The sequence below is a fragment of the Vulpes lagopus genome, chromosome 11, assembly GCF_018345385.1.
Source record: "Vulpes lagopus strain Blue_001 chromosome 11, ASM1834538v1, whole genome shotgun sequence".
Lineage (NCBI taxonomy): Eukaryota > Metazoa > Chordata > Mammalia > Carnivora > Canidae > Vulpes > Vulpes lagopus.
Genome location: NC_054834.1, coordinates 89,584,268 through 90,021,918, shown reverse-complemented (window position 1 = coordinate 90,021,918; position 437,651 = coordinate 89,584,268). Strand labels below are relative to the sequence as shown.

The 437,651-nt window shown below is 36.4% G+C and overlaps 2 protein-coding genes, 1 long non-coding RNA gene and 1 pseudogene across 8 annotated transcripts; 2 read left to right on the top strand and 2 right to left on the bottom strand.

Annotated features, from left to right (window-relative positions):
• Nucleotides 1–53,788: 53,788 nt before the first annotated feature.
• Nucleotides 53,789–263,395, bottom strand: LOC121471826 (sodium channel protein type 2 subunit alpha). Of its 2 annotated transcripts, none has more exons than XM_041722667.1 (27): nt 262,815–263,395; nt 137,177–137,494; nt 136,195–136,313; nt 125,413–125,502; nt 124,171–124,299; nt 123,690–123,781; nt 122,346–122,618; nt 119,725–119,788; nt 118,247–118,388; nt 117,899–118,105; nt 115,830–116,117; nt 110,163–110,510; nt 106,992–107,124; nt 102,454–102,692; nt 97,592–97,765; nt 94,381–94,737; nt 88,984–89,463; nt 79,046–79,166; nt 74,160–74,314; nt 72,437–72,610; nt 68,513–68,635; nt 66,051–66,332; nt 64,725–64,778; nt 61,962–62,099; nt 61,478–61,582; nt 57,291–57,561; nt 53,789–55,783 (listed from the first exon to the last, which is right to left on the bottom strand). In XM_041722667.1, exons 2-27 carry the CDS (start codon nt 137,441–137,443, stop codon nt 54,588–54,590), a joined length of 6,021 nt encoding a protein of 2,006 aa, XP_041578601.1. In that variant the 5' UTR covers nt 137,444–137,494; nt 262,815–263,395; the 3' UTR covers nt 53,789–54,587. The 2 variants fall into 2 exon arrangements, with proteins under 2 accessions (XP_041578601.1, XP_041578602.1); XM_041722668.1 differs by lacking the exons at nt 123,690–123,781; nt 262,815–263,395 and adding exons at nt 123,504–123,595; nt 139,113–139,202.
• On the top strand, nt 256,968–363,403 carry LOC121471827 (sodium channel protein type 3 subunit alpha). Of its 5 annotated transcripts, none has more exons than XM_041722673.1 (28): nt 256,968–257,176; nt 274,356–274,546; nt 284,695–285,005; nt 290,256–290,374; nt 293,339–293,428; nt 297,833–297,961; nt 298,664–298,755; nt 300,423–300,695; nt 300,903–300,966; nt 305,987–306,128; nt 307,234–307,440; nt 314,019–314,309; nt 319,899–320,099; nt 321,320–321,452; nt 322,615–322,853; nt 329,879–330,052; nt 331,150–331,506; nt 332,963–333,433; nt 344,450–344,570; nt 345,978–346,132; nt 346,899–347,072; nt 351,866–351,988; nt 354,261–354,533; nt 355,426–355,479; nt 356,304–356,441; nt 357,569–357,673; nt 359,273–359,543; nt 360,060–363,403. In XM_041722673.1, exons 3-28 carry the CDS (start codon nt 284,745–284,747, stop codon nt 361,253–361,255), a joined length of 5,853 nt encoding a protein of 1,950 aa, XP_041578607.1. In that variant the 5' UTR covers nt 256,968–257,176; nt 274,356–274,546; nt 284,695–284,744; the 3' UTR covers nt 361,256–363,403. The 5 variants fall into 5 exon arrangements, with proteins under 5 accessions (XP_041578607.1, XP_041578606.1, XP_041578603.1 ...); XM_041722672.1 differs by having other exon boundaries at nt 319,899–320,195; XM_041722669.1 differs by having other exon boundaries at nt 319,899–320,246.
• LOC121471828 lies at nt 295,772–377,575 on the bottom strand. The gene is made up of 3 exons (XR_005982711.1): nt 377,503–377,575; nt 331,242–331,403; nt 295,772–296,002 (listed from the first exon to the last, which is right to left on the bottom strand). It is a non-coding gene; the product is annotated as an uncharacterized LOC121471828 (long non-coding RNA).
• Nucleotides 377,576–429,568: 51,993 nt separating this feature from the next.
• LOC121501359 lies at nt 429,569–429,832 on the top strand (annotated as a pseudogene).
• The last annotated feature ends 7,819 nt before the right edge of the window (nt 429,833–437,651 follow it).

The following is a 437,651-nucleotide window of genomic DNA, read 5'->3' as shown; positions in this document are numbered from 1 at the left end:
CATAAGAAATAAATGAGGATAAGCTGTAGAGAACTTTACAGGTCAGCATGAATGGATCATAAAGTAGTAGGTGGGTTTAATTAGGAGTAGATATAAAGTTATAACTTAAGGACAGGTAACTTAAACTTCAAAATATGATGGTGTTTGAACATCATTGGTAATTTAGGATTATCACTTTGGTGCCTAAGACGTTATTTCTCATTGTCTACACTTGAAACACCATAGCAGTTACCAGTTACCACATTTCAAGAAAGACCTAGAACAACTAGAAGATATCTGGAGAAAGGCAAATCAAGCGATCGTTGGAAAAGGGGTTTCAAATGAGTTTGGCCATGAGATTTGGATAACTCGAAACTGGTACAAAAATGGAAAAAAAGACATAATCCAAGTCTTTAAATTATTGATGAGTGTGGATAATGTAAACAGAAATTTCTTTACCAAATTATAGGCAGTGTGAGCACTTGGAAGGGAGATCATTTCATGCTCAATAGAAACAAGCAATCGTTTCCACTTCCTATCCTCCCAAATACTCCACATCGGAATTACCTAACTTGGATGGGAAATGCAGTGATTTAGACTGGACTGCTTCCAAAATAATTTAAGGTTTACCTTTAAGATTTCTTTAAAACGTGGAAGATTTCTATTTAATAGTTAAATACACAGCACATAGCACAGGGGGTGGCAAATAATAAGGGTTTGATAAGTGTGGAAAGATGAAAATCCGCAGTGAGGGTGGAGTTGGGAGAAAATGTGGAGGAAAAAAAAGGAAACAAAAAGGAGTGAAAGAGAGAGAGAGAGAGAAAGAGGGAGAGAACACGTGCAAGCACAAATCAGAACCGTATGGATAAATTGATCTTGTCTTAACTTTGGCTACCCTTTAGAATTATATGGAAAAAGAATTTCAAACTCTCTGAGCAAAGCCAACTTCTGGGACAAGGAGGTGAGATATAGATCCTAGAAATAAACAAGAAGTAACAGCCTTGTGAACCAGACTGAAACTGCTACTCTTCTTGGGTATTCATCTAGCTAATGATTCTCTGTCCAGAATATTCTGAGATGAATAAAAGTAGAGGAAAGCAAAATAGTGCCAAACTCCTTAATAGGAAACAATTTGGCAGGTGATAGTGAGAGAGAGCCCAACTAACACGGAAACATGCAAAGCATCTCTAAGATGCCTGCTGATTTTTGGTTAGGTATCAGAGCCAAGAAGTTGAAAGGAAGCTTGCATTTACGGCTGGTGAAGACTACAGAGAAAGCCTTTACTAAAGTGTGAGTTGGCTTTCCCCCAAACATTACATTACCCTTGAATGGAAAATTGATCGGATGACATATGGTGATAACATCTGCCACCCATGGATAAAGCCGTAGTGCCATGTGGGTGGTAATGGAAGCTGTAATAGTGAGGGTGGAGAATTTAATGACAGTATGTAACACTGAGGAAAGTAACAGCAATCTGAAAGAAAGGAACAATTTGTGTAAATCTTTACGATGGGTACTTCAGGACCATACATCGTGTTCTGTAGTCATCTCCGAGGGAATGATAGAAATGAAAGATGCTTTGTCATTTTATTACCTCCAAGTTGATCTCAGCCATAACCCCCAGGGAGGCATTTCTCCCTCAGTGTTGTGCATAGGCACTCTTACCTTATCAGTAAATAGATATTTATTACAAATCTGGGATGATCACAGCAAGAAATCGTAGCAATTCAGGGCCGTTTATATTAAAGATAAAAATGAGGGCGAACGCATTACTTCCTGGAATTTCTAAAAAAAACCCCTATTATTTAAATATGAATTTTCAGTAAGTGAAAGAAGGCAAGTAGCAAAATAATACTGTTTGATAAATGAAACCTCGAAGTCCATTTGTTTTGTCCTACTCATACAGGAAGAATATAAATGGTATCCTCAGCTGCACACAGCAAACAGAAGAGTTTTATGTGCAAGACAGCAAGAAGAACAAGGGAAATCTTGCCATGGCTGTACAGTAATGTGAGGTTTGGCCAAAGTTTCCTGTGGAATTCAAAATTTTGAAATGGCAGCAGGCATCCTGAGAGACATGGGCAGTAAAAATCTTTCAGGTGAATTTTCTTTTTCTCACAATGTCCTTCAAAACTGAAAATCCCAATACAATTTTTAAAAGGGTTCTTGATTAGTTCAAAGGTAGTTCTCAGTTTCTGTAAATTTCAAAGAATAACTCTGGGTTTTCTTGTCTCCTAAAGTAAAGAAAACAGCCGCTGATCCACTCTGACACTCAGTAGACCCTACACTAATTTCTTAAAACAATCTATAGAGGGCAATAGACCAGGGCCAGTTTTTTCATCCAGTTTAAACTTTTTGATCCAGTTTAAACCAATCCAGCCTAAATCACTGCATTTCCTTGCCACCCTTATACACACACAATTCTGAAGTCTTTTCATCCACCCAGGTTTCTCCCTATCTCCATTTTCAAGAACAAAGATGACATTGAGATTTTAAATTCTGATCTCCTCAAAGCAGATGCTGTGAAGTGATTATTATTATTATTTTTGATAAATATCACTTTGCAGTCCTGAAGTCCTTTAAAGCAAGGGATTAGGAATAAACTCTTAAGCTTACAAAAGGATAAAAATGAATAGGGTATGTTTTGTGATCTTTTTCTCATCTAAGCATTTGAAGTGAATAGCAATTGATTGATGAGAAGCGTATAAAATAAAATGTCTTAGCAACCTACCTTCGACTTGTGGGTTTCAGGAGAATGTTTTCTAGGCTGATGCACATATACGTTCTTCAAGAGGACACTTAAGAAGTTAATATGTTTGAAGGTCTATTATATAAAGGATGTACTAGAGAGATAGGGAAAATAGGAATAAAGATGAACTGCTGTCTAGTTGTGAACATAAAAACACGCCTTAAAATCATGGCTGATCTACATGCCAAGTATTATTTTATGATTCAAGGGCTGCAGAGACACGAAGTGTATATTTTTGATAACCTACATCATAAACATTTGGGACCTGAACTAGAAAACAAATCCCTGTTCCTCATCTCAGATTTGCAGAATCAAAATCATGGAGTCTTTGGCCCAAGAAATCTATCTTTTCACAAGGCAATGTATCTTACATTCGTTAGCATCTGATTAAAGATAATTCCAAACAGATACAAAAATAAGAATAGATGAGATAACCCCAAAGTATCCATCACCCAGCTTCAATGATAATCAACTCATGACTGGTACCGTGTCAGTCACGTTCCTGTCCACTGCTGTAGGCAACACCTACTGTAGCAAGCTAGAGGTTGACGAGTGTGTTGAGGGGTTGGGTTGGGCTGTATTTGGGAACAAGGAGTGCAAAGAGGGGCCTGTCCCGCCAGAATCCAAGCAGTAAATTCGTTGGCTTGAGGATTGGAAAGGATTCTTGGTGGATGTTCATTGAACAGGAGATAAGTCTTGGTCTTTTGTGAATCAGGTATTTGTGGGAAATCAGTCTCTCAGTTCTTAAATTTGTTTCCTCTGAGGGTGCATGCATGAGATTCTCCATTTCACATCCTCCCATTCCATTCAGCAGTGTAGAGGAGGAAAAATAATTTTTCATCTACCCTCTGAGTTCTTGGCTGAGACCACTGTAACAACAGGCAGATAAGCAAAAGAAAAACAAGCAGAAGTTTATTGACATGTATACACGGGAGATACCCAGGTTAAAACGAGAAACACTCAAGGTGGCCTAAAGACCATCTTCAGCTGAAGATGAAAGAGGTGCGGAAAGGCCTGTCCCAGAGAGATCCCCAGGAAAAGCACAGTAAACAAGGGCACGGTTTCTTAGGCAGATTTAAGTTGATGCTTTCTCCCAAGACGAGAGTTTCTCATGGTTTAGTCATCCTTTCTTCCTGGTGCAAAAAGAGAGATACCCTTACAAATGGAGATTTCCTTTTTAAATTTCCTTACAAAAAGGTGGCTTCTAATGTTTTCAGAGCTTCTTCTGTGTCTTCTGGTTCTCAAAATAACCAGCCCAAGATTATCCTTATGCCAAAGCATCGTATGCTGGGGTGGCTTCTTCTCTTCCCTTCGTTTTCTACATTTGGAACTTCTACAAGAAGTTTCACAGTCTAGAATCTGAGTTAGTAGACATCTCATTAAACTCGTTTCTTAGTCCTGAGAAAAGATCAGTTCAGTTAATCAGTTTTGTGTCATTTCAGGAATTGGTGATGCATGGTGGGCTCCCAAAGTCAGGCTTGTGTGGTGGGAGCAATCAGATATTTCATAGGAGGCATTTACATGGAAGCAAAAAAAAAAAGTTAATGATTGGAGTCAACTATAAACCTAATTTGAGTCTGGAGGGCAGTTCGTCGAGATCTCTGCATGTCAAGCTTGAAGTATCTTGTATAGTTTCAAAGTCGCTGGTGATATCATCAGGTATTCGGGTGAACTTTCTGAGTGGCCCACACAGCAACAGACAGGAAGCTTGTCCATACATGCACTGTTGTGGTGATTTCTCTTATGTTTATATTGAGTCGTCCAACTTCAGTTGGCAGGGCTTTGGGAAAGGGTGACTTTTGTTCGTAGTTATTCTGGGTTAGAAGAGTAGGAGGCAATTGGAAATGTTAGTTCAGAGAGTCATAGCCAGATATTTGAAGAAACTAGAAAAGTTCATGATCCAGTCCAGTTTAGAGATGGGGTAAGAAAACCTTTGCACAGGCAATGCACAGGACTGGAATCTGATATCCTCAAGGGTGTGTGATAGTTTCCATTGAAACATAATTTCTCTATCTACACTCACCCCCTTTTCTATCAAAGATAATCACAGTAAGACGAATTTGTTTGCAAAATAAGTCCTGTCTCATTGAACTTGGCCTGATTGCTTACACAAGTGCAGCAAGAACAGTGATGACCATAATACGACCTTCTGAAGTCTGCTTTGCTGCTCCTCTTATAAGAAATCCCACATTGGACTTTTAAAAATCTCTCACAGCTAGGGACCCAAGCCAAAGGCTTGCCATTAAGACTTTACCTCTAATACCTATAGATTTGGGTGAATTTCTCTCTTTCCAATTTTCCTGAGTATCCTGAACCTGTCAGGAAGTGACCTTCCTCCCTCACATCAGAGGGGAGGGTGCCAGAAACCCCGACAGCAAGAAACTAAGAGGTTTTTTTGAAGAGGGTTTTATTGTCTCCATCTTGGTTCTTTAACACTAGTCATACATGATTCTATGCACATCACTCTCAAATAGGATTTTAGGTAAAATCTTGGTAACATAAGTAAATTTTCCAATCATGTCTTGTTACAACGGAAATAGATTTGGGATGCCTGGGTAGCTCAGCAGTTGAGCATCTGCCTTTGGTTCAGGGCATGATCCTGGAGTCCCGGGATGGAGTCCCACATGGGTCTCCCTGCAGGGAGCCTGCTTCTCCCTCTGCCTGTGTCTCTGCCTCTCTCCCTCTCTCTCTCTGTGTGTGTCTTTCATGAATAAAGAAATAAAATCTCAAAAAAAAAAAAAAAAACAAGGGAAATATATTCTTGTTGAACTTTTGCATGTAACTATATTGTCATGAAAACAAGATAACTCAATTAGCTTCCAGTTTTGGACTCATGCAAAGTGTTGGTGTTTGTTTTGCCACAGCCTCACCAACATAGTATTTTGTAAAGCTTTTGAATTTGTGTCAGTCAGATTGGTGATGAGTGAAATGTAGGACTTTTGAATAGAGAACTTACAATACATGATTAGATATAGTATATCCTGGGTTTTTTCAGATGTGAGCTGGATTTTAAGTAGAAAGGGACGGAGGATGCTTTTGTTTCTGCAGTAGAGTTTGGGAGATATGTTCAAAGGCAGAAATTAGAAGCTAATTGTAAGAAGTGACAAGAGATAGGCTTAGCAAATGCTAAAGATCAAAATCCATTTCCTTTCAAGTTAACTTTTTTTTTTCTTTTTTCCTTAAAAGAGTGTCGTTCTCTTCAGAAAGAAGAAATAGAAGGGAGTAGATCTTGGGTTTGCAGATGGAAGAGAATTTTTTTTTAAGCTGTAGAAATAAGGGAGCAGAAATAAAGGGATTCAAGGTAGTTTCTGAACAACTGAAGGTGTGACAGCTCCTGTCTGGACTTAGCCACATACCTGGCATTGCAACTGGGTATAAATAAGTGAAGTTCCAGGTCATTATTAATCTCATGGAACTCCATCTAATATGGATATCAGACTAATCTCTTGATCCTTTTTGCTTTTGATGTGCTCATCTGGCTCAAATCAAGGCAAGAAAAACCTTATCCTGCTTCTAACATTTAGGATATGTTAGAAACCTATCCTTTCTTTAAAAAAAAAAAAAAAAAGATTTTATTTATTTATTCATGAGAGACACAGAAAGAGAGAGGCAGAGACACAGGCAGAGGGAGAAGCAGGCTCCACGCAGGGAGCCCAACGTGAGACTCAATCCAGGATCTCCAGGATCATGCCCTGAGCCAAAGGCAGACGCTCAACTACTGAGCTACCCAGGCGCCCCTAGGCCTTTCTTTAATGTTACCCAGATGGTCATGTGGAGCGTGGGCATTTTAGGAGATCCTAAACCATCCTAGATCCCTTCCTTTTACCATTCGCTTCACGTCCACTAGGAGGGACTGGATACAACAAATGTGCCTAGAGTTGTATAAGACACAACGCTTCTCCTTTTTTCTTTCTTACTGTTTCTATCTGTGCGCCCTCTTCCAACCAAAACAGGATCTTGGATTGGAAATTCTGAGAGTTCCTCTGGAAAACCTGATTACAAAATCTTTTTTCTCCAGCCTGCCAAGGCACACATTTCATGAGCTTTCTAGATAATTGGGCCTGAGAAATAACTTTTTGGCAAAGAGCAAATTGGTCTCAGGCCAATACTGGGATTCTAGGAAAGATTGCTTAAAAAGGAAATTCCAAGATAATTATGATGTGGGAGTGGTCAGTGACCAAATAGGCATGTTTCCCTTTTAAATGCCATTACTAGCAGAGAAAAATATGTATTTTTCCACAGATGAAAACACTATTATGTCATGGTTTACTCCTGTTTTAAGGCTTGAGGCTCAAATTATGGAGGGAGGAAGAAAACCCCATTCCATTTTCATGAGATGTTGCCCAGTGTACTCCATCCTGTACTTTAAATTCTGATGTGTGAAACAAACATTCATAGCCAGATAGCTCCCTGGTTACCACGCAGGTGCAGCTGCTGAACATAGCACTGTTGCAGCTAGTTTTGACACCAGCCATTTGTGCTTGAAGAAATGTCTAATTTTTTGCTTCCCTCAGATGGTTTCACACTCCCGTAGCAAGCGGGGGCTTTTATTATAACATTCATTTTGGGTCAGACTACACCCATTTTTGGGAACCCACCAACACAAATGTTAATGATATGCAGATCTGGCCTTTCTTAAGATGGCATTACATCAGCCAAATTCCATTTCCTGGGGAGGTTGCTAAGACAATTCATAAATCTTGCCAAATTTCATTAATGTGCTGAGTAGACCCGATGTTATCATATGGGTGTTTATCAGGAGCCAAATCTCTGTACATACATATTGATCATCTCCTTTTTGTGTTTTTCCTGACTACTGATTTCCATAAAAAATAGGAAGCTTAAGGAGTCTCAACAATGTGCATTCCCTTTGAACAATATCTATCACAATATTTTTATGTGATTTCTCACACGAAAGTCGAATAACTTAACCATTCTCAAGAGACAGTCTCATGGTTGAACGCGGCCTCTGGCTTCTCTGTTGGTCACAGGTCTTCTGTTGTTATAGGTCATAAAAATCTATCTCAGTGAAAAGCAGATTTGTTTCCAAAAGCCAACAAACTAGACACTTCCACCTGGATGTCTCACAATCCTGCCTTATCACCTGCCATGGCTTTGTTCGCTTTCTGAAATTCTAAGTCCATCATAATTGTGCAATTATGTAATATTCTCTCATTTCCATGCAGTCATATATTTCATTTCTTCTCTTCTCTTCCATTAAAGAAAACTGGCAAATTCCACTTAGCCACAGAGCCTCAGACCAGACACGGCCTGGTGTGGAGCGCTTCCTATTTCTTTAGGAAGTCTTCCGGGAATACCCGTTGGTGTGGGGGGGGGGGGGTCTCTTTGTCCTCTACCTCTGCTGTCCGTTGTCCTGTCTCCACTACAGAAATGGGATTATTATGTGGTAATGGTTTTTTTCATGGCTGACTCATGCAATGTGGGTCCATATGGCTTTCAAATAGTTCTTGAACTTGGCCCACTGCAAACAGACTTTTCCTAAAACATATTCTTTTTAGGCCCAATATTCCAAAGCAGGAAGAAAAAAAAAACCCTAATGATAAAAATACAGTGCCTCCTTATATGAAAATTTTGAGGGTGAAATGTTGCATGCATTTTCTATAGAAATATGGATAGACATCATCATATTTGTTATGGACTGAAAGCTTGCCCCCCCCCCCAAATTTGTATGTTAAAGTTCTAATTTCCAATGTGGTGGTATAGGAAACGGTGCCTTTGGGGGGTGACTGGGTCGTGAGGGTAGAGATCTCAGGAATGGGATTAATTCTCTTATAATTAATAAGGGAATTAGGGAGCTCTCCTGTGCCTTCTATCATGTAAGGACACAGTGAGGAGATGGCCTTCTAGGAACCAGGAAGCAGGTGCTCACCAGACTCTCAATCTCCTTGTGCCTTTATCTGAGATTTCTCAACCTCTGTGAGAGAGAGATTTCTTTTGTTAAAAAAAAAAAAAAAGGGTTTTTTGTTTGTTTGTTTGTTTGTTTAGAAGCCACCTAGTCTGTTATAAGCTGCAAATGGACTAAGACATATTTACACTGTAACATATACTAATCTTGAGGTAATACTTCAACAATTATAAACCAAAAAATATTACACATTCGAGGTGAATGCGGTTAGCCAAAAATTCTATAACCAGCTAAGTAGATAATGAAGATAAGCTAAAAGTAATTAAAAATTTTAAATAATAAGTCCAAATAAAGACTTCAGTAAACTCAAGACATACTTATAACGAAATGTTCTTGCCAAAAATTGAAGAAATTTCAAATATGTCTTTGTTTATGTTTGTGCAGTACGTTTGCAAAATTCCCATGGGTTTTGAGGTAAATAGAACTTTTAGAAGCTTAAAATCACTGAATGGATTCGCATAGCTCTTGGGAAAAGGACAAGCATTCTTAACATTGCCTGGATCGTCCAGCACAGTCTGGCCTTGAACGCTTCACCATTTTCATGCCACTCTCTCCTTCGCCAGAGCTGTCGCAGCCACTTTGGATTTCCCTTCATTCTCCCATACTCCTCTGCTTCACAGCCTTGCCCTCTGTCTGTGGGCGCTTTAGCTCACCTCCATTCTCTTTCCTGTTACATTCACCGACTTAATCCTTGCTTACACTTCAGAAAGCAACTCAAATCTAAATTTTCAGGGACGTTTTATCTTGCCCTGTCAGATTTTGTCATGTTCCCTGTTATATTTTTGTTCTAACATCCTGTATTTGTACTTCCAAGTACATGTTATTATTTGTGTTTATATATTGGGGTGATGATTTAGTTAGTATCTGTTTCGTTAATAGACTATAAGCTCCATGAGGTCAGACAAGTGTTTGATTTGCTCAGCATTCAATCCTCTAGTACAATGGAATTAAAAGCATGGGCCCAGATCTAGAGCCTTGATTCCAGTCCAGGCTCTATCATTGTAAACCTCTCTAAGTTGGCTTGATTTCTTCTTCTGTATAATTTGATCAGTATTAACACTTTTTTTCTAGGATTGTTTTTATACTTAAAGAGACAACATTTGTATTTATAGCACATATATGTGTGTATATATATATATATTTAGCATATAACATACTAAATACTATACTTATATACTATATGTAGCACATATGCATATATATATTTAGCACAGTGCATGTAACAATTATAAACACTAGATTTTTAAAAAATATTTTATTTATTTATTCATGAGAGACACAGAGAGCAAGACAGAGACACAGGCAGAGGGAGAAGCAGGCTCCATGCAGGGAACCCGATGTGGGACTTGATCCCAGGACTCCAAGATCACACCTGAGCCGAAGGCAGATGCTCAACTGCTGAGCCACCCAGGCATCCCCACTAGATGTTTTAAAAATAAATATTTGCTGAAAGAATAAATAATAAAATAGTAATATAGATTTTTCAGTACATATTAATAGTGTACTGATTTTAGTAACTAATAAATACTTAATTTTAGGAAATCTAGGTAACTCAGTGTTGAGTTTATAATTTAACCCTTAGGTATGTATAAACGGGAAAACCCATGGAAGCTTCTATCATCCTTCCGTCAGATGGAGCGAAACGGCTCAGCACATCACTTACCTCTGAAGCCTCTGTGAAGGTAGTGGCTTTATTCATCATTCAATCTCCACTGTTTAGCACTCTGCCAGTTTGTGTAAAAAGATGTTGCAAAATATAACAGAATAAATAACACTACTCCATATCAATTTACAGTTGGGTTCAAGACCAAATATCTAATTTTTTTAAAAGATTTATTTATTTGAGGGGGGAGGAGCCGAGGGAGAGAGAAACCCAAAGCAGACTCTACACTGAGCACAGAACTCTAGAAGGGACTCAGTCTCATAACCCTGAGAACATGACCTGAGCTGAAACCAAGAGTCAGAAGCTTCACTGACTGTGCCACCCAGGAGCCCCTCAAATATCTGGTTTTATTCCTATTGGTTGATCGCAATTTATAGGGACTGGGAAATCTGTTTGATGGGGGAGGTAGGTGACTCAATTATTCAACTGACTACTTCAATGAGCTTAGGATAAATCCTTCCTAAACTTTGAAATGATGGAATAGATTCTAAATGTTTCCATTCTTTCTGACAAAATTAAAAAAAAAAAAAAAGGTAAAAACTAGTAAACCTCATGAATCCTATACAATCAGCAGCAAATTGAATTTAAGGTATATGTTGAATATAATACTGTAGTTTGAATAAAAATTTTCTGCAAATGACAATAAACACACCAAAGAGGGAGAATTTAATAAAAGAATTGAACACTTAATAACACAGGTAGTATCTGGTGCATATTAAGCACTTCATAAATACCCACTGAGTAAAGGAACAGGATGTGTTTATTTTGACTTCTCTTTTAAATGTTTCGGTCTCAATGTTACAGCAGTGGTGAACCTGCTGTAAACAGCTGGAGGAAGTACAACCGTAACCAGTAAAACAGCTGGAGCCTCACAATCTGCACAGTATCCAAGGTAAAAGCAGACATGCTTAGCACAGAAAGCATAGATGAAAGTCGCCACCTACCAACCTCTGGAAACATTCAGACAAGCCCGCCTTGGGAAAAAAGGAAGGAAGGAAGGAGGGAAGGAAGGAAGGAAGGAAGGAAGGAAGGAAGGAAGGAAGGAAGGAAGGAAGGAAGGAAGAAAAAATGGTATTAGAAGAGCAAGGCTTGCAAATAGGCATTAATAAATTCCCACCTCACTGAGTTTTGGGTTTTTCTCTTATTATTGTTATAAGGTGGAGAAATTGTAAGGAACAAAGAACTGGATTTTCTGTATATAAAATCATGTACATGTCCACACGTATACCAAGTACACACATTTGTTTCTATGCTAAGTCAAGATCAGTAGTATTTTCTATTTAGTAACATGCCTGACAAAGAAACTGTTTCTGACAAAGGTAATACAAAGGGTCAATAGAGTATGCCTTGAACACAATATCCTTTTGGGGGAGACTGTTAAAAAAAACATATGTACTGGTGAGAAAGGATAGACTTTTCTTTTTTTTTTTTTTTTTTTTTTTTTGTTTATTTCTTCAGTTTCTAGGTAGTTGCCAACAAAGCTATGAAGCTTGATCAGGCTAGACAATAAAAAGCTTTGTCAAATGAAAGCAACCTCTTTCCTATTGTTATTCAAGCTATTATGGAAAGGATGTGGAGTGGAGGGTGGGCTGTCAAGAATATCGCCTCATTATTTTCTCTCAAAACCGAGTGTATTTCATAAGTACGTGGCAAATATCAACAGAAATGATACATTCATAACCCAACAGGACTTATTTCACGATGGTTTTAATTACTTGTTTGCTAGATAGGAAAGGATTCAAAAGGGAGGGGGAAAAGAAACAGAGGAAGAAAAAAATTGTAAGGATGTATAGGGCTTAGAGTAAACAGATCAAACACACAATGATAAAAGCCGCATGTATACAACAGCAGCAAACATGGTTTACTCATAATTGTGCAGTTCAATAAAACATAGTGAAGAACTACACAGAGTTAAACATGTATTATTTACTCCTACACTCAACTGATGTGAGAACGTATGGATTATATTTCGGAAAAAAAGAAAGATCCATTTAAATCAATAAAAAACAAATTCCTGGTGCTTTTATGAACCAGGAGCTTTAAAAGCAGGGTCTTACTTAATTCCAATGACACTTCAGGGTAGATATCATGACCTCTGATTTACATGTGGGAAAATGAGATCACAGAAATTAAATAAGTTGCCTAAATTAACTCAGTAAGGAATTTGGACATGAGAACATCTGACTCTCCAGAATATATCACTAATACCCTTCAAAAACCTTGAAATCTATAGTCTCTTGCCAGTAAAGAACATACACACAGTATTTTGGATATAGAACCCGTCCACTGGTTTCCCCAGTCCTGCCCATTGTCAGACAAGAAACTTGGGCCATTTTAGGCTTCCTCAGAGTGAATACACACATCAAGCAAGCCATCAGTTTTCTTCCTCAGAATTGAAAACTTGGTGGGGTTAACCTTTAAAAAATGTCGGTTATTTTACCAGTGCAAATGGATTTATTTGGAGATAGCAGAGAACTGCATCCTGGACAACCAAACTACAACACAAACCATAGACAAATCTGCTGAATAAGGGAAAGGAGCACTCTTTTATAGAGGGAAGGGGGAAGTTGGGAGGACCCTTATAAGCAGTTTACTCCACTGGAGTGAACTGGGAGTTCAAAGTATAGTGGCTTCATATTGGCTGAGTTGTGACAGTCCTTCATTGGCTGGGCTGTTGTGGTGGGGGGCGGGTTGGGGTTTTGGGGGTGGGGATGGTAGTAAAGTAGTATCCATGTGCAAGGTCTCTCTCTTCCTGTTGGATTTGCAATTAAGGAGGAGTGGTGGGGCAAGAGAGCTTTCCCTGCTGACCCTCCCAACTTTGTTCTACTGAGGTTCCCCTTTATTAATTTTCAAAGTGGTAACACAGATTTTTATATTGAGTACTTGGATAAAGGTGGCTTACTCTCAGATTTTTTAAAGTCTAAACAATTTCTTCAAAGAAAAATGTTAAAATGTTTTAAGTAAGATTTGATGATGTCATAAATATTAGTATAAAACATGAGAAAATATATTGAGGCTCACGTCTTTTTTTGACATATTAGGATCTTAAGCATATAGTATCAATGTTTAATTATGTAGAACTGATTAATAATAAAATGCTGGGATCCCTGGATGGCTCAGCGGTTTAGTGTCTGCCTTGGGCCCGGGGTGTAATCCTGGAGTCCTGGGATATGTCCCATGTCGAGCTCCCTGCATGGAGCCTGCTTCTCCCTCTGCCTGTATCTCTGCCTCTCTCTCTCTCTCTCTCTCTCTCTCTCTTTCTCTCTCATGAATTAATAAATAAAATTTAAAAAATAAGAAAATGCTATTACGCCATTTAAGTGATATTGTATATTCATAGTAAATATGTTTTTATTGATATGGAAAAATTCATAATATGTACCTTATGAACCAACCTTTTAAAAGATTTTATTTATTTATGAAAGACACAGAAAGAGGCAGAGACACAGGCAGAGGAAGAAGCAGGCTCCATGCAGGGAGCCTGACGTGGGACTCAATTCCGGGTCTCCAGGATCACGCCCTGGGCTGAAGGCAGGTGCTAAACCATTGAGCCACCCAGGGATTCTCTGAACCAACATGTTTTTTTAAGCCAACATTTTATACACATTCTATACACATGTATAGAAAGAACTCTAGAAAAATATTTCAAAATGTTTGTAATTGGGACGCCTGGTAGGCTCAGTGGTTGAGCATCTGCCTTCAGCTCAGGTCACGATCCGGGGTCTTGGGATCAAGTCCCTCATTGGGTCCCCGCTGGCAGCCTGCTTCTCCCTCTGCCCGTGTCTCTGCCACTCTCTCTGTGTCTCTCATGAATAAATAAATAAAATCTTTAAAAAAATGTTTGTGATTTTATTTTTGTAGGTAAGGCCATGTCATATAGGCTTTTTTCTTTTGCTTATTTGCATTTTCAAATGTCTATGTATTAAATATGCACTATATAAAATTACATAGCAGGTCGGCATAGTACATCCGTGTTCAAATATCAAGACTACATGAACATCAAAAAACTCCTTGGTTAAAGCCAAAAGTTACTTTTATGACTTCAAATAATTTTCAACACAAAGATATTGATATACCACCAACTTAGGTTGGGGAGGAACAAGAGTTTGTTGCTGCTAGTGTGTTCTGTTAGAAAAACATTAATCCTGACTTTAGTGTGGGGTGACATCTAGTGAACTGTTTCTGTAGATGATTCCTGGGTTATCTCCTCTATGGCTCCCTCTCCTGCCTCTTTTCTTTTAGTACATAGTCCTTCATATCTGTTCTTTTTCAAAGCATGCATATGTCCCTAATATAGAGAAGAGTCATGTGAGTCATGTGTAGGCATAAATGAGATTTCTTATTTTGTGCACCTTGGCAAGAGAGAGCTGTTCAGTTTGCCATGCAAATAACACATGCTCTTTTCTCTGAAAAACAAAGACTTTGGATTTCAGGCTTTGGATTATGATTCACCTAGCTTTTCATCTGTTAGAGTTAATAAGATGACTCTGCATTTGCTAAGGTGTAGGACAAGCAGAAAGTCAATGTCTACAGTTAGTCAACAGGTCATAGACCAGCTCTTCCTTCACCAATAAGTTTGAGTTTTGGGAAACAGACAATTATCCCTATGAGGTGCCAATAGAGGCAAGCTTAATCCTTGGGTTCAAGGCAGATTAGTTAGTTATCAGTACTGAAGTTCATCACCAAGCCTGGACTAGCAGGACCTGTAACTTAATGCTAAGCTATATATCACTGAGATGGCAACTACTGTCTAAAGTCAGGATTGGTCCTAAAGAATAGAGTTGACAGTGGCCAAGTGGCTTTGGCAATAGGGAAAAATACTGTAGGCAGAGTTTGACACATGAAGTAGACAATCCTCTGTAATAATTTAATATAATATAGTTTATCACTCTCCATATTAATTTAAAAGTTATCAGAATCCCATTTAAAGATTGCCCATGGGTATAAATTATTGATATAAGTTTGGGATCATGGCTCTACTGAGTTTTAAGAGGAATTTTGATATCATAAACACTTTTGGCCAACCATAAGCAGAGATTTAAGCAAGCACTGGATATTTTGTAGTATTGTTCCTGTATTTAAAAAAATCGAGATCCACTAAATTCAAGTTCAGAGAGTAAGGTGGGGGAAGGGAAGTGGCAGGAGAACAAAAGGTTGAGGTCACAAGACAACGCTTGCCAGTCATCCTACAGAAGCAGTTGTTATTGTTATATAACCCATATTTGCCCTAAAACATGAGGTTGGCTAGAGATCCTACCCCCTGAAAATCAGATTTTAGTCAATAAACATCCAAGGAGTAAAATAAACAGCTTGCACACTTACACAAAAATAAAGACAGTAAAGTGGCATACTCAAAAATTCACAGCATTATGGATATTAAATAAAATTACCTTAAGGCAAATTTAAGTTATCAGTATGTACCCATTAAACTAGCAAAAGCACTAAAAATCCATTGGTGACAGGTTAAGGTAGAAAGGTACGCTTATATATTTTAAGTGACATTGTAAATTGGTTCAAATCTTGTGCAGAGCTATTTGTGACAAAAACTGTATAATGGTTTCTTTCCTTTGACCTAGTAATTTCACTTTGGGGAATATATTCCTAGAAAATAATCTAAAAGCAAACAAGTAATTTGTTCCAAGCTTTTCATACAAAGCTGTTATGAAAGGGGAAATTTGAAAATAACTCAAATGTCCAACAATAAATGATTATCCAAGGAAACTAGTGTTTAATACTATGAAATACTAGCTGGCCTGTTAAATTGTATGGACTATGTTTTTTTTTTTCTTTTTTTAAAGATTTTATTTATTTATTCATGAGAAAGAGAGGCAGAGACATAGGAAGAGAGAGAAGAAGCAGGCTCCATGCACAGAGCCCAATGCGAGACTGGATCCCGGGACCCCAGGATCACACCCTGAGTCAAAGCAGATGCTCAACCACCCAGGCGTCCCTGTATGGATTATGTTCATACTGGTCATATTAAATAACTGAGTGAAGTAAAAAAAAATAAAAAATAAAAATAAATAAATAAATAAATAAATAAATAAATAAATAAGAGCCATCTGTGAAACTTGATTAGAATCGTTTAAGTACATAGGCCTATGCATGAAAGGCCATCAGCAGAGACTCTGAAGTGAAGAAAGGGAATGAATTCAGATTTATTGATATATGGAGGACCTCAGTGTCCTGATATCTTTACATAATTTCTTTTAATCTCAGATCAATTTTGTGAGACAGATGCCATTTGTCCAATTTCTACTCAAGACACCCAGTACTTGCCCACAGTCGTGTGGCTGGGCAAGGGACAGAGCTAGAATTTGAACCCTGTCTGGAATTCCAAAATCTATAACTTTCCAATTCATCATATTGGGCATTTTCTAAAGTTCTTTTTAAAAAACACTAGTCTCATTATGTGGTCCTCCAAAACAGATTGATTGGTTTAATAATTTTGAAAATATACTAAACTATGTCTTTCTAATGTTAACTGGTAAGAACTTTTGAAATCTTAAAGTAAATAAACCCATTTACATTCGTTTAAGGCAGCATTTCCCAATCCAGTAAATCCTGTTGGGGGTGTGTTTACACCCATATGTAAGTGTATAAGCGACTGTTAACAAACCATAAACCTCAAGATCTACAGAACATAGTGTGGGAAATACCAATTTAAAGTTTTGTGCTCACTAGGCATATTCTTTTGAAGTTAAGTATTAAAATTTCAAGTCTTAAAATGAAAACTTAAAGAAGCTTAAACTGTTGAAATTTATAAAAGTTGTCTGCATTGTGTAAACCTCTATCTGAAGGAGCTCAGAGAATTAAATGTAAATTAGGGAATTGCTCAGAGCTTTACTGTAAAAATATATATGGATAAAATAAATATATAAAAATATATACGTATATAAAATACATATATAAAACATGGATAAGTATTTTTTCATGTTTTCTTTTCCTTAAAATAAGTGGTAAATCTTTAAATCCTGGCATAGAAAATCACCCTGAGGTTTGTGTTTCCTAGAGGAACAATCTCATGGCAATTTGTCCTAGTTATTCTATACATAAGGATAATAAGAATTGTGATGTTATTGGGTCAAAAATTTAGCTATCAGGGATCCCTGGGTGGCTCAGCGGTTGAGCGCCTGCCTTTGGCTCAGGTCGTTATCCCTGAGTCCCTGGATCAAGTCCCACATCGGGCTCCCTGCATGGAGCCTGCTTCTCCCTCTGCCTATGTCTCTGCCCTCTCTCTCAGTCTCTGTCTTTCATGAATAAATAAATAAATCTTTGAAAAAAATTTAGCGATTAGAAAAGGAGGTAGAAGATGAGGATTTTGAGCCCATGGAAGGACACATCCTGGTAATGACACTGGCTCAGCACTCTGAGAGGTAATCGTGTTGGTGAATTTAAATAAATGAACACCAGGAGCTATAACTCTGTATGGTCAAGACTAGTCAAGAATGAAGGCCTCACCACTAAGTATGATTCAGAGGACTAATGTTTTCCCAAAAACATTTTCACGTCAAGGCCTGTGGCAGTGGCCATACTAGAGGATCTGGCCTCCCTCTCTGAGCTAACCTTTGTGTTCAAGAATTGCTTTGACAATCAGCCAGTTCTTAGACCATCACAAGCATTATAAATACATGGCTGGGGTATGTGGTTAACCCCATAACCTTCACCAACCTCTTATAACTCTGTAACTCCTCATATTGCAAATACAATAGGGGGCCAAGGCAGATTTGTCCCTCTTCTTTAGATACTGATGCTGGATATCCTGGGATACATGACAGGGATTGGTGTGAGGATTTAGAGGAAGATTTGTCTTACTTCTGAACCCATCACCATTTCTACATTGTGCTAGTCCCACACATGCAGATGGACTGTCATAAGACATATGTGAGCCCAGCTTCCAGATCAATTAAATCAGAATCCATGGTTGGACACTGATATTTTTTAAGTTTCCCAGGTGATCTAAGGAATCTAGCCAGAGAATCACTGATAAAGAAAGTCATCTTTTTTACAGATTTGAAGTGTGCCTTGTATTGTATTTTGTGATTTAGGCCTTCCCTAATCTTTATGGTCATATTCCCATCTTCAGATTTCAGCCTTTTCTGGTCTAGTTGATCTTGTATAGTTTGTGGGACAAGGAGCAATGCATGCTGAACCCCATTTGAATATAAAATCTCATCAACGGCTAAAATTTTGTCTAAGGAAATAGAAACCTTTTATGAATGATCTGTTTGATACTACCAAAGATCTATAGGAAGTTTCTTGAGTATTTAGGGAAAGAACACAAAGCAAAAAACAAAATGCAATGTAACAATATAAATTCAGGGAAAGAGATCCTTCTTGCCACTTTAGGAAATAATTTTCTCTTTTTCTAAATTACGAGTAACCCCTAAATCAAAATAATAGTCTAGTAGAAGTAATATAGAATATACAAGTTTCCTTCCAGTGCAAACCTCCAACTGAAATTCAGAGATTGTTATGTTTTACTGAACAAAAGAGTTTGGATTTACTTAAAAAAATGCAATGAATACAAAGTAAACAGTATTACCCTTTCTTCCTCTCAGATGTTGGACCACATCACCTACTCAAACAAACCCTTGTTTCCACTTTGTGATCCACAAGACAAATGCCTTCTTGTTTTCTTGATTAAAGATATAAAATGGTTTCCAGACACTCCATTCTTACAGAGGATATGCTCACAAACTTCCTTCCTGACTTAAGGAAATATCTACTCAAATCACTAACATCTATGTTGAAGAGCACTGGAGTTTTTTGTCTAAGATCCAGGATGGTGTTAGGTAAGTTTTTGCATCATTCTGAGCTTAGGTTTCCTCAACTGTGAAATGAGAATATAGTCTAACCACATGGGAAAACTGGCAGCTCATGGCCTCATTTTGGCCTGAAGATATATTTTATTGACAGGCAGTATTTTTTTTTTGCATGTACCAGGTGCCAACATTTCAAAATTGGAATGCTTGCATACAAATCCATTTTTTAATTTTTTTGAAAAAAAAATTGGTAGAGTTGGCCTACATTCTCACTTAGCAATAATAGCTGACACTGTGTTTTCATTTCTCCCTTTAGATGAGGCTTGTTCATCTATGAACAATGTTGAGACATTCCCCCTAGCAGACCTACTTCACACACTGTGGTACTGCCTGGCTCCAGGAGCAGTCGATATTGTAATCTGTGGCTTTAAGAATCTCTTCAGTCCTGGGGCCCCTGGGAGGCTCAGTGGTTGAGCATCTGCCTTCGGCTCAGGTCGGGGTCTTGGGATCGAGTCTGGCATCCAGCTGCCCAGCAGAGAGCCTGCTTCTCCCTCTGCCTATGTCCCTGCCTTTCTCTCTGGGTCTCTCATGAATAAATAAATAAAATCTAAGAAAAAAAAAGATATCTCTTCAATACCTTCCAGGTCTGAAATCCCATGCTTCTCCTTTTTTCTTAGGCATAAACACATGGAGCAGGACAGGATGAGAGGTAGATAGGGAGGATGGGGTAGGGGACTCTCAACTTCCTTTGTGTATATATAATTCCTCTTCAATAAACAGACCTACTCCCTTCAAAAATTTGATCCACAATCTCAGAGGTGGTAAAAGGTGAGAAATACATACAAACACCACAGTCATATTTACCCAGTGATGTGGAACTGAAAGAATGCCAAGATAGAAAAGTAGCTACTAAATTTCATTTCTGTTATTGTAAAGCTTAGATTCGTTTTTTTGTTTGTTTGTTTCCTTGTTTAGAGTGGGGAAGGTGGAGGGGCTGAGAGAGAAGGAGCAAGAGAATCCCAAGCTAGGCCTGGAGCCCAACAGGAGGCTCTATCCCACAACCCTGAGATCATGACCCGAGCCAAAATCAAGAGCTAGATGCCCAAACAAGAGAGCCACCAAGATGCCCTGAAACTTAGCTTAGTTTTTTTTTTCAGATTATAAAATCATTTATGTTCATTTCAGAACATCTGGAAAATTTAAAAATCTGTATAAAGCAGTTTAAGATTAACATTTATTGAAGTCAAATCTACAGAGGGATAAAATAGTTTATATCAATTGATTATAACAAGCATCTATTGAGCACCTATATGTGTGTTAGGCACTACAAGTGATGCAAAGACAAACCAAAGAAATAATATTGAACTTTAGGAAGCACATAATCTATGAAGAGGAAATAATACAAGTTACACACCACCAGCGTAAGGAAAAAAGACCAAAATGCAATACTCTCAAGGTCTGTAATTTAGAGAAACTTGTTAATAAAAAAAATATAAAGGATTTTATATCATCCAAGACAAGGAATACATTTTCAAATTTTCATTGAGTGAAAATTGAAATTAAATCGAAAATTTAATGCAATTCAAAAAATAAAGAATTGGCTAAAACAAAACAATTGCCTATCAGTGTGATGTATATACATGGTTATACTTAATCAAAATTATTCCAAGATAAAAAAATATTAAACAGGGCAGCCCAGGTGGCTCAGCGGTTTAGCACCACCTTTGGCCTGGGGTGTGATCCTGGACACCCGGGATTAAGTCCCGCATTGGGTCCCTGCATGGAGCCTGCTTCTCCGTCTGCCTGTGTCCACCTCTCTCTCTCTCCCTGTGTCTCTCATGAATAAATAAATAAAATATTTTTTTAAAAAATTAAACTATTGCCAAAAAATTAGAATATTAAGCTTGTCCCCAATCATTGTGGTAATATAAGGACTAGAGTGCAATTTCACAATTACTGGATGAACACTACACTTTGACCCAGACTTCACAGGACCAAGTACTAAAAGTAATTACCATAACTTAAAATACCTCCGTTTGAAAGATTTTCATTCTCCTATAGGTCATAAACCAAGCATAACATGATTTCAGTATGTTATGAATAATTCTTGAGAGAAAAATTACCAGGTCCAGACTGATACTGGTAGAGAAAAAAAAAACTTTCTCTTGATTTAATTTGAAAATGATAATTGGTTCATTTTTCAAAGGACCTTAATTCTGAAAATGTTTTGCCATAGACTTTTTCTGTATATAAAACCTAATGATACCCTAGATAACAAGTTCCCAGATGAAATTACAAACAATTAGATGCTACATATATCGTTTTCAAGCCTACAATGTTCTTAAATTATCATTGTTTTGCAAAATTAATACTTGCTTTCATTTTTTATAGTAAGTGACCAAGGGCAAAATAGGCTCATAATGAATGTAAAACAGAAAATATGAATCACTAAAATGTGTGGCTATTTTTCCTTATAATCATTTCCTCCTACACATAAAATATGGTTTATAATAATAACAAAACATTTCCCCCAGCTTTTCATAGTCTCAAAGACTGGTATGCTTACCACAGGATCTTTATTTGTCTAGAAAATTTAGTGGAAACAGCATACTGTCCACTGGATAAAGCGTGTACAATAAATGTGATCCTTCAAATTTACTGCTGATTTATCAAATGTACAGTTGTCAACTAATCCATTTCTTTGATGGATCAACATTTCCATTACTGAGAGAAAGCATACACCTCTGAGCTGTATACTATTCTCTGCAGACCAAAAAATGTGGTTGTCATAGCAACTGCAAACCGTGGAAAGTCTGTCATGACCCAGTAGCTGTATATGGAAAACATCTGCTGGGAAATCACCGACTGGCACAAGGTCTTCGGGAGGAAGTATTTGTGAGAATTTAACCTTAAAAGATCTTCTCAACCCTGATCTCAGACTCCCCCAATGTAAATACATAAAATGGTGCTTTCCTTGCCAACATCTGCAGCACACAACATAAAGGGGAACCCAGAGAGAAAACATGATGCTTCATTCATTGCCAGTGATACAACTTCTAAGGAATTAAGTTATTTTTTCAATATCAAATAGCTTCTGATAAAGTTCCTCTTCCCACAAAAGAAAAGGACAATAATTTTCTTTACTTGACTCCAGCCAGTGATCTCAAACTAACGTGTATTGGAATTGCATGCAGGGCTTGTTAAAACTTAGACCACTGAGCCCCACACCCTAAGTGATTCAGCGGGATGGGGTGGGGTCTGGGACTTTGTATTTCTGAAGTTCCAAGGTGATGCTGTTGCTTCTGACCCTGGATCTGCATTTTGAGAACCATGGAACCTCAGAGAACTCCAAAAGCTTGCTAGCAAGAGAATTTTGAGAGGAATAAGAAAAATGTCAGCTCTTATTGCAAAGCTTCCTTCAACGATATAAACTGCAGTGGTCTCTATACTTGGTCCTGCATGATAAATCACTTAAAAAATATAAAATTCCAGGTCTCACCCTTCCAGATTTGGTTTTATTTTGCCTTGGATAGAATCCAGCGTCTAGACATTTTTAACAGGCAACCCAAGTTGAATCTGATGTAAGCTTGTGTACTCTACTTTGGTTTACTAATTGGAGGCAAGTTGTCACTTTGTGACATATCACAATCACTTGTAAAGCTTGTTTTAAAACTTTAATTTTTGCCCCAGCTCCTCAGATTCAGCAACTCTGGATGGGATGCAGGAATTGAAATTCTGTTGAATGCCACTAGGACTCGGTAAAGTGACCACAAACATCAGTCTTCAAAATGGTTTATTCAAGACATCTATTGAAAATGGGGAAAAAATATATTAGAACCCGTGTAACTTTTTAAAGATTTTTTTTTTATCTGAAAACTAAAAGAGACATATTTAGCTTTACTCAGAACTCTGGCTCTCACAATGAATCCTAGAGTGTCACGAGTCACCTGCTGCTGGAGGGAAGGTAGGCCTTTAATGGGGGTGGGCGGCACTGATAGCAATACTCCGTCTGGTTCGTGTATTATCACAACACAGATCAGTTCATTGGGACTCATTTAGGTGTACTTATGGATTTTTTCTCCTGGTTCTCACTGACCTAAGCCTTCAGAAAATGAACCCGTGGCTTAAAAAGAATTGCAATTGATTGAAGACATTACAACTAATGCAACCACAAGTAAGCCACCTGAAATGGCACAACTCACACATTTCCTGCTCTTACTGCAAGCTGTTTCCTAATCTAATTAAGAAAAATAATCTAAGATCCAAGAAGTTGATCAATGAAAAGAAAATAACTCTTCTGAAAGAAATGCAGGCTGTGGACAGAGCATATGTGAAATAAACATTTCCATCAGTATATAAGGTCATTGCTAAAAATTTGCACACTTAAAAACATGGAACTGGAATGTTCTACTCTGATTCAAAATCTTTGAAAAGGAGGAGCTCCTGGCTGGCTCAATCGGTAGAACATGTGACTCTTGATCTTAGGGTTATAAATTCAAGCCCCACATTAGGTATAGAGATTACTTTTAAAAAATACTTTTTTTTTTTAAATACTTTTAAAAAAAGAGCTTACTTTAAAAAAAATCTTCAAAAGGATTTCAGTAGGTTTTGAACCATGGTTTAAAGATATAATTAACAAGATAAAAGAAAGCTATAATTAACACTTGATTAGTTTATAAGGAAAACTGATAGAATTGGGGCAAGATTAGAATTTGCTTGAATTTCAACAAAAATCTTTAGTGGACAGCACTGAGTAGGATGATTTGGCAAGCAAAATCGAAAAACAGACATGGTTTTTCCACTTGGATCTGCATCTTTCTTTTTTTGTCAGCTAAGATGGACATCTAAACCCAAATATTTAAGTAAACTGAAGCTAAACCCAGACCTTCAAATTTCTGCTTTATAAAGTGTTAGACCAGAATGTTTTTATAAATACTGAGGTATGTTAAATATTAATTTTATCCCCTGTAAAATAATGTACATTTATTTTTAGCAAAAAAAAAAAACGGTTTTGTTCCTTTTCAAATTAAAATAGCTCTTAAAATAATGTTTACATTATCCTCAGTTCACTTTTTTAAATTCTATTCTTTCCTTATAATGATTTATTTATTTATTTATTTGAGAGAGAGAGAGAGAGAGAGAGAAAGAGAGAGGACGAGAGGAGGGAGGGAGAGAGGGCAAAGGAGACAAGCAGACTCCCCACTGAGCCGGGAACCAGATTTGGGGCTCAATCCCAGGACCCTGAGATCATGACCTGAGCAGAAATCAAGAGCCGGACACTTAATCAGCTGAGCCGGTAACTGACACTTATCATCCCTTTTGTGAGGAAATAGTGTCTAGAGACAGAAAAGGTTATGGCATTATAGTTGAGAGCATGTTAATCAGAATCTTGAAATGGAAAGTCACAGAAATAAATATTTTAGCTAACCTATATTAACCATATCTGGGGAATCAGTGAAAGACTCACAGATTTAAAAAAATATATAATTTGCTTTCTTCTATCATACGCTGTATAGACTTGGAGGAACATACAGTAGAAGTACTTTTTAAATGGCCACAAAAAATATAAAACAATGCCACCCAGGGATCCCTGCATTTTTATACTTGATGGGAAAGAACATCTTTCTAGGTCTTTGATAGTTTTCCTCTCCAGAGGGTGATGCTTAGTGTGTGTGTGTGTGTGTGTGTGTGTGTGTGTGTAGTGGGGGGACTTCTCACCACTGCAAACAGACAACTAGCCCTGGTGGTGAAGAAATGCTTGTTGAGAGTGTATGTCATAATTAGCAGAATGGAACTTCAGCACCTCCTTTGTATGGGCTTATTAGTTTTTCATTGCTATGTAACAAATTACCACAGATTTAGCAGCTTAAAACAATATCCATTTATTATCTCAGGTTTTGCAGGTCCCAAGCTCATTACTCTATTCTCTGTGCGGGGCCTGCAGGGCTGCAATCAAGGAGTCTGCCGGGGCCAGAGTCTTATCTGAGCTCACAAATGGAATCTCCTCTTCCAAGCTTCTGTGGGTTTTGATAGAATTCATTTCCTTGCAGGTGTAGAACTCAGGGTGGCTCATTTTTTATGACCAGCAGGAAGACGGCTCAGACTTCACACACACACACCCTTTTTCCCCCTAGATTTATTTATATGAGAGAGAGAGGGGCGGGGGGGGGGGGAAGCACACCAGTGCAGGAGGGTCAGAGGGAGAAGGAGAGAGACTCTCAAGCAGACACCACGCTAAGCAGAGAGCCCAATGTGGGGCTTGATCTCAGGATCCTGAGATCATAACCTGAGCTGAAACCAAGAGCCCAGTACTTACTGGACTGCAACACCCAGGAACCTCAGACTTCACCTGCTTTTAAAGGCCTCCCCTTGAGGGGCACGCGGGTGGCTCAGCAGTTGAGCATCTGCCTTTGGCTCAGGGCACGATCCCGGGGTCCTGGGATCAAGTCCCACGTCGGGCTCCCTGCATGGAGCCTGCTTCTCCCTCTGCCTGTGTCTCTGCCTCTCTCTCTCTCTGTGTCCCTCATGAATAAATAAATAAAGAGTCTTTAAAAAATAACTAAAGGCCTCCCCTTGATTAGATCAGATCCAGATGTGATAATATTCATTTGTAGTAACTCCGTGTCAACGGATCAGTGCCCTAGTTGCTGGAGGGCTATCCCATCATATTCATCAGTCCTGCACACACTTAATGGGAGGGGATTGTTTTGGGTGTGCAACCAGGAGCCAGTAATACTGGAGAGCATCTTAGAGTTTTGCCTGCCACACACTCTTTGAGTCATACTCAGTATTACTCCTTCATCTCTGCACCGCATTCAAGGGATTGTTTCTTGTTTATAGCCAACAATTCGGTTTAAAGTAACCTTGGTGTGTAAGAGTTTCAGTTAGTTTTCAATTAAAAAAAGTGTATACTTCTTGGCAGAGAAGCTTTAATGAAAATTGAGTCATAGAACTGATATTTTCGAAAGGCCTGAGGAAGACTTACCCGTGGCGGTCTGGTGGAATGGGCTAACGTCTAACATGAACCTCGGAGGGTCAGGGAGGTCCAACGTACACCCTTGGAGTTCTAGCCCCTCTCTCCACCCTCAGCAGCTGGTGACCACTGCTCTGCTGTCATTATAATTTTGCCTTTTCTATAAATAATTTTCTATATTTATTTCTATATTTATTTCTATATTTATTTAATTAATTAATTTATTTTCTATAAATAAAGCCATATAGTAGATAGTGCTTCTGTCTCTGGCCCCCTTTACTTAGCATAATGATGGTGACATCCAGCCACATCGTTGCCTCCCTTAGTGGTCTATTCTTTTATTGCTGAGTAACTATTCATGTCAAGGGGGTGCCACGGTGCGTGTGTCCATTCACCAGTCATGGAAATTTGAGTTGTTTTCCCTCTTGGGCTGTCAAGAGAAAAGCTTCAACAAATGTTCACAGATAATGTTTGAAAATATGGAATGGAATCTGGGTTATATGGTAAGTGTCTATTTAACCTCATAAGAAATTCCTACACTGCTTCCAAAGTGGCGGTACCATCTTGCATACCCAGACGCAACAGTGCATGAGGACGCCTCGTTGTCCTCACCACACTTGGTGTTGTCAGTCTTTCTAATCATTCTAGGTTTAAGTCTACTATCTGTTATTTGTTTTGTTTGTTTGTTTGTTTGTTCAGTGTATTTTCTTTTATTCCTCATTTTCTTCCTTCTTTCAGGTTGAACATTTTTATAATTTTGTTTTATCTCCATTATTGGCTTCATAGTAATATCTTACTATTTTATATTTAAAAGGTGCTAGGCACCTGGGTGGCTCAGGAGGGTTGAGCATCTACCTTTGGATCAGGGCATGATCCCGGACCCACGGGATCAAGTTCCCCATTGGGCTCCCCACAGGGAGCCTGCCTCTCCCTCTGCCTGTGTCTCTGCCTCTCTCTGTGTGTCTCTCATGAATAAAGAAATAAAAATCTTAAAAAAAATAAAATATTTTAGGGATAAATTATACTTCTTTGATGATGTATGTTCTATAAGTAATATTATACCATTTTATATTTAGCACAAAAATGTTTGTTTATATCCATTTCTCTGTGCCATTTTTATAAAATATTTTAGTTCTATCTATGCTTATACCTTTCAGTGTATTATTATTTCATTAAACAATTATCTTTTAGAGAACTTAAAAATGAGAAAATACATTTTTTAAAAGATTTTATTTATTTACCCAAGAGAGACACACAGAGAGGCAGAGACACAGGCAGAGGCTCCATGCAGGGAGCCGGATGGGGGACTCGATCTCCAGCCCCAGGATCACAACTTGAGCCAAAGACAGATGTTCAACCACTGAGCCACCCAGGTGTCCTGAGAAAATACATTTTTATATTTACTCAGATAGTCAACATTTCTGGTGCTCCTCTTTTTTGTGTGAGGCTTTATATTTCTCTCTGACATACTTTTCTTCCTGCTTAACTAATTTCCCTCAACGATTCCTTGTAATGAAGGTTTACTTGGGATGAATTCTCTAAGCATCTGTGTATCTAAGTTTTTATTTCATCCTTATTTTCGAAAAGTTTTGCTGAATACACCATTCTAGAACAAAATATTTTCCCTTCTTATTTTTTTTAAGTATTTAAATATCTTGTTCTATTGTGCTTCCAACCAGTCTGCTATTTTTTTTTTTTTTTTTGTCCTTGGTATTGTCTGCCTTTTTTCTCTGGCTATTTTTCAAGATTATCTTCTTATGACTTGATTTTCAACAATTTGATTAGGTTATGCCTTCTACAGTTTACTTTTGCTCTGCTTGGGGTTATTAAGCTTCTTTGAACTATTAATTTATAAATTCATTAAATTTGGAAATTTTCAGCCATTATCTCCGTAAGTACTTTTTCCGTTCCTCCCACTTTCCTTCCAGGACAAAAATTACACATAACTATGGCCAATCGGTGTTGTCCTACAGGTCACTGCACTGGTTCTCTGTTTACCCTTTTTTTTTTTTTTTTTTTTTAGTCAATCTCTGTTCTCTTCACCTGTGATCAGAGCTCCAGGCAGCCACTCCTTGGCAGCATGTAAACATTATTAGCTTTGACTTGGCTGCTTTTGCCAACCATGTTGACAGAGTGGCAGATAAAACTTCTCTGAGGAAAGAATAATAAGACCTGTTCACAGAGAGAAATAAGATTGAGGGACGGAGAAAGCATGCTCTCTGAACTCTTGTTTTTTTTCACGTCCTGGATCCAGTTCTGTCTGAGGTTTTATGAATTCTTGTCTTTGGAGGAACAGGCTCGATTCTTGCCCACATTTTTGTTCTTGGTTTTTGAGAAATGCCCAACTTCTTTATAATCATCTTTATTTTCCTTAAGCTAGCTAAATTTAGTTTTTAACAACAGTTTTAAGACAATTTTTCCCCATTTGTTTCAGTGTAGAAAACTTTATTCGAAATGAATTTTATGTGAAACCCCAAGATGTAAAGAAACAAAAATAGGAGTGCTCCAGTTTTATAGGTGTTGAAGGGCTCTGTGAAGATCCAAAAACTTGCATCCCTTCCCCTCTACCGTGGCACCTAATTCACTCCACACAACTCTAGGACTTCCCGGAACACAGTTTGACAACCGCTGTCCTACAAGATTATTTTTGCTATTCACATTTTCTGTACATAATTCTTGTTTTCTCATATCTGCGTTTTAGCCCATGCTGTTCCTTGGTTCTGGAATGTTCTTTTCCTTAACTTTTTCTTTATACTTGGCTATTCCTCAGGGTCTATGTGGCTTACATGGCAAATTATTCTGAAAGCTTTCCTTAATTATTCTTATAAGGAGAGAAGTGAGGGCAAGCCGAGATTTGATGCTGCTTAAATATATTGCTCCTTCTTTAATTTCTTTTAAAAAGTTTGAAAAACACTTAATTCTTCAGACAGAAATGAATCAAAATAAGCCAGGATAGATGAAGCCTAATATTTGCCATACTTTCTGAGCAAAAGGAAAAAATCACATGTTTATTTAAGTATTGGGAGGGAAAACTTAACAGAGAACAATGTTAATTTTGTGTATTTACAAAGACCATACAGCTGTTGTTCAAAGATACTGTCTGACTTTTTGCTCAGAAAACTTTGCCTGAAGTCCTTACTCCATCACGTTGATAAGGGAAGAAGGATGGAACTAATATTGAGCAAACACTATATACCAGCCAATTCATTAGATTTAATTTTCCAAACTCTCTGTGATGCTCAGCTTTTCACATTGGCTCAGTTGTTACATTGTGAAGTCAGGATTCAATTGATTTTACTTATTAAATGAGACACCATGAGTAAGAATAATCCAGCACACTAGAGTGTTATGTTAATTTTTCTTGGAATTCAAAGATTTTTTATATTGACTAAATCTGTTATTTTTAAAGAACAAAGGTGCCTCATGCTGGGATTTACTAAAAGAAGGAATGAAACAAAGTCTTGATTTGTAGTAAGAACTGCTTCTTCCTAAAGGATGTTTAATAAATCACACACATCTAATATAAATCATTTCTATCAATACAGCTCTTCAAGTAAGAGTATCTTGTATGTGATGACAACTCTGTGGCTGTTAGGTCACATGTACCTGTTTTTATTGCAGCCACTTCCTCTCAATCAGCTCTCAGAAATGTTAACAGGGGCGACACAGAATCCTGCACAACAATGGTTAGAGAGGTGGTCTCTGCAATCATGTAGAAATGCGCACAAATAAGATAGAATATGCACGGACTTAGCATAATTAAGCATAACTGCCAAATGGTAAGCTCTGTACTCAAATAGTAATAACTAAATTAATATAAATGTCCCATTGTTTAAAAATATATATTTAATTATGACCTTTGTGTTGTGCTGCATATCAGCTTTCCAACATAGATGCAACTTTCAGATACACTTGTCAAATATTAAGGATTAGGAGTACAGAAGTAGTAGTAGTAGTAGTACCAGGTATGGAATTATGCTTTGCACTGGGAGAGAAGTACAACTGGCATCGTCTTTTCCCTGAGAATTTGTCACATAAAACATTCAACTTGAGGAGGAAAAAATATGACAAAAGTGCTGAGATCCAAGACAATTTCACCATTACACTAACACAATATAGTAGTTATTCAAAAGCTCAGTTTTTAAACATAAATTGTTTAGTTTTTATCATGTTAAGTACTTAGGAAAAAGAAATCTAAAAATGGGCTTTAGGAAACCTATAAATAACTTGAGATTGCTTGCAAAATATTTTGGGGGAGAGGTGTAGAGTGTACATTTTGCTGGAGAGAAGGTATATGGCTTTCATCCGATTCTCTACTGGTCTATAATCCCCCAAAATTGTAGAGCTATTAACAGAAAAGTTCAGTTTGATTATTATTTTGTGGTTAATGGGAATTATGCTGGTTTTGTATAATGTGGACATAACAAACTCTGCTGAAATCACAAGTAATGATACGGATTTATATGCAGCTCTCTGTGTAGTATCATATTATTCGGAATTTGGCAGACATCTCACAGTTATCGTCACCAATCTGATTAAAATCAAGTGACACTTGCCCAACTGTCTTCAGGGGCCAGAAAGTTATTAAAAATATGTCAAATAAATGATATAAACGTGGAAGACACTAGAGAGTAGTAGGAATGATGTAAAACCAGAGTGTTTGTGTCCCCAGAGGTATTCACATTCACTGTGTTTCTTTTTAGTATCACGGGACTGAAGAAAACGCTAGTTTATGGCCCCTGAATGGTTAAAGAATCATTATTGATGATAAATGCAAATGCACCATTGATGTCTGCAACATTATTACACTTCATATGGCTTTTCTGATTATGCAGAGGGAATTCATCTCCTATTTGCCAAACTTTTATAGAATAAATAGGTGTATAATGTTTAAATCATACTAATTCTGGTCTGGGTATGTCCACCACTTTAATACTAATTTAGATTGCTTCAGCAAGCCAAAAAACTTTACCCTGTTATGATTTGTGTTTGAAGGCCTCTAATTAAGCTGACAAATGACAGATTAGCAAGAAAAAAAACAGATTTAATTATATATGTACTTGGGAGTTCACAAAGAAAGGTGAGTCAGCGAGATGGTTGAATTTGGGGCTTACATCCCATCTTAACTGGGGATGGGGAAGGGGATACTTGAAGGAACAAATGACTTGTTGGGCAAGGGAGAAAGAGGCACTTATGGAAAAACAAGTGACTTTTTGAAATGGATCTTTAGAAACATAGATGTAAAATACAAGTTTTGTGGCAGTGTCTGCTTGGGTGTGTAGACTTCTGGTCTCCAAGAAAAGATGATTGGAGTTGTCCTTGGGTGGGGCAGGAAGGGGACTTATGACAGTTGGGTTCTCTTGGGAGGCTTTGCTTTTAGGCAGATAAGAGATTTCAGGAATTCAAATATCTTTGGCTCAAAATATTTTTTATGCACAATGGCTTAATCTGGACCCCTTCAATATGAAGCAACATGCTATGAATACATGAAAAAGAAAAAAAAGACTATTTTAATTGTGAAAAGTCAGCATTCTGAGGCTTCTTAGATCATTTGTACTAGACTCTTACTGAAGGTCATATTTTTGCTAAGTGTAGTGAGTCAGAACCACAAAGTCACCAGCTGAAGAAGCATCGAAAAAAACACCTTAAAAAAAAAAACACTTCTGAGTTGCTAAATCACAGACCACATACAACGAGCTGAAATCAGACAATTTTGGTAAATCGATGGTTTATCCTTTTACTCTTTAAAGATCAGAGGCTTTAATGTTTTTCTGAACTCACAGGACTTTATCACCAACAGCAATTTAGTAGTTTCATTTTAATTAATACTATTGCTTAAAAGCTGAATCTGAGCAAAGTAATCTGGATTCTAATAGGTTAAGCAACTTTCTTCAAGAGCATGCACTTAAAAAATAAGATTTGTCCTACTTTTCACTCACAATACAACACACTTCCAGATGTTCCAGAACCAACCACTCACACCTTCTATATGCATCTTCCCACTGGGATTTATATTTTCACATCCTTCCCAGGACCCCTATCCTCTTAACTATCCTTTTTTGTTTTCTTTTTCCAGGGATTGTTTTCCTTTTGAGGAATATCTCTGTTAACCAGTGGCAGAAGTTTAGAGTTTTGAAGCCCTCACAGATCAGAGGAGACATGGGAGCAGCTGCTCGGAAGACCTCCCAAAATGAGAGAGACCGATGGATGTGATTTTTAAGAAGTGCTTTTCAATCTTAATGAACAAGTTTACAAATCTCTTGGAGACTTTGTAAAAATGTCTATTTTGGGGGTGAGACCTGAGTTTTTTGCATTTCTGACAAGCCCTCAGTGATGCTAATGTTGTTGGTCCATGGACCACACTTTGCTTGGTGGCAAGGATTCGGACCGTTCACTCTATGAAAGCACTCTTCCTCAAAGGTTCTGAAAAAAAAACTCAAGAATTAAACTGCTTTTCATAATTTTTTTTCTTGCTACTTTATGATTCTTTGCCAGGAGTGATTGATTCATTCATTCATTTGTAGGCTTCTTGCCAGTGTGGAGCCTAATGTGAGGCTTGAACTCATGACCCTGAGATCAAAACCTGAGCTGAGATCGAGGCGGATGCGTAACTGACTGAGCCACCCAGGCGCCCCAAGGTTGCCAGGATTTACACAGCATTTGTGAAACCTACAGTTACCCTTGGGTGATAATGTTGTACTAGGACCTGTATCCTATACAGACCTGTGTCTGTATGATAATCAGAAGATAAAACAGCTTTGCCTGATTTTGGAAACAGTATAACAATATTGCATTAAAAAAAAAAACCCATGATCCCAAAGACCATTTGTTAAACATCCACTCTGTTCCAAACACTCTACCAGGTCCTGCGGATTCAAAGTTGAAAATTACATCACCCCTACTGGCAAAGATCTGAATTCCATGAGTTGAGTGCTATGGTAGGGTATGCATAAATGACAGGGGAAACAGATGGAAAACCAACCTGCATATGGGGAAGACTAAAAGGCCACTGAGAAGAGTTAAGCCTTGAATGATAGGTAAAGCTGACCTGTCAGGAAAGGGGGAGAGAACATTCTCTGCAGTAAAACTGGCAGGTGCCAAGATGTGGAGGCAGTTGTCTTTGCAGCAGACTTCTGATGGTGGGTGTTTTGCTCTTTACCTGACAAATTCACTACTAACCAAATAAAATTAGCATTGCACTGAGAAATAGTATTATGTTATTTACAGTGACAAATAATTGAAACGAGAAGCAGGTATTTCTTTTAAGAAAATACTTGAAAAAGCAAGTGGATATTAAATTTTCTATAATTACTGTCTGCACTGTCTTTTAAATGAAGCTTTGTAAAAGAAATGAAAAGAAAAGGATGTGTTTTGCATCAGTGCCCAGTTCCCTGATGAGGAAGCTACGAGAACATGCATCAGAAGCAGCCCCTACTGCTTTCAGGCACAAGACTAGTTCCCCTGTGAAATTAGAGACAATCGCTTTTGACTGTGATTTTTAGGATATCTCCACATACAGGGTCAGCCTTTCAAGAAACCAGTTCTATATGGTCTGTCTTCTTGCTTTGTTTCTTCCCATCACCCAAACTAACTGATTTAACTAACTTTTTTTTTTTTTTTTACTGATAGACATTTTTAAGGGTAACGTTGTACGGCACAAGCTTCAACTATAGCTAATGTTAAATTCATTTGTTTGCTATACACATATTCATTTTTCAGTATTTTATGCTGAGCACTGTCCTAGGCTTTGAAAGTAAAATGACAAAGCAGACAGGGGGATCCCTAACCCCAAGAAGCTTACATTCTACTGGAAGCACCACCAAGCAATATGGAACTCGATTTCATAAATGGTTCTCAAAGTGTGGTCCATGGAATTTCGGGGCTCCCCAAGACCCTTGTTGTAGGCCCATGGGGTCATAAAATTTTTCCTAATAACACTAAGATGTTTGCTCCCTCTCCCTGCTTGTGACAATTGCACAGATGGTGCAGAAACAATGACGGGTCGAACTGCAGGTGCCTTCGCACAGGTGTCGGCAGTGGCACCGACTCTCCTGCATTGCTAGTCACTGTACTTGGATGGTACACACTGGCAGCAGAAAAGTGGAAAAAGCCAGTTTCGCTTCAGAATGCATGTAAGGGAGCAGTGAAAATCAATTTTAGTAAACCTCGATCCTCGAGTAAACATCTTTTGACTATTAAAAGTAGGACTTCAGCCAGATGGCAGAGCTTTCTTTCACCCTCCCGTTTAAAAAAAAAAAAAAAGGAAAAGAAAAAGAAAATGCAGTTAGCTACCCATGAAGGAAAATAGCCCTAGACGGGATCAAGATTTAAATTAACCTATGGAAATCCAGTGGAGCAAAATCTAGGAGAGCAACCACTCAGGACTGCTGGGTGATGGTGGGGCGAGGACAGTCCTAGAAGGGTGGACACGAAGAGCAGGAGCATTGGGCTCTAGGGTCAGGGTCAGGACCAGCCCATTGCCTCCCCGGGAAGGAGCTACAGTTGTGTCGCCCTGGGTGGGACCAGGGCCACCAGGCCCCGCACCCCCGATCTCCCCCAGGCCTGGACCCAGAGTTCCAGCCACTGAGCACGTGCCTGCGCTCCAGACCTCGGCTTCCCCGAGGCTCCACACACCCCTGTGGTCCGGGCTCGAGCCCTGCAGCTGCCTCTTCAGCCCGTGCAAGCTGCCCTGAGGCTCTGCACACCCCCGTGGTCCAGGCCGGAGCCCTGCAGCTGCTCCTCGAGCCCGTGCAAGCTGCCCCGAGGCTCCACACACCCCCGTGGTCCTGCAGCTGCTCCTCGTGCCTGTGCAAGCTGCCCCGAGGCTCTGCACACCCCCGTGGTCCAGGCCAGAGCCCTGAATCTGCTCCTCGTGCCCGTGCAAGCTGCCCCGAGGCTCCATACACCCCCGTGCTCCGGGCCTGAGCCCTGAATCTGCTCCTGGTGCCCTTGCAAGCTGCCCCGAGGCTCCGCACACCCCCGTGGTCCGGGCCCGAGCCCTGCAGCTGCCCCTCGAGCCGGTGCAAGCGCCCTTGGCGCAGAGCCCCTGCCGGGGGGACCCGCGCCCGACGCCCGCGCTGCTCGTCCCTGTGCCCCCTCCCTGGGTGCTCCTCGGTTCCCAGCTTGTCCGGCTCCAGCTACCGTGGCCGCGGGGCCCAGCAAGCCGGACCCGGTGCTCCCAGGCCGCTGTCGGCCACAGTGTCCCGTGGGGGAGAGGAGGTCGGGAGGTCCCCAGCAGCCTCCGCCATCAGAGGACCTCACAGCTCTCGCCTCCCTGCAGACCAGACGTCCTGGGCCCTTGAGAACCCCTGAACCTTCCCCGACACGCTCCCCGGGGCCACAGGGAAACCACACTGCTGAGCCTTTCCCGGAGCCGGAGCTGCCACCTCCACGCAGCGGTAACCTCTTGACCCGCAGGTAAACCTCTTGCCAGTCGGTGAAGTCTGGGACAGGTGAGCGCTCCATCAAATGTGCAGGTATCAATGGGAGATTACTAGAAACAGTGCAAGACTCCAACCATTAGTGAGCGGAATTCTTAGATATTGTATCTGTAATCAAAATTTTGCCCCAAAAGAAAAGCCCAGGACCAGAAGGCTTCACTGGTGAATTCTACTAAACATTTAAAGGACCAGTACCAACGCTTCTCAAACTCTCCCAAAAAATTGAAGAGAGGAAACACTTCCAAACTCATTTTAGGAGGCCAGGGTGTTCCCGATACCAGATATGGACACTATCAGAAAACAAAACTACAGACCAGTATCCCTGATGAACACAGATAGAGTCCTCAGGGGCACATGGGCAAGCCAAATTCAACAGCCCATTAAAAGGACCACATACTACTATCAAGGGGGTCTATCCCTGGGATTCAAGGATTCTCAACACGCACGAAGCAATAAAGATGATAAACCACATTAGCACGTGAAGGATAAATATATGATCACACCAATAGTGCAGGAAAAAACGTTTCACACAATTCAACATTCCTTCATGACAGAAACTCTCAACAAATGAAGAAATGTGCGTCAACATAATAAGGGCCGTATTGACAAGCCCCCAGCTAAGATCGTACTCAACAATGATCAACTGAAAGTGTTTCCTCTGAGATCAAGAACGAGACAAGGGCAGCCCGGGTGGCTCAGCGGTTTAGCGCCGCCTTCGGCCCAGGGCCTGATCCTGGAGACCCAGGTTCGAGTCCCGTGTGGGCTCCCTGCATGGAGCCTGCTTCTCCCTCTGCCTGTGTCTCTGCTGCGTTCTCTCTCTCTCCTCTCTGTGTGTGTGTCTCATGAATCAATAAATAAAATCTTAAAAAAAAAAAAAAGAACAAGACAAGTATGTCTACTCCCACCACCCTTATTCAACATAGTGCTGGAAGTCCTAGCCAGAGAATTAGGTGAGAGAAAGAATTAAAAGGCATCCAAATCGGAAAGGAAGAAGTAAAAATGTCCCCATTTCCAGAAGACATGATCTCATATATAGACAACCCTAGCGATGCCACAGACACACACACACACAAAACTGTTGGATCTAATAAAAATGGTCTGTAAGTTAGCAGGATACAAAATCAATATACAAAAATCAGCTTTTTTTTTTTTTTAAGATTTTGTTTATTCATGAGAGGAACCGAGAGAGAGAGAGAGAGAGAGAGAGAGGCAGAGACCCAGGCAGAGGGAGAAGCAGGCTCCACCCAGGGAGCCCGAAGCAGGACTCGATCCAGGGTCTCCAGGATCGCGCCCTGGGCTGAAGGCGGCGCTAAATCGATGAGCCCCCCGGGGTTGCCCCAGTTATATTTTTATATACTAGCAATGAACTACCTACAAGGGAAATTAAGAAAGTAATCCCCTTTATAATAACATCAAAAACAGTAAAATACTTGGGAATGAATTTAGCTAAAGAGGTTGTAGGTCTGTATACTTCAAACTATAAGACATCGGTAGAGAAATTGAAGAAGACACAAAGAAATAGAAAACCATCACGTGTTCTTGGACTGGAATAATTCATAATGTTAAAATATCCTTACGACCCAAAACAATCTCCAGGTTCGATGCGATCTCTACTAAAATTGCAATGGCATTTTCCACAGAAACACTGTTTATGTTAAAATTTGTATGGAGCCACCGAAGTCTCTGAGCCGCCAAAGCAATCTTGAGGAAGACGACCAAAGCTGGGGGCCCTACACGCAGTGATTTCAAACTATATTACAAACCTGTAATAATTGAAACAGTGTGGTGGCATAAACGCAGATGCAGGAAGCCCAGGCCTGGAAGGGAGAGCAACATCTCTTTAGTTCAGTGGTACTCTAACGTGAAGGTGCTCAGAACCACTGGGTGGGCTTGTTAAACTACCGCTTGCTGGGCTCCACTTTCTGCTCTTGGACTTAGTAGATCTAAGGTGGACCAGGATATTTGCATTTCTAACAAGTTCCCAGGAAATACTGATACTACACGTTCCAGGGACCACACTCTGAGTCAGTATTTGACTTCACAGGTCTGACTGCCTATTTAGCTCCATCCCTTGATGCTAGATCTGGTTTTGGTCTCTGCTCGTTTCCAATTTGTTGCCTGACTCAGTATGTTTTTCCTCTAGGATTCCAGATGTCTGGCTCCTCCCTGAAATATTTTTTTGTGTCTTAACTATATGTTACCGCCCGCAATTCCATCATAGGCAGCTGCTTATTCATGAGGCCGTGCTGGGACCAAACCACCAGCCCTTTAGTTGCTGGGATGCTTGCCTTCTTTTTCTTTTTTTAAGATTTTATTTATTTATTCATGAGAGAGACAGAGAGAGAGAGACAGAGACACAGGCAGAGGGAGAAGCAGGCTCCATGCAGGGAGCCCGATGTGGGACTCGATCCCGGGCCTCCAGGATCACTCCCTGGGCCGAAGGCAGGCGCTAAATCACTGAGCCACCCAGGGATCCCCAGATGCTTGCCTTTTTCTCGTGTGAGTGCCCTTTCCACTCCAATCCCGCTCTCGGCTCTCGGTTACATGGTGGGACTTCTGTCCTCGCACCCTGCTTGGCTGTGGCACAGTGCATTGTGTAGGATGGGCACACTGAGTCCACCACAATACCCCCACACCTACTACTTCTGCGGAAGTAATTGACTGTTATAAATGATTTACCCCTTTCCAAAAAACATGGATCATTGTGATTCTGATACACAAATTTAAAAAAAATGTTATCTGGTCTGGCTAACAAGTGATTCTCAATATGGTTAAATGTTAGGTGCCAAGTGAGAGATGTGAACAAGTGAAAAGACCTCTGACCTCGTAAAGCTAACAGTCAGCTGGATAGGTTATAACTTTTTTTAATATAACCACTTCTAGTTTTTAAACATGTTCCTAATTATATATATAGATCTCTTTAATAATTACAAATTTATTAATGTTACAGCATATTGTGCATGTTATAAAATATATGCAAACTAGAAAATCAGGAGGTTATATTACATAATATTTTTATGGACTTCTTGGTAATGTTTAATGTCTTTGGCCAACTTCTTACTGGATGCAATTTCCTTATGAGATACATTTTTCATTGCTCTTACCGGATTGTGTGGCTGAAGGAGAGGTCTAACTACTAATGGTAAGAGTGTCATTTTCTGGTTGTTATGCACATTTCACAGTTCCTTACAGGGATCTTTTTTAAGCTATTTAGGCAAAGAATCCAGAATATTTTTCTCATTTTAGCTTAAAAACTTAAACAGATTGGCCCCAATCTACGGTAAGTAAGTTCTATTTTCTTAATTCCTTTACGTACGCAAGAAGGTTCCTATCTCAAGACAACCAGCCAGAGAGGGCTGGCATGATTCCTTCCAAGGCCGATGCGTACTTAGACCTCCCAGATGCCCTGTCTGGAACTGAAGTAGGAGACAGAGAACCCACAGGCACAGACTGTATGGGAAGAAGCCGAGATGATATCCAGCGTGGCAAAGGCCACAAGGGCCACAGGTGAAGTGGAGACAGGCTACACAAGAGGGAACGAGCTGGTTGGCGGCTGGCAGGAGCAGAGACACGTCTCCGCGTGGCCCTAGGATGCTGTGCTCAGTAATGAACCCAACGCAGTGCAGGTAAATCTACCTGACTGTGCTTCATTCCGCTGGGCCTCAGGCTTCAGCTAGCCGAGTTCCCGTGGGCTTCTTGCTTCCCTTCTTGCCACAAATAATCCTTTTACTAAACCTGCTTTGACCTATCTGGTGGATGGAGCCACTGAGTTAAGGAGCTGAAAGGGGGTTGAGTCAAGCGCATATATGCAGCATATCTCAGTGAGTAAGAGCTTGGGTCACACCGCACAGGCTCAAATACTGGCTCTACTATTCAGCTTTGTGATTTTAGGCAAGTTACACAGTGTCATTGGGTCTCAGGTCCTCCATTGGATGTTATACACACACACACACACACACACACACACTTTGATGAGAGAAGTCAATGAGACAATTTATGTAAGTAACTTGGAAGAATGTCTGATACATAGTGAGGCTTAATTAAGATTAGCAATAATAACTATAATGGTAAATATAACCAAAGTATTATATTATTATGGGTTATAATAATGCTGTTATTGTTATTGCCATAATTCCTGCTAGGTAAGGGCACATTTGGTTATGAAAGAAAAGTCTCAAGGAATATGGTAGAGAGATACCTCATAGGAAAATTTTCTGTGGGAGTTAACAAAGTGACTAGAAATTATCAGGAAGACAAAAGAAGATGATAAACCAGTATTCAAGCTTCTTCCCCTTTCATGGTAAAAGACACTCTATATTTGTCTTCTCTAATATTTTATCTCTCACCAGCTTTGAGCCATTGCCCATCACAAACCAGTCTCTTTTTCGTTTTTACTCTGTTTTTAAGCTACAGATATGTAGGGTCTAAAATTTCCCCTGATCCTCTCAGTGGAATGTATATGCATTAGGGGATCATGTGGGCTCAAAATCCTGAACAGCAGGAGGGCTGACTCACAGAGAGGCATAATGCTACGTGGTCAAGGAGTGGACACCTGATTGGTATTCTGGGAAATGAGACACCAGGAAGGCCCCTAAAGGGGCCATCAAACCTAGTGTTTAGGGAACAGTTTATTTCCCATCATGTTTTGCGTTACCTAATTGGAAGAGCTACCCTCACCTATTCACAGCAAGAAGTCAAGCATCCCCCATCGAATTTGGCCTATTTACCCTTCCAGCTGCTGAGTGAGCATCTTTGGTATATCCAGACGGTTACCCAGTGGTGATAAGCTCTGACTCTGAAGTTTGGGCTCTTGTCCATTGATATGTGTAAATGTACATCCTGCTGCCTTTCGCATGGAGTTTGGCATGAGGGATGATGACCACAGGAGATTTGAGTCAATCCTCTGTGCTGAGCTAAAGCGTGGTCAGAAAAAGAGTTGTAGAGTGAGACGGGGCAAGAACCACAGGGAGTGCTGCTACTAGTGAGGGCAAAGCAGAAACTGAGGCAGACAGACCTATGGAGCCCATGGCAATGTGGCAGGTTGGGGAGGCACGCGCTTCTGTGATATTAGTAATTGCTATTCCAATGACTACTAGATACAGTAATAACTTCAAAATACCAATCTATAAAAGTTTTAGATTTTAATCATTCTCTGTAGGCCTGTTTGAACTTACTTTTTTAAAAAAAAATTTAAAAGATCTTATTTATTCATGACAGACACAGAGAGAGGGAGGCAGAGACACAGGCAGAGGGAGAAGCAGACTCCTCACAGGGAGCCCAATGCGGGACTCGATCCCAGGACTCTGGGATCACATCCTGAGCCGAAGGCAGAGGTTCAACTGCCGAGCCACCCAGGCGCCCCTGAACTTAGCATTTCTTAGCAAAGAAGAGTAAGAATCAGCAATATGTTATCAAATTGTATACTCTCTAAAACAGATGAGTTTCATCATAGGGTATGTTTTAAATATGTGAATTTTATAAAATATTTTAAGCATATTGAAAAGCATAGTAAAAATATCCAAGAAAAAAAGAAGTAAAACCAACTTATATTTTTTAAAAGTTATAGAAATTTTAAAATAATGCTATTCATTAAGAGGTTTTATACATAATATCTTGTAACCCTTTGTTCTTCATGGTTCTCAGAGGTCTATGATTGTGAAAAATCAACATAAGATACAAACTTATACTTTATTAAATCTATACATGTTCATTTAATATTATATGTATCATGAAACAAACTAGAGTCAGACAATTTATAAACTTGGGTTATAAGTAGAAAACCTCTACCAAATGCTCAACAATGTGTTCAATGCTACAGTGTTCAGTGCTTTCTTCGTGTCCTTTATGACATATCTGTCACTTTCTTTATGTTAAACTATTTTTACTGAGAATTATAAAATTATATCCCTCTCTCCTCCCCTTGAAGCTCAGGAGCTGTTGGTGTTGATACAAAAATATTTTCCAGAAACTGCATTTAACGGAGTTTAAACCTGCTGTAGAAGGGTTTGTAATGTGAGGATGGAGAGCAAAAACTATTATATGTTCTTAGAAGTTTAAGTTTAATAATTTTCATGCTTGAAGAGAGAAAAATGTAGAAATAAGGTAATTCATCCAAAGATGTCTCATGTGACCTTCATTGGCCTCTGGCACATTTCAAAAGCCCACTGGTAGTCTTACTTAAGACATCTTATGTTGAAAGTAATATAATCTTCAAAGTAAATAAAAACAAATGAATAGAAAGGTGATGTATTGAAAAGACATTTCATAGAATGCAAAGAGATGATTAAAAAAAAAAAAAACAATCCCCAGAAAGAGAGTCTTCCTACCTCCACCATTAAAGAGTTCAACTTTCAAATGCCAATCTCCATGTCCTCAGTTCAAATTTGTAAAGAGAATGTGATCCAGCTGGATCTTCATCCTTCATCCACTGTCCCCAGAAAGGTAAGGCGGCAAGCTGGACGAATGCCTGGCAAATGCTCAGTCTATGGGGATACGGGGTACGGGGTGAGGGCAGTTCTCATAGGGAAGACGGCTACAAAATCCAAATTGTCTTGAACCCTTCAGAAAGGTCATATACAGATTGTCATTCATCCAATTGCACAGCAATATTTAATAAACATTAAATATTTTTATGTTTTTTTCTGTTATGCTTCTGCTATTTTCCTGGTATTATTGTCTATATGGGGTGTAGGTGGTAACACCCTGGCACTTTCCTTAATTTTGACACGAATGACTGATTAATCTTGAGCAACTGACATCAAAGACTTCCAAAGGTGCCAAGATGCATTAATGTCTTTATGGTTAGTAACCATCCTGAAAGTAGCCCCCCTGGATTCCTAGATATTCCTCTGCTTGTATAAAGACAAAACACGAGTGCTAACCTGTAACAACATTCCATGACAAGTCATTATGTCATGGGATATCTAAATGATGACAGCTTTGTTTGGTGACAAGACTGCCTCAACATCCTGACCCCTTCTTTACTAGATCCAGATTCATATCAATCTCAAGTCTGGCACAAAGCCTAGCCCTGCACTGGGCATGTGACAGGCCTTAAGTACACACTTACTCATTGATTGACTTGATTGCTTTACTCTTTCTAGCAATTAATTTAATCAGGACTTACAAATGGTCCTCAAGTAAGAGATTTTCAGTTTCAGATAATTGTTCCAAATGCCATAAATCACTCCTGGGACTAACAAATTATTCAGGATCATGCAGACAGGATTGCAGGATTGTTACCTCTGCAAACTTCCTCCAAGGTCTTTACTGCTGTCACAGAAACTCTTCAAGCTCAGCATTTTTTACTTAGTGTTCTTTTACTTGTTACTTTTTTCTATTTCTTTATAGCTGAGGTTTAAGGGACCTTTTTTTGTTGTTTTTTTTGCTCCCTGAGGTTCTGATTTTTTAGGCCGAGTTTTGTAGACTAGCCACTACTTTTCATTAATGCCGTAGCCAATATCTGGATGTGAGATCATTTCAGTATCATCTGGAAATAGTCATGTGCAAGGCTAAGTGATATGAGAATGAATCGTTATGCATTTTAAAAAATAGGAAAAAAGGCAATAAATGTCCCCAGGGATTCCTTATGTACTGAGTAAGTTAGAAATCATGACTGGGTAAATCATGAGAGAATAAGGTCTACTTGACTTTTCTTCGAGTTACTGGTAGAGATTTAATTACATTAAAAAATCAGTCTGTGTTATTCTAAAGTTTCCTCTGGACAGGGAAAAACAATTGGCAATGTTAGGTCATTGTCTAATAGGGAAAGATAGTTTATTTGGAGTGCAAATGAATGAATATACTGGGATGAAGAGTGATGGCTGTTTGTAATCGTTGCTTGTGTGATATATGCACCCACACAGAAATCAACCTTGTTTTTCTACAATGATAAGAGGGTTGCAGAAGAAGGTGTTTTCCTCCTGGCTTGTCCTCTGTGAGCAATATAACTTTTGTTAGGATAGTCAGGTTTCATTTAGTTCAGCTATCCCTGCATGTGGCAGACACATCTAGAGTGACCTCCTTTCCCTATGAGCTATGCCACCTGATATAATTCCCTTTATCTGAAGGTGGGCAGAATCTGTGACTTGATTTTAACCATTGAAATATGGCAAAGGTAAAGGAATTTTGCATATGTAATAAAGTTACCCAACTGATTTAATTTTATTTTAAAACTTTTTATTTATTTATTTATTTTTAGAGCAGTTTTAGGTTCACAGCAAAATTGAGAGGGAGGTACAGAGATTTTCCATATACCCCTTACCCCTATGCATGCACCATCTCTCCTATTAACAGTATCCCCCACCAGAGTGGTACATTTATTACACCTGATGACCCTATATTGACACATCATAATCACCCAAGTCCATAATTCACATTACAGTTCACTCTTGGTGTTTAGCGTTCTATGGATTTGGACAAATGTATAATGATATGTATCTGCCATTACAGTGAACTTAGAGACAACAAAGACTCCTGCTGGCCTTGAAAAAGCAAGCCACCATGGGTTCTCTAACAGTAAGGAAATGAAATCTACCAACAACCACATGAGCTTTGAAGAGGACCCCAGGCATTGAATGAGACCCCACTACTGGCCAATACTTTGACTACAGTCTTGTGAGATCCTGAACAGAGGACCCAGATAAACTGACCCAGACCCCTGACCCATGAAAGCTGTAAGATAACAGATATGTATTGTTTGAGTTACCATATTTGTGGTTGTTACTCAGCAATTGAAAAACAATGCACTGGGGATCCCTGGGTGGTGCAGCAGTTTAGCGCCTGCCTTTGGCCCAGGGCGCGATCCTGGAGACCCTGGATCGAATCCCACGTCAGGCTCCCGGTGCATGGGGCCTGCTTCTCCCTCTGCCTGTGTCTCTGCCTCTCTCTCTCTCTCTCTCTCTCTGTGTGTGAATATCATAAATAAATAAAAATTTAAAAAAACATTTAAAAAAGAAAAACAATGCACCAAAACAAAACAAAACAATGAATTATAAGAATATCTAAAGTTGTTCCATGGAGAGGACAAAAAGATAATTCATTTGTTGGGTTTTAGAATGACTGAATTGAAGCATCTTAGGAAAATCTATATATGCTTTATACATTGACAATAGATTAGGTTCTGGTATATTTCCCGATTTTTCTAAGTAAAGATCTATGATTATGCTCATGTTTCTGAAGTTTTAGGTTCTTTTGCCAAGCCCCACATTGAGTTTTGTCCCGATGTGTCTATCCTGGAATGCCTGTTTCTCGTTTCACATAGGACTTAGTAGCAAGACCATTCTGATTTTGCTCAGAATATGGTCTTTATAGTCTTTATCAACTGATTCTTGAGGAAGGCTTTGCTTCCTGTTAGTATACCTTGGAAAATTCTGACTTTACAAATTAACCCAAGAATAGCTGTACAATGCTATGACTATGTGGTACTAATTTGAATGCTTTGGATCAGATTTACTTTGGTGACTATATTTCTTAGGGTAATTTTTCTCTGCTACAGCTGGGATTTGTTGTTAGCAGTAACAGGAGGACAGTCTCTTTGTAGGAGAGTAACTTATGTGTGGGTTGAAGCTGAAAGTAAATATTTCACACATATGAAAGCATGACCCTTCCTGTGTGACTTTATTAAAACCGCTGGCCACAGTAGCTCAGGAAAATTATAATCTAATTCTTTTTTCCTGATACTACTTCAAAAATATAGCTTTATTAATGAACAAATGATGAGTTATTTTATAAATTAGAGAAAGAATTTAAGACATGAGCTGAGTTAGACAACTAGATTTTATTGTGCTCATGAAAATATGGATAAACACTTCAAGACCCTCTCAAGTACTTACAGTAATAATGAAAAGTTATTTGAGACTCTGTACTTGAACATTTTGTTCATTCAGTTTTATGTGAATCTCTGAAATGCTTTCCGTTCACCATTTCTTTGGTTTCATAATTTATTTGTGTTGGTTTGGTTTTTCAACTATTGAGGTCTTCAATGTTCAAGGAAAGTAATCTTTTCTTAATAAAGATGCTTCACAAACCGCTTTTTCCTGAAGAGATACATTCAAATGTAAAACACTGTTTTCCAGAAATGTTTCCAAAAGGTACAGTGGCTTCTTTTTTTTCACATCTAAAATAGATGCAAAATAAGAACAAGATGTATTTGCAAAGGTAACCCCTACTCCGCCAAAGAAAATGCTAGTCATGTTTCTTAGTGGAAGTAGCGCCCCCTAGTGGGTAGCGTTGCAATAATATTAACTAATTTTTTTCATATAAATTTTCATTGAAGTGAAATTCACATAATTATATTAAAGTGTGCAATTCAATGGCATTTAGTGTCCGCACAATGTTGTGCAACCACCAGCTATCTCTAGTTTCAAGACCTTTACATCGTCTCAGAAAACATCTCATAACTAGTAAGTAATCAATCACTCCCTATTCTGCTTTCAGCATCCCCTAGTAATCTCTAACCTGCTTTGTGTCTCTGGATTTGCTTATTCTGGATATGTCAGATGAAGAAATCATGCAATACCTTTTATTCTGGCCTCTTACATTTAGCATGATGTTATTGAGGTCAATCCACGTTGTAGTATGTATCAGTACTTCATTCCTTTTTATTGCTGAATAATATTTCATTGTATGTATACTCTACAGCTTGTTTATCTGTTCATCCAATGATGGGCATTTGAGTTGTTTCCACCCTTTTGCTGTAATGAGTAATTCTAAGAATTTATGTACAAATTTCTGTGTATGCTTATTTTTTCATTTCTCTCCGGTGTATACCTTAAGAGTGGAATTGCTGGGTCATATGTTAGTTCTGTGTTTAACTTTTTGAGAAACTACCAAAAAAAGCCAATCAAGACACATCAGAATATGGCTTCCAAAAATATTGGCTGGTATTATAAGAGAATGGTTTTTAGTATTGGAAAATAATGGCAATAGTTATAAACTCACTCAGTTCCTTCTAATAATGCAATCTTTTATAGGAAGCCTTTTGAGAGCTTAGCATGGGGTGATTATTCCTCTTATCCCCTAAAGATTGGCTTCAATAACATACTATAAGATTTATCAATTAAAAATGTGTGATGTATATACGCAGAAAAAACAGACAAAATAAATCAATAAAGATGTATTTTGAATGACATGATAAATAAATTTGATCTATTAAACATATATAAAACATTATAATAACTTAATAATACATTTTATTTTCAACTACGTATGAAACTTAGGCTTGTGGAGCTGCTGAGCTACAAAATAGTTCCCTCCCCTAAAATTAAAGGGTTAAAATTATGCAGAGTATATTAACTGAACAGAGGGAAAATAAATTAGAAGTAAAACAAAAATATCTAGAAAATTCTTTTTAAAAACCCCTCAAGGGCAGCCCCGGTGGCGCAGCGGTTTAGCGCCGCCTGCAGCGCAGAGCGTGATCCTGGGGCCCCGGGATCGAGTCCGCATCGGGCTCCTGCATGAAGCCTGCTTCTCCCTCTGCCTGTGTCTCTGCCTCTCTCTCTCAATGTGTCTCTCTCTATGAATACATAAATAAAATCTTAAAAAAAAAAAAAACCCTCAAATGTTTGGGAATTAAGCAGTACTTTCCTAAATTTCTAATAAAATAAGAAGAAATAAATAGAAACCTGAAAACATTTTTTTTAACTGAATGGTAACAAAATAAAAAATAACAAAATTTATGGAATGTTATTAAAGCCATGCTTAGAGAGAAATTTATAGCCTAGTCTAAGTGCATTTACTAAAGAAAGGATAAAGGCTGAAACATTTTTATAATAATGTACAAAATAATTGTTAATTAGAACCAACGAAATAGAAGGAAAGAAATGATAAATATAGAAGCAACCAAAATTAATAATGAAATAGGGAAGGACATACTATAGAGAAGATTAAAAAAGCCAAAAGTTGGTTCTTAATATATAATAATTAATATAATATAATATTAATATAATTACTATCAGGGGAAAATGGTCTTAACTATAGACCTTTTAAAAATAATATAAAGCAATAACTTTAAAAAATAATATAAAGTTATAAGTAACTTCATGTGAATAATATATAATATCTATTTTAAAATAATGTAATATAAATATATTATAAAGTTATAAGTAACTTTATGTGAATAAAATAATATAAAGTCATAAGTAACTTTATGTAAATATATAATATAAATAATGATATAAATTTTATGTGAATAAACTTGAAATCTTATTTGAAATGTTAAATCATTAGAAAAAATAGATTTATGGCAAGTGAAATGAGAAGAAACAGCAAGGCTAACAGTCCTCTACTTATTACGGATAAATGATAAAAAATTGAAACAAAAAGCAAATCAGACTCAGAAGTCTTCATAAGTCATCTAAATAATTAAGGACAGCAGTCTTATTTAATCTCTAACAGAACAAAATAAAAGAAAACAGAGACCCTTTCCCAACTTGTTTTAAGAGCATACCATAACCTTATGATCCAAACCTAGCAGGCACATTAAAAGAAAGGAATATTGTGAGCCAAGCTGTTTCACAGATGTAGATGTGAGAACATGAAACAAAATATTGGAGAACTAAATATTGCAATGTAATGAAATTGCTAGTGAAAATGATCTAATTGGATTCAATTCCAGGAGAATAATTAGGGTTGACATTCTAAAAGTAATCAATACTATTTACCATAACACCAAAATAAAGAATCATAATAATATGATTATCTAAATAAGGCACAATAAAAATTCAATAATTTCAGTGTGCATGAATGATTTTGAAAAAACTTAGATTCGGGATTGCCATAATTCTCTTTGAGATGATAATGAGTATCTATTTTAAAAACCTACACCAAACATCATTCTTAATCATAGTAGGATTGGAAAGAGAAGAAATCAATGAATAGAAAACTGAAAAACTGTAGACAAAATCAATAAACCAAAAGTTGGTGTTTTGAATACATTAACAAAATTGAAGAACCCTTAGATAAACTAATCAATAAAAAGATAAATTACAAATTTCCAATATCAGAAGGGAAAACCAGATATGAATAGAGATGCCACAGATATTGAAAGCATAATAATGGAATGACATGAACCATTTATGGTGTAAATTCAGTAATCTGGGTGAACAAATTCTCTAGACAAATGCAACTTACCAAAACAAAAAAAAAAAAAAAAAAAAGGAAAAATCATAATAGCCCTATATCTATTAAAGGAACAAATCTCTTTAATTAAAAACTTCCCCACAAAGAAGAATCAAGTTCCTTACAGTTTTAATCATGAACTCTATAAATATATTGGGGAGAAAATAATTCCACTATTACAGAAATTCTTTCAGGAATAGGCAATTTCTAACTTGTTTTATGAAGCCAGCATTATCCTGATACCAAAAGCTGACAAATTACCCAGGAGGAAAAAAAAACATTAAAAATAGAAAGAAACAGTAAAACACATGAGAGAAAGATTCAGAAATTTCAACACATAACCCTCAGGAATTCTAGATGGAGAAAATAGAAGAATATAGGATGAGGAAATACTTGTTTGCTGAAAGCTGAGAGCTTTCTTGAAATTTTCTTAATTACAGATATTAATAAATATGTCAATCCTCCAATTACATTAGCATACATTCTGAGGCTGATTAATAAAAGCAATTTCATAACTAGTGTCAAAAAAATTGAAAAACACCAGAATAATTATAATCTAAAGTATTCCATTAAAAATACAGCTGCAGACAGCTGGATGGTTCAGTAAATTAACGTCAGACTCAGATTTTGGCTCAGATCATGGTCTCAGGGTCATGATCATCAGGCTCTACACTCAGTGGGGAATCTGCTTGGGATTCTCTCCCTCTGCCCCTCCCCCCACACTGTCTCTCTTTTTCACTCTCTAAAATAAATAAATCTTTTTAAAAACTATGGTTGAAATAAAGCCATCTTCAGAAAGAGAGGAGTAGAGTCAGTTTGCTACCCACAGACTTTCCTAATAGAATTCCTCATATATTTCAAGAAGGAAATAGGGAGCTCTTGGGTGCTGCAGTCCGTTAAGCGACCTACTCTTGGTTTCGGCTCAGTTCTGATCTCAGGGTCATGAGACTAAGCCCCACATTGGCCTCTGCACTCAGGCTGGAGTCTGCTTTCAACTCTCTCTCTCTTCCTGTGCCCCACCCCCTCTTAAATAAATAAATCTTTTTTAAAAAGAAAAGGAAATAGAACACAAAATGAAGAAGTAGACAGAAGAAACATATTTTAGATTAATTAACACGTGAGTGGGTCTAAGCACTGACTATACACATGCACAAGAATACCATTTTTAAATTCTACTCTGTCTGACATCCAATGAATTAAGTAATATTAGACAAAAATCACATAAAAGTGGGCAGTAATATGTGTCAAATCTAGGAACTTCATTGTTTCAGATAAGAGTACAACTGCTGATTTTATTTCACTAATTAAGTATGTATGTTAAAATTTAAAAGCAATCACTTATTGAAAAAAAGAGAAAAGGAAGGGAATAAGGGAGGAAGATGTGTAGCTTCTGAACCAGTACAGATGTGGAAGAGTGGAAAAAACATGACAAAATTAATTTGAAAGAGGACAAAAAAGGGAAGGAAGAAAAGAGAAAAACTTGACAAATAAAAAGCACAGAATAGATAGTAAAAATAAAATCAAATATATCTCTGTATAAAATAAATACCAGTAGATTAGCCTAGGCTATTAACAGAACATTTAGATTGGTCTTTTTGTCTATGTATATTCTTTTTAAAATATATACCAAAAGATAAGAACACAGACATCTTTAAAAATAAAGAGATGGGGAAACAAGGTATCTGTGAAATACCAGCAAAAAAAAAAAAAAAAATATATATATATATATATATATATATATATATATATATATATATCGGTGTAGTCCTCTTACTATTAAATTAGGTAGGGACAGATGTATCTAATTTCACTGCCATTCTACTGCTTAGGAGCAATCAATCATTCCTCATTGCCAACAGAATAAATCTCAGGCTGTTTAGCATGACATACAAGGTTCTTCACCTCTGGCTATAACCTTCTTTTGGACAGCTAATTTCATCTTTGATGTCTCAGAGCCTATCACAAAGTTAATGTGTAGTAGACCCTTTAATATTTATTTAGTTCAGATGACACGAAAAATAAAACCATTATCGATGCAATCATTGTAACATTTACTTGCATGATGTCCTCTTCACCTTTCTCATAGGTATTTTTTCTTAAAAAGAAAAGAGAGGAGAAACATATCTAACATTTTGACAACTAAGCAAAATTTCTTTTATTATGCCTTTTCCTTCCCCAGCCCTTCACTCTTGTTGTAGATATTAACAGCAAGACCTTTTTTCAGAGGATGGTTTATAAAACATTCCATTTTTATACTCCCCTCCCTTCCTCTACTTCCTCCAGTTGTTCTTCCCTCTCTTTCCTTCCCCCTTTGCCTTTTCATCCCCCCTCATAATCTCTCCCCACTGCTCTTTGTAAATTGATCTGTATTATACAGAACTCGGGAGAACATGTGATTATGAGAGGTGCCCCAGAACAGAGAAGTAGAGAATGGAAGCCTCTCCGGTTTAGATTTGTGACTTGATAATGACAACTTGAATGTGTGTTTTATGTGGAACATCTCCCATTGGTCCAGGTTAATGGTTTTGACCCAACAGGACATATAGGATTCAACTGAGTTATTTTATGAATCCATAGTGTGTCCTAAATCACCTACATCTTCATCTCACCCAGTACGTACTAGGAGTAATCAGGGTGCCATGTTGTGTGGGTTTATAACTTGAAAAAGCTCTCAAAAACAACACTGATAGAATTCTCTTTCACCAACTGCAGTCTTAAAACCCGTTATATAAACAAATCAATCTCATTTCCGTTCGCTACAAGATAAACACCTCAAAAGCCATCATATTGGAAGCCTTACTTTATATGCAATGCATTATATAATGAAACTCTGAAACGGGAAAGGGGTATTCTCTCTTCTCTGTAGACTATTTTTTCCCATTGGGTGAAGAGACCCTAATGCAATGACTTTCAACCCTTAGTATGAATCAGCATCAACAGTAAGCCTTTAAAAGGAAATTATATGCTTAAGTCTCATCCCCAGAGATATGAGTTCAATTGGCCTGGTCTTGGTCCATGCACTGGCATTTTTAAAAAAGCTTCTCAGGTAATTCTAAAATGCAATCAGAATTGAGAAACATTTCACAAACTACTCATAATTAAGTAGAAAAACCAGATCTTTCTCATTTGCGAATTTTGTTAATATGGTACAAAGAGTTGAAATATAAGCTCACTTAGAATTTTTGCCAAGGAAATTGTAGGAATGAAGATAGTGATACTCAATGGATTTTTTTTGTAGTGATAGTAAATTATTAGGGGTTTAAGTGCACAGAGCCATTGTCTACAGAACGTAATTAACAAGAGATTAGGTGAACAGAAAAGAAACAAGAAAATTATCTTGAATGAAAAACAAGAGCCCAAGGAAGGAATGGAAAAGTATATAGAAAAGTAGATCAAAGATACATAGGGAAGAAACTGAAGTGAAAAGAAGAACAAAACAGTAGGTAGACGAGAAGGAGAAAGGATGCACAACTTAAAATGTTAGTCAATTTTTTTATTAATTTTTGTAACTTTCCAGTACTCTACCCAATACCATATCTAGATTTTTGGCCAATATTAAAACTAGATATCCAATACACTCTTCTTGATTGATTTCCATTCCATGAAAAAATTTAAAGATGAATTATTATATTTAATGTGTATTCTTTACATTTATATTTGTTCTGATAGATCATTTTTACATGATAGAAATTTACCTTTAAGTGGCAATTCAAAGATAGAAACAAAGACAGAACAATTAAATACAAAACAAAAGCAAAACCTTTATTCTTTTGGCTTGATTGTAATGTGGCTTACCGTTCTTTATGGTAATAGCATTTTCCTGCATGCATTTCACCAACACACTACAAGTCAATAGCTTTAGTATAAAGAATCTACATTTAATGTTGCTTGTGAAAGAAAAACAAAATGTTTTGCTGTAACTGGTAATATAATTTCACTACCTGGCTTTGTGAGAGAAAAAAAAAAAACAAACACAACAACTTGGGTCCCCTATCATAACTGATACAGTTCTAATGCCGTACGGGTCAGTAAGAGTAAGATCTATCTGGGTAAACAAACACTGGAAAAGACTGACGATTTACTGAATCAAAAGACTAGGTGGAAACATCTGATCCAAGCAATGCCAAGAATATCAACTGATCTTTCCTTAAGCCTCTCTCGATGATAAGGCATTACTATTTGAAAGCAAATAAACGCTGGACTCAGTCTGAGATTTGTTTTCACATTGAGATGTGTGCAAAGGTTACAGTACTAATAAAAAAGCAGAAACCTACACTGCATCTTAGTCTTTGTTTCTTATTTTGTGAAGTGCTGTAATTTAAAAGTGCTAGGAACAGAAACTAACAATAGTGACTGTGACATCAACCTGAAGATACTTTTTAATTTCTCATTTTATGTACAAAAGGCTGAAAAATAAAATAAAATGAACTTTTTACAGTATTTATATTTTCTTAGAAAACTCTAACCATATAGTTTCAACAGATTTAAGCAGCTTGCAACATGTTCGTACAGTCGGGCTTTTTACCACAGAGTGTTCAGTTAAGATTGGAAGAATAAAAAGCAAGAAGCTCTTCATTGTTTGCTGCAACCTATTGCTTAATGACACGAAGAATGAGGTCTTGGTCGAACAATTTGCTTCACTTTACCACTGACGTATGGCTTCCCATATTCGACTTCTGAACAGTGGAAGGAATAAGATACAGCAGCATAGGCAAGATAAACATGCAGCAGTGACAGCTTCAAACTATAATGGAACCAATTACATCATATTACCTGTTGAAAGCTTGCAAACTATACTTACTGTGGTACATATTTGATGCAATAAATACTGTGCTTAAGTCATCATTTTTGTTTGCTCAAACATGCACCACTGGATAAAATTACTATTTACAAAGCAGACTTTTATTGTTTAAATTGACATATACTATGTCAACCTTACCAAGAGCAGAAGATGGCTAAACAATACTGCAGGAAAAAAGCAGAATCAACTTTATAAAGTGGTGGGGGGTGCTTTTTGGTCAATTCAGGTTCTTAAAAGGATCGATAGGATATTTTTAGTTTATGCCAAAGGACACTTATCAAAAATGGTATAGTCATGCTGCCAGGACTCGAGTGACTATGTGATGGTGTGTGTGTGTCTCTCTCTGTGTGTATACATATATATGTATATACACGCACATATACATATATACATATATACATGTACATATAATGGATCATGTAAAAATAAAACAAGTCTTCAACGCTTGTGAATTCCATGGAACATTTACAGGCACATTAAAATTTTTCTGGATGAGATACCTTAAAAACATGAATAGCTATTTAAGCACCTCAAAAATCTAAAAACATCCTGAAACAAGAAGTAAACTCTTTCCTTTTGTGATGTGATTTTTTTTCACGTGTGAATGAGAAGTGCAGCATGCCTTCATTTAAAATATATCCAGTTATACAATAGAGAAATGTAGAATTCCCTACCTTTAATCCCTCTCCCCAAACATAAACCCATTTACAAAAATAGTCACATATAATAGTAAACAACCTGTGAATTAAAAAAAAAAAGGTGATAAATTCACAGCATACGTTTTGTAAAAATGTGGCAGGTGTGGCAGTTAAATCATAAACAGTGGTGACAATTACTATCATCAAGTGTCACGTGTTGAATTTACATAAAAATTTAACTTCCCTCCCCCCTTTAAAGTGGTTCCTATAGTCTGAGTAGCCATTACATCTCTGCTCTTCAGCAGTGTCAGCTGGTTGTGAACACAGAAACCTCCTGTCGATGCTGTTTTTCTGGTTTATTGGGTCCCAGTTGGCTGACCAGAGGTCTCTGTCTTGTTATAGGCACTGACCTTAAGTATACATTTGTGAAAGCAGTTTGGCATAGACCTCCTGTGGGAGTCCTGTTGACACCAATCCATCACCATCACAGGCTGTAAACAATTGATCACAAAATGGAATATTCTTTGTTCCTTTTTACTTTTTACTTTCCCTGATATCTTTCCCTTTGTCTTCCTTTTCTGATTTGTCTTTTTCAAATTTTTCTTTTTCTGGTTTGGTCACACTATCATATGAAGGTGGAGAAGTGGTGGAAGGTGTCACATCGGTTTTCTCTGGCGTCGAATTCTCATTCAGTTTGTCAATGAGGATATCTTCTTTGATAGGTGTTCCATCCCCTTCTTTGCCTTTGTCTTTCTTATAGATACATGAAACCTTTTTAACTTTCTGCTTCAAGAGGTACCGTCTATAAGCCCTCTGGATAACGATAGCAGACACCTCCTCTTGTTTGCGTTTCAGAGTGGTTGTGATGGGTTCATAGGAGACTTTGGAGGGGTTCGATGCCATGAATCGCTCCTCCATCTGTATTCTAAGGGCATCCATCTCTCCACTCTCACCCAAAACACGCTTTGTAAAGGCAAATAAAATGTCGAGGCAGTGGATCCGGTCCCCACTGACCATGGGCAGGTCCATGGCAATGAGCTGGACTTTGTTTGGTTTCGCTATGAGAAGAGGAGGATCCAGGGCAGCTGCAAAATCAGAGAGCTTGGAGAACTCTATAAACTGGGTGGCATCAGGATCAAACTTCTCCCAGACTTCATAGAACATCTCAAAGTCATCCTCGCTCAGGGGCTCTGCACTCTCCTCAGTAGCAACACTGAAGTTCTCCAGGATGACAGCGATGTACATGTTCACCACAACCAGAAATGAGATGATGATGTAACTGACAAAAAAGAAAATCCCCACAGATGGGTTCCCACAGTCTCCCTTAACTGAGCTTCCAGGGTGATCTTTTTCAGGATCACAGTCTGGAGGTCCACTATTAAGAATAGGTGCTAGCAATCCGTCCCAGCCAGCCGAGGTGGTAATTTGGAACAAGCAGATCATGCTGTTGCCAAAGGTCTCAAAGTTGAACATGTCATCAATTCCAACTTCCCTCTTGACATAGGCAAAGTTGGACATTCCAAAGATGGCATAGATGAACATGACCAGGAAGAGCAGGAGGCCGATGTTAAACAAGGCAGGGAGGGACATCATCAGAGCAAAGAGCAGTGTGCGGATCCCCTTCGCCCCTTTGATCAGACGCAAGATTCGACCAATCCTGGCGAGCCGGATCACTCGGAACAGGGTGGGGGACACAAAGTATTTTTCTATCAGCTCAGCCAGAAACATGCCTATGGAAAAGCAAGAAACAAAAACAAGAATAGTGTTATATGTAATAGCAGTGAATGAAAATTTACATGGATTAGATGGTAATTAGTTTTACAAAATATGTACATAAGAATTAAGTACACACACACACACACACACACACACAGTCTGCAGTATTCGTTTAGTAAAATGAAACTGGTATGTTTGGTGTTATAACATTAACCTTGCTACACTAACTGAAGATTTTAATGGTCATTTCTCCTAGTTCAAGACAACCATCCATTGAAAGAAAGACTCAACCACTGAAGGCCTAAAGATGTCACAAAGTATATGGCAGCCAAGCAAAGGAGTGGATTTGTAGTTCCAAAATACTAGATCTAGTATTGGCATAAGAACAAATGGACAAGGTTTGTGATTTTGGATTAGAATATAAGAATTCTTATCCTGAGATGGTTGTGATCCATTTTATTTGGAAGGTGGCAAGACTGATGGACAGGAGAGAATCCAGGCTTTGGAGACAGACATACTTGGGACTGAATCCTCTCTCTTTTTTTCACATCCCTAAATGGTGATAGTAACTACATTTGTCGTTGTTTTTGTTAAACTTAGCACTTACTAAGCCTTTTCTTTGTTGTAGGCATGCTGCTAACTGCATCTACGTACATAATCTCATTTAATTCTTGCAGTAATACTTTACAGAAATATTCCCTGGAATGCTAGGGATGGTAGAGGTAACTTGGCATAGGTCACAGAACCGGTAAGTAGTGAAAATAGGAAATGTCTGTGTGACTCCCGAGTCTCACCTCTTAATCAGTTTATGGCCACCTCTTAGCACTGTTGTGAGGCTCAGACAGAAAGGCTTATGGTCTTAGTGTTCTAGTCCAGCAGAGAACGCAGTATAAATAGTGGAATACTATTTTTCCCTCTGTGTATGTTCTCTTTTCTCAAATAGGTAGACCTTTGTCTTAAATCTCTTATATTTATTGCCAGCACCTACATCTAACCACTTAATATGTATTAATGATAACGGGTCTATTTTAGTTCTTTGAACAAAATGTCTACTCTTGGAAAAAGAACATTACAAACCATCTGAATCCAAAGGTAAGATGAAGCTTACATGTGTGTGAATATATGTAAACACACATACAAACTATTCCAACTATCAGTAGCTTACTTATGGACTATTTGATTACTTCTAATAATTTTTATGTGTATGTGTGTGTGAATTATTGATTCAAAGTAGTACTTGTCTACACCACAGGAGTGTGAGTGCAAGAGTATTATGCCAAACTGCAGTTACTGTCTTCTGAAATGAGACAAGATGATAAATGAAAGCTGAAAAGCATGAATTCTTTTTTACACAGCATTTCTTGCACAGCATGCAACAAGAAAAATGACAAACTGAAGAATGGACTATTAGACTTTTATCTGAAAATTTGGGATGAAAGAGAAAGATTAGTAAGAAACACTGGCCAAGTTTTAAAGTTTTACTACTATCTTCCTTAACTGAGAAAAAGCACCTCTTCTTACCTACGATAGAGAGAATGACCACCACAAAATCAAAAATATTCCATCCAATGGTGAAATAGTAATAACGAAGGGAGATTAATTTCAGCACACATTCTCCAGTGAACAGAACAATAAACACCAGATTAATCCAGTACAGAATGTTTGTCATCTCCTGACTCTGGTCATCAGTTTCCACCATCATGGTGACCATGTTGAGGCAAATGAGGATCATGATACTGATATCAAAGACTTGTTTGGTTACAAAATCAAAGACCATTCCTTGGAATTTATTCTGGAACAAAGAATATGTAAAATTTACTTAGAAACATTAAAAAAATAAAATTTGACTTATCTGGTTATAACATAGCAATATGAAAATGTAGCTTTTATAAAAACACATGTTTATTTTAATACTTGGAAGAACATTTTGTATACTGGCATGTGCAACTTTTTAAAAATGAATTTGTATAAACTGTTCACGATATCAGATTTTATAACCTGGCTTTAAGAACCACTTATTGTGTTCCCAGTGCCAATAATATCAGCATATGTATGATGGACAGTCAGCCAATATTTGCCACTATCACAAATCTTTGTTATCCCATGAATTGGAGGTGGGTATCAAAGTAAACTTTGAAGAACTAATAAATACTTCTCCAGCTTTTTCTCTCGTGTTTATTTTTTTCCGGTTTCTGCTTTTATAGTCTTTCCCCAAAGGCAGAGCACCTTAAGTTTCATCTGGGAAGATGTTTTAAAAAAAATGTAGTTCAAGAAAAAGGACATATGTGGAACACCTGATGAAATCCAATTTGGCCCTGTATTTTATTTAAATGCTCTTGTACCAAAGGTTAATTTCCTAGCTTTGATTATTGATCTATGGTGATGCCAGATTTTGAAATAAGGAAGAACTGGGTGAAATTATATGGGGTAACTCTTCTCTAAGAAAATAATAATCTTTAAAAAAAGTTACAGTCCACAATCAGACTTTCAACCTTTGCCCTGTTCAGTTTGGACCTTATTTCCAAGCATTAATAGGCTTAATGCATCATTTATGAAATTAAGTCCTCACCTTACCAGTTCTGCTCATTTGGACCCTGTTTTATATCGTTTTGCTTATACCTGCTTGGTATTTCAGGCTTTCTAGGGCTCAAGGCTTGACTTAACTTCCACTAGACTGTTGTCTACTGTCTTACTATGATCTGTTACCAATACACTTTATAGCCTGCTTTCCCAGATCCTGACATGTTTATCCATCTGGATTCTCTGTACTAATGTTCTGATCTCTGCCTGTTGAGAGACATCCGTTACTTCCTATGGGAAATCCTTGGACATCAAACACCTCTTGTTTATTTTATTTTTCTCTTTTCTCCGAGTAGGTATCTGGCTTGCTGAACTGGACTTCTATTGCTTCAGCTGAGTCTGTCCTCTCAGAGCCCTCTTCAACTTGATAAATGTGTCTAATTCCAGTTCCAAACCCTTCTTTCTTAGTTCTTATTTACTGTGGCTTACCTTTCCAAGTTTGGTTATATTTCTTCTTTTCCCACCCTTCTGATATTTCCCATCCCTCTTAATAAAATTTGCAGATTCTACTATATCATTTTATCTTGTTTCCTCATACTAAAACAGTGTGTTTAGTCACTCCTTCTCTGGTGACTTTGAATTCAATTTTAAGTTTTAAGCACTCTGTGTCCTCAGAAAACTTTATGCTTGTATTTGTCATAAAATTGATGACACCGTATTGCAAATGGTTTACTCTTATTTATTTGATTTTAGTTTTTTTCTCCTAGTCATTTGGAGGCTCTTCAAGGACAGAGAAGTGTCATTTTTTTCCATAGATATAACACCTAGAGTGTAGTAGTTTCAGAATTGCTTAAAATTAGAAGCTTTTTTAAAAAATATTTTATTTATTTATTCATGAGAGACACAGAGAGAGAGAGGCAGAGACATAGGCAGAGGGAGAAGTAGGCTCCCTGCGGGGAGCCTGATGTAGGTAGGACTCCATCCCAGGACCCTGGGACCATGACCCAAGCCGAAGGCAGATGCTCAACCACTGAGCCACCCAAGCGCCCCTAAAATCAGAAGCTTTTATCAATAAAAAGCTCTTTAGATTTTCTGCCCATGTAGTTTTCCAATGGGTCACTTTGATGTGTAACTCCAATCCCCAGTCACTAATTGCTATCCAATTTAAATCCCAGGATGTAGTATATGCTGGAGGAAGCTATAAAACCCTAGCAGCCTTGTTCACCAAAGATATTTATGTTCTCTCTCTTTTTTTTTTTTTTTAAATTTTTATTTATTTATGATAGTCACACAGAGAGAGAGAGAGAGAGAGGCAGAGACACAGGCAGAGGGAGAGAAGCAGGCTCCATGCAGCGGGAGCCCGATGTGGGATTCGATCCCGGGTCTCCAGGATCGCGCCCTGGGCCAAAGGCAGGCACCAAACCGCTGCGCCACCCAGGGATCCCTATTTATGTTCTCTCATTTAATCTTGCCCTTGATGATGAGGAGGAATCCTTTATCCCTCCCTTGCTCCAGGATAGTTCCAAACTTCTCAGCTATATTATATCCTTTTCTCTCTATTCTCTTTTGAGAGCATCAAAATCAGTGTAAAGAAACTCTTCTACTTCCTTTTGCATTTCATATTATCTTGACTTTTCATACATATCCTTTTATATATTACTCCATCTTCATTAGAGGATTCAGTCCCTCTTACTTCTAAATCTAACCTAGACCATTCTATTCTTGAGCCACATCCTATGTGACTTTATTCTATATTCCTTCTCTTCACATTCTTCTCCAGAACTCCAGCTTTGCTTCACACCTGACCTCTCTTAATCTTAAGAAACTTAATTTTGCTACTTCTAAATATTCATTCTTCCCCTATCTCCTTTTGATTGTCAGATTCTGCAAGCTAGCATCTCCAATTTTTTTTCTCCATGCATGTCCCTTCTTCATATCCTGCATGACACTAGTCATCCAGTGTGTGTATGGCAGAAACTCCTAAGTTCTCTTTGTTGGTTCCCATATTCAATTAAGAGACAAACTTTAGGGATCCCTGGGTGGTGCAGCGGTTTGGCGCCTGCCTTTGGCCCAGGGCGCGATCCTGGAGACCCGGGATCGAATCCCACGTCGGGCTCCCAGTGCATGGAGCCTGCTTCTCCCTCTGCCTATGTCTCTGCCTCTCTCTCTCTCTCTGATGACTATCATAAATAAATAAAAAAATTAAAAAAAAAAAAAGAGAGACAAACTTTAACTTCACTCCAGTAACAGCTCAAAAACCCATATACTTTAATTCATCTCCACGCCGCTCTGGTTCAGACTACCTCTCATCTCTGAAACAGCTCCAACACCAGTCTACAAAGCATACACATCGCCCCTATCAATACTGGTTGAGTGATTTTTACAAAACTGAAAATGACCAGGTCCCCTTCAATGGTTTCCCATTGCTCTAAGAATAAAGACAACTTTTGAACATGGTCTACAAAGCTGAGAAAAACCTGACCCATCCTAACGTCTTCATTCTCAACACATCCCAATGAATCCCCACTCTCAGCCTCACTGGCCTTTCTACCTCAGGGCCTTCACATGTGCACTGCCCTTCTCCTAAAGGGTTCTACTCTTCCTGCCAACAATTCCCTGCAGCAACCAAGCAGCTATTGTCAAATATACAACTGAAATAGCCATAAAAATTCATGAAGAGAATGAGGTTATCAGATTTAGAAGCAAAATGCTAGGGATAATAGGAAATATTTTTAAACCAGAAAAAAAAAAAAAAAAAAAACCTGTGACTTGTTTCATTAATGATTCCACTTAGTCAGCTGAGCTGGATAGAAAATGGGGCATATCTGAGATGTACCGATTATTCCAACTGGTTCCCACTGCACTCTGCGAACATTCAATATTTCTATAGTGTATGTATGGATATGTTTTCTTCTCTACATTACTAGAAGCTCCTCAAAGACATCAATCCTATGTAATACTATTGACATATAAGTCTGAAATTTTTTATTTACATATATTTTATATGTTTATATATAATACCTTTAATACATATTTTGTGCATATTATATATATATGACACATATACTTAGGCTAAGATAAAAATTCTGTTTTGTAGATTCATAAAAATACTAGTATCTGGCCATTTGGTCTGTGCAAATGATAAATAACATAGATCTTTCTGGGAATTGAAATCAGGTTATTCTTACAGCAGGTCGAGGTATGGGTTTTTGTGGTTTCTTTGAACCCAGTTTTTTCATTGCATTGTAGTATTTCTTCTGCTCTTCTGTCATAAAAATGTCTTGACCTCCAAAGTAAAAAAATAAAAGCAAAACTTGTTAAAATTATGTTCTTTTCTAACTATAAAATCCACCTCAGTATTTGTGTGGCAATTGGCTTCCATGTGCTATTCTAATATTGTCAATATCTGTATTTACTGAAATAGATGGATATATCCAATCCATAAATTATTCTGTATTAATAAATCATATTTCTATACTAAAATAGCCATACATGCTATCTGAATTAGCAATTGCTTAAAAACGTATAATAGATTAAATAAATCAGAATTCTTAAAATAATTCAGAATTTTATATTCCCTTTTTTTGCTGATTACATTTTGGAAACAAAAAGAACCAGTGTGAGATGCTTAGTTGACATTTTAGAATAAAGATAAAGTTTTAGTATACTTATCTTCTTTTTCTGTTGGTTGAAGTTATCTATGATGACACCAATGAAAAGATTCAGGGTAAAGAATGAACCAAAAATAATAAAGATGACAAAATAAAGGTACATGTACAGATTGTCTTCATACTTGGGTTGTAATTCTACCTATAAAATATTAAAGAATGATAACTATTAGAACTACTACTTGTTTTATAAAGAGGACATGAGATAATTTTCAATTCTCAAAGCATGTCTCAATTGCTGGGAATAAAAAAAAGATCAAGCATTAGACAGTTTATGAGACATCAAATCTAACATGCTCATTTTAGAGTACTGCAAGACAGTTCACTGACTAAGTGAAACAACTCATAGAAAAGTCTAGATAACGAATTAATTTCACCCAATAAATCTCCAGATTATGAATGCACTTTCCCTTATAGGCAGTCTCCCAATCTGGCATGAAAGTGAAGATTTCCCTTTCTTGCCAAAGAGATGTTTGAGTTACACTATTTTGTGTTAAAATCTTTAAGATGTATTCTCTCTGATTCAGTTTTTTCATCTGTAAAACGGAAATAAGAGAACCTTAACCTCATAGGGTCGTTGAAAAGGTTAAATATATTGATATATGAGAAGTGCTTAAAGAAACAATGCCTGACCCATCATAATTGAGAATAAATGTTTGATTTCTATTATACATTATTTTCATAGGCTAGAATTATCATTGTAGGTGAGGATATGGGTACATCTGTAGGATCATGCCTTTCTGAAAACGAATCCACAGATTCATCTTACTCAGGAGGCTTTAGGCACAGTTTCTACAACAATGATGCCCTGTCCTGTCCAGCACACTTTCGGTAAAAAAAAAAAAAAAAAGAGTGATGGTGTGAGCTTTGGCCGTTATGTATAGCTTAGGTCTCACAGGATATTGTTCTAACCAACTCAGTTAACCAGTCACAGGAGATAATGGATACAGGTAATGACCCATTGTGTCATAAAATCAATTTAGAGAGTAATTGCCAACATGATATTTTTTTTCTAATGAAACAGTAAAATGGAAAATATTACAAATATTGTAAAAGTACCTACTCTTTGATGAGATTTTTATTTCATTTATGTGTGTGTATAGTGAACAGTGATATAAAATGATATTTTTAAACATTTAAAATTAAATACAATACATACAGAAAAGTGCATAATATATAAGTGTAAAATGTATTCAACTGAAACATTCAATTATGTGTCCATTTCTACAACTTTTGAGTTGTTTCCAGTATTTTACTAGTTCAAAAAGTTACGTTCATTCTTGTACATTAGATTCTGTTATGCATGTGCACAAGTTTTTATAGGATATATTGTTAAAAATGAAATTGTAGGGTAAAAGGATATCATGAATTTTATTGAATGTGATAATGCCCAACTTTTTAAAAGAAATATTTATCCATATTTTTCTGTCAGCATTGCATAAGAGTTCTTATTGCTTTTTATCCTTGACAATACTTAGTATTGTCATGCTTTTTAATATTGCCAAAGAGGCAAATGTATAGTTAATATCACATTTTGGTTTAAATTTGCACTTCTCTGATAATTATTGAGAGTAAGAGCAAGCATTACTTTTTGTAATTTTTAGTGTCTACTTGTATTTCATCATTTGTAAAGTGCTTGAACACTGGGGAGTCACATAACAGACTACTGTCCACTAAGTTACTAAGGAGGACACTGAAAGAAAGTTGCATATCAGGTTGTTGCTAAGGAAAGTAGGAAGAATTCTAAATGAATTCATCAAGACAGGTAGGAAACTATTACAGAAGAAAGTGGTTATAAGCCCATTGCTTGTGGTGAGTTCAAAAATGGGTACTACCACTTAACACATTGATCCTCTTTGCTTCAGTAGTGAAATGCAGTTAATATCAACTACACAATAACACTATTATTTAAGGTTAAGTGGGATATAATAAGAAAGCCCTTTGCAAAGTGAGTAGTAATATGTAGAAAGTTATTATTATTGCTCAAAAAAGCATATAACTGGGATTCCTGATAGTACTCACAAGAGATACAGTGAAGGGCTTTTAGTTTTCATGCTCTCTCTCTATTTAACAAGGTAACAGCAACAACAACAACAACTCAGGAATTTTTTCTCAGTTACCATCCAGTTATTGGTGCTAGGAAAACAACAATTTAAATTTAATTACTATGCTCTGGCAAATTACCAGAAGCCAATCTCCTTTTTACCAAAATGTGATTTCCTCCCCCATTGTTAAATATTAGTGAAAATTGTACAAAATTTTCAAAAGTGCTGAGGTGTGTAAGGCAGACTGTGAAGGCCCCTTCCTTCTATCACAAAAATCTCACTCCTCAGAGAGAAACACTGTAAAGTTTTTGTTTGCTTTCTGTTTGTTTTTCTGTCATTAGTCAGATTCTTACTATTAAAAAGGGAAGATAAAAAGATGGAAGAAATCTGTGACAGATGAAGAAAGTGCATGTTGAGGGCTCGTAACACACAAATGGCCAAAACTATCAGAGCCAAAAATAAAATGCTTAATTTTGCAAAATCAACAATTTTTTAAGTGGCAGGTGCCATGCTAGATACCAGAAAAGTTGTGTTAGAAGATTTACAGTGAGTAGAGAAAAATACTCAAATCAAATTTTGGAAGAAATAATGCAAGGTAGAGTATTTTATTTTGGTAATATGGATGTTTTCTATAAATTGGCCCATTGTTTTATTTATTAGTAAATTACAACACTGTGGAAATAGTCATTGGATCAAATCAATCTTCCCTCTAAACAACTTACATTTCGTGAATCAACAGCTGCATACATGATGTCCATCCATCCCTTAAATGTGGCCTGTAAAAAAGGCATACCATTTAATTTTTCCCCCACAAATTATAATCTTAGAAAAGACATTAAGTATCAGATGACCAATTCAATCATTCAAAAACACATATATAAAAGTTTGGAGTTAGTATTTAAAGTCTGGGCAAAGTTTTTAGATGCATGGAAAATATTTCAATTTTATATTCTTCTATAAGTCTATAATTAAATTATGATAGATTATAACAATATGCTATGATAAAAACAGTTATCAACAATTTTTGACTGATATACCCATAGGAATATAACATGAAATTTGATAAAATAGCTCCATGTATATAGTACTAGCATCAGCCAAATTGAAAAATATGCTGCATTGTTTGATCTTAATGCTTTCCATTCTACTTATTTTTTTTAAATGGTATTATCACCAATCACTAATCATGATGATTTGTTCTTGAAAAATCTCCATATTGTTGATTATACTATTTTGAGGCAACTATTCCATAAGATGAAGTAGTTGCATAATCTGAGAACAAACATATTCAACTGCAACTTACTCTTAAATATTTGTGGTTTTTATGCAGACACAGCACACCTAAAAACAAGTTTTACACATTTGTTTTCAGTTCCTTAGGGCCACAGGATCTATCCCCCCTATATTCATACAGAATTGGGTATCGTGTAGGTGGATCATCTCAGGGAGTGGTTAGTTGAGAAGTTGAATGGATTTTTATGAATTTTTAACAGACATAATAGACTTGATAGAAGATTTTTATTTCCAGGAGAGCAATCTCCCTATCTGAAGGGGTCAAGCAGTTGGCAGGAATGGCAGGAATCAGAATAAGTTTCTGTGCAACAGATGTAAAGGTGGGGAGTTTGGTTATGGTGGTGGTGAAAGTTGGGTGGATGAAGATTTGATGAGGGTTTGATGCTATCTGGTAGCTGAGGAGTGCAGAAATTGACTCCTCCTCCTACCCACACACTTCTCCAACCCCACCCTAGCGCCAGTGCCTCTATGTTGTTCAGAATAGGGATGGGGTAAGAGAGTGGGAACCTATACAGGAATCTCGGTAACAAAGGACTGGTGCTGGGGTAGCTAATGCATAGTGTGAAGAACCATGAACTTTGTAGACCTGTCCAGTTACCAGCATGATGCAGAAAAGGCAGTCCAGCAAGGATGAGAAAGAGAGAAAGAGTCTAGGCAGGTGGACTTGAGGAAGTATGTACTTGAAAATACTAAGAGAAAAGATTTCAGATTCATGTTAATAATACATCACAGAGAACAATAAAGTGGTTACTTACTACTTGAAGCAGAGAAAGATATCCAAGTCCTACATTATCAAAGTTTACTTTCACATTTTTCCACCTGGCAGTTTGATTGCTCTCTATGAGGGCTTTACATTCGCTGTAGTTGTTGACCACACTTACGTCAAACATTTCTCCAGTGGTGTAGTTAATACAATGGTAAAACTTGCCAGCGAAAAGATTTACTCCCATGATGCTGAATATTAGCCAAAAGATAAGACAAACCAGGAGCACATTCATTATGGATGGAATGGCTCCTAGAAGAGCATTGACAACAACCTGGCATAGAAGTGAGAAGGGAAAATAAGGGAAAAAGAACAACAGTCAAACAATAGAAATATATCTGTCCCTAAAGTTAAATATTGGGCAGAAGCTAGTATCCGGTAGCTCCAATAAAAAATTTTACAATTACAAGTTCAGAATTGTATAAAATATATTTTATATTGCAGAACACTTTCTCAAGAAGTAAGAACATACACAGCACATTTTCATCAAAGAATGGAACTAATTATAAATGCACGTCGTGACATGGCAATAGAAGCAGTGTCAGCATGTGAATATCACAGTTTCTAAGAATTTGCAAACCATTAAAATTTATTATTCAAAACCTGAAGGTAAAAGAGAACAATACTTCAGGGTCAATTTCCAGGGCAAAAGAGAACACTATTAATAATTATTCTGAGAAAGCAAGTATCAGCCAGGACCATCCTAAGCAGTGTGGTCTAGGGTCACGTTATGCATGATAAGTCGGGAGCAAAGAGATCGGAGCATGGAATTTGAACATGTAACAAGGAGAAAATGGTTTGGAAGTCAGGAACTCCATGTTCCAGTTTCCATCACAAATTAGCTGTGCGCCTTTGGGCAAGTTATTTCATTCTTCCAATCCTCCTTTTGGGAATCCCTTTCAGAAGAAAATTTTCATAAAGCATTGCAATTTGAGCCCAAGGTTTTGACTTAATGGATTTGTTACTTGCAGCTTTCTCAATTAACTAGGGCTTTCAGAAAACATTTTTCAGCACTTTTTAAAATTACCCCTCAAGCAAATATTTAGCTAAAAATCTTGTTCTGTGCAAGTGCATCTAACCTACAATCAGAGATAAACTATCAATGAACAGGCATGTAAAATATAAGAAATACATGCATCAATCTTCCTCAAATCCTTTATGGGATAAAAAGTACATACAAACACATATGTACATACACACATAAAAACATACGAGTAACGATATCTTACAACAACAATACCAAAGGGTACTTGGCAAAAGGCACAACTCATTTACAAATTGGCACCTGGAAGATAATATTTTGAAGTATTTTTAAATGAAAGTAACTTTTAAAGAACTTATTACACTGTTACTATGAGAACGTCAACTCTGATAATTCAGAGGTACTTGTAGACTTGACAGTTTATTTTTAAGTTCCCTACAAAGAATGTTCTGCCAATGAGAGGAGATTCTGGTTAACAGAGTTAAAAAAAAAAAAAAACTGGATAGCGAAGAATAAAACATGTGTTTTCTAAGATTGCGAGATGTATGGAAGGAATTCTAGGAATTTAGGTTCCTAGTCCTTATCTATGCAAATTTGATACAGAAAATATGAGAATTATTCTAGTGTGAAAGTTTCATTGCCCTTTTAAAATTAAAACTACTACCGTAAAAACAGCGATTTAAATTGACGAAGTGAAAAGAATTTAACCGCTAATGATCCCTTTCTATGTAGCCATGAGCACACACACCTACACACATCATTGATTTCTGGTTTCTGTTTGCACCATTCAGAGAAGGTCCCCAAGTAACTATTTTCCAATTATCAGAAAAAGCATAATTTTATAAAAGTTTCTTTTAAAATAGCTAAATCCACAGAGACAGGATGTCATCTTTTCCTCTGTGCTGAGGGTGTGTGGTTTTGTGCCCCAGGGGATGACAAACAGCAGCACAAATTCCTCCTGGTTCCTTTGCACCACCTTCTAAGTGAGTATTAGATTTCCACAGCTGACCTACTTTTTAGCCACCTCAGCCTGTGTTTGAAAGTTAAAGGGCCAGATTCCGGTTTAAAAGTCTCAAACACATCATATGGAGCAATGAAGTAATGATGAGGAGTTCTTCAGGGTTTTAAATTACAGTGGGTGGAATTTCCCGCACATTTACAAACGGAATGAACATAACTAATTTTGACTCACATCGGAAGTCTATGCAACATGATAGAGATTTCCCACAGAGTGAAAAATCTACTTAGAAGCAATCTAATTGTTTCTAATTAGAAGCAATCACTTAGGCACTCTATTCTGAGTGTCTCCAACGGTGTGTCACCTTTACGGATGTCTGACAAATATTGATTGATCGGTTATGTCAGTATGAATGTATAAGATATAAATTCTCCATGGATTTCGAATTTCTGAGGTACAGAATGTCAATCTGTTCTGTTCTAATTCCAGTAAATTCTAAGGCATGCAGTCTTACCCTCATTCCTTCAAACCGGGATAGGGCTCTCAATGGCCTCAGAGCTCTGAGTGTCCTGAGGGATTTGATGGCGCCAAGTTCTGAGTAACCCAAGGCGTTTGCAGTCAAGCTAACCAATGAGACCTATACAGAGAAAGCAACACAATTTTCTCATTTACAGACAAAAATGCTTACCCTGTTCAACCTCGCTCTGTGCAATAAACCAGTAGTTCTCAACCTTTAGTGAGTATCAAAATCACCTGGGGGGTTTGTTGAAAACCCAGATTACTGGCAGAGTCTGGTTCAGATTTGGAGCAGGGCCTGAGAATCTGCATTTTGTCAAGTTCCCACGTAAGGCTAAAGGTACTGGTCTGTGAACCAATTTGAGAACCACTACCATAAACTTAGGAGCTATACGTGTTTTCCTTTCAAGATTCTTGACAAGAACAGGTTTGTTTGTTGTTGTTGTTGTTGTTTTTATAAATTAAATGTAAAACAAGAAAAGGAATGCCATTGGAATGCAATCTTCATCTACAGATCTGTAAACCTTTATCATCTCTCATATTATTTAGCAGACCTGAAAGGAAGATGATTAAAACTTAGTGCACAGGTGAACTAAGCAAACCACTGGCAAATCTGAACACAAACACATCTGGAAAGATCTAGGCCTCTGACTAGTGGCTTTGTCTTTCTGTCAACTTTAGTATGAGGGCATCAAACCATGAACTAGGTCAAATTAAAATAACCCCCCACTCCCCCCAAAAAAAGAAAAATTGCAATTTTAGTATGACTAATTAAAAATTGCCAGAACAATGTTTTCAGTCATTTCTACAGAGGACTAATATAGTTAATAGAAGCTCTAAAACCTCAACTGTAAAGGAAAAGAACTGTCATAGGTAGCACAGTAATGTCTGATTTCCTCTGAAAATACATAGAAAACTCTTTAAAACTACATAATATAAGAAAAAGTATTTTGTCCTTGAGGACATTTGAATTTCAAAAGCAATAAATAGAAGTAGATGTGCAACATAGCTTTTATGAGAATGTTGCTAATGGATATTGAAAAATATTTTTAAGAAAAAGAAAGCACAGAAAATTTTTACAACAAAACTTATTCAAACTAATCTTGCACATGTAATGTGAAATAGAAAAAAAAAAACCCTAAATTTGGCAAAAAAAAAAAAAATGAGCTACAAAAATTTATCTTAAGTGGTTTATATATTTTTCCTAAAATCTAAACTTTTAATTTTAGGCCTTGTGAGCTCTCTTTTCAATGACAACTGAAAAATAAAGTTCCTGGATTATCATTTGTTGTGAAGATTTTCTGTATATAAGATATGAGGACCTGGGCCCTTTATATTCCCTGAAGACAGAATCAAAAAGAAATAGGCATACATTAAAGGATGAAGGATACAAGTAGGACGTAAGAAAAAAAATTCTGAACAGGGGCAGTATTTATTGGCTAACTAAAAGAAGTAGCAAAACACCCAATTATATGTGACTTGAGTAGCTAAATGTGAGAAGGAGATACATTTATGCTTTCTCTTTTTCCTGCAGCCATCACCTAATTGGTCTTTGGTCTCTAAAAAAATCCCCTTTCTATTCCATCATTTACAACTGCACCAAATTTCTCTCCCTAAAAGAGTGAGCTTTTCTTGTCACTTTCCATAGATAATGCTTCAGTGGCTTCTTTAACTAGAATAGAGGCTTACCTCTTTTTGGATGGCATCATGGGTTCTTTAAACTCTTCTCTAATTCATCTTTCTTAGCTTGTCATCCAATCAGAAAACACTTTCAGTCGCCCTGTGGCACTGTTCTTACCTTCTAGGATTATTTGTTTCTTGAACAGGCCCTGCTTGGCATGCATTGGTGTATTTATGCTTTGGTGTCCCTCCCCTGATGTGTACTTACTGACATTCTCATCTCTCAAACTCCAGCTCACGCAGTGCTTCCCCACAAAGCCTTGCCTCCTTCCTTACCCAAGTGAGTGGCACTTCTAATACAGATGTCATCTCCTTGTAAACATATCTATCCTCACTAGTCTACTGTAAACTCCCACAAGCCAGGAAAATGACATTCATATTTGTATCTTCCACAACAAAATAGGTGATCAAGAATATGTTTGATATAAAGCAAAGTATTGATGAGTTTAATACTGTCATAATAATTTTCTTAAGTCTAAGAAAGTAAATATCAGGAGAGGCTCAGTAATATGAGCATCAGCTACAGGGCAACCAGATTTCTCCTAAGAATTTCTTTATATTCAGGTCATATTGATTTACTAGCCTTTAATTTTACACAGATACATTATACATCAGATATTTTTATTATAAATTTACCAATGTATTATAACCACATATAGAAAGTAAAGAAAATTATCATCCGTAATCCAATTATACAAATAAAAGAATGGGGGCAGCGTCGGTGGCTCAGTGGTTCAGCACCACCTTCGGCCCAGGGTGTGATCCTGGAGTCCCGGGATCGAGTCACACATTGGGCTCCCTGCATGGAGCCTGCTTCTCCCTCTGCCTGTGCCTCTGTCTCTCTCTCTGTGTCTCTCAAGAGTAAATAAATAAATCTTTAAAAAAATTATAAAAAATAAAATAAAAGAATGGTTATAGTCTTGGTATATTTTTCCATTGTGTAATATCCAATCTCATGCAGTCTTAAGTATTTATTTATTTATTGTCTTCTTTTATTGCCAGAAAACTTTTAATGTAATTCTGCATGTAGCCTTTATATATTATATTTAATAGTATATTTGCTATAGGCAGATTAGGAAAAAATATAACAAAGATATTATTCTCTCTTAAATTCAAAGAACTCCCTTTTCCTCATAATTTGTTTCTTCGGTTTGGTGATCAGAAAGTTCATATTGGATTAAAAGTTGATATTTTTTCATTTGAAACTGTAAAAAGTAACTTTCTCGATGAAAGAGTCCATTTTTTTTATTTTGCTAGCATGATATGCAAACTTTACATATCAAAATATTTCAAGTTAAAAGTATGCAATTTCCAAGGAATTACAATCAACAGAATATCATCTTAAAATGCACTACTTAGCACATTGTGCTTTCTTGCAGATTCCAGCATCTTCCCCCTCCTTTGTTGGCTGTGAACATCATCCTGTCACCTCCCCCATGTGCCTTTCCCCTGTCCCCACTGGCTTACCTAGTCTTTTCTAGACACATCTTTAAGTTTCTTTTTATTCCATGTCAATGGACTACTAATTTAAAAGGTATTTAAGAAGTAAATCTCCAGAACTAAATGAAGTGATTTTTAATTTTTTTGTTAAGATTTTATATTTGTGAATAAAAGGTGAGATCTTTCTCAAAATTGTCCATCAGAAATCAGAGAGAAATCTTGTATTCTATTTTTTAAAGATTTACATTCGGGTAATCTATCTTACTTTCTTTTCACCACCAGTACAGTTTAATAAAACCTTTAAATAACTGGCCCAGGACAATCTATTTCAGTCATAGAACCATCATACAATTAAGAAGTGTGTCTCCTGCTTTTTTGACTTTCAAGTTTCTTTTTAATTAGTAACCCATCTGTGGGACAAACACTTCTCAATAGGCTCTGGTGATGACAAAAATACTAATGTCAAAAATAACTGTAACGAATTTAAATATAGTTATTGTGTCAAAGGTAAGGGTGAAAACAGTAAAACTTCTACATTAATATATTATTCTATATAATTTGGTATTTAAATATTAATTTGAAATGAAATCAGTAAATACAGTAAGGCAGCATTTGGTTGTTTCACCTATTAAAGCATATGAATTTAAATCAGTAAAAACATTTTGGAGTATCTTGGGAAAATGGGAATCGTCATTTATATTTACATGGAGCATTTACTGAGTGCCTACTATGTGCCAGGCACCATTGCTAGAACTATCATCAGATGCCAATGGAAGGAAATACAAAAGTGCAGAACACTCACGTCAACAATCAGGAAATCCAGCCAGCACCAGGCATTGGTGAAATACATTTGAAAACCATATGCGACCCACTTGAGAAGCATTTCCAGAATGAATATGTAAGTGAAAACTTTGTCGGCATATTCTAACATGGTCTTAATGGTTTTTCGCTGCTCAATATATATATCTTCAAAGGCCTGTAAGGGAGAAAATTCCATGGAATTTCATTGTTATAAACTATCTCTCATTGATGTCTTAATAGAGGAAACTCGCTGCAAGCCTCTCCTCAGGTGCCTGTGTCTGGAAGGCTTCGTGTTCCCCATGGTGGCATCGTGTTTGTGGTTACCTGCATGCACACTTCAGTCAACCAACACATTCAAATAATGTTTAAATTAGGGTGTCAGGTTATCCCAAAGAGCTTAAAAATCTTGAGAGACTGTCAGGTGCTTCTCTCTACAGCAGGAGGCAGAAAGTCTTGGGTGAGTATCTGCTTTGTTCATTATGCAAGAATGTTTTCTCTCAGTAATGCAGATATAAGGCAAAGAGACAACACCCCACCCCCACTTCCTTAGTCTGAGAGGAAAGAGGAACAGAGGATTATCACTTTCTCCTCTTTATTTCTCCCACTCAACCTGGGCACGTGTGTGATGCATATCTGGAAGCTCCCTCTGCATCATTTTGCAGAGTTCTTGGGACAGTTTGGGGAATTCATTTTCAGGAGCCTCTGGGTGTTCTGGAATGAAAAGATCATTTCTCTAATTCAGTCCTCTTATAGACAAAAAGTATTAGGATAACTTGGTGGTCTGGATTAAGAACAAAAGAAAAATTTCTTTTTTGGAGAAAAGGATCTGGGCTTGTGATCAGGGCACAAGGGCCTCAAGTTTTTTTAGCTTAATTTATAGCTGAAGCTGAAGCTCCTCAGAAGCCAGGCATTGCACCAGCATGTTGATGCACTTTGGTGAGCTTTCACTGGGTAAAACTGAGAAGCAAGAGCTAAGACAGCAAAGGTATTAGTTACTGGTGGGACTGCAGAGTTCCCTCTCTGTTGGCATTAAAAACAAAGGGCTGCCTTCTTTGTTCAAGTGTATGGCAAGATGCAGGATTCTTAGTCAAATCAGAGACAGGTTTAGAGGCATTCAGATGCAAGGCTAAAATCCAAATGAAATCAAGTCACCAAACCCTGTAATGACTAACTGAAAAACACAAAAGAAATACAGCCATATTTGTATCACCAAATGGGAAAATGGGTCACACTATTTTCATATGTTAATTCATATTTTGACCAAACTGACCCTTCCATTGAATGAAATCGGACATAAGTTTTAATGCTTTCACTTTGCTACTAGTCAGTAATTAAGTCAGTCTACTATTTGCCACTCACTGTGATTGGCATTAGTGAATCAGCATGAACAAGACAAGTGAATTCCCTGCAAAATGAAGCTTATGTTAAGCAGTTTGATATTTAGCTGATAATCTCATGTCTGCATAATGACTCTTATAAGAACTCCTCTGATGACTCAAAGTCAGAAATATCTTTCTTTCAATATTATAAGAAACCACACTTACCTGAGTTTGATTCACCTACTCCATAGCCAACAAAAATTGCTATTTACTGAGGCTCACACTGTGCTAAGAATATCACATGTCTCTTACTTCACAAGCACCATGTTAAAGAAACATTTAATGAGAGGTTAAATTGAGGCAGAAGATAAAGAGTTTCAGTAAAGAAGATCATACATCACCTACCAGTGCCCCACTGCTGAGAAGAATCATGAAGACAATGAAAGTTTCAAACCAGTTGTGCTCCACTATCTTATAGCAAGTTTTTCTCAAGTTCCACCAGAGCTTCCCTTTGCCTTCTTCTATGCTTATCTGACAACACTTGAACTTCCGTACACAGTCTACAATAAGTCAAAGTAAATGAAGAAAAAATAATTACTCTTTGATTATATTGGTATTGGTAGGGGACTCATCTACGTTATCTGATACATTGTAAATAACTTTTTAAAGATGGCTTCCACTTACACAAATAGAAATCATCTGTAAGTTTTTTAAATCGTTCATTCAACAAATATTTTTTATGTATATGTGATTATTGTAATGGATTATATTACATCAGAAAAACATACAGAAAAACAAAAAGAAAAATAAAATCTCCAAAGGTTGATATTTTTATCTTATCCTTGTCCTATGATTCCATTTATATATGGACATTTGAATCTAAATAGTTCACTTAATAGTATAATATATACATTTCCCTTTTACTGTAAGTAAATTGAACTGTGAAAAGTTGCACAATATTTTCTAAATAAGATTACCAGACTTAACCAGAATTTATATAATTATTCCACTATTATTGAATATGTTGCTTTAATTCTGGCTTTTTTCAACAATATCATAAACACCTTTGTGTAATTTGTAGGATTACTAGCCCAAAGGCATATCAACAAATATCTATTGAATATTTGTTGCATTCAAGGAATTGTACTGGACAAATAATAATATTAGAATGAGTAAACTATTAGAGTTTAGACTAATAAACTAATAGAGTAATATTAGTATTATTCTAATAAATAATATTAGAATGAGTAAATGAGTAAAAGATAAATAGTCTTTCTATTAAAAAGTGTGCATTTTAGGGGTGTTTGGCCGGGGGGGGCGGTTCCTGGGTGATTCACTTGGTTAAGCATCTGTCTTTGGTTCAGGTCGTGATCCCAAGGTTCTGGGATCAAGCCCTATGTTGGGCTCCCTGCTCAGCAGGGAGTCTGCTTCTCCCTCTGCCCTTCCCCCTACTGGTACTCTGTCTTTCTCTCTCAAATAAATAAATAAAATATTTTTAAAAAGGGGGGGGGCGCCTGGGTGGCTCAGTCCGTCAAGCATCTGCCTTCACCTTAGGTCATGATCCCAGGGCCCTGGGATGAGCCCCCTGTCAGGTTCCCTGCTCAGCGGGAGTTTGCTTCTCTCTCTCTCTCTCTCTCTCTCTCTGCCTCTTCCTCCTCCCCTTTTGCTCTCTGTAAATAAAATCTTTAAAAAAGGAGTGTGCATTTTAAGTAGGAGAATTTTGCTCACAAATTCTATAGTTATAGAAAGCAAAAAAATCATAAATTAAACAGGGTGCTTGAAGAGTTGATTGGTAGAGATTAATTTCTGATATTGAGCTTTATAGAAGAAATGAATTTAAGGTTAGGCAGTGAGGGATATGTAAGAACAGGTCTGGAGCTGGAAAGGAATGGAGAAATAATGACATCAGTAAAACTTAATGATAGGTCTAGAAGTTGCATGAGGAGAGAATTAGCAGTCAAGATTAGAAAAAAACAGAGCCAATCTGAAAAAAGGACCTGAGTGAGTCAACTGGAAAATTTAGATTTTATATGCTGTCCGATGAGTAAAACACTGAAGGATTTATTTGAGAGTTGTGGAGATTTACCTGATAAGAACACTGATTTAGAATGATTCCTGCCTATACAAGGCACTGGATGGATAGAAAAAAAAGAAGTAGAAAAATAAGAGTCCATGAGACTCAATCAATTGAACACTAAGAAAGTAAAAACAAGGGTAATAGAGGTGACAGTGGTCAGGAATCAGAAGATACTATAGAGCTGATAGGACCTGGCAGCACACAGAATAGGGGGAGACTGGGGGGTGGGAAAGAGATGAGTTATGAGATAGGGTTTTAATCATGAAGAGGGCTCTGTTGAATGAGTGGAAAAATAGAAACCTCATCTTGAAAAGAGTATAGTATTTTACTGTATAAATATTTATCAGGGCAGCCCGGGTGGCTCAGCGGTTTGGCGCCGCCTTCAGCCCAGGGCCTGATCCTGGAGACCGGGGATTGAGTCCCATGTCAGGCTCCCTGCATGGAGCCTGCTTCTCCTTCTGCCTGTGTCTCTGCCTCTCTCTGTGTGTGTCTCTCATGAGTAAATAAATGAAATCTTTTTTTAAAAAAAATTTATCAGATGCTACTTTATAATGCCACTCAGCCAGATCATATCTTTGTTTCATGAAAATTAATGATGTGTTATAAAATGTTATTAGCTTCTCAACTAATAAATAAATAGCATTGTATTTATTGTTTCTTTGAGGGCAAGATATTTTTTCATATTCCCAAGAGATCAAGACTTACATGCCCTGAAAATATTCATTGTATTAAATTAAATGGAATAAATTCGTTTTTTTTTTTTTCTCTACAGAGGATATGAGATGAAAAGAACAGTTTAACAGGAAAAGATCAATTTTAGCAGGAATGATGAATGCCAAATTTGAGGCACTGGTTTATTTCTGAGAAGAAAGGAAGAAAATGAGATAAGGAAGGGGAACAAAATGGGCCTAATCTGTTTTTGTTTTATTCTTAAATAAAAAATCTGAAACAAATACGACAAAAGTATTCAAAGTGTTAAAGTTGGTTGGCAGACATCTATGTATTATTCATTATTATTTTTTACAATGTTAAATTATTCTATATCCTATATAGAATATAGAATATAGTATTTCATACTTAATTTTTTTAAACTTTACAAATGACAAATGTTGATAATACCATAATTATTATTACATAATTACTTATTATTTCCTTATTATTATAGTATATATGTATATATTACCACCCTAAAAATGAGCTGGTAAAAAATTGTCTGGTAAAAAGTAAAAGATAATACCACAAAAATTATTTTTGTGATATACCATTAGAATGTTTCATGAAGTCATTTATTCTTTTTTTTATTTTTATTTCTTTTTCTTATTTTTTTTTTATTTATGATAGTCACACACAGAGAGAGAGAGGCAGAGACATAGGCAGAGGGAGAAGCAGGCTCCATGCACCGGGAGCCCAACGTGGGATTCAATCCCGGGTCTCCAGGATCACACCCTGGGCCAAAGGCAGGCGCTAAACCGCTGTGCCACCCAGAGATCCCCATTTATTCTCCCATAATCAAGTAACTGCATTGGAATGTATGCAGACTTTTTGAAGAAAATAGTAGAGTGACTTCCCTCATTAATTAAGCTGAACAAATAGCTCTCCCTCTGAAATTATTTAAAAATTGACAATTAATATTTAGGTATTTATTTGCATTAAATGTATTAAAGTCCAAAATCAATAGGTATATGCAGCTTCACCTTCTGTAACAACCTTGAAAGAATCCATTGACATCAACTGTGATCTCTAACATCTGTGCAATTTTATATTCTAAAATTTGCTTAAAGTTTAAATTAAAACAGCTTTAGTGTTCTTAATGTAAACATGCATAACCCAAGTGAAACACTTCTAGAATTAGTTGTATTAAAATTGCATTCCTAGTAACAATTTGAGGTGGTCACTTTTTTTATTTTATTTATTTATTTATTTTAAGATTTATTTATTCATTTTAGAGGTGGGGAGGGGCAGAGGGAGACAGAGAATTCCAATCAGACTCCATATTGAGTGTGGAGCCTGAAGCAGGGCTTGATCTCACAACCCTGAGATCACGACCTGAACCAAAATCAAGAGTTGGACACTTAACTGACTGAGCCACCCAGGCGTCCCTGAAGCAGTCACTATTTGTAAAATAAACTTGTACTTAAGCAACTGCTATATGGTATTGATTTGAGTCTAAGACATGATATGCATTATTAAATAGCTGTTAACTAAAAAATGAATTAAATGTGAAGTGATATCCAGAGTTTTAGAGAAATGCTTCTATACCTACAACAGGGATTTATATAAGAAATGAAAAGAATTGCATATCTTGTGCTATTGTACTAAATTTTTCTGCCTCTTCAATCATTAATGGTACATTCCCACACAGTGTGGATTGGCCAAGTGACTTCGCTTTGGTGAACAGGACAGAAGCAACACTGACATAAGAAGAGACTTGGTGGTTAGGTTTCCTCTCTCGCTACTGTGCCTTCACCCCCAAGAAGATGCCTGGCCAGTGTGGAGGACAGGATAAGAGTGGAGTGGAGCTGAGTCAGCCCAACAGTCCATCCCCAACCTCAGGCTCAGAAGAGAGCCTATCCAAGATCAGCAAAACCATCTAACTGGCCATGGACTTGTGAGCAAAAATACATGTTTTTTTGCTATATGCTAAGAAGTTTTGGGTTGTTGGATATACAGCATTATTGTTCAAGAGAACTGATCCATACATCAAATTACACACTTTTAGCTTTCTTTAGAAAATCCTCAATATTATTGCCCCAATGGCATGGTGTCCCATATTATACAACAATATCATGTTCTGGCATTTCATTATCTATTATCTACTATCATTCAGAGCTAGTAAAAATGTTAATCCTGACAGATACAAGTAACCATTACTCACGGACAGTTTTAAATGTACACTTAACCAATTACTCCCCATTGTAAACTGACAACACAGGAAACAACATATTACTTCTTTAACCTTAAATTTCTTTCTTTCTTTCTTTCTTTTTTTAAGGCTAAAGATATGTTTGAGTCAGCATTCTCTGATTAGATATTCTAGAAGGCCACCAAAACCCCCATATAGTTAGCGGCATTTCTTAATTGAACAGGATGCACAAAAATAGGAATGTCTGATTATATAACTTAAATCCTATATTTTACAAGATAATAGATATAGATGATTAGAGGGTGAGGAAAGAGGTAAGAGAGGTCTAGTGAGCTCGATGCATCCACTTACCTTCCGTGAAACAGGCTTCAGGTTCAAGAGATTCCTCGGGTTCTACCTCAGGTTGCTCTCCCTCAGCGGGAGCTCCTATATCAACTGTGCTGCCTTCAGATGAACTAGTTGCATTTAGCTTCTGAAAATCAATTCCACAGAAAAGCTTTTAAAATATTTTCTTTAATCGATAATATAAAAATTCAAAAGGCGTGCCCTCAAGTCTTCTGTACGCATTTCCTTGATCTGTAATTCAAGAATATCTTAAACATAATGCCAGTCCGCTTTAGTAGAGGTGGGGGTCACAAGATTAGATGTAGTGCCACAGCATATATCTTTTTTTCTTTAAAAATATTGTGCTAACAACTTAAATAATTTTTGGTTAAGCCCATGTATGGAGATTCTAAATAAAATCCTGAGGAAAGCTTATGTAAGCTGCCAGAGTCATATGGTCATCTGTAATCTTGCTTTTGTAAATTAGCTTACAAACAGTATGGTTTGTTTTATTCTAAAATTGTGACCCAACCAACGAAAGCTGCACAAGTGTATTTTCATGTCAAATGCAGAAAAGATTGATCCAATGCACATAAACAGCAATGATCTAAATTTATCCACTTTTCATTGACATGAAAACATATACCACTAGTTGTTATTAAATGTATTCTATAGTTTTCTAATTCAAAAAAGAGCAGCACATTGTTAGCTTTATAGCAAGAGCTGGTATTTTGCATTCTCTTTGGCCAATGCACTCCTCTGCTTCATTGTGCATTTGGAAACTACTTGTTACTCTGGCACTCTTACCTGTCCTGTTGATACAGGGAGAAATGAATCTTTGGCAGTCGTTTTGGTTTCCTTTAGGCTATATCAAATACCACCAAAAGAAAAATGTAATAGAAAGAAGTTGTTTTAAATCTTGACGTGCAACAAACTTTAGCCAGGTCAGGGTGTTAAAGGGATCAGCTACTACAGGGTGTTAAAGGGATCAGATCAGTTAAAGGGTAACCAGTCTTTAGCCTGGTCTTATAATGCTGCAGGAATGACACAGGGCCAGGTATGAGTGCCACATGGAATCAGAGTAGTTTGGGCCACAGCATTCTCAGACCTGTTACAATGTTATTACCATTAGTGCATAACATCAGGAAATGGCTGAGCTGATAAGAGCTACGTTATAAAGGGGGATGAGGTAAGCACATGAAAAAATGCACACTGAAGTATGTTGAACTACTACAAGATGGATATTGTAGTCAGTACTAGAGACACTCTACTCATATTTGAGCTAAGAATTATGTGGATCTGCTCCAGGAAGATAGTTCCCTTATTTTATGAAAATCATTTTCTTGAAATAAACTATATACGTATGATAAATATGAGCTTGAAAATGCTTTTGTCTTGTGTAATTTAATGTTATTGGTGATAGAAGCCTAAATATTAGATATGTCTATCTTCTTAGAACTAGTTTCAGGGCTATTTTTAAATTTTACTGAAAAAACAGTTAAATCAAGGATCATACATTATAAAATGCTTGAGGTTTGTTGAATTCTTTTTCTGCTCACCAGGTGTATCACAATACTAGACAGATAATCATGATATTTTTGTCCTTAAAATTTGCATAAATTTTGTTTTAAGATGAAATGTCAAAGTAGGAATATTTATTACCTATGTTTTAATTTTTTACACTTTTAATTTCCTATCCTTTGTCTTTTGGTTAGATCCTTTGATAATATAGCTGTGTTCACATACATGTAATTGATAAAGAAATGACCAAATTATCCTCAGTCCAATTCATCTGAAACACATAAAATGCTACATATTAGGGATCTGAGGATACTGATCTTATCTGCAGGATGTTGAAACATGGTAACCGGAATAATTGAAGCTTAGTCATACCTAATCTAACTGCAAATAGTCCACAATAAGAAGTGAAAACATTCCTTTTAGGAAAAAGGATAGCACTGTAAATACAGATTGGGAGAAGACCTGGGTGTGAACCAAGGAAAAAATGATGCTCCATATTCATAGTACTCCATATGCTCAGGCTGGCATTAGTCAATGACTGTATTACAGCCCATATCAGTGCTGGGCATGTCACAGTTACTCAATAAATATTATTTTAAAGATGAATAAATGAATAGACTTCTCCATAACAAAATGAAGGTTAGCTCTTTACAGTAATTGGAAGGTTATCAGATAACAAATTTCAGTGAATGTTGGTTTGAAATGTTCCAGGAGGATCCCTGTAACGTCAACTATCATACCTTTCGTTTAGTACAGTTCCACACTACTAATATAGAAATAATGTCTTTTTATTGAAGTCAAATATTTGTCTATGTAAAGGTCAGGTTACCAGAAACTATTTTGTCTCCAGAAGTCTTAACACCAGACTCAATTTTCTGAAGCAAAGATACTACTTTTGCCATTTCTGTGTGCCTAGTACCTATCACCAATGTTTGTGTTTAATAGATGTTTGCTGAGTAAATGAATAAATGACCAGTGCATGGACTCTTTTTTTTTTCCTGCCAGTAACTACCTCTGACACCTCCTATTGGATACTTTCACATTCAAGAGAATACAAATAATATTTCCACTTAGGTGCAGAGTAACATAAATCCTTTAAGATTCTGAATTGTGTAAATAACGGCCAGTAACTTTTAGAATTAGGAGTGCTGTCTCAATATCAGGCTCTCTCTCTCTCTCTTTTTTTTCCCCCCAACATCAGGCTCTCAATTATTCAAACCTAAAATGAGTCTACAAAGAAAACTGCACTTTAACTCCGGAGTTAATAAACTCTGAATCACTCTGAATATATGAATATATATATATACTGAATCATTCTGACAAGGTTTCTTTCTTTTAACTCTTTATTTTTTTTTTAATTTTTATTTATTTATGATAGTCACAGAGAGAGAGAGAGAGGCAGAGACACAGGCAGAGGGAGAAGCAGGCTCCATGCACCGGGAGCCCGATGTGGGATTCGATCCCGGGTCTCCAGGATCGCACCCTGGGCCAAAGGCAAGCGCCAAACCACTGCGCCACCCAGAGATCCCTCTTTTAACTCTTTAAAGGTGAATTTGTAGTCCCCTTGTTGAATGGAATCTTTTTAAGGAGAGGCAATCTTCTCCTTCTCCATCTTCCCTCTGATATGGAACAGCAACCAATCCAGCGTCTATTTAGAGAAGGAAATGTGGCTTTAATTATCTTGTCATAAGTTATAGTGAGTCAGTAGCTGGACTCTAGATTTTCTGTACCTAATTTAGCAGAATTTCCTAGAGAATTTTTTGATGATTCATAAGTAAAACCAACCTTTATCAATATAAAATATTTAGTAGACGTGATACGTAGTTAAATTCTGTAGGTTCAAGATAGTGCTTGTGATATTATTGGTTCCCATGTTTTGTGACCATGAACTTAGTATTAGTTAATTTATATTCATATTCTTATATGTATTAATGTAAAGTAGAACTAAATATTCATTGGAATAGTAAATGAACAAAGAGTTAACTTTAAACAATACTGAGATGTAGGTAAGAAGCTGACTTATAAAATCTTTCTTGAAAACATCAATTCAGTGGCTTTCTTAAAATTACATAAGAGGCAAATATTATGATATAAAATATGTAGGCTAAAAGTTACAACGTGTAAAGAATTCATAAAAACCAAAGGAATCAAATTAAAACTTTAAAACTCCAGCTTCAGATATGGTCATAATTACAATAAATTATAACTATGGTACAAATTCATCAAATAGAACTGCCAAATATACATCATTATGTGGAACTAGTAGAACTCATGTACTTGAAGAATTTTCAAGTAACAGTTGCTTGCAAATGCTCCAAACCAGGCATCATCCACTGCAAAATGCCACATGAGTAGGAGACCAAAATATGAATTGGCTAGAAATAGAACCAGTTCTATACTTTCAAGTTTTACACTTGGCAAGTTTTATATTTCCCTTTGGTAAAATTTAGATGTTTAGTTCTCTTTTTATTTTTTTGTGCTTATTTATCAGGAAATAAATGAGCTAAATGATATTGTTAGAATACCCTTGCCTCGTTAAATTTTAACAAAATATGATGTATTCTAATATTAGGATAGTAAATCAAACAGGAATACTCAATTGTTTCTTGGTATGAATAGTATTGGCAATAATTTACTTTCAAGTGGAAATATTTACATGAACATTTGTTTTTATGAAAACCACATATTACACTGCTCTTCCAATGAAAATCTGCTGGATTCCTATAGGAGTTAAGCCAGACAGAATACTATTTTGCTAAATGATCTAATAAATGAATATCAAGGCACATAATATTTCATTTTGTATTTTTAAACATTCTATCTCTTTTACTTTCCATATCATTGATATATTACGATTAAACATCGACATGCCAAACTAATAGTCTTTCAAAAAGCAAAAGAATTTTTTAAAATAATTAATCACAGCCGAAAAAGGGAGAGAAAAACATCATTTGCTATTTTTTCATAGGCACACTTGTTTCTCATTATAAAATTGAGGTATATTTTTAAGGAAATATAATAAGTAAAGATTTTATATAATTTAGAAAAAATGGTATATTCTACTCTGATTCAATAAAAGGAATTGGGATTTTAAAGAATGAAATAGCTTCAAATATAGATTAGATCAAATATTTGTATCTAAAGATTCTGACCCCCAAGAATGGCAATCCTTTGTTTCACATGGATTCTAATTCAAATTTATATTTAAGGAGTTCTGGGTTATTTTCTATGAAAAATCTTATCACTAGAACAATGAAAGTTATAATCTTGCTTGCTTTGGGATAAGCTTAAGGCCAAAGTGACACATTAATTGCAGAAAGGGATTGTTGGTGTTGCCATCTTAACAAGGAAGATGGCAAAATCAAAAGTATCATTAGTATTATGCTATATTAACCAGAAATCATTTTTCTCTTTATAATGGATATATTACACAATTTTCTAAGCTATAAATTGGATTCAAAGTGTCTTGGTGTGGCAAAAGTAACAGTTATACCATATCGGCCCATCCAGCAGCAGATAGTGCCCCAAAGATACACGTGTTCAGCCCACTTAGTTCTTACATGAAGGGTAGTAAGAGCCTTTTTCTCCCTTGATCACTAACCTACTGGAAAAATTTCCCTTGAGGACTAAACATTCTCTGGGATAAAATCATAAGTGCATTCTTATTGAATCCGTCCCACTAAACCTTCTCTCACATCTTTTTCCCTCTTCCTACCCTTTGTATTGCAATTTAGTATACTCTTTTAGGGAGCAGACAATGTTTCCTAAGCAACATATTCAAGGAAATTGAAAACTGTAATAATATGAGAGTTAAGAATAAATGAAGTCAATTTAAACCAGTTTCTGCTTAGTTTGTGTTTCATCACATGTACTCCAGGTAAATCTCCTAAATAAACTGGTAGATAAAATATCTGATTATCACTTTCCTTGTATACCCCTTTATACCAGAACTTGGGAAATGGAATACTCAGAAAATAAGGAAACTAGCCTTCCCTTTGTCAAGGAACCTGGGAAAAACAAGCCGTTATCCTAAGGAGTCAAATCCCACACTTTACTGAAGAATTAATATATTATAGGAAACAAATTCTTTCTAGTCCCTGTGTATATGCATATCTGTGTTTCGTTGTGAACAATTATATATCTAGGGTCCCACTTTATGTCATTCTTGAAAAATATAAAGCATTATCTTTCATGAATCTAGAGTGCCAGAGACTGAATATTTTGTTCCAAAGTATAAAAATATGCTATGAGAATCACACAATCATTGCTCCTTTCCAGAGAGACCAATATGCTTATGTTAGGGTTGTTTTATAGTTTTAATGGCAAGAAGAAAAGGAAACTGCACCTAAGTGACAAGGTATTTAATTAACATTCCTTAAGAAAATAATTAAATTGCATTGACCAATTTGGTTAACATATTTGAGTACAAAACTATGACTTCAACAGTAGGAAATGCAAAAGTCCACCAAATGGATCCCAAAGAGGGTTACACTCATTGCCATGGTCACATGACAAGAGAAGTCCTTTCATTTAAAAACACTAAAGGAGCTCACAATGATTCTCTTCCTACATAGGAGTTTGTAGTGCATGAAATATTTAAATAATATTTTTCAGGAGAAAGTTTCCCAGCAGGTCTGGATGAAACGAGGAAAAACAAAATCACAAAGGACAGAGGAGCAACAGAGTAAAGAAGGTAGATTCCAGATCTATTTTCAGAATGAACATACCATCTAAAAGACCATTCTCTCATTTTTGGGAGGTACAAAAGGCATTTTTTTCCTTGCAGTTAGAGGTCTATTTAGAGGTAAATACCAACAGAATTCCCAAGGGAATCATGTTCTAAGTGTAAAATATTTTGGTCAATTGCTAAATGAAGCAATTCCATTTTCTCTATAATGAAGCAGATAAAAATTGTACCCATGCTGCTAGCAGCCAAAACATAAACATTCCAATTCATTTACATTATTATCACATTAAAATACTCTTTAGGCAGTTTGAACATGAATAAGGAATTGCTTTGGTTTGCAGATTACCCTTCAGAAAAACTTAATATGACACTTAACAAAAAATTACCAACAAAGTACACCACTGGAGCTATATTAAAAAATAAAACAAAACAGGGAAGTGAAAGCTTTTCTGCAAGTTTTTCAAAGAGCACCATTTCTCCTTTAAGCCCTTAGCATGTTCAAAATTCTGTAGCATTAAATGGAAATTAAATAATCCATAAAGGCATGCACTTTTATTTTTCAGTGAATATAATTTCTATTAAAATCTATGTAAGAAGATTAGCAACTAAATCATTTTTTAAAAAAAGTTACCGGTTGCCAGACTTGCCTGACCATGCTTTATATGACTCAGCATAAGAGCAGCTGTGCATATTTTTATTTTACTGCCAATGGATGGGCAAGGAATGTAGCTGAGTAACATGCAGGCCAGTCAAAATTCATTTAGAAACTGATTATATTTATATATGTACAACTTGCTTGGGTAACCTGGGTAAAAGTGGTGGCACGAGCCTCTGGCTGGTTAAAAAACACCAGAGCGGCACTCTTGATGGCTCCAGCTTGATTTTACCCCTGTGAGAAGTAAGAATGGTAAGCAGTGAAGGTCACCGTATTGCACTAGTAAATCTCACTTTGAAAAATAATCATTCAAGCATGGTTTCAACATTATTAAAACTCTAAAAGAGAAATTAATCATTCAAAATTGCAAACTATGAAAGGAATTACATTATATATGTCAAATAACGTTGAGTTAAAGCATACATGATTATAATATGTATACTCTAGAGAATCTACAGAAACACTCAACTTTATCAAAGACAAAGAGGATTTAGTTCAAACACCCAAACAACCTCTGAGTCCACTGGGTTAGTCTGTCCTTTTATAAAGGGATTTTTTTAAAAATTCCAAAGTTTTCCAAAGTGTCTCATTTTTTCCCTTTAATAAAAAAAATTATTTAGGTTGGAATATCAATAACCTTCATAGCATTTCTTACTACTCTAGATGTGATATTTAATGGCACGACCCCATCCCATCAATTTAAAAAATGAACAAAATAACTAGAACAAAATAACAAAACTAACTAGAAGACAGAACACTATACAGATGCTTCAGGTAGGAATATTTGGAATTCTTGGATAATTCTCTCAAATCTCTTTGGTTTTCTATATAGTATATAGAAATATACTAGTATAGTATATATAAAATATCAACAGATTAAAACCTGCACATTTCTCTTAGACTATGTCTCCAATGTTTTATTAGTTTATAAGTATATATTTAGGGAGTCTGACATTAAGACATAATTTAAAATTTCTCTAAATTGTAAATTTTAACAACCGTAACAATCTCTATGGGGGGAAGGAATCAAAAGGACTCTACAGCTAAAGCAATAAGATAATTCTATTTCCAACTGGCAGATCAGTTCTCTGCTTCCAATTCCAAAGTATTGAGTTCACATCTATTATTTTAGAGTATTTAATTCAAATAGAAAACAAATGAAAAAGCTTAATAGTAATTGGAAAAAGAGTTGGATTTTCCTGTCCACTTGACTGGACATTCCTCCTGTGTCAAACACAATGGTTTGAGGTGAGGCAAAAATACATGTAGTTTTGGAGAACTCTCTCTGAGGCTTTAAGATTTCTGAAAATTAGGACTGGATGTCAAATTGACTACACCTCAAAAGATACTGGAACTCAGCCAAAAGTTTAAATTGACTGATGCCTGTAACATTTAATTCTTCATAATTCATTCTTAGTTTATATAAGACATTCTAAAGTTAAACATACATCAAAAGAAAAATTGACTTCCTTTACAGTAAGGGAAACATTTACTATTTGGTATAATGTCAGGATAACAAGAGGGGAATATATAATAACATTTAATGACCCAGTTCTATTTTTTAAATGCTTGCTTCAATTCCTATGCGTAATATGAGCAATTAGGCCCCACCCTTTCCTCGGCATAGCTCATCCAACTATGCTTATCCAAAATTTTATTGACCATATATTAAGATATTATTAAATCTTAAAATAATGGCCTTATTAGCAAACATTTTGAGTTCAACTAGTTACAGCTATTCGTTGCCTCAGGCTATAAAGTTTCATAATTTTCTCCTTGAATCGTTATCACTTATTCTGTGAAACTAATAGCTATGACCTTGTCACTTACATGTTAATTCTAGTACTTCTATTTGAACTTTCTCTTGATTTCATGTTTAACAAATTAGCAATATCTATCTTAAGACAAGAAAGAATTAAATACAGCACACTCAGTAATTTTACGTAATCAATACGGGAATACTGACTGAAATAGCTAGGGTTTCCTTCATAGAAATATATTTTTGTTCCATATTTTATTAACTAATGTCTAGTTTTTGTGACTCTTAGATTACTTAAATTGTATCCTTTAGTGCCTCAAGCTCCCCAGTCATTCATCTTTCTTAGAATGAAAATAGTATTGAAGATCTTTCTCTTCTCTGTCAGTCAATTCAAATGACAAGAAAGGATGAATCTTTGTTTTGGCTGTTATTATTTGTTTATGCAAGCTTTAATCACTGAGCATTCTGTTTTCATTTTTTTTTTTGTATGGCTAAACAATTAAACACTAAGGGTTTTAAATTCTTTCTTCTCTTATACCCAACTCTGTACTTATTAACCTAGAAACAAACCGAAAGCATACTCTGGTACTCATACTTTTCTGGTAAATCAAAAAATACTTTAAACTGTCAAGACTCAAAAAATAAATAAATAAATAAAATAAACTGTCAAGACTCGTACTATAGTTGATCAACTCAGAATTTCACACTCTCTAACGTAACATGGATTTTTGTTTGTGTAGACAAACACACGCACACACTTGGCTCAGTAGGGATAAATATTTTCAGCTTGATTCATCACTACTTTCATTTCCTTAAATTATTTACCTCAGAAACATGAAACTAAATGTAAATATCAAGCCAAGATCCCAATCAGATTTTCCATGAATAAAAATGCCTGTGCAAACTAAATAAGATCCCATTTTATGAAATATTTCATAAAAGCCAAGTGAGACTTGGAACTGCCCTCTCACCACGTATTTTTCTAGTACATATGCAAAAAAACCCCACCACTGCAGGAGAATTACAGGGAAGAAATTGCAAGGAATGAACTGAGGCATTTTTACAAATGTCAAATTATTTTTAAATAATGAGAGAAATTCATATCAATCTGAAGATTAATATTATCAAGAACTCAAAGTGGTGAATATTTGAAAAAATGAGTCAGCTTATAATTTGTCTGGCTACATTTTAATCTGTCATCAATTTATCTATCACCAATTTTGCCACAGAAAGTGTGTCAACAGATACTTCCTATTTTCTTAATGAGATAAAACATAACTTCAACATAGACTCATAGCTTAAAGTATATATTACATCAAAATATCTTATTTTAAAATTCCTACCTCTTTGCTTTCCTCCATATCTGACTCGCTGCTAAATTCTTCAGTATTTAAATTTTCAAAGTCAGATTCCCCGACAGCAATTGGTACAGTCACAGTGAGGCTGGGATTGTTTATGAATGACATGTAATCACTTTCATCCACAACATATTTTTCCACACTGCTGCCTATGCCACTGGTAGTTCCATTTCCATCTTTGAGATAATTGAGATCTTTTCCTATTTCTATAGTGGTATGGTTGGAAATACAGCTGTCTTTTTTGTTATTTAGATCTTCAAGAGGTTTAATTTCATCTAAGGCTTTCTGCTTTCTAACAAAGGCTTTCTGAATAAATTCACGTAGTTTTCTTTTAACATAATCGATTCCTTTCTGCATCCTTCCCACAGCAATCTGGAGATTGTTCATTTCATTATCATCGTCAGTGGCTGCAAGGTTGTCAGAACTGAATGAACTCAAGAGCAAGGCCAGAAAGAGATTCAGAACCTAAACACAATAGGAAAAAAGGTGATCAAAACATTGTGTTGTTTCATTGCTCTTAACTATAAATTTTTCAAAACTGTTCTTATATTTAATTTTTTACTAATAGGTATTTCTTTTAGTTTATGATAAACTATCCTGAAAAAAAGTGAATGAAATAAATACCTCGCCAATATCAAGTAATACTATTAACACTATTTCCTTTTTAGTAATTGCAAAACTACTGAAACTACTATTAGTTGACATTTCTAAGTTAAGTTCAATTCCAAAAGATAAAACTTAGTTATCTAGTAACCATACAATGAATAAAGAAAAAAAAAAGTTTTATTTGGGATGCTAAGGATTTTCTCCATATAACCTGGATTTTCCAGGACACTGATAATTTATTATGATTTTATTCCTAAAACCAAGATAATTCTAATGCATTTAAATATCATTTTATTGTTATGTATTGTACCATTTTTTACACCAGATAACTTACCAAATTAGAAAAAAAATACCTATTGCTAGATCAAAAGTCACAGTTTTTGTTTGAGAAAATCATGGCCACGAGATCTATACAGTGCCTGAAAATACTATAAAAAATGGTTATTATACAATAATAATGATGTTAATATTGAGTTAAAGATTGTGGAATCAAGACATTGCCATGGGCAAACATCTACTAATTAGCCTGTATCTTGAGTCTCCAAAAAATAGGCCCCACAGATATGAGTGAGTGAAAATATTAGTGACTATAAACCCACTGTATATACTAAAAAAAAATGTAATTTACTAATGAATCGGGTACGCAGATGGGCACAAGACCAAGCTGTATAATTTTTTTTCAGAATTTGATGGATGATGTTTATGAGTCTCCAATTATTCAAGCATATAGAATAAGAGAAGGATATAGTAGTAAAGGGAGCCAAAAACAAAATGTAAATAATAAAGAAGAATCCTCAGAAAGACTTAAAGTAGAACTCCAATGAAAAGGATGCTAAAATCTTGCTACATTCCTATCTTTTCAATAAGCTAATAAGGCCTATAGCTCCTTTATTTAACCAATTACAAGTTAGTATAACCAATGGTAATAAGAAATGTAAAAATGTATAAGATTAAGGACTTCACATAATCTGTGAATCTATACTGACATTTCTCAACCACTATACCATGGCTGCTGGGATTCATACTAAGGCCTGCTCCTTTACCAATAAATTCATATTTTATTATGATTTGCCTTTAAATTTATGATTTGGATGAAAAATAGATGAAAGAAAAAATTAAATGCTACATTTTGGGTTTATCCATAATGCAACTGAGTTTTGGTGCCATAATTGTTTTCTAGATTTGATTTCTGAAGGTTTATTAAAGAACTGTCTTTTTTTTTCTATCAGGAAATTTTTCTTGATATGTACCAATCGACCCTCCCAGAGTGAGAGCCAACTTCCATTTCCTCCTCAAAACACTGAGGCAAGTATTCCATTTGTAAGTGTGTCGTATACTGTTAGAGCTGTATGGCTTGCTCCCTTTTCTTGTTAGATTTAAGCATGGGGCAGTTTGCGGCCCCACCTCTGTCCTGCCTGTGGACCGCTCGTGGCAGTGATTACTGACACTTCTTGTGTGGAGCATGATAAGAAGTTTACGTGAGTTCAAAGGAGGTTATGCCAGCTTGCCTTTGGAGGACCTTTCTCTCTTCGGTGAGGATGAAAAAGAAGAATTATAGGAGGCAGCACATCAAGTTCATTCTGCCTTGTTTAAGCAAATGTAATATGAACACATTTCCTTACTGGTGGTAAATGTGATAGACCTTAGCTCCAGAAACATATCTGGGTTATAACAAAAGGGGGAACTGTTCTTTACTTCTTTTTCTTAAATTTTATTTAAGTTAAATTTGCCAACATATAGTATAACACCCAGTGCTCATTCCATCAAATGCCCCCCCTTAGTGGGAACTTTTCAACCTGATAGTCAAAAAAAAAAAGAAAGGAGAGCCTTTATTTTTTTTCCTTAAAGGTGCGGAATTTAAATGTATGCATGTGGGACGCCTGGGTGGCTCAGTGGTTGAGCATCTGTCTTCCACTCAGGGTGTGATCCCAGTTTAGGGATGGAGTCCCACATCAGGATCCTTTTTAAATAAATCATTTAAAAAAATAAAATAAATGTATGCATGTAGATGGAAATGATTATTTTACAGACTATCTCTCTCTCTTTTTTTAAGATTTTATTTATTTATCCATGAGAGACACAGAAAGAGAGGCAGAGACACAGGCAGAGGGAGAAGCAGGCTCCATGCAGGGAGCCCGACGCAGGAACCATCCCGGGACTCCAGGATCACACCCTGGGGCAAAAGCAAGTGCCAAACAGCTGAGCTACCCAGGGTGCCCACAGACTATATCTCTTTGTTCATATATAGTAATCCAAAATTTTTAAAAGATTTTATTTTATTTATTTATTTGAGGGAAAGAAAAAGAGCACTAGCAGGGGGAGGGGCGGAAATGGAAGGAGAAGCAGCCTCCCCACTGAGCAGGGAGCCTGACATGGGGCTCAAGCCAGGACCCTCGGATCATGACCTGAGCCAAAGACAGACACTTAACTGACTGAGTCACCCAGACGCCCCTATGGTAATTCAAATTTATATTAAATGTCATCCATAGATATAGAGGCTTCTGAAATTCCATTTTCAATTTGAATCTTCTGTACAATTACATATTAGATTTGTCTTATTTCTGTAAATTAGTAGATAATATGGGACACGTTGAATTTCTTTCTCTTTAAATACACTCTGCATTTTCCTGCTACATAAATTGTAGCAAAATACCACTTGCTCATTGTTAGTTTCCTAATAAAAAAACATCTGTAGCTCTGAATTGCCTACAAAAAAAGTCCAACTTTGTTATGCACAATTGGCCTTCTCAGAAATTAAAACTCTGCACAGTCTAGCTCTACACTTACTTTCTACCACTCCTACTATGGATTCCCTGCTGCAGTCTGATCTGTTCATTCAGTGTTGCCATAAAGGATTCTGTTCTTTGCCTTTTCTTCTTTTCTTCTAATATATGCCAAATATATATATGAAATTACACCAAATCTATGATACAAGCCTATGACCTTTTGTTTCTGTTCTGTGTAACCCCAGGACTATCTCTCCCTGTTCTATGCAATCCTGTACTTCTCTGGAAGTGAGCAAATTGTATTGGGAATTGCAGTGGTTATAAAATATATCTACAAATTATTTGCTACTCTTCCGTTCAAAAGTTAAAACCTAATTCCTTCTTAAGCATGTTTTTCTTAGTGACTAGCTCTGATGAATACAACATTGCAGAAGGGACAGTATAGGATCTCAAGATCAGAATACAAAGAAAGCCTTCTCCTTGCCTTCTCTCTCATGTCACTTGCTCTGGAGAAACCAGCTGCATGTCCTAGAGATAGTCAACAATTCTATCTATGGAGAGGTCCATGTGGAGAAGGACTGAGGCCTTGTGCCAACAGCCAACAGGTAACTGGGTCTTCCTGTCAAAAGCTACAAGAGGCTGGCTTCTTGGAAGCTGATCGTCCAGCTTCAGTCAAGATAACTGGAGCTCTAGCCAACATCTTGACAACAACCTTATGATAGACCCTGAGCCGGAACTACCCAGTTAAGCTGCTCCTGAATTTATGAGCCACATAAACTAGAGATAATAAATATTTATTGTTTTAAGTCACCATTCATATTTCTAGATTGCACAGTGCTCATGTTTCTCGTTACTACAAGAATTGGTCTGAATTATCTAAGCTAATATTGAGGAGGCCGAAATCTGAAAATGAACAGTAATAAATGATAACCTTTTGCCTTTTTTCTCTTCCTTTGGGGAATTGGAGGTAACTTCTATGTGGAAGGAAAATAAGTCTATAAATTACATACTTTAAAATATGGTTATGTCAGTCCTTGTTCTAGTCCACTGGATTGGAACTCAATCAAGCAACTCAGAATTATTACTTAATGTTTAAAGTATAAGAACCTGATGCCTCTCACTGAGTCTATTGTCTTCTCCTCCCCATCCATTGGGTCCACTGTTGCTTGGTTTGTGACAGTCTACTTTTCTTTCTACCAAGCTAAATCATATATCTTAATTAAAGATAATTCAAGTTCAAACTTCTTGATAAAGCCTGCCTTCATTAACCTTGCCATTCTAAAGCAATGTTTCCACTTTGTGAACTTGACATTCGGCACTCTGTTTTTACATTTTCGACATGCATTAGCTACTTCTTTCTTTATTCCTATTTGAGTAGGTCATTTAGTAGTGTCATATATCTTCTTATCACATTTTTTATGCCTCCAGGACTTAGTAATGTTGTATTGGGAATGGTTCATGATATGATATGACATGAAAATAAGTGATTCTTGAGTCAATGTTACTTGCTGATACTGTGGTTTCTAGGCACCAAATAACTCATGTGCTTTTAATGGTTTGAGATGATCATTATTTTTTTTAACTCCAATTTGCAGGAAATCCAAATCTGAAACATCTTCAAGTGATACTATTGTTGATAACTTAAAAATAAAATGAGTGACTATTCTTAGTGACACATCCATGCTTTAATACAAGAAGTAAAAGATAAAAGCCAGAAATAGCCCTCTGTATGGAATAGTAAGAAATATAGTGATGAAGAACAACTTTGGTTCCAGAGGCATTCTTAAGAGTTTATGTCCTACGCTATACATTATATGTTATATGTCAATTATGTAAAACTGGAAAAATGACAATAAATAATAAACAAATATTTAAAATTGAGTTGATGTAGGTCTCAATAGACTAAACTATACCTGGCTCCTGTAATAATGAATAATTTAGCATTGATTTTAAAAAGCCAAAAACATATAAAACATTTCTCAGTTGAACATACTTTTGTTATGGTTACATTTCTTTTACTGAAAATAAGGAAAATGTTTTTACTACATACCACCAGGTTTCCAATCACCATGACCATCATGAAGACAGTAAGGCACATGGTTTGGCCAGCGACCTCCATACAGTCCCACATGGTTTCTATCCACTCTCCACACAGCACACGGAATACAATCAGGAAGGAGTGGAAGAAGTCATGCATGTGCCACCGTGGGAGCTCACAATCATTGGAGATCTTGCAGACACATTCTTTGTAGCTCTTACCAAAGAGCTGCATGCCAACCACGGCAAAAATGAAGACGATGATGGCCAACACCAAGGTGAGGTTGCCCAGAGCCCCCACTGAGTTGCCGATGATCTTTATCAGCATATTCAGGGTGGGCCAGGATTTTGCCAATTTGAAAACTCGGAGCTGGAAAAAAGAGTATGAAGGTCATTACTGCCCTGACTTCTAAAGAATCTGTACATTTATTTATAAGGAAAAATCTCTAGCACAATTGTCTCAATTTTAGGGTGATGGATTATCTGCATGTCAAACTCTTATATAGCAAATGTACCAGTTAATTTAATACCATGAGTTATTTTTCATTCTAAAATAGTCTACTTTATAAATAAAACAACTACAGTACCAGTTTTTATTGCCATTTTAATTAGATACATCAAAATTTCCAGAATCCTACATAAGCATATGTAAGATTTTTTGTTTTTGTTTTTCTATAGGGAACTGATATATCTAAGATTAATGGTGATTAATTAGCAGAGGCTGATTCACAGAAGTAGAGGCTCATTATTTAAAAGCCCAAAGAGAATATATTTTTAAGTGTACTTGGGATGCACAAGTACAGATAAAATTAACACAAATTATATAAGGTATAAGAAAAAAACCACAATTTCTTTAAATTTAATTTAATTTTTTTAAATTAAAAAAAATTTCTTTAAATTTAAGAAATTTAAATTTCTTTAAATTTAATTTCTTTAAATCTTTAGATTGCTTTATCTTGCTATATCTGTAGTTTGTTGTAATATCAAACTGTATTTTAAAAGTGATTTATTACCCTGTTGTCCTCCCGCCCTTATTTGCATTTTTACTTTCTGTGAACCATGGTCAACTGTGGTCTGAAAGCAGATGATCCTTCGTCCTCCTTCTTAATAATGGCCTAATACTATGTCACAATACCTACGTCATTTTCCTCACTTCATCTCATCACATAGGCATTTTATCATCTCAGAAGGATGAGTACAATACAATAACATATTTTGAAAAAGAGACCACATTCACATAACTTTTATTAAGAGTATATTGTTGTAATTGTTCTATTTTATTATTGCTTGTTACTGTTAATCTCTTTCTGTGCTTAATTTATAAATTAAATTTTATCACAGGTGTGTATGTATATGGAAAAACAGTATATATAGGGTTTGGTACTATCCAGTTTCAGGCATTCACCGGGAGTCTTGAAACATATCCCTGCAGATAAGGGGGTACTACTAGGACTACTGTATTCAAATAGGAAATACTTGGACTTAATATTGTCAATGCTTATGTCTTCAGTGACTTAATCAATCAATTCATTATAGTGTGTAAATGGCTTGTCATCACTGTACTTGATATGTTGGTTGCATTAGCTCATGGAGTCCTCTAAGGTGCCATTTACAGTTCAACTACAGCAGCATTTTATTTTGATGCTTCAGTAAATGTCAAGCCAACAGTAGTGCATTATTTAATGGCATCTGAGAGACCCAAAGGAATGAATATAAGCACCAAAATGTTTAATTTCTTCCCAGAGAATAATTAATGCAAAGGAGCCCACACACTAAGCAAAACACTAATGATAATTTGTTTCCTATTTCCCCAAACTGCATCATATCACCACAAAGATTTACTAAACATTTTTTTTACAGATTTTATTTATTTATTTGTGTGTGAAAGAGAGTAGGAGCAGAGGGGAGAGAGAGAAGTAGGCTCCCCACTGAGCAGGGAGATTAATGTGGGGATAAATCCCAGGACTTGGGAATCATGACCTGAGCTGAAGGCAGATGCTTAACGGACTGAGTCACCCAGCCACCTCTACTAAACACTTTTTATTTAAGTAGTTGCCCATATTATTTGTTATATAATCATTTCTAATTTTTCTCTATTTTTTTTTTTTTTTGCATCTTCCTACCTTCAAATTAGATACATAGCCATCCATGACAACTAGGGAAGGAAACCACAGATCCAAGGATCTCACCTCATTCATCTTTGGTGGTGGTAAGGAAAATTCTAAATAAACTTCATAGCAAAGTATTGAATCTAATCACCATTAATATGTTCCTGATGAACTGTCTTTAGTAACTATACGCAACCTCTGTTTTTGAAAATAATTCACAAAAAGAGCAAACTCAAAGTAACAGCATGATAAGATATATCACACTTTAGATGAAAATGTTTCAAGTGATATTCTGTCTCTTAATTTTAAAAGATGCATGAGCTGATGAATATAAAGATCAAATAAAAGACTTTAAAATTGACAAAACGTAATTTAGACAACTCTTCTCAGAATTTGGGTCTGGTGACCTCTTGGCTGGCTAAAGGGGCAAATGTGTGGGGAGCTCCATCTTTTCCCCTTGTATACTCTACACAGTCTCAAGTCTTGACTTCTATGGGAGCAAAGTGGGCAACTCCATAATTCCTGAGCCTCGGAGAGAAAGGTGAGCGCATCCTAAGTCTCAACCAAGCCTCATGCACAGTTAAACAAACTTCATGTCACTGAAAGATGAATATTGTGTCAATTGTGATTTGGATTTATATATGAATCATTTTTTCTCCCTCCCTATTAGCCCTGCCATTCACTTACTATAGACAGAACTATTGGTTGTTCATCTGAATAAACCTCATCTATCTTTTAAAATTATAATGAAGAATAAATTACCATTTGGTTGTAGAGGAATCTGATTTGTTTTTAAATGTACTCAAAAAATATTGTAACTATAGGAAACCGTATAATTCTTCCTAGGTAAGAGTTAATTATAAATTATAAATTATAAATTATGTAGAGGGGCAGTCCGTATGACTCAGTGGTTTAGCGTCACCTTCCGCCCAGGGGTGATCCTGCAGTCCTGAGATCGAGTCCCACGTCGGGCTCCCTGCATGGATCCTGCTTCTCCCTCTGCTTGTATGTCTGCCTCTCTCTCTCTCTCTGTGTGTGTGTCTCTCATGAATAAATAAAATCTTAAACAAACAAACAAACAAAAAACAACATTATGGGTACTCTCAGTTAATTTACCAGTCGAAATGATCGGAGAACTGACAATCCTTCCACGTTTGCCAAACCAAGTTCCATTAAACTAAGGCTTACGATTAAACCATCAAAAATATTCCAGCCCTCTTGAAAGTAATAATATGGATCCATGGCTATTATCTTGAGGAACATTTCTGCTGTGAAGATCCCAGTGAAGACCTAAATGAGAAACGTTATTACATAAGTGAATACTCTTGAAAACATAGCAATTGTTGAACAATTTAATTTACTCCCAACAAATCACAATTCAATTTCAAATTTTAAGAATTGGTTTAGGTCCAGAAAATCAGTAATCTCAAATGGTTTGTACTCAAACCAATATTTAATTGTTTGCTATATTTAAGGTTTATTAAGTGATAAGGAATATGTGAATTAAGATCATAAAATTAATATTGTAATTTTATTTTCTTATATTAAAGGTTCAGTTAGATCTTTGTGGTCTACTGCTTGGCAGTCTCTAATCTCTCTAGACCTCCAAAACTGACCAAATGATTACATAATAGTTGGTCCCCTCCCATGGCCCTACAGGCAAAGTTGGTGCTAAGAACATTTTATATTAGCTGTAATAAACATAGTCACCACCAGCCCTACAGATGGTAAGAATGCTAAAAATAAAAATCATTTTCCTGGCCAAAAAGAAGCAGTATTCTCCATTCTCCATTTTGTTACTCTGCAACTATTTCAAACTTTCTCTCTCCTTCGTATATCTAACCACTTTTCTTTATCTTTCACTCTCAGTACTTCTGTGTCTCAGAGGGAAAAGAAGTCAGTCAACCTGAACTTTCTCAGTGTTCTACCAACCTAACTACTTCCATCCAAACCCACACTTTGCTTTTTTTTCCTTCTTGTTAAAAATGAAAAAAAAGTGTCCCTGCTTTGCTCTCATTTCTCTACCTGTGTCACGTGTCCTTTGGCCTTCTCAAAAAATTCACTTTCTCAATTAACCTGTAGTTTCAACCTCTACCTGCTACTGACTGCTTCCAATTTTATAGGGAGCAAGGGACATTCAGTCCTCCTCTACCTTAAAACCACCTTGAAACCACCAGCATCATCAAAGAAACTCTCCTTACATTCCACTTCCCATGTTAGCTACCCCCATCTATTGTCTCTTCACAGCCCAACTTCTTTAAGAGATTGGGTATTTGTCTCTACTCACTAGTTCCTTTACGTCAACTCACTTTGCAACCTATCAGTCAACACAAACTGCTTTCATCAATTTCATCAACATAGCCAATATCACCATTGCTAAACTCAATTAAAATTTTTGTAGTTATCTTGCTTACCTCTTTGGGAGTTTTTTCACATTGTTTTTTCTTCCTTGTTCCTGAAAATATTTTGTTTCTGGCTTCAGTGATCCACACCTCCCTGGATACTTCTCAGTTGCTTTCCTTCCTCTAACAGATTATTCGGTACTGGATTTCTTCAGAGGTCTCTCTGTCCTGGAACTTCTTACTCTAATCTTCCTTTTACAATAAGTTTACACTTTGAGATTTATTTTTCCATTCAAGCACATCTCTTGAGCTCCAGAACTACACACCTACCTGCCTATTCAACACTTCCATTGGATGGCTATCTCATAGGAATCTCAAATTCAACAAGTCCAAAACTCACCTAAACACTTTCTCTGCACAACCTTTCTTTTCTTTTTGATACTCACTAATTCAGTAAATGAAATCATTTTCAAACATGGTGGCCATCTCAGAAACCTGAGACTCTTACTGACTTTTCCAAATACCTCTTGAATACTCTAGGTTAAAATTCACTAGGTATTACTAGTTTAATCTCCCTTTATTGTTGAGTAGAAATCCATTGAGTATTATACAGATATTTACATATTATATAACAGTGTTTATTTCCTTTCCAACAAATCTTTGCCACCTGGATCACATGTGCTGATCTTTTAATATATTTTATGCTTACGTATGTTATAAACTCTTGTTTTAAACAATCAGTTGTCTTTTAAAGAAATTAAGATAAGGAAAAAAGACAGTCTTTTCTATTTACCCACATTTATTAATTTTGAATGACTGTCAGTCATTCCTAGCTTCACATATCATGCAATTTTTTATGTGATGTGATGTGTTGTAGAGAATTTTGATTCAGTTATTTTCTTCTGAAGAACAATAATTTTTGTTCTAGCAGGCAATTAGGTTATAGGTTGGCCACCTGGAACTTACGGTGGCTATGTTTTACACTTAATTAGGATAGAGCTTTTTGGTTTGTTCTTTGTTTTAGTTGAATTCTGGTTCTTTGACATACTCTTTACTCCCAAATTGTAGCCCATTTGCAGTTTTAAAGAAAAGCTCAAGATGTTGGTCCAATTTTTCTATCTTGGTTGGCTTCTAATTTTTAACCCTGTTGGGAAGTAACCCTTTCTAATCTATATTTTGGAACTTTTCGTAAAGGATTGGTGTTAATTTTTAACTATTTGATAAAATTCACCAGTGAAACAATATGGGCCTAAGCTCTCCTTTGTGAGAATATTTTTTGATTACCAATCCAATTTTTACTAGTTTTTTTTTTTTTTTTTTGGATTTTCTATTAGTTCTTGACTCAGTGTATTTCAGTAGTTTGTTACTTCTAGGAATTTTTCCATTTCATCTAGCTTATCTAATTTGTTGGTGTACAATTATTGATAGCATTACTTATACTCCTTCTATTTATGTGTGATCTATAGTGATGTCCCTTTTTCATTCCTGATTTTCATAATTTGAGTTGTCTCTATTTTTTTAATGGTAAGTCTAGCTAAAGATTTGTCATTTCTGTTGTTCTTTTTAAAGAATCATCTTTTGGGTTGATTTTTTCTAACGTTTTCCTGTTCTCTATTTCATTTATTTCCACACAATGTTTTGTTATGTCCTTTCTTCTGCTAGCTAGGTGTTTAGCTTCCCCTTCTTTTTCTAGTTTCTTAAGGGAGAAGGTACTTGAGTTTTTTTGAAACTATAGGCATTTAAACATAAATTTAGCTCTAAGCACTTTGTAGCTGCTGCACTTCATAAGTGTCAATTTAGTGAGTTTTCATTTTCATTGATTTCAAAGTATTTTCTAATCTTTCTTGTAATTTTTTCTTTAATCTATTGTTATTTAGGAGTTTTTTAAATTTTCACATATTTGTAAGCTTTCCAAGTTTATTTGTTATTGATTTCTAATTTCATTTCATTTCTGTCCATAAAGTACTTTGTATGATTTCAATCTTTTTAAGTTTATTGAGGCTTGTTTTAATAACCTGACATATAGCTTATCCTTGGAATATTTCATATGCACTTGAGAAGAATGTGCATCCTGTCTGTATATTTTCTACTATTCCATGATTCACTTCAAAGGCAAATCTTGTCTTCCTTAACACATTAGACAGGTCTCACTTTCAATTACCTATTTGTTGTTTTTTTATTTCCAACATCTATTCTCTCTTCTAGAAATGACAGACCTGATTTTTTTTTCTTTATAATTCCATTTATTTACTCTGTCTCCAGTGATAAGAAATGGTTCTGGTTTAGCCAAATAGAGCATTCTAACTTTAAAACCAGAGTAACTGACTGCCTTATAAATGGTCATGCAACTCCGACCAGGCCAATAATCTTCAATTCTTAGACCTTTGTTAAAGTAACTAGTTAGGAAGCATATTCCTTTGGCTCAGGGAACTTACATTGGTAAGATAAAAGTTGGTGGAATGTTGCCATCAATAGAATACCCAGCAAGAGACAAAGGAGAAATATTGGGAAGAAGTAGGGTCAGAAAAATGACTCCCAGTGACAGTGCTTGAGAACCAGAATCTAGACAGGTTAAAACCTGGAGCTATGTCCAAATGGATGTTAACTACTTGAGGTAATGAATTCTCTTTACTTTTGCTTAGCCCATTTGAGTTGCTTCTTAATACCAACCTCCATAAAGTTCTCTTTCGCCCCTTACTAACTTTTTTAGAGATAATGATGAAGAGGTTCCTATATAGGTGAAAATTTGGAATAGGTAATATTATTCTTTGCTACCCTACAGTTCTATGATTTCTGATCATAGTTTATAATAGTCTGCAATAGTTTCAGAGTCTCTAATATAGTGTTCAGACTTTCCATTCTTCTGTCAATTTCTTATGGGCAGTTTCCCCAGTTGTAAAATACAATCATAGTATCTACTTTAGGACTGAATTTATGGCAATCTAGAGAGAGGGAACTCACATAAATTCCATTTCTCAAGTTGGGAGGTACATGAGAACTTAAGCCTCTTACATTGGTACCGATATATTTTTGTTGCCTGAATTTATTCATTTTGTTTCTCTGTATAAGATCACTTTCCTTTCTATCACTCTATCATATAACCAGTGAATGTCAATACAAATTTTTAAGTGAAAATGTATGCAAAAATTCATTATAAATTACTAAATTTACAGGAGAAATTGAAACAGAAATGATAATCTCTATGTGATGTTTCCTCCCCCAAAGAATCCATCTTCAGTGTTTATAAATGATATTTCAAAATTATCAAAACTGGCATATTTGATAAAATTGGCATATTTTATAATTTGACAAATGTAGTCATGTCATTAATAATCTATTCTAAACACCTGAGAAATACATCAGAATCTTGGTACCTTAGACTAATATCCTCTATAATTCATAATAATCTTTCTAATCAAATTTAATTCTAAATCAAATTATACATAAAATCTTTCACTCTTTTGCACTGCTTAACTGCAGCGATATATTTTTGCTATTAAAAAAAGGGATGCTAAACTTTTGCTGTCCAGGTACACATGACCAATTAACTCATATTTAACTTGAAGGTGATATAAAATTCATTAAGGCAGTCAGGAACTCTATCAAGGGGGAAGAGGAATCCTCAGTGTGTCTTACCAGGTTCCCAACTGACAGCACACTGCTGAACTGCTCTGTCATAGGATAGTGCTCCATGGCCATAAACAGTGTATTTAAGACAATGCAGATGGTGATGGCCAGGTCAACAAACGGGTCCATTACAACCAGGTTGACGAGATGTTTCACCTTTAACCATGGTTTACAGCAGTCCCAAATCAAACACATGTTAGCAAATTTATACCAACAGGGTGGGCATTTCTGTCTGGATTCTTCAAGTTCTGGAAGAAAAAGGTTAGAATATGCATGAAAACTGCTTACTTTCTATTAAGTAGCATTTGGTTTAAATTGAAAGTGATATTTTTTTTAGAAATCTAAAGTTGTCAGAAGGCATTATTGGGTTAATCTGATGGTAGAACAGGAAAACACCTATTATGGGTTAGCTTTCATGGGAAACATGGACACAGAAAGGCTAGTAAGTTTCCCAAACCTATTTTGGCTAAATATAGTTTCCAAGATTCTATCTGCAATATTAAACTATCTGAAAATTATCTTCAAGAATATCTGAAGCTAATGGGTAGAACTTGGGTTAAGCTCATCTGTGTTCCAGATAGACCAGATGTAAATAAATCATCAAAGAACCCCTTCCCAGGAGATGTCCTTAAACTTTTATCAGTCATGCTGAATCTGTTCTTTGATTAGATATATGCTTTGAGTCTTTTAACAAGATAGCTGGTCAGTGTCACCAGTTTTAGTCAAAAAGTTTCCAATTAAGGTTTTTTAAATATAGGCTTGTATATTAAACTCAACAAGATTCCTTTCCTCTAAATTTCTTTATTTAGCTAGAGGGCAAAAAAGAAGAGAAAATATGCACCTTAAGAAACCAGGATACTCACTGTTAGCATAAATCTATGTTTCAATTGAGACTTATGTACTACTGGTAAAATATAAGAGGATTTTAGGTGGAGCATATGTAGAATTCATAAATTTTCATGGTAAGAATTTATTTTAATGCATTAAAATGTACATCTATAATACTGAAACTTTGATATAAAATTTCATATCATAATACATTTATTTAAGAAATAAATACAATGATTTCAAGAAGCATTTTAACTAAATAATAGGAGAGAGAAGACAATTGCATAGCTCCTTAAGGTGATACTCAAAATCCTGAAACTTGGCAAATACTAGCAAAAATTTTTTTAAAAATTAGGAAGTGGGAAATTACTATTGTCTTTGGTAAGATGGTCTTTTAATCAACTCTTGAGTGGGAAAAGAATGCAGAATTGTTTTCTGCCTATATCATTGTTTCACACCTGATTACCTGCCCTGCCAAGTATGAGAACATCACTTCTTAGCACTAGAATAAACAGAAAGATTCTTTTCTTATTCATAGTATATTGGACTCTAGTCAGTTACCTTAGTATTACTAATGTAGCAACTGGAATATCCCTCCAAATCTGGTACAGTTCCCTAGAAGCTTAACTTTGTGGGAGAGAAAACAGCATATGGAATGGATAAGCACAAGAATAGCTAATGATTTTGTGTTTTGCTGGTAAACATTCACTATTAACTAATGCTGTGCGTTCACCACTTCCCTGAAAGAAATCCATTAGAGATAGATTCTTCAATTGTCTCTTTATATATTAAAATTCTTTAAGTGCACAGTTTCTTTTTCTTTTTTCTTTTTTTAAATCTCTTTTTCTTATTATGTAATTTTGTAAATAATAAAGAATAGTTGAAGAGTAAATCAGATGAAAAATATAATATCAATCAATAGTTTTACAGCTCCTAAATTATGTCATGTTTATACTGAAGATAAAAAGATATCACAGTAAATAATGAAAGAGAAATGAAATAATAACTCTTGGTCTGTGTACAGTCAGAATGAGTATTTTTAAAAATGTGACCTGTCATTCAGCAGATAAAGAGAAGCAAACAGGAATTTAATAGAAAAAAAAAAAAAGAAAGAAAAAACAAACAAAAGTTCAAAAGGGAAAATTCAGCCAGTGTTGCTCATCTTGACACCAGGAAAAAGTGGAGCAAAGTTGTTTTAGTTCTAAAATAAAATCATTCAATTATTCATGCCAGACAGAGAGAGGAAGAAGAGTCTTACATTTTTAAAACAAAACAAAGCACTCAGGAAAGAACGACAGCCATCTCTCCATTATTCCTGTGTGGATTATCTGCACTGAGATTCACTTACATCGTAGTTTAGACATTTTGCTGGGTCTCCTCAATTCCTCAGGTGTTTGTAACTTACCCTCCCACTATCCTTCCCAAGGATGTGACCAGGAAACATTTCTATATGGTTTTGCATTTAAAACTGGAAAAGCAAACAATTCATTTTTGCTCATCTCCTATAGTTTCATTAAGTAGGAGGTTATTCATTATCCTGGACAATGGAGACTTGACTGTAGTTCAAAAGAAGGAAAACAAAAGATGCCAGCCAGCTGGATCAACAAGCCTGGTTCAAAAAGAAAAAGGGAAGGTAAACTAAACCATGATTAGACTTAGAAGAAAGGATCCTCAAATAAACAAATTATGTCAACCTAAAATCTTTCCACTGTTAGCAGGAACAAAAAAGGGAAGGATTATATTAAAGACACCTCTAATATGCAAGTGCATGTGAATGAAATATTGCTAACAACCAACCCAGATGCCACATTCAAAAATTTTATATATAATAGAACAAAGAAAAGTAAGGTTTACATTTCATACAACCAATAAAAAACAGGATGAAAATGTTGCCATTGTCCCTCACAAAAGTATAAAGTCAAAAAGCTCTTCAGGTATTAAATCAAACACTCAGTCTCCTGCTTACTAAGTCATACATATTTCTAGGACATCCTAGGCAACTCCCTTGAGACACATTTCAATGGAGAGCCAGGTGGGTACACTCATTCTGAACTCCATATCTTAATTAGTGGACAAGTCCAATCTTGTGGTGGATTGATGTTTTACAAGTAATTTCTCATGTTAGCTCAAACTTAATGGTATCATAAGTGCAAAGTAGGACTGTTGATTTAGACTTACCCTGTCTCCTTCTCTACTTCTTGCTTTAGGGAGCAGACATGCTGCTGACATCGGTAGCAGAACCACTGGCAGCTTCCTCTCAGTGGTTTTGCTATGGCAAGGAGCAGAAGACCAGAGAATCTTCAAAAGATTTACCTGGAGGGACAGGGAGGAGCAAGCTACTGGCAGCTGGGGGAGAAGAGGGAGTGCAAGCTAACGCAGGCGAGGTTGGGGAAGAACGTACTGAGTTTAATATTCCATTGAAATCAGGGAAAAGATTTCTGATACTGCATTAGGATATTATGAAAATTGGGTCTTATAATATTGACATGGCTGCAATAAATATTCAGCCATCTCCACTGTGGGTTTTTTCTGGATGTGACTTTTAGGCTTTTGGTACTAGTATTAGTATCAAAGAATCTTTGCATTCAGACGGGAAAAGAAATGTTCCAAGAATCCATCCAATGCTAAGAGAAACTATAACAATAAGAAAGGCATGTGCCCAATGCCTTCTCTTTCATTTGCCATCTTTCTTTTTCCTTTGACACATCTACACACACACTCACACACAACATACACACACACACAACCTGGGAGGGGGCAGAAAGAGGAGGGTTGTAAAAGAGAAAAGGAGAGAAGGGAGAAGGAGGGCAAGGGGGGGAGGATAGAATATATTTTATATGAAAGTATTTTCCAAGTAGTTGAAGTTGATAGTTTACATTTATATTCACTTACAGTGTGGAAAGACACAAATGTGAATTAACAAAAACAAAGTAAAATGATAATAATGATAATATTTACTGACTGCCTTCTATGTTCCAGATTCATAAGATGTTTTATATATGATGTCTCAATTCTTACAACAACCTGATGCCTAGACTTCATTAGCATGAAAAAAACCTGAAGTTTAGAGTCATAAATTAACACATTTAACACGTAGCAGAACCAAGAATTAATCACAGATCAAGCTGTCTCCAAAGTCTTTATTTTGGCATTATAAGATCCAGACTGCTAACCAATATGTTAACTACTCAGATATACAATCTGCAACTAAAGAAAAAGCTGATATATTGTAAAACTCTGGTCAAAGAGAGGCAAGAATAGTTTGACAAAATTTTGAAAAATTTGCTTCAAAGAGGTTAATATCAAACCCTAATCCACATTTCCATTTATATTTCTGGTTAAATCAAAGGACTTCATAACTTATGTCTCAGGTAGTTAATACAATTCAAATGGGTTAGCATCATCATGAAAATAAACATTTACATTACACTCCTTTCATTGTCATGCACACAACAAGCTTCAATAGTTTAGAATTTAATCTGTAAAAGCAGTATTCCAAGTATATCTTGAATTTGCAGTAGCTTCCTGGAGCCTAATATAAAAATCTGAATGAGACAGTAGAATCTATGTTTTGTACGTGGATTTTACCTTTATCTGGTAAAAGACATAGTGCTGATGTGATATAAAGTCAGGAAGAATTTTTTTGGAATTTATGAAAGTATTTTTTCATCATTACCAAAGCACCACCAAGTAGCTATGCTGTAAGACTTTTGACGTACCTTCCATGGTGTTGGTCAAAATACTGGCTAGACTCATTGCTCTTTGCCTTGTGGTAGGATCTTCCAGCAAATCCATGGAAACATGGTAAGAACTGGACCGTCTCTTTCTTAGTTCTGTTTCAGTAGTCGTGCCCTGAAAATAAAATTTCAGATAAAATAACTATCATTCTTAAGGGTAGCCAAAACCCAAATGTTCCTATAACAGGTACTACTTAACTAAATGTCCACCAGATAAGAATAGCTCATTAAGATATTGCTGGAATCAGCATGGAAGTGTTTAAAAGCCCATCAGATTCTCAGCCTTCACTGATGCCTGGGTTTGCAATTAGGATGGACTTCAATTCCTCTATGGTGGAGCTTTTGGCTGGAGGGATCACGTCTACCATTGCATGGATACTCTTTTAGCATTTCAACCAATCCTACCTAGGACCTCAGATTGAAACCCATCATTCCTTGATTTTCTCTCAGGTTGAGTTATTAGATCGTTATAGTCACCTATTCATGGTTTCATGTATGGAAAGAATTTTTAAGCTTTCCCTAATATGCATTAGTAACAGTTCTCCTAAAATGTGAATTCAACTTGTAAAACACTTTTGTTCATTACATATAGGTCACATTTCCTAAAATCCTTAATAATAAAAGCAAATATTAGTACTAATTTAAACTGTCTTACATTTACAAACTGACTCCACAAAACATCGACAAAACAAAACATCCTTGGTGCTGAAACTCTAATTTAAGGCAATAACACCGATTTGGGGAACTTTGATTTTTAACCATGATAAAGTGATTTGTTAGTTTTCTATTCCAAAATAAACTCAGCAAGATTTCAACATGGGCAGAAATTTACTCCTACTTTAGGAGATCAAACAAAGAAATTAATTATCACAGGAAGAAAGGGCAAAACTCAAGCATTTCAAATGCAGATCTGAGTGCTAATAACAAATAAGAAATCATTTTTAGTTCTATGAGGATTCTCCCTATTTCTAAAAAAGCAATATGAGTCCTGTTCATCTACACTGACTTTATTGCGGAATGTGTAATTGACATTATTTTATCAACCTGCATACTTCTAATGCAGACATATTCAAAAGCAAAGTTTCCACTCAGTTGATATGATTGCCATTAATGGTGATAAACATCCATATAAGTGCTATTTTCTGAGATACTCCTTATATGTATGCAAAGAAGTTGTGGATTTGTTTTTGTTTGTTCAACTAACACTCATCAAGATCAGCGATGCTCATATTTCATCACGTGTAAGTTTCATCACGGGAGGAATTTCCCTGACTTTGTTCTCTTCAGTATTTTGGTCTAAGTAAGTCTTGCTTGTACTAGAAATCTCATTTTTTTTACACCATTTTATTGAGGAATGACTGACATGTAAAAAGCTGTATATACTTAATGTACACAATTAGTGAGTATACACTCATGAACTATCACCACTATTAAGGCCACAAACATCTCTATCACCTTCCAAAGTTTCCTCCCATCCCCTTTATTTTTGTTGCTGTTATGATTTGTGATGAGAACACTTAACATAAAATCTACCATCTTAGCAAATTTTAAGTATATAATGCAGTATTGTCAGCTATAGACACTATGCTATACAAATCTCCAGAACCTATTTATCTTGCTTAACAGAAACTTTGTACTCTTTGGCCATCAAACTCGCAGAAGCAGAGAGAAGAATGGTGGTCACTAAGGGTTGGGGAGAGGGAAAATTTTTTAAGAAGTATCTCAGGGAATTCTGATGTAAGTAGTCTGGGGGTGAAGTATACTTTGAGAAACACTGGGTTAAAATGAAAATGTTTGCTTCCTTATCCATTTCTTACTCTCCATTTAAGAAAGTTAAAAAAATTCAATGGAAGGCAATATTGCAGTATGCATAGAATGTAGGTTTAATACCCAGCATACTTGTGGTCAAATCTTAGTTCCACCATGCATGGACCTCAGTTTCTTCCTCTGTAAAATGGGGATAAGATCAGTAACTATGATAAGGGTTGTAGTGAAGACTTAATGAACTAACACATGTAAAGTGTTCTGGGCAGGGTCTGGTACGTAGTCAGCTATGGTTATTATAACAGAGAAGTTGACATCCCCTCACTACAAAGTTATACTTTTTTCACTATTTTATCTGACTCCAGGTACTTGGACATTTCTTTGGGAAAGTGGTGAAGAGAGGCCATGGGAAAAAAGTGATTAATGGTTATTTTTGTAACCTAGGAAAGAGGTAAGAAGCTCCTCTATTAGGTGAGAGAAAGCTGACTCCGTATGATTTTAATGTGGCTGAAAGAGCTTATCCAGCTATAATAAATGGGATTGTATTTAAAAATCATACAAAGAAGATTTCAATATAATTAGGCAGACTATAAAATACAACCAAATGGCACTGCTAGAATGTTTTTATGTTGGCCAATAAAATCTTATTTAATACCAAAGTTTAAAAGAAACTTATGTTTTACAAAGGAAAATGTCAAAATATATACCCCTGTAAGTATCTGCTATTTAGTTGAAACTCTTTCTTATATGCTTGATTTACAGCCTGTTTACAAAAAGAAATCATGACTGTAATATGAAAACTGAAATCTGCTCTAAAAATTGCAATACATGACCCTACCAGGCACTTTGAGTGACTTCTTTACCACATAAACATATGATGGATGGGGTCGTTTGAGTGGGTGCTAAACATGTCACAACACTCTGACCGACAAAGAAAAAGAATGTGGCATCGAAGGATTTAGATGTCTTTAGTAACAGTATGTAACTTCAAGAGGAAGTATCAAATCCTCCTTTTAAAGAAACAGTGGTGATAAGATCCTTAACTTGTGTATTTATATTTCTTGCATTTCATTTGGTTATCTTAATTAAACATTATGTTTGATAAATTGTTGCCATGCTTTTGGACAAGTTTCATACCCTGAGGCCTTTAAGGATATTTTTTTCTTCTTCCCGTATAATGATTCTAATTAGATTCTATGAGAGCCAACCTAAATTTTTAAATAATTTGTAGAAACATCTAAATAGAACAATTTGACAACATAAGCTCCTGGACTGAGCCAACCCCAGCAAAAGATTTAACCAAATTCCTGGATATGGAAATCAAAAAACACCGCCTCCTGTGCCAGCCACAGGTCCCTTCCCAACAGTGACAGTTTTCAATGGCCTCACCTCCGGAAGGAGCTGTCCAGCTGGAGATGTGAGGGCAGAAGGGCCCCCAACCAGCGAGACGACCCCGTTGCAATCCACTGCACTGTGCATCTTTCCATTCACCGGCAGGATGGGGATCACCCTGGAGGCCCGGCTGGCCTGGCTGACATTGCTATGACGCCGCTCTCCATGTCTGTGTGGCACAAACAGAGAGTCTCTCCGGCTGTCATTGTCTTCAAAGGTGCTGTGCTCATCATCAGCAAAGTCATTCTCAGAGCCAATATCCTTTGTTCGGCCTCTGAAACTGAAAAGGCTCGCCCTACTGTTGCGTCTTGGAGAGAAAAGGGAGCCACGGATGCTCAATAAAGACTGAATAATAAGAAAGCAAACAAAACACAGATGAACAGAATTAAGAGCAGTTATCTTCAAAAATATGAGACTTGACTCATTGTTTCAGATTTGTTGACTTATCTAAAGCTAAGTCATGGGACAAGTTGGAACCATGGGTTCTTGGGGCAACTGCTGGTGGTATTCAGGCACCCTCTACAGCTTCCCCTTTTCTGTTCTGCTTTCCCTTTTTCTCCCTTCCTTCATTTTTTTTTTGTAATTGTCTGTCCTTTTCTTACATTTTACACATGCTAGATAGTCACAAGCACCCTTCAAAATTATTTTGTCCCAATGTTGGCACCTAGAACAGAATTTTTTGCTAGACACTATTCTAGAAGCTAATCTCATTTAACGTGCCAATGGAAAGCATCTAAACACACACCTACATTTAGATCCTTTGAAGCCAAAAATATACCCAGTAAGAGCTCACTGGTGACCACACCCTAATGCAAATCTTAACACAGAGGACAATAAAATCAATCTTGCTAGTAGGCCTGTATAATTATAGTACAAGGAGCAGCTTCTCCCCCTTCCCTTTGCATATTTTATAATGTCTTCATGAATAAATTAAATAAATCAAGCTGAGAGAACTGTATGATTCATTCCCTGATTTTCACTTTTTCAGATTTCTTTCAAGAAATCTGAAAAGCACCATATTCACAAAAGTCTGGTTTTCACTAAGTATTTGGTCACAATCATGACACAGATTTCTAAATGGCCACATTGTCACTGCCACCATGCAGTTTTCCTTGATTCTTAAGCACAGCAGCATTGAACACAGTGAATCACTTCCTGTTTATACTGGTTTACTTTTCTATCTTCATTGTAGTAAACACTTTCTTGCTTGTCTGATACCCATTTCTCTTTCATCTTTCAACAGTAACCTGACTATCCTTTACAAATGATCCTCAGTCAAGACTATGACCCAGGCCTAGCCAGTGAGTGCATTCCATACCCTAGGCCATAGAGAATCATTTAAAGATGGGCAGGGGACCCTGCTTGGTCCATTGGCAGCCACCATTGTGTTTTACAATTGTTGAGAAAGAGGTGTATTTTTATTTGGCGTTGCTGAGAATATTGAATATAACTTTGAAGTTGCAGTGGCACTGTGCCACTCCATTGGAGGAACCTGGGCTTGAAATATGGAGAAATACTTGGCCATAATAACATGTTTTGAGCCTTTAAATCCAACCATACCTAAAGCTACTCACAGAGGTTATTTATATGACCTAATCAGTTGTCTCTTTTTTTTTTTTACATAAGTTGGCTGGAGTTGGATTTCTATGATTATTAATAGAAAGAACAGTAATTTTATCATTTAAATGTTATTAGTTTGATCTTTTTCTTGCCAAAGGATTTAAAGCTAACTAAAATTATTTTGTACCTACATATGTTTTATATTTACTGAACAACAAGTATGCTTCCAATTTTCTTTTTGGCTAAAGAATATTTTTCCTCAATAATTTATATAAACATCTATAAAACATTTGTAAGCTTTAAACACTATCTTATGTTATGGGATCTTATTCATTATTTAAAGAAAGAGGGACATTTAAAGAGACTGATCTGCTCTCCTAAGAGAAGTTCCTTCTTTTCCTGTTCCCATTTTTTTTTATCTTATTACCAACTTCACTAGTAAGATTCCTTCTTTTCTTTTATTGTTTTCCATATAAATAATTATTTTTATGTCTCTTTTAGACTACCCAATTTCTTTCATCTCAATGTTCTTCACATGGGACTTTGAATAAGCTTAAAACATAAGAGTTACAAGATTTGTGACTTACTGGCTATCATTAGCTCAAAAAGGCTGGCAATAAATGCTTGGTAATAAGAAATAAGGTAAGAAACTATATGTATGCACTACATATAGTGGATACATATAGTTAACTACAAGTACTCCACTTAATTAGAGCCAGTAGAAGGCTTGGAGGGAAATAAATTATAAAACTGCACACAAGGTTTCTCTAGTTCAAAGGTGAATTATGCCATACAACAGCACAGTTTACATGAGACAGCTGAATGAAAAATGATTGTGCCCCATCTGTTAACATCAACTTCTATTGCTTACATTAATTATATAAATCCATAACAATGAAATCCTGCACCATATATAAAAGATGGTCAATAAGAAAAATCTGCCATAAGAAATGAATCTCTAAAAAGCAAAACTCCTGCTTTATTATAAATAGGGAGTGAACTAATAACTTAAGGAGCTTGACTTATAAAGGTTTCAAAATAAAATATCCAGGGACACTTAGATGACTCAGTTAGTTGAGTGTCCATCCTTGGTTTTGGCTCAAGTCATGATCTCAGGGTCATGGGATAGAGCCCTGCATCAGGCTCCACACTCAGCATGGAGTCTGCTTGAGATTCTCTCTCCCTCTCCCTCCCCCTGACCCCTCCCCCTGCTTGCATGTGCTCTTTCTCTCTATCTAAAGTAAATTTTAAAAATCTTCTTAAAAATAAAATATCCAGATTTTCTTGAGACTTGATTAGACTGTGCTCTTGACTTCCTTCTCTCCCATCTCCCACACTAAGAAGTCAAATTGAAGTCTAAGAAATATTTCATACAGTCTACCTACTCTACTGAGAAAATTATAATTTTGCAATAAAACTTCCATTTTATATATATATATATATATATATATATATATATATATATATATATATTTAAATAGAAATGGTTACCAACACAATTAATTGCCTTTCCATCATGTCTCCACAAAACAATAGTTTTTAATACTTTGTGGTCTTGGACTTTAAAAAAAAAAACCTAATAATGAACTCTTTCATCACTATACCTTAAAAACCTCTACCTTCCTTGATATTTTCCTATAACTTCCAGGGACTTGGAAAGTGGGATTAGTATAAACTTAGGGTTCTCTCCCTCCCCTCTCCCTCCCTTTCTCTTTCTCTCCCTCTTCCTCTTTCTCTCTCCTTCTCCATCTTCTTAGCAATTTATCTATTTACCAGACAAAAGGAGTTTTTCACTTCTTTAAAATACAGATACCACTTAAGAAACTAATATCAATCTGAGCCAGATGTTGCATGCTGTATAAGTCAGTAATCACTTATCAAGCCCCAGTAGCCAGCAAATAAAGTTGCAAAGATGACAGTACTGGGGAAATGTTATATCTGTGAGAAAATTTGCAGAAAGAAGTAGGTCAGGGGATCCCTGGTTGGCGCAGTGGTTTGGCGCTTGCCTTTGGCCCAGGGCGCGATCCTGGAGACCCGGGATCGAATCCCACATCAGGCTCCCGGTGCATGGAGCCTGTTTCTCCCTCTGCCTATGTCTCTGCCTCTCTCTCTGTCTCTCTGTGACTATCATAAATAAATAAAAGTTAAAAAAAAAAAAGAAGTAGGTCAGAACTTAACCTTTTCAGGCTTCACTATTTCCTCTGGAATTAGTTCTATTGGATTTGAACTGAAGCAAATTGAAGAAACTCTTTGTGGCACCTGGTAATCTGCAGTTTCAAATTTAGGCCATTTTACCTTTAGCAACCTACCTTCCTTCCCCCCTCCACCCCTCCTCCCTTCTTCTTTTCCTTCCTTTTCAACATGACCAATGCTGTAAAAAAGGGGTTTGATTTTTAAAGAATTCATGTTTATTAAGATTAATGTCTCCACTAATCAAATCATAATGATTCTGACAAAAACGTGAATAAGTATAAAATGTGGAATTAAAAACAAAATTCTATTTTAAATAGAAAATCAACCCCACTAATCCTTTATTGTATCTCATAATGTTATTTGGACTTCGAATGAATCGAATTTACCTATAAAAATTTGACACATATTAAATATAAGATTTTGTGAGATGGTATATACTACAAAATGTATGAAGAGCAAGTACAATCCTAAATATATGTATCTTTTTAGTGAAATTAAATTGTAAGTTGCTTTATCAGTTTTTAAAAATATTCTTTCTAGTTAGGCTGATAAGGAGGAAAGTTCAGGAGTTTCAGTGTCATTATCAATTTTGAATACCACTTCAGCCCTTAATAACTATATGACAATAGGGCAGCCCGGGTGGCTCAGCAGGTTAGTGCCACCTTCAGCCCAGGGCCTGATTCTGGAGACCTGGGATCGAGTCCCACGTCAGGCTCCCTGCATGGAGCCTGCTTCTCTCTCTCTCTCTCTCTCTCTGTGTGTCTCTCATGAATAAATAAATAAAAATCTTAAAAAATCTGTATGCCATTGGGCAATTAGGTAATTATTCAACCTCAAGGGCCTAATAAATAGCGAAAATAATACTAATGTTAGCATTAATTATGACAGTGTAAAAAAGAATACCAAGGATAAAACAAGCACTTGATAAAGAATACAGCCCTCCCCTTCTCTTCACATCTGTAGACTGGGGACAACAATTATAGTACCTACTCAGGGCTGTAGTGAGGGGCTTAAATTGAGTTTAGATTGAAAGCTGCAATGTATTAGGTAAGTGTTAGCTATTATCACTGCTATCAATGTTGTTCTAATTGTTATGGTTACTAAATAATACTAAGGTTTCACTACTGGTGAAATTGTCTTTTGAGAAACTGTATTTCTGGTAATTCTCTTGGTGATTTCAAAAATTAAGGATTCTAAATTTCAAAGTTTCAACAGCTCGTGTTGGTACAAAAGCCACAGGCACCCAGTGAACATTTACTGCAATATATAATCAGGGTTTTTAGCGCAAATCTCACATTAAACATGAGAGAGATAATCAAGTGCAATTGAACACCACTGTTTATTTAGTGTCATAAATATTCCTCAGCACCCCACCTAAGAATTTTGGGTACACTTCCAGAAAAATTTTGCTTCAGTTCTCCTTGAAACAAGGGTTTGAAGAATGATTCTTCCGATGAAGTTTTGTATGTGAATGGGAACCACTACACAGATGGTCTGAAAGAACACATGGTTCATTTCTAGGAACCTGCCACTCAGAAGACCCATAGTCACTGGGTCCAGGCACAGTAGTGTAGCTAAGAAGGGATGGGGACCATCTGCTGATAATTTCTCCTGTGGAAAATTGTCCCAAGATGTTTGAGTCTTCAGCAAAACCTCAAAACCATAAACTTCCCAAGCTCAGTGGGATATACACTCTAAAAATGCTTTCTTGGGATTTTAGAAAGTTGCAAAACTCACAAAGTCTCGGAGGTGACAAACACAACACTTGATCATTACAATTCTGAAAGTACTGCGCCATCCAAGGAGAAGGTGGTTTTATTTCTACCAAACTCTGGCATATCTTAAAAAAAAAAATGGTCTGTTACGAAAACACAATTTCTGCTAAAATATCATTGGCTAATGATATTTTACCTGATGTGGAGAAGAGAACCTCTTTTCATATGTCAGCCTGCTTCCTTCTAAGGAAAAACGGAAACCTTTTCTTCTTATACTGTCTTCGGATTCGGATTTGCGAACCCCGTCTTCCTTCTCTTCTTCTCCAGACTGCTCTTTCTGCTTCTTTTTCTTCCTTCTGTTTTTCAGCTCTTTTTCACTCTTGGAGCTCAACTTTGATGCTACTGAAGAACTCTCTGAGAAAACTCCTATCCCACCAGCACCACTGAACTCTCTTGATTCTGCAGATGCGGCTGCAGCTGCTGCCTGGAAGCACATATGTGAAATGGTAGTTGCATACAAACCTTAAAAACTTTATCCCCATTTACTGCTTAATCTGTCTTCAGTATCATGAATACAATCTTGAAAGACAATTCTCCATTATGGTCCATATTTTGGAAAACCATGCATTGTCATTAGACCAATTAAAGAATTAAACTTTAAAGACACATGGAAGATGATACGTGTGACTTTGAGGGAAACTTTAAAGATCTGGCCTCTTACTATGCTCTCTAATTATTCAATAATATGAGCAAGACATTCAAATATCATAACAATTTTTTATGACTTAACCACTCTATTAAGAAGAAAACAATTTAAGAACGATTTCCTGTTTTAACCTGATCTATCACACTTCCACTGGACAATAACTTTTAGCACCAGTCTAAATCATTGAACTTAATTCAGCCAACTATTTTAATAAGTGTTTTGTCTGTCTTTCACATAAATGGAGCATTTCACTAAGAAATGTACAAGAAAGGGATCCCTGGGTGGCTCAGCAGTTTAGCTAGTGCCTGCCTTTGGCCCAGGGCATGATCCTGGGGTCCTGGGATCGAGTCCCACATCGGGCTCTCTGCATGGAGCCTACTTCTCCCTCTGCCTGTGTCTCTGACTGTCACTGTCTGTGTCTCTCATGAATAAATAAATAAAATCTTTAAAAAAAAGAAAAAGAAATGTACAAGAAAAACATATTACAGATTTTATATATATATATATCATATATATATATGAATCTCAGATCAATGGCATCTGACTGAATTTCTAAATTATAATAGTACAGCTTTGGGAAAGACATAGTATTCTAGGTTGTTGCTGTTACCTCAGTATATTTTATCTACCTGACCTTTATTAAATATTTAGGATACTTAGTATTAAAGGGGAACTGTAGTCAAGATCCACGGGAAGCCAAAAATAGGCAATTGGAATAGTTAATGCCAATAAGTCAAAGAAATACAATTAGAGCAATCTTTGCCTCATTTTGAAGTCTTATCAAGCCCAAATTAAATTATTTTAACAGAATAGGAGGCAAAGAATGTAGTCATTTACTATATTTACATACCAGGGCTTTTTTCTTATGCAATCCATAAACTTGGGTTTAAACACCCTTCAGGGGCACTTGATGGGATGAGCACTGGGTGTTATTATATATGTTGGCAAATTGAACACCACACCAATAAAAAATAAATTTATTAAAAAAATGCCAAAATAACAAAATAGATTAATAAGCTTTTCTGGGTAAAATAAGTAAATAAAGAGAATTTGTTCATTTTTTCAAAAATAAATAAATAAATAAACACCCTTCAAATAAAAAAAAAAATATTATATATGTCTTTGTTTTTCCAGATTCTAGGAAATAATCTCGGTTTGACTCTGTTTTCTGACCTTTCCCATCTCTACTGACACTAACAAACAAGCAACTATAACAAATTCATCTTCCCCAGGAAATCAAGAAAATACTTCGATTGAGGGCATGTAGGCCTAAGTATTTTGTGAGTCTGAGTAAATGAGGAGTCACAAGGGAGAAAAAAGTGTCATTAAAGCAATCATAGTTCTTGATGTTTTGATGCCATCAGCATTGACAGTAATCAACATAAAATAATAATCTCCTAAAAATCAAACAGGTTTCTAAAACCAAACACATATGACATGTTTCAAATGCTACTTTTATCCACTGCTGATTTTGTGTAGTAAATGCTACTGACCTCATCAGTGTGGTCAGAGGATTGAAATCAACAAACACAAAAGAGTTCTATGTTTGCTAACTATACCTGAGCTTCTTCTTGTTGTTTTTTTAGCTGTTCGAGCATCTGCTGAAATTCAGCTTCTTTCTGTTCAGCTTCCTCAAGAGTTGCCTGATTCTGTTCCTCGTAGGCCATAGCCACCACAGCCAGGATTAAATTTATAAGGTAGAATGAGCCCAAGAAAATGACCAGCACAAAAAATATCATGTATGTTTTCCCAGCAGCACGTAGCGTCTGCAAAAATGTAAGAGATATTTTATTAAATTTTATATAGATATTAAAAGTTCACACTCCCAAGTAATAAAGTATTTTGTAGCAGTTCCCTTGATCTCAGTATTTCATGCTTCCCAGAGGAATCATTTTATCTGTTCTCACCAGTTGGTAAAGGTTTTCCCAGAAGTCTTGAGTCATGAGACGAAATAATGACAAGAAGGCCCAACTAAAGGTATCAAAGCTTGTATAGCCATAGTTGGGGTTTCTACCAGCCTTCACACAGATGTATCCTTCCGGACACTGGCTGTAATTAGATTAAAAGAAAGAGAAAGTCAGTACTGCAAGTCTGCTGGGTGACTTCCCTGTTTTTATAGATGCCATAGTCTATTTTATACGACAGTAGGGAAAACAGATGTCTCTCACCTTACCCAGCACTTAACTCAGCACTATGTGGACTGATTTACATAATAACAGAATGTATTAAGTCTATTTGTGTGTTCCTCTGTGATTCATAATTGTCATTATATTTATCATGTCTCCATATAAAAGCAATCATATCATGATGAATATCTTCTGGGACTTGTAGACATGAACAGAAGAATAGTCTACCCAGAAAAAAAACAATTTTCACTGAAGATATCTAGAGGCAAAGTGTGCGTGTGAGTGTGGCAGTAGGGAAGTGGGATGAAGGAACGATGGATGGGGACACATGGAGATGAGGGAGTGACTCTGCACACTGACAGTTTCCTAGTTATGACCTAAATGATCAAGCCAAACCTGGCCTCAATATTGTGCCTGACATTTCTGGGCTGCATGATCTTGGGTAAGTCTCCCAACTTTGCTAATCTTCAAGTACCTCAGATGTAAGAAAGGGCTAATGATAATGTCCACAATATCATCTTCCACTGAAGAACATTAGACTTATTCTATGGTTCTAAATTCTTACCAAACAGGGAAAGGTAATTGTTTCTCTGAATTTTCCTAGGCTTTAGCTCCAGGTGCAATACTTCTTAATAACAAAGTTCAGATGTCAATCATAATAATCAAAAGCACTTATTGAATGCTGTAATAGCTACATACTCACTAATCCACTTAATCCTCACAGCAACTCTCTTATTATACCCATTTATCACATGAGGAAACTAAGGCCAGGGCAGGGGGTATTATTTGTTAGAGTCTTGAATCTATGCAAACTTTCCAGCCTGCGTTCTTAACCACTTTGCTAAAATATGCTCGACACACACTCACCATGACTCAGATACTGACATTATCTTCAGAGATCTTACATTTGAAGCCATGGAGACCACATTAGCATATATAAAATATCACACTTACAAAAGTACATGCTTATGAATTCCATTAACTTAATCTTCTAATACATATGTACTGCTTTTCTGTTTTCCAATGAACTAATTTGGAAGATTAGCTGTGACCTAGTATGGAAAAATAATTGCCGCATATAAGTGTGTGAAGGAGGTGAGAATCCACACTTATTTCAGCTATTTTGAGAATCAGTGTGAAGTGGAATTTATGGAGGGCTCTGAATGAGGAGCCAGCGAGGGCTGGGTGGGTGGGAGGTGGCAATGGACTTGGGCCGATGGAGCAGTGTGGACTGTAATTCAATACGAAACATCACTTACCCTGCATCTGAGCTGTTGCCACAAAGCAGAGCATCATTTTGCCCTTCCAAAAAATAAAAGTGACCTATTTAAAGAGTAAGGAACAGAAAGAATCATTTAAAAAAAAAGCCCTCAAAACACTTGAGCCATTGTGTTTAGGTAATACACTTCACAAATTTTTTCAACCATAATGAAATGGACAAAATAAAAAGATGTACATGGCTAAGTGAAAATATTTTAATAATAACTGAATACTAAACAAATACCAAAATATAAAATTTTTAATTAAACAAATGTTTGGAAAATCTTTTTTAAAAAAGAATTTTTAAAAGGAAGGAATAACTATTATAGCATTCTCATGTCAGCATTTATTGCAAATGTAAACTCAAATTGCTGGGAATAGTTAAAAAAAAAGAATTGCCAAATTAAGTCTGTTTGGCACAAAAAGTGAGAGAAAGGGAAGCCTTGTTGCTTCAAATTGCTTCCATGCAAGTAAAATTTTACTTTATAAGTACTTTTTTGCCTGGACTCAAAATAGATTCAGACATTTTTTCCTACCAGTTTTAACTTAATTTCCTGTGAAAAGTGGGGTTCAGTTTTTTTTTCTTTCTATGATGCTCTAAATAAGTATTGTGTTTGGGATTTTGGCTTGATTACTATCTTTTAAAGGAACAGGATAAACTTGTTTCTTTGAAGATATATAATTTTCTAAGTATATCTAATTTCTATTCTTAGGAAATACCTTATATATAACTTTAATAAGTTGCAAAGATGGTTTAAAAAAACATACACGTACATAAATGTACAAATTCACATACAAAAACACATAAACACTAAAACACATACATATACTCCACAAAAAATTATTATAATTGTTTTTAGGACTACTTAAAGCCTATATCGAAGGAATACCCTAATGTACTATGCAGGGAAATATGGGCCATAGGTTTGCAAAAAGTTTTAGATCCTTACCTCACAATATATACCAAAACATATTTCTAGATTATTAAAAATTGGAGATTTAAAAACAAGTCTATTAATATAATACATAGAATATGTGTTTTCTGTATAGAAGCATTTTCTAAACTTAGAGAAAAATGAAAACAAATTTGATGACTATGTTGCCTAAAAAATAAAATCACTTAAGCATCACAAACAAGCAGTAAGATGAAAAACAAGCTAAATATATTTGCCCAAAAAAGACAAAATGTTAACATGCTTTATAAATTAAAGAATTCATATGAATTTCTCCAAAATTTACTATCACTTGATGAAGTAATGGGTAAAAAAATCAACAGATAATTCACATTTTATGAAATATAAAACTTGCTAATGATACTAATAAACATAGTTTAACAGTTCTACTGCAATAATACTTAAGGAACAAGAGGAGCACTTTTCTTTCTACCAAAAGATTTTAAAATACAGTAATAGTCAATATTAGGGAGAGTTCAGTAAGATGATCAGTGACGTAGGGAGTATATAGTGGTATGATCTCTCTTTAGAGCAATCTGACACTCTATCTCCATAGCTTTACTCTTGTTATATCCTTTGATACCCACTCCCAACAACCAAACTCTATCAATAGAAATTTATCTGAAGGAAATAATCAGAAATAGAGAAAAGATTAATGTGCAAATATTGTTACTGTGCTGCTATTTTAACATTGATAATTAGGAAACCTCATAAATAATGAAATTTAAGAAAACTATCCGATGAATCTTAATCTCTGTTATAGAAATCTTTATAAGAATACTAACTCTTAAAACAATTTGAAATGGGATGAAACTTCAGATGGTTCTAAAAACTATGAAGGATGCCTTAGAATAAGTATCCCAGTGGAATACTGATAATCAGCAGACCAATGGGAGTTGGTTAGCTAATTGCACATGGAGAAGGAGGGACTTAGACATCCAAATGACAGAGAGGCTGGCTTCAACGATAAGAAATCATACTGATGTATATGGCCTCATAAGTCTATGTCCATTCCTAAATAAAACCAAACTATACCGATAAACGACTCTAATACAATGATTGACATCGAAAAGATAAATTACAATAACAGTTTGAGTTTACACTTTCCCATCATCAATAAGCGAATGGATAATTTGGGACTGCTTAACTTTCTGATAAGTACTCAAATGCCTATTTCCATCTTGGTGAATGATTTCTCTATTTCCAGTGCATTTCATACACACTCAATACATATAGTGAGTCAACCAAATAAGGCCAAGTTATTTTTCTCCAGTGTTCCTAACCATGCATTTCAATGTAATACACCATTCAAACTGCTGATTTATTTACTAATGACTGAGGATTCCTTCCTGACCAATGCTTACCAAGTTTTTATTTGTTTGTTTGTTTTTTTTTTGTTAATACAGCACAAAATGGTATTGCTTTCAATGCTGGTTTAGGAAAAAGATAATGCATTTCCAAATGATAACTTCTATCATACGACTGATAGGTAAGGAAAAAGGAGCAAAATATCATTATCATAAGGATCATTTGATTTCCATATCACATGTATTTTCTTAAATTGGTTAAGTCATTTAGTTCACATTAAAATTGAGACAACTTCCTGCTATATGTATTTGTCTAATTAAAGGACTAAACAACTTAATGGTTAAAAAAGTATATCTTACTTTTATCCTCAATATATTCATCCCAGTTAAACATGCTCACTGTCCTATTGAACATGGTACCGTTCCCATCCAATGAATTATTAAAGAAGGAAGTGATGTTTATTTCAAAGGAAGAATTATCTGGGGGCCATTGCAAGCATTTATTCCGCAGGTTGCCCATAAACAGCTGCAGTCCTATGAGTGCAAACACACTCAGACAGAACACAGTCAGAATCATTACATCAGAGAGCTTCTTCACCGACTGGATCAGGGCCCCCACAATGGTCTTCAGGCCTATGAATAAAATCAGAGGGAGGAATGTCAATATACTATTCAACAGCTACTTTGTTGACAAAAAACATCATGAGCTTGTCCTGGAAAATAAAGATGTCATGCAGAATGCCAACAATATTAGTTTAATGTTTGTGACTAAATAACATTTTCATGAAAAGCCTGTAGCTGGTGAAAATGAATGAAAGCAGAACTTGTATGTTCATTAGAAAACCATGAATGGAAATGAACTGAAAGTGTTCCAAATACCCCTCAGAGCAAAAGAAATGATTTTGTTATTCATGCTTAAACATCAACCTTGTGTAAATATTTTGCTTGTATTTGCAGATGTCTTACTCCCTAACCTCTTATTGATTTTAGAAAAATCTATATGAATAAAGCAGTAAGAAATCTTGAAGTCAATGGATTATGAAGTTAAATACTTGTGAATTCTGCAAGTTTGAATATGGGTTAAAAAAGGAAGACATCTGAAAACTGAGCCCCATGCAGCACTCATGCTATCTCTTGCTCTTTCATTTATCTGCAGATAAGAAAATCACCAGTTTTCAACCTAGATGGTCAAATTTGCATCAGTCTGAACGCCTCACAGTTTAGCTTCTATGCGGAAAGCTTGATGTTGCAGGATGCAAACCATGTAGCCTGTTGCTGCAAATGCCTCATGCAAAGACTCGTTAAACTCAAAGGCTGATTTAGAACAGTTTTAAAGAAAGCAAGAAGTAAAAGCAAAGAATCAAATCCATCCAAAATATGATGTCCTGATTCTTGCTTTTTTTTTTTTTTTTACATATTTTTTTGCAACGTGTGACAAGCAAAAGGCTTATGCACAAAAAGCTGAGATTGTAGCACCAATGCAGTAAAGTCAGCCTCGGTGTTTAACCTAGCTCTCACCTGGAATGACTGAAATTGTTTTCAGTGCTCGGAGAACTCTGAATGTTCTCAGCGCTGAGACATTGCCCAGATCCACAAACTCTGTCACGTATCTGTAATAGGGAGTTCACACACAACACAATAACAAAACACAAGAAACAGTTGGAGATATAAGGGGCCTACCACCTTATACCAGTTTCTTCTTACCTGGAATTACAGAAATAGTTTTCAAAGCTCTCAAGACTCTGAAAGTTCGAAGAGCTGAAACATTGCCTAGGTTTACAAATTCTGTTACATACCTGTAGAATTAAATCAGAGTTATTCAGAATTTCGGGAAATCTAAGTCTATGTTGGTCTTTCATCAAGACCTTTTCAACTTCAATGAGTGTTGCCATCAGATTTCCCAATTAAGAGAAAAATGGAATTGTCTTTAATCATTATCTATGTTACTTGGGTACTTTATTTTACAACTTTACAGTCCTAATTGAATCCAAAGTTATACAATTTACTACTAGATTCTTAATTTCTCCAAAGTGCATTATTTGATTAGATGAAAAATATTCTAAGTTCACATGAAAACTAAGAAAAATGCTTGATCTGTCAAGGGAAGCCAACCAAGAAGAAATATAGTGTAGGCTCCCACCAATTATCTATTATTCCAGGATGGAAAATGTATGAAGATACTTACGCAAAAGTAATGACTGTGAAATCCAACCAATTCCATGGATCCCGGAGAAATGTGAAATCTTCTAAACAAAAGCCCCTTGCAAGTATTTTTATAAGTGATTCAAAAGTATAAATTCCTGTAAAGGTGTACCTGAGAGGAAATAGCCAAGCCCACATTAAAGATCTAGTAGGTAATTGACATGTACATGTGTTAAAGGAAATCTAACAAGCAAAAATTAGAAGCTTCCATATGGGTATGTACTATCTTCCTATGATGTAAGCTTAGATAGAGTTTTAAGGCAAAAGAAACATCATATTCTAAAAGACATTCTCATTGAGTATGAGTAAACAAGTATTGTATTTGCTACATTAACTAATTTGAAATATACATAGCTTATAATATCTATATGATGATATTACCTGAAATATACTGGATTGGTCTGATTTAAGCAAATAGGTATTAACCTCTAAATTAATGAAGCATTGTGTTTAATAAAATATGTATCATTAAGTGCCATGAAATATATACTAATAAAAGATAGAGAGGTGACAGCTGAGACGCTTGGGTGGCTCAGTTGGTTAAAAGTTGCACTCTTGATTTCAGCTCAGGTTATGATCTCAAGGTTGTGGGATCAAGATCCTCATCAGGCTCTGCACCCAGTGGGAAGTTTGCTTGAGGATTCTCTCTCCCTCTGCCCCTCCCCCTGGAGGTGCTCTCTTTCTCTCTCTCTTTCTCTGTCTCCCTCTCTCTAAAATAAATAAATAAAGAAAAAGAAAGAAAGAAAGAAAGAAAGAAAGAAAGAAAGAAAGAAAGAAAGAAAGAAAGAAAGAAAGAAAGAAAGAAAGAAGAAAGAAAGAAAGAAAGAAGAAAGAAAGAAAGAAAGAAAGAAAGAAAGAAAGAAAGAAAGAAAGAAAGAAAGAAAGGTGACAGCCATGAGAAAAAGAACAGACAAACTAGGCATAACTTTTATCATTGGATATTAGTAATCACTGAAGATATTCAAAAGAATATGAGACTCACAAAGAAGATAAAGGGCTACAAACATTGGCAAACAAGTACAGTAGTTTGAGTTAATGAATGAGCCACTGCAAGCTTTGTCCTATGGAAAATTAGTGGTTGAAATGATCTTGAATCATTGTTTAAACTTGTCTGGTGTAGAGGACCTAGTATGATTTGCTAAAGAAAGTGATGGAGTTTCAAGATAGTAAATTTGAAAAATAAGGGATTACAGTATTGAAAAATATTTTTTTATTTTCTACTTACTCCACATTCTTTGTCCAGTCTGGAGGGTTACTCATGGTCATAAATACACAGTTGGTGAGAATAGTGCACATAATGAGCACATTGAATAAAGTAGAAGAGTATTGTCAAGGAAGACAAAATTCAATGGAAAAATCTTACTTTTTGCCCCACCATGCCTTTTACATCATGAAGCTTAGAACTTTTATGCCCCTATTATTTTATTCCTGAGTCCAACTTTTCCGTTTCTGTAATTCAACAACCACATATTTAGGCAATGTCAGGCCCAGCCCTCAACTATTTTGAGGCCATTTTTTAGGGGTTTCTTAGTAATTAAAGAGATGGGGTCATTGATAAATAATTTATCAATTTAAGTTTTTTAAATGACAGATTCAACTTAACTACTAAGCTGCAAGTTCAGTGTGTCTGTAAATCACGACAAAAATTCAACAAAAGAATTTAAGTGATCACTTAAATTCATTATAATTCCATTATAAGGATCATTCTGGTAGGATGTATTTAATATGATCCTTTTTAAGTTGAGTGTATAATACATGGTAATTGCTGATAAAATTTGAAATAGTAAGAAAAGATGGCTGGTATTAGTGATGGCATGTCTTGGTTTTGTAACTGTGGCCAAATTACTTGTAATGTACCTAAAACTCGGTTCAATTCACTATAAAAGTGAGAAAAAAATTACCATTTCACAGAATTGCTATGAGGATCTAATTAGTTAAAATACACAAAAGCTCCTATGCTTAATGTGCCTGGCAAAGGAAAGATGCTCAATAAATTGCTTTCCTAACTTCCTGAATCATAAAGAACATAACTTTTAACAAACATCTGGTTTGTGTCACTGTACCCACTTTGCCTTTGCAGATAGAGCTGATGTCCTTCACTTTCCTTTATACTGAAAAACAATGAAAACTCAGAGAAAATATATTCAGCTGTAAGATAATTAAAATAACTTTCAGAGTTAAGAAAAAGCATAAGAAAGATTCTGTTGCAATTATGTAAAACCACAACCTTTATCAATGTAAACTCAAACGCAATAATACAAATCCCAGAAATTGAATAGATGCTATTTATAATCCTTCTTACTCTTAATTTTTATTATAAATTTTCACATTACTGGCACATAACAAAATAGTAACATGATTTTAAGTGCAGTAAAATAGGACAGTGAGTAGCCAATGCTGCATTAATCTACAATGGAAATTTCTTTGCATCTACAACTGCCTTTAGTCAAAGTAATTCATTTTTCATTTTTACTAACAGTGACAGAAGGTACTTGCTTACTTCTCAGCTTGTTCCAATGCATCCACATAAAAACAGTCCTAAGTGAATGATGTGGATCAGCCACGTGAGGGCACTAGCACCTAGAGAACACTTTAGGGAAAAAAAACACCATTTGGAAGAAGAAACATCTACTTTTTCTTAATTGCTAGAAATAAAAGTAAAAAAAATTCAAGATGATTTGCTATTAGTATATAAAACTAGAAGATCTTCTCCGTCTGCTGGCCTGCTAGGTCCTACGGGAGAAAACAACTCCCTTTGGCAGATTGGCACCATTCTAAAAATACATGGTTCTGAACCCCCACAGTCCTCTACACAGTCCTGTATTTCTCCACTTAGCTCCATCTCCTACCCTCTGCAAACACAATTCCAATTCTCTAATCCTCTCTGATCTCCAACCCTTCCCCCAACCCCACCTTCCCACCTGAAGCTGATGTCCTTATTTCCTACTCACTGAAAGAAAAGATAGCATCAGACTGCCAGGTCTCTATTTCCCATCCCCAAGCTAATAAACTTCTCTGGAAGCTTCAGGACCTATTCTTTATTCCCACCTGTTTCAATGGGGTAATTTTTCAATGCCTCCACTCATACTCTGGACACCTTCTTCCTTTCCAGAATACTTCAGAAATCTCATCACTTTTTTTCTCTTAGGTTCAGTATCTCCCACACTATTGGGAACTTCCTATCAATATAAGCTTGCTTAAGCCTCTTTTATCTTGGGGGAGGGCAGACTTTCTCCCAACATTGAATCTTCTGTAAGTTACTTATAGCCCAAATTTTCCTCAATTTCACAGCCAAACTTCTTGAAAGAGCCATTTATCTTTTCTCGCCCTCATGTACCCAGTACATCTTCAGTCTACTAGCTTTTCTATCTAAAGATGGTAGAGTCTTTATATTTTTTCACTAAAGGAAAGGTCAATTTTGAGTTCTTATTTGACTTGCTCTCTCAGCAGTATTCAGCAAGGAAGATTCTTCCCTTTTTCATTATGTTTTCTTCCCTTCCCTTTATTGAAGTCCTAATTCCCTGGTTTCCTCATGCCTCGTGGGCAACAATTTCTTTGCATCCTTTGAAATGTTGCAATTCCCTTTAAAAAAGGAGATATGATATCTCAGCCATTTCCCCCCTCTCCTGCTATATTCATCCTAGCAGAGTTCATCAACAGAGTCAAGTACCATTTATGTAGCCACCATCTCAACAACTTCTCTCAAGGTTAGACGTCTGCTCAACTCTCCACAATCAAGTGTTCAAAAGGCATCTGTACTATATATCTCATTGATACTTTAATCATTTAGAAGAATTTGAGTTCTAAAACTAAGGTAAAAATCTTTTCATCTCATCCTTCCCCCCGACCCTCCATACTGCTCTTTGAATCCCTGTATCTTATAAAATATTCCATGATCCAGCCAGGAAGCAATCCCAGATTTTTCTCTCTCCCTAAACCTCTGCATCCAATTTAGCACTAAAATCTGTCAATTCTATCGGTCAATTCTTGGTTATCACTGGATTCAGTACACTTTTGCATCCTCCTATCACTAAAAAATCCAGTGCCACCAAGTATAACTTAGATTATTGCAGTTTCCCTCAAACTGGTCTTTCTGAATCCAGGTTTAGTTCTTTTTGATCCATTCTGCATCCTGTGCCAAAATGACCCGTGTAAATGCAATTTGGATGATTTCAATAGCTTTCCACTATTCTGAGGATGATAATCTAACACAGTCTAGACTGTAGAAGGTATGACCCCTGTCTACTCCTCTAGTTTTGTATTTTTTACTTGTTTTTTTTTTGTATTCTTTACTCTTAATTGCATTCTTCTATGTTACTGTAATTGTTTTACAGCATCTAATGAAATATTCACTTTCTCAACTAAGAGTCTTTGCAAATGCCACCTCCTCTCCCTACAAATGCTCTCTACTGCACTATAGCCAACTTACACTTATTTTTTAGTACTCATTTTGAAAAAATATTTCTCATAGAAAGTTATTCACCACAATAAATCACCTGTTTAGGTCTACCAGTTATATATCCCCATAGCATCTTATACTATCCTTCCAATGACTAATTTTAATGCTGATCTTTTCTTCTACTAGACAGCTTTGTGGGCAGACACCATGTCTATAGTATTCCCCCACTAAATCCTTGCCATTTTGCACAGTTGACTACTGAATGAAATAAAATTTGCAACTCATTTACTACTAAATGGAATGACATTTTTCCTTTTTAATGATTTTTGAGGATTGATTGATATGGGATAAAAATACAGCATGAAATTTGTCTTCATGTATATTGAATACACAAGTTTCTGCACTTCGTTTTTTGAAAGAGAACAGAAGGCAAACATAGGTGGAAATTAATAACCTCATGGGATTTATGTCACATAATGATCTGAGTCATGGTTTTATGACCCTTAAAAAAGATTTACTCTTTATATTGGTAGAATTTAATAATATATAATGAAGTTAATATATAAATTTCAATATTATTAAGCAATAGACTGATTATTGTCCTATAAGTTACAATTAATGAAGTATTTATGCTCAAACGGGAATTTTCCATATTGCATTACTATCCTTTTATTTTTTTTTATTTTTTTTTTATTTTTTTTTTTATTTATTTATGATAGTCACAGAGAGAGAGAGAGAGGCAGAGACACAGGCGGAGGGAGAAGCAGGCTCCATGCACCGGGAGCCTGATGTGGGATTCGATCCCGGGTCTCCAGGATCGCGCCCTGGGCCAAAGGCAGGCGCCAAACCGCTGCGCCACCCAGGGATCCCCTACTATCCTTTTAATAATAAAAATATACTTAAGTTAAAGATCCTGACAGACATTCTGGAAAGGAAAGCAAATAAAACTATTTTGTTTTTAAAAGAAAATAAGTGATAACTACAGTTATCTTTTTTTATAAATAGCTTTTTATTTAATAGGTATCTCTAAATAGGTTGTGTATCAGAATTCATCAACTTTTAAAAATCACTGTGGATTAGTTTTATCAGTCACATACTTTTAAAATTCCTGGAATTTGGTTAACGACTTTTTGTAGACTTTTGTATGGTTTTAGATAATCATAATAAATATACAGGTACCAAAAAGATGTAGGTATGGATTATGTGTTGGTGATACCACATGTTGAAAAAGCACAGAAACCCCACATCAAGACAGATTTCAAGAGGCAAGAACTAGTAATAAAATATGTAAATCCTACATTGTTTTCTAAATATATAGGCCAAGACATTAACAAAGTATATATATATATATATATATATATATATATATTTTATATATAAAATATTTTATAATTTTATTTATTTATTTATGAGAGACACAGATTGAGAAGCAGAGACATAGGCAGAGGGAGAAGCAGGTTCTATGCAGGAAGCCTGATGCAGGACTCCATTCTGGGAATTCCGGGATCACGCCCTGAGTCAAAGGCAGATGCTCAACCGCTGAGCAACCCAGGTGTCCCAACAAAGTCTATTTTTTCAAAATAATGTATCCCAGAACAATATTTCCTTAAGAGCTTGGGTATATAAAATAAAATAGAGGAAGATTAACCTTAAATAATTTCAGGAAAAAAGGCTCTTTTAATCTATTAATTTATTTATGACAGGAATTAATAAAAATGTGTTAACCTTTGATTGGTACTGTCATTTGGCAAATATAAAATATTTCCTGCATGTATATGATGAAAAAAACTTCCAGTTTATACCAAATATGGTTTATGTAACCTTTGACATGAAACCCGATATTTAAAATATTTTAAAGCACTGAAGGAGGGCACCTGGGTGGCTCAGTCAGTTAAGCGTCTCCTTCCTCTCAGGTCATGATCCCAGCATCCTGGACTGAGCAGGGAGCCTGCTTCTCCCTCTCCTGGATCATGTTCTCTCTCACTATTTCTGTCTCTCTGTCTCAAATAAGTAAATAAAATCTTTAAAAAACCATAAAGCACTTGAAGGACAGGCCAGATGCATCTTTTACCAACTATTTTAGCAAGTTGCTTAATTCTAGGATGTTCAGTTTTCTTATGTAAATATAGGACTAATGCTTCCCTTAGAGGATACAGTTCTTTTTATTATCATTAATCATTTGTTTATTGAGTATAACATGGAGGGCATTTCTTTATTATTCTTAAAGAAGGGTCAGTCATTGTTTGGGAGTCTGTCCAGGGACTTTGTAATGTTATATAATATCCTAAGGATGTTGCTGAGGTATTCTTTAACTCTAAACTAAAGGGAGAAAGCAATTTAACATTAGAGTTTTGTTTTTGTTAACATAAAAATGGAAAATTCAAAGCAGAGTAGGCTAGACCTGTTTCCACCTATCAGTACATATTTCCAAGCTAGCAGAAATATTAACTAAATGTTATATACATCCTTTTAACTCTTGAGCTGTTTAATTCTATGCCTAACCATCTTCCTAACTGTGTGACATCACGTGATGACTTTTGAGCATTAAGAGCAGGGGAAATGGATATTGTAGGTTGTTCCCTCTCCTCTCCTACAAGCCTACACAGTTCTTTGTAGGGAAAGCCAGAACTTTTTTTATTTCTACATGGACACCATATCATTTTGGAATGACTAAAAAGCCTACTTCTTATTTAATGAATTAGTAAGTTGAAGCCACTGAAAATAACCTTTGGAATGCATACAGACAGCAATAGTGGCAATGCACCTAGGACATTATACCTGAGAGTTTTCTTCTGTTGGGTGGAAAATGCAAGGAGCACTGGGCTGAGGATGAGAAGACTTGGTCTGAAGTATCAGCTCTGCCACTGACATAAAATGTAGCCTTAGAGAGGGAGTAAACAGGCCTGGGACTCAAATTGTCCGAGAAATGAGAAAGTTGTACAATCACATTGTGTTTTGGTCACTGACAGCTCCAAACCCTGGTGTCATATAAACATTTTTAAAGTAGTGAAAGTAGTGATTTATACAGAATTCTTTGTGGAATTCCTGGGCAATGTGAGAGTTTTCCTTTACAAATCTTACAGCAGTTGCTGTTAAAATTGTCTACTACAACAAACTACAGCTATCATAGCAACAATTTATCAAGTACCTACTAGGTGCTAGTCATGATGCCAGGTACTTATCATACATTTCATTATTATTAATGTATAAATTTTAATCCAAATTTTATAGATGGATAAACTGAGATTCAAAACAGTTGTAATACCCTGGCCCGAGGTCATGGAGCAACAGGTAAATCTCAGAGGTGGAGTCTGAATCCAGGTTTTCTGACACCAAAAGCTGTTTTTCATTTTCCTATTCTGTGTGAATGACAGGCAGTCTGCACTAGTTGTGTGATTTGGAGTGTCACAGATCTTTGTTATGACTTTAAATGCCATCTAAATACTGATGTCTCCCAAAGTTTTATCTCCAGCCCAACCCTTTCCTGAACTCCAGACTTGCATTTCTGTCGAAGTACTCAGCCCTCCCACTGAATATCTAACAGCCATCTCAAAAACACATTCAAATCTAATCCTATTGCTCAGAAAATCTTGTCAGCTCTTCTGCAAAACACATCTAAGTTCCATGCCATTTTGCCACCCTCATTGTTTCTACCATAGTCCAAGCAACCAGCATCCCTCCGCTTCATAATGGCAGAAGGTCCCCAATCAATCTTCTTGCTCCTAACCTTTCCCTCCGTGCAGTCTGTTATCCTTGCAGCAGCCAGAGCAGTATTTATAAAATGTGAGTCGGGTCATGATATCCTTCTGCTGGAAATCCTTCAACCATCACTCTGCATCTCATTCAGAGTGACTTTGTTGTCCTCATCACGGTCTACAACTGCAGCCCCTGCCCTCCACTCTCACTGACCTCAGATCCTACTATACCCTGCCTTTCCCACTTCACCCCAGGCACTCTGAACTCCTTGCTGAACATACCAGTTGTACTTCTATCTTTATATTTTGCTTTCACGTTTGCTATTCTCTTTACACTTACCTTTTCCCTAGATTTCCTTGTCTCAACTCTCTCCCATCCTTTAGCTCTCTACTCAGATGGCATCTTTTTAGAGAGGACTTCTCTGATCTAAAATAATACCTTGTGCCTTCTTCTCTTTTTACAAAGTTTTATTTTTCTTAATAGCTCTTATCACTAGCTGACAAATGACTTTATTTTTCTCATCTTTCTAGTCTCTCACACATACATATACATGAATGTAACTATATGAAAGCAGAAACTTTATTTTGTTCAGTGTTGTATCCCAGTGCTTAGAAGAACACCTACCATATGTTAGGTACTTAATAAATCTTTGCAAATGAACAAATGAGTGAGTAACAAATGCAAAATAAGGGGGAATATGCACGTTAAGCTAAAATAACAAAAATGACATGAAACACATTTAAAACTCTGATAAGGAATGTGGATAATTTTTAAATTTTTACTATCTAGAAAATATAGCCATATTTTATTTAACTAGCAAAACAAGATATTAGGCATATCAAAAACATTTTCAGTTTTCAAAACACACCCTGGCACAAATATAGTAAGCATAAGTATAACTTCTCATTCTGCCAAAGTCATGAAACAAAGCTAATTTGATATTCAACAGCTCCTAATGAAGATAACAGCTCTTAAGAAACAAAACAGGATTTTCTTTGGAAATAGAGACGTTAAGCCTAAAATACAAATTTATTTATTGCAAATAGGAATTTTCCGGTTTATAAATTAATGGTAATAAATGCACAATGACCTCTTAACTGTGGCCAAGCCTGCCATCACCATCTCCAAACATTTTTACCTTACAGCAAAAGGCATGTGCTTGAAGTCAGAAAACCAGGATTTGAGCATAGGGCTTGTGTTGGGAAGAATAAAAGACAAAATCACTAGCAGAATCACTTGCAAACCCTACAATATTGAACACATCAAAGTTAACTAGACTTTCCCATTAAGTATGCCACTATCGCCAAAAGTTTGAAGAATTTATCTTAGAGTTTTAGTCCGTGTGCTTTTTCTTTTCTATATCTTTACTCCAAGATGAAATACCTGAAATATAATATTTTAATTCAGGAAATTAGAGATTTTTAAACATCTGCTTTTTCTACATTGGAAGAAATTTTGTGGCTTATCAGCCATTTGTAAGTGTCGTATGGTTCACTTTAGCAAATCTTAATAGGTTAACCTGGCTGCAACTCACATCACTACAGGCCTCCAAACAACTCTGCCCCATGAAGATTTTCTTTCTTCTGGGAAGCAAGTACAAACCCTCAAATTCAAGTTGTATCTCGATTCTCAGAGAGCCCCACATCATAAAGTATGTATGTCCTTAATGCCCAGATCCTCTGATCAAAACTTGTAAAGCTGCCTCTTCCACCGGGAGTCTCTTTTTTTAAAGGGTATTGAGTTAGGACTCCTGGGTTCCCTAACTCCCTAGGATTATTTGGAGGGAGATGATGGCTTTCATGACATTTAAAAAAAATACATGATCTCCACATAGGTTTAAAACAAAAATTCTTTCATATTAGGCTGTCTTAATTCTATCCCATCACTCAGACTCAGGACAAAATAGTTTTTTTCTGATCTATTCAAACCTATTTTATTAATTGTTTTGCATCTAATTTTCTAACCTCTGACTCATAAGTCACTTATTTATTCAATACATACTCTCCCAGTATCTACTCTGAACAGAGAATTGCACATATGTTTGAGTTTTCACATAATTCATATAAAAATAATGTTTACACAAAGGGTATACAGTTATCTAAAAATAGAATAAATAATTCATGGAAAGATTTATTTAGTGCAAAGATTACAAATACTCAAAACATAGTAACAGACCATAATTTATAATTCAGGAGACTCAAATCTAAATCTCAACTTTATTATTCATTCTAATGCTAACTTAAAGACTTTTACACCTCATACAATTGGGTTCTCTTTCTTAAAAAAGAGAAGTAAGGAAATATTATTGTTTTAGATAATTCACAAAAAAATTATTAAATGTTAAAGCATAAAGGAAATAATCCAATTAAAATATGTTGATGTCTATGTAAAGGACATAGGGTAGGAAGGGGAATGAACTAGAATATTAAAGGGAGACTGAATTCTAGAATGCCATGCTTCTAAAAATGTCATTTACCATACTGCCTGGCAAGTCTGGGAACATGATTTACAGCCCCTCCACCCAAAACTGAAGTGAGATCCCTGTACCAAGCTTATCCCACATCTTGAATTCTTCACTTTATTTAATTCAAACATTTTCTTGAACTTTTGGAGGAAGTGGGCTTTTACACCAAAAGTCTTACCATGTCATGGAATCCCTGGCCTGATCATGTCTCAGAATTCCAGACAATGACTCTTTCTAAAGATGAAACAATGTTAAAAGTTGCTCTGAGACTCTGTTTAGATTTGTTTCCCCTTAAAGAACCTTACCTCTGGTTCCTGATGCATATCAATCCTCATCCCAAGATTTAAGCATTCTTCCTGTAAATGCCCCGGCCTAGCATATCCCCAGTCTTCTAAATCTTTGCTTCCTTGGTTTTCCCAGGGCTGGCTGTCAGTCAAACTACTGCCCTTCACCTAAAATAAAACCTCTCATTCACAACTACTCTATTTAACTTTTAGGAGTAAATAAAATTAGCATCTCCCACGAACACGTCATCAACCTCATTTCTAGGAAGTGGCTACTTCAATAAGGAGAATGAAGAATAAAACAAGGATGTATACGGTTTGACAGACAATAAGCCTTTGGAGAGAGACAGTTGTAGCAGAACCTGTGACTTGAATAAAATGCAGGAACAAGCGAGAAAGAAAGAGAGAGAGAAGGAGAAAGGGAGGGAGGAAAGAAGGAAAAGGAAAGGAAAGGAAAGGAAAGGAAAGGAAAGGAAAGAAAGAAAAGAAAAGAAAAGAAAAGAAAAGAAAAGAAAAGAAAAGAAAAGAAAGAAAAAGAAAATAGAAAATCAGTGGGATGCTGTTGGGGAAAAAATTTGGAGAAATATCTGAAAGGCTAGTATGTATACAATCACAACTGTAAGCATTTACTAATTCAAAGCTTTCAAATTCTGAAATAAAAAGCAGAAATTAGTACAACTCAGATCAAAAAGATATAAAATTGTGCAATTCAGATCATGTACATATTTTCCAAATGTTAAAGCAGTAAGGAAAATTAGCTCATGGATTTCACCCATTGCAAAACATTGTAAAATATGAAGACTTGTAAAAGGAGACCCTGGCAACATGATTAACATGAATGAAGAAGTCTTAGATGTAGCAAGCAATTCAGAAGGAAGCAGAAGAGGACAGAAAAAAGATGCAGTAAGTCAGGAAAAGGAGATTTACTAGAAGATGAGGAAAAGAGGTTCACTTACCTATGATCCCATTTGCAATATGCTAACTGTTGAGTAAGAGGAAAGAAAAAAAAAAAGAGCACATAACATTGCCAACCACACATACACATATTATATATATATATATATATATATATATATATATATATATATATATATTTAAATTCCCAGCTAAATAATTCAGTCAAAGAACAAAATCATAATGAATAACTATTTGAAAAAAGGATATGAATGTACCAAAATCTTAATAGCTAATTTTCTAATAGGGTTGAAAGGAGTTAAAATGTACAGGGCAGGGGTGGCACTGAATCGAGAGATTGCTTTCCCTTTATTCAATACTATAAATGTCTGAAAAAGAAAACACAACACATAAAACAGAATTTAGGATCTTAATATTAAAATTAAGAACATTTTAAGAAAAGGTGGAGATCATCATTTAAAATTTTCCCTTATAAAATCCTGTAGAAATACACTAATTACCAACATACAACATGATGATAGGTGCTTTTTCTCCCTGTGTGCTATTAACTTTCCTAAATTTGGTAAGTGACATGAGGATTTAAAGGAGAAAAAAAACTTGTAGTCAATAACATACGAATTCGTAGCACCTTTTATCAAGTTTTGATATCAGTATTTAAAACTATATTTATAATTCACAAAAAGCTTTAAAAATGAGGTTTTGATTACTTCTTCATTTTGATAAAAATTTTTCATGAGAACTTCAGAGTTTTCCAGGTGTACTTTGGGATGAGCTTCTTTGGGGTTACTTAAGTCACCTACTATTATTTTCTTCTGCAGAGAGCTGTGGAAAAGGCAAAGTCTATGGTATAAAGGCATAATCCTGCTGCCAATCAAAGTAACTTATATAGTGCTTGAGATCATAAAAAGGAATTTAAATACAACTTCTGGAAAGAGAATATAACTCTTGTTTTACTTTTTGCTTCATCACACTGTAACGTAAATAGACTGTTGCCCTTACTCAGTTCCTCAACTGCATGATGCCTCTTCAGTTCTTTTTGTCCTGGGAATGTAGGTTCAAATGAATGACTTGTAGGATAATGGGTCCATTACATCCTCAAGCCCACCCAGCATCCTAGTGATGCTTCAGACAAATGGGAGGAGGCACATCATTCTTCACCAGACATCCGTGGGTCTAACCCAGAACCAATTAGGAAGTAGGGGAAGAAAAGACAACTTGACTAAAAACTCACTTTCTTATTGATATAGTACGGGTCCAGGTCCTCCAAGGGCTCTGACACCATCTCTGGAGGAATGTCTCCATAAATAAATGGAAGAGATTTCCCTGCTTCCAAGTCACTGTTTGGCTTTGGGCCATTTTCATCATCCTCATCCTTACGCTCCTGTTTGGGTCTCTTAGCTTTCTCTTCTGCAATGCGTTGTTCAATAGCAGCAAGGGATTCCCTGGTAAAGAAGCGGAAGCTGTCAGGTCCTGGTGGTACCAGCACTGACTGTGCCATCTTTTCATCCTGCTCCTTTAATCACTGTTTAGCTCCTTGCATAAGAAAGTGCTATGGAAACAAGAGAAAGAGAGAGGGAGAGAGGGAGAGAGAGAAAGAGAGAAGCAACAGTCGTTAGGATAAAAGGTTAGCTGTGGTAATTACATGATATTGAGATAAAACATATAAACCAAGCTGTCTGCAATATTTTACTAAGGAAGCTGTATTTAGGGAATTCTCATGCATGCATTCATCTGCTTGCATGGAGATCTGTCTTTCACATTCAGTAGATGCCTATGAGGTAATCTGGTCTCCCACTCCCAAAATGTTTTAAGTGAAAATATCCAATTCAGAGCTCGGAAATGGAGGATACTGGTTTGTGCTTGCTGTTTCACTTGTGTGACTATTTTGGCAGCCATCTTTTTCAGCATCCCTTCTGAAAAAATATCAGAGATCCAAAACAAGAGATGAATAATCACCCAAAATTATAGAACCTGGGCTATGCAAGGATCTTGCATGTACTTCTCCATTTTTTTCCCATTCTTTTTGGCCTACTTTTATACCTTTAATAGCTTATTCAAAATCAACGCACCTGGGGAAAGAGCTCTGGAAATCCTGAAATGCCAGGCTCTGGAAACATAGGTAGATACTGCTTGAAAGCAAAGGAGCAGGAAGGAGTGGGGGATGCCCGATTACATTTGGAACTGCTCGGAAGCTGCACAGGGAGGGATCCAGCTCCTGCCAAACTGGGCAGGAAGTCATCCACGTCAGAGGTCTGGATCTTGGACCCCTCTGGCTTAGCAACCTGCTGCTACCTAGTATAATTGCTTCTTAAATTAACAAATTTGCAGTACTTAGGAAATACTGTAGAAATAGTTCATTTTCTCGAATAGTGCCCATTTCGTAAAAATCTAAATAGCATATTTAGGCTTGAAAAAATACCAAGTTTAAGACAGTTTATCTTTTAAACAAACTCTTATTTTGTTGGTCTTTGTCATAATATAAATGGAGGTTCACTGTATTCTAATCATATCTCACTGGACTAGCATATATAACTTAACAGAGCACACCAATCATTCCAAATGTTATCTCTGAACCAGTGGCAAGAGTTTCTATGATTTTTGAAATCATACAACCAAAACCTTAACTCCTGAATGTCATCTGTATTCAACCACTTATCTATTTTCCCTTCTTTTTAAAATATCAATCCACTGTAAGCCCCATCCTACAGGAATGAGAATTTCCATTTAATTATATGAAGTGCCTTTTTGAAGAGTAAATGCATTAATATCCGGATCATTTCTGTAGCATATGCTAGATCAAACAGGGAAATTTAAAATAACATAAGGTACTCTACCGTTTCTACATTTTTTTAAGTAGACTAGGACCTTTCAGCCACTAGCTAGCAGACTGCCCTCTCAGTACCACACTGCCTCCAACACATCCCTCATTTACCTCATCCATCCCTAGAGACCCTCATGCCTTGACAGACATAGGCACGAAGAAGGTCTATGCATACTCCAGGGAGGAAACTGCCATGCCTGGATGCTTTAATAGAAGAGACATGCTAAAACATGCAGCCAGCAGCTTCAAAATGAAAGTGGTCCTCTGCAGATTCCCCCAAGGATTCTACTGTAAAGGTAGAGAAGCATCACAGAGAATAAGCATAATAAGAATATTAAAACATTACCCCTGCAGGATCTTTTACACCCAGAGTTTGGGATTGATAAGCTGGCACCAAGAAGACTGCAGCTAAAATTCCATCATTCTTTTTTTCATTTTTTCATTTTTTTTTTTTTTTTTTTAAATTCTCCTTCAAAGACCACACCTAACTTCCTGTAAAAGGATTCTGGTAACTGAAGTAAGAACAGGCATTTCCTGTTTGGGGACTACAAAATGGCATTATTATAACTACCACTAGAGGGCGGGGGACTGTGAAGAGAAACCCTCACAGTGTGTGTACACAGAGCCCTGTGCTTCAGGCAGCCCAAGGCTTTCGCTAATGGAACTCTGATTTCTCACAGGCTTTTCTTAGAACAAAATGCTAAGACTCTGCTGATTTCAATCATTAACTTTGCTAACAGATTAAGCTTCTGTTCATGCTCTTTATTTGCTAAACCAGCAATCAATCAATCAATACAGATAATTCAAATTAAGAGTAGAAAAAGGAGAGTAAATACTGAAAGGTAAAAATAAAAATTCATAAAAAAGCAATTATATTAATGAAAGTCTTACATACAGTGGAATTTAACATTAGCCTCAGCCCCAGAGTGTCTGAAATCCAATAAGTGCTTTGCTAATTCAACAAAGAGATGGTCTTTGTGCCACACAAATAAACTTTCTCTAGAAATAAAATTACCCTGATGGGATATCAGTATTTTAACTTAGTGGCTGACAAGGCAACCAGAAGAAAACTGAAAAGCCAGTGAAATCCCGAGTGCCAGTCTTTCGATTAATGACATAGTCATGATCTGAGGACTTAACTATGTGCCAGTCACTGACTGAGCTAACGCGTCTCTATGCATCATATCGTTTCATCCTCGCCACAATCCTATCAAATAAACACTTTCACGATCCTGGTTTGAAAACTGAAGAAGGGAAATACACAAGCGATAGAGTCACCTAAGATCATACACACAGGATTCAAACTGAAAGTCTGACACCAAAAATCTGTGAAATGAAAAATAAAAATCAGGCAGTGGTACCAATTATAACCAGAAAAAATCCTAAGTATTAAATCATTATATCTTGCATATTTTCTAGTTTCATAATTTTCATTAGAAAATGTATTTGTTAGAATTGAGCATAGAGAAGATAGAGCCAAAAATGGTTTTTTAATCACTCTTGCAGGTCTCTTTTTTGTTTTTTGTTTTTAAAGATTTTATTTATTTATCCATGAGAGACACAGGGAGAGAGAGGCAGAGACACAGGCAGAGGGGGAAGCAGGCTCCATGCAGGGAGCCTGATGTGGGACTCAATCCTGGGACTCCAGGATCACACCCTGAGCCAAAGGCAGACACTTAACCCTTGAGCCACCCAGGCGTCCCATAGCACGTCTCTTTTGGTTATAAGAGACAAAAGAATGATTCACACTGGCTTGAGAAAGAAAAAAGAAAGAAAGAGGGATCCCTGGGTGGCGCAGCGGTTTGGCGCCTGCCTTTGGCCCAGGGCGCGATCCTGGAGACCCGGGATCGAATCCCACGTCGGGCTCCCGGTGCATGGAGCCTGCTTCTCCCTCTGCCTGTGTCTCTGCCTCTGCCTCTCTCTCTCTCTCTCTCTGTGTGACTACCATAAATAAAAATTAAAAGAAAGAAAGAGAAAGGGAGGAGGGGAGGGAGGGAGGAAGGGAGAGAGGAAAGGATGGAAGGAAAAGGAAATTCATTAGTTGAAGGTTTATTGTTTAGAGGTAGCTTTGGGTATGGAATGATTCTGGTGCACAGCTGACATTACCAGCACTTAGTTATGCTGCATCCTTTGGCTTTGACTTTCATGGTGATAGCTTTTCTAGATATTCATCCCTTATTATAGTAAGGTGCTATAGCAGCTCCAGCCTCCCAACCTCCCGGACTTAAGTCCCATAGGAATAAAGACCCAGAAAAACTCTCATTGCATCTCACTGGCTCCAGCTGGGTCACACGCCCATCCCTGAAGTAATCACTCAGTCCGAGGTAATGTTGTGCTTTATGCTTTGATTGGCCTACCCCAAAGCAAATGCCTTACCCTAGGAACTGTGATAGGGGTGTAAGATTGTGGTAGTGGTGTAAGAATATTTCTCAATAGTGGAGTTGGAATACTATCACAGGATATGGGGTAGATGGATGCTTATCAACAAAAACAAGTAAGTGTGTACTGTAGTCACATACTGGTCATATCTGCAATGCTTCAATACTTGGTAATATTATAAATGTCAGAAGATATATATATTGTTATTTCTAATGAAAATGGTAAAGCTAGCAAATATGCTATATATATATATACATACAAACAAGATATTTTCTAGCATATATATAGCATATTTGCTAACTTTACCATATTCATTAGGAAAAATATATCTTCTGCGTACACCACCTTAAAGACTTAGAAGCCAGGCAAGAAAGTTAGAAGATTCTTTCCCCAAAATAAGTTGTCCTACTGTAATCATATAGTCCACAAATCTCTGTAATGAGCATTAGCTACCTTTATCAAATGAAAACATGAGTATTCTGGTCTCACTTTACAAATGTGCTTAATAATAGGCTTTTGTGTAACAAGATTCTAATTTAAAAAAATAAATTAAGGGGCAAAACACTTACCAGTGATTTGCCAAGTGTATTTTTGGGGGGAGATGACCATAATAATAACACATACTGCACTATTTTTGTCAGGCACTATCTTAAGAACTATAAAACCCATTTAATTCTTACAACAACCTAATGAAATAGATGCTATGATTATCTCTATTTAAAACATGGGGAAACTGATGTATCAAGAGGATAAATAATTCACAGCATGAATAAGTTCTCACAGTTGAAAGTAGTAGTGTCAGAATTTGAACTCATGCTCTGTGGTCACGGAATCCATGTGCCTAACCATTATGCAATGCTTCTCCAGCCTCTTCCAGGAGCCGCTTGCTATCAGGAACACCAAGGTAATGTGCAGTTTATTTGATATTGTGTTACTTGTAGGGTCACTCATTCCTGTCTCATTGATCCTAGCTAGTGAATGTGTCTTAGGATATTTAAAAGGGGGAACACAGGATGTTCTACCAAAATATCAAAGATATATGATGAGCAACACCTGAAAAGTTTTTCAATTTCAAAAGTACTTCTATGCAATATAGATTTGAAATAAAAATCGTAGTCTCTTTTTTCTGATTCCCCAGGATTAAGTTTTCAGAGAGCTTTCACATTAGTTTTTCTTCCATTTGTTCTTGTTAATACCAAACTGACATTTTATGAGAATTCTAAATGGCATGTTATATGAAGTTTTTGAACTTCACTCAGTTGTATTACTTTGCAAGCAGGTGATTTTATATTACAACTTTTAAGTCCAGACATTATATTTAGAAGACCCATAAGTAATTGGAAAGGCAAACAATATTATTTTAAGTAGTCAAAAAGGAACGGATATTAAGAATTAGATTTCTAAATTCTGATTACATTTGTTTGCCTTCAATGCCTTCTTTTAAAATTTTGTCTCACTTATAAAAGAGGAACATTAATTTTCTAAAATAAAATATAAAAGAAGACATGTTATTATGCATGTTGACACTTACAAGAATAATAGAGTTATATGAAAGATAGAGTAATAATAAAACAAAGACATGTAGTAAAAATAACATATGACTCTAATTTCTTTCCACTAAGAATCACTTTATAACAATAAGTACTCTCAGGTTCAACTTATACTTAAAAAAAATTGGATTACTTAATCTCACAGACAAGAAAATAATTATATAATAATTTATATTATAATTAATGATTGTGGATAAGTGCTCAAAAACTTTAGAGGATTTTTACCCAAGAAAGCTGAGAAAGACTAAAAAATGTCTTTCTGAAAGTTATCTTTTAATCCAATTTTACAACTAAGTTCTGGTCTTCTTCAGTACATTACAATAATGCTGGAAACATAAACTAAGAAAAGATTTGCTGACTGTTATCTGAAGATTTATTTTTGGACTTTCTAGTTTCCTTGATCCATAGATTTCAATCTATTTTTTCAGGAACTTTTTGATGGTCACTTACTGTGTTTTTACATATCGTTCTCTCTTTAACCTCAATCCACTCACTCATTTCTGTAACTAACAATTTCCATAAAAGGGAAAAAGTTCTGAATAACCAGACTTACGTGTTTGCCACTGTAGATTAGGAACAGAACATAATAGAAAGTGAAAGATCTAGGCTCAGTATGTACTATTCAGATAAACCGTCATTTTTCTTTCAATGCCAGGGTTAGTTCCAATATGAAAAAGCTTATTTGCAGTGTTTTATATTCATATATTCATTCACTTTATAAAAGTATAGGCATTCCTTTAAATGACTGTTATATTTTTAAATATTATTTTTTTCCTTAACAGATATGCACACCAATATTATCATGATCATGATAATCCCTGGGAAATAATATTCAGTGTAGAAAATAATCACTTTACATCCAGTTTTCCTGGGAAAAAAATTATATATAACGAGATATGCCTATATTTTTATGCAAGTATTTTTATTCTATTGCAGATAGCCTGGCAACACATTTCTACATCCTTTTTAAATCTTTAGATATGTTAAATGCATGTTAGTAGACATCTATGAACTACCTCAACACTTCCTAAATGATTTGTTAGCTGGAAAGGCACCTCTATGCTGATTACATATTTGTTTATTTTTGATGGCTAGATAATACTAGAATCACAGAATTCAGTTCTGAATTTAATACGTAAGGAAGAAAATTTCCCAAGGTATGGTCCTCCTCATAATAATGAGACATTTCCATTTGTTCCAAATGCCTGAATATTTCCAGCTTCAGTTTTCATCAAGGACTTCTACCTTATAATTTTCCCCCTCAGCCCTCATCCTCTTCAATGAGGGAGAAAAAAAGCAGCCTCTAAACCCCCAGTGGGGTAGTGGATGTGAATGTCCAGGCATCCGCCCCAGGAGACAACAAGCGGGCAGAGCCAGGAGCAGAAGGTCTTTGAAATGAAAAACAATGTTCAAAAAATAGCTACATTCCAAAATGGCCTAGATATAAAATGTGTACATTCATGTGTGTACGTACATGTGTGTGCCTCAGACAGAGAGAGAACTCACTGTGAGAGAATGAGACCATACGAGACTATGGATTTGTATCTTCAGGTCATGTTGACATGATCTAAATTCTGGCACTCTACTTGGTTCTTGATATTGTTATCTCATTTAATCCTTGTGCTGTTTTGTAAAGGAAGTAGTGTTGTTGACACTTTTCTAATGTGGTGGTGATCTGGGCTTACGGAGGCTGTAAGTAGGCATTGCCACACAGAGCCAGCATTTAAACTCACATGTGTCTGATTGCAAATTCTAAATACACTTCATCATCCCATTTTCTGAGAAATGTACCATTGATTCACCAACTGAGAAGGATAACATGAAATATGTCTGATTTTATAAGTCACTGGATCTCTACCTACACCTGAGAATACCATAAGCCCACTGCTATTAAACAAACTGGTGCCCTACAAGGAATAACTTAGTTTCCCCTTATAATCATGTTATTGTGGGGTTAGCTTGACTTCTGCTGGAATAAGACTTAAACTCTCTGAACTTTGGTTTTCTCATCACTATAAATGTAAGCTCAGTAAGTTTTATGAAATAAATTTATTTTAAAAAAAGTAAATACTATGCCCAGGACATAGTAGATGCTAAATAAATGCTTGTCAGAGACACCTTAGTGATGTTCATCAGTAGAACTTTGTATTAAAGTTATCCATGTAAAGCCTATATCTCCTATTATTTCATCTGTCTTATCTTCATCCATCTTTCTTTGTGGTTTTTCCGCAATGCTCAGGCTAGTACATCACCTGAGATAAATTGTACAGTAAATCATTAATGAGTTAACAGCTGTAACCCTATATTATTCAGAAGCTTTTTTTTTTTTTTTTTTTATTCAGAAGCTTTCTTGTTCTTTTCACTCAGTACACTTTCTTTTCTCACCAGTTTATAATTTATGGGTCAAGACACCAGCCTAATTCCAGATTTGGGGTTTGTTTCTCTCTTTCAGTTTTACAGGACAGTGTAAATAACCCTATACATTCATGGCCCCTCCACTGTTAGAGCTTACTTTACCTTTCTTAAAGTCAGACTACTTAACAAAAGTCAGACAATTCTCTCTGTTGCCTCCCCTCTCCACTACACAAGCACACCTTATGTGCATAAACATGCGATACGGGATCCCTGGGTGGCGCAGCGGTTTGGCGCCTGCCTTTGGCCCAGGGCGCGATCCTGGAGACCCGGGATCGAATCCCACATCAGGCTCCCAGCGCATGGAGCCTGCTTCTCCCTCTGCCTGTGTCTCTGCCTCTCTCTCTTTCTCTCTGTATGACTATCATAAATAAATAAAATTTAAAAAAAAAAAAAAAAGAAAGAAACATGCGATACGCTTGTTTCTACCTCTGTAGCTTATTTCAGCAGCCCAGAAAGTTCAACATTCATTTCTTTGCCTTTCCCATATTTCACTTGTTCAGGTGCAATTGCTCTCACAAACTTTAAGAAACATCTCCTTCTGGGCACCTGGGTGGCTCAGTGGGTTCGGTGGCTACCTCCATCTCAGGTCCTAATCTCAAGAGTCCTAGGATGGAGCCCTGCTGCCCCTAGGCTCCTTGCTCAGAGGGGAGCCTGCTTCTCCCTCTCCCTCTCCCCACTGCTCATGCTCTCTCATGCACACTCTCTGTCAAATAAATAAATAAATAAAATATTTTAAAAAAACAAAATCTCTTCTTCTGAATTATTTCCATTTTATGTGGTATAGTAGAGACACAGTGCCATTTTTCTTAATGCATCCCTATACATACATTTTTTTTGTTTCAATTCACTCCCCAAACTACTGCTAAGTCAACTTAATGAAAGTATAACTTTATATTTGTCACCTTCATACAAAAATCTTCAACCATTTTCTATTAACCATTCCTATAAATTCCTATAAATTTCTACAAATTCCGCTCCTTAACTTTTAAAGAATACTCTAAATTTCCTTTCCAGTCTTATTACCTGTCACCTCTTACTAGCACTTTATGGTAAAGAAGAAATAATTTGCTCAAATTTTCCTAAACTTACACCCTGATCTCTGCGTTTTTACTTCCAAGTTATTGCTTATGTTGCTTTCACAACCTGAAATTCACTACAATTCAACCTGACAAGACAATAGCAGTTTTAAATCTCAAATGTTACATTTCCCATGAATATTTCTACATCCTTTGAGCTAGGTATGGCCTTTCACTAAGTGCTCAATAGCACTTGTTTTTCACACACTATTTGTCGTATTTATGTAAATGCCTTGAGGTAAGGCTATAATATACTCCATTTGTGACTCTTAAACTACATAAAGCAATACCCTGCATAAAATAGATACTCATAAAAAGAACTGGATACCAGACAATTTCAAAGAGACACGGTTTTAAACAAACTGTCATGTTGAACAGGGGGCCTAGATGTGCGACAGGCTCTTATGACAGATCAACAATGAATATGAATGCTAAGGAAAAATTTTGTTTGATTTAATATAAATAACAATGTTTGAATTCTTACACTTGCCTTAAACAAAACGACTATTCCTTAATTAGAAATAATTCTCAATTATCTGAGATACTCAAGCACACAGTAGAAAGGATGCGTGTCTGGGCTAATAACTGAAACGTATAATAGCAACAGTAGGTGATCCCTGGGTGACTCAGTAGTTTAGCGCCTGCCTTTGGTCCAGGGCACGATCCTGGAGTCCCGGGATCGAGTCCCACATTAGGCTTCCAGCATGGAGCCTGCTTCTCCCTCCTCCTGTGTCTCTGCCTATCTGTGTCTCTCTCTATCATAAATAAATAAATAAATAAATAAATAAATAAATAAATAAATAAATCTATCTTTTTTAAAAAAATAGCAACAGTATTTCCAGCCTCTCCCAGGGCATCAGATTATCTTTTACCAAGAGAAGAAAAACAAAGACAGAATTAAATTAATTATTAAGGTTTTTTAAAATAAATTCTGGAATAGAGATAACTCCACATCCAGAAGATGTTCACAGAACATGTTATTTCCCTGATGAGTGGCTTGGCTCTGGGCCCCATGAGGGCAGGGAGCTTGTCTGGGCTTGCTGACCACCTCCCAGCCTCCAGTGCTCATTGCATCATTGGGTTTTTCCATACATACATGGTACAGAATTAAAAATGAGAGCTACCTTGTATCTGTATCACTAGATCAAAAGAGGTCAAAGAGAAGACACATTAAAAAGGGATCATACCGATAAAATCTGGCTTGTTTAAAAAAATACAGTTAATTATGGTTTCCTGGACTGCAGGAAAAAACAGACACTGAAGAGCAGTTCTTCTTGCCTTTTTAAAATCAAGAAGGAATCTTTGTTAGTTTCACATTGTATGCAATATATTTTCATAAAATATGTCAAAATATGTGTCCAGAAACATGTTTTCCTTTTTTTTTAATATTGTATTTATTTATTCATGAGAGACAGAGAGAAAGGGAGAGAGAGAGAGAAAAAGAGGCAGAGACACAGGCAGAGGGAGAAGCAGGCTCCATGCAGGGAGCCCGATGTGGGACTCGATCCCAGGATCCCAGGATCACTCCGAGCCGAAGGCAGACGCTTAACCACTGAGCCACCCAGGTGTCTCATTTTTTTTTTTTTTAAGATTTTATTTCATGTTTTCCTTTTTAAGTTTGTTACCTCAGAGGTCTAGGCACTTAAGCCAAGAGTGCTGTTGCTTTCAGTGGTTTTGGATTTCTTTTTTGGGGCATTGTCACTTAACTTTTTAGGGAGCTAATTTACAGTTCTTTTTCTTTTTAACCAATCAGTTTTGGCACTCAGTTTGTAGTTACATCTGATTAATGCAACATCATCAATTTTGAGGGGCTCTTGTTGACTCACTATTATTTGGTGGGCTTCTGAAGAAAAGACAGTAACTCTGAGGCCAGATGAAACTAGTGTGCATACTTACTCTGCTACTTTCTCCCTGTCTTTCATTAGGCAAAGGGCTTGGTTACAGTGAGAATTAAATAAAGTAAGTAAAATACCCAGTACACATAGCAGATGCTACTTATTCAATTTTCCCCATATCCTTAAAGGTCTTACACATAGCACTGTACTGAGCTGAATGAATAAGATCAAATATAAAGCTAGAAGCCTGCTGTTTCAAAATTCGCAAAGCAATTTATCATTTAACAACAAAAAAGACAACTTTTTTAAAGTGCTAAGAGCCAGCATTCTTCCATATGCTTAGAATACAAAGTAACCAAACAGATCTGCCCTCATGAAGCTTATATTTTATATATCCTAATGATACAGATTATGTGCATGTACCTTTAACACGGAATAGAGCAGGTGGTGCTAATTGCTATGGAAAAAGATAATGCAGGACAGGGAAGGAAAAAATATCAGGGTAGGGGGTGGGGAAGAAGAGTGGATTGTAAATTTAAATAGGGTGCTTAAGAAAGTCTTGCTGAGGAAGTGACACATAAGCAAAAGCCCCCCAAGTACCCAAGGTAGGCAGCCAAGGCATGAGTCTTCCTGGAAAATGGAGCTCCAAGCAGAGAAAATGCATGAAAGGAACTACAGAAAGGAATTCATATTTGGTGAGGCCTGTAGAAAGGGAAATAGCATTGAACAAATGAAACGACAACGGAAGACAATAACACATCAACAGGAAGAATAAAGTAGAGCAAGTAGCAGGGACAATGAGCACAACAGCAGATGCTGCCAACCTCACTTAGGCCTGCCATCTGGTTTCCCAGCAGTTTCACCGGTGACACCTGTGACAAATGTCAAGATCCAAGCCCAAGCCAGATCCTGAGAAGCCACAGTAATACCAGAAATAAAGGAAAGCTCACTTCCACCCAATGCCCTGAGCCTGAGCACAGAAGAGAATGGGGGTGTTGAGAGTGGGATGGCCATTCCCGGCTACTCGGAAAAGTCTAAACCTGGATGGCTATTTGCAGGGTGGACCCAGGAACAGCCTTACAGATAAGAAAAGTACAGCAGCCAAATTTAGCATCTAGAAACAGCTCAATGTCAGAGAAGTAGATGAGGCAAAATGTCGCTTATCCTTAATGCCTAGAAATATTTGTTGAAATTTTAAAAGATTAGAAAAGATAATCTCACTGACCATGGCACAGTTTTTAAAGTAGACCAATACAAATATAGCACTGATTAAGACATATAGCTACAAAACAAATATTGTTACAAAACTTTTTGTTTGCTTTCATCTGTGGAAAGCATTTTGGTAATGCATCTGTCTATTCAACATGTTGGCAGTTACCTTCACTGGCAAGTTCCCTTACTTCTAATCACTCCTACATTTTAGCAAGAAAAAATAGAAAATTAGCCATTCTGTTCATCAGCTCACTTAATCTCTTGACCTGTAGGGCTTTTCCTCTCTTTTTTTCCTTCTTGTTTCTTCTCTCTTTAACCTGGTGAAATCCATAATATTGCTGCTGGAGGGAATTCAGATCATTTGAGATAAAATATTTTTTGAACAGCAAAGCATTATGACATTGCTTATTTGTTTTCTTCTTTTTAAAAATATTAATATACCAATTTTTGCCTGCAAGAATGAATGAAAAAAGAGTATTTAAAATGAAAAGAAATTATCTTTCATTCTATATTTGAAAGTTGCTCTATAAAACTTCATGTATGTGAATTATAAAAGTATGCTTAGAACTCATAAGATGGTTAGATTCTGAATTGTCTCTATCCATGTACATAGATGGATAAACCACATATCTCAGATGTTGTGAATGCCACCCCACCACATTACTGCACCACTTTCATCTGTAAGTGGAAACAGGAGAAATTGCAGGCTTGAGAAAGGGAAAAGGCAAAAAGCTCAGGAAAACATACTGTGTCCCCCAAATTAAGTAATCACTTGTCTTCTACATATTCATTTGCAAACTCATACTCACGAATGACATTTCTCATTTATTTTTCTCACTCCCAACCAAACAAAATATACTGAAATCATTAAAAGCAGGGACTGATCTGCAAAAGTAGCTTTGTCACTTGGAAATTATCAAAGGGCAAGACATGACTCACACATTTTTTGAAAAGCTCAATTCATGATTACAAGTTTCAAACTAAATATTCTTTGATTTCTCATAAAAGACACACAGTGAGAGAGAGCAAGAGGGGAAGCAAGAAGAAAGAAGGAGGAGAAGGAGGAGGAAGAGGAATGCTTGGAGTTCTATAAAGAAAATATTCTTCCAAATAAAAGAATTTATAAATTAGAAGTTATGACTGAGATTTAGAATTAAACCCCTACTCTTCTTTATGGCACTGAGCAAATTTTCCCCCTGTGTTGGCACCATAACCAACACTAATTAAAATCATAGGTTTTGTGTTTGGAAGGGGGCCTCCCAGTAGATCATTTAGTCAGACTGGTTATATTCATTAAGGACTGAACTAAAATTAGAGACAGATGGTTTTGTCTCAGATCTCAGAACAAAGATTTCACAACCTTTCTTGGTTATCTATTCAACTTTTTAGTCACTGATTAACTTATTCTTTAGCTATAATCTTTGTCAATATTAACACTATCCAGACTACTTCTCCTACTGTTTCATTGGATGAAAGGAAGCTTCATACATGCCCCTATGTGGGACTCATCAGGGAAAAATTGCCAAAATATTGATTTAGCATTCTGTTTATTGACACTGAAGGGCTATGCGCCTATTAGTTTAACCAATATCCATTGACTTCATTATAATCACAGTAGAATAAAAACAGTGGCTGATGGTAGGCATGATCCTTATGATTTTCAACCTTCAGTCTGTTCCTCTGCCTATTCCCTTTCGTGTTATTTTGATTGTTAATGTTGATTTGATTAATCAGTTTTTGAGACAAAACAATGATTAAAAGGCACAAACACACAGATTTTTAACATGTTATATATTCTATTATCATTCAATATAGAACATTTTCTAAGTTTCTTTAGGATTTCTTCTTTGACCCATGGATTGACTATTTAAAACTGTGTTGCGTCATTTCCAAAATAATTGACTTTTTATCAATACCTATAATTATTGGTTTATAATTTAATTCTACTATACTCAAAAACTCTGAAATAAATTCAGGCTTATTTCATGCCCTTGCATTTGGTCTTTGATGAATGTTTCATGTATACTTGAAAAGAATCTATATTCTGCAGTTGCATGTATTATCCCACAAATGTCAATTAGGTCTTCATGTTTGATAATTGATAGTATTATCCAAAGTCTACTATTTTTTTCTATTTGTTTTATCAACTACTCAGAGAAGATTTTAAAAATCTCTATCATAATTGTGATTTCTCACTTTATTTCTGTCCATTTTTTCTTCTTTTATTTTGGAACTCTATGATTTTTGTAACACACATTTAAGATTGTTGTGTCCTGTTACAAATCAGCCCTTTTATTCCTACGAAATGACTTTTTTAAAGAGTAGGCTCCACGCCCAATGTGGGGTTTGAACTCACAAGCCTGAAATCAAGGGTCGCATGCTTTACTGAGTCAACCAGGTGCCCCAGAAATGACCATTTTTAAAAACCTATGTTAATATCCCTTGCCTTGAAGTCTACCTTATATGCTATTAATATAGTCATGTCAGCTTTTTTTTTTTTGCTTAGTGCTTGCAACTATATCTTTTGCTCTTCTTTTATTTTCAACCTATCTGTATTACTATACTTAAAATATGTCTCTTGAAAACAGCATATCTTTGATTCTTGCTTTTAATCCAATCTGTTGACAATCTCAAGAGTAGTGAAAATATGTTCCCACAAAAGACCTATGCCAGAATGTTCATAGAAGCCTTTTTCATAATTGCTAAAACCCAGAAACAACTCGAATGACCATCAATAGGTGAATGAATAATATATTTATATATAGCCATCCAATGAAGTATTACTCAACAACAAAATGTTATGATCTACTTATGCATGCAACAAAATGCTTGAATCCCAAAACGGGTGCTGGGTGAAAGAAGCTAAAAAAAATGGTGCATATTTTATTGTTTCATTTATGTGAAGTTTTTGAGCAAAACTAAGCTATAGTGATAGAAATCAGGAAAGCGGTTGTCTCTGGGAGCAGGAGAGATTGACTGGGAAAAGGCACTGTGGGGGTAGAGATGTTCTCCATCTTCACTAGGGTGGTGGGTAACAGTGGAAGAATACATTTGTCAAAACTCAAATGAATATGCATTTTATTTTATGCAAATTGTACTTCAACTAAAGAAGATGGCATGAGCCCAAGCTATACTGCCTTTCTTTGACTGCTTATTTCCCAGAATGTCTAGTGACGACAAGTCAGATCTGGGTAAGCTGAGACAAATCAGCAATCTTGGTTCCCACCCTTTGTTCAACTCTTTCAGTTGAAGAGTATTCCTACCAGGTATCTTCAATTCACTGTCTGCAGGTGGCTAGGATGAGAATATAAGCTTCTCTGGTGTGAATTTATACTTTAATAGGAGATGCAAGTTCAGTAATGCCTCTAAGATAATCAGTTCTAAGATAATTGGGAGTTTAGATCTTTGATCTTAATAGCATCAATATTCCCTATCCCCAAAGAATTAAAAACCTAATTAGGTAGTCAAATGTGTAGAAATTTAAATAACTGTACTAAGCCTAGTAACAGCGTAAGAGAATAATGTACAAAAACAATACAAGGCAACTAACAAGGCAGTATATGATTTGCTTGTGATAACAATGACAAACTTGAATAGATATTTTAAAGATTTTACAAAATGTTTTTACATACATTATTTTATTTTTATTATTTTTAAATTGAAGTATAATTGAAAATGCCCTAAGCAGGACCTGGCTCTGACTCACAATAGAAAATAAGGCAGGTCAGGGCAACAGTAAGTGAAGAGATCAGTTGGACTGGATTAGATCATGTTGTAGATCTAATCAGGACTAAGTGATACAGGCCAAAATGGAGAAGATGTCAGAATAGAACCTCAAAGGTCAATGGCAACTTGCTGAAGCTTTTAATAAGAAAAGTGAACTATCAAGAAGAAAAGTGTATATTACAAAGTATCTTAAGTATTATAAAATGTTAATATGAAAATAATACATACATACTTAAGATTACAGGTTTAGTATACTAGTGCAAGTAGATATGCAATAAGTGAGTTATCAGGAAATAAAGGAATTAGGAACACACACTTGTTTAAGAAATATTAAGTATGGTGAAAAGTCAGAGTAAATGGGTGAAAATACTTAAATTAAGGTTAACAGAAAGACCAAATTCACCTAATCACCTCAATCTTTTGAGCAAACACTGTGCCAGATATTGCCCCAAAAAAGTTAGGAAACATTGGAAAGAATAAGACCATTTGAATCATCACTGATTAGAAATGGATTCTGTTGGTTATTTACTGAAAATGGGATATTATAATAATAAAAATATAGACATTGTAAAGATTATTTTTAAAAAATATAAATTTGGGTAATGATTCATACATATATAGGATTTCTATGTGAGGTCAACTTTGCCTTAAACTTAGAAAAATTTTTCTATCGGGATATTCCATAAATGTAACACAATAGAACATCATAATAACTAACATTTTGGTATTGTTAGTCAACAAAAGCTAGTGTTTGTTGAAATCTTACTAAGGCCAAGTACTGTTCTAAATGTTTTACATATACATTGTATTATTTAATTTAATTTCTGGGGTAGCAACAATTATTAACCTTATTTTATACAAGGAGGACCAAAGAGGTATTTTCTTGCCCAAGGAAAGATTAGTAAGTAGAAAGCCGAAATGTGGACTTGGGCAACTTGATGTCTGAGTCCACATTCTTGATATTGACTAAAATCACCTATGTAAATTATAAAATGTTTGTCATGGCTCTACTTCCTGTTCAGTGTTAAGATTTCAAATTTTATATTAGATCTCCTATTACCAGGTCAGATTGTGATTAATGGCATCTCTCTAGGCTTTACATTCAGTAGAACCTCATGTGGAGTATGAAGCCCATGGGTGAGTTGCCTCATGTGCAAGTTAAATAATCTGGATATTATACTAAGGACATGGGGAACACTGGGGAACACTGTTCAGAAAAACAATACAATCAGATATATTTCTTAAATATTACTCTGATAGTCTAGAAGAGGTCTGGAATGTAAAACTCTTTTGGGCCGAAGGTAAGCTGCCCAAAATTAAAAAGCTATTGTAAAAGCCCAGACAAGAGACAATGTACACCAAAATAAGGCAGAGCAATGGGATGAAAAGGAAATGAAAAGTAAAAAACAACCATCTTCCTTTATTTAAATTGTGTTAGTCTGGCTGAACAGGAAAATAGTATTAAGGAAAAAAAAATCTTAATATTTTAAACTGCCAATGAATATAAAAAGTGAATGGAATTTTTGTTCAAAGGAAAGGTGAATTATAGCTTCACTAAAGAGGCCAATAATGCGGGGAGGGGGAAGCCACCAATATTTAAAGATTCAACAAAAGGCAGCTTCATTGGTAAGTAATAGGGTGGAAGAGCATGTTAAAAAGTCCCAGTCATTGGGATCCCTGGGTGGCGCAGTGGTTTGGCGCCTGCCTTTGGCCCAGGGCGCGATCCTGGAGACCCGGGATCGAATCCCACGTCGGGCTCCCGGTGCATGGAGCCTGCTTCTCCCTCCACCTGTGTCTCTGCCTCTCTCTCTCTCTCTCTGTGACTATCATAAATAAATAAATTTAAATAAATAAATAAATAAATAAAAATAAAAAGTCCCAGTCATTGATAGAGACAGGCATGAAATATACAAACACAGTAGATCAAAATGTCCAGACCTTGGTATTTTATGAACTATAGTCTGTATCTTTCCACCATTTCCAGGCAGGACAGACATCTGGATAAAGTACTGGTTGGCTTTAAGGCTTTGTATTGCAACTTTGTTTTCCATTAATTATCTTTTTTTTTTTTTTTTTAAGAGTCCATTCCATTGGAGAGATAACCAAAACACTCAAAAGCTGCTTTTCAATGTATGCATTAAGAAATACCTAGAGAGGGACGCCTTGGTGGCTCAGCCGTTGAGCGCCTGCCTTCGGCCCAGGGCGTGATCCTGGAGACCTGGGATCGAGTCCCACAGCGGGCTCCCTGCACAGAGCCTGCTTCTTTCTCTGCCTGTGTCTCTGCCCCTCTCTCTGTGTCTCTCATGAATAAATAAATAAAATCTTAAAAAAAAAAAAAAAACAGAAAAACAGTAACAGTAACGGTAAATTACCATTTATTACATATCAACATTTAAGTAAGACTGAAAGAAAATACCTTTTCTCTTTTTCAAATGTCAAAACCACATTCAGAATCATATGCAGGGATACATCATGACTAGCGTGGTTGAAATGCTCAGGCAAGGTGTATGGAAAGGTAACAGAACTGGAGCAATACTCTCTGCGAGAGACCATCTACTGCAGAAAAGATCCCTATGGTGCATTTCCCAAATCACCCTCATAAGTGCAGCTTTCACTTGAGGTAATATATTTTATTTCTGTAAATAATATATGGTAAACAAGACAGAGAAAGTTGATGGGGTAAAGCCAAAAATAACCCATTGAATAGCACACCGGTTAGCTGGTCTATAATTTCTCTGTTTTACTAGTAGCCTAGAACCAGTGTGCTGAGTCACCTCTTGTCTTTTAAACAAGGAATTAACTTAATCTCTTCTTGTTGATCTACTCTATATACATTTTAAGTGTGAATGCAGCCTAACAATGGTTCCACTAACATGGACTTGAAGAATTATAGACTGAAGGCACTTCAGAGAAAATGTAGTCTATTACTTTCGTTTTAAGGGTGATAAAATTGAAGCTTATGGAATTTCAGAGTATAGATAGTTAGCATTGGATCTGGGACCAGAGCTCTGTTTTTCTGGCTCTTAGTTCAGTTCTCTTTTCACTGGTAATAATTTTTGTTATCTCTAAAGAAAAGGAAAAGCAAGGAGTTTTTTTTTTTTTAAAGAAAGATAACATAGAAAACAATTTTTGAGAATTATTTGAGAATTGTTTTCTATTAAGTAAATTAAAATATTTATTAGAGTCAGTGAATATTTCTATTATATCTCTTTACTCATAAATAATCTTAGGATTTGAAGGCATTTAGTTTTGGGTAAAAGTCTGTCAAACACAAACATCTAATCACTTTCCTTCCAACTCACCATCCTCTCATTTGCCAGATGCAAGCAAAAAGAGCATTGCACCCTCTGAAATGAGTTGAGGAAGGAAAACATGGGTCCTTGCTGGAAACCACAAAGAAAGTGTCTTTTTCTAGAATGGTCCACAGGAGCTGACTGAAGGAAAAACAAATATATTCAGGATTGTGGGCATAAGGAAGATCAGTTTAATTAAAAAATAAATGAAAAAATGTGTCCATACAGCATTGTGATCACAACTGGCTCCCACTGCAAGGGTTGGAGCAAGAGTAAATTTTGCAGCAGCAGTAGGGCATTGAGAATATCACCAATACTTCTGAGATGTTTGCCAGATGGCAAGGTGTATGCCCAGCTTACAACAGGTGCAGACAGCAATGCCAGACAAAGAACAGGAATACTGCTCCCCATGAAGGCAACTGAATTCAGGAAATAATGCATCATTTCCCAAGATTAGTCCTGGTTGCCAAATCTACACAGTCTCTGCTATCATTAGCTCCTATTTTCCTTAGGCCCCAGGACCTTTGAACTGGCAAAGTTAAAACAACTAGGAATTTAAAGCTTTCTCTTTTGCCTGAAAGATTTTTAGATGTTTATAGAAAACCAATTCTTGATAGAACCATCTCAAATCCCATGCTCATATGGCATAGAATATCATCTGTAAGGATGAGTAAATAGAAAAAAATAAGATATGTAAAAGGAAGTCACTGTTCAAAATAATGGGCATGATCTTAATAATCTTGCAGATAACTCCTTGTGAAACAGAATTGCTACAAAAAGGAGAAGAGGAAATTTTAATATTGAAATATACTCTGATTAAGATTAAGAGGACACTTTATTTATTTATTCACTCATTCATTCATTCATTCATTTTTAGGCAGGAGTTGCTGAGGGAAAGGCAGAGAGAGAATCTCAGGCAGGCTCCATGCCCAGTACATAAGCCCAGCTCCGGGCTCCATCTCATGACCCTGAGATCATGATCTGAGCCAAAACCAAAAGTTGGATGCTTAACTGACTGAACCACCCAGGTGCCCCAAGAGGACATTTTATTTTATTTTATTTTTTTTTTTTAAAGTATTTTTTTTTTAATTTTTTTTATTTATTTATGATAGTCACAGAGAGAGAGAGAGAGAGAGGGGCAGAGACACAGGCAGAGGGAGAAGCAGGCTCCATGCACCGGGAGCCCGACGTGGGATCCGATCCCGGGTCTCCAGGATCGCGCCCTGGGCCAAAGGCAAGCGCCAAACCGCTGCGCCACCCAGGGATCCCCAAGAGGACATTTTAAATATGAATGTAAATCTAACAGTTAGCAAGAGAGTCCAATTGGACTGCATGGGTAAATTCATTGTACAATATAAACAGTAAACAGCAGATTTGAAATTGTAGAAAATTAAATCAGTTAAATAGAGGAAAAACTCAAGCAGTTTCCACAGATTTAAGAGGGAAAATATAAGAATGACTAATATATATACACACACATATATATATATTATATATAGCAAGAGACCAGAAGATGCTAAAATTAAAGATAGCAATTTCAGAAGGAGAAACTAAAGCCAACATAGTTGCAAAAATGTCTAATCTCAAGAAAGAATACAGTCTTTATATCAAGAGTCTGTAAGGCAAAAAGGGCCATTGAATACAAGAAAATTAATGAAAATAACTCCAAATCTAGACATATCCTACTAAGACAGGAAGGTTAAAAGATAAATAAAAATTCAAATCCTTCAAGTTTCAGGTAAGGAAAAATGGTTAGTTTCCAAGGAAGGGAAAAAAAAAAAACAAGCAAAACTGGCTATATATTATCTTCCACCTGAAATTGCCATTCCTATATAATGGCACTTGAGAAACATTCTTATACAGCAAGAGGTTAAGAAATATATTATCAATATATCCTTTATAAAAAGATGTTTTTAAAATATACTTCAGCTACACAGAAGATAATGGAAAAAATGGGGAAATTATAATATAAAACTCTTAGGACATGGAGTTAAACCATAGGGCTAAATTTATTTATTTATTTTATTTATTTTTTATTTTTATTTTTATTTTTAAGATCTTATTTATTTATCCATGAGAGACACACAGAGAGAGAGAGGCAAAGACACAGGCAGAGGGAGAAGCAGGCTCCATGCAGGGAGCCTGATGTGAGACTCAATCCTGGAACTCCAGGATCGCACCATCATACCATGGGCCGAAGGCAGATGCTTAACTGCTGAGCCACCCAGGGATCCCCGCCCCCCCCCTTTCTTAAGATTTTATTTATTTATTTATTTATTTATTTATTTATTTATTTATTCATGAGAGACAGACAGAGATTGAGAAAGAGAGGCAGAGACACAGGCAGAGGGAGAAGCAGGCTCCATGCCGGCAGCCTGACGTGGGACTGGATCCCGGATCTCCAGGATCACAACCTGGGCCAAAGGCAGAGCTAAACCGCTGAGCCACCCGGGCTCCCCATAGGGCTAAATATAAATCACTGTTGCAAGCATGGTAACTGAACAATACACTTATAAAAAATATTTTTTTTAATTATTATGAAATACCAAATAATTTTTTTAACAACTAGGAAATAGTTGGACAGGGAAGGAAAAATTAATATTTTTATCTTACATGGCAAGAGTTAATATAATAGTTTCTTTTATGCTGCTGACAACTTCTTTTAAAATAATGCAGTGAGGGTGCCTGGGTCGCTCAGTTGGTTAAATGTCTGCCTTCGGCTCAGGTCATGATCCCAGAGTCCTGGGATCAGGCCCCAGGTTGGGCTTCCCGCTCAGCGTGGAGCCTGCTTCTCCCTCTCGCTCTCCCTGCTGCTTCACTTGCTTGTGCTCTCTCTCTGTCAAATAAATAAATACAATCTTTTTAAAATTAAATAAATAAAAATAAAATAATGCAATAAAAAAAAAAAACAAGGCTTTCCATGCATTCTAAATAACTAGGGAAAAAGAAAGGGAAAAAAGGAAAAAAATATAGTTTATGTAGTCCATAAGCAAATCAGGAAAAAGAAAAAAGGATAAAACTAGAAACCACAAAACAAGTTGTCAGAAGAAAGACCAAATATACCTAACATTTATGATAACAAATTGTGAATTGGCGTTTTCACATTAAATAACAAAAAGAACCAAATTAGATCACAAAAGTTGAACAGATGCTGTTTATTTAAAAGAAGCATGGAACAAATTGCCAAAATTAAAAATAAAAAATGGGCAAAAATATATCAGGCAAATACAAACAAAAATGTAGAGTTTGCAACGTTATTAGAGACAAAATATATTTCAAGGCAAGTATGACTTAAATGGATAAATAAGGTAACTGTATACTTATACAGGTAAATCTTTCAATAAAGTACTAGTCATAAATTTATAAAACTAATAATAGTAAAATATTATGTAAAACTATTAGAAGTTCAACATAAATGAAGAAAACAAATTCATTTGTCTCAGTTTTTGAAAAATGTATGAAAACAAAGTAAAGGCATAAAAAATTTGAATAAAATTATTATTACTGTAATTTTAATAATTATATGCCAGACTTTGTTCTGTACAAAAATATTTTCTTTTATAATTTATAAAACAAATAAATTGCATAGCAACAAAGCAGCAGGAAAACAAACAAGCAATTAAATTTAAAAAAAAATCCTACCTCGCTAAGTCCTAGAAGGTATAATTTATAGACCTAACCTACATTTTTTTGACCACAATACATTAAACTTATAAAACATATTTTGAAATTTATAAATCTTAACAATTCTCTGTGAAATGGTAAACATATGAAAATGAAATTGTCAAAATGGCATAAGAAGAAACTGACCAGTCAAATTATAAGAAAATAAATTGAAAAAATGTAAAACTACTTTATTTAAATGTTTTAAATTTTAAAACTACTTTAAAATAATAATGTGTTGTTTTATAGATGAGTTATTGATATCTTCTAGAAAAGAAATACTGACATTATCTAGAAATATTTCATTTCTGCATTTTAAAAACTGACTCAGCATATTGTATGGATTTGTCCAATACCTATGTTGTACATCTGAAACTACATCAACTGTATTTCATTTATAATAAAAACTTCAAAAAGACTAATTCAAAGCATAGAAAAATAGAAAGTCACCCAAAGTTTTTTCAGAAAAAATATAAATTTGCTAGTAAAACTTTACCAAAAAGTAATCTACAACCAATGCAATTAATGAATACAAACATAAAAATCTTTCTTTTTTAAGATTTTTATTTATTTATTCATGAGAGATACAGAGAGACACAGAAACATAGGCAGAGGGAGAAGCAGACTCCCAGAGGGAGTGGTACTTGATCCTAGGACCCCGGGATCATGACCTGAGCCAAAGGCAGATGCTCAACTACTGAGCCATCCGGGTGCTTCAACATAAAAACCTTAAATAAAATTCATCAACTACTTATTAAAATAACACACCAAAAAAAAAAAAAAACTCACAATAGGAATTGTAAAATGATGCAATATTAGAAATATATTCATGAAATAGTTTATGCCAATGATCAATAAAGAATATGAACTATATCCAGATGTGAAAAAAGCATTTAATAAGTCTTATATTTATTTGCAAATTATTATGAATGTTCTTTCTAGAGAGAAATGAAAGAAACTTCCTCACATAATAAAGTCTGTCTCAAATAAAATTTACTTTGATAAAATTATATCACTATGGGTATTGATTAAATATATTTTAATAAGGAAACATTATAAACATTTATATTGAGGTTAGGAAAAGCTAGACATTTTTCCAAGAAAATCTGCCAAGGTAATTAGGAGAAAAATTTGATTAGAAATAGCTAGAGGAAGGGATCCCTGGGTGGCGCAGCGGTTTGGCGCCTGCCTTTGGCCCGGGGCGCGATCCTGGAGACCCGGGATCGAATCCCACGTCGGGCTCCCGGTGCATGGAGCCTGCTTCTCCCTCTGCCTATGTCTCTGCTTCTCTCTCTCTCACTGTGTGCCTATCATAAATAAATAAAATTTAAAAAAAAAAAAAAAAAAAGAAATAGCTAGAGGAAACCTGATTAACAGAGTGTTGTAAAACAGGGGAGAGGAAGATGGTGGCATAGTAGAAAGATCTTAGTCTCACTTTGTCTCATGAAAACAACTAGATAAATATCCAATCATCCTAAATACTCCAGAAATCAACCTGAAGACTGACAGAACAAACTCCACAACTACAGCTAGAAAAGAGGTCACATCGAAGAAGGTGGGAAGTGTGGAGACTCAGCTTGGGAGAGAAATGGATGGTGGCCGATGTAGTAGGAGGGAGCCCTGGCTCAGAAGGGCTGAGGACAGACTAACACACAGGGGGGCGCATTGGGAAAATAAATCTCCAGAGCAGTGGACTTGGAAAGTGAGAGGGCCAGAACATTTATTTGAAGAGATAATAGCTGAAAACTTCCCTAATCTGGGAAAGAAAACAGATATCCAGATCCAGGAGGTGCAGAGAACCCCCAACAAAATCAAGAAAAGCAGATCCATACCAAAACATATTATAAGTAGCAAAATATAGTGATACAGAAAAAATTTTAAAGCAGCAAAATAAAAGAAGATAGTTACATACAAGGGCACCTACAGCCATAAAGCTATCAGGATTTTTCAGCAGAAAATTTCTAAGCCAGAAGGAAGTGCCATGATATATTCAAAGTGCTGAATAGGAAAAATCTGCAGCCAAGAATACTCTACCCAGCGAGGCTATCATTCAGAAAAAGAGAGATAAAAAAGTTTCCCAGACAAACAAAAACTAAAGGAGTTCATTACCGCTAAACCAGCCCTGGAAGAGATAGTAAAGGGGACTCCTGGAGTGGAAAAGAAAGATCAAAAGTGAAGGTAGGAAACCTACATATGAAAGTAGGAAACAAATGCAGTAAAAATGAATATTTTTGTAAAGTATCAGTGAAGGAATTCACAAAATATGGTCATATGGTCTCTACTGCAGTTATGCAACTCTGTCCTAGTAGCATGAAAACAGCCATGGACAGACAGTACATAAACAAATAAACATGAGTGCTTCAATAAAACTTTCTAGACACTAAGCTTCAAATTTCCTGTTATTTTTACATATCACAAAATAGTTTTCCTTGTTTCCCAACTATTTTAATCAAGAGAGACTACAAAAGCCCATAGGCTGCTGACCCTTACTATATGTTCTAAGTGGCCTCTCAGTGATGTTATCACAAATCAATCTGCAAGGTATATTATGCAGATCAAAATGGCAGTGCCAAAGTCTATGTTATGTCAGGAAGAATTTCATAAACTTCAGGAAAGAAAGAGTTTTTACTACTATATAGGGGGGAAGAATGTTTTTAATATAAAGGTTAGGAATGACAGTAGGAGACAATGAGGGGTTTAAAAAATTAGTTGTCATCTTCTCTTCTACTGTCCATAGAAGGAATAACAATAAACTCTGATGTCACTTTTGTCATACTCCTGTGTGAGATCAGCAAAAATTTCTCTGTAAATAGTTTTTTCATCTTTTTGTTTTAATTACATGATGCTTTTTTTTAAATTAAAAAAGCCAATTAAAAAAGACAATGAATGTGGATTTTTCAGGGAGATAATTAATAAGTGAAATGCATTTATTGATTTTACAGTAGCAAATCCTTAGAAATTTACTATTTTTATTTTAATTTAATTTATCAGTTTCTGGTCACTGACAAATTATCATAAACAGCAAGTAGATTATCTATTTCAATTAACTTATATGACATATTTGTATTAATAAAAGGCTTTCTTTGTATCTGGAAAAAAATGCTGTCCCTCTAATTTCCATTTTCATAAGAATTATGATACTAAATAACATCCTGAAGCATTCAGATATGAAAAATGCATGTTATAGACCATTTCCAAATCCAGATCTTTGTCTTATTTTAATTACCTATGACTAAATTTTCCTGACATGTTTTCATTTATTCTATTTTCTTCTGTACTTAAGTCTTGTCTATGAGATTTATATAGATACTAAAAATACGAGATTATCTTTAAAAGCATATTAACTGGGACGTTTGGGTGGCTCAGCAGTTGAGCGTCTGCCTTTCGCCAAGGGCGCGATCCCAGGGTCCCGGGATTGAGTCCTGAATCGGGATCCCTGCATGGAGCCTGCTTCTCCCTCTGCCTGTGTCTCTGCCTCTTTCTCTGTGTCTCTCATGAATAAATAAAATCTTTTTTAAAAATCATATTAATTAATTTACTACCACATCTAAGATCAGCTCTGCAGTCAAACTCACTGGACTCCATTCTGGCTTAGACAGTTCTTAGCTATGTGACCATCAAGTTATTCAAACTTTATGTTTTTCAGTATTCTCATATTTTAAATTTGGTTAGAATAGTACCCAACTCACAGGGTCATTGTAAAAATCAAATAATCTGATGCATATCAATTGTTTCACTAGTATTAGAATGATTTTTTTGTGTGTGTGGAAAAAAGATAACAAAAAAGAATTTAATTGAAGAGATGAAATCACACGTGCAAAAATACTGTTCACAATGCCTGTTAGGGTTAAGGGAAACCAACAAGGTGCTAGTAAGGTTATACTACCTCAGGGCTAGCAGCAGTAAGAAGCAAGAGGAAGAAATGATTTTTGTAATCAGGAGGGAGTAGGGGTTGTTTGGTAGGAACCATGGCCTTCACATTCTACCATGGCAATCTGGAAGGGAGCAATGTGAGGAATAAATACACTAACTTCATTCCCTTCCAACTCTCCTGTCACTGGTGCCTATCTTTGGCCATCTCAGCCAGAAGCCACAGGTTAAGGATGCCTCTTGTTATGGATCCAGCAAGGAACATCCCAGGTTTCCGAGTATGGTATAGCAGAGGAGAACAAATTATATGTATCTAGCCCAGCTACAAAGCAACCATCGTTTCTCAAACCATCTTTTTAGTTTAAAAGTACAACTATAACCTTTCATTATATGCTACTATTTGCTACTATTTGGAGTCTATTTGCAACTCCAAACCACAAATTCCCCAAATATATTTCTTGATAATGATAGGAAATGCGAGTTTAATATAATTCAACCTATGCTTCAGTTCACCAGGTAGATATTAAAAAAGTTGAACATTAGTCTTCTCCATTTGACTATAAAGTTGACAACAAACTTCTCAAATTAGCTTTTAAAGAACAAATAACAGATGCTCATTGGTAATATTTGATGCAGTTCCTTCCTTTAAATCATCAACAATTGATTCACATAGAAAAAATACAAGTTATTGGCATTAAGGATTCTAATTTGCTGAATGCCCTAGTTATTTCATACTTAATAACCAAGTATGCTAGTTTCCTATAGCTGCTATAACAAATCAACACAAACTTGGTGGCTTAAGTAACAAATTTATTCCTTTACAGTTTTGGAGGTCAGAAGTCAGAAATGAGCTTTACTGGGCTGACACGGAAGTGTTAGGAGAGGCTCTAAAGTAAAATATATTTCCGTTTTTTCCTAGCTCCTAGAGGTCACTTACATTCTTTGGTCTGTGAATCCTCCCTTGCATTATTCCAATTGCTTCTGCTATCATGTCTTATGCTTGTTCTGTACTTAAATATCCCTCTGCCTTCCTTAAAAGAGTTCTTGTAATTGTATTTAGTGCCCATCCAGATAATCCAGGATAATCTCCCTATCTCAAGATCCCTAACTTAATCACATTTGTAGCCTCTTTTGCCATACAGAGTAACATCTACAGGGCATGGACATCTATGGGGCCATTATACAGCCTACTAAAAAAGGCCATGAAAGTTCTCAGTTTACAAATTGAAATTACCCTCAAAAATCCATATCTTTAAGTTCCCTCCTTCCTCCCCTCCTTCTCTCCTTCCTTCCTTCTCTCTCTCTCTCTCTCTCTCTGTATCTCTCTTTCCACATTTTTTTTAAATTTTTTTTTTAATTTTTATTTATTTATGATAGTCACAGAGAGATAGAGAGAGAGGCAGAGACACAGGCAGAGGGAGAAGCAGGCTCCATGCACCGGGAGCCCGACGTGGGATTCGATCCCGGGTCTCCAGGATCGCGCCCTGGGCCAAAGGCAGGCGCCAAACCGCTGCGCCACCCAGGGATCCCATCTTTCCACATTTTTAATCTGTCCCTTTACTCCCAGGAACCACTAAATGTAAAGTTAATACATATTAATTTACATTATAATTCCAAAAAATGCAGTAAAAGTTCTTTCTATTCAATCTGACATACTTATCAGTGACTAGTCCAAAGGAATTAAAGTCTTCTCTAATCAATTCTCATTTGCTAAACTATCACAGAGAACTTTATGCCATGCAGGTAAAGGAATCACTGGGCTAGAAGATACCTAACATATCAACATATGTAGCACTTTACATTAAATCCCTGAGATGAAAGTGTTATCATGCTTTCTTTGAAGGTTTAAATGTAAAAATATGCCACCCATTGATTTTTTCTTTTATTATTATTGTTGTAGCTTGTAGTGTTTGTCTTTTGACACCATCCTTTGGAATCACTAATGTTCTTACCATCTATATATTGGAACATCTGCATACATGTTCTTTCTTATACCATGTCTATGAGCTGCCCTATACCCAGATATCTGTTAAATAACGTTTTCCTTAGTCTGTTTCTGTTACTTGCTGTAAAGAACATTAACTCATGAAATATCACTGCCCTTCATTTGCTAGAAACATTGTCGCAAAAACTAAAATATTATATACTGAAATATAGTTCAAATCAACTCACATTTTAGAATGTTTTGAATTATAGAATGTATTATATTGACTTATTAAATCATATTTTGTTTCACTCATAACTGTTTCTGGTCTTTAATAAATGAGCAGAAGTTTTTTGAAGAGTTAGTCAAGGTCAGGAATCTGAGAGACCAGCAACCCAGGAGAAAATGATACTTTACGTGGAATCACAGATTAAATATAACACCTGAGTAAGGTGTTATCTTAAATAATTCTGCAAGTAAGGATTTGAAATATCCTATAAAATACACATTCCCTGCCATCATAATATCAGAAGAGTATTATAATCTATATTTCACTAACTTCTATAGAAGCTAGGTCATTTTATTTACTATGTTGCACATTTGAGGATAAATAATGATGACTGGAAGGAATAGACCGTGGGTATTTTTGTGTTTATGTGCACATGTGTATGTGACTAATTGGTTTATTAATTATCTTATTAGTTATAAAAATTAACTAGTCATGGAGTAATAGAATTCATTATGAATGAGATTTGGAGATTGAGATTGTGTGAGAGACAGAGACTCCTTCCCACAATTATATTTATTATTTAAGTTTTCTCTGGAAATTTAATATATGCTTAATCTATACCCTTTTACAAATCACTATGTAGTCTACAAACCACTAAATTTAAAAGCTATTTAAAGTAGTTATAATAAAGAAAATGCAGAAAGCTATTTTAAAAGTCACTTAAAATAGAATATAGTTATGCTGTGAAAGTAAGAAATTTCAAGAAGTATCCCAATTGAAGCTTTAAATGACTAGAGCTTAGCAGACATATTGACCACCTCCTAATAGAAAGCAATATGTGTAGATATTGGGTAGCTCAGTAGAACTATAAGACACAATGTGTGTCTTTATACAGTGCACAATTTCATTTCATTTTTAATCTGAAAATGAGAGATGATCCAGGTATGTGTATATCTGACTAGTCCACATTATGACAAGTAAGAGACAGCTGCAGGATGCAATGGAAGCACAGAAGAAAATGTGACATTGCATATGAAAATATCAGAGACAGCATTACAAAAAAAGTGATATTTGAGTTAAATCTAATTAGGACAAAAGTTCACATATATTTAAAAAAATTTTCACTGAAACCTTGGACTCTATTGAAGACAGAAAAATAATGAAACTATTTTTAGTATATGATCAATTGGAAAGTGATGCATTTTCTAATAACTACCTAGCAGATTTATGTTAGAGGAAACTTTCTATAAATAAAGTAATGAAGACATCTAGGTGTTTAACAAAAACAAATATCTAAGACTTAGATATTAGTCTGAGACTAAGAAGAAGACATGCATGAATACTCTTTAGGACAGGTAAACTAAGTAATTTCAATTATATATCCTAATGATTTAGTGAAGTGATGTCAATATCATAAGATATCCTTCATGTTTCCCTCTCCAACTTCCACAACAAAAATTTGGTATCAATCTTTGAACAAAAGTACCTCCTTGGGAGTTGTGGGATCTAGTACCATATGTTAAGGGACTCAGAGTCTTGCCAACCTGTGCATCAAGTAATAGGCAGAGAGACTTTAGTAGCACTTGTGGTCCCTGCAAGCTTGTGAACTGGTTCTGGTCACTCTGAGCCATACTCCAGGGTCCCTGAAGAACACGACATAGGCAGTCACTCATGGACAAGAAAACCCACGTGTGAAAGTCCAGATTTCCAGAAGAGAATTTCTAGCACTCCAATGGAGAAGGAAGAAAAATTGGAATGTACTGGAGTAGATAAGAGGATCAGACTGAATTTGCCTGCACCACCCTTCCCCCAAGGTGGCACAGTTTAGGGCTGAGAAATTCTCAACTATTTCTCCCATGGGGAAAGGGGAAAACTGGTGAGTGTTTGTTTGACTTCCTCAACTGTGTGGGATACTGCCAAAGAGACTCCTTTCTGTCTTGAAGAATATAGACTACTGAATTTAAAGTTCCATGACTGGGGGAGGGATGAGATTAGGAGTAGCAGACAAAATTGTCAGAGGTCTTTAAGGTATAGCTCCTGATGGTTACATTGTGGACTCTATCAGGAAGTCATTCATGAGTTGCTGGGAAAGCTTCACCTATGTATCTCTGCAACTGGCCTGAATGCCTTATACATATTCCCCTACCCCCTACTCTGCAACTGACTCCCTGTGTGAACTTCCAAGAGCACCAGTAAGAGAGAGCTTCAGTATATGACCAGAGAGTATGTAAAAAAGAATCAAACAGAAATTCTGGAGCTGAAGAATTCAATGAAATAAAACGGAAAATGTAATAAAGGGCATTAACAGCCAACGAGGGCAAACAAAAGAATGAATGTATGAATTAGAAGATAGGAAACTTTAAATTACCCAGTTAGAGGAGAATAAAGAAAAGAGAATGAGAGAATAAAGAAAGCCTACATGATCTAGGAGATACCATAAAAAGAGACAACATGTGAATTATTGGAGTTCCAAAAGACGAGAGGTTCTTAAGGGGACAGAAAGTTTATTTAAAAGAATAATGGCTGAGAATTTCTCAACCTGGGGAGAGATTTGGACATCCAAGTCCACGAGTATAATACGTCACCTCATAATTTCAATCTAAAATGATCTCCAAGAAATATCATAATAAAACTATCAGAATCAGAGACAAGGACAAAATCCTAAAAGCAGAAAGAAAAATATATATATATATTTTTTTCATATATATATATATATATATATATATATATATATATATAACTCATAAAAGAACCTCCATTACTCAACCAGCAGATTTTTTAGCAAAAACCTTTTGGCAAAAAGAGAGTGGAAAGATATATTCAAAGTGCTGAAAGAAAAAAAAATGTCAACCAAGAATATTCAGCAAAATTATACATTAGTAATGAAGGGGAAATAAAGATGTTCCCAGACAAATAAAAGTGAATAGTTCATTACCACCAGGCCTGCCTTACAAGAAATACTGAAAGGAGTTCTTTAATCTGAAAAGAAAGAATGCTTAATAGTAAGCATTCTTTGAAATGATTCTTTGAAATGAAAACATATGAAAATACACAAAACATTGTAAAGGTAAATGTATAGTCAAATTTGGAATACTCTAATAGTGTAATGTGGTGATGTGTTAACTACTTTACTATAATATAAAATTTAAAGGACAAGAGTATTAAAAATAATGATAGCTACTATAATTTGTTAATGAATACTCATTATAAAAAGAAATAGGTTGTGACATTAAAATCATAAAAGGGGGGGCAGCCCAGGTGGCTCAGTGGTTTAGCACCAACTTCACCCCAGGGTGTGATCCTAGAGACCCCAGATCCAGTCCCACGTCAGGTTCCCTGCATGGAGCCTGCTTTTCCCTCTGCCTGTGTCTGTTTCTCTCTCTCTCTCTCTCTCTCTCTGTCTCTGTCTCTCATTAATAAATAAATAAAATCTTTTTTAAAAAATCATAAAAGGGGGGAGGAAAAGGGTAGAGTTTTTGTATGCATTTGAAGTTAAATTGTTATCAGATCAAAATAGACTGTTACAAAGATTATATTTTAGGGAAGCCTCATGGTAACCAAAAAGCAAAAACCTATAGTAGATTCATAAAAGTTAAATGGAAGCACAGCATATCATAGGGAAAATTACCAATTCACAAAGGAAGGCAGCAAGAGAGGAAGAAAGAAACAAGGGAACTACAGAAGAGTCAGGAAACAACTAATGGCATGAGTAGGTCCTACCTACCTATAATTTCTCTAAATGTAATGGATTAAGTTCCCTAATCAAAAAATGTACAGTGGCTGAATGAATTAAAAAACAAAAATCAGGACCCAACAATATGCTGCCTTCAAGAGACTTACTAAGCCTTATGGACTCAAAGTGAAGGGATGGAAAATGTTATGCCATGCAAGTAGAAATCAGAAGCAGAGCTAGCACTGAATTTACATCAGACAAAATAGACTTTAAGCCAAAATCAGTAACAATAATCAAAGAAAGTCATTTTATAATGATAAAGGGGTCAATTCATTGAGAAGATATAGTGATTATAACATATACACACCCAATATCAGAGCACTTGAACATATTAAACAAATTCTAACAGATCCAAAGGGAGAACTAGGCAATATAATAATTGTAGAAGATTTGAATACCAAACTTCAATGACAGAGCACCCAGACAAAAATCAACAAGAAAATATTGCATTTGAACTATACTTTAGACCAAATGGACCTAACAGACATATAAAACATTCTCTCAAACAGCAATAGAATACACATTCTTCTTACGTGTACACAAAACATTCTCTAGGATGGATTATATATTAGGCCACAAAACATATCTTAGCAAATTTAAGATTATTGAAGTCATACCAAATATCTTTTTCACCCATATTGGTATGACACTAGAAATCAATAACAGGATAAAAGCTGGAAAATTTTCAAATATGTGGAAATTAAACAACAGACTTTTGAACTGATGAGTCAAAAAATATCTTGAAACAAATTAAAATGGAAACCAAAACTCAGGGAATACAGCAAAAGTAGTCCTAAGGAGGAAGTTTTTACTGATAAATACTGATATTTTTTAAAATCTTGAATAAACAACCTAACTTCATAGATCAAGAAATTAGATTTTTTATTTTTTTTTTAATTTTTATTTATTTATGATAGTCACACACACACAGAGAGGGGGGGGGGCAGAGACACAGGCAGAGGGAGAAGCAGGCTCCATGCACCGGGAGCCCGACGTGGGATTCGATCCGGGGTCTCCAGGATCGTGCCCTGGGCCAAAGGCAGGCACCAAACCGCTGCGCCACCCAGGGGTCCCAAGAAATTAAATTTTTTAAAAAGTGTACACTAAGTCCAAAGGTAGCAGAAGGAAGGAAATAACAAAGAACAAAGATGAGAGCAGAAATAAATAAAATAGAAACCAAAAAAGGTAATAGAAAAGGTCAATGAAACTAAGAACTACTTTTTAGAAAAGATAAATAAAATTTGTAAGCCTTTTACTAAACTAGGATAAGGAGGGAAGACTCAAAAAAATAAAATAAAAGATGAAAGAAGAGACATCACAAATGATACTACAGAAATACAGAAAATCATAAAAGACTACTATGAAGATGTCAACAAATTAGGTAACCTAGAATAAACTGATAAATTTCCAGAAACATATAACTACTGAGATTCAATCATGAAGAAATAGAAAATATGAACAAGCTAATAACAAGTAAGGAGATTGAATCCATAATGAAAGATTTCCCAACAAAGAGAAGCCCAGGATCAGATGTTTAAAGATGAATTAATGACAATCTTTCTGAAACTTTTCCAAAAAATTGAAGAGGAGATAAAACTCTCAAATTCATTTGGCAAGGCTAGCATTATCCTGACACCAAAGCCAGAAAGACACTTCAAGAAAACCACAGACCAATATTATTGAAGAACATATATGCAAAAATTCTTAACAAAACATTAGCAAGCTGAATTCAACAGTACACACACAGAAAAGATCATATGCTATGATCAAGCAGGATTTATCTCTGGGAAGCAAGAATGGTTCGGGATATGCAAATCAGTAATGTGATATGCCACATTAATAGAATGAAAAGTGAAAAACATATGATCACCTCAATAGATGCAGAAAAAGCATTTGGCACAATACAACACTCTTTTATATTAAAATTCTCCACAAATTGGATCTAGAAGGAACATACTTCAACATAACAAAGGTCATATACAACAAACCCAGAGCCAACATCATAGTCAATGGTAACAGATTAAAAAGTTTTTCTCTCATCAGGAGTGAGACAAGGATGCCCACTCTTACCACTCCTATTCAATATAGCACTGGAAGTCCTAGCCAAAGCAATCAGGCAATATATAGAATTTAAAGGCATCTAAATCAAACAGAGAAAGTAACATTGTCTTTGTTTGCAAATTATATGATCTTATATAGAGAAAATCTTAAAGACAACCAAAAAAATGTTGGAAGTAATCTGCAAATTCAGTAAGGTTGGAGAGTACAAAATCAACATACACAAATCAGCTACAATTCTATATTCAAACAATGAACTATCTGACAAAGAGATGAGGAAAACAATCCCATTTACATTAGCATAGAAAACAATAAAATACATAGGAACAAGCTTAACCAAGGAGGTAAAAGATCTGTACACTAAAAACATAAGGCTTTGATGAAAGAAATTGAAGGAGACATAAACAAATGGAAAGATATTCCATGTTCATGGACTTGATGAATTAATACTTAAAATGTCCATACTACCTTAAGCCATCTACAGATTAAATGCAATTCCTACCAAAACTCCAATGGCATTTTTCACAGAAATAGAGTAAACAATTCTAAAATTTGTATGGAACCACAGAAAACCCCAAATATCCAAAACAATCTTGAGAAGGAATAACAAAGCTCATGGAATCACATCTCTTGATTTCAAATTATACTTTAAAGCTATAGTGATCAAGACAGTATGGCACAGGCATAAAAAGAGATACATAGATCACTGGAACAGAATTGAGAGCCTAGAAATAAGCCTGCATGTATATAGTCAATTAATATTTGACGAGGAAGCCAAGAATACCGAATAGGGGGGAAATAGTCTCTTCAATAAATAGTGTTGAAAAAAACTGGATAATCACACACAGAAGAGTGAAATTAGACCCATATCTACACCATACACAAAAATTAACTTGAAATGGATTAAAGATTTAAACATCAGACCTGAAATGGTAAAACTCCTAGAAGAAAACATAGGGGAGAATCTTCTTAACATTGGTTTTGGCAAGATATTTTTGGCTATGACACCAAAACCACAAACAAGAAAAGCAAAAATTATTAAATAGAACTACATCAACTGAAAAGCTTCTTCTGTGCAGCAAACGAAGAAATCAACAAAATAAAAAGGGAATCTACAGAATGAGAGAAAATATTTGTAAATTATATATTGAATAAGGGGTTAACATTCAAAATATGGAAAGAACTTCTACAACTCCATAACAACATCAGAAAGCAATCTGATCTTAAAATGGGCAAAAACATGAATAGCAACTTTTCCAAAGAAGTCATCCAACTGGACAAGTATATGAAAAAGTGCTCAACCTCACTAATTATCAAAGGAATACAAAGCAAAACAACAATGAGATATGATCCCACATCTGTTAGAATGGCAATCGTTAAAAAGACAAAGCATAACAAACGCAGGTGAAAATATGGAAAAAGATCTTGGATACTAGCCCTTTATCTGATAAGTCATTTGCAAATATCTTCTCCCATGACATATCAGATAAAGGGCTAGTATCCAAGATCTATAAAGAACTTATTAAACTCAACAGCAAAGAAACACACAATCCAATCATGAAATGGGCAAAAGACATGAACAGAAATCTCACAGAGGAAGACATACACATGGCCAACAAGCACATGAGAAAATGCTCTGCATCACTTGCCATCGAGGAAATACAAATCAAAACCACAAAGAGATACCACCTCACACCAGTGAGAATGGCGAAAATTAACAAGACAGGAAACAACAAATGTTGGAGAGGTTGTGGAGAAAGGGGAACCCTCTTGCACTGTTGGTGGGAATGTGAACTGGTGCAGCCACTCTGGAAAACTGTGTGGAGGTTCCTCAAAGAGTTAAAAATTAGAACTACCCTATGACCCAGCAATTCCACTACTGGGGATTTACCCCAAAGATACAGATGCAGTGAAATGCTGGGACACCTGCACCCCAATGTTTATAGTAGCAATGTCCACAATAGCCAAACTGTGGAAGGAGCCTCGGTGTCCATCTAAAGATGAATGGATAAAGAAGCTGTGGTCTATATACAGTGAAATTCCTCTATATACAGTAGAATATATGAGTGGAATATTACTCACCATCAGAAATGACAAATACCCACCATTTGCTTCAACGTGGATGGAATTGGAAGGTATTATGCTGAGTGAAGTAAGTCAGTCGGAGAAGGACAAACATTATATGGTTTCATTCATTTGGGGAATATAAAAAATAATGAAAGGGAATAAAGGGGAAAGGAGAAAAGATGAGTGGGAAATATCAAAGAGGGAGACAGAATATGAGAGACTCCTAACTCTGGGAAACGAACAAGGGGTGGTGGAAAGGGAGGTGGGCAGGGGTTGGGGTGACTGGATGACGGGCACTGAGGGGGGCACTTGACGGGATGAGCACTGGATGTTATGCCATTTGTTGGCAAATTGAACTCCAATAAAAAAATATACAAAATAAAATAAAGATAAAATAAATAAATTTTTTAAAAAAATAAAATACAGAAAAAGGAGGCCCTTGTGTGCTGTTGGTGGGAATGTGCATTAGTACAGATACTATGAAAAAACATTATGGAAGTTCCTCAAATAATTAAAAAAATAGAACTATCATACAATCTAGCAATTCCACTTCTAGGCATTTAATCCAAAAGACATGAAAAAGAATATTGTATAGGTATTTATATTCCCTTGCTTATTGTAGCATTATTCACAATATCCAAGACATGGAAACAACCTATGTGTCCATCAATGGATGAATGGAAAAAGAAGACGTGGTATACACACAAACACACACACACACACACACACACACACACACACACAAGAATATTACTCAGTGAAATTATTCAGAGAAAGAAGGGAATCCTGCAATTTGCAACAATATGGATGGTTCAGGGATTATGATAAGTGAAATAAGTCAAACAAGGACAAACATTATATGACATAACTTACATGTAGAATCTAAAAGAGAAAACTCAAAATGAAGACTAGACTGGTAGTTACTAGAGCCTGGGGGGTAGGGGAAATGTGGAGATTTTGGTCAAAAGATATGAAGTTCCATTTAGAAAATGCATAAGATCTGGGTATCTAATATATAACATTGTGATTTTAGTTAACAATAAAGTATTATATGGTTGGGAATCATTAAGAGAATAGATTTTCAATGTTCATACTACAAAAAAAATAATGATAATTATGTGACATGATTGAGATGTTAGTTAATACTATAATAGCAATCATTCTGCAATGTATATCAGATCAATACATCATACATCTTAAACTTATACAGTATTATAGGTCAATTATATCTCAATAAAGCTGGACAACAATACTGGCAGTTTATAAAAATTTAGTAAATTATATTTAACAGTTATGGAATTAAAAACACAAAATATAAGATCAATTTTCCCAACTTAACAGCAAAAGAAACAGCACATGATTCCATATTATTCACAAAGCTAAAGATTTGCTTCCAACTATAAACAAAAACAAAACATTCCTCCAGAAACTTGCATTGTAAACATATCTAGTCATATCTAAACAAGGAAGTGTATCTATGATATCATCACTACAGAGTAGACAGTAAGATACTGCAATGGTTGAAATAGAATGGAATCTTGGATCAAACACCAGCCTTATCACACTTGTGAAAATGAGACCTATACTTTCTTCAGGTTTGTTATAAGAATTAAAGGAATCTACTTAGAGAAAGCTCAAAACACAGGGCATATGCTGGATCGATATTAAATTTTGTGTATTTTTATTCTACGATTAAACTAGAAACATACAAACTACCAAAACTGAAATAGGAGGAAATAGAAAACTTGAACAGACTGATTATAAGCAAATAAATTGAATGGGTAATCAAAAAACTCCCAACAAACAAAAAGTCCAGAGCCAGATGGCTTCACAGGTGAATTCTACCAAATGTTTAAAGAAGAGTTAATATCTAGTCTTATCAAACTATTCCAAAAAAAAAACAAAGCAAAACAAAACAGAAAAGGAAGGACCACATCCAAACTCATTCTATGAGGCCAGCATTGGACAACACCAAAACCAGGTAAAGCCTCCACTACAAAAGAGAACTATAGGTAAATAAGTACTTAAAAAAAAAAAAAAAAAACCTTCTTATGTGCCAGCATTGGGGTAGATGCTTAAAGGAGAGATATGAAGATCAAGTTCCTGACTTTGAGGGGTTCCCAATCCAGAAAAATGACAAATAAGCAAACAAAGCCCCATGAGAAACATACTAAACTTTATATAAACTAGAAACAGGCCACTAGCCAGTAATAATTATATGTTTACCCTACTGGAAGACCAGATTTTATAATATTAATACACATTTCACTGTTATTGGCAGAAATACTGAGTGAAAAATCAGGCAGACTTTTCTGGGCATTTATAAATGTGAATCAGCTCAATAATAGTGAAAAGAGAAGACATGGTACCTCTTAACATGCTTAAAGGTATATCTTTAAGTTTCTAAGATACATTCATTTATTAAACAAAGATTATCTTAGTCTTTTTATATGTCAGAAGACATTCTAAGCTCTTGTGATACATCAGATAATAATTTCTGCCCATTTGTAGGTAACGTTACTGACAGAGGAGATAGAAATTATATAGTATGCTAGAAGGTGCTGAGAGTTATAAGATGGGAGGGAGAGAAGGAAAGGAAATGAAAGAATGAAGAGTAAATAGGAAACAAAAAAGAAAAGAAAGTACAGCACAGTACAGAGGATCAGAAGAAAAAAAAAAACAGGAAAGGGGGGGTGAGATTTTAAATAGGATAGTCAGAGTGGCATCATTTAGAAGTGATGCCACTTCTAAATGAGCACAGACTTGAAGCAGGTGAGGGAGTTAGTCATGCAAATATCTGAGGCAAAAGCCTTCCAGGAGGACGAACCATCTTTAAAGATGTAGCATTCTTTACTACATTACATTCTTTACTACTAGTATTCTTTACTACACTTACTGTAAAAGTGAAAACGGGAAAGAGAAACTGGAACTGAGGTCGGGGAACTAATGAAATGGAGACCAGATTCAACAAGGAAATTATAAGATAATTCTTTGCTGTGATAAAATTTAACTTTGAGTATTTCACGCAGAGATCTGCTGTTGAGAATAGATTGAGAGAAGTAGAAGAATTAAAGTCCACTTATGAAATTAAGCTAGAAATCCAGGAGACACTTGATGGCTGAGACCAGCGTAGCAGCAATAGGGATGGCAGGATATAATCTGGTTCTGGATATATCCTGAAGATGAAATAAATAAGAATTCCTACAGGGTAGGACATGGGGTATAAGAGAAAGAGAATACTCAAAGATGACCCTAGCAGTTTTTAGCCTGAGGAACAGAAAGACTGTTACTTCTCTAACAAGTAAGATGGGGGAAGGCTAGGGGTGGAGCAGGCTGGCCAGGAAATTAGTTTAAGGAATGTTAAATTTGAGATGTCTACTAAATATCCAAATCAACAAGCTAAATAAGCAGTTGGACACATAATATTTAGCATAGCAGAAAACTTGAGGTAAACATATTTGGAAGTCATCATTATTTGTATGAGATTTAAAGCCTGGAGACGCACTGGGATCGCAAAAAAGTGATAAAAATATAGGGACTAAATCAGGGATACTCCCAAATATCGATGTTTGAGAAGACAGAGTAAAAAGTAAAATGACTGTGAAGAAGTGAACAGTGAGACAAAAGAAGAACCAGGATCATGGGCTGTCCTGGAATCCAAGCGAAAGGAGTCGATCAAAGGAATTCAGTGATGCATTATGTCCAATACTGATGAATGATCGAGTAAGACAAAGACCGAGAATGGACCACTGAATTTTATAGTGTGGTGATCATTGGATTCCTACTAAGAACTGTCTTGGTAAGTGGTTGAAATGAAAACCTGGCTAATGTGGATTTGAGATGGAATGAAGGAGTAGGGAGAAAAGGGGAGAGAGAATACAGTGACCACTTATGGTAAGTATGTTTGCAAAGAGGAGGAAAGAAATCAGAAGTAGTTGATAAAGGAAAAAATTAGTGTAATATAGAAGCAATAATAAAATGCTTGCATGATGATACACTAAAGAGCTAAAATTGCTAAAGTAGGAGAGAGAGAAAACTACTAAAGCAATGCCCCTGTGTAAGTAAGAAGAAATAGAGAAATAAGATCTGGTGCGCAGACACAAAGATTATTTTAGGTAGAAGCAGGGATAGTCGACTTAAGGTAATAGGTGGGAAGTCAGATTATGTGGGTGGAGAACTTGGTATGGAGGTACATATTGTGATAAAAATCTGAAGAGAAAAATCTCTTCTGATTGTTTCAATTTTCTTGGTGATGTAAGAAACAAAGTTGTCAACTGAGAGTGCAGATGAGGTAGGAGGTAATGGTGACTTGAAAAGAGAGGGTGTGGAATCCAAGTCCAGGAAACTGGATTAATGAGATGTCTAGGGAACTGTGGTCTGATTCCTGGGCAGTATCAAAGGCCCACTTGAGGTTTGTGCTTGTGTCAGCTGCATGGATGCAGGCAGGTATGGAGTAGGGGAGAGCACGATATGACTAGGATGGAGATTTTGCCAGATAATTTTTAAAAGGGGGTGGGTAATTAAGTGTGCATGTGTGTGTAAGGAGTGATTATTATGGATGGCCATGGAATTTAATCTATTTAATAAAGTAAAGGGAACAATAATAAAGTAAGTGAGGGACAATGAAAATATGGTAATGTCAATGCACAGGAGTTCTGATAGGGCTACAGGATTGTTTGAGTTGGGGTTCAAGATCAAATGAGCTAGAAAGATACATGGTGCAGAATCCATGAACTAGAGATCATGGTCAGGTCACAGTTACTGACAAAGAAGATGTCTTTGATACAACCATGGGAGTGAACACCTGAGGAAGGGTAAAGAATACAACCATTGGAGGAAAAGATTTTAAGAAACTTAGCTAAGTTGGTAATGTAGGTTTACATATAGTCAGTATGTTGAAAGGCCATCTATATACAAACTGAAATTACCCAGATTTTGGGTAGAGGAAGTCAGGCTGGAGATTGTGAGTTTAAAGCCAACTTCCTATTTTCAAATAACCATATATTTGTGTAAATTCCTAAGAAAATGCATATCCAAATGCACAGATATTCTGAATCAATATTTTATCCTGGTTTTGCTTTTAGGTTTGAATAATTTTGATGATAAAAAAAAGAGAGAGAAAGAATAAAGCCCACACAAAATTAGATCCCTGCAGAAAAATTTCGTTTAGGCTAAATATTTTCCTTAATTTTATTTATTTATTCATGATAGACACAGACAGAGAGAGGCGAGACACAGGCAGAGGGAGAAGCAGGCTCCATGCAGGGAGCCCGACACAGAACTCGATCCTGGGTCTCCAGGATCATGCCCTGGGCTGAAGGCAGGCGCTAAACTACTGAGCCACCCAGGCTGCCTGATTTAAGCTAAAATTATTAAACTATATACAAGCTGCATGGATCTACATTAAAAAAATACTTTGTTGTTTTTTTTTTTTTAATTTTTTTTTTTTTTTTTTTTTTTTTTTTTTTTATTTATGATAGTCACACACACACAGAGAGAGAGGCAGAGATACAGGCAGAGGGAGAAGCAGGCTCCATGCACCGGGAGCCTGATGTGGGATTCGATCCCGGGTCTCCAGGATCGCGCCCTGGGCCAAAGGCAGGCGCCAAACCGCTGCGCCACCCAGGGATCCCTAAAAAAATACTTTGATATAAATTATAACATTTAAACTATAAAAAGAAAAATATTATCTGATGGTAAATAATAGATAACATCTTATTTGTATTTTTAGTGTACAGAAGATATGCATGATTACTACTAAAAATGCAAACTGAATAAAGGAAAATAAAGTAAAAATAAATTAAATATCCTACATACCAATCTCCCCATACAAATTCAGAGTTCCAAAATAACCCTTGTTAAAGACTCTGTATATTCCAAAATGTTTCTAAACATATGTAAATACATATCAATATATGTAACTATAACAGCTTTCCTTTCCTTTTTTCCCCACAAATGAGATAACACCATACATAGTGGCATGAAACCTGCTTTTTTCACTTCACAATGTTTCTTGATCATTTTTTCATATCAACATATAAAGGCCTAAAATTATTTTTAACACCCATATAATATCTGTTATAAAGATGCATCACAATTGCTTAAACCTGTCCCCATTATTGGATATTTGAGTCATTCCCAGATGTTTTCTATTAACAATGTAATGAATGTCATGTGTGAGCATATTTATAAGACCAATTCCTAGAAATGAAATGTTGCATCAAAAGATAAGCATCTTTTAAATGTTGATAGATACCATCAAGTTGTCTTCCCAAAAAAATGCATAACATGAACACTAAGAACTTTCTGTTTACTTTTCTCCAAAATTTTAGAATGGGTTTGCCTTCTGTAAAAGAAAGCAGATTACAAATATTATAATGTTGGTGGTGGAAATTTGGACGATTGACTAATTATTTGAACTACAGTTAAAAGAGTAGAACTGTCGGGGCATCTGAGTGGCTCAGTCAATTAAGCATCTGACTCTTGGGTTGTGAGTTCAAGCTCCATGTTGAAGCTCCACCCCCAGTGTGGAGCCTACTTAAAAAAAAAAAAAAAAAAGAGTAAAACTGTCAAGTAGGATGTTTGATCTACTATACAACCTTCCCCCCCCCCCAAAAAAAAATACATAAAGATGTTCATGGCAACATTGCTTGTAGCAGTGAAAAACTATCCACATTATGGAATTTAAAATAATTTGTGATATATTTCTATAATGGAAAGTTATACATCAGTAGATATTACTGAACCCTATACCCATATATCAAAACTATCAATTCTCAAAAACATCATATTGAGTTTAAAAAGCAAAATATGAAAAGATGCTTTCAGTATAATACACATAAAATTTTTTAAACATGTAAAACAGCACTTCATATTATATATGTGTGCAAGTTGTATGGACTATAGTTTTACACTATGAATGTCAAGACTGTGCATCAAACTCAAAATAGCTGTTACCTGAGAAGGGAGTGATAGGAATGGGATTGAAGTTGTGTATACAGGAGTCATCTGAATCTGAATATGACAAAAGTCAATATGGATTTTTATTTTTTTAAGATTTTTATTTATTTATTCATGATAGAGAGAAAGAGAGAGAGAGAGAGAGAGAGAGAGGCAGAAGGAGAAGCAGGCTCCATGCAGGAAGCCCAACGTGGGACCCGATCCCAGAACTCCAGGATCACACCCCGGGCCAAAGGCAGGCGCCAAACCGCTGAGCCACCCAGGGATCCCCCAATATGAATTTTTAAAAGAAGCAAATACATATGTAAAATCAAGTAAGAAACACTTTTCCCAAATTATGACCAGTCTTATTTTGTTTCCTAGAGTGCTTTAGGAAGACTTGGTCAGCCATGAAACCATGTGAGTAGTTTTAAGTAATTTGTCCATTTGGTTCATGTGCCTCCTTCTATTTCTGGCCCTTCTGCTGCTGCTCTTTAGTTGCTCTCTGTTGTCTATGGGGCTCAACTGTTGATACATTCTTATCTTATACCATTGGCTTCCTTTACTGGATCCCAAGTAACATTTCCTAATTTATACATTTTTAAATTTATACATTTCCTAATTTATACATTTATACATTTTAAAGTAACATTCCTAATTTATACATTTATATATGTTATATATGCACATACAAGTTTTAATTATTTATATGTTTTCATTCTTTCTAAAGATTTTTAAAAAAATAAAGATTTTTTTTTTTTTCTGAAAGACAGAGACAAGTTTCTTTGAAGTCCTGATTCAATAGATTACATTTTCTAATTCTCATTTCAGTGAGAGTACAACTTTTTGATGCTTTACTCAGGGGTTCTCAATTTCAATTCCTATGTTACAAGTCTAGACTTTCTCAGCCTTATACTTGCACAGACTTTAAAACCAAACCCTCTGGAAATTTGGACTTTTTCTAGATATTATGTACCTTCTTCTAATCCACAGATTCATGGCTCAGCTTTCATGTTTATTACTTAGGTTTTTAGTTATCACTCTATTTCTGATTACTGAGGGCTTCTTCTTATTTATTTGGAGTTTACCCATGTATTTTAAGGGCATTTTTAAATCTTGTTTTATCTAGAGTTTCTGGATGTTGGCAAATGAGATCTATGTTCATTCAACCCATCGAGTTGCCAGAATTGAACATTCTCATAGGTTTTATGCAAATTATTACTTTTATTTTAGTAGCTCTCATTTCACCTTGAAATTCCTGGGGATTGAGGCAGCTCTGATTCTGAAGATAAAGGATTTGTGCTGGAAGCCGTCGATACAGATCTTTTCCTGAATGCCTGTGAATAAGCCATTTCAAGTGCAAAAGAGTTTCCTATACTCTGCTTCTTTCAGCTGAGTCTAGGTTGGTAATTACAGCATGTACTTCTAACACAGTTGTTCCTAAAACAGTTGACATTCTAGGAAGGCAGGTTCATAAAATTCATAATTCATGAATTTATGAATTTACAATTCATAAAATTATGTCATTCCTGGTGATATAACTAAGGATTCAATAAAAGTCATTAGAGATTTCAGTTGGTAGATTTAGCAAGGCCAATGACTGAGCAGCTCACCTTCATGCTCTTTTTCTAAATTGGTCATTTTACATTTTAACTCTCTGACACCTGAGCATCTAAATCATAGACCATTAATTTAGGTAGACTGATCAAATATAAAACATGGCATAGTACTTTTTTTTTACTTTCCTCTCTTCCAACTGTTAGAAAAGTGATGATCATATTTGCCTGATATAGTCTTGATATACACATGTTGTTCTGAAGAAATTATTAACAAACAACATCCTAGTTTAGATGACACACTATGGTCACCCTATCTAAATAACCAGTCTCCCTAGTCTTCTGGGACTGGGACACAGGAAATAGCAAGTGTATGTCTGGGTACTTCTCTGGTATTATCCTAGCTGCCTGACAATTTCTGGGCCACAACAGTTCTCAAATCCAGCTGAGACACAAAAGGAGGAAAACATCCCAGCTCATAATGCTGGATTGACAGAGATACTATCCAATTGGCCTCTAGCTGGCTTGCTTCATGCCTTACCTATTTCACCTTTTAACATCATTATTCAGAGAAGGGAGATAGTGTCAGTCTTCTCTTATCATAATCTTGTCATAAACTCTTTTTTTTTATGATATTCCAAACAATTCACTATTCTTTTTACAAAGCCTAATAGGAACTTTCTTGTTTCATTGTCAGTCTCCATACAAATCAACCAACACAAGATGTAACAGGGCATAATTATGCAATCACATAATTGCATACTTATTTGCTAATACCACCAAGACATGCTCATGCTGAAAGCGAATTCTAATCCCAACTGATCCTAGATAACAAGATTTAATCATTACAAACTTTAATAATAATAAGCAATTCAAAGTACTTCTTGAGGATGGCTGCTTCCTAAGATCATTTTACTCCAGTAAAAAAATTATATTTTAGCAAGCACAAACAGAAAGTTAACTAAAATTATATTCTTACCCTCAAAAAATCTTTTAGCACATTCTAATAAATAAGAGATATTTATTCTTATTTATTAATTGATTCTTAAACCAGTTCTCCAGAATTTTCACAAATAACAAAAGCTCCTCGCATGTTAGAAAAGTTTTGTCATCATTGGTGTAGTTAGTAATGATATTTTCTTCCAAATAAAGGTCTTGACTTAGAAGTTTTATGGAATATTACCGGGAAAAATCTGTATCTTTGATTTACAAAGTCCACTTTTACCTCTGCTTCAAACTACCTCCAATTTCTCTAAACCCAAATGTTATAAGGAAGAGATGACCTTACTATATGAATATTTTAGGGAAACAAGTGAATAGCTTTTGAGATTCAGTATAATTTCATTTTATGTTCTTGATGCTGGTCATATTTTCCTACATAGAAATAATATTTTAATGGGCACTACTATATTACTAATGGTATTCATCATTATCATCAAAATGTATATAAAATTTAAGTGCTCCTTAAAAATCAATATAATATGAAACTACATTTTGATAATTAAAGATCTTATTTGCCTTCATTGGCATTATGGCATTTCTTTTTTGAGGCCTAAAGCAAGATCTTTCACCAACATAAGCAAACCATATTTTTCACAAATCTTAATTTTATTATAAACAAAATTAGAAACAATCATATTAAACTTGTATTCTATAAGTAACACACATGTGAAGTACTGTTGGAAAAATCCAAACACATTATTTTAAAATGCAAAATCTAAAAAAAAATAAAATAAAATAAAAATAAATAAAAAAATAAAAACAAACAAAAAACAAAACAAAACAAACAAAAAAACAAAACAAAAAAAAACAAAACAAAAAAAAAATAAATAAAATGCAAAATCTATATTAAATCTCTTGAATTTCTTTTTTCCAAATTGGTTTCCCCTTGATATAAACTTGTTTAGAACTATCATCAGTATTTAAAGAATACTGAATAAGATGCACTGAAAATTTATAAAGCAAAAAGTGATAAAATCAGGGAAAGTAGTGGGGATTTTTTTTTTCTGTAATGGCAACATCTTATAGTGGTTTAGAGTTGAAACTGAAAATATTTGGTGATCTTTGTTAGAAAAATTTTTCAATAGAAATTTTAGAAGACCTTGATGTATACCTTCTAGGATGTTTGCTTAGAGCAGAAATCTGAAAAATATTATTCCAAGACCTGCTTTATATTTTGTGTGACCTATTACAAAATTATAACAGTATAAAATAAATAACTTTCAAAGGAAATAACATGAAATCCAAATATAGAATCTGTGGAAGTCGGGGTGGTCCCGGGTGGCTCAGTGGTTTAGTGCCGCCTTCTGCCCAGGGTGTGATCCTGGAGACCTGAGATGGAGTCCCATGTCCGGCTCCCTGCATGGGGCCTGCTTCTCCCTCAGCCTGTGTCTCTGCCTCTCTCTCTCTCTCTCTCTCTCTCTCTCTCTCTGTCTCTCATGAATAAATAAAGAAAATTTAAAAAAACAACAACAAAGAAAAAAGAATCTGTGGAAGTAGTCTGAGTTGAGAAGTGATAACCTAGGTTTGCTGTTTGGTTAGCATTGCCCATGACAATTCTTGTGGGTGTACAACAGTTTTTAATGGAATTAAACTTGACTTAAGGTTTCTATTTCAAATCAGCAGCTATCCCATCCATACCCCAAAAAGTGTCTACACTGCTAGTGAAGAAAAGATGGAGAAAATAAATAGTAGGTTCTAAAATGGATAAGGATCAAGAGTTCCACAGTTGTAAATAAAACCCCAATTTCTTAATGACAAGATAAAAATGAAGACAAAGTTAAATTCTCTTAATATTTTAATGCCTGGTAATTGAAGCCAGATAAAGATACCATCATTTATTAAGCTTAGAAGCTGAATGAGGTAGTTATGAGGATATCTAGAGATGATCTCCACAAAAGAAGGCTGGAAGGCAAAAGACCCTGGCAGGAGTTGGGGGGAGTTGGGCAATCTTGCCCAAAGTCAGCCCTGAAGGAAGAGAAGTCATCTATGTCTCTGTATTGCCGCCTAAGGACCTGCTTCTGCTCTTCACACTGACCTGCCAGGCTCCCCATACAGTGGGATACAGTCAGGTCTAGAAACAAGAAGGTGATATTTCTGTCCCACCAATTCTAAAGTGAACTACATTAATCTGAACTGAGAAACCAGCTATTTCAAAGGCTCCTATCTGTGTGAAGGAAAGGGATTTTTCATCATACCTGTGCCTTTTGTTGCCTTTCCATGGCATATAAGTGCAAGGGATTACCTAGAGGAGCTCTAGGAAAGATTCTGGAACTGTCCGTAGAAAGGGAGAAAGAACTTATGGTAGGAAGCTTCATAGAGGAGGTTAGTTTGTCTAAAGGAAGAAACTTTGTAATTAAACTGACTTTCTTTTCTTTCTCTTCACACGCATCCTTGTAAAAACACTAATGACACAGAGAGGAAAAGGTCCGAGCTTGAATAATTAATTAAGCTACTAGCAAACCAGCCCATAATAATCAAATTAGAAAAAAGAAGTGAAGTTGGAATCAGAGACCAGAGTGATTTGGTCAAGAGCTGAGGAAAGTGGGCCACTTCTATAAGCTGAAAAAGGCACAGTTAAGTACAGCATGGAGAATATAGTCAGTGATATTATAATAACATTGTATAGTGACAGATGGTGGCTATACTTATCCTGATGAGCACTGAGTAATGCATAGAATTGTTGAATCAATATGTTGTATACCTGGAATGAATATTACATCGCATGTTAAGTATACCTAAAAAAAAAAACAAATTAGATACGTATAATAGATATGCATTGGTCTAATCCTATGAAAGTTTAAAATAGAACCTGTTTTCAAAAAGGTCATTCTGTGAGAAATAGGTAACTGAAGTATGTACACTAAGCCTAATGTGAAAGAGTGTTATTAGTTTCCAATTCAAGGATTAATGAAACTAAAAAAATACTCTATTGGAAAGTGTTTTGCTGCTGAGAATTCATTATTTCTTCCAGAGAGTCCACATACCACAAATAACCTTTTCTGAAGAACCAACTGATTTAAATAGAAGAGATATTTTATCTTACAGACAGGTTTTAATTTCCAAATACAGAGCACCTAAAGTGAGTTACATCAGCTTTCCTTTTTATCGCCTCCTACCCCTTCTTCCTATCTCGAAGAAGAAAAACATTCTTGAATCTTCCCTCTCTCGTCTCCTGTAGGACTTCAATTTATTTTTTGTTTCTTCTTTCTTCGATTTCTGTCTACTGACTTCATTCATACCCTTATTTTATGAAAGGACTGAGGTTTTTCTAATCCTGACCAAAATAAAATTTCACTCAACAGTACCTTCCCCTTCAAGAAAAAAAAAAATCTATCTTTCTCTTCGCTGGTAAATGTCTTAACATTTAAAATTACTCTTTGGCTTTCTCATTTCCCATTTAGTCCTCCGTCTGAGCCCCTTTCTCTGAGAATCTACTAAACTTCTCCTCTTAAAACCCATCCATGATCTAATAATAATGACGAAGTCTATCAGCTCCGACCCCATTCTCTTACTAATCAACCACTTTATGGGTTTACTATTGTTTCTGATCCCTATTTTAGTAGTCAGTTTACTTGCTTTGTTATTCCCCCCATCCTTTGATTGTTATTCCCCCAATCTCTTCCATTACTTTCCCTCAATTAATATTCTTTCTAGGCTCTTTTCACTCTACCTGATCTTAAAGTTATACTGAATTCACCTTTACGTCACTTTTATTCCCCACTGATGTTCATTTATGTATGATCTAACTTCAAGCACACCCATATATTCAGCTTTTCTTTCTAATCTAATAACTGGAAATAAAATTGTCACACTGTTAATAAAATTGTTTTCACCCTCTTACAGAACATCTTTATGTGAGAGTATGTGTTAGTATGTCAAATACATAACATCAAAAGCCAAATTCATCATCTTAACTTTTGCTGCCCTAGAAAAAAAACAAACAAAAAACAAACCACAACACTCTCAGGCTTCACTCAGATTGAATTATTTACCATTTTCTGTAATTTCCCTGTATAATGTCCTACAGTCTCCATTGTCTTGTATTTGTTTACCTCACCATTTTGTGCCTGGAATGAGAAACTCTATTTATTACTATAACCAACTCACCAATAAAGATCTCATTTAACTATCCTATCCTCTTAAAATTGTTTTCCCTGGGTTCTGAGTTCCTCAAGAACAGAAAAAATTGTGACTATTGGCTTATTTTGAATCTCAAGAGGTAACACAGTGCATCTGGTGCTGGTGCTCATATACCTGTTCCATTCACCTTCTCACCCTTCCTCATCCTTATTTTGATGTTCACAATATTTTGAGGTATGGTACTATTTGTACATACACATTTCCATGAGGATAACTCCGTGCCTTTGTTTATGTCTCATGGACAGTTCTTGACAGATGCGTGGTACTCCATAAATATTGTTTGTGTAAGTGACACATTTTATTTAATCCCTATCCTTTCTCAAGATATAGCAGGAGTAGGGCACTCCCTGTGCCCAGTAAGTGAAAAAAAAGAAAGAAAGGCCAGAGCATGGGATGATGTTTTTGTATGGGCCAATAGACTAATCTATGTATACAGTCTACCCTTATTAGGTAAGAGGAATAGAGATATGGGCTAGTATGTGACCATCCATATCATTTATGTGTATAGAATAGAATAATGTACCTCATCAAATAGGAAAGGAGAGTACTTAGAAACAGAGTCTCCACAGTTGTTGTTTTCGTTTTCTTAGATGCTTTGTCAAGGGCCTTGAGAAAATTGAGCACTGCATACAATATGCCATTTAAGTAACAAAACGTGTACCTTGAAAGAAATTCTATTTCATAGAATTAACAGAGACACGTGCACACACACATAGTCAATATCAGCACACCTGGTATATGCCATTTAGATATGTCCAAACTAGAGGTAAATTGTATTACTGGTATGAAAGACATTGAAAACTGTCAATCAGGGTTCCAGCCTTGTCTCTGATTCTAATTTAGCATGTGGCTATGGGAAACTGAATCTCTCAGCCACAGTTTTTTTTTTAAATGATGAAATAAATATATGCTAAAAATCTGTGGTTCTAAAAATTGCCATGTATATAGAACTATGTGGAACCTAAAACTCCTTATAGGCCTCACATGTCAAAAGAATGAATATTTTTTCTTTAGTAGTTCAAACCATTCTATAAAATAATTCCCCAGAACCTTCACAACCTCTGACACAGCACAACTACCTTTACAGAAAAATGATGAGTAAGATAGAAACATACTGATGCACCCCCATACCTGCCATCTCAAACAACACCATTACACACACACACATACACACACACTGCTCTTCCCAAAGAGTCAGAAAATAGATATTTAAAAACAATCTTACAAAAATAATTTTTAAATACTTTAAAATTTTAGTTTAAATTGATATAAGTAACAATTATGACTTTTAAATGCAGGATTTCTAGACTTCTTTCTTCCTATTAAGTTGATAACAATAAAGAGAGGATTTAGGGGGAAATCATGAGAAGCAGCAGAGAAAAGCAAGGCTGTTGCATGCAATTTCCAGCTCCTGAGTCATTCCATTTTTTAGCACAGCTAATGTTACATGACCAAAAATGATTTAAAATGTGAATACCTTATATGATATCAACTAGTTTAAATGGCCACAGTCCTATTATCACAAATCCACCAAAATCAAAGAAAAACCCATTTTCTCAGCACTTAATCTGTTTTCAGTTTACTCCTTATATCCATACTAGAAGAGAGAGAGGGTCTGTACTATCATTCCAAGTCTATTAAACACATTACATAAATCTTTCATGAGAGAAATGATTTTCATGTTTTTTCTAAAATGGGAAAAAAAAAAAACCCATAAATAATCCATACCATCACTGCAGGCAGGAACTGTTCAGAAGGCCTTCGGGCTCAGAACGTTGGTATATCTCTGAGGCATCTATCACAAGGCTCAGCCCTGAGCTTTGGCAAAGCCACTGCCATGTTAATCTGCTTCATTACATCTCTACAATTTGTTCACTGCATTAAGGAGCAGTATTTCCCTTGTGAGAGAAAGACCTATCCTTCACTTTGAAAGCTTTACCTTCAAAAGGTACACAAGTATTGTCACAGATGGGCACTAAAGGCCAGAAAGCCAAATAAATATTAAAATACAGCAAGTCAGAGTTGAATCTCATTTCAGTGCAGGAGGATTTAAAGATCTAGGGCAGCTAGAATTGGAGCTATTCAATCTTTTAGATCTAAATCCAAGCTTAAAAAGCACACACCTTATTTTAATTATCACTAACACAGATAACAATTCAGGGATAGATGAAAGATAGAAGCATATTGCCTTACCTGAAATAAAGGGAATTGTAAATCATAGCACAGAATCCATGTATGTGGTGAATATAATAATCTTCTCTGCAGTTCTTCAGAATATTGACTAAAAGCAGAACGATAAAATTTCACATGTGTTCCATCCTCACTAAAGAAGAAAAAACAAGAAAGGGCGACTGCAGCATCCTCTCTGCTTCTGCTTTAGCTTCCTGTTCTGACGCTCACTCGATGGTACCCACTGTCTGTTAGAAAGCAGCATGCTAAATTGAAAAATAAATAAATAAATAAATGTAAGGCTGCATCTTACATGACAGCTCCATCTCCTGGCCAAAACTGGAACTATTTTCATTCAAGATCCTTTAGCAACGCTGCTCTCAGCAGCAAATCTGATTAAATGGTATAGAGCACATAATTCCACTGTATGTGAAATCAACTAACTTCATGACTTATAAGTTAAACATTTAAGAAGCATTAGAGTATAAATTTTTAAAATTTGTAATCCTACTTTTGGGTTTTTATTTATATTATATTTAAATTAAATGCAAGCTTTCATAGCATTGCAAACTTAATGTTTATCTTCAGATTTACTTAACTTTATTTACTACTTGAAAAAGTAACATATATCTCCTATTAAAAAACTTCAGATATCAAATTTATTTTTATTGCTATCTCTTCATGGAGAAGTTGTTTACATTTTGTTACTAGAGAAATGCTTTGTTATGTTATTATTTTTCTTATTTGAGGGCAATTTTGACAGATTAAAATTAATGCAGGACAGTGAAATTACTAAGAGGCAAATGAAAATCTTTAGCCGACCCAAGTTTTTAAGATAGTTCAAAATACACAAATATAAAATTTCATGTTATATGAAATTTGATAATTGTAGTAAATGTGTAGTTACACCTTCTTAGTGGAATAAGAAAAAATTAAATTATTATAGAATGCATTTGGTAAATAACATCAGTTACACTAAGCATATTATGTGCTCAATATGTATCTGTTTAATTGATTTTTCTGTCAATTGTGAAGATCTGGTTCATTCTTAAATTTCTAAATAAAAAGACAGCCTTCTTTCCACTTTTTCACAATACCATTCAAGTCTCCAGACAGTTATCTGAACTAAAATTCTTCCTGCCAAGGTCTTTTGATATCCCTAAAGCCTTAGTCATTTGAGGCTGTTGCATTAGCGCTGTCCGTGGTGCTGAAAAACAATTCCAGAACTCAGAAGATTCTAGGTCTTAAACTGGTCTGAAAGGTTGTCTTTGTAATATTTGATAAAAATTTTATTTTTAAAAGTTTTATATCATCCATAATAAGTGATAGTATCTAAGATACAAATATCTAGGTAATATTTTTATCCACAGAATATATAGTATGTATGTTGAGGAGAAGCCATAATGCTGATGAATTTATTTAATATAACCATGATTATTAGTCACACATTTTTTATTCTTTATATATAATCTTTCATTTTATTCTTGCAGAGGTCATATTATGTAGACTGTGCCAGCCCTAGTGTCAAATTGAATAGATGGAATAGACGAGGATACCCAAGCCCACTCTTTAGTAACTTGTCCAGAGTTAGCTAATAAGCAAGTCAGAAGAATAAATATGGTTCTCTAAATTTATTCTTATTTCTACAGTATCATTAAAATACATTTGTATTGTTTTTAAAACTGCCCTAGGCCTCAATTCATTATTAACATTTCACAAAAAAAATAGTGATTTAGTAGGTAACATTCTTTAAATATGTATACTCAACTATTTCATCTCATAAGTTTTCTGTGAAAACATAGGATACTGTTATAAATTCTCAGGGCACATGAGTCATGATCATTTTTCTCAGATTCTCCAGCAAAGCACTTCTAATGGCCAAGAAGCTTGAACTCATCATATCAGACCTGAGATGCCGCAAACATGAAATATCACTGATGTTTCACTTTATCTTTAAAACCATAGTAATTTAAAAAAATAAAATAAAATAAAATAATAAAACCATAGTAATTTTATAATAATTTATATAGCATTTAAATATTTTTCTTAAGATATGAATCATTTTACCATTCCTTATGGGTAAATTTTACCCTTTAGAAAGATGTGTCTAACTTATCCTGGTATTTTGGGTATTTCAGGCATGTCACCACATAGTCCTAGGGATACACTATCCCAACTTGAGGACCATGAAATTATATGATGTAGAATCAACTTATCTCAACAAACAGGTAATTATATAAAATATTTTTTGTGTATACCTTTCCAGCATATCATTTCAGTTTTCATGAATCACAAAACATAGAGTTCAATATTAATAGGTTATATTTTTTTAAAAATTACAAGGAGTCACCCTTGACTCTCAGGTCATGACACTCATTGGGTTCCTGCTCAATAGGGAGTCTACTTCTCCCTGCTTATTCTCCCTCTCTCTCTTTCTCTCTCTCTCTCTCTGTCTCTTTCTCTCTCTCTCCCCCTCCTTTTCCCCACCTCTCTCTGTCTCAAATAAATAAAATCTTTTATTAAAAAGTAAAATTTTTTTAAAATATAAAATATATTTTCATTCTTCATCTTTAGCATGCTCTTTCAGTGTTACTGTGGTAAACTGTAAACAATGTCACAATTCTTTCCTTCACTATTCATGTTGTTTTCAATGTGACTACTATTTGGAGATGAAGACTATTTTTCCATCTTTTATCTGGGTTGACCTCATGATTTGGCAAAAGTGGAAATGATACTCTTCCAGTTTCAAGTATAGGCTTCAAAATTTCTTAAACATCTTTTTTTTAAGATTTCATTTATTTATTTATTTATTTGTTTGTTTGTTTGTTTATTTATTTGATCGAGAGGGAGAGAAAAAGAGCAGGGGATGAGCAGAGGGGAAGGAACACACAGACTCTGCACTGAGCACAGAGCCTGACATGGGGCTTGATCCCATGACCCTGAGACCATGACCTGAGCCAAAATCGGGAGTCAGATGCTTAACCATCTGAGCCACCCAGGTGCCACTAGGCCTCAAAATTTCTTGCATGCTTCTGCTTATTTTCTTGGAACCCTCTCTGACTACTATATGAAAAAATCTGGGCTGCCTAAGAGAAGACATGAAAGTACATGGAGTAGAGACAGGTTTCCTTGGTGTAAACTTCCAAGAACAACTAGCCCCAAGCTGACCTGGCAGCTGATGCAGGTGAATGAAAAATTCCAGCTAAGATCAGTTAAGTCTAACCAGGATCAGCAAGACCAAAAAAACCATGAACTAACTAAATGTTCACTTGGGAATGGTTTGTAATGTGCCAGAACCAATTTCTTCATGCTCAATTCAATGATATATTTTTCAATAATATTTTAAAGCATCTGAAAACTTTGCTTACTTCCTCTTTCTTGAAATACCTCATTTGCCTTTGCTTGGCACCATTCTATAGTCTCCTTCTCCATATGGCTGCTTCTTCTCAGTGCTCTTTGCTGGTTTTCCCTTCCATTTCCTACCTTAAACATTGATATGCCCCAGAAAACAGTATTTGACAACTTCCAAATTATTGTTCTAGCCTGGTCCTCTCCTAAACCATAGACTTACGATCAAATGCCATTTAACATATTCACTCTCTATTAATTTAATATGTCTAAAACAAACTTCTGAATCTCTTGTAATATTCATCATGTTAGATAATAGCAATTCCATCTTTTAATGCTGTTGGGCCAAAACTTTAATGTCACCTTTGACTCTTCTCTTACTTTCAGACTCCATATCTAATCAGTTTATGAATACTGTTAACTTCTCTTTTGAAGTGTATCCAGAATCAAACTCACAACTTTACTATCTTATTTTGGCATAAACCAGCATCATTTGTATTTTGTATCTTTGCAGTATCTTATTAACTAGTTTCTTTCCCTATTTCTTTCCTTGCCTTTTCTACTAGCTATTCTTAACACAGAAACTGAAGTCATCCTATTAAACTACATCATATAATGTACTCTTCTTTTCAAACTTTCTAGTGTTTTTACATCTATCTCCCTCAGAATAAAGCCAAAGCCTGTGCAAGTGTTCACAATGTTGTGAGCAGTCTGGGCCTCTTTACCTCTCTGATTTATTCTCTAATTACTCTTGACCTCACTCACTCTACTCCAACCATTCTGGTGTGTTTATTAGCTACTTAAACTAACAATGGCAAGAATGCTCCTTCTTTAGGAAGTTTCCACCTTTTGATCTCTTTGCCCGGAGCTCCTCTATAGGTTTCTCATGGCTCACTTCCTCTGTTATTCTAATCATTACTCAGAATGACCTCTTCAGTAAAGCTAGCCCTGATCCCTACCACTACACCCTACCTTCCTCTGTTTTTATTTTTTTCTTGTATTACTTAGCTGCCATACTATATATTTTGTGTACCTCCACTAAGAGAAATGTAAGTTCCGTGAAGCCAGAGATGTTTGTTTTGTTCATTGCTATAAACCTGGTTCATAAAACCAGGAACATCATAAAACTAGGATGTACCTGGAACATCAAAGCTGCCCAAATAATGAATGAATGTGTTAGACATAGAACATGGATATCATTTTTATTACTACATCATGGAAATGTTATTTATTTATAAGTGTGGATTTCCATGTTTTCACTAACATCTCTGTCAGAGTGTGAAATCAATGTGGTAAATAGCATGCCTTTGATTAAACTATCATCCAAGATTTAAACAGAAGGCTGGACTTACAGTGGGTATTCAATAAATAGGTTGGGTTAATTATATAAATGTTGAAAGTAGACTACTATGTTCTACAATTATTTTCAATGGTGTTTAAAATAATTTTGGTAAAATATCATTGAACAACTCTTATTTCATGTTAGCATTTTTGTCACTTTGAAAGAGACTTTGAACAAATTCTGAGGAAATTATTAAAACTTTACTTTTATTAAAAATGTTTATTCTAATCTAGAATACACATACATATGAGACAGAATATATATATTCATATATATGTATTCTGAAATCAACTTGACATTCTTTTGGCTAGTAACAATAAACCAATAAAACATAATTTCTTAATGATATCTCTCTGCCACTCTTTTAATCATAAAATCTACAGTTTTATTTTGGCAGCTTGATTTTCAAGATTACTTTAACTTTTAGGGATAAAAACCAGTGTAATCATTAATTTTATGTGTCGATTTTAACTGGTTAAGAGAGCCCAGAGTAAACATTACCTATGGGTGTATCCGTGAGAGTATTTCTGGATGAGATGAGCATTTGAATTGGTGGACTCAGTAAAGCAGATTGCCCTCTCCAGTGTGGGTGGGCATCATCCAATCTGTTGAGGGCCTAAATAGAACAAAAGGTAAAAGAAGAAAGAATTCATCCTTTTTTCTTCTGTTATCCTGCTTGAGCTGAAACTTCTCTGCTCTTAGACTGGGATTTACATGATTGACTCCATTAGTACTTAGGCTTTTGGACTCAGACTGAATTACTCCACCAGTTTTCCCGGGTCTCCAGCTGTGTGTGTGTGCATGTGTGTGTGTATTATAATATATAATATATTTTATATTTATATATTTAACCACACATAAAATTTTTGTATATTATTTGTAATTTATATACACATTTTTTTCATGTTTATATAATATCGTGCACGTATTATTATTCTATATTTTATGCATTATATATACTAATGATATGATTACAATTTATTTAATAAATTATTACTATTTATTAAATTATTAATATATTATTAAATTAATAATCATATAATAATATTTTACACATTTATATTATGTTTGATTAAAACTTGATTTTGTCCCATCTTACCACATCTCACTCAACTTTTTTTAACACCTGTACTATTCAAAAAATAGAGAAAGACAGTCTATTTTGTACCTAATATTTGTTTACATTTTTCCTGCATCAATTCTTCCCATATAAAATATCTATATTGAAGAAATACAACCAAGGAAACTGTTGAAAAAAATGATTTAATTTATACAGTTTTAGTCACTTTGAAATATGCCAATCTCTTTTAAATTATTGGTTGCCAACTCCAAGATAGTTTTAAAAAGTTGAACTCCTGTATTTTTCCTGTAGCATTATTATTAGGGCATCACAGACCTTTAAGTTAGAAGAGACAGATTTTTTTACACCATGTTCAAAGACTTCCAATACTGATGGGAAAAAAAAGGTAGCTTATCACACTAGTTTCAATTAGTACAAATTGACATTTACTAGTATGTTATCAAATGATGGATCAAGAAATAAAGGGGAAGTACAAATTAGGTTGTCAAAAGCATATGATTTTCATAAACAAAATACTACAAACAGAATATTTGCCATAATCTTGAAAATGTAGGTGTTACAAATAGTAGTAGGTAATGTTTGTTGAGTACTTTTTATGTGCCAACCTGTATGCTAGGCTCTTTGCATAGATTATCTCATTAAATTCCTACAATGGGTATGTGAACTAGGTTTTTTTTTTTTTTTTTTTTTCCTTGTAAGGATGAAGAAAATAAAGCTAAAAATCCTTCAGCTTACTAGTTGTCTAGTGTATTGGGTCCTGAACTCCAACTTAGACCTCTATTCTCAATGTTCAGGTTCTATTTCAGTTCTATTTCAGACTCAGGAGATAAAAACACTGAAGAAAATATTTTAGTAAGCTTTGGAATTTATGTGCTTTTTGTTCTCAGCTCCAGGTCCTCACCAGTTATGTGAGCCAAAAAGGGCAAGATGGAATAGAAGGCTGATCTCTGGACTGCAGCATTTTGGGGGAATGATGGGTTTGCAACTGATGGAAAGACTAATACAGGAAAACAGAAAGGAAGGCAGGAAGAGAAACAGAAGGAACCAGAGTGATTAAAGTAAATAAACTGTCAAGAGATCAATGGGTGGGAGATGAGGGCAAAGTGATGAAGAAGAGAAGCACAGGACCCCTGAAATTCTGTCAGAGACTCTTTTCTTCCCAGAAGATAGTTCTCTGAAAGACAGTGCAGCTTTCCAGGATCCCCTGAACGAGTTCTCATACATGGTAAAAGTCATATGTGATCCTGTTACTAGCACCAGAGATACATGATGAATGCTGACTGGTGGCCCCTGGTGAGCATAACAAAAGTACAATCAGGTCATCCTGACATCACGAATCAGGAGGGGGGGCCTTTGTCCTGAAGCAAAAATTCAACCAATATGACGAGCTGCTTAGACACACTGATGCTCTCTGAACCCTATGACAAAATATGGTCACTTGGTGTCTGCAAAAATCCTCCTAATTTTATGGATCATAAACTCCAAATCATTTTTTATGGTTCTATGGCAGCCATTTCATAAGGCCCCATTTTCCCAAGCTTATTGTTATTATTATTACCAGTAATGGTAATTCTCAGCTAAAAATTTTAGATTAAAAACTGCATTTGGTAAATTCCTAATTTTACTTTCTTACAAATTCATCTCTGTGAGGTAAATAGTAGAAAGTAAAGAACTACAACCACACTTTTTTTCTTTTTAGAGAAAGTGAGAGAGTGCACATGAGCAGTGGGGAGAGGGGCAGAGGGCAAAGAAGAGAGAGAATCTTAAGCAGGCTTCACACCCAGCACGAAGCCTAATGCAGGATGGAGAGGTAGAGATGGCTGCATGGGCAGTCAGCCCTGCCCACAACCTATATGAAGTATGAAGGCTAAACTAGGTAAGACAGCAAGAGAAGCCTGAAGCACTAGCAATAGCCTCTTCTCTCATTGGGTTTATTGCACCATAGCACGTTATAGGGACCTAAGTCACATGAGAACATTATAGCATGGCAAATGAGAAAAATGAACTCAGAATAAAACCCTAGAATGATGGGGCCTGAAAGATGCTAATCGTTTTGTAAATGGAGTGGAGAAAGGAAGATAAAATCTAGAGAAATATCTAGGCACCTCCAGGTTCACCTTACAGTGAGGATAAGTACTCTCTGGTAAGTTTCTGAAGATAAGAGGTGGCACTGCACATCTTTTCCCCTAACCCATGCTCAAATCAACCTGCCAGTTACTTAGTTACCTCTATCATCACACTTAACTGGGAAGGTGCTTTCTTGAGCCAGGCAAACCACTAACTCGTGGATAAAAGATGTTAGGAATGGAGGGAACATCTAGAAAAGAAATACCACAGAATTAATAATTTTGCCACTACCAAGTAGTGTTCCTCCAGGATTCACTATCATTGGATGATGCAAATAAACCCAGTAGAGAGTTAACTTGTAGGTATCTCTTTGTTCTAAAAATTAACTGGAAACAGAGTCCTCTGGATGGACAAACATAGTTTTAGGCATGTAGCCAGTCACTGAGATGTCAAAGCAGAGAGAACGATTGAAATCAGAGCAGTAGTTTAAATGTTTCCTTTGAATGAGTGATATACCACCAGCAGCATGGTATTATCCAAAATAAATAATGTAAGGACAGTGGTAGGGGAAGCAGAATAGAGGCCCTTGAATAGGCCTGCCAGGTCCTCAAGAGCTGTGTATGTACATCATAACTGCTCTTGTGATCAGCTAGGGTCAGTTAGTGATACATTCTGAGTTCAAGAAGATAATCTCAAAAGAAAGTGCTCCGGCTTCAAAGGAGATTTCATTAGTTAGTTAATCTTACTATTTGAACAGGACCAGTTACCCAGAAAAACATAAATGGTATAGAGTTTTGCCAGGGAACTAATATCCTCCTGGCATGTTGGAGTCATAATTACTTCTAAGCTTGCAGAGAAGTCAACAGGATCACTGGGTGAGGAAGTATTTGATTCTACCCAAAGAATATATATGAAAATCTTTGCCTTCTTGAAATCAGTAAGTGTGACAAATAAGTGTGACAAACAGTGGGGATATTAACAGTGACCCATCGTTAGCAACTACAAAACCCTAGAAATGACAAGATACATTGACCAAACCAGGGTCTCCCAGAGTGAATGTCTCGTTTAGCCTTGTCTATACACTTTGTGGTCATGTACACAAGAGGGTCCTGTTATACTGCCAGAGGAAGCTTGAAATTTCCATTTTGATCTTTACCTTTCCACCAGTTGAGGTCCATAGAGGACCTGGGGGAAAATTTCTATATGTCTGGAGACATTTAACCTATCCCCTTCTTGGATAAAAGGAGAACAGGGACTGAGCAAGGAGAAGCTTCCACATGTGGCTCTGGAATAAGAAGGGGCAAAATTGTCAGATATAGCATAGTAAACTATGTAACATATGTTTACTATAAACATATAAACTATGTAACTAAATGTTTATATGTTACATAAACATATGTAACATATGTTTACTATTAACATAGTAAACTGTGTTAATAACAGAAATTATAAGAAATTACAAATTCACATTATCAAGAACAGCATGAGCAGACAAGGATGTAGGTCAAGAATAAAGATATGAATGTTGGGATACAGAATGAAGCCATACATAAGGATAAAGCTGCCAGAAGATATCAAGTATTTAGCAGTGCCTTTTTATGTTCTCCAGGATTGGTGGGCAGATTTGTTGGAGGTACAGACCAAAAGAGGAACAGACACAGATGAGACGACCAAATGATAAGATAATAGTATTCTAGCAATTGCATAAAATTCTAGCGATTTTATGTTTTCTAAAAAGCTACTGTCCTCGTTTATTTTTTTAAGATATGAATCAATAAAAATGCAGTCACTAGCAACTTCAGTAAATATATACCAGACTCCCTCTCTGGGAAGACAACCCAATTGACAACCACAAAAGTTTGTATAATAACAAAATTGAGGGAAAATACAAACATTTGACATTTGGGCAGATTGAAGAAAGTTCAGTCATAAATGAGGATATATCCCCAGACAAAAATATATGCATACAAAAGACGCTTCCAGAAAATTAGTCTTTTTGCAAGTATAAAGTATCCTTCCATGTGTGTGCTTTCTTCCTTCAAAACCCCTTACACCCATCTATTCTCACCTATTCCTACCACCACCATCCTTCATTCCTCCTTGCCCAGATTAAAATCAAAGCCCCAACCAGTCTCCCAGAAATCTACTCTATCTTATTCAAACCCTACTCTGATACTGAAGACATAATAAGTGTTTAAAAAAGTAATACTAAAAAGCTTAACAGATCAGTCATATCCCTACTTAAAACCTGGTAATAACATATAGTATTTGAACATTTATGAAGAAGATAGGTGGCATGATTCACTGAAATAGCGCAAAGGACTTGTCAATAGATTCACAGGTAACTCAGGTGAAGAGAAGGCACTAGTATCTTGAAGTTCCACCTGCTTTTATCATTATCCTTTGCTCAATAGAAGAAAGAACTTAATAATAGCTATATGACAATGGAAAGAGCTACCCTGCGGAAAGGAATTTCTCTGAGTTCCACCAGAGTTTGAACACCTGTCAGAAGCATTGTCAAATGGATTTTGTACTGAAGATTTTTCACTGATATAGTAATAGCTGGCTCCTATGATTCATTTTGCCTGTTAAATAACAAGATGCTGTGACCAAAGCAAATATCTAAATATCTCTCTTGTTTTACAAATCAGGAAATTGATTTCATATCTCCTCGAATTTATACATCAGAAAAGGTAGGTGGCTTAAGAGAGATATCAGTTGAAGAGAGAGAACTGGAGGCCCTATCACCTTATCCTCCAACCAGTTTTCTTTCCAGTAAAGTAAACAATCCCTCTCATGGAAAAGAAGGATTTACAGTGTCTCATGGAAATTACAGAAAAAGTGGTTTCATTGCTTTTCTTGTTCCATGCAAAAGCATTTTATGTATTTCTGAAAGAGAATGTAATTAGAAAGTGTTGAATTAAGGAAGCCAGTCTCTGACATTTTTCAAACTCAAGGGTAGCAGAAACAATTCTCTGTATTCACCAAACCATTACATTTTCCTCTTCAATACACAACTAAGTTACAAATTCTCAGTTCCCTGGCAGTTTATTGGACTATGTGACTAAAAATCAAGACAATGCAAGCAAGAGTAATAGTCCTATCTTTCAGGATGGCTCTTCAATCTTTCATGTGATCCTTGATAATCTCTTTTATTCCTTATATTCTGGCCAGGTCCAATGGAGGATTCTGAAGAGCCATTAGATAAGATGGAATTGGGTCTTGGGTCATCAATTATAGGAATGCCAACCAGGACATAGAAAATGGTAAGGAAAATCATGGAGCAAAGTCATGCTTCAAAGCATGTAATGCTGACTAACAAATCAGAATTAAAGAACCCTTTGACATGGTCCAGTATTGCCTAAAATGTGTTCCCTGAAAGTTAGTTTTTCAAGATGTTAATGGATAGTCTACACAAAGGGGGAAAGCAGTTTCTAGATCAAAAATAGTTTAAAGAATGTTGAATATAATGAGGCATAAGCTGAGATATTGTAACAAAGTTATATCTTAGCTCAAAAAGGACAGAAAAATATCTCTCTCATAAGAATCTAGAGCATGGAGGCAAGCTCAGACATAGGACCCATTCTGCTGTTCTGCTGTCTCTTAGGGAATTGTCCTCATCCTCATGGTTGAGGTTGGTTGACTTTCATGTTCACAATCTGGCCCATGGGTAGAAGAAAGAGGTTGGAAAACAAGCAATTTCCTTCTAAATAAATAATGCAGAAGTGGTACATTTACTCAGTTACAATTGATTGGTGAAAACACAATTGCACTGGCATGCCTAATTTCAAGGGAAGATATTGTGTGGCCATGTTCCCAGGTTAATCTCAATGACTATGGGAAAAGGAGAGAACACACTTTGGGGGAAAACTACCAGTCTACTACACTGGACTTAAAATATTAAACCAATTCTTTTTTTTTACTGAAGGATTTCTTAAGATATTTAAGTCACTAATGCATGTGTTCTATATTAGAGTGTTTCATAGTACATACCATCAGGGGTTCCCTGGGTGGCTTGGCAGTTTAGCGCCTGCCTTTGGCCCAGGGTGTGATCCTGGAGTCCTGGGATTGAGTCCCACATCGGGATCCCTGTATAGAGCCTGCTTCTCCCTCTGCCTGTGTCTCTGCCTCTTTCTTTTTTTTTCTCTCTCTCTCTCTCTGTGTCTCTCATGAATAAATAAATAAATTCTTTTTTTTTTTTTAAAGAACATACTATCAGAAACATTAGCCTATCAAGTTCCTCTAGTTATAAAAGTGGGAACCCATCTACCTCACCTGCCACTGAAAAGAGAAGAGTGGTCACTGGAGGAGACAACTACTCCAATCCCTCAGCCTCACTTCTAGAGTTCTACTGGAATAAACTAATGATGTAGAACCTAATATAACACTTTCTAACCATAGACTCCAAAAGGGAAACAACAAAAATAAATATAACCGTAGAGAACTTATCTCGCTGCTCCCAAATTTGTGTATGTGCTTGGAAATAAACATAAAAAGCTTTTTTCAATTGAACTTTTTGAAGGAGAAAAACACTTTACCCACACATTAAAATATTATCCACAGATTACAGTCAGTATTTTTAACATTTGTTAGTTAGGAGTCATACAGCCTTGTAAGTTTAGAACAGAGTACCAGCACAGAAGGCTTAAAATATAAGAGTGGGAGTTTTGCTGTTGGGACAAATTTAATGGCAGTTGTGGTTACAGCAACAAAATTCAGGTTTTCTGCCGTGTGCCAATGATTCTAGGTCTCTCTCTCCTGGCTCTCTATATCCCTCAGATTGCTCTTTTGTCTTTTTCCTTCTACTATTGTTTCTATATGATCAGATGCAGTATTTTAATTATAAAAAATATTATATTTAGTTTGTTAATGATAATAGGCTCATAGATGCAAATGATTTTTTTTTAATTGAAGTATAGTTGACACAAAGTGTTACATTCGTTTCAGGTATACAACATACTGATTCCACAAGTCTCTATGTTATGCTGTGCTTACCACAAGCAGTACCTATCATCCATCACCATACAGCGTTATTATAATACCATTGGCTATATTCTTTATGCTGTACCTTTTTAAATTATTAATTTTTAATATAATTTAAAGTGTATCTGAGATTATCCCTATAACACCATGAGTCCCACTCACTGTCATTCAGAGAGACTTTCTTTGGAAGGGAAGAAATTTATATTTTTCAGTTGGCAGGTTGGTGATAGCAGTCTTGGATAGAACTACGAAACTGGATCTCTAGTGTGAAGAGCATGTAATTTGCAGCAGAAAAATATTACATATCTCTATTTCAATTATGAGCAATTGTGCTTTCTAAAAATCTTCCAGTATGCATAGAATTATGATTCCCTGCTAGAAAACCTTCAATGGCTCACTTGTGTCCAGGGCTGAAGTCTCAGTGCCTTAGGATGGCAAGCAAAATCTTTGTGATGTGACTCCTGCCTGCTTTCCCTTTGCAGGTTTATCTTCACTCCTCTAGCATGTGCAGGTAGCTTTCATATTACTGGATATTCCCAATCACAGCATATATTTTCATGTCTCTGTTACCTCCTTCATATTGTTTTCGCCACTGGGAATCTTCTTTCTTTTCCATCAGCTGCTTGGTAATCTACTAAATCTTATAAATCTCAGGATTTGTGCAGACCCCGCCAACTGTCAAAAGCAGATTTATCACTCCCTTCTCCCTTATCTTTGATGCAGTATTATAGCTCCCGCTATCACCCAAATTCACAGGTTGTTACAAGGATCAATCAAGTAAAGTTGTGAAGCTATTTCTGAAACAACTGCTACAAAATCATTTTGAAATTATAAGTAGGCAGTGCTGGATAACAATCCCAAGAGAATCTATGAGCTTCTTTGTTTTTCTTTTTTGGTATTGACGTAAGATGCTGTCACACTGTAATATCATATTTACTTAATTTTTGTCATCACGTCCCCTCCTTCTTTTAGCCTGTCTCTGGGAACACAAAGAGCAGACTGCTAATCAGAAGAGTCCCAGCTGGAATGAAATTGACAGTGTGGGTGCTGAACAGAGTGTTATTAACACTGTGGGCAGAAGCAAAGGATCAGAGAAATGCTTTCTTCCTAGAAATAGCTCCTGGGCTCTCCTCCACCTCATTTGCACCTCTAGGTGTTAGTCACATGGACTTAAAAAGATAGGACAAAAAAATTCAAGCCTGTCCTGTCTCTTTAAATAAAGGCAATCCCAAACGCCTGAGCATATCCAGACCATTGTGCAGATCCAGTTAACGGGATAAATGTTTATCAGCAGATCCTGTGTTAGGTATTAGGACCCAAAGATAAACAAAGCAAAATCTCTTCAACAAGTAGTTTACCTTCTACTAGGTAAGGAGGAAAATGAAACCAAGATTAATACAGAGTGAGGTACATTTCATAATGCAGACAAGTATAACAGATGACAGAGCTAACTAATCTGAGGTTGGTAGCAAGGAGAAAATCAAGAAATGTTTCTCAGGTGAAAAAAAAAAAAGTATATTAATAGTGTACTGATACAACATTCCACCTAAACCTATTTTGTTTTTTGGTCCAGCCCTTCAGAGCCTATGTTCTATGAATTTATCACTTGGTCAAATTCTTCTAAATTTGGGAAAATATTATAATCTACATTTGGAATTACCAGTTCAAGTACTTTCCTCTCTTACCTTCCATTAAGTCTGAATTTTAAATAAATTTGTTTAAACATTACCTGAGGTTATATATAAGCTATTTCTCTGCATATTTCTTTTCTGTTACCAGTGAATTTTTTATAGTCAAATACTATAAGTTTTATGGCATTAAATGTTACAATCGATTATTTTCAAGTTAAATTTCATTTTAAGTTGATTTCAATTTTAAATAACTTCCTATGCCATTTACTTTCATTTCTGCATTCCTAAAATTATTAACACTTTCTAGTCTTTTGAACAGACGGGAGACCCAGTTATAAACAAAGATGATCATATTAAGTCCCACTAATGTATTCAACAAGGCCATCCCAGAAAAATATTACAAGGTTAAAACCAGAACTAAACCAGTGTCAACTGAGTAAAAGGCTATTTTATGAACAATTTTGACTAGATTTTTAAGCTTCTTATACATTTCAAACAATTTTAAAGTACTCTTCTTCAGAACAGAGTCAATAAAAACAATTTATCTCCACTGAAACACCTTAGTAAATGCAATGGAAATAAACATGCTGCTTATAAGAATTTTTAGAAAATTTGTACAGAATCCAAGTGGTTTGTATAGAACCGAAGTGGGAACTGAACCTCCCTGGAAAAATCCTCAGCAAGATATAAGATGACCCTTATATTGTTGCTTCCATTTAGGTAGTTGCCTTGTGCATATAAGCTTAGCTGACGACAAATTTTATGAGTAATTTCAATATAAAAACCCTGCTTTTGTTTAAGTCTGGTCATCAGTGAAACAAACAAAACCTCTTCTCTAGCAATGCACTGGCCCAGCTTCAACTAGTAGGAAGTACAAAAAAAAGCAGTAGTAAGGCACTGCTTTTAAAGACCAAAGCAATGAGGCTAAAAACAGAAAGAGAGCCAACAATCACAGTGTGTCTCCTAGGGTGAAGAGCTAATTTAATGCTGCTCTTTCACAAGTAAATAGTTTTCATTCATGCTTTAATTAATCAGATTAATGTAAGCACTATTTGGATGGAATAAATGTTTGTATTTTCCATTCTTGTGTATTATGATTTGCTTATTGGTATCTCAGCTCCATTTCAGATAGCTTAGAGGAATAATTCTGTTTATTCAAGCATGCTGGCAGAGCTGGTTCCAACAAGAAATATCTCTGCATTCAGAGTATAGCTTAAAGGTATCTGCAGAAAAAAAAATACCATTTCTATTCAATCAGGCAAGAACATTTGTCTCAGAGTGATGAATCAAAAAGGCAATCTCTTATAAGGCCCTGATGGCATGCTCTAAGAGACTATTTTCTTATACCATGATATTCTTTAGGATAGAACACCTCCACCATCTTTCTTTATTGCCTTGTAAGAGTTGGCTTGAGAGCCACCCTTTTCTGAACCTCTCCTAACTAAGACCCAAATTAGCTTTCTTCTCTAAACAATGCATTTTTTTTTGCATTGATTCTGACAGTAATAGGATGAGTATATGGTCAACATGTTGATATGTGCTTAGGCTAAAAAAGAATGCAGGCTTTAGAGCAAGATAATGCTTGAGTGAAATCTCAGTTCAAATATTTACTAGCTCTGTCACCCTGGACACTTTACTTAACCTTTCTAGTATCAGTTAATTGCTCTGTGATACTCCTCTGTAAATATCTTATAAGGTTGTGAGTATTAAGTAAAATAAATGTAGCATACCTAGAACACAACAGATACGACATAAATGTCGTTATAGTTTCTATACAAATGATGTCATAGACTATGATACAGGTTTATTCATGTTAATTATGTATATATGTTCTCACTTAAATTTCAGTTAGGTAACATACATTGTAATATTAGTTCAGGTGTACAATATAGTGATCCAACACTTTGTCCATACAGCACCTCATCACAAGTGCACTCCTTAATCATCATCACTTATTTAATCCATTCTCTTACCCCATGTTAATTATATTCTTGATTAGAGAAAGAAATACATTTTTAGATATAATTCAAAAATCTATTCAACTCCCTAAGTCTTCCAGCAAGACTACCTTAAAATATTCCCAAATGGCCCTTCTAAAATATTAACAGATTCAGGATGCCTGGGTGGCTCAGCAGTTGAGTGTCTGCCTTTGGCCCAGGGCGTGATCCCAGTTGGGGGACTGAGTCCCACATCAAGCTCCCTGTGAGGAGCCCGCTTCTCTCTCTGCCTAAGTCTCTGCCTCTCTCTGTGTCTCTCATGAATAAATAAATAAAATCTAATATAATAAAATAAAATATTAACAGATTCATTTACATGTTCCTTGTTTAAAAGACTAATATTTGAGCCCTAAAACAAAATATAGGAAAATCAAATTTTCCATATCCTTACTTTTCTTTGATCCATACAATTTCACTATCATATCCCAGCCTCTCTCTTTCCCTTCAATAGGAGCACTTTCCTCATACGGGCACTCAATCCTTTCCTCATCATTTACTTGCTTCCTAAAAAAAACAATCAAAAAGATGGTTTCGAAGAACTCAGTCTCACAGTTTGTGATAACTGAAGAACTGCTCTTCAGATGATTTTCTTTTTAAGCATTTAAATCTTTATAGCACAGTCTGTTTCATGAATAAGGAATTTAGACACCACACAAAAAACATGGTGATATTTATAGATGAGATTAAACATCCACATCCACACACACACTATATAGATCTAAATGTATACCTTATTAGTTCTCATTGTGCCTTAGTCCTAATTAAGGCTGAGGCAACAGAAAGGAAAGAAGAATACAAAAGAGAGATATTAAAAATATATACTGTACATTATTTAAAAAAAAAAAAAAGACAAGTGTACCAAGAAAATTCACTGATTTTTTTTTTTCAACAAACGGTGCTGGGTCTCTTGACTACCCACATACAAAAGAATGAAGTTGGGCCACTTCCTTACACTGGGAAGAAAAATTAACTCAAAATATATCATAAGCCTAAATTTAAGAACTAAATTATAAAATTCTTAGTAGAAAACACATAAGTAAATTTTCATTACCTTGGGTTGGGCAATGATTTCTTCACTACCACATAAAAGGAATATGTGAAAAAAGGAAAATAAAAATATTAGGCTTCATCAAAATTAAAAAGCTTTGTTTTTCAAAGAATTCATCAAGAAAATGAAAAGAAGGGATGCCTGGGTGGCTCAGCAGTAGAGCATCTGCCTTTGGCTCAGGGCGTGATCCCAGGGTCCCAGATCCAGTCCCTGCTTCTCCCTCTGCCTGTGTCTCTGCCTCCCCACCACCCTGTCTCTCATGAATAAATAAATAAAATCTTTTAAAAAAAGGAAATGAAAATAAAACCCACAGAATGGAAGAAAATGCTCCAAAATCATATATCTGATAAGGAAATTGTATCCATAATATATATGAAGAACTTTAACTTTTTCTTGATAATTAAAAGACAACTAAACAACAATAAAAAATACCTCCACTTCCACAATGGGCAATGGGCAGAGGACTTTTATAGGTATTTCTCCAATAAAAATATATAAATGGTCAATAAATGCAGGAAAAGATGTTCAACATCATTGATTACTAGGGAAATGCAAATCAAAACCACAATGAAATACCACTCCCACTCACTAGGATAGCTACAATAACAAATTTAAAAAAGAGCAAAAAAGACAAGTGTTGGTGAAGATATGGAGAAATTGAAGCCTTCTATGTGCTGATGGTACTGTCAAATGGTTTTGAAAAACAGTTTAGCAGTTCCTCAAAAAGTTCAACATAGAGGTACCATGTGATCCAGCCATTCCATTCCTAAATAACCAGAGAAAATTTTGTACCATTACAAAATCTTGTACGTGAATGCTAATTGCAGAATTATTCATAATAGCCAAAAAGTGAAAACAACTTAAAAGTCTATGAACTGATGAATGGATAGTTAAAATGTGGTATATCTCCATAATGGACTATTATATGACAATTAAAGTGAATGAAATACTAGTACATGTTACACAACGAATGAATCTTGAAATCATTATGCTAAGGGAAAGAAGCCAGTCACAAAAGACTATTTAATGTGTGATTACATTTATATGAAACACCCAGAACAGGTTAATTGATAAAGACAGAAAGTAAGTTGGCTATTGCATAGGGCTGGAGAGCAGGGGTTCAGGATTAGGGAAAAAGGAAAGTGACTGTTTCTGAATACAGTTTCTCATTGGGGTGATAAAGGTGTTCTAAAATTGATTGTGAAAAAAAATAAATAAATAAAATTGATTGTGATGATAGTTGTACACTTCTTTGAATATACTAAAAAACAATACATTGTACATTTTAAGTGAGAGAATTATATGGTATGCAAATTACTTCTCAATAAAGATGTTTAAAAATAAATCAAATATGTTGGGAAAGGAATATATATGAAGAATATGTTTAAGCAGCCTCTATTTCTGGCTTGGATGACTATAGACCTGACACCAAAAACTACGAAGAAGGAGGAAAGTCATTAAGATAAATGTTTTTACCAAAGATAACAAGGAGTAGAATTATACGGAAAAAGAAGTCAAGAATGCAAAATAAGAGAAATATCAAGTAACATAGGAACAGGACTATGTCCTTACATTTGGTAATTATAAGACAATGGTGACCTCAAGGAAATTGGTTTCTGGGGAGTGGGAGGGCTGAAATCAAATTGTAGTAGTCAAGGATTAAACAAGAACTTGATCAGCTATTTTGTTATCTCTCCTAGACTGAGTCTCCTAGACTGAGACACAGGCTAAACAATGTCTAGATGACAATTTTCTTTCCTTCTCACTCAAACTGAATATCTTTGTTCCTCTTCCTCTGCCACATTGCACCCAGATGTCAAGAAATTAGAGGCCTTTATGTCTATGCCCTTTCCCAATCAATATGCATTCACAATCTTCAACTTAGAGCCAGACTGTAAAATCCGGGCTCCAAGAATTCTAGGGAACATGCCACTCAAGTCTGGCTTTGGGGACATGTAGAAGCCCTGAGCAGAGAGGACTATGGCATAAGATGAACAAATCATTGAAGCTTTGTTTTAATCCAAATCATAGAAAATGAGGTGTTAGAGGGATAGGGAGAGGAGAACACAGAGATTATGAGTTTAATACATGATACACTAGACCTCAAAATATCTCAATATACTTGGAAAATAATTTAAACTTTACAAAAACAAAAGAAAACAGAATGGTTAATAGAGGTAAATATACAGTTTTGGTCTTGGATATAATATAGTATAACTTTAACTTCAGGATGAGATGGATCGGGTTTAATTGTATCTGAAAAAGAAAACTGTAGTGTTCTGGCTACCTAGAACAAATCTTCAAACTAAAACAGTAATAGTGATCCTTCTCTTCAGCTCTCTGTATATCACTTTGGTATGTATACAAAGCAAATTTAATTTAGTGAATAAAATAAAAAAAAAATAAAAATAAAGTAATTTAGTGAATAAAATGGAAAACTCTCAGGGGAATATTTCAGATGAAATGACAAATGCAGAAACACCCTAAGAATTGCAATTTCTACATACAAGTATGTTTTTACTGTTTTTAATCAGAGGTTTAGCAAGACATAGGAAGATATTGCCTAACTGTAATAGAGTTTGGCTAAAAATCTATCTGAATTTGGGCTAGGGAGAGGGACTGTCCACTTATTTGGGAGTTCACCTGCCATAAACATATTCCCTACAAGTCAAACTTTCACAGAATTATTTCCATGAAATGTAATTTTAGTGGCTTTTAGATGTCACCACAGACACCCTATCTTTGCTTCACCATCCTCTTCTGAGACTGAACAACAGGAGAAAACCCTGTAAGGGAGACTTGCTGTACTTGACATTCTGCACATATCCCTTTGTCTGTATTGTTGTGCCCAAGATTGCCAATCCGAGAAACCACCAAGGAGCTGACACCGATGCAAGCGCGCAAGGTTTTATTTACAAGCTCCAGCTTGAGTCCAAGTATACCCGACACAGCGGAGCAGGGACTTGGACCCCTAAGTGGGTTACAGCTGGGTTTTTTATAGGCTGGTCTAGGGGATTTTCAGAAGGGATGGAAGAATTTCTCAAGTTCTGTTTACATTTTGATATGGGGCTTTCAAGGGCATTGAGCTCTGTTCTCAGTCTAAGATGGGACTTTCTACCACGTGTGTGGGCTCTGTTGTCTTCCTTTTTTTTTTTTTTAATTTTTTTTATTTATTCACAAGAGACACACACAGAGAGAGAGGCAGAGACACAGGCAGAGGAAGAAGCAGGCTCCATGCAGGGGGCCTGATGTGGGACTATATCCTGGGACTCCAGGATCATGCCCTGGGCAGGAAAGCAGGCTCTAAACCACTGAGCCGCCCAGGGATCCCTTCTGTTGTCTTTCTATATGGGATTACCTGCCGAGGACATTGAGGACATTCTGCAGTTTTTCCCGTAAAGTTCAGCTCTTCTTCACAGGGACCTAAGATGGCTGTACTTGTGCTAATGCTAAACTTTAGGTGGGATGGCCTTAATTTTTCTCGGCCTCCACAGTATCCCAATTTTTCTGTGGAGATCTTTCTTTTTTTTTCTTTTTTTAAAAGATTTTATTTATTCATGAGAGACAGAGAGAGAGGCAGAGACACAGGCAGAGGGAGAAGCAGGCTCCATGCAGGGAGCCCAATGCAGGACTCGATCCCAGGTCTCCAGGATCAGGCCATGGGCTGAAGGCGGCACAAAACTGCTGAGCCACCCTTGCTGCCCTGTAGAGGTCTTTCTTGCCCAAACTTTTGGTACTGTAGTCCATGTAATACTGGCAGTCTTTGGCTTCTGGTATGGGTATTGTAATTTAGGAATTGTAATCAAGATCCTGCATTCTTCTGGATAACAAACCTGGCTCAAGATTGGAAATGAATTTCAGAGCCAGTGAACTGAAATATCAAAGTTTTGGAACTGTTTGAAGAGAGGGACATTTCCTTTTTAAGTGGACTAGAGTTATAAGAATGTAAACACAGAGCTCCCAAAGGCCATCTTGGCATAAAAGGGGAGACTATAATCTATTAATAAAGACAATAGTAGAGAAAGAAAAGGAGACAGCTGGAATAGAGATGGGGTCCAGGCAATTCCAGTTGACCCCCTTAAGTCATAGCACCTTTTGGACTTTCCAACTCTCTGAGCCATAAAGTTTTTTTTTTTTTTTTTTTTTTTTTTTTGCTTAAGCCAATTATGAGTGTTCTATCACTTGAAGTCAAATAATCCTGACTGACTTTTACCTCACTGCTGCTAAAATGGCTGCTTCTTGGCTAGCAAAAGAAAGCTGGACAGTCTTTTTAACAGCCAGCTAAGGACCCTATGTAAAAATAAAGCATAAATTGAAGCTGGCTTACCAAACATCTTTTATTTCCAAATGATATTGATTATTAATGTGATTGACTTACTGTGTAAAGCACATAAATGGAATAGTACAATATTAAAGAAACCTTTTTATTTGCAAGTGCTTAGGGAAAACATTATCAGATATGTGATAGCTCTCAGAAAGTAGTTCCAGTTCTAGCACTTGAAATTATTGTACTCAATTACAAGTTTATTGGTTTATTAAATGGCAATCTCATTTTATTTGCTTTTACCAGGCACTGGGCTTTGGTTTTGCTAATGCTTAGGACACACCCTGTGAACTAAGATTTAAGGAAAATGTTCTCTATGCTTCTTTCAATCAACTTCCATATTCAAAATAGAACGAAGATTGTCCAATAGACAGAATGTGTTACCTAAATGCAATGCCTTCAACTTGTCAAAGAGACAGGCCAGATAATCTTGCTTTATGATTTATAAAATGATTTATAAAATGAAGTCATTTAATGCTTGCTTTATTAGCAGTTAGCTTGCTATTGTTTAGTAACACATAGGATTGTAGGACTAAAGTTTCTCAAAGTTATTTAATATTTCTCTCTAGTTAAAATTGTGTGTGTGTGTAATTGGAGCTTGTCTACAACTTGAATCATTGGTCTTTCTCCATGTCACCATCCCATCATAATCAGAATAGATTTTTTTTTTTCCTGGCAGATCTTTTCTATCTAGCTCATTAGGGGTGACCAAGAACTTAATTGATTTAACAGACCGTGTGCTTTTAGTTCTGTCAAACTCCGAGGTTTGGAGGTGGTACTTTTGGAGATGAGAACTCTGGTTTATGATTTTGGCTATCTCCTGTTGGTGAGTTTGTCAACTTTTGGCCTAATACTCTTTACCACTCAATTACTAAAAACTATCAACTAGTTAAAGAAGTAAAATATACTTCCTTTTATTTATTTGTTTTTAAAAGTTATTGCTAGAAGTTTGGGAATTTGTAGGACAAATTTCTAACTAATGAAAAATTTCTTATGCTACTAAATCTTTTAAAAAATGAACTACATTATTGGCAGTTATCACTTATGTCATGCTACTTGTCGATAACATAAATAATGCTAGAAGAATTAATTGACAAGAACACTCTGCAAACAGAGGAACACAAGGACAGAATTACTGGAGTGCCTAATCAATTTTGCTACTGAAAAGATTGATGGATTATGAAGATACTGGAAAATAAGTGAAACAGTGAGACTTTATATAGATGCCAACAGCTCACTACAAAGGATTTGGATATGAAGTGAGTGTGGATTAAACAGAGTAGGTGAACCAAAATGCTTAAGTCAGAAATTAAAACTGAAGAAATAAATGCAATGCGATATTCCAAAGAAGGTTCCAGACATCTATATCTGAATGAAATCTTAGGACTCTTACAACCTCAAGGAACAAAATTTGGTCTGTGGAAATTACAGGGGATTTTTGAAGAAAATTATTTTTGAAACTCCTACTGATTAGTTATCGAAACACCCTCCAGCAAGAAAGAAGGAAGTAGCGCTATCTTCACCTCAAGCATAGTTATAGGCATTTTAACAGAACTAATCGAGGAGCTTGATACCAGTCCCCAACACTTAATTAGGCATAATACACAGAAAAATCTAAAATGCTGCTTTGCAAATGCTGCTTTTGCAAAGTGTGAGAAATGGTTTCTGCACTGGAATTGGAGCCTATATGCAGAAACTGTTAGGCAATAAATAAATAAATAAATAAATAAATAAATAAATAAGAGTTTCTACATAGTAGAGACAGTTAATGGGGAATCAGTTTTAAACCTTTCAACTGCCCACCTGGAAAGGCAATGAGATATAGACAAATAATCTGCATGAGGCTCCAAATAAGCAGGAGCTGAGGAAGCAGCATTTTCCAGGGGGGAAAGCATGCTTTGTCCTTGTTAAGGGAAGGGTAGTCAAATATTCTCAGATATTCCCTTTAAAGAATCACTCTTAAAAGAAGGAATCACCTTTAAACATTTGGTAATTCCTGAGATGATGAGACGTGATATCACCTTACACCCTACCAGCCAAGAACTTTCCTTCCACTTTCTATCTCTCCCATCTTTATTACAACAGCGGCATGCTGGAGGAGGAGAGGTAGAATTGTAAGGAGAAAGAGGACTGTATTCCTATTTCCACCAGGGAAGGAGAAAATTTAAGTTTAAATCAAGTTCAAAGTTTTATTTTCTAAGTGGGTCTAGATACATATAGTTAGTGAATTGAGGATATGTTTATTACAAAATGAGACTACACGATTTTAAATTACTTAAGAGTGACCAGAAAAATTATTGAGCATATCTGTTGTGCCCAAGTTTGCGAATCCGAGAAACCACCAAGGAGCCGACACTGATGCAAGCACAGAAGGGTTTATTTGCAAGCTCGAGCTTGGGTCCAAGTATATCCAACACAACGAAGCAGGGACTTGGACCCCGAAGTGGTTACAGCTGGGTTTTTTATGGGCTGGTCTAGGGGATTTTCAGAAGGGGTGGAGGAATTTTTTTTTTTTTTGCATTCCAATACTGGGGGAAAGGGTGGGGCAGTTTCTTAAGATTTGATATGGGATTCTCTGCTGAGGGCAATTCTGAGCTCTGTTGTCTTTCTGATAGGGGACTCCCTGCCGAGGACATTCCGCAGTTTTTTCTGTAAAGTTCAGCTCTTATTCACAGGGGCCTAAGATGGCTGTACTTGTGCTAATGCTGAACTTGAGGTGGAATAGCCTTAATTTTTCTCGGCCTCCACAATATCCAAGATTTGAACCATGAACAGAAGACAAAATCCTTCCATTCTGTATCTTTGATGTTTAAACAAATCGATGTTAATTGTCTTAAATCTGAGAAAAATGCTTACCACTTAAAAATACATGGATCTCTATCTCAATAAAAAAGAAAATGTTTAATTAGAAAGAAACCCATGGGGTTTTAGTAGTTGCTTTGCCCAGAAACCATTCTTACTTCCAGTAAGAGCTCCACAATTTCCTACAGATAACTACCCTTCATCTGCTCTCAGTACACCTATTTAGGTGAGCTCACTTTATCCATTGCTCTAAGGTGGCATGTGATGCAGGTTCAGCAGTTTGGAGCAATCCATCCTCCTGCATCCCTGTAATTAGAGTTGGGCACTTAACTCAATCAGAACTCATCAGGGCCGATCCTGAGATTTTCACCAGTGTACTCAGTAATGAAGTCTATTCATTCACACTATTTGTGAATCTGGTTGGTTGTAAGCAAGGGCCTGCAGGAGTATACCATGTGCAGACAGCCTGTCTAAGAAGGAAGGCAGTGTAGAAGAAAACAAAGATGAAGGGAAAGATTCCAGATGCCATCATTTCAGGACCTGGAGCCAGATGTGTACAAAGTACCCTTAATTCCTATAAATTTTAGTTCATGACCTTGTTATTGCCCCTTTTGTCTTGAGTTCTTTTAAATAGGGGTTATCTCACAATTCACTTAGCTCTAAAATGCACATGGTGGCAATATAGCCTCATGACTTCCTTTGACTTGGTTTACTAGAACTGCCCATGAATAGACTTCACAGAGACCATTCTATGTAGGGTGATTACACTTCAGGACATTTTAAAGTCTGCTCTTCCATTTTTGAAGCCATTTCTACTTAACATAAAAAAAAGAAGGAATAATTTTTCTCTGAAGAGCAGTTTCAGTCAGATGTCTCCCCTCCATCTTCAGATATGTGTCATGTTAAAATTGCCATGCTGTCAGTCTCCCTCCCTTGTCTGCAAGCTCCTTGAGGTCAGGGCCGGGTTTTATTCTTACTTGTGTTCCATCATCAAGCAGAATGAGTGGCATTATCTTAGGCTTTCGATAAATGCTTGTTAAGCTTCAGTATTTTTAAAACATCAAAATTACTGTTGCAAATAATTCCTTAACTTTGAAGGTGAGGCTCCCTATTTCAATGTACCCCTTAGCAATGATATTGCATATTATATTCTTCACATAAAACACACTGAACATGCCTTTGATCTATTATAATAATCACACAGCACAGATGAATGACGGGATTCTTATCTTGATGTTTCCATCCCTACGAGATGGAGATAATCAGTCTAATTTATGTTTATGAACCTACCCACATCAAATGACCCACAGCCTTGCTTTAAGATGCTGCTACTTCTGTTGTGTTCTTAAACCTGCGTAAGTAAGTAAGTAAATAAATAAATAAATAAATAAATAAATAAACAAATAAATAGGCTAGATGGAGTAAATTAGTAGTATCTACCTGAAGGCTGGGAAACTGACACTCTTAAAACAGGATAAATCAACAACTAATATTTATCCAAGTGCTTACAATTGTCCAGCCGAGGCAGAGCACCTGCCTTGGTGTTAACCAGCATTTAACTACTGTGTGAGCGGCTGCCAAGCCCTACTTACTGCCAGGAATTATTTTAGAATCTAAAGTCTGTGTTTGCATTATCAGTCCTTCTATTTGGCTCCCTTCTGAGCCTCTCAGAGCCTGTGCCCGCCCACCCACTCAGCAAGACTGCCTGGCACAGGAGTAAAGCACCGTGCTAAGTCCATTTATGTCCCACAGGACAGCCCACCCTCATCCCACCTGCTTTCCTTGGGGCTGAACAATGGGGTCCAGGTGTGCAGTGACCCATAGCAACAGGGACCAAAGCCAGCACCACCTGTCTTGCTGGTTAACAGAAGGAAAGATTTTTCTAGAAGACTACACATTGCCAATTTGGGTAAAATTAATGTCTCTAGCTTGAGGAACACTTTGCAAGGGAAATAAAGGTACTATTATTTTCCAGATAGAAATTTAAAAAAAAAAACAAAAACAAAAAACTAGTGTTGCTAGAGATAACCTATTGCAAGAATGTTAAATATGCAGTTGTCCTCCAAAAAATTTTAAAAGATACTTAGTGGTAGCTATCAAGGGGAGATGAGAATTGTTTGGATGTATCCATACAATTGAGTAGATCTATGGTAAATTATAGTTTCTCTCCACAGAACCAAACTTTGTATACTTAAAGTTACTTCTTTGTCTTTCTGTTCTTCAGGCTTAAACACTATTAACGCAAATAACAGTTCCCTACAGGATTTGAACAATTGTGTGATTGCTACCCTTTTCATTGCGGTCAATTTTGAGAAGCATTATACATAAACTCTGTATCCTCCATTTCTAAAATTACTTGTCTCCACACTTAGCAATTAAAAATTTCTGATATGAGCACTCCTGCTGTCTGTGGTTTTTAATTTTACCACTTTTTTCCCCAAGTTCCTTAATTAGGTCTCAGATGAGAAATGCTACAACATTACAAAATGCATTACCTATTTTGTTGTCAAAGAAGTAATAATTTCTTCAGAGATATCTGATTGTGATTTATTTTATGGTTTTATCCTACTCATTTCCATAATTGCTTAAAATATAAACTGTTGTGTACAGGGGATCGCATTAGAAAATTTAGAGATTACAAGGATAAGTTAGATATTTATGCCTACATGAAACTTACAATCTACTAGGTGATTTAGATATTTAACAATTATAATACATGATTACACATAATAAATGCAAATAAGAGAGTAAACCAGTTCCTCCAAATCCCTTACTGTAAAAATCAAAGCTACCTGGATCGCTCGGCAGGTTGTCTGACTCTTGATTTTGCCTGAGGTCATGACCTCAGGATAGTGAAATCCAGCCCTGCTTTGGGCTCTGAGCTGGGCATAAAGCAAAGCCTGCTTAGGATTCTCTCCTCCCTCTGCCCTTCCCCTCCCTACTCATTCTTTATCTTTCCCTCTCTCTTTCTCGGAAAAAAAAAATCAAAGTTCAGTAACTGCTGACCTTATCCCAAACTCACCAGCCGTGTAATCTCAGTCAAGTTATTTGATCTCCTGGAGCCTCAATTTCTACATCTTTAAAATTAAAATGAAGGTAATACTTACCACATAGAGTTATGAGGATTAAATGAAAATAATACATGTGAAGCACTTAACACAGTGCCAGTCACTGTGCCCACTAAAAATTAGCCATTTTACACTTATGGTCATATATTTTTATGCCAAAAGTATCAGAGAGGTTAAAGTTCAGATAGACAAATCAATGAAAACCTAAGGAGCCAAACTGATTAAATAGAAGACTAATGACACTGGGTAAGACCTTGGAGACTTCACTTCTGTGTGATGAGGAAGGGAGACAATAAATCCCAAAAATAACAGTTTGAATTCCCTGTCACTGAAGTGGGATGGGGCACCAACATCAAAATAAAGTATGTTCGGAGGATGTAAGGATATGTGGTATTTCTCGCAGGCCCAGGTTGTGGATACTCAACGCAACTTACTACCTTTGGTCAAGGTTGATGCCACAGAAAGCTGAGCATCAAGCTGGGTTGCATCATCTAGTCACTCAGCAGCAACTCAGGAAAGTAGGGTCTCCTAACTTGAATATTGTGGGGTTTGTTTCAAGGAAACCTGGTCTAGCTAGACATCAAGTAAGAGAAAGAAGGAGAGTTGCAAGGGACTCTGAGAAAGCACACAAGGTTTACATGCACCCCAAAACTTGTCACAACAACTGAAGCTGGAAAACTAAGTAGAAAATAAAAGCACAGTGTGAAGGAACAAGAAGGAGGCTAGAGTTTGAGGGAATGAAGACAAATTTAGAGAAGCAACTGAAAATGAGAGATTTCAACAGAGATCCCTTGAACTAATGTGTTGATTGAGAGCAGTCAGTATTTGAGAAACAGGAATTTGGGCCATCTTCTCTAGTAGCAGCCTGGAGAGGGACCCACACTTTAAAGAGGAATGGCTGAATTTTATATCCAGATGTAACCTGGGTTACACCTAGATTTCCAGCTTTGTAAAATATTTTAACAAAATTTTCAGACACAAGACATTGCTTAAATGTTATCATCTTAATAAATCCTTCTATATGATCATCCAATTTAAAATTACAACCCGCTACCCCATGGATTATTCTAATCCCTTTCCCTACATTTTTATTTTTATTTCTTTACTCAGTACTCATTATCTTCTAATATATTATAGAATTAATTTATTATGATTATTGTCTAAATCTTCTCCACTCCTAAAAACAAACTTTATGAAGGCTAAGATCTTTGTTTTGTTCACTGACAAGAACCAAAAGCAGTTCCCAGCAAACAGCAAACACTCAATAATATTTACTCAATAACTAAATTATTGCATACTATACAAATATATGGCCAAAGATTGAACCCCTCACCTCCACCTTCATGCCTCAGTCCCACAAAAAACTCTGGAACTTTGCTATGATGAGTTGAAGTGCCATGGTAATCACTGAAGTTGAAATTATCAGTATTATTTTTCACACACCTGAATATAGATTAAAATTCATATATACAATATAAACTTGGTAATATCATTCAAATCCAAATTCTTTTGTCTATCTCCACTTTCATCAGCTTATGCATACCATTATCCTTCTCAGGTTTACAACAATAACATCCTATGTTTCTCTCTGCCTTTCCTCTTGGCCTCCATTTATTAGATGGAGTGGCTTGCTTCTTTTCTAGCTTTTTCTGCATTAGCATCTCCCAGTCTCACCACACATCCCCCATCTTCATACTTTTTGTAACAACCATTCTTCCTGCCCACAGTACATTGGAAAGTTGCACTGGTCTATTTACCTTTATAAACTTATAGTAATTTTCTGAAATATGAATATATAGTTTGAATTGTGATTAAACTGATTAAAAATAATTTCTTTGATTTCTTTTCTCCACTAATAAAGTGAACATACAAACTATGATGGATTTTTTTTGGCTAAATTCCTCTTTTAAAATTTATAATCTAAATAAAAATATATCTTCCATAAAATAAAGTTTTTCAAAGAGTTATACTCTCCAGACTTATTTTGTAAAGCATGGTTTCCCATTTTATTGTGGAACCATTAAAAATGTTAAACATTAAAATTTAATGTAAGGTCAAGTAAATATTTTCAAAAATAAAAGAGAGCGCATTAAATTAAAATTTTAATTCTTCCTATATTGACTTAATTGTGTAAGATTTGGACATAGTTACTTGCATGCACCAAGTTTTAGAAGACAGAATGCAAGATTGTATAAGTGAATTTTGTAAGTGCTTGCTTATAATTAGTACTAGATGCTAAGAGCTCATGGAAAAAGCAACACTGTATTTTTCCGTTTAGCATAGCTGATCTGATAATTTGACAGTGTGACACTAACAAAGTTTGTAGGGGGAAAAAAAGCCTGTTGCTTAGTCACAAAGCCCCAGTGGAGAGTGTGTGTGCATATGGGTAATTATCCAGTGATCTTTCCTGAGAGAAGCAAAAAAGTGTGCCTCTGATACCTGGCCTTATCAGCTTCATATCTGTCTTTTCCTAATGAAACTCCATGGTAAACAATGGGCACTTGCAAGCATCTAAGAGTAGTTAGTCATTTGAATGAATGACAGACACATTGTCACTCCAATGGTTTGTATAATAGTATGAAAGGTAATACTGAAAAGTTATAGTTAAGTCAATAATTTGCACTTAAGTATAGGTTACCAGAGTTGTTACACTATTGGTAAGGTGGAATAAATTTGCCTACTTTTAAAAATAGTAAAATAAGTAAAATCGTATTCTAACTCTGATATTAGATGACGAGGCTTTCCTCATTACTGGCTCTTCGAAAGGAGAAGGCAATAAGTACACCAAGGTATGCACATTCACATAATACCATCCTATGCATAACAGATATTTATTGAGCACTTACTATGTGCCACATTGTATTAATAAAAAGAAGATATAAAAAGGTATAATACTTACTATCAAGGAACCCATAGTCTCGTATGAGTGTTGAAGTTGACTGGAAGCAGATAAGACATTTACAATGCAATATGAAAAATACTACTATACAATAACAAAATATAACCAAGGAATATAATCCTACCCATATATTCTAAGGAATGCAGATGAGGATGTGTAAATCATTTATGGAGAGAGCAGTAAAAGATATCAGGTTCATTATCTTAACTGAGTCTTTAAGAAAAAATAGAAGTTGGCCAAGTGCTGTAGTGAAATTGGGATGAGAAAGGCAAGGACAGAAATTTCAAATCTAAAGAATAGCAACTAAAAAGGCATAGTGACCAACATACTTTCTGAAAATTGCAATTACATAGTAGTGTAACAACAACATGGAAGGGAATTTATATTGGAAACCACCTGAAAATGGAATATTTTTTTACTGTACTATTCTTTTAAAATAAGGATAAAAATGTTTTAGTATTATTGAATCAAAGCATACTTTATAGCTAATATTTTGACAGTTATTGTATCTTAGATATTTGAGTCCTTGATATAAAATCACTTTGCTGAGTAGACTTTAAATTGACAATTATCTTGTTTTTTAGACTGATTTTTACCACCATGTAATTTTGCTTTTCTGAACCAATTTTTACCACCTTAAAAATGTAGAAAAATATCTATACTTCTCAACTTTTAGAGATGTTATAAAGGAAAAAAGATGTAATGAATGTAAAAGTATTGCATTATCTTTTATCAGAAGACCATTATTCCCTTTTTATAATTTACAACACCTTATATATGAAACACCAGGCAAATATGAGTTAGTATCAGTATTTATAAGCAAGAGATTAAGATCAAAAATGGACTATAGAGGTGTAAAAGTACAGAGAACATAATATGAAGTGTGCTTACCTTTTTAAAAAATTATTCATGAAAAACACACAGAGAGAAGCAGAGACAGGCAAAGGGAGAAGCAGGCTCCCTGCAGGAAGCCGGATGCAGGACTCTATCCCAGGGGCCCAGGATTATGACCTGAGCTGAAGGCAGATGCTGAACCGCTGAGCCACACAGGCATCCCTGAACTGTGCTTACTTAAATTAATAACAATAAAAATAAATGCAAGCACAGCGGTAGGCAGCTTTGCTATGAAGGTGACTAAAGACTAAAGTCAGCATAGGAAGCTGACTATAGGCATGAATGAGGCCTTCTAAAAGAGGTTTCCAGGATCTCTTCAAACAGCAGATGGGATCCATTCTAGACTCAAAGGGGAACAACTGAGGGATAAATAAATGTAAATGGCATGAAAGTACATATTTAATGTCTTTTTAATATCTTAAATGTTTTAAAATTACACGAGTAATGCACACATGTGTACAAGGTTCAAATGGAATAGAAATATACAGAACAAATCCTGAAATTTTCATACATTTCATTCTTCATTCCCTTCTTCCAATGAAAAGTGACAACTGTTAAATCCTTAATGTTCTTTCCAAAAAAATTCAATATAACCCATATGCAAAAAAAGGTGCCCCAAACATAAATGTTGGACCAACTAATGATCATGAAGTGAATCCCTGTGTTACCTCCAAACATGTGAAGAAATAAGATCATACCAGCTCCCAGATCAGCCCCAATTCAACCAATTCTTGCCAAAGACTACCTTAACTCAAGACAATTCACTATTTTAACTTCTAATATTAGAAGCCATTTTACCTGTTTTTAAATTTAATAAGACTAATCACAATGTCTTATTTATATGATTTTGCTTTCTTTCTGCTCAGTGCTATATTTGTGAAATTCAGCACGTTTCAGGGAATGATTTTACTTCCTTCATTTTCCTTATGGCTCAAGAATATACAATAATTCTTGGGGGTGGGGCAAGATGGTGGAGGAGTAGGGTCCCCAAGTCACCTGTCCCCACCAACTTACCTAGATAACTTTCAAATCATCCTGAAAACCTATGAATTTGACCTGAGATTTAAAGAGAAAACAGCTGGAACACTACAGAGAGAAGAGTTTGCGCTTCTAACAAGTACAACTCGTTTTTAGCCACTCTGCACTGAGCAAAATGACTACAAAGAAGAACTCACCACAAAAGAAAGAATAAAAAACAGTACTCTCTGCCACAGAGTTACAGAATTTGGATTACAATTCGATGTCAGAAAGCCAATTCAGAAGCACAATTATAAAGCTTCTGGTGGCTCTGGAAAGAAAACATAAAGGATTCAAGAGACTTCATGACTGCAGAATTTAGATCTAATCAGGCCAAAATTAAAAATCAATTAAATGAGATGGAATCCAAACTGGAGGTCCTAACGATGAGGATTAATGAGGTAGAAGAAAGAGTGAGTGACATAGAAGACAAGTTGATGGCAAGGAAGAAGCAGAGGAAAAAAGATAAAAACAATTAAAAGACCATGAGGAAAGGTTAAGGGAAATAAATAACAGCTCCTGAAGGAAAAATCTACGAATAATACAGGTTCCAGAGGGCGCCAAGATGGACAAAGGCCAGAAAGCATATTTGAACAAATCATAGCTGAGAACTTCTATAATTTGGGGAGGGAAATTGGCATTCAGATCCAGGAGACAGAGAGTTACCCCCCCCCCCATCAGTAAAAGCCATTCAATACCTCAACATTTAATAGCAAAACTTTCAAATTCCAAAGATAGAGAAAACCCTTAATGCAGCGAGACAAGAGATCCCTAAATTATATGGGGAGAACTATTAGATTAACAGCAGACCTCTCCACAGAGACCTGACAGGCCAGAAAGGGCTGGCAGGATATATTCAGGGTCCTAAATGAGAAGAACATGCAGCCAGGAATACTCTATCCAGCAAGGCTCTCATTCAGAAAAGTAAGAGAGAGATAAAGAGCTTCCAAGATAGGCAGAAACTGAAAGAATATGTGCCAACCAAACCAACTCTACATGAAATATTAAGGGGGACACTGTAAAAGAAAGAGGAAGCCCATAAAAATAATCCACAAAAACAGGGACTGAATGGATATTATGATGACACTAAATTCATATCTTTTAATACTTTGAATGTGAAAGGGCTAAATGATCCCATCAAGAGACACAGGATTTCAGACTGGATAAAAAAGCTAGACCCATCTTTTTGCTGTCTACAAGAGACTCATTTTAGACCTGAAAAGGAAAGTTTGGAGAACCATTTACCATACAAATGGTCCTCAAAATAAAGCAGGGGTAACAATCCTCATATAAGATAAATTAAAGTTTATCCCAAAGACTATAGTAAGAGATGAAGATGGACACTATATCATACTTAAAGGATCTATCCAACAAGAGGACCCAACAATCATGAATGTTTCTGCCCCTAATGTGGGAGCTGCCAAGTATATTAATCAATTAATAACCAAAGTTAAGACATACTTAGATAATAATACACTAATAGTGGGAGACTTCAATACGGCACTTTCTGCAAATGACAGATCTTCTAAGCACAACATCTCTAAAGGAACAAGAGCTTTAAATGATACACTGGAGCAGATGGATTTCACAGATATTTACAGACTTTGCATCCAAATGCAACTGAAAACACATTTTTCTCAAGTGCACATGGAACTTTCTCTGAAATAGACCACATACTGGGTCACAAATCAGGTCTTAACCGATACCAAAAGATTGGGATTGTCCCCTGCATATTTTCAGACCATAATGCTTTGAAAATTGAACGCAACCACAAGAAGAAATTTGGAAGAAACTCAAACACTTGGAGGTTAAAGAGTATCCTGCTAAAAGATGAAAGGGTCAACCAGGAAATTAGAAAAGAATTACAGAGATTCATGGAAACTAATGAAAATGAAGATAAAACCATTCAAAATATTTGGGATAGAAAAAAAGCAGTTCTAAGAGGGAAATACATCACAATACAAGCCTCCGTCAAAAAATGGGAAAAAACTCAAATACACAAGCTAACCTCACACCTAAAGGAACTGAAGAAAGAACAACAAATAAAACCTACACCCAGCAGAAGAAGAGAGTTAATAAAGATTCGAGCAGAACTCAATGAAATAGAGACCAGAAGAACTGTGGAACAGATCAACAAAACCAGGAGCCGGTTCTTTGAAAGAATTAATAAGATAAATAAACCCTTGGCCAGCCTAATTAAAAAGAAAAGAGAAAAGACTCAAATTGCTAAAATCACAAATGAAAAAGGAGAGATCACAACCAATACCAAGGAAATATAAATGATTTTAAAAACATATTATGAATGGCTATATGCTAATAAATTAGGCAATCTAGAAGAAATGAACACATTTCTGGAAAGCCACAAAATACCAAAACTGGAACAGGAAGATAGAAGATAGCCTGAAGAGGCTGAAAACCAGTGAGGAAATCGAAGTAGTCATTAAAACCTCCCAAGACACAAAAGTCCAGGGCCAGATGGCTTCCCAGGGGAATTCTATCAAACGTTTAAAGAAGAAACAATATCTATTCTATTAAAGTTGCTCCAAAAGATACAAAGGGATGGACTACTTCCAAACTCGTTCTATGAGGCCAGCATCATCTTAATTCCAAAAACAGACAAAGACTCCACCAAAAAGAAGAATTATAGACCAATATCTCTGATGAACACAGATGCAAAAATTCTCAATAAGATACTAGCCAATAGGGTTCAATAGGACATTAAGATTATTCACCATGACCAAGTGGGATTTATCCCCGGGATGCAAGGCTGGTTCAACACTCGTAAAGGAATCAACGTGATAGATCATATCAACAAGAGAAAAAACAAGAATGATATGATCCTCTCAATAGATGCAGAGAAAGCATTTGACAAAATACAGCATCCATTCCTGTTCAAAACTCTTCAGAGTATAGGGATAGAGGGAACATTCCTCAGCATCCTAAAAGCCATCTACGAAAAGCTCACAGCAAATATCATTCTCAATGGGAAAACACTGGGAGCCTTTCCACTAAGATCTGGAACATGACAGTGCTCATCCCGTCAAGTGCCCTCCTCAGTGCCCGTCACCCAGTCACCCCCACCCCCTGCCCACCTCCCTTCCCCTTATCCCTTGTTCATTTCCCAGAATTAGGAGTCTCTCATGTTCTGTCTCCCTTTCTGATATTTCCCACTCATTTTCTCTCCTTTCCCCTTTATTCCCTTTCACTATTTTTTATATTCCCCAAAAGAATGAGACCATATAATGTTTGTCCTTCTCCGATTGACTTACTTCACTCAGCATAATACCCTCCAGTTCCATCCACATCGAAGCAAATGGTGGGTATTTGTCGTTTCTAATGACTGAGCAATATTCCATTGTATACATAGCCCACAGCTTCTTTATCCATTCATCTGTCGATGGACACCGAGGCTCCTTCCACAGTGTGGCTATTGTGGACCTTGCTGCTATAAACATTGGGGTGCAGGTGTCCTGCCATTTCACTGCATCTGAATCTTTGGGGTAAATTCCCAGCAGTGCAATTGCTGGGTCGTAGGGCAGATCTATTTTTAACTCTTTGAGGAACCTCCACACAGTTTTCCAGAGTGGCTGCACCAGTTCACACTCCCACCAACAGTGCAGAGGGTTCCCCTTTCTCCAAATCCTCTCCAACATTTGTGGTTTCCTGTCTTGTTAATTTTCCTCATTCTCACTGGTGTGAGGTGGGATCTCATTGTTGTTTTGATTTGTATTTCCCTGATGGCAAGTGATGCGGAGCATTTTCCCATGTGCTTGTTGGCCATGTCTATGTCTTCTCTGTTCATGCCTTCTGCCCATTTCATGATTGGATTGTCTGTTTCTTTGCTGTTGAGTTTAATAAGTTCTTTATAGATCTTGGATACTAGCCCTTTATCTGATACGTCATTTGCAAATATCTTTTCCCATTCTGCAGATTGCCTTTGATTTTGTTGACTGTATCTTTTGCTGTGCAAAAGCTTCTTATCTTGATGAAGTCCCAATAGTTCATTTTTGCTTTTGTTTCTCTTGCGTTCATTGGATGTATCTTGCAAGAAGTTACTGTGGCCAAGTTCAAAAAGGGTGTTGCCTGTGTTTTCCTCTAGGATTTTGATGGAATCTTGTCTCCCATTTAGATCTTTATCCATTTTGTGTTTATCTTTGTGTCTGCTGTAAGAGAATGGTCTACTTTCATTCTTCGGCATGTGGCTGTCCAATTTTCCCAGCACCATTTATTGAAGAGACTGTCCTTTTCCAGTGGATAGTCTTTCCTCCTTTATCGAATATTAGTTGACCATAAAGTTGAGGGTCCACTTCTGGATTCTCTATTCTGTTCCACTGATCTATGTGTCTGTTTTTGTGCCAGTACCACACTGTCTTGATGACCACAGCTTTGTAGTACAACCTGAAATCTGGCATTGTGATGCTGCCAGTTATGGTTTTCTTTTTTAATATTCTCCTGGCTATTTGGGGTCTTTTCTGATTCCACACAAATCTTAAGATGATTTGTTCCAACTCTCTGAAGAAAGTCCATGGTATTTTGATAGGGATTGCAATAAACGTGTAAATTGTGCTGGGTAACATTGACATTTTCACAATATTAATTCTTCCAATCCATGAGCATGGAAAATTTCCCCATCTCTTTGTGTCTTCCTCAATTTCTTTCAGAAGAGTTGTGTAGTTTTTAGGGTATAGATCCTTTACCTCTTTGGTTAGGTTTATTCCTAGGTATCTTATGCTTTTGGGTGCAATTGTAAATGGGATTGACTCCTTCATTTCGCTTTCTTCAGTCTCATTGTTAGTGGATGGGAATGCCACTGGTTTTTGGGCATTGATTTTGTATCCTGCAACACTGACAAATTGCTGTATGAGTTCTAGCAATATTGGAGTGGAGTCTTTTGGATTTTCTATGTAGAGTATCATGGCATCAGTGAAGAGGGGGAGTTTGACTTCTTCTTTGCCAATTTGAATGCCTTTTATTTCTTTTTGTTGCCTGATTGCTGAGGCGAGGACTTCCAGTACTATGTTGAATAGCAGTGGTGAGAGTGGACATCCCTGTCTTGTTCCTGATCTTAGGGGAAAGGCTCCCAATGTTGCCCCATTGAGAATGATATTTGCTGTGGGCTTTTCGTAGATGGCTTTTGAGATGTTGAAGAATGTTCTCTCTATCCCTGCACTCTGAAGAGTTTTGATCAGGAATGGATGCTGTGTTTTGTCAAATGCTTTCTCTGCGTCCATTGAGAGGATCAAATGGTTCTTGTTTTTTTTGTTTTTTTCTCTTGCTGATATGATGAATCACATTGATTGTTTTATGAGTGTTGAACCAGCCTTGTGTCCCAGGGATAAATCCTACTTGGTCATGGTGAATAATCTTCTTAATGTATTATTGTATCCTATTGGCTAGTATCTTGTTGAGAATTTTTGCATCCATGTTCATCAGGGATATTGGCCTATAATTCTCCTTTTTGATGGGGTCTTTGTCTGTTTTGGGAATTAAGGTGATGCTGGCCTCATAGAACGAGTTTGGAAGTATTCCATCTCTTTCTATCTTTCCAAACAGCTTTAGTAGAATAGGTATGGTTTCTTCTTTAAACGTTTGATAGAATTCTCCAGGGAAGCCATCTGGCCCTGGACTCCTGTGTCTTGGGAGGTTTTTGATAACTGCTTCAATTTCCTCCCTGGTTATTGGCCTGTTCAAGTTTTCTATTTCTTCTAGTTCCAGTTTTGGTAGTTTGTGGTTTTCCAGAATTGCTTCCATTTCTTCTAGATTGCCTAATTTTTTTGGCGTATAGCTGCTATAATAGAAAGTGTAAATGTTGTCTATTCTCTGGTAAAATGTATTAATGATTCATTTAATGACCGTGTATGTAGCGCTTACGATGTTCCAAGCTCTGCTCTAAGCATTTTGCAAATAGGACATCATTTAATTCTGTGGGAGATTGCAAACGATAGCGATGATTGCTCCCGTCTATGTGCGCACACCTTTTTGTTATGTGACCTTGCTACATGTCCCAGGCCTCCTCTAAAATGTGTTGCCCTTGTGATTTGTTTTGACAGTAAAACGAGCACAAGTGACATTTTGTGAGCTGAGAGTTTGGGCTGAAAGGCGGCTTTCAGCTTCTGCTCTTGTTTTCCTGCTGCCCTTGGTGGCCAGCTAGAGGGATACACACCAGCCTCCTTGAGGATCAGTGACCCATCCAATGGAGTGACAGGATGGCCAATGACTACTCCCACCTACCACATACCTGGGTCAAGTTCTTTCATCAGATATCCTCGATGAAATCATCAGATGCCTGTACCTGCATGAATGACTCAAGCAAAAGCAGCAGGGAAGTCACCCAGTGGATTCCATCCAGCCACTAGATTTCACTTGTTTTGCGGCAAGGGCTAGCTCATACACACCGCATAATATTACTATGAACTGCATACAATATTATTCTAATTTTACAAATGAAGAAGCTGAAGCAGGCTAAATAAATTGTTTAGGTTACACAGCCAATGCAAACCCAAGTTTTAAAGCAGAATCTGTGGTCTTAACCATCACACTAATCAGACTTCCATGAATTCTTATTCCATTTTAGTCTCTAGTTAAAACATCATTTATGAAGCTTTCTTGTCCTCATTAAAGCCCTCAGCCTCTAGTGACATTCCTATATGTGTTATTTTGTTTGAATCTTGCAGCTCTAAGGTAAGCAGGTCAAATCCAGGTGATAGGTCGGAGACAAAGAATCCTAGAGGTTAAACATCATGCCCACAATTACACAGGTAGGAAGACGGTCGAGTCCAAAACATAGTCTCTCTTCTACACACATTGCCTAAGATGACAAGTTTCAAGTTTTACCTCGAGGTGCACACATCAAAATATCTTGCATGTAGTGAGTTTCATAAATAAAGGTAATTGGACATATCATTTAATCTTTGCTTAATTTATCTCTCAATTTTTTTTTGCAAATGAGGTTATTCATATTTCTTATTTATATTTCTTCATCACAGATTTCACATGCCACAGAATCTGACAAAGAAAAGCCCTCATAGCCCTCAGGAGTGATGACAATATACCAGTGGTACCCAGAGACAAATGAATCTCTCTTCTTGATGTCTCCTTCATGTTTCAGTTCCGTATCTAGGGACTTCAGGTGACAATCACCGTAAAATGTGACAGCTTGTGCAAGGAGCAGAGAGGCTTGTAAAAGGCATATAGATAGAATGATAGGTCATAGGCTCAGGGACAACAGGTTTTTGGTATAAATATATGGCAGAAAAAGGAGGCTGTCTAGTGGGCAATCACTCTGTAAAATCAGATTTTACCTCTACAGAGCAAAGTTGTGAGTTCTTCATTACATTCCCATAAAAACATATATAAGAAATATATATATATAGAAATATATATATAAGAAATATATATATATGCTATATATATAGAGAGAGAGGAGACAGAAAAATATATATATTCCTATTTTATATATATATATAAATTTATATATATATATTTATTATATATATTATATATATTATATATATAATATATATATATTTACTGCTTCAATAGCACATATGGTAGCTATTTGATTTAATTGGAGAGAAAACTTTGCATTATATGTGCACCTCAAGAGCTGATAAAAGCCCAGACACTTGATTTATAATTAAATGAATAAAAATTACAAATTTTTGGCATATTAAATATCAGGACTCCTGACCTATTCAGATGCTAATGTCTCATTGAAGTCCTCTGTCCTGTCCATTGCCTTGGGAAAATAGAGCTTATGGAAGAGTCATGAATGCCAGCCCCAGGAGGCTGAACTTTAAGAACCGATGCAAACACCCACCAGGAAGGCAAGATCTAGTTAAACAGAGAGGATGTACTGAATGGAAAATATAAACATGCTGCTCTTCCTTCCTCTTCCCTTTCCTCCCACAGTCGTGTCTTTTGGGAAGATTTTTTTTTTTTTTAAATCTTTTTTTTTTAAATTTATTTATTTGTTTATGATAGTCACAGAGAGAGAGAGAGGCAGAGACACAGGCAGAGGGAGAAGCAGGCTCCATGCACCGGGAGCCCGATGTGGGATTCGATCCCGGGTCTCCAGGATCACGCCCCGGGCCAAAGGCAGGCGCCAAACCACTGCGCCACCCAGGGATCCCTTTTGGGAAGATTTTTATCCATATCATAATCTAATGGCTACAGACAGGGTCTACTGTTTAACGTTTTGTTTAGGTGTCATTACTTTACCAAATCAACTTTTCCTAACCTCATTATGAATGTTACAATACTGTTGGCCCCACTTTTATTAATATAATTGACATAGAGCACTGTGCATGTTGAAGGTAAACAGCATAACGTTTTTACATTCCCATATTGTGACACAATTACCAGAATCAGTTTGGTTAAATACCATCATCTCTTATAGATACAAAAATAAATAAAAAAGATTTTCGTTGTGATGAGAACTCTCAATATTTACTCTCTTGCCACCTCTCAGATACACTATAAAGCAGTATCACTGGAGTCGTCATGTTGTACTGTAAATCGCTATTACTTCTTAACCTTAAAATTTAAAGTTTGTACCTTTTCACCTTTCTCTCAACCACCACCCTGGTTACTTCAATCTCATCTCTTTTTCTGAATTAGTTTTTTCTTCTTTCTTCTGTTTTAGATTCCACATATTAGGGAATATATATATATATATATATATATATATATATATATATATATATATGTATTTGCCATTCTCTGTCTCACTCATTTCATTGGCGTATTGCCTTCAAAGTCCAGTACCGTTATCACACGTAGCAGGATTTCCTTTCCTATGGCTGACTTCGATTCCATTCTACAGCTAACACTGCTTTATCCAGTCACCGTTGATGGGCACGGAAGTTCTCGTGTCTTGGTTGTTGAAAATAGTGCTTCTCGATCATGGAGGTGCAAGCATTTTCTAGACATATTCTGTTTTCTATGGATATGGTCCCAGAAGTGGAAATGTTCAATACTATGGTAGCTCTATTTTTAAATTTTGAGGAACCACCATATGTTTTGCATAGCAACTGTACCACTGTGCGATCTCAACAACAGTGCCCGAGGGTTCCCTTTTCTCCACATTCTCAGCAGCATCTCTTATCTCTTGTCTTTTCTATGATAGCCCTTGCAATGTATATGATGTGATGTCTCATTGTGTTCTTGGCTTACATTTTTCTGATGGTTAGTCATGTTGTCTACCTGTTTATCATGTGTTCACTTTCTCTAGGAAAATGCCAGAGTGTTGTGCATTGCATCTGGGTTCCAGGAACAAGACCAGTCTCCATAGGACCTTCAGGATACTCATTTAGATAGGCATGGATGGGTGCAGGGTCACTCTTCTGGCTGAGGCACAGTCCCATATTTGTAAAGATGATACTAATGGAGAGGACAGGAAAGGGATGAAAGGGAGGTTTCTGAGGTCCTTTATTCTGTCCTTGGAGCCCATAGGTCCTGCTCCTTTGCCCCTGTGATTCTGAAAAGACACTGCCTTGAGGACACCCAAATAAAACTGTTCTTTTCTTTGGTGGTGTACCTGCCTGGGGCTGTAATGCTAGAGCTGGAGAACACAATGCAGGAGGCCTCCTCTGCAATGGTATCTAGGGACTTCTGCTGGAGGAACTGCAGAGGAAAGACTCCTTGCAGAGGCCATTGTGGTCCTCCTCCTGCCCAGAGCCAACTTGAAACTCTTAGTGGCATTTGTCCCTGCAGTCGAGGTAGTTGAAAGGGGAGGTGGCTTCCAAGAACTTCTCATTGATTCATTCTGTAACTAGGCACTAAGCACTCAGGTACCTTGGTGGGCCCAGGGGTGGAGCTGAAAATTACCACGAGCTCCCTGCCTTTAGGAACTTACAGTCTGGAAATGGACAAAAGCACAAAAACAACAACACATGAAAGGAAAGAACAAGTGCTGTATGCCACACAAGACTGTATGCTGGGAAGCAAGGCTGGGGAGTCATGGGAGAGAAAGGTAAGAAAGGTCTCAGTGAGGGTGACATTGGTGAGAATAGAATAACAAAAGGGATTTAGATCTGCACATATCTGGGAGCACATATCTGGGTGCACATATCTGCACATATCTGGGTGTTGGGAAGAAAGGACCCCTGCTGAAGATACTAACAGAAGCTGGTTTGGCCAGAGGAGGTGAAAAAAGGCAGCCAGCGTGGCTGAGGGGAAATGCAGAGGGATCTGAAGAGAGGGAAGAGGGCAGGGAGAGATGCTGAGGCCTGGTGGACTGGTAGTAATGTATTGTTCCTCTGCAACTCTATTGCCCCAGGACCTTGCATGTTACACATTGTATATTTAATTTCTCACCAGTTCTGTGGATGAGGAATCCAGGCACAAATTAGCTTGGTTCCTCCACCTCAAGGTACATCAGAGGCTGTGGCTGTGGCCTCATGGGAGGCTAGCCTGGCAGAGGATTTTCTGCCAAGTGGATTCAGTTCCCTGCCATGTGAGCCTATGTACATGGAAGCTCAAAACATCTCTGGTTGATTTTTTATTCAGGGATAGATAATAAAATGGGAAAGGGAAAGGGTAAGAAGTGGAACATGAGTTAGTGGGATAGGAGAGGAAACAAATAGGAAGTGAGAGGCTATTTCCAATTGGAACTTAGATGTGACATGCCATCTTGTTGGCTCTACCGTATTGGTCAGAAGCCAGTCACTAAGCACCTCGGGGATACACAGAGATACTTATGCCACAGGTCAGGATCCTGGGAGCCATTGTAAAGGCTGCAGCCCTGAGGCCAAAACGAGGCAACCAGGTCTCATTCTAAATATATCAGAAAATAATTGGACAGTTTGACTACAGAAGATGACCATGTCTGCCTCTTGGAGCATTTCCACCCCATCGTGGTGCCCCCATTGAAATGAGGCCAGAGGGAACGTGCTATTGTGGTATTACATGGCTGGAACCCAGGCCACTTTCAAGTGGTACTCCATGGCTCATCCCACCCCTTCTGGTCAATCTTCCATCCGTATATTTGTGCCTCAGATACACAGGATACAGCCCACACGCATTATAAATATCATCCATAGACCCCTGGTGATGTGCCTAGGAAGTAGATTCTAGGCTGATCCCCACAGTGCAGGTTGGGAAACTGTGGACTATTGAGAGACCCAGTGGTTAGGTAGGACACAGCACTGGGAAAACACAGAAATAAAGGTCTGAATTCAGCTCCATGTCCTCAAAGGTAGACCTCACTTGCATGTTCAGAGAGTTGTGTCTATGGCATTTTTTGGCTCATGATGTACAGTTAATGTACAGTTAAGGGGATGGCATGGGTAAGTAGTCATCTGCCAAGAAGGGGCTCTGGATACGGCTACCTGAAGGAAGGGGCCCAGGTCCCAGTAGCTTGAAAAAGTGATGTCACTTCCTTGGTGACAGGCCCACAACTGATTTAGAACTCTGGTAACCAGGCACCTGCATTCTACAACTGCTCACTTTACTGGAGACGGTCAAGAGAACAAGATGTCCTCTTGCTGTTGTCCTACTTTGAGGCGCTCTGGGCTCAGGAGAGTCCAGAGTGAGAGATGTTCATGTAGCTGTCGATGTCAGCTCGGCCCTCTTCTCCGAAGCTTCTGGTTATGTGGCGGGAGAACTCAACAGGTACCACAAGGCAATTTGGGGAGGCCACTGGAGAGCAGGCACACTGTGATCTCAGCTGAGCGGGCTCGCACCTCTTACACCTCACTGTGTGCGTGTCTGTGTGTTTATGCGTGTGTGAGTGTGCCTGGGTCTGCGTGTGTATGTGTGTGTGCGTGTATAGAGGGGACAGAGGAGAGGAACATGTCCTTCCTGGACACAGACCAGCTGCCAGGTGCTGGAAGCCTGACACATCTTTAGTGTTCAGACCCCAGGTCATAGCAGGCAAGATGAGAAGGGAAGCGCTGAGGACCAAGCTCAACTTCCAATATGTTAGTCATGAGCCCAAAAGCCTCTTTCATCTGGCTTCCTCCTTGCCAGATGTCTCCACAGCTGCCCCTCTGGCCTGAACAGGAGAACACGATTTCTAATGGGGGTGTCCCCTTGGGGGTGATGTTGAGGGAGGACCCTAATGTCTCTTGGCCCTGTATATACAGGGCACTGTATTTGCAGAGCTGCACCCAGGAGATCTTGGAGGAGATGGTCTGTGGCTTCAACTATTCCAACTCCCTAGACCAATGATCGGGTGCACCCAACAAACAGGGATCGGTGCTGTTCTGAGGTGAGAAAGGGAAGAGGGCTCACCACAGAAATATGGCCCCCACACAAACATGGAGAGAAACCTGGGGCCCTCCCATTGTGTTTCCACATGAGTGTCCCACAAGCCCCACTGCAAAGAGACCTGAACCTCCACGCCTAGCCTCCAGCTACATATGAAGACGTTCTTCACCTGTGTTGGAATGGTGCAGAATATAGTTCATGTTTTTGAGAAGTTTGTGGGGGGTTGTTTTGTTTTGTTTTTCACAAAGCCATGAGTATCTTTGCGTTTTACTTCTGTTTTTATTATTTCAACTACTTGTCCCAGATATGCTGTGTAGAAGCCAGCTCCACTGTCCCTGCAGACCTTCTCTGAGCCCTTCCAAATCATCACACTAAAGAGGGTGATTTAACACAAAAGGAAAGGTGGGATAAAGCCATCCTATATGTTTTCATACAGAATGTTTATACAGTTTCTCTCTGTAGATTCTCTCTATATGTTTCTCTATAACATGTCATCTCTCAGAACACATCAGATCATTGTAGGCCCAAAAGCTATGAGCTGTATCCCTATAGGTCTTCGTAGTCCTCCATCAATGAGGCCGTCTGCCACAGGGATTCAGACTTTCAAGGCCCTTGGCACTTGACCTGATGCCATTCTCTTGCCATCTCTGTAGTGCTGCAAGGAGCACCTTATGTGTCCCCACAGATTGTTTTGGTTGCTAGATCTGCCATAACCTGGAACCTCAGATTAAAAGGAAGGCCTCTGATGCTTCCTGGCACCAGTAGCTGGCTCTTTTTGTAATGATCCACCCAGGAAATCTGGGATGAGTTGCTCCAAGAGTTCAACTCCTCCATTTCCCCTGACAAGCACAGGGGCATCAGGCCACCAACTACATCCATTGAAGGCCTGCGGTGAGAACAGGTCCACATTCATGGTCAAACTCAAGACCCAGAGATGATCAGGGCAAGCCTAGAACCCAGACTAGAAACAACTGACGCCCTTGGGCCCTGCAGGAGAAGGGAGTTTTCCCCTGATCCATCCTCCCTAGGTCAGGAATAGCCCAAGCCACATCAGCTTAAGGGAAACCCCACGCAGCCCATGCTCTGGTCTCTTCTCAGTCCCAGTGTATGTGATCTTGAGCAGCATTTGAGGGTCTAGGCCTCTGTGTTCTAGTGGCAGTGGGGATGTAACTGAAGACTCCGTGGCATCCTGGTCTTCATAAAAGCTATTAGTTGAGAGGAATGCTGTTGTTGCTCAGCTAACAGAATGTGTTGAAGTTACCAATGGTTTACCATGTCTTCCCTAAAGCCAATGCCACTTTGAAGCCTCAAACCTTTTCTGTGTGGGCACTCAAGTCCCTTGTCCTGTATAACTTCCCGAGGGGATGGGAGTCTCTGGTCTGAGCGCCAGACCCTGATCTTCCCAGTGGTTCATGGTTTGGAAGCTGACTACAGTGCCCCTCCTTGTGTCTCTGGTGTGAAAAGGAATCAACCATATCCCTGGGTGAGGCCAAGACCATGCTGACGCTCAGAGAGGGGAGACTGGATGGTTTTCTACAGTCCTTGGTACCATCCTCCCAGGACAGAAGCCTCGCCAACAATCCAGTCATTTCTTGTCTCTACCAATTGTTCACCACAGCCCAACAGGTCCTGGGCCAGCAATTCTCCAGGTGAGCAACCACCCCATACACAGCTAGGGGGTGGGGGGCTAGCCTCTACTACCAGTATGTTTTGGGAATGTCACTGCACCTCTCTGAGCTTCCTTTTGCTCCTCTGGAAAAGTGCTGGAGTAAGAGGATGAACCTCATGGGGCTACTGTGGGCAATCCTGGCAGAAAACATGGAGCAGACTTCTCTGGTGCCTGGCTCTGTAGAAAGGGCTACTGGGCATCTTCCTGTATAGCAGTTGTCTCTCCCCAACGAAGAAGCTCTCCTCATCAACCCTCATGGGCCTGTTGCACTTCTGGGTTTACAGAAGCATGTGCAAAGCAGGCAGTCTTCCTGTTTACAAAGGACTTCTGGGATTCCATCTAACTGGTCCTGATACTTGTCCTTATGTGGCCAGAGTAGAGGTCACTGGGGGAAGGCCGAGCAGCTCAAGTATATGGAAAGTGCTGGTTGAGATTCCTTCATCCCATAATACATATTAAGCACCGAGTATTGCAGACACATTTCTAGTCACTGAGATAATTGAAGGAATAAAGAAGATACAGTGTCTGGGTCCCAAGACTAATCAGAGTGTCAGTCAATCACTCTGCATGTCGTAGGCACACATGTCCATAGTTTGTTATATGTGACATTTCATGGCTGCCTCAAGGGATGAATGGATCCACCCGCATCTGGACCATTATCATGGACGATAAAATCAAGTAAGGGCACTGGGTGGCTTGGTCAGGTAGGCCTCTGCCATCAGGTCAGTTTGTTATCCCAGGGCCCTGTGTTTGAGCCCTACATTGGGCTCCCTGCTCAGTGGGGAGCCTGCTCACCATGCTTATTCTCTCTTTCTCTCTCTTTAATTAATAAATTTCCTTAAAAAATTTTTGGGAAAGATCAAGCAAAACTTTGATTGATCTCTGGATCCAGAAGGAGAACCTTAATTCCTCCACAGAGCACATTGGGAGACTAAGGGTTTTTGGCTGGGGAGTGACTCTCAGAGCCATGGATCTCATAGATCTCTTGATTTCCATTGGGAGGCCTTCATTTGGGGGCTTCCTGTGAAGAGGAAAATGAGTCAAAGAGAGCTGCAGATGGGGTCCCAAGCCCTCTGGGGAGCGGAGCACAGTCTGGGCCAATTCGGTGCCTCAAACATCCATCCCTTCAACGGTCCCATCTTGCTCCTCCTGCACCGCTCTCTACCACCTCTTCTGACCTCCACCACTGGGGCCAAGAACAGAAACTTTGGTGAGCAGACCACTCACCAATCTGACAAACCTAAGCCCCGATACCAGTGTGCATGGAGGATGGAGTAGATGAGGCCCTGGGCCTTTGAGAAAAGAGGATAAGTAGAAAAACCAGACTCATACAGGTTTTCTGGATGACCAGGTCGTCCGCTGCAAGGACAGCGACAGCGGGGGGGGGGGGGGGGGGGGGGTTGGAGGTCATGCTGGGGACATTCTCAGGGACCCACACAGAAAGAATGGTGCTATGGGAGTACCATGTGGCATGAAAGGCCATGCTCTGATGCTGCTCCGCATATGACTCTCCCCAGCACCCTCTCTCCCATCTTGGGGACCTGGCCTGACCAGAACCTGCAGGACCCCTGGCCGTCCCTGCACTGTGCCTGCTTCAAAGTACAGGAGTCCTGGGTGCAGGCAAATCTGTATGACCTGTATTTCCATGCCCCCATTATCGTGATGCCACGGGAACTTCTGCAGCTCACTGAGGCAGATGCAGAGTCAGAGGGTAAGGAGGATTGCAAGCTGGGCAGACTATCCAGGATGGGGTTCAGGGGCCGGGTGTTTCTCTATCAGCCATGGACTCTGCCCTGTTTTTGGAAGGACATAGGGCAAGTCAGTCCCATGGACAAACCTTTCTCTTTATCCCGTCCCAGTTCCAGCTCCACGCCTCCTTCCAGCATCTCCTCCATGGTCAGCTGTTCCAGACCTGGGACAAGAGCTCGTGCCTTCTTCATGTGTGCCAGGTCATGAGCTGCAGTCAGTTCCACCACCAGCCTTCCTGGGGATTGTTGATCCTTCCCTAAGCACAAAGACAGAGCCACCTCCAGCGCCAGAGGAGACCTGCCCCTGGTGCAGAACCCCCGAGCACCAACGGCATGAGGAGCAGCCTGGGCTCATGGCCTTCCCTCCCAAGCTGGTGGCAGAGCAGTTGACCTCCATAGACGCGGTGAGCAGCTGGGCACCCAGGCCGGGGCCGGGGCCAGGGCAGGCTTGCTTTCTGCCGTCATCTGCCCCAGACCTGCCCTTCCCTGAGGTGGGCTTGTATGGTCAGGGTCCAGATCAACCTGTCCAGTTCCTCAAACCCTTGCTCTCACGGTCCAGCTGCAGACTGTGGAGCTAGACCCTGGGAAGGACTGACTCAGAGCTCCTGTGTCCATTAAATGAGCCAGAACCGATGGGTGAAGGGGCAGGCCCTGGTCCTTGGGTGGGGGAGGGCAGCTCATTGTGTGCGGCCGCACCCAAGGCTTACCCACGCACCTGCCTTGGAGGCCGAGCACCCCACACATTTTAGGCATCTAATGTGTGGGTAAAGTGTGAAGTACAGGGAGGCAGACAAATCTGTGGCTGTCCCTCCCTCTGTGAGAATGTGCTGCTGAGAGGGGAGGAGGACCAGAGGTGTGAACAGTGGGAGGGGAAGATGCCCTCCCCCCCGAGGAGCCCCCTTGAACTGCCACCTGTAACTTGAAGTTACTGGGGATGATCAGGGTACAAATGCCCTCCTCCCACCCTACGGGCAGTATCTGCTCCTCGTTCATCCTGTACTGGGCTCCCTCAGGGAAAAGGAATGGAGTGCAGTCCAGGGACTCTAACTGGGTTCAGGCCACTTTCTACACTTGCTGGGCCCCAGCTCTGACAGGGGACCTCTATGTAGGACATGAATCTTGCATGTGCAATGGCTGTGTGAGTGAGCGTCCCCCTATTCTCTAGGATCTGTTCAAGAAGGTGCAACCCCAACAGTGCCTGGGCTCCATCTGGTCCAAAAGAAATGAGCCTGGATATGAGCACCTGACATGCACAGTCAGTGCCACCATCAGCCAGTTCAACAATGTGGCCAACTGTGTCATCACCACTTGCCTTGGCAATGCACGCAGGACAGCCCGGGACAGGGCCATGGTGGTGGAGCACTGGATCAAGGTGGCCAAGGTAAGCCTACGGGAGGCCCAGCTGACCTGCTCTCCTGAGCCTTGGGAACTGCTCTTCCCTTGATCAGTTCTCAAGCTTGAAGTCTCTGGTCTGAGTTCTTCTTTCCGAGGGCATGCTGACCTTTCCTTGCATGGCCCAATGTTGGGATGCTCAGTTCCCACATGACTCTTTCCTTGGAGGGAAAAGAGTCCAGGTGCTCTCCCCAGCAGGGCTCCTCTCCCCAGCAGGGCTCCTCGCAGGGTCTTCCACGTGCCCTTCTGTAGGTCCCTGGACATCTGTCTCATCCAGGAGAGGAGACTGACACTGAAGAAGAGTGCAGCTCTCCAGCAAATAGGGCTACTGCTGTCCACCTGACAGCTCATGCTCTTCCTCCCCAGGCCTGCCACACCTTACGGAACTACTCCTCCATGCACGCCATCCTCTCTGCTCTGCAGTGTCTCAATTCACCGCCTGAAGAACACATGGGCCAAAGTTTCCAGGTGAGGGGTCCTCTCTCCAGAAGGACCATGAAGCATGAAGGATGTCCCATATGCCTGTCCTTCCCGCCCCCCTCAGTCACCCTGGACTTTCTAGGAGACAGCAAACCATGACAACAGGACGTGGGCAGGCAGGCGGGCAGGTTATTTTCTCAGCCTGCCTGGGGAATAGGCCACCATGCCTCCAAATGTCCCCATTTGGGGAGACTGGGCTGAGCTGAATTAAAAGTTTTTGGATGTGAACATCACAGCAACTAGAGTCTCTTCCCAATTGAAACCAAAACTGACCAAAGCAGAGCTGTTCAATTAATAGGGGATTGGGGATCCCTGGGTGGCGCAGCGGTTTAGCGCCTGCCTTTGACCCAGGGCGCGATCCTGGAGACCCGGGATCGAATCCCATGTCAGGCTCCCGGTGCATGGAGCCTGCTTCTCCCTCTGCCTATGTCTCTGCCTCTCTCTCTCTCTCTGTGACTATCATAAATAAATAAAAATTTTTAAAAAATTAATAGGGGATTGGATGCACCAGATGACCCACAAGAGAGCTCCCTCCCGTGTCCTCCAATGACCTGAGTGCTCAGAGGAACCCAAAGAAAACCCTGATCCAGCAGTTAGACTCCTTTGAGGTCTCAGATCAAAGGGACTTGCCCTCAACCCTACCATAGTGTTCCAACATCCGTCCTGCCTTCTTTCTCTCTACTCAGGAAGAAGATTCGAACATTTAAAAAACTGTGCAGCAAAGACAATCCCCAGAGCAGGAACCTGCTTCTCAAGGTAGTATGGAAGGTGTTGGGATAGAAAGAGAGGAGGCGTGGGAGCAACGGTGTCCTTCGTGAGTGAATTAAGGACTGGCCCGGAGCATTCCTTCAGCGAGTGAAGCCTTCGGCATGAATGTGGACACAGCCTGGGGTGAAAATCCACAAGGGGTGGAAAGGCAGTTGCTGCTCGACCAGAATCCCTAGGCTGGACACACGCGCTCCCTGTCACCAGCTGGTCCAGATGGGGGCCTCTCCCAAACTTGAACACCCAGAGGACAGGCCTCTGCTCAGTGAGGGGCTTGCATGGGATGAGGGCCACAACAATGATGGTAGGAATAGGACCCTGGGTCCTCGGGAGACCAAGGGAGGGAGCTGGAATTCTCACGTTTTCCAGTGAGGAACCAGGCTCAGGGAGGCCAGGCTGCAAGCTCAAGGTCACACAGGGAGTGAATGTTGGAGCTGAGGTTGTTCTAGAATCACTCATGGCAGGCTTAAGGATAATGTAGCATGCAACCCTCTGCCTTGGGTCACATGTCCAGGGTCTGAAGTCAAAGATGGTGGAGAGAAGCGGCCCGAGGTGATTATGGTCTTGAGGAACTTGTCCTTGGCCTTGCAGGAACGGCCATCTAAACTTGGAGCCCTGGTGATAAACGTGCAGAGAGCATGGAAGAGGCAGCAGCAGCAGAAGGTGAGCGTGCCCCAGATACGTGGCCTCAAGCCGAGAGGATAGGGGGTCTTCCCTGAAAGCTGGAAGCCCCCAAATCAAGACAGGTGGGGTCTTCCCACTCCAGTTCTGCCTCCTGTTGCCACAGCTTCGACAACCCTTCTTTCGAAGTGACCCGGAGGAGGGTCTGTAAAGCTGGAGACAAATGTGTTTGTAGGGGGGCAGGGGCCCAGGGCCACCTACACACCGATGTTCTACAGCACGCCCTTGACATGCTTATGACTCTGGTGTTCTTGGAGGGTGAGGGAGGGGAACCCAGGGGAGGCCCCCAAGGGTCCTGGTCGGCACCAGGTGGGGAGCTGGGGTGGGTGGGGTGGGGGGCTGACCTGTCCCGGGGAGTATTCCTATGGACACAAGAGCAGGGCCTCATTCCACCCCCCACTCCCCGACACAGGGTGTCATCCCCTTCCTGGGCACCTTCCTCACTGACCTGTTCATGCTGGATACTGCCATGGAGGAGTACCTGGAGGTGCATGAGCCCAGGGCTGGGATGGAGGTGCCAGAGTCCTGATGTGGGGGAGCACAGGGCCCCTGAACCGAGCCCCGAGCTCTCAGTCCTTGGCAAATCTTGCCCTCATGACAGCCTCCCTGCTCCCCTGGGAGCCAAGGTTCAGGGCCCATGTCTGGGAGGAGTGAAGGGAGGCTGCACCTAGTTCACTGGTCCTGAGATCAAGTCTGTGGCCTGAATGCCAAGCAGCACGAGGTCAGGCTGGGTTGGCCTCAGCTTGTCCCTTGAAGTTGCCTGTGGGGGCAGAGTGATGTCAGGATCCCCAGCCTGAGCGGGCACTTAACGAGCCTTGCATCTCCTGCCCACCTGAGGCTTTGGCCTCCCCCTCCTGTGCTCCAGGACGCCAGACCCCCCCTCCCCAAGGTCTTCCTTTCCCTGGCTCCCAGTGCCTGGCCTGGATCGCAGTCCTGTCATCCAGGGAGTCTTGGCCCCTGTGTGCCTGGCCCTAGGGCGGCATAAGAGGGGTGGGTAGCAGCAGCCAGTAGCACCGGAGGCCTCTCGCTGATGGACTGTACTTGTCTGCTTTCCAGGGCAATGAGGTCAACCACTGGAAGAAGAATAAGGTGAGGCTCTCTATGACCTCCTGCAGGGAAGGGTAGGGCTGTGGCTGTCAGAGGTGTCCCTAGGAGGACCATTCCTGGCCTCCCTCCCCTCATTGTCACATTTTCGGGAATAGTTCCTTAATAAAGGAAAAGTCCCATGCAGTTGGTGAGGACAGAGGCATGGCCATCAAGGACACCTGGCCAGAGCAGGGGCGGTGTATACTCACCTCTGAGAACAAGTTGGGACTGGATGAGTTTGCAGGATGGGGAGTCGCCACGTGTCAGAGACCCAGCACCGGTCCCCTGTCCCCATGCGCAGCCCCCCAAAGACCTTGCTGCTTCCCCACTCAGGCTCCTCATGTCTTTCTCTCTCGGCCCAGGAGTACAGAGTCATGACCGAGATCCTGCTGCTCCAGGTGGCTGCAGATCGGTACCACATAGAGCCTGAGCATCCATTTAGGGCCTGGTTCCAGTCTGGGAAGTGGCTCAGTGAAGAGGAGAGGTGAGGCCCATCAGGGCTGAGTGAGGGCAGGGGGAGCCTCCTCAGGTGGCCACTCCAGGGATTCTTCTTCTTTGGCTCCTGGGGCAACCTCCAGCCCTGCTGCTGGGGCACCAGGCTCCAGCTCCTTGGAAAATACCAGGGAAGACTCCTGAACTGAAGCTCCTGCTCAACTCACACGTGCCACTCTGTCCTTAGCTACATCCTGTCCTGCCAGCTGGAGCCCCGAACCTCCTCACAGACAGGAAGAACTGGCTGCAGTCACCCTCAGGCCTGAGCCGGTGTCCAGGGGCCACAACGGGCATGGGGCCCGTCTGCTCAACACCACTTCCTCCCGCCTCTTCACTTATTGGGAGGACCAATATTTCATTGTCTTAACTAGTAAATGGTAGATTTCAATGTTATAATATTAAAGCCTCTTTACAGTCCAGGAGTAGTTTGGGTCCTTTACTTCCTATAGTAATTAAAAAGAATTAAAGAGTCTCATATTCATTTTCTATCTTTTTCCCCTAGATATTCTTTCTTTATTCACGACAGACACAGAGAGAGAGGCGGGCTCTCTGTGGGGGGCCTGTCATGGGCCTCAAACACAGGGCTCCAGGGTCAGGATCTGAGACAAAGGCAGACGCCCAAACACTGAGCCACCCAGGCGACCCTCTTATGCTCATTTTAAACGAGAAATCTTACAGAGTCACCAGCTCCTGTATGTGGGAAAAAGTCGAAGATCCAGCCCTCCTCCCCAGCTACTGAAGGGCATCCCCAAGCCCCCTCAGAGGACAGTATCAGGAACTTGGGCAGACAGCAGAGACACCCCTTCAGAGCTGCTGAGATTGAGAGGTTGCAGGGACTTCCACAGGAACAGAAACCACCACTGACCTGGGGGTCTTGAAGGGGACCACCTGTCAGAACCAGCTCCTGCCCCAGGACAGGGGCTCCCTTTGTACACTTTAAAGGAAGGAGGACTTTTTCTTGCCACTTTTTCTGATGTGGATTATTTTGGCTTGGGTTTGGGGTTTGACATTCCCATTATTCAGAGTGTGTAGTCATCTAGTTCAACCTCTGCAATTGCATCAACACTAAAGTGAGGACACATATGTAAAGAGACCCTATGCTGCACATGGAAGGCATGAGGCCAGGGGAAGATAATTAGTGGATGAAATAAGGGCAGGCAGGGCTTTCCATCCTCAGTCTCGCTCTCGGGGTTCCAAGTTCAGCCCTGACCAAGACTGGACTCCTCCTGGGATCCTCTTTGGTGATCTCTGAAGCCCCTTTCCCTCTTGGTGTGCATGAGGGGGAAAGATAATTTGTGCACATTGAACGCCACACCTGGGCCAGGTTCCATGAACATCTGTGCTGACTTCTGAGCTAGGATTTCCTGCCTCCCTGTATTTCCCTGGGCAGCTCTCTTGAGGGCAGAAATTCCCTGAAGGCCCCGGCTTCTTGATCCAGGACATAGTGGCCGCTCTTCCCTGGCTGGGACCTGACAGGTCAGATATTGGTTCTCCCTTGCCAGAATAATGGTTTGGCCAGAGAAACCCCCACATTCTCCTTGCTGGATGAGGTGACTTTTAGGTCTTTGTTTTTCTGATGTCCGTGGTCCCAGACATTCACCTGTCTGCACACTTGGTCTCAGTGTACACACCTACACTGTCTTGCCTGAAATCGCTAACTGAGCCTGATCCCTTAGGTCTTGTACTCCGATTATGTCATGGGGGCGCCTGAACCTTTCCTGTCAGGAGCTGTGAAAGATGACCTGAGGGATCAGATGGCAATAAATATATTCCTATCAATAATCACTACGATTGAGGGAGGGGGCAAGGTGGGGGAAGAGGAGGGTCCCCAGGTCACCTGCCCCACCAACTTACCTGGATAACTTTCACATCATCCTGAAAACCTATGAATTCGGCCTGAGATTTAAAGAGAGAGCAGCTGGAAGGCTGCAGTTAGAAGAGGCGGCATTTCTATCAAGGTAGGAAGACGGGGAAAAAGTAAAAAAATAAAAAAGCCTCCAAGGGGGAGGGGCCCCAATGAGCCAGGCTAAGGCCCCAGGGCGAGGGCCCCCAGATAGGAGAGACCCGCCCGGAGGAACAGGAGCATCACCAACCTTCCCAGACGGAAAGGCTGGGGCAGGAGTTGGGGCAGGATCCCAGGAGGGTGGGGATGCCCTCAGGCTCCCAGGGGCACTGACAGAGCACCTGCGCCGCGGGGGGGAGCCCCCACCCTGTGGCGGAGCTCCCTAAAGGGCTGCAGCGCCCGGGAGCACGATGTAAGCAGCACAGGCCCTGGAGTCTAGGGCGCCGGGGGGACACAGCCCAGGACCCGGCCTCCCCCGGGACAGGTGGAGGCCGGAGGGCCCAGGACAGCAAGGAGGCTCCTGCCCCCGGGGGCCCTGAGCTGTGCAGGTCAGCGCCCCGTCCCCAGAGCATCCAGGCCCCTGTGGACCAGGAGCTGCGTTAGCTACTGCGGGAACTGACTCCAGGCCTGGGGAGCTGGCCGCTGCCACTGTGGCTGTTCCTCCTGGTGTCACCCTGTACCTGGGATGGAGCAGGGGCCTCACGGGATGAACAGCTCTCACTGAGCCAGTGCACCAGGCAGGGGCTGAGCAGCTCCCCCAGGTGCTCACACCTGAGAACCAGCACAGCAGGCCCCTCCCCCAGAAGACCCACTAGACCGACAGGGGAAAAGCCAGTTATTGGACCAAGCAGCGCTGGAAAGTTCCAGGGGAAGTGGAGGAATGTACAGTATACAGAATCAGAGGATACTCCACCTTGCTTTTTGTTTTCTTGTTTGCTTCCCCCCCCCTTTTTTTCTCTTTCTTTTCTTCTTTCTTTTTTTTTCTTTTTTCTCTTCTCTATTTTTCTCCTTTTCCTAATACAACTTGTTTTTGGCCACTCTGCACTGAGCAAAATGACTAGAAGGAAAAACTCACCTCAAAAGAGAGAAGCAGAAACAGTCTTCTCTCCCACAGAGTTACAGAATTTGGATTACAACTCAATGCCAGAAAGCCAATTCAGAAGCACAATTATAAAGCTACTGGTGTCTCTAGAAAAAAGGGTAAAGGACTCAAGAGACTTCATGACTGCATAATTTAGATCTAATCAGGCAGAAATTAAAAATCAATTAAATGAGATGCAATCCAAACTAGAGGTCCTAACGACAAGGGTTAACAAGGTACAAGAATGAGTGAGTGACAGAAGACAAGTTGATGGCAAAGAGGGAAACTGAGGAAAAAAGAGAAAAAGCAATTAAAAGATCATGAGGATAGGTTAAGGGAAATAAAAGACAGCCTCAGAAGGAAAAATCTATGTTTAATTGGGGTTCCTGAGGGCACTGAAAGGGACAGAGGTCCAGAAACTGTATTTGAACAAATCATAGCTGAGAACTTTCCTAACTTGGGAAGGGAAACAGGCATTCAGATCCAGGAAATAGAGAGATTCCCTCCCCCTGAAATCAATAAAAACCGCTCAACACCTCGACATTTAATAGTGAAACTTGCAAATTCCAAAGATAAAAGAGAAGATCCTTAAAGCAGCAAGAGACAAGAAATCTCTGACTTTTATGGGGAGAAATATTAGATTAACAGCAGACTTCTCCACAGAGACCTGGCAGGCCAAAAAGGGCTGGCAGGATATATTCAGGGTCCTAAATGAGAAGAACATGCAGCCAAGAATACTCTATCCAGCAAGGCTCTCATTCAGAATAGGAGAGATAAAGAGCTTTCAAGATAGGCAGAAACTGAAAGATATGTGACCACCAAACCAGTTCTGCAAGAAATATTAAGGGGGACTCTTTAAAAGAAAGAGGAAGACCAAAGAAATAATCCACAAAAACAGGGACTGAATAGGTATTATGATGACACTAAATTCATATCTTTCAATAGTAACTCTGAACGTGAATGGGCTTAATGATCCCATCAAAAGACACAGCGTTTCAGACTGGATTAAAAAAGCAAGACCCATCTATTTGCCATCTACAAGAGACTCTTTTTAGACCTAAGGATACCTACAGCCTGAAAATGAAAGGTTGGAGAACGATTTACCATTCAAATGGTCCTGAAAAGAAATCAGGGGTAGCAATCCTCATATCAGATAAAGTTTATCCCAAAGACTGTAGTAAGAGATGAAGAGGGACACTTAAAGGCTCTATCCAACAAGAGGACCTAACAATCATGAATATTTATGCACCTAATGTGGGAGCTGACAAGCATATCAATCAATTAATAACCAAAGTAAAGACATACTTAGATAATAATACACTTACACTGGGAGACCTCAACACGGTGCTTTCTGCAAATGAGAGATCTAAGCACAACATCTCCAAAGAAAGCTTTAAATGATACACTGGACCAGATGGATTTCACAGATATTTACAGAACTTTGCCTCTGAACACAACTGAATACACATTCTTCTCAAGTGCATATGAAACTTTCTCCAGAATAGACCACATACTGGGTCACAAATCAGGTCTCAACCGATACCAAAAGATTGGGATTGCCCCCTGCATATGCACTCTGCACCCCCTGCACCATAATGCTTTGAAACTTGAACTCAATCACAAGAAGAAATTTGGAAGAAATTCAAACACGTGGAGGTTAAAGACCATCCTGCTAAAAGATGAAAGGGTCAACCAGGAAATTAGAGAAGAATTAAAAATATTCATGGAAAAAAATGAGAATGAAGACAGCAAAAGCAGTCCTAAGAAGGAAATACACCACAATACAAGCATCCCTCAAAAAATTGGAAAAAAACTCAAATACACAAGCTAACCTTGCACCTAAAGGAACTGGAGAGAGAACAGCAAATAAAGCCTACACCCAGGAGAAGAAGAGAGTTAATAAAGATTCGAGCGGAACTCAATGAAATAGAGACCAGAAGAACTGTGGAACAGATCAACAAAACCAGGAGCCGGTTCTTTGAAAGAATTAATAAAATAGATAAACCCCTAGCCAGCCTTATTAAAAAGAAAAAAAGCTCAAATTGCTAAAATCACGAATGAAAAAGGAGAGATCACAACCAATACCAAGGAAATACGAATGATTTTAAAACCATATTATGAGAAGAAATGGACGCATTTCTGGAAAACCACAAATTACCAAACCTGGAACAGGAAGAAATAGAAAACCTGAACAGGCCAATAACCAGGGAGTAAACTGAAGCAGTCATCAGAAACCTCCCAAGACACAAAAGTCCAGATGGTTTCGAGAGGAATTCTATCAAACGTTTAAAGAAGAAACAATATTTATTCTACTAAAGCTGTTCCAAAAGATAGAAAGGGATGGAATACTTCCAAACTCGTTCTATGAAGCCAGCATCACCTTAATTCCAAAAACAGACAAAGACCCCCACAAAAAAAGAGAATTATAGACCAATATCCCTGATGAACACAGGTGCAAACATTCTAAACAAGATACTAGCCAATAGGGTCCAATAGGACATTAAGAAGATTATTCACCATGACCAAGTAAGATTGATCCCCAGGATACAAGGCTGGTTCAACACTCATAAAGCAACCAACATGATAGTTCATATCAACAAGAGAAAAACTAAGAACCATATGATCCTCTCAATAGATGCAGAGAAAGCCTTTGACAAAACACAGCATCCATTCCTGATCAAAACTCTTCAGAGTAGGGGTAGAGGGAACATTCCTCAGCATCTTAAAAGCCAACCACGAAAAAACCCACAGCAAATATCATTCTCAATGGGGAAACATTGGGAGCCTTTCCCCTAAGATCAGGAACAAGACAGGGATGTCCACTCTCACCACTGCTATTCAACATAGTACTGGAAGTCCTAGCCTCAGCAATCAGGCAACAAAAAGAAATAAAAGGTATTCAAATTGGCAAAGAAGAAGTCAAACTCCCCCTCTTCACTGATGCCATGATACTCTACATAGAAAATCCAAAAGACTCCACTCCAATATTGCTAGAACTCATACAGCAATTTGTCAGTGTTGCAGGATACAAAATCAATGCCCAAAAATCAGTGGCATTCCCATCCACTAACAATGAGACTGAAGAAAGCGAAATGAAGGAGTCAATCCCATTTACAATTGCACCCAAAAGCATAAGATACCTAGGAATAAACCTAACCAAAGAGGTAAAGGATCTATACCCTAAAAACTACACAACTCTTCTGAAAGAAATTGAGGAAGACACAAAGAGATGGGAAAATTTTCCATGCTTATAGATTGGAAGAATTAATATTGTGAAAATGTCAATGCTACCCAGGGCAATTTACACATTTATTGCTATCACTATCAAAATACCATGAACTTTCTTCAGAGAGTTGGAACAAATCATCTTAAGATTTGTGTGGAATCAGAAAAGACCCCGAATAGTTAGGGGAATATTGAAAAAGAAAACCATAACTGGCACCATCACAATGCCAGATTTCAGGTTGTACTACAAAGCTGTGATCATCAAGACAGTGTGGTACTGGCACAAAAACAGACACATAGATCAATGGAACAGAATAAAGAACCCAGAAATGGGCCTTCAACTCTATGGTCAACTAATATTTGACAAAGCAGAAAAGACTATCCACTGGAAAAAGGAGAGTCTCTTCAATAAATGATGATGGGAAAATTGGACAGCCACGTGAAGAAGAATGAAATTTGACCATTCTCTTACACCACACACAAAGATAAACTCAAAATGGATTAAAGATCTAAATTTGAGACAAGATTCCATCAAAATCCTAGAGGAGAACACAGGCAACACCCTTTTTGAACTTGGCCACAGCCACTTCTTGCAAGATACATCTATGAAGGCAAGGGAAGCAAAAGTAAAAATGAATTATTGGGACTTCATCAAGAAGCTTCTGCACAGCAAAAGAAACAGTCAACAAAACTAAAAGACAATCTACAGAATTGGAGAAGACATTTGCAAATGACATATCAGATAAAGGGCTAGTATCCAAGATCTATAAAGAACTTATTAAGTTCAACAACAAAGAAACACACAATCCAATCATGAAATGGGCAAAAGACATGAACAGAAATTTCATAGAGGAAGACATAGACATGGCCAACAAACACATGAGAAAATGCTCTGCATCACTGGCCATCAGGGAAATACAAATCAAAATCACAATGAGATCCCACCTCACACCAGTGAGAATGGGGAAAATTAACAAGGCAGGAAACAAAAAATGTTGGAGAGGATGTGGAGAAAGGGGAACCCTCTTGCACTGTCGGTGGGAATGTGAACTGGTGCAGCCACTTGGAAAACTGTGTGGATGTTCCTCAAAGAGTTAAAAATAGATCTGCCCTACGACCCAGTAATTGCACTGCTGGGGATTTACCCCAAAGATACAGATGCAGTGAAATGCTGGGACACCTGCACCCCAATGTTCACAGAAGCAATGTCCACAATAGCCAAACTGTGGAAGGAGCCTCGGTGTCCATCGAAAGATGAATGGATAAAGAAGATGTGGTCTGTATATACAGTGGAATATTGCTCAGTCATCAGAAATGACAAATACCCACCATTTGCTTCGATGTGGATGGAACTGGAGGGTATTATGCTGAGTGAAGGAATTTGGAGAAGGACAAACATTATATAGTCTCATTCATTTGGGGAACATAAAAATAGTGAAAGGGAATAAAGGGGAAAGGAGAGAAAATGAGTGGGAAATATCAGAAAGGGAGACAGAACATGAGAGACTCCTAATTCTGGGAAATGAACAAGGGATAAGGGGAAGGGAGGTGGGCAGGGGGTGGGGGTGACTGGGCACTGAGGAGGGCACTTGACGGGATGAGCACTGGGTGTTATGCTATATGTTGGCAATTGAACTCCAGTAAAAATATACAAAAAAAGAATATATCATAATTCTTTTATTTATTCTGTTGGTGAATATGGATTCTTACTCCCTTGAACGTCCTTAATAATGCTGTGCTCTTGTACTATACATTCTTATATACACACACACATTATTGTCAAGTATATACCTAAGAGTAAAAGAGTAAAAGTCATTGGCTCACAGGCTACATTTAGATTCAGCTTTAGCTGATAATACCAAACTGTTTTTTAAAGTGAATTTACTAATTCACATTCCTATGAGCAGTATATGAGTTTCTGTAGCTTCAGATCTTCACCAATACTTAGAAGAATTAGTCCTTTAAAATCTTATCCACTCTGGTAGTTAAATAATGGTACCCCACTGGTCCAACAGGATAATTCCTTTAAACATTGTTTTGGAATTCACAGTCTAGGAAACAGGAAAATGTGGTTTGGGAATTTTATCATAAAGTTTTTGATGTTATGAAAAAGCATTATTTGGCTATGAAAGCTTATGAAATTGACACAGAGCCACCAGAGTTAGAGCTCTATCCACAAAGTTTTTGAAGATCCTGAGGAACCAGAGGATGAAGGAAAACAGAGACCAATTTAAAAGTCCCAATCAAAGGTTATTAGCTCTATTCTATTGTGAATTTCTATGATTTATGCAGGATATGTTTAAAAAGTGTTGCCTAACATTCCAGAGGCCCGATACTTGTAACCAGTAAGATCTGAAAATCATCTGACATTCCATCTGCAGAAGGAAAGCATAAAAACCACAATGAAGCTAGGATCATATTAAATCATATCACCCTTCTGGGCACTTCTTTTTCTCCTTTGTATTTAAAATGATGAATTCCGCCCACATAAAATGAACTTCTTTAACAACAACAAAAAAAGAGTAAAGATCTCTTTACTGACATTAATTTTTCTTTTTATATGGTATATTGACACAATAATTATCACTTTTCTTGTCTTGTTTAAACTGGTTATTAAAATGGGGCCTAGATCAGTTCAAAATTCAAAAATGAATTAATGCAGGGTCCCTGGGTGGTTAGGCATCTGACTCTTGGTTTGGCTCGGTCATGATCTCAGGGTTATGAGATAAAGCTCAACATTGGGCTTTGCACTCAGTACGGAGTAAGCTTGAGTTTCTCTCCCTCTCCCTCTTCCTGTCCTGCTCTCTCTTTCAAATAAATAAATTGTTAAAAAACAAAAAAAACTAAAAATGAATTAAGGCAATCCATCACATCAATAGGCAACAAAAAGGAATTAATCATCCCATTTATGTTGGATACATGTATCAGATTTCCTTTGTGAATATCCTTTGTTTCCATCTTATAATGTGGACTGATTGTATTTTCAGCCTCCACAAAAATTAAATTCTGGGATAGGATGTTACTCCTCACTAGAAAGATTCACAAATGAATTTGAATGTCTTCTGGATGTCATGCCTTTGTCTTCCTTGATTTTCTTTCCTTCTTTCCTTCCTTCCATTTCCTTTCCCTTTTTTTCCAGAGGGAGGGGTGGAGAGTGGGATGGGATGGCTGGAGTATATGCTCAAATGACTGTTTTTTTTAGATTTTATTTATTTGACTTTTTTTTTTTTTTTTTAAGATTTTATTTATTTACTCATAGAGACACAGAGAGAGAATGAAAGGCTCCGCTCAGAGCCTGACGTGGGACTCGATCCAGGGTCTCCAGGATCATGCGCTGGGCTGCAGGCGGCGCTAAACTGCTGCGCCACTGGGGCTGCCCTCAAATGACTTTTTTAAAAAAGGATATAGAGAAGGGACGCCTGGGTGGCTCAGTGGTTGAACATCTGCCTTTGGCTCGGGGCATGATCCCAAGGTCCAAGATTTGAGTCCACATCAGGGCTCCCCACAGGGAGCCTGCTTCTCCCTCTGCCTATGTCTCTGCCTCTCTGTCTCTGTCTCTCATGAATAAATAAATTAAAAAAATTTTTAAAAAAGGATATAGAGAAGCTAAAATTGTAGTGGTTAGATGATCTGAAATATCTTTATTTGGTTCTCATACAAGATTTGATTTTCCAGCTTGGCTGGGAACAAAACTATAATATTCTCTACACTTTTTGACATATTTCCTTCTTTGTTTCCTACCATCACTTATTGTTGCTAGTATCACTTATTGTTGCTGATGGTGAGTTGATCCTTGTTTCTTATCTTTCATGTCCTGATTTTTTTTAAAGATTTATTTAATTGAGAGAGAGAGTGAGAGAGCACAAGCAGGGGGAGCTGCAGAAGTAGAGAGAGAAGCAGGATGCCTGCTGAGCAGAAAGCCTGATGTGCCGCTCAGTGTCGGGCTTGATCCCAGGACCCAGAGCCAAAGGCAGATGCTTAATATGCCAAGCCACCCAGGCATCCCACTTTTTGCAATTTTATAATGCATCTCAAGGTGTGTTTCTTTTATTTATTTATTTTTTATTTATTTTTTTTTTAATTTTTTTTTTTTTATTTATTTATGATAGTCACCGAGAGAGAGAGAGAGGCAGAGACACAGGCGGAGGGAGAAGCAGGCTCCATGCACCGGGAGCCTGATGTGGGATTCGATCCCGGGTCTCCAGGATCGCGCCCTGGGGCAAAGGCAGGCGCCAAACCGCTGCACCACCCAGGGATCCCTCAAGGTGTGTTTCTTTACAACAAGTGAACTTGGTGAGTCTTTTCAGTTCTGAAAATTTTTCTTGTAATATTTCTACTTTCTTTTTTCTTTTCTTTTCTTTTCTTTTTTTTTTTTTTACTTTGGAGACTGATACTCTCTCTTTTTTTCTTACTATATTTTCATATCCTTGTGTTTAGTCCAACTTTCTAAAAGATGTCTTTAATTTTTACTTTCTAACTACTGATTTTTCCTCTTCTTTACATATGGCATATATAACTTATGAGCATTTCTTATTTTATTTTATTATTCCCCTCAAGATTTCCCATCCCCACTTCACAGGTACAATATACTTTTATTTCTTCAGGATATTAGTTACAGTATTTATTTATTTACTTTAGTCCCATACATTGTCTTGATTCTTTATGTTTACATTTCTACTGTTTTTGCATTTGGACTAGACCTAGGGGACTGCCATTCCAAATTTAAGGTAATGATGGAAATGAGAGGGAGCTATCTAGAAAAACTTTAAAGGGAATTCTAAATTAGGTTTGGACATTGGAATAATAATTGTTACTTATTGGCAGATTTAGTGAAGCAATTAAAAATATTAACAATGAATATGTAAATGGAACTAATATTATCTGTGAATTCTATTAAACTAGACATTATTTGTATTTTTAATTTATCTTAATGTTTATTAGAGTTATATGATTCTATTAGATTTACAATAATTCTATTAAATTTTTATAGTTCTATTTGGTATAGAACTCCACTGTTTTTCCTCAAAATTTCATCCTGTGATAATTCCATCTTATTGTCCTTAGAAAATACACACACACAGACACACACACATACACACACCCCTTCAAAAATCAGTTGCCCAGAAAACACTATCAGGAAAACCTTCTGAGTATATGGATATGTTCTTTTGAGTATATGCCCCAAATTGGGCATCAGAATTAATATACTTCTAAGTATTATTATTGGTAGAGAAATCAGTATGGAGTGCTAGAGATTGGCACAGTTAATGAACATTTAGTAAAGTAGTGCTGAGCAAGGATAATTTGGCTGTGACTAGAGAAAAAAAGGTAAAAGTCCCCAGAAAATACAAATATTTCATGACAGAAAACTTATGTAATACAATAGTAAAATGCCATGAATTTTCATTAATTGTGTGAGTTAGCAGTGGTCTAAATTAATAAAAGCTCATTTCCTCTATGCTTCTCCAAGTCTTGGTGCATACTAGTGTCATCTGTGTGATGATATATGAAGTACTAATCAACGTGATTTTACTCCCTCTATATTTGTTTAATCTGTAAAATGTGTATAATTCTTCTTATTGGTGAGGGTTAAGTGAATATACTCAAAGTGCTTAGAAGAGCATCTGATACATAATACTGAATAAATGTTGGTTTTTTTTTATTGTTGTTATTATTCATGAGTTTCTTCACTATTACCTGAAGATCTTCCCCCCACCCACTCCTTCCAAATTCTGGCCATATACCAAAGCTATTATTTCCTAAATGAAATTGTCATGGGAAACAGATAAAAGAATCATCAGATTCTTGCATTTTAAAAGGTTTCAGTCTTAAGTGTTATAAGTTGAATTGTGTCTACCCTCCTCCAAAAAAGGGGTATAATGGAGTCCTAATCCCCAGTGCCTCAGAAAATGCCCTTACTTGGAAATAGGATTTTACAGAAATAATCAAGTTAACATAAAATCACTAGGGTGGACTCTAATTCAAAATGACTGGTGTCCTTATAAAAAGAGGAAATTTGGACACAGAGACAGAGGTGCACAGACGAAAGGCATCCAAGAGATGCAGGGAAAACAGCATGGAAAGATGGAAACAGGGACAGTAGTTATGCTGCCACAAGCCCAAGAATGTCTGGGCTACCAGCAGCTGGAAGAGATAAGGAAGTATCCTTCCTCTACAGGTTTCAGAAAGAGCATGGCTCTGCTGACACCTTGATTTAGGATTTCCAACCTCCAGAATTGTGAGACAATAAATTTCTGTAAGTGTGAGCCACTCTGTGTGGTATTTTGTTACAGTAGCCCTATAAAACTAATACAGTAGGTATAAAATAGAAAGATTTGGGAGGAAAACTTGTGGATCAAGTTTATTACTGGTACAGAAGGAAGAGAGGTCCAAGCAAAACTTTTGGGAGCTGGAAAGGAAGTCTGGGAAGAAGCAGGGGGCCCAACCTAAGGGGGTCTTTGATAGGACCCCCCATGTAGCTTGCTCGCCCAGGATTAGCTAGAAAGGTAGAGTAGACAGATGAGAAGTTGGAATGGTCCAATGTAGCAGAGATTGTGCCTCACTTGTCTGAAACCCACAGAGAAGCTATGGTCTATGAGATGGAAACAGCAGAACATAGATCTTGGTGTGAAGTGCCTTGGATGTGGGAATTTCATCAGCCAATTATAGCCCAGAGTGACCCTCAAAAGCTGCTAATTGTGTTTCTTCTTTCCTTCTCCAAGGACAGGAACAAAAGTTACCTGAGAGGAAGAGCTGACAAACCTGAGGTAACTGAGTTGAGAGGATGCTGCCATAAAAACTCGAGGATGGTGTTTCTGGGACCAAAGAGGAATGCGGACACATTGGTAGATGTCCGTGTGGAGGGATTTTGGTGCCTAAGGATCATACAGGATTCTACAGCTCATTGGATGCCCACTCATTGGATGTAATAAGACAGGAGCCTGGGAACCAACCATACTCTGCTTTCTCCACATATGTAAGCATTCCTGGACTTAAATCAATCCCTGTATGAGAAGATGGAAGAGAAAAACTGTACATTGGCTTCATCTAAACTTGAAATCATTGGGAAAAGCCTCAAGTGACTCAGTCTACCCCTAACTGACTAGATTCATTTTCTGCCATTAGGCAAAATGGGGGCTAGAATTAAAAACTAAGTAAATAACACTCCTTGAGCACATAGCTTGAAAATATGGTACCTGATATATTTGTCTCTCCTCATTATACATAAACTCCTTGATGGGAGGTACTGTATGTTTTTCTCTTTGTCTTTTCAAAGCCAATATAGCACTTAGCAAATATTAAGGTGGTCCATCAATATGAATATATATTAGTTAATTAATGATAAACCAATAAAATTATAGTTGTGCTAGAGTAAATATAAAAAGTCTAATAAAATGAATAGCAATTTGATTAGCTGAGAAATCTCTTTTAATAAACTGGTAAAAGTCATTTTAATTTTGCTTATATATTGCCTGCTTCAATGTTCTTATAAACAATGTTTTCTCAAGTATTTTAAAGATATAGAGATAATAATACATAACCACTGGTTTGAATTATCTCATGTGAGATGAATTTAACTGTTCCTTTTGTCATATATATACACCAAAGGAATCCACAGATCTAAATTAGCTAAACCTCACTAAAGTTTAGACTAGTTTTCCATATTCAGATATTGTTTCTTGCAAATGTTTTACCAAAAGCAACACAAAAGACTATCAGGAAATGTGTATTACACTGTTCTTTAAGGAGTTAAATAACTCACTTGAAAAATAATCCATCCCATGAGAAGAAAAAAATTTCAGAAGACCAGCACAGACTACAAGAGACATTTTTGCAAAACTCTGCATTTAGGATATAAGGTAATCTAAAAACCTAATTTTCAAAATATTTGTAGGTTTTATGTTAATTGTGGCAGGTTATATGTTGATAAACTTTGTAAATTTATGAAATTTAGAAAAATAGGTGAGGTGCAAATAAGTGAGTAGGAAAGGGTCTCTTTTGTACATACTTATATGCAAGGAGATGTTACATTGTACCTTGGGATAAAGAATAATGAGCATGTTTTTCCTTTCGTTCAATTTGCATGTCTGCCAGTAGATGGCGGTACCATGTTGAGTGCTGTCAGCCTTCCCCCCCACCCCCCCAAAGCTGTTTTCTGATATATGTTGGGTACCATAGAGTGAATCTCAGAACAGGAAGCGGAGGCATAAGCAGAGAGGATTCTGGAAAGGTCTCTTTGTTTTCTTGTCCACAGAGAAAGCAAAGGAAAACCTATTCTAATTAATTTGTAAATCTCTGTGGCCAAAAATCTGAACAACTGCAGAGGAAGCCACCTTATACTCTAACCATCTTGGATGCGGGGCTTTGTTATGCTGTGATCTGTAAAGCTCTGTTTTATCAGGTAAGCTGGCAAAACATTTAATTATCTGCACCATAGAATCTAGCCACTAGATCATTTTTCTTATTTTAAAATCATCTTCATGCTGCTATTTTTAACCTAATGCTGTTTTAATGTAGATTACAGGAACCAAAGTCATCATTTGATGTGTAAACTGCTTACTATTCTTTTATCTCTCAAAGGAAACAGAGCCTCTGTCTAGAAATGGTGACTTATGGTTGAGACTAGGCATTAGTGATCTCATGTTTTTGAGACATGTAGATGGTTATGATTCATTGTATTCAAAGAAAATATTTTTTATTGCACAAAGCTAACCTAATGGATTTTGTGGCTGTATATCATCTATTTAAATGTCCAGTGTGCCCAGAAATTTTTTTAGCATAAATGTATGGTGAATTTGGAACTACCATTCTTGTGCTTTAGTCTTTTATTTAACAGCTTTAGAGGGGCCATGTGTATAGGGAATGATAACAATATAGAGGTGTAATAATCTATTTTCATGGAGGGAAGAAGATAACCAACACTAACCAATAAAAAAGAGATTTAACCTTTTAACAATAAAATGATCCCTATATGTTCCATAATGTGTTATTTCTTTTATATTTTAATATGTTCTTTTTTATATTAAAATATTTTAAATTTATTGACTTAAAATATATTTTCTTGATGAATTATCTCATAAGCTTGATATATTTCTGTTTATTTTTTCTGTGTAGATTTAATAACTGTTATTATTATTAATTACCAGGGGGAGCCACTTGAGCCAAAAAACACTTTATCTATAATATATATTTTCTGTAATTTTCTTTAAAATATTTGATAGCCACAAATGCTGTATTCAGTTAGCAATCAATTACTTAGAATAAGAAATTATTGGCAGAAAATCTGTAAGTATTAATTGAAAGAAGGGTTTCAAATATCATAAAGTAGGATTTTTAAAAATACAACAGGTGGTGTAATGTAGCATATGAGGACAAAGATAAAGGCATCAGTGCTTGTAGGAATTTGCATGGAAAAATTTCAACACAACCACTCCAAGTAGTGTGTGCCCTATGTGAAATAAAGACCTCTGATTTTAACCTGGGTTTCCAGTCAGTACTGGTCAAAATTACCTAAAAATAGAACTTGAGTATTTAAAAGCAATTGTAATTTCTAATGATATGGCAAAGTATTGATTTCTCACTATTTTACACTGAGTAGCAATAACACTCCCCCTAAAAAAAATAAAATAGTGGTTGCCTCAGAGAAAAGCCCTGAGTCTCGTGTATTTCAGAAGAACTCCTACCATAGGATATGAAGGAAACTGTTTCTTTGATAAGGGTTCTCAGAAATGGATGTTAATTGGCTTCAGTGTATTGCATACATTGTGCTTCTCTACAGGGGAGTGAATTTGAGTAACTTTGTTCTATGTAAACACAAGAGCTGATCTTGAGTGAACTGTTTTACATTTATGAATGGGTGCTTATATTTCAGCCCTCAATATCAACATTTTTTTTCAGTATAGTTGCAATAATCTGTTATTTGTCTATATATGTAGTCACGATGTGAAGAGCGTATGTACATAGAGTTCTTCACAAAACTTGCTCTTTGAAAGTTTTTGGAAATCAAACCTACTTTGATTAAATGATATGCCAAATAAGTTTGAGTATCTTACTCTTAAGAAAAATCTAATAGTGACTTCATTTGTAAGGTCAAGAAAAACACTGTAATTTTTTAAAAGATTTATTTGTTTATTTTAGAGAGAAAGAGAACACAAGTGGGAGGGGCAGAAGGAAAAGGAAAGAGAATCTCAAGCAGACTCTGCTCTGAGCACAAAGCCCAATATGGGGTTCAGTCTCAAGACCCTGAGATCACAACTTGATGCCTAACTGTCTGAGCCACCCAGGCGCCCCAAATAGTACTGTAATCTAATGGGGGTGGCTCAGTCGGTTATGGGTTTGCTTTTGGCAGGAGGCCCCAGGTTGGGCTCCCTGCTTAGCAGAGAGCCTGCTTCTCCCTCTTTCCCTGCTTGTGCTTGTTCTCTCTCTCTGTCAAATAAATAAATAAAATCTTTTTTAAAAAAAAATACTGTATTTTAATTGTGTAGTAGAGATAGACTGAGCAGTGAGCTGGAAGTCTTAGTTTCTGATTCAAGTTCTGCTACTAATGACCCTGATCACCTCAGAAAAGACACTATGTATTTTTCCTGAAGTACATTTTCCTTGCCAGTATAGTTATTAGAATCAAAAACATATAAGGACACTTCATTTTTCAACTTTTATGATTCAAATTTATCTGGATTTTCGCCAACTGATTTCTTAGCTTAACTGTAATATGATACATCTTTAACTCTCACTGAGTTGTATATTAACTACTAATGGTGTACTAAACCTGAAAGCAGAAAAAGATGTTTTAACGATCCTCGGCCAGTTCCTTCTGTGGTGGAAACAACAAGGAAGCAATATGGAGAAATGGAGAAGAGCAGGGTTGGCAGACTGAATCCTAGCTCTACTATTAAATGACAAAGTATTTAAACTTTTAAGACCCTATTACATCATGTATAAAATAGGAATGATAACACCTATGTTGCATAATTGTGTAAATAATGTTTCTTCAGTGTTTTTTATACATCCTGGGACATGACTAAATGCTCTCCTTCCCCTCTTCCTCTATCCCCCATAATTAGTGATAGTGATATAATATCTTCCACCTCAACAGGAAGGACAGAATGAAACTGCCAAGAAGTTCTGTAGTTGGGAATGTTCATTCTTGTCCTGAAAGAGGGCACTTGCTGAAACAACAACGGTGCTCCCTATAACAATATTGATTAGTGCTAATATCCTTGGCATTTCCTGGGAGTTTAAAGAACTCTCATAATACCTTCCAAAAGACCATTCTTTTGCCCAATGATGTATTATCATGGACTCTACTTCAAAGGCTTTCTTCTTTTTAACAATTAGGGACAAAGGGCTTCATTTCACTTGTGCCTTAACAGACACTTAACAGACGAAAGACCTCTATGAAGATTCACAAAGAAAGTATAGGTTTCACCAAGATCATTTAAATATCCCCAAATTTCTACTATGGCCATCAAAGTACAGAGCCTAAATCCCAGAAATGACCGCATGTGTTGGCTATATGATCAGCTCATGAACTCTCTACTGCTTAAATCCTATTAATGATCCTAAAAAGTGGAAAGGCAAATTGTGCTTGATGAAATTGTGGACAGACTATAAAATCCCTCCTTCCCTCCAAAGGTTTTCTTTATATGCAGTTTTGTGCTCTTGACAGCTCTATGCTACTGGGATCTTTGGGAGCTACAGCTGGGACGGCCATTCAGCATCCCAGGCCTCCTAATCCTGCCCTTCAACCACCCTGGGCCTGTTTACACTGACTCAAGTGCCTGCACTGTCATTTTCATCTTCATGGCAGCCAAGATGACTTAATGGGCTCAGGACTGGACAGATGTGAGAAGGCTGAGAGTTTGGGAGGCTTAAAGATATGAGGGCAAGATCTCTCAATTACACCATACGCTGCCTGAAATTTGTTGGTTAGTCCATCTTCCTTGATTCTAGGTAACTCCGGCTTTTGTGATTCTTTATTTTTAGGGTTGAAATTAACTGAAAGCACTCATAAATATAAGAATATGAAGACAAATGCCCTTTTTCCCCCACTAAAGAATGAACATGTGACTAGATAGTGAATTTCTTTGCATGAGTGGCTGTACAGATTACTTTTTCTCGTTATCATTCATGTATAGGAACATTGTGAACTCACTGAAAGTTGGGAATTAGTGTTTTGTTTGTCATCTAAAAATATATTATTCGTTCTACCTTAATACTGATGATTGTTTTACAAATTTTCCAAAGCTATGAAGATTAATTACCTGCCTGCCCCTGAAATATAATTTAAGATATTAACAGTACACTTCTTCACTTTTAGGATCTATTTTAAAATTTTGATTAATTTCAATTCTAAATTATCTTTGCTTCCACTTGAATTTTACCCCAGAAACAATTTTAATGGCAATTCAATATAGAATCTGGTATCTGAACTATTACTTTGTGAGGCAGATTGTTGTTTGACGTAATTATAAAATTTGAGAAGGGCAAAAGCCAATTGTATTGTTACTTGTGTTATAAGGTCACATATTTATCTTTGATTAGGAAACTACTTTTTAATTCAGTTTTACCTGTTGACATTTTTCACGCTGGGGTAAAATCAATATATTCTTCAGATACATTTTAATAGGACATAATAAGGTGGATACCTGTTTCAGAGCAGAATAGTGTTTATTTTCTTTTACTTGATAATATGGTAATAAAGAAAATCTAGTTCTCCTATTATGCAAAGACATGCTTTGTTATATGAACTGCCTGCCAAGTATCAACTCTTTGGGTACCTAAAATTTGAATCTATACCCAGACACATAATTAGCCACAGTAAAGAATTCTTTAAAATTTATATGAATGCCTACTGGATACCACAAGTTTTAATGTGCCTTATTTATTGATTGATTTTTTTTTTATACTCTACTTCTTTTCTTCAGAATTTGAAATGATAAAGGACCTTATAGAAAGAATTTTAGAGATGTTTCTTCCCAAGATATATGAGTAGATAACAGCTGCAAAGTAACTTATAAGCAGTATTAAATATATTAAATATATATATTTTTATATATATATTTATATATATATTACTGACAAATACAGTGCATATAAACATATCCTAGGTGGTGGTCTGGATAAGGAAATTCTCAGGAGTTGTTTCAGTTCAGAGAAACCTTTTAAAAGTCTGGAGTTATTTCTGTAATAACTGAATTAGGTTTTCATCTTTTTGGAAACTGCATATAGGGAGCCCTTCATGTGATTAAGCTCTGTGCTGAAGCAAAGTGAAAGAAATGATGGTCTTAAATTATTAAATGGTGGTTAAATATTGTTTTATTCAATGGGTGAATTCAAAGATGGGAAGTCACTCTTTAAATAACTTTGGCCATTTTCTGCCAAGAAGCTCACTTTGGGGAATTTTAATCTCCTAATATTCAGGATATTCTTACTTGGGCTGTACAGAACATCGTGTTCTTTTCCTTTCCCAAGAGCTTGGCCTGCAATAAGTCACTAAATCCCAGTTATTACTGCTAAGTGACATTGTACTTCTGATCTAGAACCCAAAATATTCTTTCATAGGGCTTACCAGGACACATTTTAACGGCTTAAGTCTCTAGTTGAGAATCAGTCATCTGTTTGTTAGTTTCTCTGTCTTCTCGGTGTTTTTGCTTGTAACATTTATTTTTCCCTTTGTAAATTATTTTTGTTGTACCTAAACAAAGTATTGAGCACTTTCTTTTCATGCAACTTATATCATGGTTGGAAATAACCCCACAAATAGATTCTTGAGGAAATAACCCCAAATTTCTACATGGCCAAAGTAGATAAGAAAGGAATGAAGCTAGCCAGGTTGAGACTAAAGAACTGGACAGCCATAACCAACCATGCCCTTTCCAAGGAGGAGAAGCTCCATGTTATGGCTGGGAGACTGATGAATCAAACGATTTCTCCAAAGAAGCTAAAAATCCAAATTTTTATTAGAAATCTCCATCTTGTTAAATGTTGTCATCCATTTCAATTCATTTACAATACTGGATAAATTCAACAAAACATACCTATAGGCAGGACGCAGTCAAGGGGGTTTGGCCAGGTTTTTTCTTTCTTTCTTTCTTTTTTTTTCCTTTTGCCAATCCAACCAGTATTTTTACCAGTGAGGAAAAATAAACCTGATGGAGAGGAAATGGCTTGACTGCATTTCAAGGCACAGCCACAATAACATTCACATTTCTTATCTACTACTCCAGGCCTCAGTCAACTGCTGGCGATTTTCCTATTACATTCATTTCAAAACTTTGAATATTCTATGCATTACCTCCCATATTTCTGTTTTTCCTGCTGATATTTAAATCATCAAATTTTAATTATCATCATAGATCCTTTTATTGCTATCATTGCTTCTCTTGCTGTTATTACCATGTTACTGATACGATAGTTGATATGGCATGTAATATTCCTACTCCTGCCCTGTTTGGAAACTACTGAAATTTGTCTTTAGATTAAAATTCAAAAATTGACCCTTCAGCTGTGAAATGGTAAAAATATTATTAATAGGATATTTGCATGTCCTTGAGTCCCATATAGCCTCAAAGTTCTAAAATTGTATTAAATTATCTTTAATTGTAGCCAATAATGATTACAGTTCAAGTAAATCCACTCTTAATGTTGGTTTTCAACGATGGTTTTGCGCTTCACTATCAATCTTATATATTTATACCGAAAATTAAAGTATATTATTATATCAGCACTGGAAGGACAGACAAAAGTATAATTCACAATCATATTGCATTCTCTCTCATTAACATAAAAATCTGGTAGTATTAGATAAGAATACAAATCAGATACATGTGCCTGGAATGAGAACTTCTTGGCCAATAAGTGGAAAATCAGAAGGAAAAAAAAAAAGCAAAATGAGAAATTACAAAAATTAGATTTTTAAAACCTCACTAATGAAAAGGATAGAAGAAAAGAATAGTTGAAGGGAAATAGATATGCAAACATTCTAAGAGAAAATAGAAAGACGTACAACATGATAAGCTTTGGCTGCACACTGGATTCACCTGAGAAGCTTAAAAAAGAGCAATGCTGGCTCCACTTTAGTCCAATTCAATTCTATTCTCTGGGGTTGAGCCTGATATCTGTTTGTTCAAAAGCTCTGCAAGTATAGTTCAAATATGTGGCCAGGTTTGAAAACCAGCTGACTGAAGGAAGGCAGAGAAAAATAAGAGAAGTTAATAAAAGGTTGGTTAATGAAGTAAAAGCTGAGAAACGACTTCTAAAATAATTTCAAAATTCTAGTAAGTGGGCATGTGTTAAGTAAAGAGACTATGCCTATACTTATGAAGAAATAAATTGGCGTCCATTTTTTCCTTGTTATAAAGGCTGGTATTTATTCTATATGTTTAAGCAGTTTTATATTTCAAATTGCTAATTTCCTACCCTTACCTCTCTGTTGGAAAGTTGACCCAGCTGCTGGCTACGGTATATTTTACAAACTAACAATATGAACAATCGTGCATGCTCTCAGAAATCAGCACCCGTGAACTGCAATTTGTACAACCAGAGATTTGCTCTTTTTGTTCTGTACGTCATAAATTGCTCCTTTGAAAATTAAGTCTTAAATAATCAAATAAGAGTTTCTATTGAAAGGTACTCTTTGAATGTCCAGGTCATCCAACTGGAAACAAAGCATTGATTTCTGATTTCTGAAACTGCAACTGTGGCAGATTGAAAGGAAAGGCGGATCTGTAAACCAACAAATTTCTTAAGGCCAAAACGCACTTAAAAGTGGATTTTCAGAAAGTGATATTTATAAAAAGGAAATGAATTAACCTAATAGCTAAGTGGAATTAATAATGAATTGCATTTCTTAAAAGGAATTCCATTACCAAGGTGAGTCAGCTTTTTCAGCTCCTTATGAAGACATCTGCAGAGTTAACACCCCAGTTGCTTTTTTATGTTGGCTTCTTGCAGTCCTTTCCACAGCTGGGAGGAGACTGCGGTAGCCTTTAATAAAACAATCTTCTACGTCCTCCAGGGTTTTTATATCTTAAGGTCTTTTTTCTAGATAAACATCATTTAATATTACTACTTAACGCTGCTTTCTTCACAACCTCTACCATTCTGTCAACCTGGTCAGTAAAATTATCACCATAAAGAAAAGAGCTGTTAAATCTCAAAATAAAATGAGAATACCCATATTTTAAGGCAGGAGGCTAGTGCTTCTATGGTAAACAAAAGGAATACAATACCATGTTTGAGGCTGGATTTATGATGGATGTCTGTGAAACAGTGCCTGGGTTCTTAAACTGGGATTGGATCATTTTCTTAAAAATAATTGACGTCCTATGTTTATATACAAAGTACTTGGGTAGTAAACAATGAAAATATAAAAAACAAACCATTGAAATGTTAATGGAAATTAAATCCTGAGCCAGAGAAGAAATGTTTTTTTTGAAGAAGAGTCATTTAAATTATTCAGTGAGAATAGAAAGTAAAAAATCTATTGTTGATATAAACATTTCCTCCACCAACATGGTGACAACTGTGATAACTAACCTGATTCTTTGGGGGAAAGCATTTCAACTTGTCATTCAAAAGCATTTAGTAGAACTGAAAAGGGAAAGAGTAATGATTAGGAGTAAATAAAAAGTGGCAGAGCACATCCAAATCATGATGCAGATCTTTATGCAAATTAACACAAAAGAGTTAAGCTACACCACCAAAGCCACAAGGGTATCTCTCTAATACCATTATTAGGTATGTTGTTTACTAGGTGTCTTAAAATCTGAGTCACTGTGAGGCACATTTCTTTTAAACATCCATTAAATGCACACGATGATACATCTCAGACAACAGTCTATGAGATCAATTTAATCATAAAGTAATACACATTTTTTTCAACAATCCATATTGTTGAATCCATATTCCCAAATTTAGGGAATTTTATGTGTGAGAAAATACTTTCTATTTATTCTCTTAAGTTCTTCCTGAATAGAATGTTTCAGAACTAAATATTTAAAGCATACAAAGGCACACTTAATGTGGGAACTCTTGGTAATTTCCCAGCCAGTTTTTTGGTAAACATAGAACTGCGCTAAAAAAAAAAAAAAAAAAAGGCTATTAATTTTTTTAAAAAGAGGGTCACTTGAAGAGTTAGTGAATTCAATGCCAAATACTGCAGACACAATTTATCAGAATCTTGAATGCCCCATGTCCTTGCAAAGACAGTTCAGGGGGGCACACCTGGAACACTGCAGGAACACCACATGTTCCAGTTCTGGCTTTCTAGCATCTTCTCCCTTTAGCTTTTACATTTCCCCTCATGATTGCTGCCCTCTCTAGCCAGGGTCTTACTTGCAGTTCTTCTTCCACCCTGGGTAGAACCAGGATAGACAGACTACCAGTCTTGGCTCTCCTTAGCAGTTCGGCTGCTGCAAATCCTTGCCTGGAATACAAGTTTGCATCGTATGTGATTTTCTCTTACCTGTGGCATTCTGGTTGTCTTCAGCCTCAAAAGAATTGAGCATTGAACAGCATCCTTTCTGCTTTTACATGCAGAGACCTTCCACTGTATGTTCCTGCTGCAGTAAGTGAGTGGCATCAGTGACACCTAAATCAGGGCAGTGCACTCAGGCCCTCGCTCTAATTTTGGTGCCAATGTGCTCAGTGGCTGCAGAAAAAAACATCAACATTTTGGGTCCTGAATTCAGATCCTAGAAAAATATTTTCAGCTTCTCTTTATTTCAAAAGCCCCTATTTTGGTGGTGGTGGGGAATTTAACCAAGTGATTCATCACATTCACTGAAAACTAGACAAAATTTTGTGAATTTTTTTAAAAAACTGCTATTTGTATAGAATTTCTCCTCTAGGAAGAAATCACACGTATAAGAATTACGTGAAGAAAATACAAGAAGAAATAATGTATACAGAATTGAATATCTAGAATTAAAGGATATGAGAGAGTTCTTTTCAGCAATCAACCTTCCAGCTCTGCTGTACTCAAGGCATTCATAGCATTTGTTCATCAAAAAACATGGTTAAATCTGAGCAAGCCCATAGTTCGTGAAAGTGTTCTGAAGCTAAAGATAGCCTCTAATAGGTATAGCACAGCCTAGCTCAGTTACATGATTAGCCCAGTATTCAATAATCCTTGTTCAGAGTATAGGACTATTGTTGTATGCCTCATTCTCTCCCAGAAGTAATGGATGCTGGAGTGTATCTGGTACAGTCTCAGAGTCTGAACACTGGAACTAGCATTTTAGAGACAAAAGAGGCACTACAAATGGGGTAGTCAATTTTCCTCTTCTCCCTCCCTCTCTTTTGTAGATGTGGACAATGAACACCTAAGATGTTGAGTGTTCAATGTGTCACAGCAAGTGAGGACACACACAAGTCTAGAAACCAGGTTACCTGAATTACAGCTTCCATCCCCCTCCTGTCTTTCTCTCTCTCTTCCTTATCTTTTCATTAAATCTTGTCTCTAAAAAGATGGAGTAGGACAGTCTTTTCCATTATGTTGTACTGTCTTCTGTGGCACCATCTCAGCATGATAGAAGGACATGGCATTGATAATCATCTATTTGTGAGGCATGCTTAATAGTCTCTCAGATGGCTAGGTTCTGACTGGTAAAGAATCACGTGACAGTCAAACCTCAGCCCCACCTAAATCAACCTATGCTCCAGTGGAGTTTACCACTAGAAGTGTTCTGAAGACAGTGATTACAACCTCTCTGCTCCACGCTAGATAAATCTCAATCCTCTATATTTTAAACCTCAAAGGAATGCAGGTAACTTGTGGGAAAGCAAGCACCACCATCTTGAATTTACGCAAATCGTACCTCAAGATCCTAGTTCTAAAGTTCCCTCAGGTTGCCAAGTGAAAAAGGCAATCAACTCTTAACACTCGGTTGTGAAAACAGTGTGCTGTCATTTTGATTACAGTCAGTAAACAGTCTGGTTGCCTGGAAAGAAACTGCCTAAAGCACACGGCACCAGCAAGCAGTAGGCGAAACGTGACTGAGGGCAACTCAGAGGGCTCTGTGTTATGGCTGAAACAGCACTGATGTTACACTGATGTTATGGATCAAGGATTTATTATTGGTCTGAGAATGCTGTTTGCATTTTACTTGCCACAATGCCAATTTACTTCAAAATAGAAAGCTTTCTTTAATTCTCTTATATTCAGATTTAAATGTGGTTTCCTTTCCAGAAACACATGTGCTACAGGCACACACCCACACAAAATGTTTGTTTACGAACAAAGTAACTTTCTCTATAGTGTTTCTTGGTCCCAAATCCTATGACTTAAGGATAAAAACAACAATCTGACTAAGTAAAATAGAAAAATTATCCATACATAGAGAGCCCCTCCACACCCTTTCTGAGCATCAAAATAGAGGATTGGCCTGCTTTTTAACTCATGTGTCTGTTTATAGGTTTGATCACTTCAAGGTGACTGAGGGGTAGGAGAAAGGGATATATCAGACCAGTACTATTTAATAAAAATATAATTAGACCTATATATGTACTTGGAAGTTTTCTGGGTGCTGAAAAAAAGCAAAAACAAACAAGTGAAATTAAGGTTATTGATGCTATGTTTTATTTAAGCCAACATTCCCTAAATATCATTTCAAGATTTGGCACTAACCACATTTCAAGTACTCAACTCTTGTATCTGGCCAGTGGCTACCACATTTGGACAGGCCACATGTAAAATTTGTAACTTCCTGCTTACTGTAGTAACTAGTCCATAAAATCCTTATTCTCCAGGAATTTAACATTCAATGTAGAAGCAGTAAGGCACATCCTTAAGAACAACAGAAGATAGAATATTGTAATTATTATATGAATTTTAAAGACAATATGTGTGTGCTATGGGAGTTCAGAGGAATGCAAAAATCACTTCTGACTTCGGAGTGTAAGGAAGATTTTAACAGGCTATGACTGACGGTGAATGATATTTCAGGCAGAAGGAATGTTTTTCAAAGCCTGAGGCCAGAGACTGGGAACTTTCAGGGAATGGCAAATAGATCAGTTTGACTAGAGAAGAGCATATATGTAGGAAAGTATGTAAGATAAAACTGCAAAAACAGATGGTAAAATATTTTTAGAGAGAGGGAGACTTTGATTATTTTTTCTAAAGAAAAGTAACACTGGATTTGGTAGCCATGTAATCTTAGCCAAGTTACTTACTCTCTCTGGACCTTATAGTTCCTTATCTCCAAAACAAGGACAATAATCACATTTATCTCATCAGGTTATTGTGAAGATTAAATGAGCTAATCAGTGCCTACTGCATAGCAAGTGCTTAGTTAGTGTCCTTATTATCATTATTATTTCTTCTCAAAGATACTTTGAGAATGGGAAATTCTTTGAGTAAAGCATTCAGTCTTCATTTTGCTTTGTTCTAAGAGTTTAGTAAACTTAGCCTATTTATACAATTACCTTTGAGATAAACAAGATTTCAATGCATGCATTTTGATCTAAATTAAAAAGGACTGCATAATTAGGAAATATAGTATCCATAGAGAATTTGGCTTCCATGGCTTTTTTTTCTGGTTTTATCACATTAATGACCATGTGATACAAAACTAAGTTACTTTATTTACTCAACCAATCCCGTTGGTGGATATTTGTTTTTTCTAGATTTTATTATTATAAAATGTGCTGCCATAAATAGAATACAAGCCTTTCTACTTGTAAGTTGAATTTCTATATAGTAAGTAAGTTGAAATAAAAATTACTAAATTTGGGGGGGAAAACCAAAATTAAAAATCCATTTATTCAAAAAAATGTCTGCTGAGCACCTACAATATGTCATGCACTGTTCTAAGCACTTGGGATTCATTGATGAAAAAAATAGACCAAAAAAGGCAAATATTATGGCCCCTGCAAGGCTTGTGTTCTACTCAGGGGAGACAGAAAATGAATAATAAGCATTACAAATAAGTAAGCTATGTAGTATATAATAAGGTCATAATGCTTTAGAAATAGGATGCAGTTAAAAGCTGGAAGGGGAGGCACTGCAGGTCTCTTTCTGAAAAGGTAAACATTTGGCTAAGACCTGAAAGAGATGAGTGAGGGAGGGATTCAACTACCTAGAGAAGTACATTCCTGAGAGAGGCAACAGTATATATGTGCCTGGCAGGTGCAGAGGACAGACAGAAGCCAATCTGGCTGAAAAGCAGTGAGGGAAGCTGAGAGCAGGATGAGATGAGTTCAGCTAGTAACTGCAAGGCCATATCATAAGGTCTTATAGGCAACTGTAAGGAGTTAGGCCTTTTCTCTGGGTAACTCCTGAAGGCTTCTGGTCAGAGGAATGACATGATTTGATTTCCATTTTTCCCAAATCTCTCTGACTGCTGGTGAAAATAGGCTGGGAGCAGGGAGACAGGAAGCTACTGCAGGCTTTTGTGAAATACTGCCATAAATCATTCTGGGTTCAGAGGAATTTTACCACAAGACATTAATGAATGAACAAATGAGCCTGAAGAAGCTATGACTGTCATCTTTGAGAGATCCTAAAAATGAGATCAATGTTAATGGCACATATGTCTCTAACTTCAAAAAAAAATTAATATAATTATGGTGTCTGTTAGCCACTATTGCCAAAGTGGGCCAGAAGCACCAGCATCACCTGCGTACTTGTTAGAAATGCAGAAATTGGGGCCTCACCCATATCTACAGAATCAGCTACTCTGGGATGAGGCCTGGCAAGTTGTGTTTTAACAAAAAGCCTTCTAGATGCCTCTGAAGCTAAATATGAAGAACCACTACTATAAACTTAAATGGTGAAAATAGATGGGCTGAGAGATCTTTTTCAATTTTAGGATACTGGGTTTCCAAGTTCAATTTTTAGCATTTATTTTCATAATAAAAGTATATGCCTTGAGAAAATCAATTTATTCATAAGAAGCATGGATTCATGCTTATGAACAAATAAATCTTTTAAATCATGTAGAAAAAACTGACATCATATCCCATCTCCTTATAAAAATATAACAGCAGTATATTATTTTTTAAATCCATGTGCAATAGAAAGTTGAAGATAAAGAAAATGGACAAAATGGAGGCAATAAACCTGTGAAGATTGTGGGTTAATGAAGTTACTCTTTTGGAATATACATTTAGCTCTGAGCCTCCTGGGCTCAACATTTTTAGAGTGAAGGCAGGAATAAATTTTATACAACTCAGAGAAACAAATCTCAGATTTTAGGTTAATGTGAATAACCATGAAGCCTTCTGATGGTCAGATCTGATCCAGGAGAAACTCTGGAGCACCCAAGGGAGTGGAGATATGGTTTACTTTCCAGACAAACTTTCTGTGTTTCATGTCATAATATCTTGGTGATTTGGCCATTTGGAAATGTCCCCTTGATGAGGGCCTCAAGTCTTAAAAACCAAATGAGCAGCTGGTAGGGTAGGATGATTACAGACATTGGAGAGCCAACCAGCTTTCCCACCCAGATGGAAGGCTGCCCCTTCCCTGTGGGGAAATGCTGCCAGCGACCGGCTGGCAAAGTCTGTGAGTTCCCCAGTAAGAGGTTTTGGATCTGCTTCAGCCTTTGCACAAAGAGCTAACTAAGTCCCCAGAGTTTTACAGCTAATGCATGACAGAGATGGTATTGATCCGGAAAATTCTAAAGCAGGTACATCATATTGTGAGTGTATAGGAAGACAGGCTTTCCCAAAAGAAACGAAAATAGCATAAATGGCCAAAAGCAGTGATAAGATAAACTAACGTGGAAAAATTATGGCTAAAAGCAATCAACTCGGAATAAGACAAAGATTCTTTAAAAACACTGAGACTCAGTGTTAAAGAATAAATAGTATAAACTAAAATACCATTGAAAGGAATACAAACAATTAAACTTAGCTCTATAAAATTCAATTGTTGGCGTTAGTCTTACAATCAATAACATTAATATAAATGGATTAAGAAAATTAAAATTAAAGCAACTTTGTCTAAGGTTCCTCAGCTGGAGACACCCACACTTTTCAGAGTAAAGCCTTATCATATTCTCTGAGCTACCACTTCCTCATTTGTGTCATGAAGACCTTCCCCTTAATTTCCAAAATGCTGAAATTATATGAAAGTCATTTCAAAATTTGTGTGTGTGTGTGTCAGGGGGATCTCCAGGTCCAATACTTGTAGTAGATAATCTGAGAGAAAAGTTTCTTAAGCATCTTATTTCATCACCTTCTTAATGGAATTCGCTGAGTTTAACTAATTTTAGCCATAAATAGAAGACTTACTTGATTTAATCTGGTATGGGTCTTTTGTGTAATTACATTCAGAACTTCCAGTAAGCACATTACCTAGTGTCCTTTGTGTTATGTCCTAAGCAAAATTTCTTTTCTCGCTTAGTTCTCAGAGAAAGTTGTCTTTTTATGCACAATTGTGTATTTGCTTTTTCCTAAATTGAGTGTGCTTCCACTTTTTCTTATCTATTGGGAACATTAGAGCCGAATTCCAGCCTTGAATGTGTGAAGTACCCATCTCAAATTTCTAGTAACCTCTATTCATTTCCTTCTCAAACTGTAATCCATGTGTTACCTGCACCAAATTCATTTAGGGAACTTGTTTAAAATGCAGATCTCTGGGCCATGTCCCAAACCAATTTTTTCTGCATTTCCAGAGATGGAACCCAGAAATCTGTATCTTTGGCAAGTAGTCCAAATGATTCCTATGCCACTGAAGTTCAGAACTACTTTAAAGAATCCTCATTCTCTAAATAACTCAATTAGGCCAATTTTATATTGGTTCATCTGTGAGCCATAGTCTGCTTTTAAAAATGACTGAGACAGAGATCTTAATAAGACACAATGCAACTTGAAGTATGAGGCCTAAATTGCAGCATGAGGCCATACACAGAAATCACTACCTTTTCCCATGTATATTTGGGGTTGGCAAATCCTTCCCATTTAGAGCCCAGGCCATAGGATATCATTTTCTCTAATCCATGAATCAGTGATTTTTCACAAGAGTAGGGAGAGGAGAGAGAACCAAAGCAAAGCAGAACTTTTGGGGATCTTTCTCAAACTACTTTCCTACTCCTCCTTAACTTCTTAGTGTCCTTGGATATTCACCCTTCCTACCTTATCCCCCTCCTTGTTTCCAGAGTAAAGATGACAAACATTTTGGAAATATATCTAAATTGACATTTTGGTTTTTTAACATCAGCCTCATTATATGTCAGGCTGGAAATGAAGATATTTAAACTCAGTTACTTGTGTTCTGGGGAAGGGAAATAGCTTGTGACTCTAAAGTAAAGGGAACATATATTGAAGGGTTATACATTTGTTTAACAAATTAATATCTCAAGCTCTGATGCATGGGTCTGTCTGATTGGTTATTATTAATACCAATAAGACTATTACTACTATTATCGCTACTTCTAATACTACTAAAACCTCCAGCTTTTACAAAAACCTACTTTATGCCAGCTCTTATATGAGTGACTTACAGGGGTATGTGTGTGTGTGTGTGTGTGTGTGTGTGTATGAAATATATATCTCATTTCATTCTAACAAGAGCCCTGTTTCTCTAGGGATTGTAATCCCCATTATGTGATGAGAAACTAAAAATTGGATTGGTTAGGTAACATGTTCAATGTGACGTAGCTAGTGAATGACAGAGATAGATCTGTGCTATTACCAAATGAAGGTAAGGGAGGAGAGGCAGGAGGAAGGTCATAAAGGTGCCTGCATATTTTGCTAATGTAACTATAAGTCATTGAAGGTCATTGACAATTTTTAATAAGGGCAGGATATGTGCTTTAGAAAGAATCACTTCAATGACAGTTAAGAGAATGTTGATGGCTTAGGAGTGAGTTTTCATCTGGAGAAAAAGATTTTAAAATGTATAAAATAGAAAGGTGAGATTTAATGGTTTTGTCACAGTAAATTGGAAAGGGAGATTTATTGGTGAGGATCAATTACCAGTTTGGCTTATGAGCACTGAATAAGTGAACTGATGTAAGCATTGTTTTAAATATCAATTGCTGATTTTAAAATTACATTTATTGCCCTTTAAAATAATTACTGGTTTATCTGGGCTAAGTTATTGCTAACAGTTATAGCTGAAAGGAATAGGACATCAGATTGTCATACTTAGGTTAATATTATGCCTTCATTTAGCAAGCTAGTTTTTCATCTCCGCTTGTCTAAAATTTAGTCTTAGAAGCCACTGAATAAGGCTTATTGGTCTTATCTTAGCCAATCAGATGGAGTTTTAGGTGGAGAGGAAAAGGAGCTAAAAATGAACTAGAATAATGACCCACAAGAACAATGCAGACCACATGCTCCACTGATCTACTTCTTTGGTCTTTTGAAGAGACCAAAAGAGAAGAGAAGACACAAAGGGGGAGTAAAGTGCAGAGAAGGAGGAAAGGAAGTAGGAGGTGAAGAACAAGAAGATGCTCTGGAGCTCTGGCTGCTGAAAAAAGAAATGTCCCACCCCAGGATACTAGCAGTGGTTTTTTTGCCCCATCCTCCTTGGAGCACATCAGGGCACCCAGACCCAGACCCAGAGCACCCATTTCAATCCAAATGCCAAAGATGCTGAACTAACTTCACCTGTTTCCCTCTCTACACAGATTATGGAGCAAGAAAGCTGACACCAAGCCACATCAGAGTTCATCAGGGATGAGATATCTGTCAAGGATTTGTGGCAGAGTGGCTTACGGGAATAAAAATACAGAATCTCTTCTAGGGATAGTATAAGAACAAATGAGATAATTCCCAGAAGTGGCCTGAAGCTTTTCCAGAAACAGGTGCTGTAACTAAGGTATCTGAACTACCAGGGGGTATAAATTTGTGTTTGTGGAAGGTAAACTAAATTCTCTATTAGCTAACAAGGGCAGCTGTTATCAGGTCAAAAAAGAAAAGGGGGGCAGCAAAAGGGTGATTAACTCCCTCCTTGCTAGTTGGTCCCTCCAAAGAGGCAAACACTTGAGACATGGCAGAGATTACCTCAGGGAGTGGAATGATGCCAAAGGCATTGATGTAAGAAAGAGAAACTAACCCAGCTTTTCATTTATTTTTTTAAAAGACATTCATCCTGTGTGTTTAGTAAACCACCCAGAATTGTGTTTACTTGCATTTTATTGTATTTATTTGGTAATTGGCTGCATAGCTCACCTGTTCGCATGGGGTAAAGGACATCCAATTATGTGGCATTTGGTTGTAAGTTGGCTTCTGAACTGGCCAAGTTTTCGAACCGGCTGAGGAGTATTTACTTGTTTGGTGTATCAGCTGCAACTAACTAGAAATACTGTCTAAAACTGTCTTAGCCAAGAAAGATGTTTATTGACTATAACAAGCAGTGCAGAGGTTGTTTGGGTCCAAGAGCTGAGCGATCCATCAAGAGCCCAGGGGTAGATCTGTCCCTGTGATCTTCCACCCTCCGTGTGTCAGCTTTGCTCTCAGAATGGCATCCTTGCTGGTTGTAAGTCGACTGAAGTAGTGCCATGTATCAGACCCCAAGGCAATAAGGTCCAAGGGACAGAAAAGTCTGTCTCCTCCTTGGTCTCTTTCTTCGGAGTGAGAAAACCTTTTATAGACACTCACTTGGCAGGCTTTCCCCCACCTTCTGTTGGCCAGAACTGGACTGCAAGCCTACTCCTGAACCAATGATCAGCAAGGGGCTTGGAGAAGGTGTCTGGAATAGAATGGATGTTGGGAGGGACACCTGGTGGCTCAGGGGTTGAGTGTCTGCCTTCGGCTCAGGGCGTGATCGTGGGGTCCTGGGATTGAGTCCCACATCAGGCTCCTAGCAAGGAGCCGGTTACTCCCTCTTCCTATGTCTCTGCATCTCTCTCTCTCTCTGTGTCTCTCATTTCTAAGTAAATAAAATCTTAAAAAAAAAAAAAGAATGGACGTTGGGAATTGACCACACAATTATCTTCAGTTTTCAAACATACAGTAGAAAAATTCAGGAGCTAATAAAACCAACACTTTGTCTATTACAATGTTGGCTTAATTGTTATTAGTTAGCAGTTGTCTCTCTGAGCTTATAGCTGTCTGATAAGAACAAAATCACTGGGACTCCTAGAAACTAATTATTATCCATGAAAAAAATTGTTCTGATGACAGAAATGAGCTCATGCTTTCATACTCAGTTATTCTTTCTTCCAGAAGAATGCCACTGAGTCCAGGTAGAGAAAGGCAGAAATAGATTCTCTAATTATCCTCTTATTAAAGTTCGCAAATCAATATATAACATTCATGTGTGCACAATCATGAGTTTAGCTAGTGGGAAGGGAACAGTGATAAAGAAAGTCTAAGTTTCATTTGCATTTGGCCATATCATAGTGATACCCTTGCTATAGAGTTACTTTCTTGATAGGTTAATTCAGACCAATAGTATTCCATAATCCCTTAACACTATAATGAAAGCAAGAGATAATGATGTATAAGAAGCTAGCCTGGGCTTTTAATTTATCTTCAAATATCTCTAAAGTTCTTAAAATACATGTCAGTATATTTCCATCAGATGTGGGTTGTATATCTGTTATTAATTCATTCCTATTTACCTTCTACATTAAAAACAAAGGTGAGGATCATATTGTTCCATTTCTTAGACTGCACCACTCCATTCTTAACCTGGGGCTAAATACATAGTAACCTCCCTGGGAGATTCCATTTCTGAACACATGACCTAAAAATCTCATTTCATAGGCTTGGAGCTATGAAATGAATAGCTATTCCTGAACTACATGGGTTTAAATCCTGTCTTCTTCACATACTACTTTTGTAACCTGGACCAGTTATCCAATCTACCTGTACCTAGGTTTTTTTAATCTCTAAAATGGAAATAATGAAGTTAAATAAGATTAAATGATTAAACCTCTTAAGATTAAGTGAGTTAATGTATATAAGTTACTTGACAGAGTATCTAAGACAAAGCAACAATTAAACAGAGGTTTATCTATTACTATTTAATTCTCAAAGCCATCTAGTTAGGTAAGCACACCAATCAGATGTTATTTCAAAAATCTTCTTAAATAATGAAAATAATGTTTAATCCTGCCTTGGAGAGTGTCCAGTAGTTATCACTATAATGTGCCAAATGCTCTGTATATGCCTTTAATAAATTATTATTCTGTTTGTCACATACGCTACCTGAAAATATAGTAAATGCCAGATAATCATTAGCCCAAAATAAAAACCCCTTTAGAAAATGTTAGTAACTTTATTCAAAGGAAGGGTAGTTAGTCCATTTTGTCTTTTAGATTATGCACTTCCTATAATAGTCTTTCATTGATACCAAGAAAACACAGCATTGGACCCAGTCTTTCCCCAACAAATTGCTCTCTCATTATCAAGGACATGAAAATATATTGTGGGGTTTTTTTTTTCTGATCTCTCAAGTTGTATGACACAGAACAGCTTTCCACCCTTGAAGATGACAAATTTACAGCCTCTGACATAATTTTGTCTCCATGGGAACAGACCAGAATTCATTGATTTTTGGCTGTAACATAATCATAAAGATTCCTACAAAGGGAGAGAGAAACTATTGATATTAACAGGTTGTAGAACAATGCGATTTTCCAAACTGTCTGCTATTTTCGAAATTAGGCAAGATGAGAACTCACAGGCTATATGAGTAATGGGGAAAAATACTTTGTCCTTGCCTCACTGATGCCTTGGCATATCCCAAATATTTACCATGCCCTTTTTTTTTTTTTTTCAGATTCTGGTTCATTAACAAATATTAGCTTTGTATTCATATCTGCTGGTTTCATATAGTTTTAAAAGCTTATGTTAATATCATAGCATACAGATAATGTGAGCCTGGAAAACAGAATTGAACTATATATACCTATTTTTCTGTAGTTATTTATCTACAGCTTAGATCTTTAAAATCAAATCACACAATAGTAAGATTCAAGATAAAAATGTCAACTGTAATAGGAAAAGTCAGTCAAGAATAGAATGTGTGGAAAATGTTTTGCCTCAGAGCAACAATTTGTGTTGTCAGTAGACGTCTCAGTGAAGGTTACTTAGCTTCTCTGTGCCTGTTCTTCATTTATTTTAAATGCAGGGAGTTGACTAATTGTCAAATCCAATATATGCCTTTTAATTAGCATCTTCAAAATCCCTCTTTTGGCATCTATGTAACTGTTTTGACTTCATTGTCTAATTTTCCTCTCCTTAAAAACTGGTAGTCACAGGAGTCCTGTCTTTGTATCTTTTCATTTTTTCCTAGATAGTGTAATGCATATTCTTATCTTCAGTTTCAACCAGTGACTCTTTAATCAACATTTTCCCAGCCCAGACGGCTTTCCTGATTCTCAGACTCATATTTTAATTACATACCCAGCTGTCTCACAGGCATCTCAAACTAAATAAATCCCAAACAGAATTTATTATCATGCCCTACAAACCCTCCACTTCTCTGTTGGGTTAATAACAACCTGCGGTTTAAGCCAATCTGGGATTGAGCTTGACCTCATATCTCTTCATCAAGCCACATATCAGGATCGTAAAATCTCATTGATTTTCTCTCTCCTAATTTTGCATTGAATACAATCCTCTGTGTTTTTTTTTCCCTCTGAATTATTCACAGCCTACTATCTTCCAGGCACTATGCTCACCTTCTAGGAGGATGTTCTCATTTAATGTCACATTAACTCTGTGAAGTATGTGCTACCACTGCTGTCATTATCTCTATCATGCAGATAGGGAAACTGAAGATTATGAAGGATTAAAAAAAATGCTCAAGGTCACACTACTAGAAAGTAGCAGAGCTAGGGCTTGAATATGGTTCTGATTGTCATGTCTAGGCTCTTAAATAGTACAGCTCTAGTCACATTCACTTGCCCTCTCCTTTAGACTCCTGCTGTCCATCTTGTTTCCTTCTAGGGCAGTTCTCAAAGGGTGGTTTGTGGACAACTGGAGGTTCCTGAGTCCCTTTCGGGTGGGACGCAGTGAGGTCTAACCTATTTTCCTCATACTAATACCAAGATGACCTTTGCCTTTTTTTACTCATAGTGCAAAAGTCATGGAGTGAAACTGCTAATGCCTTAGCAGAAAGCAAGGCAGCAACATCAAACTGTAGAAGGGATCCTTGTTTTCTTCACCACCTCACCCCTTCAGTAAGAAAAAAGTTCATATGAGAATATCTTTAATGAAGAAGTAAATATTATTAATTTTATTCAATCTTGACCTAAGGAATATGTGTTTTTAATATCATGTGCAATGAAATTGGAAAAATACATTAAGCATTTGTGCTGCATCTTGCAGTTCCATGGCTATTCTCAAGGAAAAGCACTTGTGTGATTGTGTCAGTCAGGAGTTGAATAAGCCACTTTTTCTTTTTTCATGGAACACCATTTTCACTTGGAAAAATAACTGACAAACTATGGTTATTCAGACTCAGATATTTAGCAGATATTTTCTAAAAAATGAACAAAGGAAAAGCCTGTCACTTCAGGAAAAGCAAATGACAGCATTCGTTGTCAATGTTAAAATTTGAGCTTTCAAGTGGAAATTGGAATTTTGGAAAACTTTTACCTGCTGCTGCGAACTAGACAGCCTCCCAATATATTGTGGCTTTCTCATGAGAATAATGGTGATATTAACAAATGTGATTTTTGGATGTTAATGAAATTTGTCAAATTTGGGGAAATCTGCCTAACACTGTGCCAATATTTTCCAAATGATCCATGCATGAAGGTACAAAATCCATCCAAAAAGTAAAATCAGTAAAAAGGTCATGATACAGTTTCAGATTGCACATTGAAACTAATTCAAGAAACTCATTTGTAGAGAGTTTTGGTGTGTATCAAAGAAGAATATTCACAAGTGCCTGAAAAGAGAGGTAAAATACTTCTTCCTTTTCCAGCTACATATATATATATATATATATATATATATATATATATATATATATATATATAGAGAGAGAGAGAGAGAGAGAGAGGATTTTCTTCATGTACTTCAATCAAAACAACATATCTCAACAGACTGAACTTGGAAGCAGATAAGAGACTCTGGCTGTATTCCACAAGCCAGACAGTAAAGAGATTTGCCCAAATTTAAAATAAATTCCTTTTTCTTACATCATTTTTAAAATTTGTGATAATATAGTTATTTTTGTTAAAAACACGCCTTTGATGTAAACATACCAGGGCTATTATTATTAACTATATAAAATTTATAAAATCTTTTAATTTTAATATGGTAGATATGAATAGATAAGTCCCCTATAAACAAAAACTCTTTGACACTGTCAATAACTTTAGGAGTATAAAAGTATCCTGAAACCAAAATATTTGAAAACCATTGCTCTAGGATCACCCCACCTATCTACCCTTCATACTGCCACCATTTTTTCTAAACTCCAAATTGATCCCGCACTCCCCGTCCATGGCTTACTAATCGTGCTGTACAAGATCTTTGGTGATCTATATTCTATCAGTGTTTCAGTCCTTGCTTTTACCACTCCCTTTTGAGCAGTTTGGTCTCAACCCATAATGAACTTCTTAGCCCCTTCCAAGCTCTCCTTGCCCTTTCTTATTTTGGGCCCATGCATATACTGTCTTCCAGCCTAGCATGTCTCTACTGTTATGTCTTCCTACCAACTTTCTCCCAACTGCCACCAACCCACTAGTTGGTCAAATCCCAACTAGTCTATAAAACTTCCTCAGGGAAACTTCCCTCATCTTCCCTCCCCATCTTTACATGGGCAGAATAAATTGCTCCCATTTATCGAGCTCAGACAACAATCAGTTTTATATAATTATATTATAATTATTTGTATAAACATCTCACACCAGATTGTCAGCTCCTTAGTGGCAGGGACCATGGATGCCTAGTCCAAATAGTGTTGATACACAGTAGTCCCTCAATAAATATATCTTGAATAAACAATCCTAATCCTTCCAGGTTTAAAATTATGTGGTCCATCCCTATTATAGGATTAATCGAACTATACTATTTTTATTGATTAACAGAGGGATGTACTTCCTTTACTCACACACATGCACACACACACTTTGGTTTTTAATCAAAGAGATCATCTCCTCAGATCGTTTTTTAAATCTTTTTTTTGTCCTTGTAAGGACAGCTCTGGAAAAAATTTGGCATATTAAATTTGATGTATTTTAATAAATTATAATGCACATAGATTCATTAATAAAATATATCCCACACCAAGGCATCAGTAGGAATTAATTTTTAAAAGTCTGCTCTAATAGGAATAAAATTATGTAAGAGGTCTATATAACAGGCTCACAAAGAACAAGAAAGAAGAGGAAAACATTAAAATAGGACTGCCATGGAACTATGAGATGTTTCTAAACAGCAAAGCTGCAGGAGAAGCCATGAGACGCTCCCCTCACTGTGATTTTTAATGTCTTAGCCTATCCAAATATTGGGCAAATCTTAGTTCACCTTAGAGGAAAGGCCAAGTGAATGGAACTGACCTATCTTCTCAGGATTTAGAGACAACCATATGCAGTTTCAAAAAGACTTCTTTACTTCTTTTTGACCAAGACTCAAATTCTTTGTTCTAGTCCTTGATAAGTGAACAGAAAGATATAAAATTATTTGTTTAAATATATTTTTGTGATTCTGTGATGGTACCTTGTTCCATGTCATCTTAGACAAATCAAAGTAATCTATACAGATTATTAAAATATCTCCACATTATTTTTAACCTAATTTCATTTTAAAACTTAGGAACCAGGGAACTCCAATTAAATGAGTATAATTGGTTATTTCTTTGTGGCAAACTGTTGCTACATATATGGTAAGGTATTTCATTTCAATGACACTAAGGTTGAGGAAAGTTAAATGTCCAAACCGTTAGTGACAGGCTCAGTATGAACCCAAAACTCAGATTCTTATTGCTGTATGTTCTTCATCCCATTTTAAATAAAGAAACAAAAATTAGTTAAATTAAATGTTCAAATATAAAAGTAACCTTTCTTGTCCCCTAAGAAACCAACTGTGTTTCATAGAAATGTCTTAAGATATATTCATCATGCTATTTAATTTTCATTTAGCATTTAGTAAGAACCTTACCCATTCAGTTCATGAAAGGTGATGAGAGACGGGTGGATTACACATCTCTCTGGGTATTTAAGGCTTGCAGTTAATGTGCAAACTCCTTCCACATTCAAAAGTATAATGTGATTATTCCATACAGCCTAGCACTGCACTATATGGACATCAAAATGGACATAGAATAGCTAAAAACTTTAATTCTACTTTGTGCCATTTGTCATGAATTTAAAAGGCACCAAATAGTTGAATTAGAAGTTTTGAGAATAGTTATTGTTTTTTTTTTAATTGTATTTATTTATTCATGAGAGACACAGAGAGAGAGAGAGACAGAGACACAGGCAGAGGGAGAAGCAGGCTCCCTGCAGGGAGCCCGACGCGGGACTCGATCCTGGGACTCCAGGATCACACCCTGAACCAAAGGCAGAAGCTTAACTGCTGAGCTACCCAGGTGTCCCTAGTTATTCTATTTTAATAAAAAATTAATCAACTATTTATTTTGTGCCTTCTAAGTTCCCTTGATGGAGTACAAAAAAAACACACACACAAAAAAAAACAAAAAGCCCCGTCCCACGACAAATCAGTTCTTTTTCAGAACTAGTGCAAGAAATGGCACAGCTTTTTGACATCTGTTATTTTATCTTACTTAGAATATACCTTCATAGTAGCAGAAAATATAACAATGTCATATTTTAAATACTAATTCAATGAAAAGACACAGCTGTTATAAATGCTTTAGTCATCAGAACAGACCAGGGAACTAGTGATTCAGATATAAACTCAAAGCATCTATAATGATCTATAATCATTTTTGGTCTATTATCATTTTTATGTTGCCATAAGATCTAAAGTCTCTTATTGTTTGCAAGCTTAGTATAACCAAGAAATAAACAGCAAAGAATTAGCAGGCCATTTAGAGATAAACTATTATGGAGACCAGAATAAGTGTGGGGCAGAGATGGGAGTGGGTAGTTAGGATAGGGAAAATGTCACAGATGACTTTGATGATGTCATGGTTGTAGATTGTTCTATAAGATGACTGATGTATTCACTGTATTTTGTTGTTATTATTTCTATTTCCTACCTTGATTTTTTAAATGTGATTTTTGGCACAATGCAAAATAAAATCACTGTTAACTTATTTTGAAATTTATGTAGCCAGCTTCTTGTATGTTTTTCACTTTTGTCATATTTCTAGCACAATTTTTTTTTTTTTTACCTTTCCTGGAGAATTGAGCAGGGCCACTGCATGTGTCTGCCTTCTCTCCTTTCTAATCTCAGACAGTTGCTTGTCATGTGTGATTATGCCCCTGTACTAGCCCAATCCTGGATCTCCAAGGTCAACTGTGGTTCCACTAATTCAGGACCTTACTTAAAGGAAAGTGACTTGAATTGTGAGGATGCTTGAAACCACAATGGAGGAAACAGCTGAAGGAATGAAGGATAATTAGATTATGATAGCTGACACCAAGACAGTGCTTATCAATTCCAGAATTATTTTAGACACTTAGTGTAAATAAATTCATTTATTCCTTATGATAATCCAGGAGGTCAGTTCTCATAGGATCCCCATTTTATAAGTGGAGATGAAAGCACTGAGGGGTTACATTTTGCAAAGTCATAGAGCTCATAAAGGACAGAGCCAGGGTTAAGAACAGAGAGCACCTAGCTCCTAGTCCATGCTTCTAACCACTACACCAAATGGAAGATTCAGAAAGAATAAGAAAAGTGTCTTAGAATAGTTGAAGAACAGCATACTGGAAAAGGAAATATATTCCACATTGCATCAGAAGGATCCAAGGTGAAAAGCTGAAAAGAAGGGACGGACACCTGTATGGTTCAGGTGGTTAAGTGTCTACCTTTGGCTCAGGTCATGATCCCAGCATACTGGGAGCCAGTCCTTCAAGGACCTGCATTGGGATCCTTGCTCAGCAGAGAAACTGCTTCTCCCTCTGCCTGCCACTCCCCCTGCTTGTGTGCACTCGCTTTCTCTCTCTCTGACAAATAAAATCTTTAAAAAAAAAAAAAAAAGCTGAAAGAGAATAGTTTTGACATCTCTGTTGCTGCTGATGGTCAGACTTTGTTTGATGAACCAATGGTCAATGATGATGATGATGATGACAACCAGAAACGTGGTTGGATTAAGCAAAACTACTTTTCCTATCCTGAGATTTTAGGAGTCAGACATATGCCACTGTATTTCTTTATTTGTAGAGCTAGTAAGACGTGATAAAAGGAGCAGGGGTGGGGGCATGGAGCAGGGGGAGAAATGATGGGTCCTTAAGTAATTTCACTGACAAGCGTAACTGCCAGTACTCTTTTTACCAAAAGTACACTAATATGTTTTGGCTCAAAAGTCTCAGACTAGACTTTGATAGACTTATAAAATTGGTTTATTGGAAATGAGACTGGATAATGATCCTTCAGTTTAAAATGTGTAGTGCAGCACTAAAGTGTTTATACTTTTAAAAACTTTCTAGAGGGGCACCTAGGTGGCTCAGGCAGTTAAATGCCTGCCTTTGGTTCAGGTTGTGATTTCTAGATCCTGAGATTGAGCCCTATATCGGGCTTCTTGCTCAGCAAGGAGTCAACTTCTATCTCTCCCTCTCTCCCTCTGCCCCTCCTCACCACGTGTTCTCTCTTTCTCTCTCTCTCAAATAAATAAAATCTTAAAACAAAAATTAGGTTACTAAAAGAGTCCCCAAAGGAACATTGTAAAATGTTTATACCGTACAGTGAGAAAGAAAAAAGTCCATGTATTGAAGAAAAGAATCTTTCACCACAAATAAAGTAATAGTCATTTATTAATATACTAGCAAAGAAAATTACTAGAAGAAATATTAAATAACATCTTGGTTGATTCTCTTAATACCTTTCACTCACTTGCTTTCCTAACTCTGATGCATTTTTTCTCTTTGGTAGGGAATTCGTATGCAAGGAGCTAAACGTACTTAAATGTGCAGGATGAAAAGATGGCACAGGCACTGCTGCTACCCCCGGGCCCTGACAGCTTCCGCCTTTTTACTAGAGAATCTCTTGCTGCTATCGAAAAACGTGCTGCAGAAGAGAAAGCCAAAAAGCCCAAGAGAGAACAAGAGGATGACGAGAACACACCAAAGCCAAACAGTGACTTGGAAGCTGGAAAGAACCTTCCATTTATTTATGGAGACATCCCTCCAGAGATGGTGTCAGAGCCACTGGAGGACCTGGACCCGTACTATATTAGTAAGAAAGTGAGTACTGATTCTATACTTTCAAAAGTTAAGTTATAATTCCAAATGTCAGTCTTTAATTAAACACTAACTTTAATAGGCTTTCCTCTGGCTCATATGTATACTACATCATAGGTTTTCTACTGTTAAAGATTTTATACTTTTTATTTCCGTTTGCTTTGTAAGTACAGTATGAGCAGCAACAACACTGATAAGAAGTGAAGTCAAAATTTGGCTACAGTGAAGAGATATGAGACATGAACAATTTCTACAATTTCACAGTACCTGAAATAGTCAAAATTAAAATTGACACCAACAAAGCAAAATATCTCTTATCACTGACATTTTTAAGCATGAGATAGACAACAGAAGAACAGCCATGCAAAAGAACAGTTATGGGCATGTGTACTTCTTATTGTTTAGTTCTTAATTGGCTTGAGGTTTCCTCACAATAGCTTTGTCTTCTAGAAGGTAATAATCTTACTTAGCAACCTCCAATAGGAAGACAATACATTGACAAGCGCAGTCCCACCTGCTTTTTGTTAAAACATCACTCTGCGGGGGAAAAAAAAAAAAAAAGATAAAAACCCCTCAATTTTCTCTATCTACATATGATCTGAATTTAGTTATGACTATTGTCTTCCTAATGCTATAATAACCACATAATTCTGTCAGAATTAACTAGTTTTTAAAGTTTAACCAGCTGTGCAGAGTTTTATAGTAAACATTTTTTTAAATGGATGATATTCATTTCATCATCTAATTGATATTTTGGCATTTTACAACCACAATTTATATTTCACATTCAAAAGCATAAAAACAAGTCTTTGTAGAAACTAAAGATAAATAAAATATCACCACGAATTGATGGTTTGTGGTTTAAAGAAGATACTGAATACCTTTATTAATCAGAACCAATCCTTTTAAAAGCAATTTAATCTTATAAGATCAGTGATAAGGTAAAAAAAAAAAAAAAATCCTGATAGTTAACCATCCAGATGTGGAAATAACCCTGTTGCCCGAAAAGAGGGCTTCTCAAACTTGCATGTGTAAACACATCATCTGAGGATCTTGTTAAGATACAGATTCAGATTCCGGAGGTCTGGGTGAGGCCAGAGAATCCTGCATCTCTAACAAGTCCTTGAGTGAGATTCCTGCTGTTATAATTCACAGGCCACACTTGGAATAGCAAGCTTTAAAATGCTTTCTATGAATCACAAAACAAATTCAAATAAACAGGCCCTTTCTTTTTCCTTTGAAACTAGTTTCATGAAAAGTGGCATTTAATATAGATTCACGTATTTTTAAAACTAATTTATTCCAGTACCTTACTATAGAAGTGATAAGGAAAAGTTTGAAATTTAGGTACGTTATTATTGCACATGATGATGACAGTGAGACATTCCCCTGAGAAACTAGAACAAAATTTTCCTTAGAATTACTGACTGGAGTATATATTTGCAAAGATATCTTTAAAACACAAGGGTATGCTCACTCTGACATGCTTAGAAGTATTAGCTACTTAAGGAAGGGAAGTGCCCTTAAGACAGGAAATCAGTAAGATTAAGGAGTGGAGAGTAACAGAGATGAACACTGGCATTTTCCACGGGAGACAGATCTTTAGTAGTAGCCCTGAAAGCATCCCCCCGCCCCCTGCCAAATCAAGACTATTTTCATTGTAGAGGGACTACACAGGGCTACCTAACAGAGGTGTCATTAAACATTCTGCAGCATTTGATTAAGTCGGCTTGTGCGGACTCCACCCTCAGCAAAGACCTTCTTTTAATTTGTCTTCCCATAGATCTGCTTGAAAGGAAAGAATATGCTGGTTGTGCCATTGCGATTATTTCAGCCCATGTGACAGTGAAACATCTTGTTTTAGTAAATAAATAGATTGGCATTCTGATTGTGTATGTCAGCCTTTCAAGCTTGGTTAATGTGAGTCTGCTGCTAAGAAACAGAATTGTCCTCTCTGTGCTAACAAAGTCAGTTTTTATTTCCTCCCTGAAAACCAGACTTGGACTTTGATTTATTCCTCATGGCCATGGTCCATCTTGGGAGGTAGCTATATTATTTACTTTTTACTGTTGGTACACTGCTTTTCTTTATGAAGTACCTATAAAAATGAAGACTGAGGTGCTATTGAAGAAAAAGGTAGTTTGTGATTGTGAGCTAACATAAGAAGCTAATGGAAAATTTCTGGAATTCAAAAACATGGTATGAAGTTTATGTTAATTATATGAATAATGGAAGTAAAAGGCATTTTAAAACTATAAAGCATTATTTAACAGGTTGCTACCATTAAATCTGATATAGCCTATATACATAATTTAATCAGATAACCAGATGAAGCACATCACAACATATTTTAATGGTATTTAAGTTGACCAGGTAATAACTGAAGAATAGTGACAGTGATCATCATAATAGCTAACATTTGTCATGTTCCTACTTTGTCAGGCACTGTGTCAATGCGTTAAATGGCATAATTCATTTAATATTCAAATAACCTGTCAAGCAGATACGATGTTAGCCTCATCTCACACATGGGCAATGTCAAATCCAGAGAGGAAGTAAGTTGCCCAAGTCACATTCGATAAGCAGTGAATTCAGAGACTGAACCTAAGCAGTCAGAGCTCTTCAGCATTAAGCAAAACTATATATGGCATTTATTAATAAAATGAAAGAAAACGTTAAAAAAATTGGTTGCATACTGTTTTGGGTTCTCTGATCGATCTGGTCTTATTCAGAGATGTAAAACTTACTCTTACCTCAAGTAATAAAAATTTTAGTGAACCTGTAAGAAGTGTATTTATCTGGGGAAAAGCAAGCAGTATTCCAGAGAGAACAGCAACTAATTTGACATGCTTTTAGCTATAACATTCATCACCTTAGTACCAAGATGTAGTCATTTTTTTAAGTCACATCAGTATTTACCATTACTTGGCGATCAGATTTTGGAGTTGATACTATTTATCCCCCCTCCAATATCTGTTACTCTCTATAATGACTTTCAGTTTAGGTACACTCCAATAACCTCAGAATCCCAAAGTTCAAATGTCTTCCTTGTGATTCTTTCACTATATGGAGTATTAGTATTTTATTCCTCATTTCTCAGAATTCAAGGTTTTGTGTTAGGTGTCGTTCCCCAGAAATAAACTGAAATTGTCTTCTTAAGGCTTCCTCTGTTCCAGAACCTGTAAATTCAATGAAGATGCCCTTGGCATGTCATTTTTAATCCCATTAGTTCCACAAAGGCTAATCTTTTGGGAGAGCAGAGGATTTCATGTTTAAAGGGACAGTTCATTCCTGTCACTCTGTTTTTGGAGATTTTTAAAAATTAATTCATCTCCTAATGTTACTAGTAGTAACTGCTCTTTTCAGAGAAATTGCTTCACAAAAGCATGAACAAATGTACTTTAGATTATGGTGAACTTTACATCATTGAATACCTTAAATGGATCTAGACTGTTTGAAATACTAAATGATCTAATTCTGTGGATTCAAGAAAATCCTTTAATGTATTTGTGCTCCGGGGGTAGTTTTTCCAATATCCACTGTCCCTTATGGATGATTTCCATGCTAGTAAAGAAGTTTACTTGCCCTCCTTCTAGAATCGTTCAAATTTATAGATTGCAATATATGGAAAATGGTTGGTTCAGTATTGCTTGGCTCCATGGTCTTGAATACAAAAGGGCAATGTATGGAAAATTTATTTTCTCTGTCCCTTATACTCACAATATAAATATTTCTGTCTACTTATTCAAACACTACCATGTTGTCAGTGAACATGATTGTATGGCATACTGCCCTTAGTTTAAGAGTAAGAACATATTGTTAAACAAATGGATATATTGAAGTCTTAAAGGTAAATGGCATCTTAGAGGTAAGCCTGCACTTAATTAAAACAAGTATTTATGTACAAACCACACTATTAAATACTGTGAAAAAAATGGAGAAAAAGTAGATTACAGGCTTTTAATGCTCAATAGTTTATAACAACTTCTAACCTAGTCTTCAGTGCAATGAACCCTACATGTAAATTGCCACTTGACTGTAATTACAAGCAACATGCCAATGTGTACAAATTAATATACTAAGACTTACTGGTAAAGGGAAACAATTAGGGAGTGATGAGAAGGCAATGATTTATCTGGAAAGACATGATGAAGGAGGTGATTTTAATAGCTGAAGACATTTTCTGAGAGTAGGGCTTTTCAACCCTGGCTGCATATTAGAATTACCTGAGGAAATTTTTAGAATAATATCCATGTCTGTGCCCATCCTCCAGAAATTGATTCAGTTGGTTATGAGTGGGACCCAAACACTGGCGATTTTAAAATCACCTCAAGAGATTCTAATTTGCAGATAAGACTAAGAACCTTTGATATAATAGTCAGTGGGACCTCATTGTCAGGCCTGCTATGGCCCTGAAATGGGGGGAGTTTATATTAGATAACCTCTCAGGTACCTCCTTCCTCTAGGATTTTATGGCACATTTTCAGAATCAAAGGGGAGAGCTGACAGGGTTGTGAGTGGAACTGACAAGTGGACTATATTGGTTAGAGCAGAGATGTCTTAGAGATGTCTATAGTGGGAAAAACTAAAAGATGACCCTAGAGAGAAGTGGTGGGTAATCACCACGTAGCATAGCTTAAATGTTAAGTTGATGATTATAGGTTTCAGGTCATAGGATTTTAGCTACAGAATGCCCTTTGAAATGATGTATTTAAGCTTAATTCTCAATGCAGCTGTCCCTTTTCAGTATTACCAGCAGATCTACACAATCAGCTAAACCAGGTTATTCAGTGTGTTTGACATTTTAAAGTAGGACAACTACCACAGGAGAAATAGGCTTCACAAACTTTAGAGTTCAAAGACTTGAAATAATTGAAATAAAAAAGATTATTTTAGTAGCAATATGTACCAAATAATCTGAAAAAGTTACCAAAGCTGGAGACAGATGGTAAGCTTTAAATAAAATTGGAGTCTTTAAAGTTACAATTTGATAAATAATTTTCTGTAGGATCATCAGTTTGTATCAGAAAATTGGAACCTTAGAGACAAATTAGATAATTTAAATAATATGTTTATTCATAGCTATATGTTATTTTAGGGGAGAAATATCAAACATGTTGTATTTATGATATACCAACTTGTTTAAACAAGTTTGAACAAACAAATCAGGTAAACAGTTCTTCATGTGTTTAAGCTCTTCAAGTAAGCCATTTGTGTAATCTAGTAATTTTTTTCTAATATTTTCTTTTTCAGACTTTTATAGTATTGAATAAAGGGAAGGCAATTTTCCGATTCAGTGCCACCTCTGCCTTGTATATTTTAACTCCACTAAACCCTGTTAGGAAAATTGCTATTAAGATTCTGGTACACTCATATCCTTTTCATGTGACTGAGTACTGGTGCTTAATTTTATAGAAAACGTCATTCTTTTAATATATATTTTTAATATACATTTATATTTTACATATACTGTTTTATATATTATATATAATTTCTTTGAGATTGATGGTGACATTGTTATTCAATCTGTTTTTCTCATTGATTTTCTGCCATTCATAAAAAGATTAGTATAGAATGACTACTATGATTTTAGAAGTAAAAATGAACTATGTTAGTGAATGTGTAAATGAAGCATACTCTGTAGAAGGAACAACAGCAAATCTACTTGACACTTATTATCCTCAAGTAGATCATACATAATTATTGCTAAAGAAATGTAGCCTATTGTGGTTACTATTATTATCTATATTACCAAATATTCACACTTTTATGCCTTACTTGGTTCTGTATCTTCAGCATCTGGGTCTGTTCATCTTCCTTCCTTTACTAAATATTTATTAAACTACTATATGCCTATGTATTTAATAATATGTACTTAAAAATCACTGAACTTAAGATTACTTACAATGATAATCAAAAACCATACAAACAAGGATGGAATAGGTGTGGATTTCAAGAAAATTCTCAAATAGGTAATGATAAAATAGAAAGGTATTCAGAAGCTGTGTTTAAGAATGGACATTTTTAAATTTTTTAAAAAGCTTTTATTGAAATTCCTGTTAGTTAACATACAGTATAATATTAGTATCTGGTGATTCAACAGTTCCATACAACACTGCTCATCACAAGTGCCCTCCTGAATCTCCATCATCTATTTAAACCATCCCCACCCACTTCCCCTCTGGTAACCATCAGTTTGTTCTCTGTAGGTTAGAGTCTATTTCTTGGTTTGCATCTTTTCCTCCTATGATCATTTGTTTTGTCTCTTAAATTCCACATATTTGTGAAACATATGGTATTTGTCTTTCTCTGACTTATTTCGGTTAGCATAATACACTCTAGCTCCATCCACATCATTGAAAATGGCATGGTTTCTTCCTTTTTTGATGGCTGAATAATATTTCAGTGTGTGTGTGTGTGTGTGTGTGTGTGTGTGTGTGTACACCAAATCTTCCTTATCCATTCATCAGTTCATGAACATGTGGGCTCTTTCCATAATTGATTATTGTTGATAATGCTGCTATAAAAATCAGGTTGCATGTGCCCCTTTGAATCAGTATTGTTGTATCCTTTGGGTAAATACCTAGTAGTGCAGTTATTGGTCATAGGGTAGTTCTATTTTTAACTTTTTGAGGAACCTCCATACTGTTTTCCAGAGTGGCTGCACCAGTTTGCATTTTCACCAAGAGTGCAAGAAGGTTCCCCTTCCCCCACATCCTCGCCATCAATTGTTGTTTCCTGTGTTCTTAATTTTAGGTATTCTGACAGGTTTGAGGTGATATTTCATTGTAGTTTTGATTTGTATTTCCTTGATGATGAATGATGTTGAGCATCTTTTCATATGCCTGTTGGCCATCTGTATGTCTTCTTTGGAAAAATGTCTATTCATATCTTTTGTCCATTTTTTATTGGATTATTTGGTTTTGGGGTGTTGAGTTTTACAAGTTCTTTATTTATTTTGGATACTAATCCTTTATCAGATATGTCATTTACAAATAATCTCCCATTCTGTAGGTTGCTTTTTAGTTTTGTTAATTGTTTCCTTTGCTGTGCAGAAGCTTTTTATTTTGATGAAGTCCCAGTAGTTTATTATTGCTTTTGTTTCCCTTGCCTCAGGTCATATATCTAGTAGGAAGTTGCCATGGCCGATATCAAGGAAATTATTGCCTGTATTCTCCTCTAGGATTTTAATGGTTTCCTGTGTCACATTTAGATTTTTAATCAAAAATGTGAATTTTATATAGATAGATTCAAAATAGCCTTATAAAAACTAAAAGAGAGACAAAAGATTGGTTAACCTAGAAATAGGGCAAATAAGACTTAACTTTTTGAGATTCATTTGAACTCTTTTCATTCTATGGTTTGATATCAGTAAGTATTTATATTTTAAAATAAAATATTTACCCCCCAAATAATCATAATCTTCCTTAGAGTGAAGTCTGATTGAGATCCTAAGAGAAATTAGTTACAGCTAATTCTCAGGAAGTTTTCAAAATAGCGTTTATCTGTATGGTGTGGTATCTAGATGGCCCATTAAGTTCCCCCACAGTCTAAAGTGAAAATAAAAAGTTAGAAAACAATAGTAACTTATCAGCAAAAAATTCTCTCTCCCTTTATTCTTATGCTATAAACACTAAAAGAATGAGTCTCATCACAATAAGACTATTAAAAATAGCTAATTACAGTAGAATTCTCAATCAGTGTAATCTTTGAAAATACTGGGGTAGACATTCTCAGAGTTTTTATATTGCATTCGTTAATCTTCTGTCAGTCAGTGGTGATTTTAAATTATATCTAAGTACAACCACATATAATTACATTCATATTTTTTACAATTTTACACTTATATTGTGAAGTTACTAAAGAATGGTTATTTCCAGGGCACCTGAGTGGCTCAGTGGTTGAGGGTCTGTCTTTGGCTCATATCATGATCCTGAATCAGGCTCCCCACACAGTGCCTACTTCTCCCTCTGCCTGTGTCTCTGCTTCTCTCTCTCTGTGTGTCTCTTATGAATAAATAAATAAAATCTTTTTTCTAAAAAAGGAATATTATTTCCCCTTGCAGTGCTATTTTACATAACTGGTTAGAAATTCCTATTGCTTCAAATAGAGATCTCTTTCCATTAAATTCAGTTCCGTGAAATTTTACATTTCATGTAAAATGAAAATGAGTAGACCAAGAATGTATGACAGGCTTTGAAGTTTCTTATTACTTTTGCCATTGTTTTAAAACAAATAAGTAAGACAGATTTCACAGATAACTTTATTGATGATTTTTTTGTATGGATTGTAAATGGCCATGATAATATACTATTTATTCCTTAACTATAACCTACTTTATTCAGCATGCTTATCATGTGCACTATTTTGACCAACTGCGTATTTATGACTTTGAGTAACCCTCCAGACTGGACGAAGAATGTAGAGTAAGTAAGAATGACTTCTTCTAATGAGAAATGCACACTCATATTCTGTAGCAATCGCCTTATGGTTATGGTCTAACTTAAGTTTTCCACTGTTTGGAGTCAGGCTAAAAACTTCTAAGAAAAAGTTATTTCCATAAAATGAAAGAAGAAAGGGAAGTTCTTAGGGGGAGTTTTTCTTCTATGGGGTAAGTATTCTTTCCAACAAATTCATGATAGTATACACCAGCTGGTAAACTAAATCAAACATTTAGCATAAAAGTTAAAATTCAATCATAGTTATGCATGTTAGATAAAACACAATGACCATCTGGGGCACCTGAGTGGCTCAATTGGTTAAGCATCTGGCTCTAGGTTTCGGCTCAGGTCATGATCTCACAATCTGGGGATCAAGCCCCGCATTATCAAACTCCACACTCAGCAGGGAATCTGCTTAGATTCTCTCTCTCCCAAATAGATAAATAAATCTTTTTTTTTAAAATGACCATTTGAGTAATGTGATGAATAAAATATTTTTTTCTAGTATACTACTATTATTGTTATAGTCTCATAAAACAGATTTAAGTGTTTAGCACAATATTATTATATTAGGTATTTTGGTTATATATCATTACATTTAGAAAAATACATTTAGGTGTTTAAGTAACTTAGATATTTAGTTATATTTAGATATGTAGTTTATTTAGATACAGCATGTGTGCTAAAACACCCTAAATGTGTACCATAAAAGAAATAAAAGGTCTCTACAAAATCATAGCTAAAAAAATAACAGGACTTAAGGGGAAAACATGATTAAGAGAAGATCACTCAAAACTTATGAAACTTTGTAATCAGAACGCTAATAAACACAGGAAGAATCCCAAGAAAAAGATATTGGCTCAATTAAAGCTCTATACCTAAAATCGCAGCCAGTCTCAGACTCCAGGCCTTGTCCTTTCTCCCCTGAAGATGAAGACCCTGGGGACATTTCTATCATGTCAATAAAATAAAACATTTGATTTATTATTTTAACATAAAGAGAAAGATCTAAGCACAATAGTTCTTTGGCATGTTAAACTAGCCTCTACTTGTACTAAAGAAGGCTCTTCAATGTCAACTTTCTGCATTAGTACTAAGATCTTCCTTTAATGCTAAGGATGTTCTATTTAAGTCTGAGGAAAAGGATGCCACTAATTGATCCAAAACATCAATGTGCTGGGGGAAATTTTTGCATTAACTAACATAATTTCGCATTATAACATTTTCCCCTAAAAGTTATTAGTCACGTGTGAGGTTATTCATGACAAAGAAATATATAATTTAGTGAAAAGAAGGTATTTACGTTATGTAGGCTATTTTTGTGTAATAGAATATAATGATAAGGTTTAGTGAAAAAAGTTTCTAGCATGTTCTTTTTATTGTCATATTTTTAAAAAGTAATATCCAATAGGAGATAAATTATTATGACAAATAGTCCCACTTCTATTTCTGTTTTTATAGCTTCGATGAGGATTTAATACACTATTCTAAGCCATCATTTGTCAGTGATTTAACATATTAGATATTTTTATAGTAACTTAGAAATGCTTCTTAGAAATCATTTTAGTAGAGAATCCAGTTCTTATGCTGAAGCAAGCAATTTAACAGAATTCTTAGTTATCATTTATGATTTGTAGATTAACAAATGGTCATACTTATATAAAACTATTCTGTATGCACTTTTCCTAGAAGAAATTACTGAAGCATTTAAACATGTACAAGTCTCATTTATTTGTATAACATTATTAAAATATAGGTAAAGAAGACATTTGAATATTATTCCTTGAATTTTCGGGTCTCTCTCTTTTCATTTTTAGACAGAGACAGAACAGGGAAGGAGGGAAGAGGGACAGGCGGAGGGGGAGGGAGAGAATCTTAAGCAGGCTCCATATCCATCCTCAACATAGAGCCCAACGTGGAGCTTAATCTCACTATCCTGAGATCATGATCTGAACTGAAATCTGAAGTCAGACGCTTAACCTACTGAGCCATCCAAGTGCCTCGCAGGGCTCTCTTTTTAAAGTCAGTTTTAGAGATTACTATATCCATTATGAAAGTAGTCTTATCCCTACAAAAGGTTTTGACTTCATCATTCAGTGGGAGAACTTTGCACAGGTTTCCTGATCATTTATCTCTAGTCACTTGACAGCAAAGTACCAGGAAAACAAGCAAAATTAGTGGTTACAGCCAACAATCCAAACTGAACAAACAAGGGTGCAAAGAAAAGAGAAGATAACTCAGTTCTGACATGAAAACAGGTCATTGATAGCATAAACAGTCCCTGTACAAAGAGGTGACACACAGAAAAGGCTGAGGACCATACGGTATAGTGAGGGTCATGAAAAGCAGGCAGATCGTAATTACAGGAAAAAACCTGGTGACATGGACAGAATCAACAGTATGATTAGGAGCCTAGTGGGGCAGAGCTAAGAAAGAGCAAGGTCCCCTTGATTCTCACTTACCTGTTCAATCTAGTTTGCTAATAGGCACTTCTGAACACCTGTTCTGGGCAAAGCTCTGTCTCAGATGTTAAGCTCCAGGACACTCCTCCTTGGATAGCTATCAACAAAAACAGGGATAGAAGTAGGAACTTTAATCTTACTCCTAGGAAATCTGTAGATAACCTAGAATTTCCAAAGCATAGACCATAGGGCATTAACCACTAATATGATATATAAAACGTACACTGAGCTGTCTCTTAAAGCTTTTTACAAGGCAGCTATCTCTAAACAGAAATGTCATGGTGATTATGTGTAACGTGCAAAGGTCCAAACTAAAACCCAAGTAAATATAAGCCTGGCATTGTAAATTGTATCTTTTCTGAATGAGGTCAGCTACTTCATAAATAAAGATAGCAATTATATTTATTCCTCAAAAAATTAACTTATTTATTTTTAAAAGGAGGAGGAATGTTCTTAGGAAAACTGGATGTGAAGTTCTCCACATAGATTTTCCTCTTATTTATTTGTCCCCTCATCTTAAAAAAATTACTGCAGGAAACAATGCAAAAATAAGTCTCCTAACTTTATTCACATATAAAATACTAGTAGGCTGGAAAATATAATTAATTTTAATAAGAGTAAATCAAAACTTTATGGCTTGGGTGAGGTAATTTGAAGGATAATATTAAATTGCAATTTTTAAAAGAACACAGTGTTGAAAAACAAGTACTCTTTCCTCAACTATTTTTGGAAGAAACAGAAATAACAATATTGTCAACACTCAAAGGAAAGAGGGCTAAAAATGCACTATGTATCAAACAGTAACTGGAAATCCTTTCACCATTTTGGAGGCGGAAATTTGAATGTGAGCATGTTTGAACGATTTCGCTCAATTGTATAGAAATAGTAGCTAATGCAAGGTAAAAATCAGAAATCTGGTTTCTCTCTGAATTTTGGTAATTATGTAAATGGACACACATAAAATACTAATAAATTATAATTTTTCTTGTGTAAATATACGAGAGAAGCAATTTTAAAATATATACGAGAAATAGTGCAGCCACGGTGGCGCAGCGGTATAGCACTGCCTGCAGCCCAGGGTGTGATCCTGGAGACCCAGGATCGAGTCTGACGTCAGGCCCCTGCATGGAGCCTGCTTCTCCCTCTGCCTGTGTCTCTGCCTCTCTCTCTCTCTCTGTCTCTCATGAATAAATAAATAAAATCTTTTAAAAATAATAAAATATAAAATAAAATAAAATAAAACAAAATATATACGAGAAATATATATGAGAGAAGTTTTAAAACTATGACTGACTCTTAAATATAAAAAGGGGAAGCATATTTTCTAGATTAGACATGTAAAATATCCCTAAAAATAACTGTAATCATTAATAAATTTGAATGGAATATATTATTATAAATAAATCCAAGAAATTTTACCTCTAGAGCTGTATTGTCTAATGAGGGAGACACCAGCCACATGTGAAACTTGAAATTTGGCTAGTCTTAATTGTTGAAATAATAATATTTTAGTTACATTGGTTTAAATAAAATATAATATTAAAATTAAATTCATTTGTTTTTCCTTATTTTTTTTATTTGGCTACTGAAAATGTAAAAACTACATATGTAGCTTATATTATATTTTAATCAAACAGCATTGCTCTAGAGGGTCAAGTTTGATCACTACCCATAAAACACATGAAACTATTATTCTAAAATCTAAATAGTTAAAATAAATCAGATTCTTTGGGGAAGATACTATCTCTTCAGCTTAACCCTTTACTTGGGCTTATAAGATTAATTAGACTAGTCAAGTCTTTGTAAATGGAAATAAGGAATAAGATTTTAGCAAATTAAAAAAAAACACACAAAAGTATAAGATTTGCCATATTTGAAAACATGTATATGAACAGCATAAATGAAATTGTTTGGATGCTTTTGCTAGGTACACATTCACTGGAATCTACACCTTTGAGTCACTTATAAAAATCTTGGCAAGAGGATTTTGCTTAGAAGATTTTACATTCCTTCGTGATCCATGGAACTGGCTGGATTTCAGTGTCATTGTGATGGCGTGAGTATTTTTGAAAAGTTGTTAAGCTCAAAGGAATGAAAATAGTTTTAGCACAAACCAGGTTGTTTTGACATATTTTAAATGTAGAGTTTGCTTATTAGCCAAATTAACTATATGCCTCATATATTTTAAGAATACACTTTAGATTTAAAAAAAAGGAATACACTTTAGAATACATATTAGCAAGGTAAATCTATCTGGTAAATGAGCAATAAACAATTACTTTCATGTCATATAGTCTTCTACTTCATCAAAAGGAGGTTATTCATTGAACATAATACCTCGAACTGTACTTTGATCAGTTTTACAAACAAACTTGTTCATATTAGTGAAAATTACATTGAAATAAGAACAAAATTTTATTCATTAAAAGCAGCTTTCAGCATATGGCACCTTGAGGTCTGTAGCAATTCCGTTTGTTAAACTCAAGGGTCTGGCTCCATATGTCAAACTCAACTTTCATTCTTTATGTAGGATAAACTTTGCCAAAACTATCAGTAACTCTGATTTAATTCTACAGGTATGTAACAGAATTTGTAAGCCTAGGCAATGTTTCAGCTCTTCGAACTTTCAGAGTCTTGAGAGCTCTGAAAACTATTTCTGTAATTCCAGGTAAGAAGAAACTGGTGTAAGATGATAGGCCCCTTATATCTCCAACTTTTCTTGTGTATTATTGTGTTGTGTGTAAACTCCCTATTACAGATACGTGACAGAGTTTGTGGATCTGGGCAATGTCTCAGCGCTGAGAACATTCAGAGTTCTCCGAGCACTGAAAACAATTTCAGTCATTCCAGGTGAGAGCTAGGTTAAACACCGAGGCTGACTTTAAATACACTATAATAATATTTAGGTTGAAATCACACTTAGATCATTAGGCTTGTTGCTTATTATTCTTGTTTGTCAACTTTAAGAATGCCAAGTGATGTCTCAATGCAGTTCAGTAACTAAAATTTTAGAAATTACATGCTTATTTATATAGTCAGCCTTTGGGTTTAACAGAATTGCATGAGTCGTCTATAAAAATACTAGTTTTGTGCATGTGTGTGCTCTCTCTCTCTCTCTCTCTCTCTCTGCATTTGTGATGTAAAGCTTTCTCTTTTATGTTCTGTAAAAAGCTTTGCCACCATACCTTTGCTAACTTATTTCGGTTTTACCATTCACTGCAGATCTATTCTGAAAATAGGTCTCCTTTAATAAAGGAGAAAAGATTATTCTTGAACAGCATGTATGTGGCATAGGACTTTTGATACTCTAAAATTCTTTCCCCCTCTGAATTATTGCTACTTGGAGGCTGGTGTAAAGAATGGGTTGGAAGGAGATGCCTAGTGAAACACAAAATCTGAAATAAAAAATAACATAAAGACTCCTAACTCGGGGAAACGAACTAGGGGTGGTGGAAGGGGAGGAGGGCGGGTGTTGGAGGGGAATGGGTGACGGGCACTGAGGTGGACACTTGACGGGATGAGCACTGGGTGTTTTTCTGTATGTTGGTAAATTAAACACCAATAAAAGTTAATTTAAAAAAAAAAAATAACTGCAAGTTCTTTGCTGTTCATGGCAACACGTAAAACCACACGCAAAAGAAAAAAGCTTCCTGCCTAAATATTTATTTACACTTTCATTTTAAGTCTCCAGAAAGCATACTGTTCACAAATAAAAATCGGCTCTTCATCTACTTCCCAAACCATCTGAATATCCACAAAGCTTTGGTGTCTATTTATTTATTTTTTTTTAATTAATTTTTATTGGTGTTCAATTTACCAACATACAGAAAAACACCCAGTGCTCATCCCATCAAGTGTCCACCTCAGTGCCCGTCACCCCTTCCCCTCCAACACCCGCCCTCCTCCCCTTCCACCACCCCTAGTTCGTTTCCCCGAGTTAGGAGTCTTTATGTTCTGTCTCCCTTCCTGATATTTCCCAACATTTCTTCTCCCTTCCTTTATATTCCCTTTCACCATTATTCATATTCCCCAAATGAATGAGAACATACACTGTTTGTCCCTCTCCGATTGACTTATTTCACTCAGCATAATACCCTCCAGTTCCATCCACGTTGAAGCAAATGGTGGGTATTTGTCGTTTCTAATTGCTGAGTAATATTCCATTGTATACATAAACCACATCTTCTTTATCCATTCATCTTTCGATGGACACCGAGGCTCCTTCCACAGTTTGGCTATTGTGGCCATTGCTGATAGAAACATCGGGGTGCAGGTGTCCCGACGTTTCATTGCATCTGAATCTTTGGGGTAAATCCCCAACAGTGCAATTGCTGGGTCGTAGGGCAGGTCTATTTTTAACTCTTTGAGGAACCTCCACACAGTTTTCCAGAGTGGCTGCAAGCTTTGGTGTCTAAATAGCCAAGCAACCGTTTATGGGAAAAGAGATGTGTGTGACTAAGAAGACACTGTGGCTTAGGAAACTCTTCCTTGGATGACCGACTGCTTTTTCTCTTCAGGTTTAAAGACCATTGTGGGGGCCCTGATCCAGTCTGTGAAGAAGCTCTCTGACGTCATGATCTTGACTGTGTTCTGTCTGAGTGTGTTTGCTCTAATTGGTCTGCAGCTGTTCATGGGCAACCTGCGGAATAAATGCTTGCAATGGCCCCCAAGCGATTCTGCTTTTGAAACCAACACCACATCCTACTTTAATGGCACAATGGATTCAAACGGGTTATTTGTTAATATAACAATGAGTACATTTAACTGGAAGGATTACATTGAAGATGACAGTAAGAAATATTGCTACATTGTTAACCTTAGTGTTGCTGAATGCCTTTTTGACTATAAATAGTTTTGAGACTGTGGCTTGAAACCATCTTTGTGAATAGACCTCATTGTGTCCACTTTGGTAATAACTGAGATAGTCCAACTCTCATTTATTCCTAATGTCAGTAGGATAGATATGAAATGAAATGGCTTGTTCTTTATATTAATAGGTCACTTTTATGTCTTGGATGGACAAAAGGACCCTCTACTCTGTGGAAATGGTTCAGATGCAGGGTAAGAAAAACAATTTTTTAAAATGTAGAACACTTTAACAAAAAACAGGAAAAAAATACAAAGGTATTCTTACATGTATATAATAAAGAGTGATGCTACCTACCTAGAAAGTACCTTCTCTGTGTTAGAAGACTCGCTATCAGCTCTAAATTCATGGTCACTAAGATTACCCCTCTGGGTAAAGACCTTTTCTCCAGAATTCCATAGTTAAGATGTATGTACTTGACTATTACTCCAAAGTGTGAAGACTCATAGTCTATCTTTTTTGTAAGCCCATCAGAGCTGTTTAATAAATACAGGGAACATTTTGATTGATGTAGGTATACGTTGATGTGATGAGTTTTGCTGTGGCTGGAAAAGACCTAGACTATAACATGATCTTTATGCTGCAAGCTCAGATGGGAAACTGCTTTGAGAGAGTTAGGTATTTTTGAAATAACATGAAAATCCCATGTGCAAAAAAATCCAAGGGACAAATACATGTCAAAGCCATGTCTAGCTCTGAGTCTGCATACTTAACAGTTCTTTTTGGTCACATTCTACAATAAAAGACACTTTAATATCTTAGTCATCAGGTTGCTCTCTCATACTTATTTTCCCAAGAGTATTATAAATTGATTTTAGGTCAAGGTGTAATTTTTTTAGAAGCCAAGTATAGCAATAGTTAGTGACTCTTAAACCACAGAATTTACACAGAAGTATTTTGTGTCATCCTAGAAAATGGGAAACTTGTATTGCCATAAAGATCTAGGAGTATTATTGAAAATGTATATTAGTCTTAGAGATGGTGTTTTCGGGGCTGGGGGGAATGGAGGGGGATTGTTTTCCTGATATTTTTCCTAACCTTTGTTAGGATAATGTAGTGAATAAGAATTCAACCCCATGAATTCTAGGGTTCATCTATATCTGGATTCAAACCTTAATTCCACCATTTACAAATTCTGACTTTGGAAAAGTATTCTAAGTTCTCTGTATCTGAGTTTATTTATTTCTAAAATGCAGAGAGTAATATTGTCTCTTAGGGTTGTTATGGTGATTAGTTACTTAATACACATAAAGCACTTGGCTTAGCACCTGATCTATCACATGTGTTTATTGCATTTTAGGTATTATTTTTTATTATTATAATTAATGTAAAACTAGATAAAATTTTGGATAAGGTTGGATGATGCATACTCTATAGTTATTAAACCATAATAATCACTTCTCTTTATTGAGTACTTAATATGGGTTAGGTGATTTACTGGTAAAATTGATACCCACTCTTGTTAAATGTCAAATAAAATTCAAAAGAAATTTCTAATTTCAAGATTTTCTGTAAGGCTATCAAGACAGCATTGTACTGGAAAAAGAATAGGTATATATGTCAATGAAAAACAACAGACACCTCCCTCCCAAAAAACAGACCTACATAAATACAGTCAACTAATTTTTGACAGATGAAAATGCAATTCAAAGGAAACAGGAAAGTTTTTTCAACAAATAGTGCTGGAGCAACTGGAAGTCCATATGAAAAGAAATGAACCTAGATATAAATCTCACTTCTTACACAAGAACTAACTCAAAATCAACCACAGACCTATGTGTAAAATACATAGAAACCATAAACTCCTTTAAGAAAGCATAGAATTAGGGCACCTAGGTGGCTCACTGGCTGAGCATCTACCTTTGGCTCTTGTCGTGATCCTGGGATCCTGGGATTGAGTCCCACATCGGCTCCCTGCAGCCTGCTTCTCCCTCTGCCTATGTCTTTGCCTCTTTGTGTGTGAATAAATAAATAAAATATTTAAAAAAGAAGCACAGAATAAAACCTACATGACTTCATATTTCGTGATAAGTTTTAAACGCCAATATACAACCCATGAAAGAAATAATTGATAAATTGGACTTAATTAAAATTAAAAACTTATGCTCTGTAGAGACACTATAAAGGGAATGGGAAAAAAAGCCATAATTGCAAGAAATTGTTTACAAAACATATATCTGAAAAAAGACATATGCAAAATACACAAAGCACTCTTAAAACTCAATGAAAAGAAAACAACTCAATTTAAAAATAGGCAAAAATCTGGACATTCTGAAAGAATATATACAGATGGTTAATAAGGATATATAAAGATACTAAGCATCATTTGTCATTAGGGTATTGAAAATTAAAACAACAGTAAGTTACTACTATATACCTATTTAGAATAGCTAAAATAAAAAAAAGTACTGGTAATAAATTGCTAGTGAAGATGCAGAACAACAGAAATCCTCATTCATTGCTGATGGGAATGCAAAATACTACAACCATTTTGGAGAACAATTTGGCAGTTTCTTACAAAATAAACACAGTCTAACCATATGATCCAGCAATTTCCCTACTAGATATTTAGCCAATTAACTTGAACATGCATGAGTATTTATAACAGTTGTATTCATAATCACAAGAAACTTGAAGCAATCAAGATGTCCTTCAACAGGTGAATGGATAACTGTGATGTATTCATCCAGTGAAATATTATTCAGTGATAAAAAGAAAATAAGCTATCAAGCCACAAAAAGACATTGATGAACGTTAAATACATATTAAGACATGAAAAAAGCCTATCTGAGAAAGCTATATTCATCTGATTCAAATTACATGACATTTTTTAAAAGATGAACAATAGAATGATAAAAAGATCAGTGTTTTTCAAGGGTTCAGGGTAGGGAATTGACTGGGTGATACATGGGAGATTCTTTAGAGTGAAGAAACTTCTGTATGATTCTGTAATGGTGAGCATTAAGCATTTGTCAAAACTCATAGAACTTTACAGCACAAAGAGTTAAAAGTGTATGCAAATAAAATCATTTTTAAGGTTGGGGTATCCCAGGTTGAAATACAGAATGTAACAGAGATATAAATATATTTATAATGTGCAAAATAACCTCACTGAAGGACTAGGAGAATAAGAACTGTTCTAAACAACTTTGGAAATGAATGGAATCTATAAGACAAAGGCAAAAAAAAAAAAAAACCAACCCTATTCTAGTTGATAAAGTTGTTCCCACGCTAGTGTGGATTAACAATCCTAAAACAACTATGCATGTATACTACTGTTGTACAATTAAGCATATAGATAGTAGATGATAGAAGCCAGCCCGTTTTGGAGGGAGAAGTTACACGTAAGCAAAGGTAGTAGTCTAGAAAGATATCCCGTGGTAATGAAGCAGGGTTGGAGACAGTATGACCTCCTATTTAGCTTAATCGAGGTACAGATGGTTACACATGCATACACATTTACATACACGTTATTAGAAACCAGGTCTGAGTGCTATGTTTATTGCTAAGGCAATGTCATTACTCTTCTAGGCCCTCAGTTAACAAAGCAAGAGATATGTGTGTATACACACGCACACACATTTATCCTCGTTTCTTTTTTTTTTTAATAAATTAATTTTTATTGGTGTTCAATTTACCAACATACAGAAAAACACCCAGTGCTCATCCTGTCAAGTGTCCCCCTCAGTGCCCGTCCACAATAGCCAAACTGTGGAAGGAGCCTCAGGTGTCCATCGAAAGATGAATGGATAAAGAAGATGTGGTTTATGTATACAATGGAACATTATCCTCGTTTCTAATACCATTCTCCAATAAAAGAACAAGGATTTCTTGGAGAGATGGCTGATTCTAGAGCAGGAAATATAAAAGATGAGTCTAAAGCATCTTGTAGTGCCTCAAAGCAAGAAAATTTTAAAAAATAAACAAAAAAAAAAGAAAAATAAAATAAAATAAACAAACAAAAAACACATAGAACCATGGGGTTATGTCAAATAGATACAGGAGTCAATGGAAAAGCTTCCAATGGTCAAAACTAGAACAATTTAGATAACAAAATAAATAAAACCATTAAATTAGAATTCAAAGTATAAAATGAATACCATGACTAACTACTCATATAAAGAAATGATTGACTAAGTAAATAAAGAAATGAGGAATAATAGACAAATCCCTGATGCAAAAGAATTCAAAATAATTTGTGTACATGCTCTACTTTAAGAAGGTGGATCTTAACTCCCTGTTCCTAATGTGTGGGCTGCACATAGTGACTTTATTCCAAAGAGCACACTATAGAAAAAAAGAAACATTAAATTTACAGTGGAGAAACCTAACAAACATTAGTATCAACAGTGATAAGTCACACTGATCATATGTACCCTTGATATGATGTGACAATAATGATATTTTACCTCCCCAAAAATCCATAACCCCAATATAATCATAAGAAAAATGTCAGACAAATCCCAGATTAAAGACTTTCTCCAAAATACGTGAAAGTATTCCTTGAAACTACCAAGGTAATCAAAAAACAAGGAAACTCTGAGAAACTTTACCAGGAGGAGCCTAAAGTGACATGGTCACTAAATGTATTATAGCATCCTGAATGGGATCTTTAAACGCCAAAAAAATATTAGGGAAAACCTGAGGAAATCTGAATGAAGTATAGACTTTGGTCTATAATAATGTATCAGTAATGATTGAAATGTACCATACTATCATTGATACTAACAACAGAGGAAACTGGGCATGGAAATTGGACATATATTCTGTGCCCTCTTTATCATTTTTCTGCAAATGTCAAATTATTCTAAAATATAAGCTTTATTTGGTAAAGTTCTACAGAAGTGCCTGCCAAAGTAGCTCATTCCTTACCCTTTGTTTTCTGGCCTTTCATTTTTTTAATCATTTATTTTTGCCACTTTGTAAAGAGCAGGACACTGATGATGTCAGAGGCAAAAGTATGTAGTTGCTATCTCTTTGCCATACTAAATGTCTGCAAATCTGACTCTTTGCATCCCAGTTTTCTATTGGTTTTCCTAATAAATTTCATCTAATAACAGTATCACTGTAAGCAATTACCTAAAGTGCTCTGGAAATGAAGGCAAGAAAATCCATCATAGACAGCAACCCTGAGTTTTGACAATTCCTATAAATCAAATTGATAGAAATAGCTACAAATGCCAACCTGACCCTAGCACCATCTCTCTCTTATAGACAGTGTCCAGAAGGATACATCTGTGTGAAGGCTGGTCGAAACCCCAACTATGGATACACAAGCTTTGATACCTTTAGTTGGGCTTTCTTGTCTCTATTTCGACTCATGACTCAAGACTACTGGGAGAACCTTTACCAGTTGGTAAGTGTCTTAGTCCATTAGGGCATCTACAACAATATACCACAGACCGGACAGCTTATCAGTAACAGAAATGTATTGTTTACAGTTCTGGAGGCTGGGAAGTTTACCATCAAGATGCCAGCATGGCTCCATTCTGGCAAAAGCCCTTTTTTGGTTCATAAGCTGACATCTTCTTGTTATCACCTGCATGTAAGGGGCAAGAGGCTCTCTGGAGGCTCTTTTTATAAGGCACTAATCCCATTCATGACAGCTCCACCTTCACAATCTAATCACTTCCCAAAGGTCCCACCTTTTAATACTATCACATTGGGCATTAAGATTTCAACTTAGGAATTTGGGGAGGAAGCATTCAGACCATAGCAGTATAGCAGTAAGGTTCAAATTAACGTGTGGGAGATCTAATTTTATGAACAAATGTGACGTGACAAGTATCAATACTTGTTAATAACACTCTACAATACAGAGGAGGGTCCAGTACAAAGCAAGTGTGCCTGGAATACCAATTGTTCATTCAGTCAGTACATGTTCAGTAATAACTTTTTATATGAAGGACATTCTGCTAGAACTATGGAGGATGCAAAGAGTGTTCATGGCTTTGAGTTTATAATCTAGTTGTATATATAAAAGAACATGTGAAAATATTTAGAAATCAACTATATAAAAATTTCAAATTAAGCCTACAGTTAATCAGGGCTGGAAAAGGAAGGAAGAAAGATGTTATCTCTATATGGTGTAGAGAGTAGGCTTCCATGGAAGTAGGATTCCACTAAAAGGAATTAAAGATAGGGTTCTTATTTCTTAATAGTGCTCTCCATAATGGACTCTAAGAAAAGATTTTAGTGGGGTTTCATATATATACCCAATATATATTAATTTGAAATGTGTGTGTTTATATCAAATGACACTACAGTCAAGCCTTAGATAATTGTGTGCGTGCACACGTGCATTCACGTACACATGTACTCAGTTTAATACCAAACAAATATTGGTCAAAATACATTGGATGCTAAAAAATATTCATCTCCTCACTATAATTATGGAAATCAAATCTTTATTCGGAGACATTATATACTATACTGGTGAAATTATCCTTTGCTTCCTCTAGACGCTACGTGCTGCTGGAAAAACATACATGATATTTTTTGTCCTGGTGATTTTCTTGGGATCTTTCTATTTGGTGAATTTGATCCTGGCTGTGGTGGCCATGGCCTACGAGGAACAGAATCAGGCCACCTTGGAGGAGGCAGAACAGAAAGAGGCTGAATTTCAGCAAATGCTGGAACAGCTTAAAAAGCAACAGGAAGAAGCTCAGGTATGGAGTGACAATAAGCAAAGTTTTATTATTACTATTGTTGTTACTATTATTATTGTGAGTATTAAGTAGGAATGTTGTTAAGCATAGAGGTCAAATTGAAACCAGCTTTTCATTTGGTATACAGTCATTGCCATTAGAAAAGATAAAGTTATTCAAGTCTAAAATTGTTTCTAAAGTTGTAATCAAAGGAACTTTTTGACATTATATGTAAAGAAAACACATTCAGGATAAGGTTTTGAAAACATCTCATGAAACCTGAGGGGAGAATCTGACATTCAGTTTAATATGAAAAGATACATAACTGATATTTCCAATTATTCGTTTCACCACTAATTATAACATTTAAGGTTTTATTCCTTGATGATGTATACTCTTTGCAAATATTTTCTCCTAGCCTGTAACTTGTCTTTTCATTCTCCTAATAGTATTTTTGGATAAAAAATGTGTTCTATTTATTCATTTATTTATTTAAATTTATTAAATTTATTAATTAATAAATTATTATAAATTTATTTATCGAATTTATTTAAATTCAATTAGCCAATTTATAGTACATCATTAGTTGCAGATGTAGTGTTCAATGATTTATCAGTTGTGTATAACACCTAGTGCTTATCGCATCATGTGCTCTCCTTAAGCCCATCATTCAATTACCCCAACCCCCCAACCACTTCCTCTCCAGCAAGCATCAGTTTCCTACTGGTTAAAAATTAAATTTGGATGAAGTATACTTTATCAAGATTTTGTTTCTTTGGTAATGCTTTCAGTGTAGTTTCTAACATATTTTTGCCAAATCAGCATCATAAAGATTTCCTATTTTTATTCCTAGAAGCTTTATAGTTTCATGTTTTATATTTACATCAATGACCCATCTTAATGTTAATTTTTGTGTAAGGTCTGATTTATATGTTGAGATTTTTTTCTTTTGCATATGGCTATCTAATTACCATTTGTTGAACAAAATATCCTTTCTCCACTAAATTGCCTTTGAACCTTGCCAAAAATCAGTTGTCCAGATGTGAATGGGTCTATTTCTAGATTCTGTTCTGTTCAATTTATACCAATACACATTCTCTTTATTAATGTAGGTATTTAATGTCTTGAAATCAGAGAGTTGTAGTTCTCTAATTTTTTCCTTTCCAAAACTATTGTAACACTCTAAGTCCTTTGCAGTTTCATAGGAATTTTAGAATCACCTTGTCAATTTCAGTTCCATTCATTTCTTTTGCTATGTCTTCATGTTTATCATCTTTTCTTCTGTAGTGTCTGCTATACCATTATCCTATCCATGGCATTTTTTATCTCAGTTTTTGTAGTTTTCATCCCTCAAACCTTGATATGCATCTCTTTTATACTTCCCATGTCTTTAACATTTTGAACATACACAATATCATTATAGTAACTGTTTAAAGTCCTTAAAGTCAGGGTGCCTGGGTGGTTCAGTCAGGTAAGGGTCTGCCTTTGGCTCAGATCATGATCCCAGGATCCTGGGACTGAGCCCCACATTGGGCTCTCTGCTCAGTGGAGAGTCTGCTTCTCCCTCTCCTTCAACCCCTCTCCTGTAGCTTGTACTCTCTCTTTCTCTCCCCAAAATAAATAAAATCTTTTTTTAAAAAAATAAGTCCTTTTCTGCTAATTCTAATGCCTATGTCAGATCTTGATCAGTTTTAACTTATTTTTTTCTTCATCAATAGTCATATATTCCTGAATTTTTTTTTTGCATTCTTAGCAATTTTCGATTTAATTCCAGACATTTAATTTTACCTTTTTTTTTTGTTCTGGATATGTTTGTAGTCCTATAAAAATTCTTGAACCTTATTTGGGGACATTAGTTACATTAGTTATAAACAGCTTAATCCTTTTCCATCGTGAAACCTTTAAAGATTTTTTAAGTAGAACTAGTTAGAGCATCTAATTTAACTATTCTCTACCACTGAGTGAAGATCCTTTTGAACAGTCCACTCAATGCCCTATTAATGCAGTGTTACATGTATTTTGTCTGTTTTAGTGGTTTTTTTTTTCAGGAGGGAGAGTAAATCACTATTAACTATATCTTAACCAGAAGCAGTAGTCCAAATAAGTTTTGTACATGACTTTTTTGATACATAGTGATTATTTTTAGATTGACGGTTCCAGATTTTTAAAGCATTATTTGAATGACAAGAGATGTACGGATTCAATGGGTAGGGTCAAATTTTAAGTTTTTAATAATTCTGAGTTACTTTGAGGATGTACAACATATAATTAAGCCCTTTTTTTGAGGCATTTTTTTGGTGAGACTGGGATTTGACAATGAATTGTTTAGCTGGTTACAGAGCCCAACCATATTCTTAGCATTTGTTGATCATGATCGTTTTGCTATTTCATCTTACCCCTAAATACAGAGTAATATCATGGTTATATTTTAGTGATTTTATAAGGAAAGCTATAAATAAGTTTGGTGATACTTAAAAATCTTATAAAATATACTTCATGCTTGGTAGATCTGCTACATTTCAAGTACTTAAGAATTTATTTCGGATCACTACAAAAAGCACATTTGTAAAATAATGAAATACATTAGCTATTTACAGGGCAAATTATTTCAAAATTTTAAATATTATGGGAAATAATATTTATATTGTATAAAAATGTATTTATTTTATTTTATTTTATTTATTTATTCACACAGAGAGAGACAGAGAGAGGCAGAAACACAGGCAGAGAGAGAAACAGGCTCCATGCAGGGACTTGATCCCGGTCTCCAGAATCATGCCCTCGGCTGAAGGCAGTGCTAAACTTCTGAGCCACCAAGGCTGCCCTATAAATGTATTTTAAAGCTTCAGATTATTCTATTTATCATTTACAAAAACAGACAAAGCAATGTGCTCGAAAATACTACACAGATCCATAGTACAGGAGTAAGAACACATTCTGAAATTCAGCCACTTTAGGGTAAAATATAGCATCAATTAGAAGAGTACAATCTTTTAAATTTAGAAGTAAAAGTGCACAGTACCTATTAGAAGTTTAAAGAATCTAATTATCTACATCCTAATTAGGTCAACTAAAAAATGTGCATTCTTGTCACTTAAAACGTATTGGATTTCAGGGATCAAATCATGATTTGGCTCACCTTTAGCTTCATACGTACACAAATTTAAACTCATCTTAGGATAACTGATCCCAGTGTTTTAACATGGACTGGGATGGCACAGTACCAATGCAATCTTATCCCCTTAATGAGAACACAGGTATCAATGCCCAGTAAATAGCCAATATTTAAAAAGAGGAAGGTGCTCGAGGCAGGTAGAGAGGGAGACATAGTCTACGCATGAGATCATCGGTGCTCCACTGTAACCTATGTCTTGCTAATCGCCTATCACTCTTCAGATGTACCATTTAGCCAATGATTTCATGAAGCCTAGCATCACTTCTATTTTCATTTAATCTGTTAAAGGACCTCCTAATGCTAGTCATTGTTTAGACATGAAAAAATAACTAAGCTCAGAGAACTCACAAATCAAGTGTAACTTTAAAGGATGATGGAAGACAAAACTGAACCAAAAGAAAAAAAAAATTATGTTGAATCATCATGACTGTTTCTTTAAAAGCCTAATGGTACCCAACACAACATATCCCATAGCAGTGTATATAGGTCAGATAGGAAAAATTTAATAGTAAGCTTTGGGACAAAATTTAAAATATTGTCATTTAGCAGAGCCGATATAATTAGAGGTAAGATTGAAACATGTTTAGTTAAGGTCTTGTAATTTTGAGTGGGTTTTTTAAACTGGATTTTATGTTTAAAGTGAAATATAATTACAAGTAATCACATGGCTTTATTTCTTAAGGACACACAGATACAGTGAGTTATAGAGCTCATGGTGAATCACAGGGAAATGTTATAAGAAGAACTAAATGTTACTACTTGAGTAAATATTAAGCATATATATGTTATTTGTAAGAGGAGGAATTCATCAAGCCAGTGAAAGCAATACTCTAAGTAAGCAGGACATTGGCCTTGTCACAGAGATGGGTAGAAACAGGTACACAGACATGTGAGGTGACAGGAAACATCTGCCTTTGAGGGAATCAGCAAATCACTGGCAGTGGAACAAGTGACAGATTTGAGTTGATGAGTGACACAGAAAATGTGTTGTGTCGGAAGGTTACCATTGTTCCCTTAGAAATGCTTTAGTTTTGAGTTATTTGAACTGTTATCCAGAATAGGTAGGGAAATCATGTTTTATGCAAAACAAATTCCGGAAGTATTTAAATGAACATGAGTTTCAGGATTATTGCAAAGGAATGTTACCACAACTTCCTTTGTTTCTAACTACAGACAAATCAATAAATGATTAACGCTGTGTGTTGCACTGTGTTACCGTGTATACAAAGTGGAAAAGAAAATTAAAGGCTTTATTTGGATACAAATAAATGTATGTATATTCATTCTTTCAATGAGTGCTGTATACTATGTATCTCCTATATATCAAGTACTAAGTGACTAGATTTAACTTGCTACAAATAAGTGCCTCATTTTGTATATATTTACATTAGCCTCATTCATATTTACAAAAGGCCCTTAATATTTCTCATCTTCCATTACTGATGACACTAGAAGTGATACTAGCAATCAAAAACTCAGGAGCGTCTGGGTGGCTCAGTTGGTTAAGTGTCTGCCTTCGGCTCAGGTCATGATCTCAGGGTCCTGGCGTGGAGCCCTACATCAGGGCTCCCATGGGGAAGCTGCCTTTCCCCCTCCCCCGCTGGTGCCCTCTATCTGTCTGTCTCTCTCTCTCTCACACTTACTCTGCCTCTTCAAATTAAAAAAAAAAATTAATAAAAAAAATCAAGAATTCAATAAAAAAATCTGGCTATATGACTATGTAATAACATAAATACCCAAATTCTGAATAATTGTTCCATCCATTTAATTGTAGGTAATGTCTTACCCTGAGCCTTAAATCGAATATAGTATTCAATATAAATAAATATCTGTTTTACAATTAATGTATACTTTACATTGCTTAGTCCAACACACATATTTAATACTATATGTAGTGCTATGGTTCCAATCCCTGGGATCATGGGTTCCAATCCTAGATAATTTTGTATTTATAGCACCTTTAGTTTTAAACTTTATTTTTCTTTGTAATTGTAGTTGAGATGAGATTCGGAAATGGAAGCTATTGTGGAGGGTTTGCTTCTCCTTAGGAAGAAAAAACCAAAAAGCACCTGTTGTCGAACTCATTATAGTTTTATCTTCTTTCCTAAAATGTTTGTTATACAGACCATTCTGAAACATAATCTTTTTATGAGATCTTGAAAATTCAAGTTTATATATCTTATTCTTTCTTCACTCCTACCCCAGTGACTCAGACAATTGATGGCATAATGTCTTTTTCATCTTTACTCACCAAACATTTACTAGACACTTATGTCAGGTGTCATACTAAGCAATGTGTACAAATGCATTTGACAAAATTCTTTTCTACCATATATCTAGTGGAGAAAATAAAACAAAATGGGCAGGTACATTAGAGTTGTTTGTATTTAGTAATGACATATATAAAGAGTTGAACCAGTATTCTCATAATTGAATCATTTCCACTTCCATGATTATACTTAAAAACAGGAATATACTTAATGAGAACTCAGCTTTGATAGGAACTATATCACTGTTTCATATCCTCTAATCATGGTTAGATCATTTCCAGTCTAAAAATACTATTCATTACAAAACAATTTGCTGTGCTTCACCTTAGAGCTGGTTGTTTCTTTAGTATATACAGAAATTCAAAATGATTAAGTATACTTAGTGCTGAAACATAAATAGAAAATATTTGAAGAAGATCTCATAATCCCTTGAATGATTATTTCAGGTACTTATTGATTGACATGTTAATCATTTATTATTATTTATAATAATCATAGGTAATTTATAAATACTAAAAACTTTAAAACTAAAAGTGCTATGTAATAAATTAATCATGTTAATCTCTGAGATTAACATAACCTCCGGGATGTGAACTATAGTACTGAATGTAAATCAAATGAAGAGGTCAACTAGCCACTCTACTCCCACTACTTCTATCTAGTAGTAAAACAGTGGACACTTTAAATGCTTTGAGTTCACAAAAAAGAAAAAAGAAAAAATCTTAGACCTAGATTTAGAAGGAAAAAATACCACTCCGTTGTTCACATCACACATGGGAAGAACAAGCCTGTGGAAGGAACTGGAATAGTAATCAGACCAACAAACCACCATTAAGAGAACATTTGCTTTTAAAATGTAGGAGATATTTTTAAGAGAGCAATTTTCCTTGAAAATAAAGCAATCTCAAGAGTTGTGGGTTTTTTTTTTTTTTAGATTCTCCAAGAGATGTGCCAAACCAGACTTTTCTTGCCTTAATACATAGGTTAGCATATTGCTTTATACTGTTTTACTGTCATTATTAAATAAACTTCTAAGACACAATGAAATGACCAGAAGACACAATGTTTACATATAGTTAATAGTTTTAATGGCAACATTTGTACAATCATTTCCAAAACTTCTTGTACACAGTGCTTGGCTTTGTCTTCAACAGGCGGTTGCAGCTGCATCAGCTGCTTCAAGAGATTTCAGTGGAATAGGTGGGCTCGGAGAGCTCCTGGAAAGTTCTTCAGAAGCGTCAAAGTTAAGTTCCAAAAGTGCTAAGGAGTGGAGGAATCGAAGAAAGAAAAGAAGACAGAGAGAGCATCTTGAAGGAAGCAACAAAGGCGAGGGAGACAGGTTTCCCAAATCTGAATCTGAGGACAGTGTCAAAAGAAGAAGCTTCCTTTTCTCCATGGATGGAAATCGACTTACTAGTGACAAGAAATTCTACTCCCCACATCAGGTATGGTCTTCTACGAAGTGCTCCATTTGTTTTGTCATTGCTATTGCTTTGTAATTATGTATTTGGCATTAGTATATTTTATAATATCTGATATAAATGAGTGACAGATAGCTAACATTTAATATGATTATCACAAGCTGTCTTTAAAGGAGACTTTTATTAAACCATTAAAACTTTTAAGGCAATCAGCTTTAAACATACACTATTTTGAGACCATGTTCTTCATCTTCTATTTTTGGGGGGGTGTCAGTAAAACTAACCTATCAGACTTCTCTCTTCAGTGAGAGTTTTGCAATATCTTGTTTACCTTTTTCATTTTGAGACCTCAAATGAACTTATCTTTCCATATAGGTGTCTGCCTTTATTATCTGAGGCTATCATTACAACATATGTATTAATTTTGAAAAAAAGTGTCTCTGGATTTTGCCTTGATCTTTTGATATGAGAATCATGCTGTCATAAGTCTCGATTATGCTGACATGGTGTCATGCCATGAGACATTAGAATGAAATGAGGACCGAAATGCTCTTGGAAGAGACCTAAATTGAAGACAGTCTATTTTTGCTCTAACTTAATGTCAACTACACAGTTATTCAGCATATTTTCAAGTCAAAGAGGGAAAGTAGTTTTAACTCTCTTTGTTAATACATTTTTATAAGTTGCATAATGTAAAGAGTAAATAATTATGAAATCTGTGATAAGTACAGCTATGACTTTGAACACCACTTGGTTCCACTAGGATTTTATGTGCCACAAATTACTAACTCTTCTAATAATATGGGTCTTCATATTAATCTGGGCCAGAATTATACCCTAAAAATAATGCTTTTATATAATTAGCATAAAGAAAAAACTAAACATCAATCCTTCCTATATATCCTTCCTATAAAGAACAAAAACTTTTTTAAAAACTTGGAATAATAAGCACAAATTCAGCATAGTGTTTGGCTTTTGGGAGGAAAGAATATATGTAAGTTATCAATGGGTATTTATTTTATCATTTGTACTGAATATTTAAATAAAATTAAAAAAATAAACTCCATGTTAATGGAGTTAAAACAAGAAGTTAAAAGATAAAAACCAATTTCCTCCAGATAATGCCAAAATCAAGAGATCCAATTATTATCTTGCATAATACAAATATAAAGTATGGTTTAAATAAGTACAACATATTTGAGATTAACTGGAAGCTCCATTGGGCAAGTTAGTTTCTCTGACCATATTTTTTTTTGGTTAAACTGTCACCTTGATGCTTTAGCATTATCATGACCATTAGGAGTCATTAAGATAAGGAGCATTTGACATAGAATCTTGTGTTCATATCTCAACTCCCAAGTGAGTTCTGTGACCCTAGTCAAGTCACTTGTATTTTTGTAAGATTTCTGTAAAATCAGGTAATAATGTCTACCTTAAAGAGTTGGGAGAGATTAAGCAATATATAGAAACCTTATGTGAGAAATAATAAAGCTCTTAAGTTAAAATTGGTGAATGATTCCAAATGAAGGAAAGTAAGAACTTTTAAGTAGTTGTATTATCACAAATGTGTATGCACAGTAGCAATATTTACATGAGCATATTTATATGTTTTTGAAAATAGTATTGTTTCCATCATTGTTTCATCACTGTGCTCAAATAGAAGCTGGATTAGTTCATTCAGGCAATTAACGAATATTTATTGGCCACCTACTATGTGAAAGAAATAGTTCTAGAAAATTAAAACATTTCAGTGAACCAAAGAAAAACACAATTCACTGACCTCATGGAAATTTATACTAAAGAAGAAAATAGACACTAAATAAGATAAATAAGCAACAAACTATGTTAGAAGGTGACAAGTGCTATGAGGGGAAAAAAAAGAAAATCACAAAAAGGGTTTAGGAGCATTATAAATTTTTTTAAAAGATTTTATTTATTTATTCATAGAGACACAGAGAGAGAGAGGCAGAGACACAGGCAGAGGGAGAAGCAGGCTCCATGCAGGGAGCCGGACGTGGGACTCCATCCCAGGTCTCCAGGATCACACCCTGGGCTGCAGGTGGCACTAAGCCGCTGTGCCACTGGGGCTGCCCAGATTAGGAGCATTAAATGGATGTAAAAAATTTAAATAAGGTGGTTTGGGAAGTCCTCACTGTAAAGGAGACATTTAAGCAAAGATTTTAAGGAGGCAAAGGAAGAAACTATCTCATTGAAGAGCATCCCAGACTCATGGAAGAGCCAAGTGTAAGGGCCTGGCACAGCAGTATGCCTGGAATGCTCAGTGAGCAGCTGGGAGGCCGGTGAACCACAGAGAGGCAAGAGCAGAGAGAAGTTAGGCGTCAGCCAGAGTTTTAATACTAAAAAAGCAGAATCAGTACATACATATGTTATATGTAGTTCATTTTATAGTATTTGTAGATAGATAGTAGGTAGGTAGATAATAGGTAGATAGAAAAATGTATATACAGATGGGAGATATTCCAAAAGTAAAAGAAAGATCCTACTAATACTAATATTTACAAATCCCAGTAAAGACAGACAGGGAACATTAACACAACTGAAGCAAAAATTACCAGAAGCAGTTTACAATTTCTTGTATAAGCAAAACAAGGCTCTGTGATAGTAAAGAGAATCAGTGAAGGTAGTGGGAATAGGAAGCATAAGATGGACATGGCATGTGTTCAAAACAAATTTATCTTCTGAAAATGTCAAGACAGAGAAGCCACATATTATGGGTACTCTGTCCTCTACTAACATATATGTTTAAATGTTATTTTACATTTATTACATTATTTTATTTTCAAATAGATTAATCATGTTCATAGTACATGAAAAGCTACTTAAGGGTTTTCAATGGAAAGTGAATCCTCTCCAAGATTTTAGCTATGTTGTTTGGACACACCAAGACAATTTGTTTTAAACCAGAAAGTTTTTAGCTAGTACCAAGTAAAGTTGCTGATTTATTGAAAACACTGATAGGTACATACAGTTAACTTAAAATGCAGCACTCACTTTACATGTTTCTACTAGAACATCTTTAAATTCTCTGCATCATCTTCCTCTTGACTTTTCCTAACTTGAACTTGACTTGAAGTTCAATCCCTACACACAGGATTGTGTTTTACAGAACTAAGTTCTATTTTTCCCTTTTGCTAATGAATATTATAAGGGAAAAAGTTCATATTTACCCTTTTGGAACAAAAAAAATAGATACCTGGGATTCATGTTTTGCCATGCCTAAGGCAAAGAAAAATGGTGTTTTGGTCCTTAAAGCTTAAAAGCTTGTTTTCCTAAGAAGGAAGGCCTGCCACAGCTGTGGGTATTCCCTCTACTTTGCTACATCTTCTAGTGTGTTATTTTTGGTTTATTTTCTCTGAATACTATTTTTGTTATCTTCTTTTTCAGTCTCTGTTGCCTTGAAAGCTGTGCTCACACCCATTATTATACTTTCCAAAGAGTGAATACAAGTTTCAAATAAACTAAAAATTCTGGAACGCCTTTGAAAACACCCCAACATAAAAATATGCAAATTAAAGGCATGTACCAGATACATTACAAACATGCACTCATACAATATACTCTCAACCAGTATCGTACAGGCTAATTTTCAGTTTCCAAAGACAGTCGCTGAACATAGGGATATTAAGATGATTACAAGGAACTATCCTAGGTATTAATGTAAGACAAAATTAGTATTCTCCTAATACTTGCATTAGAATCACCTGGAATGTGTGCTGAATATCCAGATTCCAGAGTCCTATCCCCTACGTACTGAATCCCAAGTCAAAAAAATTGGGACCTAAAAATACACACTAAACTTTTTTTTTCACACTAAACTTTTGAAACACAAGTCTGATAATAATCAGTATTATATTGATAATTAAAATTGAGTCTAAGGATATTAAAACCCTAGCATTCTTTATTACTGGGGGGCTGAGTTTAAGTCTTCATGATACCTGATTTCTTGATCACTTATATTAACTAGAAAATCAGTCTAACTACTGTCTGAATGTCATAAAGGCACAGTCTCAGGTTGGACAAGCTGGGTAACCAGAAATAGTTCCTGTGGGCATTCTAACTAAATCCAAAGCAAGAGTACATTTCTTAATGAATAATATCTTTCCAGAACATCACTATGACAGAGGGCAACAACGATTATTCTGGTGCTTTGCAGTCTGGGAAAAGACATAAAAATAAAGCTAAAAATGGGGCCTAAGAAAATCAGCATGACCTAATTAGGCAGAGGATCCAAAAATAAATTTGATGGAGTCTGCCTTTCCTACGTTTTTTCCCACTAAAATTATTTTTATTTGGCTTTATACTGAAGTTTGGAGGAAGAATGAGAAGGTCTAAGAATGTTTGCTGTGGCCATTTGGATATGTATGCATAAGTGTGTGCGTCTGTGCCTGTGTGTGCACATATATACACATATATAGGTATATATACCTATATACGTACACTTATACATATATATATAAAACCCTGGCTATGAAGATAGGTAACAGAGGTCACAAAAGTCCAAGCAGGGGGAGCAATGGGGAATGTCACTGTTAATGATGAGGAGAGTAAACAAAGATTCTGCAGACTGAATAGAGATGTTTTTGAAAACTATCACCAAGGCCAGAATAAAGATATTTGGTGCTGCTAGTTTAAAATTTATTCAAAAGATGAAAGAATGGATTTCATGTTAAATCTTCATTTTCTACTACCAGAAACCATTTACTCAGTTTATTTGTAAACATCCTTAATTAAAATGTTTTGAATCATCCAATTCCTTTCAATAAAATGAAAGTGAGATCAGAAGGATATCTTCTACATCACCTCTTTGGTAAAGTCGTGTATATATGCCTTGCTTTTTTTTAAGCTAATGTTTAATTTAAGTAATAATAGAAATTTAGATGCCAGCTTAGGAATTCTGTTGTGTTTATTATGACATATATTCTCTTAAGGGGAATCACTAGTACCTATTTGGGAAACTAATAGCAAATTTGGAAGACAGCGTCATAGGTAAGTTTTGTGACTTTTATTCCCAGATCCAGAAACAGAGTAAACTCATTTCCTTTTAATATTCGAAAGAAGAGAACAGAGAGATAATAGTTCTGTTTTTAAATCATTATCTAAAAGTAACATATTTGGTCCAGATATTTTAAATTTGAACCAACAATCGCTCTTGAGCCATAACTTACTTTCCAAATTGCATGCCCTTCAGATCATAGCATTTCAGAGTAAAAGTCATCTACAATTTGTTTAATCACCACTTCTTCCAAAATGAAGTATTTCTCCTTTCCAGCATCAGGTTCCATACCTATGACATTACCATAACAAAATCCACCTCATAGTATTAGAGTTAAGATCAAATGAAATGGTTGAGGACTTACCAAACTGCAAATTAGGATTCTTAATCAGAAAAAAACTCTTTATACTTAAATTTGCATTGTGGTCCTTAATAAAAATGTCAAAATGTATGTGTTCTCCATAAACTCGAGAGCCTGTGTATAAGAGCAAGACTATTCTAATCCAAATGCAAATAGATTCTGCAATATTAAGACTTTTGTTAAGTAACTGTGTATCCCCACCCTTGCCCCATTCCTTTCTTCCTTGCTCTCTCCTCAGTCTCTGTTAAGTATCCGTGGCTCCCTGTTTTCCCCACGACGCAATAGCAAAACAAGCATTTTCAGCTTCAGAGGTCGAGCAAAGGATGTCGGTTCTGAAAATGACTTTGCTGATGATGAGCACAGTACATTTGAAGACAGCGAGAGCAGGAGAGACTCACTGTTTGTGCCGCACAGACATGGAGAGCGACGCAACAGTAACGTTAGTCAGGCCAGTATGTCATCCAGGATGGTGCCAGGGCTTCCAGCAAATGGGAAGATGCACAGCACTGTGGATTGCAATGGTGTGGTTTCCTTGGTGGGTGGACCGTCAGCTCTAACCTCACCTACTGGACAACTTCCGCCAGAGGTGATAATAGATAAGTTAGCTATTACTGACATTACACACCAACTGAAATAATCAAAGCCTGGGCGGTTTAGCCTGTTATACCATTCTGCTTCCCCAAAATGAAATGCCTTGAAAATAATATGATTTATTGAATGAAAAACAATAAATCAAAAAAAAAAAAAAAGAAAAAGAAAAACAATAAATCTTTAGAACCAATTGATTTGTATGGGACCATTAGATTTCAAATACTTTAGAGTTCTTACAGTCTGAGTGAAACTATATCCACAAATTCAAGAGACCTACCAACACAAAATAATGGGCACTGTGACAACCAAATTGTTATTACAAATGTAATCTCACACAGAATTATGTAATTATTTATTCATATTCTGGAAATGAAATATTATAATGACCTATAGGTAAATGACCTGCCTAATGATAATAGGCAGTTTCCATACAAATATCAATATTATAGGGATGCTAAAGTGTTTTGATGCTAAAATGTTTTGATGTGTATTAAATGGCTCTAAAATGCTTTGATTTCTTATAGGATGACTTGTAGAAATAATCAAAGGAAATAAATAATCTCAGGAAAGCACACACATTTCATTGTACATCTGTGTTTGTGCATGGAAAAAAATTGGCCCATATATGTCAATACTATCAAATATGGCTTCAGAGAAAACAATTCAGCCTTGCAACACTATGATCCTATTATTTTGGGGGGAGAAGACTGATCCAATTATTAATCATTGAGATAAGCTAGAAATAATCACATTTGAATGAAATGAAACAATGTATGACTTTAGTATGCTTATGAAATTTCTCTGAAAATTCCAAAAGGTTAATTAAAACATTCCTGTAACAAAATTGCCCTATACAATTGCATCCAACTGGTACATTCTTGTTAAACTCTACCATCGTGATAATTTTTAAAAAGTGTTTAGAACTTAATAATAAACTCAATATTTTATTATTACTTGAAAATTATTACCTGGAAAAATTGCATGTAGCATGATTTTCCAAAGAAATGCTATGTAGTGCTGTATTATTCATTGAAAGGGTGGTTTGAACCATCAGTATTTGGTTTGCAGGGCACCACTACTGAAACGGAAGTCAGAAAGAGAAGGCTAAGTTCTTATCAGATTTCAATGGAGATGCTAGAGGATTCCTCTGGAAGGCAAAGAGCCATGAGCATAGCCAGCATCCTGACTAACACAATGGAAGGTAAGAAGCAAGCCATGAGATAGTCAGCTTGACACGATTATATGCTTTGTGCAACTATTTCTTCTCCTCATAGAATTACCAAAGTCAATTACCCAAAATCATAACTGCATAACAAACCTAAGTAGATGATATATAAAATACATTATTAACATGCTGGTTACAAAAGCTAATACTGTCTCTTTTTTGTAACTCCTGATCTTGTCAACTAAGTGATATTTCCCCACTCCATATTATGTCAGTGAGTTATCATTGTTATATTCTCCTTAAATAATTAGAATATACCTTCTTACATTACATTAGTCCTGCAATTTCATAAGTCTTTTATTTAAGAAGTATTTAACATGTGTTCTTTAGAAAATATGAGTTACATTTTATATCTTGTCCTATGGTTATATATGATATCTGAATGGTCACATAATAATTATAACAGGTTTACCCATTAAATTACTAGCAACTCTCTTAAATATATTAGGCTAAAATTCTAAAAGATATGAGTATATTTGCATAACATAAGTAGATATAGGTTTGAGTCTATACTAAAAAGGACATACTACATCTCATTGTGTGCAAAATTAATGCTGATGTGGAAACAATCAGAAGAGACTTGGTTGTACACATTAATAAGGATCACAGCTTTAGACAGTGTTTTTTAAAAGACACTTTCAAATGAAATAGTGTTTGATACATTTAATATTTCTGTAAAGCTTATTTAAAAATTGTTTTGGGATGCCTGGGTGGCTCAGTTGGTTAAGCTCAGCAGGGAGTCTGCTTCTCCCTCTCTCTGCTCATGCTCTCTCTCTCTCTCTGTCCTTCTCAAATAAATAAAATCTTTAAAAAAATAAGATAAAATTCCTTTGATAAAAATAATATAGCAATATAATCAATAATTACCTAGCTATTAGCTAATAAAGTTAATTTGAAGTAAAGTATCAAATTGAAGGTGTTTTCTGTATTTAATTAAAGGCAAAAGATATTTATATAAAATTTTTAGAATATTTTGTTAAGATATTTAAAGGGATTGCCTTCTCAAGTTTGTTAAGCTAAGTAATATGAACTTCATACCCAGGTAGAAGCACTTATTTTATAAATAATGTTTAATCTATTGTAACAATAATTCATTTTTATTGTTATTTACTACTCTTCCTCTTTATTGTTCCCCCAGAACTTGAAGAATCTAGACAGAAATGTCCACCATGCTGGTACAGATTTGCCAATGTATTTTTGATCTGGGACTGCTGTGATGCATGGTTAAAAGTAAAGCATCTTGTGAATTTAATTGTTATGGATCCATTTGTCGATCTTGCCATCACTATTTGCATTGTCTTAAATACTCTCTTTATGGCCATGGAACACTACCCAATGACCGGTCAATTCAGTAGTGTATTGACTGTAGGAAACTTGGTAAGTTCATTTAAAGTTTACTTATTTCCTTTGGCAGGGGTGCAGGATATAGGCCAAAGAAAAAAATCCATTCATGCTGTGTAGGGAATCTCAGCAGTAAGATCTAAAAATTCAACTGGTATGAATGCTGATTGCTCAGACCAATGTCCATGCTAATTGACCACAGTGTCTGGTAAGCTATAAGCTCATTAAAATTTTTACTGTCATTCTTGCTAAAATATAGGTCCAAAAAAAAAAAAACCACAAAGTATCTAATTCTGGCTCCACAAAAATGCAGTTTTACTATACACAGCCTCTGAAGAAATCATGTCCATTGAAGGAAATATATAAAGATTGATTTCTGTACAAAAGAGGACATAGTTGTTTAAACTGAATTACCTAATAAAATGTTTCAGTGGTATTCACACAAAAGAAAAAACAGTGGGTGAAAATGCATTTGTAATTTAGCCATACTTTTGGTTCAAATCACTTGAACAGGCATCTGCATATGTGTATGCTGACATGTACATTTCCTCCTTTATATGAGAAAACTGAAATGGGTAAACAAGTAAGAAAAGGATTAATCGAGAGCTTCCTTTTTGGCACAAGACAGAAAACTAGTGTAAGAGGAAAATAAAAAACTAGTGTAAGAGGAAAAAAAAAACTGACTCCTAGAATGAAAAGAAAAAAATGAACTACCAAACCATATAAAGGCTAACTTTGTAGCTGGGCTTCAGGAAATGCTTTAACCAAGGGCTTGGATGTTGCTCAAATGTTCATTTCATCTTTTGTCTCTGGGTCAGGAAACCTCTCAGCCATACCTCTCTGGTTTTAGATCTTGTAACCTCTGCAGTGGAAAAAAAGCTGTATCTCTTTTTCAGTTCTAGTTCAAAGACTCTCACGATAGGACTCTTGTTTGGCAGAGCCTAGGTTAGATGCTCACCTCTGGTTTAATCGGAGGCAGAGGGTGGATCCATGTGAAAACATGACAGACTCGAGGAATCACAAAGATGGAGAAGCAATTCCCAACAGAAGTTGAAAAGGAAATACTGGGCAGACAATTACATAAATGTCTACCCAGTAAGTGACCTCAGCTTTATTCCATGGTTTGACTTTGTAGCACCCACCAGATTCTTGAGATTTTCTTCATCGTTGGCACCTGTGAATTGTTTTGTTTTTTTTTTTAAGTGATTGTTCCTTGATCTTTCCAATCACCTCATGTCTGCTTCTTTTCTGGACTTATGTCTAGTAAGGCTGTTTTCCACTCAATTTTTTTATTATTCAACAACTGTTGGAATTATCTGCTCTTGTGGCATAAGCTATGCCCTACTCCTATATTTCCAACTATTACATAATGTTGTTCAAGGATAACTTTGAACACAATATGTGACTGAAAGTGCTATCTCAGTCCAGTCTTATGTTACCTCTAGTAGTAGCCTCCCAGCTTCAAAGAGCCTTCCAATTCAAAGATAGAAATCTGATAGCCATTTTTACTTACTTTTCCTGCATTTGTTATATATAAGTTGATAAGACCCATTATTTCTTCTTTAAAGGTACCTCTTTTTAATCCTATAACTATGATTAAAATAATACTTTTAGGACTCTGAACTCAGTATGTTTGCACTTTGCTAAAGTATCTATTATCTGTACTTAGGGTTCAACAGCTTTATCTGATTCTCAAGACTCCTCATCTGATCCCATCCTTTCTATACCTTCCTATAGTCCATTGTTTCCTAACCAGCCACTACTGGCCCATCAGAACAGCCAAGTCACACCAACATCACCCATGTTTATATATTTACATATGGGAAAATATTTCACTGTTCTCTACATTCACATCTAGAGTGTTCCGACCTCATTTCAATTCTTCATATTCTTCAAGGTTATGTCCCATTTTTCCTTTGTATCTCCTATAATGTTTACATGCTTGTAGCTCAATAAATAATGAACTGGTTGTTTTCTACCCAAACGGGCTGCTTAGAGTAGAATGTTTTCATGAAAGAATATAGGCTTTGGAGTTGGGTGGAACTGGGTTTGGCTTCACTGCCAATACTTACTAATGATGTAGCATCTGGACAAGTCTGATAAAAAATCTGAGTCCTTGTTTTCTATTTTGAAATGGATATAATGATACTCATCTCCCGGAGTTGTTGTGAAGGCCAAATGAGGTAAGATGAAAACAATACTGAGCCTGGCATCTAGCATGTGCTCAATAAACAATTTCCTTCCTCTAATATATGCTATTTACCTTTCTTTGAAATGCTGATGGAAAACAGTTCTGCTCTAGCTCCTGTATTTTTCCCAAGATACTGAACAGTTAGGGAAGTTGAACAATCAGGAAGAAATTTTGGAAATTTGCCAGAGCAAAACAGGAAATTGAAGTTTTATAGAATTCCAAAGTTAAAGCACTAGAGTTTGGAAGCACAGGATAAGAGAGGTTGGATTATAAGGATGATCAAATGGAAAAGCACTAGAAAAAAAGCACCAAATCTGGGTTCAAGTCCAATACTCCATGCTAAATAACTGTGGTGCTCTTGAAAAAGTAATTTAGATCTTTGGGTCTGTTTTCTAGTGAGTAGAATGTACTGAACTAGATGATTTTTCATGTTTTCTCCAGTTCCAAAATTCTGTAACCTAATGTGTAGCAACAGAAATAAGGAGGTACAGAAGTAAGGTGGAAGACTGATGACTGATAGATTGTGGTAAAACCATTAATAAGCTGAGGTTAGCATCAGGGAAACAAGGCTCAGCAAGATAAAGAGTGTATAAGATAGAAAACAGACCTGAGTTATCTATTTCTAACCGTAAGAGATGGAACAATAAACTGTTTCTATTAGCTGAAAGCTCCTGTTATTATTAATAATATCATTCATGTAAGGCATTTCATAGTTTCTCAGATATTTTATACCCATAACAACCCTTATAATAAGTATTTCTGTATAAAAATTATATATGTTTAATTATATGTAAATAATATATAAAAATCTATAAAGACAGACACAGAGAGAGAAAGAGAAAAAGAAAAAGAGGAAGAGGGAGGAAGGAGTGGAGAGGGAGAGAATATACTCCTTATACCATGGGTACTTATCTGACTTTGGACTCTATTATACACTATGGATGGTTGCATTGCATATTTTGTGGAATTTATAGTTTGCTCATTTAAATAACTTTAGTTTCTATGGAGTAGTTGTTACTACTGAAATTTTCACATAATACACCTTACAAATAAGGATATCTAGGTTTTATTTGAATTGTTAACAAAGGAATGTCCTGTAAAAGATTTGTGGAACTTTCAGGTTTACTTAAATCAATGTGCCCCATTTGTACCGTTTCTGGAGCATATAAAAATTACATCAATTCTCTACTAATTGGATTGATTGATCAAATTTGAGTATCAGGAGACCTCAAACATCTGTTGAGTTTCTCTAAGATGCTCTATTTTGTTTTTGTCTTGACTATTATAAAACCCATACACCCATCTTAGAGACTTTATAAGCAAGAAATCATCCATCAATCATAATAGGTTACACAACCTCTTTATCATACAAACATTCCCAACTAACCTATAAGTCTTTCTTCAGGGAATACAGATAGAGGTTTGTAGCTCCTACATTGACTACTTTTCTTACTATAACTCTCATTATAACCAGTGCTTAAGAGTCCACAATATCCCTTTATCCTGCTAGACCCTGAAGGGAACTCAGAACATGATACCTGTACTAAGGATCATACATGTCATTTGCAAATAAAAACCTAAAGAAACATGATTAGTAAAGTTATTTCAATTAAGTGATGTGGTACAGGATATGAATTTAAAATCTCAGAAAAGGGACATGATAACTTTTTGAAGGAGAAAAAATAACTCATTTATTAAAAGATAAAACACTTGGGAGCTGAATCCTAAAATTCACCTGGAGGCATCTTGTATCAATGAAAGGGTGCTATCTAGCCATATAACTCCTTTCCTAGTACAGTATAAAGCTATCTTGCCTCCAAACTAACAATTTATAATGAGGTTATAGTGTAAAAATTGTGTATACAATTTCTGAATACAATTTGGTAAACAATACAATGCTGACAGAAATCCAAGAATTTTAGACACAGACCTCATGAGTTACCTCATTGAATAGCCTCATATGACAGATGAGAGAAAAGAACACCATAAATGCTAAATAATTTCTCATCATTTTTCTTTCAGTATATTTTGATTTCACCTTCCCCACCTAATCAACAATAACAACAACATTTTTAAATGTTTGCATTTAAATACCCAAAAGCCATGGGAGTAATAAAACTAAAGCCATTAAAAAAAAAAGCTAATAATACAGCAAATATAAGCTCCAGTTACATTAAATTCACTACAAAAAGAAAACATGGAACATCAGTCTGGACAAATAGAGGTTTTGTAGAGCAAACTGACCAATAGCCTTTAGAATGAACATTCCTCCTTTTAATGTACAACAACAGAACTTCCCTAAGTAAATACTCAATAGGAAAACCTTCCCTTTCCTGAAATGAGACTTTATTCCCCAACATTTTATCATCTTCAGTGTTGTGCACCCCAAACCATCTCAAAATGCTCCAAATTTCTTTACTCTTGGTCTAGACTTCCAGGGTGATTTCTCATCTCCATCCTTAGCACTTATGCATTTACTGTATTTATCATGTGTACAATAGATTAGGACCTTTTCACTGAACTTAACTCCTCACTAAAGAAGCTGGCTTAGGAAGCCTAAAATTCATTGTTCATAAGAAATTTATCAGCCTAAATGAACTAGGTTTATGCAGTCTAAGTTTGTATATCTTAATTACTACTAAATTTTCAAAGACCAGCAAAATGTCTCCCATTTAGGTGTGCAGCAGTTTTTTTTTCCAAATGAATGAGTGGCTACAAAAGCATTTACCCAAAGTTTCAAAAGATAAAAAGCTTCTACATAAAACAAGATACATTTTGGCCAAGTTCAAACAATAAACATTCGACGTTTTTTATTAATTGCCTTGAGTCCTAAAAATTCTTTGTGATATAGAAAATTCAAAGGCAACTGAATGTTTGTTTATAAACCATACATGGGCATTATTTACATAATCTGATACATATCCAGAGGTTGCCAATTCTTTCTGTTCTTAGAATTCTTTGATGGAATTTAAAAATTATGTAAACTTAGGCTAATATTAAGTCAGTATGCTGGATTGATTTTTGTTAGAATGAGAAGGAATTTTTAAAAACTTTTAAATACTGACAATGCAGTTTAGACTACAATGTGCCAAGAAACAATACCAATGATTTTAGGATCTAAATGGAAAACACTTAAGGATATAAATAAATATAGTTTTAAATTGCAAATTATAATTAAAATGTTATTTCTAAAATAGAATTTTATGTTGGGATTACATTTTAGATGAAAGGATGTACATTTAAGGTATAGGTTTTTATAACGCAGGAGATCTAGTCATTTCAGAAGAGCTAAAAAGATCATCCTATGATATTTCTGTAGGAAAAAATATTTATAGATGGTTTACCTGGATAGTTTCTACCTCAGTTTAATGTATTTCTATGATCAGGCTGATAATTCAAACAGCTGCTTCTGAGACTTTGTATAAGAAATAAGATTTCTTTAAATCAGAATTATTTTAAATTCACCAGGGAAAAAAATCCTATGGTGTCATTCCATAAAATAAAAAATAAATAATTTTCAGTGTGCATTCCACTATATATCCAGATTATCATGCAATAAAATTATTTGGAAAACATTTTATTTCTACTTGAGTGAATGAATGAAGAACTGAAGTTAAGCTATTTTTTTCTGGAATAGGTTATTTCCCCTAAAGTCTTTCTATGTTTAGGAAAATAATATGTTAGCTGCATTTTTTTTAAAGATTTATTTATTTGAGAGAGAGAGAGAGAGAGAGCACACCCACAGGAGCAACCGGGAAGGGAAGGGGCTGAGGGAGAGAGATCCTTAAGCAGCTTCCCTGCTGACTGTATAGCCCGAGGCAGACCACTGCCTCTCCCAGGACCCTAAGATCATGACCTGAGCTGAAATCAAGAATTGAGTGCTTAACCAACTGAACCACCCTGGTGTCCCTATGTTAGCTGCACTTTTTTTTAAGAGTGGATACTGATTTCTTTTAATTAACTGATGTTTAGGAAATTCAAATAATTTTGATGCTGATATTTTGAGAGTCATTCAGGGTAAAGGCTGATTTACCTTGTAAATGGTAAGCTTGACTTTATAGTTATAAAATGCAGCTTTTACCTATTCTTAAGGTCATTGTTTTTTAAGATTTTTTACAAGAGTAATTTCATAACTCTTCATTGGGTCCCTTGGCCTGTGGTTTTGAGTTAAAAAACAAATTTTGAGTTCATTTCAGTTGTTTCTATTGTCAACCAGACATTCATCCAACCACTCAAATAATTTATTAATTTTAATTATGTGTGCATGCATACTGACAATGTTCACCTGCTGCTTTCAATTAAATCTGCAGTTCCCTGCTCTACTAATCCATTAACCTTAATTCTGAGCCATGCATCCAGAGAATATTATTATAAAACACTTGTGGGAAACTCACTCTTATTTCAGAAACATTTTAAAAATTACAGAAATAAGATGATGTCCCTTTAAAAACCCACAAAAATCAAGAATAAAATATGGTTCTTACCAAATTTAAAATAAAATTAGAGTAACTTCAAAAAAAAATTAGAGTAACTTCAATTAATATATAGATTTGTTCCTAAGGTAATAATACTAAAAACAAACTTCATTGTGATCATGCGAGAAGTCTGGTGTACCAAAAAGGGTAGTAATTCTGTAGTTACTATTCAGTATCAGAATCACAATGTGAATGAGGAAATGTTTTAAAATCAGCATTTTCTTGGATATCACTTAAAATACTCCCTTGGAAAAAAAATGCTAAATTTATATCAGTTTGTTACATATCTCCATTTTAAATTTTAAATGTTTTTACTCAGGACTATTTAATATTCTTTACAGATTCTTACAGTGTCAAAAGTTTTTTCAGTATCTGTGATCTCTATTTTACTTTAGGTCTTCACTGGGATCTTCACAGCAGAAATGGTTCTCAAGATCATTGCCATGGATCCATATTATTATTTCCAAGAAGGCTGGAACATATTTGATGGAATTATTGTCAGCCTTAGTTTGATGGAGCTTGGCCTGGCAAATGTGGAGGGATTGTCTGTACTGAGATCATTCAGACTGGTATCAATTTAGACTACGTTTATATTGTATCACTGGCATAAAATTTATTTTAAAAATAAATCAATGTGATCTTACACTTATTTTTAATAATATTTTAAATCTACACCAACACATGATACTCTAAGGAATATATATAAACATTCTCTTTAAAACAAAGTGTGACTATTTTCTGAGAATGATAAAAATGGCTGAACCACTTCATAATGATTAGCTATATGGGCACATTTAAAAATGCAGATGTCCCTCAAATTATATTTTAAATTCACTTAATTTTTTTTTTTGCTTCAACTCCGTAAAGAAATGCAAATAACAATTTGAGGCCTCAGTTAATCTTAGTTTTTTATCAACCTTAAACTTATATTAGGAACTACTTTAAAGGAACATGTATAAAAAAATAAAATAAAATAAAGGAACATGTATGAAAACATTTGATATCATTAGCATTTTAAACAATGGTATAACAAACTTTTTAAAAATCGGCAAAATTTATTTTAAAAATATAAAATTTTGGGATCCCTGGGTGGCGCAGCGGTTTAGCACCTGCCTTTGGCCCAGGGCGCCATCCTGGAGACCCGGGATCGAATCCCACGTCGGGCTCCCAGTGCATGGAGCCTGCTTCTCCCTCTGCCTATGTCTCTGCCTCTCTCTCTCTCTCTCTCTCTCTCTCTCTCTTTCTGTGTGACTATCATAAATTAAAAAAAAAAAATTTAAAAAAAAATATAAAATTTTATTGGAAATTAAGTAAAATGTGCAGTTTGCTAAAATCAATCCAATTTAAATGTCTCCAATCAAAATATTAATTTGTTTTCAAGGATATATCTGTTGATGAACCAGAAAGGGATATAACTGTTGATGAATTAGAAATTTTCTATTTATCCTGACATATTTTATATTTTTTATTTTTGCATTTAATGATTTGATTAATAATTCCAGTATTATAAGCTATTTTTTCTGGGTTTGAATTTTAGTATGGTCTGAGATTTTATATCCCTCAGAGGTAGGTCTACAATATGGTATAATAATAAAATACAATGTCTAACTAACTTCCAAAATTATATTGTGATTACTACTGAGAATATCTTTTCACTTAATTACAGCTTCGAGTTTTCAAGTTGGCAAAATCTTGGCCCACGCTGAATATGCTGATAAAGATCATTGGCAATTCTGTGGGGGCTTTAGGTAATCTCACCTTGGTGTTGGCCATCATCGTCTTCATTTTTGCCGTGGTCGGCATGCAGCTCTTTGGTAAGAGCTACAAAGAATGTGTCTGCAAGATCTCCAGCGACTGCCAACTCCCACGCTGGCACATGAATGACTTCTTCCACTCCTTCCTGATTGTGTTCCGCGTGCTCTGTGGAGAGTGGATAGAAACCATGTGGGACTGTATGGAGGTCGCTGGCCAAACCATGTGCCTTATTGTTTTCATGTTGGTCATGGTCATTGGAAACCTGGTGGTATGTATATATTATAAATGCTCATAATTAAGGACAAGATCAGAGAGTAGCTAGGAAGGTGGCCTGATGCAATAGATAGCTCTGGTTTTATCACCAACAACCTAGATTCAAATCCCAGGACTAGCACTCTGAGCTTGGGCAAGTTACTTAACTTCTCTGAGCCTCAAGTTCCCCAACTATGAAAGTTGAATAACAATGCTGAAATTTTATGGTTGGTGTGGGGATTAACTGAAGTGTATCTGTGAAAGTTTAGAAGCAAAAATATTAGGATTTTTTTGTTTGTTTTTAGAGAAAATTTTTCATGAAGACTTATTTTTTATCCCTTTATTACCATTATGGACTGAATTATTTTTTATCCTATTATTACTTTTATAAAGAAATGACCTTCGGTAAATCTAAAAATATGGCTGTCTACCCTATCTTCAAATTACCCTTTACAAATTCATAGCTCATACTGTCGGCCTACTCAGAGGCAGTAAGTTGCATTTTACCAAATTTTGAAGATACATTTCAATGAAATAGGGTATTAGATTGTAGCTATGTAATTTAACTATTCAACTTGGAAAGGGACTAAATGTATCCTTCCCTGAATTTGCTTTATTTAAAGAAAATAAATTATTGCCATTTAAGTTATTCACACTTAAATCTGAGCAGAATTAAAAAACTTACTTTTAGTTCTTAGTGTAAAAGCGTAATTTGTATATTTACATGTTTTAATGCTTACATTTCTCAATTATGTGTGTACATAATGTTCTTCATGCCATCATACTTAACCTTTGCTTTGAGAGGTACATTTTTAAGTGAGACTGCTTGAAAGAATATTTGTGGGGTAACTGTAGACATGAAATTTTTTTCAGAAGAGTAAATCAGGAAGCTCTAGATTCTGAACAAAATCTGATGCAGAAATAAGGAAACAAACTAGAGTTCTTGCTTTGATGGGAGATGTGTTAATCTTAATATAATTTGCATTTGGAAATTTCTGCTTTTCTGAATTTGTGGCCACTGGACAAAGGAATTTATATTAAAAGTATACTGTTTTAACACATATCACCAAGCTCTCAAAAAGAAAATCCTTATTTGTATATATGAAGCTAAACATTCTCAGACAAACTGATAACATGAAGTAAAATGACTAAAATGATGTTTTTTTCTCATTGGCCAAAACCATCAAAACGGGATTTTTGTCTCTTCATTGGCAACTCTGAGTACACAATTTAAGTCTCAGAAGTCCTGGTTTCCTGTTGTCCTTCTTGGTATGAAGGAAAAGGCACTTGTTTTATCATATTGCCCCTACAGCAGATAGTAGCTGTCAGGTCCTTTAAATAGTGTAAGATTCAGTCACGTGTCTGAAATACAGTAAGCATTCAAGAAGCATTTGTTAAATTAACTTTAGCAAAGATCTATGCTAATATGCATACTTCGTATTAATGTAGCAAATTTTCTTTTATTCTTTTAGGTTCTGAACCTCTTTCTGGCCTTATTGTTGAGTTCATTTAGCTCAGACAATCTTGCTGCTACTGATGATGATAATGAAATGAACAATCTCCAGATTGCAGTAGGAAGGATGCAAAAGGGAATTGATTATGTGAAAAATAAGATACGGGAGTGTTTCAGAAAAACCTTTTTTAGAAAACCAAAAGTTATAGAGATCCATGAAGGCAACAAAATAGATAGCTGCATATCCAATAATACTGGAATAGAAATAAGCAAAGAACTTAATTATCTTAAAGATGGAAACGGAACCACCAGTGGTGTAGGTACTGGAAGCAGTGTTGAAAAATACGTAATCGATGAAAATGATTACATGTCATTCATAAACAACCCCAGCCTCACTGTAACAGTGCCAATTGCTGTTGGAGAGTCCGATTTTGAAAACCTAAATACTGAAGAGTTTAGCAGTGAGTCAGAACTAGAAGAAAGCAAAGAGGTAAGAATGCTTTCAAAGTTTTTGTTGCATTTCCTATAATAACCATGCATTATGGTTATTCAGTATTTTTGTGTTCATATGCATTACTAAAAAGTAAATTGAAAGGCAATATATACATATGGCAGTGTTGGAAAATTGTGAGATTTTTTTTATTGGGAAATTCATTCATAGAAATTCCAACTTTCCAAAGGAGATCATCATTCTGAATAATTTGCATATTCGTCTTCTTGATTGTTTGAATATCTGGCTAAAAATATGGCCTGCCAAAAAATAAGCCATATTTACTGCTTTCTATTCTACACACTCTATTATGCTCTTTAGACATATCAATGAATAATATTTTATCAATCGTTGTGAAAGTGTCATCTTACTTTCTAGATTAAGTTTTGCTATGATTTTTTAATGTGAAAATTTTATGTGGTTTTTTTTCACCTCCAAAAGCTTTACTGTGATATTTATTTATGAAAGTGTTACATATATTTGGAAAGTGCAAGTAGCATTGATTATTTTGCCCAGTCAAGGACAAGCAAGTCCAAGTGTTCCAGATTAACTTTAAAATGCTAAGACCTACTTAGAAAAGCTATACTTGAGGATTACAGTTAAGAAGTAAAAGTTGAAAATCTGCTCTTACTTATATTACTAGTTGTTCAAAATAAAACAAAGAAGAAAGGGAACTGTTCTTACTGTATGATCAGAATTCACAGAATCCCATAAAAGCAGCTTAATGGTATTAATTCTGCAATTCTGTATCACAGAGAAGAGAATTAAAATTTTTTACTATTACCTATTTTTGGACTTCTAATATACCAGTGGAAAGTAAGTCTAGCACAGAGTTATAAAAGACAGATTTTAGCTTGAGGGTAGGATATTAGCACCACAGGAAACAGATCATTGACATCTGATTTTTTGAGCATATTTGGAAAACTTCTCTTTTTAAGAACAGTATCAACAGAATTCGTATAAATAATATAATAAGTAGTTGACAATGTCATAACTCATAGCTCTCGATCCTTCCTTTTAGACATTTCAGCACTGCTGAGATATATTATAATAGTAAATTTGAAAATATTTTTTAAAGGTAAAACCATATACAAAATGGGGTATAATATTCTTGGAATTCCACTCAAAGTCTGCTTAGTGAGCTCAATTCTAATTTACATATTGTTTATTCTGATAAAATAATAACTCAATTCTAATTTTATTTTTCATCACCTAACAGATTTTTTTAAGAAAAAAATCAATTGGGATCCCTGGGTGGCGCAGCGGTTTGGCGCCTGCCTTTGGCCCAGGGCGCGATCCTGGAGACCCGGGATCGAATCCCACGTCGGGCTCCCGGTGCATGGAGCCTGCTTCTCCCTCTGCCTGTGCCTCTGCCTCTCTATCTCTCTGTGACTATCATAAATAAATAAAAATTAAAAAAAAAAAAAAGATTTGTTAAAAAAAAAAAAAGAAAAGAAAAAAATCAATTAATTAATGAGCAATTATTGAGCATTTTTTCAAACTCAGCACTTTGCTGGATACTGAGACTAAGGAAGAGTTAAAGGAGAGAGCTCTATAATACAACTGCCTTTGGGGAATCTCAACATCTTCAAGGAAGCCAACACTAATTCTCAAAATTATTAAAGATCTATTAAAAAGTTTCATCCTTCAGGACCGAATATAAAAATTATAGGTATTGAGAACAGCAAGAACATAGCAAGTTACTAAATGGAAGAGATAAAATTGAAATAGGCCTCTAAATTTGAGTCAAATATATGATCAAAAAGCCAAAGCAAAATCCTACCAAAGGAAAGCAACAGTTGAGAATGAGCTTGGTATTAAGGTGCAGCAGTGAAACAATCAGCATGAATAACCTACTGGTTGAGAAGATAGTAGAAAATTTGGGTGAATAAAGTATTTCCAGATTGTAAAGTCTTAGAAGTAGAAAAATTTAGAATTGCTAGCATAATCAATACAGATCTATTTGTTCTGAAGCAGGGGAAAGGCAAAAGGAAAGTGATGTTTTAGGAAAGTTTATTTGGTATCAATGAGTAAGATGGTTTCGAGTGAAGGATATGTGGTGACAATCATTTGATAGCAATCAGGTGATGAAATTCTGGGCTGAGGTAAAGTAATAAGTGTGGTCACTGAGACCTAGCAATTTGACAAACTAGTGAGACTAGGAAATTGGAAAAAAAAAAAAAAAAAGTAATTGCACTCTCTGAAAGGGTCTTATAAGGAAGGTTACCAGGTTTAAGTGGGAAGAGGGAAGAATTCAACTGGAATATACTAAATTAGAAGTAACAGTGTTAGGGTGAGGGCTGGGTGAAAAATCAGGGATTTAAAAAAGATTTGTTAATTATCAGATTCCTTAACAATAGAGGAGCTTATTACCAAGTAATAAGGGAAGATTAGAAACAAGACTAGCCTGGGGTCAAGAAGAGGTAGAAAAATCAAAGAGGTTAGAGAAACTTTTGTTACAGTAGTATCATAGGTTTTATCACATTGGACTTATGGAAATTTAGTATCTTAATTTTCTACCAAAAAGTTGGCTTCTAGAATATTTCAAAAATTCTATAATGCCCATAGATATTTCAAATGACTGCTTAGAAAAATACCACCTCACTGTCATGCTTTCTAATGGCTAGGAAATCATAATCTGGTACATAGAGACACTGTGTCTGGAAAATATTTTATCATCCAAACAAAAATTCATTTTTGGGTGACTCTTTATAACCATTCTATCCTCTTCCAAGCTAAATTTTGGATACATGGAAATCAATTATAGAGTGTAATGAAATTGTTTAAAGATTTACAGACATATTAGTGTGAAAATTTATCAAACTAAATATAAAAGTACTTTATAAAACAAGGATAAAATTTCAAATTATTTCACATGGTAGGAATAAATTCAACAATAAATTTTTTACGGGTAATTTTTAAAATTAGTACAAAAAAAAACCCCACCCCACCCTGAAAAGTAACAAGGCAATTCTCATATGTGTTCACACAAAGATTAGAAGTACAATGTTTTTAAAAATAAAAAGCAAAAAATCTGCATATTCTAACATTATACAGTTGTTTTAGATAAATTCCAGGAAAGTTCAGTTTTAACCTGGAATTTCTGAAAACTGCTGGCACTGAACACAGGTCACGTTTCAGATGCCTATTTACATAGGCTGGTTATTCTTTTTTAGTAACTATTGCACACACACATACACACACAAATGAAAAATAACATATCCATAAAGTGACATTTTGGTTCATGCTTCTTAGTTTGACTGTAAGTAGAACACTGAGTTATGCTTTGAAAATACAGAATATCGTTTCTTTTTGCTGACACACTAAGAAATCATACAAACTAAACCAACAGAGTGATACATTACTCACTAAAAAAGTAAATAAATTTTAAAACCTTGCAATACATTCTGCTTTAAGAGGCAGTAATTAATATTAACTTAGATGGTATTTGAAAACTCTAGTCATCTAACTCTCTGCATTCATTTTCAGGATACTGTATATCTAGCTATAGTGCAATTGGGGAAAAATGATCCCTAAAAGTTGTTAGAGATGAAGCTATGAATTGCTGTTATTACATTTTTAATATATGTATTTATATATCCAAATATATGGATTGCTAACATAAACAGGCTGGTATGAAAACAAATACAAAGCTCTGCATGAAAAAAATGTAAGAGAATTAAAGGTATGGATTGCAAAATAGTGTTCTTATTTATCCTGGAAAAACTTGGATTTATACAAATCTTGTGACAAAATATAAAGTAGAATTGTTTGTTTTTATATATTTAAAATTCATGTAATCATGATTTCTTAGAATATTTATAGAACTATGAATTTTTAGTTTAGTTTTTAAAAAGGTTTTGTTGTCTTCCTGAGTGAGAATATAGAATAAATGTTCTTAAGAATCCTATCTGAAGTTGAATTCCAAAGCACAATCTAGCAATATCATACTGTGACCTTCACCGCTTACCGTTCTTACTTCTCACAGGGGTAAAATCAAGCTGGAGCCATCAAGAGTGCAGCTCTGGTGTTTTTTAACCAGCCAGAGGCTCGTGCCACCACTTTTACCCAGGTTACCCAAGCAAGTTGTACATGTACAATCACTTTCTAAGTGAATTTTGACTGGCCTGCATGCTACTCAGCTGTTCCTTCCCCTGCCATGGCAAGGAAGAGCTAGATGTGCCCAGCCGCTCTCTGCTGAATTGTGTGACACATCATAGCATGGTCAGGCGAGATGGGCAGTCCCACATCATATATGATTCTGCTGATGAGTTTTCCAGTTTAGTCTTTAAAAATTTTAAAAGCAATAATTGCATGCTCTATAGGATTTATAATTATTTTAAAATATGATAGGAATGTTTAAAGTTCAATATCGTCAAGAAGTTAAGAGAGCATGCATTTTTTTTTTATTTCTCTGCTTTTATTTCATTAAAATAAGACCACAACTCGTTGTTGTTGCTGATTCAGCCCTTATAAGTAAACTGTATGACCAAAATGAGCCTCATGGGACTTTTTTGATAGTGCCATTTTCAGATCATTATATTCAGATTCATGAATATAATTTTCAACATTTGTAATTCATTTGCTCCAGATGGAAATGTATGCTTTCGTGGTTTTTTTTGAAAGGCTCTATAAAAGACAAAAACAGGTGATCATAAGTTTTTGGATATGAAGGGCCATAGTCTGTATGTATTTGGGCACCACATATCTTGGATTCTCATGTAGTTTAAGAAAGTTTTTAAGTCATATGTCTGTAAAACTCTAAGTTTTCATTGCAAAGTAATCAAAAGAAGGAAAGCATCATGATATGGGATACTTCATTACATCTTGATCATTAAGTAACTGGTCCAGTGTACCCATTTTTTTAATTTCCCTAATCTACGTTAATCTTCCCTAAATTTTCTACCTAAAACTGATCAGGTAAAAAAGAGACAGATAATGTCCTATTTTTTAGTATTACTATAGTTTTATGGGGAGTAAAGGGCATCTCCCAAGATCAGTGTTAAGTTTGTGGATTAACTAAGCCTTTAGTTTATTCTCTTGACTCAACCTTCTCTTGTTGATATCCATGCTTACTGGAATCTCAGCCAGAATGGGGGATCTGGGAGGGAAATTATAAAACAAAAATGGAAAAAAGCTCTCAAATATTGGCAATTTCAATACTTTTGGTGAAGAATAATATCTAGCCAGAGTTTGGGGTTGTCTCTAGGTTTAATTCATACCTATTCACTTTTTCCTTAGGGATAACTAAGAATTAGCTGGAGAATGCAACAAATTCAGAAATATTATTAATGAAACATAGAAAAAATATATGTCCCTGATTTATGCAATTTTTACTTAGCAATTACTTTTAACTTTGGGGTATAAACCAACATTGGCCAGTGGGGGAAAAAAAATCTGACTTATTCTTTCTTCCCAAGCAGAACAGAATTAAATGGTACTGGAAAATTATGTTTATAACAGTATTCCCTCCTTTTCAAGGCCTTCATGGAAACTGAAAATAGATACTTAAGATCCCAAGCATGTGCCCTTTTGGAAAAGGCACTGTGTTCTGTTTTCAGAATCTGGAGAGCAATGGAAGTACCTCTGGGCTTTCTCTATCTTGCTCTCAGTGTCTTCCAAACACTTTGTGTGAAATTGAATGTGAGGCAACTCTTCCAGAGGCACAGATGAGTATGTGAATACCATTTTAAAGCCATCTTGACCTTCAGAGAACTGTTGTGGTGCTTTAGTGTACTTCTGTTGAAATAAAACCTAATTAAGGCTAGTTTAGATAGAAATTTTTATATATCTTCTCAAGATAAACCAGCTATTTCTTTTGGCTTCCTGATGCCCTTTTACCTTACTCTTCAACTACCACATAATTCTTCTATCATGTTCTTATCAAGGTCATTTTAAAATTAAAGAAGCACCAGGGCTGTTGCACATTTAAAATATGTCGAGGCAAAACCATATATGAGTGGTTTGTATTTTTAAACATTCAATAAGTCGTCCAGAAAAGAGAGCTATTTGTTTTAATCTTGTAAAAACAAGACTGGACAAGCAACCTAATGGCCTCCTGGTGTGTCTACCTACCTATTCTTTAAGTGAAACATCATAAGTCAAGATATGGATATGCATATCCAAAAGATCAGACTAAGGCCCTGATAGTATGTGTGACCAAAAGATTTTCCTCTTCTACTTGTAAGACAAAACTCAGAAGTTGTGAGAGAAATGGCTAGATTTTAAAGGCAATCTGTAATGGCTGAATCTTTTATTTTTGCCTCTTGAATCATACAGCAGTTTGTGAGACTCAAACATTTGGTAGCTGATTGAAAATAAATGAAATGTAAGCGCATTTCAGTGGAAGTAGGCCAGTTGCTAACATTCTCTTCTATCTCTGAAAGTTAAATTTCATTATTTAATTGGATAAAAACCCAGAGCAATATTCATCATAAGGGGGATTTCTATATAAGTTCATGTTATTAGAGGGGAAAATGGTCTCATGGCCTTTTTGGGTACTGATTTTGTCATTTCTTACGAATGGTTATTTGCAGTTAATCTTCTTGAAAACTTCATATTCAGGGACCATGTCTTTGAGAACATGGTTCTTGGATCAGTGTGCGGCTTCCACAGTATTGCGCCAGGCTTCTGCTATAGCCAGGCATGTTTTCTGTGGCTGAATTAGGCCTGGAGAATGTTGCATCTTAAAACCTGCTTTCCAGTGTGCATTTGTAGAGCATAAGCCATCATCCCTCTGTAGACTCAGTATTTTCTACAAGGGATGGAAGAATCAAACCTTAAGTGCCATAAAATATCGGAGGGGTAAGGAGAAAATAGTACAAGAACACAAGTTTGAACTTGTACTATATGGTTTTATATGGAAGCTTTCTATAGTTATGCCTATATAACTAACTATGTTTTTCTAACTACTTCTAAACAAGTATTAATTTAGTTATTTAGTATAGTATTGAGTTCCTTAATATGGAAAATTTCATTTCAGGTTTCTTTGCTTTTTTTTTTATACCATTGTAGTATCACAGCTATGGCAATATAAAGAAAGTAAGTTATCCTTTGTATTTATCATCAGTCACTTGCTTTTAAATCAGTTACATGCTTTTAATAAATTTGGAAGTCATTTCGGTGTGGCTATGATAAAATGTATAACAAAACTATACTCTACGAGAGTATGAGTGCCAAAGTACTGAAATAAATTAGAAAATGTTTAGAATATATAAATGGTGTTATATCAACACAATAGGATTTTAAATGCTTAAGTAGTTTCTAGGGAAGAAATTAATTATTTAAAGATTCTTTACGGATACAGTGACTAAAGCATATCAAGCAGTATATCATAAATGGTAAATTGCTGTAGCTTAATAAAAACACACTCTAAGCTTTATTTTATAAAAATCTAAGTAAATTCATGACTTTTGAAATTTTACATAGTTGACACAAGATTTCTCTAATTTCATAGAATAAAATATATGTACTTTCCTGTGACAAAAAAATGTGCCCTATGAAGTTTACAACAGGAATAAGCCTGATTCTCAAAATTAGTAAGAATTAACTTTGTCAACCTCCATAGGGAAAGGAGTCCCCCACAAAACACTTCTTACTGAAATGAATCTTAGCCTGCTATCTTTCAAGCTTTGATGCATAAGGGTCTATAAGACTCTGAATATTCCTTAAGAAGTTTTCCAGAGTATAAATTTTAAAGGGTTATCCTTATAATCAGAAAAATTCCTGAATAACAGTGAAGCAATTCTCCACATAAAATGGGTTCTGCTTGGGGTACCCGAGTGGCTGGCTCAGTGGTTGAGCGTCTGCCTTCAGCTCAGGTCATAATCTGAGGTCCTGGGATCAAGTCCCACATCGGGCTCCCCATAGGGAGCCTACTTCTCCCTCTGCCTGTGTCTCTGCCTCTCTCTGTGTGTCTTTCATGAATAAATACAATCTTAAAAAAAATTTAATAAAAAATATAAATAAATCAATTTGACAGTATACCTGGCCACATCATTTTTAAAAAACAAAAAATGGGTTCTGCTCATTTGAAAGAGCGGAATACACAGAGTTTTGGCAGAGGATGGGAGGTGTCTGTTTTACAACACATGATTTCTCTTTTTTTTTCTTTTTATAATAAATTTATTTTTTATTGGTGTTCAATTTACCAACATACAGAATAACACCCAGGGCTCATCCCGTCAAGTGCCCCCTCTCAGTGCCCATCACCCATTCACCCCCACCCCCGCCCTCCTCCCCTTCCAGCACCCCTAGTTCGTTTCCCAGAGTTAGGAGTCTTTATGTTCTGTCTCCCTTTCTGATATTTCCCACACATTTCTTCAACACATTATTTCTCATAATACCATGCAGATAGAGGCAAACTAACTCACTACTGACCCTCTACTTTACAGTCTTTATAATATATACATGTATAACCTCTATAGCTATTTAGAAAATTGAAAGTATTTATATCCAAATATGTTAACCACATTTATAAAGACAGTACTAATAACAAAAATACATCCAGAGGTCAGTACTTGGCAAAGAGTAGACTCAGTTGTCATTGAGATTAGTGGCTACATATTATTTGTGCCATTTGGGTTTGTTTTAAGTATTTGTATCTACACCTGTAGATTATATGGCAGACAATTATAATGCAAAAAAATGAACAGCTCACATTATACTAATAGTGGTAAAATGAGAGTAGTATGTTTTCTAGAGTTTTTGAATAGAAAAGTATACATATATTTGTGTGTATATACACATATACTGATTACTTTCTTCCCTCAGATTCCCTTATTGAATGTCTGCCAATATTTTAGAAAAACATTTTGGAAATATCATGTATTTTTATTGCTAAAGTATTATTAACTAAATAATTCCTATTCATTAAAAATGTATTATCTAATACAATTAAATAGACTTCTGTCAAGGCCATTATTGAGTTACATAACAAAGTAGAGAGATGAAATTATCTAACCACTATAATTTTTTCTATATGAGTAATACAAAAATGCAATCAATCATTCATTTATTGTCTCTCCATAAATTTGATACAACTATTTGGTGTTTATTCTATGCTTGGGTCTTTTGGTATATATATGTGTCTGTATATTTTTGGTATATATGTTTGTGTACATAAATATATAATTTGTACCTATGTATAATTTTTGTACATATATAATTTATCTATAATCATAAGAATATTTGATCAAACAAAACAAGTATAACATTCAATAAAATTTAGCATGGAGAAATCATGCAAGAAAGAAAGGCTTCATGGAGGAGGTGGACCATGACTAGGCTCAGAAGAAATTATCCAACTTGGTTTGATGAACAGGAAGAAGAAACATGAAACTTTTATAACTAACCTAAAAATAATTTGGTTTCTCCCTGGTTTTACTTATGCAGTGTATATTACTGCTTCCACTTGTCAAATGTCATGGTGTTCAAGGGAAGAGTTAGTTGCCAAGCTCAACCATCTTCTCCATTATATCATGAGCTGTTTCAGTTCTATCCAGCAGTAGCTTTCCTGGGATTTTCTTAAAATATGAAGATATTCTGGCTATAAAAAGCAGAAAAATCCTGGGGGAAGAAAGTATGTCCTGGCCTTTCTCATCTCTCTAGAAAGTGGAGGAATTTAATGGTACAAATTCCTGTATTGTAATGATCCTAAAAACCAATGGCCAAAAATGATGGCCTAGCTTCTCTCTTTAGCTCCAGACTAGGAGGTATTTTATTATAGAATTATATTTTGATATAAACTATTTTTTAATATATTTATTTTTCATAATATATTTAGTTGGACATGATTAATCTCACCTTCAAAGTAACATCACAGAAAATATCTGGATAGTACTTTTCAATAGTTCAAATCATAAAATTTTAGACTACATTTGTATTATGATTTCAGTAAATCAGGAATTTTGAGCCAAATTTTCTCCAATATGACCAATGTTTAGGGAGTCATTTGGGGATTTTTCAGTAATATGCTAACTCATTCAGAAGGCTAGAACAAAGTGACCCCTACCACTTAGCTACTAAAGTTAATGGGGGTTAAGAAACCATTATCATGTCCATGTGCTATTTTTTCATCCTAAAAGCTTTACATTGGCTAGGTTTTGTTGTGTGTTATTTCTTTGCATCCATTTCATAAAACACTGCAAATCCATAATGTCTTCCCAAGTGATCTCAAAGTACTTATATATTTATTCTTGTAACATTAAAGTGGCTCTTCCTAGCCATGTGGCATGTCACAGTGATCTATTTAAGGGAAAAATTCACAGCCTGATAACATGTTGAATTCAGAATGTGCTCCTAATAAAAGTCTATATAGATTCTGTCCAATGCCATTTATGAGGAAATTTCCATTTCATTTAGAATTCTTTGTCAAGTATTGAATTCATTTAAGCGGTTCAAAAAGAGAGAGAGATCCATCATTTTTCTGCTAGTAAAGAAGATTATGTAAGCCAGAGGAAAAATATAGCTCAAAGTTGAAATATAATGACTGTGACTAATGTTAATGTGCTGCTCTTCCTTTCTAAAATTACAGAAAACATGGACAGTAGTTAGAGATGACTGGTAATGTTCTTTGCTCCCAAAATTCCATCATAAGAGGTGGACATTTTAATTTGATGCATTTTAATTAATATAATCAGTAATGAACGTCAGCCCACCAAACTTTCATCAAACTATTTTTGATTTGGCATGAGTATTAATGTATTAAACTATTTCATATGGCATCCGTATACAATTAGAGATAATAAAATAAATTAATCAGTACAACCCATTCTTTCCAAATCACTCACACTGAATGCTGTGTAACCTTTTTCTGTCTGAATCAGGTCAGTAGTTACACATTGTTTTAAATATTAGGACTTTAATTTGGTTAAATTATTAGTACATAATCTATCAACAATGTTAATAGAGTCAAATGTGATCACTATCATTTTTTCACACTATGACAAAAAATTTCCAAATTAGATGAATAAAAGGGGAGAAAAATCACAATTTGCAATGGGGTTTTGTTTCTAGAAATTAAATGCAACCAGCTCATCTGAAGGAAGCACAGTTGATGTTGCTCCGCCCCGGGAAGGTGAACAGGCTGAAATTGAACCTGAGGAAGACCTTAAACCGGAAGCTTGTTTTACTGAAGGTAAACAAGCTCAATATGATTAAAATGCAGTCTCCCCGCTTTTCTTACAGCAACTGATAATACCTCACTTGAGGTCATATTTCAAAGAAATGGTAAAGGCATGTTTTTCTTTGTTTTTATCTTTTCTTCTGAAAAGCTAATTTATCTATATTTCCAGATTATATTATAGCAGTGACGGTGCCTGAACAATTAAAGATGATCTGATGTGGTTTTTTGTTGTTTTTATCCTCCAGAATGTGGAGAAGCTAACCCCATGAGATAAATGGCATTCTAGAATGTCATCTCATTGATACTGACTGCAGTCCCTTCAGACCTCATTGGCAATGCTGTGATTTGATTTATAGATGTTGCAGTAATTACACTCCATCCTTCACAGTTTCAAATGTGGTTAATTTGTGCTGTGATCAGAGCTGTTTGGGGATGCAGATGTATTGTAAAGCCTTGACAGGCAGTCAGTACAGGTCTGACTTGTGATCAGTACAGTGTCTTATACACAAATCAATAAAGATCTGCTGATTCAATGTGACCGGATTTAATCCAATGAGTAGTAGCTCAGAGAGTTAGAGCAGAAGAATGGATGGAAATGAGAAATAATATGAAAACTAGGAGGGGGGGAAGACAAAGGAGCAGCAATACTGACTAACAAGATGAGTCATAGGTGTAACTAAGAAAAGCACTGAGGGTGAAAATAAATTACCTTGGGAAAACTGACAGTGGCTGATACCTAGGAAGATGGGGGCTTTTCTGTACATGAAAAGAAGGAAGTGAAATATTCAGGATCATGTCAAAAAATTAATAAACAATTTGAACATGCAGTTTTTCCCCAAACCTAGAGGTGTTCTTGGACCCTATTTCAATCAATGGCCTTGAGGCAGAGAGAGATCCTACCTAGTATTAAAAAGGAAACTATACTCATGCAACTCTTGATAAAGTAATTCCTTGAATTTTAGGTGTTTGCCTGAATATATTTGTCTGAGAATGATTCATTGTATAGGAAGGATGCTGAAGATAACTAAGAAATGAAGTAGCCAGTTACCCTATAAATGATGATCTGAGACTGGTATGGGGAGAAAACAACAAAGCTTATTTTTTCCTATCTAAGATTAAAATATATTTTCTAGAAAAGGTGGAGGTGGATGGGAAAGCAAAGAAGGTAGGTAGGGGGATGGGCAAAATAGATAAAAGGGATTCACAGGTATAAACTTCTAGTTATAAAATAAGTAAGTCATGGAGATGAAAAGTCTATAGCAAAGAGAATACAGTCAGTAATACTGTAATGACCTTGTATGTGAGGCATGGTGCCTATACTCATTGTGGTGAGCACTCTGTGTGGATGAGACTACCGAATCCATATGTCGTACAGAATTTACCTTTGTCTAATTTCTTATATTTAATGTTATCTTCTAGGATGTATTAAAAAGTTTCCATTCTGTCAAGTAAGTATAGAAGAGGGCAAAGGCAAAGTCTGGTGGAATCTTCGGAAAACCTGCTACAGCATCGTTGAGCACAACTGGTTTGAGACTTTCATTGTCTTCATGATTCTTCTCAGCAGTGGTGCTTTGGTAAGTGAAATGCAAAGTGGTAAGAACCATGTTCTCATGAAACGGCTTATTTTCTGAAAATACCACAAACAGACATGGAGTTTAAGAAGCAAAAGAGGAAGGTATATCCATGGCTGGCAGAGCATGGCACCCAGGGTTTAACTGTGCAAAATTCAGTACAGAATAAATCAGAACTATGAATAAGCAGATGGAATTTCTCATCTGGTGTTTATCTAATAGATGTTTTCCTCACTGAGACAACCATTCACAGAGACATCCTGTAACTATGTTAACTTCCATGTCAAATACCATCCAGTTCGCCCTAATAATTATATTAACATTTATGGACTAAAAGTGTATTTTGTTTTCTTTATGTATAATCAATTTATTCTTCAAAATAAGCCAGATCATTCAGGGAATCGTTGAAAATAATGTTGGAATAGGCCAAGTCCATTTCTCATTAAAGAACTTCTAGTTATATCCTGAGTTCATATTACTTCTCTAAAAACATATCATTGCAGCAGCAACTGAGATAGAGATGTTGGGGTGAGAAGCAAGAAAGAAAGAATATACTAAATCAGAGAAGATGTTGACATTTCCCCTGCCAACATTTTCTGTTAGTTTTAGTCTTCAGATTTTGTCCAATGTTTGTCAGATATTAGCTAATATTTAGTAGTAATTTCAAATTACTACTTTGCGTCCAATATTACACTAAGCAATTTTATCAAGTATTTGGGGGAGACAAGTCATTCAATTCAAGTAAAATAAAAGCATTCTTGATTCACAGGCTTTTGAAGATATATACATTGAACAGCGAAAGACTATCAAAACCATGCTAGAATATGCTGACAAGGTCTTCACTTACATATTTATTCTGGAAATGCTCCTCAAATGGGTAGCTTATGGATTTCAAACATATTTCACCAATGCCTGGTGCTGGCTAGATTTCTTGATTGTCGATGTAAGTATCCTGAGTGATTTTTATGAAATTATTTTTAAAAGAGATAAGTTTCACATTTCATTAATTAAAACCTTGACTTTTGAGAACCTGGTTTTACTAATGCTAATACAACTTTGCAGTGAAAAGGAAAAAAAACTAAAATAAATGTAAAAATTAGGAAAGCTTCATAGGAAATGATAGAAGAGGTCCTAAAAATGTAGACAGTGTAAAGAAAACACAGAGTGTTCTATGCCACAAGCAGACAGTTATTTTTCTAAAAGTTAAGGACCTCAAGGTAAGGAAAAGCTAAAAATCTGTTGACAGATCTAAGCACTTAGCTTATACTCACAGTTATATTTTAAAAAATAACTCCAGAAGGTAAAATCAAGAGATATAGGGTCAGGACTTGTGAGATTGTATTTTAATTCCTTACTAGAGTACCTGTTACTAAATAATGTTAAAAAAAAAAAAACACAAAAAACAAAAACATTTACTGCATTCATTCAGCCACATACCCACAGGGACAATAAAATACATTTCCATCCTTCAGTCAGTAGATATCCCAGAACCTATTCAGAAATTTACCACGCAGAGAGTTAGGTGTAGGAGCCCTGCTCTGAATATGATTACCCTGGGGTGAGTAGTCATAAAAAACATTACCAATTATAGGATCTGTCTGACTTGCAGCCTATTTACTTATTCCAAGCAATGAAGAAGCAGTGGGGCAAAATGACAGTCATCTGATTCTTTGTAGTCTGTGATATTCCACTGCACAAGGCTTCACAGCCTCCCAACAAAACAAGGTACTTTAAGCACTATCTCTAGCTGTTCCCTAGCAATAATAAAGCACTTTATTTTTAGCTCTAACACTTGCCAATATGAATCAATAATTGCTGTATGTTTATATTCATTATTTTTATCATTTTGATAAGTATGGACCTATCTAAACTCTACTCCCCTTTTTCACACACATACATACTTATAGTGCTATAACCAAAATGTGTCTAACCCTTTGAGTTGATAAGAAATCTGCTACCAAGTCACTTTAATAGACCAGAAATGATTTCCAATTTCCATAGTTGGCTTTTAATGGATAACAGAGGTGAATTTTAATGTTATCCTGAGAAGCCATCCATAAAGGGAAGTTTAACATTCTTATAATCTGCAGCTGAAATGGGCTTCAAAGAATATCTAGGCCTTATTCTAGACATTAGGAAACTGAAGCCTCAGTTTAAATATTTTTTTTAAGATAAAAAAAAACTAAGTAACAAAGCTGAGCTTAGTGTCCCAATCCTAATTCTCAATTCCGTTCTCCTTTACTCCAGGGGTTTACTATCTAACTGCTATAAATATAATACTGTATTTTCAGATTGGCTTTGGGATTTAGCATTTATAGTCTTCAGTTTCTCCCTGAAATGATGCAACACTAAATACATTTAAGAATCCTCTATGGTTCAGAAAGATTTTCTCATGCACGAAGATCATTTAGAAATGTGATAGAACTTCTCCAGCGAATTCTGAAATTTACTGAAATATTTACACTTAGTAAAAATTTTACATTTACTGAAATACTACCTTGTACTTCAAGAATTTCCATATATTTGGCCCATACAGAAAATATGAGTAAGATGCAAAAAGAGCAGGGGTTTTGTATCATGCTTGTATCCTTAGAGACACCTAATATAGATACTTAAGTATCTACTGAATAAAGTCTAAATGAATACATTTCATTTCAAAGAATGTGCCAAAAAAATTACTTCCCTTTTAAATAAGCATCAACTGGTAGATTGAAACGGAATAATTAAAGCCTTCTACTTTGGGACAAGTTATGTTGACTTAAATGGGCTTATTCCTGGATCCCTGGGTGGCTCAGTGGTTTAGCACCTGCCTTCAGCCCAGGGTGTGATCCTGGAGTCTTGAGATGGAGTCCCACATCTGGCTCCCTGCATGGAGCCTGCTTCTCCCTCTGCCTGTTTCTCTGCCTCTCTCTATCTCTCATGAATAAATAAAATCTTTAAAAAAATAAAAAATAAGTGAAACCATATATTAGCACCTAAAATAATTATAGTATTTCTTATATAGTTTTTTACCGTATTCCCTTGTTCTTCTAGGTCAACAATAATATATCTGCAAATAATGAATTCTTCTACTTTTCAAATTCACATAGCTCTTATTTCTGTTTCCAGAAAATGTTATAATAATAATAATAATAATAATAATAATAATAATAATAATAATGGTAGTGGGAGAATGCTTCTAGATTTGGTCATCAAAAATTATGCAAGTGTTTGGGTTGAAATGTATCATTGGAATGCATGGAAGTGATTATAAGGTTTTTACACATTCTGCTCTCAAAAAATTACCATTAGCCATTTTAAAGAGAAACATTCATATTATGTGGTTCATTAAGCAATCACAGAACTCCTAGGGTCTTCTTCAGAACCAACAAATCCCTCCTGCATTATTTCTCTTTCTCAGTTTCGCTGCCATAGGGATGCAGAAAGGTGTGAATGGCAGCTAAACCAGCCCCCTGAAACTTCTAACACAGTTTCATATATTTGCTGTATTGTGAAGCATCTGGGTTCATATAAATTTATATTAAAAATTCAGTTTTTGTCAAAGGACTTGTTATATTTTGTACACATTAGCAAGAATGCCTTTTATGTTTAGCACAAAAAATGAAGATAGAAATGCTATATATTGAAAGATTGAGGACATATTTGCTGAGGTGAAAAACACACTGGATTTAAAAACAGAAGACATACTCCAGTTATGGCCTTGCCCCTTGCTACCTTTTCTTGGACTAGTCATTTGACCACTCTCAAGCAGAGATAATAGTAAAAAAGAATCATTTTAAGTTGTAAAGCACACTACCTGTACAGGGCATTATCTTCACATTTTAAGTATATTACAAGTCTTTAAAATTATTTATTTCAAAATTCCCTTTAAGGTATATGTAGCTTTTTGCAATAGTTAACCTAATAAAAGTTTTGTCCTACACAAAATGGAATGAGGTCTATTAAAAGAAGCTCAGTTCACTAATGCCCCACATCTCTAGGAACTGAGTCACCCCACTGTGGAGTGGTTATATGCAAGTGGTGTCTCCCAGCCACTTGAATCCCAAATGTCCTGATTTTGGCCATTACTTTTCTTTTCGTTTCAAAGCAAAAGCATCCTTACTTCCTTACTGCAGGTTGTGAGGAACCTGCAGCCACTTCCCTTTAAACACCCAGTTCTCAAAAAAAGGACCTAAAGAGCATGAGGGAAGCCTTCTGAAAGGAGTTCCAGAAGCCTAAAGAAGCTGTTAATGCTTTCCAAAGCAAAGGAGCCCAGAACATAGAAGCCTGTACATTCTCTAATAACCTTTCCTATCTTTCTGGTCTTCTGTAGCAGTAAACACTAGACAGAAATGAACAGCTCAATAAATTATCCTGCCACTAGTCATTTATTTTTCTGTTAGATTCTGTGAGATATATGCTAAATTAAACAATGAGGGAGCAATGGCTCCTTGTGCCTTTAAAGCTTCAGTTCTGGTTTCCTTGTCACCTTTTAAACCATGTGTTCTTGGGCATATCAGTTTCCATCCTACCTCACAAGACCATGGAAAGATTCATTTAGATCTATTTTTCAAAAGCTCTTTTTACAAGAAATGAAGCCCAATGCCTTTAAACCATCCAGTGGATGTACGGAATTAACTCCTCCATATGCATCAAGGAAAGTACTACTTTTGTACAGTCCTTGCAAGAACTGATAAGATAGCCACTCAAACCATTGTGTTTTTCATGGTTCAGATGAGGAACAAATTTTTTGAAACTGTATGCAAAAGGTTAAGATATGGCTTTGAAGTCAGGTCACTTGGGTTCAAGACCTAACTCCATCTCTTATTACCATGCATCCCTTTTTTTGCAGTGGGGAGAGAGGAGTGAGGGGCTCAACTCCCTCACCAGTGAGAAGGCAATAGTAATATTACCTACTTCTTAAGATTTATATGCATAAAGCACTTAGAACCTTGCACATAGTAAATGTTCAATAAATATTATGTTGAAAGAAAATCTAAGCAAATAAAGTCTTTTCCTCTCAAAAAAGGGCATGTCTTCTTAAATCTTTCACAAATTTAAGTATAATTTAGTATGTGTATAAATATCAGAAGATGTATTATCACTATGAATTATAAGTTGAGAACTTTGAATAAACATTTCTTCATTATTATGAAACTATTACAACATGGTCTGACAAAATTTTTTTCAGGTAAAATTATTCCATTATTTATTTATCCAACACATATTAACTAAAGCATATTTAACCAGACAGTATTAGGCACACAGAGAGAAGACTGTTTCATAAAAAGTTTATGTGACCTGGAAGGGAAAAAGAAGATATCTAATCAATTGATTCTATTAAATGGTAAATGCTTCCAATACACATAACTAAGATACTACATAAATTCAGGAGAGAAACATGATTTCCAATCAATGATATTAAACACAGATCCATGGAGGATCTGGCTTTTGAAACAAATCCTGAATCCTCAGTGATATGTGCACAGGTTGAAAGGGGTTCCACAGGGTGAAATAACTAACGGGAAGGGTTTACATGTTTATAAAAATTGGCCAAGACTCTGCTTCCATTGGTAAGAAAAGCAATAACATGAAATGAAGCTGGCAACATAAGATGAACCCCCTACATGGAAGATGAAAGCCGCCACGATATGTCTGAATTTTATTTGGTTGGTACTAAAGAATAGACACAACATCTTACGCCTTTAGTCGACAGTTTATTTCTAGGTGAACTATTAATATCTTTCCTTTTTATAGGTTTCTTTGGTTAGCTTGGTAGCCAATGCTCTTGGCTACTCAGAACTTGGTGCCATTAAATCCCTGCGGACGTTAAGAGCTTTAAGACCTCTAAGAGCTTTATCCCGGTTTGAAGGCATGAGGGTAAGAATAAAAGCTCTCTGATGATTCATATCAGAATTAAATGTAGGTTAATTATTTAGCTACAGAAGGGTACCATACTCTTCTGACATTTATTTCACGGAATTACAGAATTTCAGAAAAGGAATCTGACCTATCACTAAGGTTAGCCTCCTGAAACTGAGGTATATTTAAACAGGTCCTCAGAAATTGTGGCAGAACTAGGGCTAGAATCCAGGTCTTCTGAGGAGAGTTCAAGGATGTTTCCACAACATCCAAAAACATACACTGCCATTTATTTCATTTCATTGCTTATACATATCTAAATGATTTTTCACTACTGACATTCATCCTAGTAGGGGTTTTTCTTCCTCCCAATAGGCAGTTTGATTCCTCAAAAATCACTGGTAATGAATGAAAGGTAAAAGGTTTTTGTGTGCTTTATTTCTTCACTTAATATCAGTAACAAAAATAATCGTATAAGAAAACAACCCTAAAATGTAGCCTCTGATAAGCCTCTATACATCCTAAGCAACCAAAATAGGGGGTTAGAACAATTAGCTGGCATTTCAGGCAACCCCTGGGGTTTGCTTTAAAGATTGCCCTTTTAAGTGAGCATTCTGAATGAGGTTCACTTTTCACAGCATGTGCATTTTCCTCTTTAGCTCCATTCTTTAGTGTGTATTTTATGCATCTACACATAAAGTACACATTTATTTGGATACACAACCACTCGTAACACCCCTCAAAATACTACTTAGCAAAGGCCAGCTTTGTTTATTCCAGCATGCAAATGCACATGGATATTGACTTTCTCCCTGGCCATAATGCTTTTATGTTAGAAGTTTGGAGCAATAAAAACAAACACTTCAGCCTTGACTTCAAAATTCACTCAGGGAGTTTCAGGGAGAATGAAACCACTGTACAGACTTTCCAGAAACATTGTAAGCAAAAACATATTTGGTTTTACATTCTAATTTCATTTCATTGCTATTTGATAAAAAAAGTCACAAGACAAGATAAAATTCATAAAAATTATAATACAATTTCAAGTTCTATTCAAGCCAATCTTTGCCATTATTGACAATACTTAAGCCCTCATCTACTTGCATGGTTTTGTATTAACAATTCCTTTTTGAAGGAAGATGAACAAAATAAGAAGCTTATAAATTTACTCTAATCTGAAAAAACATTGTTTGGCATTTTTAATTTAATTATATGGCTGAAATAATGTTCCACCTATAAAATAAGAAATATATCACATGGTTATTTGATAAGAAAATTTGTGGACGTCATTTTACCAAATTTTAGGAGCAAAGAAACATGGCAAGTATAATATATATAACTTAATTTCTAAAAGAAATAAAATTTAAATAGCATATGAATTTTGGATTTCAGGCCTTGATGTCAATTTAAAATTTTTTGAGGTTGATTTCTAACAACACTTATACTTTTTAAAAATAAAACAATAGTTTAACATAAATGCTTAGCAAAACAGTCCAATATGAGTCAGATTAAAGTAGATAAGAAAAGATACTGTCAATCTCCATAAAGATTTCAAAATACCTATTAAGCTTTTGAATTTAATGAGAGAATAGGTAACTTAATTTCTCCTTCATGAAACAGGTCAGCTCAGGTTGATGAAGTAACTAACCTATACCCCAAATGTTACCTGAAGTAACATGTACCCTACCCCAAAGTGAGTATTTGAGAGATCAGAATAACAATGAGGACATACTCGGTACTTTTATGTCCAGAGATAAATTCCATCTAATTTAACATACTTTTTAAAATTGGGATTTACCAATAGAGAAAAAAAGACACTATTATTCATAGTCATAAAATGTTGACTTGATCTGAGGAGGCTTATTTAAGGCATTATTAATACTTTATTTGAAGGGTTTGTTTAACCATGTTTTCAAATCATCAATCATTCATTAACACTTGGAAGTTAAAATGTATTGCTGAATGACAATTATTTCTTGTTGGTATTTAATACATCTTTTTTTTCTTTTCTCCCCAGCATACAAACACTTTCTGACTCCATCTTACTATATCAGGTTTTTATTTCTTTTCACACTTTGGCATATTTTGCTTTCCTTAAATCCTTTAGCTCTTTAGTTGTGTCACTGTTTGTTTTCCCTTACCAAATATGTCCTAGAACACATCATGAGAAATAACTTATCCACCTAGATTTTTATTTAACTCTTTTCACACCCATGTTAGTATTAAATAAATAAAAGGAACAGTTTTCATCTTAACGATCTGTAAGTGGCCTTCTCCTCTTCTCTTCCAGGTTGTTGTGAATGCTCTTGTTGGAGCAATTCCCTCTATTATGAATGTACTCTTGGTTTGTCTCATCTTCTGGTTGATCTTTAGCATCATGGGTGTGAATTTGTTTGCTGGCAAGTTCTACCACTGTGTTAACACGACAACGGGTAACATGTTTGAAGTTAGTGAAGTCAACAATCTGAGCGACTGTCAGGCTCTTGGCAAGCAAGCTAGATGGAAAAACGTCAAAGTAAACTTTGATAATGTTGGCGCTGGCTATCTTGCATTGCTTCAAGTGGTAAGTTGCCACTGTATGAGTTCTGGAAACATTTTCAAAATGTCTGACAAAAGATAATGATCTTTGTGCTTCTCTGATGTGCTTTGCTTGAATAATTAGTATTTAACAGAACAAAAGTAGTTGATGATAACACCTATACTATTAACTTAATTGACTTTAAGATGTTTTGCAGCATTTGATTACAAATTTTCCCAGTGTTCAACTTTTAGTATGTTTTAATATAGTCTTATATTCCTGCTTCCTGTTTTTTTTCTTACTATATTATCGAGTGCAATTGCACTTTTACTGTTTTTAGTTTTCTTTGGCAATCATTGCCAAAGGAGCAATTTTATATGTTAAAGTAACAATGTACATGTTTTAGTGATGAATTAAATGTATATATATTATTAGCCAGGAAATTTATTGCACCAACATCTAAGGAGTATGGTTCTGCTATTTGTAGAAATGTAAATCTTATGGGGTAGATTTCAAAATGTATAATGTTTAATAATTTTTACTTAATTGACCACATATTAACTAATCAGTAATTCACTAATGAAAACAGTTGAGCTGTGTTTAAACACACCATAGGTTTGAATCACAGAACTTATATTCTGGTATAAAAAGAATTTGAGACCAAGATGGATATTTTATGAATCAAGCCTCTAGTTCAATTTTTGTGTAGAAAGTAATTAATATCTTCTGGGAGAACAAAGGAAATGAATTCCAGACTCTAAATACAATCATATTTTACTTCAATTTCTTCATTCAATTCATTTTAATCTCTTTATAGAGAATTTTATGATATCATACAAAAACTTACTTGTAGTAACACTATCAGATTTTCATATGATAAAATGCCATATTCTTGGATTAGGTTTTTATGCAGAATTCAAATATATATTGTTTACAGGCCACATTTAAAGGCTGGATGGATATTATGTATGCAGCTGTTGATTCACGAGATGTAAGTATCACTCAAATACTTTTCATAGTTACTAGATTTTCCATAGTGAACATTTTTAACAATTTAAGTGAATGACCCAGATTTCTATAATAGCAATGAGAACATTTATAACTGCATATAGAAATGATCCTCTTAAGGTAATGCATTTCAATAAATATGGTATTTTGGTTAATATATGTCTGACACATATATCTAATATGAAAGGATATCTAACTGCATGGATCAGAAGACATGAAACTGGTCCATAAATGAGACTCAAGACTGGGAACATTGCTCATGAGAAAGTAACTTGCTTCTCCCTAACCCTGGAGGTTATGATAAACAGAGTCTGTGAAACAACTTCCAAAAAAAAAAAAAAAAAAAAAACAGGAAAAAAGCAAGTTTCAGGGAAATTCAATTTTGAAAATAGGAATTGAAAAAGTTCCTCAGAATATATGTTTATGCTGAATTCCTTTAGAAGTTGATATTCTATTATTAAAGCCATATCTTCAAGAGCCAACATCTCCAGACTCAAATTTAAAATGCTGCAAAAAAAAACTGTAAGACTATTAACAGGTTCAAGATGTTTGTTTATACCACTGTTATTTAAAGAAATATACAGGTAAGTCACAGTGGAAAAACAGATTCAAGAACAATCATAAAAATTATAAACTTTCATTCTCCTAGATCATACTAGTTTTTAAAAAGAACATTTTTTGCAGAACAGTATCTCACAACAAGGCAAAAATAGCTCTAGATTAAGTTACAACACTCACCAAATGTTAACTTAGTTTAAGTATTTATTATGTTTTAAAATATTATTTAATATTTTCAATACCATTTAGGTAAAACTTCAGCCTGTTTATGAAGAAAATCTATATATGTATTTATACTTCGTCATCTTTATCATCTTTGGGTCATTCTTCACTCTGAATCTATTCATTGGTGTAATCATAGATAACTTCAACCAACAGAAAAAGAAGATAAGTATTTCTCAGCTCTCAGATTTCCCCTGAAGTTCTGTCTGTTGTACATCCAAATAATCAGGATATTCATAATCAAGACAGACTTAGATCATTTTTATATTCTTTTCAGTTCACTATTTGGTCAGTTCAGATCCAGAGTTTCCAGCCTCTAGCTGGTGGCTCCTCCCTAGATGCATCCTCTGCTGAGCTGCTATCCTGTCTTTGTGAAAAAAATGTGACCATGGCTTCAAAGCATCCAGTGGGCCTCCTCTAATGTTTCATCCTTGCTTACAGAGAATTTCAGAAATTATTTCCACTCAGTTTTCTACCTGCATTTTCTTCCACATCACATTTCTATATCTACTTCCCTACTCTTCAGTCAATATCCACCATTACTACTACATTTTACACACATAGCCACATGGATTTTCTACCCTTTCGGAACAAGCCACACTCTTGTGTCTCCATGACTTTACATAGGGTATTTTCTTTTCCTGGAATGCTTTGCCTAGCACACCTCATCGGTTAAGACCTAGCTTAAGGGTATCCCCCTATATAAAGCCTGTTTCTAAGTTTTCAGGGTTTATTTTGATCTCTGCAATACATATATATATATATATATATATAGCCTTATACATTTTCCACCTGTTTTCATTTTCCTACTCCACGTGGCAACAAGACATTGTGTCTCATATATCTATGTAATTCTGATACCAGTTGCATTTTCTAGCACACCAGAAGTACTTAAAATTACTGAATAAAGAAGTAAAACTGTCAACAGTGAAATGGACTAAGAAAACATTTTTTCTTTCACAAAAATATATTTGAGACCCCTGAGCCTCCTTCTAAACATAATATAGTGAAATTAGGATCCTGTACTAATCAGACATTTATGTGATTATAGGTTTACATAATAGTATTCAGAATTTCACATAAATAAGAAAATTAAAGATATGTATGTATGTGTATATATATATGTATATATGAAACAGGATATATAGCAAAAAACATATATAGCAAAAAACATATGAAACAGGATAATTTCCATTTAAAAATTGAGAAAACACTAAAGACTCAAATATTTTTGTACAAATGCTGTTGTAACACACATTCAGATTGTAACCAGTTTTATACTGTATCTTTACTTTGGAGGTCAGGACATCTTTATGACAGAAGAACAGAAAAAATATTACAATGCAATGAAGAAACTTGGATCCAAGAAACCTCAGAAGCCCATACCTCGACCAGCAGTAAGAATTACTCATCTTCTTTAACATTCTAAAGCCTTATTTCCATATGATGAAACTGGTAGTGTTCTGGATGAAAACATACTGAGTGATATCACCAATATATAGTATGCCCTAATTGTAAAGTTCATATTGTTAAAAAAAAAAAAGTTCATATTGTTTAACACAGTTCACAACTGCCACACTCGGTAAGAATTACTAAGTTATTAAAAAGGAGGTGATGCTCTCTACAGTTTGTCGACTGAAAACGTGCAATTTGGAGTGTCCAGTAACTGCTTCCATAGCAGACTCCATATTCCTGCTGCCACCTATTGCTGCCAGGAATGTACCCAATCATGTTATACAGCACCCTCTTGCCATTTAAATAGATGGGAGTCTGGAAAACTCCCATCCCACCCCATTATTTCCCTCTACACTATTTGTTCTCTCCATTTGACGACTAGAAAATATTAACATTCTTAGAAAGGAAAAGGGCATCATCAAAATAGTTTGTTTCACCAACAACACAAAAAAGAAAGACTTATTCAGAACGCATACTCTGTAGAGCTTCATAATATACGAAAAGACATAACGATGGATTATGTTCACAGAGCAGCACTCTAACTAACCTATCTTCTTAGATGGGTAAGGAATAAGGAAACTGAAGCCCCCCCCCCCCCAAAAAAGTAAAATATCCTACCTAAAGTCATAAAGCTTGTTAATTGCCAGAACTTGGATTTTCTCATGAATCCTCTAAATGACTTCCACTTTACCATATTTTTAAGAGTTTTGGATTTGAGGTTAGGAGTGATTAAGGGGGGAGGTAGGGGAGGATACACAAAAGGACATAAACCTGTTTTACTGAAGATTATTTAAATATTATATTTTAAAGAAGAAAACTCTGTCAATTCATGAAACTGATTTTCAATAAGCTACGAAATTTTATGTTTTTATTTTAAATTATTAAGGATTTATTTCCCTAATAGAATTATATTTAATATCACATGAGTATAGTAATCTTTAAAAGTGCGTGATTCCTGAGATGATTGCTAATAAGACAAAGAAAAAATGTCATTCATTTTTGTTGAAGCATGGATAAAGAACAGATGAAGAAAGAGATAAATAACACACAAACATAGTTAAAAGAGACAGAATAAAATAGAAAATGACATATTTTGAAGGAGAGAGATGGAAATAAGTTATAAACCAAAATTCCTGAAGTACTGATAAATGAATTAGGGTATTCATCCATTTAAAACTCTGTATCAATCTACTTTGTAAATCTTCATTATTAGTTGTCATAATTTTTTGGTAAAAATTATCAAGTCATTTTAAATCAAGCAAATCCCATGCATATTAACAGCTAACTGCCACCAATTTATGCCTTACTGAGCTCTGTCTTCCCATGGAACTTAAATATACTGAATACGTTTTGTTCTTATCATATGACTTTTTTCATTTCCTTTTGTATTTTAATGTGAAGAGAAATGGAGCACAAAAAATTGTTTGTAGTAATGTGATAAGGGTGTATATCTCATGGCCATATATGGAAGGCCTTCATCTGAAATTTTAGTCATTATTTATGAAATATGCATATTAACCTTCTTTTACCTCTCTTTCTAGAACAAATTCCAAGGAATGGTCTTTGACTTTGTAACTAGACAAGTCTTTGATATCAGTATCATGATTCTCATCTGCCTCAATATGGTCACCATGATGGTGGAAACTGATGACCAGAGCAAATATATGACTCTGGTTTTGTCCCGGATCAACCTTGTATTCATTATCCTGTTCACTGGAGAATTTGTGCTAAAGCTCATCTCTCTCAGATACTACTACTTCACCATAGGCTGGAACATTTTTGATTTTGTGGTGGTGATTCTCTCCATTGTGGGTAAGAACGGTTTAATTACAGAGAGGTACCACTGGAGGTAAAGCTCCCCAAGGCCTGACAGCTGTGTAACTCAGAAATTAGATCTGAGAATGTTAATGTGTATAATTCTTAAGTTTACCACTACTGTTCATTTTCCTCTAACAGAAGAAATGTCAATATTTGAAAAGAGAATATATTTAGAGATTTCAGAAATAATCTTTGTCAGTAATCAGCACATTTTATGTGTGGGGATAACTCTTCATAGAAACTGAGTGTATATAATCTTAAATTGCCATGACACTCTGAGGTTATTTAATTTTTGGATTTTCTAAAAATCTATATTGGTTTATAACATTATAGAATCATTGAATAAAACTCTGTTATCTTTAATTGCTAGTATTAGGGAGTGGGCCCAAATATTTAGTAAAAGTTTATAATCATAACAATCTTACTGTTTTCTTAAATCTTGCAAAGATAAAGCATTCATGTGGGCATAAGATATTCACTGTTTAGTTGATTTCTGTATTTTTTCCACAGGTATGTTTCTGGCTGAGCTGATAGAAAAATACTTTGTGTCCCCCACCCTGTTCCGAGTGATCCGGCTCGCCAGGATTGGTCGAATCTTGCGTCTGATCAAAGGGGCGAAGGGGATCCGCACACTGCTCTTTGCTCTGATGATGTCCCTCCCTGCCTTATTTAACATCGGCCTCCTGCTCTTCCTGGTCATGTTCATCTATGCCATCTTTGGAATGTCCAACTTTGCCTATGTTAAAAAGGAAGCTGGAATTGATGATATGTTCAACTTTGAGACCTTTGGCAACAGCATGATCTGCTTGTTCCAAATTACCACCTCGGCTGGCTGGGACGGATTGCTAGCACCTATTCTCAACAGTGCACCACCTGACTGTGATCCTGACACAATTCACCCTGGAAGTTCAGTTAAGGGAGACTGTGGGAACCCATCTGTTGGGATTTTCTTTTTTGTCAGTTACATCATCATCTCATTTCTGGTTGTGGTGAACATGTACATCGCTGTCATCCTGGAGAACTTCAGTGTTGCTACTGAGGAGAGTGCAGAGCCCCTGAGCGAGGATGACTTTGAGATGTTCTATGAAGTCTGGGAGAAGTTTGATCCTGATGCCACCCAGTTTATAGAGTTCTCCAAGCTCTCTGATTTTGCAGCTGCCCTGGATCCTCCTCTTCTCATAGCGAAACCAAACAAAGTCCAGCTCATTGCCATGGACCTGCCCATGGTCAGTGGGGACCGGATCCACTGCCTCGACATTTTATTTGCCTTTACAAAGCGTGTTTTGGGTGAGAGTGGAGAGATGGATGCCCTTAGAATACAGATGGAAGACCGGTTCATGGCTTCGAACCCCTCCAAAGTCTCCTATGAACCCATCACAACCACTCTGAAACGCAAACAAGAGGAGGTATCTGCTGCTATCATTCAGCGTAATTTCAGATGTTATCTTTTAAGACAAAGGTTAAAAAAGGTATCAAGTGAATATAACAAAGAGGCAATTAAAGGAAGGATTGACTTACCTATCAAAGAAGACATGATTATTGACAAATTAAATGGAAACTCCACCCCAGAAAAAACAGATGGAAGTTCCTCTACCACATCTCCTCCTTCCTATGACAGTGTAACAAAGCCAGACAAAGAGAAGTTTGAGAAAGACAAACCAGAAAAAGAAAGCAAAGGGAAAGAGGTCAGGGAAAATCAAAAGTAAAAAAGAAACAAAGAATTATCTTTGTGATCAATTGTTTACAGCCTATGATGGTAAAGTCTATGTGTCAACTGGACTCCCAGAAGAGGTCTATGCCAAACTGACTGTTTTAACAAATACTCATGGTCAGTGCCTATAACAAGACAGTGACCTATCCATGACTACAACTCTGTGAGTCAGGGTATCAGATTGACAAGAGGTTGCTGTTTTCATTACCAGCTGACACTGCTGAAGAGAAACTAAATGGCTATCTAGACTGTAGGGATAATTGTGCAAAGTGATCATTGTAACTACACCAAACACCTTTAGTACAGTACTTGCATCCACTCTATTTTTAACTTCCATATCTGCCATATTTTTACAAAATTTGTTCTAGTGGATTTCCTTGCTCCCTAATTCATAGTTTATTCATAATACTATGTCACTATTTTTGTAAATGCCATTTAAGTTGAGAGAAAAGTATATAAGAGCCCTGTGTTCCTACTCCACAAGTCTCTCAAATGATAAGCAAAAGTGTTTTGAGAGATAAAATTCTTGCTCAAAACCAGAAAAAAATATTCTAATGTCAATAATTTCAGGTACTTCCATTTCTAGACAGCTTTAATTTTGAAAGTGTTTTAGTCTGTTACATTTGTTTATATCTGAACAGTTATGTGCCTGTAAAGTCTCCTCTAATTTTTAAAGGATTATTTTTATGCAAATATTGTTTCAGCAAGTGCAAATTTTATTCTAAGTTCCAGAGCTCTATATTTAATTTCGTTAAATGCTTTCCAAAAACAAAATGAAAAAAAATCTAGAAAAAGTATATCTATAGTGTCACTTTAGAATAGTTGTCCCACTTTCAGCTGCAGTATTGCTTTGCCATCTTCTACTCTCAGCAAAGCTGACATTTTATGTCAATTCAACACCCCCTGTTATGTAAATAGTTATTTTATCCTGTGGTGCATGTTTGGGCAGGAATATATATATATATATATACACACACACACACACACATATATATATACACACATGTATATATATAATCATATATATATATATATATATTCTGATAAACAACATCTATTAAATCAAATATGTACCACAGTGTGTCTTTTGCGAGCTTCCAACAGGGATATATCCTGTACCATTCATTAAACATAGTTTGAAGACTATCACTAATGCATGTTAATATTGCCTATGCTGCTCTATTTTACTCAACCCATTCTTCACAAGCCTTGGTTAGAAGATATCACATGTTGGTAGAGTTGGAAGACATACAGCTCTATCCAGTATGTCAAGCAGAATAGCTTGCAGTTATTTAAAAGTACCTTTACTTCTGAATTTTAATTCAACTTGAGTGTCATATGGTGTCTCTCTATATTTCAAAGAAACACACTGCATACTGCCTATTGTCAAAACCTATACTATCATATTTTGCTAAAAATATGTCCAAAACTTGTTTAAATATAAATAATGTAAAAATATGATCAATTTTATTTGTTGCACTTTGTACATAAGAAAATTATTTTCAGGTTGATGACATGGCAATTTATTTTACTTTATGCTTTTGCTTTTTATTTTTAATCACAACTCCAAACTTTTGAATCCATAAGACTTTTCAATGGATAATTTCCTAAAATAAAAGTTAGACAATGGGTTTTGTGGATTTCTTTGTTATAATATATTTTCTACCATTCCAATAGAGATACATTGGTCAAAAATTCAAACCTAGATCATTTTTTACTATGGTTGCCTCAATATTACCCATTATTCATGGAAATTTTTTTTTACTCAAACTTTTGTAGTATTTGCTTATGCAGACTAGTCTTATTTTTTTAATTCTTGCTATACTAGAGCTATTAGAGAAATAACATGGGCTCTCTCCTTTTTAGCCATGAACAAAGTGGCAAAGTTGTGCAATTACCTAACATGATATAAATTTTTGTTTTTTTGCACAAACCAAAAGTTTAATGTTAACCTTTTACAAAACTATTTACTTGTAGTGTACTAAATGAACTGCATGCAGGGAATTGCTATTACTAAAAAGAATGGTGAGCTACGTCATTATTGAGCCAAAAGAATAAATATTTCAATTTTTATTATATTTAATTTCTTGGCCTCTTTTTTTATTGATGTTTAAAATATTCATAATTAATGAAATCTGTAATTGATCTGATATTTGTATACATAAAAGTTCACAGGGATTTTACAGTAACGTAATACATGATCCACCACACAGTACTATGGAATAAAAGCTATCAAAAAGCAGTTGTGAACTTTTCTGTGTGCAAAGAATCACATCCACATGTTCCAATTTGCAGTTTCAGTAACAGTAATAGTAGCCATTGATGATGGTTGTCAATACCAATTACTTCCCTTGGCTGTAACCATTTTCATCTCAGCTCCTCTCTGTGTTATTGATAACCATCTCCAAATTTCTTGGTAGCTAACAAAGGCTACATACTTTGTTATTTACATTCATTTTATGAATTCCTATTTACATATAAAGTATTAATGATGGTTGTGATTGAGAATTTACATTAACTTTTTTTTTAGGGCCCTTGGATTTATGTCTTGTCAAAACCAAATGTTTATTCTCAATGGAAAATTCCAATTATAAGGCATATTTTTTTGAAGATGAAGTGAATCTAAATATGCAATTCATAATTTCCTCAACGTAAATGATATAAGCTGACTTCAGTGGAATTCACTGGCTTCTTTCTGCTAAAGTCAATTTTCAGATCTCGCCAACACCACAGAGAAGTGAAGTATTACTTTGCAAAACCCTTACCCTTTCTATGCTACCCACCATATAATGTTAGCCAACTATTCTATTAATTGATATGCACTGCAGCTACATGATCATCTTCTAAAATAGTCATAAGAGCCTTCAGCTGAAAAAAAAAACTTTTAAAAATATACCTATCAAGCTAATGGATATTCTGAAAATACTGTTCAAAATATAGAGCTATTAATATGACCTAATATATATTTTAAATAACTAATTCCATAAGAAAAATCCTTCTATTATTGAACTTCATCACAGAATTGTTTAACTAGAAAAAATTTTAAAAATAAAATATGCTAGAAATAATCAACTTAGATACAGAAATAACAATACTATGAAATTAAGGAAACTTAAACTCGCCAATAAGTGATACTAATGGTTGTCCTTTAGTAAGGGAAGAACATTTGTATGGAGAAAAAAATGGGTATTCCAGTTTTTAAATATTATAGCCAAAAGATAATGGCTATATAAATTTAAGTGTTTACTAATTTTCAAATAACTAGAATACAATAAAATAACATAAAAATCATTCTTGTGCATTTCAAACCATTACGTAGTAATCATAAAGAAAGTTCTTGCTGACCATTTTTGCATTAATGAGAAACACCAAAAAAGACTGGACCAAGAGTTCTAACACCTGTCTTTCAGTATCAGTTCTGGCATCAAATTAGCAATGTAATTCAGGCAAATCAAATTCTGGCCCCTCAGATTCCTCCTTTTTTGAATGACACGTTTGTCTCTTAAATTCTAAAATTCTATGTTCAAAGTCATATTGTCTATTCAAAGGGAGTAATCTTCTTTATATGGGTAACACTTAAGGAAAAATATATGACCTGTCAAGCCTTTTAAAACATTACTCAGGGGATGGCTGGGTGGCTCAGTGGTTGAGCATCTGCCTTTGGCTTAGGGCGTGATCCTGGTCTAGGGATCGAGTCCCACATCGAGTTCCCTGCATGGAGCCTGCTTCTCCCTCTGCCTGTTGTCTCTGCCTCACTCTGTCTTTCATGAATAAATAAAAAAAAAAAATCTTTAAAATATATAAAATAAAAAAAATAACATTACTGAGATAAGCTTAAATAGAAACACATATGGCTCCAACTTTAGCTCCATTAAGAAAAAAGTTTTCTGGGCCACCCTGGTGGCTCAGCGGTTTAGCACCACCTTCGGCCCAGGGCGTGATCCTGGAGACCTGGGATTAAGTCCCGCGTCAGGGAGCCCCTGACGTGCTCCCTGCATGGAGCCTGCCTGCTTCTGCCTGTGTCTCTGCCTCTCTCTATATATATCTGTCTCTCACTAATAATTAAAATATTTAAAAAAAAAAAAAGAAAGAAAAAAGTTTTCTTGTCCTCAAAGGTTTTATAACACAAAGTGAAGGATGCTTTAAATAAGTGAAAGGATGGTTATTATTTCTTTATGGTGTTACAGATTTCTAAAAGACAACACCTGACATATAACAAAAAGTCACTAATAATTTACAATTTTACTTGTAAAATTGTCTAGAACAAGTGTACTTGCTTCTTTTTGTCATTAATTAATATTTGCCACAAACCTTCAAGTTGGGCTTATTAAAGTCTTATATTCCCTAGAGTACTGTTTTTATTACAAAAGATTAAAAGACACACATCATTTTATTATAACATCTAAAACATTTTTTCTCAAAAACTTGTGTTGTTACTCCTACAGATTCTTTTGTCAGCAGTGTTTCTCCCCTCTTCTTCTTTCCAGAAACTCTGTTCAAAATTCTGCCAGTTTGCATACATATCTAAAACTTCCTAAACCTAACGGCACCCAATTGCTCAGAAAATCAATTTCCCCTTCTAATTATGAAGTAAAAACAAACAAATCCCTACATAATCTGCCCGTACCTATTTTACTACTATCAGCTATTATTGGCCACCACTGATGGCCACCACTCCACAACTCATGCCTCTTATCCCTCATAATCACACACTCTCCCATTACCTAATGTTTTGACATCTTTCTTGTCTTGAACATCTATCCACTTCTTTGCCAGAAATGTCCTGACGAATCATTCCTTATCTTTCAAGACCTGGCTCAAGTGTCATTATCATCTAGGAAGCTTCCACAGAGTTCCCCAAATAGAAGAAATCGTTTCTCCTCACACTTCCTCATGTGACCCATGATGGTGTGGATCGTACTGTGCTGCATTACCTCCTTCACAGTTATTTCTTCTTAAAATATTGTAGCACATTCAATATATAGCACATATCTCATTAGTTTTGTCACCCTTTTTTCCTCTAGGACTAGGATATGTGACTATCAATAAGTAAATCTATTGCTAGTTGAATTGATTCTTGCAGAAACACACAAATATATTTTAAGTGCCAAACAACAAATACTAATAAACTCTTTAAATCCTATGAAGGACAATTCTCAAATTTATTAGCATGTAAATTCAAAATATCCACCTTTATAATCAGTTGAAATATATACAAATATCTTGGAAATGCTGTATACCTATTAACTATGTTTATAAGTAATATTTTTTACCTAATATAAACTACTGAAACCAAAAACTTCATTTCATTAACTCTATCAGTGAAATAATCTTATTGAGTTGTCTTCATTAGAAATACATTGCATGGGCACCCCCGGTGGCGCAGCGGTTTAGCGCCGCCTGCAGCCGGGGGTCTGATCCTGGAGACTCAGGATGGAGTCTCTCATCAGGCTCCCTGCATGGAGCCCGCTTCTCCCTCTGCCTGTGTCTCTGCCTCTCAGTCTCTCTCTCTCTCTCAATAAATAAATTTTTTAAAAATGTTTAAAAAAAATACATTGCATAGATAAAAACAGGTTTTATCTCACTATCTTGAAGTAGATATTCTTAACTTTGATAATTCATGAATACACTGGTAATACACTAATAACTTTAGAAATTTGCTGAATAAATATATATCTTACCACATAATGGGACAACTATCATGAAATCCGCCCCCTCCTAAAATATCTAAAAATGGAGGGTAAAATATTGTTAAAAGACCACTTTTTTTAAAAAAAATTATTTTTTATTATTTATTTATGTAGTCATACAGAGAGAGAGAGAGAGAGAGAGAGAGAGAGGCAGAGACATAGGCAGAGGGAGAAGCAGGCTCCATGCACCGGAAGCCTGACATGGGATTCGATCCTGGGTCTCCAGGATCGCGCCCTGGGCCAAAGGCAGGCGCCAAACCGCTGCGCCACCCAGGGATCCCTAAAAGACCACTTTTAATGTATAGTTGGACTTACAAGAAAGCAAGGGAAATTCCCTGGGACTGATGGCGAAAGGCAAGCACTGAAGTCAGATGATACTCTAGGTTCTACTAATCCCAGTGACCTACAGCTTGGTTTAAATTGCCCAGAGACAATGTAGAAATAGAACACAAAGATTTGGCTCCAGTATGGGTTAGAGATCCTGAATAAATTCAAGGCAAATAAAAGGCTACACACTTTATTTTCCAAAAATCTACACACTTAATAAAAGCATTTTCGAAAGTCAATATTGCAAAATTGGACAGGAAGGCAACTTGGCAAGCAAATTTTTCTGTCTTATCTTGAGTTTATGGGGAAAAGTCTCTCTTGAGACTCATAGCTATCAGCCCAGAATATACCTGGATTTATAGCCCAAATTTATACTATCTGCCTAGTACAAAATACTACAAGGCAAAAATCTGATTTAAATAGACACAAGTTGCTAGCGGTTCCAGCCTTCTGTGTGAAACTAACTGAAATCCATTCTCAGTCCCGTCCTCAAAAACTTCCCACAAATAAAGTCCAAGAAACATGAGCTCACAACAAGCTGCCAGATGAGAGAGGGAGAACATATCCTAAATTCTTCAGATATAAGATATAAGTATATTCAATAGCATTTTTTAAAAGGGGATTAAAGTATGAATAATGGTGAGAAATAAAAATTACGTGACATACTTGAAAAAGAATATTATGCCACTTCTAGAAATAAAGAAGAATTGAAATTAAAATAATCCACAAGACTTAAATATTCAGTTACATGGAACTGAAAAGAGAAATCATGAGTTAGAATCTGAAAAACTTAAAGCCAAACAGCAGAGGCAAAAGCTAAAATGTATGAAACCCTTAAGAGAATTTCAGTAAAGGTGAGAAGGTAAAATACTTGGAATTCCAAGAGAAGAATTAAGATATTAGGGGAAAGCCAATATTTGATTACCAAATGATTATTATTGATAATGAACATAAATCCTAACATGCAGGAATCACAAAAATCCTAATTAAAATAAAAGAAAACTATAGCCAAGCATACCTTAATAAATTCTCAGAACAAAGTACAAGAGAAAATCTTAAAACTAAATAAGAAAAAAAGACACAACAGAACAATTCAACTATAACAGCAATAACAAAAATGTTGTAAGAAAATATCTGTTAAAACTAGTGTTTTAGGGCAGCCCTGGTGGCTTAGCGGTTTAGTGCTGCATTTAGCCCAGGGCATGATCCTGGAGACCCGGGATCGAATCCCATGTCAGGCTCCCTGCATGGAGCCTGCTTCTCCCTCTGCCTGTCTCTCTCTCTCTCTCTAATAAACAAATAAAATCTTTAAAAAAAAAAAAAAAACTAGTATTTTATACTCAGAAAAGAAGTATCTTTATAAATAAAAAAGAGATGAAAATATTTGTTATTGGGAGTTCAAGAATCCTAATTGTATTGTTCAGGAGGATGATAAACATAGTAACTTTTAATTTTGCTTAGAATTACTAAAATATCAAGGGTATACATGGAAAGACAAATGGGACAAAATAATTAGTGTACGGAAGAAAAATTAAATAGCTTGACATTTAATAAATTTAAAAGCACAAGAAGGAGGAGAAAAATAGGAAAATGAGACAAATGAAGAGTACACAATAACCTGGTAGAAATTAATAATAATTAGCCCATTCTGGGTGCTTACTATGTGCTAATCATTTTTTCAAATACTTTACATGATAATTCTCACATCTCTTTTTTTTAATGTTTATTTATTTATGATAGTCATACAGAGAGAGAGAGAGAGAGGCAGAGACATAGGCAGAGGGAGAAGCAGGCTCCATGCACCGGGAGCCCGACGTGGGATTTGATCCCGGGTCTCCAGGATCGCGCCCTGGGCCAAAGGCAGGCGCTAAACCGCTGCACCACCCAGGGATCCCACATTATCTCTATTAATATAAGAACTATGAAGAAACTCAGACATGGAATATTTTTAACTTGCCCAAGGGATGCATTGCTAGGAAGAAGAACAATATGGATGTTAATCCAGGAAATCTGGCTCCAGATACAATCTCTTAATTACTGTATTATAGTACCTGACATCCAGAATGACTATTACACTACTCTCGTGAAGAATCACACTGTACTCTAAAAATTGTACACTCTGGAGAAAAACTCCAACATGGAATTCAATGTAACATCATGGCACTGGTAATAGCTATAAAAAAACATAGCAATAATATGTTAATAATTACTTTTAAGTATACTGAACTGTTCAGCTAAAAGACAAATCAGGTTGATTTTTACAATGCAACTATTTAAAATAAATCTAAAATGTAAAAGTAAAAAAGTAACAGCATTGTAAAACATCAGACAAATGCTAACAAAATAAATACTTATGAAAGAAATTGAGGAAGACAAAAAGAAATGGAAAAACGTTCCATGCTCATGGATTGCAAGAACAAATATTTTTAAAATGTCTTGCTACCTAGAGCAATCTATACATTCAGTATAATCCCTATCAAAATACCATCAACTTTTTTCATAGAGCTGGAACAAATAACCCTAAAATGTGTATGGAACCAGAAAATACTTCAAATAGCCAAAGGAATGTTGAAAAAGAAAATCAAAACTGGTAGCATGACAATCCTGGACTTCAACCTCTATTATAAAGCTGTAATCATCGAGACAGTATGGTATTGGCACAAAAACAGACACGTAGATTAATGGAACAGAACAGAGAACCCAGAAATGAACCCTCAACTCTATGGTCACCTAATGTTTAACAAAGCAGGAAAGAATACCCCATGGAAAAAAAAACACAGTCTCTTCATTTTTTTTTTCTTCTTTTTTAAAATTTATTTATGATAGTCACACAGAGAGAGAGAGAGAGGCAGAGACACAGGCAGAGGGAGAAGCAGGCTCCATGCACCGGGAGCCCGACGTGGGATTCGATCCCGGGTCTCCAGGATCACGCCCTGGGCCAAAGGCAGGCGCCAAACCGCTGCGCCACCCAGGGATCCCAAACACAGTCTCTTCAATAAATGATGTTGGGAAAATTGGACAGGCCATGCAGAAGAATGAAACTAGACCATTTCCTTACACCACACACAAAAATAGACTCAAAATGGATGAAAGACCTAAATAGAAAACAGGAATCCAACAAAATCCTAGAGAAGAACACAGGCAGCAACCTCTGACCTCAGCTGCAACAACTTCTTGCTAGACACATCTCCAAATGCAAGGGAAACAAAAACAAAAATTAACTATTGGGACTTCACCAAGATAAAAAGCTTTTATACAACAAAGGGAATAGTTAACAAAACCAAAAGACAACCAACAGAATGGGAGAAGATAGTTATAAATGTCTTATCAGGTAAAGCGCTGGTATCCAAAAATCTATAAAGAACTTCTCAAACTCAACACCCAAAGAATAATCCAATCAAGAAATGGAAAGAAGACATGAACAGACACTTCTTCAAAGAAGACATACAAATGGCCAACAGACACATGAAAAAATGATCCACATCACTCGGCATCAGGGAACTACATATCAAAAGCACAATGAGATACCACCTCACACCAGTCAGAATGGCTAAAATTAACAAGTCAGGAAACAAGAGACGTTGGCAAGGATGCAGAGAAAGGAGACCCCTCTTAGACTGCTGATGGCAATGCAAGCTGGTACAGCCATTCTAGAAAACAGTATGGAGGTTCCTTAAAAAGTTGAAAATAGAGCTACCCAGCAATTGCACTACAAAGGATTTACCCCCAAAATACAAATGTACTGATCCAAAGAGGTTCCTGCATCCCAAAGTTTAGAGCAGCAATGTTCACAATAGCCAAACTATGGAAAGAGCCCAGATGTCCATTGAGAGATGAATGGATAAAGAAGACATGGTATATATATACAATGGAATATTACTCAGTAATCAAAAAAAATTGGAATCTTGCCATTTGCAACGTGGACGGAACTAGAGGATATTATACGAAGCAAAATAAGTCAATCAGAGAAAGGTAATTATCATATGATCTCACTCATATGTGGAGTTTAGGAAATAAAACAGAGGAGCATGGGGAAGGGAGAAAAAAATAAAACAAGGTGAAATCAGAGAGGGAGATAAACTACAAGAGTCTTAATAATAGGAAACAAACTGAGGGTTGTTGGAGGGAGGGGTTGGGGGAGGGGGTAACTGGGTGGCGGGCAATAAGGAGGGTACTCAATGTACCCTGGGTACACTGGGTGCTATATATAACAGATGAATCACTGAACTCTACCTCTGAAACTAATAATATGCTATATGTTAATTAATTGAATTTTAATTTTAAAAAATAAAAATAAATAAGTAAATACATACATATTTTTATTATTAGAGTCACAATAGGTTTAAAACTCTAAGAACTATTTCAAACTGAATACACCTCTTAAACTTATCTTTAAAATACACAAAACAAAAAAATAAAAATAAAAATAAAATACACAAAACAAAAAACCTATTCAATCACAAGGAGAAATGGACAAATTTGTCACACAATGAAGATTTTAATATACTTCCTTGAATAACTGATAGCTCAAGTGGATAGAAAAACCTAAAAGAATATGTAAATTATGATTACAATTAACAGCTTCATCTATTTTGACAATGAACATTTGAAAAAGTCTCAGGATTTTTTCTAAATGTACATGTCACATTTATTAAGATGCATTACATGAAAGGCCAAAATGCAAGTACCAAAACATTTCGAAGAATTAGTATCAGAGAACACTATGTTCTCTAATTGGAATAAAATCAGGGGCACCTGGGTGGCTCAGTCAGTTAGGCAACCAATTCTGGGTTTCAGGGCAGGTCACAATCTCAGGTTGTGAGATCTCAGGTTGTGAGATTGAGGCCCAATCAATCTTAAGATTGCTTAAGATTCTCCCCACCCCCCACCCCGCTCCAACTCTCCAAAAAAAGGGGGGGGGGATGCAATTAAATTGGGAATCTAGCTTTCTGGAATATTTGGGGACTTAAAAATGTACTTCTAGTTTCCTGTGCTAGAAATGATGAGGGAGCTAATATCAGACCAATGTTCTGATAGATACTATAAATCCTGAATAAAATACACTTAATCTTTAGGTACTAGATAATTATCCAAAATCCAGAAAACTGGAAAAGAAATGGCACTAGTTGAGCCTCCTGTTTATGATGGCTTTTGTCTGAGTTCAGGACCAATCAATACAGAGCTGAAATTCAGATAAAAATCTGCAATCTTACTTACTGAGAAATTAGAGGACAGAGTTTAAAACAGTCACAGCAAATTGAAGAGTTACAGAATGACAGATGAGAAGCCCCAAATTCATCATATTAACTGAATTCTCTGGCTGATTCTTAGACTTTGCATGTGTGGGCTAGATTTAAAGCAATCATTGCAAAAGCTTAAAGATTCAGAGTTTTCAGTTGCTGTCTACTTCTAGAACATAGAGTCTGGAGTTAAGTTCAGCCAATACTCTTCAGAGAAACAGATGAGAAGTCAGAGAATCTGTAAGATTTCTTTCACAATACTCAAAAGAAAAGGCAAACAATGGAGGACCAAATTTTATATTTAACAGGCAAGAAGTCTAAAGTGATTAAATTATACTCAAAGATTATAAAAAGAATATGTGCTCAAAATGAATGATTGTGACACCTCTAGTTTTGTTCTCCTTTTTCAAGATTGCTTAGTAATTCCACTACTGGGTATTTACCCAAACATAAATTCAAACAGATACATGTGTCCCTATGTTTACAGGCAGCATTACATACAATAGTCAAGATATGGAAGCAACCCAAGTGAGCACTGATACATGAATGGATAAAAAAGATGTGGTATATACATACAATAGAATATTACTCAGCTATAAGAATGAGATCTTGCAGATGCCTGAGTGGCTCAGTTGTTGAGTGTCTGCTTTCTGTTCAGGGTGTGATCCCGGGGTCCTGGGATCAAATCCCGCATCAGAGAGAGCCCACTTCTCCCTCTGCTCATGTGTCTGCCTCTCTCTCTCTCTCTCTGTGCCTCCCAGGAATAAATAAATAAAAATTTAAAAAAGAGATCTTGCCATTTGGAACAATATGGATGAATCTAGAGGGTATAATCCTAAGTGAAATAAGTCAGTCAAAGAAAGATGAATACCATATGATTTCACTTGTATGTGGAATTTAAGAAACAAAAGAGAAAAAGAGAAAAAGAGACAAACAAAATACTGTTAAATATATAAAACAAACTGGTGGTTGCCAAAAGAGAAACAGGTAAGGATATAGGTGAAACAAGTGAGGGGATTAAAAGCAAACTTATCTTGATGAGCACTGAGTAATGTATAGAATTGTTGAATCACATATTGTACACACCTGAAACTAATATAACACCATGTTAATTATACTGAAATTTTTTAAAAATGCATCTTATTTACTAAAATTTACACAGCATTGCTAAAAACAATTAAAGAAGATCTAAGTAAAAACATTTTTTAGTAAAAATATTTTAAATTTTTAAAAATGAAAACTAGAAAATAGAGTTTGATAATATAAAATTAGTACACTATAGAAATTGTGAAATGAAGCTAAAGTGGTACTTGGAGGTAAATTTATAAATAGAAATCTTTTTGTTAGAAAATAAAGACAGCTAAAACTTAGTGAGCTGAGGAATAACTTAAAAACAAGAGAATAAGGCAGCCCTGGTGGCTCAGCGGTTTAACACCGCCGTCAGCCCAGGTGTGATCTTGGAGACCCGGGATTGAGTCCCACGTCGGGCTCTCTCCATGGAGCCTGCTTCTCCCTAGGCTTGTGGCTCTCTCTCTCATGAATAAATAAATAAAGTCCTTAAAAAATAAAAAAATAAAATAAATAAAATAAAAACAAGAGAATATTTCCAAAGCAATTAGAAGCAGGATGAAAGAAAGAAAGAGAGAGAGAGAGAGAAAGAAAGAAAGAAAGAAAGAAAGAGGAAAGAGTAAGCTTAAGGAAGTACAAAAACATATATATATACTAGAATGAACAAAAAAAATGAACAAAAACAAAGTTGGTTCTTGGAAATAAAATTAACATATTTTAAACCTCTGGCAAGACTGACAATATGAGGAATAAAAAAGGTGCAAAATTACAGGTATTGCTGAGATTAAAAATAATAATAGAATAGAATGCAACAGACTGCTTTACTCAAAAGTTTTGAAAAATAGCAGAATAAATATATTCTGAGAAAATTAGCATACCAATGAAGTAAAATAGTAACAAAAATTTTGTAAAATTTTTAAGTTTTAGGAAATTTAATTAATAGTTAAAATCATTGCCTATCCTAACAGAGACATTAGACACATATGGTTTTAAGTTGCAAGCAAATTTCATATACATATACAATATATATATACACACATTTATGTTGAGTTTTTAATATACATTTATATTTTTATATATGTATATATACATACTTATATACATATGTACATATGTACACAAGATTTTATATACATATATAGACATAAATCCCAAATCCATCAATATATTAAAAATATAAAATAGATGCATCCTTTAGAATGGCAGAGTAAGAGACTCAGAGGACTCTCACCAGCAAAACAACTATTTAAGTGGTTAAATTATTAAGAACAATTATTTAAGTTCTGAAAATTGTCTTAAGAGTATATAGTGAATAGAGAAACATTTCTTCAAGAAAATGTACTACATATAAGTAAGAACTGTGATGGTCTGTGGCATTTGAGCCACAGTTCAAACCCCTGCCCCCAGTTCTATGTCACAAAAGCTTCATCCTGGGCACTCCAAGAATCTAGGACTCCCTCTCCCAGTGCCCAGAGGAAGAACAAGCTGCCTTCATTTCTCATCTCTATCCCCATTTCCCACCCACAGCCACATACTACAGAAATCCTATTCCAAATACCCATACTGGGCAGCCCGGGGTCTCAGCAGTTTAGTGCCGCCTTTGGCCTAGGGCATGATCCTGGAGACCTGGGATCGGGTCCCGCGTCAGGCTCCCTACATGGAGCCTGCTTCTCCCTCTCTCTCTCTCTCTCCGTGTCTCTCATGAATAAACAAATAAAATCTTTATTTTAAAAAAAAATGGGCATAACTGAGAGGACTGGATTACTCTTCCCCAACCCAGTCCCACCTGCAGAGTAGAAATCCTACGCCAGGGGATCCCTGGGTGGCACAGCAGTTTGGCGCCTGCCTTTGGCCCAGGGAGTGATCCTGGAGACCCGGGATCGAATCCCACGTTGGGCTCCCGGTGCATGGAGCCTGCTTCTCCCTCTGCCTGTGTCCCTGCCTCTCTCTCTCTCTCTCTCTCTGTGTGACTATCATAAATAAATAAAAAAAAAATTAAAGAAAAAAAAAAAAAAAGAAATCCTACGCCATGCAGAGCAAGCCAAAAGTACTGGGATCCCAACTGCCCCCACTACAGCTTATTCACAGGGCACCGTTTCCTCTCCAGGAGGGCTAAATCCATATGGGAGGCTGCTACTCATCATAGAGTACCCACTCCTTAAGCAGGCCTCTGCCTCCAGTTCAGTTGCAGTGGTATGGGGTTCCTGTCCATGGGAGAAAGCTGGCCATAGTAGACAAAGAGGTACAGAACATTCCCAAAAGGACTGACTTTATTTGGAACAGAGTGCTTGAAGAACTCCCTGTCTAAGAGTGTCATAGAAAACAAAAGATATCTTGGTGGACATTTATTAAGAGGATGTTAGTAGCTCCATGTTGTTAGGAGTTAGACAGGTAGTCAGAGCCAGGGTCCCTAACAAGAACATATGGAGTCAGGACAGCTAAGATAAAATAGCAATGACATCCTGTTTTACAGTTGAGACAGGACCACACTAGCATTCATTTGCAGTCTTTGCAGAAAAGACTTCTGCAAAAACGTCCTAAAATGAAACAATTAACCACAGAGCACTTGTCCCCATCACGCAAGGAGCAGTTAAGACCATAAGACCCTGGATGTCAGCAAAAAAGACCATCAGCACATAGGCATTAACCTAATAGGTAGACAGATATGTGACCAAAGCCTTGATTGGCATGACTCAGCACACCCTGTTTAAGATAGTTCTGCAGGGGCAGCCCTGGTGGCTTAGCGGTTTAGTGCCACCCTCAGCCTAGGGTGTGATCCTGGAGACCTGGGATCGAGTCCCACGTCGGGCTCCCTGCATGGAGCCTGCTTCTCCCTCTGCCTGTGTCTCTGGCTCTCTCTCTCGCTCTCTCTCTCTCATGAATAAATAAATAAAATCTTAAAAAAAAAAAAAAAAGATAGTTCTGCAAAAGAGCTCATAAAAACCTCTACACTTAGAAGCTCCAAGGGCAACTCACTTGGGCCCTCCCACTCCAGGAGCACTATACCATTGCCCAATAAACTTTGCTTTGCTGCCCACCACTCTTCTCTGGTCTATCCCTTCATTCTTCTAAGCCACAGCACGACCAAGGACCACAGACACTAAAGGCAGAGAGTTTCTGCAACCATGTTACAGGCAAAACAGCAGAACAGCCAGAAGTTTAATAGAGTGAACCAGGGAAAAACGAAGCCAAAGATCTTGAGGTGACAGCCAATTATACGGGTCAAGGCTATATGCATGCACTAGGCTTCAGCCATTTGGGAGAAATCAGAACAAGATATAAGGCACACGATAAAACCCACAAACTGCACACAAACCCATCAACCCAGCCAAAGACAGAATGCTCACTTGCATCAGAGTTTTAAATACAATCTCTGACTAAATACTGAACAATATACTATTGTAACTGAAGGATGACTCTTCTTATTAAAAATGAATTCAGGGCAGCCCCGGTGGCCCAGTGGTTTAGCGTTGCCTTCAGCCCAGGGCACGATCCTGGAGACCCGGGATAGAGTCCTGCATCGGGCTCCCTGTGTGGAGCCTGCTTCTGCCTCTGCCTGTGTCTCTGCCTCTCTCTGTCTCTCATGAATAAATTAAATAAAATCGTTAAAAAAAAAAAGAATAAATAAAATCTTTTTAAAAAAAATGAATTCAGAGGGTGCCTGGGTGGCTCATTTGGTTAAGTGTCTGCCTACTACAGCTCAGGGTCATGGGTCAGAGCCTCTGCAGAACCCCTGCATCAGGCTCCCTGCTCTCCCTCTCCCTCTGCTGCTCTCTGCCGCTCCCCCAGCTTGTGCTCTCAATCTCTCATGCCTTCTCTCAGATAAATAAATACAATCATTTTTTTTTAATTAAAATAAATTCAGAATCATTCCTGGCAGCCTGAAAGACTGTATGTATGTCCAAGGTTGTACTCACTCAGTAGCAGAAAAGAAAACTCCAAGTTACTAGTCCCTGTCAGAACAGGAAGCCAAAACTCCAAACTGGGACAACAGCCTCCAAGCCCCAGATACATTCAATAGCAAAGAGTAAAAATCTAACTGGATAAGGGTTAGTTAGTATTAACTCCAACCTTTGGCTAATAATTAGGTATTGCTGACCCAAGGGTAACACCAAGGTATGAGAGAGAAAAATAAGGGAAAACAATCTGGGCAGGAAAATCAGAGGCTGCACACTATAGAGGAAATAGACGTCACAAAACTTGTTCAGCCAAATTCTAAAAATTAAAAAATAAGAAACCAAACAATAAAAAAACAAGCTCAGAGAGGAGGAGGGATCAGAAATTCTAGAGTAGAAAGGCACAATAACCAGAGTGAAAAATTTATTCAAGGGGTTCAACAGTGAATACGAGTGAATAGAAGAAAAAAGTCAGCAAAGTTGATGGAAGATCAACAGCAATTATCCAAACTGAAGAACGAGAGAGAGAGAGAGAGAGAGAGAACTGAAGAAACATGAACGGCCTCAGAGAGATGTGAGACACCACTAAGCACACCAACATATGTGTAATGGCAGTGCCAAGAGGGGAGAAGAAAAAGAAAAAGCATTTGAAGAAACGATGGCTGCAAACTCCCCAAATTTGATGAAAAACATTAACCTACACATCCAAGAAGACAAGTATTGGCAAGCGCACAGAGAAACTGGAACTCCTGCAGAATGCCTGTGGGAATGCAAAATGGTGCAGCTGCTATGGAAAGCAGTAGAAAGGCTCCTCAGAATAGTAAAAATAGAACTACCGTATGATCCATCGATCCCACTTCTATCTACCCAAAAGAACTTAAATCAGGATCTTAAGGATATTAGCACTGATCCATATGGCCGAGACGTACAAAAACCCCAAACGTCCATCGACAGATCGTTGGGTAGAGGAAAATGTGGTAGTGCCTACAACGGAACATTAGCCAGGAATGAGGTTCTACAGTATGAAACAACGCGGATGAACCCTGAGGGCATCACGTTAAGTGAAATAAAGGCAGCCACAGAAAGACAAGTAGTTCCTAATTCCACTTAGAGGAGGTCTCCAAAAATAATCAAAGTCATAGATTCAAAAACTGGAATGCCGGTTGCCAGGGTCTGATGGAGGGAGGAAATGGAGAGTTACGAATCAACAGGCATAGCTGCATTTAAACCAGACAACTAGAAGCTCTGGAAATCTGCTGCCCAACCCTGCACCTACAGCCAACAACCGCGTCTCACAAGCTTCAAAATTTGTTAAGCACGCAAACCTCACGTTGAGTGTTCTTATCACAACGAAATGAAATTTTTAAGACAAATAAAACTTGCCGAGGGATCCCTGGGTGGCGTAGCGGTTTAAGCGCCTGCCTTTGGCCCAGGGCGTGATCCTGGAGACCCGGGATCGAATCCTACGTCGGGCTCCCGGTGCGTGGAGCCTGTTTCTCCCTCTGCCTCTCTCTCTCTCTGTGTGTGTGTGACTATCATAAATAAATAAAAAATTTAAAAAAAAAAAAAAAACTTGCCGAGGCTTTTTCTAAAGGACGGGTACGGCTGGCCCTCCAATACAGGTTTGAACTGCCTGAGTCCACTTGCACGCACTGTTTTCCTGACACAGTGTAATACTGCAGATAAGCGCATTTTCTCTTCCTTACGACTTCCGTAACAGCATTTTCTTTTCTCTGGCTTATCTCCCTGCACGAACACAGTGTGTCATACACAGAACATAAATACGTTTTGATGGGCGGCCTTCGTGATCAGTAAGGCTTCCAGTTACCGATAGGCTACCAGAAGTTTAGTTTTGTTTTAAGATTTTATTAATTCATTCATGAGAGGCAGAGAGAGGGGCAGAGAGAGACTCAGGCAGAGGGAGAAGCAGGCTCCATGCAGGAGCCGGATGTGGGACTCGACCGCGCGACCCCCGGGGTCACGACCTCGGCCGAAGGCGGGCGCTGAACCGCTGGGCCCCCCGGGTGGCCCGGGGGTGTCAAAGTTACACAGACATGACTGGGGCGGGGAGGGGTCGAGGACCTTACGCCCAGAGCTTTGCAAGAGTCACGGGTAGTCTTTTTCAGTAAACCATCTGCACATATTTGAAAGCAACGCCTGTTTCACTATTGTCTCTTCTACTCCCGTGGGGTGGTGATCGACACACTTAAGGTTTCATCATCTCCGCTGATCCTGGGGTTTCGTCCGCTTACTCTAGTGGTCACAGAGGAAAAACAGGTTAAAAATTCCTATGCAATCAGGGATCTGTCTACTTCAAATTCTGTCACGCACCTGGCCCAGGATTCCGAGAAGCCAGACTGGGGGCTCCAGGGCGGCGGGCGACACGCGGGCGACGCGAGCCCCCGGCCACACGGAGACGCACAAGCAGCCTGGGGCGGACCCCAAGGAAGGCTGAGGGGGAGACGTGAAGGGGCCTGGCGGCGTCTCAGTCTCGGGGATGCCCAGCGCCCACAGCGGGGCCGCCACCACGGCCCGGCCCAGGCCCACGCCCTCGGCGCCCTCAGAGCCCAACATGGCAGCCTTGCACGCGCCTCCGCCCGGCAGCCGGAAGCGGGCGGACGCGGGAATTCTGGGAAACGTAGTTCCGGCTAAGCGAAATCCATCAATGATCCCCGAGCTGAGCACGGCAAGCTCTGGGGCCTTGATGGTTCATTCGTGATTCTTTTGATTCAGAATGCTACTTGAAAGCCACAAAACTTTACGACACTGTTGACAAACAAAACGTAGGGGGGTCCCTGCGTGGGTCAGCGGTTTTGCGCCCGCCTTCGGCCCAGGGCGTGATCCTAGAGACCAAGGATCGAGTCCCACGTCCGGCTCCCTGCATGGAGCCTGCTTCTCCCTCTGCCTGTGTCTCTGCCTCTCTCCCTCTCTCTGTGTGCGTCTCATGAATAAATAATAAAATCTTAAAAAAAGAAAACCTAAAGAACAGAAGGGGGGAAAAAAGAACAGAGGGAAGATGACAGTACCAGCCCACTACCATTACCAGCTGTAGGCGCAGGGGAATAAAACAAAAAACCCACAAAACCCAAACATCTGATTTTCTAGCAACAGACCTTATTTAAAGGAATACGAATATAATGTAAAATGTTGCTAAGAATTTGTAGCAAATGTAAATCAAATAAACACCCCCTAATTAATTAACTTGGTAAATTTAGGTGTCTGTAACGTATAAGGGCATACATCCCTGCTGTCTGTTGGTTAAAACAGGTATGGTTTGGTTTTTTTGGTGGGGGAGGCAAATTACAATTATGCTGATAAGGCTGTTTAAAATAAAGAAACATTCCCTTTCAAACATTCATAATGTACTGCAACAATATTCCCAGGCTAAGGCAGTGTTTGGCTTGCCAAAGATCATTAACATTTAAATCATTTCAGGGAATTGGAGAACTAGACACAAAGTTAAAGTTAACCCAAAAGGAGTGGGGGATGTGAAACTATGTACCAGATGCTAGAAAAATCCTTGTGATGTGGGCATTTTTGTTTATAAAATAAGGTTTTGGGTGTGTGGCTTTTGCGTATCAGCATTGTGTAGAAACACAGGAAAAATAAAGAGAGACCCACACACAATTAAGCAAATTACGCTGGAAAGAGGGATAATGAGGTGAGAATTTCCTCACAAACGGCCCCTCCCCCAGCTCTCAGAAGGTCCTTAGCTATGAGCAGCTTCTCGGAGGACAAACGATTGTCATGGAGACAGAAGAGGCTTCCTCCTCTGCCCTGGAGCAGAAGCAGCAGGGCTGGTGGAACAAGCAAAGGAACCCAGTGGTGAGCCCTTTTGCAGCTCGAGGTGGACATCAAGCAGTGACCTAATCCACTAAAAGAGAGAAACGAAAAAGAATGCAAATTCCACACTCCCCCCACCCCCAACACACACATCCAGCACAATGAAATTAGAGACAATAAGCATACTCTTTGGTCATCAATTTACTTAGCTAAAATTTAAATAGATCAAAAAGCTGTTTTTAGGCAAGCCATTTATTTCTTCTAAGGTTCAATAAAGGCAAAACTATCCCTATCCCAGTATAATTCAATTTTTCTATATAATAACAATAGTTACTGGTAATACGAATAAACAAATAATATTATAATAACATGTAAATTCTTCAAGAAAGTTGTATACCATTTTATACAGGAATCTTTCAGTGAATCTTACCAGTAATGTGTACAGAAAAATAAGCACAAGCTTACAAATTTCTTAAAATTAAAAATGACTGAAATAGGCACAGATGGAATTATAGAATCTATCAATACTTACAAAGAATCTCTTCTATTTTATGAGATTGCCCTATTTACATTATATAACAGAGCAAATTAATTCAACTAAAATTCAAAAAGGAATTAAAAGTGAAAATGTGAGCCAGGGATATTTGAACAGCATTCTTTATATTTCAATTGTCTGAATGAACATAAAAACATTTGTTCTTTTATTCTGTAGTCTTATTAAATACAAAGCACATTTACTTTGTCTAGAAAAACCTCTAGTCACACCTTCAATTTATCTTGATATCCTGCATCCTTTAGCATAGAATGAAAACTGGAAAAAAGTATGTAAATGAAAAAGTTAATAATAAACAATAATTTTACATGTAAACTATTGTTGCAAGCTAATTCCCTTTAAAAAAATTCCAAAAGAAAATTAACACAATCACATTCTTGGATTTTTTTTAAGTCCTTATATAAAAAGGCTGTGAATACCTTGGTTTATATATTATTCATGAACTATATACAACATTAAAGTTACCAGTGTGTTTTTTAAAACATTTATGTGATGGATAATGCAGATGAAATTTTTGACCTTTAAACAAGGAAACATATTTTATTCACTGGAGACTTTTATGCCTCTGGATTCTGAAAGCACAATCAAGCATATAAATAGAAGAATTTATAACATAATGCCACCCTGTTTGTTTCTGGGGAAAAAAAAAAACATGGAACAGAAATGAACAACTATCACAGAAAATGAATCTTAAGCTATATGAAAAGGCAAAATGTACTTCTTAAGGGATGCTTATTACTGCCTAACTTTCTTAAAAGTCATATCATGATCAGTATTTAAGTTATTCATGACTTTGATGACATGACAAAAATGTTAATCATAACAATAAAAGATCAGTGTAAATAGAAATGATGGTGGCAATTTATCTTCAGCAAACTAGCTGATGTTTCTGGACTTTCATAACTAACCTATCTTTTTACTTTGAACCTTCAAACCACTGAAAATTTTCCTTCTGTTTTCTGTTTATTCCCTCTGTCCCCCTTTCTCTTTCATAAGGAGTATATGGGGATGTATACGTATAAACACATATTTATATAAACATTAAAGAGAAAATACATATACGTACACATAATACACAAAATGTATACATACACACATGTATAATGTGTAAATAGAAATTAAACAAAAATATGTATTACACAATAGTGTTAGGCAATATAACACACCCATACACACACACACAGGCTCCTCATATTTCCACACCATTCTCCCCGAGGGAAAAGTATTGAAAGAGTATTGCTCTGTTCACTTCTTTACTCCTTCCAGGGGAGGAGTGAGATACCTGATGAAGGTGTAAGAGAAGAAACCATGAAAATGTGCTTCTACCTTATAGCTTTATTTCTAAGTCTTCCTGCCTGCAGAGAGATGGTCTGATTTGCTGTGAGCTACAGTAACCCTGTGGGCTGGCCTTGCTCTGGCCAGGAATACCTGCAACTATCCAGCTGTGTCTATGACTGAGGAGTGTAAATTTGGCCCCCAAAACTCAAATATGTGTGTGTGTGTGTGTATAATTTTCCTTCCCTTTATTTTCAAATTGTACTTCAAGAAGTTAACCTAGCTTCAAATAGTTAATGATTTCTCAATTCATAGTTATCACACAAGGAACAAAACAACAGATTTTTTTTAAAAAACAACAGAATTTAATCAACTCTCCTAGATTCTATTTTTAATTAATTCTGAAACATAGAATGCCTTAGAAATCTGAACACTAGAATTAGGCTAGTTGTTTTGCGTGTATTACGTGTAAGATGATTTTGAGTTCTAATTTCCTCAGTTACATGGAGATATAACGATAAAGCTCAAGAACTAGATTGTCAGGCAATTCATTTCCAACTCTAGGTCTCCACTCCAAAAAAAACCCTATGATTTCAATACTGCTCTTTGAAAAATAAAAGTACATATTTTAAAAGACTTTATTTTCAACTTTAAATATTATGCTTTGAAAAGCATATCATTAAAACAACCATTTCCTTTAAAATAAAATGACATATCCTACATTCCAGTTTAAAGTAGCCAACTCTCTTTAACTTAAATAGTAATTTCTTCACTCATTTTGTATTTGGAACTTCTTAGTGACCAGTTGATTGAAAGTAGGCTATTTGCAGAGTTGTATCCTCCTGACATTCTCGTCTAGTCTCCAGATTTCTCCATTCCTGGAAGCTGCAACATAAAATTCATTTGCTTATTGTACATACTACTATATGCCCAGAATTATAAAAACATGGAGGGCTTTTACATTTGTTTAATATCTCTTTTTGTAGAGGAGAACAAACCAACAAATATGTAGGCATAATACACAAATGTGAAGAATCTCCTATTTTATCTTAATAAAGATAAATTGGTGGGAAAGAAAATAGTAAATCAACTACTATAGACCACTGTACTATGTGTCCATTTTTATAAAATTTTATCCTATTTATCCCTCATAAGACCTCCAATGAAGTGAGTTTTTTAGCCCTAATTTAAAGATGGAAAAAAAACTGAGACTCAAGATCACAAAGTGAGTGGCAGTACCAAAATGCCAAACCTGCCCAAATCAAGCTCTATTTAGTATATTGCCCTATTAGACATGTTAGCTGTTGTTCTGCTATCTTTAGTCAATATTTTCTCTGAAATCACATTTTCTATTACTTAATATTTATTGAATATACTGTTATGCAGAGAATCAGAAGGTGTGAGGGGAAAAAAAAACCCTGTGGTTCTGCCCTTAAGCATAAAATAATTTAATTTCAGAACCGGTTGTTCTGAGTTTAAAGCCTTGATCACATGAACTGTTCTGTTCTGGACATGGGAAAAGATGGATTAAATAGACAATGTCTTACCCAATTAGGGTCAGACAGCATGGATATATACACAAAAGAAACAATTAAACACAGGCACTAGAAAATAAACCAAAAATATGAAGAGGAACAGTGAAAAGGTCAAAGCAAAATTCAGGCAAGGTGATCATTGATTCAGTTAACATATATACATTGCATACTGCTGTGCCTGGCACAGTGCTAAATGCTGACAAAACATCAACCAAGAACATATACCTGCTGCTCTCATGGAGTTTACTGACTAGCAGAGGACACAGACAAACAAGCAATGTCAGTGCTTTGTGATAAAGCCAGGTAAAGGGGAACATACTGGGTGCAATGTGAACAGAAAAGTGGACACATAGGCCATTCTCCACTAGTTTGCTATACCAAGGGATATGTAAGGGATATCCCTGGGGGGATATAAAAGAAGTTAACTAGGTGGCAAGGCTATAAGCCACATGAGGGAACAAACATACGATATACCACAGGGCCTGGCACAGATTCCTGGCCAAAAGTAGACATTTGTGACTTACCACACTAACCAAATAAATGAAGAGGGAAATAATCTTGAATTCAACCAAGGAAGGAATGATAAGCTAGTGTAAGAGCTAATGTTTGAGGAGAGGGTACTAAAAGACTATGTTTTAAATCTATTTTTGATATTTTAAACTCAAGATAATTAGCTATACTACCAACAATGCCAACAGTGATTAATCTTGTACATATGTAATGGTGCTCTATTGCAGGATATCTGTAGGATAAATTCCTGACAGCGTATATTTTTCCAAAAAAAAAGGCAGGATATAAAAATAATACTACTTTATGATCGGAGTCTGGCAAACAAATGCACATATAATTTATGCCTTTGTGTATAGAAACATGCACAAGCACAAATGTATGTGAGAATATCTATGGGTATGGATTTAAAGAAACCAGTACTATTAGCATCTACATGTTTACAATGGTTATTTTTTCATGTTTCTGATTTCTAAAAAATTCCTATAATGAAACTCCTCAAAACACACATGCACACAGAAGATGCATTCAAATATGCATGCTGTTGGGCTCCCCAGAGGGAGCCTGCTTTTCCTTCTGCCTATGTCTTGGCCACTCTCTCTGTGTCTCTCATGAATAAATAAATAAAATCTTAAAAAAGGAAAAAGAAAAAACAAATATGAATGCTGATATCAATGAATCATGATGAACAGTCTCTTGAAGAAGTATACTCAGAGTACTTAATTTTAAATTAAATAACATAAGTGCCCCTGTTCAGAAAATTATTATTGTCATTGTATATACAGAAGGAAAAATTATCCCAGATAAATGTATAGAAATAGAGGTATTCCACTTTCAGCTTCAAATTTATCTTAGTGTTTTAATTTTTACAAATTTGCCTAGCTAACATGTAAGCCCCAAATCCATATACCTGGTGCTCTACATGAATTATGTCAGTTAGTTCTCATAGGAACCACATGACAGAGGCACTATTTTTATCCCCACTTCAGAGATATGGAGACTGAGGCTTAGGTTTAGACGCAGAACCAAGATCACATAACCACTAGAGGACTGGTATTCAAAGCTAGGTGCTAGGGGCACCTGGATTGCTCAGTGATTATCTGCCTCTGGCTCAGGTCATGATCCTGGCATCTGGGATCAAGTCCCACATGGGGCTCCCCTCAGGGAGCCTGCTACTCCCTCTGCCTACAACTCTGCCTCTCTCTGTGCCTCATGAATAAATAAATAAAAATCTTTAGGAAAAAAAAAAGCTAGGTGCCTCCTGAGCCCATGGTTTTAATCACCAGACTAAACTGTATCTTTCAGCTTTCTCATAATGCTGCAAAATTAACTTGACAAGATGTAAAGTAAAACAAATTGTGCTTTGAAGTGCATAGTTATGCCATGTAAGATAATGTCTGCTTTTATCTCTGCATTTTAATGAATGTATGTTAAGATAATGCTAAGTAAAGGGGGAAATGAGGTAACAGTGTTTTTAAATAAAGACTTAAATCCTGGTTAAATTTAATCAGATTTGCCCTATATGTACAGATTTGCCCTATACGTAAGTATGCCAATCGAACAAGATCTTCATTTGATTGTTTGCAAGTACCTAGTTTTAGAAACTGTCATTTAAGTTCTGTTATACTTTAAATGGAGACCAAACCACATTCTTAGAAGATAGTTGAATCTACCCCAAGCTATTAGGAAAGTTGAAGCAATCTTCTAAGAGCATTCTTTGATTGGATCAAGTCCATTACCCCTATTATCCTAGTTAACAACCTCCCAAGTATGAGGGATCTCTCATAATACTTAAGCACTCAAGAGTTCAAGATGGCAACTGATATGGAATGCATGTCCACAGATGGTTTCTGACCATTTGTGAATATTCAAAGGTTGGCATCTAAATAGAAAAGGATTTATTGGCTATTTTTCAAGTAGTGCAAGACTATTATAACTGGTGACACTGTTAAAAAAGGAAACCAAGATTATGTATTCTGGAAACATTTTCAAAAGTTGCTTTAACTGATGGGAAGTTTTCCCAACAAATGTGGTTATTTTTCACTACCTATTAAGTAAGGGCAAATTTCAAAATTAGAATTACTACTGATACATACAAATGACATTTCCATTAAAATTCTATTTCAGGAAAGGAAATTTTACAGTAGACACTCGGTGCTGCCTTGCCAATTGGCAAGAAGTCAAACATTTTAGCCTTGGAATTAAGTATTATATGAGACCTAGGGGGATGAGACGGTGCTGGTTAAGCCACACTCCTCCCTATCTTTTAGACCAAGGTGAGTAAAAATGAACTGAAGCATATTTTTTAAAGGGTAACAATATTCTTTTATCCTACAGTTTCTTCATTGCTTATGAATCACAAATTTTGTTTTGAACATTTTACCAACATTTATATCCTATTTCTGTCTCTTCATGAAAGAAAAAGTACAAACTTAACCGTACTTAGAAATGAAGTACTCAAACATACCAATGTAAGTAGTAAGAGTTACTTTGTCTAGCAGAGAAAGTTTAAATGGGTGTTTCCTATTTTTTTCAGTTTTGGAAAGATGTTTTATCAGTCTTGATTTGTCATTCACATACAGTGCAAGACTTTTTCCTCACTTGATTTTGGAGCTCCTAGTAAAAGTTAAAGGCAGAAAGTGGCTGCTGAGTTGTGGTATGTTAGCATCATTGTGAAATGGCATATTAATAAGTAAAAATTAGGATTAAAAATATAATGTTAAGGGCATTCCTAAGAGGATTGTCCCAAGAGGGCAAGAGACGATCATCTAGCCCACTAGTCTAGAAATATGTCACAGAGTCGATGATTTGGAACCTAACCCAGGCAGCAACCTGTAGAGACCCATTTTCTATTTAAATGTTAATACAAGGTCACCAACAGTGAAGTGCAATCTGGAGTGAAGGCTGTTCTCCTGCATTCCAGCCCTCCTCCGTCTCTCCACTGGAATAACTGGTATAGGAAACTGATGTCACCCTGACAGCTGAGCAAAGGAAGAAAAAATTTAATTCCCAGAAGCTCAAGCTGGTGAAATTTTAAAAGAATAAGCTGAATTGGAACCAGAGAATACTGGCTAATTTTTGCCTATTGTGAAAAAACAGTATAAAAATAGCAACAGTAAAAGTGATTATAATAGCTAACACTTAATGAACTGTTACTACTTGAGAGGTACCATGTTAAGGGTTGTGTAACTGGGTCATTTAATCCTTATGGAGACCCTATAAAGCAAGAGCAATTGTGATCTCCATTCTATAGACAAGGAAAAAGAGATTTGTAGAAATCTAAGAAGTAACTCTCCAAGATCACACTGTTTGTGGCAGATTAAAGATGGAGGCAAATTCCTTTCACTCCCCCCACTGAGAACTGAGTCTCTGAATCTGTACGGGTTCTGTGCTTTGTTCAGTAGATCCCAGTAGAAGTGAAATTGTGCCAATTTTTGAAGTAGGGCTCTCATTTCTGTCTCTTAGAAAACTCTCCCCCAGGAAAGCCAGCCACCATGTAGGAAAACCAACTACCTCAAAACCATTATGCTGTGAGGAAGCCCAAGCTAGACGAGTAAAAAGGACACACTTAGTGCAAGATGCTCAATCATCCTTCAGCTGTCCCAGTCCAATCACCTCAAGCAGACATGTGAGGGAATGTGATGGTTAATTTTATGTATCGATTTGACTGGGCTAAAGGATGACCAAATAGCTGATAAAACATTATTTCTCAATGTGTCTGTGAGAATGTCTCTGAAATAGATTAACATTGGAATCAGCAGACTGAGTAATGAAGGTCCCCTCACTAATTTGAGTGGACAGCTTCCAATCCATTCAGGGCTTGAGTAAAGCCAAAAGGCAGAGGAAGGTGAATTCTGTGTTTCTACTTGCACAAAGATGACCATCTTTTCCTGCCCTCAGACATCGGTGTTCCTGCTTCTCAGCCTTTCAGACTCACACTGCAAGTTATCCATCACACCCCTGATTTTCACAGACTCTGACTGAATTTCAACACTGGCTTTTCCAGTTCCCCAGTTCACAGGTGGCAGACTGTGGGACTTCTCAGACTCCATAGCACAGAAACTAATTCCTATAACAAATGTCTTCCTCTGTATATCTCTACATATCCTACTGGTTCTGTTTCTTTGGAGAATTCTGACCAGCACCCAAAGGAAGTCTTTAGATGACTCTGCCCCAACTGATGACCTCACCGGGTTTACAAACTTTAAGTTAAAACCTCCCTTCTGAATCAATTCACAGAATTATCAGACAAAATGATAAATTGTGGCTTTAAGCCACTAATTTCTTGGATGGTTTCCTACAAGGCAATAGATAACAAGAACACTATTATTAAGTGGTAGATTTAGACAGTAGCACACAAGACCTCTGCAGGGGACCTACTATTTTCATAAGAATATTAAGTCACCCAAGAACATAAGATGATATTTGCTTTTTTCACTATGTTGACATTCACACTGATGGTGCCAAAGCATTGGTAGACAAAATTGGGAATATCTTAGCCTGAATCAAGGGAGTGACACCAAATGATATTAATAGGCATTCTGTCCCTAGCCACATACAATATTTTTTAAAAATCCAAGTTTCCTTAAAAATGTGGTAGATGAAGTAGTAAAAATTAATTTTATAGAATCTTGGCCATTGTGCATATGCATTTTGAATATTGCGTGACAAAGTGGTAGTACACAGAGAAAGCTTCTGCTTTACACCTGTCATTTTTGAGGAATTGGTGATCGAGCATGGAGATAAACTAGCTGCATTTTTCATGGAACACCATTTTTACTTGAAAGAACAACTGACAGACAAGCTATGGTTATTCAGACTTGGGTATTTGACAGGCATTTTCTTGGAAAGGAATGAAATAAGCTTGTCACTTCAAGTCAAACAACTGACACTATTTTTGCCAGTGATAAAATTCAAACTTTCAAGCAAAAATAAAAATTTTGAAAAACTTATATCTGCCACAGTGAACTTGACAGCTTCACAATACTTATAAACTTTTCTGATGAGTTCAGTGATGTTATAAACACATGCAATTTTTCTGTATTGAATAATGAAATGTGTTAACATTGGAAAAGCCTGCATAATTCAGGCAGGGTGATATTTTCCAACTGACCAACCCATGACAGCAAAAAAAGTCACATAGGAGTTAACATCCATTCAAAATACAGTATAGTCCAACAAATTTTAAATGTCAGAGAGTGTCCAAAATTTACTGGTTTGTTTTCAGAGCCCCCATTGCAACTAACCATAAGAAATGCCCACTTGTTGAGTTTTAATGTAGTATCAAAGAATGATATCCATGATTACTGAAAGCCTATTAAAATGCTTCTTCCTTTTCCAATTATTTATATGTGAGAAGCCACATTCTCATACACTTCAGCCAAAACAACAGACTACTATAGATTAAATGTAGAAGCAGATTTAGGAAGTTAGCAGTTTCCTATTAAGTCAGGCATTAAAAAGATTTACAAAACAGTGCCACTCTTCTCACTAAATATCCTTTGTTTTGGAAAATAGAGTTGTTTTCACACATACACAAATATGCCGTTTATGTTACCGTGTCAATAATGGCTTTATTATTATTTAAAAATACATAATTTTTAAACATTCTTAGTTTTAACCTTTTTCCTTAAACTGCTAATACAGTAAATAGCAATACCTATATAACCCACATAAGTTAAAATACACTGGGTTCTCAATAATTTTTAAGAGTGTAAAGGAGTCCTGAGATAAATTTGAGAGCCACTTCTCTAAAGTAAAACATCACTTCACTCCTCACACACATTGATCTGATTAGACGTTTATTATGAGGTGAGAGATTATATGGCCCAGGGAGCAAAGAAATCAGCCAAGAATCAGAAACAGTCCTATTAAAGGACTGCAGATGGCATCATAAGAGAAATAACAAGTATATTCAGTGTAGGATGATCTGAGGGTCACATATCAGAGACACACCCATAGTAGCACTTTTTTTAACTGTTGCATTTACAATACTATTTATTGCTGATAAGCTCTTTATACTCATTATACACAAAGACTTCCCGATTTATATTTTTACCCAGAAACACACAGTATTATGTCATGGAGTTGTATCAGATGTTAACATAGAAATTTAATCTTTCGTTGTATCCTATTGTCACTAAGCAAGAAAACTAAATAAGCCTCTGCTTCACATTTATAACAATGTCATTCTTGTCTTGACAGCATGTCTCCTGAAAAATGTCACTGTTAGTTCCTGTCTGGAGAGTAGATTTACTATTCCCTGGGTTCAGACACTTAATGCACCATAGCAACAGTCTTAAGACATTTTTACAATCTTATTATTATATGAATGGCAAGAGTAAGACTACCAGTAATAGGATATATGGGGAAATATTAAGTAATTAGGGAAAGATATTAGAAAAGGTGCAATTCTGTGTCATTTTGGGGTTCTTCTTTAGAAAAATTTCAAACACGAATTTTCATCTGAGGCTTTTCTAGAGCAGGGCCCTTGGTGAGAATGCTGTTGGTAACTCTGCAATTTATTTTTAGTCTGAATTATAGATAACCCCTTTGTTCTGTTTACAGCCCACACACTCATGAAACATTCCCTCTTTTCCCAACACAAGAATCAGTTGCTGCAGTGCTCTGGGAAGAGAGTCATATTGTCACTACCAGAAGCATGACTCATTTTGATAAGGAGCCTGCAGCATCTCATCAAGATAGTGTTGCCATGGCAAATAGATACAGTACCTAGTTCCATATGATTCAGGGAAAATAGAATTAACACTTCGGGGGTATATGCAGTTATATTAATATAAAGGCATGCATGCATGCTAAGTCAAATACTACTGGAATTATGTCTTCCTTCTCTAAGGGGTTTATAGGAAATGCTATCAAAACATTCTCTTTCTGGTTGTATGAAGAGTGTTAACTGTTTTCCAAAATCACAAATTAGTAGTATTTTAAACATACGTTTTCTTACTCCTTCTGGCAAGTAAAGAATATTTCTTACTAATGATACTTTCACAGATATGGGGAATGACATACCTTTAAATATTTTATTCTCTTTAAAAATTCCCATGACTACATCAACCTACTGCTTCAAATGTGTACTTACTGAAAGACCCTAAGGCTTTCAGCTAAAAGCTTTACTAATTTAAAAAAGAGTTTTCCATTTTTTTGCATGAATAGAAAAATGTTTATGAGAAAGCACGGACTAAAGCTGTGCTCAAAAAGAACTATTAATTATGAAAAACGGTACTGTATACAACCTTAATGTCTCTTTGAGCTCACTGTTAAGTATTAGCCCCTTCTCCCTTCATATCTACTTTCCCACAATTTCCTTGGAAATTTCCAGATCTACAGAAACTGGAAATTGAATTTGGTTCCCCGGTAATGTTAAAGAGATCCAGCAATGGCATGGCCCAGATTATCTAAGGAACTAACGTGAAATAATAAAACCCCAAAGAATAACTTTCTCCATTAAAAATATTACTTTTTCATGTAAATAAAACCGCTACATTTTGAAGCTAAATTTTGTCTTAAAAAACACTAATATAGTCAGTTATTGATTCACTGGGGTAATGGCTAAAAGCGAGAGGTGGAATAAAAAAGATAGAAGAAGATAGTATAAGACCAAATCAGAGTTAAAATATAAATAGATTTCATGTAAAACTGTTTAGTTAAAATGACATACATCATTTCAAAACACATTTACAGCTCTATGAACATTGCACCAAAAAGTAAAAATAATATGGAAGTTTAAGTACACTCGTTATCACAGTAATTATTTCAAAACTGGCCAGAAGCTTACTATCTTGTCACAAATATACTGTCACCATGTTTCACTTTTTAGGTTATTTTTTCCTTATGGGTCCCACTTTGGTCCCAGATAAATCATCTTTCCTCAGCCTTTCTCCAGTCTAATTCCTCGGTCCTCACTCTGCAGTGTTTGTATACACAACACAAGCTCTCCTTTGCCTTCAACATGCAGTTAGTTCCAGAGCCTCTCAAAAGCATATTGGCAGACAGCAGGAGCTACTCAGCTGCTGCTAATTTGACTGGCCAGAGAATGACAAGTCTATCCTGTGGCACCTGTTGATCACTCTGTAATCTCAAGAAATAGATATATCTTAAGTTGTTGATGATTTTGAGTCTAAAATTTAAATAAAGGTGTCACCAGATAGTTGGAATTGAACCCGAAATAGTGAATTCCATTAATTCATTCATTCGTTCATTCAGCATTTACTGAAAGCCTATTACATGCCAATCACTGACTTCAATGAATTCATAGATAAATAAGAGACCTACACATGAATATCAATTATTTTAAGTAACATAGTTTGAATGTCACATTTAAGGATTTTTTGGTTTTGGTTGCAGATAACAGCAATCAATTTTAGATAGCTCAAGCAAAAAAAGGGGGGGAATTGACTGGAAGCATAGTGAAGTGGCCCATAAAATTAAAAAAAATAAATAAATAAAGTCAAACAAGCAAGTTTCAGAAAGTAGAGAAACCAGAGCATCCCAATAATCAGCGGAAGTGTGTAGATCTCCCTTTAAATCAGCAACCTCTGCCTCTCATAGTACAAAATATCCCATTTCTGGGGCACCCGAGTGGCTCAGTCAGTTAAGCACCTGCCTTTGACTCAGGTTATAATCTCAAGGTCCTGGGATCAAGCCCCACATCAGGTTCTCTGCTCAGGCGGGAGCCTGCTTCTCCTTCTCTCTCTGCTGTTCCCCCTCATTTGTGCTTTCTCTCTCTCTCTCTCTCTCTGTCAAATAAATAACATTTTTAAAAAATATATCCTTTTAAGGAGAAAGACACTGATTATCTTACTCGAATGGACAAGATCAGGTTGTACAAGCACAGCTGTTTAAAACTCATTTGGAGGACCTAGCTGTATCTGGGCACGATACCTAAATGCAAAGTAGCCACTTTAAGAACAAAGCTAGCCATGGGACAAATATTAATACACAGAGAAGAGCTACAAACAACACAACCTGGGAGTAGGGGTTGGGAACAGAGGAACTGGTTATTAAAACGACTGAGTTTAGCAATATCACTTGTTGAATAGTAGTTTGCTAGATGGTTCATGATAAAAAAAAAAAAGAGCATTGAGAAAATGAGAAATGTAGCACATTCTATCTACATGGAAAAGTACTTGTTGAATAAGTTGAGAAAGTATGAGGATGGATCATCATTAGGATGGAAGGATTCTGAATGCTTTAAAAAAAAAAGTCTAAATTATACTTGCACATCCTAGTGCATTTGCCCAGAATATACTTTTTTTTTAAATTTTATTTATTTATTCATGAGAGACAGAGAGAGAGAGAGAGAGAGGCAGAGACACATGCAGAGGGCAAAGCAGGCTCCATGCAGGGAGCCTGATGCGGGACTCGATCCCGGGACTCCAGGATCATGCCCTGGGCCAAAGGCAGGCACTAAACTACTGAGCCACCTAGGGATTTCCCTGCCCAGAATATACTTGAAAGAATCCCCAGATCCATTCTCTTAGCAAACTTTATCTTTGAAATCCAGTTTGAAATCCTTGTACTGTATACTGCCTTCACAGGTAAGTCATATGCAATATATATGTGTATATATATATATATACATTACTCATACCTTTTATTGCACTTATCATGTTTTATTGTTTTGATTTTGTGTATATGTCTATCATAGTAAACTATGGTCTACTGAATGAATGGTGAATAAATTAGAATGAATGGTCTAGCATCTAATTTAATTTCTTGTATACAGAGGTATTCACCTAGTTTCCTATAAATGAAGTGAAGGCAAAGGGGAAATCAAAGGATTTTGAGCTGTGTCTGACAGAGTCAGGTTTCTGTGATGTTCTGTGTTATAGACTAGGGCAGAGTAAGACTAAAGACAAAAGAGGTTAGTGGAAGAGCCTACATAAAAATGCTATAAGCTACAATGCAATGGAGAAGGGTGAATTGTGAATAAATAGTATTAGAATTTGAGAGGCAAATAAATGCAGGCTTGAATATGAGTTTCAGATTTCAGAGTTGGTGAGTGGATAAAAATGACAGTAACAATGTTTAGGGTAGCATATAGAGGTAAGGAGCATGCTAATGGGTGAAAAGAATAGGTTCCATTTAGGAAATGTTGTATGTGGGATATAATTGGATATCCAAGGAGATTCAAACCCAAACCAACTGGCTCCAGAGGGTGTGCTTATAACCCCTAAACTGTGCAATTTAATTCCTAGGGATATTGTGAGAATTAAATGTGCTAACAATTATAAAGGACTGAGTATAGAATTAAGGAATTGCTTATTGAAAATTTGCTGTAATTGATCATAAGAGTGAGAGACTGTAAATCTTCACCAAAAATATCAAGATTGTGTTTCCACTGTTCAAAGTCAGCTTTTGATGGCTTTGATCAACAAAGGATATGATGGGACTTCTTTAAAATCTGGTCCCAGCATACAGCTCAAAAATGCTTTCTTTTTTACCTTAAGTTAGATCAATCTTCAAGGACAATGAAAAGCATATCAGGTCAGAAGGAGTGACCAGCAAAAGAAACTCTAGAAATGATGAAGTTATTTTTATAAAGCTTTTCCTTACATGATATTTCTGTTATATTCTAGAAACAAGAGGATTAAGCAGTTAAACATAAACATTCAAATTTATGATCTAGGAATGTGGCTCAAATAAAATTTTCAAACTTTTATAATCATTAGTTTGTACTGAATTCCTATTTCACATTGATAAAATTCAATAAGGAAAGGTAAAATTAATGATTCAGTCAATCTTTCCCAGGAAGCAAGGCTTATGTGTTATTCACATTAGTAATCGTAATGTTGGCACATGGCTGTAACATAGTGGGTACTCAAAAAATTGTTTTTTGAATTAAATTAATAGTATAAATTAGAAACATTTTTGAAAAATCCTTTAAAAAGTATATTTAGCTAGCTAATTTATTGTGCCCTGCCTCTTATTGAAATTTTCTCTGAGGTAAAGGATATACCCTAAAAACTACAGAACACTTCTGAAAGAAATAGAGGAAGACACAAAGAGATGGAAAAATATTTCATGCTCATGGATTGGAAGAACTAACATGGTGAAAACGTCAATGCTACCCAGAGCAATTTACACATTTATTGCAATCCCTATCAAAATACCCTGGACTTTCTTCAGAGAGTTGGAACAAATCATCTTAAGATTTGTGTGGAATCAGAAAATACCCCAATAGCCGAATAGCCAGGGGAATATTAAAAAAGAAAACCATAGCTGGGGGCATCACAATGCCAGATTTCAGGTTGTACTACAAAGCCTTTTTTTTTTTTTTTTTTTAGCAAAACAAATAAAGTACTTTTCCATCTCAAAAAGCAAGTTCAAAAATTGAAGGCATCTGCCAGAAACCTGGTCTAAGCAGCTTCAACGAAGAAGTATACTTTCCTTTTCATGTTCCTTGGCTCCAGCCAGAAAGCTCCCTGCTTTCTACATCTCAGAATTGATTCTAGATGGTATTTAGTTAGACTTGGGATCTTGTTGCTTGGGCATCTCCCCTCCATCTTCCAAATCCATCTCTGCAGCAACTGACATACATAGGACCTGGAGGTACCATGTAGTGGATGCCACAATCCTTCAGAGCCAGTGAGGTCATTTGTGTTCTGACACCCTGATGATGAGGAAGTAAAAGGGCAAACCTGAAAGAGCAATGCCAATGTCAATGAGGGAGTTGATGGTGTCACCGTAAAGTGGCACGGCCACCAGGAAGATGGTGCAGAGGCAGAAGACAACGGGGAAGTGACATTGTCATCAAGACAGTGTGGTACTGGCACAAAAACAGACACATAGATCAATGGAACAGAATAAAGAACCCAGAAATGGGCCTTCAACTCTATGGTCAACTAATATTCGACAAAGCAGAAAAGACTATCCACTGGAAAAAGGACAGTCTCTTCAATAAATGATGATGGGAAAATTGGACAGCCACGTGAAGAAGAATGAAATTTGACCATTCTCTTACACCACACACAAAGATAAACTCAAAATGGATGAAAGATCTAAATTTGAGACAAGATTCCATCAAAATCCTAGAGGAGAACACAGGCAACACCCTTTTTGAACTTGGCCACAGCCACTTCTTGCAAGATACATCCATGAAGGCAAGAGAAACAAAAGCAAAAATGAACTATTGGGACTTCATCAAGATAAAAAGCTTCTGCACAGCAAAAAAAAAAAAAAAAAAAAAAAACAGTCAACAAAACAAAAAGACAACCTACAGAATGGGAGAAGATATTTGCAAATGACGTATCAGATAAAGGGCTGTTTTCTAAGATCTATAAAGAACTTATTAAACTCAACAGCAAAGAAACACACAATCCAATCATGAAATGGGCAAAAGACATGAACAGAAATCTCACAGAGGAAGACATAGACATGGCCAACAAGCACATGAGAAAATGCTCTGCATCACTGGCCATCAGGGAAATACAAATCAAAACCACAATGAGATACCACCTCACACCAGTGAGAATGGGGAAAATTAACAAGACAGGAAACAGCAACTGTTGGAGAGGATGTGGAGAAAGGGAACCCTCTTGCACTGTTGGTGGGAATGTGAACTGGTGCAGCCACTCTGGAAAACTGTGTGGAGGCTCCTCAAAGAGTTAAAAATAGATCTGCCCTACGACCCAGCTATTGCACTGCTGGGGATTTACCCCAAAGATACAGATGCAGTGAAATGCCGGGACACCTGCACCCCGATGTTTCTAGCAGCAATGTCCACAATAGCCAAACTGTGGAAGGAGCCTCGGTGTCCAACGAAAGATGAATGGATAAAGAAGCTGTGGTCTGTGTATACAATGGAATATTCTTCAGCCATTAGAAATGACGAATACCCACCATTTGCTTTGACATGGATGGACCTAGAGGGTATTATGCTGAGTGAAATAAGTCAGTCGGAAAAGGACAAACATTATATGGTCTCATTCATTTGGGAAATATAAAAATTAGTGAAAGGGAATAAAGGGAAAGGAGAGAAAATGAGTGAAAATATAAGTGAGGGTGAAATTTTCTCTGAAAAGTATAGAAATTCAAATATTTTAAACACATAATAACTAATAGTATTAGTTTGGTCATTTGCTAAAAATTATCTAGTAAACAGGGAACTCAGGCAAATTAACATCCTGCTGCCATTGCTGTGATGCTCACATAAGAATAAATAAAAACAGGCAAAGAAATACTAAAAACTAATAAATGATAAAAGTAATAGGCCATGTCCAGTTTGGTCTGACATTGATCACAATAAGAAAGAAATTTCTTTGATTTTTTGCTCTCTTCTTGTCCCACAGATATTAATAAAAGAAAAAGATGGTTAATCAAACTGGGTTGGCTTTATATAAAACAGGGAGCTGAAAGCTATAGCCTTCTGCAGGGTCATATAAGGAAATGAGTCCAAAGTCTACATTTTTAATTAATAGCTGTAGCAATTATTCATGAAACCTGAGTTTTGAACCACCTGAACCAAAGCAGTCACCAAAAATAAATAATCCATAAAATATGATAAATGGGATTAATCCATTTTATCTAGCATAAAAATTCTGTGAAGAATTTTATTGGCTTGCTAAGCAATAGGAAAATAAACGGTTTAAATCATTTCTAATAAACACTGATGTAGAGTTCTAGTGATAGAGTTTGTGCACTATGATGACCCAGATTCTCATATCTGCAAATTTTAACTATAAGCTTCTGAGTTTCTTCAAAATGCAATTAAAATTTAAATAAACATGTGGAAATATGCCCTTTTGATTTTCACTTTCCGCAAAACACTGTGGTATGAACAGCCTAATATTCAATGCACATTCATTTCACAGTCTAAAATAGCTAAATGCAATTAACTCTAATATGTTTGGTGAAGTGTTTTCCCAAGAGAAACAAATACCATCCTACAGATTAAGGGATATAAAATGAACCACCAATCCTACACAGAAATATGCTAATTTGATTTTTTTTAAAGTTTAATGGCATTTTATTGCAATACTAATCCTTGCTCCTTTTATTACCTTTAAATATTTAACTGTCTCCCATCATGATCTCTCCAAGTTCTTTGAACTTGGCATCAGCACAGCTGGGACTCTCTAAGAGCTCCCACTTGTATAACTAATGAGTAAAGACCATGGGAACAAATGATCTTGGGAGTATGTTGGCCTGCTGAATAAAGGAAATAGTCTCAGGCTCTCTAAGTACCTATTTCCCTTCAATAGTATTTTCTGGACTATTACATAAGGAAGAAATTGAGTTTAAAATATGGAGTTCAAAGGAATCCAGGCCAGGCCACTGTCTTCAAAAACCCTGCACTTCATATCTATTTGCCTATATGTATTTCTAACTTATGTCATCATCCCTCAATCCATAAACTACTCTACCACTAGAGCTTCAATATTTGACACATTCTGGGACAATGCCTATTATATAGGCAGGTATTAGGTAGATACTAAGGTGAATAAGATAGTCTCTACCATACATGGCCAGTGTCTAACATGGAAAACTCGTGTAAAAAAAAGTCATAATATTGTAGAAGATATAAACATAGCTTTTATTGTGTCCCAGAAGTATCCATCTTTCTTCATCCTAGAACAAAACCAAAACCAGTAACAAAACAAACCAAAACAAACATCATCTATAAAGTCTTTCTAATAAGAGAAAAAAGAAAGTAAAAGTTCTCCCTAATCTAATGGTCCATCCTCACCAAGATTTTAATAACCAAACTAAGCACATTTATATTCATGGCTTTATTAAATCAGCTCTGGGTTGTTTGGTTCTGTGTATACTTTTACTATGTAGGGTTTTTGGTCTTATTTAATAGTTGCTTAAGTGCATATGGAACATACATAGCACAACAGTTAAAAACTGAGTCTCTGAAGCCTTCCTGTCTGGTCTAAAACCCAGCTTAGCCATTTACTAATTGAGTTTCCTTAGGAAAATCACTTAGCCTCTCCCTTCCATGCTCATCTGAAAGTTTGTATAATAGCAATTCCTACCTCATGAGGTTGTGCATTATTTGCATTTTAAAAATCATTTTCTGTATGTTAGGATGCTTTGACATCTTGGGACCTTGTGGACTGACTATCCTAGGGTTAGCTAATTCGAGAGAGGGAACAACTTACCTGTAAGAACAACTTGGATATGCAAACCAGCAAATCACAAATCCATACCTCCACCCACCTCTTTTTATCAGGCTCCTGCAGTCTAGGACGCTTTCTGCCTGCCTTAAAACATCACAGGGCCAGGTACTGAACAGCTAAGAATCACTTTGATAGCCCAGAGCCTTCAGAAATTATCTCAACTATCCAATCCTAAACCTGCTCAGTCTGCTTTACCTTGCCTTGCCCATGACCTCCTGTGAAAACCATAATAAAGGCTGTTGTCCATGCTCTCCCTTCACCCCTTTGCCTCCTGACTGACCTTTGTACTGTCTCATATGGCCCTGAGTGGCATTGTGTGCCCCCTCCTCCTGGGAACTGTGGATAACTATCAATGAGAGTCATTTGATCTGTTGGCTTCACAATACCTGAATAAGAATAAAGCCCACATTTTAAGTTGTTACAAATATTCAATTATATATTATATCATTATTATATATTATATTCAAGGCATATAAACATCTTAGGACAGTGCCTCCCATTATAAACACTCATATATCAACTATTACACTTGGTCTTATTTCTAGAGAAGTACATGAGTATAGACATTAAATAACCAGCACTGGGGATCCCTGGGTGGCTCAGGAGTTTAGCACCTGCCTTTAACCCAGGGTGTGATCCTGGGGTCCCAGAATCAAGTCCCACGTCGGGCTCCCTGCATGGAGCCTGCTTCTCCCTCTGCCTGTGTCTCTGCCTCTCTCTCTCTCTCTGTCATGAATAAATAAATACAATCTTTTTAAAAAATAACCAGCACTTACTTTTTCATTTGTCCTTAGATTAAGTCAGCATTTCCTATTTGCCAAAACCTATGTTAGGCATCGAGGCAATAACGATGAATACACAATATGGTCCTTATCCACAAATTTATAATCTTGTTAACAAATGTGATACTTTACACTATTTCCTTTTGTTCCTTACTAGTAATTACAACTGTTGGGCAGATATTCTATGCTTAAATACTTTTTAAAAAATCAAACCAACTGTTAAGATTACATCTTTCCAAATATTCTTCTTTGCATTATCCTAAGTGCAATTTTCACAGTATTAATTTCTGTTATTCATCTCTACATCAATCTCTTTCTCTTTTACCATTTGATGATAAGAAGAGCCTAAAACAGATGTACTATGGTAAATGATGACCACGGGAAGTCGTTACATAATATCTTCCTCTTCACATATTTCAGTCATTAAAATTTCAAATGGCAGCATTACACCATTGACTCACAGCTACTCATCGAATAGAATCTAAATAATTTTGAGTCTATTTTTGCACGGTCAGTCAGCCTCTATCTGCATAGCTTGCTTTTTATTCTTAAATGTCTGTTACATATCTGTCTGTGAACTTCTCAGCTCCTCCTATCTGGTTACCAACATGTTAAGTGTACTCTAGGGTATCTGCTGTGCTACTCCCAACGTTACTAAATCTCCTAAGTGACTATCACTCCTGCTGAGTAAGCATCACACTCAGCAACCCTGACACCTCCGTCCCCAGATAAGAAAACATGATGCAAGAGTTACTAAATCGGAACCTTTCTCTTCTCTCTCCCTCTGTTTCACACATACAAAGACTACAGCCAGCTGGTGCTGGGCAATAATGGTGGGTAGCCTCTAGACTGGTAACCATGTTCATTTATCCATACAGATATATTGAGCACATAAAGCAACAAACAACATGTGACAGTCCAAAAGCTTTCCTGGTGAAGGAGAATGATAATAAGCAAACAGCTGCATGAGGAATTATTTCCCAATCTAGACCAGGCTTTAATTTTATATGATCTTGCACAAAGGAGAAGACGAAGAAGGGATGTGACAGGACTGGCAATAACATATGTTTTGCATTCATGCCTATGTGTTTTGAGGGAAAGAAGTATAGAGAAGCAACTCAAAGAAGCGACTCCAAGCTGCAACTTAAAAAACTAATTAGTTGGCTATGCAAAGGGGGAGGGAATAAATAGTTTAGGTGGGAAGCACCAAGATGTGTAAAAGCTCTGATACAGGAAGGACTTTGCAACATGAGTAAAATGGAAGACAAGCAGCCTGGACCCTGGAGGAATGGGAAGAGGAGGGTGGACCAAGCCTTGAAGGCAGGCAGGGACCAGATCATGACTAACCTTACAAGTGGTCTTAAGGAATTGGGACAACCTATAAATAAAATGAACCACTAGAAATAGAACAAGGAAGAATGAGGCAAATATGAGACCATGGGGCCCCTAAGCCATCCCCAGCTTCAGTTCTTGGCAACTTCTTTCCCCTCTTCATTCTATCCTCTATGCCACCACTACTGTTATCTTTGGAAATATACATCTTATTATACCACTTCTCTGTTTAAAAAGTATGATGACTGTCCAAGTCTCAAGGATATAGTCCCAAGGATATAGACTTTTCTAGAGTCATCTTCTACTTCATCCCATACACCCTGCACTTCACTCATACCAGGGCTATTCATTATTCATTTTTCTTTTACTGGTAACACCTTTTTAATAGGTCAAAGTAACTGTACCGTTCATTATATTCTTCCTGAGAATAATTTATATCCCGCGACAAATTAAAGGGAGGGTATATTTTTCAAAATTATTTAATAGAATGGATGGTGTAACTGCATATCAAAAGAAAACCAAATCTCTCTGTTTTGCTGAATTCTCTCCTGGGAAGACAGACACAATGAAGGGTTCGTTAGCTCCAGTGGCTGCAAGGTAGTCAACATGGCTTTAATCTTTCTTTATAAATACTGGAAGCGGGGATGGCTGCAGAGCCCCTTCTCAGTGCAGTCTGGAGGTGCTCTGGTACAAAGCATTTCTTCTTCCAAGAGAAATAACATTGCTACAAAAAACTGGCACATTATTCTAGTGAAAACAGACAAAGTTTTTAGTGTGTTCTACAGCAAGCTTCCAACCAAATCTTCACATATCCAATGGGATAAAATGGCATTATATCTCCTCACTTTTGCTTATGTCCCTTCTCTTGTATGTGTTGTCTACCTCGGATGGCATCTCATGAGATCTCATCCATGAGGTCTTCAGACTATATTTTCTGTACTCCAATAGCATTTTATCCATGTTATTTATATGAAATATAGCACTTTCATTTTATTTGTGCATTTTACCTTGAAGCTATGAGTATTGAATGTGTATTTCATGTTGATTTTTTACTGGACCAAGTAACTAGTACATAGTACTCAGAATGCTTAATGAATGAATACAGATATTATCTTTTAACTAAAACCAAGACATTTTATTGCACTCCCAAACTGAGTTTTACATATAATTATGATTAATGGTCTTTTTTCCACTGAGTCATCCAGTCACTAGATATTAAGATGCAATAGAATAAAGAGAGCTCTAAATTATATATTATAAATACATAATTTTTGCTAGTTATAGATTTTTCTCACCTAAAATATATACCTAAAATATATGACTATATTGAAACTACTTATATACATTAAAAGATGAGGTAATATATGAAAAATGTTAAAGAATCTGTTTCTCTAAAATAAGTGGTTCAAGGAAAGTAGTGAAGCAGAGAACAGGTAAGAGATAAAGAAAATAAATTCCCTTTTATATTTAAGTGACAGAAACAATAGAGTATCCTAGGGATCTTTAAAGACAATAAAAAAATACCTGTTCATAATAATCTTAGGAAACTTCTACCAATGGGAAGTAAAATAAAATAAATCACCTTTAAGGGGTCCTAGCAGGCCGCTGATACTCAAATTGTGATCCCTTACAGAAATCAAATACTAGGGCGCCTGGGTGGCTCAGTCAGTTGAGCATCTGACTCTTGATTTTGGCTCAGAAGCTGATCTCAGGCTCATGGGATCAAGCCCCATGTTGAGCCCCACAGTGATCCCCATATTGGGCTCCCCACTTAGCAGAGAGTCTGCTTCTCTTCTCAACTCTGTGCCATCCCACCCATCCTCCTCCTGCTTGTGCTCTCTCACTATCTCTCTGATATAGATAAATAAATAAATCTTGGAAAAAAAAAAAAAAAAGAAAGAAATCAAATACTATCTAGAACTAGGAGACCTGGGCCACCTGGGTGGCTCAGTGGTTGAGCATCTGCCTTTCACTCAGGTCATGATCTTGGGATCGAGTCCCACATCAGGATCCCCACAGGGAGCCTGCTTCTCCCTCTGCCTGTGTCTCTGCCTCTCTCTGCATGTCTGTCATGAATAAATAAATAAAATCTTAAAAAAAAAAAAAAAAGAACCAAGAGACCTTATTTTGGACACAGTTCTGATACATATAAAGTCCTGGATCTTGGAGTTCACCCATCTTTCTTGGACCATTTGTCTATTTGCTAAATAATGAAGATGGATTATATAAAATTACTTGTAGTTCTTATAGTCTATGTAAGTCTTATAGTCTTATAGTCTATAATATTTTTGTAAAACCCAAATATAAACTACTCTCCATTACAATGCTGATAAAATTGACTTTAGAACACTGATATTATCTTACACGTATGTATGATATTGTAGAACACTGCCCCTTTTAAAAATTGACCTTCTTTGGCATCATCATTCCACACTCCACTAATGCCCACTGGTTGTAACATAAACAAACATGCTGGCACTTACAGTATGCTCAGGCAAGCTATTTCCCTAAGAATGGCCCCTGTGAGCATTTGTGCCAGGATTATAACTCTTTTTGTAGAATTCCAACAGCAAATTTTCCTTCAGGCTTAGCATCCTGCTGACCCAGTTTTCCACACAATACTGCCTGCAGCTCCAGACGGCCTGCTGAAATAATGATTGCACCTCTGTCACCTTTCCCCTACTAGGCGAGGAGCTCCCTCTCTGTGAGGATTGCTGTTAATGAGAGGTAACAATGTGCACAAGTGCTTCCTCTTCTCACAGCCGAGGCCGATATCTTTAGTCGATCTTTTACAGAGAACTGTACCAGACTTCACAGTTCTCCTTAGCCTTACATACAGCCACTAATAATCAATTACAGTTGGAATCTGAGATGGAACTTACCACCCTAGGCCAGATGGTCTCAACTTCTACCTCCTACCTTTAATCTAAAATAACTGGAAAATAGATTTTAGAATCTATTCTAAAAATCACTGAACAAGTTTGGAAATATGTAGAAAAAAACTAAGCCTAATTTGAGCTGACTCTCCTGGTTTCATTAACTTGGTATAATTAGAGGTTACAGGATATTTTTTTTTTAAAGATTTTATTTATTTATTCATGAGAGAGAGAGAGAGAGAGGCAGAGACACAGGCAGAGGGAGAAGCAGGCTCCATGCACCGGGAGCCTGACGTGGGATTCGATCCCGGGTCTCCAGGATCGCGCCCTGGGCCAAAGGCAGGCGCCAAACCGCTGCGCCACCCAGGGATCCCAAGGTTACAGGATATTAAGAAAGTTTAGGAAGGGCTATCTTCTTTTCATTTTATAACCAGGACTCAGTATGAAAGGACGATAAGATCCAATTACCTTCATTTCCTTCTTTAATGATACTGTTACTGACTACATAACATGCAGTGTCCATAGGTCTAAGGCAGAATGTGTAAAATTTAGTACTGGCTAAGGAAGAGCTTGACAAGTTTCTGATATCCTGTAGGATTACAAAACAACGATCTCTATGACCTGATCATAGTTGTCTGGAGTACTGACAACTTATATAAAATCTGAAGGCATTAAACTTAAGGTACCGCCATTTTGTATTTATGGTGATTAATAATCTCTTGGGCACTGTTTTCAGACAAGGAAAAGGATGACCAAAGAATCAAGGTTGCTTTCTAGCCCAGAATAATTTGTAAATACAAGCTACATTTAAACCATTTACTTTTTTAAAGATTTATTTATTTATTCTAGTGAGAGAGAGGGGGATAGGGAGAGAAAGCATGAGCAGGGGTAGGGGCAGAGGGAGAGGAAGAGAAATCTCAAGTATATAGGCTCAATCCCAGAACCCTAAGATCATGACCTAACCTAAATCAAGAGCTGGCCACATAACTGACTGAGCCATCCAAGCACCCCAATGTTTAAACAACAAGTAAGCAATAAAATTAGCCACAGGTTTTCTCAGTCATAGGCATTTTAGCTTGGTTTCTTTCAGCAAAGTGGTTGAATAAAACCTTACATATACACCAAGTTGCTGATCAATGTTGTGGATAATCCCAAATATGAAATAAACTAACATCCTTTTACCTCATCATCTAACTACAATATCTGACTTCACAAAGAACTCATGGATTTGGAAATCTTGAATGAGTGGTAAAATAAAAAAGATGAAAATCTATCATCATTTTCTTGGTAGAGGAAAGAACAAATGTTGGGAGGTACCTATCTCTTAACTTACTCTAGTACCACTCTAATGCTGGGCTGTCCAACATGATAGCCACCAGCCATTTGTGGCGGCTGAGTTCTTAACATGTGGTGAGAACAAATTACGTGTTGGACATATAAGATACACAATGGATTTTGAAGGCTTATTACAAAAATGAATATAAGTAATGGAAAACATTTATTGAACACACAGGTTTTAAGACCATATGCTATGTATTTATCTGATCTTCCTAACCCTATAGGAGAGTAACCAGTGGTCTTAGTTTGTCTGCATTGAGGAGTTTTTAGGATGTAAAATCTCAGGTGCAAAACCTGAAACCATCCAGAGCAAAACAAGTTGAGCTAGTCACCCTGCCTACATATCAAAATCATTTACCCCATTCTACAACTGAGGTTTAGAAAGTTTCAGTAACTTGCACAAATTCACACCACTAAGAAGTGGCAGAGAAGGGATTCATGTTGCACCTGCTCTGTATTACGCAGTATAAAAAGTAGATTAGGCTCTCTTCGCATCAGAGAAGATTGTTATGTTGTTTTTTATTCATTTCTCCAATTTACGTATGTAAAAGACATAATAAGAAGTGTTATTTCAAAATCTGAAATAACAATAGATAATGCCAGTGATGCTAATTCATATACTTCTTATTAACTCTATGAGATAGGTACTGCTTTTACCCCCATTTAACAGACAGGAAACTAAGGCACAGATAGGTAAAACAACTTTCTCATATAATCAGATTTTCAGCAACTGGACTTAACTGAGGCAGTCTGGCTTCAGTGTGGGTAGGCTATGTGGTAAGATGGCCCTTCTGAACTACTGTCGATGACTATTGCAGGCACTTCGGAATTCCTGGTACTGCAAAGGGACTGGAAGGGCTGGGGGAAGTATGGAGAAGTAACGTGCTAACCTGGACTCCAAACCCATCTGTAAACACTAAATTCCATGGGTTTAATATATTACTCCACAAAGAGTAAGGGCCCTAAATGTTTTTCAAGGAATACTGTTTTTTTTTTTTTTAATTCTTAATTTTGATGTCTTTTGGTTCACTGATGTATATTTTCACGTTACTTTAAAAAATACTTGAGTGATGTATTTTCTGAGAATTTGCTTACATAAAAATAAATTTTGCTGTCTTTATTCATAAGAGAATTAGTTTTCTAAAAAAATTTTTGATTTAAAGCTTTTCCCCTTTGAGTTTTTTTTTAAGATTTTATTTTCATGTTCCTACCAATATATTCATAGCAGAGGAGTCATCCAATGTCATGATTTTTTTCTTTTTTTTAATTTAAAATCAATTAATTAACATATAGTGTATTATTAGTTTCAGAGATAGAGTTTAGTGATTCATCAGTTGCGTATACACTCAGTGCTCATTATATCATGTGCCCTCCTTAATGCCCATCATTCAGTTACCCCAGCCCCCCCATCTTCCCTCCAGCAATCCTCACTGTGTTTACTAGAGTCAAGAGTCGCTTATGGTTTGTCTCTCTCTTGGATTTTGTCTTATTTTAATTTTCCATCATTATCCCTATGTTCATCTGTTTGTTTCTTAAATTCCACATATGAGTGAAATCATATGGTATTTGTCTTTCATGATTTTTATTGTTACAAAGAAGCTGCTTTTTATGACCTCAATGCTTTTGAAATATTTTGTAACTCTACTGGAATTTTTTTTAAGTATTACCAAAATGTGCCTACCTATAGATTTCTTTGTATTGATATTGTCTAGAACATAGAGCATTCTTTTGATTGCCATTATCAACCCATTTTCAACAATTATCTTTTATGAGTGTTTCTGATCCAATTATTCTAGTCTCTGGAACATGTATAATCTTGAGATGGACTTTCTATTTTTGGCATTTCAGATCTATTATTGCCTTTCTCGTCTTTTTTACTATTTTGCCTTTTTCTGTACATTCTGAAAGAGCTATACTCATTGTTCACATTACTAATTCAATTTTCTGCAGTGTCAAATCTGTCTTTTACTGTCTCCAGTGTGAATTTTAATCCAGATATTGAATTATCATCTCAGCTTGCATATATATAGAGAGACACAGATATGGAAGTAGATGTATCTTTTGGCATCATATCAGAAATACCAATTATTTTTCCAAAATCTAATTCTTAAGACTACTTTTTTTCTCCTAGGTGTCTCTCTCTCTCTCTCTCTCTCTCTTTTTTTTTTTTTTTTAGATTTATTTATTTGAGAGAGAGAGAACACATGCACACTCGAGTGGGGGTAGGGGGGTGCAGAGGGAGAGGGAGAAGCGGCCTCCCCATTAAACAGGGAGCTGGACAGGGAGCTGGATCCCAAGACCCTGAGATCATGACCTGAGTCAAAGGCAGAGGCTTAACTAACTGGGTCACCCAGGTGCCCCTTTTTTCTCCTAAGTCTTTCTTTCCCAGATAATTTTTTCATAATCTCCAAGATGGATTTTCTTTTCTCTTCAATGAGTCAACACTGAGTAATTCATACCCACCCAGACTCTCAACATTTATTGATAGAAAACATTTAGTGATGGCAAATGAACAAATTAACCCTTGCCCCTGCCCCCACCTTTGTCCTGATAAATCTCTCTATGATTTACAATGTTATGGCAAATAAATAAACATGTTCTTAGGCCCACTCACAATATACTAGTAATTTTTAATCTAGTGAGGTCCCTCTGCATTGAAGTGGGACTTCCTGCTACCTCTCACATTCACTAGCTTTCCCATCCTTTTCACAGTGGAGTCGGGACATTACAGGCCACAGAAAGGATTGATACCATGGCTCCAGGCATCCTCTCTTAAGGACTTGACTTGTATGCTGCATGGTTACTAGAAGGCAACATAAAATCAGCAGTAAATACTGTACACAACCACCCTCCTCCTGCTTAATATCCCTTTGACTGCCTTTACCGTGTATATTGGGACTTAAGGGGAGATTAGAGCAATTTAGTACTATCCCAGGTTTTTGTTGCTTCAGACCCTCTACATGATCACATCTGGAGAGAAAAAGTGACAAGGTGATCTGAAGGAGAAATAAAATCATTTTTCTACCCCCTTCAGGGAGATAAAATCATAGTAAAACATCCTAAAATTAGGAGTCTATTTCCCACACTTTAAAACCCCTTTCCACTGTTTTAGTTACTGAACATTCCTCTCAGATTTTGGCAATAGGTTAAGTTTTGGTTTCATATTGTGGTTGCATTGTAAGAATTCCTCTCCATCTGGACCTTCACAGGGACTGAGTCAGGAGAGTCTACAGGGAGGACTAGCTGAGAACTTTTTTTTTTTTTTTTTTGCTAGAGAACTTTTAAATAAAAACAGCTTTAGTTCAGCCAAGACTTGACGCCTTCTATTTTTCCAGAACTCCTGGTATTAAATATAAAATTTTTTTTTTTATTTAACTTTCTTTGTGAATTTTTATTAGTCTTTGAAGTTCAGTAGCATAACAATTGACATTGCTTTTGATCTTTGATGTAGCTGCATAGTGACTCTTTGAACATGCTGGGCTAGGTAATTTGCATATCAACCTAAATAGCATCAAAGATTTGTGAAGCAGTTTTGAGTGTTGTACAGGCAGTTTATGTGGTTTTGACACCTCTGCTGAGTCACCTAACATGTAATTGGGTTACCTGAAAATGACAATGGTGACACTTGACCCTACTGCTGTGTTTAATAGGACAATCACATTAAAATATTTTTTCCCAACACTATTAAATTTGACCCAACAATGTTAAAGCAGTACTGTTAAAGCAGGACTCTATCGACAAAGCCATCATAACCAGACTTCAGGAGTCTATTTTGCATTGGCAGGAGATGATGTAACAGGACATTTCCATCCCTGCCATCAGAAATAAAATATTTGCATTAGCAATATTATACATGCAGATTCCAAAACAAATTCAGTTTAAAGATTCATCATAATTGGAGGCACTGTGTTATGAACTACTGTAATTTCCTATAAATTCTATATAATTCAGCCTAAATGTTACTTCTAAAATATGTTCTTTTTCCTAATTCAGTTGTACCTGTAGCATTGCCATCCTAATGATCCTCTGATAAAATATCCTCTTCTTAAGAATATGTTTAAACACCTAAATCTGAGAATCAGGTGCATTATTTAAAAATGTTTACTATGTAATACAATTTTTATGTAGTACCTTCCTCATGAGACCAGACAGCATTTTCTCCAACCTTTCATTTCACTATCATCAGTTTTCATCAATTGAGATCCCAGTACCTCAACCACAAATACCAAATAAATCATGATAATATGTCTACGATAAAGACTTTAATTCTCTTTCTTTTAAATTAAATTGATTGGTATATAAATAGGTTTCATTTTTTTTTAAAGAAAAGAAGCACAGAGAAATGCTCATAGGTTAATTGTGGTCAGTAGGGCTATAACATTTCTAATAATAAATGGAACAAAAATTCAAGTGGTTTTTGTAATATGCTTACTGATGCATCTCTGTTGCCAGTAAAAATATTATGAACATTATAAATTAAGAATTTTCCTAGCTACACTTTAGAACATTGACAAATTTCATATGTATCACTAGACTAAACAGCCAAGGAGACTGAAGAAATAAATTTTAAGCAGCATATACAATGCAAATGTCTGAATTTAATTGTTTGGAGCCTTTTTCTGACTATATCTCTATTTTGTATATGAGATAAGTGTGCCATTTAGAAAATCTGAAAACTAATGACAAAATGAAAAATAAAATCACTACAGAGAGATAATTACAGTACCTATTAACTCTATGAATTATAATAAGTTAAGACTACACAAAAAGTTCCCATTACAATAATGCACTTCTATTAATCACATATTTTCTTTTATGCATATATATTGTCTGGATACATAGGTATATCTCATAATATGGATTTGCATAAGGTTTTTAAATCTTCTAAATGTTTTGCAATGTTTGAACGTCCTTTATATGATGAGCCAAAAATTTACATAGATATGAAATGAATGACTCCTTTGAGTTTATAAATTTCAGACAAGCTTCCCACTCCTACCCAGCATGCTCCTTGCTTATCTACCTCCACTGCCCAGCTGGTAAGTACTTGAGAAATAAAAGTTAATTTTAAAATTTACCTAAGCTGGGACGCCTGGGTGGCTCAGAAGTTTAGTGCCTGCCTCCGGCCCAGGGTATGATCCTGGAGAACCAGGATCAACTCTCAGGATTGAGTCCCATATTGGGCTTCCTGCATGGAGCCTGCTTCTCCCTGTGCCTATGTCTCTGCTTCTTTCTCATGAATGAATGAATGAATGAATGAATGAATAAATAAATAAATAAATAAAATTTACCTGAGCAAAGCATTATTTAAAAAAGAGGTTTGCCCAAAAATTCATAAAGTATGTCTCAAGTAGTTTTGAGTTATTTACTAATGTTTCAAATTATATATTTCTCTCTTAATAGGTAATGTTTCAATTTTAAAATAACTGACAGCTTATGGAGATGTCAAACATTAATTTCATGTAATATTTTGAGTTTAAATGGCTCATTTAAAATAAAATAAAATAAAATAAATGGCTCATTTTATCAGCAAGTCAAGATTATTTTCACCATTAGACAATAAAAAAGGAGATATTTTATGGTTCATACAATTTTTATCATTATTGTATAAATGCATCTTCTATCGAAATCTTTTTTTTCTCGAAATCTTATTCATACTCTCTTTTAAACACCTGCTTCTAGATTGAATTTTAATTTTTTTGTCTTCATTCTACTAAGGTATTTTAGCAAAATGTAGCATGTAAAAATGTGGAAGATAGTACAAGACTATTACCTTTTTGTATTAATCTATGGGTTTTTATTTTCTGTATTACTAATGCTTTGACATCTTGCTGACACCTAAGTGACTGATCTTTGAGGGTTAGCTAATTCCTAGAGATAGCAAACAATTTGCCTGGGACATGCCTTTCATATGCAAACCAGCACATCCCGAGTCCACACTCCAACTACCTCTTCTGTCGGCTTTCCCTTTCTGGGCCACTATCCCCACCCCACCCTAGAGCCAGCACCAGACAACTAGGGATATCCCCTACACTTCAGAACCTGTTGAAATTATTCAAGCTAACCCATCCTAAGCCTGCTTACCCTGCCTCACCTATACCTCCCCACAGAAACTAAAAAAGGCTCTTGCCCATGTTTTCCCCCTCTGCCTCCTGATTGACCCCAGGGCTTCCTCCTGTGCCCTCTCCTATTGAAAACTGAGTAATTATGTTTTCAATGACAGTTGTCTCCTGAACTTATGGTCTGGCCATACCTGGGTAATAATACAACATGTATATTTTAAGTACATTTCATCTATATGTAAGTTTTTCTCTATAAAAATTTCCTATTAGTTAAGAAGCACAAAATGTGAAATCTTGAAAGATTTTCAAGGGTTCAAACATTCCTCATCTTAATTCACTGCCATAAACAACTCTTAACATTATTTGTACTCCCTATCGAAACAAGTGATTGCCACTCTGTAGACAGCATGCCCTCACTCTACTTCAGATCTCTACACTAGAGCTTCTCAAGTAGTGTGAAGCAAATGGGTTATGGCCTGGGAAGGGATCCATCTCTTTTCCCCTTGTAGCTAACAGATGGGGCCCAGAGCAGCCAAGACTCTATGCTGGTGACCTCTGGCTATCAACACTCTGCCCACACTCTCCCAGTTTGCAATATAAATATTATTATTTTCTCTGTGTGTAACATCTTAAAAATTTGGAAGCATTACTTTAAACTAATAATCATTAAGGATTTTGGACTGTGGGGTCTACTTCCAGGTGACCCCCAGGCAGATGTAAAGTGTAAGCTCCAATGTATTTTCCATTTTCATTTTAAATATTAATCCACAGTAATGTTAACTTACCAACATCGATGCCCAACCAGATTTTTTTCTATTAGACTTAAAATCTCTCAGTATGCCTTTCCACATACAAGATAAATTGAAACTTCTTATCATGGCCCAAAGGCCCTTCACAGCACAATTCCTACTTCTCTTTGCAGACACCTCCCAGCAAGCCCAGCATTTACCCTTTGCTTGAACTATATCGAACCCCTCACATTTCCCAAACATACTATGCATGCTCTTTTTTCTTTGCTGTTCCATTTGCCTAAATGTCCTGCTCCTTTGTTGACCTGACATCTTCCTCTATATTTTTCAAGACTCAGTGTAAACATAACTATCACTACAAAGGCTTCTTGGCAACATCTCCCTGCCCCCCTTCCCTCCATACACACTTCTTCTCACTTCCTATCTCCCTATGTCTAGGAAAGTTGGCTCATCTTCTCTAAGATCCCAGGTAACTATGTAAAACTTTTATTGTTGCATAAGTACACTCTATTAAAGATAACAGTTTATAAACCTGCTGTGTCATTAGATGTTCAGCTCCTTATAGGCCCAGAGTACCTTTTTTCTCAAAGTACACAGCAAATGATAGAGTAGTGGTTACTTTGAGCTTTATTTGCTTAATCCTCCTCCCCTTGAAATCAACTCCACCACCATATTCCTCCACCATTCCAGAACTGCTGTCTATCATTTCTCTGCTTTCATGGCCACAGGATTTGGGTTTTGAGACATAAGTAATCTAAAATGACCTTTCTGGGATTTAAATATTAGCAAATCAGGGCAGCCGGGTGGCTCAGCAGTTTAGTGCCGCCTTCAGCCCAGGGCCTGATCCTGGAGACCAGGAATTTGGTCTGATGTCGGGCTCCCTGCCTGGAGCCTGCTTCTCCTTCTGCCTGCGTCTCTGTCTCTCTCTCTCTCATGAATAAATAAATATTAATAAATCAGAATACTTTCCTTCTTGTCTAAACTAGGAAGATATGGTCCAAGAAGCTACTGAAAGTCATGGATACAAACAACAGACATAAAGACATTCTAAGAGGATGAAGCATGATCATGGAAGCAGAAATGAGAGAAGGGATAAAAAGAGTCCTGGGGGCACTACAGACCCTGGTTTGGGGTTATTCTGGTCTACCATGAACAAAATTTTTTTTTGCCTCATCTGGTTCAACTGGAGTTTTATCATGACCCCAAAATGCTAACAGAGAAAAAAAAAAAAACCAACAAGTATAAGGAGCTGACAGATGAAGGAGGGAGGAAGGGAAAAAAATTTAAAAAGTCAAATGTCACAGGAAATCCTTTGAACCTCACTCAACTCACTCAATATGCAAGAGTTTTTCAAACTTCTCATCAGAATTATTCGTGTTGGGTGGCAATCATGTGTCAAATCTCCAGGATGAAATATAAAAATCTTTATAATGAATACAGGAATCTACTATGTAAGTCATACAATAACAATCAGAAGAGAACCTTAAAATTCCTTGGTTTTAAAAAAAATAAAACTCCTGAGTTTTAAGTTAAAACTTCTCTGTATAAATTCAGAAATCTTCCAGGATAACAAAAAAAGAGATTAATATTATGGGGTTATGTTAATTTGGCCACTAATTTCCAGAAGTTTGTGACATTATTGTGAGATAAGAATAAAGGCATATTACAGATTTTGCTCTCTAAATTGACCAACAATTTAGGATCCTGAAAGGTTACTACAAAAGGCTTTTAGAGTCTGATGGATATTTTTGCAGTTTTGAAAAAGATAACTTATTCTATATTGATTTTTTTTAAATTTTAGAATCTAGCAAACCATGTGTAGGATTTTCAGATATATACAAACAGCACCAACCTGTCTACCCTTCTTTTAAAAATATATATGTATATATGCATATATATATACATATATATATTCTTTCAATATTGGTCCATCAAACTGACAACCCATTTTATTTTATCATTGTGGAATGCGCATTAAGAGCAATATACTGGGCGCTGCCTAGGAGCTGCAGATCCAAAGTAATTTTTCAAATGGAAATTAATTCAGCAATCTAGGGAAATACTACCACAAAACAATGCCCTGCTGAATCTCATTAAATCAATTTGGAAAGGCAGATGGGTGGAAAGGTAAAAATAAATCAACAAGATTAAAAAGGAAGTATACGGCTTTGTAACAAAGAGGGAGGAGGTAATAGGAATTCGGTGGCCAAGAAACAGGATTTTAAGCAGGAATTATTTATTTTCCTTATAGAATAAGGCAATTTGGAAGATTAGAGCAAAATATTGTTTGCATATGGTCCAGTTTATACAAACTGCATTGCCTACAACAAGACCTGCTCCATCTTTCAAGAGGGAGATGAGCTTTCACGGGAGGAGCTGTTGCCTAGCAACAAGATGCTAAGAAGGCGAGCTGAGTCCTCTCCAGAAAGAGCTCCCCCTCTCTCCCCCCTGCACTGCGATGACCTCTAGCACAGACTGGTGCCCTTGAGAGAACCACCTCAACAACCAGAAAGCTACAGGAGATCACATCTGCTAAGATCACTACAAGGCCTAAGCTGCTGCTTTTGTTTTTAAGCAGGTCACACAGTGCTCACGCTTCTGCGCTTAGCACTACACAAAGCGTTTTCACAAACATGCTTTCACTTCAGTTAAGCCCCTGGCTCTCATCGGCATTGAGGCACATGACTAACTACCTGACTAACTACAGGCCTCACGTCTGACTGGTCTTACCCGATTGCCAAATGTTTGCTGAAAAGAACTGAATGAACTGTCATCTTTGCTCTGGCCTCCAATGCTACACCCAGCAGCCCCACCCTACCAGACACAGGAGAGCAAATCCTCTTTAACCTCTTCGCCCTGTGACTACTCCTTTGCTCCTTTTACCCTTCACTCCCACACCCTTGATAAAGATTTCAATATCTTTTTTTTTTTTTTTTCACCTGGGCCCTAGTCAGTACACAGAGCTAGGTGCTGGAGATAAAATAAGGAACAAGACATAGTTCCTGTGGGAGCTTCTAGGGCCCCGTGGGAGGAAACAGGAGAAGCAGTGGGGCAGGTGGCCTAGAGATAATATCTCTACTGTGAGACCTGAAGAGCTGCAGAAGCTAGTGGGGCAAAAAAGTGGGACTGGCTGGAAAGTGAGGTGGAGCAGAGGTGGGGAAGATGACATCCGGCAGAGAGAACCAACAGGAGACAGGGATCCTGAAGCCAGGGACGTATGTGGCCCTCTATCCTTTTAATTCATTCAGTATTTGTAAATTTTTAGTTACGAGTCAAATTGACTCAATCAATGGCTTCTTATTGCAACCAAGCGTACAACCAAAAATTCCCAAATCTATTACAAAAGCTGTTGTATTTCACCAGTCTCTTATTCAAATTACATTTATTCAAAATGTGCTTCCACATGTTTCCAAACAGGGGACAGGGCTTGGAATACACTTAGAATAATTATTCTTAAGGCTATAGGACAGGATAATAGAGTATCTACTAGCCAATCTTTTGTCAAATCGTAAATACCCAAGAAAAATTAGGAAATGTATTCTGAGCAATCCAGGTACTACCCCTGCAAATGTCTGTATTCACATGTACTTACCTACTCCTGGATGCAGGTCTTATTTTTCTTTCAAGGGAGAAAAATAGGCATGTCAATTGGCTATGATTGTTTCAATAGATAGAACGTTTAATTTCTGAAGGAGTCTTTCTGAAAACACTACGCCCAAAATTAGAGCTTCAGGCTTTTTTGATTTGCTCTCTCGAGCCGGGCGTCTCCTCTGCCTCTCTGCTGCCCCCATGTGAGTTGACAGGACATAGCAGCACAGCGAATGCTCAGAACAAACCCGCCAAGCCACAGAACTTCGAGAAGGGAGGGATGATGTGACAAGCACAAGCCTTTTTCGCAGATTCCAGGAATCTGGATTTGTTGTGACTCAATCACTGTGCAGATGGGTTTCTATTGACTAATATTTTCAGGACCTGTTTCAAAGAGAGGAGAATTTTTCCAAGAATAATTTGGAAATAATGTGAAGAATAAGAAAGCAAGATTTAATTGGCTAATTAAGACTCCAACTTGTACAATTAGAGAACAATTATTGCTCAGCCAAGAACTAAACTTCACTGTTTTTTTTTTTTCACCTTAGTAGTGCTATCCCATTCCTTGCTGGTGGAATGGTATACATCAAGGACCTCATCCAGCTTTCTTATCCTACAAAAGCTAAGTATATGTATTTCCTTTTAAAATAAGCTATTTTTGGTAAGTTGTATTACAAGTGAAATGTGAAAGAAAATTTCTATTTTAGGGCTAACTTTTCTAGAGTGCCCTTCAAATATGCCAATCCTTTCATCTTTATTTCTATTCTGTGCCTTAGAGATTGTAAGTATTCCCATGCCTTCACATATCATTCCTCAGCAGATGGTTTGCAAATGGTTCCCTGGTTTCTCTTGTATACTAGAAATTAATCTTTCAGTGTTTCACCCAGTCTCAAAAGGATAATTCCTTCTGCCCCCAAGCTTTCTTCCATACTGATTTGCCTATATTTGGGGTTTTCTTATAGTCTTTCCAGTCTTAACACTCAAAAGTTATTTTTGAGTCCCTCTCCCCTTTCCTCTGTATTCATTTTTCAACCTGTCAATGATAGGAACCCTGCCACAGGCTTGCTTACCTCTGGCTGGAGATTCCTGGTGAAAAGTAGATGCATAATAAAGATTTATAGATGGACTTTTGATGGATGGATAAATGGATTGGGAGAAAAAGATATCAGACAATCAAAATTTTGAAAAAAAAAGCCTGGAAGGATAGGTATGCTATAACAGGGAAATGGAATCTAATTCTAGGTACAATAGGGATAGGTTATCGTAATTTTTAAACTAACGACTATAAGATAAGAAATTGTTAATCAAATAAAAAGAAGAAAAGCATTCCAACCTGAATGGTCTGTTCTTAACCTCTGAGGTAGGAAGGAGCTTGACATCTTCATATAATTGCAACATGGGCAGGGGAGAGAGGAGGGCAAGATGATGAAGTATCTAGTGTGGAGTGCTGGTTGAAGGTTTTTTTAATCCCCCTCTGGCATATTGATAGCTTTTTTTAGCAGGTGAATCATACATTCATGCCAACCGCCTGTTCCTCATTTGAGATTTGAAATTTGAGATTGAAATTGGGTCTTACAGCACATGTGATTAGATTTTATCCTAAGAGCAAAGAAAGCTGTGGAAGAGATTTAACCAGGGAAGTGACACATTCTGATTTGAGCATATAAAACACACTAGAACCTTTCCATAACACAGTAAGTGTGGTCCAACATTTTCCCTGCCATGAAGTGGGTTGTTTTGTTATGGTTAGGTTAATGAAGTGACATGGGTGAGCCTACCAGGACAGAACTGGGAGTCCAGAGTGCTATACAAATTTTTCCAAGAGAGGGCTTGGGTCCCAGCCTCATTCCAAACCACATTATGGGGATGCTTGGGTGGCTCAGTGGTTGGGCACCTGCCTTCGGCTCAGGTCATGATCCCAGGATCTGGGATCAAGTCCCACATAGGGCTCCCCACAGGGAGCCTGCTTCTCCCTCTGCCTGTGTCTCTGCTTCTCTTTCTCTGTCTCTCATGAATAAATAAATAAATCTTTTAAAAAAGAACCACATTATAGCAGCTGTCCAGTCTAGGTTAAATATTGGTAAGGGTGATTCTGAGTACTACAGCTGAGATTTCAAAGACAGTAGCAGTAATATCAAGAATCTCATGTTTTGCTGATCCCATGTAGGGAAATTGAGCTGGAAGAAAATTGGAGAAGTGGAAGTTCCTCACCAGCTTCCCAAGATATGTGTTCCTGATACTTCTTCAATGCACATTACCTTCCTTTCTTTGGGCCCCTCCACCAAAAGATGAGAACTTGAGCCTCCTGTTTGGGAGTGGGGGAGGATGGATAATAGTAACCAACCATAAATTGCATTATATCCAATTTCTCTTTATTACTGGTGGTTGTCATGGACTTTTATGGTAACACTACGACTGTTATATGGAAACTGGATTATAGGTGGAAAAGAGGTTGTTTAGTTAGCAGGTTACTAGGAGGCAATTGCAAAAGCTCAAATGAGAGACGAAGGGTTTTTTTTTTTTTAACTTTTAAAAAAGTAGTCTCTGCCCAATGTGGGGCTCAGAGTCATGACCCTGAGATCAATAACTGCATGCTCCATCTACTGACTCAGCCAAGCACCTTGAGAGATGAAAGTTTCTTAAACTAAAGTGGAGCAGCAGCAGAAATGGAACTAAAGGGGTACATTTGAAATATTTAGGAAGCAGAATCAGCTGGCTCAGTGATTTATTAGATGTCAAGGAGTAGAAGAGTAAAGTGTCAAGAAAGACCTACAATCACCCAGGTTTCTACCATGAAAATCCGGGCAGATGGTGGCTCAGTATATGGACATACTTGGGAGGAAACATTTTCAGGAAGAGATCACGAGCTCAATTTTGAACATATGTTTGAAGTCCCCCAAGACACTGAATTTATTGAGAAGTTTTAAAAAGCAAAGTGGCATGTTTAATTTTATATAATTGAGGAGGTATAAGCAGTTAATCTAGATTTCTTTGAAACAATTGAGTAGTAAAGAAAACAAGAGAGGCAGGGCTATAGGTGAGAGGAAATTTTGTTTTTAAGATGGATTTGAGATTATTCCCAAATAATGATGGAGGAAGTAAAGACAGGGGATAGATAAAACTTACCCTTCCTGAGGAAGTGAGAACCAAAGGCATTGAGAATACAGAAAAGGCTGGCCTTTGATCAAAGGAGGAAAGTTTGACCATTCCCTAGGGGAGAAGGGATGCAAATGATGGTGGTCTCACAGATTCTGTGGTTGGAAGTTTCCACAGCCTGGGTTAACCTCCTTTTGTTAACCTCCAATCCAGTCACCCTGTGTTGGACACTTTCTACTCCACAACACTCAGCACAGCTGGGCAAAACACATATCATAAAGAATTACTTCAAATAATGTCACTTCTCCACTTAAACATCTTCAGCAACTACAAGGATACTGGAGGAGAGGGGCTGGACACTAAGAGTTAAAGCCAGCTCTAAATAAAGGACCTCGCTGTAGCTCAGCTGTATATCCACGCAAATCTCTTCACTTCTCTGTCCCTGTTTTTCAAATTCCTTTCTTTACACATCCTGGCTTCCCTGAGCGGTTGCCACTTACATCAGACACATCATCAATGATCAAGGTTCAGTTCCTTTCCTATTTCTTCGACAACTTACATCGATGACTCACATAGAGAAGCCCCGCAACACCCATTTGGTTCCTTTCATGTACTAACTTATATTGCAGCTGAATTTCTCATAGTTTACCCAAGCCTTCACAGACAGGCACCATTGGTGGTTATATCTAAGAGAAATTACCAGATTGTCTACTTCAATACACACACACACACACACACACAGCACACACACATAGATACGTACTATTTTGCAACAGTCATGCAGAAAGGAAAACAGGAGACAAGAGTGTTCAAGAAGTCACTTCTGCTACAGCATCATGCTAAAACTCATAGTCACATTTCCCTGTGAATGTTCAAAGCATATTCTCAATGGAAATATGCTCAAAAGAAGCCACTTGGGAAAGCCAGAAAAATTAGCTTAAATCTAGTGCCCTACCTAATTGTTTGACTTTGAGCAAGTCACTTCCCCATTGGGTCACAGGGTCCTTGTTTGTAGAAAAAAAGGAAATAGACCAAATAATCCCCCATTTTTCTTCTCGATATAACCTACAAATCTTTTTTTGAGAATGAGGCTGATTATGGGTGAATAGGCATTTTAAGATTACAGAAATTACTACCACAGAGTGATGATCCTACAATTCATAGTCCTTTCTTTGCATTTACTATGGAAGGAAAAAAAAAGTGCTGAGTAGTGTTTTCATTTTCTCTGAGCCACATCGTCCTTCCCAGGGAAAGCCTGCTATCATCGTTAGAATATGAAGTGATTAAACCATAATACTCTTCAACTGCTTGCAACTTGAGGCAATGTTTGATAATGAATGATTACATAAATAGCCCCACGATACCACCTCAAATAAAAATTCTCCTTTTAGATCAGACTCTATGCATCAGACTATTCCCATAAAAAATTTCAATGCCCTTATTGCTAAACAGAAAATAATGAGTCTAGTAACAATAACAATTATTGCACCCTTGCAACTTAGAGCAATTTCTGTGTAAGATAATATACTAACGTTTTACTGAATTTCCTGAAAAGAAGCAACACTTTCAAATAAAAGAAATACGTAACACTCAGCTTATTGATTACACGAAGGAATGGACTCTTGAAGAAACACCAGAGCTAAACCCTATTCATCTATTCATGGTAAATATGTAAGACTAGGATGAGTAAGTGGTTAGAAAGTAAGGTCCTGGCTTAAACAGCAACAGCACCTGAAGGGGGAAGGTCATCCTTACACTGTGGTAGGCATAATAATGGCCTTCAGAAGATGCCCACATCCTGATTCCTGGAATCTGTGACTGTTTTACCTTACATGATAAAAGAGATTTTGCAGATGTGATTAAATTTAAAATTTTGAAATGAAGAGATTATCCTGGTGGTTCCAACATATTCAAAAAGACCCTTATAAGAGGAAGAAGGCAGGAGGGTGAGAGCCAGGAAAGGCGATGCGCCAGTGGAACCAGAGGTCAGGGTGATGTGGGCGCATGAAACAATTATTTACCACAAACTGTTTTCTTCTTCTTCTTCTTCTTCTTCTTCTTCTTCTTCTTCTTCTTCTTCTTCTTCTTTTAAAGATTTTATTTATTTATTCATAGACACAGAGAGAGAGAGAGGCAGAAACACAGGCAGAGGGAGAAGCAGGCTCCATGCAGGGAGCCTGATGTGGGACTCGATCCCAGATCTCCAGGATCACACCCCAGGCTGCAGGCGGCGCCAAACCGCTGCGCCACCAGGGCTGCCCAATTCTCCTTCTTCTATATCAATTCTACACACAGCTCTTTTTAAAAGTCAAGGAGCAAATGCAAAATTATGTGAATATATTTGTATTACTTTTTTAAATGGTTCTGATAAGTTGTCTCGTGGTTTACTTTTAGGTAAACGTATCAGTGTCCTCTTGCTGCTATCACAAATTGCCACAGACTTAGTGGATTATAAATTCTGCTAAAGACTTTCAAAGAAGAAGTCAGAGTGGTTTTTTTACTGTGAGCCTGTGTGTGCGCACATACGTGTATATGTCTAAGTTAACAGTATAGGAAATATCTAAAGTTCTCACAAGTCTCAACAAATTCATCATTCTTACAATACCTTGAATGAAAGCCTCCTCTAGATGTTGTTAAATATAGAAATGTGAGCTAATCATATCCACTTATCACCAATAAATAATATGCAATTTTCATTGGAATAGAAATAATTCACAGCTATCCATGTCTGATAGGATCCCACATTGTGGTTGATGCTGTACACAGCACTAGGAATTCAGAGACGAGAATGATGGTACAGCTGCTCTTAGGAAACTCAGGACTCCCTAGAGGAGGAGGCTATTTCAATTGTTTTATAATTTTTTTAAAATTTTTGATTTATTTATTTGAGAGAGAGACAGAATGAGCAGGGAGGAGGAGCAGAGGGAGAGAGAGAAGCAGACTCCCCACAGGGCAGGGAGCACAGTGCAGGGATTGATCCCAGAACCCAGAGATCATGACCTGAGCTGAAAGCAGACACTTCACCACCTGAGCCACCCAGGCGTCCCTGTTTTATCATTTTTTATCAGACTACTGTATCAAAGTTATATTTCAAGCTATTTCTACCCAACAACAGGTAACATTTTATCTGCCTCAAAATATCCTATGGGCCATTGTTTCATAACACACGTCCACTTGGACTATATTATTTAGAGACACATTGTATCTTTGAATAAAAGATTATAGCTTCTAATACAGATGTAATCTATATACAGCATTAATTTTGAAAATACTTCCTGACAGTGCATGGCTTTCTTGCATGACTGGATATGGAACTCATGTTAAAGCCTCATTTAGTCTCCAAACATATGGTGGAAAATATTTATTTTACTTTTTTCACTGAAACCACAAAATTAAGCATTGTTAAATCCTGGCTGCTGAGAGAGTCTATGTGACAAATCACCCAAACATAGGAGGTCTCTCTCATTTCCATGGGCTAAGGGTCTTATGGAATCCAGGAATCTGTAGAACTTCAAGGAATTCATTAACCCCTGGAAACTGCAAGCAATGGGGGGGGAGGGGTGTCCCTAAGCACACATGTGCACTTGTATTCTTTCAGTTATAGGGTCAATAAATGTCATCAGGGCTTCAAGGAGTCTATAAAGAGAAATACTGCCTTTCCATGGGCTAACTTCAGTAGGCAAAAGGTTACGTATTTGCAGTTTCCATTCTTATCCTAATTACAACATCCCAGTTATATCATGGTCAGACCATTGCATTTTTTACTGCTTCATATTTTTACCTCCTAAATCAGGGCTAATACTGATTCCCTTATGTTCCATATTACCGGGCTCCACTTGGAGATGGAGGGAATAAATATCCAGACCTCACTGTCTCTTCTCTCTGACCTCATGCCAGCCTCTCAGCAGCTAAACCTAACTGTAAGGCAAAGTGCAAAGTTGCTTGGTGATAAGCTCCTTACAGCCTCTCCCTGCACAGCAGTAAGAGAGGTGGAGATGGATAGATGGTAGATCCTGGGGAGCAAGGCAGAGTGAGTAAAAAGCAAGCCATCTGACATACGCCCTCACGTATGAAGTTCTTGCAGCTATATGTACTAAAATGTGGTCCTTACACTTGCTCTTTCACCCCGCCTTCAGGTTTCCATCACATGGCACCTCTTTGGTGAGACCTTCTCTCATCACCCCATTTGAAGTCACAAGCTGTCTTACCTCTGTCTCTGACTCCCCATCCCCCTGCCCTGCTTGGAGTTTGATGGTAGCACTATCACCATTGCACAGGCTGCACACCTCACTTGGCTTTGTTTTTTTTTTTAATTGTCAGCCTTTTCCCACTAGACCATGAACTCCAAGAGACCAGGGAATATACTATCTCTTAGAACATTTTCTATCTTCAATGTTGGCATCAACAATATCTTGTACCCAATAGATACTCAACATATACTTATTAAATAAATGAGGGAAAGTGTAAATCAACTTTGGAAAGAAAATCCTTGTGCTATGTTTTAAAAATGGAAACAAGTCTATTAATAACAAAACTTTTTCTTGTTTCAAAATCACTGCAAATACTCACTGCTAGTTTTCACTATCTGAACTTTATTTCCTAAATAGCTCCTTTTCCAAACTTCAGTTTCTTTCTTTAATCAACTCAAATATCTTTTTCTATGTAGTCTTTCCTGTTTTGTCAAAAGTGATTGCTGAGTTTGATGAGCTTCAGAGGAGAGTATCTGTATCCTTCATAACTTTCCCCATAGGTATCAGTTATTTGCATGCATATCTTAATCAGCAAAACTGCATTCCAAGTTCTCTGAACAAAGGGTTTATGGTTTATGCAATGTCCACATTCCACAGCACTAAGCACAACCCACTGCCTGCAATATGTTGAAGAGTATTAGTACTGGAGTCAGGGAACCTGCATTCAACTCTTGCCTCCATGCTCGCCATGATATGCTGCCATTTAAGGTCTCTAAGCTATGTCATGGGGTAGCTACAAGGGTTAAATAAGATGATACATATAAACCATTAGCCAATAAATGCTCAATAAAGTGTATCCATCATTAGCTTAGTGTGTGTTCAGTGTCTGGTAAACAAACGAATGGTTATAGTAGGAAATGGAAGGATGAAATCCAAACAAGATATAATCTTCCCATGCCTGTCCTTGTTCAGTGATATATGTTAAGTCCTTTATGTGAACTAGAAAGCAATTAGTGTCAAGAGGTGCAGATTCTTGCATCAGTTTGCTCAAGATCAAATCCATCCTAACTACCTGTGTGACCTTGACCGAGTACTTAACTTTTCTGCCCCGGGGTTTTCTCATCTATGTGACTCATTGATAACAGGAAGGAATAAATGATCAATATTACTAATTACTATAGACACCAAAAGGGATACCACACTGAAAGATAAAGCTTTCTCTTAATCTAACAGGCTGTTAGACAGTCATAAATTTTAGGAATTTAGTTTGCATGTTAATAAATAGAGAGCTATAATTAATCTTTTTGGATCCTCTCATTGCCACAATCTTTTCTTTTTCAAGATAGGATTATACCATAGACATTTAAGAGAAAATTACTTCAAAACAAGCAATGTTCCAAGGGGGTAAAATACAACTTCGAAAATTCTTTTGTGTATTTGTTAAAAGTAATCCTCAAAGCAGCAGTTATTAAAATTTTCTACATTCTATCATCCGACGGTGTTATTTCACATCATTAATAATTAATCATAGGCCTCTGATTCATTCTTGTACACTCTAAAAATAGAATACCACAAATAGGCTTAGAACCTTAGCAACAGAATGTTGAGTGTTCTATCAGCCTAACCTAGGTACCTACTCACATTTTGCAAATAGATCTGTCTCAGAATTACTAAACTGGAAGGTGTTTCATGGCAAAATCAGACATGTTTTTCCTATTTGCAGTTATTTCAAATTTATCTCACTAAAAATCTCAGCACTTCTTCCACTCTCTGCTTGCCTGGCAGTAGAAAACAATGAGCTTGTGCTACCATCTTGAGACCCTGATCATGAAGCCCATCAGATATGAAACCTACTAAGTCAGTACCAACCTGGTCAGTCCCCTGATGGAGTTCCTGATGTCTGTCATTTGACAGTACTTGAACGAGCTCTGGTGAATGAGAAAATTAAGTGAGAAACTCTCATTAATACTGGTAGCATCTAATTTTTACTGAAATTTTAATTCAACTTGTTCAATAAGTAGTGTAAATCATTATTCTATGTATTTTACAACTATGAGTTCATTTGACCTTCATAACAACCGTATGGGAAAACCAATGCAAAAGTTAAGTATGTTTCCAAGAGTCACACATCTAATAAATGGGAGATCCAGAATCGAAACTCAGGCAACCTGAGTCCTAAATCCGAGAAGCCTAGGCCATAAGCCATCCAACAAACCAGGAAACTATAGGCCTGGTTAGCAAATTTCTACATAGCTCTTGGCTTAACAGCAGGACAAATATGGGGATGGACTTAGTGTGTATTTAATGTGAGTGTATATGTGTTCCTTAATTCATTTTCAAAATATTCAACTTACCAAGTGATAGTCTATGTATGGATTTCACAAGGGTTCAAAGAGTTAAATCTAAAGGTGGATGTCATAGTCTGATACAAAGCAGCAGAGGCAGAAACTGAAAAGACTAAAACTTTATAATAAGTAGTCCTGGACTCACCCAAGAGTAGAAAAGAGCATTTCCTCTTTTTTTCCTCCTGAAATAGTCACTTGCTCTTTCTCAGATAGATAGATGGATAGGCAGATAAACAGGTAGGTAACAGACAGATAATCCTCACTTCTTTGTGCCACCCAGATTTCTCTTCTGTCTTTTTATCTCTCCCATATGAGATAACTTCAAGCCCAAGCTCATGAATGTCTTTCTGGATACCTACAGTGTCCAATATGGTAGCCATGAACCACAAGTAGTTACATGAATTAATTAAAATAGACAAATTAAAAATTTAGTTCCTCTGTCCATTCACCACACGTGGCTAGTAGCCATCATCGGATAACCCAGATATGGAGCGTGCTCATCACTGTAAAAACTTCTGCTCTAGAGAAAGATGGGAGCCATTGTCAGTACCATCCCCTGAAAGTGGTACTGATTTATCTTTTCTGATTTACTTCATTTTTGTGTCCTCACAGAGCTACACAACTAAGTTTAAGAAACCAGTTACTATAAACATTGAAATTATTTGGCAACATTTACTTTTTCAGATACTTCGTTCAGTCTGCCAACATTCCGTGATCAAAATCATTGGCGAGATTCCATGGATTTTTTTAAGTTGTTTTTTTTTTTTCTTACATGACATCTTTCCAAGTAGTTAGAAGTAGAGAACTTAATATATGTAATTTTTTTAATCAAAGAAAACACAAGATAGCTTATTGTTTTCTTTACCTAAAAGTTTCACCTAACGTCATGCATTATTAGGGGGAAAAAATCACTTTTACCATGTTATCGCTTCTGATATGTGCTCACCTCACTTCATCTCTGAGAATTGTATCCAAATGCATGAAACAATTTCTGTATTTAATTTCCATAATATATCACTGGTAGACTGGCAACAATTAAGCCACTGAGTTAGCAACTAATACAATTTAGACATGATTATTTCATCATAAATATTAGAGTAGTTCCTCCATAATCTCTTTTGCTAAAGTAAAGCGAATTATAGTATCTATTAATACATTCCTCCATCAGATACTTAATTATGACTTACTATATGCCTGATAATGTATTAAGTGTGCCCTCAAAGTTCCTATAGTACAATTAAACTCAAATTATTGAAATAAAAAAGTGACTCTGTTGCCCTTTGAGTTCCCATAGGAGGGTGGTGACTGCCTAAATTCAAATCTCTGTTCACTTTCCCCCAAACCACGCAGATCCAAAAAGGGAGCAAATAAAACTATCCATAACCCATGCCTGCCACATAACTGGGAGACAGAGATTGTGGCAAATCTCGATTTACATGTAAGTAGGGTATAAGCATCCAAATCTGGAGAACCACTTCAAGGCCCAGGCCAGATCAAAAGCAAGAAGATAGTGGGGTACAGCAGCAACAGACTCCACAAAGATAGAATATCACTCTCAGAAGGAGAGAGTTCCACGTGGACTGGAAAAATGGTAGGAACAAAGATAAGACCTGTTGTATCAGAGCACTTGGCTCCTGAAGAACTGAAAGGAAGAGCAGAAAAGTGCACTGGAGCAGAAGCAGCAGTCCTGGAAATCATATGGCCCCTGAGGGAAAGGGAGGGCCGTAGGTGGGGGCATCCCTTGGAGGTTAGGTGGTAAAGGCAGCAGAGTGTTTAAGTCAAGGAAAACAAAGAAACCAAAGAGAATCAGAGCCAGAAGATACACCACCCTGCTTCTCCACAGAGATAAAATTATACTTCTCCACCCAACAGAATCAGGCATTCTCAAACCAGAAATCACAGTGAACCTCTCAAATCTCTTGCCTTTGCATGTGGAATCAAGGCAATAGAAAATAACTTTAAACATGCAACAATCCAAAGAATACAGTCCTCACAAGCCTTCCCTTAGGAATCTACTAGAGTGAGAGCTTCAGCCAGCCAGAAACTTCAGCAAAGGGACCTTTGGTGAGCACTGAAGATATTTAATATATATATTTAATTATAGATTAAAGACTAGAAGAAAGGTGGGGCAAACAATGAAAGAATAACATGTGCCGTTAAATATTTTGACGGAATTTTAAAATATGGCTAAGTAAATGGGAGGGAAAAAAGGGAAAGAAAGGGAAAAAATGAAATGCATTTTCTGAATACTGTGTAGTGATAAAAGTGATAAAAGGATGTCATCTTAAGCTGACAAATCAAATAGTAGAAGCCTAAATAAGGAATAAAGGGACTAAGGTACTAAAGGTAATCACTAGAAAAAAAATACAAATTTTCCTAAACTAAGTTAGTCTGTCCACCCCAGATCCCTAAAAAAAAAATAAAAATAAAAAAGGCAAGGAAATAGACCACATGGTGAAACATAGTAACTATGACAATATATACAGTAAATATAAAAAAATAATAACAGAGTTGATTACTGATGTGATCAAACATATTAGTCATGTCAATATATGTAAATGAGGTGAATTTACTTATTAAAGGGATGCCTGGGTGGCTCAGCAGTTGAGCATTTGCCTTTGGCTCAGGGTGTGATCTCGGGTGTAGGGATCGAGTCCCATATCGGTCTCCCTGTGAGGACCCTGCTTCTCCCTCTGTCTGTGTCTCTGCCTCTTTCTCTCTGCTTGTCATGAATAATAACATCGTTTTTAAAATGTACTTATTAAAGAGATTTTCAGACTGATTCACAAGGTAAAACCCAACTCTACTATATACTATCAACATCCTGAAGGGGTTCAAGGAATGTCAAAAATAAAGAGATGGACAAAGTTTTACCAGGCAAATATAAAAAATAAAAGTGCAGGGTTCCCCGGAATCCTCGCAACCCCGCGGGCATGTCTGAGGCTGAGTTTGACAAAGCTGCTGAGGACTCTAAGCACCTCAAGACCGAGCCAGCAGACAATGAGATGCCATTCACCTACAGTCATTATGAACAAGCAACTGTGGATGACACAAGCACAGAGCAGCCTGGGCTGCTGGATCTCAAAGGCAAGGCCAAGTGGGAGGCCTGAAATCAGCTGAAAGGGATTTCCACCCAAGATGCCATGAAAGCTTACATCAACAAAGCAGAAGATCTAAAGAACGAGTATGGAATATAAGGGGCTGGATTTGGCTGCCAGCAGTGCATTTCATCTAACCTGCCATAATGTCTTGTTTTCCTAATACTGTGGATGACCTGAAATAATGAAAATAACCTGTTAACCTAGAATCCTGAAGACCCTACAGGATATGGCTCTAACAGAGTAGGAACTGAAATGGTTAGTGACCTTCACTGAGTATTTTTTATCTGTAGATCGAAAGTGTATTTGTTACTTTAGGGAGACTTGGGTGGCTTGGTCAGTTGGGCGTCTGCCTTCGGCTCAGGTCATGAATCCAGGGTCCTGGAATCGAGCCCCACATCAAGCTCCCTGCTCATTGGGAAGGCTGCTTCTCTTTTTCTCTCTCCCTCTGCCCCTCATTCTTTCTTGTTCTCTCTCTCTCTCTCAAATAAATAAATAAAATCTTTTTTTTAAGTGCATTTGTTACTTTAAATAAATAAATGCAAGGTTGACATCTTGATATTGGACAAGGTATAAATCATCACAAAAAGCATAAAATGAAACAAGGAAAGATAATGTTAAAATGATAAAGGTCATAATTCATAACAAAGATAATATTCTTAAATAACTGTGAATATAACCACCACATTTATATAACAGAAACTCCCAGAAATGTCAGGAGAAACAGTCAAAAACAAAATAATATGATAGGACTTTAACATATCATTTCCAGATCAAGAAAATCAAGTGGATGAAAACCAAGGAAGGATATAAGACACTCCTCATACCATGAATAAAGTTGATCTTACAAATCTATATTGAATTTTACCATCAATAATAATTTACACACCTTCTTCTCAATGGCATATGGAACATTCACATAAACTTAGCATATATTATATCACATAGAAATCCTCATTTTCATAATATAGAAATAATTCAAATAGCATTCTCTGATCAGAGCACAATATTAATAGAAATTAACAAGAAGTTAATTTCTAAAGTGTCTTTTCCAGCTGAAAATGTAAACTTTCTACTGAACAACTCTTCAGTAAAAGGAAAATGCTAAATTAAATTTCAGTATTTCTTTTAAAAATAATGGTAATAAAAACAGACTGTATGGGATATCATTAAAGCTGTGATTAAAGAGAAATTCATAGCCTTAAGCGCTTAACATCAATAAAAATGAAAGAATAACAACAAATGAATTAAAACCCCAACCTGAAATCCTGTGAAAAAACAAACATATAAACATTGTAAAGCACAAGAAAGGAAATGGCAAAAAAGAAAAAAAGGAGAAATTAATTATTAGAAAAATATTAGAATTAATAAATTAAAATGCTGGTTCCTGGGGGGTAGAAATCATTTGGTGACTTATTCAGGGGGAAAAGGGAGAAGCATAAATATGCACAATAATAAATAATCCTTGGAAAATAATGAATTAAAACACAGAAAACACTATTTTATACAACTCTATGAAAATAATACAGAGATGAAATAGCAATTTTCCAGTAAGTTTAATTGATCAAAACTGATACCACTCAAAATAGGTGGCTTAAGTAGACTAATTTCCATAGGAAAAAATAAAGAAAAATTATCAAAATCCTACCCCCCTTAAAAAGGCAACAGGCCCAGATGGCTTCACAAGAGAATTCTACAAAACCTCCAAACACCAGATGATTCTAATTATTCTTAAAGCATTCCAGAACATAGAAAAGGAAAGAATACTTCCAAACATTTTTTATAAAGCAAGTAGAACATTGCTAATTAAACCTAATGAAGAGGATACCAGAAAAGCACAGTTAAATTCCTCATGGCCACAAATGCGAGATTGTCCTTTCCCAGCCCCAAGGCTTGGGGAAGGGAAAAGTATGGAGGGGCCTGAGGTCAGCTGCCCACAAGCACCAGGTACCTACACTCCCCCTTGTTCTGCTGGGGATACCCGAGCAGCTTTCAGTCACTGCAGGCACAGGGCCTGGCATTGCAAATCCCAAAGGAAATGAAGGGAAAAGTTTCTATTTTAGCCTCCTACAACCAGGCTGAGTGGCCTCCTGCAGAGGCCAGAGCTACCATCCTGTGTGAGTTCAAAACAGCAACTTCTCCCCCATCCCTCAACTCAGGGCTTGCCTAAAGTTTGTTTTTCTCTCCTTCTTCTGGGATGGATTTGGAAAATGGAGAGGGGAAGAGCCAGGAGTCCTACTGGGTCCACCTCTTGAGTGGAACTGGAACTTCATCAGAGAGAGGATATTTGATTAGTTTGACTAAAACTCAGATTTTCCTTTAAAGGAGTTGTGGAAAATAAAGTTAGAGAGTTATTTCAAAATCATGAAGGTGGTCAATGACTTGATTTGGGCTTTACACTAGATTTGGTAGATCCCTGAATGTTTTCCAGCAAAGGAAGACTTTTTTTAAAATAGTGTTATAGAAAGATCTAATGATAATCATTCGGGGGGATGTTGCAGCATTCTAGAGTCTCTTCCTAGTCAAAGTCCAGGCTTCAAGCCCACAGCATCAGCATCATGGGGAACTTGTTACATTGCAAACTCTCAGGCCTATGGGGTCAGAGCCTGCATTTTAATAAAATATTCAGGAAATTTAGGTGTACTTTAAAGTATGAGAAGCAGTGTTCTAGAGATCATAAAATACCACCTGAAAAAAGAAGGGACGGATGCAGGAGAAATAGTACTTCAAAAAAATGACCGAGATCAAAGAAGATAGGGCACCTGGGTGGCTCAGTGGTTGAGCATCTGCCTTCGGCCCAGCGTGTGATCCGGGGTGCTGGGATAGAGTCCCTCATTCTGCTCCCCTCAGGGAGCCTGCTTCTCCCTCTGCCTATGTCTCTGCCTCTCTCTCTGTGTCTCTCATGAATAAATAAATCAAATCTTAAAAAAAATAAAATAAAAGATCAGAGAAGATAATAAGGTTTCAAGGTTGGGTCACAGTTGAGTGTATGAATCCCGGCCCCAAGAGCAAATTCATAAAGACTTAGACTGTAGTTAATGGGTTACAGCTGCATCTCTGCTTCTTGTCAAAATAATTTAAATTGTTAAATCATAGTAATATTTCAATTTGGAAAAAATCAATAGAAATCCTGCTATTATTCCTTTAACTCTCGAAGATTTTACGTGGCTTATGTTTTTAATGAAGCTATCCATCTGATTTTCCATTTTCTCTCTTACAGTGTGGTAGATTTAGAGTCTTCCCCCAAAGTTCCCTTTGTCACCAACCTGGGCATTCTTCCAAGCCCAAAGATAGTAGTGAAAATTATAGGCTCTTCCTACATACTTTTCTTTTTTAAGCAACTAGAATGGGTTCCATATTAGCAAGCCTCAATCTTTCCCTATTTGTAGTTTTTTTTTTTGAATCCTTTTTTTTAAGCACCTCCACAGTCCTGATCAAAACACAAAACCTTCAAAAGAAGCTAAGTTCAACAGTGTGCAATTAACGGTGTTGGTTTATGCAGTTTATATAATTTCTTACTGAATATGCATGCAGTTTTATAAATATCATAAGAGAACTATAGAAACGTGAAAGCATCTTAGGCAGTCAAGTGTGGAAAAAGCTATTCATTAATACAGAATGCTGTCAATTTGGTTAATAGGATATAATTAATATAAAAATAGAAATAATAATTATGATGAAAGCTGGGTCCCTCTCTGCGACACAAATGAACCCTCAGAATGTTTTACCTCCATGTTAAAGTTAAAATTAAGAAAATTTAGTTGATCTCAGTAATATCCTGGTTCACTCTCAACAACAGAAAACTTACCTACAGGCATGTTTAATAATTAAATATAAGATTATATACTGAATAGTAATAGGGGAAAAAACAGTTTTTAGAAGTGTCTCAGCATTTTTAATGCCCTTCGGGAGACAGAAAAATTTTTTGGAACCTAGTAATTTTTGTTTCAATAATCACAAATTTTCTTCCTTTGGAATGTTAAGCTTGCTCCTAAAATGTCTTCTCTTTTTTCTTTTTTAATTCAGCATAGAAAGCTTTAATATGAAAGGTGATTTCCTCTCTTAAAAAGAACTACAATTAAAAGTTTCTTATGTATTCTTCCAGAATTTTTTTCTATGCTTAGACCAGTGTCTACATAAAATGTCCATTTTTTCTCTGAAACTCACTAGCACTTCCACATTCCTCTTATGCCTCCCATATCTGCACCTCTTTTGTTTCTCATTTTGTGCTCATGATCTACAACAAGCATATTTTCATATATCTCTCTGATTAAAAGCTTAATTTCCAGTATTTCCAATTTCAAAAAACTCAAAAATAGGGGCATTAATAGTGTTCAAGAACTCTGCTAGTCTCTGTAATTCTACATAATTAATTTTATCACTTGTCTAAACAAAGTAAGATACATGAGGATACATGATCTTTTCTTTCTGAGAAGCTAAGATGCACAAACTCCTTCCTTATTCCTTGTTCATAAATTTTTCTCAAAAGCATATCCATGCACATTCTGTTGGGATTTGCTGCTTCAGAGCAATTATGTAGACTCTACATGGAATAGGTCACTTTCCCTTATGCTGATTGTTCAGGCTTTACATTGCTTTTTAGACTACATTAATGTCTTTACTTAAAAAAATTATTTGCTGTATGATATTAAGGAGATCGACACTATCAATACAAACATTTGTTATTAGAACTGTAATACTCTTACAGAATGATTGTGACTCTACAGGAGATGGTTTTGAAATTACAGTTAAACAGTTGTTACCAATAGACTTTGCTCCTGAATTATGCAAAATGATCAACTTCATCATATAAAAATCTCAGTGGATTCCAGAAGTTTTAATTGGTCAAGGCAAAGAAAGAAATAAACAAGGCAACATATTCTGGATGGGAGTCCTGGGACTTGCCTGTAAGGTAATTAATTTTCAATTAAACAGAAAGTAGAAGAAATGGAATTGAAATCCAACTGGATGACTAGGGGAAAGGATTCAAAGCATACATATATGTTGACAAATGCTATGAACTTGGAGAATGAGCAGGTCATTTCTTGTGGTTGGTGATGTGGATATTTCATAAATGAATAAATAAATAACTCTTAAGCTCAGTAGAATGGATCTAACTAGGAGCCACAACCACTCTCTACTCTAATCCCAAATGAGGTACTACTCTCTGCAACTCTGTGCTTATTATGAAATATGTATGGATGTAGCCTCGTATTCAAACCACCTAAAACTTTCCCTTTTATTTCCTTGGTTCGTTTTAAAGATTTTGTTTCTGTAAAGAAAATTATGGTGGTGTGAACTGTCTTTATGTGGGTAGTTCTCATTCATGTTTCCTACAAAATTGCTTTGAGAAAATGGTCTAAGGCTTAGCGCTTTCTGAGGAAAAATAAACGTGCCCCTTTTCAATTATGCCCTATATGTGTTTTCAGGGCAGAGTGAAATTTGAAAAAAATTTCAATTCTAGCAAATGTAATATCCCTTCACATTTTTTTAGCGCATTAACACAATTATATTAAAATAAATTGCATTTTGAAATCTTAAAATCAGGTAATCTGCTTGTTAAACTATTCCATGCAACAGAGATAGTGAGTTCCTCTGAATTATTTTATGAAGATATGATAATCCAAATTTTAAAATCCTGATAAAATAGTTTTTAAATGTGTAGATCAAGGTCTCTTCTAAATTTGGATGCAAAATTATAAATGAGGCAATAACAAGTCAATTCAACACTATGTTAAAAGACTTAAATGTGATGATAAAGTAGACTTTCTATTGGTACTAAGAGTATTGTTCATAATTGGAATATATAACAGCACATACACCAATATAAGCAAAAAAGCATATGACCTTCAGATTAGCAATAATTAAAAAAAAGTAACCCCAGTGCTGGCAAGGATGCAGGGAAATAGATACTATTCACATCAAAACTGAGAGTTTAAATTACCACAGACATTTTAGGAAGAAATAATAAGTTATCTATTAAATGTAAAACTTCACATGCTTTTGAACCAGAAATCCTATTTTTAATGTAGTTGACAAAAGATAGCATCATCATAGTGGTATTTCTATAGTGATGTTTATTGTAGTGGTATTTATAGTGATACAAATAAAAACTGAACAATCAGCCTTCTGACACCAGCCCAGTCAGAAAAGATACCAGCCACCCAGCTGTAAACATCTGTTGGAAACTGAGAAATATTAGCCCTTCATAAAGCTTAATTTTGTTGGCACATTATACCTTCAAATTCAAATATTTTAGGCTCCTGGGTGGCTCAGTCGGTTAAGTGTCTGCCTTTGGCTCCGGTCATGATCCTGATGATCCTGGGGCCCACCCATCAGGCTCAACAGGGATGCTGCTTCTCCCTCCTCCCACCCCCTCCTCTCACTCCCTCCTCTCACATACTTTCTCTGGCTCTCTCTCTATCAAATAAATAGATAAAAATCTTAAAAAAAAAAAGAATTCAAATATTCAAACATTTTACCTGAAAATCTTACCTACTAAATCTAACCTTACTAAATCCAATATCTCATTAATGAATCACTTTTTTTTATTAATCAGTTTTGACAAATGATTTGGTTGTCACTAGGGGTCTAGCTGCTAATGGATATGGCATCATGATATTTATTTAACAAAAATAATACTAAGAGTAGAATTTTTTTTAATTTTTATTTATTTATGATAGTCACCCAGAGAGAGAGAGAGAGAGAGAGGCAGAGACACAGGCAGAGGGAGAAGCAGGCTCCATGCACCAGGAGCCCGACGTGGGATTCGATCCCGGGTCTCCAGGATCACGCCCTGGGCCAAAGGCAGGCGCCAAACCGCTGCGCCACCCAGGGATCCCTACTAAGAGTAGAATTGAACTGATTTACAAAACACACTGTTTTTGCATATAGAACAAGAAATATATACATCTACTCCACAAATATTTATTAAATGCCTCTTACTTCTCAGTAGGTACTCCCCTACCTTCTGAACATGTTGCAAAACCGATTTGATGCTAGCTTTCAAAGAGTTCATGATAGACACCAATCAAGTAAAGAAATAGGTGTGTGTACACAATTAGAAACTGTGAGCAGGATGCAATGAAATACAATAATGAGGAGGGGGTTCATTTAAGTAGTCAGGAAAGGCCTCTCTGGGAAAACGACATTTCATCTACTAGGGTTGAGAAGTCAGCCTTATAAAAGGAGGGAACAAGTCTTCCAGGCAAGCCAAGTAGTCTCTTATTTATTTATGAGACTGGCTTATTTTTTTTAAATGAATCACAATGTCTAATTGGTACTTCATTAGTGCTCAATATGTATTTAATGAATCCAACCATGGATGCATGCTATTTTCCATCTCTCTTAGCAAAGAGCTATGTGTTGAATTATGGTACAATGGGGCACATAAGAAACACCAAACTATTTTGAAAGTGAGTACCACATATTTATTTGCCACGAACACACTAATTTATATAAAAGACCTAAGGCATACACACAAAAATTGACATGATTAAAACATATATACAATTAACCCTTTATATAGCCATGTCCTTGTGGTTCCCATCTCATCTTTCCCCTTGTCCATAATAGTCACAGTTCAAAACCTCCCCCTCCATATCATCTCTAACTACATGAAATGATTATCAACTGAGAGAAGGAATTATGGGGGTTTGTAGAAGTCTGAATCAGAAGGAGTGAGGATCCAGATTCTCTGAAGTTTGAAGAGTATTCCCCCATTCTGGGGAGCATATCCTTCTTCCCCTCCCTATTTAAGAATTAGTAAGGTGTTTTATGGTCACTCTTGAAAAACTCAGCTCAACAAGTAGAACATCCATTGTGTACGTCCCACATGCTTAACACTGTACCTGGCTCTGTGGGGAATCCCAAAACATGTTTATTCTCAGCTCACTATAAACCATGTTGTATGGCTCTT

Coding starts and splice junctions, on each gene's coding strand:
- LOC121471826 (XM_041722667.1), bottom strand. CDS start 137,443: ATGGCACAGTCAGTGCTGGTACCACCAGGACCTGACAGCTTCCGCTTC. Junction 124,300..125,412: donor GACTGGACAAAGAATGTGGA/GTAAGTAGAAAA, acceptor ATTTCCTCTCAG/GTACACCTTTACAGGAATTT. Junction 74,315..79,045: donor TGAAGCCTGTTTCACGGAAG/GTAAGTGGATGC, acceptor GACTTATTGTAG/ACTGTGTACGGAAGTTCAAG.
- LOC121471827 (XM_041722670.1), top strand. CDS start 284,745: ATGGCACAGGCACTGCTGCTACCCCCGGGCCCTGACAGCTTCCGCCTT. Junction 290,375..293,338: donor ATTAAGATTCTGGTACACTC/ATATCCTTTTCA, acceptor ACTATAACCTAC/TTTATTCAGCATGCTTATCA. Junction 346,133..346,898: donor TTCTCAGCAGTGGTGCTTTG/GTAAGTGAAATG, acceptor CTTGATTCACAG/GCTTTTGAAGATATATACAT.